We start from the raw sequence: 463,866 nt of genomic DNA on the forward strand, positions 1-463,866 counted from the left end.
GTCAGAAGTGATAGAGAGATGTGCCCAAGCTATTGTCCGAGTGAGATGACGACATCGAATAGATATTAAGAAAGCATAACTATTCATGAGTAACTGATAAGTTAACCGATAAGTTACCAGTGACCAGTCCCAGTGAAAAATAGACATTCAGACACTTTGTTATGAAAGCATAATTATTCATGAGTAACTGATAAGTTACCAGTCCCAGTTTAAAATAGACATTCTGACACTTTGTTATTGCAAAGAGATGACTTCGGTTTTTGACCACCCCAAGATGGGGCTAATATTACTGTCCCCCAAGACAGTGACATGACTTTGCTCTGGGCAATTATAATTAAATAAGGCTGGTCATAAGTGATAGAGAGATGTGCCCAAGCTATTGTCCGAGTGAGATGACGACATCGAATAAACATTAAGAAAGCATAACTATTCATGAGTAACCGATAAGTAAGTGTCTGTGTCCATCATCTCTAGCTTTCAATTAGGACCACTTTGTTGTGCTTTGTGTTTGGATATCTTGGACATTTCAAAACCGATATTCATCAAATAAACTTTCGATTCCTCTAAGTGTTTCCGCACTCTTTAATATTTCACATAAGTGGTTTTTAATCATCTTGTAAAAATTGCAACCTGAATATGCATTTCGACCAAAAATATACAATTTCTTTAACTCGTTGAGGACGAGCTGATTTTGCTACAACACGTATTTTCCATAGACACTTTCCTGAGTATACTCGGGACTCATCCTCAACGGGTTGATAGAGGTGTGTATGTGAATAACTAACGTTCACATCCCGCATTGGCCAGTTAAGGATAACATAATTGACATTAGGACAAATGAAAGGACAGACGGACATACAAAAAGAAAACAAAATGCCTCCGGCGACATTTTTGTGGAAGAGGCATAAAAATGATACTTGGTCTTTCTAACCATCAGACTCTATCTGCTGCATTTTTCCTCCCATCTTTCCTCCGTGAAATTGACAAACTGGATCACTTCAAAGCCTCACTCAAGACTCACATTTTTCACCAGACATTTAATTGCTAACTGTCTTGGAGGAGTCTGCGCCTTTGAATGTTTCTGTGACAGATATATGGCGCCATACAAATGCTGTGGATCATCATCATCATTTTGAGTGCACGTCAAGAGACCGACACCCACGAGTCACACAGCCCACAAGTTATACAGCCCACCAGTCATACAGCCCGCTAGTTATACAGCCCACGAGTTCGACACCAACCGAACAAAGCTCACGAATTCGATATCAAGTAAAATAGGCCCATGAGTTATACAGCCCATGAGTCTGACAGAGTTAGAGAGAGAGAGAGAGAGAGAGAGAGAGGGGGGGGGGGAGGGAGCATGGGAGTTGACATAATAGATCAACATGAACCAGCAGAGCTTGTATGGGATGAATACCAGTACTTTCCACTGACTTGTGTATATACTCTATAGGACTCACACGGGTAAATGATTCCCCATAGAGACGTGTGTTAACATTCAAACAAAAAATCATGTAAAATAGCTGGGAGAAATGAGGTGTTTCATCTTCGGTAACCTGAAAAAGTGACGTATCATACCCTTTCATACGTCAAATTTCCAAGGGGTGTTCTTCAGCTCAAACTCTGTCCAAGGGTTCGCAAAGCCAGACTACGAGTTCTTTTTACTAAAGATATCACATTTTTTCTGTACATGCACCCAATCAAATATAGTCTCTTCAAAATCCATGAGAAAAGCTTTCATCTTTCAACCAAAATGCAGTTTGTAGAGGAATTCGTACTCAATATCTGCAACTATTCAGTTTCTGCCAAACTGCCTTTTCTTATTTTTTTAATCAATTTTTATTTGTCCTAATTTATTTGAGTATCTTTGGTACAATTTTGTGATGCGGTCAGGGATATTTAATTTTAGTTATAGGTGTGAGCCCTAGTACGCGCATGAAGACCTAAAAATACGCAGCTTGAACTCCCAAGGTCATTGTCCTCACCTGCCAAAATATCGAAAATCCTTCATAAAATCCATACAATCCTTCATAAAATTTAATCTTCTGTTTCTTGTGTCATTATCACCCTTTACTGCAAGTTTCATCCAAATCCGTTTACAACTTTTTGAGTTATTTTTCACACGGACAAACAAGCAAACCAACTGTAAGAAAAATATACGGCGTAAGCTCCCCCTTGGCGGAGGCAAAATGTTCACGGCCATGGTTATCATGGGCGTAAATCCGGGGGGGGGGGGTGGGGGATGTATCCCCCCTGAAATGGAGGAGGGGGGGATGGCCTGTACAATCATCCCCCCTGAAATTTGAGAACAAACAAAAATGGATGAAGCAGAAATGTGATTGTATAAATTTTGGCATATTGCATGACGTTCGTACGCCCGCCTTCAGACAGGTAACAGAGCTGAACAGTATTCTATCTTGTAGGATAATGTATACATAATTTTCTGAAGGGCTCGCTCGCTTCGCTCGCTCGCGAAGAAAGTAATATCGACATAAGGTATATGGTCTAGACGTTGACAACGTCAAGTAGTATAGGCCTACATGTAAACATGCTATGACGCGAGCAACTCTGGACCATCTGCAAATTATGTATGAAAGCAAACAAACAATAATAGAAACTATACCGCCATAATTGAGCCCCCTCCATTTCCTGAATCATTCCTGAAACGATGATGACTCTGATGACTCAGTCAGTATACATCTATGGACATACCCAGGGAAGATCAGGGGCGTCGACTCTATCTCGGGGGGCAAAGGGGCATTTGCCTCGCCCCTACGGATATGTTGGGGGCAGACAAATCCTTTGTCCCCAAGCAATTCCCGAAATGAGGACAAATCTCGAACTTTCTTTATAGAAAACTGTCCAAATACCGCCAGAACTATGCACCAGATCGTTGAATTGCAATCATAAACATGCAAAAGCTCCGCTACTGGGTCTCTTTCGATAGACTTTGTACACTTTTGAGATTGACGTATTTCCTAATATTTTATCAAAGAGTGTGCAGCAGATCTTTCACTTGCAAAAGCTCCCTCATATGCAGAGGCGTCGAGGGGGGGGGGGTGGTTCCCCCATAAAAGTATTGGGGACAAGCTTATCATTTTGCTCCTCCTCGTAACTCCCGAGATATGGATATATTCTTACTTTTTTGATAAAAAACTGTCTAAATAATTTACCCAAAGATGGCTGAATTTCAATTCTTAAAATACAAAATTCCCCTCGCGTAAGAGGGGGATAGGCCTACCCCCTTCCATACCCTCCCCATTCATTCCTTTCTACTTAATACACTTTAGATTGACAGATTTTAAAATGTTTCATCTAAAGTGTGCACCAGGTCTGTTACTTCAGTTTTTAAAAATGCAAAAGTTCCGTGGGTGGGAGGAGATATCTAGATACTCTCAATTTACGGAGGGTCCCCCCCCCCCAAAAGTATACACTTCTGGGACTGAAATTTTCCCAGATTACATCATAAATGTGTTTACGAGATATTTTCATCTGAATTCTAAAAATGCACAGGCATGCATGCACCCTCGTATGCAGGGGCGTCGATCCTGGAGGACGGGGGGCGCGGACGGGGGGAGGGGAGGGGCAAACATATCATTTTGATCCCCAATGATTCCCGAAATGAGGACAATTTTCTTGCTATTTTGATAGAAACCTGTCCAAATATCTTATCCAAAGTGTGCACCAGATTGCAGAATTTCAACTCTGAAAAAGCAAAAAAAAAAAAAAAAAAAAAATCTCTCTCGCATGGGAGGGGGATACCCCCTCCCCCTTTCGGTCCTTTTCCTTTTTTCTTTTTAGATTGACAAATTCCCAAATGTTTTATCTCAAGTGTGCACCAGGTCTGTCACTTCAGTTACAAAAAAGAACACAAAAGATCCACCGCGGGTGGGAGGGGATATCTTCTTTCAATCAATCCTCTCCCAGCTTTGTTTCTCATTAAAAACTTTAGTACACTTTGGGAATTGACAGCTTTCCGAATTTTCCATCAAAACTTTTCATTTGTATTTGTATTCTAAGAATGCAAAAGCCCACTCCTATGCAGGGACGTCGATCCTGGAGGACGGGGGGGGGGGGGGGGGCAAACATGTCAATTTGTCCCCAATAATTCCCGAAATGAGGAAAATTTTCTTGCGTTTTGTCCAAGTATCTATCCGAAATGTGCACCAGATTGCTGAATTTCAATTTAAAAAAAGGGCAAAATCTCTCGTGCTTGGGAGGGGATACCCACTCCCAAACCCTCCCCCTTTCCCTACCCTTAGTACACTTTTCAAATTTACAAAAAATTCTGAATAATTCTGAGTGCACAAGGCTTATGACTTATATTCCGAAAACTCGAAAGTTCCTTCATGTACAAGGGGAATATCCCCTTTTAATCAACCCTTTCCTCACTCACTTCCCCCATCACAGATCAGTTTTTGTTTTAATTTCCCAAATATTCCATCAAATATGCGCATACGAGATATCTCAATATTTCAACTTTAAAAAGGCAAAAGCTCCCTCGTACGGGAAGGGTGGTGATAGCACTCGCCCACGCCTTCTCCCTGCTCGCCCGTCCCCCCCCCCCCCCCCGCCCCATGGATACAAGTCGACTGTGGCTACACTTTGAACATAGACAGTTTTCCAAATATGCCACAAAATGTGTGCACCCAAACGTTTAAATGCAATCAGAAAATACAGAATCTCCCCCGTGTAGGAAGGGGGAATAGGGCATATCCCCTCCCACCTTCCCTGATTGACAAATTTCCAGACATTCCAACAAAAATGTGCACCAGATTGTTGAATTTCAGTTCTAAAACTGAAAAAAAAAAGCTCCCTCGAATATGGGAGACGTATCTTGCCACTCTCCCATTGCTTGGTCCCCTCTATAGACTTAGTACACTTTGGGGATGACAATTTCCGAATTTTTCACAAAACGTGTGCTTCAGATCGCTTTATTTCAATTTTAATAATGCAAAAGCTCCTTCGAGTGGGAGGGGGAATCCCCCTCCCACACCCTACCCCTAAGCTCTACCTCACTAGGCTTTGTACATACACACAGATGATGCACACTCGGAAGAGCTAAATTCCATGATTTTAACACTTCCCTGGAAAAGACCTATTTATTTCTTCAATTATTTTTTTTTTGGAATTATTTGCTTCAGAATGGTCTCATATTGAAGAAATGTGCGGTTTAATATTTCCAGGTTAGCATGCCTGTACAGTGACGGGCGATTAAACTGCACATTACTTGAATATGAGACCATTCTGAAGCAAATAATTTTCACACAACAATAGATATATAATGTACTCTTAAATGAATCCCACAGGGATTGGAACAATCATCCCCAGCATTCCCACTGATTTCCACTGATCAGGTACTAGCCATCCCCTTTAAACATGTGGGACTGTTTCAAGTCGATGAAACACGCAAAAAAAAAGCATCAAATCGCACCATTTACAACGTCAAAATGCAAAAAGTTCTTACGTGGGAGGGGGAAACCCCCTCCCACACCCTACCCCCAAGTTCCACCTCACTAGACTTTGTACATACACACAGATGATGCACACTCGGAATAAGAGCTAAATTCCACGATTTTAACACTTCCCTGAAAAAGCCCTATTTATTTCTTCAATTATTATTTATTTTTTTTGGAGGGGGGGGGGGGGCGCTGGAAACAATTTTAAGTATTGCACCAAAGTGTGCACCAGATCGCCGAATTTCAGGTCTGAAAATGCAAAATCACCTTCGTGTGGGAGGAGAAATGTCCCTTATCTACACCCTCGTGTGCTTAATTTTTCTGTTTGAATTGCTTGACAGACAGCATTCATGATAATTATTCATCATAAAAATTAATACAGCGAGTTTATTGAAATAATACCATTTTATAGGCAAATTTTTCATTGTAATCTACATCAAAATATTCTGCTACCTTTAAAAAGTGGGACTGTTTCAAGTCGATAAAACACGCAAACATGAATAAAATTGCACCATTTACAACATCAAAATGCAAAAAGTTATCACCGTGGGAGGGGGGATACCCCCTCCCACATTCCCCCCTCGTTTCCAGGTTAACATGCCTGTACAGTGACGGGGCGATTTAACTGCACATTACTTGAATATGAGACCATTCTGAAGCAAATAATTTTTACACAACAATAGATATATAATGTACTCTTAAATGAATCACACAAGGATTGGAACAATCATCCCCAGCATTCCCACTGATTCCCACTGATCAGGTACTAGCCATCCCCTTTAAACATGTGGGACTGTTTCAAGTCGATGAAACACGCAAAAAAATGCATCAAATTGCACCATTTACAACGTCAAAATGCAAAAAGTTCTTACCGTGGGAGGGGGAAACCCCCTCCCACACCCTACCCCCAAGCTCTTCCTCACTAGACTTTGTACATACACACAGATGATGCACACTCGGAATAAGAGCTAAATTCCATGATTTTAACACTTCCCTGAAAAAGCCCTATTTATTTCTTCAATTATTTAATTTGTTTTGGAGGGGGGGGGGCTGGAGAAAATGTTAAGTATTGCACCACAAGTGTGCACCAGATCGCCGAATTTCAGGTCTGAAAATGCAAAATCACCTTCGTGTGGGAGGAGAAATGTCCCTTATCTACACCCTCGTGTGCTTAATTTTTCTGTTTGAATTGCTTGACAGACAGCGTTCATGATAATTATTATTAATACCATTTTATAGGCACATTTTTCTCATTGTAATCTACATCAAAATATTCTGCTAACTTTAAAAAGTGGGACTGTTTCAAGTCGATAAAACATGCACACATGCATAAAATTGCACCATTTACAACGTCAAAATGCAAAAAGTTCTTACCCCCTTCCACACCCTCCCCCCTCGCTCGCTTCGCTCCCTCGCATCTAATCGCTCCCCCTATAAGATCAAATCCTGGCTACGCCCCACTATTTAGGCCCCACTATTTAGTACGCCTTCACAGTGATGTTGCACTGGCATTGCGGAGCAAGAGCTGAGATACCACGATTTAGTCATTCAATTATCTATGAATATTTCTTTTTCTTACTTGTTTTTTGATAGGAAAAAAAATCCAAAATTTCACCAAAAGTGTGCACCAGATCGCTGAATTTCAGGTCTGAAAATGCAAAATCTTCCTCGTGTGGGAGGGGGGATACCCCCCTCTCACACCCTCCCCCCGCTCGGTCGCTCCGCTCCCTCGCACAGTTATTCCAACTCCAAGTCCCTCCCCCACTCAGATCATTAAAAGGGAACAATACCCCTGGGATGATTGCTTTATTGACTTACACAATCAAGAATATTAAAAAATACAATAGCTACAGGAAAAATATCTACTGCGTTATTACATACAAAGAAATGGAGATCCATATTACCATTTCATTGAATTTATTTGGGCATTATTCAGGGCTACGCTATGTTTTTTAAAGGGGGGGGGGGTCAAAATCGCCTGTCAGCCAAGGAGAAAGAAAATCAAAAGACAAGAGAAAACAGCAAAAAAGTCTTTATACTTTTAAGGCCTGATCGGCTGACAAGCAAAACAAACAAACAAACAAACAAAAGAACAAAAAGTCTTCAGATTTTTGCTGCCACTTCCCTCCCACTTTATATTTCATGCAAAAGGGTGGGACATTCGATCCCTGTAAAGTGTGTGTGTGTGTGTGGGGGGGGGGGGGGGTACGAAGCTTCTCCCCCCCCCCCCAAGGCTGCGCCGGTCCGGTTGTCGGCTTGTAATCGTGGTGATGGTGACTATCGCCGATCATCCCCCCACTCCTAAGTACGGATTTACGCCGTTGATGGTTATCACAGTCTAGTGGGATCTTTAAAGAAAATGTGACTGCTAGTAATATCAAAATTCCTTAATATTGCCTCATTACACTCATTTTGTTGTGGTAGTATATAACCGTTCTATATGAAATAAAAGAATGTACTTTCGCCGTCCTTTTTTTTTTGTTCTTTTTTTCTAAAGGAAGTAGTGGAATTTACCTAGAAGCCATCCTGTCCCCTCCTACATACACTCACTGAGGAAAAAGATATAATGATGTCCATATTCAGGTCAGCCTACTATAAAAACATCCAGTTGTGAAATCAAGTTTACAAGGAAACATTTCACAAAATGATCAATGTCACAGCGCACAACAGCTTTACATGATCACTAGGGGGCATAGTAATCAGTGAAGGTGTGGGTATAATATGAATTCACAGAAAACAACGTATTCATTTTGAGGATAATAATTATACCACAAACACAAGCCAGCAAATCGAGGATCCATCGCTGCAATATAAAAATTGTTCATCAATTTACAATAAATTTTCAATAAATTTTATACATCCTCGTTACAGAGACAAGTTAATTGGTTCTCTAAAACTTCATAGCAGTAGGATAGGGTATTTAATACTTAACTAGTGGAGTGATTGAAAAAGGTAAAAACTCTTACATCGTGCTCATAAATCTTCTTCTTCTTCTGGTTAAGTCTGCCTCCTTCAATAACCTAAATATTCTCGCAGACTGTGTTATTTGCATTATAATTCCTAAATCATACAAGTAATGAGAAGTATAGTTAGGATTATTTTAGTAACAATGAAGTTTAAATCGAAGAGGTTAGTATTTCCCAGGTGATTAAGGCAGTGAAGTCACATAGTGAAATTCAAATTAGGTAAAAATTCCCAGCGGTCCCATTTGGCTATATATATCCGTGTCAGTGAACAGCAATCATCTTTTCAAAGAGAAAACGGCTTTAAACAGACCAGCAACACCAGTACATATTGGGTGCAATGCAGACAAGTTCACTGGTCATTCCAATCATACAAACAAGCAAGATTGTAAGCGCAATCATTGCTGTTCAAAATGATACGGAGCAACCTTCGTATGGACATCTCATGTCAAGCAGTCAACCAGAACATCAGCATACAGGAGTAGTTTTGACTTCTGTACAGTGTTGGAAAGGGAGGGTTCAGAACTGGAGAGTAGTGACTATAAGAGATGCTGGGTGGGCACTTCTTTTACTTATTGCTAATAGAATTCTAATTATACTTCTTATTACTTGTATAATTTAGGAATTCTATTACGTAATACTTGTTTAAGTCTTCAGAGGTTATCATGTTCAAAGTTCCGTACAGAAGTCAGTCTAGTAAGGACAAGAGGACAAAGAAGGATGATAGACAGTTGTTTTCACAAGAAGTTTGAAACTAATCATGACACTGCACACGCACAGAGAGAGTCTATCGATGGTGACGCACATTGTCGCAAACATGAGAAGAATTCAAACAAAACTGGCTTGTGAACTCAAAGTACAAGACATACGTGTTGAGTATGATATCACTTTGATACCTTGCGTGCTCTAACTGGCACAAGATTAAGCACGACAACGCACAGACAAATCAATACAATGGACCTCTCGTACCGCTTTCCCAATCATAATTTTGGTTCCATAATTTATATACATTTGATGGAAGAATTACGCATCAACCAGTTCATACGCAGTAACAATGCCGCAAACATAATGAGAGGCAACTCTATCGCCGTTGTGGGTCGATGTTGAAGCTTAAATTCATCAGTTTGGTGAACCGAACCTGCTCAACGAGTGACCGAGTTATGTGTCAATTTCCAAAGCACAACGTGGTATAGTCTTGCATCTTATCTGACTCGTATTATAGGGCATTATTCTTAATTGAGATAAGGATAAACAGGTATAATATCACAAACTATCACAATTTACATGCGCCTTCCTAACTCAGCAGAACTGATAATTGTAGAGCTAAATAGGTGGAGTCAATTGTTTTAAGGTAGAAGGTTCGAAATTTACCAGCGTTCGTCCAGTCAGCTGTGGACATGATTTCGTTAAGACTTACCTCATCTGCGAAAGCTTAAGAAGTTGCGGCGCTTCGGTAGCTATGAGCTGCGAACGGAAGTGTTTATACCTGCGGCTGCGAGGGAGCCTTCAGCCACCGCTCCAAGGTGCTTGTCGTCACCGATTTGTGGGGATGTTTCGTAGAAATGAAGAGCTTTGCTTTCTGAACTTTCTTGTCGGAGTTGTTCTGTGCGTTTAATATACTCCCGAAGAGAAGATAGAACACAGATTTTAGGATTGGAGGTGAAAGAAGGCACTTTAATTACTTAGTTAGAAATACCTTTCATATATCTAACGTGAAACGTCACCTCGTCTTCCGATAATGTCATGCAATCAAGATCTAGATGCATCAGCGTTTGTGTACGTTGGGCCGAAACGAGTGCAAACAAGGAAAGCAGTTTTTGGCTCAAGGCAAGAAGAGATAGTTCATAGTTATCTTGAAGCGATAAAAAAAGATTAAAAACAATTGAAACATCCCAAATCTTGTTATATTTAGGCTTGAGAGAGTCGGGGTTATATACGCCCTTCTTATATCTGACTACAAGGAGCTGTTTGCCAATGTCGTAGTCCTCAGTTTTACGTATTTTTATTTATTTATTTATTTATTTCTAATCTTTTGTCAGGGTAGTCCATTCACCAATAAATAGTGGTCTTCCATGGAGCCCTGAATAATATTGATGAATATTATGTACATTAAATAGCAAAACGTATATACAGAAGATTACATATACAGTGTAGATACATACCAGCATACTGTACATTGCAAAGTAATATAAAAAAAGTACATGCCACAGCAAGAGTTCACCAGAATGCCGAAATAACAATTAAAACGCTATATACAGGAATGATAAAGCTCAGAATGAATTTCGTGTGTTACTTACAAATAGCAACTTTGCTTAAACAATCTCTTAAATGAATATATGGAAGAAGCTGATCTAATGAATGATCTAGCCTGTTCCATTCAAGTACAGAGGATACGATTGGGCTGCACTTGTGACAATCAGAGCGAAATCTTGGCACACGTAGATTTCCACTGTCTATTAGCCTTGTATGATGTTCATGTACATCACTAGGCTTAACTAAGTGCACCTGAAGGTACGAAGGTGCTAAGTTATGGACGCATTTATATATCATCATAACGCGGCTGAAATCAAAACGTTTGTCTAGTGTCATCCATTTAAGACTTTTGAATAAATCAGCCGACCGTGTGTCATATGTTTTGTCCAAAATTATTCTTGCTGCCCTCTTTTGAATTTTTTCCAGCTTAGTTGTATGGGATTGAAATCTGTTTGACCAAACAACAGAACAGTAATCAAATTGTGGTAACACTAGTCTATTATAAAGTAATTTTAGGGATTGTTGGGGCAAAAGGCCTTCGCTCTCTTTATCATGCAGACACTTTTTTTGGGTATGTTTACATACATTTTCGATTTGTTTAGACCATTTCAGTTCTTCATCTATTAAAACACCTAAACATTTAGTGAACCGAACTCTTTTAATCCGACTACCATCTAATGAAATACTGAAATTTTCAATTTTTCCGAGATTAGCACGGGAGCCGATAATCATGACAGAAGTTTTGTCAGTGTTAAGGACGAGCCGATTTTTCTTAATCCACCCTATTACTTTATTTAGTGCAACAGTTATCTTTTCTTCTAAAACTGTTGCGTCATTAGCACTGACAGTGAGGGTCGTATCGTCAGCGTCCATATCTATAACACCTTCTGAAGTACACTCGGGTAGACTGTTGACATAAATTGAAAATAAAAGGGGACCAAGAATTGACCCTTGAGGTACACCCAATTTAATAGTTGAAGGGTGGGACTTGGCTCCTTTGAATTGCGTCACTTGCTGTCTGTCACTTAAAATAGGACTTGAACCAATCTACAGTCGTCTTGCTACACCCTATACACTTTAATTCATGTAAAAGTAGGTCATGATCTACAGTGTCAAATGCCTTCCGAAGATCTATGAAGGCAACTCCAGAAATTTGATTATTATCTATATTCAAAGACCACTGATTCACAAGTTTTGCAAGAGCAGTTGATGTGGAATGAAATGGTTTAAAACCAGATTGATTAGGGTGTAGTAAATTATTCGCATTCATGAATTCGCTCAGTTGTTGATGTACGGTCCTTTCGATAATTTTACTCACTGTTGGTAAGATTGAGATGGGGCGGTAGTTATTCAACGAAGAAATATCTCCTGCTTTATTCACGTGGAACAACTCCCGTAGACAGGGATTTGTTGATAATATCGCAAAGAGATTCTGCAATAACATTCTTTGTCATCTTTAAAAGTTTGCAGCCGATGTGATCTTCTCCGGTTGCTTTATCTATGCTAAGAAGCTCGATCTGTCTCAATACAAAATCTCTCGTTATCATACTTAAATTAAATTGAGAATGAGATGGAACAAAGCCTTTGTCCTCATCTAATATCATTTGAGAAGTATTCCTCTGCAGGTCTTTTGTAATTTTAGTAGCATTAGATATGAACAAATTGTTGAATGCTTCAGCAATACTTGCGTTGTCCGATACTTCTGCATCATCAACCTTTATGGTATTGGGAGAAATGGGTGATGATTTAGACGTAACACATTTTCTTACTGTTGTTACGATTTTGTAAAATTTGGTCAGTGTTATACTAATTTTTTCTTTTTCTCATGAGATGAGTAACTTTGTTTTTTAGATATTTATAGGTATTCTAAAGATCATCACTATTGTTAGTTTTAGCAGCTTTGAGAACTTTATCACGTTCCGTCATGAGCTTAACAATCTCATCAGATATCAATGGACATGCATGTTTTCTGATCCGCTTTTTGCGCAAAGGTATGTGCTTGCTGATAACATCATTGAAAAGAGTCAACCACATATCCCACGCATCATCAACGTTGTCTATATCTTTTATGACCTGCCACGGAGCACTTCTCAAATCACTACAAAAATTCCTCCTCATTAAGATTTTTAAATGAGCGAAATTCCGCACATTCAGATTTTTGATGGATCTTTGCACTGAAGTCCCGAATAGCATATACCAAATAATGATCACTAATGCTAGTCTCAAATATTCCCCATTCACTGTAAAGTTCTTTGTCTGATACAAATATCAAATCAATTAAAGTAGAAGCAGTATTTGTAACTCTTGTGGCAGTATCAATTAACTGACTTAGTCCGTACATATTTGTATAAAACATAACTTTTTCGGCATTCACATCATGTGAAAGTCCAAAGTCCTGTCTAATTCGTCAAAGAAATCAACGTGAGAATTCGGAGGTCTGTAAAATTCCCCTACAAGGATGGAAGCCTTATTTGGATAATGCAATTCAAACCAAAGGCATTCTAAAGTAGATGAATTCAAATCGTCTCTTATTTTATAGTTGAATCTTTTGGAAATATATACAGCCACACCGCCACCATGTCTTGTACGGTCTCTACGTAACAGGATATAATCATCGATATGCAATTCAGAATCATCACTCATGGAATCACAAAATGTTTCATTCAAACCAATGACATCAAGTGATGTATGTCTCAGAAGTAATCTAAGTTCATAAATTTTAGAAATTAAACTACGAACATTCAAATGGGCAAATTTTAGAGCCCTCTTTCTGAGTGGAGGAATTGAACCATTCATCAAATTATTAATTTTACTTTTGATTAATTCATGTGGTCGCTCCCGAAGAGCATTTTGTGCTTCGCCAGTGTTAACATTATCAGTGCAATTCAAATTTTCGGTACAAACTTTCAAAGCATTGTTAGAAATTGGTCGTGATTTTTACTTCAATAAACAAGAACCCACACGATGTTCACCGAAGTTAGAGCGGGAGGTTAACAGCATGTTGCCGTCACGAGACGTAGATGCTCGTGCCACCCCTGTTGAGCTTTTGTCAGTGGAAGCCATGGGTGGTGGGGGTCGATTTCAGCCGCCCTCGAGGTGGAATCATCCTGAAATTCCGTGTTGAGGATCCCACCACTTCAGCATACGATCTCTGTTGAGAAGATGCAGTGGGTTGCTCTCTGGGTCGCCTGATGAAATTTCGCATATTCGAAGCAAGAACAGCTTGCCCAGCCTTGTTGATGTGAACCCCATCTCGCCCAAGATGTCTATCACCGATGCTGCTGTTGTCAATGAAACCCCAGCTCCGTTCACGGGCAGCGGTATGCAGACCCTCATTCACCCCATCGACGAGGCGCCTCTGATGAGCTGATTCCCATCTACGATGCACGATACTAGATAAGGCGACTTCATATCCTTCATTTGAAATCCCGTCTGCTAAGGCTATGATGTCGTCTGCGGTGGATGTACTTCCATTGCCATGCGAAACGTTGTTTGACCCGATATGTAGAATGACGTCTCCTTTCGCCTTTACACCCTCGGTAACCTTCTTAGCGGAGATATCTGCCACCTTCGCACCCGGGTGTGGATGGCAGAACACTTTGCGTCTTCGGCTCAGAAGACGGCCGTCGATGTGCTTTATCATAGAGATATCATGTTGGTGTGGCATATAATTACAATTGAAATCACCTAATGTAATACAACTCATATGTTCCGAGAGAGCAGAGTCCAAAGTCCTGTCTAATTCGTCAAAGAAATCAACGTGAGAATTCGGAGGTCTGTAAAATTCCCCTACAAGGATGGAAGGCTTATTTGGATAAGCCATATTGGATATGGTATGGAAGACAGAGCAGATCTATATAAATTTATCGTGGAGTAGGCTTTGTTTAAGCTATGCTATACAGAGCGTATAAAAAAGTTACGCTTTTGAAAAAATTTTCATGATTACATGTCAAAATGTTTCGGAGATTTTTTCATATTTATGGATGCCCAATAGTCTCATCTATCAAGTGCAATCAACAAAACAAATTTTTGTTCACGCTTGGCTGAACACTGACGCTCTTTGTCCAGAGTGTGAAAAATGACTTGCGCCAAATTGAAAGAAGATGGAAAATTCAGCCAGCAGTCCAAATAAGTGTCCTCATTTAAACAAATTGTTCTTTTGCTGACAGTTTTGGTTATGTTATGATAGTTTTTCTGTCATGTTTTAAATGATTCCATTGCGTTATGGAAGGTTGTTTAACAACATCAAGATATTTTAAGCACAGTTATCACAAAGCATGTACCGACTTTCGAACCCACATGCCAGTCACTCAGTCAAGAAGAAGAGTACAAAATTAAGGCATCCTCAGATCATTCATTCATTTTATCAATCAATCAATCAATCAATCAATCAATCAATCAATCAATCAATTAGTCGGTCACAATTGTATGCATGTTTAAAGTGGCAGATCGACATAGGAAATATCACTCCCCCCCCCCCGGCTTAAAGGCTGATCAATGTTTGAAAAACTGATTTACCTCTGTTAATTTATTCATTCAATCAGCCGATTGATTATTTCAATGACTGAAAAGTGATTGATTATCGGGTTGATTCACTGATTGACTGAACGACTCAATGACTGACTAACTGATATATCAGTTGATGTAGTGATGGGTTGATTGATTGATTGAGTAATTGGTCTATCGATTGATTGATGGGTTGAATGATTTGAATGTTCATTAAATTGGTACCACTACCACATTAATGAATGACTGGCATATGGTATTGATGTGTCCGTGTGTTGTGAAAACTGTGCTTTAAAGATCTTGAAGTGATTACACACTCTAATTCTCACCAATTAATTTAGAAATGAAATCATTAAAATTACGATAAAGCTTACAAAAAAATCTCAGACTATCATAACATAATCAAAGCTAAAAGCAAAAGAGCAATTTGCTTGAATGGGAGCACTAATTTGGACTGCTGGCTGAATTTTCCATCTTCTTTCAATTTGGCGCAAGTCATTTTTCACACTCTGGACAAAGAGCGTCAGTATTCAGCTAAGCGTGAACAAACATTTTTTGTTGTTGATTGCACTTGATAAATGAGACTATTGGGCTTCCATAAATATGAAAAAATCTTCCAAATATTTTGGAGGCTAACCGGAGCCTCGTCGGTGGGTAGGGGTGTGGGGAGTCGTAGAGGTGGGGCTATTGGCAGTTCGCGCCGTCTTCGATTGCCTTTTCCTCCTCGGGAGAATGTATATTTTGTAGAGGAGAAATTGATCGGTATGGGGTTGAAATAAAATCGATGCTGTAGCCAGATAATGTGGCCAATATCCAAGAATCGGATGGTATTTTTGACCAATCATGTTTGAAAAGCTTGAGATTTCCAGCTATGAACGGTTTTGGACTTACTAGTTTTTAGCTGGGAAGTCAGCCGAGGCTGCGGGCACCATATCGCGACGTGTATCCGTCGAAGTGCGCCGGGGTGATGGAGGGTGGGCGTGGCGCTGTTGAGACTGCCCGCGACTGGGGACGATGATACTGCTGAGGAAATGGGCCTCTGGTTCTGCCAGGATGGTCGCTGTTTGTGGCCGCAGGGTTGGAAAGGATTTAGTCAAGGCGCAGGGACCCAGAAAAAATGACTTCGTTCAACCCACCCCGCAGAAAAGGTTTGACTGCATGGGGTGGTCGGTTGGACCCTCTGGAACACCCCTAGGTAGTATGTGATTCCAAATTGTGGTATCAATACAATTTTACAGGCCACTTTAGTTGTGACAAGACCTTATTCTTGGAAAAAGAGTCTGCGCGCGCTAAGATTACACCACTAGCACCGCTACAGGCGCAAGTGACAGTGGTGCGTGTAGTAGTCTTAGAGCACGCAGACTTTTCTTCGACAAAGTAATTACTTTTCATGCCAAGTTGGGGTCGGTGTAGTGTAGTTTCTAGCCGTTTTTATTTCGACTTTATTTCCATGAGTTGCAGCAAGCCGAGTGAGAGCACATTCCCAGTGATTGCGACACCCGAACCGTTTTTTTGTTTGTCGCAATCACTGGGTATGCGCCCTCACTCAGCTTAGCGCAATACAGCGGGCTTCTGCACAATGCACAAGCTGCAACTCAGAGAAATAAAGACGAAATAAAAACGGCTAGAAATTAGACTAGGGTTGGTGACGCTTGTCGCTATTGAGGCACTGAAAATGGCAAAATTATCACAGTTTTTACATTCAATCACCCAGTGATTGCGACGCCCGAACCGTTTTTTTTTTTCGCAATCACTGGGTATGCGCCCTCACTCAGCTTAGCGCAATACAGCGGGCTTCTGCACAATGCACAAGCTGCAACTCAGAGAAATAAAGACGAAATAAAAACGGCTAGAAATTAGACTAGGGTCGGTGACGCTTGTCGCTATTGAGGCACTGAAAATGGCAAAATTATCACAGTTTTTACATTCATTTCATGAAGAATTCATCAAAACGCCATAAAACCATATATGTACATGTTGCTAGAGATGTCAGCAATACAATGGGATACATTGTAAGGTATAATATTGTGCATGGTTACCATGGTAACCGGATGCCTACAGGTGATTGGTAACCCTCCACAAAAATATCTGGCATCTAGACAGGTTTGTTTCTTTTGCTTTTCGTGCACATCATCCATTGTAGATCGGATCTCAAAGTACCTACCTCAACACTATAAAATTAGCCTGGATAACAGGGAAAGGACGCCCAAGATTTTTCCCTCATTCTCTCCTTAGCATTAATTCATTACTGCACGTTCTGATACAAATTTACATATCATGATTTTTCATTTTATTCTAATATCTTTTTTAAAATAGCTAACGAACACAAAAGTACGCTTAATTCTTTGATGGATAATACGTGTATATTCCTTCTTTAGAAAGGAATTTATCTGCATTCTTGAATAAACTTCTTTTAAGAACATGAACAATCAATTGCTTTCCTCTGCTCTTTTCCAGGATTGTTTCGAATTTACAACCATCGCTCTGTAAATACTTAAAAGAGCTAACATTAGAATATAATTGGCTTTGCTCTCTGTATTCACCTATATTTTCAAGGGAAACTACTTTGTGTCCATACATTACCAAAAACTACATTTGCCTATACTTTGAAGTCACATTTGTGTTGAAAGTACGACGGATGCAACTTTTTCATGCATTTTACTATTCGAAATGATATCTTTCTTTCAATGGCCGTTTATTATGCCTTTGTTTACAAATTTTCCTGTAACGAGAATGGTTCAATATATTCTGCACGTATGTGGTACACTTATGCAGAAGGAAGGACATGCTTATTGAGCTTTTTGAAATTATGGGCTTTAGTTTTTAAGTTATTGACAGCTGAATCCTGATTGGATAATACTGGTTGCCATGGCAACAGGAGTAAACTTTTTTAACGATAATCAATAATTTTTTGTTATTGCATCTATCTCTAGAATAAAAATCTCAAAGTTTGCAGCAGTAGGAGGCATTTGGGGGATTACCAATCACCTGTAGGCATCCGGTTACCATGGTAACCATACACAATATCATACCTTATAATGTATCCCACTGTATTGCTGACATCTCTAGCAACATGTACATATATAGTTTTATGGAGTTTTGATGAATTCTTCATGAAATAAATGCAAAAACTGATAATTTTGCCATTTTCAGTGCCCCAATAGCGACAAGCGTCACCGACCCTAGTCTAATTTCTAGCCGTTTTTATTTCGTCTTTATTTCTCTGAGTTGCAGCTTGTGTATTGTGAGGAAGCCCGCTGTATTGCGCTAAGCCGAGTGAGGGCACATACCCAGTGATTGCGACAAAAAACGGTTCGGGCGTCGCAATCACTGGGTATGCGCTCTCACTCGGCTTGCTTCAACTCATGGAAATAAAGACGAAATAAAAACGGCTAGAAACTACACTACACCGACCCCAGCTTCGCGTGAAAAGTTAGTTTGTAGGTAAAAACCTGTGTTTGTCGAAAAAAAAAAGTCTGCGTGCGCTAAGACTACTACACGCTCCATAGGCACTGGCGCGCCAGTGCCAGTGGTGCGTGCACAGAACTCTTACAAGTTCTGTGGGTGCGTGTAGTATGACGCCTGTAGCAGTGCTAGTGGTGCGTGTAGTAGTCTTGGAGTGCGCAGACTCTTTTACGTTTGTTCCAACAAATATTGATGAAAAGTGGCCTGTAAAATTCTACTGATACCATAATTTGGAACCACATACTACATAGGGATGTTCATGGAGGTCCCATCTACCACCCTGTCTAGTCAAACCTTTTCTGCGGGTGGGGTGAACGAACTCCTTAATTAAGCCCCTTACAGGAATTAGCGCCTTGACTATTTTCAGAACGTTGAGCTGTACCGGATGTAAATTAATGTATTCACTATTCATTTTTAAACATTGCTTTGGTTTCCCTTACAGGATTCTTATCATTAATTTGTCATCTTGGTGGTGAGCCAAGCCCTAAGTATTTGTCGTCCCACTGGCGTAGCCAGGGGGGGGGGGGGCGATGGGGGCGATCGCCCCCCCTAAGATTTGGACCGGGGATTTGGGAGGCGGAAAAAAAAATGTGTGTATACTGTATGCATGCACATGAAGCGGGTCTCCTTTGCAACCTTCCATCAAATAAGATATTTTTTTTAATATTTCACTCAAAGTGTGCACCAGATCGTTGAATTTCAATTCAAAATATGCAAAATCTCTCGTGCTTGGCAGGGGGTATCCCCCTCCCAAACCCTCCCCCTCTGTGCCTCTTTCCCTAGCTTAGTACACTTTTTAGATTTACAAAAAAATTATGAATAATTCTGAGTGCACAAGACTTATCACATACCTTCCAAAAACTCAAGGTTCCCTCATGTATAAGGGGAATTTCCCCTTTTAATCGACCCTTTCCTCCCTCAGTCCCCTCCCCCCATCAGTTTTTTTTTTTGATTTCCCAAATGTTGATTCCATCAAATATGCGTATACGAGATATCTCAATTTCAACCTTAAAAAGGCAAAAGCTCCATCGGAAGGGAAAGGTGGAGATAACACTCGCCCACGCCTTCTCCCTGCTCACCCGCCCCTCCTCCCCCCCCCCTTCCGCCAGCATATAAGTAGACTGTGGCTATACCCAGATCGCTTTATTTCAATTCTAAAAACGCAAAAGCTCCGCGAGTGGGAGGCGGAATTCCCCTTCCCCTAAGCTCTACCTCACTAGACTTTATACACTGACACACAGATGGTGCACATTCGGAATAAGAGCTAAATTCCGTGATTTTAACACTTCGATGAAAAAGTATTGCACCAAAAATTTGCACAAGATCGCTGAATTTCAGGTCTGAAAACGCAAAATCCCCTTCGTGTGGGAGGGGATATGCCCCTATCTACAACCTCGTGTGCATGCTTTTTCTGTTTGATTGCTGAACAGACAGCGTTCATGATATTCAGTGTAAGAATTAAGACAAGAAGTGTATTTAAATATAGGCAAATTGTTCAATAATAATCTACACTAAAATATACTGCAACCTCAAACAAGTGGGACTGCTTCAACTCGTTAAAACACGCAAAAACATGCATCAAATTGCACCATTTTGCAACATCAATATGCAAAAAGTTCTCACCGTGGGAGGGGGGACACCCCCCTCCCACACCCTCCCCCTCCCCCTTCGCTCGCTCCGCTCGCTCGGGTTCAGTCGCTTTCATGATATTCAGTGAAAAGAATTAATACAAGAAGATTATTCAAAATGATACCATTTTAATTAATACAAGAAGTGTATTTGAATCATACCATTATAGGCAAATTGTTCAATGATAATCTACATCAAAATATACTGCAACCTTACACTAAGTGGGACTGTTTCAACGTCGTTAAAACACGCAAAAACATGCATGAAGTTGCATCATTTGCAACATCAAAATGCAAAAAGTTCTCACCATGGGAGGGGGGAAACCCCCTCCCACACCCTTCCCCTCCCCCCTCGCTCGCTCCGCTTGCTCGGGTTCAGTCGCGTTCATGATATTCAGTGAAAAGAATTAATACAAGAAGTGTATTTAAATTATACCATTTTATAGGCAAACTGTTCAATAATAATCTACATCAAAATAAACTGCTACCTTAAACAAGTGGGAGTGTTTCACGTCGATAAAACGCGCAAAAGCATGCATCGAATTGCACCATTTACAACATCAAAATGCAAAAAGTTCTTACCGTGGGAGGGGGTACACCCCCTCCCACACCCTCCCCCTCCTCCTTCGCTCGCTCGGGTTCAGTCGCGTTCATGATATTCAGTGAAAAGAATTAATACAAGAAGATTATTTTAATGATACCATTTTATAGGCAAATTGTTCAATAATAATCTACATCAAAATATACTGCTACCTTACACTAATGTTACTGTTTCACGTCGATAAAACGCGCAAAAACATGCATCAAATTGCATCATTTGCAACATCAAAATGCAAAAAGTTCTCACCGTGGGAGGGGGGACACCCCCTCCCACACCCTCCCCTCTCCCTTCGCTCGCTCCGCTTGCTCGGGTTCAGTCGCGTTCATGATATTCAGTGAAAAGAATTAATACAAGAAGTGTATTTGAATCATACCATTATAGGCAAATTGTTCAATGATAATCTACATCAAAATATACTGCAACCTTAAACAAGTGGGACTGTTTCAACTCGTTAAAACACGCAAAAACATGCATCAAGTTGCATCATTTGCAACATCAAAATGCAAAAAGTTCTCACTGTGGGAGGGGGTAAACCCCCTCCCACACCCTCCCCCTCCTCCTTCGCTCGCTCCGCTCGCTCGGGTTCAGTCGCGTTCATGATATTCAGTGAAAAGAATTAATACAAGAAGATTATTTTAATGATACCATTTTATAGGCAAATTGTTCAATAATAATCTACATCAAAATATACTGCTACCTTACACTAATGTTACTGTTTCAACTCGTTAAAACACGCAAAAACATGCATCAAGTTGCATCATTTGCAACATCAAAATGCAAAAAGTTTAATCTACATCAAAATATACTGCTACCTTACACTAATGTTACTGTTTCACGTCGATAAAACGCGCAAAAGCATGCATCGAATTGCACCATTTACAACATCAAAATGCAAAAAGTTCTTACCGTGGGAGGGGGTACACCCCCTCCCACACCCTCCCCCTCCTCCTTCGCTCGCTCCGCTCGCTCGGGTTCAGTCGCGTTCATGATATTCAGTGAAAAGAATTAATACAAGAAGATTATTTTAATGATACCATTTTATAGGCAAATTGTTCAATAATAATCTACATCAAAATATACTGCTACCTTACACTAATGTTACTGTTTCACGTCGATAAAACGCGCAAAAACATGCATGAAATTGCACCATTTGCAACATCAAAATGCAAAAAGTTCTCACCATGGGAAGGGGGACACCCCCTCCCCCACCCTCCCCTCCCCCCTCGCTCGCTCCGCTTGCTCGGGTTCAGTCGCGTTCATGATATTCAGTGAAAAGAATTAATACAAGAAGTGTATTTAAATTATACCATTTTATAGGCAAATTGTTCAATAATAATCTACATCAAAATAAACTGCTACCTTAAACAAGTGGGACTGTTTCACGTCGATAAAACGCGCAAAAGCATGCATCAAATTGCACCATTTACAACATCAAAATGCAAAAAGTTCTTACCATGGGAGGGGGGACACCCCCCTCCCACACCCTCCCCCCTCGCTCGCTCCGCTCGCTCGGGCTCGGTCGCTTCGCTCCCTCGCAGACTAACCGCCCCCCCTAAGATTAAATCCTGGCTACGCCGTTGTGTCGTCCCCTCGTTTCTTTGTTGGTTGCTGTTATTGGTTTTTTTTTCTTGTTAAAAGTACGCTCATTATTAGTATATGATTACGTCTATGTAATGCAAACATCATACATCATAAGTATATGGTAATTTCTGCGAAAGTTTACACACATTTATAACACGAGGGATCTCGTGAGTCAGACTTGTTTATCAGCATGTACCCTGTTAAGTCCGACATTGTTTGGATTTTCTACATTTGTTGTTGTTATCATTTCGGAAGCCCACTTAGTCATTCGATGTATCCTTGTCTGCTCGTTGTGTGTGTTCCATGTTTGTCTTCTTCAACGTTATTGTGTTTTCTCGTCTACTTTCTCCTTTCCATTTCCCGTTCTACTCCGCAGCGTTACTCTGCTAGTTCTGATTCTGACGCCATTCATGTTCGTCAATTACTCTCGTATTCTGCCACATTTCGTTGGATGGTCATTCTATCTTATGTATCGATTCATGCTATTCTAGTTTTATACGCAAAGCTGATTCTCATAGATACACATACACCCCGTATTTCCAATGGCTGATTACATGAATGCGCCGTTTCATTCCGTTTCAAACGATGACTTCTTTGAACTACTTAGACATATGTCAGAATCTGATACATTGAATGGGACAGATAGTGTACGAATTACCCCTTATGATAGTCTTGTTGTTGATAATTTGAATTCATTAACATTCTCCAGATACCTTTTCTTTGTTGCATCTGAATATAAGGAGCATAAACAAACATTTTGATGAGTTTAAATTCTGCTGGAATCTGATACAAAGTTAATCAACCATTTTCAGTCATGGGATTATGTGAAACCTGGTTAACTTCTAATTCTGGAAATTCTTTTGCAATCGATGGGTATAATATGTTTGTCAATAATAGGCCAGATAATAGGAGTGGTGGAGATGTAGCGTTGTATGTATCACGTACTTTTGAATGTACTGTTCTTGATAATATTTCTAGAATGGATAGTTTTGTTGAATCTCTTTTTCTTGAAATTTGTATCCCAGGAAATAGAAATATTGTGGTAGGCATACTGTACAGACCACCCAATTCAAGCATCAAAGATTTTTTTATTTATCTTTCAGATTTGACACAATCCCCGGTTTTTCAAAATAAGGATTGCTTTTTACTTGGTGACTTTAATATTGATCTGTTGAAATTGGACAATGATAATATCTCAAGTGAGTTTCTTCAAACATTTTTGTCTTCTTCCTTTCTTCCGCTCATTTCAAAACCCACACGTGTTACAGATCACTCTGCTACCCTTATTGACAAGTTCTTTTGTAATATTTTACACCTCCCAGATTCTTTTATAATTCTATCAGATATGACTGATCATTTTCCAATTATGACTCATTTTCCTCTTAAGACACCAGCTAATATTGTCAAACCTTCTGTATTTCCCTTATTTAGTCGCACAGTGTCGCCTGATAAGCTAGCTAGTCTGGACGCGGCCCTGGATAATACTGACTGGTCGAGAGTTTTAGAAAATGATGATATTAATTTGTCTTTTGACAATTTTACGGAAATTTTTAATCATCACTTGGATGAAATAATTCCAAAACAAAAGAATAAATCAGATTATAAAAAGACACCCAGGTTACCGTGGATCTCAAAATCAATTCTCCGTTCTATTAACAGGAAAATTCGATTATATTGTAAATACAAAATGGAAAGGACTGAATCATCTAAGAATGAACATACATCTTATAAAAATACTTTAACAATGATTCTACGATCTGAAAAGAAAAAATATTACTCTAAGTTGTTATTGAGATATAAGTTTGATATAAAAAGTACTTGGAAGGTTTTAAAACAGGCCATGAATGTTTCAAGTAAGAATTCAGATATTGATAACATTAAGATGAATGATGAAATAATTCATGATTCTGTTCACATTGCAAATGCTTTTAATTCTTACTTCTCAAAAATTGGTGAAACATATGCTCAAAATATTCCTGCTACTCAGAACCATTTCACCGAATTCTTAGGTCAGTTCAATCCCAATTCCATTTTTTGTTTACTCCTACCAATAGATATGAAATAATTGACATGGCATCTTCTTTAAAGAACAAACGAAGTTCTGGTTATGATGAGATTGATAATGTTATTTTAAAAGGTGTTTTATCTTCGATTGCTGATCCTCTTGCTCATATATTTAATTTGTCAATATCCTAGGGTGTATTCCCTGAATAAATGAAATTGGCAAAAGTAATTCAAATATTCAAAAAAGGCGATAAACTTGATACCAGTAATTATCGTCCAATTTCATTATTAACTTCTTTGTCTAAAGTCCTGGAAAAACTTATTTATAAGAGAATGATTGATTTTATGAAACAATATAAAACTTTTACAAATTCTCAGTTTGGTTTTCGTGAGAAGCACAGTACCAGTCATGCTCTCTTAAGTTTTGTTGAAAGAGTGGCTCATGCAATTTGAGGACCACTCTCATTTGATTAGCATTTTCTTGGACTTCTCCAAGGCCTTCGATACAATTAATCATGATATTTTGCTTAACAAGTTATCACATTATGGAATACGCGGGAAGGCCTTGGGGTGGTTCAAGAGTTATTAACTTAATAGAAGACAGTTTGTTACAATAAATAATGATAACTCATTGATCAGAGAAATTAAATGTGGGGTTCCTCAGGGAAGTCTGTTAGGGCCATTGTTATTCATTATTTATATCAATGATTTTTGTCAAGTATCGGAAGCTCTTTCTTTTTTTCATTTTGCTGATGATATTAATGTATTTCTAGTTCATAGCGATATTGATGTCCTTGTACAAAAAGTTAATAGCAAGTTGAAGAAAGTAACAAATGGGTTTAGAGCTCATAAGCTCTCGTTGAATGTTCAGAAAACGAAATATATGCTCTTTAGTAATACTGTTGGCACTTTAAGTACTGACATAGTTTTGGATGACACTCCTTTAGAAAGAGTTTCACATCTTAAATTCCTTGGTGTTATTGTAGATGAGAAACTTTCTTGGAAATTGCATATCGATTATATTTGTAATATAATTTCACGTAATATAGACGTTATTAATAGACTAAAATTGTGTTTACCTAAAAAAATCATAACTTATGTTATACTCCTCATTGATATTGCCTTAACTTAATTATGGACTTTTAGTCTGGGGCAACACGCACCAAAATTTGTTGGATAGAGTGTTCCTTTTGCAAAAGAAAGCTCTTCGTGTCATTTGTTATTCTCCCATACGTTCTCATACAGATGCATTGTTTGCCTCTAATGAGTTGTTATAATTTAGAGATTTGTTTTTATCTAATTTAGGTCAATTTATGTATATGTATGACAATAACTTTCTTCCTGATGTTTTCATTCCATGTTCCTAAAAAACCAGTCATTTCATGAATATCCAACTCGACGCTCTAACGAATATCATTTACCTCTTTTTCGTACGATTTTAGCTAAAAACACATTTGTGTATACTGGACCGAGTTATTGGAATTCCATGCATCCCGATATTAAAAATGCCCCCTCAATATACTAATTCAAGAGGAAATTGAAAGTTTCTTTATTGCAACCTTATTCTACTGAATAGAATTAATCAGCTGTTATAACTTCCTTCCTAAGAACCTACGTTTTCACGTATTGATTGCCAAGTATACTTTAGCTCTTAAATACTATACTCATATAATGCCACGATATTTCTCCGATTATGTCTATTACCCTGTTCTTTCTCGCGTCACTTTTTTCTCACTCTGTCGACACACTTCTTACGAGATCGCTGTCTCTGTAGAACGTTTTGTCTGTTCTGTTCTTTTCTATTATGTTAGCTTTGCCTCATTTTGTCTCGTCTCATAGTCAACTCTCCGTTGTACTGTTACTCCTACTCCAGTCTCGTTTCATGTTTTATTTGTATGTATATTTGTCTGCTTTTGTTGATCTATCTTTATAGTGGGCTTCCAGACTTTCACGTTGTTCTCAACTGATGTTTTTTCCTCTGAGGGGCCCACATTCTACAAGCTTTGTCTTTTTAGTGGGTCCCTCCATTTTTCGAATTTTGCATACTGTTTAGTTACTTCTAATCACTTGAGTTTTATGATATTGTATAATTATTATAAGGTGGTACAATCACTGTACATTCTTTCATGTTACATAGTTTACGCACCTTATTTTCTGTCACCAAAAAAGTGATGTTTATATTTTTTTGCCGAAAAATGAAATAAAACATTGAATTGAATTGAATTGAATAAAGATTTTGACAATCACAAGAGGTGATACGCTGATGGCGTATCACCTAAAAAGAAATATTCATTGATAATTGAATGACTAAATCATGGTACAATGTATCTCCGCTCTTGCTCCGTCTGTGCGACATCACTGCGTAGGCCTACTGTTTGAGGTAGCAGAATATATTGATGTAGATTATTATTGAACAATTTGCCTAAAATGGTATCATTTAAATACACTCATTGTATTAATTTTTACGATGAATAATTATCATGAACGCTGTCTGTTAAGTAATTCAAACAGAAAAAGCAAGCACACGAGGGTGTAGATAAGGGGCATTTCTCTTCCTACACGTAGGTGATTTTGCATTTTCAGACCTGAAATTCAGCGATCTGGCGGAAACTTTTGGTGCAATACTTACAATTTTTCCATCGCCCCCAACCGACAAAAAATAAAAATGGAAATGAATAGGGCTTTTTCAGGGAAGTGTTAAAATCATGGAATGTAACTCTTATTCCGCGTGTGCATCATCTCTGTGTATGTACAAAGTCTAGTGAGGTTGAGCTTATAGAGAGGATGTGGGAGAGGAATTCTCCCTCCCACTCGATGGAGCTTTTGCGATATTAAAATTGAAATGAAGCACACTCTTTGTGGAAAATTAGGAAATTGTCATTCCCTAAAGAGTACTAAGTCTGTAGAGGGGACCAAGCAATGGGAGGGTGGCAAGTTACGTCTCCCATATTCGAGGGAGCCTTTTTTTCAGTTTTAGAACTGAAATTCAACAATCTGGTGCACACTTTTGTTGGAATATCTGGAAATTTGTCAATCAGAGAAGGTGAGAGGGGATAAGCCCTATTCCCCCTTCCTACACGAGGGAGATTCTGTATTTTCTGATTGCATTTAAACGTTTTGGTGCAGACATTTTGTGGCATATTTGGAGAACTGTCTATGTTCAAAGTGTAGCCACAGTCTACTTGTATGCATGGGGCGGGGGATGGGACGGGCGAGCAGGGAGAAGGCGTGGGGGAGTGTTATCACCACCCTTCCCGTACGAGGGAGAGTTTGCCTTTTTAAAGTTGAAATTGAGATATCTCGTATACGCATATTTGATGAAATATTTGGGAAGTAAAAAACAAACAAAAACTAATCTGTGATGGGGAAGTGAGTGAGGAAAGGGTTGATTAAAAAGGAATATTCCCCTTGTACATGAAGGAACTTTCGAGTTTTCGGAATATAAGTGATACGTCCTGTGCACTCAGAATTATTCAGAATTTTTTGTAAATCTGAAAAGTGTACTATAAGGCTAGGGAAATGGGTACAGAGGGGGAGGGTTTGGGAGGGAGTACCAAGCACGAAAAATTTTGCATTTTGTTAAAATTGAAATTCAGCAATCTGGTGCACACTTTGGATAAGAAATTTGGACAAAACGCAAGAAAATTTTCCTCATCTCGGGATTTATTGGGGGACAAAATGACATGTTTGCTCCCCTCCTAGTACTCCAGGATCGACGTCCCTGCATATGAGTGGGCTTTTGCATTCTTAAAATACAAATACAAATGAAAAGTTTTGACGGAAAATTCGGAAAGCTGTTAATTTCCAAAGTGTACTATGGTTTTTAATGGGAAACAAAGTGGGGAAAGGGTTGATTGAAAGAAGATATCCCCTCCCACCCGCGGTGGTTCTTTTGTGTTCTTTTTGTGTTACTGAAGTGACAGACCTAGTGCACACTTAAGATAAAACATTTGGGAATCTGTCAATCTAAAAAGAAAAAAGGAAAAGGATCGAAAGTGGGGGGGGGGTATCCCCCTCACATGCGAGATATATATATATATATATATATATATATATATATATATTTGCATTTTCAGAATTAAAATTCTGCAATCCGGTGCACACATTGGGTAATATATTTGGACAGTTTTCTATCAAAAAACGCAAGAAAATTTTCCTCATTTCGGGAATCATTGGGGATCAAAATGATATGATTGCCCCTCCCACCTCCCCTCGTCCTCCAGGATCGACGCCCCTGCATACGAGGGTTCTTTTGCATTTTTAGAATTCTGATAAAAATATCTTGTAAACACATTTATGATGTAATCTGGAAATATTTCAATCCCAGAAGTGTATACTATTCTTCTTTTTTTTTTTGGGGGGGGGGGCCCTCCGTTAGTTGAAAGTGAGATTTTGTATTTTCAGATTTGAAATTCAGCCATCTTTGGGTGAAATATTTAGACAGTTTTCTATCAAAAAGGTAAGAACATTTCCACATCTCGGGAGTTACGAGGAGGAGCAAAATGATTATGTCTGTCTCCAATACTTTTATAGGGGAACCATCCCCCCCCCCCCCCATCGACGCCTCTTCATATGAGGGAGCATTTGTAAGTGAAAGATCTGCTGCACACTCTTTGATAGAATATTAGGAAATACGTCAAACTCAAAAGTGTACAAAGTCTATCGAGTAGCGGAGCTTAAAGTGCATGTTTATGATTGCAATTCAACAATCTGGTGCACAGTTCTGGCGGTATTTGGACAATTTTCCATAAAGTTTGAGATTTGTCGTCATCTCGGGAATTGCTTGGGGGAACAATGATTTGTCTGCCCCCAACATTTCCGCAAATGCCCCTTTGCCCCCCCCCCCCCCAGATAGATTCGACGCCCCTGATCATCCCTTGGTATGCCCATAGATGTATCCTGACTGAGTCATCAGACTCATCATATCGTTTCAGGAATGATTCAGGAAGTGGAAGGGGGTTCAATTGTGGCGGTATATATGATAGTTTTTGTTGTTGTTTGTTTGTTTTCGTGCATAATTCGCAGATGGTCCCGAGTTGCCCGCGTCATATGTTTACATGTTTACATATACCTTATGTCGATATTACTTTCTTCGCGAGCGTGCGAAGCGAGCGAGCGTTTGAGAAAATTATGTATAGGGGAAAGGGGGGCAATTTGAGCCCCGGGGTAAAATGAGCCCCCTTGAGGAATTTTGCTCACTGCTCTAATGTGCCTGCCACAAGTTGCAGTATAATATGCACCTACATCCTATTTCATATGGCAAGGAGGAGCAGTTAAACACATAGCACTACGGAATTTCATCTGGAAAGTGGCATGTCCACTTTGGAAAGATCAGTACTCTATCCACACCTTTGCTTCAATTATTTATATTCATTGTTGATTGTGTTAAGTAGCCATAGTATGTGCAAATTATAAAATAATTCTAGATAAAATCATTTTGATTTTGTGCCTGGATGTGAATGTATGGAATAGTACCCCGTGGGGTAATATGAGCCCCCTCTTTTATGTATGGACGCTGTGTACTGTGAATAATGGATAGAGTATTATATTTTAATACAATTTATGATTTTAATTGAATGTTTTTTGAAATATACCTGAATAAGAGAAATGCACGTAATCAAGCACAAGAATACAGGTGTATGTGGCCCTACAATAATAGGATGCATCTTGCACTAACGTATTTGTAAATACTATTATTTGTAAATACTACTATTATTACGGTACATTGGAACATTGGGTGAGAATAAGAAAGAGTGAAGAGGCCAAAGGAAGACTGTAAGGAAAGCAGAACAGAAAGAATCAATAACAAAGGAAAGACAGGGATGAAACAGAATATTTTTGATGAGTCAGTGGAACTTCCACTAAGTGACAATGAAACCCAAAATGGATGACAATGAAGTCGAAAAATGCGAAGCATGTGGTGAAATTGATGATACCATCAACTCAAGTTCATTGGTTGTTATCTCTGTCCAAAGTTATTTTGCAGGGGTGTTGCTGCTGTGGCATTGATCTCTCTTTAGGTTTAGATGTTACAGCAGTTTTTTGCAAACAATTATTGCTAACAAATCATATAAAACAGACACTATGCATTGTGTGACAACACTTACGGAAATAGAACATGGTGGAAACACATACGCTATGTCATTAACATTGCTTTAATTAATTTGGTAATTAATTAGGGGGATATTAAGCTATTAGCAACACTTTTATACTCCAGAATACTTATGAGAAAAGCAGAATTCAGTACAGTTTGTTACAGAATAGAAATTGATTAATTACAACATGGTTTTGAAAAGGGGCTCATTTTACCCCATTTTCATGGGGCAAAATGAGCCCCTTGTTGTAGTTATTAAACACCAATTAATATGCAAATTGGAATAGCTGGTAACATAATTTCTACGTGGTATTATTCAGCCTATCTACTACTATTACCTGTGGTATTATCATGCTCCAGTATGTTTTATTTATTGAGATATTTTAAACTAGAAATGTCGCTAAGGCGACTGGTATGCCTCCGCCATAATGCATGATTCTCCTAATAGGTCTATAGTACATGTGGACAATGTGTGATTACATTTTCACAAAATCGGCAAAATACTGAAATGACAAGTTTGTCACAAATGTGTTGAATGTCCACCTTCCTTGTCCTAGGTTTAATAGGATGAATAGGAGAGCATGTATTTGAGGATTTAAGGACTTTAACTTGACTTTGACCCATTCATAAGTTTATGCATTGAGTAATTTTCACGGTATGGAGAAAAAGGTGCAATTTCTGTATTGAAAAGTACATTGTTACCATTTTCATCTGGCCTGTCACAGTGTGTTACACGTGAACTAGCTTATTGGTCTAGATGAGGCAGTTTGATCACCCGAAATGAAATATACGAAGAGATAAAGTACCGTTGAAATTATGTGTGCATTTATTAAATTGTTATCAAGTCTTCAAATCATACATCCGGTCGTACAATATAATAATCTTCTGAGCTCAGAGCTTAAACATATCACGCGGATTAAATGACTGTTATCCCATACATCAAATACTAACAACCTTCTAACTCCAAAACTAATAGCTCTCAATGTTAATCTTTCGATTTATAAACTAATTGAGTAACCAAATCCTATCACACTTCTCACAATATTGACATAATTATGAGACGGCGTGGGCATGTGGCTTGCCACAACAAATCATATCCCTGACCATAATTATAATGTCAGTTCGACGTTCAGTTCGGTTCAGTCCAAACTTATGGTTCCGGTTTATCAATTAATCAATGGGGAATTTCATAATACTGACTTTGCTTCGCGAACCGGCGCACAGTGGGCCAGAGAGATACCAAAGTGCGCCAAAAGTCACTTTGGGCACTTGGGATTTTTTGATTTTTGACATGCGCTCTTGAGAGGCAATACTTTGAAGAATATATCATCAAAATATTTAAATCAGGTATGTACATTAAAGGGATATATTTCCTACCTGAAGTAGCAAAATACAATATTTTAAGAATGTCAAAGCAAATTGTAACCTCTTTAATAAATAAGTAATTTCAACATGTAGTTTTTGAGATATCAACCTATAATTTCTCCCACATATTTCTCAGAGTTCATTTTACGTTGTGAATGCCGTAAAAATGCAAAGAAACTTAATGTTCATGAATATTTTATGCTAAATATCCTGGAAAAGAGGCTAATTATTTGTCTTTTTAATATACCCTAATGAAAAGTTTAGATTGCCACGGATTTCCAACTAAATTCTATTACCACCACATTCCCTGATGTCTCAGCTTTAAGCTGATACCAGATTTGGCTGCCACCTTTTGCCACTTTTTGTGTTAGAGCCGATTTTCCGCGACACATTACGTCCATTTTGGATCTTGCAGCCGCTTAGGAATGCTGTTATATCATACGGGGCCGCATGAGGGCGTCATTTTTTAAAATTTATTATTTTTTTCTCGCACGTTAAAGGCACAGAAACATGAATAACACTGAATAAGAGGCAAACAGAGTTATAAAATACATGTATAGGGCTAGTCCGGCACCTAAAAGACCCCTCCTCCGAAGATAAAAGAGTACATAATTGCACATAGCCAAGGCCATATAGCCATATTGTCCATAATTGTCATAGCCACTACTGTAAACATAGCTATTCCCACTGCGATACATATTGTGTGGACACCTAAATACTTCGATCCTACTCTTGACATATGCAGATAGAACGTTATACACCAAAACACAGAGAATTTGTTCTCATCGGTTACTCGTTGGAAGCAAAGTCTGTTGCTTTCCGGCCGCTCAGCGAAGTGTATCACGATCGCAGTTTGTGAATCCGATTGCAGGTCAATGTCAGACATTGCTCGCGTGATCCTCATCGGACAATCTTGCTTCATCGGATCATGCCCGACCTGTCTGACATTGACCTGATAGGCGACCAATACAAGTCGGATTCATCAGACTGTGATCCCATACACTTTGTGGGTTGTCGGAAGCAAAAAAAAAAAAAAAAAAAAAAACTTTGCTTCCGACGACTGATGAGAAAAAAAAAATCATTGTGGAACGTGGATGAATTTATAATTTCATATGATAGTGATTCCGATGAATTTTTCATTAAAAAAAAATCTTTTTATTTTAGCTTTTCCAAGTAAACTTTCATACACGGCAGACTTATTCTTAGATGCTAAGTCATAACCTTTCATTTTCCTGATTACTGACTTCACAATTTGTTATCTTTCCATTAAAATTAGACAAAATGGTTTTTGCGCTTGTATGAATTGATATTGCATAGGCCTAAGGTTATATATGAAGTAGAGAGATAAGAACTATATCGGAAATTGATTTTATATCGCACATTTATGTCCTGCTAGAATAAAGTGAATAAATCCACCCAAACGTACAGCGTACATCATAAACTTATATTTTAACTAGTTTACACGGACGACAGTATCATTTTGCAGTACGTGTGTAATATGGAACTTTCAGCATAGATTCGATTCTTTTAACGAAACCCGAATGTTTATACACTTTCTATGACATGTAAGCATCGTGTATTCAATGGTAGTATAAAAGCAGTGTCAGTGAATGTGAAAAGATAAATCAATCTTTAAAGAAAAAAAATAACAGCCTAAGATTTGCATTGCTTTATTTGTCATTTACAGACAGATTTTTGGTAGCCAATGAAAAAACAGCATCACAGTGACGTCATATGAGTTTGAAATTATGTTCGATCAATTCTACGCCCCGAATTACCCTAAGACACCAAATTTGGGTAACTTTGAGCTCATTCTGGCCCACTGTGCGGCGCGGCGTTCTCCATATTTGTGACGACAGCCTCGCGTCCTTGGAGACGGCGAACGCGAAGCGCTTGGAGAATGTGTCGGGGCGACAACGTTGTCCTTCGACCGGTCGACCGCGGTTCAGCGAAGGCGACGGATCCAGCCCCGTGTAACCGGCGTTGCTGTGGAGGGGGTGCGTTTCGAACTCGGCGAGGGAAATCCGGGCAACGGGTCAGGCAGCGGCTGAACAGGAGACACCTGTGGAGTCTCGGCCCGGTGATTGTGTGAGCTTATGTGGACGAAGCTCCACTATACCCTTAACAGCCGTCTGGAAAAATATTACAAACAACATCTTACGAGACAACTGTCTTACAATATTTATCCACTTTAGTATAATACCTTTACCTTGTTGCCGTCATCAACTCACAAACATAATGAGGGCATTATATATACATTCAAACAGCCTATTTTAGCCATTTATATAAGAAATACAGAAATATCGCAAGGGCCTCTCAAATGTACCCTAATCTCAAAATATACAGCAGACAATTAAATCTACAGCATCACCATCATTACAATTCACTACGCGGGGACATAATCCCACATATTACACTGTACTCCAGACTTCAGCTATCAAAATTACTCTTTTACCCTACAATTATCTTCAGTCCTCCTCATATCATACTCGAATACAAACAAAAAACCCTATATCAACTTTCTTGAGTTAACTTAAACTGTATTCATATCACAACTGCAGACAATAAGGAGGGGCTTCTAAACTGTCCGGGTATCGATAATTATAGAATACGGCTTACCGCCAGAAGTATAACTATACAGTAACAATTACTATCTGAACAAATTCAAACCATTATCCATACTACAAAATTATAAATAAGATAAACTGAAACTTACAGTTGGGCCTTGGACACCCCAGTTGTGGCATCCTGCTAGACAAGGCTCTGCAGCGTCTGGTCTGTCTGGTGGCAAGACAGGGTGTGGCAGCTTCACTTCTTGTGAGCCTGCCTATACATACGCTGGCTGCTGCAAACTTAACTATGCCGGGAAGCAATAGCTGTCAAACACCTGCATGTGGGATGCCTCCAACCCGACTAAATTCATATGCAAATTCACTTCCTCCCAAACTGGAGGGTATTCAAATTAGATTTAAATCAACTCCTTACATGGCCAATGACCCTAACATTCATAAGATAATCACTGTTAGGCAGAACATGCATTTGGTATGAAGATAAAGTTTCAAGATAACTTGAGCCACTTCCGAGATATGGAGGAAAAAGTTAGTTCAGCACTTTCCCTTGATCTTTGACCTTTTGACCTTTGAGGCAAAACAAAAAAAAAGAAAGTTTCCAGAGAATCTCTATTAGGTTATACATGCATACACCAAGTGTAAAAAAAAAAAATCCTGCTGGCATTGCATAAATGAGGGAAATAGTAAAATTTTGAAGTGTTGCCCTTGACCTTTGACCCCTGACCTTTAACCCCATGAACCCTAAATTCTCTAGATAATCACTGCCAGTCAGTACAAGTATATATACATGTACTATGTTCCATGAAGACACCTTGAACAATTTCCAAGTTACGGAGAAAAAAGTGAAGTTTTAATATTTTTACTTGACCTTTTGACCTTTGACCTCATGACCCCAAACTTTCACCAGAGAATTTTAATTGGGCAATACATGTATACACTAAGTTTCAAGAAAATATCTTCAGGCATTGCATAGATATGGTGGAAATAGTGAAATTTTACGTATTTGACCTTGACCTTTTGACCTTTGACCTTGAGCATGTGCACCCAAAAGTTGATAGGCACAACTTCACCCCCTAATACACATACATGTCAAGTTTCATTAGGATACCTCAAAAGGTTTTTTAGTTACGCTGTCCACAAAATTCATTACGGACGGAAGGACGGACGGACGGACGGACGGAAGGACCGACGGACGGACGGACAACCCGAAAACATAATGCCTCCGGCACCACTTCGTGGCGGAGGCATAAAAATATAAAAAAGGGGGCTCAAATTGCCCCCCTTTCCCCTACATTATCTACAAGATAGAATACTGTTCAGCTCTGTTACCTGTCTCAAGGCGGGCGTACGAACGTCATGCAATATGCCAAAATTGATGCAATCACATTTCTGCTTCCTCCATTTTTTCCCCTCAAATTTCAGGGGGGGGGGGGAATGATTGTACAGGCCATCCCCCCTCCTCCATTTCGGGGGGGGGGGGGGAATGCATCCCCAATCCCCCCGGGATTTACGCCCATGCTTGAGGCACTCCAGATGCTATCGGTGTTGTAGAAGATTTGACACCATCTAAAACGACCCTCTGACTTCTTCCTTGGAGAAAGCTTCAAGAATCCATTAAAGATTTTTCCCTCTGATACCATAGAAGTCCAATTTACGTTAAAGCCGCTCATATCCAACCTTGTCAAAAGCTTTTGAGAAGTCCATGATTATAACATCCAGCAAGAAATGGGGAAAGCCTATTAAAATTTGCACGATGTCATTATTAAAAATCTAAACTTTAAACTTCTTATTTTCCCTTTTCCACTTTGATGACATTAATACCACACCCTGTACAGATACACACTTGTAGTTGACCTATTAATGGCGCTGCTCATCTTGTTGGTCTCGTGGGCCTTATTTGCCTTGTATCAGTCTCATGAGCCTCTCTTATGCAATGTCGGTCTCATAAGCCTCTTTTGCATAGTGTCCATCTCGGGCTTTGTTTGCGTTGTGTCGGTCTCGTGAGCCGTTTTACCTCATGTCGAACTCATATGGACTGTATGACTCGTGAGCTGTATAACTCGTGGGCTGTATGACTCATGGACCTATTTTCAATGTCGGTTTCGTGGGCCGTATGACTCGTGGGTGTCGGTCTCGTGGGATGACCCTCGCATTTTTAGGCAGTTTGGGTACTTGATAATGATATCATCATAAATTCAGAGAAAATATCTTCAAAGTCCTTACTAAATCATGACTTTTTGGTGTTGACATGCGTTCCCTGATGTATGGTTTTTGCATACAGTCTGACCTCTCTCATCCGGACATGTCAGGACCGGCGCTCATCCGGATAAGGGATTCGGCCGGATATGGGAGACCCAAAGTTTAAAACACGTAGCTGCCTACCAAATGGTAGCTACAAGTGTATATGTAACCTATTGCAAGTACCGTACACTGCGGTGATTTGGGGTAGTGAATGTCTGAATTCATGTTATTTAGATAAAAATTTGATGTGAATATATATTAATCATGTTTGAAATATCATGTAATTCACGTGAGCTTGTGTAGGAATTTTGTTTGAGTGTGAAATCCCCCTTTTCCCCATACTTACTAGATCGAAAAAAAAAAATCATAGCGAGATTGGATCGAAATAATAGAGAGTCCATATAAAGGGAGGTGCAGATAAGAGAGGTTGGACTGTAATGATGTGGAAAGTAAATCTAAACAAGACTGGTCACAAGTTAATTTAATTGGACCACTCTGGAACAGCGTAGAGAAAATGACAGGCTAATTATGATGCACAAAATACACAATAATCTTGCACCTCTTTCAGCACAGGACTATATTATCAAACAGGCTACTCAGTTGACGAGAGCCTCGCAACCACACTCCTATCAGGTACCATATTCGAGAACTGAATCGCATCGCCATTCGTTCTTCCCAAGAACTGCAAGGAACTGGAATTCCCTGTCGTCAGAAATTGTTTCAGCGCCATCTGTGGGATCATTTCGAAACCGTCTAACGGTTGATCACAGTGGCTAGTTATTTTCGTCATATTTTCTATGTGCTTGTAAATATCTGTAAATAAATTGTATTATAATGTAAATTGCACCAGTCTGCAAGAATCTTCAGTCTATTGAAGGAGGCAGACTTAATCAGAAGAAGAAGAAGAAGAAGTTGTTATGACAATCATATACTTCCATGCATTACTCTACTCATATGAGACTGGGTGACAATGGTGGGAATACAAATGTGAGTGATCATTTGCACATTGTGTACAGCCCAATCAAGCACACTGGTACATGTACAGCCCCATCAAGCACACTGGTACATGTACAATAGTCATGTACATACATAATACATCAGCCAGTGGTATTCGTGAGGAAGAACCTCCGGATCATCATGGATTCATTGAACTTAGTGTCTGCAGGAATTTACAGTGAACAATGTTTACAGGATTCAAACACATAAAGGAAAGGAACATTTTCCTCATCTGCAAGAACTCACTCCGTCATGTGAACTTGTTTCTTTACTTGCCCAGATTTATATGCAAACATAGGTAAAATTTATGAACATTTGATGGATATGAAAGCAAGAGATTGAATTGAGTTGAAAAAAAAAATGAAGAAAACTCATAATCCGCTTGATATATACGTATTTTTACCCCCACCCACACAGTGTGTATGGGGTACATAGGAATCACTCTGAGGTCGGGTGGCCGGTCGGTCGGTCGGTCCGTTGCAAAATCTTGTGGATCGAACTCCTCTCTCAATTTTTGGGCAATTGACCCTAAATTTGGCATGTGTGACCGCTATCAAAGGTAGATGGGCAAGACACCTTTTTCGTTATTAGTATCGCATAATGCGTTACAATGGCAACGGTGTATTTTCATAAAAACTTGTGGATCAAACTACTCTCAAATTTTTGAGCAATTAACCCTAAATTTGGCACGTGTGACTGCTATCAAAGGAAGATGTGCTAGACGCCTTTTTCGTTAGTATTGCATGATTGCCATGGCAACGGCAATTAAAAAAAAAAACTTACAAAATGTTGTGGATCGAACTACTCTCTCATTTTTTTTTAGCCATTGATCCTAATTTTGGCATGTGTGACCGCTATGAAAGGTAGATGTGCAAGACAACTTTTTTGTTAGTATCACATAATGCATTGCCATGACAACAGCATATTTTCATAAAAACTTGTGGAGCGAACTACTCTCATTTTTTGATTAAATCATCCCAAATTTGGCATGTGTGACCGCTATCAAAGGAAGATGTGCAGGACACCTTTTTCGTAAGTATAGCATGTATTGCTATGGCAATGGCAAATTAAAAAAAAATCTTACAAAATGTGGATTGAACTATTGTCATTTTCTGAGCAATTGACCCCAAATTTGGCATATGCGACTGCTATCAAAGGTAGATGTGCAAGACACCTTTTTTGTAAGTATTGCATAATGTGTTTGCCATAGCAACATGATATTTTCATTAAATGATTGTGGATCAAACTACTCTTTTATTTTTTGAGCAATTGACCCCATATTTGGCATATGTAATTTTGGCAAAAGTAGATGTGCAAGAAAATCACACAAAAATACTGTGGATTCAGATATCTCCCTCAGTCCTTGAGCATTTGGCTTGAAATTTGGCACATGTGACCGTATAGTATGTAGATGTGCAAACTTAATCTTTTGTCATTGTTGAACAATGCTTTGCCATGGTAACAGCATATTCTGAATGTAAATCATACAAAAATACTTGAAATTCGGCACATGTGACCGTAAAGTATGTAGATGTGCAAACTTAAAGGGATCGTATAGTTTTGGTTGAGACCTCATTTCAGGTTTTTAACATTTTTTGGTGAGATAATGAGGAACATCTCATGAAATATGAAAGAGCATGTAATTCAATGAGGAATTCAACGTTTATTTGACAAAAATTGGTTTTGAAATGGCTGAGATATCCAAAACAGAGCGATTCTAATAAAGTGTGGGACCCACATATGATTATGACCACTTTTTTTACTTTGTTTTTGGATGTTTTAGTCATTCCACACCCGATTTTCATCAAATAAACTTTGAATTCCTCTTAAAATGGTATGTTCTGTACTATTTCATAAGTGTTTTCTTGGTATATCTCGCAAAAAGTTAAAAGCCCAATTCTGATCTCCACCAATACTGTACCATCCCTTTAATCTTTTGTCATTGTTGAACAATGCTTTGCCATGGTAACAACATATTCTGAATGAAAATCATGCAAAAATACTGTGGATTCAGATATCACCCTCAGTCTGAGCATTTGGCTTGAAATTTGGCACATGTGACCACTATGGTACATAGATGTGCAAACTTAATCTTTTGTTATTGTTGAACAATGCGTTGCCATGGTAACCACATTTTTTTTTCGATAAAAAGCATAAAGAAATATAGTGGACTCAGCTTACACCCTCAGTCTTTTAGCATTAAGCTTGAATTTTGGCACATGTGACCACTATGGTACATAGATGTGCAAACTTAATCTTTCGTCATTGTTGAACAATGCGTTGCCATGTTTACAGCATTTTTTCACTAAAAAGCATACAAAAATATTGTGGATTCAGCTTACTCCCTCAGTCCTTGAGCATTTAGCTTGAAATTTGGCACATGTGAACACAATGGTACGTAGCTGTGCAAACTTATTCTTTCGCCATTGTTGAATGGGTTGCCATGGTAACAGCATATTTTAAATGAAAATCATTAAAATATACTGTGGATTTAGTTAACCCCCTCAGTCTTTGAGCATTTTGCTATAGTACAAACATGTGCAAACATCATCTTTTGTCATTGTTGACGAATGCGTTGCCATGGTAACAGCATATTTTGAATGAAAAAATCATACAGAAATACTGTGGATTTAGCTAACTCCCTGAGTCTTTGAGCATTTGACTTGAAATTTGGCACAAGTGACTGCTATAGTACATGCATGTGCAAATTTATTTTTCTGTCATTGAACAATGTGCTGCCATGGTGACAGTATATTTTGAATGAAAAAAAAAAAATACTGTGGATTAAGTTAACTCCCTTGGTCTTTGAGCATTTGGATTGAAATTTGGTACATGCGACTGCTATAGTAAAAAGATGTGCAAACTTTATTAAATTGTTGAACAATGTGTTGCCATGGTAACAGTATATCTTGAATGGAAATCATAAAAATTTGGAATTCAACTAACTCTCATTTTTTTTTTTTGCATTTGGCTTCAAATTTGGCACATGTTACCACTATATTACCTACCTGTGCAAATGTGATCTATCATCACTGTTGGAAAATGTGTTGCCATTCACACAGCATATTTTGAATGAAAATCATACAATAATATTGTGAATTAACCTATTGCAAAGATAAACCTTCCTCCCTTAACTCAGCTTCTGATGTGTTTGTGATTCTGATTCTTTGCAGCACCTGTAGCCTGCCTGGAATTACTGTTTTTCTGCAGGAAAGATTGTTATAAGGCCTTGTGAATCATATTTGAAAAGAGACAGACTATTTCTATCAGTGTCAATGCCAGTACTACGGCACCATGCCAAATCCTGCAAGGCACTGTCTAAACAGTGGCGGATCTATGAGGGGGGGGGGGGGGGTTCGGGGTTTTGGGGTTTAACCCCCCCCCCCCCCCCCCCCCCTTGGGCTGCCAAGTAAAAATTTAATGTGCATAGGAAAACGACATCATAGTCACATCACTCACAAACTTATTAAGTTAATAACCAAACACATGATAACTCTGGATATAACTGTGTATTACAATGTCAAGGTACTTGATCTGAAAAGACATGAACATGGGCTGCTTTTTATGGTCTCCATTGCGTTAGTAGATGCCAGGAAAACATCACTCACGGGGGTTCACGCCTTGTGGACAATGCTCTGCATCGTTGTTGGGTCAAACCAAGTTACTGTGGAGCCAGAACAGAGCTTGGAAATTGCACGCAATTGCTAGCAAGAACAAGCAAAAGGTCTGTTTTATGCATACGTTTTCAAGCAAATGCTTCTTCTCTGAGTAATTGCTTGTGCTTGCTATCAAAAGCTTTTGCTTGCAAGCAATTACTTGTTTTTATGCATACGGATTTAAGCAAAAGGCTAGCACAAGCAATTGCTAGTTTTTATGCATCGGGCCCATTGTCTGTGGAAAAGACCAAGTACTGGTATGATAAATGTGGTCTCTCACAGTTTCTTATTTTCAAAGTATTCAATCAATGATCATTCTGAATGGCACTTTGTTCAGTTTCATTTTAACGCAATATCAAAGACAATAGTAATGTAGGACCATTAATTTGTCGTTGTTTACTTTGCTATATTTCTGGTTTGTCTACTCTCCTTTTGTTGTCTGTCTAGACCTTGTATTAATTTGCGTTGGAGTACTTTTCAGCACTGCCTTGCAGTCTGACATTAATTAAGATAATATTGATGATATTCAGTTGTCACCTCCAACGCCATTACTTCAGATACCTTTCCTCTCCTTCAGTTTTGTCACCTTCATTCTTTCTCTATTCAGGTGTGTTCATTCATTCCATCTCACACCTGATTCTTTAGTTGAGAAGAGACAGCTCCCATTCTTACGTAATCTCCTGCTTCCATCATCTCATGCGCTTCTTTACTTATTGGTTGATTTATTGAATTAGACTCTTTCACTTTATTGAAGTCCTCTGTTCCATTTAGTTCTATTGGTTGTTGCAGATAATTTGAATATACGTAAATATAGTTTATGTAAATTATGTTCATGCAGAAGTTTACTGAGGGCGAGCTGTCTTCAGAATAAATTAGAGCACTACCAGACTTCGACCTCAGTTTGTCTTCTTTGCGTCTTTCCTGAGTTCTCAACATTAAGTTATCTCCCCTCTTACAAATAGATTTCTGTTACAGGATCGAGAACATTTCTTAATAATTTCACATTTATTTTGACACCCTACTGTAACATATAGAAATAGATTTTCGACTGTAAACATTGTTTCATAATGTTCTGTATCTCACAATCACTTTTCAATACATACCTGTTGTGGTTTTTAACAAATTTAATCAAACATAGATTATTCATATGTCACAAATATTGAAAAATGTGCACTTTTCATGTGATACTTCTTCAGATCTTGCAAAAGGCAGGGCAGACTCTGTAAATGTAATTTGCTGGGTTAGACTTTCCAAAATGTATCATACATCCAGTAGGGTCTTTAGAATATATCTGAGGTTCTCTATAATTCACCTGTAACACATTCTCATGTAATGGACTCAAAGCCCTTGCATCCACATTCAATCATTCTCTTTTTCTTACACAGCTGTACATAACTTTACTTCAATTAATGGCAATCCTAATTTCAGTCAAGAAAATTGACTTTCTTTGAACCAAGGTCAAGTGCTTGAAAAAGAAGAAGCAAGCATAAATGACCCCATTTACAGTGCGGGGCTGGGCCGAGCCGCGGCGGAGCCCAGCCTCAATTGCGGGGCTGTGCCCCGCAACTTTGTCCGTTTACACTGCCTGGCTCGGCCGCGCTTTTAATTCAAACCTTTCAATATTTTGTCCTAGTGGCGCTCTGCTTATAAACAAACGCAATTTGGCATAGTCTGGTTTTCAGACCCTTTGCCAACTGGATTCCATGGCGACGAAGTCTCCGTTCGGGCAAAGATCTTTGCCAAAGGAAAAATTCTTTGCAGGACAATACCACCTTAAACTATACTAGTTTTCGACGTTGAGGAGGTTAATATCCTGAATAGCGAAATAGTACGGGCAGAGGGTGTGGATGCCAGACTAAAATTGGTCGCACATTTGGCCCTGTTTGCGTTTACACTGAGAAAAGGCCGGGCTCGGCCGCGGCCGAGACCACCTCCAGAGCGTGGCCAAATGCGCGGCCAATTTTGGCCCCGCATTTGGCCTTTTGTGCATTTACGCTGAAATGAAGGCGGGTTTGGCCGCGGCTGAGCCTCGCACTGTAAATGGGGTCTATGATGGAAAAGAAGCAGCAGATTGGTGTGTCCCTTTTCACCACTTGTTTCCAAGGCTTGGTTCACTAATGTGCTCAAATGTATAGATATTTTTCCTCTAGTGATGTGGTAACAGTGATGTGGGTCTTGTGCTCAACTAAGTATCAAAAGTTCACCTTCCACACATTCTTAGAGACTACTACCTAAGAACATAGAAAACTGGGTGGGGCAGCTTTGAGGGCATTCAGGAGGCATGTGTCCATTTGTATCTATTACACTAGCAGAAATATCTGCCAAGTATGTAGAATATTTGACCATGCATTTTCAAAAAGATGGGGCCATCCTGGATCTACCAAAAATATCCTTGAAAGAAAATTCACTTAAGTAATAAACTCAGCATATGTCTGATTTTCAAGGATTAAAAATAATCTTATTTCTTAGTCTTTCACTGATACTTTCAATATTGAAGAGTTCTGTGGTCCATTTGGGTCTCCAGGGGGTGGGGGTAAAGTGCTCATTTTTATGAATACATACCCTGTTATCCTAGTGATAATGTCTGTTTGGTGAGAAATTTGACAATATGTTTTCAAGAAAAGAGTTGAAAATGTGAAAAATAGGCTCGATCTGGTCCCCCACTCGTTGGGCATTGTGCCTCGGGAGCTCCAAATTGAGAAATGGTGCCCATTTGTACAAATATATACTCAAGTTGGATGCATTTCTAAAATGAAAATGAAAATGTGAAAATTGGACTGCAATTTGACCCCCCACCCCATGACCTGCTATGAACAAACTTAAAACTACAGTCAGCAATCTACCTACTCATAGCATCAGCTTATCCCTTCTGGTCCTAGAGGAAAGAATTTTAATGAATTCCAAATTTTGGGGCTTTGCACCCCATGTTCCCTAATGGAAACACCAAGAGGGGAATGGTGTCCATTTGTTGCCTCATCAAGCTGGCAGTAATTGGGCCCCCATTCGGTTCTTCTCCCCCCATCCCATGATCAACAATTAAAACTTTGAAACAACAGTCATCAATGTACTTACTCATAGGTTTGAGAGAAGATTTGTAAAGATTCTTTAACTTAGGGCTTTTCCCCAGATCTGCAATGACAAACTTTAAACCACAGTCAACAGTGTACTTGACTTGTACATGTAGCACTAACCTTAATAGCTTATCAGTTAAGGTTCAAGAATACAGTCAACCTCGCGTAAGTCGACATAATCGGGACTGAGAAAAACACATCGACTTACGCAAAAGTCGACTTACGCGTAAGTCGACATTTTGTCGACTTAGAAATGAAAACTAATTTCCCCTATACAGAGTAAGATCACGATGCGGATCGCTACCCAAATCTTACTCCTTTTGCCGCCAAAACATACCTACTGACATTAGCAACAATTATGTTTTAGTTCATGCATAAATCTTGCGCGGATTAGTAACGACAACGCACAATTCCCAAATCTCTAGAGAGATTTTTAGAGAGCGGGATCGGAAACCTGGGCTCGTTTCTAGACACTGTACGTTTTAAATTTGATTTGAAAAATCAAACGCATATTCCCCGAAATGCATGCAACTTTGCGATTTAAATTTATAAGTGCGTTGCTGCGAAGATATGCGTGTGAATTCGTATGATTCTGTCGAGATGATTTTTCAATGCCGACTGAGTTGAAATAGGATGTGTGATTTTCCTTCCCTAAGTCGCCATATTTTGCTTAAATTTCTATTGCCATACTCTGAAAATGAATTGTTCTCGCGCTCCGATTCGCAACATTACCGCTCTGTACGGCGCGGGCCAGTTTGAAATAAAAAGAAGAAGAAAAGTTTGTTAATCCAAAAACGACATCTTTCGGATTACTAACCTTCGTTAAAACAAATCTCTTTCCATCGCCGGACTAATTTAACTTTGGACTGAGATTTAAACCCTCGGCATAGTGAACTGTTTCATTTCGTGAAACAGCATGCGTTTCGATGGTTTGAACGTGTAAATGTTGCGATGTCTTTTCCCTGCTAGTGCAGACTAAGTTCGGTTGCGGCGAAAGTTCTGTTACGAAATAAAAAATAATGCAAGTCTTTTCAACAATAACACACTTCCGTATAGATTTTTATGCGTTAAAACGCAGTTTCTAGTTTCCTACAAAAACCGCAAGTCTTTTCTGCAACGCTCTTGCGTCTTACAGCGTTGCTCGTGATTTGATGGACTTGCATTTGATTTTTAGAATTGCGTTTAAACGCAATTGAGTTTAAGTTTCTTACAATTTTCTAGTTTCCGATAATTATCAAACGCAAGTCTTTTCAGCATTCCGTGTGATTTGACGGGCTTGCATTTGATTTTCGGGGTTGCGTTTGATTTTTAATTTTGTGTACGAAATAGAAAATAATGCAAGTCTTTTCAACAACAACGCACTTCTGTAGATGTTTAGAGATGCGTTTAAACGCACTTTCTTATAGTTTCATACAAAAACTGCAAGTCTTCTCTGCAACGCTCTTGCGTTTGAATACAGCGTTGTGTGTGATTCGATGGACTTGCAGTTGATTTTCGGGGTTGCGTTTGATTTTTAATTTTGCGTACGAAATAAAAAATGATGCAAGTCTTTTCAACAATACCGCACTTCCGTAGATGTTTAGTGCGTTTAAACACAGTTTCTTATAGTTTCGTACAAAAACTGCAAGTCTCTGCAACGCTCTTGCGTTTGAATACAGCGTTGCGCGTGATTTAAAGGACAAGTTCACCTTCATAAACATAAGGATTGAGAGAATGTAGCAATATCGGTAGACCACATCATTGAAAGTTTGAGGAAAATTGGACAATCCGTTCAAAAGTTATGAATTTTTGAAGTTTTTGTGCAGTAACCGCTGGATGAGAAGACTACTGCAGTCTGTGAATAACTTAGATGTCACATGCGTACAACAATATAAGGAAAATATAAAGAGAATTTCACAAAATGTCATGTTTTGAAAAAAGTACACATTCCCCCGACTAGTTACCGACAAATGTTATGGGTAATATTATTCCCCCTGCCTTTAGGAAGAGGCAAGTCAAGTGCTCTTTTATTGTGCGAAAAAAGTGAAAATATGTTGAATTTTCTTTACATTTTCTTTATACTGTTGTACGCATATGACTCACAAGCTGTTGTAGTCTCCTCATCCAGCGGTTCCAACACAAAAATTTTACAAATTCATAACTTTTGCATCGATTGTCCAGTTTTCCTCAAACTTTCACTGATGTGTTATACTAATATTGCTGCATTCTCTCAATCCTTATGTTTATGAAGGTGAACTTGTCCTTTAATTGAAGGACTTCATTTGATTTTTAGAGTTGTGTTTAAACGCAATTGAGTTTCAGGTTCATTTTCTAGTTTCATAATCAAACGCAAGCCTTTTCAGCAACGCACTGGCGTTTATGTGCAAAGTTGCTCGTGATTTGACACATCTGCATTTGATTTTTAGTTGCACTTAATTACATGTATGTGTAGTTGCATTTTAATTAATTTTCTAAAAACTGGCCCAGGTTTCTAATACCGCTTCGGAATAATTAACGTTAGAATATTCGGATAAACGGAAACACCTATTTCATGTTCTGATAATGATTTTTTACTAGGACCTATAGGTGTACAAAATTTGTGCGTTTTGAGAATAACGAGAAGGAGAAAGGGGGAAAGTGAACTGCCGTGTACATGTAATACTCCAGTGTAAATGAGTGTATGCCCTTTCTATTCTGGCGTACAAGACAATGGACGTATGGCGCGAACACTACCGCGCCGTCAGTAGCGAATTACCGAGTAAAAATGCTGCGAATCGGAGCGGGAAAACAATTCTTTTTCAGAGAATGGCGGTAAGATTTTGAGCGAAAAAATTATGTCAACTTAGACGAGGGAATTAACACGTATTTCAGCTCAGTTGGCACTCAAAAATCAGGTCGACTTACGCGAGTTGTCGACTTATAAATGTCGACTCAGACGAAGAAATTTCTAAGGAATAATAAAGGCAAAAATCGGGACTTTTTTATCGTGTCGACTTAACCGAGTTGTCGACTTATACGATGTCGACTTAAGCGAGGTTTACTGTAGATTTGTACAGACTCTTGATTTGGGTGCTTTGTCTCCCCCCCTACACCCCCAGGTTATTGGCCCTGAGGGCTCCCAAGTTTGTAATGGTGCTCAGTTGTACAAATATATACCAGGGACTCCCATTAAAATGAAGTCTGTCAGTTTTCTTACATTATATCCACACAAATAAAGTGTATAAAGCTATTTAGATGATCATTTCGGGTCCTGAATTTTACTTTGCTGTCTTCAAAAATTGACCATGCATTTTCAAAAAAAGAGTAAAATAAGGGTCGCACTTTGCCTCCCCCCACAGAGCCCCAAGGGGAGTACCCCCTGAATTGCCAATAACAAACTTGAAACTAGAGTCATCAATTATTTACTCATAGCTCTATATCACTTTTAGCTTCATCACTTTCGGTTCCTGAGAAAAAGATTTGTAAAGATTCCTTACTGGGGGGGGGGGGGGGGGGGGGGGGGGTAGCAGGTGCACGGTGCCCATCTGAAACTAGAACTATCACTCAATGTGATTAATACCCCCACCTAACACTGAAATTTAGCTCAACCAGCAATTACTTTGTATGCTTTTTGTTGAAAAAATATATTGTTACCATGGCAATGTATTGTTCAAATTGAATTAATGTATATTTTGCTCACTGGTAGTTACATGTGTCCTATCTCAAGTCAAGTGCTCAAAACCTGAGTAAGATAAATAAATTAGCAAATTCTATGATTTTCATTAAAAAAATGCTGTTACCATGGTAACACAGTTTGCCATTAACCCCCCCAAAAAATATGAAGTTTGCACAACTATACATCACAGCCATCACATGTGCCAAATTTCAAGTCAAAGGCTCAAAAGCTGAGGGAGTTAGCTGAATTCATAATACAGAGCTACCAAGTCTCACGCATTGAGACTCGAGCATTTAGGGGCCATCTCACGATCTCACGCATGACACCCATTTTTCTCACGCATCGGGCAAAGTCTGCAACTTGGGCCAATAATAATGAGCATAGCTCAAAAGATTAAAGTAATAGTTGCAATTGAAGGTATATTTCCCTTTTGTCTTTCAAAATAAGTAAAAAATAGTCACTTAAGTATGCACCTGATCGCACCATTAAGAGCTAAAAATTGAAAAAGCTCCCTACCGTAGGCCACAGGGGGGAAAAACCCCTCCCACACCCTCGCTCGCGCGCACATTCGCATGCCGAGATGCTGAGTCATGAAAATCTCACTCATAAATTTTTTTTGAACTTGGCATCCCTGATAATATTATTGTATGATTTTTCATTCAAAATATGCTGTGATAATGGCAATACCTTTTTCAGCAATAATGAAAGATAAATTTGCACATCTAGGTCATATAGTGGTCACATGGGCCAAATTTCAAGCCAAATGCTCAAAGACTGAGGGAGTTATAGCTAAATCCACAGTATTTTTGTATTTAAAAATAATATGCTGTTACCATGGCAGTGCATTGTTCAACAATGATCTAAGACTGGGTTTGCACATCTATGTACCATAGCAGTCACATGTGCCAAATTTCGAGCTAAATGCGTAAAGACGGAGGGAGTAAGCTGAATCCAACTTTTTGGTTATATCAAGCAAATCCTTAAATTTTTCTTTATATCTTTTTGTTGTTATCAACACCCAAGGCTGACAAAAAAAGAATATTAGTATCACATAAAATGTATTATCATCTATATAGGACATTTTAGCAGCTCATTAAAAATGTGTATTGTTGTCCGCTCAATTCTTACCGTTCAATATCAGAGCATATTGAACGAAACGCACAGGCCAACGTATTAATTCTCCATAGGCTACCATTGTTTCTTTTCCGTTCAAGATCACACCATATTCAATTCTGTCTCGTCTATTGCGCGAGCACTTGCTGTGTGCGCAAACACTTGCTACTAGTGCACGTCATATTGTTATAATTCACAAGCGCGCAAACATCTTGCTAGTTGCTTGTTTCATACGCAGTTTTAGGGGCTTCCCCTTTTCAGTGCTGGGATGTAATTGCCCAGTCAACTTCAAAGACGAGTAGAAGCCCGGTAATTTTGAGCAGTTTATGCTTGCTCTACTTGATTGTACGGATGATAATAATTATATTGGATGGCCTTGATTCATGGAATACCAGGGAATATTGCACTCGTTAGGGTCAATATTGCACTCATCTTCAATTCATGCAATATTGGCCCTAACTCGTGCAATATTCCCTGGTATCCCATTCATAGCCATCCAATATAATATAAATATTTAAGCATGTTGTGCACATTTGTGCATGATTTGTTCACTAGGTTTAGTACTTGAATATGAACTATTTAAGATTAAGTAAGTGACTAATGCATATTTCTTCATGTTTAATTGTATTTAAGAGTTAAAGATGTAAATTGTTTTTTTTCCTAGTTTTTGTTTGTGTGACCTGTTCTGTACACTGTCAATAAATAATTGCTGCAAAAAAAAACAAACAAACAAACATACAATGGACAGCAAACTGCTGCTAGTTCAGATTGAAGAGCTTATGAAATGATGTATAGTTAAATAGAAATGTTGTCTTTCATCAAAGCAATTTATTAACACTTGCAACAGAGCACATGACTTCTGCATAGCACAGGGCATGGATACAAAAGAGAGATCCTTGTTGTGTTTCTTCTCCTCAAACACCTCCCAAGTAATACAAGCCATACAACAACTTGTATCAGAAAATATTTGTCCATAGCAAAAACATATTAACTGACAATTTTGCCAAGGCATGCTCAAATCTCTGTATTTAAAACTGTAAAGATATTAATTTATTGATTTTATACACTCTCTAAAATATTGCTCTTGATTTCAACAAAGTATATTACATCTTAATTCTTTTCACCATGACCTTGTCAGGAACTGAAACAAAAATGAGTTGTGGAGTTACCAATGGAACAACTTGAGTGAATGTGAGATTTGAGTAAATGTATACCATAGAATTTTAGTTGCTTCAAACCATGTACAGTAAGCTGTTAGAACAGAGCTTATTGGCCTGTATTCATGAAGGTGGTTTAAGTTTAGTCCACAGTTAATGCAAATTTCTTCTGTGCAAGTGTGCATGACACTGACACACAACAAGATATGTCTTTAAAGTTATTAATACCACACTGCAGTAAAAACAGCTCCAAGGAATGTACACTGCTGGCTGAACTGACATGGTGAGGATGGCTATTGTGAGACATTTGAACTCATAGCTGTTTAGGAGTGACGTTTTCTGACATCATCCTGACTTCATACTGTAACATCCTACTTCCTACTCCCACTTTGAATTCAATTCATTATTGAACATCAATTGCCTTACCCTACAGAGGTATAGAAGCACTTTGGTGACAATATATGAGTACTACCTTGAAAATACATGATTCACCAACTCGAGCAATCAGGACAAGAAATCTAGCACCTCTTGCATAGTTTTATACAAATGTGTAGATAAAAATGCAGCAAAAACACAAAAGATGTCAAATTGCAAAGAGACAAGGATTTTTCTTACAAGATTAAGTACTACATAGTTAACTGTGGATGATTTGAACAATTCAAATTTCAATCTTAGCATGAAAAAGCTTCATTTACACACTGGTCTGGTTATTAAGCACATACGTAAGTAGACCAAGATTTCTTTCAGAGATATGTGTTTTCTCTCATGCCTAAGAATGATGAATCTTCAAGTCGTGATATGCAGTAAAGCTTACTATATATTCATGTGTGCAATATCACAAACTAGGTTAACTGGAAAAGACATACCGATATTGTGGTGTCATCACCAGTGATATTACATAAAAAAGCCTGTGCAAACAAAACACTACATATTCACATGAAATATCCCAAGCAAGGGATACATAGTCAAGCTGTAGGAACAAATATAATAAGAAAACCACAGAGGTCAGGAAAGAGATGACCAGATTGAGATTATGATAGTAATGGCTGTTACGACACGGATTGTCGCCCCGACAAGGATTGTCGCCCCCGGCTCGGGGCAACAATCCTTGACGCCAACTCCGTCAAGGATTATTGCCACGTCAAAGATTGTTGTCTGGCGACAATCTGTGACGCTTGTGCAGTTCCCAATTTTTGACCTCGATGGTGACAATCTATGATGGCAAAAAAATTGTTGCGACAAGGATTTCCGCCCAGTCAAAGGTTGTCGCCCCCTGGCTCGGGGTGGTTGCTCCGATGTTATGCTTTGGTGGGATGGGTATGACTGGTAAGTTATGCGTATGTGTGTGTGTGTGTGTGTGTGTGTATGTTTGTTGTGATCTGCATGGTATGTGCTGTGTATGATTTGTAGGTGCGTACAATAAGTGACTTGTGTATGAGTTTCCGTATAGCTGTATGTGTGTGTGTGTGTGTGCGTGTGTGTGTGTTTGGAGTATAATAATACAAATAAACTGTGCATGTGTGGTGGTTGTATAGTGGTAGTGGTTTGTTTGTCTGTGTGTCTACGTGTGCCTGTATGCGTACGTGTGTATGTGGGAATATAGTGGCGTATGTGTGTATCAAAGGATATGTGATGGTGCGTGTTTGTGGGCGCAGTTTTGTGCCTGCATGAGTATCTGAGGGGTTTGGTGTTCGTGGGCTACGTAGGCCCTACTAATGTGTGTTGTGTGTGAGCGTTCGTGTGTCTACGTAAGGCTCCAGTCACATAATGCTCTGTGTCCGGCGTTACGTCCAAATAAGTCATTTTTTTCTGCGGACTCCCGCGGATTCCTTGCTGTCACCAGAACATTTTTACAAAACATACGGGCGATACGGAGAGATACGACCAAATGCGAATACTTGCGTCCACTTGCGGATATTCTTACGAATTGGCACGTAATTTTGTTCTTTCAACTTGCATAAACTTCCGAATAGTTCGGGACACTTGCGGAGAGTTGTGACTATTTACGGAGAGTTGCGGATATTTTCGGACAGTTACAGATTGTTATATATAATCATGTACAATATGACAATCCCTGCCAAGTCAGTGTATTATGACAGCAAATTTATCACATATTGGACTGTCTTACACTGTACACTGGGGAAAACTGAAATTGAATTTATGTACAAGTTGTGAAAAGTTTTCGCATTTCTTTAATTTGCTTTACAGTAATAAAAGATATATGAAATTTTGAACTTGAAGTTTGAATTTTATTTGTGCAGCTCAAATACGGATAAACATCATAAATGTAAAGAATACATAACATAATTATACCACAAATAGAATACAATATAGATCGATAAGTTAAACAGAGTAAGAAAATATTACTTACAGTCATGGAATAGACAAACTGTGGTTATGCTGTCATTGTGCAGCGATGTTCATGACTTTCTGGGTTATGTTAAGGAGATTGTTATAATAAAGCAATGCCTATTAAATTTCCAGGAAAACAAACAAACATTAGGACATTCGGACACCCCTCCCACACCCAAATACAATATCTAAAAAATGTAATATCCATGGAGCGTAAAGTGGGTAAGACTATAGGGAAATACTAAATTCGTTCTCATTTTATATAGTTTATTGCTGTCCCACATCTTCCTGGCCAGAAAAGCGAAAAAAATGCTGTCACCTCATCCCCAACCCAAAAATTGCCTTCCGAGTTTCGAAAAATATACATTCAAAGAGTGCAAGAAAAAATGTTCAGCACCAATGGTCGAGCGATGTCATGCGTATATGGGTGCCACCTAAAAATGACCATTTGTGGGAGAAATTTCGTAACTTGACTATGCGGTTCAGCCTTCAGCGTGTATGAGCACGTGTTTAAAGAGTTCACACCAGCGTTGATCTAAAAATAGTAAGGGTGTGTCAATTTCAGCGGTGAGGCGGGCTAGGCGAGAGAGAGACCGAGAGAAAATACATACGAGGGAGGTACCCCCCTAAATGTTATCTGTCTTTGTTCATTTTTCACTGCAGTCATATTCTTCCATCAGTCTTAACTACAACGTCCATACAGGGAGGTGTTACAGAGATGGAGTGGCAACTCTTCGTAATTCATGCAAACACATGTTTGGGTTCAAGGCGTTACAATTGGATGTCTAGCATTCCACAGCGCTTTGAAGTCATGCTCGCCACCGCTCTAGTTGCAAGATGAAGTTCGGAGACGAAGAACGCATTTCACCTTTCGTTGAATTACAAACTTTACTTCGCCGTAAGATTTTAAATGAAATACTCTAATTGATTTAGAATAGTTTAGGAAAGAATTCAATATTATAAACACGTGTTTCTCTAGTTTCTTCGTAATGCGCAAATCGAAATGAAATGAATCTTAGGCCCTCTTAAAAACCTAATATTTTTCTATAATGCGCACATTTCTGCATGTTAGTTTTTCTATCTTTTAATCTAGGACATTTTGATCTTTCAACTAAAGTACTCCGCTGAAGCGTGTTCCAGCGTGCCTTTGAACTATTTGCTGTTAAAATTGTCAGTTTTACACTGCATTTTGTTTCGCTGCTCCAATTCAAGGTACACAAATCCATTGTTGCCATCACATTAAAAGAGAGAGCGAATTGCAGTAGGGGAAAGTATTTCTAGATGTTGGAGCGCTAGTCCTGATTATTGATGCTCTCTTTTGTCAAAGCACCTGGTTTCCACCTGTAGTTAAGCGCATAACTTCTCGGCGGTGCCGCGCATGACTTCAAAGGAGAGCAGGAGTTGCATCTCCTTCTCTAGCACCTCCCTGGTCCATACCACTATTCTTTGTCCCAGAATAAGTTTGGCATGCTTTATGCATGAGCGAATAATTTCCACATGCCGTAAATAATTTGTCCATCGTTAGTTGATTTTAGCAAAAACGAACTGCCATATGCACACCGCTAATACATACGTAATACAAACAAACACCAACAAACACTCAAACAAATCCTCATAATGCAAATAAACCAACTCAACACTTTTTTGTTTTTCCTTGGTATCTATTGATTTCATTCAAATCATTCATAAATCGACCCATTCTGGGTGTAACATGAACAAACTAGAAATGTCGCTATGGCGACTGATGCCTCCGCCATAATGCATGATTCTTCCAATAGGCGTATAGTACAATGTCTTCCATGAGGCAAATCTCTCGTTTGAAGAAGCTACACCCCTGTAGACAATGCCAGTGTATATCTTGGCAATCAAGGACTTAAAAACCAAAGATATAAAACACCTGTTTCTTGACCCTGGCCTAATCTAAGCATCAGTCACTGCCACAGGGGGGGGGGGGGGGGGGGCACCCGCGAGAGGAGGAGATTGTTTTGGTTTTGGCATGGGCTATGTAGCTCCATGGTGCGTGTGTGTGTCGACAAACTTCTACAATGCTCTCCTTCTTATTCCTATATTTTCGTTATTTATGGGTCAATTTTTTTTCGTTCGAAATTCAAAACGGATGACTTTAGAATTTCTCAATAGAATATAAAATCTAAAACTTGAGAAAGAATAGAGAAAATTGGGTGCACTTTGAATGGTCTGCCACAGGCAGATATCCTTATCACGCTCTTACGTAATATGACAGCTGTTGCAGTCATTAAGCCCTGGCTTGGCCTCCAGGTTTGCCACGCCTGAGTACAAAGTTATTTAGCCCTCCTACTACCAACTCTCACACGAGGAATCGTAAGGGGGGTATAGCACCCCATCAGCTTCGTTTGGTGATGGGGTCTCGCCTCAAACGGGGGTTTGACTGCATGACAATGTGTGATCCATGACAGTTTCACATAACTGGCAAAATATTGAAATGGCAGGTTTGTCAGAAATGTCTTGAACTGGGTTTGCTATAATAACGTTCTAAGAGCGTAGGTACACATATTTGGGGAATTGAGAATTTTTACTTGAATTCTGACGGACCTATTTATAAGTTTATGCATTGAGTAATTTCCATGGAATGAAGATCAAAGAAAGAGTATAATGACGGTACAAAATAGATAATTTTTTTTTTTTTGGGGTGGGGCATTGAAACCTGGCCTTTGACCCTTAACCTTTGACCTTCTGGCTGGAAATTTTCCAGAGAATCTCCATTAGGTAATGCATGTATTAAGTTTTGAAACTAATAATTCAAACATTGCATATACCAGTATATGAGGGAAATAGTAAAATTTTGAGGAGTTGACCTTGACCTTTGACCCCTGACTATTTACCCATGACCCCTAAATTCCCTAGATAATCCCTGCCTGTCAGTACATGCGTATGTACCAAGTTCCACGTAGATACATTGAACCATTTGCGAGAAAAGTGATATTGCAACATTTTCACCTAACCTTTGACCTTTTGACCTTTGACCTTATGACATGAAACTCTCTCTGGAAAATCTTTACGCAGTAGTACATGTCCACACCAAGTTTCAAGAAAATACCTTTGCGCATTGCATAGATATGGGGGAAATTGCAACATTTGTAGCATTTGACCTTGACCTTTTGACCTTTGACCTCTTGCCAATGTCACTAAAATCTACTCAACTAATTGTCCCATCATACACCATCCTTGGACCAAGTTTGGTGAAAGCTGCTTCATCCAGTTTCGAGTTATCACGTAAACTGATAAATTTTAGGATTTGACCTTGATCTTTGACCTTTGACCAGTCAGATTTCACTGAAAAACTAATCAAGTAATTGTCCTATCATACATCATCCTCCAACAAAGTTTGGTGGAATTTGCTCCATCCAGTCTTGAGTTATCGCGTAAATGGATACAATTTCATGATTTGACCTTGACCTTTGACCTTTAGCCGATTTCACCCAAAATCTAATTAAATAATTGCCCCATCATACTTCATACTTGGACCAAGTTTGGTAAAATTCCAGTAAATGTTACTCAAGTTATCGCGTAAATGAAAGCGGACGTATGGACGTATGGACGGATGGACAACCCGAAAACATAATGCCTCCGGCACCACTTCGTGGCGGAGGCATAAAAAGTTACAAATGGCAATTCGAAACACAAACAAATCCATTTGTCAATTCATACTACAAATAATCTCATTTCAACATAGATAACTCGATTATAGACCAACCCTACTAATAATTTCTTCACGAGAAAGTTTTGACATGTAGGGCCCTACCAAACCTATATCCCTTGAATATATTGGTTTAGATCATGTAACACCTTACTTACAAGGGCATATACATAAAAATACCACAAATACATTATACAAATCTAGAATGAAATCGGTCATAAAAAACCCGACCAACCCCCCCCCCCCCCAACCGAAACAAATCTAGGGCCTACATCTATCCTAAATATTAAATCCTACCAAACTCTGTCATACCATTTATAACTATCCTTCTTCAAATCCAATCCCCAACCCACCAACCCCTGATTAACCAAAACCTAAATCATCCCACACCCACATTCACCAACCCACATACACACACACACCCACACAAATACACACACACACCCACACACACACACACACACACACACACAAAGGTTCGTTATTCCGAAGGTTCATTTATCCGAAACACACAATTCCCTATACCTAGAGGTTCGTTAATCCAAAAATGAAAAAGGGTTCGTTAATCCAAACGTTTGTGGCATTATTCCGAAGGTTGTTGATCCAAAATTGAAATTCGGAATAACGAACCTTCGGAATAAAGAACCTTTGGACTAAAGAGCCTTCAGAATAACAAACTTTTGCAATAATGAAATGTAACCCCCTCCCCACATACACACACACACCTGAACCGATACCACCTTCCTTCCTGATGAAACGACTTCCCAATGTTGATGCATAAGACATAATGGACCGTATGCATAAAAGCAGCATCCGCCCGCACGCAAGCACCACTCCGAATTCATATACAAATCCGTCAAACAAACTCATCAAAGTCAAAGCTGCTGATAAAATCAATATCAACGTTTATGCCAGCAACAGCTTACTAGGTATTCCTCCCCACATGCAGCCAAAACACATACGCAAAAAGCTGACATAATAAACACATTCTTCCATCATATACACTAACACACACACACACACACACAAACGGACACTAAATTATCATGTGCGCGCGCACATACACACTTCCTTGAAACCTCACCATGACTTTTTACATGGCACGTTTGCATGGATGTAGCCATGTAAGTTATGTGTTGGTATTTCAATGACAATGCCAAGAACGATATTACCCAGCAAAATGTGCTAGCAAAATGTGCTTCGAGGGCGGGCGACAATCCTTGCCGCCAGCCCTTGTCACGGATTGTCGCCAGGCGACAATCTTTGACGGGGCGACCGGCTCGGGGGCGACAATCCGTGTCGCAACAAATGGCTATTTCAGGGAATTATGGGATGCTCTGTTATATGGTGTACTGATAGTCAAATTCTTTGATTTTGTTGTGGTTTTTATGGTAGATAATGTAAGTTGATACCTATCTGACATGAGAGCATGCACAATTTTGTTCTACATTTACATTCAATAAATATCTGATGATCAAGTTGAATAAAAACCAACTGTTTATGCACTTTATTTGGGCACATAACCATCCATAATGTATAAATGTGCATTATATTAGACAAATGCTTCAAGACTTACAATGGATGACATTGGGATTAACAAAGATGGAACAGAGACCAGATAAGACTGTCTAAAGAAGATTCAAATGTAAGATCATATCCTAGAGATTAAAGAGCTCAGGTTTTCACTCCAGTATTCTGAGTATTATGAGAGACACCAAAAGAAAGAAAGCAGACTTTTAATCAAACAATTAAAGCCATAAAGAAATATGCTATGGAAGGCTAATGCATATATACTTTTAAATACAGTTCCTCTCGAAAGTGTCTGAACTGGGTGGAATTCCTACTTCCGCAATACATGTTTTATGTTATTTAAACATGCTTGGTATGCACAATGACAACCTTAAGCATAACAGGGCATACAATTGTGTGTGTGTGTGTTGTGAATTAATGTATATACAGTTTTGATTGCTGGAATCCTGGGGGACATTTCGGGAAGCATTTTGCTGTCAGCCAATCAGATGCAAGGATTTTAGTAGCTTGTGACAGTTTGTCAGAAAAATATCTGACCAAAACGCTTCATGAAATGCCCCCAGGTATACTACACTCATCAGTTGAGCTATTGGAAATGCAAGATACTTAACAAAACCACAAGATTTACAACATATCAATCCAGTCTACCAAGCTGTTATCAAGTGCTCAGTGAATTCAAGTTTGTATACTAAGAAATATACCATGGGCATGAAGGCATGTTTCAGCAGTTTCCTATGGTAGATAATTCATCCTGGGAATTTGAAAGGACACAATTATCTATCATCCTCTTTGGTGGCAATCTCCTCATGAGGTGTCCAACCTTATGGTCCGTAGTTTGTGTCTGTCCACAAGGATGCAGGCAGCCTCATTGGATCTTCCGCAGTAATGGGATGAGGAGAAGACAGTGAGGAGTTTTCCTTTCTGTTGAACCTGTGCACAGGAAGGGATTTCAAATGTATGGAGGTAAGTTTGCAAACATGCAAGTTGTTTACATACATATCTAAAATTTGTGAACATGTCTACACACTATGTTTTATGTTGTAGTTATGTTATACAAATTATACCAGGCCTGAGAGGCTCTGGTTGAAACTATGAGCATGAGGTCACCAAATGCACAAAGTTTCAACCAGTGCCTCGAACAATGGCCTGGTATATTTGTCTCATATCACTCCCAATGAATTTAAGATTGATTGGTTGCCTTTAGGGAATCCTTCTTGCTTCACTCTTTTTGGCAAGATTCACAGTCAATCATGCTTGGGAAAGCAGGAGGGCAGCGTGTATATGTGTATTATCAAGAGACCATTGCGTGCTCAGCTGCTAAGGACAGTACACTAGTAAACATGCGCGCCATCTGCAAACTCAGGATGCGCTACCTCTGAGCATGTGCGGAGTACGCACACAGCGCATACAATACACCTACAATGGTCTGACATATGTGAGCAGCTGTTGCAACAGTGCAGCAGCGTGAAGTCGTAGCCAGCACCAGCAATTAAAAGACTGTTTTCTATAATCTCACCTGAACTTCTAAATTCTAGCTGTCTACCCATGAATATGGACTATCCTCCACTGCTAAAAATGTGAGTACACATCATAGATTTGGTTAGACTGGTCTAAATTGAAACGCCGATGGCAAGTTGAGACTAGCATCGTAAGGATCTAGACAGGTAGATCTAGACTAGGAATAGTTTAGTAGGCCTAGATCTAGAATTCTATCTACAGTGGTACATTTTGTCAACATCTTCTTGATATTTACAGTCGCTTGAGTTGATGAACTCTTACAAGATCAAATCTAGGTTGAACCCGATCTGCGTTTCCAACCACGCCACCTTGGAGACTGGAGGAATCAATGTTTGTTTAGATTCTACACTTTGTGTTTGACTAAACACCGAAGCATTGAACTCCCAAAACTTACAGATAGCCTATATAGGCTTACCTCAAATCAAGGATAGTTGGGGGATCGTGCTTTTCATACGTGGGCCCAAAACTTTGGAACGACCTTCCAATACTGTATCTCTACGAAAGGCATTTTCTCTCTTTCAAAAAAGAACTTTAAAACCTAAAGTAGGCCTAGTACTACACAGATCTAGGTTTCTTTACTGTTTATTTGCTTATTGCTCTTGTTCTATAGTATATGACACTCTGTCGTAACATAATATTCTGTTCCACAGCACTGTGGGTATCTTTTTAGGTAGAATGAGCACTTTATAAGAGTCTCTCTATTATTCATTTTTTCCCACAGACTTTTTTACACATATTGAGTGTATGCACCATCTGTGGTGTGTGATACTCATCCATTTCAACGTGAAAATTGACTTTGATTTCTTTCACAGCAAAGATGCTGTGATAGCCATTCATTTGTATGTGAAATCTCTCGCAAAGCGAAAATGACGCGACAGAGATCACCAGCGTGATACAGATTTTTTTACTACTTCCCTAGGGAAAATAGTAAGACTCTGATGGGCCAAGGATTTTCATGGTAGAAATATGTTTTGTTGTTTTCAGTGCTCTTGTCCAATCACAGGACAAGAAATAATTTGTGAAGGATATAATAACATAGAATAGTTGCATGATTGCAATGCTATGAAAAGCTCAAGGAAAAGTAAAGAGTACGATGAAATTGTCTGCCACAAGACAAATGTTTAAGATATTCGCCTACAGACAGTAGGCGAAAGCTCACGAAAGGTAAATAGTTTTCTTTGGTGGTGTACAAACGAAATTTCGCCTTAATTAGAGAATTACCAATCAGATGAACCTCTTCCAAGATGTAAGAGTGGTATTTAATATGTGTGTCATTTGTCAGATCACGTGACAAACAATACAGTCCTTGAGCAAGTAAACATTCCCATCATTGAAGTCATGCTGATGCTCTGACAGGAAAAATTTAGGAAGATCACATGTTATGGATGGCAAGATTGACAAGATCAAAGTCTACAGCAAACTTAGACAGTGGTAAGCATGAGAAAGTCATCAAAAGGAAAAGCTTCAGAGGTCAGCATGAATGATAAATGGCAGCAGACTGCAACAGATCATACGGATGGGAATTAGAGGGCAAAGAAAAGTGGAAGAGACCACAAGGGCACTCAGAGCAGTAATTTTTCAGCGTGTTTGGGTGCAAATTATGCAAGTCAAAGAAAGAATTCCATAGCAATGAGAGACTTTGTGGACCTATAATACAACCTCCTATTGATCCTGCATATAAAGGTATCAGCTGTTATCTGTTAGACCATTTGTTGCACTCACCTGGAAACCAGCCTGTTGTACCTCATGAGCCCTGATAACATGTGACAGGTTGTTGGTATGAAGAAACTTCTCTAGCGCATCACAGCTGAACAGATGACCAGTGCCTCGTCTTGAGTTGAAAATGAATCCGTTGTTGGCCTCCATCTCTTTCACCTGGTCCTCATCTAACCATTCTGACCTGCATTCCAGCCAGACAAACATACATTGGAAAAGCAGAATACCTTATCAAATGCTGCTTCAGAGGAAATTTTGGTGCATATCACGATGCATAAGAACAGGAAACTTGAAATGTGGTCACAGGATGGATGATGTCTCCATACTTTCCTATCCACAAAAAGAAAAAAAGAAAAAAAGGCCAGCTACACACTGTAATTCTCAATGTTCATCATACAGTGAAGAATTAACACTTTGCAAAACTTCTTCAGAACAGTACATCAGCTTCCTTTCCAAGAGTTCATCACCTCTCTGTACTTACAACTCTATCAATTTTGTGCTTCAGTATATATTCTGAACTAAAAATGAGATATAACTAACTTTGAAACAACTCATGGTAAAATCATTCACATTTACATTTCTACGGTGTGTGTCAAAAAAATTAATCCAAATTTGGAGGGCTATTTCATAATTTTCAGCAATGGAGAGTGGAATGTTGATTGTGAGGAAATGGGAATTCTTCCTCTTTCCATTGATACCTAATCATGTTGACAAATGTCATGCATGACTGAGCACAAGAACTTCAAAGACAACAATGACAAATTTCCCTTTTCTCAAGTTTGAGTGTTATCATGAAGGAACAATGAATGTCTCACCGAATTTGTGAAAGTGGTCAAATTTTCAGACCAGCCTGCATGACAGTGGGATTTGTGTTTCTTCTAACCTTTTATGGTCCATAACCTTCAACATGGCCACATTGTTGATAATGTGGTCACTCCCACAAAGTCTAATAGGCCATGGGCTAGTAGGGGTCAACCTGCACCCCCTCTGCACCTAACATTCATTGTTGTTTCCATGTAGCCCTTGGTCTGAAAAGTGATGTTAAAAAAAAAAAAGTTGGGTCCAAGACCCGCCCAGTGACGTTTTGTGACGTCACTTCCGGAACGACCTTTTCGCGAATATGGGGGAATAGCATTTGGGTATCATTCCAATAAAGTGGTCTCCATGCCTTTATCTTTTAATGACAGCGCAATTAAGGAGAAACACAACGATAGTTTGTTGATACTTGGAGGAGCATTTATTCAACGAACCATGGTAGTAGTACAAGTCACAGTTATACTGCTTATTATCATAGATGGCGCTATTGCATATCAATTCAACAACACCTTAACTGGCGTTATCACTTCTTTCTTCCTTGCAGCAATTATACAAAAATTAACAGTTTTACATACCGCAACACTTACCTAACTTCACAGTACAAACTTATAGTGACATGAGAGCAAACACAATATAAAAATCCTATAAAGTATATGTTTAAGTCACCTAACAAATAAACGCAACTTTTACACTATACTTTCTCCAATTAACATCATAAATCAGCATACATATACCTATATCCTTAAATGACTTACATACAGAGTAACAAAGAAAACCAGTATCATACCTTGTATCTTAAGAAATAACTGTTTACAGTCTTCAACATGGGAACAATATGTTATGCAAGCATCACACTGCACAAATAGCCATTTCTTGGTATCATAGAAACTATCAACTTTCATATACAAATATACCTTACTACTGCTGCTCAAACAATTATTATAAACAAAATCTCAAAACAAACCAAATCATTGTTTTTGTTTTTGTTGTCTGTGACATCACCTAATAGTGCAACCAAAAAAATTCCAAACCTTGAAAATATTGATAAAACATCTGATCGCATTGGCCAAACATGAATATAAAGTGGATTAATCATAATTGAAAGAGAAATAAAGCTGGCACCATAGGAATGGTAGAGACTGAGGTGACAGACTAAAAATATACCGACACATCTGATAAAGAAGGCATGTGATTAGAAAAAGGGGGATGCATGAACAATTATAAAAAACATGTGTGAAACATTATACCCTGTATAAGATACAATATAAACTGACTGTTAAAAAATTAATATACAGCACTTGGAAACAATAGCACAATTTGCCTTGACTAGCATTGTACAATATCTGATAACAAACAAAACAGCCCGGTCCCAAGGACCTTATCATAAATATTTCCCCTGCATAACAAAAACATGCCAGTAGTTAACACACATAATCTGCATGATGTCAGACAACCTAATAAAACAACTAAAAAGGAGTCTCCTCCCTTGGAGGACCTTGGTATAAAGAGTTTCCCCATAGAACAAAGATATGCCTGTAGCTAGCACATATCATCGGCATGACCTATTAAACAACAAAAGAATGAATGTACATTGTATATAGTACATGTGAAACATAACATCAAATGTTTTAACAAAAATCACAGTCCTTGAAAAAAATTACTAGCCGGGGGATCGAATGAGCACCAGGCACTAGTGACTACGCAACTGTACATGGGTTATCACATGGTAGTGTAAAACAGCAATACTAGAGTTCAGACTACATTGTATGTCATTGACGAACAAAACCGGGGGGGGGGGGGGGGGGGGGGGGCCTCGAGGCACAGATCTATTCGAGAACATAATCGGAGAGGTAAGGCGGGGCATGTCGGCTGTGATGGGGATATCGTCGGCCAGGTGAGGGCACACCAGGTGTTTGACAATTGTCTGGAGGAGCGGGTGGGGGTATAGGTTCATCATGTGGGGTAAAAAGTTCATGTGGGATATCGGGGGGTGCCGGTGGCCGGAGGTCAGGTTGCATCGAAGTGATAGCACCGGGATGCAGAGGGGGCATGTGGTCATCCGTTACTGTAGAAACCTCGGGAGGATGTGGCGGGGGCCTCGCATGATCTGTTGCATCAACGATGGGTAGGTCGCTCACATCATCACCATCAGATTCAGGGGACCGAGAAGGTAAAGTGGGGACATCTGATGGAACCTTCAGACAGTCAGAACGGCGCACACGGTAAGATGTGGACCGAAGTTGGTTACTGACGAACCTGCGAACGTTGCACTACTCATCCTCAATACTACAAACGAGGTAGCGGGGTCGGGAATGCATCTTGGATCGATCCGTGCGGAGATAGACAAGATCACCAACGTGAATGGTGATGTCTGGTGAAGGGGGCGGTCGTGTGGGTGCCTTCGACTTGACACTTGGAGCATGGTTAGCACGACGTCGGTTGTGTTGAGTCATGATGATATCTTGGTCTTTGATAGGAATCTGTTCACTTGTGAACTGATCACGTTGAGTCCAAAGCTCCCGAGCAGATACGCCATTACCACGGAGCCGACTGTTGAGGCGATTTGTAGCAAAAGCAAGGGCAAGGGGGGTAACTGGGCCACCATGTGGATCATCACGGAGTAGTTCTTCTTCCAGTTCCCGTACTGCTTTTTCAGCGACAGGGTTCTTGTTGACGTTTGTGGGTTGACCAAGTTCGAGGGTAATCCCCTGTCTACGAAGCAACTCATCATTCCGGAGGGCTGCCAAGCCCGGGGCTGGATCTGTGCGCATTACAGCAAGAGGGCCCTCTAGTGGTCGTAAAGGTGGGCACAAATGAAGTAGAGCATTGCGGAGGGAGCCAGCACGTTCATCCGGGATCAGCATGCATGAGGTATACGATGTCACTGTCTCTCTGATGACGAATATGAGCTGTCGTGCACGCTTGATGACATCTGCTGCAAATGATACACCCACCACACATGGCGGATCACTTGTGGATTGGGGTGTGGCAGCATGAGGAACATTCCGAAGTGAGGGACAGCAGTGGCAACCTAGGCTTACCTGCTGAATGGCAGCATCAAGGTCCAAGGCGTAGAAATACCGAGACACCACTTGTTTGAGCTGGTGTGGGGTAGGGTGACTCAGTTGGAGATGGAGGGCAGTGAGGATGCCAGGAAGCACCCTGTGGGGAACTACAATACGCTCTTGCCGGACAACAAGGAGGCCGTCACTAGCAATGGTAGCGACCTGTAGGTAACGCTTCACATTGCGAATATCCGTCAATTTCTTTGAAGGGCGGGTACCCTGCTTGAGATGGGCATGTGTACGACGGAGGTCTGCGCATTCAGATTGAATCCGTGCCCACGCATTGCGGGATGTGAATGGCATGCGTGTACGTCCAGACAGAACTTCATCTATGGTATTGCGGTGAACAGCGGCGCCCTCCAACTGAGCAATGAAAGAGCAAATCTGACACTTGGGCTCTTGACATGGAGGAGCATTCCTACTGGCAAAATCAGCTGGTACATTCGCAGAGCCAGCTTGATGGCGAATGGATACCTGGTACCTACTCACAGTTGTTAGGAATGTGGAGACTCTGGGACTAGCAGAAAATTCTCCACGGCACAGCTTTTCATAGGCCTGAACACATGGTTTGCTGTCAGTAAGGATACAGACAGGGTGATGTGACTGAATAATGAACGGGCTGAAATGCTTGGTGGCAGTGGCGATTGACAGTGCCTCCACCTCACAGGGGAGCCAGGTGACTTGGCGGCCATGCAGCTTAGCACTAAAAAAACCAGCCACAAGGGGTTTCTTATCTCTTCTCACATACATGGTGGCACCGAGGCCATGTTTCTTGACTGACCCATCTGTGACAATCCACAACTGGTCGGAGGGGCGTGGCAGAGTGATAGTCCGTGAAGACTGAATGGCGGACTGAGCCTTGGTGAATGCACCATGCAACTCATCTGTCCAGTGGATGCGGTCTTGTGACTTTAGGCCAGCAATGGAATCATAAAGGGGGCTCACGTACGAAGCACAGCTGGGGAGCACACGAGCAAGCATCTTGTACGTGCCAATAAATGATCTCATGCCCTTCACCGTAGTAGGAGGGGAGCAGGTTGACAATGTTGTCATCCTGTGTGGACTTGCACGGAGGGTTCCTTCAGACCAGATCCACCCTAGGATAGTTGTAGTCCTGGGACAGACAGTAGTCTTGGTCGGGGACAGGTGAAGGCCATTGGCAGCTAGGGCCTGCAGTACCCGCGACCAGTTCTGCAGCAAGGATTGTGGTGTGTCGGCACCACAGTACAGATCATCTGCCAACTTGACAACAACGCCTTCAACCAACAAGTCTCCAAGCACGCGACACATCATTTCCTCCAAGGCAGTCTCAGAGCCTGGCATACCCATGGCACAACAGGTGTATACCCGGAAACCTCGGAAGGGTGTAGCAACACCACAGTATTTCATGGACTCCTTTGAAAGGGGTATCTGATAGAATGCACTGGCAAGGTCTGATGCAACAATGTACTTCCACTGACCAACTTTACGCAATGTGGAATCAACATCAGGGAGGACCGAGGGCTGAGGCTTGGAATAAGGACCTACATCAGCGAAGGCTGTGACTAGCCGGTGACCGCCATTGGGTTTCTTGACCAAGAAGGATGGGTTGACATATTCAACAGTGATACCAATATCCTCTGGATGAGCAAAAACACCAAGTTTCTCCAGGTCATCAAATTTATCCTGCAACTCGACAAGCTTGTCATGGGAATACAAGGGGAGCCGCCCTTTGCGTTGAGGTGGTTGGACTGGGCCCATGTTCTTAACAGCCTGGAATGGTCCAGAAGCACCGTTATAACCCTTGTAAGAGGAGCTAAACACACTGTCACACTTGGCATGAAGTGCCTGGAAAGCATGCCTAGTCTGTGCTGGGAGAATCCCATCTGGATCGAGAATCACTGATTCAGCAGACTGGGCAGAGGAGCCTTCCCCACGGGGCGGGGTGGGGGGCGCTGCAAGCCGACCTATGATGGGTGGGGTAGATAGACCTGTATCCTCCATACACATGGGGCTGACCTGACACAAATGCGAATTGCGCCGAATAATACAGGGCGCCTCAGACAGATTGGGAATGCGGATCTTACCAGCGATACTCGGGACCACCTGGGGAACCGGGAAAAATTCTGGCAGGGATGGGGTAGGAGGAGAGTCTGTGCGAGGCTCTAACGCAAAGGTCTCATCATCTGCAAACTGGGGAGGCAAGGCAAGCTCAAGGAATTCTCCTGGCCAGAGAGTCATGGTTTTAGAAGGAGCTTGGAGAACGTGGGCACGCCTAACAGCATGGCCAACTTTTGACTTCCCAGTGGAACCATAGGAGTACACAGTGCCATCATCCAATGATATCTGCTGCTTAGCTGGTCGAATAGCCACATCACTGCGCTCCATAAATGGGGTCCCAGCAAGGACCTCAACATCCAAATTCTCCACAACCAAGCCCTCAAAATGGAAAACATGACTATCACGAGACAACGTGAGACGGGTTTCACCAACAACCTCCAAGGGGGATGATCCATCGGCTTGGTGGGCAGACTGGGATGTGGGAGCCACACTACATCCTAGCGCATGTGCTGTAGAGGCTCGCATCATGTTCCCAGTTGCACCGCTGTCAACAGTGACACGAACAACATGATGATTGTAAAAAGCGTCAAAGTAAGGAGACTGACGTACCTGAACACAGAGTGTAGCAGGGGAGTCTCTGGAGTCTGGCCTAGACACCGCATCTGGGTCAACCTGAGTGTCCTGGGGTTCAATGTCATCTGCAAGCATCTCATCATGATCAAAAATCTTAGCAACCTGGCGGGCTTTAGCCATGTACTGCCTATCAGATTCTGGGAGGTAGGGGCATACACTAAGAAAGTGATTGCTGGGGCGGCCAGCCTGGAGACAGAGGGGGCATGACCTAGCAGGCTTAGCGCGAGGTCGAACACGAGATTGTGGTTGAGCGCGCCTAGGGTTAGATTGATTGCGATTGCGCGGGGGAAGGGCAGTGGCACGCATGGCCCTAGAACACTCAACTGATTCAAGGAGACTAGTGAGGGCCTGAGATATTTCAGGCTTAAGAGAAGCAAGGGTACGTGAGCAGAGCTCTGTGCCGTACCGCTGTTTGACTAGCTGGGGGAGATCAGGATGAAGCAATTGGAGCCAATGCAACACTATGAAATTTTCGATAGTTGGAGTGAGCTCTTCGTCTTCTGTAATGGTATCACCATGGTGAGTAATACCTCCACCTGAGGTCAGCAGGTTATCCTCTACAAAGGCAAGTATCCTTTGGTACAAGTCCTCTGGCCGTTCATCACTTTCCAACTTGATGTTAGAAAAATCAAGAAAATGGGCACCGGTAGACTGAAAACCGTAATGGAGACGAATTTTCGACGAAATGTCATTAAGTGAAGTGGAACTGCGGACTATACAGTTCCTCGCAATCACAGGACAGGAATTGGCTATCTGTCCTAGCATTAGATCAAGCATGACAGCCTTTTGTTGATCTGTTTTGCGAGAATCTGTGGGGACAGAGCTATTGTCGTCAACAAAGCCCCGATTAGGATTTGTCTTGGTCTTTTTAGACCATGTCACTGACTCGCCTAGGAAGGGTGCAAAGTGCTGGTCGAGGTTTAGGGTGTACAGGAGATTCTGTCTCCAACTCTCAAACGAGGTGATGGTTTCTATTTTACACACGCCGTTGTGGGTGTGTGGGACTGTACTGTACAAACAAACTAGTTGCTATTGAAGTCCTAGGTAAAAACTTACGTTTACTGTGGACTTGGCTGTTTTATCTCAGCAGAATTCTTTCCTGTAATGGGCAAGATTTAACTTAGGCTGTGGGTAGTATTCCAGCGCTGCCACCACGCAATTAAGGAGAAACACAATGTTAGTTTGTTGATACTTGGAGAAGCATTCATTCAACGAACCATGGTAGTAGTACAAGTCACAGTTATACTGCTTATTATCATAGATGGCGCTATTGCATATCAATTCAACAACACCTTAACTGGCGTAGCCAAAGATGTTGGTATTTCTAGATTCCTCAGAAGATGGGAAATATGATGCAAAGCAAAGTTTGGCAATATAAGCCCTCGGATTGTCGTCAACAACGAAATGGGCAATGATGTCGACAAAATTCAACAAAATTTGTGCAATTTTTCAAGTTTCACCCTTTAAGTTTGTATATTTTACTGAAAAATTTGTTAAATGACTTGAAATTTGGTCTGGATATTAAATGAATATCTCTTTTTAGGAAAACAAAAGATTTTGGCCTAATTGTAATCCTATCTTCTTCTGTACACATTCAAGTGCGCATGCGCAGTGTCTAGAAATGAGCCTCCCAAATGCCCTTTGTTTGATTTCCAGTATCAAAAATTAGTTACAACTCATCTCTTTATGATGTAAATTCACAAATTTAATCATATTTTGCAATCAGCAATCACCTGATTGAATAAAAGTTGCCTTAAAATGAGAAATCAAAGGTGACCATGGTTCTTTTTGATGATGACGTTTGTCATGACATCGAAGATAAAGACGATGTAAAAGACTAGAATTACAACACCTCAGGGACCCTTTTAAATCTCTTTTAATCTCTTTTAAAATTTCGTAAAATATTGTAGGTCATGTTTGTAATTTGGTCAGTCACATACGTACATTTCCTTGTTGGTAATGATTTTATTAACGTCAATATCTGATTGTTTGTTTATTCCTTTTATTTCACTGAATTGATATTCACTTGATTAATACACAGTGTCACCTAAACTATTTTTTTTTCTTTCGAAAATTTGGCAATAGGGACTTGCAGGTCATCAACAACGAAATGGGCATAAATGAGGTCGACAAACTAAGTCAGCACAAGTTCTTATGCTAATTTAGATATTCATTACTTTGTGGTTAATTCACCATATGAATTGGAATTCAGTCTGGATATTAAAGGATAAGTCCAGCTCCATGAACATGGATAGGTGAAGTGAATGCAGCAATATTAGGAGAATTTCATATCAGTAAAAGTTTGGGGGAAAGAAGACAATCCATTCAAAAGTTTTGAATTTTAAAAGTATCTGCACTGTCACTGCTGGATGAGAAGACTACTACAATTTGTGACGTCACATGCGTAGAACGATATATACAATGAAAGGAAAATATAAAGAGAATTCTACAAAATCTTATTTTTGAAAAACGTGCATATTTCTTCAACATGACATTGACTTATATCAAGGATATTATTATCCCTGCCTTCCTCTGACAGAGGCAAGTGTTCTTTATTTTGTAAGAAAAGTGAATATATGTTGAATTTTCTTTATATAATTTTCTTTATATCGTTCTACAAATGACAGTGATATCACAAGCTGTATATATATATAGTCTTCTCATCCAGCAGTGAGCGAGCAGAAACTTCAAAAAATGTATAACTTTTGAACGGATTGTCTGATTTTCCTCAAACTCTCACTGATGTGTTCTACTAATATTGCTGTATTCATTCAATCCATATGTCTGTGAAGTTGAACTTGTCCATTAAATAGATAACCATCTTTGATTGACCAAGAACAAATTAGCCATTATTTTAATGTTGGCCTCTTCTGTAGATGTTCAGGAGGGCATGTGCTGAGTGCGAAATAAGAACCAACAGAATGTCCTTTTTGGTGATTAGTAAATTGATATATTAACTCGTATATTTCAAGTAAAATCGGAACTTTAATCATTTTGTTTCAATCATTTATCACCTGCTGAAATACATTTGACTTCAGTGATGACGACAAAGACAGCTGCGTCGATGACAAAATTCACATTGTAGGGGGTGTCGTCTAAATCCCAAATTCAACTGAATTTAGCAATTAGGTTGACATGACCCTTAAAGATTAACACCATTAGCTATGAGAAAAAAGAAAGATTTTGATTACATCTGCATTTTGCCTTCTCAACAAACTCGAATCCTTTAAAGAGAATTTAGTATGTGTTTTTTAATAATCCTGTAGTCTTTTAAGATGTTTAGTGTGCATGCAAGTTGTGTGAAACAAGCCGCCGTAAGTTCTTTTCTGCTGTCTAGCAAATCAGTTTTTCATCAAAGATCAGAAACTTCAAGTATTATCATTTGCATTAAAGAAAATATAAAAGAAAATAACTAAGAGAAATTTTGGCTTAAAATGAGAAATTAGAGGCAACTGTACAGTTCTCTTGTCATCATTTCTGATGATCATAATGACAACATAATTCTATTATAATCTACCACGACAAATCATTCAATGTGAATATAAAGGCATGTTTATTGTAAGCAATTCTCCAATTCATGGGACATTTTCGGAAATGGATAATAAGAGTTTGATTTCATAGATCGTGTTTAAGGCATATAATACATTCATTCTTTGCTAAAAGTTGGTTGCTTTTAGATACTCAAATTGCCATAGCCTTTTTCAAGAGTGTTCTTTTGTTTAGTCAGGTTTTGTAACTTATGCATTGAATATATTATTAACATTCATACTTAGTCAACACTAACCGATTGCATTTGTGATACCTCTTTTAAAAATCTTCATTCCATCTGAAAGTATAAAGAAACTTTTTAAATGTAACATTGTCCCCAGTAGAATAGATTATATGATGTTTCATAGAAATTATTTGCTAATTATTATGTATTTTTTCCAGCATGATTTACTTCAGGTGAAATTATTGAGAGCCCAACATCGAAATGCTTCAAATGATTGCCACTGGCTTAATACTACCTATATGTTGAAATTGATGAAGTCAATTCAATTCAATTCAATTCAATAGTTTATTTATTTCCATCATCACAAAGAAAAGAAAAGAAAAAGTTGACATAATCTAAAGTGATACAATTTTTTTTTCATTTCTCTTACACTCGTCTGATAAAGGAATTTTTTCAATACAATATAAAGTATGTTATACACGAATTATGTCGTAAAAAAGAAACAATGCACTTTGTCATGGCAACAAAAATAGTAAATAATCACAATGATGGAAAACAGTGTTCCACTAAAAAAGCCGCGCTTGTAAGACGTGGAACACTGGAACAAAACAACAACAGCACCAATTTGTTATACCAATATATTCATTTTAAATTCTTCTATATACTATTGTACATTTTACTCATTGATATAATGATGCTGATACTATGAACAATACTTACTAGGATTTTAGGATGCAAATGTATAAACTATGTAACATATCACATTTGTGGCACAGACACTATGGGGCCAGGTGTGCCAGGAAAATTGAACGGAAAGGAAGATATGCAATCGGCCACAAAAAACATAACCACGACAACAACAACAATAACACAATACACAGAAATAACAGAATTTGAGGAAATGCACTCAGAGAGATACTGGACAACAAAGAACGAGGAAAGAGGAGCAGGGAAGAATAGAGAAGGAAAAGGAGAGGGAAAAGGAGAGGGATGGAAAAGGTCTGTGGACACACTACAGAATCTCAAGGAAAAGTGAAACATGACGGGTTTTTTCATTGAACAGAATTAACTGGTATATTTAGAAAATAAATATTTTTTGAGTTTATACTTAAATGTAATTAACTTCACAGATTCTTTTAGATCATTATCTAAGCTATTCCAAAATCTGGGTCCAGTATAAACAAATGTATTTTGAGTGTGTACAGTTCTCACTAAGGGAAGATGGAATTCTTTAGATTGTCTCGTGGGATAATTATGTACGTGGCTGTTACGGTGAAATAAAGAATAAAATATTTTGGGTAGATGGTTGCAGTTGTAATTAAACATAAATTGACCAAGTTGAAACAAATACAACTCTTTTATTTTCAGAATTTTGTGCTCAAGGAAAAGCTTGTCAGTATGTGCTCGGATATGAAGGTTAAAAACGATTCTGAGCGCCATCTTTTGCAGAAGAAAAAGTTTATCTAACAATGTCGAATATGTATTCCCCCAAGCAAGAATTCCGTAATTCAAGTACGGCAATACCAAACTTGAATAAAGCGTAATCAAAGCCGAAGAAGGAAGATGATATTTCAATCTATTCATTATGCCTATGTTACGTGCAATTACATTACAAATATTGTTTATGTGACACTTCCATGATAACTTATTATCAACACAAACACCTAAGAATTTAATAGACGAAACCTCTTCTAGGGGAGTAGTGTCAAATATAACATTACCTGGTAATCTATCTAAAGAATTACTAAAAAACATATACTTTGTCTTCTCAATATTCAGTGACAATTTATTTGCATAATTATATCCATTGTGAGACATTCTTCAATTCATAATTCACTGTACTAATTAAAGTAGTAGGGTCAGGGTGGGAATAAAAAAGATTGGAATCATCCGCAAATAGTATGAAAGAGAGTTTATCTGAAGATCTATAAAAATCATTAATATAAACTATAAATAACAGTGGGCCTAACAAACTTCCTTGCGGAACACCACATTCTATTTTCTTCATAGAAGAATAAAAACTGTTCACATGTACATATTGAAATCTGTCAGATAGATAACTCGTAAACCATTGCAAGGCTTTTCCGCGAATACCATAATGGGATAACTTAGAGAGAAGTATACCGTGATTAATCGTATCAAAAGCCTTTGAAAAGTCCAGGAAGATGCCTATTGTACGCGAAAATGTATCAAGTGCATGTGTAATCTTTTCCACAAAGGTAAGTAAAGCGTGGGTGGTGTTGTGATTTTCTCTGAATCCAAATTGAAAATTTGTAAATATATTACTCATATTGAAAAATTTTACAGTTCGGATATATACTATTCTTTCCAAATTTTTAGAAATTGAAGTTAATAACGATATTGGTCTGTAATTATTGACATCATTTTTCTCCCCTTTCTTATATATAGGTATAACTTTGGCAGTCTTCATTTGACTTGGTACAAGCCCAGTAATAAGTGATAAATTAATAATATATACTAAAGGATCTATCATTTGAAGAATTATATTTTTCAACAAATAATTATCGATTCCATCACAACCTGGGCTTTTCCCTTCTTTCAAATTATAAATAATATCAATAACTTCTTCATTATACGTAGGGTCCAAAAATATAGTTTTAGGATAAGGTATATCTAAAAAATCATAAAACACTTTATTAGATGAAGGGATACTTTGTGATAAATTTTTCCCAATCGATACAAAAAAAAATCATTAAAAATTTCGGCCATACCAGCAGGTGCATCGCTTGAGGTATTACCCCATCGTACTTCTGAAATACTAGATACATCATTAGATGTATTCATAACATCTTTTATTGTTTTCCAGGTATTCTTAATATCATTTTTATATTTCACTATCTGGTTGACATAAAATTTTCTCTTTTGTCAACGCAATAAATTGATAAGCGTGTTTTTATAAGTCACATATTTTTGTCTATTTTTATCCATAGGGTTACTCCTGTATTTATAAAACAACTTATTTTTTCTACTAATCGATCTTAAAAGTGATTGGGTTATCCACGGGAGTCTTGGAGTTCTTTTGTAAGAACTTTTCCTTGTGCAAAACGGAATATGTTCATTAATTTTAGAAGTGATAGTTTTCATAAAATAATCATAACACAAATCAAGATCGGTATTGTTGTATACAAAAAACCAATCAATATCTTTTAAACTATTTTGCAAATTAATAAGATTATTGGCCGTAATCTTACGACGTCTCTGATAATTATTTTGCCTAGGAGATAACTTAATTGGCACTTGTGTAAAGATTGGATAATGATCAGAGATGTCAGATAAAACAATACCAGACTCGGGAATTGGGAGAATATTACAAAAAATATTATCAATCAAAGTGGCAGATCGGTAACACGGGTCGGCTTAGAAATTAACGGTAATAACGAAACAGACATTAAGGTTTCTACAAATTCTTGCGAAATATGTTGGGAGTTACATTTCATAAGATCAATATTGAAATCACCCATTAAATATACATGTTTATTTGTAAAGATAGAGTTCTGCATTAAATTTTGTATATACAACAAAAAATCATTCGGATTCGATCCAGGGGGTCTGTAAACAACTCCAATCAATACGTTTTTCCCATTCGGGTTTACCATTTTAACAAAGAGAGATTCAACTACATCAGTCATGACATTCAATTCTTCGTGGATAGAATATTCAAATTTGTTGGGGATGTATAGACACACGCCACCACCCATTCTTTCTTTTCTATTTCTGTACACAAAATCAAAACCGGATATAGAAAATAAATGACTTATATTGGGAGTCAACCATGTTTCGGTCAGACCTATAACAGAACAGTTATTACCAGAGTTTTCTAAAAATAATCGCAACTTATCAAAATTTCTACTTATGCTTCGTATATTCAAATGAGCTAACAAGAGATTATCATCATCACCATTCATAACATATTGTTTATACTGGTTTACAGTCAGATAAACACATGATGAACTTTGCACAGGATCTTCAGGATCAAAATTGTATTCAAATACTTGTGCTGAAGCATTAAGTTTGTTCGACATGTATGCTTCATATAAGGTGGAAGTTTTGTTTTCCTGCGCGGACGTAAAAGAGCGCCCAACTGTATCATAAAATTCATCAGAGTCACAGAGTTGAAAACAAATGTTGGATTAGCCGTAAGTATAAAGAAAATCACACCAGTTCCACTTAGACCTAGACCTGGAGATTGTAGTTATGTGGGAATGTACAGACCTGGAAGAAGAGAAAGAGACCCGCATATACACAAACATGAAACACATACAAGAAACACACACATGAAACATAGACATGAGACACACATAAGACACAGGAAACAACAAGGACGCACACAAGACATAGCCGATGATATCAAGTTGGGCACACATCATCAACCAGCTCTAAGATATCTTTCAAAGTTTGACACTCGTTTGCTCATAAACACTGCTAAAATTAAATTCCAATGTCACTATCCCAGTAACTCTGTGATTCTATTGGTTGAATGAATTTATTTTCACTAATTTTACTGTCACTATCATTATCGGGCTCCGATCCATAAGTCATGGTGCCTAACAAGATGTCCACAAGCTGATGCAGAATCATCCCCCATCCTATATCGGAGTCTGACATTCATTAGCACATGAGTTCTGAATCAAATTAAATTCCAATGTTACCATAATGGTCATTTTCTGAGTGCGGTATCTGTGTAGTTAATCCATTTTTACTCATGTCACTGTTGCCATACCAGTATCGGCTCTGATTCATCAGCCACAGTGCCTTCCAGGATGCATGTCCACAAGCTGACGGCGGCAGCACCTCCCTTGAGGTCCACAGAAGTCGCATTAGATCTTCATCCTTTGTCCATCCATGTCCTTCGTTTGGGTTTGTTGCTAGCTTCCATATTCTTGTTTGATAATTGCATAGGACATGCTGTCCTAAACTTTTCAGCAGGGCGGTATCATAGCCAGATCAAAAGTTTTTGCCTTTGTGACATTAGACATTTCACTGCACTTGGACTGTTAAGAGTTGGAGGGCATTCACCTTCCTGATTCTCCTGTTACTGTACAAGGCACAGGTAAATCGTTCCATTTCATCCATCATCTGAGCTACAACATTTCAAGATTCACCAAGCTTTGGAAATGCAGCATGAAATGACTTATCAGCCTCGACATTGCTTTTACCTTCCCCTTACCTTAAAGGCACTAGTGGTATCGCAGCCAGTAAATGCGTGGAGTCCTAGAAATGATGTACATACAAGGGCTGAATCTTGAAATGGAACAGCTGAGGTGATGGATGAACTGAAAAGATTTTTCTGTGCTTTGCATGGTAACAGAAGAATTTGGAGGTGAATGCTCTGCGATTCTTAACACTACAGTCTAAGTGCGGTAAAATGGTTTATGTCACGAAGTCAAAAACTTTTGATCTGGCTTCTCAGAGACGTATATGAACAACACGAACAAACATGAATTAAAACAGAAATTCTCACGTACTTCCTTCTAAATGGTGAGATATTGAAAACAATTGATGGTTTTACCCTATTTCGAGGGTGCTGAATCCGAATCTGGATGATGCAACTCTTGTATCCTTGAGGATTTTGAGATATTCAAGATGGCCGCAAAAATGGCCGCTAAAACCGAAAATTCCCATGTATTTCCTTCTAAATGGTGTGAAATTGAAAATAATTGATGATTCTACCCTATTTGAAAGGTGCTGAATCCGAATCTGGACGATGCAACTCATGCATCCAACAAGTTTTTGAGATATTAGAGATGGCCGCCAAAATGGCTGTCAATTAAAACCGGAAATTCCCATGTATTTCCTTTTAAATGGTGAGAAATTAAAAAAACAATTGATGGTTTTACCCTATTTGGAAGGTGCTGAATCCAAATCTGGATGATGCAACTCTTGCATCCATAAGGTTTTTGGGCTATTCAAGATGGCCGCCAAAATGGCCACCAATTAAAACCGGGAATTCCAATGTATTTCCTTCAAAACGGTGAGAAATTGAAAACTATTGATGGTTCTTACCCTATTTCGAGGGTGCTGAATCAGAATCTGGATGACGCAACTCCTGCATTGATGAAGATTTTGAGATATTCAATATGGCCGTTAAAATTTGCTGCCCAAAACGGAAGTTCCCATGTATTTCCTTCTAAATGGTGACAATTTGAAAGCAATTGGTGGTTTTTATCTTATTTTGAGTGTGCTGAATCCGAAGCTCAGGGTACAACTCTTGCATCCTTAAGGGTTTTGAGATGATAAAGATGGTCGCCAAAAATGACCGCCAAAAACGGAAATTCATATGTAGACCCCTAATCTCCTTCTAAATTGTGTAAAATATAAAACAGTTGGTGGTTTTACACTATTTTGAGTTTTGCTGAATTTGAAGCTCCAGGATACAGCTCTTGCTTCCTTTGAGGGTTTTGAGATAATAAAGATGGCCGCCAGAATGGCCCCTAAATGGCCGTCAAAATCGAAAATTCCGTGTAAGCCCTATATTACCTTCTATATGGTGTAAAATTGAAAACAATTGGCGGTTTTACTCTATTTCGAGGGTGCTGAATCCGAACCTGGTTGATGCAACTTTCGTGTTCTTTTTTAAGGGTTTTGAGATGTCCAAGATGACCGCCAAAATAACTGTCAAAAATTGGAAAATTTTAGACCCTATTCAGCATCCTCGAAACTTGGTTGCTGAAATTCGTCCATTCTTTAGGGTTTTTAGACGTCCAAGATGACAGCCAATATACATGCTGTAAGTGGCAGAAATTCCAATGTTAATATATTTTTTCTTAATAGTAAAAATTTTAGAATAAATTGATGGTCTTACCATATTTCGAGGGTGCTGAAGGTCTTTGAAGGTTTTGGGACATCTATAAATGTCCTGCATGAACGAAAACTCCGTAACATTTGCTTATACTAATGGTGAAGTACTGTGCTCTAACGCTTTTTAGCAGTCCCCTCCATTTCCGACCTTTTCTTTGTTATGATTCAGTCACATTTTGTCCATGTATTTCTTCAACTAAAGTATGTTTATTGATTCATGTAAACACATGACGTGTATCTAAATTTCATTTGGAAATGTAAAAGTTACATTGTACTTAATTTGTTTATATGCAATTGTCATATTATATGCTTTGGCCGGAAATGAAATAGAAATGAAATGAAATGAACGCGAAGCGGGGGATTAAAACCATGCAGGGTCAACTCAGTTGAGCGAATTTGTCAAATCAGCCAAAAGTTATTGACATCCAAAATGACTGTCACAATGGTCTTGTAATATACTGAGATATTCCGATATGTCTCAAACGGAACTTTAACACGTACGGCAAAAAAAAAGTGATATTGACATCATAGTTAAACGTACATACACAAACATACGACTGAAAATTTCTTTATGCATAATTGTTATAAAATAATGCTTGTGGTCGCCAATAATATGGCTCCACAGATGTGAAGTTAAACCTTTTCGGCCATCAATAGAGTAAAATTGAATCATGGCATGTTGGTATTTGGTGTTGAAACTTGTCTTGTATAGTCTGACGAGTCTCGCCTCGTATTCTTGTGAAACTTGTCGCATATTCTGATAACGTCATTGGAAATGGTTGCATCCATGACCACTATAGTAGATATCAATAAGGGTAATTTCAAAAGCACTCTGTGCGATTATGATATTCGTAAGTACTGGATTATCAATTAATCGTTGTCCTGTTTGTCATGTTGTCGTTTTTTTTTTTTTTTACAAAACTGTCAGTTCTTTTTTTCACGGCGCGTTACCTGTGATATATAATCCATATATACATATATAATATTACATCATTTTGCCGAAAAAATTGAAGCATAACTATAAAAATGTCCCACTCGTGTCTTCAACAATGTCATCAAGACCACCAATATAAACCAAATAACCAATTTGAGTGTTCATGGATGAAGAGATTAAAACTGCTCATGGATTAAGACAGGTAATGTTGGGTAATTTCAGTACACTTTTCTACATCACTATCACAATATGATTTAGATGAACATGTCTTGTCCATTGATTGTTAGTGTTCAAAACTTATCCATTATATGTAGAGGAAACAGTGTAATCTTGAATTATTCAAAAGTATGTGTAGTCTTGAAAGGTTCATTGCTGGCACACTTGTATCGTACTGACTCAAAAGATATCCGGTATAGAGCTGGTTTCACTGTATATACAGCAAGTTCAAACTGTGCCAGTGACGAAAACCTGAAATCTTTCAGTAAAAAAAATAGGGTAAAACCATCAATTCTTATCAATTTCTCACCATTTATAAGAAGGAAATACATAGAGTTTCCATTTTGGCGGCCATTTTGGCGGCCATCTTGACTATCTCGAGGTGCATCATCCATCAGATTCGAATTCAGCACCCTCGAAATAGGGTAAAACCATCAATTGTTTTCTATTTCTCACCATTCAAAAGCTAATACATAGAAATTTCCGGTTTTAATTGGCGTCCATTTTGGCAGCCATATTGAATATCTCAATACACTCAAGGATGCAAGGTTTGCATCATCCAGACTAGGATTCAGCACCCCAGAGATAGGGTAGAACCATCAATTGTTTTAAATTTCTCACCATTTAGAAGGAAATACATGGGAATTTCTGGTTTTAATTGGCGGCCACCTTGAATATCTCAAAATCTTTATGGATGCATGAGGTGCATCATCCAGATTCGGATTCAGCACCTTCCAAATAGGGTAGGATCATCAATTATTTTCAATTTCACACCATTTAGAAGGAAATACATGGGAATTTTCGGTATTGGCGGCCATTTTGGTGGCTATCTTGAATATCTCAAAATCCTCAAGGATGCAAAAGTTGTATCATCCAGATTCGGATTCAGCACCCTTGAAATAGGGTAAAACCATCAATTGTTTTCAATTTATCACTATTTAGAAGGAAATACGTGGGAATTTCCAGTTCGGGCGGCCATTTTGGCAGTCATCTTGAATATCTCAAAACCTTCAATGATGCAAATGTTGCATCATCCAGATTCGGATTCAGCACCCCCGAAATAGGGTAAAACCAGCAAAAAACATTGGGTGGACGGTAAAGCAAGGTTAGGCCCAAAAAGTGGCTTTGGCACCCAGACTAAAGTGAGTATGTTATCCCCTCACATCTTGCCGTATAGTTTGTACATAAAATTTTGACATTTCCAGTTTTTCATTCAAACACAATTATGCTCCAGGCCCAAATCTATATAATCTAACATCACTATTACGAAGTTATGCAACCAGGAATAACATCATGTGTCAGACTTCACTGACAGAAACATTGAATTTTCTTCATTTTTTGTACACGATCAACGGAAAATTGTGAGGTTATGACATGGCCAGATCACTCATTTGCATATTCTTATCCACTGTACAAGAAATGTTTTGCAGAAATTAGCAAAAAAAAAAAAAAAAAATCATAACTTCCTTATTTTTCATCAGATTACAGTCAAATTCTTACCGTTGAACTCGTAAGATTTTACTCTTTTTTATCAGACTAACTTATTTTTAGACTTGATTTCCCCTTTAAGTAGGAATTGAGTTTATTGCAAAGAAATGAAATGCTAATAGAATTGAAAATTCATTATCTTCATTTCCTTTACTGTGAATGTATGGCTAAAATCAATCAATTGAAATGGAGATTTGTAAAAGAATCCCTGCTATGTTGTAATTCGAGTCTTTGACGTCGTCTTCATCTTCGATGTCGTGACCAACGTCATCATCAATAGAACCATGGTCACCTTTGATTTCTCATTTTAAGGCAACTTTTATTCAATCAAGTGATTGCTGATTGCAAAATATGATTAAATTTGTGAATTTACATGATAAAGAGATGAGTTGTAACTCATTTGATAGTGGACATTAAAAAAAAAGGCATTTGGGAGGCTTATTTCCAGACACTGCGCATGTGCACTTGAATGTCTACAGAAGAAGATAGGATTACAATTAGGCCAAAATCTTTTGTTTTCATAAAAAGGGATATTCATTTAATATCCAGACCAAATTTCAAGTCATTTAACAAATTTTTCACTAAAATATACAAACTTAAAGGGTGAAACTTGAAAAATTGCACAAATTTTGTAAAAATTTGTTGAATTTTGTCGACATTGTTGCCCATTTCGTTGTCGATGACGACAATCTGAGGGCTTATATTGCCAAACTTTGCTTTGCATCATATTTCCCATTTTCTAAGGAATCTAGAAATACTAAAAACATTGGTTATCATTGAAAAATAAGGACAGGGGGACCATTTTCTTAGGATAATACCCAAATGCTATTTCCCCATATTCGCTAAAAGGTTGTTCCGGAAGTGACGTCACAAAACATCACGGGGCGGGTCTTGGGACCCAACTTTTTTTTATGTTAACATCACTTTTCTGACCCTCCAGACCAAGGGCTACATGGAAACAACAATGAATGTTAGGTGCAGAGGGGGTGCAAGTTGACCCCCACTAGCCCATGGCCTATAACCCATTATCCATTTTCTCTCTTCATGTTCAAGACATGATTTGTCGATGTGAGCTATGTGTTGAATATGATCTGAGAAAAATGAACTGTGTGGTTTGGTATTTGTGGGATTGACCAAATTATCAGACAGGTGGCCATATTAAAGGTTATGGACCATAAGATGTTAGAAGAAACCCTCAATACAAACCTGCATTCGTAAAGGCTGGCCTTTTTATTTGGCCACTTTCGTTGACAGATCTCATCCCTTCAGTGAGACAGTCTATTCATTGTTTGTGTGCATGATAACACTCAAACTTGGAAAAAGTGCAATTATTTATTTGTCACTGTTGTCTTTAACGTTCATGTGCTCAGGCATGCATGACATTTGTCAACATTAAGTATCAATGGAATAATGTGCTCAGTCATGCATGACATTTGTGAACATTGGATATCAATGGATAGAAGAAGAGTTCTTCTTTCCTCACAACCAACACTGAGTTCTCCATAGTGGACAATTATGAACAGTAGCCCTCCAAAGTATTACCTTTTTTTTGGTATGCTCTGTATAGCCTGCGGCATGATTTTGATTCTGTTTGCACTTTATTCTGAACGCATTTGGATTTCTTCTAAAAGGTTGAAAACAAGGTGTACATATATGGCATAATGAAGGCCTACATGCATATCAGCCACTGTCCACAGCTGTATCAATAATAACATAATTACCCACTGATGAATCAACAGCAAAATGGGATATCAAAAATGACTAGAAACCCTAAGACAAAGCTATCTAGAGATACATGGAAATCCAAAGAAAGAAATGTGGGTACATCTTGGACTACTAGAGAAACATAATACCCAGACAAAGCACTGGCAATAGGTGTTCAGACATAAAGGCAAAAGGACAAAAACGTCATCACTTGATGATTTCAATAATACACATTTATTTTTTGTGTGTGTGTTTTGATATGCTAAATTACCATGACATCATTGATGTAATGAATTGTTTCTCAGGAAAATCATGTGATTTTGGAGACTTCATGGGAAATGGTCACAGAGATCTCAAGTCATCACACCATGGGGCATACTCACTTAATAGGGTCATTCCACATGAGTTCCCAAGCAACCATGCTCTCATTCTCTGGATCCTTCAGTGGGACTGGAATCTTGTTGATTTCAGCCAAAGTGCAAATTCCACTCTGTGAGTTCGGTACTCCACCATGGGCACAAAATATCTGCATTAAAAGAAAAGCAGAATTTGCAATTTATGACTTCATGCCACTCTCTCACATCCCAGAAGGTGGGCCAATTCAGGAGTTTGAGCAAGTGATGGTGATGAACTTTTACATTATACAAGAGAACCATAAGTTTTGTGCTCACCTGAGTATCACAAGTTCATCTTCCATGCATTCTTGCAGACGATTATCTAAGAACATTGCAAAGTTGGGGGGCAGGGCAGATTTGAGAACTTCCATTAAGGCATGGTGTCCATTTTGCACATAACATATGATATGATATGATATGATATCACATCATTGCTCATAACACTAAATTAACTCATATCTTCTGGTTCTAAATCAAAGATTTGTACAGATTTTTTAAATTTAGGGGCTTTGTGCCCCTTAGGGAACCCCAGGTGAGGAATGGTGCCCATTTGCACGGATACATATCTGATCACCCTAGTGATAACCCCTGCCAAGTTTGGTGAAAATCTGACCATGCATTTTTGAAAGAAGAAGATAGAAATGTCAAAACTGGCCACAATTTAGCCTCTCCCTCCCCCATCCCCTGATTTGCCATAAACAAACTTGAAACTACAGTTACTAATCTAACTTACTCATAGCACTACCTTAATTAGGTGATCCGAGTATCCTCTCGGATCACCTTCTGTATCTGTACTGATTCTTTATTCTTCTTTCTTTATTTCTTTATTTCTCCTCAAAAGTTGTGCAGAGGTTAGCTCAGAAAGTCCTCTGTGCGTCTGTGTCTGTGTGTCCAATTTCAAACTTATACCATATGTGTATCGTGTTCCAAAGACGACAGATCTAGTAAAATCATTGTGATCAGTCGACCGTGACGTCACTATGACGTCATTATATGAAAACACATTTTCATTCTTATCTCATTAATGGAATGGAATTTTTAAATGAAATTTGCGTCACATATAGTTCAAGTCAAGCTAATTCTACACATATTCTCAAAATTCATCTATACCCTTAAAACGTGCGCGCATGCTCGCGTTGAAATATTTACATGCTCCAATCGAGCTCAAAATTTTTTTGCACACGTTTCAGACCATTTAGAGCATTTTTTTGAAAAATTGAAAAAAATTGACGGATGCGGGCGCACACGCGCATATATGCAGGCACAGCTCATATGCAATAAAAATTTCCCATTTTTTCACTTTGATCGGATGTCTGAAATGTCAAGGAATATTTCTACCAAGTTTCATGTTAATCCGACTCAATATGACGTCATACGGGCCCGTCAAAGTTGAAATTCCGCGCACGCGTCAATGGCGATATACAGTGCAACTATGCCAAAAAACCGCCAATTCTTAATTCATTCATTCATTCATTTCTTTATTGGTCTACGTCAGACATAGAAATTTGGCTTCCACTGACATTACATTACAACAAAATGATCATGACAATACAAACACATTTTACATCACAATTACATAATTACGTCTATGATAAGCACAATGAATACAAACAACACCCTACAACTCTATTACACAATTATACATATACAATATATCAGTACTTTATAACCCTATATAAATCAAACTACTTCAACCATTCTCAGCCCCCAATTTTAAATTTACAAAACATATAACTTATATCAGAAAATTCAAAATAATTCACACACACACACGCACACACAAATGACTAACATGAGTCTCAGTTAGCAATTGTCATAACAACATATATATAATACTATTTCAACATTTTGTACTTACAATATATACCCAAAACCCTTTGCTCCATAAACCACACAAGAGAAAGAGAGGGAGAGAGAGAGAGAGAGAGAGGGAGAGACAGACAGACAGACAGAGGGGGAGAGAGGAAGAGAGGAATGTGTAATTTGTCCCTGGCCTATAATCCTGTTCCCTGGAGCACGTATGTGGGGATGAAACAAAACAAAACAGAAGCTCCACCCCCCCCACACGCATTTAATAAGCTACAACATACATATGATTTTACTCGTCAGGATGGATGGTGACTCCCCATTTTCTTTACATATTCTGAAAGCTGATGAGTTTTACATGTCATTTCATGGGTTGGCGATGCTGAAAAATGATAAAAAGATATCAAATTTCTTAATGAAATAAAAGAAGTAAATTTTCAAAATGACGTCATCAAATTTCAAGTTCATTTGAGCGTATCTCACTTATCCTTTGCCGATTTTCACCCAGATTTCAGTATGTCGTAGCTTATTAAATGCTCTTTCATATATGTAAAACAAAATTTTGATTGGATGACGGCATCACCTCGTAAAAATGGATTGAAAGTAATCCTGTCAAATTTGACCAGTTTACGTGTTATCTCTATGGGAGTGCAGTTTTTCTGGAAATGAAAATTGACACGACTATCTTTTTCGAGCACTAGCTCACTTATGCTCAGGTGAATTTCTCCCAGATTTTAATATGTTGTAGCTGAGACTTTGGGCTATCGTCAATGTGCCCTCTGTTTTTTCATACAACCTCGGCATCACGTAAAAAAACTTGGTTAAAATTGGCACTTGGCTTCGATGCAGCGTCATTTTGCTTCATACACAGGGCCTATGGAGGATGAAATAGGTCAGTACATAGCGCATCCGACTCGTAATCCTAAGGTCCCCGGTTGGAGGCTCACCCCTGTCAATATTTTTGTTTTGATTTTTTTAAAACACTTTTTTCTTCTTTTTCTTCAGTTAGTCTTATTCTCCCTTCCTAACTTTATCTTTTTCTGATTTTTTTATGCTTCTCCTTCAAATTTCTATAAAATAACTTATTTTTTTCTTTCTTTTTCTTTCTGTCTTCTACTTTCTCTGCAATAGATCAACAACAACACTGGCTATCAACCCCATATTTTGCACATGTTTAAGCCATGTCACGAACATCATTTCACAAAATAACAACTACTTCCTCTGACACCATCTTGGGTAGGTAAATTAGGGTCAAAGGCCAAAAGTGTTTAATCCTGTATCTTGGTAAATACACATCCTATCTTTCCCACATTTTGCACACGTAAGGAACATGTTGCAAGAATCATTTCACAAAATAACAACTTTTTGCTCAGATGCCATCTTGGCTGTGTAAAGTGGGGTCAAAGGTCAAATATGCTTCATTCTGTAATCTCATTAGTGTATATGGTATCAACGTCATATTTTGCACACACATGGACCTCGATAGATGGATCATTTCGTAAAATAACGACGCTTTGGTCGGACGCCATTTTGCCTGTGCAAATGAGGTATTATCTCTATGGGAGTACACTTTCTGGAAATGAAAAATGACATGACTGTCTTTATCAAGCACTAGCTATTTTATCCTTCAGTGAATTTCTCCCAGATTTTAATATGTTGTAGCTAAGACTGTGCGCTATTGTCAGTGTCAACTTCGTTTTTTCATACGATGTCGGGATCACGTCAAAATACTTGGTTGATTAAAGGGGATGGCTAGTAACTGATCAGTGGGAATCAGTGGGAATACTGAGAGATGATTGTTCCAATCCTTGTGGGATTCATTTAAGAGTACATTATATATCTATTCTTGTGTGAAAATTATTTGCTTCAGAACGGTCTCATATTCAAGTAATGTGCAGTTTAATGTTTCCAGGTAAGCGTCCCTGGTCAGTGACGGGGCATTAATCTGCACATTACTTGAATATGAGACCGTTCTGAAGCAAATAATTTTCACACAACAGTAGATATATAATGTACTCTTAAATGAATCCCACAAGGATTGGAACAATCATCCCTCAGCATTCCCACTGATTCCCACTGATCGGTTACTAGCCATCCCCTTTAAAGCTTATCTTCGATGTATTGAGATATTTCTTTCTTTCTGCAACTTTCTTTGCAATAACTCAAGAAAAACAGCCCCTATCACCCCCATATTTTGCACATGTTTAGTTCATGTCACGCACATTATTTCTTAAAATAACAACTACTTGATCGACACCATCTTGGGTATATGAATTAGGGTCAAAGGTCATAAATGTTTCATCCTGTATCTTAGTGAATACATATCTTATCTTTCCCACATTTTGCACACGCAAAGACCATGTTACAAGAATCATTTCGCAAAATAACCACTTTTTGCTTAGATGCCATCTTGCGTGTGCAAAGTGAGGTCTACGGTCAAATATATTTCATTCTGTATTTTCGTTAGTGTATGCGGAATTTGGTACCAAAGATGGCAGGTCTGACTCCCTTTTCTAAATGAGAATCCAAACATCACACGGCCAATGTCCCCTCAACACAAATGAAACCGGTATGGTCATGCCTATTGGGATCAGGACTCAAATCATTGATTTCCGAATAGATCGGATCACCTAATTTGTTTGTCAGTGTTGACAAATTCCAAGTCTAGTTTATCACTTGAGGTTTGACAGAAGAATATAAGATTCCTTAATTTTGGGAGCGGGGAGGGGTAATGGTACCCATTTGAACAAATTGAGATCCTTTCCCCTAGGGATGCTACCTGCCAAGTTTGGTGAAAATCTGTCATGGGGTCTTAAAGGACAAGTTCACCTTCATAAACATAAGGATTGAGAAAATGCAACAATATTAGTAGAACACATCAGTGAAAGTTTGAGGAAAATTGGACAATCAATGCAAAAGTTATGAATTTTTTAAATTTTTGTGTTGGAACCGCTGGATGAGGAGACTACTACAGCTTGTGAGTCATATGCGTACAACAGTATAAAGAAAATGTAAAAGAAAATTCAACATATTTTCACTTTTTTCGCATAATAAAAGAGCACTTGACTTGCCTCTTTCTAAAGGCAGGGGGAATAATATTACGCATAACATTTGTCGGTAACGAGTCAGGGGAATGTGTACTTTTTTCAAAAGATGGACTTTTGTGAAAATCTCTTTATATTTTCCTTATATTGTTGTACGCATGTGACATCGAAGTTATTCATACACTGCAGTAGTCTTTTCATCCAGCGGGTACTGCACAAAAACTTCAAAAATTCATAACTTTTGAACGGATTGTCTGATTTTCCTCAAACTTTCAATGATGTGTTCTACTAATATTGCTACATTCTCTCAATCCTTATGTTTATGAAGGTGAACTTGTCCTTTAAAGAAGATGAATATGTAAAAAAATTACACATGATGGACGCATGCAGGGTGATGATTGAATGCAATAACTCAGTAAATGTCCATGAGGAATATCACTGCCCATTAAATTGAATTGAATTGTACAGGTTTCATCAAAAAATCATGTCTAGCAGTCTAAGGCTGAATTGCACATGTTCATAATCCTAATCATAAAAACAGATTATTTCAGTAATCTGAAAAAAACCCCACAATGATATAAAGGCATGATAACAAAAAAAATCTAACTTTCTTGGCAAAGCTAACACATTAAAATGGAAAAAATATATATACAGTCAAACCTGTCTATAGAGGCCACTCAAGGGAGACGGAAAAAGTGGCCGTTTTAGACAGGTGGCCGCTATACAAAGGTAATCCAACATTGTGTGCATTGCTTACATGCACATGTATCATCGTTGTATCCTTACATGTACATGTATGTGTGTACACACACCGTGTGTTTCATGCATTTAACCATGCTGGTGTATATGAAATTGTTGCACAGAAGTATGTGTATTGTTGTGGAGAAAGCTTAACACTAGTGCATTATTATTACTGAATGAGGGATGAATGCAGTGGTGGTGATCACTGAACGTTGCCTGCACGGCTACAAAGCAGAAAAACATGCTGAATTATCGGCTCCGCTATGGCTCTCCATTGGGTTTCTGGCTGCTATAGACAGGTTAAAATCTAGCGCGGGAAACAAAATTTGTGGCCGCTGGCCGCATTAGACAGGTGGCAGCTATACACAGGGTCTTTAACAGGGCTTTTCTCTCAGGGGGATTTTTCAGTGGCCGCTATAGACAGGTGGTCGCTATAGACAGGTGGCCGCTAAGGCAGGTTTGACTGTACATACACAATAATACCTTTTAACCCATTGAGGACGGTTTGATTTTGCTACAACACGCATTTCCCGTAGACGCTTGCCCGAGTATACTCGGGACTCGTCCTCAACGGGTTAATCATATTAAAATCACTACATAAGGTTGCTTTATCAAAAGACAACAAGAAAAAAAGATAAGAAGTATGCTCTCAACATGGCAACACACTGCTCAAGAATATGGATGAGCGCATGCATGCATGCAGCTCTCACTGCCCTCCAATTTTGTTGGCCGTTTGGTGACTTTTTGTTATTACTTCTAGTGAAGATTTGCTCCACTACAAGAACTAAGTACCAGGAAGCAGGAGGACTTTGGATGACATTTGTATTTGCCTGGTTGCCAAGATCTTACATCAAATGACACAAATTGGTTGCTTGACCAAGGAAGCAGCCAGGGAAGCCATATATGCTCCATGCAGTAAAGCACAATCTGAGGTGCTCACTCGTGCATGGCTGATTGACATTGACTGTGCTGTAATGTGGCCTTGCGCCTGCCCTGTCTCTGAGCTGAGGAAAGCTGCTTGATCACAATGGGGGCTTTTCTTCTGATTGTGATTGGAACCCTCACCCTTCTTCCTCATCTGAATGGATCCCATAGCTTAGCCCTTACAGCGCCAAGGCCTTTTGTGAAGCAGCTATACACTCATAAACACTTCCTACCAAGAAGGATCCCGTATTATTCTAACAGCCAAGCATCTTTTCAATGTGACTTGTTTAGAGCTGGAGATGTACACCCAAACCCAGGCCCTGTACAAGACGGCAGCCAGCTACATGGTAACCATGAAAGCAACAAGTACACTTGTCTTACTTCGAAACAGCTGTCATATGGATTGAACGACATGTTGCACCTCTCATGTCATGGGAAGGTGAGATTACCCAGGCAAGTGTATTCTACCATTAAAGCTCTGGGTCTGAACCATATTCCCTCAACCTGTCGTGGCTCCTGTGGTGGTGTGAAGATCAGAGGCCGTCCTCCCCAAGAAACAGCACCTGTCTCACAATATGGGCCCGGTCAACAACCAATCCCAGTGGTAATTTCACCATCACCACCATGTTACTCTAGAAGTACAACTCCTGATAAACACTGTGGTTTTAGTAGACATAGTACAGTGAAACCCCGTTATAACGAGGTCCGTGGGACCGGCGATATTACCTCGTTATAACCGGTACCTCGTTGTATCCGTACGCATCAAAAACAAAGAAAAACATAAGCACGACATCATTTACCCATCAATGAATCTCAAGAACATCCTTTGCATTGTTATTACACAATTATGAATCATTATTATAGAGAGAAAAAAAGGGAAACTATTTTTGAATTAGACGAAAAACTAGGGGCTGAAATGAGTTAAATCTTTATTGTAATAATTCTTGTTTGTGAAGTTTTTCTAAACACCAGCGCAAATACAGGCCTTGTTTACCGTAGCTTGCGAGGTATTTTTACGCTGTTGGTGCCCAGCGGGAATGCGATGATTTCATGAATCATTTCGGCTGTAATCTTGAACAATGTATGATCGTTGCGTACGAAGGGATTAAAAATGCGTTCTTTATTTTCGTCCGAAAATCTCTTCGCGTTTTGCACATCCGTTCTTGAAAAATATGCGACAGGATTGAATATGGAAGGTTGTGATAATTTTTACGCAAATCTGTACCTGGCAGACCATTCTGAAAGAAAGAAAAATCTTCATTGTGAAATGCAGTGTTGAAATTGTGTTAATGAACAAAACCCAGATCTATTCAAACTAATAAAAAATGCGTTTCTTTTTCTGATTTAGGATAACATGCGTCATTCAACTTTTTTTACGCTACTGTCACCTGCCGAGATCGCGATGATTTCAGAGTAACATATATGCATTGTTTACCGTTAACTTGCGAGGTATTTTATGCTGTTGGTGCCCAGCGGGAATTCGATAATTCATGAATCATTTCGGCTGTAATTTTATACAATGTATGATCGTTGCTCCCGAAAGGATTAAAAATGCGTTCTTTATTTTCTTCCGAAAATCTCTTCGCGTTTTGTACATCGATTCCGTTCTTGAACTGTTAAATGCGTTTGTTTCTATTTCCGAACACCGATTAAATAGGTTGATATGCGTTATTCAACTATCTTTTACGCTATACTGTCACCCGGCGAGATCGTGATGATTTCACGAATTATTCCGGCTTCAATCATTATACACAATCATATTTGAATTATCATTTGTTGAATGATAAAGAACAAATCCAGATTTAAACAAACTAATAAATGCATTTGTTTCTTTTTCTAAACACTGATTAAGTAGGTTAACATGCGTTATTCAACTATTTTTACGCTACTGTCACCCGGCGGGATCGCGATGATTTCATTAATTATTTCGGCTTTAATCATACACACTCATATTCAAATTATCATTTGTTAAATGATAATGAACAAATCCAGATCTATTCAAACTAATAAATGCATTTGTTTCTTTTTCTGAACACCGATTAAGTAGGTTAACATGCGTTATTCAACAATTTTTACGCTACTCTTAACCAGCGGGATCGCGATGATTTCATTAATTATCTTGACTATAATCATCCACACTCATGTTAACCAGCAAAAGAACTGGAAGTCGGAACTAAAAATGAAAAGGATATAATGATGAGTTTCACACGCATGCCAATAATTGTCCATTTAGGCCACAAGTGTCGCTACCGCCATGAAAAGTTTTTGAATGCGTTATCCTTTTTTTTTTACTCGTTGCGCTGTGGTCTGACCTAATATCACGCACACGTATCTCGCGAAAAAGAAAATCGAATGATTATGTTTAATAAATCAGTAGGAACATCGGAAGGCATTCCTGTGTCTTATCGCGTGGTTTAGAAGAAACTATGGAAGGAACAGTTCTCTGCAAAACGCGAAAAAGGCGTGGATAGCGTGAATTCGGTTTTCAATGTTTCGTTTGTCGCGTGTTTGAAAGCGACAATTTAGTCAAGAAATGGAACCTCGTTATATCCGATCAAATTGCTTATGTTTTCCTTTATCATGATGCACTGAAATTGTCCTCGTTATAACCGGAATCTCGTTATAACCGAACTCGTTATAACCGATTCGTTCTGCCATAGGTTTACACGCAAAGGAAAACGGGACCGACGCGATCACCTCGTTATAAGCGGTTCCTCGTTATAACCGAACTCGTTATAACGGGGTTTCACTGAATCTGATCCAATGCAAAACCAGTGCTCTGCCAAAACACTATCAGCAGATCAAGTTTGCTCTATGGAATGCAAGGTATGTCAAAGCCTTGGGTAAGTCAACAGCAATATGTGATTTTGTGCTGTCACAGCGCCTCCGCATCATGGCCCTAACCGAAACCTGGCTAACAGGTACTGATCGTGACAACCATGCAGTTGCTGACATTCACAGGACACTACCAGGATTCAAGATGTTCCATGTATATCGTCAGGGTACAGTCGGAGGTGGAGTGAGTCTTCTGCTACGAGGTGGATTCAATGTCGTTGAAAACCGGAGCTTACAACTGCAATCATTTGAATATGTTGATTTAACCTGTACATCACTTCTTCGTTTCGCATAGTTGTTCTCTACAGGCCACCACCTTCTAGAAAAAATAGAGCTACTATAGGATCTTTCATCAGAGAATTGTCGCTAGCATTGGAGGTTCTGATATCATCCCGACTAAAGTTTATGTTGGCAGGAGACTTCAACATTCACTTCGAAGATCCTGCAAATAATGACTCAAAGAAATTATTTCAAGTACTGGAGCCTGCAAACCTTCAGAATTATGTGAACATCCTGACACATCGCAGTGGTCACACTTTGGACCTGCTGATTGCTTCAGAAGAGGACAATTTTGTCTCTGGTGTTTCAGCAACTCATTCTCTGCCTTCTGATCATTTTGCTGTACTGTGTACTTTAGCTGCTGCTCCTCCGCTCCGCTCCGATCAAAGAGTACCTCTGTGAGCAAAACTTAATTCCTTCAATGTAGTCTGCCTATATAGGAAAAACTATAGTGTAGAAACAGCCCTCTTGAAAGTCTATAATGAGATCCTGCTGGCCCTAGATTCACACAAGGAAGCTATCCCCATCCTTCTTGACTAAAGTGCTGCATTTGACACCGTGGACCATCCCATCCTCCTTCGAGGGCTGGACAAAAGGTATGGGTTCCATGGAAATGTCCTTGAATGGCTAAAATCCTACCTGAAAGACCGGACACACAGTGTGCACATTGCAGACGCTACATCTGATATCCACCATGACAACTGTGGCGTCCCACAAGGTTCAGTTATGGGACCAAAGATATTTACGATTTACAGTTCTCCAATCATCGACATCATCAATGATCACGGCCTTCAACCCATGGTCTACGCAGATAACACACAGATTCTGGTAACTTTCAATCCGGACGATCGAGAGCTGTCTGTTCTCAAGCTGAACAAGTGTCTGGCTGACATAAAACGCTGGTCTGTCAACAATTGCCTTACCTTGAATAACTCCAGGACTGAAGTTATTCATTTCTCCTCCAAGTTTCTTACATCCCCAAGTCCTGTGGCAGTCAGTATCGGTAATGTCAACATTATACCTTGAAGGAACACATCAGGCAGGTCTGCAAGTCTGCTACAGCTGCTCTTCGATGTCTTGGTAAACTAAGACCCTACCTCACGAAGAAGATCACCCACACTTTAGCTCACTCTTTTGTTATTAGTAGGTTAGATAATCGTAATAGTCTGTTGATTAATATTCCCCAATCGGATTGTTATCATCTTCAAAGGATTCAGAACACTGCTGCCCGCATCATTGAAAAGCTCCCCAAGTATAGTGAAATCTCACATACTTTTACTTAACTTCAATGGCTCCCCATTGAAAAGCGTCTCATATTTAAGATTCTCCTGTTAGTTTATAAATTTCAGAATGATATCAGTCCACAATATCTCAAGGAATTGATTACCTCAGCTGAACAGTTCAGAGTTTTCTTGGGATCGGAGTAGCTGAGGAAGGGAGTTCCAGAGGACTGGACCTGTATAAGCAAAAGTCCTTTCACCGTATCTCTTGGTCCTTCTTGTGTTAACTTGAAGCAGGTGCTGAGAGGCAGATCGGAGAGTTCTTGTAGGGACGTATGGAGTGACCAGTTCAGATATGTAGTCGGGTGACATATTGTGTACAGCCTTGTGAACAAACAGAATGATTTTGTACTGGATCCGGAGTTGAATAGGGAGCCAGTGAAGCTCAGCGAGAATTGGTGTTATGTGATTGTGCTTCTTACACTTTGCTACCAGACGGAATGCAGAGTTCTGGATCCTTTGTAATTTACTAATCTCCTAATCTGGAAGGCCAATTAGTAAGCTGTTGGAAAAGTCAAGGACAGAAGTCACGAACACATGTACTAGTACCTCTGTTGTTCGCTTGTCAAGGAGGGTTCGGATCTTTCCTATTTTTCTCAGGGCAAAGGAAGCACTATGGCAGATATTGTTGACATGCTGATTCATTTGAAGATTGTTGTCCAAGAAGACTCCTAAATCACGAACTGCTGCAGATGGCACGACTTGGCATTCTCCGGATGCAATGGGAGCCAGGGTTTTGGAGGGCTTGAAATGAGATGTCACATGCAGTACCTCCATCTCTCTGTCATTCAGGACAAGGTGATTACTTTCCATCCATTTCTGGATATCTGCCAGACAGAGCTCAAGCTTCCTGATGATCCGATTTCTGTCAATAGATTTCATAGAAATGTAGAGTTGGGTGTCATCGGCATACATCATACAGCCAAATCCATGAGCTTTGATGATTTCCTGGACTTGAGTGGTGTAACAGATGAACAGAAGTGGTCCAATTACGGATCCTGGAGGGACACCCCATTTAAGTGGAATGGGGTCGGAGGTGACGCCGTTAACTGTCACTTTCTGTTCTCTGTCAGTAAGGTATGATGATAGCCAGGCTAATGCTGTTTCGGCTATGCCGAACCTGTTCTTCAGCATGGAGAGAAGGATCGCATGATCTATCGTATCAAAAGCTGAAGACAGATCTAAGAGGACGAAAATGGCTTTACATTTGTCGTCAAGGGACTGCAAAAGGTCATTGTACACTCGCAAAAGTGCTGTCTCGACACTATGATGTTGTCTGTAGGCAGACTGCCTGGTGGCGAGGAGGGAGTTCCCATTTAAGTACTGCATAAGCTGCTGACATACTACACGCTCAATGACTTTTGCCAGAAATGGAAGATTCGAAATTAGGCGATAGCTATTCAAGCACTCTGGATCGAGATCGTGCTTCTTCAGTACAGGTGTGATGAGTGCTGACTTGAGGGATTTTGGGAAGACTCCATGATCAAGAGAGTGGTTTATCATGTCCGTGATGGCAGGAAGAAAGGCATCCGTACAGTTGCTGAACACAACAGCAGGTGCTGGATCCAAAGGATATGTTTTTATTTTCTTGGATTTTATGAGCTTCAGCACGTCTTCTTCTGAAACATTTTGAAATGCTTGAAGGCTGCAGGTCAGAGAACTCATGGGATTCTTCAGGACTGAAAAGGAGCCTGAGAAGGAAGTTGGGTTCATCTCCGAGTTGTACAGGGGATTGCACAGTTGAGTGATCTTGTCATCAAAGAACTTATTGAGTCTCTCAGAGAGTTCTTCATACGAGTCATGGGAAGGCAAAGTCTGACCAGGGCCCTCGACAGTAAGGTCATGTATCAACCTGAATAGGTCGTTCCTGTTGCAGTCATTGATCAGCTTCTGGTGATATGATCTTTTGGCTTGTTTCAGGGCAGCATGGTATTCTGTGGTGGCCTTCTTCATTATTTATTTATCAATCGTCAGCTTTGGGACAGACTTTCTCAACTGGCATTCTTTGGCGCGCAACTTCCGTTTCTGTGCTCTTAATGAATCGTCACACCAGGGAGCATGAGCGCGCAGATGTACAGACCTTAACAGTCACTGGTGCATGCTGATCTAGGGTGTCTGCGATTGAGTTGTTGAACAGTTTCACCTGCTCACACAAGTCAAGATCTTCAATGTCGTGCGCTTTGGCAAAACACCTTTTAACATCATCACTGAATTTAGTGTAGTCAATGCTGTGCAGTTTGCGGAAACGAATTTCCTTCTTGGCAAGCGGGGGGCGTGCCAGAGATGCAGTGAAGACTATTGCTGCATGATCGGAAGGCATCGTGGGGAGAACTGAAACATTGCTAACTATCTCATCGTGTTCTCTTACAATCAGCAGGTCTAATGTATGAGCCCGAATGTGAGTTGGTTGAGAGACAACCTGCTTCAAACCACAAGACTCCAGCATATCACAAAGTTTTCTTGTGTTTGGACAAGTGGGTCATCGAAGTGGAAGTTGAAATCTCCACAGATTATCACCTTGATGCATAGAAGACTGACAGATTCGAGAAGCCTGGGGGGCGTTTCATCAACGAGTTCGTCGGAGGTTTTCACCGACGAATTTGCTATCAGCCAATCAGACGCAAGGATTTACACTGACAACTGTTAAAAGCTAATGAAATCCTTGCGTCTGATTGGCTGATAGCAAATTTGTCGGTGAAAACTCCGACGAACTCGTTGATGAAACGCCCCCCTGGAAAACTCTGTAAAGAAGAGTGAGGTGCTGATGCCCGTCCCTGGTGGCCTGTAGATAGTGATGAGTGAGAGAGTTTTTTGACCAGAGCATGATACTTTTAACTCTAGGCATTCACAGAATTCAAAGGAGTGAGATTTGGTACTGGTGACATAGTAGCGGTTCCGCAATATGACACAAATTCCTCCACCTTTCTTTCCTTTGCGAGGGAGCTTAACAAAGCGATAGTCTTTTAGCGTGTTCTGTATTTCAGCTAATGCGGGACTGTCACGACTGTCTCCTATGAGCCAAGCTTCAGTTATGGCCACAACATCCAGTTTCTCGGTTATAACGAAATCACATACTGCTGTTGGTTTATTCATCATGGACTGTGTATTCCAATAGCCAACTCTGGTGAGGGGTGCTTCTTCATTGAGATGGCAAGTTTGCGAGATCCTTTTCAGTGCAGTTCTTTGTTCAATGATCTTTTTTGGTTTTCCAGGTCGCCTGTTTCCTATGCTTAGGACAGGGATGGCTATCTGGGACTTCTGAAATGACCTACGACCATGACGGGTGGGTTTGACCTTAGATATCCCAAGCTCCTTCACAGAATGATAAACATCAAGTTGAAGTTTCCCTTTCTCGACCTGCCCGCCTATGTGTTTTAGTTCTTTCGAAATGTAACATGTTGAAATAAGCCTACACAGGCAGAATAAGGCACAGCACAAAATTCTCCATTTTGCCACACAGATAATGCTCACTAGTGTGATCTGACATAGCTGATGAGGGTGTTTGTCTTTCTACTTCTTCCCAACATTGGCCAGATTCACTGTGTAGGTGTGTGATAATGAGAGGTGTACAAGAAGGCAGGCTCAGCATCTATAAAGCAATAGATTAAGTGCGGTCAGGTTCAGCATTCTGAATGGGCAGGCACACACACAAAAGAGCTTGTTGCACCGTGCAGACAATGGGTCCACAGCAAAGCTATTGATGACCGGTGAACCTTCCACGCCTGTAGTAACATGGAGGTTGAGATGGCAGCTCAGTGTATACTTGCACACAAAACTTTCACCTGAAGTTGCTGGTCAGTCTTCTCAATTGAGGACTCCAATCTTGTCCTGCAATATCCAGGGTGCTAAAGCAACATTCTGCTATCAAAATATAAAAAAGAACCTTCAAAAGACACAGTCAATGTCCTACTGAAGGGAGAGCAAATATTGAGTGCAACAGCTATTCTGCGCCACATCATATCACATCACAATTATGTTTGGATGTACACACTGTATGTTTTATTGTCTTTAGAATAAAAAGAAATGACTGTATTTCATTTGTAATATATATTCAATGCAGAAAATTCCCAATGAATTTGACATTTGAATTGAATTGAAAAAAAAAGTTCCAAGAAAATACCTTCAGGCATTGCTTAGATATGGAGGAAATAGTGAAATTTTGAGCATTTGACCTTGACCTTTGACCTTGAGCATCTGCACCCAAAAGTTGATAGGCACAACTTCAGCCCCTCTATGTATACATGCCAAGTTTCATTACAATACCCCAAACGGTTTTTATGCTGTCCACAAAATTGATTACAGACGGACGGACGGATGGAAGGACAGACGGAATGAAGGACAGGACGGATGGAAGGACAGACAGAAGGATGGACAACCCACAAACATAATGCCTCCAGCACCACTTGTGGCAGAGGCTGATGACGAAACTGATGAAGTCAGCTAAATCCACACTATTATTTTATGTATACCAAATATCCAGTCAATTCAAATCTGACTCTTGACCTTTGGTGGGTGCGGTCAATAGTTGATTGGCGCACGTGTAACACATTATGTAAAGTTTCACTTGAGTGCCTCTATCAGTTGCCAAGCTACCTCGTCCAAAAAATCAACATGGACGAATGGACTGATGGACTACTTATGTGGATAAATAAAAACTTCTAATCTATATTATTCAGCAGGTTAATGAAATACGGTATTGCACTGTCCTGAAACCTTCTTGTTTTACACTTAAATTGCTGGTACCTTTTGTTTGCATGCAATGCGTATTGATGCCCCTGATGCCCTTGACTGGCTCTCTTGACGGGGAGCCAGTTGGATACAAATGGGTTTTATTAGCCATACGACAAGCAAAATCTAGACTCAGCTGTTTTCTCCTGTTAGCTAAAGTGCCGAACTTGCAGGTTTCAAGAGCTGCAGTGTACCATGTGTAGTTTTTGCCTAATATTATTCTGCATGTTCTTTTCTGAATCACCTCTGACTTTCAAGTTTCTTTGTGAGGGAGCCATTGAACACTGGCCAGCCATACTCAAGAACAGGACGTATGTATCCCGAGTATACAGTTACTAAATCAGCTGTGGGGATGCTAAAACGAAGCATTTATAACTTTATGTTGCACTCCAAAATCATTAAACAATGTAACTCACAAAACTGGAATGGAAACTTTTTGCCAACATTTTGCCAATTAACAATCAGCTTCTTCTGGCATCCTTCCGGTGGAAGAATGGTCCTTAGTCGTGCAGGAATTTCACACACTGATGAATTTTCAGTGCATGAAAGACGGCTTGGAATCTCTCAGATTGCCCGGTCCCGGTTTCAACTTTCACATGGCCAGCCAGGACTGGGCGATCCGAGAGATTCCGAGGTGTCTTTCACGTACTGAAAGCGCATCAGTGCGTGAAATTCCTACATGACTTCACACAAATAAGGACCATTCTTCCACTGGAAGGATGCCAGAAGAAGCCAATTGCTATTCGGCGAAATGTCGCATGACGTAAGTTTCCATTCCAGTTTTGTGATTTATAGTGATTTTGGAGTTTACACTTCGACTGTATGAATGATAATCTAAATCAGTTTTTTGTTGCACTTTTTCAGAACCTGAGTAACATGGCCATTCCATTTCAAGTTTGACTGAATCAAAACACCTAATATTCTTGGCTGAGTGACAGTACCTAGTCCAACATCTGCAATGGACAAAGCATCATGTAGAGGAGGATTTTTGCAGAAAGTTATTGTCATTGTTACACACTTTGAAGAATTCAGTTTCATGTTGTTCCTGGTCTACTCGCTAATTTCGTCTAAAGCTTGATGCATGTTAGATGGATGCCCCATTTACCCTACTGTCAATCAAAGTCATATCATCCATATATTTTAAATTCTGGACTGGTACATTTGAACATGCATCATTGACCATTATTAGAAATAAAATTAAAGTTTAGTGCCCCGGGGAACACCTGCATTGATGTTTTTCCACCCTGATAGCTTTCTGTGGTACTTTACACATTGTGAATGAAATTCAAGAAAACTAACAATCCACGAGACAAGGCAAGGTCTTATACTTGTGCCAAGCAACTTCTGTATGAGAATGTTATGATCTATGGTATCAAATGCTTTGGAGAAGTTGGTCAACACAATCGTTGATATCGCTTTCGAATTTTCAGCATTTTTTAGTATTTGGTGGAGTAACTGAATGAGGTAGTGATCAGTTGACCGTCCTTTCCGATTACTGCATTGGTTGGGATCAGTATGCTGAGCGATGTCTTCAACTAACCATTTAGCAATGAACGATTCTGCAATTTTGGCAAAGTACAATGTAACTAGTAGGAGCTATCGGGTGCAAATCCTTCACAGTGGGGGATACACACAAGGTGATTGGAACTATTTCAGCACATTTCCTCTGATGAGGTACTAAACCCTTTCTGAAAGAAGTATTTCAAATGTTGGCAAGGGGAGAAGCCAATTCACAAGAGAATTCTCTCAGGGTTCTTACAGGTAGGTCTCCTGTAATGCTCGCCTTTGCCTAGTTCAATGTGCTCTAAATAGTATACACCTGCCCGGCTGTACTATAGGACACTGATCTTGGGCTGGAAGGAAGGCTGGTAACCTGCTTCTGTCCAGTGAAGGTACAACAAGTCAGCTGCTATCAAACAAAAATATTCATTAATATAATTGGCAACTGACAGGTCATCAGCTGTATCATTGTCTGGAATGTGGATGGTTGTATGATCTTGTGCACTGTGTGTGATGAGTTTGTCTGTCTATACCACGCTGCAGGATCTCTTGCCTTCAGATCACAAACTCTGGTGCTGTAATATCGATTTTTTTTGTTGCTTTCGTTACTGTCCGCAGTGCCTTGTTTCTACAGTGGCACCACAGAAACAGTTGTTTACCAGCAAAAGCTATCTGCCTGCAATGTATGAGTGTTTTTACTTCAGCAGTAACCCATGGTTTATCTGATTTGTGCAGCCGGATTGTCTTCCATGGGAGGTAAGTGTCAAGACAAGAGTGAATGTTTTCCAGGTACACATCACACTTTTTAGAAGGATGACTAATCTGTGCAGGTTCTTCCCAAGTATGGTGAGTAACCCAATTAGTCTGGGTGCCAAAGGCTGAACCTTGTTTTACTGTCCACCCAATGTTTTTTGATGGTTTTACCCTATTTCGGGGGTGCTGAATCCGAATCTGCACGATGCAACTCTTGCATCCTTGAGGGTTTTGAGATATTCAAGATGGCCCCCAAAATGGCCGCCCAAACCGGAAATTCCCATATATTTCCTTCTAAATGGTAAGAAATTGAAAACAATCATTGGTTTGCCCTATTTCGAAGGTGCTGAATCCAAGTCTGGATGATGCAACTCTTGCATCCTTAAGGATTTTGAGATATTCAAGATGGCCGCCAAAATGGCCTTTAAAATCGGAAATTCCTATGTATTTCCTTCTAAATGGTGAGAAATTGAAAACAATTGATGGTTCTAGGCTATTTCGAGGGTGTTAAATCCGAATCTTGCTGATGCGTTTCTTGCATCCTTGAGGATATTAAGATATTCAAGATGGCCGCCAAAATGGCAGCCAAATTACCCGGAAATTCCTATGTATTTCCTTCTAAATGGTGAGAAGTTCAAAACAATTTATGGTTCTAAGCTATTTCGAGGATGCTGAATCCGAATCTGGCTGATGCGACTCTTGCATCATTGAGGATTTTGAGATATTCAAGATGGCCGCCAAATTGGCCGCTAAAATGGCCGCCCAAACCGGAAATTCCTATGTATTTCTTTCTTAGTGGTGAGTAATTGAAAACAATTGATAGTTTGAAGCTATTTCGACGGTGCTGAATCCGAATCAGGATGATGCATCGTTAAGGGTTCTGAGATATTCAAGATGGCCGCCAAAATGGCCGCCAAAACCTGAAATTCCCCTGTATTTCCTTGTAAATGGTGAGAAATTGAAAAACTATTGATAGTTTACCCTAGTTCGAGGGTGCTGAATCAGAATCTTGATAAAACTCTTGTATCCTTAAGAGTTTTGAGATAATAAAGATGGCCACCAAAATGACCGCCAAAAATGGAAACTCACAGGTAGACCCCCTTTTTCCTTCTAAACGGTGTAAAATTGAAAATAAACTGATGGTTTTACCTTATTTTGAGTTTGCTGAATTTGAAGCTGCAGGATACAGCTCTTGCATCCATAATGGTTTTGAGATGATATGGCCGCCAAAATGGCCCCCAAATGGCCGTCAAAAACGGAAATTCCCATGTAGGCCCCCTAAAGTGTCTAAATGGTGTAAAATTGAAAACAATTGGTGGTTTTACCCTATTTTGAGGGTGCTGAATCCGAACCTGGTTGATGCAATTCTTTTTTTTTTTCTTTTTTTTTTTGGGGGGGGGGGGGTTGAGAATTCCAAGATGACTGCCAAAATAACTGTCAATATTGAAATTTTTGAGACCCTATTCAGCACCCTCGACATTTTGTTGTTGCCATTTTTGCGTTCCTTGGGGTTTTTGAGATGTCCAAGATGACCGCCAAAATAATTGGCAGAAATGTTGAAATTCCAATGTTAATGTTTTTTTTTTCTAAATGGTGAAAATTTGATAATAAATTGATGGTCTCACCCCATTTCGAGGGTGCTGAGGGTTTTGAGATATTTACAAATGTCCTGTATAAACGGAAATTCCTTGATATTTTCTTATAAATAAGTGAAATATTGTGCTATAACGTGAAGCGAGTGATTAAAAGCAATAATTCCTATTCTTGAATTCAACTCGGTTGAGCAAATTTGTCAAATCAGCCAACAATTAATGGCATCCAAAATGACTGTCATAATGGTATTGTAATATACTGAGATATTCCGATATGTCTCAAACGGAACTTTAACACATAATGGAAAGAAATATGATATTGACATCATACTGAAAACGTACAAACACAAAGATAAGACTGAAAATTAATTTTCTTTATGCACAATCGTCATAAAGTAATGCCTGTGGTAGCCAATAAGGGCTCCCCAGACTGATGTGAAGTTAATCCTTTTTGGCTATAAGAGTAATATTAAATTATGGCCTGCTGGTATTTGGTGTTGACATTTGTCTTGTACTCTTATGAGTCCCTCGCCGCGTACTCTTATGAAACTTGTGGCATATTCTGATTACGTCACTAGAAATGGTTGCATCCATGACCACTATAGTAGATATCAATATAAGGGTAATTTCAAAAGCACTCTGCGTGATTATGATATTCGTAAGTACTGGACTATCAACTACAATGTATTACCTTAAATGTTGCTGTTTGTTTGTTTGTTTTGTTTTTTACTACGCGTTACCTGTGATTTTTCCATCCCCTCGTGTGTATATATGATATCGTCGCTTGGGCGACAAGATGCTGTTTCTGAAATTTTAGTGAAAATGACTTTTTTGAATAAACAGATAGTCAGTTAATGATATCCTGTCCAAAGCTTAGCTGTCTTGCCCAAAAAATGAAGCTACCATGGCATGTCAAAGGAAAGGTTCTCTCATTTGTTATAGTGCTTTGGTTGCCATGTTTGTTTACTTTTTGTTTTTGTTTTTGTTTTTCTCTCCTGAACATGTGACATTTTGTAGATGCGAGGTTTGTCGCCCCATATATATGTATGTGTAGATATATATTACATCATATTGAAGAAAACTTTGAAGCAGAACTATAAAAATGTCCAACTCTTGTCTTCAACAATGTCATCAAGACCACCAATATAAACCAATTAACCAATGTGAGTGTTCATGGATGAAACGATTAAAACTGTTCATGGATTAAAACAAGTAATATTGGGAATCTCAGTATCAAGATAACTTTCTACATCACTATCACAATATGATCGAGATGGGTATGTCTTGTCCACTGATTGTTAGTGTTAAAAACATATCCATGATATGTAGATGAAACAGTGTAATCTTTCAAATATTCAACCGCATCTGTAGTCTTGCAGGATTCATTCCTGGCACAGCTGTATCTACAAACTCCAAGATATCCGGTAAAGCTGGTTTCACTGTACAGCAAGTTCAAACTGGGATGTACAATATGCGTTCGTTTATCAGCAGAGTATGGTTGGGTTTAGATTTTGCCATTGACGAAAACCTGAAATAGGGTAAAACCATCAATTGTTATCAATTTCTCACCATTCTGGCGAGCATTTTGAATATCTCCAAACTCTCAATGATGCAAGGGTGGTTTCGTCCAGATTCGCATTCAGCACAGTGATCGAAAAGTTTAATAGGGTAGAATCATCAATAAAATTGTTCTCAACTGCAAAACATTAAAATTGAAATACGTGGAAATTTCCGGTTTTGGTGGCCATTTTGAAATTGGAATAGGATAGAACCATCAATTGTTCTCAATTTTGAACCATTGAGAATGAAATATGTGAGAATTTCTGGTTTTGGTGGCCATTTTGAATATCTCAAAATCCTCAAGGATGCAGGAGTTGCATCATCCAGATTCGGATTCAGCACCCTCAAAACAGGGTAAAACCATCAATTGTTTTCAATTTCTCACCATTTAAAGGGAAATACACGGAATTTCCGGTTTTGGCAGCCATTTTGGCGGCCATCTTGAATATCTCAAAATCCTCAAGGATGTAAGAGTTGCATCATCCAGATTTGGATTAAGCACTCTCAAAATAGGGTAAAACCATCAAGTGTTTTCAATTTCTCACCATTGAGAATGAAATACTAGAGAATTTCCGGTTTTGGCGGCCATTTTGGCGGCCATCTTGAATATCTCAAAATCCTCAAGGATGCAGGAGTTGCATCATCCAGATTCGGATTCAGCACCCTCCAAACAGGGTAAAACCATCAATTGTTTTCAATTTCTCACCATTTAGAAGGAAATACATGGGAATTTCCGGTTTGGGCGGTCATTTTGGCGGCCATCTTGAATATCTCAAAACCCTCAAGGATGCAAGAGTTGCATCATCCAGATTCGGATTCAGCACCCTCGAAATAGGGTAAAACCATCAAAAAAGATTGGGTGGACGGTAAAACAAGGTTATCCCCAAAAAGTGGCTTTGGCATCCAGACTAAATCTCCAAAAGACCACAATCCACTACCTTTTAGGGGACGTACATGTATGACTCTTTTCTTCGTCATATTTTGTGGACATGATCTATTGGCAGGAATCCAAAGAACACAATTATGATCGCTAGCAGCAATAGAAGAGAGATACTTGGACATGAGAGTATAAATTGGCATAATTAGTCACGATCTTATCCAAAACATTGATTCCTCTAGTGGGTTCCATCACCACTAGGGTAAATTTGTCATTAGCAAGAATCATTTTAAGATTCAAATTTTTGAAATCCCCAATGGACGACATTCTTGCTTCAGGATACTGCAGCATTAGAGCATCAGTCGTAGATGTCAGCTGATCGATATATTGTTCAGCATATGGATGGAGAGGGGGTAGTATACAACATAGACAATGAGACTAGATAACTGCCAAGAGTAAACATACAATTTAGGTCCCAATTAGGACCCCTCCCTTGGGTCCCATGGGAGGGGGGGTGGGGGCACCCCTGATTCTGCCATGAATAAACTTGACTCTACAGTCATCAGTGTAATAAATTATGGTATCAACTTAGCTCTATCACTTCTGGTTCTAGAGAAGAAGATTTTTTTAAAATTCCTTATTATCATCATTATTATTATTATCATTATTATTATTATTATTTTTTTGGGGTATTGGGCCCCCTGGGACCCCCAGGTGGGGTATGGTGCCCCTTTGAACAAATTGAGATCCTATCCCCCTAGAGATGCTACCTGCCAAGTTTGATGAAAATCGTCATGAGGTTTTCAAGAAGATGAAAATGTACAATTTTGGCCCCCATTAGGTCCCCTCGCATCCCCCTCTCCTGGGTCCCAAGGGGGCATCCCTAATTCCGCCATGAACAGACTTGAAACTACAGTCATTAATGTAATACTCATAGTATTGACTTGGCTCTACCACATCTGGTTCTAGAGAAGAAGACTTTCCAAGATTCCTTAATTTTGGGGGGTTGGGGGCCCCCAGATGGGGCATGGTGCCCATTTGAACAGATTGAGATCCTATCACCCCAGGGAAGCTTCCTTGTTAAGTTTGGTGAAAATCGGTCATGGGGTTTTCAAGAAGAAGATGAAAATGTAAAAAATTTACGCATAACGCATGCCAGACAAAGAGTTGAGCATAAGAGCTCACTTGAGCCAAAGATACAGTAATTACACATGCCAGATTTCAATTCAAAAAAAAAAAAAAAAGAATTAACAAAATCTACACTTTTTCTAACATTTTCATTAAAATATGCTGTTCCCGTGGCAATACATTGTTCAACAATGAAAAGAGATGAAGGGCTCACATGTGCCAAATTTCAAGTCAAATGTTAAAAAAATGAGGGAATTAGCCAAATTCTCACTCCTTTTGTATGATTTTCCTTCAAAGTTGCTGATACCATGTCAACACATTGTTCAACAATGACAAAAGATAAAATTTGCACATCTACATACATTGTACTTTAGCAGTCACATGTGCCAAATTTCATGTCAAATGCTTTAAAACTAAAGGAATTGGGTTTTTTGACAGGAAATTTCCCAGAGAATCTCCATTAGTGATACATGTATACATTAAGTTTTAAGAAAGATCCTGAAAGCATTGCATAGATGAGGGAAATAGTGAAGTTTTGTGGAATTGACTTGACCTTTGACCACTGACCTTTGACCACTGACCCCTAAATTCCCTAGATAGTGCCTGTCAGTCAGTACAAGCATATGTACCAAGTTCCATGAAGATACCCTGAACCATTTGCGAGATATGGAGAAAAAAGTGAAATCTTAACATTTTCACTTGACCTTTGACCTTTTGACTTGCCCCATCATATGTCATCCTTGGGCAAAGATTAGTGAAATTTGCTTCATCCAGTCTTGAGTTATCATCTAAACGGGACACAATTTCATGATTTGACCTTGACCTTTGACCTCCGGCCGATGTCACCCAAAATCTGATCAAGTAATTGCCCCATTATACTTTATACTTGTAAAATTCCACTCAATATTACTCAAGTTATCGCATAAACAAATGGGGACAGAGGATGGACGGATGTACATACGGATGGACAGACAACCTGAAAACATAATGCCTTTGGTATCCTTTGGGTGGAGGCGTTAAAAAATTGCTTTTACCACAGCAACTGATTTCTAAACATTCTTCAAAAAAGATGTCTTGCACAACTACACATTATATTGATAGCATGTGCAAAAATTTCAACTGAATTGCTTTAAAACTGTGATAGTTCAATCCACAACAGTTTGTGTGATTTTTTGAAAATTTGCCATTGCCATGGCAACACTTTATGGGATAATGACGAAAAAGGTGTCTTGCACATCTACCTATGGTAGTGGTCACACATGCAAATTTGGGGTCAATTGCTCAAATACTGAGGGATAGGTCACTCCATATATTTTTGTAGGATTTGTATAAAAACTGATGTTGCCATGGCAACAGATTTCTTTATACTCATGATAAAGGTGTCTTGCACAACTGCACATTACATTAATCGCACGTGCCAAATTTCAGCTGAATTGCTTTAAAACTGCAGAGTAATTCAATCGACAACATAAATTTTAACAAAAAGTTGCTATTGCCATGGAAATGCATTACGAGATACTGATGTAAAAAGTGTCTTGCACATCTACTTATGATAGTAGTTCCACATGCCAACTTTTAGGTCAATAGCTACAAAAAATGAGAGCGTAGTTCGAGCCACAAGTTTTGGGACCGACTAACTGCCCGACCACCTGACCTCAAAGTGATTCCTATATACCCCTATACACACTATAGTATATGCGGGTGGGGGTATAAATATCACTTTTTTAAACATGTGTTTTAAAAGTTAGCATGAAAGCTTAAATAACTCAATGGCCCGTATTCTGCTAAAAACTTAGACCCGAGTTTAAACCCACGCCTGGGTCTAAAGTGGGTTTTTTGGGTTTAAACCTGGGTTTAAACCACCAGTTTAGACCCAGGCTTAAACCCAGGTTTAATTTGTATTCTACTAAGTCCAGCTGTGGTCTAAATTGGGTTTAAATTAAACCTACCCAGGAGGAGGTTTATTTCGAGTTTAAATCGAGTCTAACGATGACTGGTAAGGGTACCAGCACACAGATCAATGCCAATGCAATGGCACAAACGAGTGGCTGCCTGGATACGTACAGCAGCTAGCTTGTCGGCCACACGCGTGTACACACGAGATACGCCTACTACGTACTAACACGTTAGATCTAATACTTGTACACTTAGAAGAGACTCGAGATATAAATGTTAGAAATACTACTACCTAGTACTACCTGTAGTTAGTCTACACTTTACGCTGAAAATAACCTGAAGACTAGACCAAGAACTCAATGTAGGACTAGAGGGTAGGTTGAGCCTGAGGTCGATTTGGCATAGATAGACTAACTGTTACTAGACCGAGAACCTAGATCGTAGGACTAACGTTAGGACTAGGAGTAGGGTCCTACTAACGTTAGTAGTTCACTATTCGAATACCTAGAGTACATTATTGTAACGTTAGGACTAACGTTAGATCTATTAAAAGTTAGGTTAGTGTGGTACGGTAGGTAAAATCTACTTCTAATAGTAATATCGAGACAGGGGTTGATATAGGCCTAGGTATCTATTTCTAAATTTTAGAATGGTTTCCATTTTTATTAACCGACAATCTTAAGAGAAAAGCTTTTATTCAATTTCCTGCCTCAAAGTCCTGGTTTGATCAATCACCAATCCATTCGGAATTCACGATTCAATCGACATAAAAAGCCATGTCCCATCCAGCGCACACAGCAACCGTGCCGCCGGCCGGCGCGGCGCGATGGCTCTGCTGGTACTGAGCATTCAAAGCTAGCTAGCCAGGAATATAATACCGTTGTACCATGTATCCTGTGATGTGCGTCGCACACGTACACAAACTGTACAGTAATGTACAGTGCTTCACGAGTCGTCGCAAGCAAAAATACAGCATGCCCTTATTCGACATAAATACCCGTAAAAACGATTCAAAATCCAAGAAAGTCACGCTCATGTGACTGATACACTGCCAATAATAAATTTAAGTGGATTTGTGGAGAGAAAAGTACTCAGAGAGGGAGAATTTCTTCTTCCATAGAGGGCACCAAGGTGGCTTGACCCAAGACTATTTCGAGTTTAATTTAAACCCGAAATAGACTTGGGTTTAACTAAACCTCGCTAGCAGAATACAAAATTAAACCTCGGGTCTAGCTAAACCATAGGTGAGTCTAAAATGGGTTTAAACCTTGGTCTACAGTAGAATACGGGCCAATGATTTCTTTGTCTCTTAAATGTAAAATTTAAACAAAATTTATGAGATAGAATTGCAAATCAACATTGCTTTTCAGCACATGATGAGTATAAAACAAACAACATATGAGATACACAGGGTTTGCATGTTTTCATCATATACTTCATTATTTTGTTCGCTTATGACAGAATTTTGATAAAAAACAAAACTAGAAATGTCGCTATGGCGACTGGTATGCCTCCGCCATAATGCATGATTCTCCTAATAGGTCTAAATACTACATGCGGACAATGTGTGATGACATTTTCACAAAATTGGCAAAACGTTAAAATGACAAGTTTGTCACAAATGTGTTGAATGCTCACCTTCCTTGACCTAGGTTTAATTGGATGAATAGGAGAGCATGTATTTGGGATTTACAGACTTTAAGTTGACTTTGACCCATTCATACATTTATGCATGGAGTAATTTTCAAGGTATGGAGAAAAAGTGCAATTTCTGTATTGAATAGTAAATTGTTACCATTTTCATCTGGCCTTCGACCCTAAAATTCATAAGATAACCACTGTCAGGCAGAAGATGCATAGATATGTAGTACGTTTCAAGATAACTTGAGCCACTTCCGAGATATGGAGGAAAAACTTAGTTCAGCACTTTCACTTGATCTTTGACCTTTTGACCTTAAGAGGCAAAAACAAAAGAAAAAAAAAACTTTCCAGAGAATCTCTACTAGGTTAAACATGCATACACCTAGTGCAGAGCTACCAAGTCGAACGCATTCTGCGTGAGACTCAAGCATTTAGGGTCTGTCTCACGATCTCACGCATGGCACCCATTTTTCTCACGCATCTGGTGAAGTCTGCAATTTGGGCCAAAAAAAAGAAGCATAGCTCAAAGGATTAGAGTGACAGTTGCAATTGAAGGTATATTTCCCTTTTGCCTTTCAAAATTAGTAAAAAATAGTCACGGAAGTATGCACCAGATCGCATCATTAAGAGCTAATAATTTAAAAAAGCTCCCTACCATGGGAGGGGGACACCCTCCTCGTTCGCGTGCGCATGTGCGCGAGCGCCGAGACGCCGAGTCATAAAAATCTCACTCATAAAAGTTTTTTAAACTTGGCATCTCTGCTAGTGTGAAAAAAAAGTAATCCTGCTGGCATTGCATAAACATGAGGGAAAGAGTAAAATTTTGAAGTGTTGCCCTTGACCTTTGACCCCTGACCTTTGACCCCATGAACCCTAAATTCTCTAGATAATCACTGCCAGTCAGTACATACTATCTTCCATGCAGAGACCTTGAACAATTTCCAAGGTACAGAGAAAAAAGGTAAAGTTTTAATATTTTTGCTTGACCTTTTGACCTTTGACCTTTGACCTCATGACCCAAACTTTCACCAGAGAATCTTAATTGGTTAATACATGTATACACTAAGTGTCAAGAAAATATCTTCAGGCATTGCAAAGATATGATGGAAATAGTGAAATTCTATGTATTTGACCTTGACCTTTTGACCTTTGACCTTGAGCATATGCACCCAAAAGTTAATAGGCACAACTTCACCACCTAATACACATACATGCCAAGTTTCATTAGGATACCTCAAAAGGTTTTGATAGTTACCTTGTCCACAAAATTCATTACGGACGGACGGAAGGACGGACGGACGGACGGACGGACGGACGGACGGACGGACGGACGGACGGACGGACGGATAGACGGACAACCCGAAAACATAATGCCTCCGGCACCACTTCGTGGCGGAGGCATAAAAAAACTGCCCCTCCAGAGGAATTCGTTATAACAGGATTGCACATGCACTTTTTTCTTTTTGCGTGCTGAAGCTCAATCCCCTCTCTGTTCCTTCTCATTTTCACTCAACTGCTTCCACATAGTTTTTTTTTAAATAACTTTTACGTTTCCTGTGATTCTTGCCTCTTGAGCATCACAGACTTCTTCTGTCAATGCATGTTATTTGTTTTTAGGTATGAGAGACTCAGTGATTTAGTCATATTTTCAAGTAACATTAACTTTTTGAATATCATACAATGATATATTGTAATTATCAGATATTTCTTTTCTCATACCGAACATCTGTGAGCAAAACTTTGAGTACCTTGAACAGTGCAGATTGTCTCCAAAACCTTATAAGAAAAAATGAAAATGCACAGAAGTTACAGTTTACATAAAATTCTATTTACCTATAAATTGGTTTTAGTACATAGCCATATTTGTATAATTTGATGGAATACAAGAGTAACTAGACTTGGAATTTGTCAACACTGACAAATTAGGTGATCCGATCGTTTCGGAAATCAATGCTTTGAGTCCTGATCCCAATATAGGCATGACCATACAGGTTTCACCTGAGTTTAGGGACATTGGTCGTGTTATGTTTGGATTCTCATTTAGAAAAGGGAGTCAGACCTGCCATCTTTGGTACCCAATTCCGTATACACTAACGAAGATACAGAATGAAGTAAATTTGACCTTTGACCCCACTTTGCACAGCCAAGATGGCATCTGAGCAAAAAGTGGTTAATTTGTGAAATGATTCTTGCGACATCGTCTATACGTGTGCAAAATATGGCAAAGATAGGACAGGTATTCAACAAGATACAAGATGAAACAGTTATGACCTTTGACCCTACTTTACATACCCAAGATGGTGTCCTATCAAGTAGTTGTTATTTTATGAAATAATGTACGTGACATGAACTAAATCTGTGCAAAATATGGGGGTGATAGTGGCTGTTTTTCTTGAGTTATTGCACAGAAAGTTGCAGAAAGAAAGAAATATCTCAATACATCGAAGATAAGCTTTAATTTCAGACAAGTATTTTGACGTGATCCCGACATTGTATGAAAAAAGAAGGGCACATCTGCAATAGCGCAAAGTCTCAACTACAACACATTAAAATCTGGGAGAAATTCACCGAAGGGTAAGTGAACTAGTGCTCGATAAAGACAATCATGTCAATTTTCACATCTAGAAAAATTCCCTCCCATAGAGATAACACGTCATAACGAAAATACAGAAAGAAGTACATATGACCTTTGGCCCCACTTTGCACACCCAAGATGGCATCTGAGCAAAAAGTGGTTATTTTGTGAAATGATTCTTGTAACATGGTCTTTGCGTGTGCAAAATATGAGAAAGATAAGACATGTATTCACCAAGATACAGGATGAAACATTTATGACCTTTGACCCTAATTTACATACCCAAGATGGTGTCCGATCAAGTACTTGTTATTTTATGAAATAATGTACGTGACATGAACTAAACATGTGCAAAATATGGGGTTGATAGCCATTGTTGTTGTTGATCTATTGCACAGAAAGTAGACTTAAGAAAGAAAAATAAAGAAAAAATTAAGTTATTTTATAAAAATTTGAAGGAGAAGCATAAAAAAATCAGAAAAAGATTAAGTTTGGAAGGGAGAATAAGACTAACTAAAGAAAAAGAAGAAAAAAAGTGTTTAGAAAAAAAAAAAAAAAATATTGGCAGGGGTGAGCCTCGAACCGGGGACCTTAGGATTACGAGTCCGATGCGCTATGCACTGACCTATTTCACCCTCCATAGGCCCTGTGTATGAAGCAAAATGACGCTGCATCGAAGCCAAGTGCCAATTTTAACCAAGTTTTTCAACATGATGCTGACGTCGTATGAAAAAACGAAGGGCACACTTTCAATAGCCCAAAGTCTCAGCTACAACATATTAAAATCTGGGAGAAATTCACCAAAGCATAAGTGAGCTAGTGCTCGAAAAAGATAGTCATGTCAATTTTCATTTCCAGAAAAACTGCACTCCCATAGAGATAACACGTAAACTGGTCAAATTTGACAAGATTACTTTCAATCCATTTTTACGAGGTGATGCCGTCATCCAATCAAAATTTTGGTAGTGTATTTATGAAAGAGCATTTAATAAGCTACTACATACTGAAATCTGGTTGAAAATCGGCAAAGGATAAGTGAGAATATCTTTTAATCATTTTTTCAGCATCGCCAACCCATTAAATGACATGTACAACTCATCAGTTTTCAGAATATGTAAGAAAATGGGGGGTCACCGTCCATCCTGATGAGTAAAATCGGATTTAAAATTGGCGTTTTTTTTTTTCATAGTTGCACTGTATATCGCCATTGACGCGCGCGCGGAATTTCAACTTTGACGGGCCCGTATGACGTCATATTGAGTCGGATTGACTTGAAACTTGGTAGAAATATTCCTTGACATTTCAGACATCTGATCTTTCTATTTCTATTACATATGAGCTGTGCGTGCGCATATGTGCGCACGCGTACGCGTCCGTCCAATTTTTTCACTTTTTCAAAAAATGCTCCAAAATATCTGAAACGTGTGCAAAAAAAAATTTGAGCTCGATTGGAGCATGTCAACATTTTAACGCGCGCGTACTCGCACGGTTTAAGTGTAAACTGAAATTTGATAAAATGAGTAGAATGCGCCTGACTTGAAATATATGTGACGTAAATTTAATTGAAAAATTTCATTCCATTAATGAGATATGAATGAAAATGTGTTTTCATATAATGACGTCATAGTGACGTCACGGTCGATTGATCACTATGATTTTATAAGATCTGTCGTCTTTGCGACATGATACATATATGGTATAATTTTGAAATTGATAGGCTGAGGACTTTCTGAGCTAACCTCTGCACAACTTTTGTCCAGAAATAAACAATCAGTACAGATACAGAAGGTGATCCAAAGGATATTCGGATCACCTAAAAAAAGCAAGGGAATTTTGAGCTGTCTGTACATCATGATCACATAAAGCCTTAGAAATTATGAAACTACTGCTCTATTAAAGCTTCCCTTTATAGCAATTAACTTTTCATCATTTGAGCTGAAAGTTTGAAAGAATAAAGGGCATTTTTGAGACAAATGTTCACTATAAGTCGGATTGTTTATGTCCCAGAGGTTTGTTGAAATTGTTATGGACATTTGTTTCATGAATGGGGTCCTGTTCCAGGATGGATAGCTAATCGATACAGAGTACGTAAGCTTCCTAACTCTTTCAAAATTGTGAAAAGATTATTTTCAATACAAATTATTAGAATTATGATAGCCTTCCCACATATATATTGCACAGACAGGGAGTAGGAGGTGCATTTTCAGAGCACATATTCACTATTTGCTTGTTTTTTTTGGTGAACCATATAGTCCAAAAACAGGAGATGAGCCCCAGTCTGCTTCAAACATGGCACGCAGCTCCTCGGCTAGAGTGCCGAAGGTAGGCTGTACCTGCACCATCAAAGCAAGAAAGTGTCTCACTGGCAATTCAGTGAAAATTTCTAATCATCATGACCATGCTTTTTTTCCTTGGAGGTTCACAGAAAAAATGTAATTATAGTTCATGTTTGACAAGGGATGGACAGGAACTTGAAACATACATTGCACATATTACCCATGTGGCCAGATCTTAGTTGATTACGACTGTGAACAATATCACCAATAATGTTCATTGGGCTACAGGGCTGCACACATACCCATTTTTTCTACTGGTCCAACCTGGCTGTCTGTTGGACCATTTACTAATAGGTACCCAGTTTTTAAATGTTTTTACGGATCCATACCTGAAAAAGTTCCTGGTCCAACAGTGAATTTTACCAGTCAGCGACTGTTAGACCAGTGCCAGTGTGCAGCATTGGCTACCATCTTTATTAGTAAATAGTAGATGCACTACCATGAGGTAAGCTGGGTATAATCTTGCATAAGGGCAATTCCATGGTAACTGACATTACACGTAAGGATTTTCATGAAATTGTTTACCTTGTAGTTTTGTGAATGAATGTTAGACCAGTGCCAGTGTGCAGCATTGGCTACCATCTTTATTAGTAAATAGTAGATGCACTACCATGAGGTAAGCTGGGTATAATCTTGCATTTATAAAGAATGTTATGTCCCATGTACAGCCAGCAGATCTACAATTTTTGCAGGACATGTTCATTAGGTGGAACACCCAATTTTAGTACACATTACTGTTTGGACAACAAAGTAGAATTTGCAGTAGCAATAGAGACAAAGGTATCACAGATGTTCATCTGTTTAGGACTTTGATATTTCAGTTGTTCTCTGTATGTGTTCATAGACTTCTTTTATTTTTATGGTACATACCCAAGATACATCATATCCAGAACACAGCCAGATAATAGATGTCATGTACATGTACCTTTAAAAGGTCACACGAATGATTGAAAATAACTTTTAAGGTATTTTGACATTTTAAGTCCTTGTCAAATACAAAAAACAGCCAAAAGTATACCAACCCATATACCTCCTGAAAGAAAATTTAGCACGTTTTGATATGAAACAAAAGAGAATGGTTTCTAAGATCATCCTGGTGTGTTCTGAGGGAAAGGGTGTCATAAAGTGTGAAAATTAGTAATTGTTCATTGTTCAGAAATCTCATCCATAAATTTTTTTCTCCATTTTTTAAAAAGGGTGTCTAACTTCCTGAACAGCAGTTAGGATTTTATGATTAATGCCCCTACCTTGTTATCTACCACTGCAGCAAGTGGCATGGCATCAAAGCAATTGTTGACAGCTTCCCAGACTTGCTGACCAACAGTAGGACCAAACTTCTGGTTGCACTCACTGTAGGAATACATCAAGATGACAAACTGGAAATTATTAAAACATTCCACCTAACAAATCATGGAGCCATTGATATGCACTGGTCTGATATCATCACTTCCAGGTTCATGCATTAAAAGCTAGTGATACTATATGACACTAAAATAAAGCATATTGCAAAAAATGCTAAGTTTATGACTGCACAGAGAAGACATTGTGATCTCTTCCCACCTCCCTGTTGTGATCAAGTAATATGCACATACAAAGAGCAATAGGGTTGATTCAGGAAAACTGCTGTGAACAGCAAAGGTACACAGTCTACATCAGTACTCTAGCATGCAGCATGTTGCCATCACTTACTTCAGTTTGCTGTTCAACATGAACGAGAATACCTTGGAATTATTAGGTGATGCGCTAATGGTGTATCACCTATTGTGTTTGTACAGAATCTTCCTATTTAGGTGATATGCTATCAGTGTATCACCTATTGTGTTTGTCAAAATCTTTCTTTCTTTTTTATTCTTCTTTCTTTCTGCAATATTTTGTGGGTGGTATATCTCATCAATGACATGACAGAATTACATGAAATTTTCAGTCAACACACACTGTATCTGATAACAATATCTCATGCCAATAACATTTTCATAAAAAAAAGCTGATCTGTGATGTCATCTAGGCACCATTTTGTGATTTTCAGATGTTAGATGATTGATCATATCTTCATAACTAAATGTCATTTCCATATCATTTTTGGTAGACAAAAAGTGCAAGTCATGACTGATCATCCTGTACTAAACTAATCACCCAGGTCATCATGACACGCGTGTCAAAATGTTAAAATGCTCAAAATGACTTCCCGACTGATTTACTGTTTCAGACAATTTTAAGTGTTTCAAAAAATTCCGCGTGTGCGCGTCCGTGTATTTTCGCATGCACAGCACATAAATGAAAAATGCACTTTTTCTGCTTGGGTTGGATTTCTGATACATAATATCCATTGGTTTTCATATAATCTTGACCAATAAAGGAAGGAATGGGGGATGCTTCAAAGTTAAAATTCCGCGTGCGCGTCTATGTGCAAATATGGTGAAAAAACATGCCTTTGTTTCTTTTGCCATAGCTCCTCAAAATGAACGGGGACCCCCGTTTTTATTACACACTGCAAAAGGATATGAGTTGCAAATAACGTTCAAAGTATCAATATATCAGACAAATTTGCTGACATCATATGGTCATCTGATATAGAAAAAGTGGAATTTAATTTTTTCATGTACCATTTAAGATATTCATTTGTGCCCATCTCAGTAATTTTTGCTTAATATTATCCCAAATTGAGATATGTTGTACTGTACAAGCTGAAATTTTCGTGAATTTCGCAAATCGCCTTTGAACCGCGAAAACAACAACACGCGAATAACTAAGTTCAGTTAGACCCTCGCAACCGCGAAATTAACAACACGCGAAGATGTCCTCCAAGTAGCAAGTGGTAGCGAAAATATCTGTACGCAAAATTTCAGCTCATACAGTATTTTGGGCAATTGTCTTTCAAGTCAATGTGATTGTTTTGCAAATCTGATGATGTCCTCACACTGAAAATTGTGATTAACGGCAAAGTATCAAAATCAGCTGAGTTCACATGTTATGTCTATGGGAGGGGATTTTTTTTCCGATTCTGAATTGACACGACAATCTTCTCACAGTTGTATCTCAGTTGTTTGAACTTTGTTTCCTCTGAAATTCTAATAGATTGTAGCTGAAATAACAAACTGTAACAAGAATATGTTTTGGTCTGGTCATATGCATGTAGCATGGTGAAATATTCAAGATGTTTTGTGTATTACAGTCCACCTATTGATGATCTCCATATCTTGTATCTATAGTTTGTTTTTTGCCTTAGCATATACGTGGATGTTCCGTAAACAGCAGAGTGGTAGAGTAACGGTTTTGCCTGCACAATTTTGAGAGATCGATGCTCGCAGCAGACCTTTTATTTGGTTTGTTTTTCTTTTTGCTTTTTCTAGATAACATTATATTCAATACTAACTATCTGTTAATTAAAAATGATCCCTCATTTTTGTCTTAGTTCAAGATATTTCGAATTTTTTGTTCCTTATTTTGTCTTATTGCAAAACTTGTTTTTCAATTAAAATATATTAGAAAATATTGAATGTCCCGAACATCCCAACAATTTCGCAAGTGGTCGAATTTGCGATCATGGGGTACAGTACTGAAAGAAGAATGTATGCATGCACGTCGCATTTATGCCAGAATGAGAGTTAATATTTTCGCGTATGTTTAATTCCCGAATAGCCTCCCACTCTCGAAATTCATGAAAATAGAAACCTTGCAAAAGTCAGAAAGATAAAGCAGAAAGAGGCAAGGCCCAAGAACCGACCCTTGAGGCACTCCAGGGGTCCGTTTCATGAAAGTCTTAAGAGAGACTTTCTCTCTCCTAAGTCACACTTAGGAGAGACTTTGCTAAAAACCGTTTCATGAACAAAGCTAGCACACAAAGTCTCTCCTAACTTGGCAAAGCTATCACATGAATCTAGCAGTGGTCAGGAGCACTCCTAAGTTTATGTGATCGCATAAAGCTATCACATAAACTCAGACTTAGGAGAGACTTTTTTCTAGAAATCATTTCATGAACAAAGCTAGCACATAAAGTCTCTAACTTGGCAAAGCTATCACATAAATCTAGGAGTGGTCAGGAGCAGCACTCCTAAGTTTACATGTATGTGATAGCTTTTTGAGAGAGTCATTGTATCAAACTTTTTTCTCATTTTCGGAGTAATTGACCCAAAATTTGGCATGTGTGACCGCTGTCAAAGGTAGATGTGCAAGGCACCTTTTCCGTTAGTACCGCATAATGCATTGCCATGGCAACAACAAATTTTCATTATAATCACACAAATAGCAATCGAACTACTACTCTCAGTTTTATCTCGTAATGTACGGTAGAGAATTCAGCCATTGGCTGCGCATTAGCCACTGGCTGAATTTGCGTAATATGAGAGGCCGTTCCGCGCGCAATCGCCATCTTCGTTCCAGCGCAATGTTCGATCACGAAGCGAGTTTTATCTGACCAAAAAATCGAAAAATATCATCGAAATCTGCGGAAATACGGAACTGATTTCGTGCTCTCTTACAAGCGTGATTATCATTGGGTTGTTTCGTACTCAGCATGGATGAACCACCTGACAAATCGGAGAAGGCAAAAGCCCTAAAAGATACCGAGCTGTGTGAGCCTAAGGCCAGCCCAGCTCCGGCAGCGAAGAAGAAGGCTGCAGGCAAAACTCTGTCTAGCGGGGGGGAGGCCTAAGGTATCCCGCCCCGCGGCTTCGGGGAAGGCACAGCCGAACCCGCTGCTACCGCTCCAAACCCGACCTTGACTACAGCGGAAAATAGCACGGAGGTTATGTCCCGCATTGGGAAACTCGAGTCAATGTTCGAGAAAATGATCGAGACCTTGAGCACACCTCATCATGGAGAACAACATGCCAACACGCCGCGGGATTGTTTTAGTGAATGTGGCGAGTACGACACACAAAGGGGAAGCAGCTCACCACCCGTCATAGAATTGGCGGATAATCGCAGTGTGGCTGATTTCCTATCGGCAAACCGCGATGACGCGGTCAGCTTGTTTTCGGACGTAGGCCTACAAGAGGCAGATAAAGACAAACAGCCAGAATTCAAGATACCACGGAATGGCTCAGAAATTCGTGGCTCCGTCCGGGATAGGGGAACCACTCGATGAGGATGTCGCAGACACCATTGTGTATATGATGGGACAGAAACTTGACCAGAAATCTCTCGACGAAGCAGCAACTCGCTACCCCTGCCCATCAAACTGCACATGTCTGGAAACCCCTAAAGTTAACAGCACAATCTGGGAGAACATCTCCATGGGGACGAGACACAGGGATCTGAAACTACAAATGATCTAATCATCCCTCTTGAAAGGGATAAACGCGTTTGCTCGTACCCTTCCAGCAACTTTGTCTGAAGCTCAGCAGGATGCTATGGCCTTTCTCTTCAATGCAAACTTCTCCCTCAACTGCATGAGAAAGGACAGCATAAAGCCTGACATGAACTCAAATTTCCACCACCTGTGCAAGCCCTCTCACAAAGTGACAAAGTACTTGTTCGGAGATGACCTGGGGCGTCAAGCGAAAGAGATCCAAGAACAAAGGAAAACAATGTCAGGCATGATGAAATCACGCTTCACATTAGAGCAATCACGGTTCCAGCCGTACAAGAAACTGGATGTGACATCTCGCCGTCAATACACGTCGACTGGGTTTACCCGCCCGTCGGGGAGGGGTTATGACCGCCGAACATCACATCCCAACCCCATGGCTGGTTCATCTGCACAGCCTTTTTTAGGGAAGGCTTGGAGGGGGAGACCTCGAGACCCTCCTCACACTTACACACCGACAGCAGCAAGGGAGGGTTGCAACAAGCAGCCAACCTACCACAGGCAGAGCCAAAGCCAGGGGAGGAAATAGAACAGGTAGGTGACTATGAACACAACATAGATAACGATCTAGTTACAGCACCAGCTGTTGTCGGAGGTCGTCTGAAGCCATTTTTCCCTGCTTGGGAAAATATCACGAGAGACTCACACATCATACAAGCAGTTCAAGGCTATACAATAGAATTTGAACCAGAAAAATTTCCCCCTTCTTGAGAAAAACCTCTGCGTTCTTACAAGCGGAATGCTGAAGAAACAGCCATGATTGACCATGTGATTCTTGTTCTGGAAGAAAAACAGGTCATTGAAAAATGTATCCATGAAGAAGGGGAATTTATTTCAGAGGTTTTCACGAGACCATAAAAGAACGGAGGAGTTCGATTAATTCTTGACCTGTCCGAACTCAACAAAAATGTTTAGTACCAACACTTTAAAATGGATAATATTCAATCTGGTATTCTGCTCCTCTCAAAAGGGTGTTATATGGCTTCAGTAGACCTCTGTGATGCATACTACACAATTCCCATTCACTTAGACTCTTGTAAATATCTCCGCTTCGTATGGAGAAACCAATTATGGCAGTTCAAAGCTTTGCCAAATGGCTTATCTTCCGCCCCAAGACTGTTCACCAAAATACTGAAACCAGTGCTTGCTTTACTAAGACAACAGGGGCACACAGTTTTGTTGTACTTGGATGACACACATCCCAACCCCATGGCCGGTTCATCTGCACAGCCTTTTTTAGGGAAGGCTTGGAGGGGGAGACCTCGAGACCCTCCTCACACTTACACACCGACAGCAGCAAGGGAGGGTTGCAACAAGCAGCCAACCTACCACAGGCAGAGCCAAAGCCAGGGGAGGAAATAGAACAGGTAGGTGACTATGAACACAACATAGATAACGATCTAGTTACAGCACCAGCTGTTGTCAGAGGTCGTCTGAAGCCATTTTTCCCTGCTTGGGAAAATATCACGAGAGACTCACACATCATACAAGCAGTTCAAGGCTATACAATAGAATTTGAACCAGAAAAATTTCCCCCTTCTTGAGAAAAACCTCTGTGTTCTTACAAGCGGAATGCTGAAGAAACAGCCATGATTGACCATGTGATTCTTGTTCTGGAAGAAAAACAGGTCATTGAAAAATGTATCCATGAAGAAGGGGAATTTATTTCAGAGGTTTTCACGAGACCATAAAAGAACGGAGGAGTTCGATTAATTCTTGACCTGTCCGAACTCAACAAAAATGTTTAGTACCAACACTTTAAAATGGATAATATTCAATCTGGTATTCTGCTCCTCTCAAAAGGGTGTTATATGGCTTCAGTAGACCTCCGTGATGCATACTACACAATTCCCATTCACTTAGACTCTTGTAAATATCTCCGCTTCGTATGGAGAAACCAATTATGGCAGTTCAAAGCTTTGCCAAATGGCTTATCTTCCGCCCCAAGACTGTTCACCAAAATACTGAAACCAGTGCTTGCTTTACTAAGACAACAGGGGCACACAGTTTTGTTGTACTTGGATGACACACTGATAATTGGGAACAATAAAGCAGACACTCGCTCAGCTGTGCAAGCCACCACTGACCTTTTGCACATATGCCTTTGAGATTAGACAACACTACAGCGGTGACGTACTTGAATAACATGGGCGGCGTCAAGTCTGAAGCATGTAATGAAATGGCGTTGCAAATTTGGGATTGGTGTAGTAGACGACAAATTTGGATAACAGCATCTCACTTAGCAGGCTCTAAGAACACAGAAGCAGATACGATGTCAAGGAAATTCAACGACAATATAGAATGGATGCTAGACAAGACAATATTCACTGAGATAGTGCAGAGGTATGGGTTACCAAACGTAGACCTTTTTGCTACCAGACTGAATGCCCAGCTCCCAACATACGTCTCCTGGAGACCAGATCCAGGGGCATGGGCAGTAGACGCATTCACTATTGACTGGGGACCCCTAGATTTTATGCGTTTCCCCCATTTAGCTTGGTTGCAAAGTGTCTCCAAAAAATCAGACAAGATGGCGCTAAGGGAATTTTGATAGTGCCGAATTGGCCAACACAGCCCTGGTATACCGTACTACGTAACATGCTACTGGAGGAGCCCTGGGTCTTGCGAAAACACCAGTTGTTAACTCAACCCATTACAGGTAGACCCCATCCACTTACACATCTCTCCTTCTTATGTTGCAGGGTTGGAGCAAACATTTCATAGCTCAAGGGCTGACAGAAGAGACTGCTGGTATAATGGCAGCGTCTTGGAGGAAATCCACCAAGGAGCAGTATATGGTGTATATTAGGAAGTGGCAAAGGTTTTGTCATGAGCGTCATATATGTTCGACCCATACAAAGGTGGGAAATTTGTCTGCTTTCTTTAATTCCCTGTACAAAAATGGAGCAAGCTACAGCACCTTGAATACATCAAGGAGTGCACTCTCATCAGTTGTTCTTCTACGGGACGAGAAATACACCATTTCTACACATCCTTGGATTTGCCAGTACTTCAAGGGCATCTTTAATCTCAGACCACCCACTCCGCGATACAGCTTCATATGGGATGTAGGGAAGGTGCTGAGCTACCTCAGACAAGTAACTTCAGCTCACAAGATTTCGCTGTGTCAACTGACACACAAAGTATGTTTTTTACTCGCGTTGACTTCCGCCCAAAGAGTGCAAACACTTTCATACCTAACCCTTGACAATGTGAAGGTGTCCAAAGATTGTGTGGAGATAGCAGTGGCTGATTTAATAAAGCAGAGTCAACCTGGGGATGTGGGAGTGAAAGTAACACTGAAAGCCTTTCCCGAGGATAAGAAACTCTGCATTGTACACTATGTTAAAGAATACATTAACAGAACAAGCACATTGAGGAAGGAGGTGAATGCACTATTTGTCACCTACAAGCAACCTCATGGGAGGGCATCAAAGCAAACCATCGCTCGATGGATTAAAACTGTGTTGAAAGCATCGGGTATCGACACCGATCTCTTAAAAGCACATTCAACAAGATCAGCGGCAACCTCATCTGCCAAGAGGAATCATTTTCCAATAACAGACATTCTCAAACATGCTGGGTGGAAAAGTGAATCCACGTTCAGGAATTTTTACCTGAAACCCGCATCCCAGGCAACATCTTTTGGACAAGCAGTTCTGGGACAACAGACCTCTAGGAGGGGACAAGATACGGTTCTGCAAACATAATAGGTAAAGTTGCCCAAAAACATATCTCTGACAATATATCTTCTGTGAACAATGACTACTGTGAAAATCTTTGAAGTCTCATACTACGCAAATTCAGCCAATGGCTAATGCGCAGCCAATGGCTGAATTCTCTACCGTACATTAGAGATAAAATAGAAAATTAAATGAAAAACATTTAAATTTAATTTATATTTTATGAGTAATGGGAGGATAGAGAATTCAGCACCCTCCGCTCCCTCCCTTACTCTGAACAGCTTTAAATGTGGCTTATACAAGATTTATTTTATGTCGAAATATTTTTCACAGTAGTCATCAGCTTTTAAAGATGGCGATTGCGCGTGGTACGGCCTCTCATATTACGCAAATTCAGCCAATGGCTAATGCGCAGCCAATGGCTGAATTCTCTATCCTCCCATTACTCATAAAATATAAATTAAACTTCAATGTTTTTCATTTAATTTTCTATTCCAAAGCAATGCAGTTAAGATTCAGCATAAAATCAAATCAATGTAATGTGTAGTTGTGCAAGACACTTTTTTTTTCGTGTGTGGGTGTGAAGATATAATGGTATTCTGATTCAACGACTGAGATATTTGGGCATCAAAGGAACTGTTCTTGATTGGTTTATATCCTACTTATGTGATCGATCTCATTATGTCAGAATTGGTGATTCTACCTCTTGTAAAACTATGACAAAGTTTGGTGTACCTCAAGGTTCTGTTGGAGGCCCGCTGCTTTTTTCTCTGTATATGCAACCAATTAGTGAAGTATTTCGCAAACATTGTATTAGTTATCATTGTTATGCGGATGATATACAACTATATTTGTCTTTTAAACCCACTGTGTCTTCATTGTCATCTGCCATTGCAAAACTCGAAGCATGTTTGCAAGACCTGAAAATCTGGCTTACATCCAATGGCCTTAAACTAAATGATGATAAATCTGAGTTTCTGTTATTGGGATCAAAGCATATGTTAAGCAAAATTGATTATCAGTCATGTCATGTCAACATCGGTAGCACTTGCATTACTCCGTCGAACACAGCCCGTAATTTAGGTGTCATATTTGATCAGGAAATGTCATTTCGAAGTCATGTAACTCATATTCAGCGGAATGTTCGATATCAGTTGCGTAATTTAAGTTTCATAAGGAAATATTTGTCTAAATCTGCAGCTGAGATACTTATTCATGCTTTGATTTCTTCTCGGTTGGATTTTTCGAATTCATTGTTGTGTAATCTTTCAAAAAAAGATGTCACAAAACTTCAACGGTTGCAAAATTCTGCTGCCCGATTGTTAACTTTTACTAATAAGTTTGATTCCATGTCACCAGTTCTCCATTCCTTACATTGGTTACCTGTAGAAAAAAGGATTATTTTCAAGTTTCTGTTATTAGTACATCATTCAGTTCATTCTTTTTCCCCAATATACATAAGTAATTCTGTTCAAAAATACAATCCCACACAAAGGCTACGTTCATCATCAGATGCATTTTTACTCCAAACACCCAGAGTAAAACATGGGTATGGTGATCGTGCTTTTTCCGTTATGGGACCAAAATTGTGGAATCAGTTACCTCTTCAGTTAAGGGAACTGTCATCGACAGAGTCATTCAAATCCAAACTTAAAACTTATCTGTTCCTTTCATACCGACGACTGTAATTGCTGTATGTCATTAATATTGGATCAATATTGTATTTTTAATTGGTATATGTTGTATTCTTTATTTGGTATATATTTGTTTTTGTTTACCATTTTCTTATTTGTTGAAATGTTTGAATATGTATATGCATGTAAATATATGATTTCTTTTCATTTTTGAAGCGCCATGAGCACTGAAAAGTGGACCTGTGCGCTATACAAATGTAAGTAGCCGCTATTATTATGATTATTATTATTAAGAAATTTGTTGCCATGGCAACAACAGTTTTTTTCTGTACCAATCATACATAGAAATATGTGGATTGACCGAACTCCCTTAGTTTTGAAGCATTTGACCTAAATCTTGGCACATGTGACCGCTACAGTATGTACATGAGCAAAACTAATCATTTGTTGTTTGACAATGCATTGCCATGGTAACAGCATTTTTTTATCTTAAAAGCATACAAAAATATTGTGAATTCAGATGAATTCATCAGTGACCATATGGCTTGAAATTTGGCACATGTGACCAGTATAGTGTGTAGATGTACAAACTTCATTTTTCGTCATTGTTGAACAATGCGTTGCCATGGTAACAACAGACTTTACATGAAAAGCACACAAAAATATTATGGATTCAGCTACTCCCTCAGCTTTTGAGCATTTGGCTTGAAATTTGGCACATGTGACCACTATGATATGTAGTTGTGTGAACTTCATCTTTCGTAGATATCAAACTGTGTTGTCATGGTAACAGCATTTTCAATGAGTACATATAATACAAAAAAATTGTGGATTCAGTTTACTCCAGTATTTGAGCATTTCACTTGAAATTTGACACTGCTAAAGTACATAGACTGATGTGCAAATTTTTCTTTGCCCTTACATGTCAAACAATGTGTTGTCATGGTAACAGTATTTTGAATAAAAATCATATAAAAGTATTGTGGTTTCAGCTAACTTCCTCAGCTTTTGGGCATTTGACTTGATATTTGACACAAGTGACAGTTATAACATGTACTTGTACAAACTTCAACTTTCATTAATATTGAACAGCACGTGTTACCATGGTAACATCATTTTTTAATGAAAATCATAGGACCTACCAGTTTAGTCATCGAACTCACTCAGTTTTTGAGCACTTGACTTGCAATACATAATTATGACACATGTGACGAACAGAATTTTTGAATAAAGAAAACAAAACTTTATTTAATGTTGAACAATGAGTTGCCATGGCAACAACTTTCTTTCTTAATAAAACCATATTTAGTGCTGGTTGAACGAACTACCTCCAGTTGGAGGTGGGGGAAAAAAATCACGAGTGATAGTTGTAGTTTCTGCAGGTATTCATGGTTTTATACTTGGATTTGATTTTACTCATCAATTGCAACAATTGAAATAATTTCATTGAAAGAGGCAGAATGACAGATGCCAATAATGATTCAATTATTTAATTCATTCACTGCTATCAATTTCATACTTCAGTTCTATACAATGTAACGACATGTCATGTGACAGATTTATGTAACTGCAGAAACTATTGAAACAGTTGTTGCTGTCAAATTTCCATAGTCTGGTTGCCTGATTCACTGGAAAATCTCATATTGAAAACATGTATTTTATTCAGGTGTGAGTTTCTTCAGTTTGAGCCACCACGCGTAAATATTTCAAACTACCATGAAGGCACTTTTCTGCCATGCGTACTTCATTTTTTGGCGAGGGCGCTGCCCCTCTGAATATCCTTCTTTCATTTATCCTATGCCTTGTCCGCCTTTGACTACTCAGCATAACAATGTCGGAATCTCGGAGCTTGGGTATTTGTTCCATGTTCATTGTGTCACTGCCGGCAACCAGGGACAGTCTGGTGGTAGTGTCGCTGCCCGGAAAGCAGTAGATGACAGGTTCGAGTCCCACTGGTTCCTTTTTTCTGACATGTTTGTTAATTTACAGATCAGCAGTTGCAATCTTAACAAATTTAATTTGTAGAGGGAGACAAACTGAAGAAACTCACACCTGAACCTTCACCCCTCTCAATAATATCCTTCTTTCATTTATCCTATGCTTTGTCCGCCTTGGACTACTTAACATAACAATGTCAGAATCTCGGAGCTTGGGTATTTGTTCCATGTTCATCGTGTCACTGCCGGCAACCAGGAACAGCCTGGTGGTAGTGTCGCTGCCCGGAAAGCAGTAGATGACAGGTTCGAGTCCCACTGGTTCCTTTTTTCCGACATGTTTGTTAATTTACAGATCAGCAGTTGCGATCTTAACAAATTTAATTTGTAGAGGGAGACAAAGTGAAGAAACTCACATCTGAACCTTCACCCTTCTGAATAATATCCTTCTTTTATTCATCCTATGCCTCGTCTGCCTTGGACTACTTAACATAACAATGTCGGAATCTTGGAGCTTGGGTATTTGTTCCATGTTCATTGTGTCACTGCCGGCAACCAGGGACAGTCTGGTGGTAGTGTCGCTGCCCGGAAAGCAGTAGATGACAGGTTCGAGTCCCACTGGTTCCTTTTTTCTGACATGTTTGTTAATTTACAGATCAGCAGTTGCAATCTTAACAAATTTAATTTGTAGAGGGAGACAAACTGAAGAAACTCACACCTGAACCTTCACCCCTCTCAATAATATCCTTCTTTCATTTATCCTATGCTTTGTCCGCCTTGGACTACTTAACATAACAATGTCAGAATCTCGGAGCTTGGGTATTTGTTCCATGTTCATCGTGTCACTGCCGGCAACCAGGAACAGCCTGGTGGTAGTGTCGCTGCCCGGAAAGCAGTAGATGACAGGTTCGAGTCCCACTGGTTCCTTTTTTCCGACATGTTTGTTAATTTACAGATCAGCAGTTGCGATCTTAACAAATTTAATTTGTAGAGGGAGACAAAGTGAAGAAACTCACATCTGAACCTTCACCCTTCTGAATAATATCCTTCTTTTATTCATCCTATGCCTCGTCTGCCTTGGACTACTTAACATAACAATGTCGGAATCTTGGAACTTGGGTAATTGATCCATGTTTATCGTGTCACTGCCGGCAACCAGGAACAGCCTGGTGGTAGTGTCGCTGCCCGGAAAGCAGTAGATGACAGGTTCGAGTCCCACTGGTTCCTTTTTTTCCGACATGTTTGTTAATTTACAGATCAGCAGTTGCCATCTTAACAAATTTAATTTGTAGAGGGAGACAAACTGAAGAACTCACACCTGAATCTGCACCCCTCTGAATAATATCCTTCTTTCATGTATTTTATAATTTCAATATCGTCATAATCACAGCACAATTATTATAACCACATTGGTGATACTGGCAAGAGTCTTTGTGAAATTATTATCATTCACCATATTTCTTTGTATTACATTCTACTTCATTCCTACATTATTAGCTATTCTTAATTCTATGTTTCTAATCAAATCATAATTGCCTGCATAGATATAACTTTTTAAACTAGGTTACATAAGGTTTGCTGTCACACGCCTGGAAACAATAACAAAAATAATGTACATTTAAACTGCAACATTTACTGATGTATTTATGTTTGGATCATTTATACCAAAGGAGATCTTTTATAATCACTTGAAATATTGTTATGCTTTATTATTCAAATTATGAAAGCAGATGACCTTCAAGCAATTCTATCATTGCAAATATTTTGTAAGCGTACAATGATATGTGTTGCAATACACACTCTATGCACTCTGAGGTTCCCTACATCAGAATACTGATTATGATAATAACACTGATAAAAATGACCTTATCTACTACACAATAGCTTTTAATCATCAAAGCAATACGAAATTAGACTTATGCAGACAGATATTTGCATTTGTCCATTTTAAAATGCTTTCTTCCACTTTACTATTTTTTTTTTTTTTCTGTGTGCTTCGATTCACCCGTTTGCTTCCATTGGCTTGTTTGGTTTTGTAATGCTCTTGCTTTTTTTCCCCTAAGGGGCATTGCCTCATTTCTGGTTCGGTTAATACCTGGCAAAACACTTATAAATGTCATCACCTATGGACTCATCTGTGACAAAACTCTTAAGTGAAGTTCAGCAGTCAGACTGTAGTCTGATTGTAGCTTCATATCTAACACTGCAATTGTGACTCTGCATCACAAAACGAACAAAATTTCACCAAACATGGATTTCTGGTTAAAGGGATGGTATAGTTTTGGTTGAGACCTAGTTTCAGATTTTTAACATTTATTTATTTATTTATTTATTTATTTATTTATTTTTTTTTTTTGGGGGGGGGGGGTGATATAATGAAAAACCTCTTATGAAATATGAGAGAGCATGTAATTCCAAGAAGAAATCAATTTCAATTTGATGAAAATTGATTTTGAAATTGCTGAGATATTCAAGATAAAGCAATCCTAATAAAAGGTGGAACCATACTTTTCTTAGAATTGCTTTGCTTTACTTTGTTGGATATCTCAACCATTTCAAAACCAATTTTTATCAAATGAACTTTGAATTCCTCTGAGAATGGTATGCTCTGTAGCACTTCATTAGTGGTTTCTTAGTATCTTGTAAAAAGTCATACAAAAAGCTCAATCCTCTTTCTGAAAGAGCAGATTCTAAGATTTAAAATGATGTACAACCTAATTCAGATGGACTCTCCTAACCCATTTAAATATTAGAAAGAAAGCAAACACTCTGCAAAAGCACACCAAGTAAGAAAGGAGGCTCTGAAGTATGGGGTCTATTTTAAGCACGTAATCATACCTAGCCATGTTCTGTTCATGGATGGGACAAAAATCAGGATGTAAAACTCCAGAGCAACAGTAATGAAGGGATTATCAGATTAAGTTGAAATTGAGCATGCCAATTATGTGAAAACAAAAGAAAAAAGCAGACAAAAACAGTCAAGATGTTTTTAGATTATGTAACATTATACATGTCATTTGTAGCAAGTACATGAAATTTGAAAATCTATTATGTTTGTTTGCTTTGTTTGCTTTTATTTCTGCATTCAATCAGATGCAATTTGAATGCAAACTTCAAAAAGTACAAAGACAAAGAATAACAAGTGCAGTGAAATAAATCGATAACAGTACATAAATAGATTCACATAGGTGATTGCATTGAGCAATGTAGATACACAGAAACATAAAATAAAATATACAGTATTTTTCAGTAAACAACAGAGATAATTGAATGCAGGAGACCACCATCATAAGCGATTAAGCTTGAAATGGATGGAGGCCGAAAATCTATTATGTGTGTAAGTCTATCAACAATAGACCTATTCTTATTTTCCAAATGATGGCCTGAAAGACGTAATATTTAAATCCCATTTTAGGAATTTTCAAAGTGTTGGAAGCTTTTGTCATAAGGATCTATTACAAAATCACAGTGAAATTTACATTCATGACTTTCATCACAGGGCTGCTGGTACATGTCAGATCCTAACATCTAATGCAGCCCCCCCTAAAAAAAACCCCCCAAAACACACCACCAAATATATATTTACATACTTTGTATACCACTGACTTTGAAAGATTGAATCCATGTACTAGTATACTGTCTGTATATTTACAGCAGTCAAAACTATCATATGTTGCATTCAACCTGTCTGCATCACCTTCAGCAAGCTCCATGCCTTGGGAATCTATATGAAAGAAAAAAGAAAGAAAGAAATACAAAATATAGAAAAACAAACAGTATTGGTCACATACTGAAATCTGATGATGTGCAAATCACATCTCCTCTGCCTGACATTATACAAAGTGGTAAGATATGTGGGCTTATAGATGAATGAATACACACACGACTAGCACACATATCACTACAAAGAACGGCTTTTCAGCAATTTCTCATACAGTATATTAGCGACAGTTTAAAGACACTCAGTCGTGGCGAGTGGTTTGTGCGGCACGGAGACGAACGCAACACGCTGCCTCCCCCATTCTGTATCAAATGAAGTGACCCCCGAATGAGAATAGCGCTGGCTCAATGGGTCAGCGAAAATACGGTAGGCTACAAGAGAGCTCCCTGTGCTTATCTCCTAACCCAAAATGGCTGTCCCAGCGAGCCACGAGAGCTTCCGAATGGACGCACACTCTCAGTGCGCATGCACATGAAGAGAGGCCGAAAGAGCCACGCGTCTTCTGGCCTCTCTCCTCCAATCACCGCAGCTCGCGGTGACAATATTTGTGTATGATGCGTACACACACACGCACACACACACACACACGCACGCCGCAGCGTCTTCTGGCCTCTCTCCTCCAATCACCGCAGCTCGCGGTGACAATGTTTGTGTATGATGCGTACACACACACGCACACACACACACTTGTCTCAGTGGTAGCACTGCGCAATTGCATGCACAAACTTCGGTCGTTCGGAGTTTACGTACCATTAGGGATGGCGATCGGCTGCCTTTAACAGCATCTACGAAAAAAAAAAATTGTCTGGCTTGTCATACACAAGAATAAGTGTAGCGGATTCTTTCCGATAACAAAAAAGGTGTGACACAGACTAAAAATGAAAAAGTGATTGTGACTTAAAACACTCATCTGACAGAATGTTATACATTCATGTCAGTAAAGACTTACTTGATTTTAAAAAAAGGATTGTACCTTATGTCAGGCAAGCTAGGGGTTCTAAAATGAACACAAAGATGATTCAATAGGTTATGCAACAAGTCAGCTGCACTGCTATGTCAGTGCATTAATCAGCTACTGTTAGCCGTACTGAAGCCCCAAGATATAGACATAAACATTAAGTCAACTCCCAACTGAGGTCTATAAATGCACTAATTTCTTCATTACTCTGTGCAAGTGGTGACAAGGTTTGTCCACAAAGTCTACAATAATTACTACAATAAAAAAGACTGAATTACATGTATCTCATAGAGTCAACCTTGCCTAAGTCGACATAATCAGGACTGAGCAAAACACGTCAACTTACGCGAAAGTCGACAATTTGTTGACTTATAAATGAAAATTAATTTTCCCGGTACAGAGTAAGATTTGGACCGTGTTGCCCATCGCAACCCAAATCTCACTCCTTTTGCCTTCGAAACATGCCTATTGTATCTTAGCAACGACCCTATTTTAGTTCATGTATATCTCGCCCGGATAGTGAGGTAACGACACCTCACAATTGCCCAATCTCTAGAGAGATTTTGAGAGAGTGGGATTGGAAACCTTGGCCCGTTCCCAGAAACTTTACGTTTTAAACTTTATTTGAAAAATCAAACGCAAATTCCCCTAATTGCATGCAACTTTGCTGTTTAAATTCAAGTGTGTTACTGAAAAGATATGCGTGTGATTTCGTATGATTCTGTCGACATGATTTTTCAGTGCCGACCGAGTTGAAATATGTATGATTTTCCTTCCGTAAGTCGCAATATTTGTTTTTGCTTAAATTTCTACTGCCATACTCTGAAAAAGAATTGTTCGCAACAGTACTGCTCTGTGAGGCACGGAAAACTTGTTAATCCGAAAACAAAATTGTATTTTCGGATTACCTAACCTTCGTAAAAACAAACCTCTTTTCATTGTCAGACTAATTAAACTTTGGACTGAGATTCAAACCTTCGGCATAGCGAACTGTAACAATTATTTGTTACCATTTTTTCATTGATATTTCGTGACGCTGCATGCGTTTCGGTAGTTTGAAACGTGTAAATGTTGCGACGTCTTTCCCCTACTACTAAGTTTGGTCACGGCGATAGTTCCGTTTGATATTTTGATTATTTTGAAAAAAATTGTTTCAGAACAATTTCCCGTTGCACCCTCATCGGACCATGCAGCTTTAGCTCCATGGTTTGCACCGTAAATTGCATCACGCTGACCTGCACCAAATGATACACACAGACACAAACACTCAGAGAGAGGGAGAATATGAAGAAAGTGAACTACCTTGGGTACTACGTGTAGTACTGGAGTGTAAATGAGTGTATGCCCTTTATATTCAGGTGTACAAAACGGGTGCATGGCATGAGCGGTATCGCGCCGTACACTAGCAAATTAGCGAGTAGCAATGCTGCGAATCGGAGTGGGAAAAAAATGTTTTTCCGAGAATGGCGATAAGAAATTGAGCGAAAAATTATGTCGCCTTAGACGAGGGAATTAACACGTATTTCAGCTCAGTTGGCACTGAAAATCATGTCGACTTACGCGAGTTGTCGACTTATAAATGTTGACTTAGGCGAGGTCTACTGTATATCAAAAAGTTTCAACTCTTTTCAACTGTTATTCAAGTTGTTTATTTTGGAAAATCTTAATACTTTCAGATTTGATTTAAGAAAAGCATACCTGTGTTCTGTCGTAGATGGATACCGCTATACAGTTCGTAGTCCAATTGCAGTCTGACTCTGATCTGGGTGAAGTTCAGCTGCAGTCGTCTGTCCCAAGGCTTGGTGAGGTTCAGCTCTCTTCAGACCCTTGGATGTGCAAATATATGAACACTTAAATACCATACAAACAAAAACACCGGATGCACAAATGGGATGGTTGGAGAATATTTGAGATGGGTGTGTACATTTATCAGAACAAGTAATAGCAACAAAATGTTCATGGTTATCAATAAGTTTATTTTGTAAGATAAGTTATGTGAATGACAAGTTGTGAGTTTTCAAAGTTTGAATCACTATGCGATGTGCCCCTGTTAGCAAATTGTAAGAGTATGAGGTAGTTTTAGTAATGAATGTGGGGGAAAAGAATTAATAACAAGCATTCACTTTAGATGATCAAGATTTAATTTCTCAACTTGATTCATTAGTTAAAAATAATAATTTAACATACCAAATGAAGATAGTGGAATATGCAGGGCGATGTCACTTGACTTTTCCATTTACATCTTGCCCCCAGTCCTTAACCCTGAACTAGATGAAGTTCACCTGTTGTCTGGTTCTTGGCTGTTTGGAATTTATTCAAATGCAAGAACAGTTAATATCTTACAAACAAAGCAAAGACTGTAGGACATGGGATGTTCGAAAGTATGTTAGAGATGGGTGCGTAGCCTTTGCTATAACAAGCTATAGCTATAAAATTGAAAAGCTTTACCATTGATTCTGACACAGTGAATTCACTAGTATCTACTGACAAGCTGTAAATAGGATTTTTCACGGTTTGAAATGATTAGCTATGATAAATATTCTTGTTTCCAATATTGTAAGAGCATGAGGTTGTTTTGATACTAGGAAAGGGAGAGGGTAATAATAAACAATCGCAGTACATTATTAAGGTAACATGATTGCTCAAGTTTGTTTCAGGAGCTAGAAAATAATGATTTAACATACCAAATGAAGACAGCAGAACGTCCAACCCAATCTCACTTGACCTTCGCATTTACACCTTGCCCCCTGCCCTTAACTCTGCACTGGATGGAGTTTATCAGCCTGACTCTGTGCTGGGTGAAGTTCAGCTGCAGTGTATCTCTCAGCTAGGTGAAATTCAGCTGTTGTCTTGTCTTTTGCTGTTTAAAGATCATTAGCATACAAGGATATTATAATCGTTGTATCATAATATAAATCAAAAGTGCATGGTGTAGTTTGCAGGGTGATTGGAGCATGTTTGAGATGGGCAGTCTCCATCAAAGAATCCATTGACACTGACAAAGGATTTAGTAAATAAATAGAAATTGTGAATAAGAGGTGCATCAGTTTAAATCATAAATTTTGCAAGGTCTTCTCATTTGTAACTTTGTAAGAGCACAAGGATATTTCAGTATTGATTGACGGAGCATTCACAGTGCAGAACTGTGTATCACATACTTCATAACCCATTTTTTTTAAGTGCTAGAAAACAATTATTTGCAATATCAAAAGAAGACACTGTAACACATGTCAGTTTTACTGTCCATTAATGAGTGAGAGCTTATGCTGAGCTACAATAATGACAATGATAATAATGATGATGATAATAATAATAATAATAAGCACCCCCACTATTTTCTTTCATATCTATCTATGATTGACAACTTTCTATCATGATCCTCTTGACCATTATATTTGCACAATATTTCCCCAGTTCTTGATTGACTTCTCTTGATACATGTAGACATGCAGGTTCCCCAAGTTCCACGATTTATCTCTTTTCCATTGGATCAGTATGTCATATTCTACAGATATTAAAAAAAATATATGCACACAACAGCTGTTTCTAGAAGGGTCACTATTGGATAAGAATATTTGCTTTTAATTAAGATTTTTAATCATTGTGATGGACAGTACAGGAAACATTGTTTTCAATTTCTCCTGTCTAAGACTATTCAACTAAAAATCCAGAGACAATATGATGTTCAAATGTAAGTAATGTTGTAATTGTAGTACTTGAAAATGCACAAATTCATTGTCTACTAAAATAGTATCAGCTAAAATACTTGCTTTCTGCTGAAGGTGACCATGGTGGTAGATAAATCTTGACGAAGTTCAGTTGTACAGCAGTCTAACTGTGGAGAAGATGAAGTTCAGCAGTTCGGTTCTGGCGGGTTCAGTGAAGTTCAGCAACTGACTCTGGTCTTTGTGAGATGCAAAAGTCTGAATGTAGCAGTCTGACTGATGTTCCATATCTAACACTGTAATTAATAATGTGAATGCAAAATAGAAATTGTGTTTTCAGGTTGTTGTTAGATTATACAAGATTTTATTTACAATATCTAGAATCTTTATTAAATTTTAAAACAATTCACATGTTTTTGTATTATAAATGTATAAAGGACCTTACACATTTTTAGGGAATGATTAAAAGACACTCTACTAGTATGAGTTGTCTCATTCAACATGTAGGCCCATAGTTTGTGGTATCAAGACACTCTCGAGGTTCTAGATCTTGTCAATAAGGCATCCATGTTGCAAGGTCTACATCTACCTAAGATCAGTATTAACGTTTAGATCTGGACTTAGTCAGAGCAGTCAGAATTCATCAAAATTAAATGCTAAAGCTTTAGTGTCTATCTTTTCTATCACAATTAACTTAAATGAAAGAAGTCTACCTTGGTCTTAATTGAGTTTGTGTTGAAATAAGTAGATCTTGTATATGTAACGCTAATGCTAGTCTAGTGCGGCTCAGGACTCTTAATTGTCCTCAAGGGGAAACAAAATGCTGTACCGAGGTACCTGGTAATAAGTTTTATAGACTCATTACAGCCTGAGATGCAACCACACTCTGACTCTGATCATCGACTGTCTTCATGTCATCACGAATTCAATTGTCAAAAGAAGTTGTATAAGTGCTACTATGCCCTAGCATTGGAGTATGGACCTATAGAATCTACTAACTGCTTAGGTAGATAGCACTATTTAGAAGAGTAACTCCTTACTCACTGATGACTGATAGGCCTACTGATGTTAGTGATGATGTGTTTAATTAGATCTAGGAATACCTAGGCTAAGGCTAAGGGTCTAGTCTAGTCTACTTACACACTGGTGTTTAGGTCAGTAGGTGCTACTCAGGATCAATACCACTGGATTCCAGATCTATAGAATAGCACTAGAATTCTAAGGTTAGACTCTAGAAGTTTTATGCCTAGTGACTTTGAAGTGAATTTATGTAACCATTATTCTTTATCTTATTGCACACCTGCACTGCGATTACCCGTACAGTACTGTATGCACTTAGTCTAGAGTAGAATTGTTGAAGATGGCTTCCGAGTCCAAGATCTGAAGCATATGGTTTCCATACATTTTGTAGACCTAGACCTAGAGATCTACTAGAATCTAGATCTCATGATCTATAGTCTAAGCCTAACCACTGTCAGACTCTTTAGATAGTACTACTACTATTAAATTTGTACCCCCTTGCAAGTTTTGGTTGTAGACCTAGTAATGTTAGATAGTAACGTTAGAACTCTGTTGTAAACGTAACATGACACAGGTACCTCCTGTTTTCCTTGTCACTCCTTTTCCACATTCACTACATACATCTTTAACTTTCTCCATAACTGCTAGTCTAGATATGAATAGGCCTATAGAATTCTACATGAAAAGAATATGGAAAGATTTTACTTGATGCATCCTGGCTTGACATGCGATATCATATTGACGTAAATCCACAAACCACGATCCCTCATTAAAAACTAATGAAATTCACATGTTGTACACTCTTGGTAAATATACTACTCAGATAGCCTGTAAATCAACTTACTCGCATACGCAGACGCACGTACAGAATTTCCATTTGGTTTCCATGACAAAAACAATTTGATCTGAATTATGTAGGTACAAAGAACTGGACGTCATGAACGTATCTCAGAATAGCTTCAAGTCGCTATATCACATCCTTTCGTTGACACTGTTTCGGTGACGGATATCTGATGATCCCCCAGCATATCACCTAACTCATCTTCAAGTGACGAGTTTCATATCTCGTTTTTGTTCTCCTTTCTCTCCGATGATTTTTATGAACAAAATATTTCAACAATAACATGACCAATTACATGAAATTTTCAGTCAACGTAAAGTTCAAGTCATGTCTGATCGTCCTGTACTATTCTAATCACACAGGTCATCATGATGTACACATGAGAGCGTCAAAATTTTAAAATGCTCAAAACGACTTTCTGATTGATTTTCTATACGTTTCAGACAATTTTAGCATTAAAAAAAGCTGCTGAAAACTGCTCAACCAACTAGAAAAGGAGACTGCTTCCCTCAAATATAAGCTATGTACTTGCCACTGAAATTTTAAATTGGAGACCTAATCTCTTGTTGTATGGCATCAACGAGTCCCCTGAGGACATTTTCTCTGTTCTGAGGAATGCTTTCTCTCAACTTGGCATTCCTCTGAGGGAGGCTGACAGTATTACCATCATCAACACACACTGTTTGCCTCTTCCTTTTCCCATTCCATCCACGATGAAGGGACTGCACTGCCAGTACACCTGCCAAGACCACCTAGACCCAGGCCGGTCATCGCAAAGTTTCTTCATAATGAAGCAGAGGGATCAGATTCTTCAAGTCTTTGAGAACAAGCCTCGTGCCAAGCAGACCAAGGACGAGGCATGCTCCAACTTCAACATTCCTTCGCTTCACCATAGACGCCAAGTTTCAGCTGCAGTTGCCCTGTACAAAATGCAGACGGGCCTCTGCCCTCAAGATCTGAAAAAGCTGGTTCCCCCACCTTATATAACGAGAAGAACAACTCGCTCTAGTGTGTCAACTCTGAGTCATGCCCTTGTGGAACCTAAATCCAGAACACACTCAACTGGCAAGAGTTTTTGTACACACTGCAGTCTTCTTCTTCTGTTTATTCTGCCTCCTTCAATCCTGAAGATTGTTGCAGATTTACATGTGTGTGTGCGTATCACAAGGGCACCGATGTGTGCAGTGCCTGTATGCAAGGTGCACATATACATGGTGCAAGTAAAAACCTGTTGCTCGATTTACTCCTCATCTACCGTCAGGCGATGACGGAAGACCTCTACAGACGGTGCCAGGATGACCTCTTGGGGCAGGCTGTTCCACTGTCGTACTGTGCAAGGAAAGAAGGACTGTTTATGTTGTTCTGTCCTGGAGATGGGGACCAGATAGCCATATGGATGAACTGTCCTTGTTTGTCTTGTGATGGGGTGGATGTGGTGGTGGTCCATGTTGAAGTCTACCAGCGAGTTGTGCATCTTGTACAACATGGTCAGCCTGGAAACTTCTCTTCTTTTCTGAAGTGAAGGCCAGCCAAGTTGTTCGAGCATTTCTGATATGTTTGAGGTATTATGGTACCGGTTTAGCACATATCATGCAGCTCGTCTCTGGATCATTTCCAGTTGTTGTATACATCCAGCTCTGTAAGGATCCCAAACTGAGCATCCATATTCAACAAGAGGACGCACAAGTGCCTGGTACGCTGTCGTCTTGAGGTGGGTCAAGTGGATGCGTAGATTATGTCGGAGGAAGGCCAAGGTGTTATTTGCCTTCTGGCAGATGTTTGAGATGTGTTGGTTCCACTTAAGGTTGATTTCGATTGTGACGCCCAAGTATTTGGCAGATGTGACATTGTCCAGGACCATGCCATTCAGAGTGTATTGATGGTGATGTCTAGTCCTCTTTCTGGTGACTGTTATTGAGTGGCATTTACGAGGATTGAGTTCCATCAGCCAGTCACTTGACCAGTTACTGAGTTTATCCAAGTCTTCTTGTAGGAGTTTGGCATCTTCATCTGACTGGATGGTATCATCTGCAAATAGCCTGACTGAAGTGGACATTTCTGTGGGCAAGTCGTTGATGTAGAACAGGAAGAGACAGGGTCCAAGGACTGATCCTTGTGGGACTCCAGATTCAACTTCCACTTCCACTTCAGATGAGGTAGTTCCATCTAAGACGACTCTCTGTCTTCTGTTTGTGAGGAAGTTTGTTATCCATCTGATGTTATGGCCTCTTACTCCGTAGTACTGCAACTTGTTGAGTAGTCTTTTGTGCCCAACTTTGTCGAAGGCCCTGCTGAAGTCTGTGATGATGTCTGTTTGCTTGTTTTCCTCCATGCTGTTTATCAGGTCACTGATGAAAGTGATGAGCTGGAGTTCACAAGACATCTTTGCCCTTAAGCCATGTTGGAGTGGGTAGAGGATGTTGTTGTTGTTTGCATGGCTCATGATGTTGCTTACGATGATATGCTCCATTTTGCAGGTAATGCATGTAAGTGATGTTGGGCGGTAGTTTTCTGGGTCTGTTTTGTCTCCTTTCTTGTGCACAGGAGCCACGTTAGCAAGATGCCAGTCCTCAGGGACATCTCAAGTCTGATATGACAGCTTGAAGATAGTGCACAGTGCTGGGGCTATGGTCTTGGATGTCTTCTTGAGAACTAAGGCTTGAATTCCATCAGGTCCAGGGGCCTTCCTGGGTTGAGCCTTCCCAGCATCTTTTCTATGCCTCCTGTAGTGATGTTAATATCAGGCATGGTGTTGAAGGGTGATACATCAGGAAGAAGGTTTGGGGGTAGGTCAGCTTCAGTGGTGAAAGCCTTCTTGAACTGATCATTGAGTACTTCAGCTTTGGCTTTGGGAGCAGTCACGTTCTGATCATCTGTCTTCAGTAGGGGAATTCCACTACAGTCAGATCTGTTGTGTTTTATGAATCTCCAAAACTATTTCATGCCATCATATTGGTTGGAGTCATCATCGGGTGTGAAGATTGATTCAAGGTGTCTCCAGTATGCCCTTCTGTTTCAGCTTGGATGAGGTTTTTCAATCTATGAATCTCCTCCTCTGTCGCCATTGGGATGGGCTCGCGTCTTTTTCTGTGATGGTTGACTTTCTTGTGTAGCCTGTCTCTCTTCTTCATGAGTTGCCTTATCTTCCCATTTATCCAAGGCAGGTTTCGTTTTGATCGCATCTTATGAGGAATGAAATTGTCAGTTCCTGACTCAATGCCAGTTCTGAAGAGATGCCACAATTCATGCAATGATGCAGTAGCTGCTCTAGATATAATATCTGAGGCCACTTGTTCCATGTGTACTTCAAAACTGTCCCAGTCGGCCTTACTGTAGACAGTCACAGTCTAGAACAGCTTACTAGAAGACATTGTAGGCATGATTAGTGACAGAGGGTCTCAGTCATTCAAGAGTCGCGTTCATAACCACCTTCTGCCGATTGTATAGCATATTATTTATTAGGCCCCACTTTTTTCTTTTTGCCATTATTCTTCTCTTAAGCTGCTGTGAACCCTTGACTAGGCCATGAGGTTGTCATGTATAGTGCACAGCATTGTATGCATGATCTTGATACTTAGTGTCACGCCTTGTGGACTATTGTTCCCAATAGCATGTTATAAAAAAAAAGAGACCACAATACTGGCCCAGGACCAGGGTCAGCAGGAAAGCAGCAAGAACGTCACATTCACAGTGTGCCCTGGCTTTCCTCCAGTCCTGAAGGCTAGAAGAGGTCTGCCTTGCCAAAACTGAAACAACCTGAGAAAGTCTGGCAAATAAACCAGAACCATCATTGTTGGTAGCAAGATTGTTCTGCAGTGGAAGGAAAGATGCTCCATCAAATGGAATGCATATGAAGATTGAGTCAATATAACATTAACCTGTTGAGGATGGGCTGATTTTGCTACAACATGCATTTCCCATAGACACTAACCTGAGTATACTTGGGACTCGTTCTCAATGAGTTAAGGTTGTTTTGCTATGGTCATGAACTCTAGACTAAATGTAGACCTACTAGTATAGATACTACAGGTATCATGATGTACGCAACATTTGGTACCAGTTAGCTCCGGCAGATCACTTTTTTTTTTTTTTGCTACTAGTACTACACTACAGCATCTACTATTGATGAATGTACAGTTGGTCTATTAAAAATTGACTGATGTTTGTAACCCGAGGTATGATGCTTTATTTTCCTCCCCCCCCTTGACTGTTGAAAGCTGCTTTTATATCACATAGACTTTACATAATCCAAAATTGAAAAATCTTTTAGATTCTTTTTTTTGCTAGTAATTTCTTTACAGCTTCCAGCACATTCTTTATGTTTACATATACATTGAGTCCGAGATGTACATGTTGTACATGAGCACTGTAAGTGTGTGTATCCAATTGCAACTCAGAATTTCTTTCGTTTAGTGAATCACTGTACAGCATTTTCATATGGGACTTGTAGTTCTCATCTTCTGTACATTTGTGACATATTGCAATTTTATACATTGCATTACATCTTAGAATTTAATAAAAGAATGAAAATTGATAAATTGTTACTCTCATATGGTATTGCTTTTTAAAATGGCATACAATGTTTTATGTCATTGCTTTTCATTATTTGGATGTACAGTGTAAGTTCAAATGATTTATGAAAATGATCTAGGCCATGCAGTGGTCCCTGTGTACATTTTTTGTCACTTTTCTTTTCTTATTGCTCTAGACAATACTGCATTGATGGTGTTGACTTTTATTTCTTGTTGCATATGCTCTGTTTTTACTAGTTATTGTTCATGTTGATTATTGTTGCTATTCCATATTGATTGTTGCACACTGTCAATTATATATTTGACAAGTGTTATGTTAATTCTAATAGAACAGCAGATGGCTACTTCTCCTTTCCATTGAGATGGAAGAAAAGACCTGCATAACTATTAGTAAGAAAGGGCTGAATGATATAACACATTTACCAGTAACTATACCTTGCACTACATGTTGTAATGTTTTCACTTTTGAATTACATCAACTGCAACTCTTTCCATTTTAAGACATATGGTACATCTTGTATCTTACTCAGTTGCTACATTGTACCTGGCCTAACATTGCAAATTTCTTATATCTATGCCCATTCCCTATAAATTTGGAGAATCCAAGTGTGAAGTCATGGGCTCTGTAAACCTATTTCCAGTCCATAAATTAGATAATGATGAGCTCTCTTTAAATGTGCAAGGTATAAGTGAAAGTAGAGAAGAAAAAACAACTCTTTGAGTTCATCTTCAAATCCATTATTCAATATTTATGATGAAACCATTCTGATTGACCTAAATGCAGGTATGCCAAACTTTGAAATCAGGTGTGATGATAATGATATAAATGTCTCTTGTACTGAGTCTATGTACTGTACAACTCAACAGTTCGGTGATGCACTTTCGGATTTTACGCAAAATGATCTCTCTGTATTACAGTTTAATATTAGGAGCCTTAATAAACACTTTCATTACTTGGAGCAATTGCTACATACACTTTCAGGCTCCCCTTCAGTAGTTGCTCTGAGACTTGGATCTGCAATTCTACATCCTCCTCCTTATACTCTATGGAGGAATACAATTTTGTAGCCAACAGTAGACCCAACAGAACTGGTGGTGGTGTGGGGTTTTATATTTCATCAAAGCTAAAATATGTCTGGAAGGATGATTTAACATATATGACTGACTTTATCAAAACATTCTTCATTGAAATTAAATCTGATGGCAGAAACATTTTAGTTATCATAGGAGTTGTTTTCAAGCTAAACAAGATGAATTAATGATGGCTCTGAATAATATATTGTCCTTTGGTGAGGTAAACAACAAACATTGTATTCTGGTTGGAGACTTTAACATTGACTTACTGTGCTCTCAGGAAAATCCTTACTGTCAAATATTCATTGATACTATCTTATCCCATTCCTTCTTCTGTTAATTACCAAGCCATCTGGTGTTGCCATCAGTCACATACTCTCATCAATAATATAATCACAAACATAAATCCCACCCCCAAAACAGGGATAATCATGTCTGACACGACAAACCACTTTCCAGTATTCGTGATACTGCCTCGTATGACAAGTGTTAAAAGTCCCTCTTCTGTAGAAATGCAGAAGAGGAATTGGTTATTGCAGTCACTCTTGAAGTCAGTAAACCAAAAGAATAGACTATATTATAGATATAAATCCAATCCCACTCCAAATTTAAAGAAAAAATATACTACTTTATATAAAAACATTTTGGTTACTCTCTGAAGCCTTGGTCACAACTCGCCCTGTGTGCTTTTAGTCTGTACGTTTTTGGCGGAGGCCACGGCATTCATGTTTTCTTTTTTTTTGCCTGAATACGTGGCGAGTGACTAGAACAGGGAGTACGTCAACGCATAGCACTTACATGGTTGTGCAAGGTGTAAGTATGTGGTCCGCATGCCATGCCTGGCCGTGAGGGGTTCCGTGCATCATACATTGCACATGTGGTAAGTGAGTTGTACAACGCACAATCTCTGTGCGATTGCCACGTTATCTTACTGAGGCTGTAATTACATATGTTGCTCATGTAAGGTATAAGTACTCTCTCACATGTTGTAAGCGCATGCAAGTGCAATGATTTTTCCATCCAATGATGAGGTTAGGCCCATATAGAGAACGACCTTCTAAAGTTCTTCAGATGTAATATCATACGTCTTCTCCAGGTATATACATATCTACATAGTGTATACTATGACATTGTCTAACATTTGGTGTTCAACAGCCTATTTCATTGGCACTGGAAAAGAACTGAAAAGAGACATTTGCTACTTTAGATGCATATGATTTGTTATCATGAAGTCTGCCATCTTTACACCCAGTTTCAGAGGTGGTGGGTCATTGTTTACTTTCAGCCAGGCATATTTTGAGCTAGATTTAACAGCAGATTGCTGGAACAATGAATGTATGGTTTTGCAGTTTTCTGTGAGTCTGAAGGTGTCACGTTTGCAATTTATATAAGGTAATGCTGTCATCATAGTAATTTCCTACTAACTTAATTTCAAAATATACACATTCTTAATTTCAGCTTAACTAAGAATTGCACTGACTTTAACATTGTTCTATACATGCTATGATGACCAATGCCTTTTAACCAAGCTTGTGCAATTCTAAACGGGAGCAATTTTTCAGAACTTTAACCTGGTCACGTCATGCACTGACCTCTCAGAGCTCAAGATTTCTAAATGCTTTGCTTTTTTAAGCAGTTTTTGACTGTTCAAGCAATTTTTTACTGTATCTTAAGTTTTGCAAAATATCATATATATATATATTTGAATAACCACAAACTCATCCCCTGCCAGGCAGAAGGGTCTTATTGATAGCGTCAAATTTTGGTCTGTGACACAATTCAATAGAGTTTTGAAATAACATATTTGGAATTGTGATTGCACAACCCCCAAATATATCAAGAATCTATATATTTCTCAACAAAATTTCATTCAAATGACCAGATTATCTCATACAACAAATACTGCGGGAACCTGAGCACTCTTACTCGACCCCTACTCTGAGACCCTGTAACTTGTATCCTTCTTCAAACAATTCCCAACTAACAACATCAATTTATATAACAATACCTCTAGCTGTCCCAACATTTTGATATATACATATATATATATATATTGACCGATTCTGTGACGCGCTATGTGTATTTTTGGCATGGGCAGACGCCATTACTTGGTGTCTCAGCCGACCCCTCTTCCCACTCCCCACCTCTCTCCCTACATTAGCACGCACGCAGAATGAAAAACTGCTTTAGCCAATGGGCGTCTCGTACTGAGTGCGCGAATGCTTGCTTAGTGCGCGAACCTTTGTTACAAGTGCGTGATAAACATGTTGCCCGGGGTGGGGGAGAGCAGGGGGGTCGGCTGAGACACCCACTATGGCTGCGCCCAGTGCCATGAAATGTCTGCTGCCCTCAACGAACCTGAATCGGTCAATATATATATATCTATATCTAAAAACCCTTCAAAAAAAGTTTGGAAATCTGACTTCAGATGTAAATTTCTCCAGTTTGTAAGCCCCATACAATACATGATTGATATCAATGGAAAGATTATTTAATTCTCTTTGAAATGATATCCTACTCATGATTTTGCTATCAAGTAAAGGGCGGTACGCAAAAATGTCTGATAAGGTCAGCATTGAAAAGCTGCAAAATGAACAAGAACGGTCCTTGTGAATGAGAATGGTCGTGAAGAGTGAACAGAGAACATGTTCTTTTGTGTTATGTCTTTTGTTCTTAACTGGTCAGCCATGAAGGCAAATTTCAATAGACATCTTAACTTCACATTCAAGTTTTCAGTGATGCCATGCCAGGCAATTTTTGTAGCTCATCAAGTAGTATGGTTGTACAACATGCCACGTGTAAGCAATGTTCAAAAAGCCTGCGCCATAGGGCAAATTGAAGCCGAGATGCTTCAAAAAGATGACAACGCAAGACCACATAGAGCGAGACTTGTGTGCAACTTTCTCAAGAGAGAGGGCATCACTAGAATGGACTGGCCTGCATGAACTTGGCCGAGCTGTGGGGAAGAGGGTCACAAATGCAACGATACTGGCAGGACTCTGTCAGATACTGGTTGATGAGTGGAACGCCATTCCTCAGCAGCGAATCACGAATCTAATCAACAGCATGAGGACACGGTGCCAGGTGGTGGTGCAAGCACTTGGGTCGTCCACAAGATACTGAGCCCCAATCATGCTCATTGACAATCATAAAGACAAATTAAACATAAGGTAAAGACAAAAAAAAGCGACAAAATGAAGACAAACTAAATTTGAAACTTCAATAAAATCAAGACCATGCCATTTCACTTCTTTATGTCTTTCTTGTGGTTACTGTGGCGAGGTTCTGTGAGATAAAATGGTTTGAGTCATGATCGTTTGTGTTTGTGTGTGTGTGTGTGCGTGTGTGTTTGTTTATCTGTTTGGTTGAACGCATACATGTTTCACTCCATAAAAATGCTGTGTCAATGTTACAGTAAATGAACACCAAAGAAACAATGGGGAACTCACTCATAACGAGGAAACTCCATTGGGGACGGCAAAAATTGGGCCATTTTGCAGCTTTTAAATTCTGACTTTACCTCATATTTGTAAGCACTGCACCTCCATGTATACGATAATCATAACAAGTATGGTATCATTTTAAAGAAAATTAAACAATCTTTGTGTGGTACTAAGCACAAATAAATTATTTCTAAGGAAAAATGAGAAATGATTGATCAAACTCAGATTTCCAAACTTTTTTGAGGGGTTTATATATGTGACCCGCTACAACAAAAGGATCCTCAAGTCGCTGACGGCTGAGCCGAGAAAATCGAGTTTGAAGTCACATCATCAAAATTGGTCAAAACAATCGGATTTCTGTGTTGGGCATAATTTTGTAGTCTAATGTTTTGTCTATCATTTGCTGAAATTTTGAAGCTAAATGATCAAAGGAAAGGCAAGAAATCAGCGTTTTTCTGGGCCATGATTTTTCTGACTTTCTCAACATAACAGAAACGTGTCCGAAGATTTGGATTTAGCGCCGCAGCTAGACTCCGCCCCTAGCAACGAGGGAGTGATCTTATTGGTCAGTGCGTGGCATCCTGGTTACTGATTGGTCGTGCGTAGACCGCTGGCGTTAAGCTTGAATGAAAATCGCGGAGGTCGCTAGGAGCATACCTTCTATTGTCAAACGTTGAAAACTGTCTCGCCTCCCCTTGATCATGATAGCGTCGGAAGGAAAACTTTGAAGGCGTTTTTCTCGAAACTCGTATTTTCCTCAGCAACTTGACATGTGCTATTAAATAAAATCATCGATATCTACGCAACTGAGTACATTCATGAGTTGTGTTATATATGAAATTGAAGTAGAAGAGTAAGAGAACTATGTCATGCTGTTTTCAGAAAATTGTCCTTCCCCAACTTTTGGATCCTTTTGTTGTAGCGGGTCACATATATATATATATATCTATGAAGAGTTTGTTCGAAAAACCGATAAGTCCATTTTTGAAGATTTTGAAGTACAGTCTCTGTCATAAAGTACAAAATAATACCTTTTAAATGATATATTGGTCACTACATATAAAAGTACATTTTTGGAGTTATGGTCAAAAGAAGCAAAAATTTTCTTATCATTCTCTTTATTTTTCTTGACCTTTAATCGCAAATATGTCCATTTGGCAAACATGGACTTATCGGTTTTTGCGAACAAACTCTTCATATATATATATATATATATATATATATATATATATATATATATACTAAGTTTTATACATCTCCATTCGGAATAGCAGAGGTAGAGGAAAATAATGAGATAGTGAGTCTAATTCACAAAATAAGGATCAATACAGAAAACAGGAGGAGGGGAGAGAGGGAAGGGGAGAAGGAGAGATAAAGAAAGAAAATGTACATGTGTATATAATACATACATATAAAGGTAATACCATACATACACAGCCATTATATGTATGCACACACACGTATATACAGACAAGTAAGGGGGAGGCAAGGTTAAAAAAAAAAGGAAGACATGGTAATGTCCTACTTAAATTTCTCAATAAAATACACATCATGGACCACACACAAAAAAATTGAAAGTAAAAGGGATACTCAGTATGTCCAACAACGTAATAATAACGGCGGTCCCATTAAAATAATAAGAGTGAAAGCTTTCATCTGACAGAAGATGAAAAGGACAGGATAGAATGGGTAGGAAAGGGGTCTGATAAAGAAACAGAGAGAGGGAGAGAAATACAGAAGACAGTGGACTGGTGCCCTTCAGAATAAACAAAATATATGAATACCTCATGGTATTACACAGCTGAGAAGTTTACCAATAAAAAGGTGATTTAACATGGTAAAACTCATAACTAATCAGGTAATGATATAAAAGACCTTGATAGCCCCCTGTTTTTTTAAACAGGAAAGGGGATGTAAAAAGAGAGAGGAAGAAAAAAAGGCTGAAGTAGAGAGAGAGAGAACATAAGGAATAAGTATCAGAGGCATATCATCGTTCTGAACAACCAGAGACTTGTCAATCGTCTCATCCCAATATAACCAATAACAGGTTTCAAGGGAGACCGTTGTTACCTTCATTCCTCTCGAGAGAAATTGTAGCCAACATCACAAGGTCGCATCTTCTGTTCATGCAGATGTTTGCAAATGTTGGTTATTTACTTTCATCTTTCTCTCTCTGATTGCAGTTGACTGCTTCTTTTATTCTGACACATTTGATATTTTTCTTTATATTTTGTTGATGCTTAGTGTGCATTTGGTTATATGTTGAAGTGTCAGGATAACACTCATTTTAGCAAGGGAGATTGTAACGGCTAGTAATGAAGTATATATATTTCCCTTTCTTTATGTCAAATATTGTACATAACTGTATACATACCTGCACCATGTACTACCAAGTATCTGTTCAGGTTACGCATTCCAAGCTGTAGAGGTATATATACACTCAGCAAAAAAACAAAGTACACTTTTTCCAGTTAAAAATTTTCATAGAAGATTTTGATAAAAATCATTGTGTCATATACCATATTAAAGATTATTTAATTGGCTATCAACCTGAAAGGTTTATACAAATGGAAACTTTACGCATGAGTGAACACATTCATTTTTGTACTCCAAGGCAGAAAAGTAAAAATTGCAGAAATTGACATATTGAAATTCATTTGCATAATGCCTTCCAAGATAGCAATGATAACAAAAGACATGAATGAAATAGGAGAAATAAGTTTCCATTCCCTCATTTCTCTTTACATTCTAAAACAAAAATATAGTATGGTAACTAAAGGTGGAACATAAGAATTTTCTATCAATTCAAACTTTAAAGATAGCCCGTCCCTTTTGCATTCCTTCCCAAATAGCACAGAATGTGATATATTCCAACAGAATGACAAGACTATTGTAAATCTATAACATTTCTGTGATATTTGAAGGTTGTTAGCCGTAAAAATTCAAATAATGCACCAAACACTCACCGTAACGTATTCTTTGTACAAGGCACAGCTGCAGCACGATGTACAAAACACACGGCAGCACAGCAGCGAGCATCGCGATTGATCTGAATGTAGCTACATTGTATCTAACAGTGACCTGTAGTTGTACACGGCGCTAGTATACTTTCGCACCCGTTTGTCAAACGACCTCCAAACAACCACAAACTCACCCTGGTTTTTCAGTAACCTAAAATACTTCCATCTGAGTCTCCAAAGTCCACTTTTAGCATTTACAAGTGTCGGAAAATCGTTGGAAAATCTTGATCGCTATCGCTGGCATTGCTGCTCGGTGCACATAAGCGCAATTAGGAATTCGTCTAAATGTAGCGACACAGCGTTTTTTTTTATGGTGTCGTTGAAAAGCTAAAATTTGTTTTTTCCTTGTAATCGGCCAAGGTGGAAATGGTATTTTCTTTTTAAAGACACCATAGAAGAACTTGCCGTGGTCACTGTGAGATAGCTACATTCAGATCAATCGCGGTGCTCGCTGCTGTGCTGCCGTGTGTTTTGTACATCGTGCTGCGCTGTCTGCTCCTGTGCAACGCAGTTATCGCTGATCGAGTAGCTGCGATCGAGATTATTCCGAGAAGTAGATAAATGACAAAATGGTAAAAATTCCATTTCTACTGGACTTGAATCTTGCTCAGATGCAAGTATTTAGGTTACTGAATAACTGAGGTGAGTTTGTGCATGTTTGGAGGTCATTTGAATTCACTAGCTTCTCTTACTTTGTTATCAATGGCAAATAACAACACACTACTTACATGAACTACATGTACAACTAAGTGCATCACACAGGTCTGTAAAACTAGACTAGTATTTAGATTTGTACTTTTTGCGAAGTTCGCAAAAATTATTCAAATCTTAATGGTCAATTCAACTAAACAAATAAAGACCCATTTGCGTTCAAAATTTACAGGAGGTTTCCAAATAGTGTTTTCTTCAATACCTAAGAGTTCTCACCAATTTTTCAAAAATTTGCATGCAAAAGGGATTGACTGTCTTTAAATGACATAGGGAGTAAGCCGCAAACGTGATAAAATCGACAGAATTTCTTCGTTTCACCTTTTAATTAAGGAATTAAAAAAAAATTCAAAAACCAAATATTATTTCAAATTTTTCTTAATTTTGAAAAACGTTTCAAATATAACCTTCTTTGTTACTATCACTTTTTATCTTATGCCTACTCACTATGGATTTGACAAAAGATTATTCATTTTCATCCATTATTTTTTGCCTTTCTTTATCTTTGGAGGGTTACAGAGACATTATAGAGATCGTAGGTTGATTTTTGCAAGTTAATTTGCATTTTGATTGCGTTGAATTTGTCCTTTGTTATCATTGTTATTTGGAAGAGCATACGCGCTTGAATAACGACTTGTCCATTTTTTACTTTTGTGCCTTGGAAGAGAAAAACGAATGTGTTCACTCATGCCTAAAGTTTCCCTTTTTATTGACGTACTATGTTGATAGCCAATTAAATTACCTTTAACATGGTATAAAAAACACCATTATTAGCGAAATAGTCTATAGGAAAGATGAACTTGAAGAAGTGTTTACTTTCTTTTCTTGCTGAGTGTACATGTACTATACACAACCTTGTGTACATAAAATGTCACTCTTCCCTACTCACAAGGAAGGGCAGAATGTTTTATAGGTATTCATTGGTAGTAATCCTGACACTTCCTTATTTATGGCAAAGGCAGGGTAAATGTTTGTGAACTTGACTGAAATAAAAGACCAGTGATGACTCAGATGGTTAGTGTATAGCTTGGGTCCGTGAGAAATTCTCTCACTCTTAGCTAAGTTGCCCGAGAAGAGGTTCGTGGTGGACAAGCCTGCTGCTGGCTTCTTTATCACATATTACCCTAGGTGGAGTTTGATGCATCCTGTGCTTTAAGTATCATGCTCACCTTCTGGGGAGTTTGTTTTGGCTTTGCTTTTGCAATTAAAGACATGCACATTTACGATCAAAAACACCAGGGGCCTGTTTCATAAAACTTGTCATCAGTGACAACTGCCACATTTCTATGACAAAATTTGCTTTCAGCCAATCAGAATCAAGGATTTCAGTAGCTTGTCACATCTATGACAACTTGTCACTGACGACAAGTTTTATGAAACGGGCCCCAGGAGTTTACATGCGATTTGTCTCATTACAATAGCAAAGAGGTGTGTCCGGCTATCTGCATAAGCTCAAAAGAAGGCACTCATAATGCACAAACATGAATGAGCTGATTCACAATGTAATACTTACGCTTCAAAATGGAACATCTTCTGTACAGCCCGTAGCTCATGGTTACCTCTGATGAGAAAGAACTTGTCCGGTGCTAAGATTTTCTGGGACAGAAGGTATGCTATGACCTGGGCAAAGGGGAATATGCAATACATGTACTAGCTTACATCAAGAAATAAAAGACATTTAACAACAGACATTCAGCAACTTGCGGAAGAAATGTCTCTTTTGACAGTTGAGGTAAACCCTGAAGTTTTATCAATACATTGAGTGTAATGACACTCTTAACCTTATGTGAAGTGATTCATATACAAAATCTGTTTATTTTGTTTTGCTTGCATTATTTCAAACTAAAAATTTCATTTGCTGACAAAGGGCAAATATGTGATGTTTTCAGTCTTGTGAATAGCTTAAGCAGCACCAAATAATAATTTACTATCCTGCCAATTCAAGTTGGTACATTCAGTTGATTCACCAATTCATGCACGAATAAATCAGACACTGTTGAGTACTGTACAATTTTTGCAAATAAACAAGGTTAGTTCAAAGCTGTTTGCAGAATTCAAAGAACAAAAATAAATTCATACTGTACAAGAAACAGTAGATCAAATTAGTTTGCTAAACATTCCATGAGATCACACATACAAATCATTTGCTGGCTAATGGAGGACAATTCTCATAAGGTTAAGATATATCTCAATTCTTTACCACTATGTTATAATTATATTAGGACCTACACTTGCCATGTATCAAAGGATGAAATCTTAATTCTCATGTTTTTTTTCTCACCTCAACACCATGTTCTCCACGATCCACATAGTCTCCAAGAAAGAGAAAAGAGCATGGGGTGAGAAGGGGACCCATTCGCCACAGTGCCTTCTCAAAACACACCAAATCGTGGAAGTTTCCGTGGATGTCACCTGCTCAGTTGTATGTGCCAAGAGAAAGAAGTGACACACATGTCATGTTTTCTATTACTTCTGCATTGAGATATTGAGATACAAGGGACTTGTTAGTCAAATAGAATATGCATGTACATAGCATCCTGTGCACAATATTTGGCAATATTCTATATGTCTGAGACAACAGCAATGATACATGCACTGTTGATTTCAAGAACAAGTACAACATTTGAAAAATACACTGTCATATGGATTTCATTTGTTTTATTTTTTTAAAACTGAGAATGTATCCCAGTCTCATTTTCTTCTTACAAAAACAGCAATAACCTCTTGAGACAATACATTTAATATCATGATATTGACAAGTGTACCTAAACATCGGTCTCTGCACAAAACCAAGATATGATTACATCTGATATACCATGATTACATCTGATATACCACAATGACGTTTGCCTCATTCTTTCAAAAGACATACATTTATTCAGTACAATACTTCGTACTACGTAACACATGCTACCACCTCAAATACTTGTACATCACCATCAATACATCACCTTTCTGATATTTCCTTTTGGCCTCAAAATTAAAATTTTCATATTTGACCTCAATCTCTAGACACGTCTCATCATATTTTGCTCAAAAGCATTTAATTGCCCTGTAGTACTACAAGTTCAAAAAAACTTTGTGACCTGTTAAAATTGTTGAACTTGTCCTGAAACTTTCATCTGACTTACATTTCTGGTCATACCATGATAAGGTAGTACATTGCTTGAAATGTCAAACATCTATTCCTTTAACCCATTCCATACTAAATTTTGACATTCCCATAGACTTAGTACGCAGGCCATCAGGTTCCCATATGGAATGGGTTAACAAACAAAAAGTTACATTATTATTGACACAACCACTTCACATATGCCCTAATTTTATCAAGTGCAATGCCCTTTCAACTTTAGATGAGATAGCATGAAATATTTCCCAACCTTTTTTTGCAAACAACAGATTTTAACCGTGGCTTTGAATGTAGTCAACATCCCTCGATCAGGTATTTAGCCAAAAATCCTGCTGGGAATCACCACACCTTGCTTTTATTGTGTACAATGTCTGTTGGAATGACATAAAATCTTCCTCCTGTTTCGTGTAATCTGTTGCATATATATCGTAACCTTAACTATTTGATCAATTCCCAAATATCTGAAAGTAATGTCTATGTAATATTCACTTGTGTGTAGGTTTGGTGCCAGTCTGTTATGATATACTTGCCTGTTGGGTTACAGTACATATTGTGACTCAGAAGCAAGCAGATAAGCTAAAAAAATGTGAACATTTGCACTCTAAAACGAATCACACTTCATTTTTCTGAACCTATGAAGCACAATGAACGAGTTTTATACTACAAATTGGGAAGCAAAGACACAAACTTGATTTTAAAAATGAGAATGTTTGATGTGGTATGCCTTATTTTCTCTGCCCATTTTCACAAAGTAAAATGTTGAAAAGTTTTGGCAATTTACAAAATGACTTATAAAAAGATTTTATCATCCCAGTAGGTCTTGATTTTGTAGATCCTCTAAAAGTGAAGATCACAGCATTATCATACACTCGAAAGATATATATTTTTTCTACTTGTGCATATAGACTCAAATAAACAAGCTGACTTTAAGTATGAGCAAATCTGAATATTTTCTGCCACTTCTACACCTTATAGAGCTTGTGTTCCAAATTTTTTTCCATTGCAAGTGAATATGAAGGTATACTGTCTTTTCTTCCTACACAAAGAGTTGATCTACATTCTCACCAAGAATATAGGAGGGTGCACTCAGCTTTATGAGCCTTGGTTCATTGGCCAAGACTCCCTGGGCCTCCCTGCACAGAGCAAGCAGACACTTAGCCAGTGACATCATCTCAACAGTACCCCAGCTGAAATGGCTCTTAGTCTTAATGGGAGCAACCCCACTCCCTTGCCCACTGACACCACCACTGGTACTGTTATTGGTTCCTGCAACTGTTCCACAGCCACCACTACTTGTTGCATTGCTTTTGATGGCTCGCTCAAAGTACCGCAGACCTGTCAGCATTTCATTCGGGTGGGATCTCTGTGAAACGGACACATGGAAAATTAAGTACATATGACAAAATATTCAGTACAGTGACAATTCATGCACTTCCTGTTTAATAAACCTGGTATCCACTAGGGCACGGACAATCGTGTATGCAAAACTGCTACTCTACCACTCGGCCACGGAACATCCACGGAAATGTTGAGCCAAAGTATAGATACTGTAAACGTCAATATTTTCGCGCGATTAATTTTTCACGCTGAGCGGCTCGAAAACACATTCGCGGGTTCTTAAATTCGCGCTCGGCAGCGGGTTAATACACAGTCGCTGTTTTCATCCAGCGATGCCAGCGTACGATAAGCGACGTAGCGAGCGGTGCGAGTGCGAGTACAAGCGCTCGACGTACTCGATACATGTTCTGTAGGACTAGTACTGTAGTCGCGGGGATGTAGCACACCAATCGGCCGTGGGCTCGGTGCATGCGATGATACTGCTATATGCGTTAACATGTCTGTACTATGTAGCAGTATCATCGACGAAGCGCACCAGGCCACTGTGCATAGAAAATTGCGAAGATATATTCGCGCGTTTTTGAATTCGCGATAGCCGAACGTAGCGCGAAATCCACGAAAATTAATGTACCGCGAAAATTTCCACGTTTACAGTTACCTGTATAACATTTTTTCAGTAAAAGGAAAAGTAAAAGAAATGTCCATGTCGGGATAACAAATGTGCCCACATGAACATGCATTGTATTGCTAGACAGGAATATGGTTTGCTCATGATTGTGATGGTGCTATGCAATTTCTAGTAAGGGGTTGCTTGGACCATGGCTACAGTTGTATGTGGTCAGCAAAAGGACCAATTAGGAGAATAATTTTCTCGTAGACATTGTAAAAAATGTTTAATTCATTATTTCAGAATAAAAAGTTATCATATCTTTTGGAAGCTACTTTTGAATACGATAGGCACCGTTAAATATTTTCTTGTTTTCGTAAACTGAATTCTAATAAAGTTTATACAGATTTTTTTCGATGCGACAAAATAGGGACAAATTTTTGAAATATCTTGAACTAAGACTAAAACGTGAGATCATTTGTGACCCTGCACCTCAAAACAAACAAAAAGTCGCCAGACATGAATTTTTAATTAAGACCATATTCTGAAAGAGCAGACTTTAAGCTTTAAAATGATGTATAACTCAAATCAAATGGACTCTCCTAACCTATCTAAATATTGGAAAGAAAGCACAAACTCAGGAAAAGTGTGAACTGAGAAAAGAGGCTCTGAAGTACAGTGTCTATTCAAGCGCTTAATCTTTACCAAACCGTGCTGGCTGTGCGATGAATGGGACAAAAAACAGGAAGTAAACCACCAGAGTAACAACAATGAAGGGATTATCAGATTATTCTGAAATTAAGCATGCCTCATTAACACATTCTGTCCATAATCAATGCCAACTTTCAAAGCAGTAGCACTATCCTTTCAAAAGTGAAGAGTGTGGACAAGGTTTTTCAGAAATGTAAAAGGGATTCTAAAGACACACCTAATCACACTATTCTACCATAAATGTTCGAGATAAACTGCTAAAAAACACACTTTTCTGCCCGTTTTATGATACCAAATTTTAGTATAATGTAAAAGAAGACCCGCTCTTTCAGAAAATATGAAAAAGTCAAATTCGGCTAGGTTGACCCATTTCACTTATTTTCAGTCCTCACGCAAAATCAGTGTGTGTGACTTTATGTTCGTTTTGAGGTGCATAGTCACATTTGTTGTTGAACAGATAGTTAGTATTGAATAAGAAATGTTATTTAAAAGGAGCAAAAGAAAATACAAACTCCCCCAAAAAAGGCTGTTCCAAGCATCTATGTCTGATACCGTGTATGCAAAACTGCTACTCTACCACTCAGCAATAGAACATACATGGGAATGTTAAGTCATAGAAACAACTATAGATGTAACATTTTTTAATAAAAGGAAAAGAAAAACAAATGTCACCGTCGGGATAACAAATGTACCCGCGTGAACATGCATTGTATTGCTACACGGGAATACGGTTTGTCAATAATAATTGTGAGGATCGATGCTATGCAATTTGTGGCCGGTGACAACGGTTTCAGGCAAAGGTCAGGAAATTTGAAAATTCATTTTTTCAGTGAATCTCATTGCCCATTTCTAAAGTTTTGTACTGATATAAAATACTTGTATTCCCCGGCACCATAAGTGGGCATATAAAGCTAAATATAATGCACTTTTTATTTGTTAGCCTGACAAAATTGTAAGAAAACGGGCTTTGAAGATTCACCTCTTGCTCAAAGACAATGTCCAAGCAGCAATGCGAGGCGAGTATCACCCATCTGTGCCATGGTGCCAATTGAGATTAAGCTCTGCCTCTAGCAACCACAGCGTCTTCTGATTGGCTCACTGAGAGAGTCAAATTTCTTTGGCACCTTCTTCAGAACTCAGCAATATAGAGCCAAAATACATAATGCGTTTCATTCGGGCTTGTTTGCCAGTATGTCTTTCAAAATGGCAGATACGATAATTGCAAGCCTGCTGGTTTGCGTGTGTATCGTGCATGCATTAATAAGCATCCACACGCCATGCCCGTTTGTACACGTAACAGGAGTGGGTGGCATATTTGTATCCACATCTTAAATCGCATTTTCATTGTGGTTGATTTGTGTTTTTTTTTCATCATTGGAGATGCTTGGAATAGCCTTTTTTTTGGGTTTGTTTTTCTCTTTTGCTCTTTTTAAATGACATTTCATATTCAATACTAACTATCTGATAAACAAATGATCTCATATTATAGTCTTGGTACAAGAGTCGAGAAAACATGTCCTTGAAAAGTATATAGGCTGTCCATGTTGAGAACATTATCCATAAGTATATTGCATGGTGATGGAGCCATTCGAAGGAAGGCACAATCCCCATAGGTTGTCCAACTTTTAGGAACATGTAGTACCGTCGAATATGTGACCGTGCATCACAAAACAAACAAAAAGTCGCACCCCTTGATTTTACGTGAGGACTCAAAACAGGTGAAATGGGTCAACCTAGTCAATCTATAGTTTTTTCATATTTTCTGAAAGAGCTATCTTTCTTCTACATTATTCTTTAGTTCGGGATCATCACACAAATGGGATGTTGTGTTTTCAGCAATTTTTCTACAACCCCTTTTTGGGGGAGAGTAGAATGATCAGGTTTGTATTAGAGGCCCCTTCTCATTTCTTGAAATCCTTTGTACACTCTTCACTTTCAAATCTAATAACTTTTGAAAGGATAATGCTGCTGCTTTGAACGTTGACATCAATCATGGAAAGAAAGTGTTGGTTGAACATGCTCAATTATAGCTTAATCTGACAATCCCTTCCTTGTTGTTGCTCCGGTGGTTGACATTCTGTGTTCTGTCCCTTTCATCGCACAGCTAGTGCGGCTTGGTGAAAGATTAAGGGCTTGCATAGACCCTGTACTTCAGAGCCTCTTTTCTCAGTTCACACTTTTCCAGAGTGTGTGCTTTCTTTCCAGCATTTAGGTAAGTTAGGGGAGTCCATTTGAATTGAGTTATACATCATGTTAAAGCTTAGAGTCTGCTCTTTCAGAATCTGCCCTCGACTAAAAATCCATGTCTGGCGACTTTTTTTGTTGGTTTTGTGATGCAGGGTCACATATGCTATCCTAAGACTGTAATAAATTTTGTGGACAGCATAACTTAACAATAGACCCTGGGGTCTCGAGCTCACCTGAGTATTGCAAGTTCACCTTCCATGCATTCTGGCAGACTCTTACCTGAGAACATTGGAAACTTGTGGTGGGGAAGCTTTGAGAGCTGGGGGCATGGTGTCCATTTGCATATTCCATCACACTGGTAAAAATCTGCAAGGTACACTGTACTTCATAGAATGTTGGACTTTGCAGTTTTGAAAAAAAAAAAGTAGAAATTACGCGGTGCGTAATATGTCCGCGCCGGAAGTAGCATTTTGTAGCAAAATGTACAATATAGGTCAAAAATCAAGGTCAAAGGTCAAAGAAGTCAAGGTCAAAATTCTGTGTAGAAGTTTTGAAGCCCTCACCTAGTGCCATCACATAAAGCAAACGGAATCAAAATCGGGTGAGAAATGGCGAAGGAGTAGCATTTTGCAGCAAAATGTACAATATAGGTAAAAAAACAAGGTCAAAGGTAAAAGAAGTCAAAGGTCAAAATTCTGTGTAGAAGTTTTGAAGCCCTCACCTAGTGCCATCACATAAAGCAAACGGAATCAAAATCAGGTTAGAAATGGCGAAGGAGTAGCATTTTGTAGCAAAATGTACAATATAGGTCAAAGGTCACAACTGAAATTCTGTGTAGAAGTTTCAAAGCTCCCATGTAGTGCTATCATATAAAGCAAACAGAATCAAAATTGGCTCATAAATGACAGAGAAGTAGCAAATTGAACATTTTGATCACGCACGGACGCACACACGGACGGACACACACACGTACGGAGCCCGTTTCATAGTCCCCTGCTCGAACTCGTTCGGCGGGGACAAAAAGACTTAAAGCCTATCACTTTTGATTCTAGAGAACAATATTGTTGAATATTCCTTAATTTCGGAGGTGCGTTTGCCCTCCCCCCCCCCTCCGAGGGGGGGGGGGGGGGGATCAGGCCCCCTCAGGTCAAGGGGAGCATGGTTCCCTGTTGAACAAATTGAGATCTTAAGTCCCTGGCATGCAACCTGTCACGTTTGGTGAATATTCATCAAGGGGTTTTTCAACGATTATGAACATGTACAATTTATACCACCATTTGGACCCATTCCACCCCACTCCCTTGAGTCTCAAGGGGGGGGGGGGGGGGAGGTCCCAAGGGGGGAAGGGGCACCCCTGATTCTGCCATGAACAAACTTGAAACAACAGTCACCAATATACTGACTCATTGTATTAACTTAGCTCAATCACTTCTGGTTCTAGAGAAAATCTTTAAAGATTCCACACTGGGGGGTGGATTGGGCCCCCTGGGGGCCCCCCAGGTGGGGCATGGTGCCCATTTGATGGAATTGAGATTCTATCCCCCTAGGGATGCTACCTGCCAAGTTTGGTGAAAATTCATGATGGCATTTTCAAGAAAAAGATGAAAATGTACAATTTGGGCCCCATTAGGACCCCTCCCCATTCCCCTCCCCTGGGTCCCAAGGGGGGGGGGGGGGAGGGGCACCCCTGATTCCGCCATGAACAAACTTGAAACTACAGTCATCAATGTACTAACTCATAGTACTAACTCAGCTCTAACACTTCTGGTTCTAGAGGAGAAGATTTTTTAAGATTTCTTAATTTTGGGGGGTTTGGAACCCTCTGGGGGCCCCCCAGGTGGGGCATGGTGCCCATTTGAACAAATTGAGATCCTATCCCCCTAGGAATGCTACCTGCCAAGTTTGGTGAAAATTGGTCATGGGGTTCTCAAGAAGAAGATGAAAATGTAAAAAGTTTACGCACGACGGACGCCGGACGAAGAGCAATCGCAGTAGCTCACTTAAAAACTGTTTCAGATTTCCTTTGGCATATGTATGTATGAAAGAACAAAGACCCCATTTACAGTGCGGGGCTGGGCCGAGCCGCGGCCGAGCCCAGCCTCAATTGCGGGGCTGAGCCCCGCAATTTTGTTCGTTTACACTGCTGGGCTCGGCCGCGCTTTTAATTCAAACCTTTCAATATTTTGTCGTAGTGGCGCTCTGCTTGTAAAGAAACGCAATTTGGTATAGTCTGTTTTCAGACACTTTGCCAACTGGATTCCATGGCGACGAAGTCGCTGTTCGGGCGAAGGCCTTTGCCGAAGGAAAATCCTTTGCAGGACAAAACCACCTTAAACTATACTAGTTTTCGACGTTGAGGGAGTTAATATCGTGAATAGCGAAATAGTACGGGCAGAGGGTCTGGAAGCCAGACTAAAATTGGCCGCACATTTGGCCTAGTTTGCGTTTACACTAAGAAGAGGCCGGGCGAGACCACCTCCAGACCTCCAACAAAACGAGACATGAAACTCGTCACTAAACTCGTCACTGTAAAAGACGAATTAGGTGATATGCTGGGAGTCATCAGATATCGTTCACATGTAATCGACAACAAAAACAATGAAATAAAGCGACTTTAAGTTATATTGCTGCAATAATATGTTCGTAAAGTCGAATTTTTCGTACCTTTATAATTCTGATCAAATTTTTTATAACAATGGCAAACCACATGGTAAGTCCCGTACGTGTGTCTGCATGTGCAAGTAGGCCTAAGTAGATTAACAGGTTTTCTTAGTACAGTGTATCTGTAACATGTCGTCCTTGACAAATTGAAACATGACAATAAGTGTGTCAAAGATCATATTGATTTTAATATTGGTCTTTTCAAATATGAACTTTGACCCTTATTTGCATAACCAAAACTGCTCTATCTATTCTTGTCATTATGGGAGAGCTCTTACAGCTACAAGCCAGTAAAGAAATGAAGTGTCCGATACAAAACAAAGGAAAATACAGCGAGTGTGTGTCTTTACATGACAATGGGATTTATACCTGAACTAAATAGTGGTGCTATATTGTAACTACTTACTGACCCATTTAAAAGGCTCTGTTGCTTGAGTATCCATGTTCAGCTAATGAATTGTAATTTGGCGATAACCAAAAATTCCCATTAGCAATAGAAACACTGTAACCTCCGACACAAAACAAGGGTAATTGTGTGTTTGTGTTGAGGGGGGAGGGTGCGTATACTTAACAAAATAGTAAAATAAATGACATCAGAGTGAAGCTGAACTGCCTTAGAAAAAAAAAGAAAGAAAGCTCTTACAGCTACAAGCCTGTGAAATATTCCAGCAATAAAAGGAATGAAGCGTCCCATACAAAACAAAGGCAAATACAGAGAGCGTGTGTTTGTTTACATGACAGTGTGATTTGTACCTAGACCAAAGCGGCATTGCCTCAATTAAAATAAGGAAAGAGACATCGCTTCTAACCACGCAACTAAACGGTAAGTCTTCTCGAACCAAGAGTGTGGAACGTAAGCTACGACGTGAAAGATGAATCACGACGATCACCCGTGACCGACACATCTTCAAAGGGAACAATGTTATTAGAAGTGGAATTCCTCGTGCCAAGCATATTGTCTCAGCAATTCCAAAGCAATGACACCCTTACATTTAGGCATACCATAATTTCCCTTTGAAATCAATGGTATTAATCATGTACCATTGCTTGCATAGTCCATAAACTTTGCTTTATAAACTTTCAGTTTAACATGTCATAACATAATTCTGTAACACCATTGGCAGTGATTGACTACATAAAGAAAGATATATCAAATTGAACGCTTAGCGCGTATAACTCAGGGGTATTATAGCCTGATACTCTGTTCTTCACTGCCCAGATGCCAACAACACTCATCACCTACGGCTACGTATAGAGAAACAGCCATGGCGAAAATAAAAGCTTTTCCTTTTCTTTGGCAGATCGACACACAACCCCTTCAAACACACTATAATTGGCAGTGAGGGACATGAAAAAGTTCATTACTAGTACTAAACAGTGATGCCTTCCATTCATGTGGCACAAGATACCTCTATAGCAACATAAAACCTGTGTACAACTCCGTCATTTGGTCAAACAATAACAACCTGGAATTTCAAAGAGATGAGCGAGACGCCATCCACCTGGACTAGAGTTAATTGATTCAGTTCCCATTCCTGCCAGTTATGTAAACGTACACGTTCCTACCTATCCTGTTACAATATAAAACGAGATATGAAACTCGTCACACTGACGAGTTAGGTGATACGCTATGGGTCATCAGATGTCGGTCATCTGTGATCGACAAAGAAAAGAATGTGATATAGGCACCTTGAAGTGATATTGAGCATGCATGCAAAACCGTTTCTCTAACCACTCGGCCACGGGACATCCAAGGAAATGGTAAGGCAAAAAAGAAATGTATAGATACAGGGGGAAAAAGTCAATGCCCACTCAACAAACGTGGCCGCGTGAACATGTATTGCATTGCTAGACGGAAATGACTGATGTCGCTATGCCATTTCTAGCAACTTGGGAAAAATACGTCCCGTAGACATAAAACCTATAATCGGCTGGTTTTGATACCTTACCTTTAATCACAATTTTCAGTGTGATGACGTCATCAAAGTACAAAACAATGACATGGTCTTGAAAGACAATTGTTCAAAGCACAACACCTCCGTCGTCGTCATTACATACTATGATCGGTTTGACAAAGTCAGCCTGCAAAATTTTGCAGCAGTCGAAGCAATGTGGTTTCCAACACAAAAAAAGAGGGATATGGTATGTGTGTGTGTCTGTGTGTGTGTATCGGTGCGGTTACATACGAACGTGATTTCTACATGGAAGAATATGTAATACAAAATTGAAGAAAAAAAGTAAAATAGCAAAGTATTTTGTTTCGTGATCTTGTGGGGTTCGAACCCGCACGTGTGCAACCTCACGCGTCTCTGAGACGTCGCCTTTAACCACTCGGCCATACGTCTCGACGAGAACTAGAAATGTCGCTGGCGACTGGTTATACCCCCGCCAAACAACATTTCATAAGCTTTGGTCAAAACAACATTTCATACGCTTTGGTCAAAAAACTGAGGAAGTAGTTAAATCCGCAAGATCTTTCCTTGATCTTCTGCCATTAATATGCCGTTACCATGGCAACGTACTTTCGGGTACTGTCGAAAAATGCGTCTTGCACATCTACAACCAAAGGCACACATCTGTACCAAGTTTCATGGAAATTGGGCAAAAACTGAGGAAGTAGTTTGCAACACAAAATTTTCCATCATTTTGGCTCATAATATGTGAGCTGTTACCATGGCAACATACTTTTTGTCACTGTCAAGAAATGTGTCATACTGACCTATATCCTAAGACAAACATTCAATATGAATTCCATGAGAATTGGAAGAACACTGATGAAGCAGTTTTGCCATGAAGCATTTTGCCCTATATTTTACCAATAACATGCCGTTACCATGGCAACGCACTTTTTGCCACTGCGGAAATATGTGTCTTGCACATTAACATATTCAGATGAACATCTGTACCTAATTTCATAAAAATTGATCAAAAACTGTGGGAGGAGTTCGCGACGCAAGATTTGTACCCATTTTTGCCCATAATATGCCGTTACCATGGCAACATACTTTTGGGTACTGTCAAAAAATACGTCTTGCACATCTACAACCCAAGGCACACATCTGTGCCAAGTTTTATGGGAATCGGTTGAAAACTGAGGAAGTAGTTCGCGACGCAAGATTTGCAACGGACCGACCGCCCGACCGCCCGACCGCCCGACCGTCCGCTGATTCCTATATACCCCCTTCAAACTTCGTTTGGCGGGGGTATAAATATACGAGTAACGTAAACTTATGTATGTGAAAGATGAATCAGGAATCGTTTCGTCCACATTCCATTCTCATTTTCAGTTTTAAACTGCAAAATTGTCAACCTGATGAGGAGATTTCAAAGAATAAAATGCATGATTACTGCAGCTTATTGTCTCAGCTACAGCATACCAAAGTTTCAGAGGAAATGAAGCAAAATCAGCTGAGGTAAAGGTGCTTAAACGTTGTCAAGTCAATGCATGGTTTAAAAAAAAAAAATCACTTCCCATAGACATAACATGTAAACTTGTCCGATTTTGCGTCTTTACCTTTAATCACAATTTAAAGTATGATGACGTCATCAAATTTCAAAACCATGACATGGACTTGATTGGCAAATGTTCAAAGTACAACATATCTGAATTTGGGATAATATTGAGCTTAAACAACAGAGATACGAGCAAATGAATGTCAGAAACAGTACCTCAAAAAATTAATTCCACTTTTTTTATTTAAGATGGCGATATGATGATGTCATCGAGTTTTCCTGGCTATATTGAGACTTGAAATGTTATCTACAATTCATATGCTTTTGTAATATGCAATAAGAACATGGGGTCAACGGACGATTTTAAGAGCTATGGCGAAATAAACAAAGACATGTTTTTTCACTATATTTGCAGAAAGATGCGGGCGCGGACTTTTCACTTTGACGCCAGTGCATTCCTTTGTTATAGGTCAAAACCTATCAGAAATCAATGGATATTGTTATTTAATGTATCAGGAATCCAAATCAGTCAAAAAAATTGCATTTTCATGTTGCTTGCGCGCGAAAATGCGTGGACGGACGCACACGCGAGAAAATGTTTGAAATGCTTAAAATTGTCTGAAACTTCAAGATTTCCCAAGTTGGGAAGTCGTTTTGAGCCTTCTAAAATTTTGACGCGCGCGTACGCGGGCGTAATGATGACCTGGGTAACTAGCGTTAAAAAGTAAGAGAGAGCGTGACCTGAACTTTATGTCCACCAAAAATGATGCAGAAATGACATCTAGTTATGAAGTTATGATCGATGATGTGACAAGGTCCGAAAATCACAAAATGGCGCCTAGATGACGTCATAGATATGTTACTGTCATGAAAACCTTATTGTGGCTAGATATTGTTATGAGACATGTTGACTGAAAATGTCTTGTCATTCCGTAATGTCATTGTTGAGATATTGACACAAAATTGTTCAGAAAGAAAGATGAATAAAAAAAAATAAGAGAGATTTGACAATCACAATAGGTGATACGCTGATAGCGTATCACCTAATAAAAAAAAAACGAGATATGAAACTCGTCACACTGAAGACGAGTAAAGTGATACGCTTGGGGTCATCAGAAGTCGGTCATCTGTGATCGACAAAGAAAAGAATGTGATATAGCACCTTGAAGTTATATTGAGATATGTAGTTGAACTTTTTTTGGACCTACATTATTCAGATCACATTTTTTTTTTCTGTCACACAAACTAATTAGAGGTTCTGTGCGTGTGCGACTAAGTCAATTTACAGGCTTTCTGAGTATGTACAGTGCATTTACCCAGTGAACAAATTAAACATGAAATTAATTGTTTTAATAACCATCTTGGTATTAACATTGGCCTTTTATAACATGACCTTTGACACTTATTTACATAACCAATATGATTCCCTCTAATCTTGTTATCATAATTTAATATGATCAGTTCAGAGAGCTCTTACAGCTATATACAAGCTTGTGACATTTACCAGCAGTAAAAGCAATGAAGCCTCTGATACAAAACAAAGGGATATAGAGCAAGTGTGTCTGTTTACATGAGAATGTGATTTATACCTGGACGAAAATGGCATTACCTCAATTAAAGAAAAAAGGGCAAAAGAAACACTATTCTTGCTTCTCATCCTATGAGGTCAATTATTTGAGATTTCACGGGCCAAAACGTACGGCTCCTGCAAAAGAGACAGCGCCTTTAACCATGTAACTGTAGGTCTCCTCCAACTAAGGCTGCGTTTATCAACTCCTTTTCTTGGCAGAAACATGTTATCCAAACAGCTTTCAAGGAATTTTTACGAGTTGATAAACGCAAAGCTGTTTTGAAAGCCCTTTAGGAAAGCCTTTTACAAATGGGTGCGTTTATCAACTCTCCTTTCTCGGCAGAAACAGGTTATCCAAACAGCTTTCAAGGAATTTTCACGAGTTGATAAACGCAAAGCTGTTTTGAAAGCCCTTTAGGAAAGCCTTTTTGAAAGCCCCAAATTTGTGACGATCCAAACAGGTTTCCTAAACAGGTTATCAGAAACCTGTTTGTAAAAGCCTTTCGAAGTTGATAAACGCAAAGCTGTTTTGAAAGTCCTTTAGGTCGCCCTATCTACTGCGGTTACGCAACCATGCGTTCCGGTTTCTGAAAAGACGCGCGCCACGTAAAGTGCACACGAGTACGTGTACACAGGTGTATATATACAGCTGTGTGTAATGCATGCATATGCTTGGAACAAGGGGGTGTTTCTTTCACCAACAAAATTTGAGAAATAGAGTAACAACAGTCTCATTCCCTTTGATCCCATGTCTCATGCCGCCACTCAGAAATATTTGAAGTATGTGCTAAACTGGAGCTGCCTCACAGATAGGAAGACAATTGATTCATGTGGCATTGTATCATGACTCGTCACTCTCAAAGGAAGATATGTCTTTGTGATGGTAATTGCTTTTTGCCGTCCCTTCTTAGAAAACAAGCGGCACATTAATAGTACAGGCAGTCAGGGCTTTGGAAAGGGCTCTCAAAAGGGCTATGGAAAGGGCTTTCGAAAGGGCTATCGAAAGTGCTATCGAAAGCCGTTTAAACAGGGGAAAGTTGATAAACGCAGCCGACGAAAACAAGCGGCACATTAATAGTACAGGGAGTGGACAGGGCTTTCGAAAGGGCTATGGAAAGGGCTTTCGAAAGGGCTATGGAAAGGGCTATGGAAAGGGCTATGGAAAGGGCTTTCGAAAGTCGTTTAAACAGGGGAAAGTTGATAAACGCAGCCTAAGAGTAGTGAACGTAAGCTAATACGTGAATGATAATTTATGACGATCACACCTGATTGACACACATTCAAAGGGGCCAGTTAGAAGTGGAAGGAGTGCTTAATCGTCTCATTAATTCCTAATCAATGACACCCCTACATATAGGCATACCATAATTTCGCATCTAAAATCAATGGTATAGGACTCATGCACCATTACTTGTATAGTGCATAAACTTTGCCTTTTAAGCTTTGAGTGAAACATGTCATAACATACTTCTGTAATTCCATCAGCAGTGATTGACATAATAAAGAAGAAAGATATATTAAATTGAACGCTTAGAACCTAACCAGGGGGATTATAGCATCATACTCGGTTCTTTACTGCCCAGATGCCAACAACACCCATCACCCATGGCTACGCATAGAGAACAGCCATGGAGAAAATAAAACTTTGCTTTTTCATAGGCAGAATGACACAGAACACCTTAAAACACACTGTACTTGGCAGTGTGTGTCATGAAAGAGCTCTTAACTAATACTAAATAGCGTATACCTTCCACTCCTGTGGCACGAGATACCTCTATAGCAACATAAAGCCCGTCTACAACTCTGATAGTCGAGCAATAACAACCTGAAATTTCAAAGAGATGAGCGAGATGCTATACACCTGGCCTGGAGTTAATTAATTCAGTTTTCATTCCAAATACTCAAGTTGGATTATGTTAATAGAAACATTCACATCTGCAGTATAACTTAAAGAAACGTAGAGGAAAGGGGAAAAAAAATAAGAGGTGGGAAGAGGAAAACTGCACAACTGCAATTTATAACCTTCCGTGATACAAGTGAAGGAAATGTTTCAGATGTTATAGCATATAGTTTTAAGCATAAACTGAAAAATTGACAATGTCGAATTTAAAAACCATCAACTTAATGTCAGAGAAGAAACTAACTTACAAATGTAGTAAACCGTCGTGTAAATCGCTGCTCTACCACTCTGCCTAGGAACATCCACACACACACACACACACACACACTTACACACACAAATGTTAAGGGAAAGAAACAACTTTAGATATAACCATTTTTTATTAAAGGAAAAGAAAAAGAAAAAAATGTTCGCGTCAGGATAACAAACGTGTCCGCAAGAACACGCATGGTATTGATGATTGTCTCATTGATTCAAAAGCAATGATTCCTTTACCACCACCACCACCCTTACCACGCAACAATGACGTCTCTGAAATCAATTGCAGCATTCATGCACATGTGATTTCATCGTGCATTAACTTCCCTTTTCCTACACTACCAGTCGAACGTGCCGTATTATGATATTGTGTATTTCGATTAGTAGTGATTGACTTTAAAGAAGAAATATAATGTATCAAATTGAATGCTTACCTCATTACTCAGGGTGATTCAGTTTGATACTGATCTGTTCTACTGCCCCAGATGCCAACAATACATATCTGTAATTATCACCTATGGCTACTTATGAAACTGCCATGACGAAAATAAAGGACACAGAATCCCGTCATATGCACCACACTAGGCATATTGTGGCATGAAATACCTCATAATGAAGCAATGTAAAGCCCATTCCTTTCCTACCTGTCTACAACTCCGTTATTGCAATTGTATTGGGTCAAATAATAACAACCTGGAATTTCAAAGAGATGAGCGAGACGCCATTCACCTGGACTATATAGAGTTAATTAATTCAGTATCGATTCCTGCTAGTTATGTAAACGTTCACATTCCTACCTGTCCTGTTACAGTATAGTACAGTACAGTATGTGTGTCTTTACATGACAATGGGATCTATACCTGGACGAAATATGGTGCTATATGGTAACTACTTACTGACCCATTTTAAGGGCGCTGCTGCTTGAGTATCTATGATCAGCTAAATGAATTGTAATTTGGCAAAAATTCCCATTAGCAATAGAAACACTCTAACCTCCGATACAAAACAAGGGAAATTGCGTCTTTGTGTTCGTGGGGGTGCGTATACTTGAGGAAATAGTAAAATAAATAACATCGGAGTGAAGCTGAACTGCCCAAGAAAAAAGGAAAAATTAAGAAAGCCCTTACAGCTACAAGCCTGTGAAATTTTCCAGCAGTAAAAGCAATGAAACGTCCAAATACAAAACAAAGGCAAATAAAGAGAGTGTGTGTTTGTTTACATGACAATGTGATTTGTACCTGGACGAAAGCGGCATTACCTCAATTAAAATAAAGAAAGAGACATCGCTTCTAACCACGTAACTAAACGGTAGGTCTCCTCGAACCAAGAGAGTGTGGAACGTAAGCTATTATGTGAAGGATGAATCATGACGATCATCCGTGACCGACACATCTTCAAAGGGGATAATTAGAAGTGGAAGGAGTGCCAAGCATATTGTCTCAGCAATTCCAAAGCAATGACACCCTTACATTTAGGCATACCATAATTTCGCCTCTGAAATCAATGGTATTAATCATGCACCATTGTTTGCATAGTCCATAAACTTTGCTTTACAAACTTTCAGTGAAACGTGTCATAACATAATTCTGTAACTCCATTAGCAGTGATTGACTACATAAAGAAAGATATATCAAATTGAATGCTTAGCACGTATAACCCAGGGGGATTATAGCCTGATACTTTGTTCTTCACTGCCCAAATGCCAACAACACTCATCACCTACGGCTACGTACAGAGAAACAGCCATGCTGAAAATAAAAGTTTTGCCCTTTCTTTGGTAGAACAACACACAGCCCCTTCAAACACACTATAATTGGCAGGGAGGGACATGAAAAAGTTCACTACTAGTACTAAACAGCACATGCATTCCACTCATATGGCGCAAGATACCTCTATAGCAACATAAAGCCTGTCTACAACTCCGTTGGTCGAACAATAACCTGAAATTTCAAAGAGATGAGCGAGACGCTATACACCTGGCCTAGAGTTCTCATTCCTACTTCAAGTTGGGTTATGTTATTGTAATTATTCCCATCTGCAGTATAACAAAAACAAACTGAGCGAAAAGGGAAGAGAAAACGAGAGGTGGCAAACATAGGTAAAAGGAAAACTGCACAACTGCAATTCATAACCTTGCGTGTGACAAGTGAAGCAAATGTTTTTAGAGGTTATAGCAGTGTTTTATGAGCATAAACAGACAAATAGACAGACAATGTCAAATTTAACTAGAAATGTCGCTATGGCGACTGGTATGCCTCCACCATAATGCATGGTTCTCTTAATAGGTCTATAGTACATGTGGACAACGTGTGATAACATTTTCACAAAATTGGCAAAATATCAAAATGACAAGTTTGTCACAAATGTGTTGAATGTTCACCTTCCTTGACCTAGGTGTAATTGGATGAATAGGAGAGCATGTATTTGGAGATTTAAGAACATTAAAGGTGCATGGTCCCGGTGTTTTAGTCAAATGCGTACGCGGGCGCACGGCGCAAGTTTCCTATAGAGACCCATGCTATCGACTTCTCTTGGGCGCTTACGCTTTGGCCCACTTTCCCGAGTCCGAAGAAGTCCGATCCACTGTGTCAGTGGTCCGATCACAGTTCGACTCATGATTCGGCTCAGGGGGATGACAGCTTTAGCAAACTTCTTTTGTGATGTCATAATAAGAAGCACATACATGCACGCACCCTGGCATTACTACAGACTGCGTGATGCGCAGAGAAGACAACAAAGGCAACGTTACTTAGGAACACCTACGCGCTATACTCTTGATGACAGCTCAATTTCGGCAATCTTTGTATCAATGCTAACGGTGATCGGCAGTAGCATCAACAGCGCCATCTACACTACTGGGACTATGCCCCTTTAACTTGACTTTGATCCATTCACAAGTTTATGCACTGAGCAATTTTCAAGGTATGGAGAAAAAGTGTAATTTCTCTATTGAAAAGTAAATTGTTGCCATTTTCATCTGGCCTTTGACCCTAGAATTCATATTAAGATAATCACCACCACGCAGAACATGCACAAATATGTAGTAAGTTTCAAATTAACATTCCATTTCCTAGATAAGGAGGAAACAGTTAGTTCAGCACATTCACTTGATCTTTGACCTTTTGACCTCTGAGGCAAAAAAAAAAAGAAAAAAAAATTAACAGAGAATCTCTATTGGGTTATACATGCATACACCAAGTGTAAAAAAAAAAAATCCTGCTGGCATTGCATAAATATGAGGGAAATAATAAAATTTTGAAGTGTTGCCCTTGACCTTTGACCCCTGACCTTTGACCCCATGAACCCTAAATTCTCTAGATAATCACTGCCAGTCAGTACATGTATATATACTATGATCCATGAAGATACCTTGAACAATTTCCAAGGTACAGAGAAAAAAGTGAAATTTTAATATTTCTACTTGACCTTTTGACCTTTAAACTTTGACCTCATGACCCCAAACTTTCACCAGAGAATCTTAATTGGGTAATACATGTATACACTAAGTTTCAAGAAAATATCTTCAGGCAATGCATAGATATGGAGGAAATAGTGAAATTTTACGTATTTGACCTTGACCTTTTGACCTTTGACCTTGAGCATGTGCACCCAAAAGTTGATAGGCACAACTTCACCCCCTAATACACATACATGCCAAGTTTCATTAGGATACCTCAAAAGGTTTTGGTAGTTACCCTGTCCACAAAATTCATTACGGACAGACGGAAGGACGGACGGATGGAAGGACGGATGGACGGACGCTACGACGGACAGACGGACGGACGGACAACCCGAAAACATAATGCCTCCGGCACCACTTCGTGGCGGAGGCATAAAAACCATCAACTTAATGTTAGAGAAGAAGATAAACAAGATGCATTAAAACCATAACTTAAATCGCTTCTCTACTAGTCGGCCACGGAATATCCACACACACACACACACACACACACAAAAAAACCTCGAGTTGAGTTATGTGAATTATTTTCTGACCTGTCCTGTGACAGTGTAATAGGAACAAACGTAGAGAAAAGGAAAGAGACAACGACAGGTGGCAAGCGGGGCAATGTTTCAAGGGGCAATTTACAACATTACGTGTGACAAAATTAATGAAGCAAATCCAACCTCCAAACTGCAATACAAAACAAGGGAAATAGAGTATCTGTGTTCAGGAGGTTGCGTATACTTGATGAAATAATATGATAAATGACATCGGAGTGAAGCTGAACTGCCGGGAAAAAAAAAGAAAAAGAAAGAAAAGGAAAAACTGCGGGACTTGAACTTCTCGCCTTCCGGTATGGCATTATGAACACGCAGCGCGCTAAGCGATTATACCACATGGGTCTCCTGATGATCGTGTGCGAAACTTAAATCTATATACTATACACAACACAAATTTACTTTGACATTTAAATTTTTGGCGGGATACATCTTCAAGTGAATGTGATGGCGCTATTCAACTTCCCACAACTGGCCGCGTGGATTCGATCAATACACAGTTGCAAAGATAAATTGGAAATCGTTTCGTCCAGATTCCATTCTCATTTTCAGTGATCGACAACGAAAATGATGTTAAATAGCGACTTGATGTAATATTGAGAAACATTTGTGAAGTTAAGTTCTTTATACAGTCCCATATAATTCAGATGAAATTGTTTCTGTCATGCAACCAAGTTAAAATTTCATGCGTGTGTCGGCGTGGGCAAGTAAGTCGATTACACAGGATATGTAAATGAATATTTACCAATGGGTCTTCATATTGTAAAAAAAAACCCCCAGAAATCAAACATGGCGATAAGGTCTTTTAAGAGTCACCTTTAATATTTGTATTTTCGAGTCGAAGTTTCCAGTCGAAGCAATGTGGTCTCCAACACAAAACAAAGGGATATTGTGTGTGTATGTGTGTGTGTGCGTATACACGTAGGTGCGTTTACATGCGAGCGTAATTTCTACATGCACGAAGGTATAATACTCCATTGAAGAAAAAAAAGTAAAAGATATAAGTATTTTGTTTCGTGCTCTTGTGGGGTTCAAACCTGCACATGTGCAACCTCACGTCTCTGAGATGTCGCCTTAACCCTCTTGGCCATACGTCTCGACGGGAAAATATGAGGAACGTAAGCTTATATGTGAAAGATGAATCAGGAATCGTTTCGTCCACATTCCATTCTCATTTTCAGTTTTAAACTGCTAAATTATCAACCTGATGAGGAGATTTGAAAAAATAAAATGCATGATTACTGCAGCTTATTGTCTCAGCTACATTATACTCAAGTTTCAGAGGAAATCGAGCAAAATCAGCTGAGATAAAGGTGCTTAAACATTGTCAAGTCAATGCATGGTTTAAAAAAAATTCACCTCCCATAGATATAACACGTAAACTTGTCTGATTTTGAGTCTTTACCTTTAATCACAATTTAAAGTATGATGACGTCATCAAATTTCAAAACCATCACATGGACTTGAAAGGTAAATGTTCAAAGTACAACATATCTGAATTTGGGATAATATTGAGCTTAAACAACAGAGATACGAGCAAATGAATGTCAGAAACAGTACCTCAAAAAATTCAATTCCACTTTTTTGATATAAGATGACGATATGATGACGTCATCAAGTTTTCCTGGCAATATTGATTCTTGAAATGTTATTTACAATTCATATGCTTTTGTAATATGCAATAAAAACATAGGGTTAATGGACGATTTAAAGAGCTATGGCGAAATAGACAAAGACATGTTTTTTCACTATATTTGCAGAAAGACACGGGCGCGGATTTTTCACTTTGACGCCAGTGCATTCCTTTGTTATAGGTCAAAACCGATCAGAAATCAATGGATATTATTATCTAAAGTATCAGGAATCCAAATCAGTCGAAAAAAGTGCATTTTCATGTTGCTTACGCGCTGTGCGAGCGAAAACGCTTACAGATCTGGCATTCTTTTGCAGATCAGGGAAGCTGCACTTGTCTATGACGTTAGTGGTTGAGGAGTTTCAAGCTGGCAAGGTTAGGCTAGTGATGATGATGAGGGAGTCAAAGGACCACACAATAGCAGGAGTTAGAACACCGATCCGCACAGGGAGGAAGTGGAGGGCGGAGGAGGCTGCAGAGGAGTACTGCATTGCCAGGGCTATACAACAGGGAGTACAGGGGCGTGGACTCAACGGGAAGGGGTGGAGTAGAGGAAGGTGTCGTGGAATGACCTCAGGTCAATGTCCTCTGGAGCCGTGCGCTTCATGATCAGTTTCGCCTTTGATGTTTTGCCTTTGCTAGTAAATTTGAGAAGGTGGTGCATTTTGGAGGATGATGGATGTAGGGTTTGCAAGAAGGCGAAGGGCTCACTAGAGCACAATCTGTCAGCGTGTGGAGGATTATTGCAGGCCTTCACATGGAGGCATAACTAGGTGTTGAAGGAGATGGCGGGAGAAGCAGGGGTGGCAGTGGAGGCAGGAAGGAAGAATACACCCCCTAGGGTGAGGGGAATCCATTTTGTAAAGGAGGGATGCTGGCAGTGTGGGATTGGGAGGTGTGGGCGGACGAGGGGAATCGTACAGTGCCAGAGGAGGTGGTAGTGACTGCCCTGCGGCCGGACATGGTGTTGGTTGGCTTGGTCTGCGCACAAGGTAGCGATAGTGGAGCTGACTGTGCCATGGAAAACGAGGATGGATGAGGCAAGGGAAAGAAAGCTGGATAGGTACGTGTATGCTGAGTTGAGAGAGGAGTGTGAGAAAGGAGGGTGGAGAGCTGAGGTGCATACTTTGGAGGTGGGGTGCAGGGGATTCGCTGGACGGTCGGTAAGGAGGTGGGTCAGAGGGATGGGAGTAGGTGGTAGGGAGGGGGAAAGGTGGATTAAGAGGATTTGTGGAGCAGCGGAGACAGGATCTGCATGGATTGTTGGGAAGGCATGGGGGGGGGGGGTGGTGGGAATAGGGGGTGTAGAGAGATTGTTGGCAATTTGGAGTGAAAGAGAGTTTATTGATGGTAAGTGTTTTGAGATGCCAAGGGCAAGCTGTCTAGGGAATCCCAATGCAGACCAGCCAATCAGGGGGAGGTGTCTAGTACTTAAATGGCTGAAACACTGCTGATCCCTGGTGTGCTGCTAATGACCCATTAGCACTGGCGGAATTAACATCTTTCAGTTATTTATCCTGACAAACTGGTAATTTGCAGGCAGGTGAAATTGGTCCACATGGACATTTAAAATCCCTCATTACAACAACTCAACCACTTCCAGTGGTGAATCTAATCCTAATAGAATGCTGTGGCCAGTAAACACATATCATATGATGCCCAATACTTTCACATTCAATATGGCCAGACTGAAATGCTATACAGGGATCAAGTTTGGTTGCTGAAGTCTTAAAGTAAATGATGGCTTAACTAGAAATGTCGCTATGGCGACTGGTATGCCTCCGCCATAATGCAAGATTCTCCTAATAGGTCTATAGTACATGTGGACAATGTGTGATTACATTTTCACAAAATTGGCAAAATATTAAAATGACATGTTTGTCACAAATGTATTGAATGTTTACCTTCCTTGACCTATGTTTAATTCCATGGATGAATAGGAGAGCATGTATTTGGGGATTTAAGAACTTTAACTTGACTTTGACCATTTCATAAGTTTATGCACTGAGTAATTTTCAAGGTATGGAGAAAAAGCGCAATTTCTGTATTGAACAGTAAATTGTTATCATTTTCATCTGGCCTTTGATTTATAAGAGAATCACTGTCAGGCAGAACATACATAAATTCAGCATGTACTAAGTTTCAAGATAACTTGAGCCACTTCCGAGATATGGAGAAAGAATTAAGTTCAGCACTTTCACTTGATCTTTGACCTTTTGACCTTTGACCTTCTTGGCAAAAAAAAAATCTCAGAGAATCTCTATTCGGTTATACATGCATACATCAAGTTAAAAAAAAAAGTCCTGCTGGCATTGCATAAATATAAGGAAAATAGTAAAATTCTGAAGTATTGCCCTTGACCTTTGACCCCTGACCGTTGACCCCATGAACCCTAAATTCCCTAGATAACCACTGCCAGTCAGTAGATGCATATATATACTATGTTCCATGAAGATACCTTGAACAATTTCCAAGATAGAGAAAAAAGTGAAATTTTAACATTTTAGTTGACCTTTTGACCTTTGACCTTTTGACCTCATGACCCCAAACTTTCACCAGAGAATCTTAATTGGATAGTACATGTATACACTCAGTTTCAAGAAAATATCTTCAGGCATTGCATAGATATGGGGGAAATAGTAAAATTTTAAGCATTTGACCTTGACCTTTTGACCTTTGACCTTGAGCATGTGCACCCAAAAGTTGATAGGCACAACTTCACCCCCTAATACACATACATGCCAAGTTTCATTAGGATACCTCAAAAGGTTTTGGTAGTTACCCTGTCCACAAAATTCATTACGGACGGACGGAAGGACGGACGGAAAGACGGACAGACGGACGGACGGACAACCCGAAAACATAATGCCTCCGGCACCACTTCGTGGCGGAGGCATAAAAACTGTGGCTATGCCACCATGCGAGTCTCAATCTAATGCTATTCATGTTAAAAACAAGGCAAGTGCCATAATGTGTCTCGCCCATTCGCGTACAAGAAATTGTACGCGAATGGGATATAACATAAAAAGAGATAGAAAAGGGGAAAAATTTATGGCAAAAAAACAAGTGCAATAAAAACTTAACATTAGGCCCTTAACGTTTGTTGACCCCTGCCTGTGACCTTTGACCTTGTGGTGATCATCCACTCCCCAAGGGACATCTACCATCTAAGTTTGGTTACAAACGGACCTATTGATCAAAAGTTACGACCCATAATCGAAACGCGCCATAAAAACTTAACATTGGGCTCTAAAAGTTCGTTGACCCCTGCTTGTGACCTTTGACCTTGTGGTGATCATCAACTCCCCAAGGGACATCTACCATCCAACTGCCTGTAACCTTTGACCCTGTGGTGATCATCCACTCCCCAAGGGACATCTACCATCTAAGTTTGGTCCCAAACGGACCTATGGATCAAAAGTTACGACCCATAATCGAAACGCGCCATAAAAACTTAACATTGGGCTCTAAAAGTTTGTTGACCCCTGCTTGTGACCTTTGACATTGTGGTGATCATCAACTCTCCCAAGGGACATCTACCATCCAAGTTTGGACACAAACAGACCTATGGATCAAAAGTTATGACCCATAATAGAAACGCACCATAAAAACTTAACATTGGGCTCTAAAAGTTTGTTGCCCCATGCTTGTGACCACTGACCTTGTGGTGACCATCCACTTCCCAAGGGACATCTACCATCCAAGTTTAGTCACAAATGGAGTTATGGATCAAAAGTTATGACCCATAATAGAAACGTGCCATAAAAACTTAACATTGGGCTCTAAAAGTTTGCTGACCCCTGCTTGTGACCTTTGACCTTGTGGTGACCATCCACTCCCCAAGGGACATCTACCATCCAAGTTTAGTCACAAATGGAGTTATGGATCAAAAGTTATGACCCATAATAGAAATGTGCCATAAAAACTTTACATTGGGCTCTAAAAGTTTGTTGACTCCTGCTTGTGACCTTTGACCTTGTGGTGACCATCCACTCCCCAAGGGCCATCTACCATCCAAGTTTAGTCACAAATGGAGTTATGGATCAAAAGTTATGACCCATAATAGAAACATGCCATAAAAACTTAACATAGGGCTCTAAAAGTTCATTGACCCCTGCCTGTGAACTTTGACCGTTAGGTGACCTTCATGTATGTTAAAATGTGAAACTTTGTATGACCCCTCTTCCCTCAAAGTTTGATTGCAATTGAAGCCCAGAGTAAAGAGTTATTGAAGTTTTTGTAGCGTTATGGACAGACGACGGACGGACGGACGACGGACGGACAGACGCCGCAGGCGATCCCTTAGTCTCCCCTCACCTCCGGTGGGCTCGACAAAAATGAACATCAAGGAGGCTTTTTTTCATTAATCACCATCAAGCCGGGGTTGGTTAAGATCATGATATCAAGATCATTTCTGATGAAAATATCAAAGACCACAAGTCTCTTTGCACAAGTTACATCCCACAAAAAACAGGCTTCTCAGGTCTTTCTCTATGTCATGACATTTCTAAACTTTACACAGATTCTGAAAACAAACTCCCCTCTGGCAAATATCTAGATTCTTTCTCTCTCTGTGTGTTAAGTATGCTGATTTTTGAAGAGAATATCACTATTACCTCAGAAATGAGAGATACACAAAGTATGCCCAGGGCCCTGTTTTTATCAAGATAGAGTTATCCTTGATTGTGAAATCACTGATATCAACGATTGACTTAACATTGGCTATAACTTTCAATCAACTATAAGTTTCCGTTTTACGAAAAGAACGATTTATAGTTACAGCCGATCACCATGACTTATTATTAATTCAGTCAAAATAAAAAACACAGGACGAGGCTAGTTTCCGGTACTGTCTGTGTACAAACAATACAATACATAAAAACCCTGACAGTGGGACTGAAGGTGAAGGTTGTGCATGCTTTTCAAGTCTTGTGTTTGGATTTTGGAAACTTGTGAGAGTGTGGTGAATTAACTTTTTTTTTGACAGCTATGGCACAGATCAGCTTTGTAAAGAATAGATCGTGAGTCTACGTGTCATGTTGAAATTCTAGACCTGTTACTAACCTTTCAACTTTAGTCGTACTTGCCACTTCATTACGTGCCCTGTTATAGTAACTCTTTACTCTTCGTATAGGCCTACTAAACAATTAGTATCTATTGACAAACTAGCTCTACGTAGTCGTACACACATCAAAAATCACCCATGTTTCCCTTGCATATTCTTTGGCATGATTATGCATTGCACACAGACACTGTTGCAGCTGCGCTTGGTTGCTTGCCCTTGCTGGCTTGACGGGTGGGCGGGCCAAGGCGCTGGGCACGCAAGGTGGGATTGCGACTGATCAGGGTGCTTATGTGCAGCAGTCGCGTGAGCAATGCATGTTGATCGTGAATCATATGCAAGTAAAAGACCACAACTAGATGGAAGAAATGTAACTGAATGTAAGAGAAAGTGAGCAGTTAACAGACGAACATTTGTGACAAGACACCAGCTGGACTAGGAAAGCATGACAGCCACCTTTCTTCTGTAAACTGCCTTAACTGAGTCTACCTAGATGGTCTCTACTTAATAGCTGATTTGTAACAACTCTAAAGTTATCATCGATTTGGAGAAGTTGTGAAAACTTATAGTTGATCTGGAAGGAAGTTGAAACTGATTTCAATTTTGGGTGTCTTGATAAAACAGAATTATAGTTGATCGGAAGTTATCATTGATTTTCTGGACTTAAAAATTAATTTTCTCTTTTGATAAAACTGGGCCCAGATCAAAAGGGACAATATGAGAGGAACCTCCTTTACATACGATGCATGCACTATGCAAGAAACATGACAGTCACCTGACCATGGCAGATTTCTTCTTCTGACAATGAAATGCCTTTGTGTGTCCTAATTCACCAGCCTTCAAATGGTAATACCATTCTCAGAGACATTTCAATTTTGCTCACAATTTTATTTATCTTCACAAAAAAGATAAACTGATACAAGAGATAACAAATGCAGTGCATATAACACTGACCTGATTAAATGAATCAACCGAAGATATCCTCTGGATCCTGCTCTTGTCACCTTCAAGATGGAGGCCAACGCTGTTTGAGACCGCTCCAGATTCTGCATGCAGATAATATGAAAAGCTGCTATTTACTGCCACAGCCATTTACAGGTGACTCCCATTATATGGAAGTCCTTGGGACCGGCAGTTTTGTAAGTTTATCTCAAAATTTTGTTATAGCAGAAGAGTAAAGTGTATAAAGACATACACTGTATAGAAGACAAGTTTGGGATCTGAATTTTTACTTCATCCTAACGAGAATTTCATTACAACCAAGTTTGTTTTAACAGGAGTGCACTGTACAGTGATTAATTTCACCATTTCACTATTGAAAGCATCACCTTTGGTCACATAACTTATATTTCTTTTTTTTTCCAGATTTCTTATGAACTTTGCTATCATTTCACAAATCCAGCACTATCACACCTACTGGAGGCAGACAAGTGTTAACAGTACAGTTAAAACTGCCTAAGTTAGTAACCACCTGTATGTAATGACTCCCTGCCCATAGCAACCCTTAAAAAATGGCTGACACTTATGGCAAACCCCCCACTTTTCCTGCCATATGGGTGATTCGATGCAATATTTGTATATTTTGTATTTTTGGTTTGGCTTAGAACTATAACCCATTTAGGACGAGTCCCAAGCATACTCGGGCAGATGTCTATGGGAAATGTGTGTTGTAGCAAAAACAGTCCGTCCTCAATGGGTTAATTTGGACATTAATTGTGGTAGGAGCATTGTTTATATTTTTGCATAATATCAAGTGTCTAAACTGGGGGGGGGGGATTCCTTAAGATATGGTTGTTTGCTTGGTCTTTTGCACGTTTTTTTTTTTTTTTTCTGTTTTGCTCTTACATGAATGTCATCTGGACCGGCAGTTTTTTTTTTTTTTTTTATTGAAATTTTGTTATAACTGTTCAAACAGTAAATTAAAGAAAGGAGGATGATAGATTTGGGACCCAAGTTTTTACTTTGTTGTAATGAGAATTATTACTGCATTCGTTATAACAGGAGTGCACTGTATCCACAAATAAATTTGTAAAATGAGTCTCTGAGCATGGGAGTAGCAGGGGTGGATCCAGGAATTCTGTTACGCTGGGGGGGGGGGGGGGGGAGGAGGGGCACCTTTACAATATTAAAGGGTGTGCACACGCTCCCCCTCCATTTTTTCCTTTTTATTTCTTTTGTTAAAAAAATAAAAATAAAGGGGGTGCTCAGTGAGCTTTGCCCCCACCTGGATCCACCACTGAGTAGGAAAATTTTCTTTCAGAAACTATTTTCTGTCTATTCAAACTGTATGCATATATTTGATTGGTATATAACATAATCTTGATTGGTAATTAATTCCACCAAATCCATGTTTCAAATGCTTTTTTGTTAAGCATGGTCTCAAATTTGGGTTTATGTTTTCAGTTCCACAAAAAATGAATCAATTCACAACATTAGATGTTATCATTGTCCCATAGTTACGCAAATATGGTAGGCCTATATATCTATCATAAATATAAAGAAATATAAAAATTCATCATTTTCACCCTAAATTCCAGAGGGCTCCTACTCTAATATGAATTAGTATGTCCTATGAAAGAGATCACCTCTCCAAATTTGGTGCTTTTGATACTCGTCCTCTAACGGTAAGCCCAAATTTTGACATTAAGCAACCTAAACGAATTTCCATTGTGTTCTCAGGAGAAAATAAAGTCTAAAGGCCCTGTCACACCTTTCTGGGCAAGCCTTGCGTGTGACTTGCAAAGACCAATTTTTACTACCTGGAGGTCCCCTCAGATGACCCGCACATGATAGTACCTAGCACATATCTCACCCTTGGTTACCTGGACTTGCTCACTGAAGTCCTATTCACCCGCAGCCAAGTTTAGGTCCTGTAACTCCTTTCCGGGCAAGCTAGGTGGGCTTGTTGCGTGTGGAGATTTTCCAGCATCCAGGACAATTTTTGCAGGTGGACAAGGATTTGGGCAAGTTTTGCATGCATCTTACCTGCTGGACTCGTGCTACTTTCGTTCTACTTCTGAGTGGCCTGCGTGTCAGGCGCATGGGTGGCGAGTGAGGGCTGACAACTTGGTGAAGGAATCCCTCCAAAGGAATGGCAGAAGTACCACAAAATGTCATTATCTTGGCCGCTTACGGGGACTGTGAAGTACCTGTGTGGGATTTGCCTGCGAGGTGCTGCCGCTACGGGCCTCCTACTGGTGTTCTGCGTGGACCTTTGCGGGCAATCCCCGCAACTCACCTGGAAAAAGTTTTGATCATGCTCAAAACTTGGCTGCTGGTAAATCGGACTTGTGCGCGCACCACTGGGCAACTACACGGAGATACGCGCTAGGTACTGTCAGGTGCAGACCAATTGCTGGGAGGTCCAGGTAGCAAAAATTTTCCCCGCAAGTCAACCTGCAAGGCTTGCCCAGACACGGTGTGACAAGGCCTTGAGCATGCTCAAAACTTGTTCCAGGAGTCACAGGGGTTTGCCTGCAGAGGTACACGCAGAACACCAGTAGGAGGCCCTTAGTGGCGGCACCTTGCAGGCAACTCCTACGCAGGTACTTCGCAGTCCCCGTATGTCTCTCGTAGCTGAAAATGGATTGCGCTAAAAGCTCTCACGCAGTTCACACGGAATGCATACAAGTTGTAGGTACATTGTAAATAGCACGCCTCTAGCAGTAAGACGCAAGTATGGAACTCGCTAACATCCTTGCCTGCCCGCAGAAAATTCTCCAGTGTGCTGAAAAAATCCCTACTCGCAACAAGCCTGCGTAGCTTACCCAGAAAGGTGTGACAGCGACTTAATCTTTAATCGGGTATAGTTTGTTATTTCTGCACTGGAGACCTTAATAAAGCAGTTACTTTCCACCGATGATCTTGCTCTTCCATAGAGATCAGTGATTTCCACCCACTGAAAAATCGCTCAATTTCCCAATATAGAAGCCTTTGTTACGTCATAAACCCTCAGATGCGCGGCGTGCCTCGCCCCAGCAGAAACTAGAGCATGCGCTTTTGAATAGTGCGCGCGTGAAAACTTTAAAAATGCACAGCTTGAACTCCCAAGTTCATTGACCCTATACATGGCAAAATATCAAAAATCCTTCATAGAACCCATAAAAATTTCTGGATCACTACCAAAATTTAATCATCTGTTCCTTGTGTCATTCTCAACCTTTCCTGCAAGTTTCATCCAAATCTGTGGAAAACTTTTTGAGCTATTCTGCACACGGATAAACAAACACACAAACAAACAAACCAACAGTAATGAAAACATAACCTCTTCCCTTGGGCGGAGGTAATTATCCACAAATAATGCATTTGTAGTTAATGATATGCAACTTTAAACTGCTACAACATTTTGTACTTTGATTTACAAATAGCTATGGCAAGATTACTATACTGCAATACCTGCAAATTCCCACAATGTCCTCACATCTGCAAGTGTTCCACTTCTCTTGACTTTCACTGCATGGGTTGCCAGTTCATATTCTTGACAAGGTGACCTTACGATCTCTGGAGATTTGAAGATAGCTGCAACTGTGTCTGACTCACTCTCCCCTGATGTAGAAGCTGGAAGAACATGTTGGTGAATTTAAAGTACTAGTATTCCAAATACTCTTTAACCCGTTGAGGATGAGTCCTGAGTATACTTGGGCAGGTGTCTATGGGAAATGCGTGTTGTAGCAAAATCAGTCCGTCCTCAACGGGTTAAGATAACATGATCTGTCTCTTGTTTCATATGTCTGCACATCACTATATTATCTCCTAGAATCACACCATTTGCTATACCTGCTATAGTTGTTTTAAGTGTATGACATACAATTACTAGCAGTTAAAACCTCTATGCATATACTGTATATACATGTAGGCCATGATGGAAGGAAAGGGCACAAAATGCATACAATACTGAAAATTAGCTTTTTACCACCACATTGTAGGATGAATTCTGATGTGTTCAGATATATATGCAAACCATTGTCTAAAATTCCACTCCTAAACGCCCCAATTATGACTGTCATTTAAAAATGCATGTGTTGCCCAACTCCTGCCAGTTTTTGATGTATTTTACATGTGCGCATGTGCTTCACGCAAGGGGAAAAACTGTGCCCCTTTACCAACTCACATTCCCAAAATTTTTGGTCCGTTCATCACAAAAGTGTCTTTTCCCTCAGTCTTCTCATGGATAATATGTGACCCGCTACAACAAAATGATCCTAAAGTCGGGCGAGGTCGATTATTTGAAAATTGCATGATATAATCCCCTAATCTTTCTGTTTTAAATTGATATATAACACATCTTTTATAAATAATCGGCTGCGGAGATATCGATGTTTAAAAGAGAGCATGTCGAGACGTCTGGAAAATCACTGTTTTGAGAAATGCGCCCTAAAAGTCTTCCTTTCAACGCAATCGCGATCAAGGGACACGCAAGTCAGTTTTCACCTCTGGACAATAGAAGGTAAGTCCTAGCAACCCCCGAAGAGTTCATTCAAGCACATCAGCGTCGGCGGTCTCCTCACCAACCAATCAGTGACCAGGATGTGAGAAGCGGCTGAGCATAGCGCACCCCGCTCGCACGCACCAGTCGACTGGGCAGTGTGCGAGCTTCACGCTTCGGTTAGCAGCAAGCAGCAAACTGACCAATGAGATCACTCTGGTCGTTGTTAGGGGCGGAACCTATCTGTGGCGCTCAATCCAAATTTTCGAACCAGTTTCTGCTTCGTTGAAACGCCAAAAAACATGGCTCAGAAAAACGCTATTTTTTAATCTTTCCTTCGATCATTTTGCTTCAAAATTTCGACAGATGATAGAAGACATGTTAGACTCCAATAATATATCAAGATCAGAAAATCGTAAGTTTTGACTAATTTCAATGCTCTGACTTCAAACTCGATTTTCACGGCTTCGACCGTGCGCGACTTTAGGACCTTTTTGTTGTAGCGGGTCACATATGATGTAATAATTAAGCATTCTCTGAAATTATCATTGCAATGACAACCATGAAATTTTGATTATCCAAAGGGATACATCTTATATGAGAGGATTATCTTACCTTTTGCTAATCACATATTTCTAATGTATTCTCTGTTACAGCCACCCTTTGGTTCGAACATAGAAAAGATAGAAAGTGGGAGAAAAATAAAAATAAGCCCAAACTAAAAAACGACTTCGTGCAAGGCTAGCATGCCCCTTGACCTCAGCCTCATCGGGAGGTGTTTCATCAATTTAGTCAGCGCTGACAAGTTGTCAGTCTCTGACAATTTCAGCAAAATCCTTGGTTTTGATAGGCTGAGATGCTCTGGTCACTGACTGTTACCATGGTGATTGTCAGAGACTGACAACTTTCATGAAACGGTACCCAGCCCCTAACACATCCTGTTGTAAATGGATATTACCGAGTTTACGCTCAGCGACGGATGAACCTTCAACCATGCGGGTGGTATCAGATTTGCATCCTTCATAGACACCCTGCCTTTGTTACAAAAAGCAGTTTTGCATTTTTGTATGGAGTATGGAGAGTTATCACATGTATGACATCACTGCCAAGGGATCCTTCTCCCACAGCGAGTCAGATCACAAGTACAATCTTAGCATAGAGTTTTATTTAGTATCAAAATGATCTAAACATGTCAAAAGGTCATTGCAGAGGTACTGTATGTGAACAATTGGAAACATCTTATGAAAACTGTCATAAATAATCATGCACATGTATCACATGTTTGACCAGGTGCAGATGAATATGTAGGCCTATTCTTTTCAAATCAACAAAAGCCATTCATGCAACACTAAGCAATGGTTGTAAGGTATCATGCTCTGCTTTGCTATTTTCAAATGCTCATCTAAGACCCCGTTTACAGTGTGGGGCTAAGCCGAGCTGCGGCCGAGCCCGGCCTCAATTGCGGGGCCGAGCCCCGCAATTCTGGCCGTTTACAGTGCCGGGCTTGGCCCGGGCTTTTAATTCAAACCTTTCAATAATTTGTCGTAGTGGCGCTCTGCTTGTAAACAAACGCAATTTGGTATAGTCTGGTTTCCAGACCCTTTGCCAACTGGACTCCGCGGCAACGAAGTTGCCTTTCGGCAAAGGCCCTAAAAATCCTTTGCAGGGAAAAACCACCTTAATAAAATATACTAGTTTTCAACGTTGAGGGTGTTAATATCCTGAATAGCGAAATAGTATGGGCAGAGGGTCTGGAAGCCAGACTAAATTTGGTACCGCATTTGGCCCACTTTGCGTTTACAGTGAGTGAAAAGGAAGGGCTCGGCCGCGGCCGAGACTACCTCCAGAGCTTGGCCAAATGCACGGCCGATTTTGGCCCCGCGTTTGGCCTTTTGCGCGTTTACAGTGAAATGAAGGCTGGGCTCGGCCGCGGCCGAGCCCGGCCTTTTAACTCACTGTAAACGGGGTCTAACAGACTAATGATCCATGATTCTGACAAAATTATGGTCCCAGAGACCATCGCAGACTATATTGCCATAACTGTGAGTTGGCATATTACACATTGAGCACAAAACCTACTTCTCAGCTTACTGCGATTGTATAAATGATATAGAATTTATTTTTTCTTTATATCAACACATCTATACACAGCAACCTTGACTCTTAGTAATGATCAGTAGATATCATAATTCCAACCATGATGAAGATATGCTGTAGGAGCTATTTCATGCTACATGTGTAAGACAAATGAATCTGTACTAGCCAGTTGGCCATAAATAATCATGACATAATGGTCCCAGCCATTGGTTCCTTTGGTTCAACTGTACACATATATCAATGGTCCATGTACGAAATAGAGGTGACGTGAAGCAAGTACACCTGCAATTTGTGCAAATAGTGGGAAATTCATGCCTGCCATCATTGGGTGAGTGAGTGATAACACCTGTGCACAAGATCTTCTCCACCAGAATGGCACTCCCTGATTGGCTGTTCATGCACTTGCGGTCTCTATCTGGACGGACAGGAATTTTGCTAAGAAAAGTTCTACATTTCAGGGCCTGAGTGGTCACATCACTGTTACTGTAGTAACTGCTCAATTTTGCACATGGACCATGGATTTGCCATCTGCATTGAGCTTGCACAAAATACCTAATATTAAGTATGAAAGACCAACCCAATCATCACAAAACAAAGGAGAAGGGTGGGTGAGAAACTCAAAAGGTAAGATATTCTTATCATCCCCTTGGATAATCATAATCTTCTAGGAATATCTTACCTTTTGCTTATCACATAACCAATGTTGATTGGCACAGGCACAAACTAGAACAGTAGGAGGTTTGACAATGAGATTAAAAACTAAGGCACTAATGTGAGGCTGACATCTCAAAGACAGCCCTTCTGAAAGCTGCTTCCTTTACCACTACGTCTTTCAGACAACAGGAAAAAAAAAAGAATTTGAGTTGGACCAACAGCCTGTGTTTTAGATCTTGGTAGCCCGGTGCCATTTAACAATGCCAGTTCCGGTCCAGCCATCTTCATATAGTCAACTAACCACCAGGAGATAGTACAGCTGTTGATATAGCACCAAACGGAGCTACAGTGGACACATTAGATGAAGCTCTAAACAATTTTGTCTCTTCCACATACTATGTTAGCACTCTCACGGGACACCAGGTTTTGTCCTCCTTGACAGAGGAATGTGAGGATAGCTTTGGAAGGAATATTTCAACTGGTTTCAAAGACTCGGTTTGATTTTTTTTTTTTTTCAGGAGAACCTGGCCTTGTCCATGATGATTCCGAACGAATATGTCCCTGGTCAAGACACAACACATGCATAGAACTGACTCTATGACCCAAAGCAATGGCAATCAGGAAGATCATCTTTAAAGTAAGATTCCCAAGAGAAGCCTTGGCCATGGGTTCAAAGGCAGCCCTCACAAGGAACCTACATACAGCAGGAGGACTCCAAATGGGAAGTAAAGTCTTTACCGGAGGCCTCTTCAAGCAGAATAATCGCAACAATTTGGTAAGGAAGGGGGAAGTAGATATTGCCCTCCCATCGACAAAACACTGATGACAGGAAGCAGCAGCTAAAGAGGCAGTAATGGGATCACAAGACTGGTCTTGACACCACATCCTGAAGTGTTCAAGTCTGGAATTGTAAGTATTTTGAGAGGATTCTTAAAGTGAAACTGCTGCACACTGCACAGCTCTTTTAGAAAGCCTGCTTCCTTGCGCGCTTTGTTGCCTGAGAGTGGCCAAAGAGAAAGATGTAGAGCTTTGACATCTTGGTGCTTCACCGATGAGAGAGGCTGAACCAGAAGATCATGATGAACAGGCAGAGCTCTGGAGATTCTTACCAGAAGACTCACTAGAAGCGGAAACCACGGTCTCCGCAGCCAAAAGGGTGCTACCAGAAACAACTCTGCCCCTTCTTGAACAATCTTCTCAGGGTGGGGGTGGGGTGGGGTGGGGGAGTGTCCTCTTCTTCTTCTGGCATACAGCCCAATGTGCCTGGTTAATAGTCACCTGGGGTGAACAATGAAAGGTTGGCATCATTCGCCTGTTTTCTTGTGTGGGTGGGTAGGGGAACATTTCACTGGGTTGGCACCCTGCTCTTTGCAATGAATGAAGTGGGATCTTTTACATATGTGAGTCATGGGTAACTCACACACAGAACCTCCATTCAATGTCCTATCTGAGGGACAGAGTCAGTCAGACCGCGCAGCACCACAAAAAGGGCTCTCATTTATCATACTTGTATGCATGCCTAACAGTGGCATGAATACATAATGAGCTACAATACCTTGCCATTTCACAGCTCATTATCACAATATGCAAGGTAAAAACTAGGCAAAATGCATATCATCTGAAAGTGGAAAAAATGCTCTTTTCAATTTTTGAGGGCAGATAAGGATTTTCGTGTGCATCTTACCTGCTGGACCCGTGCTGCTAATGTTCTACTTAAAATACATGTATTTCATGTGACCTGTGTGTCAGGTGCAGGGTGGTGAGTGAGGGCTGACGACTCCCTGAAGAAATCCCTCTGAAGGAATTTGATATGGCAGAAGTCGTAAAGAATGTCATTATTTTGGCCGCACTCGACTCTTAACTACTGTAAAACGAGGAATGTTCATGTGCATTTTAATTTTGTGAATTTCGCGAGAGCCAAGATTTGAGAAATTAAAATGCACACAAAAGTTCTTATCTTCACTGTATGCATTGAATGTTGAATGTTTGAACTCGCAAAAATTTCATCCCGCGAAAAAGGCTGTCAGCTCCAATTCAAGTTCATGCCGTGAAAATATCATAATTTACAGTAACCAGCAGAAAGGTAGTATACTGACCCTCAGCATGCATGCAATTTGCTCGTAAAGCTCACTCTGCACCTGCAGAACTGACCAGCTACACGGATATTGGCAGTATCAACACCACCTTTTACTGTGGAAATGCCCAAATACACGCAACGCAGTCCAACAATCTACAAAGAGGAAGAATAGGTAACACATAGGAAAGCAAGACAACAACTTGTTCAGACAAAATGCACACCATGCACATAAGCTACAACAATGAATAGTTACAAACATAATGGGTGTGAGATTGAACAATAGAGATCCTGCTCTATGTACGGGAAGACTTCTCTCCGTGGGACACAGATAAGAGTCAAGGGAACTCAAACCCAAACGAGTTCCTGAAACATCAGTGTGTACAAAACTGCGCACGCCAATAACTGCAGTGGGGCACGAAAGAATTCAGCGGGGAAACTGTGGTCCCTAAAAAAAACTTTTCTGACTTTTGGACAAACCCATGAACCTAAAAGTGTAAACACAAACTACACCTAAAAATGGCTAGTATAGCTTAATGTACATCTCACCTCAGGTAAAGAAGTACTCGCGGGGATGTTGAGACAGAGCACAGGGCGACTATAGTGCGATGGAAGAAGAAGAAGTGTCGGGAGTTGATGAGGCTGAGGTCAAGGGCATGCTAGCCTTGCACAAAGTCATTTTTTAGTTTGGGGTTATTTTCATTTGTTTCCCATCTATCTCTTCTATGTTTAAGCCATGGGGCAGCTGTAAGGGAGAATACAGCATTGGTTATATGATAAGCAGAAGGTAAAATATTCCTAGAAATATATGAATAGTATTTCAAATTCTTAACAGATTTGGGCTTTGGTAAGATATATCCTAGAAATATATGAATTGTATTTCAAATTCTTAACAGATTTTAGCTTTCTGTATAATTATGTTGTGGGATAATGCAGCAGTACATATCTGATTCAGAAGTGGATGTATGTATATGTGTGTGTATACTTGTGTGTATGTAGATTGCATGCTTATATGTCTGTCTGTGTTTGACTGTATATTATGCGTGTGTGGTGATGCAGGAAGAGGATAAGGGCCATGTTGTTTGTCTTGCATGTCAAATGTAGACACATGTCATGTAAACCATGTCCGTATGTGTGGGACTGTATGTTAAGCCATTATTGTGCTCCCCTACATGTGAAGAGCGTATGTGTGTATATGTGTGTGTACAGAGCCGACCTTGGGAAACGTCACGCTTTTAGAAAATCTAGACGCAGACGCGGATCCCGCGGGTATTTGAGTGCACTGGACTAGTCCAAACGCTTGTGCAGAAAATCCATCCTAGGGAATTTGCGGGGAAATTTGCATGAAGATAGACAAGGGTATTTGAGGGTTTATTCCAGTGATATTTCAACCAAGTTCCCCCTTTCTTTATTTGTACCACTAAATCAAAATCGATGTCATGAAGCTCCTACTTAGTCCATTTTAATCAAATTCCGATTACGGCAGCTTATCGATGTTATAAGGTTTCGACTTCCACTGCCGTGGACATCGTTCGCTACTTTCTAACAAAGTCAGCCCCAATTTCAACCTCCGGTGTGTGTGCACTTGCATGTAGGCTATGCATGTTTGTTCACTGCATGTTATGTGTCTGTTTGTCTGTTGGTGTTTAGTGTATGTGTGAATGTGGGGAGTAGGAAGAAGATAGGAACCATGTTGTTTGTCTGGCATGTAAAATGTAAACATGTACATAATATTTGTATGTATTGGACTGTATGTTTAGCCATTTTTGTGTTTCCCTGCATGTGAATGGGTCTATAACCAAGCTTCATATTCTAAAGATTTGCATACATGTGTAAGAGCGTGTTTGGCTGTACCGGGTATGTGATAATGGCTAGAATGCTAGAAACAGGTACATATAGGACAATTGTTTAAAATGAATGCAGCTATGTTTTACAGGTCTATGGCACATGCAGGCACTGTTACACAGAATTTGCAGAATTTACTTGGCCAATTGCCCCCAATCACAAATGGAACAGATCACCTAATTTGTCAGTCTTGACTAATTTCTAAGTCTACTTTGATTTCTTTTTTGTCAAATCTGAGTCTCTGTAATGGGCTCTGTAATTGGCTCAATTATTTCTACAGCTCTTGGGAAAGGCTTTCGTGGTCATGAGATGCCCAGTTTTCACACACACACACACACACACACACACACACACACACACACACACACAAATGCCTCCAACAAAAGATTTGAAGTGTGAATTGATCCAATAATCACTACCAACACTATTCGCGATGCTTTGACAGTGAAAATGCCATCTTTACACAGTGATTTTGTCGTCCTGTGGTTGTGCTTCTGTCGTGAAAAAGTTGTGGTTTTATTGTTATATCGCTGTTAACTTGATGAGGTAGATAATGAGGTAGCCCCTTTGTCATGTTAATAAATCTTTGTTTGCCCTCTTTAGAAAATATAACAATCGGAACAAAAGTCGAGTTCTGGCGAGGGTGTCTTGATCAGACTTTCAAAAGCTTTTGTGTTAGTGCAGCAAGCCGTCCGCAAATTTCTATAGTCGCGCGGATTTGATTACTACCATGGCTTATTGTTAGATTACATACATTGTTTGAATTCCCTCAGTTCATCGCGCTTTGCCGCCAGGGCACACGATAATCGCTTCGACTGCGAAGCGAGGATGGAAAAAAACAAAAAACAATATAAACTGTAGCCAAAGTGCATGATCAGACTCTAGGTCTATTCTGAAAACTGGCATCTAATCGATCGCTTATTTTCCGTCGCAAATTACATGGTGAAATATGCAACAAAATCAGTTGTATTTTACGTAAAATAAACGTTTTAGACCTCGGCGAACGCAATGACATCACAAAGCGTGAACTCAGTAAAATCGGAGAAACAGTAAACACCCTACCTCACTCAAAACATCTGTATCCTGCATCGATTTCCACTCCAAATTTCACTTCGATAGAGTTTGTAATCCGTTCCTGTCGCCGTAACAAAAATGTCACAAACATCAATGGTACTGAAAATGACCGGGGCCGCCAAAAACGCACGTCGGGCCACCAAAATTTCAGGAAGGTTTTGATGGCTGGGCCACCAAAAAAAGTCGGATGTTTGCCTTTACTTTTGGAAATGAACAGCGGTAACAATCGGCTCCGTAAGATGCTAAAATAAATGTCAGATGTTTGCTTTTAATTTTGGAAATGAATAACGGTAATATTCGACTCCGTATGATACTACAAATGAATGTCGGATCTTTGCTCATACTTTTGAAAATGAAAAAAAGGTAAGATTCAGCTCTGTACGGTGCTGAAATTAATGTCAGATATTTGATTTTGCGTTCGGAAATGAATAAGGATAACATTCAGCTCTGGAAGATGCTGAAATAAATGTCGAATGTTTGCTTTGACGTTCGGAAATGAATAATAATAATGATATTCAACTCCGTATGATGATAAAATAAATGCCGGATATTTGCTTTTACGTTCGAAAGTAAATAGCAATAACATTCAGCTCCGGAAGATGCTAAAGTAAATGTCGAATGATCACTTTGAAGTTCAGAGATGAATAACAATAATATTCAACTCCGTACGATGATTAAATAAATGTCAGATGCTTGCTTTTACTTCTGAAAGTGAATAACAATAACATTCGGCTCCGCAAGATGCTAAAATAAATGTCAGATGATTGCTTTTACGTTGGGAAGTGAATAGCAGTAATATTCTGCTCCATACGATGCTAAAATAACTGTCGGATGTTTGCTTTTAAATTTCGAAATGAATAACAGTAACATTTAGATGCGTTCGATGGTAAAATTAACATTTGATGTTTAATTGCTTTGACGTCCGGAAATGAATAACAATAGTATTCAACTCCGTACGATGATAAAATAAATGCTGGATGTTTCCTTTTACGTTTGCAATAACATTCAGCTCTGGAAGATGCTAAAATAAATGTCGAATGATCCCTTTGACGTTTGGAAATGAATAACAATAATATTCAACTCCGTACGATGATAAAAATATCATCATCATATATAGGTTACAGCTCGTTATTCCGAAGGTTCGTTATTCCGAAGGCTCTTCAGTCCGCAGATTCGTTATTCCGAAGATTCGTTATTCCAAATTTCATTTTCGGATTAACAAATCTTTGGAATAACGAACCTTCAGAATAATGCCACAAATGTTCGGATTAACGAACCCTTTTTCATTTTTCGGATTAACGAACCTCTAGGTATAGGGAATTTGTGCGTTTCGGATTAACGAACCTTCCGAATAACGAACCTTCGGAATAGCGAACCTTCGGAATGACGAACAGCACCCATAAAATAAATGTCTGATGTTTGCTTTTATGTTTGAAAGTAAATTGCAATAACATTCATAATAATCTATAAGCCTATTTGCTAAATCATAGAACTCAGAATAACGGTAAGATGATTGAATTTTCTATTCATTTATTTTAGACATGGGTACTTGTATCACTTCAGTAATACGTAATATTTATTTTTCTATGTTTAGTAGGACCGATGTAGTTTTTCAACTGTTTTTCTTAATTTTTTTTTTGGGCCACCAGATTCTATTTTTGGGCCATCAAAAAATGAAAATCAATGATTTTCGTGGCCCGATCGTGCCACCAAAAATAAAAGTTAGTGTGGGCCCTGATCAAGGTCATTGGCATGATTAGCCCGATCAGACGCCGTGTCATTTTCACGACTGGGCTGTGTATAGTTATGCCATGATAAATGTGGATGTACAGCGAGAGTTATCAACATTTAAATTATGAAGGAAGCGTGATCGTTCGTATTTTGTCATGAGGGTATTTAAAATTCAGAAAAACATCCCATTTCTCCCGTGCCGTGTGGCGAAATCGGAATGACTTTGTCACAAACTACATTCGAGTAAATCTCTATCAACGAACCCTACCACGCCACACTACGTTGTATTTAGCTAACACGAGTCTATGAGAGTACTGCGTTGGCATGCATCCACGTGCGTCCGCACTACCAGTGAGCGGTCGGTGCAGGTGCGCAAAGCGCTTGTACAAAGTGATGCGTGCACTTGATACTCTGGGGTGAACCTTCCTTCCACATCTATGAATCATGCCTGACACAAAATGAATGTGACGACCGGACAAGATCAACGCGACGGGTACCAAAGTGTCGATCACAAATCAACTAAAAAAGGACTAGTATTCACACAAATTATGCCTGCATGGATAAGAATTTCAGCACAGCCTTTTTATTCACTTCCAATATGGGGTCTGTAGGCCTATCTATCCCCGAAGTACTTTCTCTCATGATTCGATGGAATACATGTATTCGTTTCTCTTGTCAAGCACGAAGAGAGAGAGAGAGGGAGGGAGAGAGAGGAAACAAACAATGAGAATACTGTTAGCGTTCGTTTAATACATTGTAGTTTAATACATTCTTAATAGTCCATGGGCCAAGACCCAAAAAATGGGTTATTGGTACCACCTGAGGACGCAAAACCTTTTTGGTGTCATTTTGTTTGTCGGACATAGATATGCTTATCAAGCTATGATAGCATTTCCAAATGAGTAGCTTAGTCATAACAAATGAATTTTAACCAATTTCGTCTTGTTTTCATATCCCTATACTTCTGAATTGAAACTAACCGCTATACAAAGAAGAGCACTGTCTTCTGTATGTCCACAGGTGTTCTGTCGTAAACGCGGTGCGCTTAGTCTTTATTCAAGGCAGCGACGGGAATATCCAAAAGGTTATGATATCCACAGCTGTCACGCGGTGCGCTTAGTCTTTATCTAGAACAATGTACCGTTATCATATCTAAAGTTCCTAATAGAAGGGATTATCTATACTGTTTTTATACTACCCTCTCAACAAATACATAACTTTTAAACAAAAATCACTCTGTTCATTTACAATATTATTTATTATGTACCAGTACACTGTTTTTGCCTTATCTTTCATTGTTGGATGGAAATAAAGCGACATTGGCATGGTATTAGTGTTTTCACCGGAAAATGATAAATAATTGAACAAGAGACCCGCGGGTCTAGCGCTCACCTGAGTATCGCAAGTTCACCTTTCACGCAGTCACTAATCTAAATTAAAATTTGACCAGGCATTCTCAAGTAGAAGATGAAAATGTACAATAAGGGCCCAATTTTTTAAAGATTCCTTAATTTGGGGGGATTGGGGCCCCCTGGGGCCCTCTGGGTGGGGCATGGTGCCCATTTTGATAAATTGAGATCCTGACCCCCTAGGGATGCTACCTGCCAAGTTTGACAAAAATCCATCATGAGGTTTTCAGGAAGAAGATGAAAATGTACAATTCAGGCCCCCATTTGGACCCTTCCAACCACCCCCCCCCCCCCACCCAAGAGGGGCACCCCTGGATCTCCTATGAACAAACTTCAAACTACAGTCATTAATGTACTCACTCATAATATTATCTCAGCTCTATAACTTCTGATTCTAGAGAAGATTTATAAAGATTCCTTCATTTGGGGGGTTTGGGACCCCTGGGGGCCCCCTGGGTTGGGCATGGCGCCCATTTTAAACAAATTGAGATCCTAACCCCCTAGGGATGCTACCTGCTAAGATTTGGTGAAAATGGGTCATGGGGTTTTCAAGAATAAGATAAAATGTACAATTTAGGCCCCATTAGGACCCCTCCTCACCCCCTCCCCTGGGTCCCAAGGGGGCACCCCTGATTCTGCCATGAACAAACTTGAAACTACAGTCAGTCAATGTACTAACTCATAGTATTAACTTAGCTCTATCACTTCTGAGTTCTAGAGAAGAAGATTTTTGCGGATTCCTTAATTTTGGGGGGTTTGAGGCCCCCTGGGGGCCCCCTAGGTGGGGCATGGTGCCCATTTTAACAAATTGAGTTCCTAACCCCCTAGGGATGCTACCTGCCAAGTTTGGTGAAAATGGGTCATGGGGTTCTCAAGAAGAAGATGAAAATGTACAATTTATGCCCCATTAGAACCCTTCCCCACCCCCCTCCCCTGGGTCCCAAGGGGGGCACCCCTGATTCTGCCATGAACAAACTTGAAACTACAGTCATCAATGTACTAACTCATAGTATTAACTTAGCTCTATCACTTCTGGTTCTAGAGAAGAAGATTTTTACAGATTCCTTAATTTTGGGGGGTTTGGGCCCCCCTGGGGGCCCCCTGGGTGGGGCATGGTGCCCATTTTAACAAATTGAGTTCCTAACCCCCTAGGGATGCTACCTGCCAAGTTTGATGAAAATCGGTCTTGGGGTTTTCAAGAAGAAGATGAAAATGTAAAAAGTTTACGCACGACGCACGACGGACGACGGACGACGGACGACGGACGACGGACGACGGACGACGGACGACGCACGAGAGGCACGAGAGGCTATAACTTGAGGCTATAACTTCTCGAAAATTAATTCGTTGCCTTTCCCACGGCCCTCAGAAACTAAAGTTCATGAACTTGTGGTGTGTCTTGTTTATATTATGTTTGGCACTTGAGGAATGCGCGTATATTAGTAGCCTAGGCTGAGTGTGTATTCTTCTGTCATTTCTTTCTTCGAAGTCTGAAATGTACTAATGACCGTCGAGTAGGTTCATGTGCTTCCATGTTAATCATGATGCATGCATGCCTGATAGTCAGGTCGCTTAGTGAAATTACCGTTACACGGCGGATAAAAGCATCAAATTTGGCATACGGATTCCTTTAAGACTATTAAACAATATTAGAGTAGGAGCCCTCTGGAATTTTTCGATTTTTAGGGTGAAAATGCTGAATTTTGATATTTCTTTATAATATGATATATATACTGTATTGCGTAAGTAGTCAGGTCGCTTATGATAGTGAAATTACCTTTACATGGCAGATAAAAGCATCAAATTTGGCATACGGATTCCTTTAAGACTATTAAACAATATTAGAGTAGGAGCCCTCTGGAATTTTTTCGATTTTTAGGGTGAAAATGCTGAATTTTGATATTTCTTTATAATATGATATATATACTGTACTGCGTAAGTAATAGTCAGGTCGCTTAGTGAAAATTACCGTTACACGGCGGATAAAAGCATCATTTTTTTTTTTCACACGGATTCCTTTAGAACTATTAAACAATATTAGAGTAGGAGGCCTCCGGGATTTTTGGAGAAAAACACTAAAAAGATCAAATTTCAAAATGGCCGACACTTAATTGGCAAAACCCTCACTTTTCATGTCATATGGGTGATATGATGACAATATATTACATTTGTTTTTGTATTTTTGGTTTGCTTTAGAACCTTGGCTTGAATATTGCGTTAGGAGCATTATATTCTTGTGTAATGTAAAGTCTCTGAACTGCTGGGGGAGGGGTAGGGCAAAAGGGGCGGGACCCCCCTCCTTAAAAAAAGAAGAGGTTGTTCGTTTGTTGTTTTGCGTGCTTTTTTTCTCGTTTCGCTCCATACACGGGGGATAAAAACATAAAATTTGGCGCACAGATTCCTTGAAGACTAGGAAATAATATTAGACTAACCACACACACACACACACACACACACAAGATCAGACTTCAAAATGGCCGACACAATGGCAAACCCCTCACTTTTCATGTGATATTACTTATATAGAATCGTCGATATGATGACAATATTGGTATATATCTTTATTTTTGGTTTGGCTTAAAACCTGAATTTGGACATTGCGGTAGGAGCATTGTTTATATTCTTGCGCAATGTAAAGTCTCTGAATGGCTGGGGGAGGGGGGTAGGGCAAAGGGGCGGCCCTTAACTTAAAAAGTGGTGTGGTTCGCTTGCTTGTTCTGTTACGTACTTTTTTTTTTGCCGTCTTGCTTTAAACACAGCGGAAAAAGCATCAAATTTGGCGCACGGATTCCTCATTAGAGTAAGAGTCCTCCTGCAATTTTTAAGGAAAACACACACACACATACACACACATGCACGAAATCAAATTCCAAAATAAATCAATTCACAACAGATCTGAACTAATATGTTATCACATTCCCTTAGTCAGGTCGCTTAATGTCAACATTTGGGCTTACCATTAGTTAGAGCTGATAAAAGCACCAAATTTGGAGAGGTGATCCCCTAGAACCTATACTCATTGATATTAGAATAGGAGCCCTCTGGAATTTTTCGAATTTTAGGGTAAAAATGCTGAATTTTAATATGTCTTTATGATAATATATATATATTGTATTGCGTAAGTAAGGGAATGTGATAACATACAAGTTCAGATCTGTTGTGAATTGATTTCTTTGTCATGGAACTGAAAATATAAACCCAAACTTGAGACCATGATTAACATCAAAGCATCTGAAACATGGAGTTGGTAGAATTAATTACTGATCAAATATTATGTACCTATATTATATACTAATCAAATATAATGTATATAGTTTAAACAGACAGAAGATAGTTTCTAGAATAAAGAGTTTTCCTACTCAGTGGCGGATCTGGGTGCGTGGAGGCGCACTGGGCACGCCCCTTCTATTCTTTGTTAAAACAAAGAAATAAAAAGTAAACATGGAGGGGGAGGGCATGCGCCCCCTTTAATTTTGAAAAAGCGCCCCCTCCCCCTCATGGAATTCCTGGATCCACCCTGCTACTCCCATCAGGCATGAGACAGAGAAAAGTTGAAAAAAGAGGAGAGAGTTTGCGAGGGAGCGTAGCGACCGAGCGGGGGGAGGGTGTGGGAGGGGGGTGTCCCCCCTCCCACGGTGAGGACTTTTTGAAATTCAAGGTTTGAAAAAACTCATTTTAATGCATTTTACAACTGAAATTTACTATTGTTATGAGGTACATTTTACAGAGAAACATTGTGATAATTGAACTCATGAATGACACTTGCAAAATCTAAAGGAAGGAAAAGTATGCTTACCTAGGACCTACTCAAATGTGAGGTCATAATAAATCACAGTAATGTACACCCAGGTGACGTCTTGCTGGATTCACTTCATACGGGTACAAAAAAAAAAATAAATAAATCACAGCTTAGCATTGCCATTGTTGGCTGTCTTTACCTTAGTCCATTAACAGTTTACTAGTATTGCTGATCTTGTCCATGTAGTCTAGTAGAGAATCATGTATGTATATAAGACAGCTGAAAATAAATCATACATGCAGCTCAGCATTGTTGACCGTCTTTACGTCCATGTGCAACAGCTAACTTTGACCGAAAGATCGGTCTGTATCTGTCCGTCGGGGAATGTTCCGCGGAGACTGCGTCTGGCTTCACGGATCCCCTCCGTAGGACAGCGTTAATGGCAAAACATAAAAGAGGTCCTCCGGACAGACGGATCTTTCCGTCTACAGCTAACTTAGACTGCCTATAATACCTTACAGGAGGTACAACAATTTGTAGACCCAGTTAAGTCCATAAACAGCTAATGTAGACCAAGCAAATGAAGTATTGTTGGATGAAGTCCAGAAATAAAGCGAATCCTTGCGGCGGATGATGTATCAAAAGTTCCAGGTGCCAAGGAAGTCGATTGAATCGCTAGCCTAACGTGGTTAGAAGACGAAACTGGTTCTGGGAGGTCAACTTCATATTCCAACCACTGCCACTTGAACTTACTGTATTGGAGACATCTGTGTCAATATCCGCTACACGAGGGTCATCCTTATCGAAGGTCTTCATTTTCTCGTTGAAGAAAGAAATATTCTCACCGGTCCACAAAATCACGATGACAAATGTAGGTCACGCCAACGTAATCAGCGGGATACAAAAGCAGCGCATCACGTAGACAGAATTAAGAAAGATCCGTCTGTCCGGAGGACTATTTTATATTTTGTCAGAAGTTATAACGCTGTCCTCCGCCGTATACAGAGGCCCGAGATCCGTGAAGCGAGACGCAGTCTCCGCGGAACATTCCCCGCGACGGACAGATACAGACCGATCTTTCGGTCAACGCATCGCGCTGAATGCTGCGGCAGCGCATGCATGCCGAAGCTCCTTGATAGTAATGATACACGTAATACGCAGTTACAGCCTCACACACGTGTGCAACATCACACCACACTGCAAGCTTCAGTATAGTACCGTAGCTACAAGTTGATCGACACGCACGTTTCACATCCATTTCACGCATGAAACATGCAACATCGCACAGCTGCTCGCTGACAAATGCACTCGAATCACCATTCACACACGGCGAGATATGGTGGCTGCAAAAAAAAAAAAAAAAGAAAAAGAGGAAAATCACGGAAATTTTCCCGACTGTGTATTTTCTCCCCAGAATTTCAAAATCCGCGGAAATCCGCGGATCCGCGGAGAAATCTCATGCCTGTCCCATGCTCTGAGACTCTAAGAATCATTTTACACTGAAATAATTTTTCAGTGCAGTGAGATTTATTTGTGGATACAGTGCACTCCCGTGATGACGAACGCGGTAAAAATTTTCGTAATAACTAAGTAAAAATCAGGTCCCAAAACTCTCATCTATCTTTCTATACATTACTGTTCTGTTTATAATAAATCGAATTGTCGATATAACAGGGAAAAAGCTGCCGGTCCCAACGACGTTTACTATAACGGGGGTGCATTCTACTGCTACTACTTTCTTCTTGTGCCACTGATATGACCGTGTCTCAGTATACCAGAAAATTTCCCTTCTGCCCGAGATTATGGGTGAGCTTTCTCTTTTACCAGGAACTTTACTGATGATTGTACCAAATGAGGACAGAAAGATAGACACGATGTCTTGTCATGAAAAGTTGTGCTGGCCATAATATGTATTTGGGTTAAATATGTTTAAAGTTGCGTTTGCATGCTGAGGGAGGTTTATTTTGCAGAATGTTCCATTAGACGAAAGGAACTAACTGACTATCATAGTCGCTTTACAAGAAACTATATAATGTCCCCCCCCCCCGAGGATTACCTTTTTCATGTACATACGGTGCTTTCTACTGTAACATTTCGAGGCAATACATACGAGTACATACTTAGAGATCAATTTTTACCAGAAATGTCTTCTCTGACAAATGCATGACAACATTACTCCAATCCAGTGAAATGATGCGATGGATATCAAAGTTTTGACAATAATTGGATTAAATTCCAATACTTTTGCTTTTAAGAATGTGATCCGTCCTGATATTCAAGTGCATGGGATCGTTGTGTGATTTGCCAGCAAGACACGGCTCAACCCTTAAAGTGTCTCTTGAAGAGTTCAAGGGCAAATGGTGACAAGACAGATGCCTACAAGTCATTCATGTCCAATGCTGAACAGTTCCGAGCCATTAATGCTGTTCCAGTTGAACTCTGCTTTGGGAGTGAAAAAACTGTTGAAAGCTTTGTTACACACTCAGCTCAATTGCACAAATCTTACCACTTGAAATTCAATAATTCTACATTGGAGAAGACGAAGAAAAAGAGAGTTCACATCCCAAATGAAGATCAGAAAAGGCTCACTAAGCGCAGAGCATTATATTAAAAAATGTTTCTTCTGTGAGAAAGAAGGAGAGGCTGGAGGATGTCCTCCATGACGTGTCAACATCCGACGCATATAAACTATCCGCGACATGATCACAGAGCTCAAAGTCACCTTACTAATGGCCAGTACAACTGCAATTGACATTCGCAAGGCAGGAGAGATGCCAGAAAACATAGATGAGAGGGCTCCTACCCTCATATTGTTTCATGATCTCAAGGAATCAGTGTGCCAAGTTTGAAACTTTTTATCCGCCGTGTAAGAGAAAAGAGAAAGAAAAAAGCATTCAAAAGAACAAGCAAGCAGCATTTTTTACGGGGTCCCATCCCTTTTGCCCTACCCCCCCCTCCCCCCGGAGTTCAGACACTCATTATTACGCAAAAATGTAAACAATGCTCCTTACCACAATGTCCAAATTAAGGTTCTAATCGCACCCGTACGGCATGAAAAGCGGGGAGTTTGCCATTTAAATGCTGGCCCTTTTGGAATTTGATTTCGTGTGTGTGTGTGTGTGTGTGTGTGTGTGTGTGTTTTCCTTAAAAATTGCAGGAGGACTCTTACTCTAATGAGGAATCCGTGCGCCAAATTTGATGCTTTTATCCGCCGTGCATAAAGCAAGACGATAAAAGAGTACGCAACAGAACAAGCGAACCACCACTTTTTAAGTTGAGGGCCGCCCCCCTTGCCCTAACCCTCCCCCAGCCATTCAGAGACTTTACATTACGCAAGAATATAAACAATGCTTCTACCGCAATGTCCCAATTCAGGTTTTAAGCCAAACCAAAAATAAAGAAATATATTAATTTTGTCATCGTATCAACCATTCTATAAGTAATATCACATAAAAAGTGAGGGGTTTGCGATAAGTGTCGGCCATTTTGAAATTTGATCTTGTGTGTGTGTGTGTGTGTGTGTGTGTGTGGTTAGTCTAATATTATTTCCTAGTCCTCAAGGAATCCGGGCTCCAAATTTTATGTTTTTATCCCCCGTGCATGGAGCAAAACGAGAAAAAAAAAACACGCAAAACAACAAGCGAACAACCTCTTCTTTTTTTTTTAAGGGGGGGGGGGTCCCACCCCTTTTGCCCTACCCCTCCACCAGCAGTTCAGAGACTTTACATTACACAAGAATATAATGCTCCTAACGCAATGTTCAAGCCAAGGTTCTAAAGCAAGCCAAAAATACAAAAACAAATGTAATATATTGTCATCATATCACCCATATGACATGAAAAGTGAGGGTTTTGCCAATTAAGTGTCGGCCATTTTGAAATTTGATCTTTTCAGTGTTTTTCTCCAAAAATCCCGGAGAGCTCTTACTCTAATATTGTTTAATAGTCCTAAAAGGAATCCGTGTGAACAAATTTGATGCTTTTATCCGCCGTGTAATGGTAATTTCGCTAAGCGACCTGACTACTACTTACGCAATACAGTATATATATCATATTATAAAGAAATATCAAAATTCAGCATTTTCACCCTAAAAATCGAAAAATTCTAGAGGGCTCCTACTCTAATATCAATGAGTAGGTCCTAGAGGATCACCTCTCCAAATTTGGTGCTTTTATCCGCTCTGTAACGGTAAGCCAAAATTTTGACATTAAGCGACCTGACTATGAGTGCGTTCGTTTGTCGTGAACCTTCAAACTTGCTCTACTCAGACAATAATTTCGGGAATTTCCAAGGCAACTGAGTAATATTTCTTCTTTTTTTAACCATTGATAAGAACAGATGTAACCTGCTAATTGCTTATCGATAAATCGATAAAAGTTAAAACTATTGTTCTTGTGCCTCACAGTGGTGTGGAGCGTACGCTGTTGAAACGTTCGTTTTGAATGATGATAAAAAAAATGCAGTTTATTGGGTCGACCGTTCACAAGTCACCGCGGGGCAGAAATAAGAGCAAGATTTCTTTGGTTTAGCATGCTGTTTGCGCCAATATTTGTGTCTTGTGTCTTTCTTACGTGCGAAAAAGTTTGCTAGCGGATTACAAATCTCGAGTTTTGTAACCCGCTAATTTGTATGCGTGTAAATTCCCCTAATATTCTTATGTTTTTATTTTGTTAAGTAGCATTTTTATTTCAGAAGACATTGCAGGCTTCCTGCCAACCTGTTCAGAATATTAAACATCGTTAGAAAATTCTTCAAATATTCCACCAAGTGTCTACCAGATTGTTGTATTTTATTTCTAGAAATGCAAAAGCTCCCCTGTGTGAGAGGGGGACACCCCCTCCTCCACACATTCGACTTCTCTTCTCTCACTCACATAAAGTTGGTTACAGTGAAAGACGCACACGTCCATCAGAAGGTGGTTGTAGCCATTCTCATTGTTCCCATCGATCAGTACACATTTTTTTTCTTTTCTTTTTTTTTTGAAAAAGAAAATATTGTACCAAAGTGTGAATCAGATCGTTGAAATTCAGATCTTTAAATGCAAACTTTCCTCGCACCTTCGATCATCATCCATAAAGTTCTTACACAGTGACAGACGCGCACGGGGCTCACGAGGTGAGAAAAATCACGATTTTATAGCCATGCCCACTGTCCCAGAGTATTAATTTTCTTACATTTTCTGTAAAAAAAAAATTGCGTACATAATGAATTCCACAAAAATGGTGTTGAATATTAGATCTACAAATACAAATGCACCCGTGATGCTCTGTCCAACCCTCTGTGCTCTCTATCATGCTCCAGCTCTCCCTCGATTGCGTGCTCTTCCCCTCCCGCACACGTAAATATATCATGGATATAGTGCCTATATCTGTTACATGTACCTTTGGACACTGTCCCATACGAGGGTATGATTAACCAACCCCCTGAAAAAAATGTATCATATTATACAATCGTTACATGGAGTTTCCGCCAGATGTTGCTTACGCTATACGAATAAAAAACCGCGTAGATAAGTAACAAGTACTATAGGTATTCTCTTAAATTAAGCTCTTACCATAGAGGTCACATCAGTAGGGTCACTAATTAGAACTATTCATATAGGGGCAACCCCGATTTGTAAAGCCTGATGTTCTTTTTTTTTCTATTTTGTTTGCATTTCATTACAAACTGTATACAAACTGTTTCTTGACATAAAAGCCAAGGTGCTCCCTGCCCCATCGTAGGTTGTCTTTAACAATGACCCGGATATTCGTTAACTCCTTGCGGCTGGAAGCTTTTGTGCTTGATGATGATATCAAAAGGTGGGGAACGGCATTGAATCGCTGAGCTGCGCATGCATGATCTAGCTGTGCCGATATAATGGTTTGGTGAGGGGGGGTGGATCTTTTCCACCTCCCTGGTTCGATGTAGAAGGTAACATGGACATTATAGTGCACTTCGTCATCAGAAAATGACTAACAGTTATTTGCTGTTGATCACCAAATCCTCGAAGTAGTATTCACAGTAATTTCACAGTTCAAAATTTAACTCCCTTTAAAGGGATGCATTCCTCACGAAATTAAAAAAAATATGTTGTTGTTGGTACCTCCAATGAACTACTTTCATCAAAAACAAACTTTCAAATCACCAAATAAGCTCGTACATTTCGGTTAAAAAAGTGTGACTCTGCAAATGAGCAAGTCTTGGCGGAGAGTCATATGTCATCGATGCACAACTCTTTCCAGCGGTGTTCTGCTCGTCATCCCTAGTTATTTATAAATACATGTTTACTATTTATTTTTATATTAATTGTATATATAAATAAGCTTGAAATATTGTTTGAAATAATAAAACCACATATTGTCACATTCTATGAAAAAATCAGGTATGATCATTTTGAACACTTCAATTGGTTTTCTGAGGCACGGCTGTCAACTTGAGAGTAGGGCATCAATGACGTTGCACCTTTTGGCAGGCTCTTACACAATCGCTTGCAGGAATAATTCTTTAAAAATCGCGTACGGAGACAATTTTTGATGTCCACGCGTATAAATTGGTGAAAGGTTATATTTTTTACTCTTCTTAATTATCAGTACAGTGAAAATCTCAGGACTGCTTCCCTTTAATCTTGTAAGCAGTTTATAGCATGCAATTCAGTCAAACGTGAGATTGTAAGAGTTTTGCATTGTCATGATCATGTTGTATATATTACTCAAAAATATCAATAAATGAAATTCTTGCCTCGTATTGTTTTTATTACAACTGATTGAAAAATTGTTTTATATCGATGTTAAATGCGAATTCGTGAATACAAATGAAAATTACTTGACTGGACATGCATGGGCACTTATAATCTGATATATCTATCCACAAAGAATTATACCTAAAGATTATCCCATATTGATTTTATAAAATTTTGTCAAGGATAGAATTACATTATTGTTGATAACGGTATTTATGACGCAGTTATTACGATAATTTACCTTTCACTGTAAGAATCGTAATATTGCTGTTAATGATAAATGTTGCTATAATCACTAACGAGTGCTGCTTAGTTATTTCCCCGTGCAGTATACGTTGTTTCATTCCACTATAAACTCCAGTACATTGTAGTTCTAATTCTACAATTAGTGTGTTGTTTGCAACAATACTCCGTCATTATTTTGAATGGGCCAAGACACGATCACTCGCCCTGCGTATTATGCACTTGTCAATGTAATGACGCACCCCACTACCTCCGGACATGGGTGCATCATGGTCATTTTTTGACTGACCACACGTGGTTTTTGACGCACACCACAGTCACTTTTTTGACTGACCATCTGTATAACTGTGCATGCATGCAATATCCATACATGACTTGTGTGCATATGCGCTGTGTGTGCGCGGCCATTGCTAGCCCGGTTGAACGCAACACACGGACGACGGGTAGTAGTTTATGTTCGATGAGGAATCATCATGTCTTTTAAAAGCAAAAAACAATCGACTGGTGACTCCGGTAATCCAACTCTATGCTCCGGCCCCAATTTACACGTGCGCACAAATTCCTTTGCCCTGCGGTTTTGTCTGTCACACGGGTGTCAAGTTTCCCTCTGGCTACTATTCATGTAGTTTTTTTCATGTCCTTGTTCAACGAGGGAGGGTCACCTTCCTACTTCATCTGTGAACATTTTGCTTCGATAATCACCTCACAAGACGAGAGATAAGTGTAGTCATATTTGCTGCTAGTTGTTTGCTGTTTGTTTTGTTGTGTTTTTATCACTCTTGTGATCGTGGCCATGATGGGGAAATAGTAGGGTGAGCCGAGTACGAGTGAGAGTGGACAGGGAGAGGGAAATCAAAAGATGGGGGATCCTCTGCTCACGATTTGTCTCTTAAAACACAAATTGTCAACAATTTTATTTTCAGTTATGATGGGTGTTTTGTTGGTGTGTCAATATGTTGATTTTTGTGCCATAAAAAAGAAGGAATAAATATCGTAGAATGCCAACCAAATGGTTTCACCAACATTGCGTGTACATTCGACCAAGTATTAAAAAGAAAATTACACCCCCCCAAAAAAAGGATTTGTTCTCTATCGTTTGGTAATTCAATATATTTCCTTTTTTTCATCAGTTGCGCGTTACATTGCCTGTTTTGGTTCTTTTTTATTGAATCAGAAAAGGAAAAATAAATATTAAAAGAGAAGAGATATTCAAAGCAAGACAGTAAGTTAAATTCTTAGTTTGACATCGTTTATTTCTTTTATGTACGTGACATTTTCAAAACGGGTAATTCAGACAAATTCTAAGTTTGCCTTGGATCTTTTTTTTTTTGTATAGGGGGGTCATGTTCGTTGTACCCACCAAAGGTTCGTTAATACGAAAATGAAATATTCCGAAATACGCGAATTCCCTACACCTTATATAGACTGTAGATGTTAATCGTAAATAAATGTGAAAGTCATGATCCAAAAATGCAAGAATGTTTGTGATCCCATGGATGCGTTTATTTCATTGTCGGTTTAGCAAACCTTTGGAGTATCGAACCCTGTTTTATTCTCGGATAAACAAACTTTTGGAATAACAAACTTTATATTCAAAGCAAGATAATAAGTTTAATTTTGATCGATAGTTTGACATCGTTTATTTCTTAGTTGGAAAGCAATAGATAATCATAGTACAGAAAAAAAAACACAGACGGAACGTGAAATATTTAAAGCAACTAAATAAGATTAATTCTTAGTATGTTTGTTTGTCGTTTGCTTGTTTGTTTGTTTGTTTTTGTTTGTTTGTTTGTTTTTTGGGGGGTCATTTTCGTAGTACCCACGTAAGGTTCGCTGATGCGAAAATGATATTCCGAAACACGCAAATTTCCTATAGATGTTCGTATATACATACGTGTAGTGTGAAAATAATCCGGAAGAGCCTTAATGTTGTGATTGCGTTTATCCGTTCGTCTGGAAACGGATTACAAAACTTATGATTATGATGATTATCATAATCATCACTATTATTGTCTGGAACCTGTTACTATTTGATTAACGAGCATTTGTTTGTTTTTTTCCATTGTCAGATTAGCAAACCTTCGGAGTGCCAACCCTTGTTTTGTTTTCGGTTAAACAAACTTTTAGAACAACAACGAAATTTCAGATCAACAACTTTTTTTTGGATAATCATTTTATTTGGGCATTGGGGATAGTTCAGAAAAGAAATGTAGACGGGAGGAAAATCTTAAGGCAAGAAATATGCTGGATTCTTAGTTTGACAATGTTTATTCATTACCGCAGTGTTCATTATTGAGAAAAAAAATACATGCACGGTTCGCTATTTCCGATGCGTCGTTATTCCGTATACGAAACACGCATATTCCATTATGCCTACATGTTTGTTTGGTTTTTCTTATTCGAAAATGTAATTATGGTTTCAATCTGATTTGTGGCATTATTCTGAAAGTTCATCAATCTGAAACGAATTACGGGCACACAACTAATTTGGCCTACTTATCTAATTTCTGGATAAACGAACATTCAGATTACCAAATCTTCTTTTGTTTTTTGAGTGGAAAACCCTTCGAAGAAATGTTTTTTTTTTTTCCATTTTTTCCCCCCCCGATTTACGAACCTTTGGAATCGCGAATCTTTTTTTTCCTGTTTTGAATAAACGAATGTTCAGAGTATCGAACTTTTAAACGAATAGTACATAACATATTTTTCTCAATCTGTGTCCATATAGAAGGGAGTGATTTTTTGAAAGGCAAGAAATAAGTTGAATTCATGTTTTTACATCATTTCCTCTTTTTTTTTATCGGGAGTGAGTGATATGGCAGGGTCGGCGTAAGCGGGGCTCAGCCCCCACTTTTTTTTCCTTTTTTTTGGGGGGCACCTGTACGCCTACCATGCAGTGGGCTTTTGAAAATGTGGCGCCGGATATGTGATAAGCTACTTCAGAAGGAGGTATTATTTTGTTCAAGAATGATATTTATTTCTTAGTTTCGTTTATTTCTTGTGTGCACAGTATCTATCATTCCCTAAAGAATATAGAAAAACGGTTCGTATCCCGATAATTTGTTATTTCGAACTTGAAAAGAGCAAAATCCCTGTGCCGATGTTTTTCTTCCGAAAATGTCATTTGTAGCATTCATAATCTAAAAAAAAAAGAAGTTTCGTTAATCTAGAAATGAATTGTAATTCATTTTCAGATTAACTTTATTATTTCTTTATTGGTTTAACGAACATATTTTAGCGAAACAAGCAGTAGTAAACATTTTTTTTCTCTTTCTTCAATCGAGCAATGGGCGGACAATTCAGAATCAAGAAGTATTTAAAACGGGAAAATAAGTTAGGGCCTATAGTTTACTTATTTCTTTTATTAGTTATTACAGATAATTGTGATAAGAAATGGAAAAAAAAAGAAATAGCCTTATTGACGCCAAATAAATGAAATAAATAAAGAATCATAACGTTTGTAAGTCTGGCTAGGTCTTCGCCCTGGGGCTTCAACTTGAGCCAACTTCTTTCTCAGTTCATCCCCCAGGTCCCAGACTGTTTATGACCTCTGAGAAAGCGCCAGTACGCGCGGTTTCTTTCGTTGAATACGGTAGACTCTTCCTTACCTACCCCTCCCCTTTCCCGAAGTCTGGCACCGCGTTTTCTGTTTTCTTTAGTAAAGTTGGTGTTAAAAATACTGTACTCTTGACTGCGCGTTTTTTTTTTCATTTCTATGATCTGAATTACGTCGAGTCTAACGTTAGAAGTACTAGTAGTGCTGTGTTCTACATACCGTCGTACACGTGGAGCACGCTGCTCACAGCGAGTCACGCACCACGCTAATGTAGCTGCGAATACGCACGCCACGGCATTTCCGCGAGCAGAAAGTGGCATGCGGCAGGCAGTTTCTTCTGCTGCCGCTTCTTTTACTGTCACAAATTTGTCTTTGTCACCATAAAACATTATTTAGACGCAAATTGTATTGGAATATAAATGAACTTTCTTCGATAGCAATGAATGTTGATGTTGCATCGCAATATGCATTAGGGACTAGGGCTTCTTCAAAGTAAGTGTTCGACGTCAGTAAGGTTGAAATCGTTACATCGCTAAACAGTCGTTCAGGTTTGAGCTTGCGTATGCATTATCTCATGGTTTTGTTGGAGGGAAAATGTGAGGAAAAAATGTAGCTTTTAAATCATTTGCTTGTCAGATTCGGGCAAACATTTTTCCCTCTTATTCCAAAACGCTTCCTGACTTTGATTTTCACTTGCCGCAGGAAAGCGCTCACTGTAATTTCCCTCGAAGTACGTGTATCCGGTACTGGTTGTGTGCATGCAAGAATGCGTGCAGTTTCCATAGCCAAGTGACGTACCATGACGCACCCTTTGGTCCAGAATGATGCGTGTTATTTTCCATAGCCAAGTGACGTACCATGACGCACACCTCAGTCAAAATTTGACTGACCACGATGGGATTTTGATGATTACCTGGGTCAAAAATTTGACGGACACACCTGGGAAATGACGCACACCTGGGTCACAAATTTGACGGACCAAACGCGGAAATGACGCACCCATGTCCGGGGGTAGTGGGGTGAGTCATTACATTGACAAGTGCATTACTGTACATACACAGTTCACGATATCCCGCTCGATAAAATGATTGGATGAAATGAGCGGCAACTTCTTAGCACTTCTGATTCTTGAGCAGATGTATAATTTTCTTTCAGAGAATATTCATTTCAGCGTTTTTAAAGCTTCATGATTTAAACTACGGAAATTGTTCTGTCTGTAGGCTGTGTTATCAACAAGGGTCTATCTGAAAAAGAAAAAAAAATCGCAAGAAACTTTCAGTTTGCGACTGCTCTGCGTGAAAGTTTCGTCCGCATGCTATGTCATTATCGTAAATCACTTGTCAATTGTAGTCCCAGCCCCTGGGTACCCGGGGATGGCCGGGACTTGCAATCAAGTTGGCCAGGGATATCAGCATTTTTTTCGCCCGGGTGGGTCAGGAATAGACCGGGCTTTGTTGGGGGAAATTCAATTATTTTGCCCTGGTGGGTCGGGAATGGACAGGGATTTGTTGGGGGAGATTCACATATTTTGCCCCGGTGGGTGGGGAATAAACCGGGGCTTGTCGGGGGAAATTTGCTCTAACAAAATGGCAGGGATTTTGCTTGAGAGTTGACCGTCTACCGCGTGATTTGTACCATTTCCAGTACGACGATAATGTGACCATAAAAATTTCGCTTGACTAGCAATTCCCTGCTATTGAGGACTCAGTAACATTGCCCGAAAGTCGCGTAAACGCATGAATCATGTAAGAGAATCGAGCCTTGCGCGAAACATGCGCGATTTGCGCATTTCATTTGTAATAATAATTGTCTGACGTGGAACCTTTGTATTGTCCACTGATGTGCGCCGGATCGGCGCTTTACGCGATCCATGCGGGCTCGCTCACACTGCCCAAAAATCGTGTTTAAAGGCCACCGCACACTACACGATCAGACTGGTCTTAAAGTCTTAAGCCAAGCTGGGTCTTAAGACCAGTCGTACGACCGGACACCGCACACTATACGACCCGACTGTAAAGCGCGCGCAGTGCGCACTGCGTGCGCTTGCATTTTACTCCATTGTGAATGGCTGAAAGCCTACGACCAGTCGCAGAAATTCAACATGTCAAATCTCTACGACTGGCGCTAAGACCCAGTCGTACGACTAGAAAATGGCAAGACTGTGACATCACACTTCTAGTCTTAAGGTCTTAAGACCGGTGAATCGGGGCAAAATCGTGTAGTGTGCGGCGGGCTTAAATCGCGTAAATCACGTAAGAAATTTGGTTTTGCGTGCTTGTCCGTTGAGAATTTGACCATTTTTGCTGATTTACGCAATGAAAATCACCGATGAATTGCGCAAGAACTACGCGGAAAGATCACACAAAAATCACTTATATAGCGCCAATTATAGGCTACGTGAGTTGTTGTGATTCATCGATCAGTATTTCATATGTATTACATGCGCTTATTTGCGTGTTCTGTTAGAAACATACGCCAATATTTTTTTTCAGTGATTTTCAGTGATACGTACGTAGGTGTTACAAGCGTGAAACATGCATCATTATTTATGTCTGCTAATCGTTAGTGGAAAGTCGTTGGTGAACGCGACAGCGGCAACATTTTCGCGAACAATCACTGATATTCCACGCATATTTTGCGCATTGTTCGCGTACGAACCACGCAAACTACGCAAAAATTACGTAAAACAGCGCAATACTGCGTATACTTTTACATGAAGCCGAGTTTTGAGTTGCTCAAAACCCGAAATCGCGTAAAGCGCCGATCCGGCGCACATTGGCTGACTAACTTCGAAGGTTCCACGTCAGACAAACTCATGAAAGGCGCAACTAGCGCATGTATCGCGTAAAAGGCTCGAATTTCTTACGTGATTCATGCGTTTACGCGACTTTTGGGCAATGTGACAGGGCCTCAAAAAGACTCAAAACTCGGCCTCAGCTCAAAACTCGGCTTCGCGTAAAAGTTTACGCCGCGCAGTATTGCGCTGTTTACGTAATATTTGTGTAGTTTGCATCCTTCTTACGCGAACAATGCATGAAATATGCATGGAATATCAATGATCATTTGCGAAAATGTTGCCGCTATCAAGTTCATAATGTGCGAATCATGCGCGATTCATACGCAATTCATTAGTGATAAAGCGCAGATTATGCGTGATTTTCCGTGGACCTCAGTCATCGCGCACAACCACGAATTCGCCCTATTTGGGGCCTTTGAGTGCCTTTGCGCTGAAAGTGCATGGTTTAGTGATTTTTGAGTGATATTTCCATAGTTCTTGCGCAATTCATTGGTGATTTTCATTGTGTAAATCAGCGAAAATTGTCAACGGACAAGCACGCACAATCAAATTTCTTGCATGCTTCATGCGTTTATGTGACTTGGGCAGTGTGACTGGGCCTTGAGGGTTGGGACTTGGCCGGGGATTTCTACGCAAATATGCGCGGTTTGTCGGGGACTTGGTCGGGGATTTCTGCACAAATATTGCCCGGACTGTCGGGGAATTGGCCGGGGATTTCTACTTCAATTTTGCCGGCCTGCCGGGGACTTAGCGGGGGATTTCCGTGAAAATTTTGCCCGACCTGTCGGAGACTTGGCTGGGGCTTGGCCGGGTGGTGTAACATCCGAAAATTGCAAGTGGGATGCAAGTCCCGGCCATCCCCGGGTACCCAGGGGCCGGGACTACAATTGACAAGTGCATAACACCTCGTCTTCATCATTATCACAAGTGTCCTCCATCCATCACTATCATTATCAAAAACATTACAAAAATTTTCTAAGTCATGACAAAAGTATATATCAGGGCTCGACACTAACGGTGGCCCGGGGCCACCAAAAACACACGTCGGGCCCCCCCAAATTTCAGAAATGAAGATTTTGGTGGCCCAATTGGGCCACCAAAAAAAAGTCGGATGTTTGCCTTTACTTTTGGAAATGAACAGCGGTAACAATCGGCTCCGTAAGATGCTAAAATAAATGTCAGATGTTTGCTTTTAACTTTGGAAATGAATAACGGGAATATTTAACTCCGTATGATACTAAAATTAATGTCAGATAATGTCGGAAATGAATAAGGATAACATTCGGCCCCGGAAGATGCTGAAATAAATGTTGATTGTTTGCTTTGGCGTTCGGAAATGAATAATAATGATATTAAACTCTGTACGATGATGAAATAAATGCTGGATGTTTGCTTTTACGTTCGAAGGTAAATGGCAATAACATTCAGCTCCGGAAGATGCTAAAATAAATGTTGAATGATCCCTTTGACGTTCGGAAATGAATAACAATAATATTCAACTCCGTATGAAGATAAAATAAATGTCTGATGTTTGCTTTTATGTTCTAAAGTAAATAGCAATAACATTCAGCTCCGGAAGATGCTAAAATAAATGTCGAATGTTTGCTTGACATTCTGAAATGAATAACAATAATATTCAACACCGTATACGATGATAAAATAAATGCCGGATGCTTGCTTTTACGTTCGAAAGTAAAAAGCAATAACATTCAGCTCCAGAAGATGCTAAAATAAATGTCGAATGATCCCTTTGACGTTCGGAAATGCATAACCTTACAATAATATTCAACTCCATACGATGATTAAATAAATGTCGGGTGTTTGCTTTTACTTTCGAAAGTATATAAAGAGCAATAACATTCGGCTCCGGAAGATGCCAAAATAAATGTCAGATGCCAAAATAAATGTCAGATGATTGGTTTTATATACGTTTGGAAGTGAATAGCAGTAACATTCTGCTATACATACGATGCTAAAATAAATGTCAGATATTTGCTATTACATTTTGAAATGAATAACAGAACATTCAGCTGCGTTGCATGGTAAAATAAATGTCTGATGTCTGCTTTGACGTTCAAAAATGAAAACAGTAACATTCGGCTCCTTAAGATGCTAAAATAATTGTCAGATGATTCATTTCACTTTCGGAAGTGGACAGCAGTAACATTCGGCTCCGTGCGATGATAAAATAAATGTCGGATGTTTGCTTTTAAATTTGGAAATGAATAACGGTAATATTCTGCTCCGTACGATACTAAAATAAATAACAGATTGCTGCTTTTACAATTGGAAATGATTAACGGTATCAATCGGCTCAGTTAGGTGCTAAAATAAATAGAGGATGTTTGCTTTCATGTTCGGAAATGAATAAGGATGACATTCAGCTCCGTAAGATGCTAAAATGAATGTCGGTTGTTTGCTTTTACATTTGAAAATGATTAACTGTAATTAACATTCGGCTCCGTACGGTGCTAAAATACTAGTAAAATTGGATGATTGCTTTTACAATTTTGTTTGTTTTATAGGCTTTCAATACCGATGCAGAAACAAGGACGATATGATAAAATCAGAAGCTGAATGAATATTAAACGGCATGTCTCACGTCACGCTTACAACTAGGCATCTTGCACTTTTCAAATCTTGGTAGAAAACACGACATGTGGTACGCGCCTGCCGTGATAACGCATTGTAGAACCTGCATGGTAACGTAAATAAACACGCATCCGATTTGTCGTAATTAATGTTGTAGCGTACGCAGGGATTTACGAAGATGAACACACATGCTTCGTTGTCTTTTCATGCTATGCTAGGTGTTCGCGTCGATCGACGATACCATACTATGCTGTTACAAACGACATAAACAATGCAAGTAGAGCTTCGTTTGTTGTATCGAAATGGATAAACAAGGTGCTGGAACCAAGATTATCACTATCAGCGGATTATCAAACTTTGCAACGCTACAGAAGCACTCAAACAGCATGACCTGATCATTCTTCGGCCGTGAACTGGTAGTGAAAAAGTCGTGCTTTTGGAGCCCAAGAGCTGCGGACAATACCGATGTAACAATCGGCGGATTATCACCATGAATAGCAAGTGTCTTTTGTTCGATTTTCACGCTGCATAACAAATGAGTCGTTCTAGCCGGCGAGGGGGCAAGGCAGGATGTCGGTGACTGTTCTGCCCGAAAAGCACGACTTTTTTCACGACGTAACAACTACTAATCCACGGTAATTTCACATTGATTCCAGCACCTTTTCAGAACTCGTTCACCACCTATTCATAACGCAATCACGGCAAAACCACGGAGACAATATGTAAGTGCAAAAGCACAACTTTTGCACGACTAAATCACAACAAAATCACAAGTAAAGGACAGCGTTTTCAGTGTCAAAGCATCGCAAATAGTGTTGGTAGTGAATGGACGTATGCTTTTTTAATTATAATTCATCAATGACACAGACTTGACTGTCTTCATCTAGGTCAACTCTGGTAACAAACTCAGTACGATTATAGCAATTAATGCACATGAGATCATACAAACATTTAAGATGACTGGCAATATCAATGCAGCTCTTTCTTGCATTTTTAAACTGGTTGATAAACAAAATACCAGGTATGTGATGTGGTAAACAGTATACCTGTGAGCAAAGGGATTACTTGATTAAAAGAAGGAAAAGTAGAAATTACGCGGTGCGTAATATATGTCCCCGCCGGAAGTAGCATTTTGTAGCAAAATGTACAAATAGGTCAAAAATCAAGGTCAAAGGTCAAGAAGTCAAAGATCAAAATTCTGTGTACAAGTTTTTAAGCCCTCACCTAGTGCCATCACTTAAAGCAAACGGAATCAAAATCGGGTTAGAAATGGCGAAGGAGTAGCATTTTGTAGCAAAATGTACAATATAGGTCAAAAATCAAGGTCAAAGGTCAAAGATAAAAATTCTGCGTAGAAGTTTTGAAGCCCTCACCTAGTGCCATCACATAAAGCAAACAGAATCAAAATTGGGTTAGAAATGGCGATGGAGTAGCATTTTGTAGCCAATGTGCAATATAGGTCAAAAATTAAGGTCAAAGGTCAAAGAAGTCAAAGGTCAAAATTCTGTGTAGACGTTTTGAAGCCCTCACCTAGTGCCATCACATAAAGCAAACAGAATCAAAATTGGGTTAGAAATGGCGATGGAGTAGCATTTTGTAGCCAATGTACAATATAGGTAAAAAATTAAGGTCAAAGGTCAAAGAAGTCAAAGGTCAAAATTCTGTGTAGACGTTTTGAAGCCCTCACCTAATGCCATCACATAAAGCAAACGGAATCGAAATCGGGTTAGAAATGGCGAAGGAGTAGCATTTTGTAGCAGAATGTACAATACAGGTCAAAAATCAAGGTCAAAGGTCAAAGAAGTCAAAGGTCAAAATTCTGTGTAGAAGTTTTGAAGCTCTCACCTAGTGCCATCACATAAAGCAAACGGAATCGAAATCGGGTTAGAAATGGCGAAGGAGTAGCATTTTGTAGCATTTTGATCACACTCGGACGCACACACGGACACACGGACGCACGAACACACACATGGACACACACACGTACGGAGCCCGTTTCATGGTCCCCTGCTCGATCTCGTTCGGCGGGGACAATAATTATTTGCTTAAATCTTCTGATTTCATGCACATTTCACACTATGCATTTTATACCAGCTGCTCACGAGTTACCCATTTAAAAAGGAAGTCACTCAACAGCAAACAAAATGGAAAACAATCATAATGGTAGAGGCATTTATTCTCACTCACCACCACCAGGCTGACCACTTAATGTCAATAAGCTGCTGAGATCACTTGTCTTCTTCCGCTTTATAGAATGATGTTTCTCATCACCTAACTCACCACGCTCAGCCAGAGACTGCTCACAGCTGGCAGTCAGTGAAAGGGAATGGAAGGAAAGAGCACAACAATAGCTAACTTACAAGATGCATTATCATATCAATGGGCACTGCTTTATGTTAAAGGTACAGTTTACCATTGGGAGCAGTGGTTTAAAAAATGTTTGACTTATCACATTTGATGCATATGTGTAGATATGTAGTATCACAAAACATCCTACCATAATATTTCCAATTAAAGCCTAAATTACTAAGGAGATATCACTATTTTCTCACTAAACCAGAACTGTAGACAGTTTTGTCTAGAAACAATTTCATAATAACTATTGTTCACATTTTGTATATTTACCAATACTTAACATTAATTATACTGATTAAAATTTTTACATTGTTGTTTCTTTCCCTAACTCACATTTTAGAACTATTTTAAAGCACTAAAGCTGGGTTTTTGTTTCATCTGCAAATGGTAAATAATGCCTTTAAGTCTTCAAAAAATGTCATTGATAACACTGATACTTCTGGTACAAGACACAATAGCTGTTTTATACAAATGACTACAATGGCATCACATATTTTATAATGTAATAAACTTAGCAAATGTTGATCCAAAGTCACAGTGAACAGCAAAAGTGAACAAAATAAAACAAAACAAAACAAAAAACCTGAAAACTATGTGCAATGAATGACTTCAAAACCTTGTAGATGTAGATGTCATAGCTCTCCTTCATTTTCCTACGCCTCTTCTTGGCGGCATTAATGGTAGTTCAAAAAAGAATGTTAATCATAGCAAATTTCATGCTTACCCCTAATACTCCCAGGGGGCATAATGGCCCCCCTTGATGTTTTGCGCAATATGTCCACAAAGTGAGAAGCCATCAACACGGCGTTTCAAGACTACTTCCATTCAAGTCTCGAGCAACTTTTGAGACCAAATTCCGAACACCTGGGTACGTGGTTCCAAAGTTACGCAACAAGTGCATATCACACCCAAAATTGCTCAAAAACAAGATTTTGTGTACAAATCCAATGCAAATACGTGTCAAGCCAAAATTCATAAATGTTATCATTATTTTGACTTTTACTGATTAAAATGAATTTCACATTGTTTATTACTAAAATAGTGTTACTGACAATTTCCACCAAAAATCATCCAAATATTTTTAAAAACATAGAAATACATGAGAAATTTTAAAAATAATAAGAATACATTGTACACACACAAAAAAATTTGACGGCGATTTTTTTTTTCAATGTACATTCAACAAGGAAAAGTAGAAATTACGCGGTGCGTAATATATGTCCCCGCCGGAAGTAGCATTTAGTAGCAAAATGTACAATACAGGTAAAAAGATGAAGGTCAAAGGTCAAAGAAGTCAAAGGTCAAAATTCTATGTAGAAGTTTTGAAGCCCTCACCTAGTGCCATCACATAAAGCAAACGGAATCGAAATCGGGTTAGAAATGGCAAAGGAGTAGCATTTTGTAGCCAATGTACAATATAGGTAAAAAAATCAAGGTCAAAGGTCAAAGAAGTCAAAGGTCACAATTCTGTGTAGAAGTTTTGAAGCCCTCACCTAGTGCCATCACTTAAAGCAAACGGAATTGAAATCGGGTTACAAATGGCGAAGGAGTAGCATTTTGTAGCAAAATGTACAATATAGGTCAAAAATCAAGGTCAAAGGTCAAAGAAGTCAAAGGTCAAAATTCTGTGTACAAGTTTTAAAGCCCTCACCTAGTGCCATCATATAAAGCAAACGGAATCAAAATCGGGTTAGAAATGGCGAAGGAGTAGCATTTTGAAGCAAAATGTACAATATAGGTCAAAGGTCAAGGTCAAAGGTCACAATTGACATTCTGTATGGAAGTTTCAAAGCTCCCATGTAGTGCTATCATATAAAGCAAACAGAATCAAAATCGGGTTAGAAATGGCGAAGGAGTAGCATTTTGAACATTTTGATCACACACGGACGCACACACGGACAGACACACGGACGGACACACGGACGGACACACACACGTACGGAGCCCGTTTCATAGTCCCCTGCTCGAACTCGTTCGGCGGGGACAACAAGAAACCCCCAGAGTCTCCAAACCAAAAAAAAAAAAAAAAAAAAAAAAAAGAATCTTGGGGGCTTAATGATTTACAGCCAAATTCTAATTTCATGCAAAAAGTAGCATAATTAATTCATATAAAACAAGGAAAAGTAGAAATTACGCGGTGCGTAATAATGTCCCCGCCGGAAGTAGCATTTCGTAGCAAAATGTACAATATAGGTCAAAAATCAAGGTCAAAGGTCAAAGAAGTCAAAGGTCAAAATTCTGTGTAGAAGTTTTGAAGCGCTCACCTAGTGCCATCACATAAAGCAAACGGAATCAAAATCGGGTAAGAAATGGCGAGGGAGTAGCATTTTGTAGCAAAATTTACAAAAAATGTAGGTCAAAAATTAAGGTCAAAGGTCAAAGAAGTCAACGGTCAAAATTCTGTGTAGAAGTTTTGAAGCCCTCACCTAGTGCCATCACATAAAGCAAACAGAATCGAAATCGGGTAAGAAATGGCGAAGGAGTAGCATTTTGTAGCAAAATGTACAAAACAGGTCAAAAATCAAGGTCAAAGGTCAAAGAAGTCAAGGGTCAAAATTCTGTGTAGAAGTTTTGAAGCCCTCACCTAGTGCCATCACATAAAGCAAACAGAATCGAAATCGGGTAAGGAATGGCGAAGGAGTAGCATTTTGTAGCAAAATGTACAATACAGATCAAAAATCAAGGTCAAAGGTCAAAGAAGTCAAAGGTCAAAATTCTGTGTAGAAGTTTTGAAGTGCTCACCTAGTGCCATCACATAAAGCAAACAGAATCGAAATCGGGTAAGAAATGGCGAAGGAGTAGCATTTTGTAGCAAAATGTACAAAACAGGTAGGTCAAAAATCAAGGTCAAAGGTCAAAGAAGTCAAAGGTCAAAATTCTGTGTAGAAGTTTTGAAGCCCTCACCTAGTGCCATCACATAAAGCAAACGGAATCGAAATCGGGTAAGAAATAGCGAAGGAGTAGCATTTTGTAGCAAAATGTACAATACAGGTCAAAAATCAAGGTCAAAGGTCAAAGAAGTCAAAGGTCAAAATTCTGTGTAGAAGTTTTGAAGCCCTCACCTAGTGCCATCACATAAAGCAAACAGAATCGAAATCGGGTAAGAAATGGCGAAGGAGTAGCATTTTGTAGCAAAATGTACAATACAGGTCAAAAATCAAGGTCAAAGGTCAAAGAAGTCAAAGGTCAAAATTCTGTGTAGAAGTTTTGAAGCCCTCACCTAGTGCCATCACATAAAGCAAACGGAATCGAAATCGGGTTAGAAATGGCGAAGGAGTAGCATTTTGTAGCAAAATGTACAATATAGGTCAAAGGTCAAGGTCAAAGGTCACGACTGAAATTCTGTGTAGAAGTTTCAAAGCTCCCATGTAGTGCTATCATATAAAGCAAACAGAATCAAAATTGGCTCGTAAATGACAGAGAAGTAGCAAATTGAAGATTTTGATCACACACGGACGCACACACGGACGGACGCACGGACGGACGCACGGACGGAGGCACGGACGGACGCACGGACGGACACACGGACACACACACGGACGGAGCCCGTTTCATAGTCCCCTGCTTGAACTCGTTCGGCGGGGACAATAAAATGAAAAGATATAGTGAAATTTACCTATACAGCCCTTTAGATTACATCATGAGTGACTTGCGTGCTAATTTTCATCATGATTGCGTGATCTGCGGCCGAGATCTTGGGGGGGGGGGGGATCATAATGTCATAATGTAATGTCATAATGCCCCCTCCCCCAAGTATTAGGGTTAAAGGGAAGGTAAACCCAAAGAGCAATGTGGATTGAGTGAAAGCAGCAACATTAGTAGAACACATCAGTGAAAGTTAGAGGAAAATCGGACAATCGATGCAAAAGTTATGAATTTTTAAAGTTTTTGTGTTGGAACCGCTGGATGAGGAGACTACTAGAGGATATGACGTATGAGTGGACAACAATACAAAGAAAATATAAAGGAAATTCAACAAAAATTCACTTTTCTAGAATTATGAAAGAGCAGTGGACCAACCGCTTTCAGAAAGCAGGGGGAATAATTGCTAACCTTAACATATGTCAATATCAAGTTGATGGAATTTGTAATTTTCATGAAAAATGGATTTTTGTAGTATTTTCTTTATATTTTCTTGGTATTGTTGTCCACTCATACGTCATAACCTCTAGTAGTCTCCTCATCCAGCGGTTCCAACACCAAAACTTTAAAAATTCATAACTTTTGCATCGATTGTCCGATTTTCTTCAAACTTTCACTGATGTGTTCTATTAATGTAGCTGCTTTCACTCAATCCACATTGTTCTTGGGGTTTATCTTCCCTTTAATGAAATGCATGGAAATCCTCACACTGTGAAAAATTATTTTCAGTGTCATTATAATACTGATTAAAAAAATGAATAAAGGAGTTCTAGACCTGAAATAAAGCCTCTTCAAAGAAACATGGAAATGCAACAGTAGCCACATGACTGAACTCTACTGCAATATCCTTGAGTTCTATATGATTATTATTTTTGCAGTAAGCCCTCGATCATCAAAAGCTCACAGCTAACTCATAGTAGAATACAGGCCCCACTCAAGGATACATGTTCATCTAGTAGTCAGTGCCTGTAATTTCCAAACCTTTACGCCTCTGTTGACATACAAGCTAATGCATATTTCAGACTGCTCTTTATGTACCTACGCTTGTACACAGAACCTGAGGCTTTAGTATTCTCTGATGTGGAATGAAAATGCAACTTAATATGCAAAACTTTTCTTTGAAATATGCTATAAATTTAAAGTCAAAACATGTGTTTACATTTCCACTGTTTCATGAAAACATGGGGAACTTTGAAATCCCATAACTTTCTTAAAGAATTTCAGTCTGATTTTGATGAAAACACCTAAACTCTACCATTCTGTTCATCAATTTTACTCTATAAAGTGATCTTGAACAAGGTGCAAAATTGCACATTTTGGCATGATAAAGTCAAAATACGAGCTGCAAGTCATCTTCCTTGTGAACCCCCAATTTTTAACCTGATATATCACCAGTGTGGTACCCACAAAGAGCATCATTCTACCAAGTTTATTCATGTATATGTACATGCTTGTCCATCCTGCTGAAAGCAGCTCAAAGCAATAAGATTATGTTAGTACAAATAAGGCAATATCCTAAACTTTCCAAGTTACATCTTAAAAGGTTTCTTGCAATATTCCCTTCAAATTTCTGTGTATATCTATCTGGTTCTGAGTTAGGCTTTCAGAAATGAAGTAAAAGAATAACAACATGTTATACTGTTTGAAAGGTAACAACCCAGCGAATTAAAAAAATGCAAATACTACAAAATACATGAATTGTTATCGTATAAGATTTTCACAGTAACAACCACAAATACCATTAATGTAAATCATGAATTTCAACATTTTAGCGTCATAACTGGGCACCAGAGCTTGTTCTTAGGTATAGAAGAAAGCGCAGATACAGGTTTTAGTGCAATTTCCACTAACCTATTCAAGATGGTCTGATTCTTAGTGACAAATCCTGTGCAGGGGAAGAGCTAAACTCCATAATGTTCCCAGCGTATAATAGTAATAATACATATGATGAACATTGCGCCAAATCCACTTTGTAGAGCGCTCTAGGCACATACATACTATTACAGTACTCTCCGCTTAATCGGGTTGTGTCTAGCAGAGCATTTTTTACCCAATTAAGCGGAGTACCCTATTAACCAGAAAGCATGTTAATCCATTCACTATGCAGATACCACATACTAATCACACACCTCTCTGCATCAGACACACAGCAAGGTGTGTCACTTACAGCCACAGGTCATACAACAGCCTTAGTTTAAATGTCTGCAGTGTAATTTTGCAAACATCAGCAATCTGCTTGCAGCCCTGAGTCCTCATTAAGCCACAAGAACACTTCTAAACATCTGTCATTTTGAAACTAGATTCCTATATACATATGCAGCCAAATGCCGCAATGAATTCTGCTGCGTCCCTGTGTCTTTCATTGCGACCTTAAAGATAATAAAAAGTTTTGCTACCTCAAAAGTTTCCCTGAATTTCCTTGTCTTAGTTTGTGTTTCAGGTTAAAGTACCTTTCATATAACTAACCCTGTGAGACATACTCGTACCAAAACTTTATATTATCTATAAGTTTTTTTTTTTTTTTTCAATTAACGGCCTGAAGAAAGGTTAGAATCTCAATAGAGTAAGTTTATTCTTCGCTTTTCTCGAGAGCTACCCATAGCTCATAGGCCCATGTATAGTGATTAGTGTGTCACTGTGCATGTGTATGTTGGGTAGTGTGTGTAGTGTTGGTGCAAGGGTTATATGTACATGACATGCAAAAATGCATCTACTTGTACGAGTCATACGGCGTATCTGTTGTACACTGCACATTATCGTGTTAAACCATGAACCTAAGCTCTCTACTGACTTTCAGCACCTCACAGTTTCTTCATTATTTATATTTACCCAAATTTTAAAGGCTTTCTGCAGGAAACTATAGAAATATATCGGGTTAATCTGGAAAATTCCTGCCCGTTTATGCGGAATGCCTACTCGATTATCCGGTAAATATAACATGAATCGGGAACTGTTTTTCACTTTTTAAGTCAATCAAGTGGAGTACCCAATAAAGCGGTACTCGATAATGCAGAAACTTCATGATTGTTTCCTAGACATTAAGTCATGGTCTTTCTGTAACCATCTCAAACTGAATGAAGCCAAAACTGAGTTTTTATTCATCTCATCAAAGTCTAGGCAGCAACCGGGATTTCAACCTTCTGTGGATTTTGCTGGAGAATGCATCTCTTCCTCTGACTGTGTGAGGGATCTCGGTGTTACTCTTGATAAGCATCTCACTCTCACTAACCACATTCGGAATGTCTGCAGATCGGCTTCCTTTGGCATTGCTAGGATTGGGAAAATAAGTCTGCTTCAAAGCACTGGAACAATTTACCACTTACCGTTAGACAGTCTCCATCAGTCAGTGTTTTCAAAAAAGCCTTGAAAACACATCTTTTCAGTAGCAACTAGTTCGTAGCTGTAACATTTATCCATTATTTTACATACTGTCGTACATGTTTTGAATTGATTGTAAGCGCTTTTGGCCTTGTGGGAAAAGCGCACTATAAATAATAGTAATAATCATAATAATAAGGAGATTCCTTAATGAGTCAACTACAGAAAAGCTGGTACATGCATTTGTGTCTCCACACATGGACTATTGCAACAGCTTCCTAGTTGGTCTTCCTCGCTCCTGTCTTGCTCTGCTACAATGCATCCAGAACACTGCTGCACGTCTCATCACACGCACAAAGAAACATAAACATATCACACCTGTCATCAGATCACTGCACTGGCTACAAATTCATGACCGCATCATCTTCAAAGTTCTACTCCTCACCTACAAGATTGTCCACAACTTAGCACCATCCTATCTTCATCTGGTTTCCCTCCGGACTATATCTTCTTCCTCACCAGCCAGACGCCTTTGTTTTCGCTCCACTGCACACCTTCAACTCACATTGGCACAGCTCACCCGTATCCGTTATGGCAACCGTGCCTTCAGTGTTATTGCAACTACACTATGGAACAACTTACCCATCCACGTCTGTGAAGCTCCTACAGTAGACTCCTTCAAAACATTACTGAAAACTCATCTATTTTTGCATGACATTTAATTTGTTTTGTTTTATTATATATATATGTTATGTTCATTCTATAAGTTATAATTTACAATATGTATTCTATGTATTTTATATTGTGTTTCATCGTACTACAATTTGTTTCTACTCCATGACAGAATTTCTCCTTTCTAATTTTTTCGTTTAGACGCACAGCGCTTAGGAACATTGTAATAAGCGCTTTAAAAATGATATTTATTACTATTATTATTATTATTATGCAGAGAGTACTGTATTACCCATATGAGATTGCTTTGCCGGGCAATTGTAGTGGATATTTTCCTTCTTCCGGGTTTGGCTATTAACTTTACACGTAAAAACTCCGGTTAATCACCAAGAAATAATATCGAAAACGCTAGCATCTGGGCACTTGAGCTCCTGGTGATGAAAAATATATTGTTGTGAGAGTTTCTTGTGGAGAGGTTTTCGTGATGAAGTGCAAACTCGTAGATTTAGAAGACAATCGCTGCACCTTATGTAGGCATGTGTCTGACTGTGTGTGCTGGCTGTTACTTGCACAGCATACCTGAGTTTCGCGACAGACGGCAAATTTCCATACGTTAGCACGAAAAAAGGGGGACAATCGCTGCCACTGTGTGAGCACGCCGGGTACCTGAATTGTGCACAGTGGTGTAGGGTTTGACCTGGCGCCGAGTGGATTTGTTTACGTAAATCGGGAAGTTTACATTGTGTTGATTTAAGTTACTGCTCAAAGATATGGGTGACAGAATCAATATGGACTGTCTACTTTCGCGGGATACGACATCTATTACCCTCAGTAGCATTGTATTGCCCGAGTCGAAGACGAGGGCAATACATTTCTAGTTGGGGCAATAAATGTTGGGCTTGAACCCACAAACCTAAACCACGCTCATGTGATTCAGAGACATGTGCTCCTATCCTCTCGGCCACAACACCTCCACAGTATATGACCAGTAGTTGTAGAAAGAGCATAGTACTACACCTCTGCCCTGAAGCTATAGCCACTAGGAATACTGTTTTAACAGCCAAATCTATGAGGGATTCTTTAGCTAAAGGCTCAAAGGGGGGCTTTGCTGAAGTCTCTAGAACTTTAGGCAGACTCAAGGAAGTGAGTAGATTCCTAGCAGGAGATCTACGGCTTACCAAGAAAAATGCCTTGAACAACTTGGACAATGCAAGGGCATTCAATGTACAAATTCAAGCATTGAACCCTTCATGCACTACCGTAAAGTTCCATGTATAAGACGCACTATTTTTGCCACGGAAAACGTAGAAAATCAGGGGTGCATCTTATACACAGGTACAGTCGAATCACGGAAAAAATCTGTCACGTACACCCAATTTTATAAGGGCAACTTGGAGCCATGTACGCCCATCGACGTTCGGAGGGTAAGCAATCACTGAAACTTTCGGATAAATGAGCGATCCTTCAATCTGGACACACACAACAGCTGTAAATGCGGGATAAACTTACAATTGTACATCGGCCTTGTGTAGTAACGATGTATCAATCTGGCCATAGACAACAGCTGTAAATACACGATGTACTGTACCTACCAGGCTACCGATGTATCAGTGACAGTGTCAGTCTACCAAGCTACCAACAGCCAACCTAGTAGCTGAAATACGCGATGCACAAGTATCATTACTAAATTACCGATATCGTAAAACTTATCAATGTACTAGTATCAATATGGCTATAGACAAAAGATGTAAAATATGGCGTAGGATCGACACTATGTCACCGTAATGTGAACGATGTGTGAAGCATGCATGCACGTCCATGGCTTTTGTTTGCTCTTCACGAGGCCGGCCAGGATAGCATAGCTACACTGTAGCTAGCTAGCTAGCTAGCAAGCCTTTGGCAAAGCCAGCAGCTGCAGAGAGGCTCTCGCAATGGACTCGCGTGCACACAGTGATCAGATCGGAGCGCGCTTGCCCGTTGCGCGCTGTGTGTGCAAGTCCATTGCTCTCTGTATGCGTGTGCTGAAATTATAGCGAGCTGCCTTTTGCAAAAGGCTCGCACTGTGCATACAAGTATGGTATAAGAGACACACATGTTACTGGTAATCCCTTCGGGCGAAACAACAGTGAGTGTAATTACCGTACGCACCGTACATCTCGCCATACGATCCCTCTGCAGCACTTGTTGATGTTTTTCTTATTTTTCGTAATAAACCTTCCAGTCTGACATGCGTCAATATGCGAGACACCCTATAGCAAAGATCGTACTGTACACTCAGGAGTACGATGATACATATACCACGATCAAAAGGCGAAACAATAGCAAGTCTCGCATTTTGCGTCTTCCATATTTTGCCGATGTCCGATGAATACCGTTAAAAGAAAGTATAAAAGGAAACGAAAAATAAAGCAAATACATGCTGCATTCTAGGGAAATTTTGAGCTGAAATAATATATATGACACACGCAATATTTGCATGGAAATTTTCGTGTTTTTTTCTTTTTTTTAAATTTTAGGTCCGAAAGTAGGGGTGCGTCTTATACACGGGTGCGTCTTATACACGGAACTTTACGGTGGTACTTCTACGGCTGACCGATATGCACAAATTGACCACATCGCTAACTCATTATTAAACAAGAGACCTGGGGGTCTCATGCTTACCAGAGTATCGCATGTTCACCTTCCATGCATTCTTGCAGACTCTTACCTGTAGAAAATCCGAAACTTGGGGCGGTGGCAGCTTTGAGAGCTGGGGGCATGATGTTCATTTGCATATTCCATCACACTGGTAAAAATACCAGCCAAGTACATTGTACTTTGCAGTTTGGAAAAAAAAGACTTAAAGCTCTATCACTTCTGATTCTAGAGAAGAATATTATTGAATATATATTCCTTTATTTACGAGGTTTGGGCCCCCTGGGGCCCCCAAAGAAAGCATGGTGCCCATTCAAACACTTTGAGATCCTATCCCCCTAAAAATGCTACTTGCCAAGTTTGGTGAAAATCCATTATGTTGTTTTCAGCAAGAAGATGGAAATTATGTACAATTTAGGCCCCTCACCCCCCCCCCCCCCCAATCCAAGAAGGGGGGCGGCGGAGTTGGGCAGCCCTGGATCTGCAATAAACAAACTTGGAACTAAAGTCATCAAAGTACAAACTCATGGCATTAAGTTTTCTTTATTACTTCTGGTTCTAGAGAAGGATTTTGTAAGATTACTTAATTTGGGGGGTTTGGGCCCCCTGGGGGACCCCCAGGAGGGACATGGTGCCCATTTGAACAAATTGAGATCCTATCCCCATAGGGATGCTACTTGCCAAATTTGGTGAAAATCGGTCATGGGGTCCTCAAGAAGAAGATGAAAATGTAAAAAGTTTATGCACCATGCACGACGGACAACGGATGCTGGACGAAGAGCGATCGCAATAGCTCACTTGAGCCTTCGGCTGAGGTGAGTTAAAAAGGTGAATGAAGGAGTCTCCCCTCATGTTCAAGGGAGTGGTACGAAGGTTTGCATTGTGTTTTTTTGCACCACTTGAAATACTCTGTTAGAGAAGAGAGTAACAGGATTCTGTGGTAGAAGCATTTCTACTTTCTGACCACAGACAAGAGACCTGGGGGTCACGCGCTCACCTGAGTATCGCAATTTCACCTTCCATGCATTCTTGCACACTCTTACCTGAGAACATTGGAAACTTAGGTCTGCATATGGATCCCCCCCTCAACTCCAGGGTGGGGGGGGGGGGGGGGCAAGCAGCCCTGGATCTGCAATGAACAAACTTGGAACTAAAGTCATCAATGTACAGACTCATGGTATTAACTATGCTTTATCATTTCTGGTTCTAGAGTAGAAGATTTTAAATATTCCTTAATGTGGGGGGGGGGGGGGGAGGTGGGCCCCCTAGGGGCCCCCAAGAGGGACATAGTGCCCATTTGAAGGAATTGAGATTCTATCCCCCTAGGGATGCTACCTGCTAAGTTTGGTCAAAATTCATTATGAGGTTTTCAAGAAGAAGATGAACATGTACAATTCAGGCCCCATTACAACTGTAGTGTAGGACTTCTCTCCATCCCCTCTCCTGGGTCCCAAGGGGGGGGGGGGTACCCCTGATTCCGCCAATCCCACGAACAAACTTGAAACTACAGTCATCAATGTACTAACTCATAGTGTTATCTAAGCCCTATCACTTCTGGTTCTAGAAGATTTTTAAAGATTCCTTAATTTTAGGGGGTTTGGGCCCCCCTGGGGACCCTCCAGGTGGGCCATAGTGCCCATTTGAACAAATTGAGATCCTATCCCCCTAGGGATGCTACCTACCAAGTTTGGTGAAAATCAGACATGGGGATATCAAAGTGAAGATGAAAATGTACAATTTAGGCCCCATTAGGACCCCTCCCCATCCCCCTCCCCTGGGTCCCAAGGGGGGCACCCCTGATTCCCCCATGAACAAACTTGAAACTACAGTCATCAATGTACTGACTCATAGTATTAACTAAGCTCTATCACTTCTGGTTCTAGAGAAGAAGATTTTTAAAGATTACTTAATTTTAAGGTGTTTGGGCCCCCCTGGGGCCCCCCAGGTGGGCCATGGTGCCCATTTGTACAAATTGAGATTCTATCCCCCTAGGGATGCTACCTGCCAAGTTTGGTGAAAATCGGTCATGGGGTTCTCAAGAAGAAGATGAAAATGTAAAAAGTTTATGCACGACGGACGCCAGACGACGGACACCGGACGAAGAGCGATCGCAATAGCTCACTTGAGCCTTCGGCTCTGGTGAGCTAAAAAGCCACACAATCAGGTGTAGCCAAGCTGGATTTGTGTGTCTCTTCAGCAATAGGGGCTGTACAGTTAAGTCTGGATGAGTTGGTAGATTCAGAGGGGGCACTATCACAGTGCCAGCAGCTCAAAAAATAAGGTACATTTGGCCACCAAGGGGCTACTAGGATTGAGGATGCCAGTGTTTCCTTCACCTTACGGATCACCCTGGGGAGGAGCATTGATGGAGGGAAGGCATAAACCTATGAGCCCTCCCCAATGAGTCCCTAGTGCATCCATCTGCCATGTGTTTGGATCTCTCGCCCATGCTGGTGGAGCTGGTGATTGAGACTTGATGCAAACAGATCAATCTGGGCTGGACTGAAGGTGATCTGTATTAGCTCCATAACCTCTGGATGCAAAATCCATTCTCAAGGCAACTCCTTTTTCCTCAACAGAAAGTCTGCTATTACATTCTCCTGGCCTGGCAGATATGCTGCCGTGGGGAGAATGCCATAACCATGGCACCATTTCAAAAGAGGAACGCTTGTGGAATCAGTACAAGGGAGTGTGTCCCACCTCGCCAGTTTATGTATGCCACTAATAAAAATCACATTGTCAGTCTGAATTAGGATTACCTTGCCCATTAGAAGTGGCTGGAAGTGTCTGCATGCAATTATCATGGCTTGAAATTCCAGCCAACTGATATGTGGCAGAGGGCAATTACACTGGTCCCACAATCCTCACTTGGTCTTCTCCTGATACATTGTGCCCCACCCCTGAAAAGAAGCATTCAGTGGTAACTGTAATCACTGGCTGGGGGTAAGATAAGGGTTTCTCCTGGGTTAGAAAAATCCCGCTGATACCATTGTAGCTAAAAGGTGAGAATTGGCTCCGAAATTGGCACCCTCTGGGAAAGGGGGTCAACATTGGGAAGAAAGAACAGTACAAAGAGTATCTGTTACAGCAGCATGTGGAGGAAACAGACTGGTAGAATATCTGCTTAAAGCTGACCAGATAACCCAGAAATTGAAGTCATATTCTGGATGGAACTGTTTGTTATTTCCCTTATCCCTTTTTCTCCACAACAGTGACTATGGTTCATAACTGCAAAAGGTGTCATAAGTTTGTCCTTTATTTGGGATAGACACTCTCTTTATACTGCACTAGTAACTGTGATAGGCTAGTAAATATAACTAGAAAAATAAGGTCCAAATAAGAATCGAATGATCAAAAAAAGTCTCATGTAAAATCTTACTGGCAAAAAACTGAAATCGTACACATAGAAACTTATGGGCAAAACACTATGATTGCTAACTAAGAGACGATTAAAAGGCTGATAAAACCGCTCGAACAAGTTAACCTGTCCTGAACAAAGAAGAAAAGAAAGCTAACTCCTGTACACAAAAGGAAAGACCTAATCGGGGGACTAAGGAACTAAGAAAAACCGAGAGATCGGGATGCTCAAAAACACAGAAGGCATTGTGATAGGTAACAGAGTAATGCCCCAGTCACATAGACATCCCGGATCACCCCGGACCACCCCGGATATGATCCGGGGAGAGATCCGTGTTGACGCCGGGAGGCCAACACGGCAACTTTTGGAGGTCAAAAACATCTGGCGTCATCCGGGGATTGCCATGTTGGCAGAGCAATCCGGGGTGGTCCGTGTGGCTGCCGTGTAGATGCCGTGTTGATCCGTGTAGCTGCCTTGTTGATGCCGTGTTTGTCCGTGTAGACGCCCCGCTCTTCCGGCCTTATCCGTGTGGCTGCCGTGTTGATACCGTGTGTACAAATCCCGGATCTCCCCGGATCTCGCCGGATTTCCCCGGATCACCGTGTAGATCCTTGAGCATCCATGTTTATATGTGACTGGGGCATTACTGTGATAGGCTAGTAAACATAACTAGAAAAATAAGGTCCAAATAAGAATCGAATGATCAAAAAATGTCTCATGTAAAATCTTACTGGCAAAACACAGAAATCGTATATGTAGAAACTTATGGGCAAAACACTATGATTGCTAACTATAAAGAGACGATCAAAAGGCTGATAAAACCGCTAGAACCAGTTAACCTGTCCTGAAAAATAACCTGCCCTGAAAAAAGAAGAAAAGAAAGCTAATTCTTGTACACAAAAGGAAAGATCTAATCGGGGGACTAAGGAACTAAGAAAAACCAAGAGATCGGGAAGCTCAAAAACTCAGAAGGCATTGTGGGCAGAAGGAGGATGTGTGAGCCAACATGCAGGGGCTTGGAGGAAGGGAGCGAACACAGTTTTCATTGCATTTAGCTTGGTTGCAGCGTGCAGCATGTGTGAGGAATAGCATATATTAGGAAAGTGGACAGATGGTTGTACTGTAGTAGACACAAAATGACATGATTGTCTTGTTCAGGAGCACATATGTGACCCGCCACAACAAAAGGATCCGAAAGTCACGGATGGCTGAGCAGACAAAATCAAGATTGAAGTCAGATCATCAAAATTGGTCAAAACTATTGAATTTCTGTTGTTGGCATAATGTTATAGTCTAATGTTTTGTCTATCATCTGCCGAAATTTTGGAGCTAAATGATCAAAGGAAAGGCAAGAAATTAGCGTTTTTTCTGGGCCATGATTTTCCGACTTTCAACGGAACAGAAACGTTTCCGAAGATTTAGGTTAAGTGCCGCATATAGACTCCGCCCCTAGCAAATAGGGAGTGATCTTATCGGTCAGTGCGTGGCATCCTGGTTACTGATTGGACATGTGTAGACCGCTGGCACTAAGCTTGAATGAACATCGTGCAGGTCCCTATGAGCGGACCTTCTATTGTCAAGAGGTGAAAACTGTCTTACCTCCCCTTGATCACAATTGTGTTTCTAGAAATGCTGATTTCCTAGACCACTCAACATGGTCTCTCAAAATCATCAATAACTCCGCAACTGAGTAGATTTATGAGTCTTGCTATATGAAATTAAAGTAGAAGAGTAAGGGAATAATGTCATGTCATTTTCAGAAAATCAACCTCTCTTGACTTTCGGATCCTTTTGTTGTAGCGGGTCACATAATTTGTACTCAGTGATTACTTGATCATAAAATCAAAACAGTACAGGGCTGGCCAAGTTCAACACTGTGCATACTTACCCATCTGTTAGCTCTGTGCCACTTTTCTTCTTCATGATGCTAGCTTGTGGCAATCTGAATAAGCCTGATGTCCCCCGAAATTTGAGTTGTCCCACAGCACTCAGAAAGTCCATCAAAGTTAGAGACGTCATACGTGTATTTCCAAATACTCTATAAAGGAATGAAATACAAACAAAATGTCATATAATTTCACAATGAAACACTACAGACAACAAAAACATTCTCAGCCTTTGGCTGATGTAAGATCACAAAGGAGTTTAATAGTAGAAATGGTACAGGCCTAAAAAAATTTGAAACAGCACAACAGTTTCAGGTGGAGATGACAAAATTTAAATGTGCAGTACTGCATGCATCAGAAAATTTGTATCATAACTCTTTCACTAAACCCCAGTCGCCAGTTGCAGATGCTTTCCTCTTATTCCCAAAGAAGCTTCTTCACTGAACTAGTGACCCATGGCTTCTTTGTTCCTTTTTAGAGATGATGGATTTTACACAAAAACAAATGTGATCAGAAATAGTGTCAACTACTTCGTCTATATTGTCGTGGAAGTCAAGGAACAAATTCCAGTCCGTCAATTCATAACAGGCTCTGAGTTCATCAACCGCTTCGTCGGTCCAGCACCGTAGAACCATTTTTATGGGTTTTTTGCTTTTGAGTTTCGTCTGTGGTATCATTGTGATCAGATGCGTCCAGCTATGGACAAGCTTTTGTCTTGCATGCCGTGGGGACATTTCCATAACAATGATTTAATAGCACTGCACTGTTATGAGTTGCCTGCGTTACATACTGTTAATACGCAGGCAAAACGTTCTCGAGTGTATTGGCTATTAAGTCTCCCATAACAAATTTTGGGCTGTCAGGTGAAATAGATTTGAAATGGCTAATTCTATCAGCAACTACCTGTGACTAGCTTCTCTTACATCTGCCCCAGGATGAATATAAACAACCATCACAAACAATTAGTTGAATTTTCTCGAAAGATAAAAAGGGTAGAGTTCAACGATCATAAGCTCAATGGTCAATGTACACAATTTCTCTTTGATTGTCTAATTGTACCATTGTTTGTTAAGCTGTTGAAGAAGTGTCCCTAGTATACTCGCGCAAGTGTCTACGGGAAATGAGTGTTGTAGCAAAATCAGCCTGTCCTCAGCGGGTTATTGTACATGCAGTCACCTTCATCCCTGGATTTCTCTGAATCCTTTGTTCTGTTTGATCTTGCCAGATGAAAATTCAGTAAGGCTATAATACCTCTCCATCACGGATAGTTTGATACAACCAAGTTTCTGAATAACATAGTAGACACGATTCTTGGTATTCATGAAGGTAACGAGCACTGGCGTGCAGTTCATCCATTTAATTACATATAGACCGCACATTTCCCAGAAGAATTGAAGGAAGTGGTGGCTTTGCCTTACAATTCTGTAAGCGATTATGAATCCCTCCTCGTTTCTTGTGGTTTAACCTCACTGGGAAAATGTTCATATCCATTAAGTCGTGGTACCAGTACTTGTGGGCGGAGTTCCAGTAGTTCCGACTGGCTGTGCATGTTGAGTCCATTAACAGGTATGGGACTTGCAACATTTTTCACGAAATGGCAAGGCACAAGAATGACTGATTACGATACAGGGTACGGGGAACTGGAATTATTAACAAATTATGTTCACTCGTGAATGACTGAAACTACCCAACATACATTTGTAGATCTGCTCTCACTTTTATACAAAAATGAAATTTGCTGATACAGCATTTAATAATCATGATCATAATAGCATGTATGACTGCAGAACAGAAAAAAATAGAAAACAATTTTAAAGGGAAATGCAAACATCATAATAGAATTGCACAAAATGCCAATTTAATGTTTCACAAAATAAAGACTGTATATCATAATATGAACCATACCTTGCACATGCCTCAGCCTCTATTTGGATGGTCTCTGGATCAGTGGATTGGCCCTTCAGTTGTCTAATATCAGACACCAGCTGTCTGAACAAATGGTATCACAAAAAGGGAGTGCATTATCTGAAGTTTATCTGAAATTCATTATTCAATGAATAAAAAAAAACAAACAAACCCAAACAGCAAGCTGGCAGTACTTGACTGAATAGTATCATATTACACTGGCATCTGAATTTCTTGGTTGCCTGTAGCTTTATACCTAGTGCTTACAATGAATAAGATTATAGAATACTCTGAAAATATTTAATCATTTACTAGTTATTTTCATCAACAATACTGATATCATAAGCCTCCTTTGAAAAGGAAAGCAAAGATGACTCAAACCTATCTCAAATGTAATGTAATTTCAGAATGAAAGATAAATTTATACATCTTTACACATTTATAATACATTAAACAAGCACAAGTTTACTGCGACTGAGACTTAGTGAGAATGTTACTCCATAAAAAAGGTATTGCCAGTGTTTTTAAGTTCAAGCCGTGAGACAAGAGCAACAATTCAGAGTAGTCTTGGTGCCAAAACCACTTTTTGGGCCTAACCTTGTTTTACTGTCTACCCAACATTTTTTGATGGTTTTACCCTATTTCGGGGGTGCTGAATTCGAATCTGGATGATGCAACTCTTGCATCCTTGAGGGTTTTGAGATATTCAAGATGGCCACCAAAATGTCCACCCAAACCAGAAATTCCCATGTATTTCCTTCCAAATGGTGAGAAATAGAAAACAATTGATGGTTTCCCCCTATTTTGAGGGTGCTGAATCCAAATCTGGATGGTGCAACTCTTGCATCCTCAAGAATTTTGAGATACTCAAGATGGCCGCCAAAATGGTCGCCAAAACAGGAAATTCCCATGTATTCCTTCTAAATGGTGAATAATTGAAAGCAATTGATTATTCTACCCTATTTCAAGGGAGCTGAATCCGAATCTGGATGATGCAACTCTTGCATCCTTGAGGGTTTTGAGATATTCAAGATGGCCGCCAAAATGGCCGCCAAAAAAGGAAATTCCCATGTATTCCTTCTAAATGGTGAGTTATTGAAAGCATTTGATTATTCTATCCTATCTCAAGGGTGCTGAATCCGTATCTTGATGATGCAACTCTTGCATCCTTGAGGGTTTTGAGATATTCAAGATGGCTGCCAAAATGGCTGCCCAAACCGGAAATTCCCATGTATTTCCTTCTAAATGGTGAGAAATTGAAAACAATTGATGGTTTTACCCTATTTTGAGGGTGCTGAAGCCAAATCTGGATGGCGCAACTCTTGCATCCTTGACGATTTTGAGATATTTAAGATGGCCGCCAAAACTAGAAATCCCCACATATTTCATTCTCAATGGTTCAAAATTGAGAACAATTGATGGTTCTATCCTATTCTGATTTTAAAATGGCCGCCAATACTAGAAATTTCCACGTACAGTGTATTTCAATCTTAATGGTTCGAAATTGAGAACAATTTCATTGATGATTTCTCCCTATTTTGATCACTGTGGTGAATGCGAATCTGGACGAACCCTTGCATCAATGAGAGTTTGGAGATATTCAAGATAGCCACCAAAATGCTCCCAAGAATGGTAAGAAATTGATAATAATTGATGGTTGTACCCTATTTCAAGTTTTCATCAATGGTTCGAAATTGAGAACAATTTCATTGATGATTTCTCCCTACTTCGATCATTGTGCTGAATGTGAATCTGGACGATGCAACCCCTGCATCCTTGAGGGTTTTGAGATATTCAAGATGGCCGCCAAAATGGCCGCCCAAACCAGAAATTCCCATGTATTTCCTTCCAACTGGTGAGAAATTGAAAACAATTGATGGTTTCCCCCTATTTCGAGGGTGCTGAATCCAAATCTGGATGGTGCAACTCTTGCATCCTTGAGGATTTTGAGATATTCAAGATGGCCGCCAAAATGGCCGCCAAAACAGGAAATTCCCATGTATTCCTTCTAAATGGTGAGTAATTGAAAGTAATTGATTATTCTACCCTATTTCAAGGGTGCTGAATCCGAATCTGGATGATGCAACTCTTGCATCCTTGAGAGTTTTGAGATATTCAAGATGGCCGCCAAAATGGCCGCCAAAAGAGGAAATTCCCATGTATTCCTTCTAAATGGTGAGTTATTGAAAGCATTTGATTATTCTATCCTATTTCAAGGGTGCTGAATCCGAATCTTGATGATGCAACTCTTGCATCCTTGAGGGTTTTGAGATATTCAAGATGGCCGCCAAAATGGCCGCCCAAACCGGAAATTCCCATGTATTTCCTTCTAAATGGTGAGAAATTGAAAACAATTGATGGTTTTACCCTATTTTGAGGGTGCTGAATCCAAATCTGAATGGCGTAACTCTTGCATCCTTGAGGATTTTGAGATATTCAAGATGGCCACCAAAATGGCCGCCAAAACTGGAAATCCCCACTTATTTCATTCTCAATGGTTCAAAATTGAGAACAATTGATGGTTCTATCCTATTCTGATTTCAAAATGGCCGTCAAAACCAGAAATTTTCACGTACAGTGTATTTCAATCTTAATGGTTCGAAATTGAGAACAATTTCATTGATGATTTCTCCCTATTTTGATCACTGTGCTGAAAGCGAATCTTGACGATGCAACCCTTGCATCAATGAGAGTTTGGAGATAATAAAGATAGCCGCCAAAATGCTCCCAAGAATGGTAAGAAATTGATAATAATTGATGGTTGTACCCTATTTCAAGTTTTCGTCAATGGTTCGAAATTGAGAACAATTTCATTAATGATTTCTCCCTATTTTGATCACTGTGCTGAATGCGACTCTGGATGATGCAACCCTTGCATCATTGAGAGTTTGGAGATATTCAAGATAGCTGCAAAAATGCTCCCCAGAATGGTAAGAAATTGATAATAATTGATGATTTTATCCTCTTTCAGGTTTTCGTCAATGGCAAAATCTAAACCCAACTATACTCTGCTGATAAACGAATGTATATCGTAGTTCTTTTATCCCAGTTTGAACTTGCTGTACAGTGAAAGCAGCTCTACGGGATATCTTGGAGTTGGTATGATACAGCTTTGCCAGCAATGAATCCTGCAAGACTACAGATGTGGTTGAATATTTGCAAGATTACACTGTTTCATCTCCATATCATGGATATGTTTTGAACACTAACAATCAGTGGACAAGACATGCTCATCTTGATCACATTGTGATAGTGATGTAGAGAAGTTTACCGAGATTCCCAACATTACCTGTCTTAATCCATGAACACTCACATTGGTTAATTGGTTTATATTGGTGGTCTTCATGACATTGTTGAAGACACGAGTTGGACATTTTTATAGTTATGCTTCAAAATTTTCTTCAATATGATGTAATACTATATATATATTTGTTTGTTCATTTCCATCTGGTAAGACGGCTGGATAGCCCATATTCAGCTATATTAAGCTGGTCTTCCAAAAGGTCCAGTTGGATGTGAGGTGGGACCACTTTGTCGGGTTAAACACCCTGCTCTTTGCGATGAATGAATGAAGCGGGATCTTTTATGTGCATGAGTTGTTACACTCTCATACACGGGACCGCCATTTTATGTCCTATCCGAGGGACATATATATATATATATATATATATATATATATGTATATATATTTATATATAATGGGGCGTCAAACCTCGTATCTACAAAATGTCACATGTTCAGGGGAGAAAAATAAAAACAAAAAGCAAACAAACATGGCAGCCAAAGCACTGTAACAAATGAGAGAACAGGCCTTTCCTTTGACATGCCATGGTAGCTTCATTTTTTTGGGTAAGACAGCTAAGGTTTGGACAGAACATCATTAAATGATTATGTGATTGTTTATTCAAAACAGTCATTTTCACCAAAATTTCAGATACAGGGTCTTGTTGCCCAAGCGACGATATATATACACATGAGGGGATGGAAAAATCACAGGGAATGCGCCGTAAAAAAAGAAAAAAACTAGAAATGTCGCTACAGCGACTGGTTATACCCCCGCCAAACAACATTTCATAAGCTTTGGTCAAAACAACATTTCATAAGCTTTGGTCAAAAAACTGAGGAAGTAGTTAAATCCGCAAGATCTTTCCTTGATCTTCTGCCATTAATATGCCGTTACCATGGCAACGTACTTTCGGGTACTGTCGAAAAATGCGTCTTGCACATCTACAACCAAAGGCACACATCTGTACCAAGTTTCATGGAAATTGGGCAAAAACTGAGGAAGTAGTTTGCAACACAAAATTTTCCATCATTTTGGCTCATAATATGTGAGCTGTTACCATGGCAACATACTTTTTGTCACTGTCAAGAAATGTGTCATGCTGACCTATATCCTAAGACAAACATTCAATATGAATTCCATGAGAATCGGAAGAACACTGATGAAGCAGTTTTGCCATGAAGCATTTTGCCCTATATTTTACCAATAACATGCCGTTACCATGGCAACGCATTTTTTGCCACTGCGGAAATATGTGTCTTGCACATTAACATATTCAGATGAACATCTGTACCTAATTTCATAAAAATTGATCAAAAACTGTGGGAGGAGTTCGCGACGCAAGATTTGTACCCATTTTTGCCCATAATATGCCGTTACCATGGCAACATACTTTTGGGTACTGTCAAAAAATACGTCTTGCACATCTACAACCCAAGGCACACATCTGTGCCAAGTTTTATGGGAATCGGTTGAAAACTGAGGAAGTAGTTCGCGACGCAAGATTTGCAACGGACCGACCGCCCGACTGCCCGACCGACAGCCCGACCGTCCGCTGATTCCTATATACCCCCTTCAAACTTCGTTTGGCGGGGGTATAAAAACAACAAACGACAACATGTAAGGTAATAGTTGATAGTCCAGTACTTGCGAATATCATAATCACGCAGAGTGCTTTTGAAATTACCCTTATATTGATATTTACTACAGTGGTCATGGATTCAACCATTTCTAGTGACATAATCAGAATATGCCACAAGTTTCATAAGAGTACACGGCGAGACTCATAAGAATACAAGACAAATTTCAACACCAAATACCAGCAGGCCATAATTTCATAGTTACTCTTATAGCCAAAAAGGATTAACTTCACATCAGTCTGTGAAGCCCTTATTGGCTACCACAGACATTACTTTATAACAATTGTGCATAAAGACATTTTCAGTCGTATCTTTGTGTTTGTACGTTTCAGTATGATGTCAATATCATTTTTTTTCCATTACGTGTTAAAGTTCCGTTTGAGACATATCAGAATATCTCAGTATATTACAATACCATTGTGACAGTCGTTTTGGGTGCCATTAATTGTGGCTGATTTGACAAATTTGCTCAACCGAGTTGAATTCAAGAATACGGATTATTGCTTTTCACCTTGGATTTAATACCTTGCTTCACGTTATAGCACAATATTTCACAATTCATAAGAAAATATTATGGAATTTCCGTTAATATAGGACATTTGTAAATATCCCAAAACCTTGAGCACCCTTGAAATGTTGTAAGACCATCAATTTAGAAAAAAAAAACAATTTTGCAAATTATTTTGGTGATCATCTTGGACATCACAAAACCCTAAGAATGCAAAATTGCAACAACAAAATGTTGAGGGTGCTGAATAGGGTCTCAAAAATTTCAATATTGACAGTCATTTTGGTGGTCATCTTGGAATTCTCACCCCCCCCCCCCAAAAAAAAAAAAAAAACCCACAAGAGTTCCATCAACCAGGTTCGGATTGAGCACCCTCAAAATAGGGCAAAACCACCAACTGTTTTCAATTTTACACCACTTAAAGGGAAATATAGAATAGGGGGCCTACATGGGAATTTTCGTTTTTGACGGCCATTTGGGGCCATTTTGGCGGCCATCTTTATCATCTCAAAACCATTAAGGATGCAAGAGTTGTATCCTGCAGCTTCAAATTCAGCAAACTCAAAATAGGGTAAAACCATCAATTGTTTTCAATTTACACCATTTATAAGGAAAAAGGGGGTATACATGTGAGTTTCCATTTTTGGCGGTCATTTTGGTGGCCATCTTTATTATCTCAAAACCAAGGAAAACCAAGGATACAAGAGTTTTATCAAGGTTCTGATCCAGCACCTCTGAACTAGGGTGCACCCATCAAAAGTTTTCAATTTCTCACCATTTAGAAGGAAATACATGGGAATTTCTGGTTTTGGCGGCCATTTTGGCGGCCATCTTGAATATCTAAGAAACCCTTAACGATGCAAGGGTTGCATCATCCAGATTCAGATTTAGCACCGTCGAAAAACTCTAGCGTAGAACTATCAATTGTTTTCAATTACCATTAAGAAGGAAATACATGGGAATTTCCTGTTTGGGCGGCCATTTTGGTGGCCATCTTGAATATCTCAAAACCCTCAAGAATGCAAGAGTTGTATCATCCAGATTCGGATTCAGCACACTTGAAATAGAGTAGAATAATCAATTGCTTTCAATTACTCACCATTTAGAAGGAATACAAGGGAATTTCCTGTTTTGGTGGCCATTTTGGCGGCCATCTTGAATATCTCAAAATCCTCAAGGATGCAAGAGTTGCACCATCCAGATTTAGATTCAGCATTCTCGAAATAGGGTAAAATCATCAAATATTTTCAATTTCTCACCATTTAGAAGGAAATACATGGGAATTTCCAGTTTGGGCGGCCATTTTGGCAGCCATCTTGAATATCTCAAAACCCTCAAGGATGCAAGAGTTGAATCATCCAGATTTGGATTCAGCACCCCCAAAATGGGGTAAAACCATCCAAAAATATTGGGTGGATGGTAAAACAAGGTTCAGCCTTTGGCACCCAGAATAGAGGTTTTCAAATAGTAGGAAAATGTGTCATCTTACTTGAGCAATCCCTGTAGAATAAATTTTGACAAATTTCTCTAACAAATTTATACCACATTTTTTTTTTCAATTTGATGTCAATTACATGTATGAGAAAAAAAAAAAAACTAGAAATGTCGCATTGGCAACTGGTATGCCTCCGCCATAATGCATGATTCTCCTAATAGGTCTAGAGTACAATGTCTTCACAATGTGTGATGACAGTTTCACATAATTGGCAAAATATTAAAAATGTCAAGTTTGTGTTGAATGTTCACTTTCCTTGAACTAGAAAAGCACTCTGAGAGCGCAGACCTCCGCCAAGCAGCTACTTTCCACCGATGATCTTGCTCTTCCCAAAGAGATTTTTCTCCTCTCCACCATTGGGGAAAAGCTCTTTGGGCTCCTCCATAGAGATCAGTGATTTTCACCCATAGGTACACATGTTGAAAAATCGCCCGATTTCCCAATATTGAAGCCTTTGTTACGTCATAAACCCTCAGCTGCGCGGTGCACTTTAGAGCACGCACTTTAGTGCACATATGAAAACCTAAAAAAAAAAAGCGCAGCTTGACCTCCCAAGTTCATTGACCCTACCTGCCAAAATATTAAAAAATCCTTCATAAATTCCCCAAATATTCTCGGATCACTACCAAAATTTAAGCATTTGTTACTTTTACCATTCTCAACCTTTCCTGCAAGTTTCATCCAAATCCGTGCACAACTTTTTGAGTTATTTTGCACACGGACAAACAAACAAACAAACCAACCAACCAACGGCAACGAAAACATAACCTCCTCCCTTGGCGGAGATAATTAGGTTTAATTGGATAAATGGCTATATTGTCTGAGAGTACAGGTATTTGGGGATTTGAGGACTTTTACTTGACTTTTGACCTTTCATTTAAGTTTAAGGAAAAAAGAAATTTAGCACTTTCACTTTGACCTTACGACCTTTTGGCAATAATCTTCCAAGAGAATCTCTATTGGATAATACATGCATACACTAAGTTTCAAGAAAAATCCTGCAGGCATTGCATAGATGAGAGGAAAACAGTGATATTTTGAAGAGTTGACCTTGATCTTTGACCCCATGACCTTTAACCCATGACCCCTACATTCCCTAGATAATCACTGCCAGTCAGTGTATGCATATGCACTAAGTTCCATGAAGATACCTAGAACCATTTGTGAAATATGGAGAAAAAATGGAAATTTAATCATTTTCACTTGACCTTTGACCTTACAACCCAAAACTCTCTCTCTGGAGAATCTTTATTTGGTAGTTCAACACTAAGTTTCAAGAAAATACATGCAGGCATTGCATAGATATGGAGGAAATAGTGAAATTTTGAGCACTTGACCTTGAGCGATTGACCTTTAACCTGGAAGCATGTGTGCCCAAAAGTTGATCGGCGCAACTTCGCCCACTCATACATATAATGTACATGCCAAGATTCATTAGGATAGCTCAAATAATTTTTTAGTTACGCTGTCCACAAAATTGATTACGGACGGAAGGACAACCTGACAACATCATGCCTCCAGTGACACTTCGTGGTGGGGGCATAATAAAAAAAATTAACCTTGTAAAATTTGACCATTTCAAGTAAAAAAAAAAAAAAGTCATTTTTGCATTACGTGCACACAAACAGGTGCAAGTAATGCATGTGCATGCACATGAACACGTAAGACTTTGAAATGCTCATGGTCTGAAATGAATGCAAGATGATGTCTAGCTCATTTGGAGCATTCTCAAATTTTGATGCTCACATACATGCATGTAAGTGCCATCAGGGCCTTTCTTTGTATTGTACATGTCGAACATCACATGAAATATTGCTCTACCAAATTTGATTGAAAAAAATATGTTAAGAAATGGAGATAGAGACAACAGTGTAATTTCAAATAATGCAATTTTAAACAATGTCATACTGACATCATGGTTAAATGTTTAAAAAGAAAAAAAAATTACACCATCCTGAGATAATGAGATAAAAGTGACATTAGTTTTAAGTGATAAGACCTTGATCTCTTTTTAGAGATAATCAATAAACAAAATCTGCAAAGAAAGAAAGAAATGATAAGAATAAAAACTAGAACTATCACTGAAGGTGATTGATATCCTCGCTCCAGCAGCTCAGACTCCAATGAAAAAAAAATTGAACCAAGGGTTTATCGGGTACAAACACAAAGGACATTTTGCACCTATAAATCTTCTTACATACCAAATTTGACCTTAATAGCTTAAATGCTTAAGTTTGATTAAAAAATAAGTGGTTACCATGGCAATGTTTTTAACTCATACTAACACAATAGTGCCTTGCATACCTATCCCTATAGATCATACATACTAAATTTGATCTTAATTGCTTGAATGTTGTGGAAGTAATACGACTCACAAGGTTTTAGTAGAACTGTGGTTAACATGGCAATGCTTTGTCTAGCAAACTTAAAACTCAGGTCTCCACATCTATGCTTCAATGCCATAATGTCTACTAAATTTGATTTCAATTGCTTCAAAATTGTGAAAGTAATTCACTCCACAAGATTTTCAAGAAAATGCAGTTTCCATGACAATATGCCATGTTGGTACAAACACAAAGAGTATCTTGCATAACTACACCTATAGATCATTGTACATACCAAATTTGAAATAAATAACTTTTTTTTTAATACTGTGGAAGTAGTTCACTCCACAAGGCTTTGGGAAAATTGTGGTAACCATGGCAATGCTGACTCCAACAAACACAAAAACATGTCTTGCACATTGTCACCTCAATGTCATCATGTACCCTAACTTTCATCTTATTAAGGGAGTTCACGGCACAAGATATGCAACTGACCGCCTGACCGACCGCCCAACTGACTGCCAGCCCACTAATGTAGAAATACATCAACCACATATGTAAAATTGGACAGCACCAACAAATGTAGAAACACCCACTAGTGTAGAAATAATTCACAAACATCGCCCCAAAAATGTACGAATGGTAAATTGTTTATTGGCTTTTGCTGGAAGACATGCCTAGCATAAGATACAAGTATGCTGTGTACGAGTGTGTGTGTGAGAAATATGATGGTATTTTATGCAATTGGTATGAAGTCGATAATAGTATGCATGATTAATTATTCACTTTTTTCCCCCACAAGTTTCTGCTCCAGCTTAGGTTCGGTTGATAGACTCAGAATTGACAGTACTCCAAAAATAGGGAAATAGCAAAAAAAAAAACAAAGAAAAAAAAGAGACCTCTTTCGAAATCTTTATGAAAAAATTAGAACTTGCCATGTACACGTACTAATAAACAGGAGATACATGTACATGGTGTATCAAACAGGAGATACATGTACATGGTGTATAAACCACATTCAGTTTAGTTTACATAATTTCTACATTTGTGGTTGATGTATGCAATTTTGTTACTTTATTAGTGGGCATTTTGACATTCGTGGGCACTGTTTGTTTTCTATATTTATGGTTGATGTAATTCTACATTAGTGGGCGTTTCTACATTTGTGGGTTCAAGAACCCTTGAGCACTCTACGAGTCAAATCTTAACAGTGTATCATAACAGTGTAACAATATAGGCCTATCATTAATCTATTACCTCAAAATTTTTCTCACATTGTTCTTTCAATGATATCTGGGATGTATGGAATTCACGACAAAAGCAACAAAGGGCTTCCAAAGGGTTTCAGCATTAACAGAGAAACATGGTACAAATCATATGTTAATGTTATTTCATTTCAGCATGTTAGCCAAAAGCCACAGTGACTAATTCTCTATACCGAGGGAAATTACAAATGCTGCAATGAGCTAGATGGTCACAAGCAAAGACTTACTTGAATTCTGCAAACTCCAATTTGCCATCTCTATCTTGGTCATAGTATCTGAAGATATAGCGACATCTCAGCTCAGCGGGCAGCCCCCCATGAGGTGCAGATGGTTGCATTGCTGCGAGCCCATTGATGAAGTCCACTGCCTGTAGGTATCCCTGCTTCTTGATATCAAAGGCCCTATCAAGGAGATAAGTTATAATCATCTGACATTTATCATGTATATTATCTTCAATGGGGATGTCATTGGCTTGAATTCCCAAACGTTGTCTCGATTGAGTTCATGGACCATATGACGCCACTGAGACCATGGTCTAAAGTTTTGTGTTTCCCAAAAGAAGTTTAGATTCAATCTTTGGTCTAAATGCATAATGTAATGTCAAAATGCCTAGCTTTGATTTGATGTAAATTGCACAGCAAAATTTTAATCTTTTAATCCATATTTCTTTCAAAGAGCTGTGAGTAGATTTACTATTGAAGTGGCATTGACACAAACTGGGAATTTACTTGCAAATCCAGTAAGGGACACCGCTTCATATTCAGTCACCACATAAAATGCAAGCTACGTGTGACAGGAATGGAACCGCAAGAAACACTTCCACTGTACTGTGGCACTGGGTGATTTCTTGATACAGTGTAGGTTTTGGCAGGTTTGTGCGTTTGAGCAGAATATGTGAAGTTGGTACGCCATCGACTGAGTCGGGCGTGCGAATGTGGCACATAAAGAGTTAAAGGGATAGTATACAGGTAGTTTTGGTTTAGATGAGGATTCAGGTTTTAACTTTTTGTGAGATAATTAGAAACTACTTAGGAAATATTAAAGAACATAAAATTCTACAAGGAATTTGAAATTTATTTTATGAATGTCAGTTTTGAAAGGGCTGAGTTATCAAAAACAAAGAGGTCCTTATAAAGGGTTGGTCCCATCTTTTAAAAGGACTTTGTTTTACTTTATTTTTTGATATCTCAGCCATTTCAAAACTGATTTTCATCAAATAAATACTTGATTCCTCTTAGAATTGTATTCCCTCTAATACAGTGCCGACCGCGGGAAACGTCACATGGGCCCCCAGGGCAAATGCGGGGAGCCCTTTCGTACGGGCATACTAGTTTATACGCGGGTGTTTGGACGCGTATAGATGAAGCAAGTCGCCCGCACCTTCGCGCTCGTCTGAACACCCGCATTTGCCCGAGCGCTCCAGGCGCTCATATGCAGCATTGGATGTATATTTAGAATCAAATCTCCGTGCTATCAACCCGCGGATGGTTTGCTAGTATCATTAATACTCGTAGATGTCCGATGTTGCTTACATTAAAACATGGACATTGCCCGCTTGTCTAAACTAATAATATCAAACTTTAATTTGTAATTCGTAATAATCATCCGACATTGGTCTCTAATCAATTTTCCTCACTCTTCTACATTGGATCGGAGAAGATGAATCACTGATTATCATTCACAACTTTGACATCGTCCGCTAGGTATAGCCCTAATTTGATGAACACGCAGACACGAGCCCCAGAATGAATTATACGATTGTTAGTTACTACTTTGGGTGTGATTTCATGGAGCACGCGAACGACTTGTGAAGGACGAGAATGGCAAAATCCAGCATTCGTATGTTAGTCTGCAAAAGATCGACAAGCGAACGCGAGGGTTCGGAAGCATTGTCAATTGTTCGCGAACGTCTTTTTTTACTTACGTGAGAATTTCAAAAAAGTTTAAAATATTTTGCGAGCCTTTTCCGCACACTTGATCGTGATTTGCTCGTGAATATTGTTCTTGAAAGTGTCTTTAAAGCCTCGTCATATGCACAAGACCTTTGCAAGACACGCGAGATGTTTGCAAAATGTTCGTGAAACCCCAAACAGACTCCGAAACTTTGGAGAATGTCTCGTGTATGTTACGCGAAATCTGCAATGTTTTTCCGATCATTTTACGACGTAATCGCAAACTGTTCGCGTACCTTTTGAGACATTCTCGCGAACGTTTAGCGCATGTTTGTGGGATGTATGACCTACGTTTTCTACAAATCAAAATTGGAGCATACATCTAAACATCAAACAATCAATAACTACTATATAGTAGAAAAGAAATGAAAGACTAACAAAGAGAAAGAAATGTTTGATTTAAAAAGAATCGCAGAATCTGAAGTATGCCAAAATTATATTTGACACTAGAGATTATGTGTTGAAGAAACTGAAGAAAAAAAAAATCAAATGCTTTACTAATGGAGAAAGGTCCTAGAAAAAAAAAAAAAACTGTTGGCACACACACAATAGTACAATGAGAGAAAAAGTAAGGAGAAATACAGGAAAGAAAAAAAAAACTCCAACTCAAAGAGAGCTTCCACCTCTCATTAGGTACATTTTCTCCCACGATTATTGAATTTTTTTTTGTTCGCATTTCCGTCGCGTGTTCTTCGTGTACATAACATGCTGTACTTATTAGCAATGATACACACAACATTTGCACATATGTCGTGGGAACTTCGCACAAATTGTGCAAGAATAGTTTTCGGCTTCATAGTCGGAACACATTCGGAGAAAAACTTTTCCGAATGTTGCATTTTGTCATTCGCGTCCTTTAATTTGCAAATGGTTCGCGTGCTCCGTGAAATCACACCCTTAGCAACTAAATCATCGCTGAGGTATCATTGCTCCTTAACGAGCTGTAACCAGAAAATCGATTTGCGGACATCATCCGCTACTGCATAAATGTTAAAACATTGACATCGTCTGCTTATTTAATAGTGAAATCAACATTTGATTATTCCTTAATTATTCCTTCGACCAACCTTCCATATTGGCTTTATTTATGTAATACACTATGAAATCATCCCCTATGTATGTAGTTATCAATTAAAGAAATCCGCTTACATATAGTCCATCAATTTTCTGACACTAATCGCTACTTCATTGTTAGGCCCCTATTCTTATAATCATCGCTCGTACATTGTTGCTCGACCTGCGAACCTTGTCCGTTGTTGCGTAAAATAATCAAACATCGATATCATTTTCTTATCACAAATATAATTAGTCTTCGACATCGTCTGCGAGTCATTGATTTGATAAAAACCTTGACATTGTCCGATATTTATTGTATTAGATGAACCCGTCCGCTGTTGCGCAAATTATTCAAACATCGACATTGTGCGTTTATGAATTTCGACATCGTCCGTGAATCAATGACTTTATAAAACCCTCGACATCGTCTGATATTCATTACATAAACCAGCGGAAATGAGTCCCCGGATTGATTATTTAAACAATTCATGACATCAGTTGCTACACTAGTGTTGGCCTACTTGTCAACTTAACCATCACTCAGACACAATTGTTGCTCATTATGAAGTAAAAATAGACTCACGGACGTCATCCGCTTGTGCATAATATTATATTCAAATATCAACATTGTCCGCTAATCGTTGCTTCAATCAACTTTCCGCAACTTTTAACATGAGACCTAGTATTTGCTGGTACATGTAGTTTGCTGTTTTTGTTTGTTTTTTTTGTGTGTGGCTTTGTTGTTGTTGTTGTTGTTTTTTTTTTAATCACTCTTGTGATCGGGACGAGGGTGGGGAAGGGGGAAAGAGTAGGGTGAGCCAAGTACGAGTGAGAGTGAACAGGGAGAGGAAAATTGAAAGATGGAATCCTCTGCTCACGATTTGTCTCTTATACTAGAGTATATAAATATTGTCATCTTTTTTTTCCCTTCATAGTTTGTAACATTTGTTATGTTGGTGAGTCAATGTGTTGATTTTTTGTGCCGTAAAAGAAGGAATTAATATTGTAGAATGCCGACCAAAAACAAAATGGTTTTATTAACAGTGCGTGCACATACGACCAAGTGCGTATAAAAAAGAAAATTAACCGCCAAAAATAGGAAAAAAAAAGATAAAAGGATTTGTTTCTCCGTTATTTGGTCGTTCAATATCTTTTCTTTTCTTCAGCAGTTGCGCTTGACATTGCCTTTTTTTTTTTGGGGGGGGGGTCATATTCGTTTTACCAACCTAAGGTTCGCTATGAAAATATGAAAAATGAAATATTCTGAAAAAACAAGATTTCTCTAAACACCACATGTAGATGTTTGTAAAAGTCAAATGATGTCATGATTCATAATCCGGCCGAAAATGCAAGAACGTTTTGTGATTCCATAGGTGTGATTAATTTAGTTGTCGGAACTTTGGAATATGGAGCCTTGTTTTTATACAAGGATAAACAAACTTTTGGACCAACGTTTCTTAGTTTGACATTGTTTATTTCTTAGTAGGAAAGCGAGTGATAATTAAAAACAAAAAACAAAAAAACACAGAAGGAACCTAGAATATTCAAGGCAACTAAATGAGACTAAGTTAGTATGTTTGTTTGTTTTGTTTTGTTTTGTTTGTTTGTTTTTTGTTGTTTGCTGTTGGTTTTTTTTTTTGGGGGGGGGAGGGCATTTTCATAGTACCCCACGTAATGTTTGCTGATGTGAAAATAATATTCCGGAACACGCAAATTTATTTCTTCGTTTCGTTTAATTTCTTGTGTGCACAGTATTTGTAATTCCCTAAAGAATTTAAAAAAAAAAATCGTATTCTGATGATTTATGTCGAATTCGAAACACGCAAAATCCCTGTGCTGATCAAGATTGTTTTTCTTTCTGAAAATACAATAGGGGTTCGTCAATGCACTAATTGCAGCATTAAATTCTGAAAAAAAAAAATTGTTAATCTGAAAACGATTTGTCATTCGTTTTCAGATTGACTTTATTCTTTAATGGCTTAAAGAACCTTCAGAATAAAGAGTTTTCAGAGAACCTTAAACAGTAGTCAACATTTTTTCCCCCTATCTTCAATCGAACAATGGGCGGGACAACTCACAATCCCTATAGAATGGAGAAGAAGGCAAATAAGTTATCGTTTACTTTTTTTTTAATCGGTTAGTACAGACATTTCAGATAAGAAATAGCCTCATTTGAGGCAAGATAAATGACAGAAATAAAGAATCATAACGTTTGTTATCCTGGCTGGGTCTTCGCCCTGCCCTGGGGCTTCGACTTGAGGTATCTTTAATTAAACATCCTTTCCGTGTTCACTCCCCAGGCCCAGACAGTTTATGGCCTCCACAAATGCGCCAGTACGCACGGTTTCTTTCGTTTAATTCATAGTGTAGTCTCTTTCTCATCTGCCCCCTCCCCCTTCCCCAAGTCTGGCACCTTGCCATCGCAGGATGTTTTCTTGGTAAAGTGGGTGTTTTTAAATACTCTGGACTGCGCGTTACTGACTTTTTTCAATTCTATCTGTATTACGTCGAGTCTATGTAACTATGTGTACACGTGGAGCATGCTGCGCACATGCAGCGAGTCACCACCAAAGATGTATGTGTGTAGAGTTCTGTGCATGGTCACCACTCGACTTACCTGCAGGTACGGCATTACCGCGAACAGAAAAACGGCAGACAGTTTCTTCTGCTTCTCTTACTGTCAACATATATCACTCGTCTTCGTCACCACAGAACATATTTTGACACACATTGTAATGGAATATAGACGAATTTTCTTCGATAGCGATGAGTGTTGGTATGCAATAGGATTTCTTCAAATAAGTGTTTGAAAGTTGTTTATCGCTTTGTTTTACTTAGTTGTTATCTTTATGTTCAGTAGATCTCTCCAAGCATTTGGCAAGATATTTTAATGCTTGCCGATAATCTGGTTTTCTCTACAAATATTTTTTCCTTATCTCATGATGTTTGACATTTTAATATCATTGGGGATCAAATCCCAGAAATACTACTACACATAATTACTGGTATACAACATCCCTTTGGCATTTGCATAGATGTTATACTAAGTTGTGTGTGTGTGCGTGTGTGTGTGTGTGTGTGTGTGTCCGAACGTTCATGTTTTTTGCGTTGGCTTTCACTTTATTATGATTTATTTATTTATTTATTTTTTTTTGCAGGCTGACTTATCACAAGGGCAACATTAGTTAAGACATGTACGCAGTGTTTCTTATAGCACAACGATGTAGTGTTCGTTTGATATAAGATGAAAAGAAAGAAAGATATAATATAAAAGACACATAATATAAGAAAGAAAGAAAGAAAGACACATAATATAAGAAAGAAAGAAAGAAAGAAAGACACATAATATAAGAAAGAAAAAGAAAAAAAGAAAGAAAGAAAGACACATCTCACTCGCTCTTATTTCCAACCTCATTTAATTATAAAATTATTGGCGAAATACAAACACAAGCACACACACAAGCACACACTCAAGCACACACACAAAACACACACTCATGCAGACACACAAGCAATCTCACAATTGTAAACCGTGATCAAACTCAAATAATCGACCAGTAGGCACTTTTTTCTGTCTCAGTTCAGATGTGTACATTTTTAATCTGTAATTCAACAGAGATTGTACATTGGAAGCATTGCAATGAATCGACGAAATGAATAAAACATCATTTACAAACATTTTCATTAAAAAAAAAAGAATACACATGCGATCATGCAATGTCACAAAGTCTGAAAAAACTAGAAATATCACCTAAGGTGATTAATACCCCCGCCCCGTGACGACAGTCTTACCCAAGGAATGATCTTTCCTTGATCTTCTGCCATTTAAATGCCGTTACCATGGCAACGCAGCTTCCGACAAGTCCGAAAAATATGTCTTGCATATCTTCCCACCAAGACTATTGTGTGTGCCACATTTCATAACCTTTTGTCAAAAACTGAGGAAGTAGTTCAATCCACAAGATCTTTCCTTGACCTTCCGCCATTAATATGCCGTTACCATGGCAACGCAGCTTCCGACACGTCCAAAAAATATGTCTTGCACATCTTCCCACCAAGACCAATGTGTGTGCCACATTTCATGAGCTTCAGTCGAATACAGAGGAAGTAGTTCAATCCGCAAGATCTTTCCTTGATCTTCTGCCATTTATATGCCATTGCCATGGCAACGCAGCTTCCGACACATCCGAAAAATATGTCTTCCACATCTTCCCACCAAGATCAAGGTGTGTGCCACATTTCATAAGCTTTGGTCAAAAAACTGAGGAAGTAGTTAAATCCGCAAGATCTTTCCTTGATCTTCTGCCATTAATATGCCGTTACCGTGGCAACGTACTTTCGGGTACTGTCAAAAAATGCGTCTTGCACATCTACAACCAAAGGCACACATCTGTACCAAGTTTCATGGAAATTGGGCAAAAACTGAGGAAGTAGTTTGCAACACAAAATTTTCCATCATTTTGGCTCATAATATGTGAGCTGTTACCATGGCAACATACTTTTTGTCACTGTCAAGAAATGTGTCATGCTGACCTATATCCAAAGACAAACATTCAATATGAATTCCATGAGAATTGGAAAAACACTGATGAAGCAGTTTTGCCATGAAGCATTTTGCCCTATATTTTACCAATAACATGCCGTTACCATGGCAACGCACTTTTTGCCACTGCGGAAATATGTGTCTTGCACATTAACATATTCAGATGAACATCTGTACCTAAATTCATAAAAATTGATCAAAAACTGTGGGAGGAGTTCGCGACGCAAGATTTGTACCCATTTTTGCCCATAATATGCCGTTACCATGGCAACATACTTTTGGGTACTGTCAAAAAATACGTCTTGCACATCTACAACCCAAGGCACACATCTGTGCAAAGTTTTATGGGAATCGGTTGAAAACTGAGGAAGTAGTTCGCGACGCAAGATTTGCAACGGACCGACCGCCCGACCGCCCGACCGACCGCCCGCCCGCCCGCCCGACCGTCCGCTGATTCCTGTATACCCCCTTCAAACTTCGTTTGGCGGGGGTATAAAAACAACTTCAGTGGTGGGAGTGGTCGATGGTGCTGTCGGTGAAAAAGATCGAAGAGAGTCCTTAGTGGCCAGACGCTTTGCCCTCGCGCTCCATCACGACAGGGATGACTTTGTACAGATGGTCGATGTACCGGTTACACAGTGGTGTCATCATCTCTTGCACCCAGAACCGCTTGATGCCTTCGGAGAGTTCGCCCAGAGTTGTTGGACGCACGTGTTGTCGCAGGAAGGTCTTAAGCTGGTGCCACACCATCTCGATAGGGTTGAGATCGGGACTCTCAGCAGGCGTCTTCCACCAAGTCACTCTATTTTCCAGGAACCACTGCTTGGCGAGATTCGAGCAATGCTTGGGGTCGTTGTCTTGTTGTAGATGGTGGTGATCAGGGTACACCTCCCTGATGAATGGGAGGAGCGTGTCGTTCAGGATACTCTGGACGTAGAAGGTGGAGTCCATGATACCACTGAAGACGAGAAGATTGGTTGGGCCACGCCTCGATATCCCCGCCCACACGTGAAGTTTCCCGGGGTGCTTTAGGGTAGCCCTCATGGGACAGTCGCGACCTTCCTTGGTAAAGCAGATGCTCCCGTTGCTGTTCAGTTGAATTGTTGATTCATCTGTAAAGATGACGTCATCAAAGGATTCGTTCGATGCCTGCAGCTCCCGGCAGAAGTCCAGTCTCTTTGCTCTATTCGCAATGCGAACCATTTGGCAGTATCGCGCCTTGCAACTTCTCCAGCCCAGTTGTCGACGCAACCGCTTTAGAGTTGTAACCGAGGCTTCGACTTTGGCGACATCCTTGAGGATACGCTGAAGATCGACTGCCGTCAGTTCGTCGTCGTTTTCGTATAATTGGTCTATTAGCTTGAGGAATGGATCCAGCTTTGATGGCTTGCGTGTCGGTGGCTTGGATGGAATTCGTCCGGTCTTCTGATACCTCGACAGGAAGTGAGAGACAGACTCACGAGTCACTGTCACATCTTTGGCCTGGAGCACTTTCACTATCTCCGTTGGCTTCAGTCCCTGTGTAGCTATATATACTACATGTCGTCGAACAGACTCAGACATTCGACCCATTCGTCTATGCTGAATGCTATCAACAAAAACGGAATGAACGCTAAAAGACCAATTGATGCGAAGCAGAATATCGAAGCAATGATAAACTTTGTCTAATGTCCGTGTCACTTTATATACTCTTGCTCTCTTCAGCCACAGAAAGGGCCGGGTTCTGATTGGACATCTTTATAACATGATGCAAGAGCGGTGTTTTAAGATAATGGCGAAAAATTTACATCGTTTATTGCTGACGTGAAGTCGTTTCAAGGGGACTCACGCACACCCCCCTCCCCCCCCCCCCCCCCCCCGCTTTTCTCCCTTTTCAAGTGATGCCGACTAGTTTGGGTGACAATGCATGCTATTAAGCCAGCTGCAATGGGAAGAGTGATCAATGGGCATGTTGATCACCACACGTGGGCGGATTAATCTAAACAATGCTTAAACAATGCAGACATTGAACAGTTCACCAAAGCTGAATTATAGCTCACTAAACGGCGGCATGAACTCATGATGATAATTGGACTTAAGTTCAGAGCCGAACGTTCGCTCCTTCATTACTCTTGAATAAGAAAGAATACCCTGTGTTCAAAGTTGGCTTGGGCGGGAAGCAGTTCACTTAACAAGCATGAAGAGTATTGTTTCATTGTCTTGTCATTATCTCGCTAGGTTGGGGGAGGGGGGAGGGGGACTCGTCAATCACCCGAGCAAAACATTTCCAGTTAAGTTGGGCTATATATTGAGTCACAATGTGGCTGTCGTTGTCAAAGGAAGGAATACCACTGACATGCTGTTCACTACCCATCAAATCCAAGAGAAATGCAAGGAGCAACAAATGCCTAAATAAATATGCTGTATTTGTTGATTTCACTAAGGCATTCGACAGTGTTAACTGACCAGCATTCTGGAAGATCTTTGAAAAACCATGCTGCCAAATTTGCCTGCATATCATTACGGATAACTCCGTAAGTCTCTCATCTGGTTTTACTATACATCCACCTAACCGCAACTGCGATTTGAGTAACATCCTCTGCTGCTTTCTCTGCTCAAAATGCCCCAATGTGGCTTACATTGGGCAAACCAGCACTAAATTCAGAGCAAGATTCAACAACCACAGGTACACAATTAGACAACATCGCACTGGTTTCCCTGTAGCTGAACATTTCCATGAAGCAGACCACTCTCTGCGGGACCTCAAGATCTGCCTCTTTGGAGGTGGATATGAAACAGCAGACGAAAGAAAACTCGCTGAACTACATGCTATAATGCTTAATAGAAGCTTTCAGGTTGGACTTAATTGAGAACTCTCGTGGCTTGACGAGTACAACTTTTATAAGCAGTAACAATTCAGAAGTATTCAACACTATCGTTATAAGGTTATAAGGCCTTATTTTTCTCAACAATTTGTCCAGTACAGACACCAATAATTAGACTGCCCATATGCAGTTTTAAGCCTTACACAAATATTTAATAGCCTCCTGCTAACACTTTCACTTACATGTACATGCTTAAAATCAATTTGCATACAAAGCATACAAATGACTGCAAGTGCGCATGCTAATACCACACACGTGTTGCCAGAAACATTCTTATGACTACCACTTGTGTATATATATATATAGAGAGAGAGAGAGAGAATAAAGTCATCTTGTTTATCTTCATAATCATTCCTGTTGACCCTGAAGAAGATGCATGTATGCGTCGAAAATTTGGTTTGAATAAATAGCACTGTTGGACGAAAATGCATTAGTACTCTACTCCGTCATCTTTTCTATACATTGTATATATATATGTGTGTTTTATATATTTATAACACTGTTGAGATTTCACGTATTGGCTCCACGAAGAAATGAAGATACAAACTGGTAATGCATTTTTGGCCTATAAAGCATGAGTATATTAGATTCAAATTTTCGGCATCCTACACTGTATGCCTTCTTTAGGAGCCTTGACAAGATTGTATTAGCTGAAATACACACATGCGGGAACTCTGCTCGTAGGTTGACATGTGAATGTGTGGGTATGAGATGAGTTGTCGTACGCCTACTTGATGGGGTATACATGTTTTATATTTTCTGCATCCAAACAGTAATGAATCTCACTAGTGAGTATTTTTTTCAAAAGCTTCATATTCCCATTTGGATATTAGGTTAATTCTTTGGCACAGTAAATATACCGGCAATATTGCTAAGATCAGACTGTGATATCACAAGTTATACTTTGAATTTGAAATTCATTTTGTTTATTTTGGGAGGATGCTTTTCTGAGTTGAGATCAAAACAGAAGTTTATAATTTATTGAGGTTTCTATGTCTACTCTATGGCTTATTCTCATTTGCCCTGCATGTTCATTTTATGTCTTGTCTTCTGCAACATATTAATGTAGTGATTTTGTTATTTCTATTGCATTATGTCTGAAAATGTTTCCTTTGCTGTTGTTTGATTAACTTCAATACAGTGATGATGACAAAAATATACATAATGTACATTGTACACTTTTGAATCCGGAAAATGTTGAATTCATACCTGAATAAATTTGGACAGGAGGCTGGTGGGAGTCCATTCTCACACATGTACTGAGAGAAGATGGAAAGGCTCATTGTTGTACAGGGGGAACACCGTCTGGCAAACTCTGCAAGCAGGTAGGATTGCTCTATTGGCAAAAGAGACATAACAGACATAAGGAAACTATGAAGCTGATGAATATCTACTTAAGATGAATGCATTATCAAGTATTGTGAACTGTGATTATTATCAAACATTCAGCATTTAGTATAAGACTAAAACAGTAAAATATAAACAAGTGGGGACATTGCATACTTACATACTTTGTTGCCCTATTAGTGCCAATACAATTACTGCTTTGAGAAATGGGAAAATAAATAATCCCCAACTTTTAGCCCATTACTTTCACAGATATCAAGAAACATTATTCAAACCCAGACAATTAAGGACACATTTTAAGCAATGATTAATAACTGTCAAAACATGGAATCTATATAATCAGTAAGATCACACCTTGGTAATGAAAATGTCAAGCAAAGCTGACTTAACAACTTCTTGACACTATATGCATGTCCTTTCACAAGGCTTGTTGACATAATGACCAAATGACTTATCAGCCAAGCACTAAGGAAGGCAGTGTTTAAAGTGCACCAATATTGACCCAGGAAATCAAATCTATGTACATGTACAGCTAGATAACACAAAAAACAGCCATAGTTCACCATGATAGCCCCTGAAACTGACAGTACATCAATAAATCCGATCATATCTCTATACCAATTTGGCACTTGTGCTCTGCACATTTTAAGGATGTTCCTCAGTTTGGAAAAAAAAAATTGTTGTATTTGCGTAACCCGCCCGACCCTAAAAATTCCGCCGACCCCATGTTTTTTTATTATTTTTTTTTGCTATCGATATCAAATATCTTGTTGATTGCGATCACGATCGCATTGGAAGTGGAAACGGCTCTGAGGATATCAGATGTACGAGGGAGAGATCTAGCGCATGGCATAAGCCTCGCTTGACCAGTACGTCATCTGTTTCCAACACGGACGTGTACTCTAACAAGATTTATTCAGTGTATACATGTACTTAGCATTCAGACTGCAATGTATTGTGCACAGTTTTGCCATAGGTTTCTTGTGTGGAGAACTTACACGAATCTGTATATGTGAGACTGTAATAGAGATCGCCGTGTTGGATGAAAAGATCGTACATATGGGTCAATTTGCATCTATCTTATCTAAGTCAAAATAGTAAAATATGAAGTGAAAACATTCAGGATAGGGATTTCAACATCTTTAAATTCTGTGAAGGGGTATAATTCCAGTAATATCGGCCTCATAAATGATTTGTAGAATAGATGAACACAGCACATTCGGTACAGCAGTTGTAACTGTTTACTGAGCTGAGCACGAGTTTTACACGTAAAATGCAGGTAGCAAAAAAAAAAAAAAAAAAAAAAAATCCGCCCGACCGACCCTTTTTGAAAATCTCATGTTACGCCAATACAACTTTTTTTTTTTTGGCCGTATGTTTGTGCCCATCCTTGCTGCACAGGTTGGTCAGTGATGAGCTGAGCTGAGATACTAGTAGATTGAGCTAGAGTGTAGTGCGTATGTATGGACATCCGACAGCTTCCCACCGCAGCCGCGCTGGGTGGCCTCGCTCGGCCCGCGTGCCAACTATACGTATTACCCACTACGCACAGTTCAGCGGTCTGAGCCGCATATTACATGGTAATGGCAGCACAGCACTGATCGATGGAATTGAAGCTTGGAAGTGGAACTGAGCTGTTTCCATTTTCATTCCGTATATCTGTTTTGTGACATGCAGTTCATTATCTGTTTGTCAACATGATCAAGTCGGGCACTATATTAGTCTACTAGACTAGGTATTAAAAAAACAACAACAAAAATACAAAACATATTGCACACTTTTTAATCTTTCAGTTTAACAGCTAAAAACTATCTGAGTATCTTTGTGAAAATATAAGTTATATCTAAACCTGTCATTAATATTTTTTTATTTTTGGTTACAAAACACAAGGGCACGAAAGCTATTACCAGACATGTATTTAGCACTTTTACTGTTCAGATATAATTTTGATTACCAAATTTTGTGTAAAAAGAGACCCGGGGTTTCTTGCGCTCACCTGAGTACCGCAAGTTCACCTTTCACGCAGTCACTAATCTAAATTATTCACAGCTCTACCAAAATTTGACCATTCACAGCTCTACCAAAATTTGCCAGGCATTCTCAAGTAGAAGAGGAAAATATACTATAGGGGCCCCAATATTTTAATATTCCTTAATTTTGGGGATTGGGGTCTCCCTGGGGCCCCATGGGTGGGGCATGGTGCCCATTTGAATAAATTGAGATCCTAACCCCCTAGGGATACTACCTGCCAAGTTTGGTGAAAATCAGTCATGTGGTTCTCAAGAAGAAGATGAAAATGTACCATTTAGGCCCCATTAGGACCCCTTCCCACCCCCTCCCCTGGGTCCCGAGGGGGGGGGGGGGGCACCCCTGATTCTGCCATGAACAAACTTGAAACTACAGTCATCAATGTACTAACTCATAGTATTAACTTTGATAGCTCTACCACTTCTGATTCTAGAGAAGAAGATTTTTAAAAGATTTCTTAATTTGGGGGTTTAGGCCCCCTGGGGCCCCCCTGGGTAGGGCATGGTGTCCATTTGAAGAAATTGAGATCCTAACCCTCTAGGGATACTACCTGTCAAGTTTGGTGAGAATCAGTCATGGGGTTCTCAAGAAGAAGATGAAAATGTATAATTTAGGCCCCATTAGGACTCCTTCCCATCCCCCTCCCCTGGGTCCCAAGGGGGGCACTCATGATTCCGCCATGAACAAACTTGAACTACAGTCATCAATGTACTAACTCATAGTATTAACTTAGCTCTACTACTTCTGGCCAGCACAAAAATGAGCATACGAACCACCCATTTTTATTGTGTTTCTGCAATAAGTAACCTTCTTCTACAATTTTGTCAAGTTTCATGAAAATTACATGGATTTTGAATGTCCAGCATGAGATTCTTGAACCCACCCGATCAAGCCATCCCTGGATAGGTTTATGACCAAATCTTGAGGTCTTACAATGATTTCCGCAGCATGGGAGCGCTGCTAGCACAGAGACGAGCACACGAACCACTCATTTTACCAACTTATCTGCATTAAGTAGCCCTCCATCTACAATCTTGTCAAGTTTCATAAAAATCACATTTTGTTTGTTTGATTGTTCATTTCCATCTGAGAAGATGGCTGGATAGCCCATATTCAGCTACGTTAAAGCTGGTCTTCCATGGGGTCCAGTTGGATGTGAGGTGGGACCACTTCACCGCGTTAGACACCCTGCTCTTTGCGATGAATAAATGAAGCGGGATCTTTTACGTGCATGAGTTGTTACTCTCTCATACACGGGACCTCCATTCTATGTCCTATCCTTGGGACAGAGTGTTTTGCCTCTTGCTAGAAGGGACGGTATGCTTACACACAACATTGCTCAGTCCAGACTCGGGTTCGAACCCGGGCCGCATGATTGTGAGGCAGATGCACTACTGACTGAGCCAACTCACCGCCCATGAGTTCAAAACTTTCAAATTCAAAACATGAGTTTTGATTGTACAGCATAAGTTTTTTTAACCTTCTCCTTTAGACCTACCAAACAGAAAATGTTCCCGACAAGGATTTGAGAGATTTTGGTGGTTTCTGCCGAGTGAGGGCGCAGCTTGCTCAAGAATGAGAGTGTAAACCCCAACTTTAAAACTTTTTCCTCATTTTGGGTACCTTTCTCTACAATTCTTGCAAATTTGGAGAAAATAAAACGGATTTTGAAAGAATTATGGGGATTTGAATTTGCCATTGCAGATTTTGTTGCCTATCATGGACTTGATCCAGTAACGCTATCATTTTGGTACTGGACTGCAGAATGTCATATGCGTCAAAGTCCCGTAGAAGAAAAAGAAGCCCACGAACCTGTGGTTTTATTAGCATATTTGGGTTTTCGATGAGTCAAAGTTATGGTTTGGAGAGTTTGAAGAAAATGACATGGACTTCACTTTAACTGAGGAACATCCGTAAGTTCTGCTCTGCAAGAGCAGTTATAGATATGTGCCTATTCTAGTTATACACATGTATACGTTTTTGCAAATAACAGCGAGATTCCATGTCGACAAGGTAAGCTGATCATGCATACACATTACATGTCACTAGTGTTCAAGACTTACATGTATTTGGACAAAGATATTAACTGATTGAAAGAATTGGTTAATTGTCTAGTCTACTTAAAGTCATTTTTGTTTTTGTACACTCTTTCAATTTACATTTAAATCCAGGGGTCATGCCTAACTTTTTTTTTCTTAACTAGCCAGGATGACTAGTTAGATTCAATTCTGGCTAGTCCGCATAATTTTTGACTAGCCTACAGAAATTTTTGACTAGTCCATCTTGTTTTTTAATCGCACAGAGATTTGTCAATTTTGGGAAGGCCCAAGTACTTTTCAATAATTAAATCACACATAGAGCTTGTGAAGCCAATCAGATGGGGAGGGGGGATCTGTACCAGCCCTTGACTTGCAGGAAGATGGAGAAACTCTTTCTGAGACAGAGGGAGATGGTAGGAGGGGACACATAGTATTGGAGGTTGTGCAACTGAATGCCTATCTAGACCCACTTGGAATGAAGTTGCTGGATCCGAGAACATTGGCTTGGGTGTTTTTCTTTTGTTTTAAATTATAGGAAAGCCAAAAAAGATATATCAGGTATACATTTAGTGGCCACTACAAATGCTAAGCAAGAGACCCAGGGTCTCGCGCTTACCTGAGTATCGCAACTTTACCTCCCATGCATTCAAAAAGAAGATGAAAGTGTACAATTTAAGCCCGCATTTGGATCGCCCATCCCCCCCCCCCCCATGACTCCAAGGGGGGGGGGGGGGGCACCCCTGGATCTGACATTCACAAACTTGGAACTACAGTCATCAATGTACAAACTCATGGTATTATTAAACTTCACTCATCACTTCTATTTCTAGAGAAGATTTGTTAATATTCCTTAATTGGGGGGGGGGGGGTGAGGGAGGATTGGGTCCCCTATAGGGGCCCCAAAGGGGAGCATGGCGCCCAGTTGAACAAACTGAGATCCAAACCCCCTAGAAATGCTACCTGCTAAGTTTGGTGAAAATTCATAGAGGGGTTTTCAAGAAGAATATGAACAGGCACAATTTAAGTCCCCATCTGGACCCATCCCACCCCTCTCCCCTGGGTCCCAATGGGAACACCCCTGATTCCGCCATGAACAAACTTGAAACAAAAGTCATTGATACATTAACTCATAGTATTAACTAAGACTACAGTCATCAATGTACTAACTCATAGTATCAATTTAGCTCCATCACTTCTTGTTCTAGAGAAGAAGATTTTTTAACCCATTGAGGACGGAGTTCCGAGTATACTCGGGCAGGACGGTGTCTATGGGAAATACGTGTTGTAGCAAAATCAGTCCGTCCTCAACGGGTTAAGATTCCTTAATTTTGGAGGTTTCGGCCCCCTGGGGCCCCCTAGGTAGGGCATGGTGCCAATCTGAACAAATTGAGATCACATTCCCCTCTGGATGCTACCTGCCAAGTTTAGGTAAAAATGGATGATGCACGCCGCATGCCGAACGAAGAGCGATCACAATAGTTCATTCAAGCCTTTGGCTCACGTGAGCTAAAAACTTAACAAGAAATGTTGCTATGGCGTCTAATATGTCTCCACAATATTGTATCATTCTCCCATAGTTCTGTAGTACATCTTGACAGTATCAGACAACAGTTTCACATGATTCGTAAAAACCTTTGGAATAACGAACCTTGTCTCCTATTCAGATTAAGGAACTTTCAGCATGATGAACTTCATTTCATTTGCAGTTTACAAACCTTCAGAAAATAAGGCTACATGTGTTAGGATTAACAAACCCTTTTCTATTTTTAGATTAATGAACAAAAAAACAAAACACTTGCAGCAGACCTGTTTACTCAACAAAATGAAAGCAATGGATTGACAAATAAATTGCAATAGATAAACTCTTCGCACACTTTCCTTGATTTTAATACAACCATGCTATTTTTCCACAATTTGATTTACATGTGACTGCTGTCTGTTCAGTTTGACCCCATTTTAGGACAAGGTCACAGAAAGAGTTGGGTTGGAGGAATCACATTTCCTTTTTTTCCTTTTGCAGGGAAGTGTGATGAAGCTCACACAAGCGCATGGCACCACGCGGTCCAACAATTTGATCTAAAAGATCTATTAGGAGAAGATGGTGTTGTGTACACACAGGGGAGTGAAATAAGGTAGCACAATACTACAGAACTCAATGGATTGGACTTGAAATTTAAGCCCCCGTTCCACTATCACGATCTGCACCCCGATCTGTCCTGATCTAGCAGATCGGAAGAGAGCGGCAAAAGCATACGGGGATCGGAAGCATCGTAGCAGCAGCGTGTGGAGGTCGGGGTTGGAGTGGGCATTTTTTCAGATCGGGAAGAAATTTTGAACCGGTTCAAAATTTCTTCCCGATCTCCCTGATCAAAATTGACCTATTTTTAATTGTACGGCAAGCGGGGAGAGCGTAGTGACAGCATATATGCAGCGGGGAGAGCGTAGTGACGGCGTAAACGCAGCGGGATGAGCGTAACAAGGTCTTTCTGAGCGTAGTAACATCGGCACAAGAACGGGAAGTAATTTTAGCTGTAATTTTCGACGAAAAAGAAGAGATGAAGAAAAAGAAGAGAAGAAAGCAGCGAAGCAGCTACCCAAAAGGGAAGAAAGAGAGACTGCACGAAATGCTGACAGAGGAGGAGGAGGACATAGCAGAATTTTGAAGAATATGAAATCATCTACAACTGGAGGAAGACGGACTATAAAAGCAAGGACATTAAGAAAGAGCCTTGGAAAAATCAGCACGTCTTTGTTTGTAATAATGCATTGCTGCAAAAGAACCGTGAGTTGAGGAGCCTCTTCGAGGTCCACAGTATATTTCTTCGGTTCTGCATGCTAATAAGTTGACTGACTGCAGATCGACAGTCGAATCGGGGTACATCGGGGCACATCGGGCACTTTTCAGCCCTCTGAACGGGGTAACAGCGTGATAAGATCGTATAGATCATTCAGAGCGTAGATACAGCATGCATCAATCGGATAACATCGGCAACATCGCACTGACAGCATAGCTACATCGTTCCAAAGCGCACCGGCAGCGGCAGAGATCGTAACATCTCATTCCCGATCATCGTAGTAAGAGCGTAGCAAGCACTTGGTAGTCGTAACTGCGGCGTACTTAGAGCGTTCTAACATCGTACTGTGTCCAGATCGGCTCAGGTTTTACCCGATCCTTCGCGACCTGAGAAAATAATCGTAGCGAGAACGGCATAGTGGAACAGGGGCTTTAGCTTTGAGTGAGAGTGATTGCCAAACATAGTTTGTGCATAAGTGGTGCATTGTGCACAAGAGCATTTTCTCATTGGGTCTCCTTTTTTTTTGGCTTTGTGAGTTTTTTGTTTTGTTTTTTTTTGCTTGGTGATGTTTTAGACCTTGGTTGCTGATACATCTGATTTTTTCCTATGATCAGTGATTGGTCAGACACCGCTAATCATCTTAGATCAGCATCTGATCGGCATCAAATTGGGTTGACTGTTACAATCCACGCATACTTCATTAAATTTTATCTTCGTTCATTCCCATTTTGACCTCTTAAAGCAAAGCAGATTAAACTAAAAATGACGCAATGGCGACTGGTATGCCTCCGCCATAATGCAGGGTTCTCCCAATAGGTCCATAGTACAATGTGTGATGACAGTTTCACATAACTGGCAAAATATTAAAATAACAGGTTTGTCACAAATGTGTTGAATGTTCACTTTCCTCGAACTACATCGTAGGTTTTATTGGATGAATGGCTATACAGTCTAAGAGTGCAGGTATTTGGGGATTTGAGGATTTCTACTCGATTTATGACCTTTTCATAAGTTTATGCATTGAGCAATTTTCAAGGTATGGAGAAAAAGTATAATTTCAGTATTAAATAGCAAAATTTTTGCATTTTTACCCAGCCTTTGACCCTTGACCTTTGACTCCATGACCCTAAAATTCCCAAGAGGATCACTGTTAGACAGAACATGCATTCATAATGATACCTTGAGTCATTTTCAAGATATGGAGGAAGAAGTAAAATTTAGCACTTTCACTTGACCTTTCACCTTTTGACAATCTCTATTGGGTAGTGCATGTTATATGTATAAAGTGTCGAGAAAAATCCTGCAGGTATTGTATAAACATTTATGAGGGAAATAGTGAAAATTTTAAGGAGTTGATCTTGACCTTTGAACCATGACCTTTGACCCATGACCCCATAATTCCCTAAATAATCACTGCGAATCAGTACATGCATATGTACTAAGTTCCATGAAGATACCTTACACCATAATTTTGCAAAATATGGAGGAAAAAAAGTAAAGTTTTAAAATTTTCACCTGACCTTTGACCTCATGACCAAAAACTCTCTCTGGAGAATCTTTATTTGGTAGTACATGTATACACTAAGTTAAAGGGGTCGTATAGTTTTGGTTGAGACCTAATTTCAGGTTTCTAACATTTTTTCATGAGATAATGAGAAACCTCTTATGAAATATGAAAGAGCATGTAATTCTATGAGGAATTTAACATTTATTTGATGAAAATTGGTTTTGAAATGGCTGAGACATCCAAAAAAAGGCGATTCTAATAAAGTGTGGGACCCACACTTTATGACGATCGCTTTGTTTTACTTTGTTTTTGGATGTTTCAGTCATTGCCAACCCAATTTTCATCAAATAAACTTTGAATTCCTCTTAAATTGGTATGCTCTGTACTATATCATAAGTGTTTTCTTGGTATCTCACAAAAAGTTAAAAGCCCAATTCTCATCTCCACCAATACTGTACCATCCCTTTAAACTAGAAATGTCGCTAAGGCGACTGTTATGCCTCCGCCATAATGCATGATTCTCGTAATAGGTCTATAGTACATATGGACAATGTGTAATTACATTTTTTCAATTTCAATTTCAATTTCAATTTATTTTCATACTTCTCAATGAAGGAATGTACAGCAAATATAATAAAAACATAGTGAATCATAATATCCGGCTTGGATGTACAGTAAATTAATGTAAGAATATAAAACATATAGTGGTCAATCATCGTACGTTTGGTTCTATGTATAACGCTAAAGAAATATGACGGAACCTACTTAAAAGCGAGCTTGTTAAGCGTAGGTCCCAAATTCTGAACAGAGTGTAAATATGAGGAGCACGGATGCAACGTAGGACCAAAATAAAGAGAAACAAAAATGAAAGGCAAAAATACCTGGTGCACTAACAGAATCTTCTCAATACATTAATAGTGATATACAGACAACCACATACTGCAGATGTAAGAACAGTTGATTTAACAATGTTGACAATAGTGTAGTAGTATGATTTGAATAACGGTGAAAAGAGAACAACTCGACATGCGAGTCCTCGGAGGAGATACGGGAAACCTAAAGAGTGAACATACAAGAACTAACATTCAAAGAAAATTTGGAATTAATTAGAATTAGAATTACCAGCCAGTATAGCACTAAGGGGAATACAACAAGCCAGCTGTTCACGTGTTCCGAAGTCTTAGGGTATCAAAAGGGGTACTGGTGTGAAGGAATTTAAGAGCGCAAACAGAGAGGCTTAGCTGATTTGAATAACAACAACCAACACAGCAGGTAAAGGCACATAAACAAGAAAGAAGGAAATTTCAATGGACTTGCGCAATGTAATTATTCAATAAATTATGTCTTAATTTGTATTTGAAGGTCGACAAATTAAGACAAACAACCTGCGAGTTCTATGGGGAGATCGTTCCAGTACTTCGGCCCTGCATACATAATTGTTTTTTTCGCAAAAATGGTTCGGGTACGTGGTAGGTGATAATCGTCACGTTGGCGGGTGGGATAGTTATGAATAGAGTAATTTCTTTTAAACATATGCAAAAAAATATCAGGAAGATCATTTTTGGATAATTTGTACATGAATATCCCTAAATTGTAATAAAACAAATCTGACAATTTCAAAATTTTGTTCTTAAGGAAAAATTCATCTGTATGAGATAGATACCCAGTCTTATTAATTATTCTAATAGCGTGCTTTTGTAAGAGAAAGAGCGAGTCTAGCAAAGACTGGGTCGTGTTACCCCATGCCAGTATTCCGTAGTTGAGGTAAGGGGAAATTTTCACAAAATTGGCAAAATATCAAAATGATAAGTTTGTCACGAATGTGTTGAATGTTCACCTTCCTTGACCTAGGTTTAATTGGATGAATAGGAAAGCATGTATTTGGGGATTTAAGGACTTTAACTTGACTTTGACCCATTCATTAGTTTATGCATCGAGTAATTTTCAAGGTATGGAGAAAAAGTGCAATTTCTGTATTGAAAAGTACATTGTTAACATTTTCATCTGGCCTTTGACCCTAAATTCAGCGGATAATCACTGTCAGGCAGAACATGCATAAATATGTAGTAAGTTTCAAGAGAAATGGAGGAAAAAATTAGTTCAGCACTTTCCCTTGATCTTTGACCTTTTGACCTTTGAGGCAAAAAAAAAAAGAGAAGAAAGTTTCCAGAGAATCTCTATTAGGTTACACATGCATACACCAAGAGTAAAAAAAAAAATAATCCTGCCGGCATTGCATTAATATGAGGGAAATAGTAAAATTTTGAAGTGTTGCCCTTGACCTTTGACCCCTGACCTTTGACCCCATGAACCCTAAATTCTCTAGATAATCACTGCCAGTCAGTACATGTGTTCCATGAAGATACCTTGAACAATTTCCAAGGTACGGAAAAAAAAGTTTTAATATTTTTACTTGACCTTTTGACCTCTGACCTTTGACCTCATGACCCCAAACTTTCACCAGAGAATCTTAATTGGGTAATACATGTATACACTAAGTTTCAACAAAATATCTTTAGGCATTGCATAGATATGGTGGAAATAGTGAAATTTTACGTATTTGACCTTTGACCTTGAGCATGTGCACCCAAAAGTTGATAGGCACAACTTCACCCCTTAATACACATACATGCCAAGATTCATTAGGATATCTCCAAATGTTTTTCAGTTACGCTGTCCACAAAATTCATTACGGACGGACAACCCGAAAACATACATGCCTCCGGCACCACTTCGTGGCGGAGGCATACAAAAAAAATACCTTCGGCATTGCATAGATATGGGGGATACAGTAAAATTTTGAGCTTTTGACCTTGAGCATGTGCACTCAAAAGTAGGCACAACTTCGCCCACTCATTCGTGTACATATAGATAGGCCCTATCAAGTTTCATTAGGATACCCGAAATGTTTTTTTAGTTACGCTGTCCACAAAATTGATTACAGGCGGAAGGACGGAGGGACGGACAACCCGAAAACATAATGCCTCTGGCGAGCATGTGCACTCAAAAGTAGGCACAACTTCGCCCACTCATTCATGTACATATAGATAGGCCCTATCAAGTTTCATTAGGATACCCGAAATGTTTTTTTAGTTACGCTGTCCACAAAATTGATTACAGGCGGAAGGACGGAGGGACGGACAACCCGAAAACATAATGCCTCTGGTGACACGTTGTGGCAGAGGCATAAAAAAGTATAAGCTGAGAATTCAGTTATACACAGGAATTCTTAAATTCTATTAAAATCTGTGAACCATCCATTTAATTCACAGCATTAAACACACTTTGCTTCCTTTAGTTGAGACACCCAGGACATTGCACTCTACTACAAAGGAGCAATTATCACTCACCTTCCTTGCCAAACTTGACTGCCTCAAGCATGTGACTGAATGCAGATATCGTACCTGCCTGATGAGTATCACTCTCTCCATGATCATACGTTAGGTGCAGAAGACTTCTCTCTGTAAGCAGTGACAGAGGATACTCAGTCCCTGGCAAATATTCCAAACACATAAAATATATCTTAATATCAAAACTTGAAACAAAGTCCAATTTAGAAAATGATGTCTTGGGATTCACAGCGTGCGAGACTTGCTAAAATAAAAGGAGCCAAAAAAGTTGGGAGTGACTTATTCTCTGATACTGACATGACATTATTTCCTATTTCTCTGCTTAAATTGATTGATAAACAAGATCCATAAAAAAACTCTAAACCCTTTGCAGAGATATCAATAGTTCAAAGGACAAGTTCACCATAATAGTCCAGGCTAGGCTCCATAGAAAGTGCACATAACCTTGTTTTTCACAATGTTTTTTTATGGTTTCTTGTCAATTCGAGGGTGCTGATTCCAAATCCAATTGATGCCACTCGCGTAACCTTGAGCATTTTTGGCAAAATGCAAAAATCCAAAATGGCCACCAGATATGCTAATTTGGCCATTATAATCCCAGTTATGTCGATTTTATGACCAATTATTCCATCAAAGTTTTTAAAAATGTTTGTTCCTTGAGTAATTCTACTTGCACATGCACAAAATTTTTCATTTGAAGAGGTACATTTAATATTTCAAGCTTATTTTCAATTCAAAATGGCCGCCACTCCTATACTCATGTACTATATGAATGGCAAAAAATATGCATAGAAATAGAAGACGAATTTTCAGTCACATACCTATGATTTTATCAAGTTTTGCATGTGCAATGCAAGTGTGATGAGTGCCACTAGCAAAACAAGCAAACAAACAAGCAAACAAACAGAAAATCTATTGTTTTTAGGCTTATTATATTCTTCTTTATCCAAAACTTCAAAATGGATCCCACTCATATACCCTTGCACAATATGAACGGCAAAGTGTACATGGAAGTAAACAAATTTTCTTTTATTTCTGTCACTGAGGTACACTGTTTATCAATTTTTGTGCTGATTATAAATCAGAAGGTTGTTAGTAACAAAAACTGTTTTATTTTTTGATGCAAACATCCAAATTTGCTACCTCAATCTGAATTTTTCCCTAGGAATTTGGAAAAGTCCACCAAAGCTTGAATTGATGGGAATCATTACATATTATGAACATTTGATACCTACTTGCCTTGAGATGTTCAACATCATAATATTCACTCTAATTTATTTAATTAAAAGGCTGAATCCTAAATGATAACAAAAATGAAATTTCCAATTACCTGTCCTGTTCTACATTGTCTAAAAGCGATATTATACAAACTTTTCAGTCCCCTCATCCGAGAAGAAACATGAGGCAGGGGAAAGTGGAAAAAAGGGACCATCTCACTTCCTGTTATCAAATCTTTGAAATGAAAACAATGCCCAAAAGTTTTTCATGTTAACCCAGATGAATTATTTATGGTAGATGAATTTTACCACCATCTTTTTTTCGGAGTGAATGTGTTTGCGTATATGATGTCAAGGGAGACTCTGAGATCTGTAGAATGCTGCCTCATTCTGAAAGCAGTGTTATAACAACTTCACACTGCTTGTCTTTAATCTTCAGCACTTGCAGATTCAGGATTGCTCTACATGTAGGTAACTAGACCAGCTGTGTTAGGACTGTGATGGCCTCCTTAATGGTGGCTGTAAACTAACTCCACTAGAGCTCTTTTTACATGGTGACATAACATTCACTTCACGTAGGAAGTTTGCAGATGATCTTGATTTTACGTCTCATAGAAAGTCCTTGGATGACATCAGCCGAGTACTGACCCATCTGAAGACAATAGAGGAGTACTTCTCCTTCTGGAGACTTTGCCCCAACCTTTATTAGATTATCATCAGACCCATGCCTTCCATCTTACCAATGCTATGTTCACGGTAGCCCTCTGTGGCAAGCCTTCCAAGCATAGGCTGAGGAAGTCTACCCTCCTTCACTGGCACTTGATCACTCTCCCTCACGCTGGAAGGAAAGGATGGCAAGTGTCACCAGTGCCGTCAACGCATACCCTGACCTTCTAAACACGACAGTATGGGGGCATTTCATGAAGCGTTTTGTCTGACAAATTTGTCTGACAAAGTTGCTCTCAGCCAATCAGATGCTAGAATTTTAGTAGCTTATAACAGTTTGTCAAAAAGAAAAGATCTGACCAAACGCTCCATGAAATGCCCCCTTGAACAACCTGCCATCAATGCATCTGAAATCCCACAAGCCTAGATTTCCCTCCCGTAACTTGAAAGCTTTGATCTCAAAACAGGTTGGTGCAGACGCTGGTCGGATGTCATCTCTGATACCATCCAAGTTACCTACAACTGTCTCTGGCCTGGCAACAAAGCCATAGGTCTTCAACGGGTGATGATCAAGCAAGTCTTCATGTCTTCATTCTGTTTCTATGGCAAATAATCGTCCTCTAACCCCTGAGAAAGTGCTGAACATCACCAGATGTGGTTGCAATAAAATCAATTGCAGGACTAATATATGCATCTGTAGCCTGAGAATTCTGCAAATTTGGGGCTGATGTCGCTGCCAAACATCCAATTAATGGGTTCTTTAATGACAATAAATAATAAAATAATAAAAATAAATAATATAAAAAAATAACAGTTTTAGTTTTAAGACAAGATTGAATGAGATCATGATGTCAAAGTGTATTATTATCAACACCTGGGAACTGTGAGAGAACTGAAAGAGGTATCTCACATTGCTCCTTGGTTGGTGATTAAAGGACAAGTTCACCTTCATAAACATAAGGATTGAAAAAATGCAACAATATTAGTAGAACACATCAGTGAAAGTTTGAGGAAAATTGGACAATCGATGCAAAAGTTATGAATTTTTTAAATTTTTGTGTTGGAACCGGTGGATGAGGAGACTACTACAGCTTGTGAGTCATATGCGTACAACAGTATAAAGAAAATATAAAAGAAAATTCAACATATTTTCACTTTTTTCACATAATAAAAGAGCAATTGACTTGCCTCTTTCTAAAGGCAGGGGGAATAATATTACCCATAACATTTATCGGTAACGAGTCAGGGGAACGTGTACTTTTTTCAAAAGATGGAATTTTGTGAAATTCTCTTTATATTTTCCTTATATTGTTGTACGCATGTGACATCTAAGTTATTCATACACTGCAGTAGTCTTCTCATCCAGCGGGGTACTGCACAAAAACTTCAAAAATTCATAACTTTTGAACGGATTGTCTGATTTTCCTCAAACTGTCAATGATGTGTTCTACTAATATTGCTACATTCTCTCAATCCTTATGTTTATGAAGGTGAACTTGTCCTTTAATGAATAGTTTGCACGGTATTGCGTTTGGACAGTTTCGTTTATGCCTTCACCAGTTTTTGTTGTTTTAATTCAAGAAGAAAATCAAGTTTGCTCGATAATATCAAGGCGGTACTTCTAAATTATATCATATCAAAGTGATGGAGGTTATGATCCATTTCAAACTCGCCTCAGGACTCCTCCCTCCCACCCCCCCCCCCCAACTCCTTGCTGGAAAAAAAAAATACATTGAAAGGGTTTTTAGTTACGTCATTACTGTCCGATGTGTTTTTGTCTGCAACCATGTATCTCTGCACTTACTGTGTAGGATTTTTCTGTACTTTGTTGATATGGTTTTATGGGAATGCATATTAGAAGCTTTGCTTTCTAGCTTCCCCTCCATCTTCAACATTATTTGATAAATACCAGGCATCCAGGCTTCTTAATATATTGTGTTGGTATAACATTTTTATTTTCAACCTCCATGTAGAATATGATGGTATATTGATTTCTTGCGAGACGTTTAGTGAACTTGTAGTTGTTCTTGAGACAAAATGAAATATATAAGAAATTGTGTTAAACATTGTAAGGTTTATGAATATTAAATGCTCAAATATACATGAAGGCCCTCTATATTGTAAGTGACACCCATCATATTTGTATTACACATGCAACACTTCATGACAGCGTAGGTACGGGACTGGAAATACTGTAAATTTGTTCTATATTTCCATGCATATGTTTTGCCATTCATAGAGTACATAAGCATAGGAATGGCGGCCATTTTGAATAAAAAATGAGCTTTAAATACTAAATGAACCTATATGAAATGAAAATTCTCTTGCGAATGCAGATAGAGTAACTCTAGGAACAGAAATGTACAAAGTTTGGTGGAATAATTTATCATACAATGCACATTATTGTGTTTATCACGGCCAAATTAGCATATCATGATCAGGCGGCCATTTTGAATTTTTGCATTTTGCCGAAAATGCTCAAGGTTATGCGAGTGGCATCAATCGGATTTGGAATCAGCGCCCTCGAATTGACAAGAAACCATCAAAAAACATTGTATATATCAAGAAACAAGATTGGGTGCCTTCTAGCCTGGACTATAAGGGTATTATCAAGAAAAAAATATGCTTACAATGCAAAGATAAGGTGAATTAGACATTTCTGGTCAGCTGAAGACTGTGGGAATATGAATAATGAGGTTTCTGAACGCAAAAACCACTCAAAAAAGATGGACAGATGTTTTGACACCCTTTTCCTCATAAATGAACCTGATCTGACAGTGAAGTTTGGGGGACCAAAATTATGATGTCATGCCATGAATGTAGCATCGCTGTGCTGCCACTATGTGGCACCGTGGTTCAAACCATGAATTCTGCATGATCCCTACGCAAAGTGCAGCGAGGTGATGAAGTTGCCAAATGTCTTCCTCGGAGCATCAGGTACACGAACATTGTTCATTACAATTTTTATAGATTTGTACTTATTGAATCAGGGTCATCCCATGAGACCGACACCCACCAGCCACAAGGCTCATGACACCGACATTGAAAACAGGTCCATGAGTTACAGCCCACGAGTCACATAGCCCATGAGTTCGACACTATACAAAAGTGGCTCGCAAGACCGACACTACACAAAAAAGGCTCACAAGACCGTCACTATGCAAACTAGAGAGGGGCCGTCAAAGGCGGCAGACCCACGCCTGAAGTACAAAGTAGGGGTAAACATAATGTGCATTCGGTCATCTACCAGAATTCGGTCACTTAATTGCCAGTGTGCTTTATCACCAGCCAGTGAGTTCTACCAAAGATCGTACACTATGAGGTGTACGATCTTTGGTTCTACAGTCACATCACACGCAAAGTCACATCATTTCACATACGGTAACACTCATTCACAATAGGAAAGTCCTTTAGTCTCCTCCAAAAATCCATCGAATATCCCAAATTCCACCGTCAAAAGTGCAGAATCGGAACTTTTCCAAGCGCACGCGAATTAAGTCCAGTTTTAAGAATATTGTCTACGTGACGGGTCGCCGAAAAAGCGCTAAAAATCGAGAAATACGCCGTTTTCTTGCGGGATATTTTGATTATAGCAAGCCGAGAGTGTGATGATATCAAAGGTCGTATGAGTGTACGATCTTTGATGGTATCCACAAAAGCGCAAAAGAAAAACAAAATTTACGTACCACCCAGGCAATTACCCCTATGATTAGTGTCTACGGGAATTATTCAATGCAAGGGTTGAATGCAAATGTCTACTGCACCAGCATTCGGTCACTAACGAGCGCCACAACGTCCCCGATGCAATTTTGCACCAACAGTGTAGAGCGCGATGCATTGTCAGCGGCCTTGCACACGCATTGACATTGAGCGCGCATATCGTGCAGTGTGACTGCGACCGAGCAAATGCTCCTCCAACGAAAAAAAAAATCAATGTTAATTTGAAAAATCATCAAAATACGGGCCAGTTTGTGACGACGGAGAACGAACTTTCATAAATCTAGAAGGACATAGTCCCTCAAATAGGCCTAAACGTAAATTTCGGAATTCTTACGAACATTTGAGCAGCGAAGTCAGATCGTTTGGGAGTTTATGTTTTCGTATGGTAGCGGAAAATCGCAAAGTGAGAAACGGAAAATTTTCGGAGTGGTCACTACCATGGGGTCAAAACTTCAAGGTCACACAGAATTTGCAAGGGTCAACCGATTATCACCAAAATCTAATCGATTCTTTCCTGCCATTATCCAAACATCCCCTGAACATTTCGTGCAAATCCGTTTACCCGTTCTCTTGTTATCTTGTACACAAACAAACAAACAAACAAACAAACAAACAAACAAACAAACATACGGAACCCTTTACATAACCCCCTGCCGATTTTCATCGGCGTGGGTAACAATGCCCTAGAGACTGACACTATGCAAATGAGGCTCACGAGACCGAACTACAAAAGAGGTTCATGAGACCAACAGTAGGCAAAATAGGCTCACGAGACTGACACTAGGTAGAGAAAGCCCATGAGACAGACAGGATGAAAAGCATCACCTATATGTCAACTACAAGTATGTATCTGTAAAGGGTGTTGCATTGATGACATAAAAGGGAAAATAACATACTGCTGGGTGCACTTTCGTTACACTGTCGAACGCGAGATTATAAATAGTTACCCACGCCGATGAAAATCGGCAGGGGGTTATGTAAAGGGTTCCGTATGTTTGTTTGTTTGTTTGTTTGTTTGTTTGTTTGTTTGTGTACAAGATAACAAGAGAACGGGTAAACGGATTTGCACAAAATGTTATGGGGATGTTTGGATAATGGCAGGAAAGAATCGATTAGATTTTGGTGATAATCGGTTGACCCTTGCAAATTCTGTGTGACCTTGAAGTTTTGACCCCATGGTATAGTGACCACTCCGAAAATTTCCCGTTTCTCACTTTGCGATTTTCCGCTACCATACGAAAACGTAAACTCCCAAACGATCCGATTTCGCTGCTCAAATGTTCGTAAGAATTCCGAAATTTACGCTTAGGCCTATTTGAGGGACTATGTCCTTCTAGATTTATGAAAGTTCGTTCTCCGTCATCACAAACTGGCCCGTATTTTGATGATTTTTCAAATTAACATTTATTGTTTTTTTCGTTGGAGGAGTATTTGCTCGGTCGCAGTCACACTGCACGATATGCGCGCTCAATGTCAATGCGTGTGCAAGGCCGCTGAAAATGCATCGCGCTCTACACTGTTGGTGCAAAATTGCATCGGGGACGTTGCGGCGCTCGTTGGTGGCCGAATACTGGTGCAGTAGACATTTGCATTCAACCCTTGCATTGAATAATTCCCGTAGACACTAATCATAGGGGTAATTGCCTAGGGGGTACGTAAATTTTGTTTTTCTTTTGCGCTTTTGTGGATACCATCAAAGATCGTACACTCATACGACCTTTGATATCATCACACTCTCGGCTTGCTATAATCAAAATATCCCGCAAGAAAACGGCGTATTTCTCGATTTTTAGCGCTTTTTCGGCAACCCGTCGCGTAGACAATACTCTTAGTCTTAAAGGGGAAGGCTAGTAACTGATCAGTGGGAATCAGTGGAAATGCTGAGAGATGATTGTTCCAATCCTTATGGGATTCATTCAAGAGTTCATTGTATATCTATTGTTGTGTGAAAATGATTTGCTTCAGAATGGTCTCATATTCAAGTAATGTGCGGTTTAATGCTTCCAGGTTAGCGTCCCTGGTCAGTGACGGGGCATTAATCTGCACATTACTTGAATATGAGACCGTTCTGAAGCAAATCATTTTCACACAACAATAGATATACAATGAACTCTTGAATGAATCCCATAAGGATTGGAACAATCATCTCCCAGCATTTCCACTGATTCCCACTGATCAGTTACTAGCCTTCCCCTTTAAAACTGGACTTAATTCGCGCGCGCTTGGAAAAGTTCCGATTCTGCACTTTTGACGGTGGAATTTGGGATTTTCGATGGATTTTTGGAGGAGACTTAAAGGACAAGTTCACCTTCATAAACATAAGGATTGAGAGAATGCAACAATATTAGTAGAACACATCAGTGAAAGTTTGAGGAAAATTGGACAATCGATGCAAAAGTTATGAATTTTTAAAATTTTTGTGTTGGAACCGCTGGATGAGGAGACTACTACAGCTTGTGAGTCATATGCGTACAACAGTATAAAGAAAATGTAAAAGAAAATTCAATATATTTTCACTTTTTTTCGCATAATAAAAGAGCTCTTGACTTGCCTCTTTCTAAAGGCAGGGGGAATAATATTGCCCATAACATTTGTCGGTAACGAGTCAGGGGAATGTGTACTTTTTTCAAAAGATGGAATTTTGTGAAATTCTCTTTATATTTTCCTTATATTGTTGTACGCAAGTTATTTATACACTGCAGTAGTCTTCTCATCCAGCGATTGCTGCACAAAAATTTTAAAAATTCATAACTTTTGATTTTCCTCAAACTTTCAATGATGTGTTCTACTAATATTGCTACATTCTCTCAATCCTTATGTTTATAAAGGTGAACTTGTCCTTTAAGGACTTTCCTGTACGTGAATGAGTGTTAATACCGTATGTGTAATGATGTGATTTGCGTGTGATGTGACTGTAGAACCAAAGATCGTACACTTCAGTGTAAGATCTTTGGTAGAACTCACTGGCTGGTGATGAAGCACACTGGCAATTAAGTGGCCGAATTCTGGTAGATGACCGAATGCACATTATGTTTACCCCGACTTTGTACTTAGGCGTGGGTCTGCCGCCTTTGACGGCCCCTCTCTAGTTTCATTTGTATTGGCAAGTTAAGGTACCTAGCGTAGGTCACTCATTTGCACATTTGGTAGCAAGTGGACATGCATATATTATGTTTGAATATACTTCAAATTGTTAAAGAAAGAATCTTCTAACCTTTTACAGCTATGTAGTAGTACCTGACAGTTTTAATCATAATTAAAGATAACATAAAGTTTTGGTACCTTTTGGTACCCTCAAAAGTTTCCCTGAGTTTCCTTGTCTTAGTTTGTGTTTCAGGTTAAAATACCTTTCATATAACTATCACTGTGCGACTTACTCGCCCCAAAGTGCTCTCATGTCTTAGTAATCATGCAATAATGGTTTCGTACCAGAGCAGAGCGGGCTCTGAAAAATTCGAACGAGCCGTTAGTTTGACTCGACGCGAGGTACCGCAACAATCAATATACACGTATTGTTACGAAACCATTATTGCATGATTACTAAGACATGAGAGCACTTTAGGGGGAGTAAGTCTCACAGTGTTAGTTATATGAAAGGTACTTTAACCTGAAACACAAACTAAGACAAGGAAACTCAGGGAAACTTTTGAGGTACCAAAACTTTATATTATCTTTAAGCTTTTCATTCATGCAAAACAGGCAACACAATACATTGAGTCAGTATGTACATGAGAAAGTGTTATAATTTTTTTTTAATTATTGATTGCCATTAGATTTTGTGAGCGCTTTTTTCTTTTTTGTCATTCATAATCTGATTTGTCAAGCCAATGAAGATCAAACAGACTAACTGTTGAAATTTCTAAAATACGGCAAATCAGACATCAATCGAAAGCTACAATGTAAAAGCATGAACAATGTCAATATGGCATTTTAGATACCTGAAGGCTTAATCTGACAGAACCAAAAAGCTGTATTCTTTTTGCTTTCCTGGCTGAGAAACAGATATGATTTCTGCTCCCTTTTGGATGACGTCAGTCATTGAATGAAGTACGACTAACAGCCCTGCGGCAAACTGCAAAACAAAGATGATAGCGCACCCGAAGCTCTGCTCTAAACCATCTTTGCTGCGAAATACAGTATCTTGCACAGCATGTGTGCATGTTGGTATTTGCGCAGAAATCAACCCAAAGATCAGGCAGCCTTAACCCTAAAAGGGCCGGGGGTTGAATCAACCCCCCTCGACATTTTCCGCGACCATTCTGCTGCGCGAATTTTTTAGACCGCGCTACTCGCTAACGTTTTACTTTCAAGTCTCGCACATCTTATGACACCATTTTTGCGAAAATTGGACATACTGTTACGACGCTGCACGATCTTTTATACATGCCTGTCAGACCGAAAAAGGCTCAAAAACGTGATTTTCATGTACAAAGTCTATGCAAATAGCTTTCTCACCTAATTCAAAAATATATGATTATTTTCACATTCAATGGCTGAAATCAATTAATTTTAACATAATTATGCTTAATTAGGCTCTGTAATAAATCTGGTAAAAAAAGAAAAAAACAAAAGGTCGAAAAACAAAGAAATACATAAGAAATTCATAAAATAGAATACATAATAATAATGATGATAATAATGATAATAACAATAATGATAATAATGATAATAATAATAATGATGATAATGATAATAATAATAATAATAATGATAATAATAGTGGCTACTTGTACAAATATAGTGCACAGGTCCACCTTTCAGTGCTCATGGTGCTTCAAAAATGAAAAGATACATGCATACATGTTCAAACATGACAACAAAGAAGAAAATGGCAAACACCAAACAAACGGGATACCAAAAAAAGAATACAATAGCTCCAAACATTAATGACAGCAATTATAGTCCTCAGTGTGAGAGGAACAGATACATCTTAAGTTTGGATTTGAATGTCTCTGTAGATGACAGTTACCTTAACTGAATAGGTAACTGATTCCACAATTTTGGTCCCATAACGGAGAAAGCACGATCACCCCATCCATGTTTTACTCTGGGTGTTTGGAGTAACAATGCATCTGATGATGAATGTAGACTTTGTGTCGGATTGTATTTTTGAACAGAGTTAGGTAGGTATGCAGGGAAAACAGAATGAACTGAATGATATACTATTACTGGTAAGAGAATCTTAAAAATAATCCTTTTTTCTACAAGAAACCAATGTACGGAATGGAGAATTGGTGATATGGAATTAAACTTATTAGGAAAAGTTAACAGCCGGGCAGCAGAAATTTGCAATGGTTGAAGTATTGTGACATCTTTTTTTGGAAGATTACACAACAATGAATTCGAAAATATCCAACCAAGAAGTAATCAAAGCATGAATAAGTATCTCAGCTGCAGATTTAGACAAATATTTCCTTTTGAAACGTATTTCCTTATGAAACTTAATTACGCCATTGATATCTAACATTCTGCTGAATTTGAGTTTAATGACTTCTAAATGACATTTCCTGATCAATATAACACCTTTTTTTTTTTTTTTTTTTTTTTTTTGAAGTGCTACCGATGTTGACATGACATGATTGGTAATCAACTTTACTTAATAACATATGCTTTGGACCCAATAACAAAAACTCAGATTTATCATATTCAGCTTGAGGCCATTGGATGGAAGCCAGATTTCTAGATCTTGCAAACAGGCTTCAAGTTTTACAATGGCGGATGACAATGAAGACACAGGAGGTTTAAAAGACAAATAAAGTTGTATATCATCCACATACAGTAACAATGATAACCAATACAATGCTTGCAAATAGACTGGTTGCATAATATACACAGAGAACTTGCAAAATTCAGTTTACCCTGTCAACTGAAGCAGGATAAATCTGGATAGACAGAAAAATGGGCACTTCATAGGGACATCAGCACTTCTACAAATTTCTCCAGCATCTTTGATGCATTAATATTTCAGACATTGTTTCAACTTCACATGATTAGACTTACAACCTCTTCAGGCTTACCTTCTTTAACAAGCTGCATTAGTTTCTGAGGTTCCACTCCTCTCATCAGGCCAGCTGTTGCCATGCTCTTTGTGTCGTCCAGTGTCACCCACTTTTGCAGACATTCCCAGTTTGTCATATCACCTTCACGAGAAACTATAAGAGTAGGATTTAAAATATTCTCTTCAGAAATTCTCCTTTTTTCTTCGTCATTGGAGGCAGTATAGCTACATGTACTTAACTCTTTATGTGCCACGTTTGCACTCCCAACTCAGTCGACGGCATGCCAACTGCATATGTTGCTCAAATGCACAAACCTGCCCAAATTGATCGATAATTCGCCAAACCGCAGTACGATGAAAGCGTTTCTGGCATTTTGATTCTAGTCATATGTAGCATGCATTTTACGTGGTGATTGACTATGAGGGGGTGTTCCCTTCTTCATTTAGGAGTAAATTCTAAGTTTTTGTTACTGTTTTGGGTCGAATATTTATGCCTCTGCAATAATGTAGGTACTGCTCATTTGAAAAAAAAAAAGCAATCAGTCATACAATTTACATCAAAGCAAAGCTTGGCATTTTCTCTACAACATTGGTAATTACATGTCCAGGATAGCAAAAATCATGAAAATCACATAGACTTGAAAAACAGAATGTTACCCCAAAGCATGGTTACGTAGTAGTCTCAAAGTGACACCATGGCACATAAAGAGTTAAAGGCAGGTTGATCATATAGTTTTGATTGAGACCTAACTTCAGGTTTTTAACATTTTTTTCGATGAGATAATGAAAAACCTTTCATGAAATGTGAAAGAGCATGTCATACCAAGAGAAATTTCATGTTTATTTGATAAAAATTGGTTTTTGAAATGGCTGAGATATCTAAAACGGAGGGATCCTAACTAGAAGTATCACTAAAGGTGATTAATACCCCCGCTCCCACAGCCCAGATTCCTTTGAAAAAAAAAAAATGGAACCAGGGTTTGATAAAAAGTTGTGTGAGTGTGTATGTGTGTGTGTGTGTAGTACCTTGTGAGTACAGTTGAACCTCTCTTATCCGGCCTCCCTTTATCTGGATCTCTCTATTATATGGACGCAATCTCGCCGTGATTTTTTAAAAATAATTACGGGAGGAAAGGGGGATTCCCAACTCCTTGAGAACTCCTACACAAACACACATGAATTACATATTAATTCCAACATGATTAACATACATTACATCAAATTTCCTTCCAAATTGCTTACCTTCAGACATTTTAACATCTCCAAACATCCCCAAATCATCGCAAGAACATGGACAGATTATGCGCTCGAGTCCTCTCATATTGCATTGCCACATATAGGTCCATACACAGCCGTCAATATGACTAGATAGACGTGCATTGTTTCGAGTCATTGGCTGAGCAACGAATGATATTGAACACTCAAAAATTGTTCACATACAGTACACACACAAAGAGAGAGAGGGAGACCATCTAACAATGGCGACCTACAGTCGACTTTGCCGAGCCGTGATGATCGAATTTTGAAGCGTTGTTTCGTCGACTTGAACTGTTTATTTTCAAGATCTACTTACATTTCTTAATAATTATTTAGGTAAATCATCCCAAGAATTTATACAAGAAAATGATTTCATTCTTGCAAACACGAACCTCTATTTTGGGGTCTGTTACTAAGTGTAACAATGAAAAGGTTGCAGTATACACATTACTACACGTGGTACTACAATGGGCTACATCAGTACATGTGTATCTGTACATGACAAAGCATTGAGTCTCCCGTATCCGGCCAAATCCCTTATGGGCAATTCCGCAGTTAGGTGGACATGACATGGATAAAAGAAATGTGCCTCTTTATCTTACCATACTCTTTAATTTAGGTATCAACTAATGCCATGGATGTTCACCAATCACTAAGGTCTTTCAAATTCAGTAGATTTTATTTTTCGTATTTATTGATTTTGCGAGATCTAAAACCATCATTTAAAATGTACATGTGGGACTGGGGATGCTGAAATTCACTTAAATGCAAATTACAGTGGGTTGCTTTGAAATTTTTTCCTCAAATTTTTGCTACAAGGTAAAAGATGAATACATTTAAATACTCCAGAAGTCATGTGACATTTTGTCAATTACAAAAGGGTGAAATGACCTGCGGAATTACTCCGGACAAATGTAACGTTACTAACCGTAACGTTACTAACCATGCATTTGGGGGTCTAGCTAATGAATTATCGGTCGAACTGCTAAAAATATTTGCGTGAACATTTGTCATGATGCAATAATTGAAATTAATGCAACACTTTGTTTGAAGTAACTTGAAATTTTGCACACTTTTTGTTACAAGACATTGACTTTTTTGTCATGTCCTTTTTTCGTAACGTTACTAACCAGCCCTTTTAGTTGCCATAGCAATTCTAATATTTATTGAATTGTACTCATTCTTTTCTCTATCATAGACCTGGGGAGGATGAACATGTTTTAACATGATTTTGAGTTGAAATGAATAAATGGTGATTTAGCAGTAAAAATAAACATCTAAATTTCTTTAAATGTAACGTTACAAACCGCGGAATTGCCCTTATCCAGATGAGCCCCGGTCCCGACTTGTCCGGATACGAGAGGTTCAACTGTACCTTGTGAGTTTGACTGCTTCACAATTGAGGAAGTAGTTCACTCCACAAGATTTTCAAGAAAATATATGCCAATACCATGGCAACACCTTGTAAGGTACACACACGAAGAGCGTCTGGCATAACTACCCCTTTGAGAGATCATTGTAGGCCCTACATACCAAATTTGAAGTAATTCGCTCCACAAGGTTTGGGGGAAATTGTGGTTACTATGGCAATGCTTTCTCCGACAAACACACACAAAAAAAACGTGTCTTGCACATCTACACTTCACTGCCACTACGTATTCCAAATTTGAGTTCAATTACTTCAAAATTGTGAAAGTAGTTCACTCCACAAGATTTTCAAGGAAATATACTGTTACCATGGCAATGGCTTGTCGGATACAAACACAAAGTGTGTCTTAAATAAATACACCTATAGATCATTATACATACCAAATTTGAATTCAATTGCTGAAATACTATGGAAGTAGTTCACTACACAAGGTTTTGGGAAAATTGTGGTTACCATAGCAATACTTTCTCTGACAAACATAAAAAGCATGTCCTGCATATCTATCTACACCTCAATGTCATCATGTACACCAAATCTGAGTTCAATTGCTTCAAAAGTGTGGAAGAAGTCCACTCCACAAGATTTTCATGAAAATATGTTGTTACCATGGCAGCGCCTTGTCTGGTACAAACACAGAGTATGTCTTGCGAAACTACACCTTTAGATCACATACCAAATTTGAAATAAATTGTTTAAATACTGTGGAAGTAGTTCACTCAAGGTTTGGGGAAAATTGTGGTTACCATGGCAATGCTTTCTCTGACAAACATAGAAAGCCTGTCTTGCACATCTGCATATAATGTCATCATGTACACCAAATTTGAGTGCAATTGCTTCAAAATTGTGGAAGTAGTTCACTTCACAAGTTTTTCAAGAAAATATGCTGTTACCATGGCAATGCCTTGTTGGGTACATACACAAAGTGAGTCTTGCGTAACTACACCTATAGATCATTATACACCAAATTTGAAAAAAAAAATACTTAAAGGGGAATACTACAGAAATAAAATTATATATGAAGTCAAAGAGTAGGACACATAGAACAATTTGTCGTTTACATCGTTTAAAATGGCCTTTTTGAAGTGGAGTTAGAGGATATTGAAAATCTACACCTGTCACCCCCCTGAAATCTAGGTCACAGCGTAAATTTCGAGGCTTTGTTGATGACGCCATGGGATGAAAGGAATCGCGCAAGGTCTCCAGCGCCGCAGGCCCCCGCGCGCATAATGCATGCATTGTATAATACAAGTTGTTGTAGATAGTACATGTATTTGCATACAAAGTTTAAAAGTTTGTTTTTCGATAATGCACGACATCGTACGTTAAGGCCATGCAGTGATGATCAGGATGATTTCTTGGTGGAATTTGAATGTGGGAGCAATGATGAACTGAGTGATACAGTACACACTAGTGATGATAACGATGATGAAACTAGTGGTGAAGTTGGAGAGATAGATGTTGCTGACGAGCCGCACAGTGGTATGGCGGGGCGCAGGAGGGAGACGCTACGGGCGAGCTAGTGGGGAAGGCCCAGGGCGGTCCGGTTGAAGCGGACGGATTTAGTGGAGATTGGCAGTACGACTGTACGAGCCCTTGCCACACGGCAGGCCAGGGGACAATGTTGGTGACGCAGGACCAATGCCAGGTAGACTTCAAAATTTAGATGGGTAAGAGGTTTTTTTTAAATTCTGAACTGATAATGAACCGAGCTTAGTGCTGACGTGATCTCGTACTTCAGAGCAGCAGTAGACCTAATTGAACACAGCCCAGTCGCTGTAAGTAGCGCAGTGTCTGGTCGGGCTACGTATTTATCTTATCACATCACACTCACTCTTAACTATACACAGCCCAGTCGCTGTATGTAGGTACGTCGCGACAGGTATTTGCACAGCGTACTTACAACGTCTGGTCGGGCTAGAAACTCACTCCGTACTCCCTTTCACAGCTCATCAGCATTCTGTCTAGCTAGAGCTACATTGTAGGTACCCTCACAAATTCACTGCACGATCCATTCATTACTTCACTGAGTCCATCAAAATTTTATCACTATCAGTGAAAATCGCAGTGCTCTGTATTGTTTATTTTATCACCAGATAGGCCGGCCGGCCTAGTCAAAACTTCGACTAGCCGATGCCCGCGCATTGATTGCGTGGTATCTAGTATTAGCGATCCACGTACGCCGAATGTTTCGCGAGTTTTTTTTTTTTTCCCGCCAATTTCACGAACCTGGTGCTCTTTGCGAATTTAAAAACACTAGAAAATATTAACTCTCTTTCCGTATATATTTCCCCCTTCCGTAGTGTACTCCACAACCACGAATTTAAGCACTCGCGAAATTATTGGCAAGTCCCGATTCGCAAAAAAATAGACTCGCTAAATACATATGTACACTGAATTATGGTGTACACAGCTGTAGTGCAGTGACTACCGAGGAACTGCTGATATAATACATTGTACGTACCAAAGAGGTACGCGGAGGCTACTGCACTGCGACATACGCGGCCGGTGATGGGCGCATGCATGTGACTGATCAACTACGAAGCACCATCGTACAGGCACTAGGCCTGACAACTTCTGTATTCGTGGCCTAAATAACACGTAACAGACTCTATTTAAACGAGGAAATGTGTGATTTCACAGGAGACTTGAAGTAGAAAACAATTTTATTTCATTTTTTGTGACTTTATGATAAAAAAATGTCTTGGGATTTCGGGGTATGAGCCTCGACATCACGCTCTCATCGAGAGCATACATAGGTAAGCTTAGCCTGTTGTGTGATACTTCCGGGTTTGCCTTTCATCCCATGACGTCATGGACACGCCCCCCAAAATAACCACGGATCTTCCGATTAAGCATGATTCAGGATACCGGTACAATTTTTCTAAGCAGCCGTTCTCCAAAACGCAATTTTCTAAATGGATGAATTAAAGGCCACTGTGTTTAACATGCTCTATGCTTGAAATGGGGGAATAATCCAACAAAATACGCATTTTCTTTAGTATTCTGCTTTAAATACTGTGGAAGTAGTTCACTCCACAAGGTATTGGGAAAATTTTGGTTACCATTGCAACACTTTTTCCGACAAAAACGAAAAAACATGTCTTGCACGTCTACACCTCAATGTCATCATGTACCCCAAGTTTCATCAAAATTGCTTCAAAACTGTAGAAGGAGGTCGCGACGCAAGATTTGCAACAGACCGCTCGACCTCACACACGCTGATTCATATACACTTCGTGTATGTGGGGGTATAATAAAAGGTGGGACCCGCCTTTTATTGCGAGCGCTCTGTTTTACTTTATTTTTGGATATCTCAGCCATTCCAAAACTGATCATCATCAAATAAATTTTGAATACCTCTTTAATAGAATGGTGATGTTCTGTACTATTTCATAAGTGGTTTCTTGTACTGGTACAAGTGTAACAAGTGTGAAATGCGCTATATAACAAGGCAAGTGCCAAATTGTGTCTCGTCCATTCGCGTGCAAGAAATTAATACTTTTCTACCTCCCAGAAGTTCATTGACCCACCTATGATCTTTGACCTTGTGGTGACCTTCAACTCTCAAGGGACATTTACCATCCAAGTTTGGTCACAAACAGACAAAGGGATCAAAAGTTATGAGCCACAATCAAAACGCGCCAGAAAAACCACATTTGCAAACCCACGAAAATCGAAACTGCATAAAATAGGTCCAATATGACTTCAAGTACAAGTTATAACAGTAACATACCTCACCTGTTGCTCTTTGTCTATACCATTCAATAAAAGAGAGAAAATCATTGTTTTAAAATCAATTTTCAAACCGGGTCAACCCGACCCAAAATCGAATTACGAGCGCGGGCTAGCTATGTACATGTAACTTACACATGTATCGCATGCATGTAGTACGTACGTGGACCGGAGCTATAGCGAGTGTTATACGCATGCATACGGTGCATTTTCATTTATTTTTATGAAAGTAATGGACTAATTGGAACGAAATTTTGCACAGGTGTTACTGCAATCATACACAAACTCCATGCTAACTATGAGACCAATTGCTGCAGGTTTACAAATGTGGGCTAGTACCTTTAACAATGGGCCCTAAAAATTTGTTGACCCCTTTCTGTGACCTTTGACCTTGTGATGACCTTTAATTCCCCAAGGGACATCTACCGTCCAAGTTTGGTCACAAACGGACATAGGGAGCAAAATTCTGAACCACAATCGAAACGCGCCCTTAAAAACCTAACATTGGGCCCTAAAAATTTGTTGACCCCTGTCTGTGACCTTTGACCTTGTGATGACCTTCACCTCCCCAAGGGACATCTACCATCCAAGTTTGGTCACAAAGGGACAAAGGGATCAAAAGTTATGAGCCATAATCAAAACATGCCATAAAAACTTAACATTGGGCCCTAAAAGTTTGTTGACCCCTGTCTGTGACAGTCTTGCAAGTAAACTGTAACGTATGACCTCAAATGACCTTTGACCTTATCATGTGACCTCTTACGACACCATAACATGAAGGTACCCCCAGTGCATCCATCACCCAAGTTTGACTGCCATTGTAGCAGCATGTGTCGAGTCATGTGCGATAAGAGAGTCTTGCAAGTAAACTTTAACGTATGACCTCAAATGACCTTTGACCTTATCCTGTGACCTCCAACGGCACCATAACATGAAGGTACCCCCAGTGCATCTATGACCCAAATTAGGTTGTAATCCAAGCAACTTATGTGAAGTTATTTGTCAAAAGAGAGTCTTGCTGGTAAACTTTAACATAGAAAAGAGTCTTGCACATACTCTTTAATATATGACCTCAAATGACCTTTGACATCATCACATGACCTCCGACAACACCATAACATGAAGATACCCCTAGTGCTTCTATCACCCAAGTGTGGCTGCCATTGCTGTAACAGTTGCCAAGTTATGCATCATAAGAGAGTCTTGCAGGTAAACTTTAACATTTGTGACGGATGACGGACGGACGACGGACGGACGCCATTTGGATCCCTTAGTCTCACCTTCACCTCCGGTGGGCGAGACAAAAACTAGCTATTATTATTATGTATAATCAGCACTAGTTGACATTTTCGTAAGTTGCCAATAGTTTTTCATTCAATGGTTTGTTGCTCTGTTACTGCAGGCCCCTGGGAACAAATTTTTGTCACGGGGTGCTGATCCCTTGAGACACTCTTTTAGGTTGCCACCATAAGCAGCTTTTCAGTATGAGAGTGTGTGTGTGTGTGTGTGTGTGGAGGGATTGCATAGGCTTTACAAGCAGTGGCAGCAATTTCATGTACTGCTAATGAGTTGGGGGGGGGGGGGGGCGGAAATACTGAAGACGAAATGATCCAAATGGTGTCTGAGCATGGAGCTACCAAAAAGATGGAGTAACAACGGTTGGGGTCCTTTTGAAGTGATGCTCGAAGCCGACTCGTAAAAAATAATCCTCGCTAAGCCCCCGTGAGCGAGAGCGATGACAGATGAGACAGTGCGTACGCACAATGACGTCATCCGCAGCGCGTTCGCAAACTGGTTCTTACCATGGAGTTACCTAGCTCCATGGTTCCACCATGGAACGTCAATGCATGGGACTACACAAACTGCAACTGCCCCGTCGACTTCGAGCATATTCGATTTAACATGATTCTGAATTAATTATAGCTACAAATAGTGAATCTGCAGTGTAACAAATTGTTTAACATGTCATACCGTCGTTTAGTATGTAAATCACGATATGATACGACCGGCATGTAAACAAACACTGCACTCTCGACACGATCAACAATGGCCGTCACGCTGTCCCGAACAAACACAAAGACAAATAACAGCTGGCTTCACAACGGTATAGATAAAATGTACGCAATTGTACGCAGTCAACACTTACGTAAGATTGTAGTTTCAAATGTCAGCTTTACGGACAGATATTGAAATATGTGGAGAAATGTGAGGGATTTTTATTAAGAATTTTATTCTTAGGGTATGTACTTTACCACAGTCACAAAGCATGACGACAATACACTGTACAGTACCTTCGCTGTTCATGGGCCAATTCAGTTCGTTCAAAGTGCACTGCACTCGGTATCTCCTCTGTTTTGCCTGTGGATATTATGCGCATGCGCGTGGTCTTCAGCAAAGTTTTGCGCAGCCATATGTTGTTGCAAGTCGAGTTTTCGACTCGATACAGCACTATATTGTATGTGCAATGTTGGTGAGTATGACGTCATTTTTGCGGCTCGGAGCATCGTTTGCCAAAGTATCCCCTGCGGGACGAGTTAAGCCGTCCCAGCGAGTGCGGTGCTTTGAAGTCTGTCAGAACTGACCGCTCGTAGTTGGGTTACGTAATATTGGTGGCCTTCGTTGTTACTCCATCTTTTTGGTAGCTCCATGGTCTGAGTATGGGGGCGATTGATTCCATATAGGGAAAGACAATTGTTAGGATCAAAGGTCATTCTTCTCTGATGCTATTTCATAAACTCCACGGCCTATTGCTCTCATATCTTGCACTTAAACAATGTCAGTTGAATCATTTCATAAGATCATGCCTCCTTGATCAGATGATATCATGACTATGCATATTAGGGTTAAAATTCAGTATAATTTGTTAGAGCAAAATACCCGGTGCCATCCCACAAGAAGGAAGGACTAGTCTACTGTATCCCATGCAGAGATTGTGACAAGAAATACATGTACCAGTACATCGGAGAGACTGGCAGGCATGTTGGGGAAAAGATATTGAAAACCAGGTATGACATCACAAACCACAGAACAGAGGTATCTGCAGTAGCAGAGCATGCACACCACCCGGACTGAGCGGGTGTAAAATGCATAGACACAGCAAGATACTGGTACACCAGGAGAGTGAAGGAAGCCATCCATATTATATACAACTCAACCAAGACAACATCAACAGAGATGTTGGCATTGAGTTCCCTGAGTCATGGATGCACTGTATTCACCTTCACAAGGGATGCCAATTCACCACCACCAATGGTGTGGCAGACATCATTGACAAGATCCCACCTTTGATATCCGCAAAGGAGCTGCTTAACCGGACTGTCAATCGGCGGATGCAGGATGGCACACTGCCACACTGCAAAAATGCGGTGTTAAAAGTGTAACACTAACCGGGTGTCAAACTGCGGGTGTTAAATGTGGTGTTAAATTGACACCCTTTGGTGTCAATTTAATACCAAAGTTCTTTCATTCATTGGGTGTAAGACTCTTGATGTCAAAATGACACCAAGTGGTGTTATAGTTTTGTAATGAAAAGGGGGTTTTCACTGGTTTTCACTAATAACACCCTGTCGGTGTTTGTTGTCCCCCAGAGAAGATTATGTGTTCGCAGTGGGATGATCTCATTGGTTGTAAAGCTCTAATGCCTCAAATTTGTCGCTGCGCGGTGTCGTCAACATGTCATCATGATAGTCAGAGTTTTTCGATGTCGTCTGGGGCTAAAAAAGATATTTAATTCATGATGGTGACTTTGCTAAGTTCGTCAGCAGGGGTTAAGTATCTTTTAAGTTAATTATTTCCTGTACCAGTTATTTACTACCATAAACGATGTGCATGATTTTCACGGATTTAATTGCATATTGTAGACAACTTTGTCTCTGCATGCACATAATACTATGTAGCGCAGCATAGCCTGTTTGCCATAATTATATCAGCATAAGCCATAACGCTACTAGAACCGTCTAGTACTAGCGTTGTATTGAGTCCGAACTTCGCTTAGGGTTCCTTTGTCCAATATGTTTAAATAATCTTCATTTTGAGAGAAAATATCATCAAATTTTAGATATAAAATGTGCTACCAAATGCTTCCATGGCATTGTGCATTGTTGTTGACATAGTTGTCTTACCTCTGATGGATCTTTGTTTAGGCCTAGCACAAATCATTTGTATTGTGATTGTACCGGTATCGTAAACTGGCGTAACCTGTCTGTATGTAATCAATAGACCGCGATTGCGATACGTTTTGTTCTTGAACACATTCGTAGTCTAAAATTTTGTTTTCCATTTAGGTATCTATCAAACCGAATGATACTAGAATCTACCTAGTTGAGACGTCTACTAGAGTACTGGGTCTAATGTTTATAGTCTAGGTCTACCGTCTAGGTTCCTAGAGCCCAGAGGTGTTCTAGTGCTACATCTAGAACTCAAGTGGGATCTAACGTAATGTTCAGATTTTGAGAAAATGTGGATTAAATATTGTGTTCTTTACAATGAAGGGGCCTAGATTTACAGGCCTAACGTTTAGAAGATGTGCTCGAAGTTTGGTCACCCCATCATTCATACCAATGGCCCTACTGCCTTAGCGTAGATTAATTCTAACGTTAGATCTTCTACTAGACTAGGTCTAGTCCCTGTATAGAATAGGCGTCTACTCTAGACTTTCTAGTCGCCCTGGCCCAGTGCCGTAGATCTTATCTAACACGTTAGAGTTTCTATAACGTTATGGCACTGGCGTGGCATAGTCTAACTTACCGTTTATTTACTGGCAGCCAATCTCGGAGCTTTAAATTAGTCGCAAATATGGTAGCGCTGTAAAGAGTGTAAAATACGCGGTTAAGGGGGTTCGGGGTGTCTCACCCAATGTAGCACTGCTTGATGTTTTCAGTTTAGCTAGGATGCTAGTGTTTGCGCGTGGATCTAGAATCTATTGAGTTTGCTAACCGCCTACATACAATAATACGCTCGTACTCTAATTTTGATGACGTACTACATGTAAAACCAGTAAACTGTAATTTCCCCCGAGTCCATGTTATGACAGCAGAGACTCTAACTCTCCCGTTTTCGACGGGAGATCTCCCGCCGAAAACCCGTTTTTGCAAAATCTGCCGTTCTCCCGTTTGAGATTTAATTTCTCCCGCCCTGGCTCAATGTCTCGTGTTGGAAAGGATTTCTTACTTATTGCTAGCGTATATTGCAAAAATAAGCCTTAGACATTATGTTAGATAGCACCAGAGAGCATCTATAACCCTAGGAACTTTGCGCTTCGCACACATAAACTTGGAGTCTCCCGTTTGCTAGGGGTTTCAGGTGGGAGAATCTCCAGATCAGAAGGTGCTTGGGGTTGGAGTCTCTGTGACAGTGCACTAGTATCTATGGTGCGATGGCAGCGAGATAGGGAAATCACAGCCCCAAGTAATAACCGGCAGTTGTCCTTTGAGAACTAATCCTAAATTTCACAAATGAGTCCAAATGGAATATCATCGCTATTTTTCATGATTAAGGTGAGGGAAAATGTCTACATTGATGGTTGATTGTTGAAATAATCTCTTGAAAAAAATCCCTGCTGGAATTCGCCTATTCCCCATACTTATGTTGCAACACTGTATATAGTACAGTTGAGAATCTTGAAAATTATGACAGAATTGCAAAAAGACCTTTTATTATCTATCTAAATTGAACAGTTTAAGTCACCTGAGAATCTTGAGAAAGAGAGTAGATCTATTGCAAAATGGCGTTTGATTTTTCCATTTCCCCTCAAATAATATTTGCATAAATGTACGTGCATAAAGATGATAAATACCTGGGAGCAGGATATTATTGCCCCCGGTCCCTCCCAAGCAGGTTAAAATAAACTTGAAATTATGAGCATATCTCAAGTAGGTATAATACAAAAGAATCACCTACTGAATGAATCTGAGGCCACCTGAACAAAACCTTTTTTTTTCTACAGTTCTGATTAAATCCTTCATGTACACAAGATAAATCTGTACCATGCACTTATATACAGTAAGTACGGTGGTGCAGTTATTTGGATGTTCAGTATTTTGAATACTGAAGCCATTGCATCACACCTCGCATACCTACCAGTTTGACAGTTTTGATTTGTAGCCACTTGATAATTACGTATGTTCATGGTCCTTACACTTGCAGGTTGGACAGTACTTCTCACTCCTCCCAGGCAACAATGCCAAGCTTTTTGGAGCAGTGGCCAGGTTTTGGTGGAAGGTCTTGTCAAGCTAGCAAGAGAAAAGCCTTCAGAGACCACAATCAAGCTGTTGAGTTTGCTGGGAGAACACATGTGGAAAAGTGATGAGGAGTCATCAGACTTGGAGCAATCAAATGGTGTACCACCTAGTGGCAGTCAGGGTACCTGGTATGCACAATATAGGTTTTGAAAGTCCCCTTTTCATGTTCTCGATGTCTATCCATCCACTATAGACCGGGGGCCCAGAAGATTTACTCAGCTGAAAAGGGTCACACTTTTTAATGGTCTCATCATATAAGATGTGGCCAAGGGTCAATAAAATGAATTGCTGGCAAGTCACATCCTGTACCGTAAGCCTAGGGGCCACAAAAAGGGACCCTGAAAAATGGATTTATTCAGCCGAAGGGGGTCACGGGCAAAAGTTGGTGGATATTGTTCCTTTGGGTGTACTTATCATGAAAACAGCAATGCCAGCTATTTTATCCTGTACCAACAGTAGCCCCAAAGGGCCCCACAAATATGGTGTTATTCAGCTGAAAAGGGTCACGGCTAATTTCTTTTGCAATGGAAGAAGTTCCCATCAGAGACATCCAAAACACCAATGCCAGCTATTTTATCCTGTACGGGGCCCCAGACAGCAGCCCCAAAGGGCCCCACCCCCCATAGGCCCTACGTACAAACACACACAAACATTGCTTTTATTCAGTTGAAAAGAGTCACGGCTTATTAGGTGATACGCTATCAGCGTATCACCTATTGTGATTGTCAAAATCTCTCTTTATTTTTTAGGTGATACGCTATCAGCGTATCACCTATTGTGATTGTCAAAATCTCTCTTTATTAGGTGATACGCTTTTAGCGTATCACCTATTGTGTTTGTCAAAATCTTCCTTTCTTTCTTTTTAGGTGATACGCTATCAGCGTATCACCTATTGTGATTGTCAAAATTTCTCTTTTTTTTTATTCTTCTTTCTTTCTGCCACATTTTGTGTCGTCAATATCTCAACAATGACATTACGGAATGACATGACATTTTCAGTCAACATGTCTCATAACAATATCTAGCCACAATAAGGTTTTCATGACAGTAACATATCTATGACGTCATCTAGGCGCCATTTTGTGATTTTCGGACCTTGTCACATGATCGATCATAACTTCATAACTAGATATCATTTCTGTATCATTTTCGGTGGACATAAAGTTCAGGTCACGCTCTATCTTACTTTTTAACGCTAGTTATCCAGGTCTTCATTACGCGCGCGTACGCGCGCGTCAAAATTTTAAAAGGCTCAAAACGACTTCCCAATGGGAAATCTCGAAGTTTCAGACAATTTTAAGCGTTTCAAACATTTTTTCGCGTGCGCGTCCGTCCGCGCAATTTCGCGCGCAGAGGGCGTAACTAACATGAAAATGCAATTTTTTTGACCGATTTGGATTTCTGATACTTTGAGTAACAATATTCATTGATTTCCGATCGATTTTGACCTATAACAAAGGAATGCACTGGCCTCAAAGTTGAAATTCCGCGCGCGCGTCTTTCTGCAAATATAGTGAAAAAACATGTCTTTGTTTATTTCGCCATAGCTCTTTAAATCGTCCATTGACCCTATATTTCTCTTGCATATTACAAAAGCATATGAATTGGAAATAACGTTTCAAGTACCGATATTGCCAGGAAAACTCATGACGTCATCATATCATCATCTGAAATCAAAAAAGTGGAATTAATTTTTTTGAGGTACTGTTTCTGACATTCATTTACTCGTATCTCTGTTGTTTAAGCTTAATATTACCCCAAATTCAGATATGTTTTACTTTGAACATTTACCTTTCAAGTCCATGTCATGGTTTTAAAATTTGATGACGTCATCATACTTTAAATTGTGATTAAAAGTAAAGACACAAAATCGGACAAGTTTACGTGTTATGTCTATGGGAGGTGATTTTTTTTAAAACCATGCATTGACTTGACAACGTTTAAGCACCTTTATCTCAGCTGATTTTGCTCCATTTCCTCTGAAACTTACGTATGTTGTAGCTCAGACAATAAGCTGCAGTCATCATGTCTTTTATATTTTCAAATCTCCTCATTAGGTCGACAATTTTGTAGTTAAAAACTGAAAATGAGAATGCAATCTGTACGGAACAATTCCCGATTGTTCTTTGCAACTGGATATTGGTCGAATCCACGCGGCCACTTGTGGGAAGTTGAATAGCGCCATCACAAGTCAACGCTATAACGACAGTGTTATTATACATTTAAGTTTCTCATTCGATCTTCAGGACAGCCGTATGGCGTAATCGCTTAGCGCGCTGGGTGTTCATAACGCCATACCGGAAGGAGAGAAGTTCGACTCCCGCAGGACTTTTCCCGTTCTTTCTTTTTCTTTTTTTTTTCGGCAGTTCAGCTTTACTCCGATGTCATTTATCATATTATTTTATCAAGTGTACGTAACCCGTGAACACGGCTGCTCTATTTCCCTTGTTTTGTATTGGAGTTTGGAGATTGGGTTTGCTTCATTAATTTTGTCACACTTAATGTTGTAAATTGCCCCTTGTTACAGCGTCCCGCTTGCCACCTTTCGTTCGCTCTTTCCTTTTCTCTTCATTGGTTATTGTTATACTGTAACAGGATAGGTAGGAACATGTACGTTTAAATAACTTGCAGGAATGGGAGCTGAATTGATTAACTCTAGTCCAGGTGTATGGCGTCTCGCTCATCTCTTTGAAACTTCAGATTGTTATTGTTTGACCTAATAACGGAGTTGTAGACAGGTTTTATGTTACTATAGAGGTATCTTGTGCCACATGAGTGGAAGGCATCACTGTTTAGTGGTAGTAATGAACTTTTTCATGTTGTATATGGTATAGAGATATAAATTTCACATCCAATCTTCGGGACAGCCGTGTGGCTTTATAGTCACTTGGCGCGCTGCATGGTCATTACACACCACCTTAGGACGAGATGTTTGAGACCCGCAGGACGCTATTATTTTTTTTCTCTCTCTTTCTTTGTTTTTCTTTTGGCAGTTCAGCTTCATTCCGATGTCATTACCCCACGACACACAGTCACTCAAGTTCCCCCTTTTTTTTGTCGGAGGCTGGAGGTTGGATTTGCTTCATTTATCATACGTAATGTTGTAAATTGCTCTTGGTATACAGTGCCCCGCTTGCCACCTTTCGTTTTCTCTTTCCTTTTCTCTACGTTTGTTCCTGTTACACTGCACAAGACAGGTCGGAAAATAATTTACATAACACAACCGGAGCAGGAATGGCAACTGAATAAATTAACTCTAGGCCAGGTGTATGGCGTCTCGCTCGTCTCTTTCAAATTCAAGTTGTTATTGTTTGACCCAATAACGGAATTGTAGACAGGTTTTATGTTGCTATAGAGGTATCTTGTGCCACATGAGTAGAAGGCATCACTGTTTAGTAGTAGTAATGAACTTTTCATGTCCCTCCTTGTCAATTATAGTGTGTTCAAAGGGGTTGTGTGTCTATCTGCCAAAGAAAAGGAAAACCTTATTTTCGTCATGGCTATTTCTCTATACGTAACCGTAGGTGATGAGTATTGTTGGTATCTGAGCAGTGAATAGCACAGCATCAGGCTAAAATCCCCCTTAGTTATACGCGCTAAGCGTTCAATTTGATATATCTTTATTTATGTAGTCAATCACTGCTAATGGAGTTACAGAATTATGTTATGACACCTTTCACCGAAAGTTTGTAAAGCAAAGTTTATAGACAAGGCAAGCAATTGTACATGAATAATACCAATGATTTCAGAGGGAAATTATGGTATACCTAAATGTAAGGGTATCATTGCTTTGGAATTGCTGAGACAATATCTTGGCACGAGGGCTTCCACCTCTAATAACTGATCCCTTTGAAGATGTGTCGGTCACGGGTGATCGTCATGATTCGTCTTTCACGTAGAAGCTTCCGTTCCACACTCTTAGTTCGAGAAGACTTACCATCATACTTCAAATTGTGATTAAAGGTAAAGACTCAAAATCAGACAAGTTGACGTGTTATGTCTATGGGAGGTGATTTTTTTTTAAAACCATGCATTGACTTGACAACGTTTAAGCACCTTTATTTCAGCTGATTTTGCTCCATTTCCTCTCAAACTTAAGTATGTGGTAGCTCAGACAATAAGCTGCAGTAATCATGCATTTTATTTTTTCAAATCTCCTCATCAGGTTGATAATTTTGCAGCTAAAAACTGAAAATGAGAATGGGATGTAGACCAAACGATTCCTGAATCATCTTTCACATTATAAGCTTACGTTCCTCAAATTTTCTCGTCAAGACGTACATGGCCGAGAGGATAAAGGCGACGTCACAAGAGACGTGATGTTGCACACGTACGGGTTCGAACCCCAAAGGAGCACGAAACAAAATACTTATATCTTTTGCTTTTTTTCTTTTATGGAGTATTCACCTTCGTCCATGTAGAAATCACGTTTTCATGTAAACGTACACACACACACACAGACACACACAATATCCCTTTGTTTTGTGTTGGAGACCACATTGCTTTGACAGGCAACTTGGACTTGAAATTACAAATGTTAAAGTGAAGATGACTCTTAAAAGACCGCATGGCCATGTTTGATTTTTTTTTTTTTACAATATAAAGACCTATTGGTAAATATTCATTCACATATCCTTTCCAATCAACTTACTTGAACACGCCGACACCACACGAAATTTTCAATTAGTTGCATGACAGAAACAATTTCATCTGAATTATGTAGGACTGTATAAAGAATTGGACTTCACGAATATTTCTCAATATTACTTCAAGTCGCTACTTAACATTATTTTCGTTGTCGATCACTGAAAATGAGAATGGAATCTGGTTGAAACGATTCCCGATTTATCTTTGTAACTGTATATTGATCGAATCCACGCGGCCACTCGTGGGAAGTTGAATAGCGCTATCAGTCACTTGACGTATATAGCCAAAAAACTGAATATCAATGTAAATTTGTGTTGTGTATAGCATACATAGATAGATTTAAGTTTCGCACAAGATCATCGGATCTTCCGTGTGGCAGAATCGCTTAGCACGCTGCGTGTTTATAATGCCCGACCGGAAGGAGAGAAGTTAATCGAGTCCCGCAGGACTTTTTCCTTTTATTTCTTTTTTTCTTTTTTTTTTCTGCAGTTCAGCTTCACTCTTATGTCATGAACACAGCTACTCTATTTCCCTTGTTTTGCATTGGAGTTTGGAGGTTGGGTTTGCTTCATTAATTTTGTCACACGTAATGTTGTAAATTGCCCCTTGACACAGTACCCCGCTTGCCACCATTCGTTTTCTCTTTCCTTTTCTCTTCATTTGTTCTCGTTATACTGTAGCAGGATATTTAGGAACGTGTACGTTTACATAACTAACATGAATGGGAACTGAATTAATTAACTCTAGTCCAGGTGCATGGCGTCTCGCTTATCTCTTTGGAATTCCAGGTTGTTATTGTTTGACCAAATAACGAAGTTAAAGACAGGCAGGGAAGGAAGTGACTTGATATTGCGTCATAATGAGGAATTTCGGGCAACACCTTTCCAAGTGTAGTGATTATGACGGGGTTCTCTGTCGTTTATTTTCGTCATGGCTGTTTCACTAGTTAGTCATAGGTGATATATGTTGCTGGCATCTTGGAGAATAGAACAGATCAGTACCAAACTGGAATAGCCCTATAAGCAATGTGGTAAGCGTTCAATTTTTTGCATTATCTTTCTTCTTTAAAGTCAATCACTACTGATCGAAATACACACTATAATATGACACGTTCCACTGGTAGTTTAGGAAAAGGGAGTTAATACACGATGCAATGATAAATGTGCTACCATTGATTTTAGAGACGTCATTGTGGTGTGGTACTGGTGATGGTAAGGGAACCATAGATTGCTTTTAAAGTAATGAGACAATCATTGGACCTTTGCATCAACACCGTATTCCCATCTAGAATATAATGCGGCGTGCGGCGTTTTTTAAAATCCTGACGTGGACATTTTCTTTTTCTTGTTTTTAATTTACGAATGTTATATCTAAATTTGTTTCTTTCCCCTAACATTTTTTTTTTGTTGAATATAAAGTTGGACGTTCCTTGACCGAGTCATCTTGTTTACCATCTTCTCTGACATTAAATTGATGGTTTTTATATTTGACATTGTCTATTTGCCTGTTTATGCTCATAAAACACTGCTAAACAACTAATACCTTTGCTTCACTTGTCACACGCAATGATATGGATTGCAGTTGTGCATGCAGTTTTACTTCTGCCACCTCTCGTTTTTCTCTCCCCTTTTCCCTCACTTTGGTTTTGTTATACTGCAGATGGGAATGATTACACTAACATAACCCAACTTGAAGTAGGAATGAGAACTGAATAAATTAACTCTAGGCCAGGTGAATATAGCGTCTCACTCATCTCTTTGAAATTTCAAGTTGTCATTGTTCGACCAACGGAGTTGAAGACAGGCTTTATGTTGCTATAGAGGTATCTCGCGCCACATGAATGGAATGCATACGCTGTTTAGTATTAGTAATGAATTTTTTCATGTCCATCCCTGCCAATAAAAGTGAAGTGTGTTTGACGGGGTTCTGTGTCATTCTGCCTATGAGAAAGGAAAGTTTTATTTTCGCCATGGTTGTTTCTCTATGCGTGGCCGTGGGTGATGGGTGTTGTTGGCATCTGGGCAGTAAAGAACCGAGTATCATGCTATAATACCCCCCCCCCCCCCTTAGGTTCTAAGCGTTCAATACGGTGATATATCTCTCTTCTTTATCATGTCAATCACTGCTGATGGAATTACAGAGTTATGTTATGACACGTTTCACTCAAAGCTTAAAAAACAAAGTTTATGCAAGATACAAGCAATGGTGCATGAGTCCTATAGGCCATTGATTTTAGATGAGAAATTATGATATGCCTATAGTAGGGGTGTCATTGATTAGGAATTATTAATGACACGATTAAGCACTCCTTCCACTTCTAACTCTCCCCTTTGAATGTGTGTCGATCACGTGAGATCGTCATAAATTATCATTCACGTATAAGCTTTCGTTCAAAGTGTACTCTTAGTTGGAGGAGACCTATAGTTACATGGTTAAAGGCGATGACAGATGTCTCTTTCGCTGGAGCCGTACGTTTGGCCCGTTTTTCTTTTGCCCTTTTCTCTTTAATTGAGGTATCACTTTCGTCCAGGATAAATCACATTCTCATGTAAACAGACTCACTTGCTCTGTATCCCTTGTTTTGTATCGGAGGCTTCATTGGTTTTACTGCTGATAAATCTCACAGGCTTGTATATAGCTGTAAGAGCTCTCTGAACTGATCATTATGATAGCAAGATTAGAGGGAGTCATATTGGTTATGTAAATAATGGTCAAAGGTCATGTTTTAAAAGGCCACTGTTAAAGCCAGGATGGTTATAAACACTTAATTGTCATGTTTTATTTGTACGTGCCGAGGATCCCTTGGACCCCGTTTACAGTGTGAGGCTCGGCCGCGCCGAGCCCACCTTCATTTCGGTGTAAACGCGCAAAAGGCCAAATGCGGGGCCAAATTTGGCCTCGCATTAGGCCACGCTCTGGAGGTGGTCTCGGCCGCGGCCGAGCCGCGGTCGCGCCCGGCCTTTTTCTCAGTGTCAACGCAAACTGGGCTAAATGCGCGGCCAATTCTAGTCTGGCTTCCAAACCCTCGCCTGTACTATTTCGCTATTCAGGATATTAACCACTGCAACGTCGAAAACTAGTATAGTTGAAGGTGGTTTTGTCCTGCAAAGGATTTTCTCCTTCGGCAAAAGCCTTTGCCCGAACGGCGACTTCGTCGCCACGGAATTCAGTTGGCAAAGGATCTGAAAACCAGACAATACCAAATTGCGTTTGTTTACAAGTAGAGCGCCACTACGACAAAATAATAAAAGGTTTGAATCAAAAGCGCGGTCGAGTCCGGCAGTGTAAACGGACTAAATTGCGGGGCTCGGCCTCGCAATTGAGGTTGGCCGCGGCCGCGGCTCCGCCCAGCCCCGCACCGTTAACGGGGTCTAAGTTTATGCACTGTACGTACTCAAAAAGTCCGTAAATCAACTTAGTCGCACACGCACATAATTTCCACCTAGTTTGTGTGACAGAAAAACAAATGTGATCTGAATAATGTAGGCCCAAAAAAGTTCAACTAAGTATCTCATTATAACTTCCAGGTGCTATATTGCATTCTTTTCTTTGTCGATCACGGATAACCGATATCTGATGACCCCAAGCGTATCACCTAACTCGTCTTTAAAGTGACGAGTTTCATGTCTCGTTATTCTTCTTTCTTTCTGGCACATTTTGTGTCGTGAATATCTCAACATTGACATGACGGAATAACATGACATTTTCAGTCAACATGTCTCATGACAATATCTAGCCACAATAAGGTTTTCATGACAGTAACATATCTATGACGTCATCTAGGCGCCATTTTGTGATTTTCGGACCATGTTACATGATCGATCATAACTTCATAACTAAAGGTCATTTCTGTATCATTTTCCTTGGACATAAAGTTCAGGTCACGCTCTATCTTACTTTTTAATGCTAATTACCTAGGACATCATTACGCGCGCATTAGCGCGCGTCAAAGTTTTTAAATGCTTAAAACGACTTCCCAATGGGAAATCTCGAAGTTTCAGACAATTTTAAGCGTTCCGCGCGTTCGCGTCCGTCCGTGCATTTCCGCGCGCAGTGCGCGTAAGCAACATGAAAATGCACATTTTTTGACAGATTTGGATTCCTGATACATTAAGTAACAATATCCATTGATTTCCGATCAATTTCGACCTATAACAAAGGAATGCGCTGGCGTCAAAGTTGAAATTTCGTGTGCGCGTCTATGTGGAAATATAGCGAAAAACATGTCTTTGTTTATTTCGCTATAGCTCTTTAAAACGTCAGGTGACCCTATGTTTTTATTGCATATTACAAAAGCATATGAATTGAAAATAACGTTTCAAGTATCAATATTTCCCTGAATACATTATGACGTCATCATATCATCATCTGAAATCAAAAAAAGTGGAATTAATTTTTTGAGGTACTGTTTCTGACATTCATTTGCTCGTATCTCTGTTGTTTAAGCTCAATATTATTCGAAATTCAGATATGTTGTACTTTGAACATTTGCCTTTTAAGTCCATGTCATGCTTTTGATATTTGATGACGTCATCATACCTTAAATTGTGATTAAAGGTAAAGACGCAAAATCGGACAAGTTTACGTGTTATGTCTATGGGAGGTGATTTTTTTTTAAACCATGCATTGACTTAACAACGTTTAAGCACCTTTATCTCAGCTGATTTTGCTTCATTTCCTCTGAAACTTAAGCATGTTGTAGCTGAGACAATAAGCTGCAGTAATCATTTATTTTATTCTTTGAAATCTTCTCATCAGATTGACAATTTTGCAGTTTAAAACTGAAAATGAAAATGGAATGTGGACAAAACGATTCCTCATGTATCTTTCACATACATAAGTTTACGTTCCCCATATTTTCTCGTCGAGACGTATGGCCGAGTGGATAAAGTTGACGTCTCAGAGACGTGAGGTTGCGGGTTCGAACCCCACAAGATCACGAAACAAAATACTAAGCTATTTTACTTTTTTTTCTTCAATTTTGTATAACATATTCGTCCATGTAGAAATCACGTTCGTATATAAACGCACCTACACACACACACAGACACACACACACGCCATATCCCTCTTTTTTGTGTGTTGGAGACCACATTGGTTCGACTGCAGCAAAATTTTACAGGTTGACTTTGTCAAACCGATCATAGTATGTAATGACGACGACTGAGGTGTTGTACTTTGAACAATTGTCTTTCAAGACGATGTCATTGTTTTGTAATTTGATGACGTCATTACACTGAAAATTGTGATTAAAGGCAAGGTATCAAAACCAGCCGATTATAGGTTTTATGTCTGCGGGACGTATTTTTCCCAAGTTGCCAGAAATGGCATAGCGACCTCAGTCGTTACAAGGCCGCTTTTCCGTCTAGCAATGCAATAGATGTTCACACGGCCACGTTAGTTGAGTGGGCATTGACTTTCCCCCTGTTATATCTATACATTGTTGTTGTTTTTTTGTCTTACCATTTCCGTGGATGACCCGTGGCCGAGTGGTTACAGAAACGGTTTCGCATGCACGCTCAATATAACTTCAAGGTGCCTATATCACATTCTTTTCTTGTCGATCACAGATGACCGTCATCTGATGACCACAAGCGTATCACCTAACTCGTCCTCAATGTGACGAGTTTTCATGTCTCGTTTCTTTTTATTCTTCTTTCTTTCTGGACAATTTTGTGTCATCAATATCTCAAGAATGACATTACGGAATAACATGACATTTTCAGGGAACATGTCTCATGACAATATCTAGCCACAATAAGGTTTTCATGACAGTAACATATCTATGACGTCATCTAGGCGCCATTTTGTGATTTTCGGACCATGTTACATGATCGATCATAACTTCATAACTAAAGGTCATTTCTGTATGATTTTCGGTGGACATTAAGTTCAGGTCACGCTCCATCTTACATTTTAATGCTAATTACCTAGGACATTATTACGTGCGCGTCAAACTTTTAAAAGGCTCAAAACAACTTACCAATGGGAAATCTCGAAGTTTCAGACAATTTTAAGCGTTTCGCGCGTTCGCGTCCGTCCGCACATTTTCGCGCGTAGTGCGCGTAAGCAAAATGAAAATGCACATTTTTTGACAGATTTGGATTCCTGATACATTAAGTAACAATATCCATTGATTTCCGATCAATTTTGACCTATAACAAAGGAATGCGTTGGCGTCAAAGTTGAAATTTCGTGTGCGCGTCTATGTGGAAATATAGCGAAAAACATGTCTTTGTTTATTTCGCTATAGCTCTTTAAAACGTCTGGTCACCCAATGTTTTTATTGCATATTACAAAAACATATGAATTCGAAATAACGTTTCAAGTATTAATATTTCCATAGATACATTATGACGTCATCATATCATCATCTGAAATCAAAAAAGTGGAATTAATTTTTTTGAGGTACTGTTTCTGACATTCATTTGCTCGTATCTCTGTTGTTTAAGCTCAATATTATCCCAAATTCAGATATGTTGTACTTTGAACATTTGCCTTTCAGGTCCATGTCATGGTTTTGAAATTTGATGACGTCATCATACTTTAAATTGTGATGAAAGGTAAACACGCAAAATCGGACAAGTTTACGTGTTATGTCTATGGGAGGTGATTTTTTTAAAAACCATGCATTGACTTGACAACGTTTAAGCACCTTTATCTCAGCTGATTTTGCTTCATTTCCTCTGAAACTTAAGTATGTTGTAGCTGTGACAATAAGCTGCAGTAATCATGCATTTTATTTTTTGAAATCTCCTCATCAGGTTGACAATTTTGCAATTTAAAACTGAAAATGAGAATGGAATGTGGACGAAACGATTCCTGATTCATCTTTCACGTACATAAATCTACGTTCCTCTAATTTTCTCGTCGAGACGTATGGCCGAGTGGTTAGAGACGTCGTCTCAGAAACGTGAGGTTGCACACGTACGGGTTCGAACCTCACAAGAGCACGAAAGAAAATAATTCTTTTTTTAAAATTTTTTTTCTTCAATGGAGTACTACACCTTCGTCCATGTAGAAATCACCTTCGCATGTAAACACACATATACGCACACACTCATGTAGTATCCCTTTGTTTTGCTTTGGAGACAGCATTACTTCGACTGCTGCAAAATTTTGCAGGCTGGGCTTTTCGAATTGATCTAGGATCTAGTATATTGTATTAAAATGAAATTTGTTCATATCAATTCAGTAACACAATGTAGTCGTGGTTACTTTGTGCTGATTTATACATGGAACAAGCTATACATTGTAAAAAAGGTATTTGAATTGTTCCTTTAAGTCAGTCTTCTGTATTGATGATTATTTGTCAATTAGTGGTTTTTGTGGAGTTTCAGATAGTGATAAAAAGTATAGATGATAAGTACAGCGATAATTCCTACAGTTAGTTCAAAGTTGTGTTACAGAGGTTTGATACATACATTTAGCATTGTGTGTGTGTGTACGTGTGTATACAGGTTGGCCATATGACACATTCTAGACAATTAATCTTAATCAATTAGCAAACGTGATCAGCTATGGAACTGAATATGGTACTAATGTATGATGTTAATGATCCTAATTAAACTGTGACGAGTTTAAAGGGATAGCTTAACTGTGTGTAAAAATAAAGCAATTATAAGGAAATTTTAGGGGAATTTGATAACCATGCCTATAATAATTTCATACAGGTACTAATAGCTGCCTCATTTTCATGTAATTGTTGTCTTGTCATAGCAAACTGACAATGTACGATGAATATGTAATACATTGAACAACTTTCAAGTCCATATCATTGTTTTATAAGTTGATGATGTCATCATGCTAGAAGGTATGATTAAAGGCAAGATACCGAAATCATCGAAGATTATACGTCATGTCTATGGGAGGGGATTTTTGTTTTTTAACCATGCATTGACTCGATAACGCTCGAGCACCTTTACCTCACTTGATTTTGCTTCCATTTCCTCTGAAACTTAAGTATGTTGTAGCTGAGACAATAAGCTGCAGTAATCATACATTTTATTATTTTTTTTTTGATCTTCTCACCAGGTTGAGAATTTTGCAGCATAAAACTGAAAATGAGAATGGAAGGTGGACGAAACGATTCCTGAGTCATCTTTCACATACAAGCTTACGTTCCTCATATTTTCTCGTCGAGACGTATGACTGAGAGGTTAAAGGCGACGTCTCAGAGACGTAAGGTTGCACACGTGCGTGATTAAAGGCAAGGTATCAAAACCAGCCGATTATAGGTTTTATGTCTGCGGGACGTATTTTTCCCAAGTTGCCAGAAATGGCATAGCGACCTCAGTCGTTACAAGGCCGCTTTTCCGTCTAGCAATGCAATAGATGTTCACACGGCCACGTTTAATAGTTGAGTGGGCATTGACTTTCCCCCTGTTATATCTATACATTGTTGTGTGTTTTTGTCTTACCATTTCCGTGGATGACCCGTGGCCGAGTGGTTACAGAAACGGTTTCGCATGCACGCTCAATATATTTTCAAGGTGCCTATATCACATTCTTTTCTTTGTCGATCGCAGATGACTGTCATCTGATGACCACAAGCGTATCACCTAACTCGTCCTCAATGTGACGAGTTTTCATGTCTCGTTTTTATTCTTCTTTCTTTCTGGACAATTTTGTGTCGTCAATATCTCAAGAATGACATTTATATAATATTGACTGGCCTTTCTTTCGGGAGGTACCAGAAAATATTGCCCAAACTGAAAGCATATTGCCCGAGTCGAAGACGAGGGCAATATGTTTTCAGTGCGGGCAATATTTATCTGGTACCTCCCGAAAGAAAGGCCAGTCAATATCATAATTATTACCTATCCCCTAGGTAAATTAAGAAAATATGTGAATACGACTATACACTATGATACAGATCAAGCCACATTTGACTACCTGTAGACCATCAACATGTTGAATAATGTATTGCAAAATTGTTCATCAATGTATATCATTCAACTCCACCTTCAAAGATACATATGTAGTTGTAACAGGCAAACTTCAAACATCTGAACGCTCTTACACTTTATTTTTACTTCTCTGTTTAAAGTTGGAGAGTTGTAAAACTAATGGTCACTGTGCAATTACTGAGCACAAATGGACTAGTCATTGTTTGACGCCTAGTGCTGCTGTAAGTGGTCGACCTTGTATGAGTTGATTTATCAGCGTTCTTCTGCGGTGCGTGTAACTGACACCCTGGACGTCCTGGAATGTTTTCTTTTTGTGGTCGATCGGAATGTTTACGTTTAAAGCAGGGAGGTGGGGAGAGATTCCACTCTTCTCTTCCCACCTCCCTGTTTTACAGTGCACTCCTATTATAACAACCATGGTTAGAACAAAATTCTGGTTATAACGAAGTAAAAATTTGAGCTGCAATGTCATCTACTATAATGTATTTCTATTGTCTATTTGTTCAGTTATAACAACATTCCGATCTAACGAAAGAAAACTGCCGGTCCCGAGGATTTCGTTATAACAGGAGTCCACTGTATATGTAAAAACCCCGGATGCTCGTGATATGCTCTAATGTCGCCTGCTGAACTCCCGACCCTGCAAAATATCAACTGTAATTGCCTCGCAAAACTACCTCGTATAGGTAATAATACAGAATAACATGACATTTTCAGTCAACATGTCTCATGACAAAATCTAGCCACAATAAGGTTTTCATGACAGTAACATATCTATGACGTCATCTAGGCGCCATTTTGTGATTTTCGGACCATGTTACATGATCGATCATAACTTCATAACGAAAGGTCATTTCTGTATCATTTTCGGTGGACATAAAGTTCAGGTCACGCACTATCTTACTTTTTAATGCTAATTACCTAGGACATCATTACGCGCGCGTACGTGCGCATCAAACTTTTAAAAGGCTCAAAACAACTTTCCAAAGGGAAATCTCGAAGTTTCAGACAATTTTAAGCGTTCCGCGCGTACGGGTCCGTCCGCGCATTTTCGCGCGCAAGCAACATGAAAATGCAATTTTTTTTGACAGATTTGGATTCCTGATACATAAAGTAACAATATCCATTGATTTCCGATCAATTTTGACCTATAACAAAGGAATGCGCTGGTGTCAAAGTTGAAATTTCGTGTCCGCGTCTATGTCAAAATATAGCGAAAAACATGTCTTTGTTTATTTCGTCATAGCTCTTTAAAACGTCCGTTGACCCTATGTTTTTATTGCATACTACAAAAGCATATGAATTGGAAATAACGTTTCAAGTATCAATATTTCCCGAAATCCATTATGATGTCATCATATCATCATCTGAAATCAAAAAAGTGGAATTAATTTTTTTGAGGTACTGTTTCTGACATTCATTTGCTCGTATCTCTGCTGTTTAAGCTCAATATTATCCCAAATTCAGATATGCTGCACTTTGAACATTTGCCTTTTAAGTCCATGTCATGGTTTTGAAATTTGATGACATCATCATACCGTAAATTGTGATTAAAGGTAAAGACGCAAAATCGGACAAGTTTACGTGTTATGTCTATGGGAGGTGATTTTTTTTAAACCATGCATTGACTTGACAACGTTTAAGCACCTTTATCTCAGCTGATTTTGCTTCATTTCCTCTGAAACTTTAGTATGTTGTAGCTGAGACAATAAGCTGCAGTAATCATGCATTTTATTCTTTGAAATCTCCTCATCAGCTTGACAATTTTGTAGTTAAAAACTGAAAATGAGAATGCAATCTGTACGGAACGATTGCCGATTGTTCTTTGCAACTGCATATTGGTCGAATCCACGCGGCCACTTGTGGGAAGTTGAATAGCGCCATCTCAGTCACCACACTCACGATAGCATTATTATACATTTAAGTTTCACATAGGATCTTCATGACAGCCGTGTGGCGTAATCGCTTAGCGCGCTGGGTGTTCGTAACGTCATACCGGAAGGCGAGAAGTTTGACTCCCGCAGGACTTTTCCCTTTCTTTCTTTTTCTTTTTCTTTTTTTGGCAGTTCAGCTTTACTCCGATGTCATTTATCGTACTATTTTATCAAGTATACGTAAGCCGTGAACACGGCTGCTCTATTTCCCTTAATTGTTTTGTATTGGAGTTTGGAGATTGGGTTTGCTTCATTAATCTTGTCACACCTAATGTTGTAAATTGCCCCTTGTTACAGTGTCCCGCTTGCCACCTTTCGTTTGCTCTTTCCTTTTCACTTCATTGGTTCTTGTTATATTGTAACAGGATAGGTAGGAACATGTACGTTTAGATAACTGGCAGGAATGGGAGCTGAATTGATTAACTCTAGTCCAGGTGTATGGCGTCTCGCTCATCTCTTTGAAATTCCAGGTTGTTATTGTTTGACCCAATAACGGAATTGTAGACAGGTTTTATGTTGCTATAGAGGTATCTTGTGCCACATGAGTAGAAGGCATCACTGTTTAGTAGTAGTAATGAATTTTTTCATGTCCCTCCATGTCAATTATAGCGTGTTTAAAGGGGTTGTGTGTCTATCTGCCAAAGAAAAGGAAAAACTTATTTTCGTCATGGCTGTTTCTCTATACGTAGCCGTAGGTGATGAGTGTTGTTGGTATCTGAGCAGTGAAGAACAGAGCATCAGGCTAAAATCCCCCTTAGTTATACGCGCTAAGTGTTCAATTTGATATATCTTTATTTATGTAGTCAATCACTGCTAATGGAGTTACAGAATTATGTTATGACACGTTTCACTGAAAGTTTGTAAAGCAAAGTTTATGGACAAGGCAAGCAATGTGATTGTACATGAATAATACCATTGATTTCAGAGGGAAATTATGGTATACCTAAATGTAAGGGTATCACTGCTTTGGAATTGCTGAGACAATATGCTTGGCACGAGGGCTTCCACTTCTAATAACTGATCCCTTTGAAGATGTGTCGGTCACGGGTGATCGCCATGATTCATCTTTCACGTAGAAGCTTACATTCCACACTCTTAGTTTGAGAAGACTTACCATCATACTTCAAATTGTGATAAAAGTTAAAGACTCAAATCAGACAATTTTACGTGTTATGTCTATGGGAGGTGATTTTTTATAACCATGCATTGACTTGAAAACGTTTAAGCACCTTTATATCTCAGCTGATTTTGCTCCATTTCCTCTGAAACTTAAGTATGTGGTAACTGAGACAATAAGCTGCAGTAATCATGCATTCTATTTTTTCAAATCTCCTCATCAGGTTGATAATTTTGCAGCTAAAAACTGAAACTGAGAATGGAATGTGGACCAAATGATTCCTGAATCATCTTTCACATAATCATAAGGTTACGTTCCTCATATTTTCTTGTCAAGATGTGCATGGCCGAGTGGTTAAAGGCGACGTCACCAGAGACGTGAGGTTGCACACGTACGGGTTCGAACCCCATAAGAGCACGAAACAAAATACTCAGCTATTTCATTTTTTTTTCTTCAATGGTGTATTACACATTCGTCTATGTAGAAACCACGTTCGTATATAAACGCACCTGCACACACACACACACACACACACACACACACAATATCCCTTTGTTTTGTGTCGGAGACCACATTGCTTCGACTGCTGCAAAATTTTGCAGGCTGGCTTTGTCAAATCGATTATAGTATGTAATGATGACGACGGAGGTGTTGTACTTTGAACAATTGTCTTGCAAGTCCATGTCAGTGTTTTGTGATTTGATGACGTCATCACTCTGAAAATTGTGACTAAAGGCAAGGTATCAAAAATAGCTGATTTTACGTGTTATGTCTACGGGACGTATTTTTCCCCAGTTGCCAGAAATGGCATAGCGCCATTAGTTGTTACAAGGCCTCATTGCCGTCTAGCAATACAATACATATTCACGCGGCCACGTTTGTTGAGCGGGCATTGACGTTTTCCACCTGTTATATCTATACATTGTTTTTTGTCTTGCCTTTTCCGTGGATGTTCCGTGGCCGAGTGGTTAGAGTAACGGTTTCGCATGGACGCACTTGAGGGATCGATGTTCGCAGAACACTTTTGTTTTTGATTATTGTTTAACTCTTTTCAGATAACGTTTCATATTCACATTCTTTTCGTTGTCGATCACGGATGACCGGTATCTAATATCAACCCAGCGTATCACCAACTCGTCTTCAGTGACGAGTTTCATGTCTCGTTTCTTTTGCAATGGAAGTAGTTCCCATCAGAGATATCCAAAACATCAATGCCAGCTATTTTATCCTGTACGGGGCCCCAGACAGTAGCCCCAAAGTGCCCCACCCCCACAGGCCATACGTACAAACACACACAAACATTGATTTTATTCGTGCAGCTGAGAAGATTCACGGCTAATTTCTTTTGGAATGGAAGTACCCATGAGTGATATCAAAAACACCAAAGCCAGCTATTTTATCCAGTACGGGGCCCCGGACTGTAGACCCAAAGGAGCCCCCCCCCCCCCCCCCCCCCCCCCCCGGCACACACACACACACACACATTAGTTTCATTCAGCTAAAAAGGGTCACGGCTAATTTCTTTTGCAATGGAAGTAGTACCCATCAGAGATATCCAAAATACCAAAGTCAGTTATTTTATCCTACACGGGGCCCCAGACAGTAGCCCAAAATGCCCCCCCCCCCCCCCCCCACACACACATTGATTTTATTCAGCTGAAAAGGGTCACGGCTAATTTCTTTTGTAATTTAAGTAGTACTCATCAGAGATATCAAAAACACCAAAGCCAGCTAGTTTATCCTGTACGGGGCCCCAGACAGTAGCCCCCTTCCCCCCCCCCCCCCCCCCCACACACACACATTAGTTTCATTCAGCTGAAAAGGTCACGGCTAATTTCTTTTGCAATGGAAGTAGTACCCATCAGAGATATCCAAAATACCAAAGCCAGCTATTCTATCCTGCACGGGGCCCCAGTCAGTAGCCCCAAATTGCTCCCTCCCCCCCCCCCCCCACACACACACACATTGATTTTATTCAGCTGAAAAGGGGTCATGGCTAGTTTCTTTTGCAATCGGAAGTAGTAGGCATACTCATCAGAGATATCCAAAACACTAAAGCCAGTTATTTTATCCTGTATGGGGCCCCCACACAGTAGCCCCAAAGTGCACCCCACACACACACACACACACACACACATTAGTTTCATTCAGCCAAAAAGGGTCACGGCTAATTTCTTTTGCAATGGAAGTATATAGTACCCATCAGAGATATCCAAAGCACCAAAGCCAGTTATTCTATCCTGTATACGGGGCCCAGACAGTAGTCCCAAAGTGCCCCCCCTCTCCACGTACACACACATACACACACACACACAAACACACACACACACACATTAGTTTCATTCAGCTGAAAAGGGTCACGGCTAATTTCTTTTGCAATGGAAGTAGTACCTATCAGAGATATCCAAAATACCAAAGCCAGTTATTTTATCCTGTACGGGGCCCCAGACAGTAGCCCAAAATGCCCCCCCCCCCCACACACATTGATTTTATTCAGCTGAAAAGGGTCACGGCTAATTTCTTTTGCAATTTAAGTAGTACTCATCAGAGATATCAAAAACACCAAAGTCAGTTATTTTATCCTGTACGGGGCCCCAGACAGTAGCCCCCCCCCCCCCTCACATACACACATTAGTTTCATTCAGCTGAAAAGGTCACGGCTAATTTCTTTTGCAATGGAAGTAGTACCCATCAGAGATATCCAAAATACCAAAGTCAGTTATTTTATCCTACATGGGGCCCCAGACAGTAGCCCAAAATGCCCCCCCCCCCCACACACACATTGATTTTATTCAGCTGAGAAGGGTCACGGCTAATTTCTTTTGCAATTTAAGTAGTACTCATCAGAGATATCAAAAACACCAAAGCCAGCTATTTTATCCTGTACGGGGCCCCAGACAGTAGCCCCCTCCCCCCCCCCCACACTCACATTAGTTTCATTCAGCTGAAAAGGTCACGGCTAATTTCTTTTGCAATGGAAGTAGTACCCATCAGAGATATCCAAAATACCAAAGCAAGCTATTTTATCCTGCACGGGGCCCCAGTCAGTAGCCCCCAATTGCTCCCTCCCCCCCCCCCACACACACATTGATTTTATTCAGCTGAAAAGGGTCACGGCTAATTTCTTTTGCAATGGAAGTAGTACCCATCAGAGATATCCAAAATACCAAAGCAAGCTATTTTATCCTGCACGGGGCCCCCCCAGTCAGTAGCCCCCAATTGCTCCCTCCCCCCCCCCCCCACACACACACACATTGATTTTATTCAGCTGAAAAGGGTCATGGCTAGTTTCTTTTGCAATCGGAAGTAGTAGGCATACTCATCAGAGATATCCAAAACACTAAAGCCAGTTATTTTATCCTGTACGGGGCCCCCACACAGTAGCCCCAAAGTGCACCCCTACACACACACACACACACACACACACACACATTAGTTTCATTCAGCCAAAAAGGGTCACGGCTAATTTCTTTTGCAATGGAAGTATATAGTACCCATCAGAGATATCCAAAGCACCAAAGCCAGTTATTCTATCCTGTATACGGGGCCCAGACAGTAGTCCCAAAGTGCCCACCCCCCCCACACACACACACATTGATTTTATTCAGCTGAAAAGGGTCACGGCTAATTTCTTTTGCAATTTAAGTAGTACTCATCAGAGATATCAAAAACACCAAAGCCAGCTATTTTATCCTGTACGGGGCCCCAGACAGTAGCCCCCTCCCCCCCCCCCCCACACGCACACATTAGTTTCATTCAGCTGAAAAGCTCACGGCTAATTTCTTTTGCAATGGAAGTAGTACCCATCAGAGATATCCAAAATACCAAAGCCAGCTATTTTATCCTGCACGGGGCCCCAGTCAGTAGCCCCAAATTGCTCCCCCCCCCCCACACACACATTGATTTTATTCAGCTGAAAAGGGTCATGGCTAGTTTCTTTTGCAATCGGAAGTAGTAGGCATACTCATCAGAGATATCCAAAACACTAAAGCCAGTTATTTTATCCTGTACGGGGCCCCCACACAGTAGCCCCAAAGTGCACCCCTATACACACACACACACACACACATTAGTTTCATTCAGCCAAAAAGGGTCACGGCTAATTTCTTTTGCAATGGAAGTATATAGTACCCATCAGAGATATCCAAAGCACCAAAGCCAGTTATTCTATCCTGTATACGGGGCCCAGACAGTAGTCCCAAAGTGCCCCCCCCCCCTCTCCACGTACACACACATACACACACACACACACACACATTAATTTTATTCAGCTGAAAAGGGTCACGGCTAATTTCTTTTGCAATGGAAGTAGTACCTATCAGAGATATCCAAAATACCAAAGCCAGTTATTTTATCCTGTACGGGGCCCCAGACAGTATAGCCCCAAACACGGGTAATTTCTTTTGCACTGGAAGAAGTACCTATCAGAGATATTCAACACACCAAGGCCAGTTATTTTATCCTGTACAGAGCCCAAGACAGTAGCTCCACAGTGTCCCATCCATTATACATGTACTGTGAATCAGCTGAAAATGGTCTTAAAATTCTTTTCTAACGTAAATATCAGGGCCTACTGAACAGAGATATCACAAACACTAAAGCAAGTCATCTTATCCTGTATACAGAGTCCTATAGGTTACAGTAGCAAAACACCCGAGAAATTTGCAAAGGAAGCATACTTCTGTATAGTGCACAACCGAGATGACCATATTACGAAAACCAGTCATTATTTTCATCCTGTACTGGGCCCAGTAATTAGTAGACATAAAGTGCCCCTCCGCCACATAATTATTATGACATCATTTAGCTGAAAAGAGTCATTGTTGTTTTTCTTTTACATACGAAGTAGGCCTTAGTTTACATCATAGATACCCAAAACATCAAAGCCAGTTAGGTTTTCCCAGCCAATTTCGCACTTTTGTTGGTTCATTTGATAGAAGGTTCGAATTCGTAAAATGGGTATTCAAATTGTCTGGTACCCTACGTTCATTCAAATTCACCTTGACTTGCCGAAAAGGGTATTTCAGTCATTAAATTTCGCGAAAGACAGTCAAATTCCAAACGTGTTCATTCAAATTCAAATCATGCTATTTCTTTGTTTCAGATCATTTTAACGTGTCTTTCTATGTGTGTTTTCGTTTCATCTATAAATTACTGTTATAAAGCAGTAAAAGTATCATATTTCTTACCTGGTATAACTGGATTTGGTTGTTCTGTAACGCTCCTTCTCTTTCATAATACATGTCATTATAGGCTTATACATGTACGTGTAGCAGTAATGCAGATTAACTTCATTTTTTATAGTCATGACAGCACAATAGATACAGATGTATATCTCTAGAAGACATAGAAAGAATCATTAAAAATAGAAAGATTAAAAGAGAACTTACCAGTTTGAAGTTTGATCTTTATTTTATGAGGGAGTTGGAGAAAGAATTCACAGTGAGTCAGTGAGAGAGCCCGCTCAACGCGTGCGCAGTCATACTTCGTAGCAACAAGATGTGACTTCTGTCAGAGTGGAAAGATTGAGAACTTACTTGAAGTTGATCTATACATTTTGGAATAGTATTCATGCCATGGGAAGGAAGAGGAGGGACTGTGAATTCTTTCTCCAACTCCCTCATAAAATAAAGATCAAACTTCAAACTGGTAAGTTCTCGTTTAATCTTTCTATTTTATTTCATGAGTTTACGCAAGAACTCACAGTGAGATTTTGTAGCACAGAAGTCACATTTGTTCCAACTGAACAAACTCAGGCATGCACAATGGCAAGCAAAATGTAAGCTCAAATTACCTGGGTCTGAGGCCATTATTTCCTCACAATCAGCTGTGACAGACACTGTCCATCGTCTTGTAGAGGCTTGTTGTAGAATTTACGAAATGTTTGTTCTTTTGACCAGCCTGCTTTTGCGAGGATGAGAGGAATAGGTGCATCCGCTCTGTTTGCTGCTGAGCTAGATGCTGCTCGGGTTGAATGTGCACTGAACATTGTGGTGTCAATGCCAGCGCCAGTCATGATTTCTTTGATCCATCGAGAAATTGTCTGTGCCGTTACTCTCTTGAAAGGCTTGCGAAAACTAATGAAGAGATGACTTTCCTCTCCTCGGATCTCTTTGGTTCTCCGAAGGTAGGCCTTAATGTATGTAACTACACACAAACGTCTGTCTGGGGGGTACGCTTTCAAAAGTACGTCCAATCCAAAATTCCCAGGTCTAGACTGCTTAAGATGTTCATTAACTTTGAATGACACCATAGATTGTTTGAGAATCATGCTGTCTAGATTCAGGCAATGCAAAGTCTGTACCCTCTGGGTGGATATCAAGGCCAGTAACATGCACAGCTTCATCGTTAATTGCTTCAAACTAAGCGAGTTAGCGGGAGCTAGACTTCTCAAATATCTAAAAACAATATTCACGTCCCAAATTTCCGAATACCGCCTTGGGGGCCTGAGCTGGAACACACCTCTCATAAAACGAGAGAGAAGCGGATGAGTGCTGACAGTAAATCGTTCATCCTCTAACACTAGAAAGGTCGCAAGCACACTCCGTGCTTAGTTAATGGCTGAATAGCTCAAGTTCTCTTCATAAAACATGTGCATAAAAAACTCCAAAACAAAATTAATCTTGGCATGAAGGTGACTTTCCTTCTTAAGTGTACAAAACTTTCTCCATTTCCTTATATATGTACAATACCATCTTTGGGTTGATGCCCTCCAAGATGCTGCCAAGATGTCCACCGTTCAGCTGCTCATGCCAGAGTTCTTGAACGGCAGCTTCAAAACCTGCAACATAACAGATCAAGACAAGCATGTAAAGGGTGCGGTTCCCAAGATACTGGTTGCGTCATCAAATTCCTGTGTCTAGGAATTAAGAGTGGTTCATCTTTAAGCATTCTCCTCATGCCAGGAAACCACGCTTGCGTAGGCCAGTTTGGGACAATCAAGAGACCATGTGCCTTGTCGTTTTTTATTTTTTGGAGACATTTGGGGATGAGGCAGAAAGGAGGGAATGCGTAGAAATACAGATCACCCCAATTCAGAGTGAATGCATCCACAGAAACCGCATCTGGGTCAGGCAGCCACGTAACGTACGCAGGCAGTTGCTTATTGAGTCTGGACGTGAAAAGATCAATTTGGGGAGTACGACATTTCTTAGTGATATCAGTAAAAACTTTCTTATTCAGCATCCATTCTGTTCTGTCATTAAAATGACGAGATCTCCTGTCTGCTTCTGTATTGTCACGACCAGGTAAATAGGCTGCTGTGATCCAGATATACCTTTCCTTACACCAAACCCAAATGTCTCGTGCTGCCCTGTCGCAGGCTCGAGATTTAATGCCTCCCATATTGTTCAGGTAGACTACAGCTGTGTGTTGTCAGTTCTAATTAGCACATGCGTATCATGCAGGTGGCCCCAAAATGACTTCAAACCAAGCCCTGCAGCTAAGATTTCAAGATAGTTGATTTCATTGTTTTGAGCATGCACTATCTCCTGATCATCCCATCTACCGCCAGTTTCACTGCTTAAATCAGTGGCACCCCATCCTTGCCCACTGGCGTCAGTACGTAGCTCTAAAGCTGGCCGATCTCGACTAATTGGTGCCAACTGGCAGTGAATGTTATTGAACCACCACATTAACTCCTGTTTAGAAGCTTCAGACAAATTCATAGGTCTATCAAAATGCCCTTTGCTTGATTTTAGTGCAAGAATTTTGTCTCTTTCTAGGTTACGATAGAAGAGGGGGCCATATTGAATAGCAGGGAAAGTAGCAATCAGTTTCCCAATGACCTGCGCCACCTGCCTGATAGTAGGGTTTTGTTTCCCTAGTAATTCCGCACATACTGCCCTGATATTTTGACATTTCTCATGCGGGAGCGTTATAGTCATGCTTTCCGAATCCAAGATAAACCCCAAGAATTGGAGCCGTTGCTGAGGCTCTAGGATAGATTTCTCTGAATGAATGACAAAACCAAGGTCAGAGAGTAGTTTTGTGGTTGCTTGCACCGCTTCTAGTGCTTGTGATTCAGTTTCACCAATTATGAGAGTGTCATCTAAATACCCCACAACCAGGTGGCCTGCCTGTCGCAGCTTTGCGAACACCGGCTTCATAAGCTTTGTGAAGAGCCTAGGCGCTGTACTAAGGCCATTGGGGAGTACCTTAAATTGCCAACATTTCTCGTGCCAGACAAATCTCAAATACTTGCGATGTGAGGGGCGAATAGGGACAGAGTAGTAGGCATCTCGAAGGTCGATTGAGGCAAAGTAACAACCAGGGGAAATTAGGGTTGTAGCCGTATGGATGTTATCCATTTTGAAATGCTGTACATTCAGACTGTCATTGAGGTCCGATAAATCTAAAATTAGGTGTATGTCCCCATTTTTCTTTGGGCGTGTAAAAATATTGGACACAAATTCTCCAGCCACATGCTGGCATTCTTCGATTACGCCTTTCTCGGGCAGTTTTCAAATTTCAATGTCAATCTTGTTCTCCTCGGCATTACCCACTCTGTAGTGGTAAGGCGGTTTACCTCTATGAGGTGGGCTATACGCCTCTTGAAATTCAAGTTTGTAACCGCTAATTGCATCACGTATGAAAGGATCAGTGGTAATATGATTCCACGGTTTGCTAAAATGTCTCAATCGACCCCCGTCGGGCAGGTCTAATGGAACATCTACATGTTCAATGTCAAAAACTGACTGTACAGTGTGAGTAGATTGTGTATTTCCACAACAAGAGCTAGGCCTACAACTTACCTCCTTGGGTAGTGCAGTTACTTTCTCCGTGACACAGTGTTTGGCTTGGCTGGGGTTGCTGTCGAGTAGCTCTGCCTCCGGTTGTGCGCATGAGCTGGAGGTGGGCGAGTCTGCGTGTGCGGGGCTGAATGTCTGTATCCCCGCTGCTGCTGGCCTAAAAAAGGCCTGGATGTATCGCCAGCTGCGAGCCAGCCTGCGTTTCGATATTGCTTCCGGCTGAATCCACCGCTGGCCGTGCGCTTGTATGGGTGATACGGCTGATGAGTAGATCTCTTAGCCTGCCCTTAAACCACACTAAAGGCAGCCCTATTCTCCTCCTTGAGATCTTTTACACGTTGTCCCAGGTCATCACCGAATAGAAACGCGGTCACGGGCGTAGTAGGCTTGCACAAATGTGCGTAAGCAGCGTTCATATCGGGCTTGATCAGCTCCTTTCTCAGGCAATTCATGTCGTAATTGGCATTACAGAGTAAAGCGAGTGCGTCCTGTTGCGCCTTGTTCAAGTCAGTAGGAAGAGTTTGTAGGAACGCACACAGCCCGCGGCTAAGAGATTTCTGTACTCTCTGCAGCTTAACGTCTCTGCTGCGCGTAGTCTGTGTCACATTATCCCAAATCACTGGATTTACTTTAGGGACTAGTAAGTTGGGGCAATTGCTCGGTGCTGGGTAGTTTGCCGCTGACTCTTCCATAGATTTTTCCTCCAGACAATGGGAGATGAGATAATTTGTAGAATTTGCCAATTCGTCATTGATAGGGTCGCAAACACAGGCGGAGACCGCAAATTTTGCAGCAAAGGATGGTACTTGTACTGGCCGCCCCGTGAGCTCTGCGGGTGCGTAACCCGCTGCTGCCGCAGGGAAATCGCATTCATCCCCACTGTAGCTGCTGCCGCCGTGGTCGTGCAGCGTACCGCGTGCTTGCGTAGTATCGTCTGTAGCACACACATCCATGTCCCCAAACGGCACACCACCGTGGTTTTCTGCGGTACAAGCCGTGCCAACATGGCCGGCATGTAGTTACTGTTGTTGGATACGAGTAGGCTGAGACGGCAGTATTTCCATGACCTTTTCAAACATGGATTCGAGTTTAGAAAGGCGGGAAAGCACCTCCGCGTCCGTCTTCTCTTTAGGGGGGGCTGCCTTCTTACTTAGGCCTGGTTTGGTGGGTTTCTTAAGGGTTTTCCCATTCCCTTCTTTCTTTGGTAGAGCCTTAATAGCCGGCGAACACTTAGGTTCATGATGCACGGCTGTAGTCACCATCGCCACGACAGACTTAGCTGTATGCAGGGCGCTCGTACTAGGGAAATCGCATTCATCCCCACTGTAGCTGCTGCCGCCGTGGTCGTGCAGCGTACCGCGTGCTTGCGTACTATCGTCTGTAGCACACACATCCATGTCCCCAAACGGCACACCACCGTGGTTTTCTACGGTACAAGCCGTGCCAACATGGCCGGCATGTAGTTACTGTTGTTGGATACGAGTAGGCTGAGACGGCAGTATTTCCATGACCTTTTCAAACATGGATTCGAGTTTAGAAAGGCGGGAAAGCACCTCCGCGTCCGTCTTCTCTTTAGGGGGGGCTGCCTTCTTACTTAGGCCTGGTTTGGTGGGTTTCTTAAGGGTTTTCCCATTCCCTTCTTTCTTTGGTAGAGCCTTAATAGCCGGCGAACACTTAGGTTCATGATGCACGGCTGTAGTCACCATCGCCACGACAGACTTAGCTGTATGCAGGGCGCTCGTACTAGTGGTGCCACCCACGACAGGCTTAGCTGTATGCTGTGGGGGAGCGGAAAGCGGAATTTCCATCCCGCGATATCTCGTGAATAAAAATCCTCTTCTGAAGCAAAGTCAGCTCTAACTGAGCTATAGATGATAACAATCCACAATATGATAAGATATTGCGACGATGCACAGTAAAAAGGACGAATAAAACTTGATTTAGACTGCGATGAGGGAACTTAGTCCCTCGTGCAAAACGTGCGAAGAAGCAATATGACTACGCGCACATTGAGCGGGCTCTCTTACTGACTCACTGTGAGTTCTGTGAGTTCGTAAACTCACGAAATTAAAAAAAAAAACATTTCAGGATCATAACCTCGACTTCCTGGAACTGGCCGACCGCTCGTAATAAAGCGCTCGTAACGGCCAGATAATTTGTGGCTCCTTACTTCTTCGGATTCAAAAAGCAGGAAAAAAAAAAACTGTTGTCAAAGTCTCTTAAACGAATACAAAAACATGAAATGTTATGATGCTTACAAAACAATAACTACGATGAAAGAAAATAAGGAAAGAAGTCAAGCATGAACATATCTGTTTAACTGACTGCAGAACATGTTAAATTAGATGGCCAGAAATCAATTTGAATGAACGAGCGCAGCATGTGATTACGTGACTATTATCATTATGAATTTATGAATTAATGGATAGTGGAATGGGTGCTTGTCTCAGGCCTCGAATTAACCGACGGCCACCGACGGCCATGGCCGTCGGTGCCCCTCTCGTTGGCCGCAATGCCTTTTGTTTTTTGATCAAAGTTACGGCCCAAAAAAATGTGCCCTTTTTCTTGGGGCCGTGGTGCCCTTTTAGAATGAAAGTTATTATCTATGACGTATGATATGCCCTTTCTCAAAGTCTCTTTAATAAGCTTGAACAACTTTCCTGATCTCAAATATCATACCTTCAGTTCACTCTCGTCCCGATATATCTGATTCAAACTCAAAGTATCTTTCCGAGATACGAGACGACGTGTACGTACATGTACGCCCGATTGGCTTTTACCGTCCCGACTGCCTCCGCAGCGCAGCGGCCGCGAGTATGTACTAGCTAGGCAGCGCATACTAGTATTCAGATAGAGTAGTAAAGAGTGAACTCCAAGTTCACCAAGAAAAAAGAAAAATCCCACGATGCCAAGGTGTGCCAGACTGGGGAATGGGGAGGGGTGGAGAGAGAGACCAATCAACATAAGAAACCGCGCGTACTGGCGCATTCTTGGAGGTCATGAACTGTCTGTCACAGACTGATCATAGCAATCTACACGCGCGCAAATTCCTTTGCCTTGTGGTTTTGCCAGCCAGCTGTCGGAATGTGCTTTGAAGTTTCATGGCAGCCTGGCCTGGCTGGCCTGAAAGGGTGTCAAGTTTCAATCAATACCTACTGGTAGTTATTCCTGTTTTGAAAAATTTTGTTTCACCTGATAGAAACGCGGAGATCGGGAATGTGTTACAGCTGTAGGGAAGAGGTTTTTGTTGTGTGTTGCACTTTTGTGTGTGTGTGTGTGTGTGTGTGTGTGTTTGTTTGTTTTTCTCGGTTTGTTTTTCTTCTTTCTTTTTTCATAAACACCAAACATGCCCTTTCCAATGTGGCCTTGGTGCCCCTCTGACTGACTTAAGTGCCCTGGCCTCTTGGAAAAAGTGCCCTTTTCTAAATGGCCTTGCCCCTCCAAAATCCTATTTCGAGGCCTGTTGTCTTATATATGGATTTCAGTTGAAAAAGTGTTATTTAGAATAAGGTTAGAGGTAATGTGAATGTTTCAAAATTAATTTGAATAAAGAGATTATGACATTGAACTACCATGTCATCTAGGCGAAACTTTTGCTAAATTCAACATTAAAGAATTTGATTAAAAGAGGTGCGAAATTGGCCCGGATGCAGGGCCCTTGACAGGTATAGCCCCAAGGTATTCCCACCCCATATGAATTAAGTGTTTTTAGGTGAAAGGAGTCATGTATGCCTATTTTCCTTGGCAATGGAATTAACAGCTGAGATACGTAAAACACAAACTCATCCAGTTATTTTTATTCTTTAAGGGGCCCCCAGCCAGTAGCTGGAAAGTGCTCCCGTATTATTTTATTCTAAGTGAAAAGAATCACAGCAGCTATAATTTCTTTTGCAATGGAAGTAGTACTCAACGACGTATCAAAAACACCGAAACCAGTTATATAGCTGTACGGGGCCCCACGGAGTGTTCCTAAAGCGTCCCCACATGTAATTCCACTATCAAGATCTGCATCCCAATCTATTCAATCTGTCAGATCGGGAGAGAGCGGCAAAAGTGTACAGGGACCGGGAGCATCGTAGCAACAGCGTTTGGGTGATGGGGTTGGATCTGGCAATTTTACAGATCGCGAAGAAATTTTGAACTGGTTCAAAATTTCTTTCCCATTTCCCCATCAAGATTGACCTATTTTGAATCGTAGCTCAAACGGGGAGAGAGCAGTGACAGTGTAAATACCGCGGCATGAGCGTAATAATTCCAGGTTTTTCTGACCGTAGTAACAGCGGCACAAGAACGGGAAGTAGTCTAAACTAGACACCGACGACATGGTCCTGCCCGCTGCTGCGCCGCTTTCTTGATCAAAGCACGACCTTCCCGCTTTAACGACACTCTCTCACTAAGTTCTCTACTCTCATATAAAATCAAGGCCTGTTCCTACGATGCTTCATTCCTGCTTCGATAACGCTGTTGGCCGCTTTAGCTACGCTGTTCCTATGCTTTCCCAGACTCAATTACGCATTTCTTCCGCTCCCGCCGCTCTAAAATCGAACGTAGCCGATACGCTGGAAAATATTTGCCAGAACAGCAAAACTGATGATGATGAGGAGGACGTCGTCGTTGTCGCGAAAATGAAGACGAAGGAGCGCATATCTAAGAAGAAGAAGAGATGCAAACAATAAAGAGAATAAAGCAAAACACTTTGGAGCTTCTGGGGCCCCGGCCATGCAGGATAAACTATCTGACTATGGTATTTTGGATATCCGATGGGTACTACTTCCATTGCAAAAGAAATTAGCCGTGACCCTTTTTGGCTGGATGAAACCAATATGTGTGTGTGTGTGTGTGTGTGTGTGTGTGTGTAGGGGGCACTTTGGGGCTACTGTCTGGGGCCCCGTACAGGATAAAATAACTGGCTTTAGTGCTTTGGATATCTCTGATGAGTACTACTTCCGATTGCAAAAGAAAGTAGCCGTGTCCCTTTTCAGCTGAATAAAATCAGTGTGTGTGTGTGTGGTTTGGGGGGGGGGGGGAAGGGGTAAGGGGACAATTTGGGGCTACTGTCTGGGGCCCCGTGCAGGATAAAATAACTGGCTTTGGTATTTTGGATTTCTCTGATGGGTACTACTAAAGAAAGTAGCCGTGACCCTTTTCAGCTGAATGAAACTATTGTGTGAGTATGTGTGTAGGGGGAGGGGGGGCACTTTGGGGCTACTGTCTGGGGCCCCGTACAGGATAAAATAGCTAGCTTTGGTGTTTTTTATATATCTGATGGGTACTACTTCCATTGCAAATGAAATTAGCCGTTACTCTTATCAGCTGAATAAAGTCAATGTGTGTGTGTGTGTGTGTTTGTACGTAGGACTTATGGGGGTGGGGCACTTTGGGGCTACTGTCTGGGGCCCCGTGCATGATAAAATAGCTGACTTTGGTGTTTTGGATATCTCTGATTGGTACTCCTTCCATTGCAAAAGAAATTAGCCGTGACTCTTTTCAACTGAATAAAATCAATGTTTGTGTTTGTTTGTACGTAGGGCCTATGGGGGGTGGGTCTCTTTGGGGCTACTGTCTGGGGCCCCGTACACGATAAAACAGCTGGCATTGGTGTTTTGGATATCTCTGATGGGAACTACTTCCATTGCAAAAGAAACTAGCCGTGACCCTTTTCAGCTGAATAACACCATATTTGTGGGGCCCTTTGGGGCTACTGTCTGGGGCCCCGTACAGGATAAAATAGCTGGCATTGCTGTTTTCATGATAAGTACACCCAAAGGAACAATATCCACCAACTTTTGTCCGTGACCCCCTTCGGCTGAATAAGTCAATTTTTCGGGGTCCCTTTTTGTGGCCCCTAGGCTTACAGTACAGGATGTGACTTGCCAGCAATTCATTTTATTGACCCTTGGCCACATCCTTATATGATGAGACCATCAAAAAGTGTGACCCTTTTCAGCTGAATAAATGCTCTGGGCCCTGTGGAGCCGGGAAATGTGCAAACGCCGGGAAATGTGCAAACGCCGGGAATTGTGCAAACGTCTCGCCGGGAAATGTGCAAACGCCGGGAAATGTGCAAACATCTTGCCTGGAAATGTGCAAACGCCGGGAAATGTGCAAACGTCTCGCCGGGAAATGTGCAAATTTCATCAACGGGAAATGTGCAAACATGACGCCGGGAAATGTGCAAAAGTTCAATTTTGCCGGGAAATGTGCAAAACGTCGCCGGGAAATGTGCAAATCATTTACTTTAGCGATATTGTGTATAAAGATAATAGATAAACTCCATATCAAAACTGCCCATGAACTTCCACCATTTAGATTTTCTTAATAAAATCCTTGACAGATTTTCAACAAAATTGGCAGGTAGTACGATTATGGCAATGGGATCTCAATTTGTTTATAAAGTAGCCATCCCCCCCCCCCCCCCCGAAAAAGGGGAGGGGGGCTCAATTAAGTCCCAAAACTACGGTATTATCGAAATTCTTCTTGTATTATATAACGAAATAAGAATGAGCTAGGATGGTTCTTTAACCCTAAAGGGGCCGGGCTTTTTTTTGCTATGCTCAGACCGGGGGAGGGGGGGGGGAAATGGATTCCGCCCCCTCCCCCCCCATGAGATCTCGCCCATTGATGGTGCGATCGCAATGACATTTCGCATGCGTGAGACCCACGTCATAATCTACAAGATTGTGTCATAAGATTTTTTGAAAAAATCAATTTCTAATTCTAATTAATTAATTATGCAAATTAAGCTCAAGATGATATTTTAGCCTAATTAAAAGCATTGAGAGTCTAATTTTTGATCTGTAAATCTGTTTTTGCATATTCAACAATTGTACATCACAAAAACTTCCAAAACTCATTTCAATTCTTATGTATTTCATTGTTTTCAGAATTTCTTATGTATTTCTTTGTTTTTAAACTTTTGTTTTTTCTTTATTTTTTTCATTGGAAATTGTCACTGACCACTCTCCTACCATAATTAGCACAAAATTAATAAATAAAAGTGATTAATTGTAAAAATAATCAGGTTCTTATGACTTTCATGACAGAACATTCTTTTCCATAGGAAATGTACACAAAATCACAAAATTGTGCCCGTTTTGGGGCTACATTCCGTTACAAAAATGGGCGTGGCTTCGCAAAAATATGCGCAGACGTTGCAAATTTGGTCTCAAAAGTTGCGCGAGACTTGAACAAAAAAAGTCAAGAAGCCTCGCGACGAGGCCTTCTCGCGTTACAGATTTATAGCGCGAAACGTGGGGGGGGGAATCCGCCCCCCCCTCCCTGCCCTTTTAGGGTTAAAGATATTGATGACAGGAGTTCACGTTTAATGGCAGATCCAGGGATGCAGGGCACGGGGCCATAAGTGGGGAGGAGTCTTCAAATTGAAGCCTCAGAGTCCCTAAACTAGTGCTATGAAGACATTAATGACTGAAATTGCATGTTTGATTATGACGGATCCAGGGGTGTCCGGATCGCGGGGGAGGGGGTGAGGGGAGGAGAGGGATTTTCTACATTGTCAGTATCTTCTTGAAAAGTCTAGGACAGATTTTCACGAAACTTGTCAGATAGCCTCATTACGGTGATATGATCTTTATGAATTGAAATTAGCCCCCAATCCTCCCCCCCCCACCCCCGGCCGAAAAGGGGGGGGGAGTTTAAGCCTCAGAGTCCCTAAACTCTGGATTTTTAAAAATCTTTTTCTGTCGAACAAAAAAAAAAAAAGATAAAGCTAAGTTAGTGCCTTGTATGACTGAAATTTCATGTTTGATTATGGCAGATCCAGGGGCGCCCTGATTGGGGTGGGGGGGGGGGGGGAAGTGATGGAGAGGAGGGGGATTGTCCACATTTACTGCATCTTCTTGATAAATCCCAAGAAGGATTTTCACCAAACTTGGCAGATACCATCTTTACGGTGATATAATAACGAGCTGTAACCAGGGGGATTTTCAAAATTTTATCCATCTTCTTGAAAAAATCTATGACGAATTTTCACCAAACTTGGCCATAGCATCTTTATGGTGATAGTACTGTAAATACAGTTAATGCAAGATGTACAAGTAGGCTCAAGTTTACAATGACAGATGAAGGGATGCCCAACAAGGTGAGTGGGTAGGAAGGAGGCTTAATTTTCACATTTTTTGTCTTTTTCCTGAAAACTCAAGACGCATCCCTCGGATAATAAAATTATATATCAGCTTTAAAAAGAAGAAAAAAACCTTCTATACAAAAATGATGGAGCTAATAGAGTGCTGGTGCCTGTTATGGTAAGTTAATTCATGAATATTAACGTTAAGTGCGGCGGAGGCGGATTTGTCACTTTAATATTCAGCTTCTTCTTGAAACCCTTATAATAGATATTTGCCAAGCTTGAAACGTAGCGTAGCGTATTTATCTGGTGATATGACCTCAATTTGTCTAAATGAGCACTGCCCCAACCCCTAAAGTGGGAGGAGATGGAGCCCCCCCCCCACCTCATCTCCGCCCCTTGAACTTGAAAGGGACCAACACGAGGGGGTTGGGGTCGTTCGGATGGAATTCAGAATTTTGTTGAAAACCCTATACATATGAAAAAAAAAACCCGGAATACATACTTTTTAAAGAAATTTTCTATACAACCAAGAGTAATAGAACACAATCTTATCACATTTTTAGGAGGTAGATCTATACTTTGATGAAATTTCACTTCTGCTTACTAAATGGTGTGGGGGCTACCCTGGTCTTATCCCTATAGCTTTGGGGAAGGGGAACAACTTGGACTTGTTGCCCCTTCGAACAAAGTGGGGCTCTATTACCCTATGAGAGATGCTACCTCCCACGTTCGGTGGAAATCCGTCAAAGATTTCTCAAGAGGATGCAGAATGTGTGAAAATCCCCCTCCTCCCCCTCAACCCTCAACCCCCCCCCCCCCCCGATAAAAACACCCCTCGATCCGCCACAATCAAACGTGAAATAAAATTTCATCCATTAATGTCTTCATAGCACTAACTAAGCTCTCTTTTCTGGTTTGACAGAAGAAGAAAAAAATTGAGTTTAGGGACGCCGAGGCTTCAACCCCCCCCCCTTAAGCAGTGTGTGTGTGTGTTTGTGTGTGTGTGTATGGGAGGGGGGGGGGCTCATTTTAACAAATTAAGTGCATATCACCGTAAAGAGGCAATCTGCCAATTTTGGTGAAAATCTGTCGTAGAGTTTTCAAGAAGATGCTGAAAATGTGGAAAATTCCTCTCTTTGCCCTCATCCCCTCGATCTGGAGACCCCTTGATTCGCGCCATAACCAAACATGAAATTTCATTCATTAACGCTGTGTCTTCATAGCACTAACTTAGCTCTGGTTTAGTTTGGGGAAAATCCCTCATAGATATTTCAAGAAGATGCTAAAAATGTGGAATATCCCCCGCCACCCATCATCCTCTCCCCCCCCCCCCCCCCCCGAACTGGGCACCCCTTGATCCGCCATAATCAAACATGAAATTTCATTCATTAATCACGTTAATGTCTTCATAGCACCAGCGCTATCTTTTTCGGTTTGACAGAAGAAGATTTAAAAAAAATCCAGATTTTTGGGATGTTAAAAGAGAAGCTTTAATCCCCCTCCCCCTTCGGCGAGGGGGGGGGGGGGGCGCATTTTAACAAATCTAGATTATATTACCATAAATACGACTGTCTCTATATTTCACAAGTTGGGTGAAAATCCGTCCTAGATTTTTCGAGAATGTGCTGAAAATGTGGAAAATCCCCCTCCTCCCCCTCACCCCCGATAAGGGCACCCCTGGGTCCGCCATAATCAAACATGAAATTGTAGTCATTAATGTCTTCATAGCACTAACTTAGCTCTTTCTTTTTCGGTTCGACAGATGAAGAAAAATAAATCAAGCGTTTATACATGGTATAGGGACTCTGAGGCTTCAACTCCTCCCCCCCCCCCCTCCTTAGGAGTGGTGTGTGTGTGTGTGGGGGGGGGGGGCTCATTTTGACAAATTACGATCATATCACCATTAAGATGTTATCTGCCAAATCTGGTGAAAAATCGTTGTAAGGTTTGCAAGGAAATGCTGAAAATGTAATAAAAAACTAGAAATGTCGCTATGGCGACTGATGCCTCCGCCATAATGCATGATTCTCCCAATAGGTGTATAGTACAATGTCTTCACAATGTGTGATGACAGTTTCACATAACTGGCAAAATATTGAAATGACAGGTTTGTCAGAAATATCTTGAATGTTCACTTTCCTTGAACTGGGTTTGCTATAATTATTGTCTAAGAGTGCAGGTACACATATTTAGGGAATTGAGAATTTTTATTTGACTTCTGACGGACCCTTTTATAAGTTTATGCATTGAGTAATTTCCAAGGTATGAAAAAAGAATGTAATTACAGTACAACATAGTTTTTTTTTTTTTTTTGGGGGGGGGGCATTGAAACCTGGCCCTTGACACTTAACCTTTGACCTTTGATCTTCTGGCTGGAAATTTCCCGGAGAATCTCCATTAGGTAATGCACGTATATATTAAGTTTTAAAACTAATAATGCAAGCATTGCATATACTAGTATATGAGGGAAATAGTAAAATTTTGAGGAGTTGACCTTGACCTTTGACCCCCCTGACTATTGACCCTAGATAATCCCTGCCAGTCAGTACATGCGTGCACCAAGTTCCATGAAGATACATTGAACCATTTGCGAGAAAAGTGATATTGTAACATTTTCACCTAACCTTTGACCTTTTGACCTTTGACCTTATGACATGAAACTCTCTTTGGAGAATCTTTACGCAGTAGTACATGTCTACACTAAGTTTCAAGAAAATACCTTTGGGCATTGCATAGATATGGGGGAAATAGCAACATTTTTAGCATTTGACCTAGACCTTTTGACCTTTGACCTCTTGCCAATGTCACTAAAATCTACTCAACTAATTGTTCCATCATACATCATCCTTGGACCAAGTTTGGTGAAAGCTGCTTCATCCAGTTTTGAGTTATCACGTAAACAGATAAATTTTAGGATTTGACCTTGATATTTGACCTTTGACCTCTGTCCGATTTCACTGGAAAACTAATCAAGTAATTGCCCCATCATACATCATCCTCCGACAAAGTTTGGTGAAATTTGCTCGATCCAGTCTTGAGTTATCGCGTAAACGGATACAATTTCATGATTTGACCTTGACCTTTGACCTCTGACCTCAGGCCGATTTCACCAAAATCTTATCAAATAATAACCCTATCATACTTTATACTTGGACCAAATTTGGTAAAATTCCAGTCAATATTACTCAAGTTATCGCGTAAACGAAAGCGGATGGACGTACGTACGGACGGACAACCCGAAAACATAATGCCTCCGGCACCACTTCGTGGCGGAGGCATAAAAAGACAGATGGTAATAGTTCGTGCACAGCTTTGATTGAGAGTTTCTCTTCCATCTGTACATAATATAGGTGAAATGAATGGTTTGCACATTTCCCGGCGACGTTTTGCACATTTCCCGGCAAAATTGAACATTTGCACATTTCCCGGCGTCACGTTTGCACACTTCCCGTTGATGAAATTTAGAGATTTGCACATTTCCCGGCAAGACATTTGCACATTTCCCGGCGTTTGCACATTTCCCGGCGAGACGTTTGCACATTTCCAGGCGTTTGCACATTTCCCGGCGTTTGCACATTTCCCGGCTCCACAGGCCCCCGGTCCACTATTGTTTCTTGTGTATGCCACAAGCTGAAAACAATCATCTGTGAATGAAACTTGGTAAGGCTATGTAAGTCCAGTGGGCGTTCCACAAAACTTGTCATCGCTGACAACTATCATAAGTAGCTGAAATCTTTGCATCTGACAATACATTTTATCAAACTTTCCCCTGGAGTTGATGAGGATCATGATAGTGGAGGGCGCAAGGGATTTTTGGTTCAAATTTTTCCAAAAGCACCAAAATTTGGCACACATGTAGCCCAAACCATAATACTTCGATTTTTGATGGGCGCCAAGAAGGGCGCTCTCTGGGGCGGCCATATTGGCAAAATCCAATATGCGAATCCAATATGGCCGCCATATAGGTTTAAAGGTCACTTGCATTTGAAAACATAAAAGGGTTACAATCATTTAAAAAGTCAGGATAAGAGGTTTTCTGGGTCAAGAAGTTCGAATCTGAAGTTATTTTATGGTCTGAAGTCAATTTATCCTTATAAGGTCACCTTGAGGTCATTTAGGGGTCAAGCAATTGTATTCATAACAGTTTATTGAAAAAATGGCTTGGCCATGGTCAATATTCCAGGAATGCCAGCCTTAGTAATAGAATTGCAGTTGTCGACGGCTGAAAAATGGCGTATTTCTTGTGAAGGGCGCCCTCCGGGGTGGCATATTTGCAAAATCCAATATGGATGCCACCTACGTTTAGAGGCCAGTCCATAACAAAAAAAACCCTTTAAAGTGTTACAATAAGTGAAGTTGTTTTTATGGTCTGATGTCAACTTTTCCTTATAAGGTCTCCCTAAAGGTCATTTGGGGTCAAACCATTATATTCACAATAGGTAATTCAGAAAATGGCTTGCCTATATATAGTCGATATAGGAGGAATTGCAGTTGTTGAGGGCTGTGAGAGAGGGAGAGGTGGGCTTTCTCATGAGTAACATCAATATATCTGCTTTCATGTTAAGATTTCAAACACTAGGTATACACTCCTGAATTATAATAAGAACCCCTTTCTGAGAGTAATTAGGTTTAAGGGATCTTACTCAGATCCTTATTTCACAATCAAATTTGAAGACTTGCTAACCCTTCAATTTCATTTTTAATATTTACTTATGGTAATTCTTTTCTGCATCATTCAATTATGACCTGTTATAATATGGCTACACAAGCTTTTAAGTGAGGTTCTGTCCAAAACTATGGAATATCATAGTTCATGTCACAATTATTCCATTAATTATTTTTACATTACAAAAGAGCTAGTTAGAATTATGGGTAATGCCCTTTAAAAGATTTTTCAAGATTTGATTATTGGATTATTATTTTCATCTTCATCTGCAAGGAATGCAATAAAAACATACATAATGAGAAATAGAATCCTATTGCTACCTAATATATTAATCGTTTAGCAATAAGGGGGAGGGGGGGGGGGGGGGGGGGCTACTCTCTATATTACCAGCATCCTTGACGTTGCCACTAAAAAGAGAAGTGTTTTTATTTCTCTGGTGCAGTTCAGGGATCCTCAATCACAATAGATATTCATAATTCAGATTTAAATTCAATGGAATAATAATTATGAAGATCACTCCTAATCTGGATGAAAAAAAAGAAAAAAATCTGTCGTGTTCAAGAGGGTTTTAGTACATCAGGTTGGCATCAATTTACTATTTTCGAACTTGTGTAAGAAAGTTCGATTCTAAAGTCCTTATAGGAAATTTATGTGCCTCCACAGCTAAATATGCCGTTCAGAGAACATGACGGTCCTGGTGCCGCCATGTAGGGAACAAGCATATTTCACAGGTGCCACAGTGACGCCATTAACAGGGTGCAGATTAGATATGCTATAGTACAACTTTCGTGACACCTTCAAGGGTCTATTAAGATTCTATCCAAAGTGCTTGGACGCAAATTGGTATAATATCACAAGACTTTATAAGTTGGTATCTCGTTGGTCTGAAGACTATAGGTTGCAACTCTACTCTCCGCAACATCTCTACGACGCACGTCTCCTGGAGACGAGCTCAATCTCCAGGATTCGCAGGAGAATCGAACATTTCCGATTTTTGCAGAGACTATTTCCGTCTTCCAGCTTGTCTCCGAGACGTCTCTGCGAAGTCTCCATCACTGTGGCCATGTCGTGGGGACTAAATTTGTCTGCAACATCTTCGAGATGACCCCCCGCATCTTGGGGAGACCATAATAACATAATGGCGACGAAAGGGAGAAGTCGCTGACAAAAGACGTCTCTGATAAGTCCCTGCGACTGCAAAAGCCGTGCCAACATCCCCATGACTTCCAAGCAAATAAGCTGTCCCTTTGTTTGAAGACGTCTTGGACGTCGCCCTGGAAATCGCGTTAGTTGTGACAGCGAAAATAATTTCTTTGAGATGCTGGCATTGCGACAATGACTCCTCCCATCAGATAGGCCCTCAATCCCCTCCCCCCCCCCCACTTTAAGTTTGCAGCAATATCAAACTACTGACCATGGCTCGTCTGACACCTGCCCTACATTGTGCATTTTCACCTTCATTCATTTCATTAATTTTTTTTCATTTCCATGTTTTCCACCTCCCAATGCGTGCCTTGAAACAGCTGTCGTGCAGAAGAATAAAATTTGACACTGAAGCATTGCGGAGAGTGGCTGATAGTACTAGTAACTGCCATGTACCTGTGCCATCTTTCCTCCAACTCCACTCCCTGAAGTCAGGGATCACATCAGATAGGGTGGTTTCTGATGATCTGCTCCCACATTATGACGAGATGATGCCTACCCTCGTTGACGCAGGCTGCCCCATAAACCTTGTTGCTCATCAGTCCTTGCTGGACATGAGCACGATTTAATATTAAAGTAGTTAATGTGTCAGTAAGCTCTGGTTTGCTGACCCCATACTACTTATAATAGGCATTTTGCATGCCACATCAAAGCAAGTCTGAAGTAATGTCGCACCCTGTCAGTCGGTGCCTGATGTTGGGCTCTGGAAGAGAGGTATGCTGTACAGAAAGAAGAGCTGAAAAGGCCTTTATCTTTTCAATACCACGACCCACCCTAACTCCCTTAGATCAAAGAGATTAAAAAAAGCACACTACCAAAAATGTGATGTTATGCTCATCCGTGCGATTGTATACTGTTTTCAGAAAATGCTTTCAAAAAACATTATGTCATCCTTTGTGAGGATATCTTTGCGTAGATCGCATCTAAGTTGTTGGAAAGCTGAAGGGTTGTGAGATCACAATTCCTGTTGGATATTTCCCTCTTGAATCAGGTTCTCAGGATGAGTTGTCTGTCCCATTTATTCTTGGATATCTGTGCGCTGATAAATGATTTATTTTTCAATCTTAATTTTCAGGAAGCCACTACGCTCCTCCAATCATAATTTGATATTTGAGTGGTGCCATCACCATCTCTTGTCAGAGGACTGCACAGTGTTGCTGCGCAAAAAGATTATTTTCTTCAGGATCAGTATCCCATACAACATCAATAGACGTTCAGTTTCCCTAGTTATTTGCACTTTCAGTAAAGAAATGGTTTCGTTTGATAAAAAGAGAATAAAAAAAAGATAAGAAAAAACCTTCAGCTGAATTGTCTTCACCTACTCTGATATACGATACTGCCATTAAAGGACTTTAATGATCGAAATTTGTTAACTGCCCCTAGAATACTGGTCTGACCTGGATTGCGGAGCTTGATTCCCCGGAAGCAAGGGAGAGCAGGCATACACCAATTTCAGCAGGAGGAGAATCATATCGCTTGCCAGATGGAAAGTTATATAATTGACCATGAAAGGTGACGAGGTGGCTCAGTCGGTAGCGTATGGCTTGTGGTCTAAAGACTTGTGTTCCGGCGCAAGTTCGAATCCCACTTATCTCAAGTCTAGCTGAGCAATGGTGTGTGTTGTCATACCGTCCCCTCTAGTAGAGGCACAACACTTTGCACCTCGTCACTTGGATATAAAAAGTGGAAGTCCCTTGTGTGAAAGAATCACAAACCCAGGCACATCAAAAGATCCTGAATCGGCATTCCGTTATCGGAAAACTCAAGGTGCATAAACCGGTAAAGTGGTCCACCCCAAGTACATACAACTGACCAGCTAGTTGCATACGTGCTATCCAGCTATCTCGTCAGAAGGAAAAACGAAGACAAAATAAGATTAGGCGTGTTTATTACCCTCTTTTCCATTGCACCCTGATTCGGCACCTTGGAATAGGATGGTGGCCATTTTTAAGCATATATATATATACATATATATATATATACATTGAAACAAAGAAAGGGAAAACTGACCAGAAACAATAGATAAATAGTGAAAACTTTGAGCAAAGAAAATGAGAAAAGAAAACGAAACCGATGGAAGCCCATTTTCTGTGCTCAAAATTTCAAAATATACACGCATATATATATATATGTATATATATACATTATATGTGACCCGCTACAACAAAAGGGTCCTAAAGTCGCGCACGGTCGAAGCCGTGAAAATCGAGTTTGAAGTCAGAGCATCAAAATTGGTCAAAACTTACGATTTTCTGATTTTGACATATTATTGTAGTCTGACATATCTTCTATCATCTGTCGAAATTTTGAAGCAAAATGGTGAAAGGAAAGACCAAAAAATAGCGTTTTTCTGGGCCGTGTTTTTTGGCGTTTCAACGAGGCAGAAACTGGTTCCAAAATTTGGATTGAGCGCCACAGATAGGCTCCGCCCCTAACAACGACCAGAGTGATCTCATTGGTCAGTTTGCTGCTTGCCGCTAACCGAAGCGTGAAGCTCACACACTGCCCAGTCGACTGGTGCGTGCAGGCGGGGTGCGCTATGCCAAGCCGCTTCTCCTGGCATCCTGGTCACTGATTGGTCGGTGAGGAGACCGCCGACGCTGTGCTTGAATGAGCATTTCGGGAGTTGCTAGGGCTTGCCTTCTATTGTCCGGAGGTGAAAACTGACTTGCGTGTCCCTTGATCGCGATTGCGTCGCAAGGAAAGCTTTTAGAGTGCTTTTCTTGAAACAGTGATTTCCCAGACGTCTCGACATGCTCTCTTTTAAACATCGATATCTCCGCAGCCGATTATTTTTATAAGATGTGTTATATATCAATTTAAAGCAGAAAGATTAGGAAATTATGCCATGCAATTTTCAAATAATTGACCTCGCCAGACTTTAGGATCATTTTGTAGTAGCGGGTCACATATGTGTATATATATCTTAAATATAATTTCTTCATTTATTTGTCATAATCATTATTGATATGTAGGAGGATGGAACCGCTCTTAGCCCTAATTGACCACTGAAGGAGTATGGAAGAGATGACAATTGGGACAAAATAGGGGTACCAGTAAATTGCAGTTGAATGCTCAGACGCCATTTCGAAAAATGCACAAAATGCCTGATTTGACCCTTATTTGACCTTGAAAGTGACCTTGAGAGGTGACAGTGACCTTGAAGTGCAGAAATGATGTTTAGAATCACATTCTCTAACCCTGTAAATCTTCAAAATGGGATTCATAACATTAATCAACCTTTTCAATTTGTAACTGCAGTTGACCTTTAACCCGGATGGCGGCCATATTGGATTCCACCAATATGGCAGCCCCAAGGGTTTTTAATCTTGGCGCCCATCAAAAATCGAAAGAGTATGGTACAAGGGACCTAAGATCAAAATTTGGTGCTTTTGGAAGAATCTGAACCAAACAACCCATTTTGAGCCCTTAGGCACCCAACTATGAGGTCATAATCAAAGGTCAGGAGCCCTTCATTATGAAAAAGAAATGCAAGGAAATATCTTGTGACTTTGATTTTTCAAAGGCAGATGAACCACGCCACTTTGATATTACCCTAACTAGGCCGGGGGGGGGGGGACCTCCGAGGCCCCCCCTCGACGTTCCGCGCGATATATCGCAATCGCAAAAAGCTTTCGCTGCGACGTTTCATGACTTTTTTCTTTCGAGTCTCCCGCATCTTTTGACACCAAATTTGCGACGCCCGGGCACGCGGTTCCGAAGTTGCACATAAATATGTACATGCATGTCAGACCAAAAATTGCTCAAAAATGTGAATTCGTGTACAATTTCAATGCAAACTGTGCTTACAGGCAAATTCATAAAAGCATGATTATTTGGCTGTTTATTGACTAAAATCAATGAATAACATATTTTCTTGTTCGGAGCGATGTCGCGGACAAATTTTTAAAAAACAATGAAAAACATAAAGTCGAAAAACAGGGAAATACATAAGAAATTCAAAAAAACAATAAAATACTTAAGTTTTTTTTCTGATATCACAATTGTTTTTAACAACATTTGCTAAGAATACTAAAAAGAATATTTACACAAAAAATGTGCCTGTTTTGAGCTTTATTTTGTAATTTATATCAAATAGTCTGATTTTATGCATCATTATGCATAAATTAGCATAATTTAGCATAAATGATAATTTTAAAAAAAATCAACTTCATGGTATTTTAGATTACATCATAGGCAATGTGTGTGCCAATTTTCGTCGCGATCGTGCGGTTAACGGCTGAGATCTGGGGGGGGGGAGGCCTAGGAGGCCCCCCCCCTCCCCCCCCGCTCTATCAACTACCTAAATAGCCCGGCCTAGTTAGGGTTAATGAACGCACATTAACATGTCAATACTCAAAAAAGAAATTTTGTAAAAAAATGTGCAGATAAACTCATGATATCATATCTTGCACTAACTTTTTTAGAGAGCTTGATTGCACCATAACTTCTTGCCACCGTGTGGCAAAATATGTGCCTCTTGCCTCACTGTTTTTGTTTTGTTTTGTTTTGCTGTGTTTGTTTGTTTTTTACTACCTCATATCCCATTGACTTGTGCACTAAAAATGTTGCTGGAGTTTGTCTCATCATATCTGAGCAAGCCTTTATGAGTCATTTCGTGCAGGCAATTAGAACTCACAGTACTTCGGTATTCTGAAAGTGAAATTGATTTTTAAGAGTTTAACTGAATTTGCATTTTCTACTTTCTATATCTGTATTTGTAATAGAAAATAAATTAGAGGTCTAGGGAAATTTTTCTGTTTTTTGTTAGACTATATACTATATTTGGGTCACTTGCTTTTTAAATACATGTTTCATAGATGACCTTTTTGGACGATGTGAATATTTTTGCGCACTTGCCTTTGTCAGGGTGATGTCCTGATGACGGCAAGAACTTTACTCGTGAGTGCTTTTGAAAGTCGATCCTTGAACTTTAAAGATTGTGGGCCACATATGCAGGCTGAAATTTTGAAGTTGCTTTTTAATCAGTCACGAATTAGTGAGAAGTGTTAAATTTCAAAGCTTCTTTAAGAAAAATTAGGTATAAGTGAGTTTGTATTGTGAAATTATAGTGATCATTAAGTAAAGTGGGATAAGAGCCCTTTATAAGCCTCCGCCAAGAAGTGGTGCCGGAATTGTTATGGCTTTGAGTAGTCCATCCCTCCGTGAGTGTGGTAGCTTGAAAACTGTTTAAATAATCATATGTGAATAAAACGTGGTAAGCCTATGCATGACCAAGTCGATCTTGGAATCAGATTAAAGGTCACAGTCAAATTTGTCCAGTTTTTATTTGTAACAGATTCATACAATATTATGTCTGTTCCTATTTCATTGTTTCCTCACATTTTCAGCCTGATGCTAGCTTTGATCACTACTTGAAGAGGGAAAGCAGAAGCAGATGCAGCTCTACTTGCTTGACAGAGGACGTCAGAAGGATAACATAGACCAATATTACTTCATTGTTGATCACTTGGTACTACCCTGCCCTGGTGATATCATTAAGAGTGCCTTCGATACATTGTTAAAAGCGCATTTGTTTGGTCTACCGTATGCAAAACCTCTCCTCATCCTTAGGACATTCAGAATCACCCCGAGTTCCTGAACTGAGATCTAAACTTGCAAATCAAAAATGAAGCTGCTTTGTAGGAGACAGTTTCCCACTGAAACTGTTTTTTTTTTCACTGTTTGCCTTATAAACATGGACTGAGTGATGGACAAACAATAAAATGCAGCCAGGGGGCCTGTGCACGGACATAATTTGATTCCTTCAGTGGTTTTAGAAGACAGTTAAAGAATCATCACTGTGACAATGAAATTGTGAAGGTACTCCAAATCCAGTTCTACGACAATGTGATTGAGGAACTGAGATAGAGACTGATGATATACAGTGTAGACCGATTTGAGTGACTCTTCATGGAAGTGCGCCCTCTTAAGGCGACGCCATAACTGGGGGCCGAGTCGGCCAAGCACCGTGCGTGCGTGGCAAGGGTGCCAGCAGCAGCCAGTGCTTTTACCACCCGGCGCTGGCAGCGATCGACGCGTCTGGCTTTGTGACAACTAGAGTCTACTTTTTTTTTCGCTAGCTAATCTAAAAAAAAAAAAAAAAAATTAAACAACTTATATCAACTATGAGCGAATGGGTAGATGACATACAGCTGTAGCCAAAACTTGAATTTCAAGGTAAATATAGGTACGATCCGTGAATGTTTGTTGACTCTATTTCTTTTGCGATGACTTGGGTACTCGCGTGTAAGCTCCATATATTCACATTTGTGTAAGAGAATAAAAACACCTGGGGAGAACTATGGCTAGGCACAGGCAGATGTCTTGCTCGTAAGCCTAGACTGTTGAGAAGTTAACTGATATACCGTAAAGTTCCGTGTATAAGACGCACCCGTGTATAAGACGCACCCCTACTTTTGGACCTAAAATTTAAAAAAAAAAAAACGAAAATTTCCATGCAAATATTGCTTGTGTCATACATATTATTTCTGCTCAAAATTTCCCTAGAATGCAGCATGTATTTGCTCTATTTTTCGTTTCCTTTTATGCTTTCTTTTAACGGTATTCATCGGACATCGGCAAAATATGGAAGACGCAAAATGCGAGACTTGTCTCGGTACTCACTTGCTATTGTTTCGCCTTTCAATCGTGGTACATGTATCATATCGTACTCATGAGTGTACAGTACGATCTTTGCTATCATACATAGCAGAGGGTGTCTCGCATATTGACGCATGTCAGACTGGAAGGTTCATTACGAAAAATAAGAAAAACATCAACAAGTGTAGCAGAGGGATCGTACGGCGAGACGTACCGTGCGTACGGTAATTACACTCACTGTTGTTTCGCCTGGAGGGCTTACCAGTAACAAGTGTGTCTCTTGTACCATGCTTGTATGCACAGTGCTAGCCTTTTGCAAAAGGCAGCTCCCTATAATTTCAGAGCAATGGACTTGCACACACAGCGCGCAACGGGCAAGCGCGCTCCGATCCGATCGCTGTGTGCACGACGCGAGTCCATTGCAAGAGCCTCTCTAGCTCTGCAGCTGCTGCCTTTGCACAAGGCTTGCTAGCTAGCTAGCTAGCTACACAGTGTAGCTACGCTATCCTACCTGTGATGGCCTCGTGAAGAGCATGCAAATGAACGCCATGGATATGCATGCATGCTTCACACATCGTTCATATTTCATACGGTGACAATAGTGTCGATTCTACTCCGTATTTTACAGCTTTTGTCTATGGCCATATTGATACTAGTACATTGATATGTTTTACGGTATCGGTAATTTAGTAATGATACCTGTACATCGCGTATTTCAGCTACTAGGTTGGCTGTTGGTACAATGTAGCTTGGTAGACTGATACATCGGTAGCAGTGCTGTTACAGCTGTTGTCTATGGCCAGATTGATACATCGTTACTGCACAAGGCCGATGTAAGTTTATCCCGTATTTGCAGCTTTTGTGTGTGTCCAGATTGAAAGATCGCTCATTTATCCGTAAGTTTTAGTGATTGCTTACCTTCCAAACGTCGATGGGCATACATGGCCCCAAGGTGACCTTATAAAATTGGGTGTAAATTTACATGACAGATTTTTTTTCGTAATTCGACTGTACCCGTGTATACGACGCACCCCCGATTTTCAATGTTTTCCGACGAAAAAATAGTGCGTCTTATACACGGAACTTTACGGTAATTAAATACAAATAATGAATCAGAATCTTGAGCTAGATATGGCGCTATGAATAGCAACTTATCAGTTAACTTAAACCTTAATAGGCTTATACCTTTACTCGGGCCAGCGGGGTAGAATCTGTCTAACGTTTTTTAGATCTTGTCTAGAATTCTAGGCAAGAGTCCAGACTAGATCTAGACCTGTCTAGACCTATTGACTTCTAGAACCCTATATCCTATATGATTTTCAGTTGTCACTAACTTCAGGCAAGCCTAACTAAGCAAACCAAACTGAAGGCAAATCTAGGCGTTTCTAAGCCGTATAAACTTAATTTACGTCGCCTGATGTCAACAACCAAAACTTCTACTGTTTAGGTCTAAGTAACCTTGCATAACATCGCGCTATTCCATGCCTACAATTATAATCTACAAAAGTGATTTTCATATAAAACTTTCTTGGTATGATTATGAAGATGTTTGCCACCATTCATGGCAGTTTAATATTTATAAGTATCACTTTATCAAAAATTAATTCAAATCCACAGTTCCAGGCCAAAATTGAATATGGTCAATTCAATGCTGAACAATTAGTGAAGAAGTGAAAACAATATAAGAATTTAACACATCTTGAAACATTTATTTAGCTGTAGTGTAGGCTGTAAAATGTTTGTCTTAATGATATAGTATAGCAGGAAGTGTATTCTAACTTTGGTAAGCATTGCACCAAGCATAAAAAAAAATCAGTGAATTATCAAAATCTTTGATCCGAACTTGTCTTCTAAAATGAACAACATATTTTACGAATATGCAATGATAGCCTAATCAAATAGAGAATCTAGTAGGCATACGCAAAAGTTTGTTTCGAAAATCTGCATTTTTTATACCGTTGTATTTCACTAATTGTCTCTAAGTGTATAATATTCATCATGCGTCAGTAGTGTCTGAATTTCACACACTGACGTGCAGCTTTCATTTCCGGTTTTCTGTTATTTGTGCACCCAACAACTGCACAATATGTTTTCCTGATCCTTCCTTTGAAGCTTTCATTGTAGATCAATATGTCTGAATCACTCAATTTGTCCAAAAGAAAGGCATTAAATGCCGCTGAATGACTTTTCCACTGTGAGTAAACAATCACAACATTAGCGTGGCGGTCGCTGGCGCAGCGGCCGCGCCCGGCTAACTAAGCGCTATGGGTACGCTAGGCTGCTGAGCTGCCAGTGCTACTCACTGGGTAGCTACTGGCTCGCTGGAAGCTTCGGTTGGCCCCCAGCTATGGCGACCTATATACCGCCGGTGAATAGGTCATCGAAATTGAATCGGTCTATAGTTGATGAAGCAGTACGCTTTATTAGTTGATGACAGTATTGATGAAGAGGTGATTACCTTTAGATAGTCCAGGGGACATAGAACAACGAGCTTGTAACTTTTACATGTGCTAGACACCTTTTTTTGTCAGTGTGGAGTAATGCCTTACCACGGTAACATCAAATTTTCATAAAGATTACAAATACAAAATATGGATCAAGCTACTCAGTTTTAAATCAATTCTGTTGAAATTCGAGTGTCCAGAAATCTGTTGCCATGGCAACAGCAGTTTTTAAACAAATCATACAAAATTGTGTAAATCATGCTGCTCTCTTAGTTTTTTTTAGCATTTAAGTTGGAATTTGATACATATGGTCACTATAATATCTTATCGTGCTAGACACTTTTTTGTGAGGGTCATAAATCCATTTCCATGGCAACAGCATCTTTAGACAAATCATCCCAAAATATGTGGATTCAGCTAACTCCCACAGATTTTGAGCGTTTGACTTTAAATTTGGCACATGTGACCACTGAATTATATATGTGCAAATTTCATCTTTCGTCATTGTCAAATAGTGTGTTGCCATGGTAATGGCATTTTGTAATGAAAATCATATAAATTACAAGTGGATTTAGCTAACTCTCTCAATTCTTAGCATTTAACATGAGATATGACACATACATTGTGACAAGATAAATTTTAGATGTGCAAAACACATCTCCTGTCAATGTTGAACAATGCGTTGCCATACTAACATTATTTTTTCAATACAAAGCATACTAAAATATTGTGATGACTTATAACTCTCTCACATTTCAAGCATTTGACTTGAAATTTGGCACAAAAGTGTGACCACTGCAGTACGTTAATGTGCAAATGTCATCTTTTATCATTGTCAAACAAAGTGTTATCATGGCAATGACATTTTCAAATGAAAATCTTACACATTACCAGTTGATTTAGCTATCTCCCTCAGTTTTTTGAGCGTCTAACTTGAAATATTGCACAGAGAGCCAATGTAATTTTCGATGTGCAAAGCACATCTTTTGTCAACGTTGGAAGGTGTTGCCATGGTAACCATCTTTTTAAATGAAAATCACACAAAAAATACTGTGAATTGGGTAAGCTCCCTCAGCTTTCTAGCATTTGACTTGAGGTTTCGCACATGTGACCAGTGTAATCTTTAAATGAGTAGCACACTGATGTCAGTGTTGAACAATCTGTTGCTATGGTAACACTTTTTTTTTTTCAATAAAAGGCATACGAGAATATTGTGGATTGAGCTAACTTTCTCAGTTTTAGGTGGGGGTATCAATCACATCCAGTTCTAGTTGAAAATGTTGGGCCAAGAAGGCCTAATGTGTGTCATTTGAATATTTCAATGATCTGAATGTCACATGCTTGTATCATTACTTGCAATAGCATTGATCAAAAGAAAGAGTCTATGTTCAAATTTTAGAACCAATTTGGCTTATCTATGTTGAATATTTGAATTATACAGCTGAGCAGGCAATTCAATTTGAACATTTGAATTATGAAGCCAAGAAGATCTAATACTAGTATGAATTCCATTTGAAAATTCAACTTATAGTGCCAAGAAGGCCCAAGGTATTCAGAGTGAGTATTTAAATTTGATATTGAGCCAACAATTCCTATAATGTATCTCATTTGCATAGATAATTAAAGAACAAACTAAAAGGGCCAAAGGTATTTCATTTTAATACTTATATTGTAGAGATGAGGCTATCATTACATGTAACAGAATTGCTGTGTTTTGTTGTGACAGGCAGTTATTAAATATTTTGATTAACTTTGTAGCACGTGACTGTCTTTCACCTACTGTACTTACATTACTGTGTCATTTTGTGCGATTGAAGTGTGGAGAGTGTGAAATGATGTCAAGATATTAACACTTCAAAGTGTTAATAAGCTGACATCACTTGGAGTTTATTTCACACTCTGAAGCGTTGAATCAACACTTTTATAGTGTTAAATAAACACCAAATGATGTGAACTTATAACACTTGGAAGTGTTAAAATAACACCATGACAGGTGTTGGGGTATAGATTCTAACAACAAATAATATTGAAGTTACACTGTCATTGGTGTTAAAGGGTGTCAAAAGAACATCAAATGGTGTCAACTTATTAATAATCTAAGCAACACCAAAAGCTGGTGTTGGTATATTTTAACATCATGGGTGTTGAACTTACACCATCACTGGTGTTGGGGTGTCAAATGAACACCATATGGTGTCAACTTCTTAACACTCTCTGAAGTGTTGAAATAACACTGAGGCTGGTGTTGGTATATTTTAACACCCACGGGTGTTGGTATCTTAACACCAGTGACGGTGTAACTTCAACACCAGATGGTGTGGTCCTATATTGAAGCTGAGCTGGTGTTAGACTTAACACCCATGGTGTTAAATCTAACACCACTGTTTTTGCAGTGCAGGCACATCCCAAGAGATGGCGTGCTGCGAACTAGGTCTGCATACGCATTATAACATATATGCATGCACCACCGTGTCTCATTGTGCCTGAGCAGTAGTGAGCGAAATGTCATACATCTTACCTACGATTTCTTCTTGTGACAAACGATTATCTTTTACCCTAGTGTTGTAGAATTCACCGCGATGGACATTGTCTTTACAAGTTTCTACATCTAGTTTAACTGCTGCCTCATGGCAGGTCACTGAAATGGAAGAATTGTTTGTTTCAATATCATTACCTGTTGCAATTGCTGCTGATTCTGTAACAGCAAGGAGACTAATGACAAAAATCCTTCGTTTCTTCGGAGATAGAGGGTGTTCCACCTCATTGGCCAGAGTGAAAGACACATTGAGCAGCGCAGTTATCACTGCAGGCACACCCAGATTCTGTCAAAAAAGAGAAAAAGAAAAAAAAAGTCATAACACAAAATTGTGGCATATCTTCCTATTGTCTCCCAAGGTGATCCATTGTAGATTATGTCACTGAAATCTGGAAACTTTTTTACCTGACATCAGGGCTTAAAGAAGAAATCCATTCCAAAATTTCATTAATTTCATAAGAGAACAAAATCCCCTCCAGCAGAACAGTGCAAAAATGATAAAAATCAAATGAAAAATAAGGAAGTTATGATATTTTGACATTGCAAAATTTTTGTAGAGAACACTTCTTGACCAATTGTTACAAATATTCAAAATCAGCAAGCTGACAATGTCATGCTCTAACAATTTCTTATTAATTTCATATACACAAATGAAAAAAAAATCTCATATTTCAGCTGCATAAATTTAAGGCGAGTGCCAAACTGTGTCTCGCCCATTCGCATAAAAGAAATTTAAGTTTTTCTAAATCCTGGAAGTTCATTGATCCCGCCTATGACCTTTGACCTTGTGGTGACCTTCAATTCCCCAAGGGACATTTATCAGCCAAGTTTGGTCACAAACAAAGATATGGATCAAAAGTTATGAGACATAATCAAAACGCGGCGTAAAAACTTAACATTGGACCCTAAAAGTTCGTTGACCCCTGTCTGTGACCTTTGACCTTGTGGTGAATGTCAGTTCCCGAAGGGAAATCTCACATCCAAGTTTGGTCACAAACGGACATATACATCAAAAGTTATGAACCACAATCGAAACGCACCGTAAAAATTTAACATTGGACCCTTAAAGTTCGTTGACCTCTGTCTGTGACCTTTGACCTTGTGGTCAACTTCAACTCCTCAAGGGACATCTACCATCCAAGTTTGGTCACAAACGAACCTATATGTCAAAAGTTATGAACCATAATCGAAACGTGCTGTAAAAACTTAAAGGACAAGTCCACCTTCATATACATAAGGATTGAGAGAATGCAGCAATATTAGTAGCACACATCGGTGAAAGTTTGAGGAAAATTGGACAATCCGTTCAAAAGTTACGAATATTTTAAGTATCTGCGCAGTCACTGCTGGAAGAGAAGACTACTACAGTGTATGATGTCACATGCGTACAACTATATACGGAAAATAAAAGGAGAATTTCACAAAACTTTACTTTTTGAATAAAGTGCACATTTCTTCGACTTGCTGCTGACACATGTTTAAAAGGGTAATACAGTAAACCTCGCCTAAGTCGACATCGCATAAGTCGACTACCCGATTAAGTCGACACAATAAAAAAGTCCCAATTTTTGCCTTTGTTATTCCTTGAAAATTTCTTCGTCTTAGTCGACATTTATAAGTCGACAACTCGCGAAAGTCGACCTGATTTTTGAGTGCCAACTGTGCTGAAATACGTGTTAATTCCCTCGTCTAAGTCGACATAATTTTTTCGCTCAAAATCTAATCGCCATTCTCTGAAAGAGAATTATTTTCCCGCTCCGATTCGCAGCATATCTACTTGGTAATTCGCTAGTTTACGGCGCGGTAGCGTTCGCGCCATGTGTCCATTGTCTTGTACGGCAGATGGGCATACACTCATTTACATTGGAGAATTACATGTAGCACCCAAAGCAGTTCACTTTCCCCCTTTTCTCCTTCTCGTTATTCTCTAAACGCACACATTTTGGACACCTATAGGTCCTGGTAGAGAATCATTATGAGAACATGAAATAGGTGTTTCCGTTTATCCGAATATTCTAACGTTAATTATTCCGCAGCGGTATCAGAACCTGGGCCCGTTTTTAGAAAATTAATTAAAATGCAACTACAGTTGAACCTCTCTTATCCGGCCTCCTTTTATCCGGATCTCTCTATTATACGGACGCAATCTCGCCGTGATTTTTTAAAAATAATTACGGGAGGAAAGGTGGATTCTAAACTCCTTGAGAACTCCTACTCAAACACACATGAATTACATATTACTTCCAACATGATTAACATACATTACATCAAATTTCCTTCCAAATTGCTTACCTTCAGACATTTTAACATCCCCAAACATCCCCAAATCATCGCAAGAACATGGACAGATTATGCGCTCGAGTCCTCTCATATTGCATTGCCACATATAGGTCCATAGATACACAGCCGTCGATATGACTAGATAGACATACATTCTTTCGAGTCATTGGCTGAGCAACGAATGATATTGAACACTCAAAAATTGTTCACACACAGTACACACACAAAGAGAGAGAGAGGGAGACCATCTAACAATGGCAACCTACAGTCGACTTTGCCGAGTCGTGATGATCGAATTTTGAAGCGTAGTTTCGTCGACTCGTACTGTTTATTTTCAAATTCTACTTGATACATTTCTTAATAATTATTCAGGTAAATCATCCCAAGAATTTATAAAAGAAAATGATTTCATTCTTGCAAACACGAACCTCTATTTTGGGGTCTGTTACTGAGTGTAACAATGAAAAGGTTGCAGTATACACATCACTACATGTGGTAACAATGGGCTACATCAGTACATGTGTATGTATATTTATGTACATGTATAAAGCATTGAGTCTCCCGTAACCGGCCAAATCCCTTATCCGGATGAGCCCCGGTCCCGACTTGTCCAGATACGAGAGGTTCCACTGTACTATGTAATTAAATGCAACTAAAAATCAAATGCAGGACTGGTGTATCAAGTCACGAGCAACTTTGCACATAAACGCAAGTGCGTTGCTGAAAAGGCTTGCGTTTGATCATATGAAACGAGAAAATAATTGTAGCTGAAACTCAATTGCGTTTAAACGCAACTCTAAAAATCAAATGAAGTCCATCAAAAGAAGTTGCAGTGAAGACTTGCCGTTTTCGTAAGAAACTAGAAACTGCGTTTAAAAGCATCTCTTAACATATACGGAGGTGCGTTATTGTTGAAAGTCTTGAATTATTTTTATTTCGTACGCAAAATTAAAAATTAAACACAACGCAAATCAAATGCAATTGCAAGTCCATAATACCACACGGAACGCAAGCAAGATTTGCGTTTGATAAGCATACGAATCTAGAAAATTGTAGGGAGCTTTTTTTAAAACTCAATAGCGCTTAAATGCGATTCTAAAAATCAAATGCAAGTCCATCAAATCACATGAACGCTGTATTTAAACACAAGAGCGTTGCAGAGAAGACTTGCAGTTTTTGTATGAAACTCTAAGAAACTGCGTTTAAACGCATCTCTAAACATATACGGAAGTGCGTTATTGTTGAAAAGACTTGCATTATTTTTTATTTCGCACGCAAAATTCAAAATTAAACGCAACCCCGAAAATCACACGCAAGTCCATCAAATCACACAGAATGGTGAAAAGACTTGCGTTTGATAATCATCCGAAACTAGAAAATTGTAAGAAACTTAAACTCAATTGCGTTTAAACGCAACTCTTAAAATCAAATGCAAGTCCATGAAATCACAAGCAATGCCATATTTAAAATGCAAGAGCGTTGCAGAAAAGACTTGCAGTGTTTGTACGAAACTAGAAACTGCGTTTAAATGCATAAAAATCTATACGGAAGTGTGTTATCATTGAAGAGACTTTTGATGTGACCGAACTTAGTCTGCACTAGCAGGGGAAAGACATCGCAACATTTACCCGTTTCAAACTACCGAAACACATGCTGCTTCACAAAATATCAATGAAAAAATAGTAGCAAATTATTGTTACAGTTCGCTATGCTGAAGGTTTAGATCTTAGTCCAAAGTTAAATTAGTCCGGCGATGGAAAGACATTTGTTTTTACGAAGGTTAGTAATCCAAAAGATGTCATTTTCGGATTAACAAACTTCTTTCTATTTCAGACTGGCCCGCGCCGTACAGAGCAGAAATGTTGCGATTTTGTCAAAATGGCTACAATACACTTTTCTTTTTTGTCTTGAAAATGTGCTTAATTTCAGAAGAAGAAGGCAGTAGAATACTCACAGAGACATTATGTAATCTGCAATGTGGAGTTAAAAAAATCATTTGAGAAACAATGAAAATAAACAAGGCAAATGCTGAGCGATTATATCTCACCAAATGATGAAGACATTCATTGTGGCCATTTGGAAAAAGGAAAAGTAGAAATTACGCGGTGCGTAACATATGTCCCCGCCGGAAGTAGCATTTAGTGGCAAAATGTACAATATAGGTAAAAAATCAAGGTCAAAGGTCAAAGAAGTCAAAGGTCAAAATTCTGTGTAGAAGTTTTGAAGCCCTCACCTAGTGCCATCACATAAAGCAAACGGAATCGAAATCGGGTTATAAATGGCGAAGGAGTAGCATTTTGTAGCCAATGTACAATAAAGGTCAAAAATCAAGGTCAAAGGTCAAAGAAGTCAAAGGTCAAAATTCTGTGTAGAAGTTTTGAAGCCCTCACCTAGTGCCATCACATAAAGCAAACGGAATCGAAATCGGGTTAGAAATGGCGAAGGAGTAGCATTTTGTAGCCAATGTACAATATAGGTAAAAAATCAAGGTCAAAGGTCAAAGAAGTCAAAGGTCAAAATTCTGTGTAGAAGTTTTGAAGCCCTCACCTAGTGCCATCACATAAAACAAACGGAATCAAAATCGGGTTATAAATGGCGAAGGAGTAGCATTTTGTAGCAAAATGTACCATACAGGTCAAAAATCAAGGTCAAAGGTCAAAGAAGTCAAAGGTCAAAATTCTGTGTAGAAGTTTTGAAGCCCTCACCTAGTGCCATCACATAAAGCAAACGGAATCGAAAATGGGTTAGAAATGGCGAAGGAGTAGCATTTTGAAGCAAAATGTACAATATAGGTAAAAAATCACGGTCAAAGATCAAAGAAGTCAAAGGTCAAAATTCTGTGTAGAAGTTTTGAAGCCCTCACCTAGTGCCATCACATAAAGCAAACGGAATCGAAAATGGGTTAGAAATGGCGAAGGAGTAGCATTTTGAAGCAAAATGTACAATATAGGTAAAAAATCACGGTCAAAGATCAAAGAAGTCAAAGGTCAAAATTCTGTGTAGAAGTTTTGAAGCCCTCACCTAGTGCCATCACATAAAGCAAACGGAATCGAAATCGGGTAAGAAATGGCGAAGGAGTAGCATTTTGTAGCAAAATGTACAATATAGGTCAAAAATCAAGGTCAAAGGTCAAAGAAGTCAAAGGTCAAAATTCTGTGTAGAAGTTTTGAAGCCCTCACCTAGTGCCATCACATAAAGCAAACGGAATCGAAATCGGGTTAGAAATGGCGAAGGAGTAGCATTTTGTAGCCAATGTACAATATAGGTAAAAAATCAAGGTCAAAGGTCAAAGAAGTCAAAGGTCAAAATTCTGTGTAGAAGTTTTGAAGCCCTCACCTAGTGCCATCACATAAAACAAACGGAATCAAAATCGGGTTATAAATGGCGAAGGAGTAGCATTTTGTAGCAAAATGTACCATACAGGTCAAAAATCAAGGTCAAAGGTCAAAGAAGTCAAAGGTCAAAATTCTGTGTAGCAGTTTTGAAGCCCTCACCTAGTGCCATCACATAAAGCAAACGGAATCGAAAATGGGTTAGAAATGGCGAAGGAGTAGCATTTTGAAGCAAAATGTACAATATAGGTAAAAAATCACGGTCAAAGATCAAAGAAGTCAAAGGTCAAAATTCTGTGTAGAAGTTTTGAAGCCCTCACCTAGTGCCATCACATAAAGCAAACGGAATCGAAAATGGGTTAGAAATGGCGAAGGAGTAGCATTTTGAAGCAAAATGTACAATATAGGTAAAAAATCACGGTCAAAGATCAAAGAAGTCAAAGGTCAAAATTCTGTGTAGAAGTTTTGAAGCCCTCACCTAGTGCCATCACATAAAGCAAACGGAATCGAAAATGGGTTAGAAATGGCGAAGGAGTAGCATTTTGAAGCAAAATGTACAATATAGGTAAAAAATCACGGTCAAAGATCAAAGAAGTCAAAGGTCAAAATTCTGTGTAGAAGTTTTGAAGCCCTCACCTAGTGCCATCACATAAAGCAAACGGAATCGAAATCGGGTAAGAAATGGCGAAGGAGTAGCATTTTGTAGCAAAATGTACAATATAGGTCAAAAATCAAGGTCAAAGGTCAAAGAAGTCAAAGGTCAAAATTCTGTGTAGAAGTTTTGAAGCCCTCACCTAGTGCCATCACATAAAGCAAACGGAATCGAAATCGGGTTAGAAATGGCGAAGGAGTAGCATTTTGTAGCCAATGTACAATATAGGTAAAAAATCAAGGTCAAAGGTCAAAGAAGTCAAAGGTCAAAATTCTGTGTAGAAGTTTTGAAGCCCTCACCTAGTGCCATCACATAAAACAAACGGAATCAAAATCGGGTTATAAATGGCGAAGGAGTAGCATTTTGTAGCAAAATGTACCATACAGGTCAAAAATCAAGGTCAAAGGTCAAAGAAGTCAAAGGTCAAAATTCTGTGTAGAAGTTTTGAAGCCCTCACCTAGTGCCATCACATAAAGCAAACGGAATCGAAAATGGGTTAGAAATGGCGAAGGAGTAGCATTTTGAAGCAAAATGTACAATATAGGTAAAAAATCACGGTCAAAGATCAAAGAAGTCAAAGGTCAAAATTCTGTGTAGAAGTTTTGAAGCCCTCACCTAGTGCCATCACATAAAGCAAACGGAATCGAAAATGGGTTAGAAATGGCGAAGGAGTAGCATTTTGAAGCAAAATGTACAATATAGGTAAAAAATCACGGTCAAAGATCAAAGAAGTCAAAGGTCAAAATTCTGTGTAGAAGTTTTGAAGCCCTCACCTAGTGCCATCACATAAAGCAAACGGAATCGAAATCGGGTAAGAAATGGCGAAGGAGTAGCATTTTGTAGCAAAATGTACAATATAGGTCAAAAATCAAGGTCAAAGGTCAAAGAAGTCAAAGGTCAAAATTCTGTGTAGAAGTTTTGAAGCCCTCACCTAGTGCCATCACATAAAGCAAATGGAATCGAAATCGGGTTAGAAATGGCGAAGGAGTAGCATTTTGTAGCCAATGTACAATATAGGTAAAAAATCAAGGTCAAAGGTCAAAGAAGTCAAAGGTCAAAATTCTGTGTAGAAGTTTTGAAGCCCTCACCTAGTGCCATCACATAAAACAAACGGAATCAAAATCGGGTTATAAATGGCGAAGGAGTAGCATTTTGTAGCAAAATGTACCATACAGGTCAAAAATCAAGGTCAAAGGTCAAAGAAGTCAAAGGTCAAAATTCTGTGTAGCAGTTTTGAAGCCCTCACCTAGTGCCATCACATAAAGCAAACGGAATCGAAAATGGGTTAGAAATGGCGAAGGAGTAGCATTTTGAAGCAAAATGTACAATATAGGTAAAAAATCACGGTCAAAGATCAAAGAAGTCAAAGGTCAAAATTCTGTGTAGAAGTTTTGAAGCCCTCACCTAGTGCCATCACATAAAGCAAACGGAATCGAAAATGGGTTAGAAATGGCGAAGGAGTAGCATTTTGAAGCAAAATGTACAATATAGGTAAAAAATCACGGTCAAAGATCAAAGAAGTCAAAGGTCAAAATTCTGTGTAGAAGTTTTGAAGCCCTCACCTAGTGCCATCACATAAAGCAAACGGAATCGAAATCGGGTAAGAAATGGCGAAGGAGTAGCGTTTTGTAGCAAAATGTACAATATAGGTCAAAAATCAAGGTCAAAGGTCAAAGAAGTCAAAGGTCAAAATTCTGTGTAGAAGTTTTGAAGCCCTCACCTAGTGCCATCACATAAAGCAAACGGAATCGAAATCGGGTTAGAAATGGCGAAGGAGTAGCATTTTGAAGCAAAATGTACAATATAGGTCAAAGGTCAAGGTCAAAGGTCACAACTGAAATTCTGTGTAGAAGTTTCAAAGCTCCCATGTAGTGCTATCATATAAAGCAAACAGAATCAAAATTGGCTCATAAATGACAGAGAAGTAGCAAATTGAACATTTTGATCACACACGGACGCACAGACGGACGGACGGACACACGGACACACACACGTATGGAGCCCGTTTCATAGTCCCCTGCTAGAACTCGTTCGGCGGGGACAAAAATGGCTGTAATGGCCGTTGAGGGGGCAATTTGCAATGGCCCAATTATCTAAATTTACTTTTGAATGTGATTTCCCACCTGTTTACAAAATCTTATTGGTTTTCCCTTCCCTCATAAAAGGGAAGGGAATCATCCCAAGTTTATTTGGGCACTAGTGTACTTTCACACCTGTTTGTAAAATGATCTTCAAACATGCACAATCTCACTCTGAATATCGAACAGCCTTGAATATTTACATCTGAGCAAGATTAAAGGCCAGTAGAAAGGAATTTCCACCGTTTTTACACTTGTCGGAATATGTCGATCACAGCTAGTTTCGCTTTGCGATAACTGCAGTACACAGGAGCAGACAGCGCGCAACACGGTGTACATGGCAGCGAGCGCAAGATTGATCTGAATGTAGCTATCTCACAGCAATCAGCGCAAGTTCTTCTATGGTATCTTTGAAAAGATAATACTTTTTTTCTGCCTTTCTCTCAGCTTGTACCAAGTCGTGGTAGTGATTGAGGATTGGGGTTGTTCATGTTGTGTGTGTGTGTGTGTGTGTGTGTGCTTTGCATCATGCTAAAATTTGGTATCGTGGGAAGGGCAGGAGGGTGTGTTTTTGGCGGTTTGTCTCGAACATTTTTGGTAGAGTGATGTGATTGGGTGTGTTTTTGGAATCCCTTTTTCATTTAACATCTAACATAGCAGAACAAAGTCTATTTGGTTTGAGTTGTACATCTTTAAGGCTTAGGGTCTGCTCTTTCAGAGTGGGGTCTTATGTGGAAACTCATGTTCGCGACTTTTTGTTTTTGTTTTGAGGTGCAGGGTCACATATTTTATTTATTGCGATTTATTTCGATTGGAAGGACATTATAAATTAATTAGTTTTTCCTTTGTTCTGCTGGTTGAAATACATGTATTGTTTTAAAAAATATTTGCTATTGGAAAGGGTTGACGTACTTGAATATCATAATGAGATTTACTTCATTGCGGTATATAAACTACGTCATTACCATGTCCTTCACTACTATGCGGGTTTCGACTTTCTTTCTATTATCTAAGATTTTATGAGGTTTAGTTTTGCAACTGTCATAAGCTATCTAGGCTATAGGCAAGATACTCATAAAAATGAAAATTTTGTTGGGGCGGGTAGGCTGAATGTCAATGCAAGTCTGCATATATCGCCACTCGCCAGCTACATATAGTTTTTTTTTTTTCCACTTTTTTTTTTCCTCAATTTATTGGCTGGGTTAGGGATCGGTATCTAGGGATATGGATAGGGCGTGGTTGAGGTATGTTAGATGTTGTGTGTTTGGAATGTTTGTACCACATGTGCAGTTGGAAGGAGACATAGGTTCCTTTTCTGTGATGGTTCTGCTATTTGCTCGCACTCAAACTAATTACATGTTTATACAAATCAGCTGTGCTCTCTTTGTACTCACAACTCGTTGGAAATTCTTGGAGAGGCCTGAACGGGAACGCATGGGAGAGGACTTTGTATTATTCATGTCTTGTACCAATGCACGCTTTATCATTCATAATGAGAATCTAGTTATATAATGGAAACAAATGAGCATCTTACGTTAATTTCTTTGAATGTTCGGGGAATAAGGGATAGGGCTAAGAGGAATAACATTTTTGCATGGTGTAAAAGCACAGGAAGTGACATTGTTTTTCTTCAAGAAACTTATAGTACTGTTGATGTAGAGGAAAGGTGGAGCTCAGAGTGGGATGGCTCAATGTTTTTCAGCCATGGATCAAACCATAGTAGGGGAACTTTAGTTTTGTTATCCCCAAATTTAAAGTTTAAATTTGAGAATGTTTTATTAGATAAAGATGGGCGTTATATATTACTGAAGGGAGAACTGAGAAGCGTGAAAATATTAGTAGGTAATTGTTATTTCCCAACTAGAGATAAAGAAAAAACACAGTTTGAGTTTTTGGATAAGCTAAATACTAAGATAGCGGAATTGTATGATCCTTCTCAGCTAGTAGTTTTAGGGGGAGATTTCAATATACTCATGAATGGAAAATTAGATTATATGGGGCAAAAGAATATTATAAAAACTAAGTTTAATGAGAAATTGGAAGAATTTTTGAGAAGGTATGAGCTAGAAGATGTGTGGCGAAAAAGAAACCCGGATAAAAGGGAATTTACTTTTAGGCAAAAGTGGCCAATCGTTCAAAGTCGTTTAGACTATTGGTTTTTTTCCTCTAATGCACTTAATTTGGTTAATAAGTGCGATATCATTACGTCAATTACACCTGATCATTCTTGTATTTTGTTACAACTTAAGAATCTAGCAGATAAATTTTCATTTGGTAAATCTTATTGGAAATTTAATAATAGTTTATGTGCAGATCTTGAGTTTGTTAATATGTTGAATGAGAAAATTTATCAATTAAGGGAACAATTGATTCCAGAAATCCAGGATAAATTACTTTTTTGGGATTTTTTAAAGATGAAAATGAGAAATATTATAATCAGTTATTCGAAGGAGAAGGCAAAACGAAGGAGAAAGGAAATAGAAAAGTTAGAATCAGAAATAAGTCATTTACAAACTCAATTATTGACTTTACCTGTAAAATTTATAACGGATGAAATTGAAGAGAAAAAAACAGCACTAAACAATTTGTATGATTATTCTCGCCAAGGTCTGAGAATCAGGTCAAGAGCAGAGTGGTATGAAGAGGGAGAACAGAAAACACAGTATTTTGAACAGTTGTTGAAATCTAAGAAAAGGAAAAGTGTTATTAAAGAAGTATACAATGAAAAGAAAGAAATAGTGTCAGATAAAAATGAGATTTTGAAAATTATTAGAACATTTTATGAAAAATTGTATTCTGCTTGTGATATCCTTGAAGATGAAAAGTTGATGTTTTTATCTGGTATTCCCAAATTAAATGAAGAAAGTAGAAATTTATGTGAAGGTGAAGTAACTAAAAATGAATGTTATGAAGTTTTGAAGGAAATGAAAGTTAATAAGTCTCCGGGAAATGATGGATTTACTGTGGAGTTTTATAATACTTTTTGGCCAGTTTTAGGAGATATTTTAGTTGAAACGCTAAATGAGGCATATAATAGGGGGGAACTGTCTACATCTCAAAAGCAAGGAGTAATTACACTTATAGAGAAGGAAGGTAAAGATGGTATGTATGTTCAAAACTATAGACCTATTACTTTGTTAAATGTTGACTATAAGATTTTATCAAAAATATTAGCTAAAAGGATTCAAAAGGTGTTACCGGAAATTATTCATCATGATCAAGTAGGCTATATGAAAAACAGAAATATCGGAGAAGCTGTAAGAATAATAGATGACATTCTTTTTCATGCATTGGAACATCCTTGCGGTTATCTAGTTGCGGTGGACTTTGAGAAAGCATTTGATTCGGTAGCGCATATCTTTTTATTTAAAATTCTGCAATTATTTGGTTTCGGGAATTCATTTCAATTTTGGGTTAAAGTCTTGTACACGGATATCAGTAGCTGTGTTATGAACGGTGGAAACTCAACGGGGTACTTTAATATCAAACGGGGTGTGAGGCAGGGTGATCCTCTGTCTCCATATATATTTTTATTAGCTATGGAAACTTTAGCTGGAGCTATTAGAAAAGATAAGGATATTAATGGAATTAAGTTTGGTCAAAATGAAATAAAACAAATTTTATACGCGGATGATATTTCTTTGTTTGTGAAAGATGAGGGTTCAATTAAAAGGTTACAATTTTTATTTGATGAATTTGGGAAAATAAGTGGTCTCAAAATAAATAAAGGGAAGACTAATTTCTTATGGCTTGGGGAGGAAAAAGATAGGCCAAATATTCATTTGTTTGGGAATTTTGTTCAAGAAATCAAAATATTAGGAATTTATTTTTCCTTAGATGTTAAGGCAAAAGAGAATTTAAATTTTAAAGAAATATTAAGTAAGATAAAAAGTCTTTTAGGATGGTGGAAAGAAAGAGATTTAACACTTATGGGAAAAATACATCTTATGAAAACATTCGCCTTGTCAAAATTGAATTATGTAGCATCACTTATTGTTGTTCCTCAGTGGGTATTTTCAGAAGTCGAAAAAATTACCTTTGATTTCTTATGGCATGGCAAAGACCGTATAAAGAGAAATATTATGTATCAAGATTATGAGTTTGGGGGTTTAAGAATGACGAACTTTCGGTTATTTGTTAAGGCACAACGTATTATGTGGCTAAAACGCCTTCTATATGGAGAAAAAGAAGTTGGGTGGAAATTATTTTTTGACTTCTGTTTTAGTACTGTAGGAGGTAGATTCCTGTTTATGTGTGACTTTGATTCATCTATTATGACAGATAATGTACCACCTTTTTATTCGGAAATATTGAAGGTTTGGCTCGATATCTATAAATATAGACAATTGGAAAATGAGGTTGTAAATCCAATAATATTTAATAATAGGAGTGTACGCATAACAGGTAGGATGTTTTTTCATAGAGATTTATTTGATGCAGGAATAATTACAATACAAGATATATTAGATAACGGTCATTTGAGATCTCAGTCACATTTTCAAAGCTTGGGTCTTGGTTTTAAGGTAGAAGAATTGCTTAAACTGAATGATATATTTAATGCTATACCCCAGAAATGGAAGGATTCTATGAGAGCAGGTACACTTCAGCAAGTTGATTCCACAAACTTTGACTTAAAATTGATTTTTTCTGGTCAGAGAGTAAATTTGCAAGTTTTAAAATCGAGAAAAATATATGAGGCTATGGTGGAAGATTTACAGTCATCTTATGTTTTACAAATCAAAGATGACCACAGTAGCTATGATTATACAAACAAAGAAATAAAAGATCTTTTTATTAAACCGAGTAAGTGTACATTGATAAGAAAATATAGAGAATTTCAATTTATGATGTTACATGGCGTAGTTTACACTAAGGAGCGTTTAATGAAGTTTGGTTTTGTAACAGACAGCCTTTGTTCCTTCTGCCAACATGAGCCTGAAACTTATCTGCATTTATTTTTACACTGTGTTAAAGTGAAACCGTTATGGGAATTCATAATTAATTATTTTGATATAAATGAGTTAAGGAATATGAATTGGAGAGATATATTTGGGGGAATTTCTGGTTATTCAAATAGATCAAAATGTGTAAATACTTTGATTATCTTAACAAAATACATCATTTTTAAATCTAGAACGGGAAATAAGTTACCCACTGGAGAAAAGATGCAAAAGATTATTGTTGAATTAATAAATGAGGAAAAAATCCTTGCGACCAAGGCTGGGAAGCTACATGTACATTTACAAAAATGGGAATATTTTGAGACTTCGTTGAATAAACCAGTCTGAAGCTACGTGCAACGTCTGTGACTTTTAAGAAAATAGTAATGTTTCCATAGTATTCCACTCTTTCTTTTCTTCATTTTTTTCCCTTTCCTTCATTCCTCCTCCTCTTCTTCTTCTTCTTCTTTTTTTTTTCTCTTGTGTTGTTTTGTATTTTCTCCCCCTCCTTTCCCATGCGTTCCTGTCAGCCTGTTGGCGGGCTGATTATATAACTATATTTACTATATTGTGATGTGTAGGCAAGAGCAGTTAACCAAATTAGGTGCATGTGTATGTGTGTGTGTATGGGTGTGTTTGTGTGTGTTTGTGTGTTGCATGTGTACAGATAGGGGTGGGGGAGGAAACAGGAAGGGAGGGAACTGGTGGGGGTGGTCATAGGGACTCAGTAAGGGATATGAGTTAGTAGGTGTATGGGCGGGTATTGGTTGATAAATAATATGGTTCCATTATTTATTACTGTATAATTTTGCTGCATAATTCATTTGGATGATTATTAAGATTAATGCTAGAAGAATTGAATTATCACTGTTAAATTTAAGCAATTTTTTTGAGAGCATAGGGGAAGTGACTGTATGTAAATTGATAATTGTTCATGAAAATGTAATTTTTGTTATGTCATTATGTACAGCAATAGCAAATTTGCTATTATGATCACAAATGTATATTTTCGTCATTTCAATTGTAGCAAATGAAAATTGATATTTTTTTTCTATTACTTTGAATGGAACAGAATAAACATCGTTGAAAAACAAAAAAAAAGTATGTGTGAGGTGGGTGAGTGTGTGTGTGTGTGTTTGTTTGTATGAAAGGAGGTTGTGAAAAATGTGGTTATAAGACAAGGGAGACAGAATATAAAGCCTTTAAAAGAAGGCCTGGAAAAGGGGGACAAAGAAATGAAATAAAAGATATAGAAAAAAAAACCTGGAAAAATGAAACACAAGGTTTACAAAATAGAGAGTCCAACAAAAGATAATGTAAGGAAAGAAAGAAGAGAAACATGTATTATGAAGGAAAGCAAGGGAGAGATGGATATGTTTGAAAAGAAAAGAGGAAAGCAAAGAGAAAAATATAGATTAAAAACAGAAAAGCACTAGGTACAATAATACAATATGAAAGATGAATCAAAACTGGATAAAAGCAAAGATAATTGGGAAGGAAAGAAAGAATTATACAGGTTGAAAAGCAAAGGACGAAAAGGAGTCATTAAAACAACACATAAGAAAAAAGATATTGGAGATGATAGAAAGGAAAGACCCTTGTAGTAGTTGGAGGGAAAAACAACTTGTGAAGGCAGAAAGTACAGTTACATACGTATGTAGGAAGTTTAGAGAGTTAGACAAAAGGAAAACTACAAAAAAAAAAGATTGATGGGAAGGAAAGGAAAATTTAGGTATAGATTCTACCTGAAATTGAAAAAAGAAAATATATAAAAAAAGGAAAGATAAACACAGTAAGTGGCAGCACACACAAAAAATTGAACACGTGCTCAACCGCTTTGAAGCTAAAAGCAATAACGCAAGACTTGGTCGAGGAAAAGAGAAAAACGAATTTTAGCTTTTCAACGACACCATAGAGAAGGCCGCTGTGTCGCTACATTCAGACCAAATGATCACCCAAAGCATGCGCTGAACGTATTCGTACTGTGCTTATGTACAGAGCAGCATTTCAAGTAACCAAGATTTTCCAACGATTTTACGACACTTGTAAATGAGAACTTAGAAGTGTCAAAACTTACGTCTATTCTACTTTGGAGAATCAGTAACTGCGAAACACAGCCTGAACGCCAAATGCGAAGCATTCGGGCTGTGTAGGAAAGGATATTGAGTCATGGTATGAGGAGTATCGCGGTTAAATTCCAACTTAATTACCGGTACTCAAAATTTCTTTAATTTGAATACTTACATATCTGGTCAAATTAACACTTGCCGTGGAACATTTTGCTCCACCAGAAGTTCCTTTCTGAAAATATTGGAGACTTTAAATGATCTGGTCAAGAGGAATCTGTTCAACGGATTTGAAACCTGTGCGCATGCGCTAAGCAGAGTGCAATGTAGCCTTTTCACAAGGCCTTCTTGCTGTATTGCGTTGCTTTCTGGGTGAATGAAGAAGCAATATCCCAGCCGAGCACGACAGCGTGAGAGCAAAAGGGCCTTGTCCAAAGGCGAAAAACATTGCGCCTTTCATGGATATTCATATCGCCAATGCACTATGTGCCTTCACAAAGGTTGTTTCGAAAAACGAAGGGAGGAACAAGGAGAAGGGAGCATGGACTTGTAGAAAAACATCTTTTCAAGACCTTAGGATCAGTTTCACTTTCAAAGTGTGCAAGTGAACGGCAAGTGTGAATTAGATAAGAAACTTAATTATGTAGAGTATAAAAGTAAACCTTTTGCTGGTGAAATACGTAACTAATAGAGAGCTCTGCTTAAATTTGGGTTTGTCTTCCAACGTTCAGTGACAACACTCTTTCAACTCGGAGCGCTCCCACAGTATAACTGTGTAAACTTACCGGTACAAGTAGCCCGACCAGACGCTGTAAGTATGCTGTGCGAATACAGCGTCTGACAGGCGAGGCATGCAGCTTCAAAGTGGGGACCTCAACACAACCAAAAAACTTATGAAAATTTGTACTTTTCTTCGACAAACAGAATATGTTACTCACGCTAAATGCATGCTTGTATTACAGAAGAATTGTTCAACGCACCGGGTCCATAAGAGAGCCCTGCGATAAGTCCGTGGAACAACAAAATGACAATTTCTGGTGCAATTCCTGACCGTCCACAGTTTATCGTTGCAGAATTCAAAATGCGCCTTCATCTCAGCGGATTACTGTAAAAGTGGAAATTTTCGCGGTGTTCAAATTTTCGCGCATTTCGCGCAACCAGAAACTAGCGCGAAAATAAAAGCACGCGAATATTTTTACTTGCCATACGTGCCTGTGCGTGATGTCTTGATTCCGCGGAATTAAAAACACGCGAAACTCTTCCGACCCGGTCAAGCGCGAAAAATTAGTCACGCGAAAATATCCACTTTTACAGTATGCGCATGTGTGACCGGAAGTGCTCCAAAGCGAGCGCGGCATATGCGTTGAGAACGTACTGTATTACAGAACTTACATCGTATTGCGTATGGCCTACTGCCTAACGTCGTCTGCTGCGGAGAGATCTTATGCGTGCGTGCGCTGCTGGAGTGTAGCAGCACGGTTGATAGCATACAGCTCTATGGGGCATTCACATCACGTACATTGTACGTATACATAATGTGTATTCAAATTGGCCTGGCATGAAAGACAATGTACCGTTTGGACTAGCCCGACCAGACGCTGTAAGTACGCTGTGCGAATACAGTGTCTGACAGGCGAGGCATGCAGCTTCAAAGTGAGGAACCTCAACACAACTAAAAAACTTATGAAAATTTATACTTTTATTCTACAAAGAATACATTTGTAGCAGCACAATGAGTCACACTTTCATTTTCTAACATTACTGAGAATTGTTTTCGTCCACTCGCTGACCATATCCGCTAGTGGTCGCTCTACGACGTAGTACAGCCACATTTTACGACCGCTCTGGCCCACTGTCTCGCAAGCACTAATATATTATCATACGTCACATTCCTCGCGAAAAACGTAACTTCACCTCCGGTCACTCCTACGGTCACCATGACAACGTGAGATGGACATCATTTCTAACCAATCTCCTTCTTTCTTCGCTCCACTTCTCGAAGAAGTTTCGCACGCGTGTTACAACTCTCCATTCACAAAAAAATCAACTTTTCACGCACACTACACTTCTTGACCAGCTTTCGACGTGAAAGCACGGAAACGTCAAGTTGTCAACTCGCCAAACTTTATCATCAAACATCGGACTCGCGAACTTCTCTCTCCCTCTCTCAATCTGTCTATCTCTTTTTTCCCTTTCTAACTTCGCCGTCTTCTGGAGCATTCTACATTGTGCTACTTCGCCTTATTTACTGGAATTATACTTTGTGTCGTGTATGTTTTTGTGTATATACCAAACGGGAAAGTGCAATAACTGAACTCTCAATTGGAGGACCATTTCCTGCAACAGCATCGACTCCAGGCGCAGCTCGGCAGCACGGGAGATATTGTGTGTTATAAAATCAACGAATGGTGAGTAGAAGGATACATTCTCTACGCTCTATTAACATCCTACTACGAAATCCCTTCACTGGTGACCCCGACGTGATTTAATTCATCTCCTTGCCACTATGACCGACACCTCGCAAGCGCCTGTTGAGCCCGTTCAGCCCCCGATTGATGACGCGACTTCGAAAACCATCCACTGACATCGCTGTCGATAACACCGCCGTAGCAAACATAAAGCTGCCGCCCTACTGGCCACATGACCCGTTGGTGTGGTTCGCGCAGGTTGAGGCCCAATTCACAACTCGCCGCATTACCAAGGAAGACTCAAAATATGCCTATGTGGTTTCTTGAACGCTCCTTGACACTAAACCTGGGACTGCGGCGCGTGTGTCGGTGGATTTTCGTACTCGCAGATGTGCCCACACCCATATTAGGAGCCGACTTCCTATGGCATTTCGGTCTGCTAGTTGATGTCAAGCGACACAAACTGATAGATGGAACGACTAATCTTTCGGTTAGCGGCGTCGTCACCGAACCGTCGGCAACGTCTCTCAGTCTAAAAATGCTACGCTCCACCAGCACTCGCTTCGACGCTCTAATTCAGCAACATCCATCAATCACACAACCAGTATACACACCGGCGAGCGTCAAACACTCAGTCACCCATCACATTGAGACTCGAGGTCCCCCCGTCTCCGCTCGACCACGCCGTCTCGCATCCGACCGCCTCGAAGCAGCTAGAGAGGAATTTAGCCATATGCTCGAGCTCGGCATCGTCACGCAATCGTAAAGCAACTGGTCTTCGCCCCTCCACATGGTGCCGAAGAAGACCGCCGGCGATTGGCGACCATGTGGCGATTACCGCGCCCTCAACCGACAAACAGTCCCCGATCGTTACCCCATTCCCCACCTACAAGACTTTGCAGCAAATCTCGATGGCATGACATTATTTTCCAAACTCGACCTCGTTAAGGCGTACCATCAAATTCCCGTTCATCCAGCTGACGTTCACAAAACCGCCATCACCATGCCCTTCGGTCTGTTTGAATATGCTCGCATGCCTTTTGGACTTCGCAACGCAGCGCAGACCTTTCAACGCTTCATGGACGAAGTACTGCGTGGGCTTCCATTCGCCTACGCGTATGTGGACGACGTCCTTGTCGCAAGCCGCTCACACGAGGAACATGAAAAACACCTCAACATTGTGTTTTCACGCTTTGCTGAGTATGGCATCGTCATCAACCCAGCCAAATGCCAACTCGGCGTGCCATCCCTCCACTTCCTCGGCCACGTTGTCGATCACCACGGCATCTCTCCTCTGCCAGACAAGATCGAGGCAATTCAAAACCTCCCAGCCCCTACTTCACTTCGCAAGCTGCGAGAATTTCTGGGTCTCGTCAACTTCTACCGGAGATTTCTCCCTCGATGCGCTGATTTAATGCAACCACTCACCGACAAGTTGAAAAATGCTAAAAGGAAAAATCAGCCCATCTCACTCAGCGACGACGAACTTTCCTCATTCAATGCAGTCAAAGCAGCGCTTTCACAAGCCACCATGCTTGTTCCCCCGAAGATGGATGCACCCCTCTGTCTCCTAACAGACGCGTCGGACGTCGGCGTCGGCGGTGTACTCCAGCAATGCATCGACGGTACATGGCAACCTCTCACGTTTTTTTCTAAACGACTACAGCCAGCTGAAACTCGCTACAGTGCGTTTGGATGAGAGCTGCTCGCCGTCTACCTGTGCATCAAACACTTCCGTCACATGCTCGAGGGAAGACAATTCATCGTGTACACCGACCACAAGCCTCTCACCCACTCTCTCCACAGCCGTCCGGACAGACACTCGCCACGAGAAATTCGTCAGCTCGACTTCATTTTCCAGTTCACGACCGACATCCGCCACATCTCAGGCAAACGGAACACAGCTGCTGACGCACTCTCTCGAGCTTTCATCAACAATGTAAGCACTACCCCCATTGACATCGACGTCATTGCCCTCGCCCAAGAGCACGACGAGGAACTCAAACAACTCACGACTGACAGTTCACTCAAACTTTCACCAGTGCCAATCCCCTCATCAGATCGCACGATATTATGTGATTTGTCAACTGGATTTCCTCGTCCATACATCCCAGCCCCTCATCGCCAGGCGATCTTTCTCTCCCTTCATCAACTCTCTCATCCAGGGGTAAGAGCAACGCAGAAACTGGTCACTGACAGATTTGTTTGGAACGGCATCAATCGTGATGTTCGTTCATGGGCCAAAACATGTCTACAGTGCCAACGCAGCAAAATTCATCGCCACAACAAAGCACCCCTCGGCACTTTCTCATCGCCCGATGCACGATTCGACCACGTTCACATCGACATCGTCGGCCCACTCCCTCCATCAAACGGTCACACATGTATACCTCCTCACATGTGTCGATCGATTCACACGATGGCCAGAAGCCTTCCCTTTGAGCGACATCACAGCTGAAACAGTCACTCGAGTCTTCGTCACTCACTGGGTCACACGATTTGGCGCACCATCGACCATCACAACAGACAGAGGTCGTCACTTTGAATCCAATCTCTTCAACGCTCTCACTACGCAACTCGGATCCACTCGCATTCGCACAACGGCATACCATCCGACATCGAACGGCCTCGTCGAACGACTACATCGTCAACTCAAAGCCTCGCTCATGGCACACGACCACGCCAAATGGACCGAGACACTACCACTCGTTCTCCTCGGCATTCGGACCGCAGTGAAGACAGACATAGGCTGCTCAGCTGCAGAGCTTGTCTATGGGACAACACTAAGACTCCCAGGCCAGTGCATCACCAAGCATGAACAGACCATGACGGACATCGACCCTTCCGACTACGTCCAACGTCTACATTTAAGTTCATGCAGGACATGCACCCGCCATCAACACGCACTCAACACAAACCGACATTCATACACAACGACCTCAACACATCTTCACACGTTTTCATTCGCGATGACACCGTGAGAAAACCACTACAACACCCATACAGAGGTCCCTTTCCCGTCATTCGGCGTGCTGACAAGTTTTTCGTGATCGACTACCACGGCAAACACGACACCGTCAGCATCGACCGCTTGAAACCAGCATTCATAGAAACGGACATCATTCCCGAGCCATTGCCTTGCCGCACCACACGACCACCCGTGACTACAAACAGTCAACGTACGGCACAACCTGCCACGCCCCCTTCCAACCCACCTCGCACCCCCACCCCGCACTCCAACCAAACGACCACGGAAATCAAGAAAACGCGCTCCGGTCGTCACGTGCGATTTCCCACAAAATACGTCGACTACTGTGACAACGGTTGAAGAGACAATTTTGGATGAGAGCTGCTCGCCGTCTACCTGTGCATCAAACACTTCCGTCACATGCTCGAGGGAAGACAATTCATCGTGTACACCGACCACAAGCCTCTCACCCACTCTCTCCACAGCCGTCCGGACAGACACTCGCCACGAGAAATTCGTCAGCTCAACTTCATTTCCCAGTTCACGACCGACATCCGCCACATCTCAGGCAAACGGAACACAGCTGCTGACGCACTCTCTCGAGCTTTCATCAACAATGTAAGCACTACCCCCATCGACTTCGACGTCATTGCCCTCGCCCAAGAGCACGAGGAGGAACTCAAACAACTCACGACTGACAGTTCACTCAAACTTTCACCAGTGCCAATCCCCTCATCAGATCGCACGATATTATGTGATTTGTCAACTGGATTTCCTCGTCCATACATCCCAGCCCCTCATCGCCAGGCGATCTTTCTCTCCCTTCATCAACTCTCTCATCCAGGGGTAAGAGCAACGCAGAAACTGGTCACTGACAGATTTGTTTGGAACGGCATCAATCGTGATGTTCGTTCATGGGCCAAAACATGTCTACAGTGCCAACGCAGCAAAATTCATCGCCACAACAAAGCACCCCTCGGCACTTTCTCATCGCCCGATGCACGATTCGACCACGTTCACATCGACATCGTCGGCCCACTCCCTCCATCAAATGGTCACACATGTATACCTCCTCACATGTGTCGATCGATTCACACGATGGCCAGAAGCCTTCCCTATGAGCGACATCACAGCTGAAACAGTCGCTCGAGTCTTCGTCACTCACTGGGTCGCACGATTTGGCGCACCATCGACCATCACAACAGACAGAGGTCGTCAATTTGAATCCAATCTCTTCAACGCTCTCACTACGCAACTCGGATCCACTCGCATTCGCACAACGGCATACCATCCGACATCGAACGGCCTCGTCGAACGACTACATCGTCAACTCAAAGCCTCGCTCATGGCACACGACCACGCCAAATGGACCGAGACACTACCACTCGTTCTCCTCGGCATTCGGACCGCAGTGAAGACAGACATAGGCTGCTCAGCTGCAGAGCTTGTCTATGGGACAACACTAAGACTCCCAGGCCAGTGCATCACCAAGCATGAACAGACCACGACGGACATCGACCCTTCCGACTACGTCCAACGTCTACATTTAAGTTCATGCAGGACATGCACCCGCCATCAACACGCACTCAACACAAACCGACATTCATACACAACGACCTCAACACATCTTCACACGTTTTCATTCGCGATGACACCGTGAGAAAACCACTACAACACCCATACAGAGGTCCCTTTCCCGTCATTCGGCGTGCTGACAAGTTTTTCGTGATCGACTACCACGGCAAACACGACACCGTCAGCATCGACCGCTTGAAACCAGCATTCATAGAAACGGACATCATTCCCGAGCCATTGCCTCGCCGCACCACACGACCACCCGTGACTACAAACAGTCAACGCACGGCACAACCTGCCACGCCCCCTTCCAACCCACCTCGCACCCCCACCCCGCACTCCAACCAAACGACCACGGAAATCAAGAAAACGCGCTCCGGTCGTCACGTGCGATTTCCCACAAAATACGTCGACTACTGTGACAACGGTTGAAGAGACAATTTTGGATGAGAGCTGCTCGCCGTCTACCTGTGCATCAAACACTTCCGTCACATGCTCGAGGGAAGACAATTCATCGTGTACACCGACCACAAGCCTCTCACCCACTCTCTCCACAGCCGTCCCGACAGACACTCGCCACGAGAAATTCGTCAGCTCAACTTCATTTCCCAGTTCACGACCGACATCCGCCACATCTCAGGCAAACGGAACACAGCTGCTGACGCACTCTCTCGAGCTTTCATCAACAATGTAAGCACTACCCCCATCGACTTCGACGTCATTGCCCTCGCCCAAGAGCACGACGAGGAACTCAAACAACTCACGACTGACAGTTCACTCAAACTTTCACCAGTGCCAATCCCCTCATCAGATCGCACGATATTATGTGATTTGTCAACTGGATTTCCTCGTCCATACATCCCAGCCCCTCATCGCCAGGCGATCTTTCTCTCCCTTCATCAACTCTCTCATCCAGGGGTAAGAGCAACGCAGAAACTGGTCACTGACAGATTTGTTTGGAACGGCATCAATCGTGATGTTCGTTCATGGGCCAAAACATGTCTACAGTGCCAACGCAGCAAAATTCATCGCCACAACAAAGCACCCCTCGGCACTTTCTCATCGCCCGATGCACGATTCGACCACGTTCACATCGACATCGTCGGCCCACTCCCTCCATCAAATGGTCACACATGTATACCTCCTCACATGTGTCGATCGATTCACACGATGGCCAGAAGCCTTCCCTATGAGCGACATCACAGCTGAAACAGTCGCTCGAGTCTTCGTCACTCACTGGGTCGCACGATTTGGCGCACCATCGACCATCACAACAGACAGAGGTCGTCAATTTGAATCCAATCTCTTCAACGCTCTCACTACGCAACTCGGATCCACTCGCATTCGCACAACGGCATACCATCCGACATCGAACGGCCTCGTCGAACGACTGCATCGTCAACTCAAAGCCTCGCTCATGGCACACGACCACGCCAAATGGACCGAGACACTACCACTCGTTCTCCTCGGCATTCGGACCGCAGTGAAGACAGACATAGGCTGCTCAGCTGCAGAGCTTGTCTATGGGACAACACTAAGACTCCCAGGCCAGTGCATCACCAAGCATGAACAGACCACGACGGACATCGACCCTTCCGACTACGTCCAACGTCTACATTTAAGTTCATGCAGGACATGCACCCGCCATCAACACGCACTCAACACAAACCGACATTCATACACAACGACCTCAACACATCTTCACACGTTTTCATTCGCGATGACACCGTGAGAAAACCACTACAACACCCATACAGAGGTCCCTTTCCCGTCATTCGGCGTGCTGACAAGTTTTTCGTGATCGACTACCACGGCAAACACGACACCGTCAGCATCGACCGCTTGAAACCAGCATTCATTGAAACGGACATCATTCCCGAGCCATTGCCTCGCCGCACCACACGACCACCCGTGACTACAAACAGTCAACGCACGGCACAACCTGCCACGCCCCCTTCCAACCCACCTCGCACCCCCACCCCGCACCCCCACCCCGCACTCCAACCAAACGACCACGGAAATCAAGAAAACGCGCTCCGGTCGTCACGTGCGATTTCCCACAAAATACGTCGACTACTGTGACAACGGTTGAAGAGACAATTTTGTTTCTTACGGATCCAGCTTGTTGTTTTCTAAGTCATTGTACATATTATTATGTTACTCTCGCTCACCTGCGAACACTCTACTCTATTTTTTACACTCATCGATTGCTCCTACATCTCATTTTGCAGCAATCTAGGGGGGAGCTACTTGTAGCAGCACAATGAGTCACACTTTCATTTTCTAACATTACTGAGAATTGTTTTCGTCCACTCGCTGACCATATCCGCTAGTGGTCGCTCTACGATGTAGTACAGCCACATTTTACGACTGCTCTGGCCCACTGTCTCGCGAGCACTAATATATTATCATCCGTCACATTCCTCGCGAACAACGTAACTTCACCTCCGGTCACTCCTACGGTCACCATGACAACGTGAGATGGACATCATTTCTAACCAATCTCCTTCTTTCTTCGCTCCACTTCTCGAAGAAGTTTCGCACGCGTGTTACAAATCTCCATTCACAAAAAAATCAACTTTTCACGCACACTACACTTCTTGACCAGCTTTCGACGTGAAAGCACGGAAACGTCAAGTTGTCAACTCGCCAAACTTTATCATCAAACATCGGACTCGCGAACTTCTCTCTCCCTCTCTCAATCTGTCTATCTCTTTTTTCCCTTTCTAACTTCGCCGTCTTCTGGAGCATTCTACATTGTGCTACTTCGCCTTATTTACTGGAATTATACTTTGTGTCGTGTTATGTTTTTGTGTATATACCAAACGGGAAAGTGTAATAACTGAACTCTCAATTGGAGGACCATTTCCTGCAACAGCATCGACTCCAGGCGCAGCTCGGCAGCACGGGAGATATTGTGTGTTATAAAATCAACGAATGGTGAGTAGAAGGATACATTCTCTACGCTCTATTAACATCCTACTACGAAATCCCTTCACATTACTCACGCTAAATGCATGCTTGTATTACAGAAGAATTGTTCACCACACCGGGTCCATAGAGAGCCCTTGCGATAAGTCCGTGGAACAAAAAAATGACAATTTCTGCTGCAATTCCCGACCGTCCGGGTGCCGTTTGTCGTTGCAGAATTCAAAATGGCGCCTTCGTGCTCCAAAGCGAGCGCGGCGTATGCAGTGAGAACGTACTGTATTACAGAACCTATATCGTATTGCGTAGGGCTTACTGCCTAACGTCATCTGCTGCGGAGAGATCTTATGCGTGCTTGATTGTAGCAGCACGGTTGATAGCATACAGCTCTATGGGGCATTCACATCACGTATACGTATGTGTATTCAAATTGGCCTGGCTTGAAAAACAATGTACCGTTTGGACATGATGGATATTATCAATTTCGGTAAATTTCATAACGTAAATTTGAGTACTGATAGCATAGATATAGTCTTATTATTGAAGATTGTATTAGATGAGTTTGAGGTGACAAAAATGATCTTAAGTATCAAAATTGAAAGCGATCGGAATCCGATTATAGAGCTTTCTTCATGGTTGGTGGTCCCGCCTGTACAGCCCTGTCGCGACGTACCTACGTACAGCGACTGGGCTGTGTATAGTTGGGATAGTTACGTTTGGACATGCTGGATATAATCATCAATTTCGGTAAGTTTCATAACGTAAATTTGATTACTGATAGCATAGGTATAGAGTCTTATTATTATTGAAGATTGTATTAGATGAGTTTGAGGTGACAAAAATTATCTTAAGTATCAAAATTCAAAGCGATCAGATTCCGATTGCAGAGCTCTCTTCATGGTTAGTGGTCCCGCCTGTACAGCCCTGTCGCGATGTACCTATGTGTACAGCGACTGGGCTGTGTATAGTTACGGTACAAGGAGCACCCCAAGGTTAGAGACTCAGATGCAAGTAGACATGGTCTAGGTTCTACTTCCAGATCAGTACTAAGTTCTAGACCCTATTTTAGGTTACTGAATAAATAACAATTGGGTGAGTTTGTGCATGTTTGGAGATTATTTGACAAACAGGTGCCATATCGGTTTACAGGCCCTATAGAGCCTAGCTATATAGGGGTTCCAGATCTATAATAAACCGTTACCGGAACACCGGTACCGGTACAGTAACTTCTACGAAAAGTCAATGTCCAACACCAAAGCCAACGATCGGGACTACGCGGTATTGCCTACCTGTACGACCCTCTTTGCTGTTTTAAAAAAACAAACAGATTCCCTTCCGACTTTCCCGTGTGGCAGCCACCAATCATCCTTGGGTTCTGCCCGCACAAGAAGACACTTCTCTTGCTCACGGGTGAAGACAAGTACAGAAACCCACCATTCATCAAACGTGCTATCTTCTGCAACTATATTACCAGACGCCATAGCGCTACCATCGGTCCATACACAATACACAGTCTTTGACAACAAGTCTACCAAGCTAAAGCCAGCGCCCAAATAGACCGGGGGCCCAGAGCAATTATTCAGCTGAAAAGGGTCACACTTTATAAGGATGTGGCCAAGGGTCAATAAAATGAATTGCTGGCAAGTCACATCCTGTACCGTAAGCCCAGGGGCCACAAAAAGGGACCCCGAAAAATGGATTTATTCAGCCGAAGGGGATCACGGACAAAAGTTGGTGGATATTGTTCCTTTGGGTGTACTTATCATGAAAACAGCAATGCCATCAGCAGCTATTTTATCCTGTACGGGGCCCCAGACAGTAGCCCCAAAGGGCCCCACCCCCATAGGCCCTACGTACAAACACACACAAACATTGATTTTATTCAGTTGAAAAGAGTCACGGCTAGTTTCTTTGGCAATGGAAGGAGTACCAATCAGAGATATCCAAAACACCAAAGCCAGATATCTTATCCTGTACGGGGCCCCACGACAGTGGCCCCAAAGTGCCCCCCCCCCCCCCTACGTACACTTTCTCACACAATAGTTTCATTCAGCTGAAAAGGGTCACGGCTAATTTCTTTTACAATGGAAGTATAGTACCCATCAGATAAATCAAAAATACCAAAGCCAGTTATTTTATCCTGCACGGGGCCCCATGTACAGACAGTAGCCCCAAATTGCCCCCTTACCGCCTCCCCCCTCCATCCCCCCCCCCCCCCCCCCAACACACATTGATTTTATTCAGCTGAAAAGGGTCGCGGCTACTTTCTTTTGCAATCGGAAGTAGTAGGCCTACTCATCAGCGATATCCAAAGCACTTTAAAGCCAGTTATTTTATCCTGTACGGGGCCCCACACAGTAGCCCCAAAGTGCCCCCTACACACACACGCACATACACACATATTGGTTTCATTCAGCCGAAAAGGGTCACGGCTAATTTCTTTTGCAATGGAAGTAGTACCCATCGGATATCCAAAATACCATTTCGAAGTCAGATATTTCATCCTGCACGGGGCCCCAGACAGTAGCTCCAATGTGTTTTGCTTTATTCTCTTTATTGTTTGCATCTCTTCTTCTTCTTTATATCAATGCGCTCCTTCGTCTTCATTTTCGCGACAACGACAACGTCCTCCTCCTCATCACCAGTTTTGCTGTTCTGGCAAACATTTTCCAGCGTATCGGCTACGTTCGATTTTAGAGCGGCGAGAGCGGAAGACATGCGTAATTGAATTTGGGAAAGCGTAGGAACAGCGTAGCTATAAAGCGGCCAACAGCGTTATCGAAGCAGGAATGAAGCGTCGTAGGAACAGCCTTGATTTTATACGAGAGTAGAGAACTTAGTGAGAGCATCGTTAAAGCGGGAAGGTCGTGCTTTGATCAAGAAAGCGGCGCAGCAGCGGGACCATGTCGTCGGTGTCTAGTTTAGACTCCTTCCCGTTCTTGTGCCGCTGTTACTATACGGTCAGAAAAACCTGGAATTGCTCATCCCACGGTATTTACACTGTCACTGCATTCTCTCCGTTTGAGCTACAATTCAAAATAGGTCAATCTTGATGGGGAGATGAGGAAGAAATTTTGGTCCAGTTCAAAATTTCTTCCCGATCTGTAAAATTGCCAGATCCAACCCCATCATCCAAACGCTGCTGCTACGATGCTCCCGGTCCCCGCTTTACACTTTTGCCGCTCTCTCCCGATCTGACAGATTGAATAGATCGGGATGCAGATCTTGATAGTGGAATTACATGTGGGGACACTTTAGGAACACTCCGTGGGGCCCCATACAGCAACATAACTGGTTTCGGTGTTTTTGATACGTCGTTGAGTACTACTTCCATTGCAAAAGAAATTATAGCAGTGATTCTTTTCACTTAGAATGAAATAATACGGGAGCACTTTCCAGCTACTGGCTGGGGGCCCCTTAAAGAATAAAAATAACTGGATGAGTTTGTGTTTTACGTATCTCAGCTGTTAATTCCATTGCCAAGGAAAATAGGCATACATGACTCTTTTCACCTAAAAACACTTAATTCATATGTGGCGGGAATACCTTGGGGTTATACCTGTCAAAGGCCCTGCATCCGGGCCAACACTATTCGCGATGCTTTGACAGTGAAAACGCCGTCTTTACGCCGTGATTAGTCGTCCTGTGGTTGTGCTTCCGTCGTGAAAAAGTCGTGGTTTTATTGTGATATCGCTGTGAAATCGATGAGGTAGACAATGAGGTAGCTCCTTTGTCATGTTAATAGATCTTTGCTCGCCCTCTTTAGAAAATGTAACAATCGGAACAAAAGCACAGTTCTGGCGAGGGCGTCTTGATCCGACTCTCGAAAGCTTTTGTTATAGCGCAGCAAGCTGTCCGCAAATTTGTATAGTCGCGTGGATTAGATTACTACCATGGCTTACCGTTAGATTACTTAACATTGTTTGAATTCCCTCAGTTCATTGCGCTTTGCCGCCCGGGCACACGATAATCGCTTCGACTGCGAAGTGCACATAGTGAGGACGGAAAAAAAAGACATAAACTTTAGCGAAAGTGCATGATCAGACTCTAGGTATATTCTGAAAACATGCATCTAATCGATCGCTTATTTTCCGTCGCAAATTACATGTTAAAATGTGCAACAAAATCATTTGTATTTTACGTAAAAACGTTTTATAAGACCTCCGTGAACGCAATGTCAACGCAAAGCGTGAACTCAGTTAACTCGGAGAAACAGTAAACACCCTGCCTCACTCAAAACATCTGTATACTCTCCCTTAATCTGCATTGATTTCCACTCCAAATTTTACTTCGATGGAGTTTGTAATCCGTTCCTGTCGCCGTAACGAAAATGTCTAGAACATCAATGGTACTGAAAATGACTTTCCGAATATTCCGATGTATCAAGGCAGGGCTTGACCCTAACGGTGGCCCGGTGGTCCAAAATTTCAGAAATGAAGATTTTGATGGCCCGATCGGGCCACCAAAAAAGGTCGGATGTTTGCCTTTACTTTTGGAAATGAACAGCGGTAACAATCGGCTCTGTAAGATGCTAAAATAAATGTCAGATGTTTGCTTTTAATTTTGGCAATGAATAACGGTAATAATATATTCGACTCCGTATGATACAATAATGAATGTCGGATCTTTGCTCATACATTGTACTTTTGGAAATGAATAACGGTAAGATTCAGCTCCGTACGGTGCTGAAATTAACGTCAGATACTAGTATTTGATTTTGCGTTCGGAAATGAATAAGGATAACATTCGGCTCCGGAAGATGCTGAAATAAAATAATGTCGAATATTTGCTTTGACTTTCGGAAATGAATAATAATAATTTTCAACTCCGTAGATGACAAAATAAATGCCGGATATTTGCTTTTACGTTCGAAAGTAAAATAATAACAACATTCAGCTCCGGAAGATGCTGAAATAAATGTTAGATGTTTGCTTTCAATTTTGGCAAGGAATAACGGTAATATTCGACTCCGTATGATACAAAAATGAATGTCGGATCTTTGCTCATACTTTTGAAAATGAATAACGGTAAGATTCAGCTCCGTATATGGTGCTGAAATTAATGTCAGATACTAGTATTTGATTTTGCGTTCGGAAATGAATAAGGATAACATTCGGCTCCGGAAGATGCTGAAAAAAATAATGTCGAATGTTTGCTTTGACTTTCGGTAAGGGATAATGATTCCTTATTTTCAACTCCGTACGATGATAAAATAAATGCCGGATATAATATTTGCCTTTTTTATATTATACGTTCGAAAGTAAATAACAATAACATTCAGCTCCGAATGATGCTAAAGTAAATGTCGAATGATTACTTTCACGTTCGGAGATGAAAAACAATGATATTCAACTCCGTACGATGATTAAAATGTCGGATGCTTGCTTTTACTTTCGAAAGTATAGATAGCAATAACATTCGGCTCCGGAAGATGTTAAAATAAAATAATGTCATGATGATTGCTTATACGTTGGAAAGTGAATAGCAGTAATATTCTGCTCCGTACGAAGCTAAGATAACTTTCGGATGTTTGCTTTTAAATTTCGAAATGAATAACAGTAACATTTAGATGCATTCGATGGTAAAATTAACGTTTCATGTTTAATTGCTTTGACGTTCGGAATGAATAACAATAGTATTCAACTCCGTACGATGATAAAATTTATGCCGGATGTTTGCTTTTCCGTTCGAAAGTAAATAGCAATAACATTCAGCTCCGGAAGATGATGAAATAAATGTCGAATGATCCCTTTGACCAACGGCGTAGCCAGGATTTCATCTTAGGGGGGGGCGGTTAGTCTGCGAGGGAGCGAAGCGACCGAGCCCGAGCGAGCGGAGCGAGCGAGGGGGGGGGGGAGGGTGTGGGAGGGGGGTGTCTTCCCTCCCACGGTAAGAACTTTTTGCATTTTGATGTTGTAAATGGTGCAATTTGATGCATGTTTCTGCGCGTTATATAGACGTGAAACAGTCCCACTTGTTTAAGGCAGCAGTTTATTTTGATGTAGATTATTATTGAACAATAAATGTGCCTATAAAATGCTATAAGTTAAATACACTTCTTGTATTAACTCTTTTCACTGAATATCATGAACGCGACTGAACCCGAGAGGGCGGAGCGAGTGAAGGGGGAGGGGAGGGTGTGGGAGGGGGGTGTCCCCCTCCCATGGTGAGAACTTTTTGTATTTTGATGTTGCAAATGGTGCAATTTGATGCATGTTTTTGCGTGTTTTAACGAGTTGAAACAGTCCCACTTGTTTAAGGTTGCAGTATATTTTGATGTAGATTATCATTGAATAATTTGCCTATAATATGGTATAATTTAAATAACTTCTTGTATTACTTCTTTTCACTGAATATCATGAACGCGACTGAACCCGAGCGAGCGGAGCGAGCGAGGGGGGAGGGGAGGGTGTGGGAGGGGGTGTCCCCCTCCCACGGTAAGAACTTTTTGCATTTTGATATTGCAAATGGTGCAATTAGATGCATGTTTTTGCGCGTTTTATCGACGTGAAACAGTCCCACTTGTTTAGGGTTGCAGTATATTTTAGTGTAGATTATTATTTAACAATTTGCCTATAAAATGGTATACGTTAAATACACTTCTTGTATTAATTCTTTTCACTGAATATCATGAACGCGACTGAACCCGAGCGAGTGGAGCGAGTGAAAGGGGAGGGGAGGGTGTGGGAGGGGGGTGTCCCCCCTCCCACGGTGAGAACTTTTTGCATTTTGATGTTGCAAATGGTGCAATTTGATGCATGTTTTTGCGTGTTTTAACGAGTTGAAACAGTCCCACTTGTTCAAGGTTGCAGTATATTTTGATGTAGATTATCATTGAACAATTTGCCTATATAATGGTTTAATTTAGATACACTTTTTGTATCAATTCTTTTCACTGAATATCATGAACGCGACTGAACCCGAGCGAGCAGAGCCAGGGAGGGGGGAGGGGAGGGGGTGTCCCCCCTCCCACGGTGAGAACTTTTTGCATTTCGATGTTGCAAATGGTGCAATTTGATGCATGTTTTTGCGCGTTTTATCGACGTGAAACAGTCCCACTTGTTTAAGGTTGCAGTATATTTTGATGTAGATTATCATTGAACAACTTGCCTATAAAATGGTATACGTTAAATACACTTCTTGTATTAATTCTTTTCACTGAATATCATGAACGCGACTGAACCCGAGCGAGTGGAGCGAGTGAAGGGGGAGGGGAGGGTGTGGGAGGGGGGTGTCCCCCCTCCCACGTGAGAACTTTTTGCATTTTGATGTTGCAAATGGTGCATTTTGATGTTGCAAATGGTGCAATTTGATGCATGTTTTTGCGTGTTTTAACGTGATGAAACAGTCCCACTTGTTTAAGGTTGCAGTATAATTTAGTGTATATTATTATTGAACAATTTGCCTATAAAATAGTATCATTTAAATAATATTCTTGTATTAATTCTTACACTGAATATCATGAACACCGTCTGTTCAGCAGTCAAACAGAAAAAGCATGCACACGAGGGTGTAGATAGGGGCATATCCCCTCCCACACGAAGGTGACTTTGCGTTTTCAGACCTGAAATTCAGCGATCTGTTGCAAATTTTTGGTGCAATACTTTTTCATCGAAGTGATAAAATCACGGAATTTAGCTCTTATTCCGAATGTGCACCATCTGTGTGTATGTATAAAGTCTAGTGAGGTATATATAGAGGAAGGGGGATTCCTCCTCCCGCTCGCGGAGCTTTTGCGTTTTTAGAATTGAAATAAAGCGATCTGGGTGTAGCAACAGTCTATACTTCTATGCATGGTGGAAGGGGGAGGGGCGGGGGAGCAGGGAGAAGGCGTGGGCGAGTGTTATCCCCACCCTTCCCTTCCGATCGAGCTTTTGCCTTTTTAAGGTTGAAATTGAGATATCTCATCTACGCATTTTTGATGGAATCACCATTTGGGAAATCACACACACACACACACACACACACACAAACTGATTGGGGGGGGGGGGGCTGAGGGAGGAAAGGGTCGATTAAAAGGCCCGTTCCCCTTATACATGAGGGAACCTTGAGTTTTCGGAATATAAGTGATAAGTCTTGTGCACTCAGAATTATTCATAATTTTTTGTAAATCTAAAAAGTGTACTAAGCTAGGGAAAGAGGCATAGAGGGGGAGGGTTTGGGAGGGGGTATCCCCCTCCCAAGCACGAGAGATTTTGCATATTTTGAATTGAAATTCATGGATCTGGTGCACACTTTGAGTGAAATATTCAAAAAATATCTTATTTGATGAAAGGTTGCAAAGGAGACCCGCTTCATGTGCATGCATATACAGTATACACGCATTTTTTTTTTCCGCCTCCCAAATCCCCGGTCCAAATCTTAGAGAGGGCGATCGCCCCCATCGCCCCCCCTGGCTACGCCAGTGCCTTTGACGTTTGGAAATGAATAACAATAATATTCAACTCCGTACGATGATTAAATAGATTACAGCTCGTTATTCCGAAGGTTCGTTGAAGGCTCTTCTGTCCGAAGATTCGTTATTCCCAAGGTTCCCGGCGTTGTTCCGAATTTCATTTTCTGATTAACTATTCTTCGGAATGATGATGATGATGATGATGATGATCCACAGCATTTGTATGGCGCCATCTGTCACAGAAACATTCAAAGGCGCAGACTCCTCCAAAACAGTTAGCAATTAAATGTCTGGTGAAAAATGTGAGTCTTGAGTGAGGCTTTGAAGTGATCCAGTTTGTCAATTTCACGGAGGAAAGATGGGAGGGAGTTCCATAGGCGAGGAGCAATAGAGGAAAACGCCCGGTCTCCGTATCCCTTGAGATGACAGTGTGATGGGCACCTGGAGAGTGAGGCCAGATGAACGAAGGCCAGGGCGAGGCTGCCGTCGCTCAATTAGGGAAGACAGGTATCCTGGGGCCAGACCATGAATGGCCTTAAAAGTGAGAAGTAAGATCTTGAAATCAATTCTGTTCTTGATGGGAAGCCAATGCAGCTCAGCCAGGACAGGGGTAATGTGATCATACTTCCTTCGGAATAACGCCACAATTAATGTCCAGATTAAAGAACCCTTTTTCATTTTCGGATTCACGAACCTCTAGGTATCATCCTAGGGAGACTTTGTGTGTTTCGGATTAACGAACCTTCGGAATAGCGAACCATCGGAATAACGAACAGCACCCATAAACTAAATGTCTGATGTTTGCTTTTATGTTCTAAAGTAAATTGCAATAACATTCATAATAATCTATAAGCCTATTTGCTAAATCTTAGAACTCAGAATAACAGTAAGATGATTGAATGTTCGATTCATTTATTTTCGACATGTGTACCTGTATCACTTCAGTAATATTTGATATTTGTTTTTCTTTGTTTAGTAGGACCGATGTAGTTTTTCTTAAGTTTTTCTTGATTTTTTTTTTTCGGGCCACCAGAAAGTTCAGAGTGGAGCCCTGATCAAGGTCATTGGCATGTTAGCCCGATCGGACGCCGTGTTGTTTTTACCAAAGAGTATAGAAGCGCACGAATGTGATTTTTACTACGACTGGGCTGTGTATAGTTATGCCACTTGATAAAATAATATGAATGTTGATGTACAGCGAGAGTTATCAACATTTAAATTATGTAGGAAGCGTGATCGTTCGTATTTTGTCATGAGGGTATCTAAAATTCAGATAAACATCTCATTTCTCCCATGCCGTGTGGCGGAATCCGAATGACTGTCACAAACTACATTCGGGTAAACCTCTATCAACGTACCCTACCACGCCACACTACGTTGTATATAGCTAACACGAGTCAATGAGAGTAATGCGTTGGCATGCATCCACGTGCGTCCGCACTACAACCAGTGAGCGGTCAGTGCAGGTGCGCAGAGCACTTGTACAAAGTGATGCGTGCACCTACCTGATACAGTACTCTGGCGTGAACCGGGGCGCGTGTTTTTTTTAGACGGCGCAGATTGGGGACCCTAAAAATCTATTGGGGACCCTATCCCTAAACCTAACCCTAATCCTAATCCTAACCCTAACCATCAAACCCTAACCCTAACCCTAACCCCAACCCTAACCCTAACCAAAAACCCTAACCCAACGTTTTTCCCATAGGTTTAACACGCGCCATGCCCCAATCTGTGCCGTCTTTAAAAAAAAAAAACGCAACCGGGGCCGTATAAAGAGAGTGGCCATCTCGCTTTTTGGCTTATGTGTTTTGAAGCCTGTGATTGGTCAAAAGCTGGTCCCATGATCTACAGGCGCCATGTCGTTACTAAAGTGCGCTCATAATACAGTGCCCACTGTTTACGACCACAGAACTCTATGTTTACGACCCCTTATACAGTGTACAGTACAGTATTTGGCATGGTTATTTTGTTACGTCTGATCAGTGAGCGTACGCGCGGTAACGACATGGCGTCCAAATTAGCAGTTGGCCAGACTCTCTTTATATACGGCACTGGCGTGAACCTTAAACTCCTTCCACATGGATGAGAAGACCGGACGAGATCGACGCGACGGGTACAAGTGTCGATCACAAATCAATCAAAAGATGACTAGTATTCACACTGATTATGCCTGCAGTGCATGGATAAAAATTTCAGCACAGCCTTTTTATTCACTTCCAATATGGGGTCTGTAGGCCTATCTATTTCCGAAGTATACTTTCTCTCATGAGTCGATGGAATACTATTACAAACGTACATGTATTCGTTTATCTTGTCAGGCACAAAGAGAAAGAGGGAGAGAGGGGGGGGGGGTGGGAAACAAACAATCAGAATACTGTTAGCGTTCGTTTAATACATTGTAGTTTAATACATTCTCAACTGGAAGCTATAATTTCTCGAATATTAATTCATTGCCTTTCCCACGGCCCTCAGAAACTAAAGTTCATGAACTTGCGGTGTGTCTTGTTTACGTTCGGCACGTAAGGAATGCGCGCATACTACTAGACAGGGCGTGTATTCTTCTGCCATTTCTTTCTTCGAAGTCTGAAATGTGTAATAACCGTCGAGTAGGTTTATTTCATGTGCTTCCATGTTAATCATGATGCATGCATGCCTGAGAGCGTTCGTTCGTCGTGAACCTTCAAACTTGCTCTATACTCAGACAATAATTTCGGGAATTGCCAAGGCAACTAAGTAATATTTCTTTTTTAAAAACCATTAATAAGAACAAATGTAACCTGCTAACTGCTTATCGATAAATCGATAAAGTTAAAACTATCGTTCTTGTGCCTCACAGTGGTGTGGAGCGTCTGCCGTTGAAACGTTCTTTTTAAATGATGGAATAAAGAACAAGAACGCAGTTTGGTCGACCGTTCACAAGTCACCGCGGGGCAGCAATTAAAGAGCAAGATTTCTTGGGTTTAACATGCTGTTCGCGCCAATATTTGTGTCTTGTGTCTTTCTTACGTGCGAAAAAGTTTGCTAGCGGATTACAAATCTCCCGAGTTTTGTAACCTGCTCATTTGTATGCGTGTATAAGAAGACATTGTAGGCTTCCTGCAAACCTGTTCAGAATATTAAACATCGTGAGAAAATATTTCAAATATTCCACCAAGTGTCTACCAGGTTGTTGTTTTTCATTTCTAAAAATGCAAAAGCTCCCCCGTGTGAGAGGGGGACACCCCCTTCTCCACACATTATAGACTTCTCTTCACTCACATAAAGTTGGTTACAGTGAAAGACGCACACGTCCATCAGAAGGTGGTTGTAGCCATTCTGATTGTTCCCATCGATCAGTACACATTTTTTTTTTTTTTTGGAAAAAGAATAGAAATATTGTAACAAAGTGTGAATTAGATCGTTGAAATTCAGATCTCGATACAAACTTTCCTCGCACCTTTGATCATCATCTATAAAGTTCTTACACAGTGACAGACGCGCACGGGACTCACGAGGTGACAGAAAAATCACGATTTTATAGCCATGCCCACTGTCCCAGAGTATTAAATTTCTTACATTTTCTTTTTAAAAAAAATGTGTACATGATGAATTCCATAAAAACGGTGTTGAATATCATATCTAAAAATACAAATGCACCCGTGATGGTCTGTCACAAGCTCTGTGCTCTCTACTATGCTCCAGCTCCCCCTCGATTACGTGCTCTTCCCCACCCGCACACGTAAATATGGATATAGTGCCTATACCTGTTACATGTATCTTTGGACACTGTTCCATACGAGGGTATGATTAACTCCCCACCCCCACCCTCCCCCCCCCCCCCAAAAAAAAAAAGAATACAATCGTTACATGGAGTTTCCGCCAGATGTTGCTTACGCTATATGAATAAAAAACCGCGTAGATAAGTAACAATTACCATAGGTACTCTCTTAAATTAAGCTCTTACCATAGAGGTCACATCAGTCGGGTCACTAATAAAAAGAACTGTTCATAGATAATTATAGGGGCCAACCCCGATTTGTAAAGCCTGATGTTCTTTTTTTCTATTTTGTTTGCATTTAATTACAAACGTATACAAACTGTTTCTTGACATAAAAGCCAAGGTGCTCCCTGCCCCATCGTATGACCCGGATATTCATTAACTCCTTGCGGCTGGAAGCTTTTGTGCTTGATGATGATATCAAAAGGTGGGGAACGGCATTGAGTTGCTGAGCTGCGCATGCATGACCAACGATGACCGAGCTGTGCCGATATAATGGGTCGGTCAGGAGATGGATCTTTTCCACCTCCCTGGTTCGATGTAGAAGGTAGCATGGACATTATAGTGCACTTCGTCGTCAGAAAACGACTAACAGTTATTTACTGTTGATCACCAAATCCTCGAAGTAGTATTCAGAGTAATTTCACAGTTCAAAATTTAACTCACTTTAATCTCGTAAGTAGTTTATTACATGCCATTCGGTAAAACGTGAGATCGTAAGGGTTTTGCATTGTCATCATGTTGTTTATATTACTCGAAAATATCAATAAATGAAATTCTTGCCTCGTATTGTTTTCATTTCAACTGATTGAAAAATTGTTTTATATCGACATAGACTGTGAATTCGTGAATACAAAAGAAAATTACTTGACTGGACATGCATGGGCACTTATCCACAAAGAATAAGTCATGAAGATTATCCCGCATTAATTCTATCAAATTTTGTCAAGGACAGAATTGCATTATTGTTGATAACGGAATTTATGATGCCGTTATTACGATAATTTACCTTGCACTGAATCGTAATATTGCTGTTAATGATACGGAATGTTGCTATAATCACTAACGAGTGCCGCTTAGTTATTTCCCCATGCAGTATACGTCGTATATGTTGTTTGTAACAATACTCCGTCATATTTTGAACGGGCCAAGACACAATCACTCGCCCTGCGTATTATACTGTACATAATTATGTCATAGTTCACGATATCCCGCTCGATAAAATGATTGGATGAAATGAGCGGCAACTTCTTAGCACTTCTTATTCTTGAGCAGATATATAATTTTCTTTATGAGAATATCCATATCAGCGTTTTAAAGCTTCATGATTTAAACTACGGAAATTGTTCTGTCTGTAGGCTGTGTTATCAACAAGGTTCTATATCTGAAAGAGAAATTGCAAGAGACTTTCAGTTTGCCACTGCTCTGCGTGAAAGTTTCGTCCGCACGCTGTATAGGGGCCGAATATATCACTGTCATTATCGTAACACCTCGTCTTCATCATTATCACAAGCGCCCTCGATCCATCATTATCATCATCAAAAGCATTAAAAAAATTTTTCAACGTCATGACAAAAGTATATATCAGGGCTCGACACTAACGGTGGCCCGGGGCCACCAAAAACACACGTCGGGCCCCTAAAATTTCAGAAATTAAGATTTTGGTGGCCCGATCGGGCCACTAAAAAAAGTCGAACGTTTGCCTATGTACTTTTGAAAATGAACAGCGGTAACAATCAGCTCCGTAAGATGCTAAAAACAAATGTCAGATGTTTGCTTTTAACTTTGGAAATGAATAACGGGGATATTCGACTCCGTATGATACTAAAACAAATGTTGGATGTTTGCTTATATACTTTTTGAAATGAATAACGGTAAGATTCGGCCCGTACGGTGCTAAAATTAATGTCAGATATTTGATTTTGCGTTCGGAAATGAAAAGGATAACATTCGGCTCCGGAAGATGCTGAAATAAATGTCGAATGTTTCCGTTGGCGTTCGGAAATAAATAAGAATGATATTCAACTCCGGATACGATGATGAAATAGATGCCGGATGTTTGCTTTTACGTTCGAAAGTAAATGATAGCAATAACATTCAGCTCCGGAAGATGCTAAAGTAAATGTCGAATGATCCCTTTGACGTTCGGAAATGCATAACAATAATATTAAACTCCGTATGATGATAAAATAAATGTCTGATGTTTGCTTTTCTGTTCTAAAGTAAATAACAATAACATTCAGCTCCGGAAGATGCTAAAATAAATGTCGAATGTTTGTGTGACGTTCGTAAATGAATAACAATAATATTCAACACAGTATGATGATTAAATAAATGCCGGATGCTTGCTTCTATACGTTCGAAAGTAAATAGCAATAACATTCAGCTCCGGAAGATGCTAAAATAAATATCGAATGATCCCTTTAACGTTCGGAAATGCATACCAATAATATTCAACTCCGTACAATGATTAAATAAATGTCGGGTATTTGCTTTTACTTTCGAAAGTAAAGAGCAATAACATTCGCTCCGGAAGATGCCAAAATAAATATCAGATGATTGCTTTTAGGCCTACATTCGTTTGGAAGTGAATAGCAGTAACATTCTGCAACATACGATGCTAAAATAAATGTCAGATATTTTGCTGTAGCATTTCGAAATGAATAACAGTATACATTCAGTTGCGTTGCATGGGAAAATAATGTCTGATGTCTGCTTTGACGTTCAAAAATGAAAACAGTAACATTCGGCTCCGTATACGATGCTAAACAATTGTCAGATTATTCATTTCACTTTCGGAAGTGGACAGCAGTAGCATTCGGCTCCATGCGATAATGAAATAAATGTTGGATGTTTGCTCTTAAATCTGGAAATGAATAACGGTAATATTCTGCTCCGTACGATGCTAACATAAATAACACATTGTTGCTTTTACATTTGGAAATGATTAACGGTATCTATCGGCTCAGGTGCTAAAATAAATAGCGGATGTTTACTTTCACGTTCGGAAATGAATAGGGCCTAAGGATAATATTCAGCTCCGTACTAAGGTGCTAAAATGAATGTCGGTTGTTTGCTTTTACATTTGAAAATGATTAACGGCAACATTCGGCTCCGTAAGGTGATGTAGAAATAAGGACGATACGATAAAATTAGAAGCTGAATGAATATTAAACGACATGTCTCACGTCACGCTCAGGCACTTTGCACTTCTTTAATTTATGGTCTTGGTAAACACGACACGTGTTACGCGCCTGCCGTGATATAACGCATTGAAGAACCTGCATGGTAACGTACATGAACACGCATGCGATTTGTCGTAATTAATGTGGTAGCGTACGCAGGGATTTACGAAGACGAACACACATGCTTCGTTGCACGTCTTTTCATGCTATTCTAGGTGCTCGCGTCGATCGCGACGAAACCATACTATACTGTTACAAACGACATGAACCATGCAAGTAGAGAGCTTCGTTTGTTGTATCGAAATGGATAAACAAGGTGCTGGAACCAAGATTATCAGCGGATTATCAAACTTTGCAACGCTACAGAAGCACTGAAACAGCATGATTTGATCGTTCTTCGGCCGTGAACGAGTAGTGAAAAAGTCGTGGTTTTGGAGCCCGAGAGCTGCGGACAAAAGCCGATGTAACAATCGGCGGATTATCACCATGAATAGCATGTGTCTTTTGTTCGATTTTCACGCTGCATAACAAAAGAGTCACTCTAGCCGGCGAGGGGGCAAGGCAGGATGTCGGTGACTGTTCTGCCCGAAAAGCACGACTTTTTCACGACGTAACAACTACTAATCCACGGTAATTTCACGTTGATTCCAGCACATTTTCACAACTCGTTCACCACCTAATCACAACGCAATCACGGCAAAACCACGGGGACAATATGTAAGTGCAAAAGCACGACTTTTTCACGACTAACTCACAACGAAACCACAAGTAAAGGACGGCGTTTTCACTGTCAAAGCATCGCGAATAGTGTTGGTAGTGATATATTTCGCACCTCTTTTAATCGAATTCTTTATTGTTGAATTAAATTTAGCAAAAATTTCACCTAGATGACATGGTAGTTCAATGTCATAATCTCTTCATTCAAATTCATTTTGAAACATTCACATTACCTCTAACCTTATTCTAAATAACACTTTTTCAACTGAAATCCATTATTATATACGACAAGCACCATTCCACTATCCATTCATTCATAAATTCATAATGATATAGTCACGTGATCACATGCTGCGCTCGTTCATTCAAATTGATTCTGGCCATCTAATTTAACATGTTCTGCAGTCAATTAAACAGATACATGTATGTTCATGCTTGACCTCTTTCCTTATTTTCTTTCATCGAAGTTATTGTTTCGTAAGCATCGTAGCTTTTCATGTTTTCGTATAATTTGTTTAAGAGACTTTGACACCAGTTTTTTTTTTTTTTGTTTTAACGTGCTTTTTGAATCCGAAGAAGTAAGAAGACACAAATTATCTGGCCGTTACGAGCGCTTTATTACGAGCGGTCGGCCAGTTCCAGGAAGTCAAGGTTATGATCCTCAATTTAAAAAAAAAAAATAAAATCTTTCTATGCCTTCGAGAGATATACGTCTGTATATATTGTGCTGTCATGACTATAACAAAATGAAGTTAATCTGCATTACTGGTACACGTACAGGCCTATAATGACATGTATATGAAAGAGAAGGAGCGTTACCAGTCTGGTTACAGAACAACCAAATCCAGTTATACTAGATAAGAAATATGATACTTTTACTGCTTTATAACAGTAATTTATAGATGAAACGAAAACACACATAGAAAGACACGTTAAAATGATCTGAAACAAAGAAATAGCATGATTTGTATTTGAATGAACACGTTTGGAATTTGACTGTCTTTCGCGAAATTTAATGACTGAAATACCCTTTTCGGCAAGTCAAGGCGAATTTGAATGAACGTAGGGTACCAGCCAATTTGAATACCCATTTTACGAATTCGAACCTTCTATCAAATGAACCGACAAAAGTGCGAAATTGGCTGGGAAAACCTAACTGGCTTTGATGTTTTGGGTATCTATGATGTAAACAAAGGCCTACTTCGATTGTAAAAGAAAAACAACTTTATGACTCTTTTCAGCTAAATTATGTCATAATAATTATGTGGAGGAGGGGCACTTTTATGGCTATTGTACTGGGCCCAGTACAGGATGAAATGACTGGTTTATGGTCATCTCGGTTGTGCACTATACAGAGGTATGCTTCCTTTGCAAATTTCTTGGGTGTTTTGCTACTGTAACCTATAGGACCCCGTATACAGGATAAGATGGCTTGCTTTGGTGTTTGTGATATCTCTGTTCAGTAGGCCCTGATATTTACGTTACAACAGAATTTGTAAGACCATTTTCAGCTGATTCACAGTACATATAATAATGGATGGGACACGTACTGTGGAGCTACTGTCTGGGGCTCTGTACAGGATAAAATAACTGGCCTTGGTGTGTTGAATATCTCTGATAGGTACTTCTTCCAGTGCAAAACCATTTCAAAGAGGATATCGTCCGGATCGGTTTACAACTTGGTCTACAGCCAGTTGGTCTAATAGACTGTTTAATATCAGTTGGTCTAATAGACTGTTTAATATCAGTTGGTCTAATAGACTGTTTAATATCAGTTGGTCTAATATATACCACTTGGTCTAGTCATCATTTCGTCCAATTACTGTTTGGTCTAATTGCTATTTGTTGTTTAATATCAGTTGGTTAAATATGAATTCAAACTCGTCTTTTAACCCTATAAAGCCCAAGGGGGGGGGGGGGCACATTGTGCCCCCTACCAGATTTTCATTCGCCACTCCTTCGCCCTTAATCCAGTTTTAACCAAATTTGGTGACTTTTCCAAAACTCTTATTCCGAACATTTTGATATATAATTCCGCTATATTTGATATTGCTGGTTGCCATGGGCAACAATAAAACTGACAACCATGTCAGTCAGATTTTGCATATTTTTCTGTTCCAATTCCAATTAACCATATTATAATGTATAGAATGGGCGTTTCTTGGCTGAAATTTGCTGAAGGAGCAAAATGTGAAGTAATTATAGCCCTGAAATGTTTTTCCTATTATTTCCATTGTTTTTCTGTGACAATGCCATAAAACAGTAGATATAATAGAGATACTTGAAAATAACAGTATTTTCCAAAGATTGCCATTCTATTTTGTGTCATTTTGATTCCTCCACCCAAGTTATACCTCTAATATCATTTGTTTATCACATTATCAATCTGCAAACTTAAAATTCCGATATTATTGGAATATGAATATGATAACTATGCATGTACCTATCCCTAACAATACATCACAGGTCTCATAATGTATTTCTTTATTTTGTTATGAATAGCGCCTCCATGTAGTGACTTTGAGAAATTTCAACCGTAAAAAATAATGAGCTTTGACTTGCAGATCATTTGTGGCAAATATGAAAAATATTGGTCTATGATATGACATACTGGGGATAAAGAAATTATACAGAAAAATCATGTTTTTTTGCATATTTCCTATGTATTTCTTTATATTTTGGTAAATAGCGCCCTCTATGTGTCACCATGAAAAAAATCAAGTATGCGGTCATGTAGACTATGAGTTGCTCTACCCATGTGCCAAATGTAACGATGAAACATCAAACAATAACATCAAAATAGCTTGGGCTTTATAGGGTTACATGAGAAAAAGAGAAAAAGTACCAACGCACCCTTTCGGTAAAACCGGGGGGGGGGGGGGGGGGGGCTTTGGACGAAGGGTGGGTTCCCATTAACGCGACGCGCCACCACCCAACCCACCCTTTCGGCACAAGCCGTCTGGGGCCCCGTACAGGATAAAATAACTGGCTTTGGTGCTTTGGATATCTCTGATGGGTACTACAGTGTATATACTTCCATTGCAAAAGAAATTAGCCGTGACCCTTTTTGGCTGAATGAAACTAATGTGTGTGTGTGTGTAGGGGTGCACGTTGGGGCTACTGTCTGGGGCCCCGTACAGGATAAAATAACTGGCTTTAGTGTTTTGGATATCTCTGATGAGTATGCCTACTACTTCCGATTGCAAAAGAAAGTAGCCATGACCCTTTTCAGCAGAATAAAATCAATGTGTGTGTGTGTTTGGGGGGGGGGGGGAGGGAGCAATTCAAGTTGGGGCCACTGACTGGGGACCCGTGCAGGATAAAATAGCTGGCTTTGGTATTTTGGATATCTCTGATGGGTACTACTTCCATTGCAAAAGAAATTAGCCGTGACCCTTTTCAGCTGAATGAAACTAATGTGTGTGTGGGGGGGGGGGGGTACTTTGGGGCTACTGTCTGGAGCCCCGTACAGGGTAACAGCTGGCTTTGGTGTTTTGGATATCTCTGATGAGTATCACTTAAATTGCAAAAGAAATTAGCCGTGACCCTTTTCAGCTGAATAAAATCAATGTGTGTGTGTGTGTGTGGGGGGGGGGGGAGGGGGAGGGGGAGGGGGAGGGGGCATTTTGGGCTACTGTCTGGGGCCCCGTGCAGGATAAAATAACTGGCTTTGGTATTTTGGATATCTCTGATGGGTTCTACTTCTATTGCAAAAGAAATTAGCCGTGACCCTTTTTAGCTGAATGAAACTAATGTGTGTGCGTGTGTGCCGGGGGGGGGGGGGGGGGGGGGGGGGGGCTCCTTTGTTGCTACTGTCCGGGGCCCCGTACTGGATAAGATAGCTGGCTTTGGTGTTTTTGATATCTCTGATGGGTACTCCTTCCATTGCAAAAGAAATTAGCCGTGACCCTTTTCAGCTGAATGAAACTATTGTGTGAGTATGTGTGTGTGTGTGGGGGGGGGGGGGCACTTTAGGGCTACTGTCCCTGGGGCCCCGTACAGGATAAAATAGCTGGCTTTGGTGTTTTGGATATATCTGATGGGAACTACTTCCATTGCAAAAGAAATTAGCCGTGACTCTTTTCAACTGAATAAAATCAATGTTTGTGTGTGTTTGTACGTAGGGCCTATGGGAGTGGGGCCCTTTGGGGCCACTGTCTGGGGCCCAGTACAGGATAAAATAGCTGGCATTGGTGTTTTGGATATCTCTGATGGGAACTACTTCCATTGCAAAAGAAATTAGCCGTGACCCTTTTCAGCTGAATAACACCATATTTGTGGGGCCCTTTGGGGCTACTGTCTGGGGCCCCGTACAGGATAAAATAGCTGGCATTGCTGTTTTCATGATAAGTACACCCAAAGGAACAATATCCACCAACTTTTGTCCGTGACCCCCTTCGGCTGAATAAATCAATTTTTCGGGGTCCCTTTTTGTGGTCCCTAGGCTTACGGTACAGGATGTGACTTGCCAGCAATTCATTTTATTGACCCTTGGCCACATCCTTATATGATGAGACCATTAAAAAGTGTGACCCTTTTCAGCTGAATAAATGCTCTGGGCCCCCGGTCTAAAACCGTGCTCTCGATACCTCCTGTTATCGATACTAGGCCTCCGCGGCGATAACGTGTTGAGTCCAAACTCGCCCTGTTAACGACCGCAGAACTTCTGTGGTTACGACCTGTACGGTGCAAAACCACCACGTTCTCGTTCCCCTCCTCTTATAGTCTGGGTGCCAAAGCCACTTTTTTGGCCTAACCTTGCTTTATCGTCCACCCAATGTTTTTTGATGGTTTTACCCTATTTCGGGGGTGCTGATTCTGAATCTGGATATTGCAACTCTTGCATCCTTGAGGGTTTAGAGATATTCAAGATGGCCGCCAAAATGGCCGCCCGAACTGGAAATTCCAACGTATTTCCTTTCTTCTAAATGGTGATAACTTGAAAACAAATGATGGTTTTACCCTATTTCGGGGGTGCTGAATCCGAATCTGGATGATGCAACTCTTGCATCCTTGAGAGTTTTGAGATATTCAGGATGGCCGCCAAAATGGCCGCCCGAACTGGAAATTCCCACGTATTTCCGTCTAAATGGGGATAAATTGAAAACAACTGATGGCTTTACCCTACTTCGAGGATGCCAAATCCCAATCTGGATGCTGCAACTCTTGCATCCTTGAGGATTTTGAGATATTCAAGATGGCCGCCAAAATGGCCGCCAGAACCGAAAATTCCCACGTATTTCCTTCTAAATGGTGTGAAATTGAAAACAACTGATGGTTTTACCCTATTTCGGGGATGCCAAATTCGAAACTGGATGATGCAACTCTTGCATCCTTGAGGATTTTGAGATATTCAAGATGGCCGCCAAAATGGCCGCCAGAACCGAAAATTCCCACGTATTTCCTTTTAAATGGTGTGAAATTGAAAATAATTGATGATCCTACCCTATTTTGAAGGTGCTGAATCCGAATCTGGATGATGCAACTCATGCATCCATGAAGTTTTTGAGATATTCAAGATGGCCGCCAAAATGGCCACCAATTGAAACAGGAAATTCCCTTATACTTCCTTCTAAATGGTGAGAAATTGAAAACAATTGATGGTTCTACTCCATTTCTAGGGTGCTGAATCCGAATCTGGATGATGCAAACCTTGCATCCTTGAGGGTATTGAGATATTCAAGATGACCGCCAAAATGGCCGCCAATTAAAACCGGAAATTTCTATGTATTATCTTTTAAATAGTGAGAAATAGAAAGCAATTGATGATTTTACTTTATTTCCAGGGTGCTGAATCCCAATCTGGATGATGCACCTTGAGATAGTCAAGATGGCCGCCAAAATGGCCGCCAAAACGGAAACTCTTATGTATTTCCTTCGTATAAATGGTGAGAAATTGATAACGATTGATGGTTTTACCATATTTTTTTTTTTTTAGTGAAAGATTTCAGGTTTTCGTCAATGGCACAGTTTGAAGTTGCTGTATATACGGTGAAACCAGCTCTACCGGATATCTTTGAGTTGGTACGATACAAGTGTGCCAGCAATGAACCCTTCAAGACTACAGATGCGGTTGAATAATTGCAAGATTACACTGTTTCCTCTACATATAATGGATAAGTTTTGAACACTAACAATCAATGGACAAGACATGTTCATCTAAATCATATTGTGATAGTGACGAGAGAAGTTTACTGGAATTACCCAACATTACCTGTCTTAATCCATGAGCAGTTTTAATCTCTTCATCCATGAACACTCAAATTGGTTAATTGGTTTATATTGGTGGTCTTGATGACATTGTTGAAGACACGAGTGGGACATTTTTATAGTTATGCTTCACTTTTTTCGGCAATATGATGTAACATTATATATGTATGTATATATATATATATATATATATATATATATATATATATATATATAATCTATTATAAACACACACGGGGGGACGGACAAATCGAAGGTAACGCGCCGTTAAAAAAAAAAACCGAATAAAAAACAAACAAACGACAACATGGAAGGTAATAGTTGATAATCCAGTACTTACGAATATCATAATCGCGCAGAGTGCTTTTGAAATTACCCTTATTGATATCTACTATAGTGGTCATGGATGTAACCATTTCCAATGACGTAATCAGAATATCCGACATGTTTCATAAGAATATACGAGGCGAGACTCGTCAGAATACAAGACAAGTTTCAACACCAAATACCAGCATGCCATAATTTAATTTCATTCTATTGATAGCCGAAAGGGATTAACTTCATATCTGTGGAGCCATATTATTGGCGACCACAAGCATCATTTTGTAACATTCATGCATAAAGAAATTTTCAGTCGTATCTTTAAATAATAATGATGAAGTCTTGTATAGCGCCGGTATCCGCCAAGTCAGGCGCTCATGGCGCTTTGTCTTTGTGTTTGTATGTTTCAGTATGATGTCAATATCACTTCTTTTTTCCAGTACGTGTTAAAGTTCCGTTTGAGACATATCGGAATATCTCAGTATATTACAATACCATTGTGACAGTCATTTTGGATGCCAATAACTTTTGGTTGATTTGAAAAATTCGCTCAACTGAGTTGAATGTAAGAATATGAATTATTGCTTTTTCACCCTGCATGGGTTTAATCCCCCGCTTCGCGTTAGAGCACAATACTTCAACATTCAATTATTAGAAAATATTGAGGAGTTTCCGTTCATACAGGACATTTATAAATTAGATGTCCCAAAACCTTTAAAGACCTTCAGCACCCTCGAAATAGGATAAGACCATCAATTTAATTTAAAGTTTTCACCATTAAGAAAAAATATATTAACGTTGGAATTTCTGCCACTTATTTTCGCTGTCATCTTGGACGTCTAAAAGCCCGAAAAGAATGGACGAATTTCAACAACCAAGATTCGAGGGTGCTGAATAGGGTCTAAAATTTTCCAATTTTTGACAGTTATTTTGGCGGTCATCTTGGACATCTCAAAATCCTAAAAAAAGAACATGAAAGTTGCATCAACCAGGTTCGGATTCTGCTCCCTCGAAATAGCGTAAAACCGCCAATTGTTTTCAATTTTACACCATTTATAAGGTAATATAGGGCTTACATGGAAACTTTCGTTTTTGACGGTCATTTCAGGACCATTGTGGCGGCCATCTTTATTATCTCGAAACCCTTAAGGAAGCAAGAGCTGCATCCTGGAGCTTCAAATTCAGCAAACTCAAAATAGTGTAAAACCCCCAACTGTTTTATGTTTTATACCATTTAGAAGGAAATAAGGGGTCTACATATGAATTTCCGTTTTTGGCAGTCATTTTTGGCGACCATCTTTATCATCACAAGAGTTGTATCCTGAGCTTCGGATTCAGCACACTCAAAATAAGACAAAAACCACCAATTGCTTTCAAATTGTCACCATTTAGAAGGAAATACATGGGAACTTCCGTTTTGGGCGGCCATTTTAACGGCCATATTGAATGTCTCAAAATCTTCAACAATGCAGGAGTTGCATCATCCAGATTCTTATTCAGCACCCTCGAAATAAGGTAAAACCATCAATAAATTGTTTTCAATTTCTCACCATTTAGAATAAAATACATGGGAATTTCCGATTTTAATTGGTGGCCATTTTGGCGGCCATCTTGAATATCTCAAAAAAACTTCATGGATGCAAGAGTTGCATCATCCAGATTCGGATTCAGCACCCTATAGAAATAAGGTAAAACCATCAATCGTTTTCAATATCTCACCATTAAGAAGGAAATACTTGGGAATTTCCGGTTTTAATTGGCGGCCATTTTGGCGGCCATCTTGAATATCTCAAAAATTCATGGATGCTAGAGTTGCATCATCCAGATTCGGATTCAGCACCCTCTAGATAGGGAAAAACCATGAATTGTTTTCAATCTCTCACCATTTAGAAGGAAATAAATTGGAATTTCAGGTTTGAATTGGCAGTCATTTTGGCGGCCATCTTGAATATCTCAAAAACTTCATGGATGCATGAATTGCATCATCCAGATTCGGATTCAGCACCTTCCAAATAGGGTAGAATCATCAATTATTTTCAATTTCACACCATTTAGAAGGAAATATGTGGGATTTTCCTGTTTTGGCGGCCATTTTGGCGGCCATCTTGAATATCTCAAAACCCTCAAGGATGCAAGAGTTGCATCATCCAGATTCGGATTCAGCACCCTCGAAATAGGGTAAAACCATTGATTGTTTTCAATATCTCACCATTTAGAAGGAAATACGTGGGAATTTCCGGTATTGGCGGCCATTTTGGCGGCCATCTTGAATATCTCAAAACCCTCAAGGTTGCAAGAGTTGCATCATCCAGATTCGGATTCAGCACACCCAAAATAGGGTACACCATGAAAAAACATTGGGTAGACGGTTAAACAAGGTTCAGCCTCCGGCACCCAGACTATTAGGACGTATTACTGCCTTTTTTTTTCAAGGAAGCACTTGGAGGTTAATTAGTTAAAGTTCCGAATCAATTAACAGGGTCACATTCTCCAACTATGTTTCATTAGTTTACAAATACAGGAGCACAAAACCACCACGTTCTCGTTCCCCTCCTCATAGGACGTCTCCTACTGCTTTTTTTCCTTTTTTTTCAAGGAAGCGATTGGAGGTTGTTAAAGTTTCGAATCAATTAACAGGGTCACATTCTCCAACTATGTTTCTCTACAAAATACAAGAAGGGTATTTCTGCCAAGTTATTAAAATGATAGAGAACATGAATAGCCAGCACAAGTTTTCAAGGAAATGAAATCAGGTTATTTTCGCCCCTAAATCAATAGCTATTTTCTGTTAGATGATTTTTGTCAAAAATTTGTGAAGATTAGGCAAAATTTATGAAGAGTCGGCTGCCATTCAAAGGTTTAAAGGGAATAATCAGATAAATTAGGGCATTTTCTGCTTTGGTTTATTCTTTCCCTTTAAAGAAAAATGTCTAATGATGTGATACAACGTGGCCGCCCCTAGTCTTATCGGAAATATATCAAATATGATCTTGGCAAAAATTTGTAAAGATTCTAGAAAATATAAAGGGTCGGCGACCACTCAAACTCAGAAATGAGTTTGGGCGCTGGGACTAAATGTGGTGTATAACGTCATTGGGTAGACCTATAGTCGCTGAGAATTTGAAAGACTTCTCCATCTCACTGCATATTCCCTTAAATCATAAGAGCAGAAAATATGGACAATATGTTCACTCTGCATTTCATGTCAAATTCTTCAAAGAAGTTTGGGATAATGTGTAAAATACTTCAATTAAGAGAAAACATGAATACTCGACGCCCGTTTAAAGGGAAAAATCCGATAAAATTCATGCATTTTCTGCCTTTGTTTAATCTTTACCTTTAAAGAAGTATAGTTTAAGATCTGATACGAAGTGGCCGCCCCTACTTTAATTAGAAATACTTGCAAGATGGTTTTGGCAAAAATTTCTAAAGATTGGAGAAAATGACTAAGGGTGGGTGGCGATTCAGAGTCACAAAATAATTTGGGCGCTGACACAGATTTTAAGTGTGTCGTACTAGTATATTGGGTCTGGATAGTCGCTGAATAGAATGTCTTCTCTACCCTATAGAGAGATATATTCCTTTAATCAAAACAGTCGTTAATACAGATATCATGTTCACTCTGTTTTTCGTGACAAATTCACGACACGTGTTTCTGATGTTCTTTGGTTGAAGTCGAATGAAACAATAATAGTCAGTACCCGCTTAAAGGGAATATTCAGATGAAATTTGTGCATTTTGTGCCTTTGCTTAATCATTCCCTTCAAAGAAATATATCTTATAATCTGACACCACATGTCCACCCCTAGTATGATCGGAAATACTTCAAAGATGGTTGTGGCAAAAATTAGTAAAGATTGACGAAAATATGAAAGGTTGGTGGCATTCAAAGTCAGAAATGAGTTTGGGCGCTGGGACTAAAAGTGGCGTATATTGGGTCTAGGTACAGTCGCTGAAAACTAGAATGACTTCTCTCAACTATCGAGTGATATATTAATTTAAATCACACAAGTTGTGAACACAAATAACATGTTGAACTTTTTATTTCATTTCATGTTAATTACATGTGTTTCCGATGATCTTTGGTTGAAGTCAATTAAAACAATAATAGTCAGTACCCGTTTAAAGGGAATAATCAGATGAAATTCGTGCATTTTGTGCCTTTGCTTAATCTTTCCCTTTGACGAAACGTATCTGATAATCTGATACAACGTGTCCACCCCTATTGTGATTGGAAATACTTCAAAGATGGTCGTGGCAAAAATTAGTAAAGATTGACGAAGATATGAAGGGTCGCCGGATATTCAAAGTCAGAAATTAGTTTGGGCGCTTGGACTAAAAGTGGTGTATACTGGGTCTGAGTATAGTCGCTGAAAACTAGAAGGACTTTTCTCAACTATCGGGTGATATATTCCTTTAAATAATAAAATTTCTCGGTACAAATAACATGTCGAACTTTTTATCTAATTTCATTTTAATTACACGTGTTTCCGATTATCTTTGGTTGACGTCAATTAAAACAATAATAGTCATTACCCGTTCAAAAGGAATAATCAGATGAAATTCGTGCATTTTGTGCCTTTGCTTAATCTTTCCCTTTGACGAAACGCATCTTATAATCTGATACCACGTGTCCATCCCTATTATGATTGGAAATACTTCAAAGATGGTTGTGGCTAAAATTAGTAAAGATTGGCAAAAATATGAAGGGTCAGCGGCCATTCAAAATCAGAAATGAATTTGGGCGCTGGGACTAAAAGTGGTGTATACTCGGTCTGGGTATAGTCGCTGAAAACTAGAATAACTTCTTTTAACTATCGAGTGATATATTCCTTTAAGTAGTAATAGTCGTTTATACAAATAACATATTCGACTCTTTATTTCATTTCCTATTAATTACATGTGTTTCCGATGATGTTTGGTTGAAGTCAAATAAAACAATAATAGTCATTACCCGTTTAAAGGGAATAATCTGACGAAATTTGTGCATTTTGTGCCTTTGTTTAATCTTTCCCTTTATAGAAATGTATCTTATAATCTGATACAACGTGTCCACCCCTAGTTTGATCGGAAATACTTTAAAAATGTTTTTTGAGAAAATCTGTAAAGATTGGCGAAAAAATAAAGAGTCGCCGGACATTCAAAGTCAGAAATGAGTTTGGGCGCTGGGACTAAAAGTGGTGTCTACTGGGTCTGGGTATAGTCGCTGAAAACTAGAAGGACTTCTCTCAACTATCGAGTGATATATTCCGTTAAATCATAAAAGTTGTTAATACAACTAACATATTGAACTTTTTATTTCATTTCACGTTAATTACATGTGTTTCCGATTATCTTTGGTTGAAGTCAATTAAAACAATAATAGTCAGTACCCGTTTAAAAGCAATAATCAGATGAAATTCGTGCATTTTGTGCCTTTGCTCAATCTTTCCCTTTGACGAAACGTATCTTATAATCTGATACAACGTGTCCACCCCTATTATGATTGGAAATACTTCAAAGATGGTCGTAGCAAAAATGAGTAAAGATTGACGAAAATATGAAGGGTCGGCGGCCATTCAAAATCAGAACTGAATTTGGGCGCTGGGACTAAAAGTGGTGTATACTAGGTCTGGGTATAGTCGCTGAAAACTAGAATAACTTCTCTTAACTATCGAGTGATATATTCCTTTAAATGGTAATTGTCATTTACACAGATAACATATTCGACTCTTTATTTCATTTCCTATTAATTACATGTGTTTCCGATGATGTTTGGTTGAAGTCAAATAAAACAATAATAGTCATTACCCGTTTAAAGGGAATAATCAGATGAAATTTGTGCATTTTGTGCCTTTGCTTAATCTTTCCCTATAAAGAAATAAATCTTATAATCTGATACCACGTGTCCATCGCTATTATGATTGGAAATACTTTAAAGATGATTGTGGATAAAACTAGTAAAGATTGACGTTAATATGAAGGGTCGCCGGACATTCATAGTCAGAAATGAGTTTGGGCGCTGGGACTAAAAGTGGCATATATTGGGTCTAGGTATAGCTAGTCGCTGAAAACTAGAATGACTTCTCTTCAACTATCGAATGATATATTCCTTTAAATGGTAATAGTCGTTTATTCAGATAACATATTCGACTCTTTATTTCATTTCCTATTAATTACATGTGTTTCCGATGATGTTTGGTTGAAGTCAAATAAAACAATAATAGTCATTACCCGTTTAAAGGGAATAATCTGACGAAATTTGTGCATTTTGTGCCTTTGCTTAATCTTTCCATTTATAGAAATGTATCCTATAATCTGATACAACTAGTCCTCCCCTAGTTTGATCGGAAATACTTTAAAGATGTTTTTCGTCAAAATTTGTAGAGATTGGCGAAAAAAATGAAGGGTCGCCGGACATTCATACTCAGAAATGAGTTTGGGCGCTGGGAATGAAAGTGGCATATATTGGGTCTAGGTATAGTCGCTGAAAACTAGAATGACTTCTCTCAACTATCGAGTGACATATTCCTTTAAATCATAAAAGTTGTTAATACAGATAACGTGTTGAACTCTTTATTTCATTTCATATGCATCATACATGTTTCTGATGATCTTAGGTTGAAGTAAAATGAGGTATGAATAGTCACCACCCGTTTAAATGGAATAATCAGATGAAGTTTGGGCATTTTGTGCCTTTGCCTACTCTTTCCCTTTAAAGAAATATATCTTATAATCTGATACAACGTGTTCACCCCTAGTTTGATCGGAAATATTTTAAAGATATTTTTGGCCAAAATTTGTAAAGATTGGCGAAAAAATGAAGGGTCGCCGGACATTCAAAGTCAGAAATGAGTTTGGGCGATGGGACTAAAAGTGGTGTCTACTGGGTCTGAGTATAGTCGCTGAAAACTAGAAGGACTTTTCTCAACTATCGGGTGATATATTCCTTTAAATAATAAAAGTTCTCAGTACAAATAACATGTTGAACTTTTTATTTCATTTCATGTTAATTACATGTGTTTCCGGTTATCTTTGGTTGACGTCAATTAAAACAATAACAGTCAGTACCCGTTTAAAAGCAATAATCAGATGAAATTCGTGCATTTTGTGCCTTTGCTTAATCTTTCCCTTTGACGAAACGTATCTTATAATCTGATACCACGTGTCCACCCCTATTATGATTGGAAATACTTCAAAGATGGTCGTGGCAAAAATTAGTAAAGATTGACGAAGATATGAAGGGTCGCCGGACATTCAAAGTCAGAAATGAGTTTGGGCGTTGGGACTAAAAGTGGTGTATACTGGGTCTGAGTATAGTCGCTGAAAACTAGAAGGACTTTTCTCAACTATCGGGTGATATATTCCTTTAAATAATACAAGTTCTCAGCACAAATAACATGTCGAATTTTTTATTTAATTTCATTTTAATTACATGTGTTTCCGATTATCTTTGGTTGACGTCAATTAAAACAATAATAGTCATTACCCGTTCAAAAGGAATAATCAGATGAAATTCGTGCATTTTGTGCCTTTGCTTAATCTTTACCTTTGACGAAACGTATCTTATAATCTGATACCACGTGTCCATCCCTATTATGATTGGAAATACTTCAAAGATGGTTGTGGCAAAGATTAGTAAAGATTGACAAAAATACGAAGGGTCAGCGGCCATTCAAAATGAGAAATGAATTTGGGCGCTGGGACTAAAAGTGGTGTATACTCGGTCTGGGTATAGTCGCTGAAAACTAGAATAACTTCTCTTAACTATCGAGTGATATATTCCTTTAAGTAGTAATAGTCGTTTAAACAGATAACATATTCGACTCTTTATTTCATTTCCTATTAATTACATGTGTTTCCGATGATGTTTGGTTGAAGTCAAATAAAACAATAATAGTCATTACCCGTTTTAAGGGAATAATCTGACGAAATTTGTGCATTTTGTGCCTTTGTTTAATCTTTCCCTTTATAGAAATGTATCTTATAATCTGATACAACGTGTCAACCCCTAGTTTGATCGGAAATACTTTAAAGATGTTTTTTGAGAAAATTTGTAAAGATTGGCGAAAAAATAAAGGGTCGCCGGACATTCATAGTCAGAAATGAGTTTGGGCGCTGGGAATAAAAGTGGCATATATTGGGTCTGGGTATAGTCGCTGAAAACTAGAAGGACTTCTCTCAACTATCGAGTGATATATTCCTTTAAATCATAAAAGTTGTTAATACAGATAACATGTTGAACTCTTTATTTCATTTCATATGCATCATACATGTTTCTGATGATCTTTGGTTGAAGTAAAATGAGGTATGAATAGTCACCACCCGTTTAAATGGAATAATCAGATGAAGTTTGGGCATTTTGTGCCTTTGCCTACTCTTTCCCTTTAAAGAAATATATCTTATAGTCTGATACAACGTGTTCACCCCTAGTTTGATCGGAAATATTTTAAAGATATTTTTGGCCAAAATTTGTAAAGATTGGCGAAAAAATGAAGGGTCGCCGGACATTCAAAGTCAGAAATGAGTTTGGGCGCTGGGACTAAAAGTGGTGTCTACTGGGTCTGGGTATAATCGCTGAAAACTAGAAGGACTTCTCTCAACTATCGAGTGATATATTCCTTTAAATCATAAAAGTTGTTAATACAAATAACATGTTGAACTTTTTATTTCATTTCATGTTAATTACATGTGTTTCCGATTATCTCTGGTTGACGTCAATTAAAACAATAATAGTCAGTACCCGTTTAAAAGGAATAATCAGATGAAATTCGTGCATTTTGTGCCTTTGCTTAATCTTTCCCTTTGACGAAACGTATCTTATAATCTGATACAACGTGTCCACCCCTATTATGATTGGAAATACTTCAAAGATGGTCGTGGCAAAAATTAGTAAAGATTGACACAAATATGAAGGGTCGGCGGCCATTCAAAATCAGAAATGAGTTTGGGCGCTGGGACTAAAAGTGGTGTATACTGGGTCTGGGTATAGTCGCTGAAAACTAGAATAACTTCTCTTAACTATCGAGTGATATATTCCTTTAAATCATAAAAGTTGTTAATGCTAATAACATATTAACCTTTTTATTTCATTTCATGTTAATTACATGTGTTTCCGATTATCTTTGGTTGAAGTCAATTAAAACAATAATAGTCATTAACCGATTAAAGGGAATATTCAGATGAAATTTGTGCATTTTGTGCCTTTGCTTAAACTTTCCCTTTCAAGAAATATATCTTATAATCTCATACCACGTGTCCACCCACTAGTTTGATCGGAAATGTTTTAAAGATGTTTTTGGCCCAAAATTTGTAAAGATTGGCGAAAAAATGAAGAGTCGCCGGACATTCAAAGTCAGAAATGAGTTTGGGCGCTCGGACTAAAAGTGGCGTTTATTGGGTCTAGGTATAGTCGCTGTAAACTAGAATGACCTCTCTCAACTATCAAGTGATATACTTGTTTCAAATATAAAAGTTGTTAATACAGATAACAGGTTGAAGTCAATTAAAACAATAATAGTCATTTGCCGTTTAAAGGGAATATTCAGATGAAATTTGTGCATTTTGTGCCTTTGCTTAAACTTTCCCTTTAAAGAAATATATCTTATAATCTGATACCACGTGTCCACCCCTAGTATGATCGGAAATACTTCAAAGATGATTTTGGAAAAAATTAGTAAAGATTGACGTTAATATGAAGGGTCGGCGGCCATTCAAAGTCAGAAATAAGTTTGAATGGGCGCCGACTTCAACCAAAGATCAGAAACATGTATGACGAATATGAAATGAAATAAAGAGTTCAACATGTTATCTGTATTAACAACTTTTATGATTTAAAGGAACATATCACTCGATAGTTGAGAGAAGTCATTCCAGTTTTCAGCGACTATAGACCCAATATACGCCACTTTCAGTCCCAGCGCCCAAACTCATTTCTGACTTTGAATGGCCGCCGACCCTTTATATTTTTGTCAATCTTTACAAATTTTTACCAAAACCATCTTTGAACTATTTCCGATCGAATTAGGGGTAGACGCGAGGTATCAGATTAAAAGATATATTTGTTTAAAGGGAAAGATGAAGCAAAAGCACAAAATACCCAAATTTCATCTGATTATTCCATTTAAACGGGTGGTGACTATACCTCATTTGACTTCAACCAAAGATCATCAGATACATGTATGATGAATATGATATGAAATAAAGAGTTCAACATTTCAATTTCAATTTTAATTTATTTTCGTATTTCTCGATGGAAAATACATGGTATATAACAAAATATAATACAGAATGTCCAGCTTGGATATATACATGAAGAAATAGGAATACAAAAGTAATACATAACGGTCGATGTGTCATTTTCAATCAAAGTAAAGGATGCGAAGAGAAATACAATGGAACCTACTAAAAAGCAAAGCTTGTTGAGTGTAGGTCCCAACAAAAGCCTAGTGAGGGGAACAGGATGAGGAGCACGGGTACAATTAAGACCAAAAGTAAGGATAAACAAAAGAGAATGACTATTACTCGGGGCACAGAAGATTCTTCTCACATGTATTTATGTGTGTGATAAAATGAGAACAAGTAACCACATGCTGCACACTATAGCAGTTGCTCTAATAGCAATTTAGACATGGGAGTGATAATGACGTGAATTCTTAAGTACTATATAATTTTAGGGTTTAAACATTCCGGCTTCCATAGACACGGGGCAAAAAAATGGAGAACATGAATCAATTGCAATTCCTATAATAATGTGATATACCAGCCGGCTGCAATGACGCATAAAAGAAAGGAAAGAAAGAAAGGAGGGGAAACTATGCGTCACGACCAAGGTCTTACTAGAAGTGGAAGGAAAAACACCGATGGGCAGGAATTTGAGAGAGCATGCAACTAAAATGAATATGCATGAGTCTGTTCACATGGCAACAACCGAGTACAACATGTTATCTGTATGAACAACTTTTATGATTTAAAGGAATATACTTTATCACTCGATAGCTGAGAGAAGTCATTCCAGTTTTCAGCGACTATACCTAGACCCAATATACGCCACTTTTAGTCTCAGCGCCCAAACTCATTTCTGACTTTGCATGGCCGCCGACCCTTCATCTTTTTGTCAATCTTTAAAAATTTTTACCAAAACCATCTTTGAAGTACCTCCGATTAAACTAGGGGTGGACGCGTGGTATCAGAAATTTTTACCAAAACCATCTTTGAAGTACCTCCGATTAAACTAGGGGTGGACGCGTGGTATCAGATTAAAAGATATATTTGTTTAAAGGAAGGGAAAGATTAAGGAAAGGCACAAAATTCCCATCTGATTATTCCCTTTAAACGGGTGCTGACTATTAATGTTTCGTTTGACTTCAACCAAAGATCATCAGAAACACGTGTCGTTAATTTGTCACGAAATATACAGTTAACATGATATCTGTATGAACGACTTCTATGATTTAAAGGAATATATCACTCGATAGGGTAAGAAGTCATTTCAAATTTCAGCGACTATACCCAGACCCAGTATGCACCCATTTCAGTCCCAGCGCCCACACTCATTTCTGATTTTGAATAGTCGCCGACCCTTCATATTTTTGTCAATCTTTACAAATTTTTACCAAAACCATCTTTGAAATATCTCCGATCGAATTAGGGGTGGACGCAAGGTATCAGATTAAAAGATATATTTGTTTAAAGGGGAAGATTAAACAAAGGCCTAAAATGCCCAAATTTCATGTGATTATTCCCTTTAACCGGGCGCGCTGACTATCAATGCTTCATTTGACTTGAACGAAAGATCACCAGAAACATGTGCCGTCAATTTGTCGCGAAATACAGAGTAAAAATGTATCTGTATTAACAACTTTTCATGATTTAAAGGAATATACCACTCAATATAGGGTAAAGAAATCATTGCAGATTTCAGTGACTATACCCCGACCCGGTATACACCCTTTTAATCCTAGCGCCCAAACTTATTTCTGACTTTGAATGGCCGCCGACCCTTCATATTTTTGTCAAACCATACCACCATAGCAGTTCTGTGGTCGTAACAGGGCGAGTTTGGACTCCACATGGTATCACCGCGGAGGTCTAGTATCGATAACAGGAAGTATCGAGAGCACGGTTTGGGCGCTGAGTTTGGGCGCTGGCTTCAACTTGGTGCACAGTGGTGCGTGACGCGTACGGCAACGAACTGTAAAAGGGAGAAATCCAGTATAAATGTGCCTATGTGCAAACCAGAATTTAGGAAGAAATAGTTTGCTGGACATCAGATAAAACTTTAGAAGACATATTTTTCTGCTATATTCCAATGTTTTGAAGTGACCCTGAAATGTTCTTATTCAAGAAATATGGCGGGTTAGGGCCTTGACCGACCATGTCGGGGAAATGTTCCGCGGAGACAGCAGCGCGGTATTGCATGCGATGACTGTAATCAGTGGTACCATGTGGAGTGTATGTCCATGTCCACACCGGTCTACGAAGCTCTCGCCAACTCTAGTGTTTCGTGGGAATGTGCCTCCTGTGGAATGCCACAGCTTTCCACCAGCCTCTTCAACTCTTTTGCTGTCAACACTAGCAATACCTTCTCCACACTGACATCTAACTGTTCCGATGATGGCACAACAACACTACCTAGTCCTGAACCTCCCATGGCATCATCATCTCCAACCCACCAGGCTGGTAGAAGAGGACACTCAGTTGAGAAAAGAAAGATGAGGATCCTAACTGTGAACTTCCAGAGTGCCAGAAATAAAAAAGAGGAGATCAGTAACGTCATAGATTCTTCTGATCCTGATATTATTCTGGGCACTGAAACATGGCTGAACAGCAAATTCCAAAACGCTGAATTATTTCCATCAATTTACGAGTTAATTCGGAAGGACCGCATCGACGGATACGGTGGTGTACTCATAGCCCTCAAAAAGGACATCATCTTTGAACGGCTGCATCTTGATCTAGATGTGGAAGCGATCTTCGTCAAAATTAGCCTTGCTAGGAAGGCCTCCCTTATTGCTGGTGTCTTGTACAGACCTCCTTCTAGCACCCCTAAATACAAGGAGGACCTCTGCCAGTCCATAGAGGATCTTCACAGACAGTACTTCAACTCCGTCTGCTGGATCGGAGGGGACCTGAATTTACCCGACATTGATTGGGAAACACAGTCATCATCAGGTAACCAGAATCCTATGCCAGTGAAGCAAAGGTTCTTAACGATGGTTCAGGATTGTGATCTTCAGCAGATGGTGTCCTTTCCTACTAGGCAGAACAACTGTCTTGACTTGTTCTTGACAAATAGATCCACTCTTCTTAACAAACGTGTTGCACTTCCTGGTATAAGCGACCACGATATTGTGCTGTGGAATCCTCAGCTGCAGCAAATAGAAGCAGACCAGTGAAAAGGAAGGTACTCCTATGGAAACACGCTGACATGGAGTCCCTCAGAGAAGACTGTCTTGCATTTCAACAAGCCTTCACAAATCAATTTGACAGGACAAGCCCAGTACAAGTCATTTGGAATAACTTCAAGAATTCCCTCTTACATCTGACGGAAAAGCACGTTCCATCTAAAATGACATCAACAAGGTCAGCCAGCCTTGGATCACTCGCTCACTGAAGCAGCAGCTGACTCGCAGAAAGAAGCGACGTTTTGAGAGAGCCAAGGCAAGCAACACTCCCGAGGACTATACGAAGTATCTAGCTGTAAAAAAGCAGACGAGGAAAGCATGTAAGGATTCTTACCACAAATATGTAGAAGATATTGTCAGCCCGGACTCAACCACCAATCCGAAACGCTTCTGGAGCTCCATCAACAGTAAAAGATGTGACTCATCTGGTGTAGCTTCACTGAAGTCTACTGATGGCTTAATATACCAAGATAGTGCTTCGAAATGCAACATCCTAAACAGTCAGTTCTCGTCTGTTTTTACCAGAGGCGAGGACCAAACTAATATCAAGGACATGGGTAGATCTCCATATCCATCTATGGAAACTATCAACATCCAACCAGCTGGTGTGCTTAAAATCTTGTCGGAACTACAAATCCACAAAGCTACTGGGCCTGATGAACTTCCCTCAAGGCTATTGAAGAACTTAGCCCGTGAGCTCACACCTGTGCTGACAATCCTCTTTCAGGCTTCCCTTGACCAAGGAGAGGTGCCAGTTGACTGGAAGAATGCAAACATTGCTCCAGTCTTCAAAAAGGGCGAACGATGCAAACCAGAAAACTACAGACCCATCTCATTAACTTCAATAACCTGTAAAGTCCTGGAACACATAGTCCACAGCAACATCATGGACCATCTTGAAGATTACGACATACTCTGTGATGCCCAACATGAAATCCGCAAGAAGCAATCATGCGTCTCGCAACTCGCCCTTGCCATCCAAGACTTAGCCAAAGGCATAGACAACAGGGAGCAGATTGATGTCATTCTCTTGGATCTAGCCAAGGCCTTTGACAAGGTGCCACATGGAAGACTTCTCCAAAAACTTGATTACTATGGCATACGAAACTCTACTCATGCATGGATAGCTGACTTCCTTCAGGATCGCACACAGCAGGTGCTCCTTGAAGGATCCGTCTCTTCCAAGTCCCATGTGACTTCTGGAGTCCCACAGGGTAGTGTTTTTGGCCCCATGTTATTCCTTCTGTTCATCAATGACCTACCAGAGTATCTGTCACACAATACCACTGTTAGGCTGTTTGCAGACGACTGCCTAATCTATCACAACATCAGGTCAGAAGAAGACGGCGTGCAACTCCAGGGAGACATCAAGGCACTGGAACGATGGGAAACCGACTGGCTAATGGAGTTCAACTCCCAAAAATGCCAGGTCCTCCATGTTACCAACAAACGTAAACCCATCATGACGTCATACACCATTCATGGACAAACCATGGAGAAAATAGACACTGCAAAATATCTTGGAGTCTACCTCCATGAGAAGCTCAGCTGGAAGCACCACATCAACCAAGTAGCAAAAAAAGGCTAATTCCACCAGAGCCTTTCTCCAGAGGAACATCAAATCATGTCCACTCAAAGTCAAGGTGCTTTGCTACTTCACCCTGCTCGGACCAGTCCTGGAATATGGAAGCATAATCTGGGATCCCTTAACCCAGGCAAACATCATGAAACTGGAAATGATCCAGAGAAGGTATACACGCTTCGTCTGCAATGACCATTACAGAACAAGCCACGTCACAGCCATGCTTCAAAAACTTCAATGGCCATCCCTGCAAGAAAGAAGAGCACAGGCAAAGGTTGCAATGATTTACTGCATTAAGAACTCCATGATATCCGTCCCCGCAACAGTTCTGACCCCATCGCTACCTCTTTCAAACAGGGGCCACGATCAGAAACTCCAAGTACCATTCGCAAGAACACAAGTCCTCCAAAGAAGCTTCTTCCCAGATGCAACCTGGCTTTGGAACTCATTACCCCAGGCCACCGTCTCCTGTACCTCTCTGTCAAGCTTTAAGAGAGAGGTACTCAAGACCCAGCTCCGTTAAGACACGGATGCCTGTTTTTTAGCCGCACATAGTTCCATACAGTAGATTTTTCTTAATCCAGACACTGTACATATGCCTGCACAGCACAACAGTACGAAAATACACCCGACGTTGGCCTGTACTTATAGTGAAGAAGAAGAAGAAGAAGAAGAAGAAGAAGAGACTGCGTCTGGCTTCACGGATACCCTCCTACGGAGGAGAGCGATAACGTCAAAAAAATAATAATAAAAGACTCCTCCGGACAGACGGATCTTTCTGTCTAGTTAGGGCCTACCTATCTCTGAGACAGCATTTAGGCCTATATCTGTTTCGAAAGTGATGATTCTGTCTTATATCTAATGCAATATGTTATATAAAAAAGGAGCCAGGGGCGACAATCTTTGTCGCAACATGCGTATCTGAAACTGATAATTCCTACGCTGATGACACCATGATTTTATCAGCGCCAGTGTATTGTTATGTAGACATGTATACTGGTGGGTATAGCCACTGAACTAAAACATAGTGGAATGCGTGTCCCTATTCCCAACATACACGAGACCGTGCAGCCAAATTACCGTGTTGCGTCGCCATCTTGCTAGGGCAATTTTTCCTTATATGGAGTGCACGCTTAGGCGCGGTCAGACTGGGCCACTGGTACGCGCGCAAGCAAGAGTACGCCGTCCAGTGGCTAGTGATTATGACGTATTATAAAATGGGTTCAAGAATGTAGCCAATTTGAAGCGCTGAAATGAGTCACGTGTGCTATACCCTGCGTTCAGACGATCCCCCGCTGCGAGGGGAATGTCCCGTTTGCCAGGACATCCCCCGGCAATCCCATCGTGTGGACGCTCGGTGGGACATTCCCCTGTCCCCCGGCAAGCTTGTCGAGCCCGGCAACAAATTCTGGTGGGGGACAGAGCGCGCAGCTCATGCAGCTGTTTTTCTCCTAAGTGCGCATGCTCAAAATGCAATTTTGTACGCGCATACGGTGCCTAGCCGTGGTTTGTCCCCCGTTCACCGGGGGATATCAAGACACGTGTGGACTGTCGATCGTAAAAAAGATACAATCTCTCTACGCGCTCCCCGCGAAGAGGGGGATCGTCTGAACGCCGGGTGTATTAATTTCTCACTAACATCCACGGCCGACGTCACAATGTTTGCACTAGCAGTGCACACTCAATCAGTTGTTACAAGTGCGTCGCGCGCTACTATACGCGCTGTCAATCCTGTAAACAACTTCTTGTGTGCATAACATGTGTGGCGTACGTATGCTCTTATACGTACAGTACTTATATGTGTGGGATTTCCGAGTGCGACGTGCGTAAATGTTTGGGACGAACATCTTCGGACATCTTGATCCACAAAGGTACGTGAAAAATGCTGTTAGTTTTCGACCCATTTTATAAAACAAATGATGCACAGGATTATTTCGTGGCGTTAGTGGAGATGCAGCTCACTCTCGGGTATTTACAATGTAGTGCAACATGCACTCGGCTTCGCCTCGTGGTAAATACCCTCGAGTACGCTACATCTCTACTAACGCACTCTATCCTGTGCATCATTTGTACAACAATGCACGTTTGTAAATGACAATGGCCTTGCGCTTCGGAGACACAGCCCGCAAACAGATCGAGAAGTTTGGCGGAAAGTTTCGTGAGAAGTTTGCGGTCACACTGGCAAAACTTCGAGTTAAACTTCTCGATCTTTTGCCAGTCTGACAAAGTCGATAAAAAGGGTCTAGAGCTCGACGAAATCATGTTTGCACGGCTGTATGGCGGCTATGCGGAGGACTCAAATTAGTTCTTTTAACATGTTTACGGCGTTTTTTTTTTCTTACTGTTGAATTTCTAGATTGCTTTATTGAATCTAGAATTACATATGCACCGTAAATAAATCAAGTTTCTTCATTAATAAGCACTTTAATTTAGGCATTATGCTCGCCACTAAAAGAAGTTAGGCCCAGAGTTTCAGTTGCTCATCAAAAGCAGGCAAGATCCTGCGTCTGTCTTATTGCTTCATATCATCAGTGCTTCCTCTTTTCAAGGTCAGTCCTCCTGAAATCAACACTAGAAACTCCAGGAATTTACAAGAATACCCTGGAATTTTTCAATCAGGCTACAAAAACATGATTAATTGTGAGCTGGGGGAGGGGGTCAATGCATAATACTCAATGATATGTGAGAGAGCGAGCTGATTTGTGTGTGTGTGTGTGTGTTTGTGAAAATTTGCCATCAAAATAGACTCAACCTTAAGTTAAGGAAAATTGGCATTTAAAATGTAAATAAATACAAACATTACAGTCCTACTAATTTTCAAAATTGAAGGGGGAGGGGGCAATCCCCCAGAAAAAAGTGAAGGGGCATGCCTCTCCCCCACTTTTTACAGTATATCCGATTTGTACTCCCCCCCCCCCCACCCTCGGAAGCATAGGCGCCGGAAGTGGGGGGGGGGGGGGGGCGGCTGCCCCCAATCCAAAAAGTGGGGGGGGGGGGCGAAACGCATTTTTGCCCCCCCGAAAAGCCCCCCCCAAAAAAAAAATAAAAAAATAAAAAAATAAAAAAATAAATAAAATAACCAAATAAATAAAAAATAAATAAATAAACAAATAAATAAAAATAAATGAAGTAAAATAGATATGTATATATATATATATATGAATAAATGCGAAAAAACATAGCTACAAACGGCAGTTTTTGGACTGTAAAATGTCAAAATTTCCACGCTCGCTCGCTCCGCTCGCTCGCATTCAATCGCTATGCCATTCTCCTGATGTTGCTGCCAGTAATTGCCAGCAGTTGCGCCTGGCCCGCCCCCCTTACTTTCCAAAGCGAAAAAAATATATAGCTACAAAGGGCAGTTTGGGGACTGTAAAATGTCAAAAATAATCGTCAAATTTATTCGTTATGCCATTTTCCTAACGTTGCAGCCAGTAATTGCCAGCAGTTGAGCCCGGTGCGCCTCCCCCTTAATTTCCAAAGCGAAAAACATAGTTACAACGGCAGTTTTTGGACTGTACAATGTCAAAATTTTCAAGCTCGTTCGCTTCGCTCGCTCGCATGAATCATTTTGCCATTCTCCTAATGTTGCTGCCAGTAATTGCCAGCAGTTGCGCCCGATGCGCCCCCATTATTTTCCAAAGCGAAAGATATAGCTACAAACGGCAGTTTGGGGACTGTAGAATGTCAAAATCTTCAAGCTCGCTCGCTTTGCTCGCTCGCATTGAATCGTTATGCCAATCTCCTAATGTTGCCGCCAGTAATTGCCAGCTGTTGCGCCCGATGCCCCCCCCCTTAATTTCCAAAGCGAAAGATATAGCTACAAACGGCAGTTTGGGACTGTAAAATGTCAAAATTTTCAAGCTCTCTCGCTCCGCTCGCTCGCATTTTATTGTTATGCAATTCTCCTGATGTTGCTGACAATATATAATTTGTCGTTTCACACCGTCATTCCATAATCCATGTAAGGAAAACTTACAATGTTGCTCAATGACTGCGTTGTTGAATGTATCACATTCCGTATCCGTAATGTATTGTAGTCCCATTATTGCGCACGCACACACGCACAAGCATACACACTGTCAAAATTACTTTTCCACAAGGTGCCCCCCCCCCCCCAATGTTTCGACCCACCGTACGCCACTTTACATACACACACACACACACACACACATATATATATATATATATATATATATATATATGTGTGTGTGTGTGTGTGTGTGTTGTGTGTGTGTGTGTGTGTGTGTGTGTATGTGTATATTGTGTAACATATGTATGGTCTATCGTGAGCCCCCTCCAATATTTGCCCCCCCCCCCCCCCCCCCCCCCCCAATCCAAAACTGCTTCCGGCGCGCCTGCTCGGAAGTACATTTACCAATTTTCTATGGCAAAGTCGAATTGGTGTACATATAAATTCTATTCATTCTGTCTGTGCCACATTCTCTCTCCCTCTCTTCCACTCTTTTTTTTCTCTCTCTAAGTCTCTCTCTTTCAGACACATCTATTCTCTTAGAGCATTTTTTCTTAGTCTCAGCATAACACACAATCTCTTCTAATGTATACGCTGTTATTTTTGCGTAGATATTTTCGCTGACAAGGCTATAGACACTTTTGCGAGACGTATTCGCGAATTGACACCGATGCTTATGTTAATGCACTATTCACACGGCGCATGGAGACATTTTCTTTAAATCAATTGTTTTACTGCCTACCTGTACCAGAAGTAGCAGCTCAGGCTTGAGTTTGAGTTGTGCTAAATCAGTAAATGTCAAATGAACATTTTGTTATCATGATTGTAAATGTACATAAATACAATGTAACAGTTGTAGCCTAGGCCTATGTTATTGTTAGATCTAGAGTTGACCATCTGCATAACGTTACGTCTGAAATACGGCTAAAATGGACTTCAGTGAAAAGAACGGGTCGATAAAGCGGTAATCATTCATGGATGATGCACACCGAGACTTACAACTGTACCTATACCGATACCATTCCCTTAATTGATTTATCCATCAAATTTCAGATTATGTATGGCTATCAACACGTTAAGATGGACCTAATCAGACGTACGCCGGTACGGTACGGTTTCGGGACCACGGTTTCATGGAATTTGAAACGCACCAAAATTTGGCAAAACGAACATTCATTTGTGGATTTGATCTTAATCATGGCATCATCACCATCATTACCATCGATCATCATCATAAATTTACACACTGTCAGTGTCACTGTCGTAGGCCCTTAGCTCTATCTAGCTATGGAACCTGATTGGTGCCAGGTAAGAATGGCAGAGGTAAAAATGGCACAGGTAAAAATGTCATAGTAAAAATGGCAGAGGTAGAAATGGCAGAGGCAAAAATGGCAGAGTCAAAAATGGCAGAGGTAAAAAAGGCAGAAGTAAAAATGGCAGAGGTAAAATGTCAGAAGTAATGAGAGCGATTTCATCACAGGTAAACGTATGAAGAGGTTTTGAATAATAACCTAGCCGAGAGCAAACTGTATTTATCGAATTATCAAATCCAAACTGCGGATTTGAAGAATATTTATTGAATTATGTTTTAAAAAGATGACAGCACTCTCATTATTCTGATTTTGATTCAAGTGCAGTGGCGTAATCTGTCTGTTCAGAGGAATAATAAACCAGCTAAAAAAAGAGTCTAGTAGGCCTATGGGAAATTGTCATTATTATTATTATCATTATTATTATTACTATTATTATTTGTATTACTACTATCTATCATTATAAGGGGGTTTCAACAATGCTGCATAGCCCTTAAACAGTATAATCCTACGTTGTTTCGCCCAATGAAGTTATCACACACACAAACACACACACACACACACAAACACACACACACACACGCACGAACCCACTTTTGGTATAAACATATACTTCTATGCGCAGATATACAACATTTTACTCTCACATACACACTCTTACACAAACGAATTCCGCTCACTTCCAGGCTAGTATAGTGTCATTATTTTTCATTTTTTGAACTGTTTAGTGTAAAGAAGTGAAGGAGACATTGTCGAAGCAAACCGCTAATTTTTCAATTGTTCTATGTTATTTTCTCACATTCAGGTTTCGTAGGAGCCTATATCTATCTCACAAGGCCTGATCACGACATAATGTAGAAGTAAAAATACAAAACGCAAAAAAGTAATTACAGCAGATGTATCGGCAGACATCAGTAGGCTCTTGCAAAATATTTCATTACATTGTTCAAGTATACATGGCTCAAAAACAAATATCTCGAAGTTCAGTGAACACTTTGTGGTCACTTTACAAACTTATGCCTATTGAAACTGGAGACAAACTTTAGCAATAGACTGTTCTAGTAAGATTATAAACCAAAATCTGCCACGCATTTCTTCCAATCATTGTTGAACGAATCCGCAGGGGGAAAAAATGAATGTTTGATGCCTTTCAAACTTTGCTGTTGCTCCAAAGTCAGATTCCATTATGTTAAACGTAGTATATCTTATGAACATGGTGTGTTGCTAAAGATTGGTAGATTCAGCCTCCGAAAATGACGTTGTTCCATCGTTACAACAACAGTAAGAAAACGTCACTAAAAAGTAATACGAATCTTTCAGTTGAAACTACAAAAGGGGAGTAAAAAATATACAGGCTCAAAATTCGTTTATATTATTTAGCAAAAATTAGGATATATCCAGGTGTCAAACCAAGATTTTACCATTCTGATCGTTAAAAACATTTCATTAGATTCACAAACATATATTTTTTCTTTTCGGGGGAGGGGGTAGTTAAGTAGTATGTAGCACAGGAGTGTAGGAATATTTCAATAGTAGAGCATTTTGTGATACTCCTATATATATATATATATATATATATATATATATATATATATACACTGTATAACATTTTCGTGTAATTAATGATTTGTTTAACCCCTAATATTGGGGGAAATGGGACATCATATCAAGCGCTGAGAAATGAGACAACCTGGAGAGAAATTAGATAACCATCATGACCAAAGTAGGATTTACATGTGCCGCGGGGAGAAATGTAACACTGCCCTATTAAATTTCTCCCAGTGATAACAAAAACAGTAAAGATCCCTGCCAATTTTTCATACCTGCATGTCTGTTATCAAGCAATTTTATTTTCAGAAGTTTGCACACTTATTGAAATACCTATTAAAATAGTATAGGACCTACGAGATCTAAGTTTGATATTTTACTGACAAGATACCTGTAGAGCTGTATAGTGGTACGGAGTGTACGGAGGTCAGTAGTGTTACCACGGTTACTGAGGGTAGCTCTGAGTGTGACTCTTGTGGGACTGGTGCTGCTCCCTCTTGTTCTAGTGAACATAGCATCCGCTCCTTTGTTTCCATGGATAGTTCTGGGTCCTCCTTAAATGAGTGTACACACACTAAATCCCCAGTCGTTGATATCACGTGTGATACTTCTATCACTGAGCCTAGCTCTAATCCCCCTTCATGTACTTTTGAGTTTAGTCCTGATATGCTCGTGTTCATCACTGAGCCTTGCTCTGGGAATCCCGTAGGTCATACACTGATGGGACTCCACCCATCTCCTGAGAGTGTTGGTCTTCCCAGTGCTGGTGAGACATTTCCCGCCTTGTTTCCCGAGTACACCACCCCTCCTGATGATCATCAGAAGTGGCCCATCATCAGCTCTGATGGAGAGACGCCAGGTGTTCCCCACAACAGTGATGGTGTGGCTATTTCGCCTCCGCTACATCACAACGCCAATCGTGACATGGCAGCATTTAGCTACCAGTGTCGGTCTGCCCTTGACCGGAGTGACCAGCTGTCAGCCCTGGTTGTTGCTGGAGAGCCTCGTGATCCTGTCCATCAGCTGGATTGCCGTACTCCATCACCAGACGTGTGTCCATCAACCAGTCAGACTGCGGTTTCTGTCCTCGCTGCTGACCAGTCACGAACCCCCAATGCCGATGATGACACCCTGGGCCTCCACCTGTCCTTGGATAGTGCTGACCCTGCCTACTTTGACGCTAGCCCAACCTGGAGTTCATTCCCCTGGACCTTTGGCCACCGCCTGCCTTCAATCCCTGTTGAAGGAGGTCCTTCCCTTCGCCCCCTTGATGGTGCTCTGCATTTTGCCAGCTGGATAATGTCCACCAAGCGCCATCCTGTTCACCAAGCTCCTACCAGTGACATCACCGACTGGTTAACCGTGGACGTCAACTGCTCCCCTGTGCCTTGGATCGCGCATCCCCCAGTACCCCCAGCCTTTACGGGTGCACGTCACGATACCAACACCCACGAATCATACAGCCCACGAATCATACAGCTCACAAGTCATACAGCCCACCAGTTATACAGCCCACGAGTTCGACACTGAGCAAATAAAGCCCACGAGTTCGACATCAAGTAAAATAAGCTCAGGAGTTATACAGCTCACGAGACCGACACTACGCACAAAAGGCTCATGAGACCGACAGTAAGCAAACAAAGCCCACGAGACCGACACTACACTTAAAAGGTCCACGAGACCGACGCTACGCATACAAGGCTCACGAGACCGACATAACGCAAAAGAGGTTCACCAGACCGACACTAAGCAAAGAAGGCCCACGAGACCGACCGGATGAACAGCGCCACCTATAGACCAATAAATTGTATAGGGTGTCCTGATAATAGCATAGGAAGATATGAGAGATGGAAAAGAAGAGCTGCCATCTCCGGCAGGGTGTTACCCCATCAGTTGCCCCCCCCCCCCGAAATGATCAGGATCTTTTATTGTGTTTGCATGGGTGTGTGTTTGTTGGAAAAAAAAATGAACAGAGTACAGTAAAAGTGTGTAACAGATCTTTCCACAATAAACCTGCCGGGTGTTGATTTAGTATTAATTAAAAACAGAAAAAAACGTACTCGTTTATTAAGGTAGCGTTAGGATTCGGAAAAAAACCAGATGCATCCATGAAAACAGCTATTGTATTTCTCGATAAAATGTACTGTTCGGAGGAGAATAACACAAGCCACAAAAGTGAGGTGAATCCCTGCGATATAAAACGTTTTAATCAGTAGAATTACATTATAGTTACAGAGAAAATTACAAATAGATCTTACTGCAAAACGTCAAAGCAGGAGGGTAGAATATCTAAAATAGAATAAGCAACTAGTGAATAGGGAAAGAGAAGAGGTAAAATTTATATCTTGTCCATCTTCTAGCTAAAAACTGGGAAAGCCTATTAAAGATAGCACGATGGCATTATTAAAGCTGTAAAATTGATCCATACATCGTTATTGTCCTCTTTTAAATTCATTTGTGTTTTTTGTCTCTTTTTTTTGGGATGAAGAATACTAATTCTTCTATTTTTTTTTAAGGGGGGGGGGGGAGGGCGGGGGCACGAAGAATACAATTCAATTTTTCTACTTGATAACAATGTCGCTCCCTGACACACTTGCCCCCCTCCCCCCTCCCCAGAAGTATGTAGAAATACATTTTTGATGACGTTCATAATTATGTAGATGGTCACCATCTTTTTGATAGCGTTACGAAATTACACCCGCCAGTATGTTATTTTTCCGTTCATGGAACACCCTGTGCAGGTGATTGACATGTAGATGGCGCTGTTTATCCTGTCGGTCTCGTGGGCCTTCTTTGCCTACTGTCGGTCTCGTGGGCTTTCTTTGCTTAGTGTCGGTCTTGTGAGCCTTTTTAGCTTAGTGTCGGCCTCGTGGGCCTTTTTTGCCTACTGTCAGTCTCGTGGGCTTTCCTTGCTTAGTGTCGGTCTCATGAGCCTTTATTGCTTTGTGTCGGTCTCGTGGGCCATGTTTGCTTAGTGTCGGTCTCATGAGCCTTTTGTGCGCAGTGTCGAACTCATGGGCTGTATGACTCCTGAGCCGTATAACTCGTGGGCTGTATGACTCATGGATATTGATGTCGGTCTCGTGGACCGTATGACTCGTGGGTGTCGGTCTCGTGGGATGCCCCCCTTCTTCCAGGATACTTGTAATCTGCAGAACGTTGATTGTGATGTTTATTTCCATGAATTCCATGAATTCAAAGGCAAAACCCCCAACATCGTTGTAGTATCATAAGCAACAGCAAGTAATATACTGCCCCCACTTGCATAAATTTGCATTTGATTTAAAATAAGGGTAATCATGTAGAAATACACACCTACCGTTCGCTTCGCCGTTTGTCAATCAAATTTTGTGCAGCTATTGGAGATGCTGAATTGAACCATATCCGAGATTTTCATGGAATTAGAAAGCCAAAAGGGAAGAAAAATGAGAAATCGGAGCTGAAAAGTACGGTTGTCGCGAACATAATCTCCGACGTAGTAAGAAGTGCATCGATTTCACAGAGAACGATGTCAATATTAACGATTATAATCGATTCTGGTACACTCTTATTTCTGCCGAGTCAAAATTTCAACTCTGAATCCGAGTCAAAATTTTTTCACTCCGATCTTAATTTAACAACAACCGTGTACTTCTGACTCAAATCCGAGTTATCATTTTGGTTATCGGACTTTTTACACCTGCGCAGAGTCACATCAGAAATACCCAGCGCGGTGTACATGACATACGCGCGCTACAATTGGACAAAACATGTCATGTGTCCTATGTGACGTAGCACCCCCGCGAAAAAAAAAAAAGAAGCGTCATCCGCCGCGGCCGCAGGATGTCTTGCAACTTTTTGTCTTCAAGATGGACAATTTTGTGTGCACTTTTCTAGAGGAATGCGGAATGGAGGAATACATAGGAGTTTTCATCGGTGAGTACCCACCTCATTCACAACACTCATATAAATAATTGCCTGAAACATGGTCTAAACAGTCAGTTTTATTTAGGGCAAAATGAACTTTCGACACGGACACATTGACTGGTAATGGCGTAGCCGTAGGCGGCCGTATGGTAGCTCGTACCTTTTGTACGTAGCCTGGGCTATATGCTATACGTTAGAACCAATTGTGAACCTACCTATTCTAATAACATGAAATAAATAAGTTTCAATCCACCCCCTTCGCGTTGTTTCATCGTACCATACGGGTAGGTTCCATGCATGTACAGTGGAGGTGTAGCTAGGTAGGTTCACATCTATTGCAGATTGGTTCTAACGTATAGCATATAGCCGAGGGCTACGTACAAAAGGTACGAGTTGCCGTACGGCCGCCTATGGCTACGCCATTACCAGTCAATGTGTCCGTGTCGAAAGTTCATTTTGCCCCAAATAAAACTGACTGTCAGGTAATTATTTATATGAGTGTTATGAGTGTTATGAGTGTTGTGAATGAGGTGGGTACTCACCGATGAAAACTCCTATGTATTCCTCCATTCCGCATTCCTCTAGAAAAGTGCACACCAAATTCGAGTCATTACTACACCAAAATGGGTTACTTACAATGCGGGTAACGACACCGTATCAGAGTGAAATTGTGATCTTTTGATTCGGAAATCCGTGTCATTTTGCACCTAACCGACCCCATTTCCGAGTCAAATTTGACACTTTTCGAGTTAATTTGACGCCACAGAAATGACTCCGAAAGTGACTCGGAATCCGAGTGAAATCATTTGACTCAGAAGTCCGAGTAGCTTTCACTCAGAAGGAGTTGACTCCCAGCTGGCGCCATTTCCGAGTCATATTTCACACTTTCCGAGTTATCTTTGACGCCGCAGAAATAAGAGTGTAGTCTCTAATTAGCAGTTTACTAGATTCTAGTCACAATATCGAACACAATTCGTGCAATATGTGTAGGGCCTACTTTCTTTGTCGTATTTTTTCTCATTGTTTCCATTGCCACAATCTTCACGATCTTATCACTATTACTAATACTATTCAAATTATTGATACAGATTATTCATATCAGGATTTGGACGTCCTTTCTTTAAAGATTGTGGCAAGTATTGATTTCATCTTGGCAAAAGTTGATAATTTTATAATTTGAATAGTGTTGAAGGGAATAGAATGAAGTTGAAGGAAAAGTGGAAGAAAAAGGTAAGGCTATTAGAAGGAGGGAGAGAGAGAGAGAGAGAGAAAAGAAGATGAGAAGGAAGTTGAATTCAAAGGGGATTTGTTCTTAGTAGTCTACATATAGGCCTAAAAATAATAAATTAATGAGAATAGTGTTAGAAAAAGTGTACAATCATGTAGTAATATAGTGGACTTCTCAGTTATAAAGTGCTCATTTCACCTGAAAAGATACTCATGGCGCTGTGGAAACAGAATATTGAAATTGATATGGCAATATGTTTTTAATTTATAAGTTCGAATTATAGTATATTGTATAAATAATTGTTTTTATGATAGTATTCATTTTTCCATTTCATTTTTAAAATTATGTATACAAGAATTGCAACCCCAATATTTGCTTTTGTTTTGGAGTAAAGGTCCATTTTATTTTGCAATATTAATGATGGATATCATTTTCTCTTTTTTTTTTCATAATATCTTTTACTGTTTTGTACACATATTATCCTTCCATCATTTAGTCAGCAAAAAATGGTGATAGATATACAGTCATATGCACACACAGGAGAAAATTAACTAAAACTGATAAAAAACAGACGCATCAAGATCACTTTCTTTCTTCCACTTTTTACTGTCAAGCCGACGTAATTTTTGTAGTTAAACACCAAACAAGCGGCTGTATCACAGACTACAACGATCTATTATCATTGTTTTATCGCTCTTCCACATAATCGATCATCCATCATGCTACGCTGACACAGCCGTCGATCGGCGTACTTTTGAGTAAAAATTAGCTACTTTTCTTCTGTAATTGGCTATGAAATTTCATGAAACCGTCAGATATGGTCCATCTTGACATTTCTGATAGCCACAAGAAGTTTTCATTGACAAATTAAGGAAGGAAATGGTAGGTATGCATGGCGTGAATTTCTACATGATTACCAAAATAAGCCTCCTGCACTGCCCACCTTTTTGTCAGATGAAGCTTCTGAACATTAGACGACTGAAAACAACGACAGAACCGATTTTCATTTTCCTGAAACCTCAATTAGCTTCCAAAATGTGCCAATGGTACACAAGACATGAAGTCCTAAAGTATTTAGCAGAAATATTTTAAAAGCATTATTTACCATTTGCAGATGAAACAAAAAGCTAGCTTTAGTGCTGTAAAATGTGAGTTAGGGATAGAAACAACCAATGTAAATATGTTATTCAGTATAATCAGTGTTAGGTATTGTTAAATATACAAAATGTGAACAATATTTATGATAACATTCTTTCTCAAAATAAACAGTTTACAGTTATGGTTTATTGAGAAAAATAGTAAGATCTCTTTATATTTGTGGATTTATTGCAAAATTTTTATATGGTATACCGTGATTCATCCGAACTATACATTATTATGCATTAAACGTGATAACTCGGAACATTTCCAAAACCACTGCTCCCAATGTTAAAGGTACTGTCACACCTTTCCGGGCAAGCTACGCGGGCTTGTTGCGTGTATGGATTTTCCAGCATGTAGGGTAACTTTCTGCGGGCGGACAAGGATTTGGGCGAGTTTCGCGTGCGTCTTACCTGCTGGACGTGTGCTACTTACGTTCTACTCACGTTCTAGTTACCTGCGAGGGAGGTACCTGCGAGGGAGGAGTTGCCTGCGAGGTGCTACCGTTACGGCCCTTCTACTGGTGTTCCGCGTAGACATCTGCGGGTAATCCCCGCGACTCACCCTGAACAAGTTTGAGCATGCTCAAGGGCCCCGTCACACCTTTCCGGGCAAGCCTTGCTTGTGACTTGCGAGGAACAATTTTTGCTACCCGGAGGTCCCCGCAGATGGCCTGCACAGTGACAGTACCTCGCACGTAGCCGCCCGAAGTTGATTGATTGATTTTATTTTGATTTTATTTCTGAATTTCTTTTTCATACAAAAATGAAATACGAAGTCAATTGAACGAACTAATTGAGCACAGTATAATTTGAATCTGGCAGTTAAAACAAATAAATGATTAATTCAAATATCCAACTTTTGTTCTGACACAATGCAAAATGAAAATAAACAAACTATTTTGTGCATACATTATGCAAACATAAGTTACAGTACATCTATTGTTCAAAGACAAATTAGGCAACTCTTGATGTACAGAAATTCAGGAGACCATCATCACAAACAAACGCTTGACGGGGACAATGGCCTCAGAAATGATTGTCTGAATAATACAACATTGTAAGAATATAATATAGAAGTCACCACTCACTGAGTGGCGATAAAGAGAAAAGGAGGGCAGAATGAAGGGAAAATGTGCAGCGGTACATTTTGCATGATGTGAAGTGTTTGCGTGGAAATGAGTTGTGAATATGTGTTAAAGGGACTGTACAGTACTGGTTGAGGTAGGGATTCATGTTTTGAACATTCTTAAGTGAGATAATGAGAAGCCTCTTTATGAAATATGAAAGGGCATGTAATTTTAAGAAGGATTCAATGTTTATTTGATGAAAATTGGTTTTCAAATGGCTGAGATATCAAAAAAAGTGCTAATAATAAAAAGCGACATGCCACAACTTTATTAGGATATCTCTGTTTCACCTTGTTTTTGGATATCTCAGCCATTTCAAAACCGATTTTCATCGAATAAACTTGTAATACCCCTTAAAACTGCATTCCCCCTTACATCTCATAGAGTGGTTTCTGAATATCTCGCAAAATGTTAAAAGCTAAATCTACACCTCGACCAGAACTGTACAAACCCTTTAATGTTCATGTTTGTTGTGTACGTTCAGATCAGAGCCCGTACTTGAACTATAGAAGTGAAAAAACAAAACAGATACATAGCAACATGCTCTAATATTCAGATACGTATTGAGTTAACATCATGAATAGATCTACATTGGTTAAGGTAAACGGGTAAAAAATTCCAAACATCAAGGCCATGATGTTTTAAGATTTTTTTTTGTGCTAAAACAATTCTTGGGGTTTTTGAAGATGATATACAGATGAACGGCGAATTGGGTAGGACTGAATATTGAAATTAGGAATTAGGAAGTCATTGAACACCGAGGGAAGTTGGTTGAACGTGTATTTGTGCATAAAAATTGCCGTTTGGAAAGTATAGATCTCATTAATCTTCACTTAAGGGCGGTGAGTTGGCTCAGTCGGTAAAGCGCATCTGCCTCACGATCCTAAGGACCCGGGTTCGAACCCGAGTCTGGACTGATCAATGTTGTGTGTAAACATACCGTCCCCTCTAGCAAGAGGCAAAACACTCTGTCCCTCGGAAAGGACATAAAATGGAGGTCCCGTGTATGAGAGAGTCACAGCTCATGGACGTAAAAGATCCCGCTTCATTCATTCATCGCAAAGAGCAGGGTGTTTAACCCGGTGAAGTGGTCTCACCTCACATCAATTGGAACCCCATGGAAGACCAGCTTAGCATAGCTGAATATGGGCTATCCAGCCATCTTCTCAGATGGAAATGAACAAACAAACAAACAACAATGTTTTTAATTGAGAAAACAACGGGTCAGACGGAGATAAGTAGTGAGAGTTTGTAATCAACCGCATAGCTCGTTTTTATTTTAGTTGTACCGCAATTTCCCCACACAATACTACAATACGTAATATAAGGTAATATCAAAGCATTATACAATATAAGCAAAGATTTCTGAGAAACCAAGTTTTTCAGGTGGTATAAAAATTCCGATGCCTCTAGAAACTGAAGTAAGAACATTGTGTAAATCATCATTCCAAGACAGATTTGAATCAATGGTAATACCTAAGAATTCAGTAGATGTCTTTTCAACGATTGGCTGTCCGTCAATACAAATGTACTAATCAGTACAATTAGTATTTCAAGAATTATAAAGCTTAAATGTAACAAAATTTTTCCTTATTATTTTCACTGAATTTTATTTACGGTCTCCCATAAACCGTTCACATTATTTGGATCAAACTGTTCAATTTATTTCAATATCTTTCATACTTATCAAAATTATCATACTGATTAATAATCATTTTCTTATATAATTTATTACGGATTTTTATTGAACGCATTATTCCCTTTGTAATCCAAGGGTGTTTATTCTTTCTACTGAAGTTTCTTTTAATCGATGGTATGTTCCTATTATGATAAAACACAAACCTATCAAAGAAAAGATTATAATTATGCCTTATCTGCATCTGATTCCCCCAAAACATCACTCCAATATTCTTGGGTTAAAATTATTAAAAGTTCAATATTCTCATCCGATTCTTTCCTGTATCACCTGTGTGTTAGGTTTTGTTTTATCATGGAGGTAGAAATTTCTACCTCCATGGTTTTATATTCATCTTCAATTCTGAATGTAGTGAGAAAGTGAAAGTGGGCAGGTGATCAGATACATCATAATAAAGTATACCATTGATGAACTTGTTTGTATCAAGACAATTCAAAAAAATATTATCCAAAAGTGTTGTAGAATTTTGCGTTATTCTCGTGAGATTTTTAATATAAGATTGAAAAGCAAATGATACAAATATATTTAATAACTTTAAAGCTAACGTAGCACATTTTATCATATCAATATTGTTATCACCCATGAAATAAATTTCTTTATTTTCATAAGTAGCCATATTCAAAACTTCCTCAAGATGGTAGCTACATTATGAGGTGGTCAGTATATAGCACCAACAATTCTGTTTCTGTGTTTTTCATTAATAATTTCAACAAACAAATCCTCGCAGCCTTCAACATGGATATCACTTCTAACCTTAAACCGTAATTAATTATAGACATAAAGGGCTACCCCGCCACCTCTACCAATTTTACGATCAAAACGAGTCACTTTATAATTATCAATATCAAATATAAGACTGTGTGATTTTTACCTGGGTAAACAACCAAAACAAATCTAAACAACTATTGCTGCTCTTGAATGCCATAGACGGTTGCGTCATATCCCCTACCCCCGACTTTTTGCCCGATATTCTGCGTTGGTTACACTCTCTATAATGAGATGTATTAAATTTATGGTCGCGGTAATTACATTTAGCGCTAAAATGTATTACATTTAGATAGGGTTGACATGAATTACATTTAGGATTGTTATTGAAATTGAAATGAAATGAAATTGAAATTGAAATGAAATGAAATGAAATTTATTCATATTCCACATGGTGGACATTATATGATAAAATATACAGGGTATAACACATAGTGAACATTATATCAAAACTATACAGAGTATATTACATGTATATACAAAATATAGTGATGTTCTGAGATAGAATAACACCATATACAAATGTGGAGGGGACTACTTAGAAGCACTGCTTGTTAAATGTAGTCCCCCTACAGATTATAGACAAAATTATATCAAAGATAAGGCTGAGTAAAATAACAAAAACACCATATATACACTATTTACAAGGGCACATGAACCGTACTATGGATATACGTTACAAAGCACAAGTTTATGTATAAAGTGTTTACAGTGTACATTATATACAGTGTACCATTAGAATAACGAATGAAACAGAAGATAACCTTCCGAGTATACTTAATGAAAGTACTTCTAGAAAACATTGATTTAAATATACATACGTTTTATTACCATAAAACTGTTTATTAATACTTATCAAGAAACACATTTTTTAGCTTATACTTAAAACTATTCAAGCTCTGAGCTTGTTTTAGTGAACGATCAAAGGAATTCCAAAGCTTAGGACCAGTAAACATGAAATTTCTGTTTGCAAAACTAGTTCTATTTTTAGGAAGATGATAATCATTCGCATACCTTGTTGAGTAATTATGTATAACATTATTTTTTCGAAACATTTCCTTTAATACAACAGGAGTAGCGTTAATTTCTACATTGTACATAAAACAACCCAGCTGAAGACGATATAAATCAGTAATCTTAAGAATACGGTTTTCTTTAAACAAAACATCAGTGTGTGATCTATAAGCGGTACTGCATATCAAACGCATCGCTCTTTTCTGCAAGAGAAGCACCCTGTCCATTTTAGTTTGTATTGCATTCAGAGACTCCAACTTTCCCGTTTTCGACGGGAGATCTCCCGCCGAAAACCCATTTTTGCAAAATCTGCTGTTCTCCCGTTTGAGATTTAATATCTCCCGCCCTGGCTCTTTGTCTCCCGTTGGAAAGGATTTCTTACATATTTCTATTGTATGTTGAAAAAATAAGCCTTATATAGCAAGAGAGAGCATCTAGAACCCTGGGAATTTCGAGCTTCGCACACATCAACTTTGAGTCTCCCGTTTGCTAAGGGTTTCAGGCGGGAGAATCTCCAGATCAGAAGGTACTTTGGGTTGGAGTCTCTGTTGCATTTCCCCATGCCATTACGCCATACTTAAGGTAAGGAAGAATAAGAGTTGAATATAACATAAGAAGCACTGACTTGGGGAGAATCCGTTTAATGTGATTAATGATGCCAATATTTCTTGAAACTATCTTACAAATATTATCAATATGACAATTCCAAGTTAGCTTATTGTCAATTGTAATACCGAGAAATTTTGTAGTCTTGACTTCTTTAATGACAGAATTATCAAATACCACTTGTTTAACAGAGTTACTGAATAACATGTAATTGGTTTTTTGTTTATTTAAAGATAATTTATTTGCTTTTATCCAATTTGTTACATGTGCAAGTTCTACATTTAAAACTTCTACTAACTTATTAGGATCACTGTGAGTATAGAATACGTTTGAATCATCAGCATAAAGGATAAAAGAGAGAACACTCGAAGAACATCGAATGTCATTACATTTAGTGTTAGAATATATTCCATTTAGGGTTGTTATTACATTTAGCGTTAAGGTGTATTACATTTAGGGTCGTTATTACATTTAGCGTTAAGAGGTATTACATTTGGAGTCGATATTACATTTAAGGTTGAAAATTATTACATTTAGGGTTGTCTCCGGTTATTACATTTAGGGTTAAAATGTATTACATTAAGCGTTGTTTCAGGTTATTACATTTAGCGTTGAAATGTATAACATTCAGGGTTGTTATTACATTTAGGGTTAATGTGTATTACATTTAGCGTCGTTATTACATTTAGCGTTAAAATGTATTACATTTAGGGTCTTTATTACATTTAGGGTTGACATGTATTAAATTTAGGGTCGTTATTCACATTTAGGGTTAAGATGTATTACATTTAGGGTTGTCTCCGGTTATTATACATTTAGGGTTAAAATGTATTATATTTAGGGTTGACCCGATTATTACATTTAGCGTTAAAATGTATTACATTTAGGGTTGTTATTACATTTAGGGTTAATGTGTATTACATTTAGGGTCGATATTACATTTAGCGTTGATATTACATTTAGGGGTGATACATAGTGTAACCATGTTTTCGTTATACCTATTACGGAAAAGGGAAAATTTTGGAGAGAAGAAAGAAGTAGTTCCAAAGACTTAAATTTCTTGTTTAAACTTTTGGCATTCCAGTGAAATAAACTGAAGTTGTTTGTCGAGTTTGTTCCAAATTGCATAGGGATGGTATATCTGCTCTGAGTTGATAAATTCTGGTCACAATAAACATCACTTAAATCCATAATTATTGATATGAAAGTTCGTTAAAAGAGACATTATGAGGGCCAAGAACGTCGTATGTAAAGTGTATGTGTGAGAATGGGTAGTGTGTGAATGTGTGTGTGATTGTATGCGTGTTGATGGATGTGTGGGAGTGAAGAAGGGTGCGAGATGCGACATGATAAATCATCATGGAACTTCATTTTATGAATTACAAAATTAGCGATTGTTTTGCACATCTCAACTGAATCAGGCCTACTTTCAATGAAACATAAGGACGCTCCATGTATAGTGATCAAAAGTGCACACTAAAAAACACTCAATTTCGAATCGAGCTCTAGGCCTACTTGTCGAGAAGACCAGAACAAACAAAATCATTGCATATGATGTAAAGAAACTTGTCATTATAGCTGACAACTCGCAACAATGACAACAGAATATTAATTACTTAATGTCGTTTAACAATTATGCGATCTCAACAATAATCATGTAATGATTTAAGGACCTTTAAAATATATTTCTTTTTATCTAGGTGATTAAAATTCAAATCAAATGCAAAAAAGAAGAATTGTCCATTTAGAACGGATCAGAGATCCAGAAGGAAAAGAGCAACAAGCAAGGCATGTTGAGGCCCGGTATGACATGGAATAAATAACCCAACAGGGGAGTTTCACAATGTGTTTAAAGATCGTGCATACCGTGTAACCCTAAGCTGCTTACAACAGTACTTGAAGACCTAATGAAACTGGTCCACTGAGTGGCGGACACCAGCTGTATAATACACAAAGGGACGGATCCCGGTGGGAAAAAATACAGAAGGGAATACAGGAAAACAGGAAAAGCCACTGCATGTGCGAAAACTACATACGAAAAATCAACGTAACCACTCAAGCAGAATTGTTTAAACCAAAGGATTTTGGTTGGACACACCATAAGGTAAAAAAGATGCACATAACTACAAAGATTCTTCATACATTATAATATAGAACAACATGCCAGATTGACGTACTCATAGCACTTGCGTCAGACCGTTTATCAGAACTATGAAAGAAAGGACGAAGAAAAAAAACACCTAAAAGTGATTGTGCCTCTAATTGCTCTTTACTCTTTTTTCCTTTTTTATTATTAGTTTAAAAAAAACCAGAAAAAACGTAATCACTTATCTATAACAAGGGAAAACCCAATCAGGAAGGGACAAAGAGGCGGGTCACGGGAAATGCTTGCAAGACGATGACGGAGCAGATACCAAGGTGGCGAAGTTTCCATGCTCATTAACATCATGCATAACTTGTACTATAGGTCATGTAGGCTGCTCACAATAAAACTGAATTTCATTATATGAGACGGGTTAACAAAGGATGCGTTTATCAACTCTTTTTCTCGGCAGAAACAGGTTTTCCAAACAGCTTTCAAGGAATTTTTACGAGTTGATAAACGCAAAGCTGTTTTGAAAGCCCTTTCGGAAAGCCTTTTCGAAAGCCGCAAATTTGTGGCTTTCAAAACAGGTTTCCTAAACAGGTTTTTTAAGAAACCTGTTTGTAAAAGCCTTTTGAAGTTGATAAACGCAAAGCTGGTTTGAAACGGCTTTGTAGTATTGTACTGCAGATACGAACAATGCACGCCTTATAATTATGACCTCTTCTCCTCGGGTCGAATTGCGCAATGCAGCTGTGCAGTGACAGGCCAGTTATCGTGTTCGCGAAGAGTTGATAAACGTAAGCCGTTTCTAAAGGGCTTTGGAAACGGCTTTTGAAAGCCGTTTAAATAGAGGAAAGTTGATAAACGCAGCCTAAGTTATACACACTTCTGGCATGAATGTGTACAGTCCAGTGTGAGGGTCATAAATAATATAAAAGGTTTAGGCTGATATGGATACATGTATAAAACGGAAAAGGAATTCAAAAGAAGCCAAGCGGGCGTGTATGAAGAGCACGTCCAGTGCGACACAAATTACATTTACGGGATTATTCCGCCCACCTGACATAAAGAAAGTGGCGTTGCATTACTTTTGTACTACATGTTCCAACTGGAAACCAAGGTATTTTCAATAGCCTATGGCTCAGACTCATTGAGTTTAATATGATTTATTGAATGTAATTACCTTAAAAATCATGCGTTCGCTGTAATAAGATACAATGTAGTATTATGAATTAAACATGAGAAAATATCATTAAAAAAAATCCTACTTGAACAGTAAACCCACTCATGAAATTCATATAAATATGAGATTAATGATAGCTCAAAAGCTCAAAACTAAAGGCCGTGTCACACCAGCCTTGCGTGCGACTTGCAAAGAACAATTTTGACTACCCGGAGGTCCCCGTAGATATCCGCACATGACAGTACCTAGCATGTATCTCAAAAGTAGTCGCCCGGAGGTGCGCACGCATATTTTTTTTACCCGCAACCGTGTTTAGGCCCTGTCACACCTTTCCGGGCAAGTTACTTGGTCTTGTTGCGTGTAGGGATTTTCTAGCATACCGGACATTCCTGAGGGCGGAAAAGGATTTGTGCGAGTCAGCGCATGTGTCTTACTTGCTGGACGCGTTATACTTGCGAGTATACTGTGTGACCTTTGTACCAGTCGCATGGGGGCTGACAACTTAGTGAAGGAATTCCTCTAATGGAATGGCTGAAATCTTACAGAATTTCATTATCTTGGCTGCATACGGGACTGCGAAGTACCTGCGTGGGAATTGCCTGGGAAGTACTGCCGCTAAGGGTCTCCTACTGGCGTTCTGCGTGGACCTCTACGGGCATTCCCGCGACTCACGCGGAAAAAGTTTTGGTCATGCTCAAAACTTGGCTGCGGTTAAATCGGACTTGCGTGAGCACCTCCGGGCAACTACGCGCTAGATACTGTCAGGTGCCGACCAACTGCGAAGAGCTCCTTGGAGTAAATTTGTTTCCCCGCAAGTCAAGCCGCAGAAGTTCCCCCGTACGGTATGACAAGGCATGAATGAAAATTGCAAACATTCTTGTTCGCCCGCTGAAAATCTTCTACGTGCTGGAAACTACCTCCTCGCCACAAGCCCGCGTTATGGTGTGACACGGCCTTAAACAGAGACTTGCGCACGCACGCAAGTCCGATTTACCCGCGGCCAAGTTTTGAACATGCTCAAAACATTTTTTTCCCCCACTATGGGCGAGATACATGCTAGGTACTGTTATGTGCGGGTCTTGTGCGGGGCTCTCCGGGTAGCATAAATTGCTCTCGGCAAATCACACGCAAGACTTGCCCGGAAAGGTGTGACAGGGCCTTAAACAAAACATTTAAAATATCTCATCATACTTCTGATATTTGCCTCCATGTTTAATAATACGAGCTTGTGTCTATGTTGCAATAGTACACTGCAAAAAGTCCGGTGTTTAATAGTGAACACCGAGCTGGTGTTAATTTTTCGGTGCTCATTTATGGTGTTAAATTAACACCTCCGGGTGTCATTTCCAAATATAAAACTGTTTTTTGAAGAGTTTCTTAGTAAGTGCACTTCTTGTTGATTTTTAATTTAAACAAGACGATCAAGAATTTTACATTAAAATACTAGATTTTTGAAAAAATGTGAAAATAAATTTACACCACAGTAACACCAGCTGGTGTGGTCTCTTATTGAAGCTGGACGGATGTTAAACCATTGATAGTAACACCAACAAATATCAAATCAACACCATGTGGTGTCATTTTTGAATTAACACCAGTACAGTGTCAAAATAACACCAGGTACAGTGTCAAATTAACACCACGAAGTGTCAGGTGAACACTTTTCAACACCATCACAGTGCATTTTCTACATCTGTGGGTGTGGTCCTCTATTGAAGTTTGATCGGTGTTAGATTTAACACCCATGGTGTTAAATCTAACACCGATGTTTTTACAGTGTAAAAAGGTGAGGGAGGGTACATCATCAAGAGCATGTTTATCAATGAGCAACGGCACGTTAGTTATAGTCCAGTCAATCTGGCGCTGTTTAGGGTGTAACTCACCAATAATTGCAACAGTAGAAATTCCACAGCAGTGCAAGTCGTTGAGGCCTCCTGAACACCATACTAAAAGTCCAAAAAAATCCAGTGGGGCAAAATAGTAAAATTTGCATGATATGCAAATTAGCACCTGTAATGAGCGAAAATTGACAGATCTCAGCTTCCCGTTATCTAATTTTAAAGATTAAAATGTGTAAACTTCTGTTGTTTAGGTCAATGAACACGATGGATGCCTTTTCGAATTGGTCATACAAACGTAATTTGCATTGTGGTATAACTGTAAGAGTATTAAAACAACAGTTCACGTTGGCATAATGCACGTTTTGCATATGGAGACGCGAGGTTGAGGGGTAACTTTGGGTACCTCCCAAGGGCCCGCTTTAAATGTGCACCCCCTTTTACTATTAGTATTGTAAAACATTGTCTCCTCTATTAATTACTTGCATTTCTCAAAAACAAAAGTGCCCTTGCTATAAGGCATGATGGAACTTTGAAAACATGTACGTTTGGAACATCTTATATATTTCCGTTATATGATATTATATGTTTTCTATATTGCCGTGAGGGTGGAGTATTTTTGGCACATCTCACAGGGTTGCCATTTAATGCGCACCCTCTTCACTGTATAGATCCTTTAAAGTTAAGCCTCTTGTATTATTACCGTGACTTTTCATCGAGAAAAAGTGAATGTGATGTGTTTCCGGAACTACTTTTGAAACCATTCACGCTAGTACGACGGTATTTGCGTTGCTAATATCCGTGTTTTGTAACAAGGGGGCGTGAGCGTATTAGGTGTAAATTTGGACACTTCCCAAGGGACTGCGGAATGTTCACCCTTTTGACAATATAGATATTGTAGAGCAATATCTCCTATATTAACTACATTGCATTTTTGAAAATAAAAGTGCCCATGCTGTACGGCACGATGGAAGTTTGAAAACATGTACGTTTGGAACATTATAGCATATTCGCGTTATATGATATTCAATGTTTTCTATATTGCCACGAGGGTAGGGTAATTTGAGGCACATCCCACAGGATTGGCATTTAATGTGTATCCTCTCAATGAATACATATTGTGAAGCATTGCTTCTTCTATAATTTCCATGACATTTATTGATACAAAAGTGTATATGCTGTATTGCCAGAACTACTTCTAAAACCATGCACAAAAGAACGTCGGTATTTGCCTTCATAGTATCCGCGTTTTGTTATAAACGGCTTGAGCATAGATGTAATTTTGGACACTTCCCAGGGGATTAATTTTGAATGTTCACCCTTTTGAGAATATCCAATGTAGAGCAATGTCTCTTCTATCAATTATATTGCATTTCTTGAAAACAAAAGGGCAATTGCTGTACAACCGTAACGACTTAGTGAAGGCATTGAACATTGGAACATATTCGCGTTATTATGATGGTGCTTGTTGGAAGATTTACATCCCACTCGGTTGCCTTTGAATGTGCACCCCTTTGTCTATATAATTATTGTAAAGCAGTGTCTCTATACCATTGAAAATAATGAAAAGTAAAGTGCCTTTATTTACCACTCCACAGAATGACTTTATACATGCATGTACAACTGAATTTGCTTTGGCATAATAATGCACGTTTTGTTAACCTGTTTAAGGGACCACGAGGGTCAGGGTAGGGTAATTAACATTGGGCACTTCCCAAGGGCTGGCCTTTGAATGTCCACCCTTTTGAGGATGTAGATATTGTAAAGCATTGTCTCCTATATTACTTTCATTGCATTTTACGAAAATAAAAGTGTTATGTGCTAGACAGCTGGAAGAACTTTTCAGAGGCATGTATCCATAGAACATTTTTCGCGGTTATATACAGTTGTACTGCATGTTTTTCATTGTCTTAGGCATGTACCCATAGAACATGATTTTATGTAATAAGTGCCTTGGTACATGATTATTGCATGTATTAGACTGTCTCGGGGTGGGATAATTTTGGGCACGCTCCACGTGGTTGCCTGCGTAAGTGAACCATTTTTACCTTATAGATATTGTAGAACAATAATTCTTTTCTAATTTCCACGGAATTTTAATGGAAATGAAAGGGGAAGGACGTTATAGAGGGGATTTTGGGCTTAAAACAGCTGCATTCACGTGTGTATTAGCGTAGTATTATGTTTTGTACCGGGCCGTGAGGGTATAGGGATAATTTCGGATGCCTCCCTGAGAGTCGCTTTGAGTTGCTTTGAATGTGCACCACTTTTTAGATATAGATATTATAGAAAAATGTCTTCGCTGTCAATGCCAATGCTATGTTTAATGGGAATAAAAGTGTCTTTGCTAGACGGCCATACGACTTAAAAAAAAAAAAATCATGTACGCTTAGAACAACGGAAACCGCATTGGTTGGTGCATGTTTTGTAAGTGGCCGTGGGGATATATGGGGTAACTTTGGGCACTACCCAAGGGTTTCCGTTGACTGTGCCATCTTGAATATCTCAAAACCCTTAAGGATGCAAGAGCTGAATCACCAAGATTTGGATAAACCACCTTCCAAATAGAGTTCATTCATCACGAAATTGGGCAAGATTTACCCCCTCCCAAACCCTCCCCCTCTGTGCCCCTTTCCCTAGCTTTAGCACACTTTCCAGATTTACACAAAATTCTGAATAATTCTGAGTGCACAAAACTTATCACTTATATTCCGAAAACTCGAAGTTCCTTCATGTAGAAGGGGAATATCCCCTTTTAATCAACTCTTTATTGGCTCATTCCCCATCACAGATCATTTTTTTTTAATTTCCCAAATATTCCATCAAATATGCGTACTAGTATACGAGATATTTCAATTTCAACTTTAAAAAGACAAAAGCTCCTTCTTACGGTAAGGGTGGTGATAGCACTCGCCCACGCCTTCTCCCTGCTCGCCCGTCCCCCCCCCCCCCATGCATACAAGTAGACTGTGGCTACACTTTGAACATATTAGACAGTTTTCCAAATATGCCACAAAATGTGTGCACCAAAACGTTTAAATGCAATCAGAAAATACAGAAAATCCCTCGTGTGGGAAGGGGAATAAGGCTTACCCTCTCCCACCTTCTCTGATTGACAAATTTCCAAATATTCCAACAAAAGTGTGCACCAGATTGTTGAATTTCAGTTCTAAAGTTGACAAAAAAAATCTCCCTCGAATATGGGAGACGTATCTTGCCACCCTCCCATTGCTTGGTCCCCTCTATATCGACTTTGTAAACTTTGGGAAATGACAATTTCCGAATTTTCCACAAAAAATGGGCTTCAGCTCGCTTTATTGTAATTCTAACAACGCAAAAGCTCCGTCGAGTGGGAGGGGGAATCTCCCTCCAACACCCTCCCCCTAAGCTCTTCCTCACTAGACTTCGTACATACACAGAGATGATGCACACTCGGAATAAGAGCTAAATTCCATGATTTGAACACTTCCCTGAAAAAGCCCTATTTATTTCTTCAATCATTATTATTTCTTTTTTGGGGGTGGGGGTGGCGCTGAAATAAAAATTCAAAGTATTGCACCAAAAGTTTGCATCAGATCGCTGAATTTCTGGTCTGAAAATGCAAAATCACCTTCGTGTGGGAGTAAATATGCCCCTCATCTACACCCTCGTGCGCTTGTTTTTTCTGTTTGAATTGCTTAACAGACAGCGTTCATGATAATTACTCATCGTAAAAATTAATACAATGAGTTTATTTAAATAATACCATTTTATATGCAAATTGTTCAGTAATAATCTACATCAAAATATTTTGCTACCTTAAGTGGGACTGTTTCAAGTCGACAAAACACGCAAAAACATGCATCAAATTGCACCATTTACAACATCAAAATGCAAAAAGTTCTCACCGTGGGAGGGGGAACATCCCCCTCCCACATCCCCCTCGCTCATTTCGCTCGCTCGGGTGTGGTCCCGTTCATGATATCAAGTGTAAGAATTAATACAAGAAGTTTATCTAAATGACACCATTTTATAGCCAAATTGTATTATAATAATCGACATCAAAATATACATGTATTGCTACCTTAAACAAGTGGGACTGTTTCAAGTCGACAAAACGCGCGAAAACATGCATCAAATTGCACCATGTACAACATCAAAATGCAAAAAGTTCTCACCTTTGGAGGGGGAACACCCCCTCCCACACCCTCTCCCTCCCACCCCCTCACCCTCTCCCTCCCCCCCCCCCCTCGCTCGCTCCGCTCGCTCGGGTTCGGTCGCGTTCATGATATTCAGTGCAAGAATTAATGCAAGAAGTTTATCTAAATGATACCATTTTATAGCCAAATTGTACTATAATAATCGACATCAAAATATATTGCTACCTTAAAGGGATCGTACAGTTCTTGTTGAGACCTAGTTTCAGGTTTCTAACATTTTTAGGTGAGATAATGAGAAATCTCACACAAAATTTGAAAGAGCATGCAATTTTGTTAGGAATTCAATGTTTATTTGATAAAATTTGGTTTTGAAATGGCTGAGATATCCAAAAATGAGCGATTCCAATAAAGTGTGGGACCCACACTTTGTATCGATCGCTTTGTTTTACTTTGTTTTTGAATGTTTCAGTTATTCCGAACCTGATTTTCATCAAATAAACTTTGAATTCCTCTTAAAATGGTATGCTCTGTACTATATCACAAATGTTTTCCTGGTATCTTGCTAAAATTTAAAAGCCCAATTCTCATCTCAACCAATACTGTACTATCCCTTTAAACAAGTGGGACTGTTTCAAGTCGACAAAACGCGCGAAAACATGCATCAAATTGCACCATGTACAACATCAAAATGCAAGAAGTTCTCTCCCCTCCCCCCCCCCCCCCCCCTCGCTCGCTCCGCTCGCTCGGGTTCGGTCGCGTTCATGATATTCAGTGGAAAAATTAATGCAAGAAGTTTATCTAAATGATACCATTTTATAGCCAAATTGCCTACTATAATAATCGACATCAAAATATATTGTTACCTAAAGGCCCGGTCCCACTGGCCGATGGACACAAAACGTATGCAGAAAGGACACAGCGGACGAGCAAAATTTCGGGGGTGGCTCCATCCGCTTTCATCCGCTCCAGAAATTGGCGAAAATTTGCGAAAACAGACCGGAAAAGACCGGACGTGGGTAGTATATAGCGGGGATGTTAAACGGATGTTCATCGGAAGCCTAGCGGATAAAAGCGGATGGAAGTGGATGACAGCTCCGAAGGGGTTACCGGGGATAATTGCGAAGCGGATGCATAGCGGAAAGAGCGAATGCAGAGCGGATGAGCGGATGCATCACGTACGCGTAACGGAAACAAACGCTTTGTCCGTTTTAAATACTATATACACGAGATGCATACGCTTACATCCTTTCTATTTCCGTGCTACTAACGATGTACAGACGTTTCATGTACCTTATCTTTCCTCCTTTTTTCCGTTTTCAACTGCAGCAGTTGTGAATTGTGAGGACGCCCAGAGGATGCAGAGAGGATACAGCGGACGTTTATGGGATGATAACGGACATACAACGTTTGTTGCTCGTATATATCGCGGATTTACATCCTACACGGCGGAAAGTTCATCCGTTCTAAAAGTCTTAAGCAGCTTAAAACTTTTTGCGCGGACGAAATCACCATGGACGGATGCTCGATAGATAGAGCGTATGAAACACATATGCGATGAGTACACAGCGGATGCGTAGCGTTTTCCAACGGATGGCAAGATCTTCTTTACGTTTTACATCCTCTTTGCATCCGTAAGTGCAGTGGGACCGGGCCTTTTAAGTGGGACTGCTTCAAGTCGACAAAACGCGCCATGTACAACATCAAAATGCAAAAAGTTATCACCGTGGAAGGGGGAACACCCCCTCCCACACCCTCCCCCCTCGCTCGCTCCGCTCGCTCGGGTTCGGTCGCGTTCATGACATTCAGTGGAAGAATTAATACAAGTCGACAAAATACGAAAAAACATGCATCAAATTGCACCATTTACAACATCAAAATGCAAAAAGTTCTCACCGTGGGAGGGGGAACATGCCCCTCACACACCCTCCCCCTCCCCGCTCGCTTCGCTCGCTCGGGTTTGGTCGCGTTCATGATATTAAGTGTAAGAATTAATGCAAGAAGTTTATCTAAATGATACCATTTTATAGCCAAATTGTACTATACAAATCGACATCAAAATATACTGCTACCTTAAACAAGTGGGACTGTTTAAAGTCGACAAAACGCGCGAAAACATGCATCAAATTGCACCATGTACAACATCAAAATGCAAAAAAGTTCTCACTGTGGGAGGGGGAACACCCCCTCCCACACCCTCGCTTCGCTCGCTCGGGTTTGGTCGCGTTCATGATATTAAGTGTAAGAATTAATGCAAGAAGTTTATCGAAATGATACCATTTTATAGCCAATTGATTAATAATAATCGACATCAAAATATATTGCTACCTTAAACAAGTGGGACTGTTTCAAGTCGACAAAACACGCAAAAACATGCATCAAATTGCACCATGTACAACATCAAAATGCAAAAAGTCCTCACACCATCCCCCTATTTTTCAGGTCTGATTTTCCGCAAAAAGCAAAAAACAAACAAACAAACAAACAAACAAACAAAAACGAGAACAAAAAGTCTTCATACTTTTGCTGCCACTTCCCTCCCACTTTATATTTCATGCAAAAGAATGGGATATTCGATCCCTGTAAAGTGTGTGTGTGTGTGGGGGGGGGGGGGGGGGCACCAAGCTTCTCTCCACCCCCCCCCCTCCTTAGGGTAGGCTGCGCCGGTCCGGTTATGGGCTTGTAATCGTGCTAATGGTGACTATCGCCGATCATCCCCCCCCCCCCCCCCCTCCCCCACTCCTCAGTACGGATTTACGCCGTTGACTGCAGTGGAATTCGCAATGTTGCAATTAGTGGTGGGTGAAACCCTATTTTGACTGAACTACAGTATTATACGATTTTGGTAATTTGTATGGAAGTTGCTCTGGTCATGTTTGTGTGCGATGTCACTCAGAGACGTTCTCAAAAATCTGAAACATTGTGATTCACAGCTTGATTAAAAGAAAAGTCTTGCCATTTGTAAGTGTGTAGTACACCGGGTTCATCGGTCGATCAGTACAAATAGCATCCTTCGCCAGTGTTGTTAATGATTGTCAATGTTACAAGTCAAGCTTGTTACATAGCGCCACCTGATGGTGACTGTAGGGTTAGCCTCTGCTACACACTACTAGTTATCTGGTCTGAAGCTGGGTTCTATTAAATGCCTTCAAGGTGACTGTTTACTCGGAAACTCGATCTGTGTCTGCTTCTCATTTACGCTTCTCGTCGGCTCCCAGTTTGTACACACATATACAAGAAGTCTGATGTCTTACTTTTACTGTTATTCACGTTAGCTGTATCTGTGTCTTTCCTATTGCCCCGAGGCTTCTTCTCACTGACGAAAACTTTCAGAGACACACATTTGTTTGTTGTCTCTCTTTTTTGGAAGTGCGAGCAGCACGAAGGCTGACTTAAAATCTGCTGGCGAAAAGGCAGTGTCACTATACAGTTATGTGTAAGTGAGGTCTTAGCAACTTTATTGTTTTTGTGTGAAGTTACAGGCCAAGACTAACTATCGTAAACAGGTCTGAAATGGTCAGTCTAGGCAAACCCAAGGAGGAGATAAAGCCCTCCGTCTCCAGCTAATGTAAACATTCCATGATAACCCCCTTGTTTTAACTCAGTGGAGATGGTTGGTATATTGGGGAGGAGCCCCTTTTCTGTGCACTTCTGTATAGAGAAAGGCATTGCAGCAGAGGAAACCGTATAAGAAAGTTCTATACAGCATTCACTTGATGATCTCTGTGTTTCAAAGCCCGAATTCGATTATCATCTCCACTCCACTCCACTCCAAGATCGATGACAAGTTGGATTCCGGCCGGACTAAACAGGATTTAGTCGTATATCTATGTTTCCAGTGTCGTCTGTTGGATCTTATGGCGAATAATAATACAGGGTATATAACAGAGAACGAAACTCTTCAGCAAACGAGGTCGTCGTAAGCTGAGGCAGCCACAATAATAATCGAAAGGCAATCTAGCGAAGCAACAACAGTAATTGCAATACAGTGCAGAGGGTCTGCGCTTTCTCGGTTCGTGTCAAACCTGTGTTGCTATCCATTGCAACAAAATGTCTGCATCACCCTCAGATAGAAGTGAAGCAGCGATGAGTGACATCAGCTGCGTCAGTTCCGTTTCGAAAGCTTCATTCAAGAGCGAGAAGTTTGAGCTCAAAAAGAAAGAAGCAGCCCTGAAGGCCAGGTTGGCTTTTGCAGAAAAGGGAAGACAAGTCAAGCTTCAACAATTGGAAGAAAAAAGGAGGAAAATGAATGAGGAAATGCAGGCAGAAATGCTGAGACTGAAGGGGGAGGAAATGCTGCAGAAATTGCAATTGGAGAGAGAAATTGCAGAAAATGAAGCAGTCCAGAAAGTGGTTGATGAGATGGGTGATATGCTTGGAATGGATCAGCCTGAGTTGCCAGGAGAGCAGCAATCTGGGAAAGAAAATGATCTGAGAAAGTTCTTGGATCATGCACAGTCAGAACAGCATCAAGCGCCATCTCAACAGAATCCGCCTTCACATGTTCAAGTGGAAACAGCGCATATTTATGCAGAGAAGCAACCCGAATCAGAGCAAACAGCGACTGCGTTGGATCGAATCTCCAGTACATTGGAAAGATGTATGTTGCACACGGCAGATGCAAGCAGGCAACAAGGTGCCATCAGTCTTCAGCTGGCTGCATCTGGTCAATTGCCGAAAATAGCAGTTCCTGTTTTTACAGGAGATCCTCTACAATTTCCAATGTGGAATAATGCATTTGATGGTCTGATCGATTCGAAACCCATAGATTCCACTACGAAGTTAAAGGCAGCCGATCGCCATCCCTAATGATACGTAAACTCCGAACGACCGAAGTTTGTGCATGCAATTGCGCAATGCCAGACTCGGTGCTATATCCATAAACGTGAGGGACAATGCTGCCAATGAGACACGTGTGTGTGTGTGTGTGTGTACGCATCATACACAAACATTGTCACCGCGAGCTGCGGTGATTGGAGGAGAGAGGCCAGAAGACGTGTGTGTGTGTGTGTGTGTGTGCGTGTGTGTGTACGCATCATACACAAATATTGTCACCGCGAGCTGCGGTGATTGGGGGATAGAGGCCAGAAGCCGCGTGGCTCTTTTGGCCTCTCTTCATGAGCATGCGCACTGAGAGTGTGCGTCCATTCGGAAGTCGCTCGGACAGCCATTTTGGGTTAGGAGATTAGCACAGAGAGCTCTCTTGTAGCCTACCGTTTTGTTCGCTGACCCATTGAGCCAGCGCTATTCTCATTCGGGGTCACTACATTTGATACAGAATGGGGGAGGCAGCGTGTTGCATTCGTCTCCGTGCCACACAAACCACTCGCCACGACTGAGTGTCTTTAAACTACCTTGGGCAATATGTGAGGGGAGAACCAAAGGATGTGGTAGACCATTACCTCTTCCTTGGTACTGACGATGCATACCAGAGGGCCAGATCTGTGCTGAAGGAGCGGTATGGAGATAGCACACTAGTAAGCTGTTCGTACATGAACCGTCTGGAGAAGTGGCCCAAACTTAAAGGGAAGCAGTCCTGAGATTTTCACTGTACTGATAATTAAGAAGAGTAAAAAATATAACCTTTTACCAATTTATATGCGTGGATATCAAAAATTGTCTCCGTACGCGATTTTTAAAAAATAATTCCTGCAAGCGATCGTGTAAGAGCCTGCCAAAAGGTGCAACGTCATTGATGCCCTACTCTCAAGTTGACAGCCGTGCCTCAGAAAACCAATTTAAGTGTTCAAAATGATCATATCTGATTTTTTTATAAAATGTGACAATACGTGGTTTTATTATTTCAAACAAAATATTTCGAGCTTATTTATATATACAATTAATATAAAAATAAATAGTAAACATGTATTTATAAATAACTAGGGATGATGAGCAGAACACCGCTGGAAAGAGTTGTGCATCGATGACGTATGACTCTCTGCCAAGACTTGCTCATTTGCAGAGTCACACTTTTTAAACGAAATGTACGAGCTTATTTGGTGATTTGAAAGTATGTTTTTGATGAAAGTAGTTCATTGGAGGTACCAACAACATATGTTTTTAAATTTCGTGAGGACTGCGTCCCTTTAATGCCAGGGATGGTAAAGCTTTGAGAGAGTTCTCTGATTTTCTGGACAAGGTCACTGCAGCCAAGGTCATGGTACCCAACCTAGGCATTCTGGACTACCCACAAGAGAACGCCAAGCTCTTGGCTAAGTTGCCGCACTATTTGGATTCGAAGTGGCGGGACGTAGTACTGAAGAAAAAATCACAAGGTGGAAAATGCTGCTATCCAACATTCACAGAGTTTGCAAATTTTGTGAGAGAGGCAGCTGAGAAGGCCAACATGCCTGAGCTAGAGAGCCCAAGACATGATGTGCAGGTAAAACCTGCGTCTGGTAGAACCACAAGCAGCAACTCTGGGCGAACATTCTCCACATCTGGAACAACAAGCCGACCAAACACAAAGCACGGGCAATATTCCTCATGCCCATACTGTGAACAGGCACATCACTTTGATGAATGTCAAGAATTTCAGAAGGTTTCATACAAGTCCAAGAAGGCTTCTTCTTTCAAAAGGGAGTGTGCATGGGATGTGCAAAAACAGATGCCCATCGAGTGAAAGATTGCACAGAGAGAAGGAAATGCAAGGTGTGTGAGGGAACTCACCTAGCCTGTCTCCATCGGGATGTGAAACCGCAGGGCTCAACCAATTGCACAACTGTGTGTTCCTTGCCAGACCAGGATGGTCAGGAGCACTGTATGATAGTTCCGGTCTGGGTCAGGCACAGAAGTAATCCTGGAAGGGAAGTGCTACAGTACGCCATCTTGGACGATCAATCTAATGATGGGTTCATTTCTGAGGGACTGCGGCAAAAGCTCGACATTGAAGGACCAGACACAACACTCTAACTGACCAATATGCACCACAGTGCACAAGTGAGGAGTAAGAAAATCAGTGGTCTCGAGGTGCTGGACTTCAATAAAGAGCACACCATCAAGCTACCAGACTGCTTCACCAGGGACGAAGTCCCTGCAAGGCACTCCCAGATCCCAAAGGGCCAGGTGCTGAGACGTTGGACTCATCTTGCACCCATAGCAGACCACCTGATGCCGTATAACCCTGCAGTGGAGGTGTCTCTACTCATGGGAAACAATTGCCCCAGAGCCATCAGACCAAGGGAGATCATCTGTGGTGGAGAGGACAACCCCTATGCACAGAGATCTCTCCTTGGCTGGGGAGTTGTTGGGAGTGTCTGTCTGACAGCAACCAGTGATGAAGGAGTCTGTAATAGGATGACAGTGGCAGAGAAGCATCCAAGATTCACCTTTTCCAGCAAGGTAAAAGAGGTGTTCAGTGCTGAGAAGGTCCTCCAGGTCCTTGAACAAGACTTCAAGGAGACAGACTCAAAGGGAGGACCCTACTCAGTGGAAGAGACCAAGTTCATGGAGATCCTGGAGAAGGGTGTTCGAAGATGTGAGGATGGGCACTACAAAATGCCATGCCACTCAAGGCTCAGGAACCAAATCTCCCAGTCAACAAGCCCCTCGCAATCAAGAGATGGAACCAGTCGTCAGCCAGACTGAGGAAGAACCAACAGTTCTGCGATGATTACCGAGCATTCATGGATGATGTCATCCAAAACTATACAGAGAGAGTGCCGACAGAGTGTCTAGGAGTCCAGAAGAGAGTGAACTACATACCACACACAGGTGTGTATCATCCAAGAAAGAACAAAATCCGTGTGGTTTTCGACTGCTCAGCGAAATATCAAGGTGTGTCCTTAAACGACAATTTGCTGCAGGGACCAAATATGATGAATAGCCTTCTGGGTGTGCTTTGCAGGTTCTGCAAAGACTACATCGCTGTGACTGCAGACGTGAAAAGCATGTTTCACCAGTTCTACATCACTCCTGAAGACAGAGATCTGTTGCGATTTCTCTGGTGGGAAGACGGGAACCCAGAGCGGCCTGTGGTAGAGTACCGCATGAAAGTTCATCTTTTCGGCGCAGCAAGTTCACCAGGAGTAGCAACATTTGTGTTGCGGCGAGCGGCAGATGATGGTGAAGGAGAATTCGGATTCTCAGCAGCCGACTACATCAGGACAGACTTCTATGTAGATGATGGCCTTAGATCTAAGCCAGATGTTCCTTCAGCGATCCAGCTCCTGAAAAACAGCCAGGGACTTTGTGAGAAGGCAGAGTTACGTCTTCACAAGATAGCCGCAAACAGCCAGGAAGTGTTGGAGAGCTTTCCACTAGAGGACAGAGCCATCAACACTGAGAGCCTTAACCTTGACAAAGGCCCCAGAAAATAGAGATAGTCCTTGGAATTGTATGGTGCATCGCTAATGACATCTTTGGCTTCAAGATTGAGCTCAAGGAACGCTCCTTCACCAGGCGTGGCGTTCTTTCAGTGGTCAGCTCAATTTATGACCCGTGTGGCTTCCTGAGCCCTGTCATGTTGAAGGGGAAGCAGATTTTACAAGAGCTCTGCCGAAAGAATCTAGACTGGGATTGCCCGATGCCAGGTGACCTTCAACCGTGCTGGGAAAGGTGGCTGACTGATGTACATGAGCTACAGAAGCTCAGGATACCCAGGTGTTTCAAACCAAGCAATTTCGGGGAGATCCAGGCTGTGGAACTTCATCATTTCTCCGATGCGAGTCAAACAGGATATGGGCAGTGCGCATACATCCATCTTGTGGACGATCATGGGAAGACGCACTGTACACTAGTGCTTGGCAAGTCCAGAGTGACCCCTTTAAGACCCATTACAATTCCAAGGCTGGAGTTGGCAGCAGCAACAGTTTCTGCAAAGACAAGTTCGTTCCTAAGATCCGAGTTGAAGTATGCTGACATGAAGGAGTTCTTCTGGACAGACAGCCAGGTTGTACTTGGCTATATCAACAATGAAGCCAGGCGGTTTCACATGTACGTGGCCAACAGGGTACAGCTCATCAGGGACCATACCAATCCTGACTCATGGTTCTACGTAGACACTACTCAGAATCCTGCAGACAAGGCATCTCGAGGCATGACAGCTCAGCAACTCACTTCCAGCTACATCTGGTTCAGAGGGCCCAACTTCTTGTGGAAGGATGGAGTGTTCCAGCCGACCGCAGAAGATTCCTGCACCATCGATGACGATGACCCCGAAGTGAAACGTGCAACTGCCCTGAAAACACAGCTGGAAGAGAGAATGGGCCACTTGGAGTGCTTCTCTACTTGGCACTCAGCCAAGCGAGCAATCGCACACTGCCTGCAGTTGAAGGAGAAGTTGAAAGGGAGACATGATCGAAAGATGACCACTGGAAGAAGGGAAACAAGAATTCCACCCATAACAGTGGCTGAGATGCAGGAAGCGGAAAGAGTTATCCTAAGGAGTGTACAGCATGAGCACTTCCATGAAGAACTGCAGGTACTGAGAGGTCTAGAGAATGCTGGTGATGTGGTGGACAGAGGCCATGTCCGCACAAGAAATGCAGCAATCAAGAAAACCAGTGCATTGTTCAGGCTAGACCCATTCCTGGACAGTGAGGGAATCATCAGAGTTGGTGGTTGGATAGATCGCGCCAACATATCTAAGGATGTCAGACATCCCAATATCCTTCCTCATAAGTGTCACATTAGCACGCTGTTGATTCGTGACTGTCACCAGAGAACCCAGCACATGGGCAGAGGAATCACCCACAATGAGCTGCGCCAGAAGGGATATTGGGTGATAGGAGGCACATCAGCAGTGTCACAATGCATTTCCTCTTGTGTGATCTGTAGAAGGCTTCGAGGTCAGTGTTGTATCGGTTATACTGTTTGCCAACGATGAGGCCGTTGTCCCCTATGTGTAATATTCACCAGCAACGTTGATGCAATGTCAGTGCATTGTATTCAATAAAGTCCACGACACACATGTAAAGATTGTCTACGATGGTTCGTTAATTTTGACGTGATATGCAACATTTGGCGACGAGGATGGCTACCGCTTTGAACCTACCGGCCCCGACGCCGTTTCTCAACTCACCTGGGGAACCTCCTGTGCCGTGGGATAGATGGATTTTGAGTTTCAACACATATCTTATCGCCACGGGCATGGACTCTGCCAGCTCCGAGCGCAAACGTGCAATCCTCGCCCATTGCCTGGGGACCGAGGGTCAGCGGGTGCTAGAGCAGCTCACTGGCGCGGACGGCCAGCCGCACAGCAAGTTCGATGCGGCTGTGAAAGGCTTGGAGGGGTACTTCGGACCGGTTTCGGCAACGAGCCCAAGGACACGGAGAGCCTGTCAGGCATTATATCGCCATCTTGGGTGAGTTAGCCTCTACTTGCAAATTCGGTTCTTTGAAAGAGGAAATGATCAGAGATCAACTCATTGAGAAAACGAGCATTCCTCGCATTCGTGAGTGTTTGTTAATGGAGGATGATACTCTCACGCTAGAGAAAGCCACTGTACTCGCTGTTAATGTAGAGTCAGCCATGCAGGACTCCAAGACATTAGCGCATTCTAGCAGTGGCGTACCATCGGCGGACAGGGTGCAAGCCATCAATCGCCCCCCAGGCAAGCGCCATTTTCAGAAAGGCAAAGCACACGCTCGTTCGACATCGAAATGTGGCAATTGTGGAGGAGTGCATGCCCTGAACAATCGCGAGGCCTGCCCTGCCTTCGGAAGAACATGTCACTCGTGTCGAAAGGCTAACCACTTCTCGTCCATCTGTCGTAAGAGTTGACGAGACGGCAAAAATGTGCGCCACATCAACGACGAAACCGACAACGAACATCACCAAAGCAACTCGCCACACACACAGCATGTTTATGCTGTCCACGGTCACGTCGGTGGACACTTTAAAGAATGTGCGATTGCTCTTGATGGGACACCTGTGAGTCTCCTAGTAGACGTGGGGGCGAAAGTGTCTATACTAAACGACGCCACATACCGGAGAAGTTTCGCAAAATTCCCGCTGCAGTCAACGAATGAGAAATTGCAGTCCTACGACAAGTCTACCATCGAGGTTCTTGGAATTGTCTCTCTTCCGGTGCACTACAAGGACACTGCCATTGACCATTTTCCGTTCTACGTCACCCGAGGATGCAGCCTCATGGGAGTGAACCTCTTTGATCGGCTCGGGTTTTGAAGCTCCATGATTCTACGGAAACACGCATCAATGCAGTCACAACCGGTGATTACCAGCAGCACTTCCCAGCCCTCTTCAGCGATTTTGGGGAAGTACGGGGATATTGTCACGCACCCCGTGTCGATCAGTCCGTGCTCCCTGTATCGCAATCGCTGCGACGACTGCCATTCGCGATACGGGCAGAAGTTTCCACGGAACTTCAGCGATTGGAAACAGACGGAATCATAGAGCGCATAGATTCATCGCCCTGGATTTCGAACTTCGTAATCGCACGGCGGAAAAACGGCGAACTGAGACTCTGTGTCGATCTCAAGTCTGTCAACAAAGCATTGATCCCCGACAAGTATCTGCTACCGACAATTCAGGAACTTTCAGCATCATTCCACGGATCTACGGTCTTCTCGAAAATTGACATGCGTCGCAGCTACTTGCAGGTGCCATTAGCGGAGCGAAGTCGACACCTCACAGCATTTATCACGCATGAGGGCGTCTTTCAGTACAAAAGGATGCCGTATGGTTTGAGCTCAGCGCCAAGGGCGTTCCAGAAGATCGTGACATCGGTCCTCTCAGGTACAGAGAGAACAGTGAATCTGCTCGATGATGTCGTTGTACACGGCAAGGACCGCGTGGAACACGACAAGCGTCTGAACGAGGTTCTTGAGCGCTTTGAAAAGCACAACCTCACATTGAATGCCGACAAGTGTAGCTTCGCCGCAGCAGAAATCGACTTCCTCAGCTACAAAGTGTCCGCATCTGGGGTAAAACCGACACATGACAACGTGGAAGTGATTCGCGCACTCCCAGCCCCTACAAACACGAAGGAATTGTCATCGTTTCTCGGTACAACAAATTTCTATCACAAATTTGTGCCGCAGTATGCAGTGATCGCGTAGGCCCCTTCAATGGCTGCTGCGAAACAATGCGGAATGGGAGTGGACTACCGCACAGCAAGACGCGTTTGAAGTGCTCAAAGCGAAGATAGCAGCCCCGCCAGTACTCGCTCACTTCGACCCAAGTACAGCCACATACGTCACGACCGACGCGTCTGGTACTGCTGTAGGAGCCGTGCTTTCGCAATTGATTAACGGAAGCGAATGCCCAATCGCATTCGCGTCTCGTGCGTTAACGACCACAGAACGCAAGTACAGTACAGGTGAGCGTGAAGCGCTTGCATGCATCTATGCTACCGAACATTGGCATATGTACTTGTATGGACGTCACTTCACACTTCGCACGGACCATCAAGCCTTGACTACGTTGTTGAGCACTTCGGGATCTGGACATAGACCGCTCCGAATCTATCGCTGGTCAGACAGACTGCACCAATACGACTTCGAAATTTTGAAATCAAAAGAGAATGCCCGGATTTTGGACGATATGATTTTTGGAACGCTGAAACTGCAGTTTGATACAGTTTGTAACATTATAATTATTATCACACTTATTGGAAAACTCAAAGACATTGAACTCATATCTGGATAAATATTTTGGACTCACCTTGGACTGAATGTTGGTTTCAAAAGGAGGAAAATATGTTGTATCGGTTATACTGTTTGTCAATGATGAGGGCATTGTCCCCTATGTGTAATATTCACCAGCAACGTCAGTGCGTTGTATTCAATAAAGTCCACTACACACATGTAAAGATTGTCTACGATGATTCGCTAATTTTGACGTGATATACAACAGTCAGCTGTCCCAGCAGAAGATGGCAGAGCTGCCAGAGGAAAGGGTAGAACCCTCACCACCATTCTCTTACTGTGCAGTGGATTACTTTGGGCCATTCCTGATCAAGGAACGACGTAGAACATTTCGTGAGGGACTGCGAGAGCTGTACGCTGAGCGAGAAGGCAGCAATCCCACATCCAGCTCCCTTACAACCTACGCCTTGGCCTACCGAACCGTGGGAATCGATTCAAGTCGACATATTCGGTGAGGTTGTCGCAGCTCCAGCCGGACAGCGATTCTTGATAGTCGTCCACGATCTCCATAGCAAGTGGCCTGAGATAGCAGCAACGAGCTCAGTCACCACTAAGTCAGTCATTGCTATCCTAGAAACTTTGTTCACGAAATGGGGACTGCCAAAAACCATGACCACGGACAATGGACCTCAATTCGTTTCTGCTGAGTTTTTTGAGTTTCTTTTGCACTACGGAATTCGTCACCAACGCACTTCATGCTACAATCCGCAATCAAACGGCGGTGTAGAGCGATTCAACCGCGTGATCAAAGATAGTGTGAAGGCAAGCATGTCAGAAAGTAAAACATTTGACCAGTCAATTCAAATCCTTCTGCGTATGTACTGATCAACCCCCCACTCGTTGACCGGCAAAACCCCAGCCGAGCTCATGATTGGGAGGAATATCAGAACACCTCTCAGCGTTCTCCAACCACCGCGGGAACCGGCAGAGAAGATCAGACTGAAAGCTAGCGAAATCGCGACAAAACAGCGAGAGCAAAACAGTACACGGACACGCGCAGAAACGCGATACCAGCTCAATTCCGTGTCGGCGACTGGGTGCGCGTGAAGCGGCCGATTCGCAGTCACAAACTATCATCAGCGATATCGCAGCCAAAACAAGTCGTACGCAGACTGGGAGCGAGTGCATACCTCTTGCACAACGAAACGCGCTGGAATGCTAGACGCTTGATCTCCAGCCGACAAGGAGGCAATAGCGACCTCGTGAGCGAAGCGAACCAATTCATCTTTGATAACAGCGACCCCCAACAACATGGGACAAACAACGAACAGCCACTTCGCCGATCACAAAGAGTGAGACGCCGACTTCCATATCTGGATGATTTTGTTTAATGAAGAAGTAAACTAATAACTTCAAACTGCGAGCAAAATTTTGAAATCAAAAGAGAATGCCCGGATTTTGGACGATATGATTTTTGGAACGCTGAAACTGCAGTTTGATACAGTTTGTAACATTATAATTATTATCACACTTATTGGAAAACTCAAAGACATTGAACTCATATCTGGATAAATATTTTGGACTCACCTTGGACTGAATGTTGGTTTCAAAAGGAGGAAAATATGTTGTATCGGTTATACTGTTTGTCAATGATGAGGGCATTGTCCCCTATGTGTAATATTCACCAGCAACGTCAGTGCGTTGTATTCAATAAAGTCCACTACACACATGTAAAGATTGTCTACGATGATTCGCTAATTTTGACGTGATATACAACAGTCAGCTGTCCCAGCAGAAGATGGCAGAGCTGCCAGAGGAAAGGGTAGAACCCTCACCACCATTCTCTTACTGTGCAGTGGATTACTTTGGGCCATTCCTGATCAAGGAACGACGTAGTGAAGTAAAGAGGTATGGGGTGCTGTTCACGTGCATGTCGTCCAGGAGTGTCCACCTGGAGACAGCAAATAGTCTCAGCAGCATGCAGTGCCTTCATCAAAGCGTTGCTTTCAAAACGCTTTATGAACAGGCGTGGATCTGTGAGGGTGTTGCGGTCTGACCAGGCTACAACCTTTGTTGGGGCACGTATCAATGAGCAGAGGGAAGTCTTGTCAGAGATGGACCAGGAGAGGGTGCGAGAGTATCTGTTGGAAAATGGATGTGACTGGGTAGCATTTAAGATGAATGTGCCCCATGCTTCCAATATGGGAGGAGTATGGGAGAGACAGATTCAGTCAGTACGTAGAGCACTTGAACCCTTGCTGAAGTCAGCTGGTAGTCAACTGGATGACGAAGCATTCAGGACCTTCATGACGGAAGCTGAAGCTATCATCAACTCTCGGCCTTTGACAACCAGTAACTTGTGCGACAGCGAACTTCCAGAGCCGTTAACGCCGCACCATCTGCTGACAGCCAAGCCGAAAATAATTCTTCCACCCCCAGGGGTCTTCCAGCGGGAGGACATCTACTCACGGAAGTGGTGGAGACGTGTGCAACACATCTCCAATGAATTCTGGATGCGATGGAGGAAGGAGTATCTCCAAGTGCTGCAGACGCGGCAGAAGTGGCAACGCTCAGGTGAAGACCTTCAGATCGGCGACATCATTATCTCCAAGGAGAATGATGGACACCGCTACCAGTGGCCCTTGGCTCGAGTCATCAGTGTCTACCCAAGTGCCGATGGGAGAGTGAGAAAGGTGAAGCTTCTAATGTCTGATGGACTGTTAGATCACAAAGGTAGATGCACAAGTCCTGCTACAGAACTCGATAGACCTGTAAATAAGCTAGTGCGACTTCTCCCTGCCCCCCTCTAGTCGAACAATTTGCTCCATGGTCTTCAGTTCCTTGGTAGTACATGGTGTAAGTGTCATGCGAAAGACACAAAAGAATCCCCATCAAGGAGCCAACATAGCCTCAATAATAAGCCACAGATTGAAAATGGCAGTATCAATGCATGACAGATGTTTGTTTGAGTAAAAGAGAAGACCTTCTACTGTGACAAAACAAAGAGTCTATATCGCCAATTGCACTTGATAAGAGTTATACATGTGTTACAATTAGAAATATTGGCATGTTTGCTGTCCTATGGTTTTTCATAGTAGTCATGTACAATATCATGAGTGATGTAGAATGTAATGTTGCAAATCAAGAGTGCTGGTAAATGACAACATCATTTAAAGGAGCCATGTCACTACCGCTATGTGTAGTGAGGTCTTAGCAACTTTATTGTTTTTGTGTGAAGTTACAGGCCAAGACTAACTATCGTAAACAGGTCTGAAATGGTCAGTCTAGGCAAACCCAAGGAGGAGATAAAGCCCTCCGTCTCCAGCTAATGTAACCATTCCATAATAACCCCCTTGTTTTAACTCAGTAAAGGTGGTTGGTATACTGGGGAGGAGCCCTTTTTCTGTGCACTTCTGTATAGAGAAAGGCATTGCAGAAGAGGAAACCGTATAAGAAAGTTCTATACAGCATTCACTTGATGATCTCTGTGTTTCAAAGCCCGAATTCGATTATTATCTCCACTCCACTCCAAGATCGATGACAAGTTAGCACATACAAGACTTTGTGATACCAAAGGTCCCCTCTCCCGCCCTCGTGCACATCGGCTGCAGCTTTCCTCCATAGCCCTGCAGGGTGTTTTCCTTCAAGTTGAACAGTGCAGCCACTGGAGAAGGTTGTGAATGTTCCGATTACTACAGACAAAGCTGCAACTCTGAAGGAACTTCTGAAGAAAGGTCTGATGCAACTGCAAAACATGCAGACTGCAACAACACGCAGTGTACTTGCATGGCGAATTTTTGACCGAACACACCAGGGGGCATTTCATGAAGGAACTTGTCGGATAAAATGTCCGACAAGTCATTTATATCCGACAAGTTCAAAGAAATCAGCCAATCACACTAAAGAATTTCTCAAAACTTGTCGGATAAAATTAGAGACTTGTCAGATATTTTATCCGACAAGTTCCTTCATGAAATGCCCCCCAGAGGTAGATGTGGGTATGCAGAGGCACTTGCAGTGGCGGATCCAGGCGGGGGCGCACCGGGCACGCCCCCCTTTTTTGGGTTAAAACAAAAGAAATAAAAAGAAAAATATGGGGGCACCCTTTAATTTTGTAAAGGCGCCCCCTGGATCCGCCCCTGGACTTGTAAAATTACGTCTAGAATGTTTGAGGAGTCAGATAACGCTGTTCTAAAGTGAAAGACACAGACACAGTTTACAGCAAAAGTAAGACTTACCAGACTTCTTGTATGCCTGTAGGAAATGAAGCCGAGATGCAGTTTGCTTTTTATTGATCAACTGAAAATATCTCATTAGCATCGCTATATGTTCACAGATCAGAAAATAAAACCAATGTACTATGGAAATGAAGGTTGTTTTTTTTTTGACATCAAGCTATGAATCATAGTGCTTTATATTTTTCACTCATCTTAATGGCTCAGGACAATGACCTATTGCCGATTGTGATCATTCCTTGATAAAACATAGCTAATTTTGAATGTATATGAGCCGCAACGGGCGAGGTATTGTAATATCGCCCTCGTGCATTGTAAGAATGTGTGAGAAAAGAAAAGAATAACATAAACAAAGAACAACGAAAATATGTATAATATGGGGAACTGTGGCAGAGCCTCATATCCTAAATACGCAAAAAAAAAAAGGTTCAGGAGACCGACACTACGCAAAGAAGGGTCACGAGACCGACACTACGCAAAGAAGGGCCACAAGGCCGACAATAGACAAACGAGGCCCAGGAGACCGACAGGATGAAAAGCGCCATCTATTGGTCAACCATACAAGTGTGAATATCTGTTCAAGGTTTGATATTAATGATATAAAAGGGGAATTGGAAAATAACAAGAACGATGTATGGCTTTAGGCTTAGGTCTTTCATAATGACATCATGCTGATTTTAATAGACTTTCCCCATTTCTAGCTAGAAGATATAATTATGGGCAGGATGTAAGATTTTCCCCTCTTCTCTCTCGCTAACAGACTGCTAAGAAGTTTGAGAACCAGTTTGTCTTTATGACTATAATGTATGAAATTCAATCGAAAACTTTTTATATCTTTTTCTTTCATAATTCAGCGTTGCACTTTTTTGCGCATTATTCATCATCAACAGATAATTTTGAGATATGCGTACTATTGGACGCATATCTATCACTAAAAGCATTTTACGTTTCTGTCTAACAAAAGACACTAAAATATGCAATATAGTGAACCTATTTAAGAGTAATAAAGCATCAGCCTTAGATACATGTATTAGCCCCAGTATTATGAAGTGTTTTGGTAAAATCAGTAGATCTAAACCACTGTCATTAATTTAAATTTGTAAATGAATAAAGGGATTTTTCCTCATTTAATAAATGTAAAAGTATGATGTATGTACTGACAGCAATCTATAAAAAGGGTGATGAAAATGAAGTAGATTATCATCATTTCAAATATGTTTCTTTTTCATGTTTTCCATGATACCCCAACAGATTCATTCATTCATTCATTCATTCATTCATTCATTCATTCATTCATTCATATATTCATTCATTCATTCATCTATTCCCGGTACTATCATAAGTCATGGGTGATCTTTTTTTCCCAAAAGAGGCGTGCAATAAAAACAAAGAGCCTAGAGCATGGATAAAAGAAAATAAAACAACTACATAAAAGCTACACAAACTAGTTTACATACTATAGAAGACAAGACTACATGATGATTCAAAATAAGTTTACACTAAGAAAATGGCAATTTATTCTAAAAACAAAAACAAAACAAAAAAACTAGAAATGTCGTTATGGTGACTGGTATGCTTCCGCCATAATGCATGGTTCTCCTAATAAAGTCTATAGTACGTCTTGACAATGTGTGATGACAGTTTAACATAATTGGTAAAATATAAAAATGACAGGTTTGTCAAAATGTGTTGAATGTTCACTTTCCTTGAACCAGATTTAATTGGATGAATGGCTATATTTTCTACAAGTGCAGGTATTTGGGGATTTGAGAATTTTTACATTGTACTTGACTTTTACCCTTTCATAAGTTTATGCACTGAGTAATTTTCAAGGTATGGGGGAAAAATGTAATTTCAATATCAACTCGTAAAATAATAGCATTTCAACCTGGCCCTTGACCCTAGAATACCCAGGAGAATCACTGTCAGGTAGAACATGCATGTACTAAGTTTCATGATGATACCTTGAGTCACTTTCGAGATTATGGAGGAAGAAGTGAAATTTAGCACTTTCACTTGACCTTTGACTTTTGGCAGCAAACTTCCCAGAAAATCTCTGTTGGGTTAATACATGTATGTTAAGTTTCAACAAAAATGCTGCATGCATTGCATAAATATGAGGGAAATAGTGAAATTTTGAAAAGTTGACCTTGACCTTTGACCCCCTGTCCCCCAATTCCCGAGATAATCACTGCCAGTCAGTACATGTATATATACTAAGTGCCATGAAGATACCTTGAACCATTTGTGAGATATGGAGAAAAAAAAATATTTTAATATTTTAACATTTTCACTTGACCTTTGACTTTTTACCTTTAACCTCATGACCCGAAATTCTCTGGAGAATCTTCATTTGGTAGTTCATGTATACACTTAGTTTCAAGGGGAAATAGTGAAATTTTGAGCACGACCTTGACCTTTTGACCTTGAGCATGTGCACCCAAAAGTTGATAGGCACACTGTTTACCCACTCATACATATACATGCCAAGTTTCATTAGGACATCTCAATTTTTTTTTATAATTACGCTGTCCATAAAATTGATTACAGATGGAAGGACGGACAGACGGACGGAGGGACAGAAGGACGGACGGACAACTTGAAAACATAATGCCTCCGGCACCACTTCATGGCGGAGGTATAAAAAGCCATGAAGGAAACATTATCATACATGATGTGAAAGAGTGTTTTAGCCGGATTCATTCGGTATCATTTTTGTGTGGTATGTGTTCACGCTTGGATTAACAGGAGGTATTGTTTGCGAGAAAGCAAAAATTGACTTTCGCCAACCTATCAAAGTGAGAGAACAAATTAAATGTAGGACGCTATTCAATGAAGTGCATTGCATGTGCTTTTTTCAGAAGGCTGCAAACACACACACACACATGGCATGCACATCACATAGCACATTAAGATGCAAACTAATTGTGTTATTTGGAAGAAGCAATTGTGATGTTCATGCACTAAACTTTCATCAAGGCATTATGATTTAATTTCATTTCATTTCGATATCAAATGGGAAATTTGTGTGACTGGGTCTGTTTGTCCATGTGTGTTGGATGGGTGTTTCTGGAGGTTGCTTGTTTTTAGAATAAAGTGCCATTTTCTAAGTGTAACTTTTTTTCTTACTCACCCTGTACAGGCAGGACAGAAATATAAAATTACCAGTACAAGAAAAAATATTTTTTTTTCATTAAAAATCAAAGTACAAAATATCCAGATACATGTATAACTAAATAATGGGAGGCAGTTGAAGGAAATATACATCAAACCACTTAGTGGATCTTAGGACTGTGACAAGGCCCACACTCGATCTGTGAAACAGGAGACTACCAACCTATGGCAGGCCCCGGGAGTGGATGGATGGTTGTCGGCCCCCTTCTCTCAGGAGGAGTTAGCTAATGCTTTAGCCCTACTTAGGAGTGTAAAGGCCCAAGGTCCGGACAACATCCCACCGGAATTCCTTATTCATTGCAGGGTCAAATGTCAGAAGTGGTTAACAGATTCCTATTCTTGCTGTTTCACCAACCAAGTCATCCCTAAGATATGGAGAAAAGCCACTGTAATTGCTCTCCCAAAACCAAACAAACCAGTTGATGACCCCAAGAGCTACAGACCAATCTCCCTTCTCTGTGTCCCTTACAAGCTTCTGGAACGTCTCCTTCTGGCGAGGATAGAACCTGTGGTTGACCCACAATTACCAGATGAACAAGCGGGCTTCCGCCATGGTTGGAGTACAGTCCACCAAATTGTCAAGCTGACCAATGACATCGAAGACAGCTTTGAGAAGAATCACAAAGCTGGCGCCATCTTTGTCGACCTCACTGCAGCCTACGACACTGTGTGGCACCAGGGTCTGACTCTGAAATTATTAAAGACAATCCCTGATCGCCACATGGTGAGGTTCCTCTGCAACATTCTAGCCAACAGGAGGTTCGTTCTGAAGACTAGTGATGGACAGTCCAGCAGACCACGCCAACTGCGGAATGGAGTTCCTCAAGGCTCTGTACGGTACTATCCCCCTTGCTCTTCAACATATACATCAGTGACATCCCCTTCACAACATCACGACAGTATGGCTATGCAGATGACCTTGCCCTTCTTCACTCTGACAGAGCCTGGTCAAATGTAGAGAATACCCTCACTGCAGATATGTCGCAAATCGCGAAGTACTTCAGGATCTGGAGACTCAAGATTAGCATGTCCAAGACAACGGTAACAGCCTTCCACCTGAACACCAAGGAGGCTAATCGGCAACTCAGTGTCATTATTGATGGAACACCTCTTCCATACAATGCTACACCAACCTACCTTGGAGTGAAGTTGGATAGGCAGCTGACCTACAAGGAACAACTCAAGGCCATAAGTGCAAAAGTGTCTTCAAGGAACAACCTCCTTCACCGACTTGCAGGCTCAAAATGGGGTGCCAGTGCAACCACTCTCCGCACTAGTGCGCTAGCACTGGTATACAGTGCCGTGGAATACGCCTCCCCTGCGTGGTGTAGGAGCTCTCACACCAAGAAACTTGACTCAGTTCTGAATGACACCATGAGATTAATAACAGGATGTCTCCGGCCTACACCAACAGAATTTCTACCTGTTCTCTCAGGCATCGCTCCTGCCCCCATGCGCCGAGAACATCACACACATAGGCTGGTAACCAAGGCCTCCAGCAACCCGGACGACCTCCTCCACGACGTAGTTGAGGGCTCTGTAACTCTGGGTCAGCGGCATCAGCGACTGAAGTCTCGCCGCCCTTTCTCCCGCCATGCAGCAACGCTGAGAGGATCAGACTTCAACATCTGCCAGACATGGAGAACAAGCTGGGAAGACACCCAATGACCTGCCCAACTCGTTGTCACGCCCAATACATCTGTCTCCCCAGGAGCAAACCTCCCAAGGAGTGAGTGGGTGTCTCTAAATCGGATTCGAACGGGAGTTGGGCGTTTCAATGCAGCCATGCATCGTTGGGGGCTACGCCCGTCAGCAGCTTGCCAGTGTGGTGCACCAGAACAGACTGCTCAACACATCTTGAGTGCCCTGATCTCCGCCCTCCTGACAACATGGACCTGACACACCCTACTCCACAGACTGTAACTTGGCTGCAACAATTGAGGGACATTATTTAGCTGCTGCTGCCTCATAAGCAAGAAGAAGAAGTGGATCTTGACCCTTCTACTTTAAAACCATCTATCTCACTTGGAAAGTTACTGTAGATCTTTATCCTCTCTGTGACTTGCAATCTTTATGCATACTGTAACATGTGACAAAGATGCATGTTGCAAAGTAATGAGCTGTGCTTTGCTCATATTCAAAATCTACCCGTTACTTGTAACCTGTTGATGAAATGATACTAGGTGTTACAAAAAACATTTCCCACTTCTGATCCTTAATAGTTTGAAAACTATATAGCAGATAATTAACTGTCATTGATATGAGCAGTAGCTGAACAGTGTACAATTTAGTTGGTGATTTGAATATATAGGCATAAATCAGTTTCATGAAATCAATGATGAATTTCAAAGTATAGCTTACCTTTCCGGGTAAGATACACGGGCTTGTTGTGAGTAGGGATTTTCCAGCACGCAGGAGAATTTGCGCGGGTGGACAAGGATGTTGGCGAGTTCTGTACTTGCTTCTTACCTAGATGCATGCTACTAATACCTGCTTCTTTACTTGCATGTATTCCATGTGATCTGTGTGAGCTTTGAAACCGATCCGTTTTCAGTTACGAGCGACATACGGGGATTGCGAAGTACCTGCGTAGGAGTTGCCTGCGAGGTGCTGCCACTACGGGCCGCCTACCGGTGTTCTGCAAGTACCTCTACGGGCAAACCCCTCTGACTCACCCAAAACGAGTTTTGAGCATGCTCAAGGCCTTGTCACACCGTGTCTGGGGAAGCCATGCGGGGAAAAGAATTGCTATCCAGATCTCCCAGCATATGACTCGCACCTGACAGTACCTGGCACGCATCTCGCCTGTAGTTTCCCGGAGGTGCGCACGCAAGTCATTTATTTACCCGCAGCCAAGTTTTGAGCATGACCAAAACTTTTTCCGGATTAGTCGTGGGGATTGCCCGCAGAGGTCCACGCAGAACACCAGCTGCCCCAAGTCACAGGCAGTTGACCTGCTTGAAGTATGTTAAGTTGCCTGTGGCATTCTACGAGCATAATATGGGTGTTTTACTTGCAAGGAACGGTGTCGAAACTGCCAATATCCGTGTAGCTGGTTAGTTCTGCGGGCGTGGAGCGAGCTAAACAAGCAAATTGCATGCATGCTGAGAGTCAGTTTCTGCCTTTCTGCTGGTTAGTTGAGAGTTGGATGCGGCCAAGATAATGACATATTCTATGGGACTTCTGCCATATCAGATTCCTTCAGAGGGATTTCTTCACCGAGTTGTCAGCCCTCACTTGCCATCCATGTGCCTGACATGTAGGTCACACAGAATGCACATAAGTAGAACGTAAGTAGCACGGGTCCAGCAGATAAGACGCATGCGAAACTCGCATAAATCCTTGTCCGCCTGCAAAAATTGTCCTGCCTGCTGGAAAATCCCTACACGCAACAAGCCCACGTAGCTTGCCCGGAAGGTGTGACAGGGCCTAAACTTTGTTGCGGGTAAATAGGACTTGCGTGCGCAACTCCGGGTAACTGCGGGCGAGATACATGCCAGGTAGTGTCATGAGCGGGTCATCTGCAGGGACCTCCGGGTAGCAAAAATTGTTCTTCGCAAGTCGCACGTAAGGCTTGCCCGGAAAGGTGTGACAGGGCCTTTAGGTCCCAGATTTTGATCAGATTTTAATCCTCTGTACAAAACTTGAACTTTATGCAGGAACCACTGATGTGTATGTGAGTGTATGCTTACAAACACCCTGAACAATGGACATGAATACCATCTGTTCAGAGCTCTGCTGACTAGGCTTCTGGTTTCTTGCCCCATGGACCTAATATACAAGGACATTCATTGTATGGTAAATTAATTCACTCATTTGTACATCTCAAAAGTGCCACAAAGACATTTTTAACATGCTTCACTGCTTTGATCCCATCATCGTCACTGCAGGCAAGCCGGGAAAAGAACAAGACAGAGATTCGAGAAATCTAAAAATATATGAGCAGAAGAAAATAACTCACAAAAATTATCAAGTACAGTGAATGTGCAGTTATGGTGTATGTTAGGAAATCATGCCTCAAACAATTTCCCTTGGGAGAAGAACCGGTAGGCAGTTTTTAAAAGAAAGCTAACATTTTGGCAAAATGCTTGTCATTTGTAATGTCAATATTACACTTTTCCACAGCTTATTCCAGAGCAAAAAGGGATGGTAATGGTAGAGAACAGGTATATCTTGCCATTAGGCCAGGTCTTATGCGTGTGCGAAAATGTGCCAATCAGCAATTACCCATCTTTTGACTCAAAATTTGTCAAGTTCTCAGGTTTTGCTGCTGGATCCTCATCATCTGCATTTATTCAAAGACATTTCCAGCTGAAAAAGGCACACATGCCGTCAAACCCCCCGTTTGAGGCCAGACCCCATTGCCAAACGAAGCTGATGGGGTGCTATACCCCCCTAACGATTCCTTGTTTGAGAAGTGGGAGTAGATGAATTTGCCCACTGCAAAACAACTTTCTACTCAGGCATGGCAAACCTGGAGGCCAAGCCAGGGTTTAATGACTGCAACAGCTGTCATATTACGTAAGAGCATGATAAGGATATCTGCCTGTGGCAGACCATTCAAAGTGCACTCAATTTTCTCTATTCTTTCTAAAGTTTTAGATTTTATATTCTATTGAGAAATTCTATAGTCATCCGTTTTGAATTTCGAACGAAAAAATTTGACCCATAAATAACAAAAATACAGGAATAAGAAGGAGAGCATTGTAGAAGTTTGTCGACACACACACGCACCATGGAGCTACATAGCCCATGCCAAAACCAAAACAATCTCCTCCTCTCTCGGGTGCCCCCCCCCCCCCCCCCCCCTGTGGCAGTGACTGATGCTTAGATTAGGCCAGAGTCAAGACACAGGTGATTTATATCTTTGGTTTTTAAGTCCTTGATTGCCAGTATATACACTGGCATTGCCTACAGGGGTGTACCTTCTTCAAACGAGAGATTTGCCTCATGATCAGCAAAACAATATTGAAATGAGGGAAAGAACTTTTTGTTAGGTACGATACATGATCACACAACCGTTATTGTCCAGACACCTGAATGTACTCATTAAGATGCACATAATCATGTGTCGGGCAACGGCGATTATATCAAAGAAAGACTGCCATTAACAATATATTAGGTCCATGCTTGCCCCAAGGCACATGAATGCTTTATCAATAATGATGGATTGCCCTTTGGTACTGCTAGTCTGAATTTATGGTAAGAGGTGAAATGCATGCACATGAAAAAAGTAAGCACATGTTTCTATGTGCTTGCATACACTACATTTCAGGATGAATAAAGACTAGCTGTGATAGTGGAATTCCTCATGAATGAATAATTCATGTGGCCATTGTCCAGGACTATCGTTTAAGTGTTAACCACACACTCCCATACAAAACAACTGAACCCTGTGCAAAGTTAAAGTTTTGTACAGAGGGTTGAAAATAGGGGAAAACTGATTCATAGAGGAACTGATTCATGCTTTCATTTTTAAATTGCCTCGAACAAAATTGCACACTATTTTGCTATTGCTCGTATCAATGTCAGTGTCATCTAATACATAGTTTTTGAACTACTAATGGGGTGGGGGGCTTGGGGGTCCCCAAGGTACGGCATGGTGCCCATTTGAAGGAATTGAGAATCTATCCCCCTAGGGATGCTACCTGCTAAGTTTGGTGAAAATCTGTCATGGAGTTCTCAAGAAGAAGATGAAAATGTGCAATTTAGGCCCAATTAGAACCCCTGCCCTGGGTCCCAAGGGGGGCACCCTCGATTCCACCATGAGCAAACTTGAAACTACTGTCATCAATGTACTCACTCATAGTATTACCTTAGCTCTATCACTTTTGGTTCTAGAGAAGAAGATTTTAAAGATTTAATCTAATTTTGTGGGGTTTGGGCCACCTGGGTGGTGCCCATTTGAACAAATTGAGATCCTATCCCCCTAGGGATGCTACGTGCCAAGTTTGGTGAAAATCGGCCATGGGGTTCTCAAGAAGAGGATAAAAATGTAAAAAGTTTACGCACGACACACGCCAGACGACGCACGCCAGACGCAGGACAAAGAGCGATCACAATAGCTCACTTGAGCCTTTGGCTCAGAAGAGCTAATATACTGAGCATCAGATGAAGTGGTAATCAGACCAAATGGTATTTAAATACCTGGAAGATGAAATGGGGGGGGGGGGGGGGGGGAGGAAAGCAGATGAGGCGACAGTTGGATCATATTCGGTCAATACAAAAAAATGACAATAAGCCAAGGTATGTATTAGATTAAGTCATGATTAGACCATATGGGCATATTAGAACTAATTGATAGTAGACCAAGTAGATTTGGCTGTTTTGGTGTGACTATGAACTGCAAAGGCATGCTGTGTGCAAAACCTACCAGCTGCAGCAGGCGAAAGCGAGAGACAGTGCTGCAAACTGCCAAAATGGCTTTAGAAAAACTACCCACTAAAGCATTTGCTTAAAAAAAAATCTACCAGATTAACCTATATCATAGAGATGTTAAAGAACAAAAAGAATAAAAAAAAATGCAAATAGAATTTTTTTTGCACTGCACTAGTTATGTCTCTCCTATGACAAAACCTGGTTGACCTGCTGCCTAAAATTGTCATACCAATTCACATGCAACAAAAATGACATATACAACAATATTGTTAACAGGAATGCAGGAATTTTATTCACAGCAATACCAACTTTGAAACTACAGCGTACATGATCTCAGCAGAAAACACAGATTCAGTCAGCAGTATAATATGGTATAGGTACTGTTAAATTTAAAACCTGGCGAGCCAGGTCACATTTACTATAATAACTGTCCACAGCACATTAAGAGATTCCAAGACTAAACACACTCTAATTTACATACAGGTAAACCATAGGTACATGTTACTTGTCATTTACTAATTTATGCAGGACAGATCACACTGTACTACCTTGTGGTGATAGTGAAAGCTGAACTATATGTCCCACATTTGTATCAATCTTGTTTTTCTGTGAATGTATGCATAGAGCATTTTATGGGACATTAACAGACTGTACGTACTTTTGTTTGAAAGAAAGGGATGCAAAAGTAGTGTCCAGACCAGATGTGTTGAATATGAAATTTACTTTTACTGGGCAAGGATTCTATGTGATCACTGTAAATGCATTGACCAGAACGACTGCAGATGAAGAGAAATGGGGTACTGTATAAGCTGTTATTTTCGCGAGGCTTTATTTTTGGCAAATTTCGCGAATCACTGTCGGACCACGAATTTAACAACACGTGAAAATGTCGCCATGCCATTGAGTAATAGTGCACTAATATCATGGATGTCAATTCGCGAAAACATCATCTCGCGAAAACATCAGTGATCTCCTCATTCGCAAAAATATCTGTACACAAAAATAAAAGCTTATACAGTACTTGGTTTGTTGACTGCCAGCATACATGCTTTCCCACACCACTTATTGCTTTTTCGCATAACGCCTGTCTGTTTATGATTATGATTTATGACATGGTTGATAACTAACATCCAGAAACCACATATTGGGTCCAGATTTGCTTTTTTGCTGATAGAATGTGCTCAAGAGGCAGTTTTAATCTCTTGTTTTTTGTGAAGTACTACCAACTTCATATGTATCCAATGATGTAATCGTATCAGATGCACAATGCCATGTTGTACCTCTTAACATTGACCATAACATGTTCAGTACTTTACACTGAATCTCTTGAGGATTCTTGTATTCTCTCTATTCACACAAAAATCTCATACATATATTTTAGCACTACTGATTGCATATTACAAGCACTCTGCCACATGGCTACTTGTCTTAAGCAAGACTAGAAATGTCATTATATGGTGACTGGTTTACCTCTGCTTTATCACATTATTCTACCAATAGGTCTACAATACCAGTACATCTTGACAATGCGAGATGACAGTTTCAGATGATTGGATGAAAATGAAACAACATGTTTGAAAATTTGGTGGTACAACCCCAGATTGTGTTGAGTGGTTATAATACACATTTTTAACCAAGTTTCATTTGGATGGCAAAATTGTTTTAGAGGGCATTTATTCCCAAGTTTTCACAAGTTCCATGGCTGAACTTGCTGTGCACTGGTAAGTTACAATTCTGTTGATATTTGACCTCACAACCATTTGACCACTTTCAGCAGAGGAGCCTCAGCTGATCGAACATGCACTTATCTCTAAAAGCTTGATCAATTTCAGAGATGGGGAAATTAGCAAACTTGTAGCATTTAGTCTTTGCCTTTGACATGACACCCTTGACACTTAATCCTTGACTTTGATCATATGTCCCCAAACATAATAAACTTGGTAATACATGTGCATACTAACTTTCATGATGATAATTTGAGCTATTTCAAAAAGATGGAGAAACTAGTGAATTTGAGCATTTTTATATGACATTTGAGCACATGGCCAACAACTTTTTCCAAAAAGAATCATTATCTGGTAATATATATACACCAGTTCATCATGACAATTCTTTGAGTTATTTTCAAAATATGGGGAAAAAACAGAAAGTTTAGCATTTCCACTTAACCTTTTACCCCATGGAGTAAAATCTTACCCTACAGAATCATTTTGTGATAATGCTTGAAAGTTTAATTTCCTCAGTGAATACACTGAGTCATTTTGAAGTAATGGAGAAAATAATGTAATTTCAGCATTTCAACATGACCTTTGACCCTTGACCCTAAACTTCCCAAGAGAATCATCGTCAAGAAATCCACGTACATTGTGTATACATGTATGTGCTAAGATTCATGGAGATACCATGAGCCATTTCAGAGGAATGAAGAAAATGAAATAAAGTTTGGACCTTTGACTTATGACCCCATGGCCAAAACTTCACCAAGAGAACCTTTATCTGGCAATACAGGTTTACACTATAAGTTTCATGATAATATCCTCAGGCATTGTCGAGATATGCAAGAAAGAGCAAAATTTAGAAATCGACCTTGACCTATGACCTTTGACCTTGAGCATGTGAGCCCTAAAGGTGACAGGCATAGTTTTGTCCACTCATACATACACATGTCAAGTTTCGTTTTGATGCCTCAGACAGTTCTTCAGTTATTTTGTCCTCCAAATCGATTACGGACGTTTGGACTGACGGACAGAAGGGCAGACAACCTGACAACACAATGCCTCCGGCGAAATTTCATGACAAAATTATCCCCCCCCCCAAAAAAAAAAAAAAAATGTGCATTGGTTGTGTGACTTAGTACTCAATTCAAACATATTTGTAAATCTTTTTCCCGAAACAGCACTGCCCTTTTTTGACTTGCTTAAACCAGTGTTAACTTGACTACAGAGAGTACTTTAGGTTTCATTATTGTATCAAATGCTATGAAAACACTTTTATAGGAAACTGCTATGAAAAAAAAAATATTAAGCAGATTAATTTTAATGTCTGAAAAATAAGAAAATATGAATCTAGTTTGTGTTCTTGAACCATAGCAAACTTACAAACTTACACCTCGAAAAGAATAACATGATGTCGGGATGATGATCTATCACACAGCTGCGCAACATCATGGATGCACGCACACAGGTGCTACCTGACTGTCTAACATATCTTGATTGAGGGATGTGATTGCTTTTTTTTTCAACGTGGTTTTTAATTGGTACTGAATCTACAGCATTTGTAAAACCTGATTTTATGTCCAATGTATGGAATGCTTTCAATGCAACTTGATAAACACTGGTAAAAGTTCTCTTATTGCATTTTTTATTTTTTAATAGCTCTGCACCACATGGGCCACCTCCCAAATTTGATGAATCCAATTCCACAAGAAAAAAAAAAGTTTCTTGCTCCAAAATTACAAATCCGACAGTTCAACATAATTTTTGCATGGCTGCCTGACCTTCAAAGAGATGGTTAAAGGCAGCAAGTCACTCATAAGGTAATAAGGTCACCCATCCAATATTGCTGTGTAACAGAACAATGCATGATAATAAATGATGTACTCTGTTTGCAACATATTTTCACAATAAAACTGTTAAAATTCAACTATCTCAGCAGATTCTCTCTCTCTCTCTTTTAAAGAAATGTTGGTGCTGCATTGGTTTAACCTTATTTTAACTGGGCATTTTGAGACCAAGTTTTGGTCAAATCTTGGCCGCCAAGGACGCGATTGCTGCAAAATTTTATCTGAACTTTTTATCAGAA

The 463,866-nt window shown here is 40.0% G+C and overlaps 1 protein-coding gene and 1 pseudogene across 4 annotated transcripts; one reads left to right on the forward strand and one right to left on the reverse strand.

Annotated features, from left to right (window-relative positions):
• Positions 1–57,565: 57,565 nt before the first annotated feature.
• Positions 57,566–370,192, reverse strand: LOC139730519 (uncharacterized). Of its 4 annotated transcripts, none has more exons than XM_071641366.1 (18): positions 369,909–370,191; positions 343,531–343,678; positions 279,860–279,994; positions 268,240–268,350; positions 256,383–256,509; positions 244,986–245,159; positions 234,244–234,327; positions 232,341–232,490; positions 216,661–216,779; positions 182,912–183,073; positions 179,471–179,562; positions 154,203–154,500; positions 152,289–152,419; positions 151,521–151,627; positions 115,714–115,816; positions 82,960–83,102; positions 61,156–61,333; positions 57,566–58,845 (listed from the first exon to the last, which is right to left on the reverse strand). In XM_071641366.1, the coding sequence occupies exons 1-18, from the start codon at positions 370,098–370,100 to the stop codon at positions 58,720–58,722; spliced, it is 2,580 nt and encodes an 859-aa protein (XP_071497467.1). In that variant the 5' UTR covers positions 370,101–370,191; the 3' UTR covers positions 57,566–58,719. The 4 variants fall into 4 exon arrangements, with proteins under 4 accessions (XP_071497467.1, XP_071497466.1, XP_071497469.1 ...); XM_071641365.1 differs by having other exon boundaries at positions 268,240–268,380; XM_071641367.1 differs by lacking the exon at positions 57,566–58,845 and adding an exon at positions 77,440–77,482 and having other exon boundaries at positions 61,164–61,333; positions 268,240–268,380; positions 369,909–370,192.
• A 70,458-nt stretch (positions 370,193–440,650) lies between these two features.
• On the forward strand, positions 440,651–449,607 carry LOC139730543 (uncharacterized; annotated as a pseudogene).
• The last annotated feature ends 14,259 nt before the right edge of the window (positions 449,608–463,866 follow it).

The sequence above is a fragment of the Diadema antillarum genome, unplaced genomic scaffold, assembly GCF_040938485.1.
Source record: "Diadema antillarum isolate AM-2024a unplaced genomic scaffold, OU_Dant_1.0 seq00000320_RagTag, whole genome shotgun sequence".
In the NCBI taxonomy this organism is placed as follows: Eukaryota; Metazoa; Echinodermata; class Echinoidea; order Diadematoida; family Diadematidae; genus Diadema; species Diadema antillarum.

What these genes read in the sequence shown, in the direction of transcription:
- LOC139730519 (XM_071641365.1), bottom strand. Translation starts at nt 370,100, where the DNA reads ATGGCGTCTGGTAATATAGTTGCAGAAGATAGCACGTTTGATGAATGG. An exon ending in AATGCAGCTTGTTAAAGAAG is followed by an intron (nt 268,381 to 279,859) that starts GTAAGCCTGAAG and finishes AATATTTGCCAG; the next exon opens with GGACTGAGTATCCTCTGTCA. An exon ending in GACATTGTGGGAATTTGCAG is followed by an intron (nt 179,563 to 182,911) that starts GTATTGCAGTAT and finishes ATCTGCATGCAG; the next exon opens with AATCTGGAGCGGTCTCAAAC.